The sequence below is a fragment of the Columba livia genome, chromosome 3, assembly GCF_036013475.1.
Source record: "Columba livia isolate bColLiv1 breed racing homer chromosome 3, bColLiv1.pat.W.v2, whole genome shotgun sequence".
In the NCBI taxonomy this organism is placed as follows: domain Eukaryota; kingdom Metazoa; phylum Chordata; class Aves; order Columbiformes; family Columbidae; genus Columba; species Columba livia.
In genome coordinates, this window is record NC_088604.1 from 30303282 (window position 1) to 30879997 (window position 576716).

At 37.1% G+C, this 576716-nt stretch overlaps 2 protein-coding genes across 10 annotated transcripts in view; one reads left to right on the plus strand and one right to left on the minus strand.

Annotated features, from left to right (window-relative positions):
• The first annotated feature begins 40514 nt into the window (after positions 1-40514).
• On the plus strand, positions 40515-484146 carry ADGRB3 (adhesion G protein-coupled receptor B3). Of its 9 annotated transcripts, XM_065056215.1 has the most exons (33): positions 40543-41373; positions 41538-41625; positions 44117-44885; positions 219990-220100; positions 222426-222455; positions 225171-225332; positions 232589-232753; positions 236511-236675; positions 237535-237699; positions 242929-243030; positions 243592-243698; positions 260146-260340; positions 265931-265999; positions 271444-271552; positions 297701-297847; positions 298592-298667; positions 305455-305557; positions 310419-310462; positions 390889-391015; positions 392676-392779; positions 396066-396168; positions 443346-443496; positions 444062-444131; positions 448693-448759; positions 450915-451000; positions 454402-454500; positions 454827-454998; positions 460629-460724; positions 462325-462364; positions 464616-465259; positions 473935-473970; positions 481285-481389; positions 483334-484146. In XM_065056215.1, exons 3-33 carry the CDS (start codon positions 44132-44134, stop codon positions 483520-483522), a joined length of 4593 nt encoding a protein of 1530 aa, XP_064912287.1. In that variant the 5' UTR covers positions 40543-41373; positions 41538-41625; positions 44117-44131; the 3' UTR covers positions 483523-484146. The 9 variants fall into 9 exon arrangements, with proteins under 9 accessions (XP_064912292.1, XP_064912293.1, XP_064912287.1 ...); XM_065056216.1 differs by lacking the exon at positions 41538-41625 and having other exon boundaries at positions 42285-44885; XM_065056214.1 differs by lacking the exon at positions 41538-41625 and having other exon boundaries at positions 40544-41373.
• Positions 484147-570428: 86282 nt separating this feature from the next.
• Positions 570429-576716, minus strand: part of LMBRD1 (LMBR1 domain containing 1) — a 75870-nt gene continuing 69582 nt past the window's right edge. Inside the window, exons 15-16 of the mRNA XM_005506751.3 lie at positions 572522-572613; positions 570429-572354 (exon numbers count right to left, since the gene is read on the minus strand). Of these exons, the coding sequence (XP_005506808.1) occupies positions 572235-572354; positions 572522-572613 (212 nt within the window). The 3' untranslated portion in view covers positions 570429-572234. The remainder of the gene's footprint in view (positions 572355-572521; positions 572614-576716) is intronic.

Here is a 576716-nt window from a genome sequence, read left to right on the forward strand (position 1 = left end):
AGAGTGTGGTTCAGATGGGAAGCTGAATGAATTCAACCCCAGGAAAACAAACAAGCAAACAAACAAACAAACAAGCAGCTTGACCACACCACAAATAATGGTAGACAATGATCTTGAAATGTAAGCATAAAATGGAGCATAAAATGTTTTAGGTTTCAAGGGCTCTCTCTAAGTCCATTAGTATACATTTATTTTAGAGCATGGTTAACAACAACAAAGTTAGGTCAGGTTGTTCAGGGCCATATCCAGTCAAGTTTTGAATATGCCCAAGGATGGAGTTTTCACAGCGTCTCTTGGCAGCCTGCTCTACTGCTTAATCACCCTCACTGTGATTTATTTATTTATTTATTTATTTGTCTATGAACCTGGAAGATCCCTTGCTGCATTTTGTGTTTATTGCCTCCTGTTATTTCATCGTGCATGGCTGACAGAAGTCTCGTTCTGTTTTCTTTAAACCCCTTTAACTTTTGGTGGACTGCAGTTAGATTTCCTTGATCTCTTCTCCAACCTGAGTAACTGCTATTCAGATATCTTCATATCCTCCACCATATGCTCCAGACTCTAATTATCTCGGTACTCCTTTGTTGGACTTCCTGAAGCTTGTCAATCTCTCTTTCTTATGGAGCAGGAGGGTCATACTGGGCATAGTATCATGTATAAGGCCTCAAAGCATCAAAGAGAAAGGCATAAATGACTTGCTGACTACATTGATACCGACATAGTATGCAGTTAGCTTTCATTGCTACAAGGGAGTCTTGTCCATCAGGGCTGCACAAAAATCCTCTTCTGCAGTGCATCTTCCTCCCTGGCCATCTCAGATGGCAGGACTTTTTATTCGGCTTTGATGAATTCTTGAGTTTCTATTGACCTCTATTTCCAGCTTTTCAAGGTCTCTCTGAATGGCAGCCCTGCCATCCAGTGTATCAAGCAGTACTCACAGTCCGAGGTCTGACATCAGTTTAATGAAAAAACATTTGGTCACCTAACCAGGCTTTTGATTAAGGTGTTAAATAGCATCAACTTCAGTATCACCCATAAAACACCACTCATAACTGGTTGCCAGTTAGGTTTTGAACCATTAAGCCTAATGGTCCAGCCAATTTTTTTCCTCTTTGTAGTTTACCCATCCAGTCCATGTCTCCCCAACTTGGATACAACAATGCTATGGAAGACATTGTCAAAAGCCTAGACAATGCTAAAGAAAATGTCATTCACTGCTTTCCCCAGTGCCAGCCATCTTCTCAGCGAAGTCATAACCATCGGTATGGCGCAGTTTTCTCTTATTAGACCTATGTTAGTTGTTCCACATCACCTTCTTGGCCTTTATGTGTCTTGCACTGGAATCTAGGAGGATTTGCTCTGTAACGTCCCAGGGACCAAGGTGAGGCTGATTGCCTTTTTTTTCCCTAGATCCTCTTTTTCTCCATGTTGAAGATGTCTTTCTAGCCAGCAGGAAAATCTACTAGTCACCATGACCTTTCAAAGACCATAGAGAAAGGCCTCAGAATAACATTAGCCATCTTGCTTGGCACCCTCAGATGCATCCCATCTGGTTGCATGGACTTGTGCATATCCAACTGGATTAAATAGTACCTAACTTAAATCAGTCTCTGCTATGGATAGTACCTCTCTCCCTCAAGCTCAGCTACCAGGGACAGAGAGAGATCTAGGAGGCCTGAGACCAGCCTTTACCAGAAGAGGCAAAGAATGCAGCAAGTACTTCACACCTTTCCATGTCCTTCATCAGTGACAGATCACCCCACCTAGAACGCCAAATTTTTCCTTTGACCCTCCTTTTGTTTCTGATGTATGTCCAGCAGCCTTTCTTATTCTCCTTCCTATCTTATTCTTCCTCCTATCACTCTCCATTTTTAATTTTGTCTGAATTTTCATCTTCCTAAATCCATTTCACTATGTCAGAGCATGATTTTATCTCCCTCACTGGTATCCCATCTATATTTCATTTTCCATACTTCCTGTACGCATACGCAAGTGTGTCCTGTGGGTGACAACCACCTTCTTTCAGACTAGCCTTAGGATAACAAGATCTCAGATTATGGATTTTCTTTATAGTGGTCATGAGAAGTACGATATTTTATCTGTCTCACTTTATTTGTGATTCTAGCTTGTTTTTTCAAGGGTATTTCTCTGAAGAAATTCTGAACAAATGGAACAGAAGATGTAATTCTCTCTCAAACCATGTTTAAATCTATGCTGAAGGATCAAACGGTACCTGCAGTCACTGCAAAATTAAAAGAACAATCGGATCTTTCTCCTGGCAATTCTGACATAATATCCTTTTAAACTCCGTAACAGATGTACTTTAAACATATTATGAGAGAAAAGAAACAAAATTTCCGAGGTCAAGTTTCATTTTCCTTCATCCTCACTGACAAATGGCTGGAATGCAGATACCGTACACTCCTCTAGTTTCCTATACACTCTCATTATGGTTAATGACCTAGTCAGTACGATTTTTAACTTCATCTGTACTTTGCACATACCTAGCCATGTCTTCATTTTTTCAGCATTTCCTAAAATACTTCTTATTTATTTTACTTGCAAATAAATCCTTATGTGGTCACAGAAAGATCACTGCTCAAAAAGAGTCCTGTCTAGATCCATTACAATAAAAATTATTTAGGTTAAAGAAGGTAGGATATTCCAAAACAAGTAAATTGAAGCTTATGTGTACAAGACTTAATTTAAATAACCTGTTTTCTTCACAGCATTAGTGTCACCTTGAGATCATTGACAGAAAGCAATGATATAGAACAGAATCATAAGATGCATATTTAAACTGAGAAGCTGGCTCAGACGGAAAGCAGAGAAACTTTCTGCTTCATGATGTTTCCTACTTATGGATTTCTGAACAAACATAACCATTTGTTTCTACGGAACAAAGTTTTTCTGATTCCCTTACAGCCTCTTTGAGGCAATTTGTAAGTGCAGGGTGTACTGAAGGCAAACTTCAGTGGACTGTCCAAATGCATAATTGAAACAGCACAACCATAGGATTTTGTACAGGGTCACGATACTGGTGAGATATTTTACCACTTGGATCTTAAGTGCTTCACTGGCTTAGATTTTATAGAATTATTTTATAGCAGGGGAAAAAAAAAAAATAAAAAGGTAAAAAGAGAGAATTACAATTACTGTGACAGTAAGTTCAACATTTTGACAGTGATCCAGAGGTGGCAAATTAGATGCACATATAAGCAAAACTGAGAAGGTTCAGATTTAAATGTCAGAAAGCTGATACGGAAGCAATGTAGAGGTCAAGATCAAGAGAACTCCTAATGTAATTATTCTCTTACCCAGAAAGACTTCATCCTGAAGGACCAAATAGGAATGTTAGATGCAGTCAACCAAAGAAAATGAATGAGGTACATTTTTTTGAAAATGGATGAAGAGACAATTAGAATTGAGTGTAATGATGTTTGACTTCCATACAGACTGGCCGTTCTCCATCATAAAATAACCAAGAATGAAATGAACAAATGAAGATGTTTTACAGGAGAAAGCATTGTGGGGTAGTGTAGATGAGGAAATCTGTAAAATCACCCTTAAATTAAAAAATAATAATAATAATAATAAAAATAACAAAAGATTGGCATAAAATCAAAATTCAAAGTAGGAAATTAAGTCTTGTCATCATTTAAATATACACAAAGAGAGTAGCTTTACATTTAAAAAATGTAAACAAATCAAGTATTCCAGACATCTGTCCATCAAAATCAGAAGATCAATGTTTTACAAAAGCTCAGTAGTCTCATTCAAAAGAGCCTGGAAGACTGTCCCAAAGCACATATGAAGACAAGGAATGAAATTATTTCTAGTTATTCTAGAAACTTGCTTGAAAATGGTCATTTGGCAATGTGATAATCTCAGCTGAAATACTATGAAGATTTAAATGTGTTTGTTCAGATGAAATTTAAATGAAACTAAAGGTTAACTACATATATCATTGTGATAAGCCAAAGAAACATGGGTAGAAATGAAACTATTGTGCGTGGGACCCTGGCTTGTTATTCGCAAGGGAATCAGTGATTTGCAGAAAAGATCCATAGGCCAGATGTCTAAAGAAGTGTCTGAGTGATCAGACAGCGGCAGGGAATAGTTTAATAAAAGGAAAGTTGAGTTAAAGAGAACAATTATTAAATGGGAGACTTGGAAATCGAGTCAATGAACTAAGGTGAAATACCAGGAGTGAGGGAAAAAAAAATATGGTCTGTAAGATACTGATGAATTCTTGCTGCCAGATGAGCATTTTAACCACACACATCCAGCACAGTTTTCAGTTATTGCACACACACACCAAAATTGCCTTTTAATGATAACATTGATATATTCTACAGGCATATTGAGTATAAACTTAAATTAAATGTTTTCAATTGAAAAAATAATTAAACTTCTTATTCATTTTAGAGTATATCATGGTGCAATTTAATTTGGAAAGAAAAAAGGATAATATCAAATTACACTAATAACTGAAGTAATGCTAATAATTTTGAAATGAAAAAGATAAGAGTTCATTGATTGTGAGCAATTAGTCTATAACAGCAGGTAGCATGAGATTGCATTTCACTGAAGAATTTCTACTTTGTGTCTTCAAGGGATTAAGTTTTTCATGTTTAAATGATTTTTTTAAAAAAGCATCATAAGATGTACATACATAAAGTGACAGTGAACCTTGTCCTTTCCCTGTCTAGTATCTGTGACCCTGACTGCATTCACCACTTACATTCTACAGTTCCCAAGGAAGGAGCCAACTTGTTTTTCCTGAAACAGTTAGTGCTCCTTCCTCACACCCAAGTAGTATTCTTGGACCTAAACTCCCAGATATATGCACCTGGAATTGTCAAGATCACATGTGAACACCTACAATGGGTGGTGGGTCAACCTTGGATGGCTGTAGAGCCTCACCAGCCTCTCCAACCATCACTATCCATCCTCAGGAGGGAGAAAATAAGATGAAAAGCTCATGGGCTGAGATAAGGACAGGGACATCACTTATCAATTACCATCACTGGCAAAACAAACTTGACTTGGGGAAAAATAATTTAATTTCTTGCCAATTAAAACAGAGTAGGATAGTGAGAAATAAAGACAAAACCAAAACCACCTTCCTCTCACTCGCACTTCCTCCTTCTCTGATTTTGGTGTTCACAGGGCTGTTTCTCAATTTATGTATTTTTTTAACTCACTCCTCTGTGTTGTGCACCATTTTACACTCATGCATTTAAGAATACATTTCCCTGAGGCCAAACAACCTCAATTGTGGGGCTCAGCTGTGCCCTGCAGTGGGTGGTTGGAACTGCTGGAACCAGCTGTGTCCAGCATGGGGCAGCCCCAGCCTCCCCTCACAGAGACCCCCTGCAGCCCCCGCTGCCAGAGCCTGGGCACCTGCACCTAGTACAGGTTCAGAATCAAGCACAAACTGAAATGTACCCAGTTTGTGGTCCACTATTTCTGAGGTCACGGCCAAGAGCAAGGGGTTCCCAGCTCTCCTCCATCTGGCAACAACAGGCTTGGTTAGTCAGCATTTACATTTATGTAGTGGTCATTCTGCAGTGCAAGATATAGACACACCAGTACAGCCTGGAAAGTTGTTCTGGAATTTTATTTGAACTAATTCAAACACTCTGCGAGATGTTTTGACAAAATATATTTGTCTTTCCCTAGGCTTTGTACAGCAATATTTTTAGCCTGTCCAACTGAAATACAGTTCAGCATACTTCTTTCATGGAATCCAGCCTCTATCAAGCTGCAGGGCTAGCACAACTCATGTACTCTTCCTATTTGTGGTTCAGCAGCTATTTTAACAGGATGTAGGAAAACGCTGATGAAGAATGTCTCAGTGGTATTTTCTGCTTCCAGATATTTAAGAGGAATTTGTTCATGCTTCTCATAAGAACGTGTCATGACTTCCCATATGCAAACTGGAATGCTTGAAGCATGAACTCTGCACAGAAGGGCAAGATTGAGTTGTGACCACTGTGGTCACTCATGCTAGAGGGGCATTTATTTGACAACCACATCTACCAGTTTCCTCAAGATATTTTAATGTCTGAACATTTCAGCTGTTTCTCCCTAAACTATGCTGCTTGCAGAACTTGAAAAAGTAAGCAAAATCCTGCTGTACCCTTCTGTATGGCAAGACAACATCTTCTAATAGTTGCTTAGCTCATTTCAGCAACCCAAATGATGTCTGCATTTTCATTACAAGATGGACAGAAAAAGAGTCTTCTTTAAAGTAAAATCATACTTCCTTCCCTATCTTCAGCAATTGTAATACTTCTGTCAATATCTCATGCAGCTGAGTCCAGAGTTGAAGCACATGCACACTGGACATAAGAGTTTTACATGGAGGCGGTTAAGAGGAAGCAAAGAATAAAAAGAGGTTAGAGCTGAGGATAAGCTTTTATGGGATATATGCCTGAGCATAACAACACTACAGTGATAGTGAGGAGAATGACAGATGTACTCCAGTGGCTGGGAAAGAAAATTAGCTTCCTCAGGATCTAATTTGAGCATACTTGTTTGTTTTACCAGAGCTATGTTATAAATACATTCTGAAGAGTGCCAATCACTTGTAAAGCAATCTCAGAATGATATGCATTCAATTACAAAACAGTGTCCTGGTGTGAAATCTGGAAGACGTTTTCTTAAGCCATTTAAAACTAGACTATATAAATACCTCAACAGCACTTTGTAGAGAGAATCATACCTTAAAATGAGCATTACCTTAATGACTCAATAGATGTGTTGATTTTCTAATTTGTATGACAGAATTGTCTCATAGTGTACATAACTAGAGGGCTGTAACAAATACATGCATTTTGCTTGCTATATTCAGTAACAGCCTCATAGGAACCTTGAATTAATAATTTCCTTATTCTTCCATGCTTCTGAAATGTTTTTCACAATATTTCAAGGGCTGTATTTACAAATGAATTATCTAGAACTAATTTATATTATTCCAGTGAGAAATGATTTCCTCTTTTACTAATAGTGACATTCAAATGTTTATACAATTGCTACTCTTTAACCAGTGATCATGATCCCTAAATTTTCTTAGTAAAAACATATGAACTTATGAAAAACATAAACCCAAGGTTCAGGCAACACAACCAGGTTAAGGCTACATTTCAAGCAATTTGCTTTGCCCTCTTGCAAAGGAACACTTCCGCAACTTTCGGCAGACTTGTATATTTTTCTGGTGGTACAATAGCCACTACTGGAGGACAGGTCATTGCTTTTACAATTAGCAAGTAGTGCTGCATAGTAGGAGAAGGTTGGTAGAACTAAACATTTGGTGCCGAGGCCTTGCTGTTGATGCTAAACATGTTTCAGAGACTGTTATGCTAAAACTAGCTGGGTCCCATGAACCAGATGCTCCTAAGCAGCCAGGGTGCCTGAAGTAGGCAGGCCAGGAGCACAAGGTCAGACTAATTTCATCTGAAAAGAGTTTCACTTGTGCACAGGATGACTGCTCTGTGACACCAACAAGTGCCTTTGTGACACCAACAAGTGCACTAAGGGAGCTAACTGAGAGATTCACCTCTAAAGTGCTTCTCTGATCTTAACTAAAATCCTAATGTGAACAGGTCCTGTCAGAAATTTCTCACACAGAGTTTTGAGCTTCTTTTTGTTGCTATGTGACAATATCATATGGTCAGTGGTAAGTTCTGTATTTAGTTTCTTGAAAACCTAAAAATAGTTAGGGAGTGACAAGGTTCTTCGTATAAAAGAACATACAAAATTATTTTGTTAAAAGAGTATGATAGAATGATGTTTATATTATGTAAAAAGCAATACAAAAAAGACAGCATCAGATGAGGTCAGGTCCATGCGTATCCAGGCTTAGCACAAAAAATTCTTCATGGTCTCTAGGTCAAAATAATCCTCATTCTAACAAATGTTACTGAAACACAGACTGCAATAGTGCCAGCAACTGCTTAAGGGGAAGCATTAACAAGTGGATTCTGCCTCTAATACTCCTTCAAAGGCCTGTTGTGCTGGGAATTTCTGTGATGTTGTGAAACTGGTCTGGAAGGGGCAAGGAGATGAGCCGTATAACCTTAATAACACTGAAACTACCAGACTGAACAGCTCTAGGTTGGTGAATGTTTCCATAAAGTGGAAACAAAGGGTAAGATTTGCCCTGAAGTAATAAAATAATAAGGGAAGTTACTTCAGTATGTCAAAGGGTAGATAATGAAAGCAAGGAAGAGGACAAAAGAAGGGACGTGGTGGATTTGTTTATTAGTTTTTCTATTCTATATAAACAGAAAAGAAAGATTTTTCATGCTCTCTGCAGCTAACACTGATAAGGCATATTAATGCTATCAAAACTAAGAATTTCCACAGGAATTATCACCTCAGTGTTTGCGTATTTTTCAGATTTAGAGTGAAAGCAACAGGACTTCCTTGCCCAAATCAGTAAAGAAATGTATGGAAAGTAAAATGTCTTAAAATTTGACATACCCTTGACCTGTTGCCATCCTATAAGGTTGTACTCTATTACATACTATTATACATGTGTGGATATACACACTTATATAAATACACAACCGTGTAGTACAGAACTACATAATATTTTGTTCCAGCATTGCAGATTAATGACAAGATGTGCCCATTCAAAATGCTCAGGACTTGAAAAGTTTCAAACACAGTCCACTTTCCTCTAGACTCCTTATTTCTCATGTGGAATTCTAGTTCAGTTCTCAGCCAATACATGAATGACCTGTGGGTACAATTCCTTTATTTGTCTTTTGTAAAAACCCTGGTGGACATGTAATAAACACTTAACTCTTGCCAGCAGTGGTGTGAGACTGTGCCTTTCTTCAAAGATAGATACTGCAAAATTCTGCTCTCCCATTAATCACAATCCTTATGTTTTCCGTGTCACATTATAAAGATCTTTTTTAAAAAAATTAAAACCTCTGGTCCTTGTCCAGTGTAGAATTTTTGTTTTGCATTATTAATTGCCAATTTCAAGTAGAATTTTAAGATTCCATTTATGACATTTAGTCAGTAAAATAGGAGGAGTTGCAATATGTGGATGAATCCTTTAATGTTTGTCGTTGTTTATCTGGCTTATCCATTTAGCATAAGGGATATGGATAATTGTGAAAAGGAGTTAGTTAGCAGTGGGCTGAGAGGCTGTAAATATTTTGCCTACATGTATTCTATATAGTAAAAGATTGCCAAAAAATAAGCATAATATACAAGCGTCTCTCCTTCTACATCTAGTTGCAAGCTTTCATTCTCAAGGCACAGTGTTATTAAAACTGGTAATTATAATTCCTTTCTATTTGTCGTAGAATAATGAAGACCAATAAAAAGATAGTTCTGTGAAAAGTTTTAATTTATGCACATTTTAGAAACCAATTTTGTAAATGAGAAATTGCAAGACAACTTTAAAAACATATTTTCCAACAACTCCAGGGCAAATCTGATGCTGTTCATCATCACCGTTATAATTTAAAACTAATGCTCCCCGACTTTCTCCATAGTTTACTGTTTTGTGTATGCATGTAATCTCAATATGTCTTATGTTTGTTTCTTTCACTGATGTTAGTAATTGCAATGAACTTATTCATGACAACAACTCCATAGCATTTTCAGTCCTGTTGCAATTACTCCAATTGCATCTGGGTGGAAAGAATTAGAATTCAGAGTAATAATGCTGAGAAGCTTTAGCAACTTATTTTTAAAAATATGGAAAGAGAGAACCTGGAGATAATACAGAGACTGATCTTCCAGCACAGAAGTCAGTGATTTGCCAACCATTTTTTTGGCCAAAATAAAAAACAATTGCCTTTGAGAGTCTGGCATTCAAGGTATCAATTCCAGAAAAAAATATTTACAATGAATCTTCTTAAAAGAGGAAGTAATATTTTTGAAAAATGTGTTTTAAGGAGTTGGAGAGAATGAGGTAGAGGAAAAATAGAAGAATTATGCTCTTTATCTGCAATAAGATTGTGAGAAGATGCAAAGACTATTTGGATCATCTCCTGAAAAGTCACATAGATCAAAGGTGCTCAAACCACTTTTTGAAAGAGGCATGGTATTTTACTCAGCCTTTGTTTTGTAAAAATTCAGACAAAGACTTAAATTCATTTAATCACCATCAAAGGCAGAGAGAATCAGAAAACAGAAAATGTAGAAAAAATACTATCAAGCACTGCAATGTTTTTTCTTCCAATTTTATGCATACTGTCATTTTAGATTTGGCTTGCAGATAGAAAATAAGCGAATTTTCCATTAGACATATTTCAAGTTCCAGCTAATTAAAAAAAAATGGGGATCCACCCCAAAATTTGCATAGGATTGTACTCACTTTTAGAGGCAACGAATTTGATCTAAAGAATTCTCATTAAATCAAATTTACATTGCATTTGAAAAGTAAATATTTGTATGATTTCACTGTTAATCCTTTCTGACCCTTCTTTACTCTGAAATTACCCTTTTGTGTTTTCTTCATCTCAGATTAGCACATAGTAACCCAAGAAAAACTCCAGAGGATTTTGCAGTAATAGAAGTTTAATTCAGTAGCCTATAAAAAAAATTAAGAAATATGCTGTTTTGACATAAAGTTCTGAGAATTACAACAGTTAACACTGAACCATTTACAACTCTCATTAATGTTGTTAGATAGTTTTTTAATATTTCTGCAGCACCAAAATGTGCTGTTTCCCAGTAAATTAGCAATTGCTAATTTAGCTGTCCATGATGTATCACTATACACATTCAGATAAATTGGCTAAATTACGGAAAAATATATCATAAAAGAATTCCTATGATTACCTATGTATGTATATCTCCTGGTTCTATAAAATGCTTTTCAAATATGTTTTTGTATGCTATTTTCTCTACCCTTTATAATTACAAGAAAAAGAAAAAAGGAAAAAGAAAAAAAAGAAAAGCACAAAGGTTTGGTTCTTAATCAAATAGGTGTTTAACATTACATTCTTTTTTAATCAAATCAAACTTCTTATTTTTAGGCAGATTAATAGTAAAAGAAGACAACACTGACATCATACCTCACAAAATGGGTTATACAATCTGCAGCTCAAGTATGCTTGAGTTAATGTAAATTATTAAAAACTACCAAGTCATTTGAAAAAACTGCATTTCTACAATTGTATTTGCAGCTTGCTGAAAATAGTATTAAAGGACTGTTAAATTGTATTCTTCACATTTGCTTTCTTTCACTGTAGCTGTGGTTTTACAGATGTGGGGAATGGAACTCCTGTGACCATTTTCACATCTTAAGTCCATCAAAGACATTTTGGCCTTGAATGAAAAAAAAGTGACACATCTACCAATGAAGGGATGAATTTAAAATTATTTCTACTAATGCCATATTATCCTGCAGACCATAATTAATAGTATTTGGTCAAAGCTGCGAGAGATCATATTACAGGTAGATTGGACTAATTTAACTTATTTTAGAAATTATTTTTCAATTTCAGCTCTTTTTAGAACACATATTTTTGGTCTACTTAGCCACATATTCTGGATTCTGAGAATATGGATATCTCTAATATGAGGTTACCAAATGTGAGGTCCTTTTCAAAAATCTCCTGATTTCTGTGGCACATAAAAACATCAAAACATCAATGGGTCAGGGAAAATGGTCATTTTTGTGCCCATTTATCCTGGATTGCCCATCACCAAAATACTTTCCAGGGAATCAATGAGCTTGCAAATACAGTTTACTTTAAAAAATCAGCTGACATCCTGGATATTTGTCTATGAATATTTTTCTCACTTTGTTCAATAATGCAATATATCCAAAACTATCATGGCTACTGACTTAGGAAGTGGCCAAGAGACATGATAATGACTCAATAGACCGTGCTCCTTATCTTCCATATTATCACAAGGAATCCTGGTCAGCCCATCCTGGTACATGCCCTTTGATCCTTGAATGCTGGACAGACTACCTGGAGAAACACATATTCTGCTTGTTATGAGAATGTGTGTATGCGAGCAAATGAAGCATTTTAAAATAAAACTATATTCCCCTCCCACAAGGCCTGATGATAAATTTTGTTACATTGCTGTTACCAGAATTCAACATTATTTCCTACAAGGTCTCAAAAGGCCAAGAGCTAAGAAGTTGTAATCACCTGGTAACAATGGCAATGCATTGATGTTTAATAAAACTGATATTTCCTGTTGAGTGCAAGGCCACATAAATAAGTGTCTGTGGTGGGGTGACCCTGGCTGGACACCAGGTGTCCACCAAAGTCACTCAACTACTCCTCCTCCTCAACTGAGCAGGGGAGAGAAATACAACAAAAGGATCATTGGCTGAGATAAGGACAAGGAGAGATCACTCACCAATTACCAACACAGGCACTATAGGCTCCACTGGGGGAAATTAATTTAATTTATTACCAATCAATCAGAGTAGGGTAATGAGAAATAAAACCAAATCTTAAAACACCTTTGCACCACCCCTCTCTTCTTCCCATGCTCAACTTCACTCCTGATTTCTCTACCTCCTTCTCCACAGCAATACAGGGGGATGGGGAATGGGGGTTGTGGTCAGTTCATCACATGTTTTCTCTACTGCTCCTTTCTCCTCAGAGGGAGGACTCCTCAATCTTTCCATGCTCCACTGTGAGGTCCTTCCCACGGGACACGGTTCACCACAAACTTCTACAATGTGGGTCCTTCCCATGGGCTGCAGTCCTTCAGGAACAGACTGCCCTGGCTTGGGTCCCCCTAGAGCCACAAGCCGTGACAGCAAACCTGCTCCAGCATGTGATCTTCTCTCCACAGGGTCACAAGTCCTCCAAAACCATGCTCTAGCACAGGCTTCCCACAGCGTCTCAGCTTCCTTTAGGCATACACATGCGCTGGCATGGAGTCCTCCACGTGCTGCAGGTGGATCTCTGCTCCACCATGGACCTCCATGGACTGCAGAGGGACATCCAGTGTCATCATGATCTGCACCACAGCCTGCAGGGGAATCTTCTCTAGCACCTGGAGCACCTCCTCTCCTTCCTTCTTCACTGACCTTGGTGTCAGTGTGACAACGTTGAAGCACACCCCCCATCCTCAGCAGAACAAAGGACCTTGTTATGCCTTAAACGCCTGTTTTTTGTTGCTTCGGGAGTAAAAGATAGATGACACCTCATCTTATCTTTCCCAAAGTTTTATGGCCATGAAGGCAGATTGATAAATTTTGTGTTACTATAACATACCTTTGCCAAGTCATTAATCACTGTGATTTGTATACCACCACGTGCTTTTAGTAAATTCATAATTGGACCCCCGGAGTGATGGTCTGTCATTCACTTCATATTGATGCACAAGAATTACCCAGAGTTAACTCACACCTGGTCTCATCTGTTGAGTAAGGGCACATGTCGTGTTCAGAGTTAACTCATCCCTCATCCCATCTGTTGGGACAGGACAGTTGGCAGAGGTTTTTTTTTCTCATATTCTCACTCCTTTTTCCCAGCTGCAGCTGCACACCAGTATTTTTTCCCCTTCTTAACTATGTTATCCCAGAGGCACTACCACCATCGCTGATGAGCTCAGCTTTGGCCAGCAGTGGGTCCATCTTAGAGCTGGCTGGCACTGGCTCTGTTGGACATAAAGGAAGCTTCTGGCATCTTCTCACAGAAGCCACCCCTGTAGCTGCTCCTGCAACCAAAACCTTGCCAGCCCACTATATTGGCTAAATTTATCTATGTGGAAACAATCATTTCAGTATGTAAAATTAAAAACAGTAGTTCCTCTTACTGAGTGTCCAAAAGAATTCATATAAATCAGTTGTACAACAGAATAATCTGACATCATGCACTAGGATTTTCAGCAACTGACCCTTTTTCCATGCTATTTTGAGTTCTTTCTTATTCACTATTCAACAGTTCCAGTATTTGGTTTTATTTCATGGTAAGTCTATATAAAATGTTCAGTACTTAAGAACAACAAGGGCACAAATCTATTACCATTTTCTTTCAGGGAACAAATGCTTCACTACTATTTTAATGTTGTTTTGATTTAGAACTTGGTTTTGCCTGTTATTTATTTATTTATTTATAGCAATAAAAACAATAAACACCAGCATTTAAATGCTTTTTTGACCAGGAAAAAGCTAATTTATGATATTCAGAAAACGCCTTGAAGTGAAAACCGAAATGGTAATATGTAAATAGGAACTATTCTCATATTTTACCTTCATACAAATACAGAATGGAGAATGTTTTACATTGGGACTATAAGTCCACCTGATATCTTCAGATAGCTATGGATAGCCTGTGTAAAGAAGCAATAGGATCAATTTTGTCTCCAGTGAAGGGGTCTTATACACCAGTCTGTCTAATAGAATTGATTCTGAGGAGCACCATAAAGCAGCACTTCAACAAATAAAGGTCTAGCTGCAAAGCTGTGATAGGACCAACAGACGAATACATGCAAATTAATACTTTTCAAGTGCAAAAAAGAGGCAAAAATACTGTACTCTGGCAATAAGTCCTATCAACCTGTTGTGAGGGGTTCTACAAATATACCATTGTCATTAACCAGGAAAACAGTGCAAAGTTCGTTTATATTCACTTAGATTGAGGAAATAGAGTCCATAAATATAGATATCCATGTTGGATTTTGCATATTCTCAAGCTTTCCTGAAATTAAAAAAAATCAGGAAATAATAAAGGTCAAAGGTGGAGATATTACAGTCAGTTAAAATCACCTTGCACCATGAAGACCAGAATTTCCTCAAGTTGCACAAAACCAACAGAAATAATAAAGATTCTACCTGCATCATCCACCTGGTGCTTTATTTTACACAAAGGGACAGGGGCAGGAGAGATTTTTGTTATTTCTAATACTTCATTGATTACAGGTCACAGAGTATACCTGTACCAGAGGTACAAGATGTTGTTGACCTCATCCTGCAACTGCAACTTGATCTGGAGTCAAGCAGCTGGTGCCTATAGACATCATTAATGCACTTCCACTGAAAATAACTCGTTTTTCCTTCAAATAATAGAATGTATAGAGATACGGGCAACTTCACAGCAGCATTTTTCTCTCAGTCAGAAGCATGCACACATGTAAGTACCACTGTAATCTGAAAAAAAGCACGTTTTCCCTCCTTTCTCCTAAAATTACATCCATTCATAATCACAGAGCTATTGAAGTTCAAAGTAAAAAAGAACTATTACACTATTTAAACTGTCGTTTTACCAGTGCTGGGTTCTACTTTATAAATTATTTCCTTTTCTGTTCCAATGTTTCAATTTATTTTTGTTTTAAAGTTTCAAGTCTAATTGATATCACCAAAACTATTTTTGTTCTTTCAGTCTAAATTTTCATTTTCTTAATTTCACACTTGCATATTCATTTATAATTTGTTGTTATTCTTTTGAGCCACTTTTTTTCTATGAATTTACAACTTGCAGACAGGTTTCTTTCCTCACATCTGCCTTTAAAAAAAATCCTAGACCAAATATATCAAGTTTGTAACAAAATAGTATTCAATAAATCTGTTAAACAGCAAAGGACCATACACAGGACTAGTTTTCCATAGTCAAGGCCTGACTAGTACAGGACTCCCTTTTCACTTTGGTCACAAAGGGACCTTGTGTTCCGTAGCAAATGGAGGATTTATTGATGCATTATGAATGATATATGCCATGATTCTGCCATGAATCCAGAACCCTCTTTTTGAAAAAAAAATTGAAAACCAGGATGATTTGATTTGATTTGATCAAAACATAGCTTGCATTTGAACTCTTGATCCATCACATTCTGTCATGCTCTGGAGAGCAAGGGAATTTCTTTATCTCCATATCATCTGCATTTGTGATGGCAAATCTCTTAAAAGGAACACACTTTGACAAAAGGTAAGGGAATTTCACATAAAATCTTGTCCTTGTGATATCATCTGAAACAGGCGGACCTGGAACCAATTTATTGAGTGTAAATTACTGCCAACTTGGCTTTGAATAACAAAATGCTCCAGAGATTTTTGAGATATGTAGCCATAGGGAGCTGTCTGGGTACATGAGGATTTGTATACGTTTTTTTAACATATCTTTCAATTTAATCAGATATACAAATGCACAACCTAGCACTCAGGGAAATTACGTGGATTTGTCACACTGCCTGAAGAACTCTGGGATCTGTGAACCAATGAATGGATTACACTGAACCATGAATGTAATTTATTTTCTGTAACAGATAAAATACAGATATTCGACATACTAATGTTTAAGAGTCTTGGAATAATAAATAATTCTAATTGAATTTAGTTGAAGTTATTTATTAAAAATTAAGAACATTCTCTTTATTTTCCAAAGCAGAGCAAGATCGTATAAATTGTGTATATATGATAAGGATTGTAACAAACAGAGCTGGCAAGCTGTGCTGCTGAATTATTACATATCTCCTAATTATAAAAATTCAAAACATAGGATAAACCATAAAGGCAATGCTCTTTGTGTTAAAATGTCTGGTAAAAAAATGTACTGACAGACCTCTTTTGTACCTGCAGTGCACACTTAGCATTGTCTATCACTGATACAGTACTATTCATAGTCATATGTTCGTCTATGATATCAGAGATTAAAAAAAAACTCTGTACAAATTTTGTTCTGTGTCACACAGAATAGGACATCTATCATCACACAGAATAGGACTTTTAAAAAGCATATAGCAATCTTGCAAACTGATAGAGAACAACTTAATTCAGCAGTACATACATTTCTAAAAAATCACTGAGCACATTTTTCTTCAAATAGACTTAAATTTTCAGGATTTGTATGCATGGATTTTAACAAAAATAAGAGAAATAAAATCAAAGAAGTAGCATCCCTCAAGCTATGATCACATTCTTGAGGGGCAAAGGATTAACTTTTTTCTCTTGTCTGTCTGTCTTTTGCTTTTGTCCCTAATGTTTGAGTTGATGTAGCAGAATTTCTTCTGCATGGGGATTCAAGGAAGATTCTGCTTTATGATAATATCTTTAGAATTTGCTGGGGGAATTCATAAAACTGCATATAAACAACAAGATATGTGGTTTGTTTATTTCATGGATTTTTTTCCCTATGCTGGTCAATGATTCCTTTACATAACTTTTTTCAAATGTTATTAAGGTTTATCTACTGAATAGTTTTTATTTTGCTTGTCTGGTTTTGTGTTTTGTTTTGTTTTTAACTAGCTGTCCATACTTTTATTTACACTGTTAGTACTGGTAACTTAAGTGACCCACTACAAGCACTTTGTCCAATATTTTACAAATTAAAAATACCATTACTCTTTAAAAAAAAAAAAAACAAACAAAAAACAGTGTAGTGTAATTACACTGGATAACTGCATATTCATAACGTGAGACTATCTATATTCAGCTAGTAGAGTTTCATCTTTCTTTACCTTTTTACAGTTTACAGTACAATAAATTTGTCCTTAGCTGCTAAGAAATAGACCTCATTTCACTTCTACTTTTATAAATCAAGATGATCATCACTGAAACTGGCAGAGCTATAACAGAGTAAATAAGAATAATTGACATCAGAATCAGACCCATCAGTAAAGCTGGCAAGGAACTTTCAGAGTATTTTTCCATTATATACAATATCAGTCAACTCCAAGTAAAATGGTGCATAGAAACATCACTCTTCATCACAAAGTATAAGAAAAGTGGAAAAATCAATTTTTGTGATAATGTAAAAAATTTTGACTTTTAATTTTCAGAAATACTTTCTATTTGTTTCAAATTACTTGTAATACATTGAAATTGGAACGATGATCTGTGATTTTTTTTCAAAATCAAAAGTTACAGCTCAGAAAAGACAAAAATGAAAAAAAGAATCCACAGGGAAATTCAAAATAATTTTACTTTGCTTTGCTCTATAAAAGCAGAAATTTGCTAAACTCTCAACTAAAATAAAAAATATGGTATTCCACAATTATATACCAATAAACATTTCACAGCATTTTCTCCTCTAGAATAGTGAAATGTCTTTGTTTTTCCCAAATTTTTTAATTTGTAGTTCAATTTTAATGGTTAATTAATACTCCTGAGATACGGTGAAAGCTGCTGTCCTTGGCATTGCTTGTTTTCTATTGACCAGGGAAGAAAAATATCTCTCTTACCTAAGTTATGGGACATGTTTGGATTAGTACATTAGTTCAAGTAGTATAGAAATTTAACACTTAGAAAACATATACCATTTTCCTAATTTAGAAAAGATTCCACATCATAGAATCGTAGAATCATTTTGGTTGGAAATGACTTCTAAGATCACCAAGTCCAACCATTAAGCTACCACTGTCAAGTCCACCTCTAAACCGTGTCCATAAGAACCTCACCTATGCATTTTCTAAACAACTCCAGGGATGGTGACTCAACCACTTCCCTGGGCAGCCTGTTCCAATGCCTGACAACCCTTTCCATGAAGAATTTTTTCTTAAGATCCAATCTGAACCTCCCCTGGTGCAACTTGACACCATTTCCTCTTGTCCTGTCAGTTGCCACTTGGGAAAAGAGACCAACATCTTCCATGCTACAACCTCCTTTCATATTTCCATACTGTCTGTACATCCTCAGGTATATGTATGAAGCATATGTTCAAAATTCTAAATTGAAAAATTAATTATTACTTATTTACAAAAAAAGAGTCTTTGTTGTAGAAAAGCTTTACAATCAAGGAGAGCATTTGCCAGTCTCCAGGATGCAACCTTGGAAGAGGATACTCTGCAACACGGGTCTCTCAAAGGTGGTAAGATTCTCAGGTGTTTGGATTAACTACCAGGGTCCATAATGTGAAAGTCATGAGAGCTGAAGCTGTACTGACATTTCTAAAATGTTGGGCTTGCTGTAGATCTGAGCATCAGAATGAGGTTATAGGTTTGTTTTTTTTTTTGAAGGGAAACTGTAAGCCCTCCCACTTCTGAGCAGCCACAGGTGTAGGACTACATGGTATTTAACTGGCAGGTAATGTGATGAACTTTGATGATGTCATGGTAGTTCAATTGAATTTTTAGGATCTTAAAAAGTTACTATGAGTTTACACAGTTTAGATACCGATTAGGACCACTAGATCTGTTTTAAATTGTATTGTTTGTCTAGATATTGGTACCAAAAAATTTATACAAACTTGTTCCTCTCTGAGGCAGAGTATCTAGCATCATCTTTTAGGATGTGCAGTTCTGGATCACATTCTAGTTTGAAATAAGCTAAACAGGCATCTCTGGTCCAAGACAATTGGATAATATGTAGGAACTCAACATCTCCCATATCAAAACCAAGGATTGTATCATTCCCTTTTAAAAAACAAAGTATAGTAAATTCCAGCAAAACACCTGAGCAAATAAAAATGGCTGTCTTCATGTCAAAGGAATAAAAGAAGGAATGAATGTATGATAAATCTAAAACATCAAAGCCACAAAAAGGCACTAAACCTCATAAAGCCTAGAATTTTATTGAAAATACTTGATTGTTACTATTTCTTCTCTATGATCTGGGAATAATGAACATTTACAACCCAAACAACAAAAAAAAGTATATAAGATTAGTCCTCAGGTGCTGTAAATAAGCAAACCTTGCTAAATATTGATCTGAATCGTTAGAGTTTGTTGATAAAACAAACATGTCAGTGAATACAATGTCAGCTCCCTTTGGCAGCCAGCAGGTCTAAGTGGGTCTGAAGTATGTAAGGAAATAAATGAGACACTGACCAAAACTTTGTGAAGCATAGAAGAGCCAATTGCTTATTTTATCAAGTGAACAGTTCATATGTCAGTTTTACATAAAGAAAAATATTTTTAAAGGTTTATGCTAAGAGCATAAATTGAATTGTATTCAATGTGGCCAATTTTAAAAGCATAAGAGTCTGAAATGAGCTCAAAGACTTAAACCTGTTGGTTCTAGTATACTAAATACGAGACATAGCTTCCTTAAGGAAACCTCCAGCCTACTGCAAATATGACTCATACAATACTTATACTTCACTACCAGAAGCAAATTAATGATAATGTAACACAGAAAGTCACCTAATCTGTATTTCAGTAAGTCTAAGACACCACACAGAAAGAAAATTATGCTACAATCTTTGGGCAGTACTATCTGTTTTAACCTTTGAACTTGTTTGTGAAAGTTGAACTATTGACTGGCTCTGGGCAGTGAACACTGGAAAGCATCAGATGTTCAAGAACTGAGGCCATGGCCAGGAAACTGGAGGATACCAAGAGTGATGTCCTTAGAGGTGAGATGCTGAAAGAAGGAATTGGCAGAGCCTCAGCTAAAGTCAGAGCTCCAACACCACAGTCACAGAGAGGAATTCCAGCAGAGATGGGGATGGGGAGGTGATGGAGTGGAAAGGATTAACTGAACTTGATATTTCTAGAAATCACACATTTCAAAAAGCAGGATATTTTGTGAATTCAGTGTCAAATCAATGAAACCTGAAATATAGAAATGAGTTATTTATGGTTCCTTATATTAACGTCACATGCGTTTTATCATAGTATTTTGTCTCTTCATCTGGAATAACATTCAGTTCAGGATTTTCATCCAGTTGTCACCAGAACAAAAGTATAATTAATCCTAAAGAAGTGAGAAACATGTTGCCTCTTGAAGTTCCTGCGGAGCTTACAACTTGACAGGAGACTGGATTTCGAAGCTCTGCCTCTTAGAGGAGAAAGTGTGTCATTTCTGTAAAACTAAGAAATTCATGGCCTCCAGCTACCAATGACTTCAGCACTTACAGACCCCCTGCCTCCCTCTTAGACAGGATTTTACCTATGTGAGAGCAGGTGTCTTGGCTCTCAGCTCCTTCTGACTGCATTGGTAGCCAATTCCCGCTGAGTCTGGAGCCATCTCTGCCTTTTTTTTAACATCAAGCCCTGAAGATAATGCACAATTTGATTAAACTAAGCCAAAATTGCTATGAAAATACCCAAAACAAATTATGGATCAGAGCACGTGTTTTCATACAGAGAAGGCAACTATACCATAACACTATTCCTTTTTTGATTTATGAGACTGAATTACAGAGGGTGGGCTGTTTAGTCTTAGTTAACATATTGCTCATCTCAACTGTGTAAACAATGTCAGCTACATGGTAAGCAGGAGGCCTCACTCCTTAAAACTTTCAGTAATCATAATGACAACACAGCCATCAGGACACTCTAAGAATAGTGCTCACCTCCTTCAAAAATGGTTAGGTAACCATGGCCCTGTCTCTACTCTATCACAATTAAAATAAGAACAAGATATATAATTTTATTTTTACCTGTGAGCTTTAAATATTTTTTTCCCATTTATTTTACCTGTACATTTAATTTAAAGCTATATATTTTTACCTATGAGCTGGGCTGTGGGTAAAAGATGGCATTAAACACAGTCTCAGCTAATTAGAGATTGGCAAACTGTGCGGGGATCTCAACACTTACAGCACTTTGGGGATAGGCTACAGATTTTTATTTCGGCAGTGAGTAACCAGCAATCCAACAGAGAGAAGGCTGCTATTTGGGGAAATGTTAAACCATTTGCTGACAGAATTCTGAAATTGTTTGGAGAAGGACTGAGGTGATGCCTTACTTTTCAAGTTCTCATACATCTAGTCAACTTATACCATGTGTAAGAGTTGCTTTTTAAAGACTGAATCACATCCTGACAAAATCTGACAGACAAATGTCCTCGTAGAAGCGTTCACAAACACACACGCACGCATGTGGGCTGAAGTCTATGGATTATACTGAGACACCATATCTGGATAGATACAAAAACAGAGTGAAGAAAATTGTGGAAGAAGAACTGACAAACTTTAGGGATGGCTTATCTCATTTCAGCCATCTAAAACATTGGCATCTGATCCAAGCAAGTTTACTGGGCTGCCACTATGTTCCATGGACAAAGAAGAGAGGCCAGGGAAAGGACACATCCTGAGCTAGGACTTGTATCTAAGGGAGACAGGGTGAAAGAATGAATGTAGGGGACTAAATGACACCAGACATCAAATTTTGCCTGGAGTCAGCTGGGGTGATTCCCACCTGATTTCTTCACCTAGCACTGTTTATTATCTCAGTGCCATTATCATGTTTTCTGAACACATCAAATATTTACTTGTTTATTAAACTTGGTCTTGGAACTATTAACAGCCATTTATCAGGGTTTTACATATACAGCATCGCACTGATACTTCCTAATTCAGGACATTCCCAAATGCTGAACCACTGAACAATGTCTGTGCTGCAACAGTGGGTTAGGCTGGCATGCAGGAAGGAAATAATTTTAATAACTTACCTAGCATTGCCTTAGCAGGGCTCTGTCTCACTGTACATACCTTTTGCCTCTCTACCAGAACGTGCTGTTCTCAGAATGGATGAAGGCCTCCGTTTTTGGCTCCTTGAGTATTCTCTCTCTGTCTTCCTGTCAGCTTGTTGCCCTAAGCAGTTTGTAACAACTGACCTTCGCTTTTTTAAAAATCAAAAGAAATAAAGATATTTACTAACGGTTTTGTCTTGTTGAAGACTATCTCTGTCAAACTGAAGTTCACACCTTGTCAAAACCAGAATTGCTGACATTAAGAAATGGCAATACTGTCCTTCACTTGTGTCTTGGGAATGCTGACAGGGATGAATTGTGCACTTCATTTGGTTATTTATTTATTTTTGCTTATTTTGCACATAGCTTCCTATTAAGTTAATCACTTTAATACTACAGGGACTGCTCATAAGTCACCATAGATATAAAGCAAAGGGGTTCCAGTGACCAAGGCAACTCGATGAAATAATGAAAAACTAATATGAAATGCAATGTCCAATAAATTTTCATCAGTATTTTAGATTAACACATTAATATATAGTAATTTCATATCTGTCATAACTTTCAATGTGCTTCTAAGTCACTCATAAAAAGTGAGCTTATAAAAATCCCAGCCAACCTCCTCAAAAATCCAATTTTACAAAATTTTCATTATTATAGATATTTATTAATAAGGTAACCTGACAGACAAAATGCTGAGTGACTTCTAGCAGTTGTTATCCCCTCAAGTGCTACTAATCCCCTCAAATACTACTATAGTGTGTGTCCTATGAAAATCCCTTCTATGTCTCACCAGGGGTCATAACAGAGATTTGAAATTATGGAAAACTTATTTACAAAATTAATCATAATCAGCATTTTGAACTGACTTGTTAATTTAGGGGTTTGTGTTAATTTAATTGCATATGAATGTTGCCATGTAATATTTCCACGGGCTTTTTTAATAACCACATACCAGATGGTGTTCCTTTAAACCTACCCATTCAAAACCACTTACACTTAATCTTTTCAAAGGTAAATTTAGTTATACAAATTTTTACCTTGAAAAATGGCTTGCAAAATACATTGAAGTAGTAAAAATAGACAAATCAGTAAAAAGACATGAACAAGAGCTTTGCAAAAAGGCTGAGTATTTCTGTAGTTAAACTAAGACTTATTCTCTATAAGGAAGTCAGCAAAGGCTTTCATATATTGTCTGTTTTAACTGTAAGCTGTAACTTTCCTGTAGTCATGGATTTTCATAGTGCATGTTATTTTTCATCTCACCCTGTCTGTTTTCATCTGTTTCACACCAAATTGCATTCGCCTAATACAGAAGACAAGGACTAGTTGTCCCCTTATCTTGTAACATCTCTTTATGAAAGACAGCCAATAACAAGCAAACAAAAAAATTTACAATCAAAGGTCAAAACTATGGGCTCAGAAACAAAACAGAAAACAACTCAGATAATGTTAATGTTATCCACAATAAGTTCACGTCCTGAAGGCCCTTAAACCTCTGTTTAACTTTATGCACCATATGAATAATCCCATTGAGTTCTGAGAAATTACTCCTATGAATAAAATTAAACTTGTGCAAAAATGCATAACGAGGTCAAGGCATTCATTTCCTTTCTATTATGGAAGATTTTAATTTTCTTAAATGTCTTCTGTGAACACAAACCAGCTTTTTTGCATCCAGTGTCATGGTTTTGCAGTAAGAACACCACAGGCTGTAGCTGAAGCATAGAGAAAGGAAAAGGTTCTGTTCTCACTTTTATTATTGTTCCCTCCCTAGTTACCTTGGCAAAGCAATTTAATGTATTTATGTCTGCAAAATAGAGATTGTTACTGTAACATCTTCTGAAACACTTCAAATCTATAGCTGAAAAAGATGATTATTCAAAACAGTAACAGAAATACATTACAAGTGAAGAGTAAGATGGAAAAAAAAGGAGGAATACTGTTTAAAAACAAGAAGTTGCAATAAAAAAAATATGGGGAAAAAATAACATAATGCAGATATGCTTCATTTGTAGTGTCTCGAGGTTCCCTCACTCATGAAATAAAACTTAAGGGAATTGCTTCCACTCCCCATCCATCATTCCTATGAAAGAGATAAACACAAAAACACAACAGAGCATGAAGAAAAACTTTTGTTAGCAGTGGTAGAGATATACCAAAAATAGGAAAAAGATCTCTTTAATTCAAGCTGAATGGCAGTTCTCTCAGACAAAGGGTGTGCATACATTCATTACTCAAACAACCCAGCCCACTGTATATTATCCCTATCCCCGTATAATTTCTGATTAGAGTTTTTATACAGAACAGTACGTCACCCTGGTTGTCTGTGACTAAGACTACAGCATGCTTTAAGACACTTCCAAAAATCAGTCCCATAAGGTGTGTTCGTTCTTTTCAGGCCTTCATGCTCACACCATCATATCCCAGGCACATCCACAGATCGTAACAAGGAGTCTTCAGACATCATACCTCTCCCACAAGCTCTCACAGCATGCCTGCAAAAACCTGTTCTGGGATATATCTGACTGACCTACCCTGTATCGCTGCATGGAAGGCACTATTTAATTTTGTACCAGCATCTTTGAAGCAATTTGGCAACAGAGGAAGAAACCTGGGCTGGTGACTATTGCCTGTCCCTTCCCACTCCCTTCCAAAGGCCTGTTGGTGGTGATGTCTGAAACAGAAGATGTCCTCCTATCTACAGACTGAGGATTCATCTCACCTGAACTCTTGAACAGACGAGGTCAGCCTCTAGCCTCTAAGCTTAAGTGACTAGGACACACCAGCATGTTCCGTGGTTCCCTTCATTATCTCCTCTGAATTAAGACCAGGAAGCTGCTCAGTCTACAAACACCCACAGACACAGCACAGACTCTGCAGAGGAAAGAAGGATGAGGAAGAAAGTCCTCTTTGGGGTTGTATGAATGAAGTGTGTGTGCACACATGTTTCTAGATACGCAGGAAGCATTTCTTCACAGTGTCAATTTAGGAGAAAGTACCACGTACATATTATTTCGCATGGGATTTGAAATATAGTACAGGATAAAATATCTTTCCTGTTTTCACTCATGGAGCTCATGGCCAGAGAACAGGCCCAAACTGACAGACAAAAAACTACTTCGACCCAGTGTCCATCTCGTTAGGGTCCCATGGTTCTTCACAGCAGCTTCTTAAGGTATCATGCAGAGGATTATTGACTCAGCTTCATCTCTGCAGTGAGGGCAGACTGCTGAGTCAGCACAGAAGATGAAGACTGGAAGTAAGCTAACATCATCAAGGAACAGATTTCTAGTGGTCCCTTGAATTAATTTGTAGCAATAGTATATGGTCTCTAAACTTAGAGAGAATTGATCAAAGAATGTAATAACCCAACCTGCTCCTCCAGGTAATGCTTCAAATCAAGACAAGATTTATTCACTCAGGTTTTTACATGACTAATGACTGAAAAACTGCACAGGGTAGCCTACTGTCTTTAAGGAAAGATGAATAAACAGACAAACAAAAAAAGCCCTTCACTTGTGCTTCAAGTTCTTTTCCTGCATTCCTGGTTCTTACCTCACAGTGTGTCCTGTAGCTTAGCTGGTGTAGTTAGCAGGTCAGACCTTTGCAGCCAGTGCAGCTTATGCTGCAAATATCAGTCTTTTCTGCTCTCAACTGGACATTTCCAACTCTGGTCACGTATGTGAGTGAAGAGTTTTATTGTATCTCAAGAATATCTTTAAATTGTATTCTAGCATGGTAAAAATCTTTTATATAGCACTTCTTAAATTGTAACAAGACATGTCCCCAGTCCCAAAGGGTTCATAGCTTCAAAGAAACTTGTCAAGACATGTTGGAAGATACCAACTCAGGAAAGAAGAGAAAGGCAGAAGACCAATGCATTAATAAGACAAGCAGAGAGAAGAGAGTGAACCCAGAATATCATCAAGGCTTTCTCTGGATCAGCAGGAAAAAAAAAAAAAAAAGACATTGACTCCTGCAAGTCCTTCTACAGCAACAGTTGGATGGGTAGGTATTAGAAGACTTCATACGAGCTGGTATGTGGTTTCATGACTTGAGGTATGCCACACACCTCCTGAATTCAGGAATGTTTATGAAGACACCTTAAATCATAACAACTCCTCTTCCTAAGTAGGTAATCAATTGTCAGTCATTCATACATATGATTTTTGATAATTTATGGGCAGCGCTGCAGTGGCAGATTATATCCAGGCATGGAGGACTCCAGAGCACAGGCTGGGCTCGCCTGTACTGCGCCAAGCCAGTGGCTGACACAAACTACTTACAGTGACTGACTAAGTGGTGGGTTTTGGCGAAGTAACATTGCCTTGCTGGAGGAACAGGGCTGCAAGCACTGCAGCAACACGGAAATCCTACCTGAGCCTCAGTATGCCCCTGGGTTTATGCCAGGCATGAAAACAGTGCGCATCCCCCTACCTGCATCATCTGCTTCCTAGAGACAGAGCACTTGGTCTGCTCTTGCAAGAGAAGGATCACAGGAAGGCATGGGACAGTGACCCCAGTGCTGCAGTGATGCCCTACCCTGACATGGTGTGGGCCACTGGAAACATCAGGATGTACAGAGTGAAAAAAGAAGCTGGAAACAGGGTGAGGGAATCCATGCTGCTAGAAAGACAATATATGGAGACAGTTGGGAACATTTTTCTGATTGCTTACTGGGACTTTGGAGGATCTTTCCTCTCTCCTAAACTGACAGGACTGCATCCCATATCATGTCAGAGACCCTTCTGGTAAGGTTCAAAAGCACAGTTTAAGTATGTCTTGTTACAAATTCTCAAGCAGAGAAATTTTATTAAAGGTCTGACTTCCATTCAAATTAGAGACAGAAACAGACTTAGGGAAGGGGATATCCAAAGAAAGTGGGGAGTCAGATAATTACATTTACCAGTCCACTATCCACTACATGAGACAGCAGAAATAAGGTTCATCTCATATAACTTCAAACATTTACATGTGAACAGGGAAAAGGGCAACTATCAGCATCTGAATCATCTAACTTACTTCAGAGATCTACAGCAGACTAAATAAAAAATATTGCAGAAGCACCTGTTTCTGTTTGTTGAACATACTAGGAGACAAAGGAGCTCAGTATCATGGAGGGACCCCAAAATCACTCCAAGCAAATGATAAGCTTAAAACAACTTTAATTGGGAACCAAAACCAAAACCAAACAACAGACTGCAAACAAAGATGGAAATCAGTGGGAAACAGGGATGTAATCCAAAAACAATCAGCACTCTAAAAATATTTAAAACTGCAGATTCGATATACTAACTGGGGATATTATTACTACACAACCACACAAGAACGATGATCCAAAGTGTGCAGGCACACACTCAGAAGAAGCCTCTCTCACTCAGGGGTACCCAGAAGAAATAAGTGCCTGTCCAGAGTTGGGGAGCAAGGCCTCATGCAAGGATATATGCAGAAGAAAGTCACTCACCAAGGAGGAGATAAGGGCTCTCAATCCTGGGAAGTCTCCTTCAGTGGCACCCCTGTTTAAAGGGAGGGCTCCAATCACAGTCCTTCTGCTCTGAGAAGACCACTCGCAAGGCATCTCTGACAAGGGCCCCATTTTATATCCTGATCCGATCTAAACTGTGGTCATTATGAGCATGATCCAGAAACTTCTCTGGGCCTGGGCACCTTGCTGGGTAAGGATGCTGTCTGTTGACCGACGGTCCTACCCCTCCTTCTCTCCCAGCCAACGGGGTGTATATGACTGACATGACGGTCAGCATCGACCGTGACGTGTACATGAGGACAGCCACGATGAGGCACAAAAGGTGCAAAAGAGCCAGCAACTGCCATATTGAAAGCTCTGGACCTAATCAGGGTGTGCACAACTGCCACCCATCTATAGTCACCTACATTTAAGACATCTTCTATCTGTCTACATTTTAGCAACACATCCAAAATTGGATAGAGTAATTCCAACCCACATCCTGTTGATGGGCAAGTTTTCTGAGGAACATTGGGGAGAAAGGAACTGAGAAACACCTGCATCTTGTAGAACCTTATTCTTTGTCAGATGTTTTCAGGTAAGTTAAGAAAATCACTGTTTAAATAAATAATATCCTTCAGTTCTTATCTGTATTTCCACATAGTTGAAACAATAGTGTGGCAATAGAATTCAAAGAGCAATTAACAGAATGTAAAATTAGAATATGGAAATTATTCTAATAGTATAGATGCTTATGAAAAGCCAGTGATAAAAGAGCAAGAGAGCATGAGAAGAAATACCAAGCAATGGAAATCATAGTTGAGAGAGAAAAAATGAGTGCAAGAACTATATAAGAAAGATTAGGGAAGGCTTTGTAAATGGGATGAAAGGATTGTATTAAATATACTAAGAGAAAAGAAGCCAGCAAAGGCATATAAAGGAAAGGAAGAGATAAGATTAGAACAGCTTCTTGTCAGTATATTTGAATATCATATTTAAGTAGTGCCATCATGAAATATTTCTCAGTCCCTTTCTCTCACATGTTTAAAATGGGTATAAATATGATCATATCCAAGCATTTTACTGAAAACAGGCTACCGATTTTTTTCAGCCCTGTGTCACTTTTAACATACAGTGTGATGCAAGTGTTTGAAGCTATTTACATTTGATGGCTTCCTTTTTCCGTGGTGACCTACATACTTGTAAAAGCTTGGTATGATACAAAAAATAAAGCACAGATGAAAATCTAATACTAATAAACAAAAATAAAGTTTATGAAGAATAACATTATGAATACCTTTTTTTAATGGATAACTTAAATACATGTACAGGCATCCTAATTTTTGTATCAGTGTATAGCTTCTGGTTGCATGTTCTCATGAAATACAGATATTCGCAACCCAATTTCTTCCTGACACAGAAAGTAAGCATTCAGTTAATGCTCTTCCTTGCCTACATATATTCATACTTCCTGTACTATGTGCGTTCATCTATTTATGGATGTTTACTTTAATAAGCACAAACACCCATGTATTCATTGAGTGGCTAAAATGTGAGCTAGTAACAGCTAAAATATTTTCAGGCAGATTCAAAAATCTTATACTCCTCTTATAGACACACCTATATTAGGAAATTCTATGTGTGCATGCAGGTAGTTAAATCAATAAAGTGCAGTTGCCAGTGAATGACCAAGTAAACTTTGAAGCTTAGTCACCTTGTGTGAATGCAACATGCTCTAAAATAAATGCAATGTACATTTAGGCCTTTCTAAAGGAACCTATACTGAGCTATCCATTCAGGAACTGTTGCAAGCACACAAATGACTTTATCATTTATGACTCTTAGGGCCAGATTCCACACTGATTAATTCAGCATAGATCTGCTGACTTCAGTGAAACTACTTAAATTTATTGTGATAACAGTCAGCAATGTTCATAGAGAACAGGAGTTTTCACAATACCAATATATAATTCACCAGTAATTTTTAGTAATATCACTTCAATAAAAGGTTCAGGATTCACTGCTTAAAACCAGTGAAATCCCAGATTCTAATGTACATATTGGAAGCAAGGAAAAGAAAGAGAAATAGAGAGGAAGAAAGGAAGAAATTGAGGGGGAAAAAAAAATTCAGCACCATCACACATTACTCGCAGGAGAAGATCGGGAACACCGCCAAACTTTATGAAAGAGAAACCCCTATAGCTTTTAGGAGTAGACATAATACATTTAGTGTAGCTGCTATATACTGTTGGGGTTAATTCCCTTTATTTATTGCCCATTTTTGATCCAGTGGTAGATAGCTACATAAACTAGTGTATCTGTTATTTCATTGCTCTCAACCACCCAAACATAGTTTTTCATCTCTAAAACACCCCAAAACTATAACAAAAAAATCCACCCTGCTAACACTCTTTTCTTGTGCCTGACAATTTGGGAACTCTCTTTTTTGCACTCTCTAATATTTTGGATAGTGTAGTCAGAATGTGTCTCCCAGAATGATGACAACCACCTGCAGCGCTTTACAGCACTACCCCATATTTTCACAGAGTATTCTGCCCTTTGGTAATATAAATGTGTTCCTCTTGTCTCACTGTGCAGTGTGAGCACACAGTACATATCAAGAGCACGATTCTGTTCTCACATACATTTTACACTGGTACAAGGCCATTGATATGAGCTGAGTTACTGCTGGCATACATCTCTCTGAGTCAGGTTTTATGTTTCTTAAGAATATTAAGTAAACTCAGCTATTCCTCAAAAATTCCATGCCAAGAGTTTTTCAGAAGACTAATACAATGACTTGAAACATATTTCAACATCTCCAAAAAGCTGCATTTCTTAAACTTTGAATGATACATTCACATCTGTTTGCACCAAGTAGTTGAGGTTCACAGCACCTCCTTGTAGAACTGTGGACTATGAATCACTTGCTGACAGTCATCTGAGAAGCTCTGTCTGTGTCAGCAAGCAGCGTTTGACATTCATGCCTCTGGCTATTAGTGTGTGATGTTTTCTTTTCTTCAAATATTTATATAATTTTTATAATAACATGTCAAAAATGTACATGACATATAAACGAACTCAAATCACTCCAATGAAACTATTTACTCTGGGTGTCCACCATGCAGACAAGGAAGTTATTTTGTCAAAACAGTACATTTTTTTCTTCTTCCAAGTATCTTCTTCCAAAATCATAAAGCATGTCATTCTGACCTATATGCATTTATTCCCAATTTTAAAACATTAATTTAGCTGAAGATAACCCTTGCCATGTTCAATCAAATTTTAGATAACAGATAATTTTACAAAACTATGCAGCTCCCTCCTTTTTTAAAGCATAGGGGGAGCTGAAGCTAATACTAAGTATATGTTGGGTTCACATTGGTTACAAAAACAATGGAGTTCAGAAAAAGAAAAAAGACCTTGATAATGTCCTTCCTGGGTAACAACTTGATCTGAATCTTGATTATACCTCTGAATTTTTTAATGTGTGCAAATACTTTAGGCAATTATAGACACTCAGTCAATGTTACCAAACTAAAATACTGATGTCTTGACATTCTGGACATTGATGTCTGCTGCTTGACTCCAAATTCCAGCTGATTCCATCATATGTGCCTTTGAAAATGAACCCCTCAGTTTTTCAGTATTAAAACATCCAAAAAGACTGAAGATAAAAATGGGCATACTAGACCAAACTAAAGGTTTATCTAGCTCCACACTCTGCTTCAGAAGTTACTGCAAGTAAATGCTGAAGGAGGCATAAGAACAGGGCAAGATTCTCCTCTAATAGGTTCCCAATCCCCAGTTATTTTCAGCTCATGAAAATTCCTGAAGTGGATACAATTTTGCACACCTACTGACACCCCCACTCACCATCACCATCATTGGATTTCTCTTTCATATGCATGTCCAATCTCCCCCTGAGCCTATGAAGATTTTTAATTATCTTCAACATCTTTTGCCAAAGAGTTTCAAAGGTCAATTACCTGCTGCGCAAAGAATCACCTTTTCTGTTTTGAGCATGACTCCTTCCAGCTTCATTTGATGCCTGCTGTTCCTTTTGCTAGAAAAGACAGTGAATAATCAATCACTATCCAGTCTTTCCTTGCCACTCATGAGTCTGTAGTGCCATCGTCTCATAACCTGTCCCTTTTTTCCTCCCATGCTTAAGTTTCCTGGCTAACTCAGCTAATACTTGAATGGACTTTCCATGGAAATATAAAGTATTTGAGAAAATACTGTCCTTAAATGCACAGAATATTAATTTCTTTTTATTAAAATATATGCATTTGGATCAAAGAAACATGCAGAGGAGGACTGCGGTGAGACTTCAGTTCCCATTCCTTAGCACAGCATTTGGAAGTCAGAACTAGGATGAAGGTTTTCCTTACAGTAAGGTTCTTGGGGAGAGTTATGTGCTTCAGAAAGCTGGCATGCTTAGCAAAGGGCAACCTAAAGCTCCAGATAACTGGGGATACTGCTACAAAGGATTTGCCTGAAACCTGCCAAAAATTCATTTCAACTACTACTTCCTAATGCTCAGGACACACAGTTCAGAATCCTCTCCTCAAATCAGGATAATGGAAACTTTCTTTTAAGGAAATGGGCAGGCTATACTTTGTCAAAGGCAGTAACAGCAGGAATGGTTCCACCATGACCTTTGTACATCCACTCACTAGAATTAAAGACATAAGAGAATAGAGAGTCACTTGGATTCTGGTCCTTGTTTAGAAAATTCTTTCTGTATGTCATGCTGAACAGACATTGTGAACTGAGTCTCCCTGAAAGAGGTCTAAGAAGAATAACAAAAATCGAGCATACCTTTGTCAGCCCTGCTATCCTTTTTGCTGGCTTAATAAATTATGAGGAGGAAAACCAGCATGTTTCAAACTCTTTAAAAAGGAGTTTGAACTCAAGTCTTCCACCAAGATCTTATTTAAACAAGATTCCGAACTGGTACCTTGACCAAAACCATGAGATTGCAGCTGAACTTGTTTGGGAACAAACAGCATATTTTATGCATTTTCAACAATAAATGCTTCCTAACAGCAGAAAGCTAAGCTCTAGACAGGATTATTAGTCCTTCATTTTCACTAATGTGAGGAAAAACTCAACACAAGACACCATATTTTAACACTACCCTCTGTGATTAGTGATCTCAACAACACACAAAGTATAGAAAGCCACTCTCCTCCAGGTTACATAAGCAAAATGAAGGGCACTAAAGATGGATTCAGCATTAACTCAGAATATCTTTCTTTTTAGTAGAGTGAGCCAAAACAACACAGGTTTGTTTTTTTTTTTCTATTTATCACAGTTCAATTTGATTAATGACTGGGCAATATTCTAGAGTAGATTAATAACATCAGAGATGAAAGGGCATTTTTAAAATATTTGTCCTCCTCCCAGTGTAAAGAGGATTTCAGTACATTTAGATAATTAACATGAAAACAGTGGCCTTGTTTTTATTTTGATCTTTGCATAAATATTCTACAATTAATTTGTTAAAGCTTATGCTATAGCCCACATATAGGGAATGCAGTGAGTTCTTCCTAGCTGTAGAGTCATACAACAGTACAACTAGTTAGAATCTCACCACCAGAGTATGTGAAACTGTGAACTAGGGCCAAGTTTGTTTTCAAACTACAACCATTATATATGCAAGATATAAAGTACTGACATTATTGATTTCATAAAGACTAGAAAAAATGTCCTGATCACTTAGGAAACAAGAGCCAAAGAACACCAGGTCATCAACAAATATTACTGGTAACACAAATACTTCTGAGTATTCATGAAAAATGCAGCTGAAGAAGCATAAGTTCAGGAAAGATGCCATAGAATGACATCTGGTCAAAATAAAGAATTACAAATATTTATGTGAAATTCCAAATTAAAAGCAAAATAAGTGAAATAGAAGGCCTTCCAATAGAAGAAGGTATTGTGTTACTGCCACAATGGAAGTGTGGTAGCATAGGAAAATTACTGGATAAAAACCTTAATAAATAAATTTTAAAAACAAAGTGCTTTGTTGTAAACTATCCCAGACTAACAGAATAAACTAGTCCTGCAAGGAATTTTTCACTGTACATAAAACATTTAATAAATTCCAGTGTGAGAAAACTCTCTAAGTGAAGAAGGCCGTACTTGAGAACAGAAGCCCAGGGCACAGGAAGGCATGCGCCAGGGAATGCAGGTCACAAGTAGGATATTAAAAGTGTAGCGTAGAAAAGGAAAAAATCAAGAAAATGTAACAAAACATGATAATCATAGATCTTATACAACCCAACTAGAAATAAATCAAATCTGTAAATGGCAAAGCTTAAAGTTGCAATTTCTCAGAACAATAGGAAGTTACTTCTTGAAACAGCACATAATTGAGAGAAGACTGTTCTGAGAAATGACTGTCACCTTGGAAGATGTAAGATAGCCTTAAATCAACCAGCTCAGCTTGCTAATCAGCAGACCCATGTTCAAGCACAGTTTAGACACACCTTTAGACTTCAACCACAATAAAGAAGTCAAGAATTAAGAATATCCAAACTAAAATGTTAAGTGATCCTAAGATAATGAGATTAAATGCATCTAGATAATATACACAAAAAATGTCATGACCCTAACCTTTGGACAGAGGTATTCAATAAAATGCATGTTAGTCAAACAAAACAACACTAGTATCAAAATCAAAGGCAGTTGGGTCCTTAGATATGGCATTCATACTGCTCCCAAAATCAAGAATATTTCCATTTATAAACGCACACAGGGAGGAGGGGAGGAGATAAACAAGGAAGGTAAGTTGCAAACCAGTGAAGTGAAATGAAAGGATTTGACACGCTACTTGAGCTAAGCAGGGAATTGTCAAAATCTGCAAAGGCAGCTTTCATGAAACGAGGAACATGATCGCAAGCTATAATAGTAAAGAGGTAAGAAGGAAAAATGGATAGCAAATGCAACAGCTAAAAATCAAAGAGTTAAAAATATAAAAACAAATTAAAATAAACCCCTCAAATATATCAAAAGCAAGAAGCTTATGAGAGTCACTGTGTCTTCTGGGAACTTCAGAGAATAAAGACAGCAATTAAGGAAAAGAGGGATGTTGCTAGGAAGACAAGATTTATTTGCATCAGTCTTCACAATAGAGGATGTTAGGGAGATATCTACTCTTGGGTAATAAAAATGAGGTACTATCAGATGAAGAGATGCTGGAACAAATCAATCATTTAAAAAGCAGGAAGTCACCAGGACTGAAAATCCTGAACAATAAGTAGTTGAACTATGAAGTCTCTAATTGAAAAACAATTCCTGTACTGGAAGGTTGAGAGCAGCAAATGTTTCACATATATTATAAAAGGGCTTTAGGATAGCTCAGGGAATCAAAGATTCATAAATCTTACATCTGTACCTGGCAAATTAAAAATAAGAAAATAAAACATTCAGAAGATCATGAGGTGATATATCTGTGTGAATAAAGTTGATGCCTTGCTCATCTATTAGAATGTTTTCAACACACCAGTAAACTACTGTAGTGGTCAAAGGAGAACCAACCGACATCATTTATGTAAACTTCCTAAAGGCCTTGACAAAGTTTCTCACAAGAGACTGATAAAAAGAAGAGACATAGACAGCTCACTGAAAACCTCTGTTCATTGTGGCAGCTATCAGAAGAAGCAAAATATTAAAATTAATCAAGAACAGGACTGAGATTATAAAGAAAAACAATGTTATATAAATCAGTGCTGCAGCCTCATCTGAACTACTGTGTGCAGCACCAGTTTCTACATCTTAGAAAGATATCAGAAAACTAGAGGGTGTTTAAGAGAAAAGCGACAAGAATGATTGAAGTTCCTTAAAAAGCATGATTTTGTGGAAACAGATTGGAGTAACTGGAATTATCTTAAAAAGGAAATTTAAAAGATGCTTTTTAAAAATATGTGACCTAATTGGTAGGAGTAAGGCAGAATCTCATTTCTCCCTGCCTCAATACAAGAATATGATGACACATAATTAAATCAAAAGGCAGCAAATTTAACAGAAGTGATACACATCAGTTTTCACACAGTATATACATTTATGCTGTGGGACTCATTATTTGACAAAGTTGAGCTATAAAAAATATAAGACTGAAAAGAATTAGATGCTTATGCAGATAACGTGAACATATGGAGTTAAGCTAGCTAAACCAGTATTGCAGGGGAATTGAAACTTATTTGGAGGCTGAAGCAGATCTCTAAGTACTGGAGACTAGGTGAGATTTTATGAAGCCAGATTGTCAAAAATATTCCTATTCTGGGTTTTCTGCACCTTCTTCAGGAGTGTTCAAAGGCCACTGTCTGAGGTAGGATAATGCACAGTCCTCAGATATAATTCAGATTCCTTCTGCCCATGCTCCTAGTGTCACCTATTGCATGAATTTCACTGCTTCTAGCTCAACAATTGTGATTGAATAACAGCATCAAAATTGTTAAAGCCAACAGCAGAATTCAAAAGTTCTTGTAAAAACCTTCAACAAAGCAGCCACACAAAGACTGAAAACAAGCAAGAAAATCGCTGACATTACCAACTTGAAAATTGTCAACCAACCTAAGGTTTGCTTGAAATTTGGAAGGAGGCATTGTTTTCTGATGAAAAATCAACTTCTCAAAAGGAAACCTATACTTTTGCTGAAATTTTTAAATTTTAAAATAGAACTTTTTAATCACCCCTACCCTTCAATTATGCTATATATTCCTGAGCACCATCTACTGGTCTTGCATTATTAATTATTTATGAAAATACAAATCTCTTCTCTAATAAAATTCAGGTATAATTATATAATCTTTCAAGACATATTTAAAAATGAGAAGGTAGAATACAGCCTATTATTTATTAAATTCATATTTCCTCTTGATAACAGAGAGAAAATTAATACTGATGAAATACACTTAAAATCTGAACTCATTAGAGAAATGCAACATTTCTTAATGGTTTATAACACAGCAGACCAGAATATGTATACAAGTCTATAAAATTATTTCCAATTTACACTCACTCTCAACCTGTTAGAGCAAAAAAACATTTTTCTTCTTTTCATATTTAGGTATTTATTTAATTTTACAATAGCTGTAATATGCTCAGCATCTTCTATATTATCTCTTTACTTCAGACTAAATTAACATTTCTCTTGAGATGGCCACACCAGCTTTGGTTTTAAAATTTTCCCAGACTTATAACAAGGAAACACTGTTATTGTAGAAATTCGGTGTTATGCAGCAGAATCCGTGATGCAGACTACACACAATGTCTGTGCTTGCCAAAGGGGATTTGAAAGGGCCTTGTATGTTTGAGTAAAGTTGGATGTGGGGAATAGACCAGTGCCATATCTACATAAGCTAAGAGGCTCATTAAAATACCACTTGACTCGTACCTGTAGCTGACCTGTAAGCTGACTCTATAACCACACTTTCCATTATTGTGCGTAATAATGTGACATATATAAGCGTCTATAGTCAGTTAACATTGATGATAATAATAAAAAATTAAGAATTCAGTATGAAAGTATTTTTTAAAAAGCCTTTTTTTTAAAAAAAATGTGCCTTCAGTATTGGAGACAGACTGTCTTTTATTCGCTCAAAGGAGTGACACTGCAGGCTGCAACAGTGACCTTGACTTGAAAAGAGTCCCCCTACCCGCTATGGGTGACAGGTGATTGAGCGAGAGAACACTCCATTCTCCAAAACCACTTGATTTAAACTGTGTACTCCCTTTCAAAATCTGCATCAAAAATGCCAGTGAATTATAATTCCAATTACAATTGTGTTAAATTTTGTGCTGTGTTTGCTAAAACTTGACTGAAATTATCTAGCTGCTGTGACCAAGATACCAAAGATCTCAAAGTGCTACTGTAGATTAGAATGAAAAAAAAAAAAAAAGTAACTAAACAAATCCTTTAATTTATTCCATTCAGATATTAAATTGAGTAAGCCTCATTTTTCTCACTAATACAGGAATTACTTAAAAATATTACTCTCCTCCCTCTTTCCTAGTTTGGATCAAGCCCAACCTTGCTGAAACAATCACATTGACTCTAGAAAGCAGCACTATAAATTTAGCATTCATTATGTTGTGCCTAGCCCTACCACACTACTACTGAGTGATATAACACTTCTTTCAGTGCCTTGATACTTTCTTTGTAGTACAGATGGCACCACATGTGCCATGCAGTTCTAACAGCCTTCCCATGAAACAGTGTTGGATTTTATTAATACCTGTAGCTCAGCACTAAATGTACATACAAAATAGTACCATTTCAAACAGTCTGCATTCCCAACTTAAACAAATATATTGTTACATTTCTACGTATTTATATTTTGTAGACTTAAACATATCCTGACTCTCAGTTCTAGAGTATCAAAATTCCAGTTTTTTGTTATCTCAAATGCAGCTGCATGACACCTAGTAAACACATTATTTCTGAAATTGCCCTCAGTTGGAGTAGAAAGGCACCTACAAGTGGGCCATGGATACTTGTGTGTTTACAAATGGTACAGCTTATTTTAGAGTTAGTTCCAGTAATTAAAACTTACATATTTCAAATGCAACAAATCTTGAGAAGAAACCTGCTGAGTTCTCTGTGCTGCCATCCCATCCCTCTGTTCTGAGCTCCCAGAGTTAACCTACATATGACTTGCACAACTTCCATCTTGTCCTTCAGTTTGTAGACAAGAGGCCAAGTAGTCTTCCCTGCTAGATTCCCCTCCAGCACTGCCATGTCTTCGCAAAACTGAAAAGTGGAAGTTAGTCACTGAGCTGGCATACCTAGGAGATTGCTAAACACAACGGTTTTCCATGCACTGTGTATTTATTAATTTTCATTTCCACTCACAATTAAAGGAGCTACAACTTGTCAGTGCCATAAGAAACAGGCAAGAGTTCATTCAGGATGTTTTTTTTCCTGTAACTTACCCTCAAGTTCTTAATTTAATATAAAGGAGGTGAAAAAAAAAATATATATATATTTAAATGCTGCATTTTATGTACACCTTTGATTTGTTCTGCTTATATCAACCAGTCAATGAACCGCACTTCCCTTGAAGTATTTCAAGCAACATGATGATCAACGTGATGATATGGAGTGTCACTGAAATGTGAGAGAATATTATTATCTCTAAGCCAGTAACAGTTCAGTTTTCATTGCATTGTATTTGCTGGGTGTATATCATGCACATCTCTCACATTTCTTTGGTTTGAGTAGATATTGTTTTATTTTGACAACAGGGACATAAAGTATTTATGTTTGTAAAAGCTAGCAGGGATGTGGTTTACAGCTTGTACCTATGGAAAATGCAGTAAAAAGCTATAACTGTGCTTTCATTTACTTTGGTCAGCAGTGGTTTGTGACCAGTAATACCTCTGATCAGAATTTGTGCAGCGTGTAATTGTAATCATAAAAGCTCTGTATTACTGGAATTCACACCTAGCAGGGGATAGGGCAGGGGTGTAGGGGAGAAAACTGTTTGCTTTAAGGACTGATTGGTTTGGACGTTGTCCAGGAGTTTAAACTTTTATTTCAACGGGGTGGGTGGGAGGGCACGTTCAAAACCACACAGTCATGTTTCATGTGAACTTTGAAGGCGCAGGGGGGCTGTAACAAGGAGCCGGACCACACAGCTTCGGCAAGGCTTTGTTCTCCTTGCTGAATGGCAGTGGTGGGAGCGCACAGCAGCCAGGCTGCGAGCTGGTGACTGACAGCAGTATTTATTAAAATGTCATCTCCTAATTTTCACGCCGGATATCTGCTGTCGCGTAGAGTGCCCACATCTCTCACGCCAGCAGGAAAGGCCAGAGGACAAGCTAACCTGCCCTGGGGAGCAGGAGAGAGATAGCCGGAGGGGAGGGAGAAAATGAGTATCCAATCCTATCTAGCTGTACCAGAAAGAAAACAACCAACCAACCAAACCAAACAAAACAACAACAAATAACAACACCCCAGGGGTGGTCTGCCTTCCTTGTGGCAAGGCTCTTTCCGCGAAACTCCCCCGTCTGTCGGGCCCCACCCGCCGCTAACGGGGCTACTTCAGCCACTGTCGCCTGGCAAACTCCGCTCTCAACCAGGCGGCGAGAGCCGCCAGCGGGAGCCTCCCGCGCGGGGGCAGCGCGTCTCCCACGCCGGGTACCCGGCTCTGGGCAGCCCCACCGCACCTGCCGGCTCCTCATCCCTCCCCGGCGTGAGCCCAGCGGCACTTGCCGTACAGAGCGGCCGGACGGCGGCAGCCGGGAGAATGCATGGAGCCGCGATCCGGGCACAGCCTTATCTCTGGCTGGGAACAAAATACGGCGTTAATTGCAGCCTCGCTGAGAAAATTGCTATTGTTCCCAGTCGAAGGCAGGCGGCAGTTTGAAAGGTTTTATCCTCGGAGCCCTCTATCAGTTTATCTGCATCGCGGTGTCGAACTGGCAGCTCTTCGGGCTGCGACGGGGGGGGTCATGCTTTAGAAGAAATAACAAGAGGAAGGAGATCGAGTGCGGGCTTCACGCCCGCCCTCCCCGCCAACCCAGTTTCCCTCGCTTCCCGCCCGCGAGTTTCTCTTACGCCAGGGCGCAGCTGGCCCCAGCGCTAGGAACCGAGGCCAGAAACGACCCCCCGGACGCAGAAAACAACGTTTCTGGGACGTGATCGGTGCGGAGCAGCCGTGACGCGGGCCCTGCCGCCGGAGCCAGGAGGAGCGCCTCGCACACGCGCACACGCGCGTAGCAGGGCGCAGGGGCGCGCACAGCCGCCGCGCGGCGGGCCTGGCGCAGCGGCGCGCACGCCGCCCCCGGGAAAGCGGGGCGCGCAGCGAGCCCCTGCGCCCAGCGGGCGACCGAGGGGCCCGCAGGGGGGGGCGCGCACAAACGCGCACTCGCACACCGACACCGACGGAGGCTGGCTGGCTGGCTCGCGCACACAGGCGCGCACACGCGCGCGCACACACGCAGCGGCAGAGACGCGCTCTCGCACCCTCCGTAGTCCCTGCGCGCCCGGCGTTCACACCGCGCCCCGACATCGGCAGCCAAGGACCCCCCCGCCGCTGTCCGGCCATTAGTGCCTGAGGGGGGAGGAGGAGGGAGGAAAGAGGAATAAGTCTATTAGTAATAACAACAACAACAAAACCCACCAACAAATCTGCACTAGCGCCTTAGTCCTCCTCTCAGACCGCCGCCTGCCTGGCATCGCCGCTCATCGGGCTTCTGTGCTGAGACTTTGTTTCAAGTAAAAAAAAAAAAGCCAACAAAAAAACCCTTCGCTTGCTCAGCCACTTCCATTTTTTTCCCCTGCAGTCTCGCTGATTAGAGGTGGTTTTCTTTTTTTCTTTTCTTTCCCTTCGTGTGGTTGGATTTGGTGGATCCGGAGCCAAAGCTGCTTTTTTTTCCTCGGTGGGGTGTGTGCGTGGCGTTGAGGGGGTTTTGTCGCTGCGTTTTTTATCTTCTGCTTCTTTTTTAAATCTTGGTTTTGAACCTGAGCCGGGGAAAATGGGAAACGGTGCTTCCGACAGAAGGGGAATCTCTCCATCACTGTTGTTGGGACGTGTGCCTGTGGTGCTAGTGGTTTAGAGAAATAGCCTGACAGCTTTCGGAGTGGAAGGTAAGGGTACCCGGGGCATTTCCATTTCCCATTTCGAGGGATTACGACTGGAGAGCTTTTAGCTCGGGATTCCGGGGAGGAGGCGGCGGAGGAGGGGGACAGGCTGTTGCTGAAGGATACAGAGAGAGACAGCACATACAAAATGATCTCCGCATTTACTTCAGCTCTGCAGTTTAAAAGTTAGAGAAGTCCGTTTTGCGACAGGTCTGCTTTCCTGAAGAGTAATTTCCAGCGAGACCGAGAAAACCTGAGGTTTGTGCACGAGACTGGGTAATTGGGGGGGGGGGCGGGGGGGGTGGCGGGGGGAAATGTTAGGTTAATAGGAAGTTAAAATAAGAGAAGTCAGTGGGTCTTCTTTTGGGGGGGGAAAATAAGTGGAGTGATGGCGCCGTCTATGTTCGGCTAAACTACAGTGTCACCTAGAAAATCAGTTTGGGGAATATCCAAACTAAACGCCCGTTTGCTTTTCAGCAGAAGAGGGTTCTCCCCCTTCCCAAATGGCCAGCCTTAAGCCTCTGTGGCCGTTCTTTAACTCCCTCCTCCATGGAGAAGAAAGATCTTTTTAATTTGAGTGACTAATCCTTTCAGTGAGCAGATTCACTCTTGTATTTAGCAATACTGCAAATGAAACGAAATGGTGCTGGCACACTCAATTTGTGTGTGTGTGTGTGTGTGTGTGCGTGCAATGCACACAGGGAGAGAGATTAAGACAATGTTGTGTTTCAGTAGCCTTGCGTGAACAAACACGCAACTAAAATGAGGGCTGTTTGATTACATTTCTTCACAGAAAACAGCCTAGCACTGCAGACGTCTTTATTTTTCTAATGCAAATATAACACAGGATGAGAAAAGTCAGAGGCTTTTTTCCTTTTCAAGAAGAAAAGCAAATAAGTCCCCTTTTTTCTTTTCAGATTATAAAATTAATCCCTTTTGCTGGGTGAAATTCCTAATTTAGACACTTATTGCCACATTGGCTTTCAACACCTACACCATCCTGAATAACACTGCGCAGAACTGCATTGCCTGCAAAGTGCTTCAGCAAAGGGGAAATTGTTTCCAGAATTCCTGATAAGTTGCACTTTTAAAAAACCTTAAATGCTGTACTGACCCGATTTGGAGAAGGAGAACCATGCTATTCATTGAGATGGAAGCTCAGAAATGAGAAAATCTGACTGTGTGGATAGACTCAGCAGCAGCTCTGCCTTTTTTTTTTTTTTTTTTAACCTCCACTATAAAGAGGGTTAGAGTTGGTGATGCTTTGCCAATTTCAAGATTCAGAGTTTGAATTACAATCTAGGAGACAGAAAAATCTCTTCAAGGGAGCTTAATCCGGTGATTTGCTGTGTGTTACGCAATGGGAGATAGAAGATGCCTTGCTGTTTGATGAGGAGATGAAAAGCTAGGCAAAGACACACATCAAAACTCAGTGCCTGTGTATGTCTGTCTCAGCTTACGGAACAACAGTGGAAGAGACTGCAATCTAGAGAGTTTTGAAATTAGCTTGGTATCACTTCTGTCTGCTTGCATTTGACAGCAGAAAGTGAAAAGCTACTATTTTTTAAGAGATAAGCAACGTCTCAAAGCTTAATTCTGAAAACGTTCAATTTGAATTTTTTGGATAGCATTACAAGGGTAAATATAACTAAGGTTTGATTTATTAACCTAGGCCACTGTTAAGAGAACAGACCATGTGGACACTGTAATGGTTGACAGGTGCAGTAAAACAGCTTTATTTGGAGATACTAGCAGAGAAAATGTAATATGTCCTTCATCATTCAAGCGCACATCTGCAAAACACAGCTAACCAGACTATACAAGATATTTGTAATAAGAGGGCAAGTGCAGCCCAATAGATGGAGAGATACTGCTGTAGCACTGGCAGCTATATAGAGATACTGGTTGTAGATGCTAAAACAGTGATCCATTTTATATTTCCTGAGAGGCTGTAGCAGATTGAAATTATTATCTTAAAAAGCTGGCATTTATTGGTAGTCCAGGACTAGTCCAGACCAGAACTAGTTTCATCTGTCTTTGTTTCTTTCTGCAACAGTCTCGAAATTTTATTAATACATTAATCTCAGTATTTCCTGCCTGGGCTTTCTTTCTATAGAGACCTCTGTATACCAGGTGGCCAGGGGGAAAGCATGTAGGCATATGGGAGATAATGTTCCATCTGTAACAAATTATAATTTGTGCATTTTTAAATTATGGCTGTAATTCTTCACAGTTACTTCTCAGACTTAATAGAAAAATAATATGTAACAACAGATGCTACTGGCTTTCTTGTCCTAATCTAGAGAAATTCTGCATGTGCATATTGTATATGCACATATATGACTATAGCAGACTACTTATTCACTTTTAAAATAAATTAATAAATGAATTGTCCTTTTCCTGGTCTGCCGGGTAAGGTGTCTAGGTTTTTACCTAAGCTGAGCAGTTCTAGTCCACGCCATGATGACTACATCTTAGACAGGAGAGGACATTCCTATTAATAATCTAATAGATGTTGGTTTTTAATTTGACTGTAGGAGACTTGGCTGTTGCCAAGGCCACGTGATGGCGCTGTGCACACAGCAGCAAACCCGTCCCTTGCGTTATAAAATAAAAATTACCTGCCCTTCTTTCTGAAAGGGGCTCTAACTGCAAGCTTGAAAACAGCTGGCTCGAATATTGGAAGGAGTTTGGTTTTCAATGCGTGAAGAATTCTACTTGCATTTTTATTTCATTTCATCTCCTGCAGGCCAAATGACATAGGATGAAGGCTGTTCGTAATTTGCTGATTTATATATTTTCCACCTATCTACTGGTTATGTTTGGATTTAATGCTGCCCAAGACTTCTGGTGTTCCACGCTGGTGAAGGGGGTCATTTATGGATCATATTCTGTAAGTGAAATGTTTCCTAAAAACTTCACAAACTGCACTTGGACGCTGGAAAATCCAGATCCGACCAAATATAGTATTTACCTGAAATTTTCCAAAAAGGACTTCAGCTGCTCCAACTTTTCCCTTTTGGCTTATCAGTTTGATCATTTTTCCCATGAAAAAATAAAGGATCTTTTAAAAAATAACCATTCTATAATGCAGCTCTGCGATTCCAAGAATGCTTTTGTATTTCTGCAGTATGATAAGAATTTTATTCAGATACGCCGCGTCTATCCTATCGATTTACCAGGATTACACAAAAAAGAAGAAGACCAAAAATCCTTCTTTGAGTTTTTGGTGTTGAACAAGGTGAGCCCAAGCCAGTTTGGGTGCCATGTGTTATGCACTTGGTTGGAGAGCTGCTTGAAATCTGAGAACGGGAGAACCGAGTCCTGTGGGATCATGTATACAAAATGCACCTGTCCTCAGCATTTGGGAGAATGGGGAATAGACGACCAGTCCCTGGTGTTGCTCAATAATGTGGTGCTGCCCCTCAACGAGCAGACGGAGGGCTGCCTGACCCAGGAGCTGCAAACCACCCAGGTCTGCAACCTCAGCAGAGAAGCTAAACGGCCACCGAAAGAAGGTAGGTGCTTCTTGGAGAGGGAGCTGAATCCCACACCAGTATGTAGGTCCTGCTGCTGGTGCTCCTTGATACTCAGATTCATTTGACTTGCTTTCCACTACAGCTTGCCTCTAGACAAGGCAAAAGGGCTGGGCAAGATGCACACTCCTTCAGGGCAAGGAAGGCTGCGTTTTAATTTCTAAACTGGCTTAACCTCCAGCATATAGTTCTGCTGAGCACTGTTGAAACTCCCCATAAGTAGAATCCATCTGTTTTCAGCCCCCACTTACAGTAATGCCCACAGGTGGCGAGCCAGGAAGCCATCTCCCCCTCAACACCTCTTTACTGCAACCACCTGACTACAAAATCTTGCCCCCCTTGACTTTGCAAGGAAAATGTTTCCAAAGGCATGCGGGTAAGCTGACTAAAAGACCAGATTTACCATGGTCAGGATGCCTGGTCCCACAGCTGGGCCAGACCTCTGCAACCTTAAAACAAACCAAAAGCCAATGCAGTTCTCCGGGGTGAACCCTCTCTGTGTGATGCCTAAAGATGCAAGGCACTGTGCAGAGTCAGGACATGCTGTTTTGACCTGCCTGGAGCTCCACGAAGGGGCTGTGTGTGAACTGCTGCTGCTTCTCTTCTCCAGACAGCCTTAGCTCCAGGAGACGAAGGTTCTGAATCTCCTAGCAATGTTAGTCAGGAGAGGAGGTTGATGTAATAGCCCCAACAGCTGCTTTGTGTCCCTGCTGGCAAAGGGGACTTGTGAAAGGGTGGGAAGCCAGGGGTCCAGCAGTTAGAGTGGCAGCATTTCCCTAGCCTCTCTGGTTCATGCCTCCTGTTTTTACCTCCTGAAATTCTGAGGAGGTTGGGGGTGCACGTTGGAGGGGTGAGTGACAGAGAAAGCGTAGGCTGAACATAGATGGGGGCTCTGGCTGCAGTCTCTGGGTGATGAGGTCCTTCAGAGCAGCCATGCAGGAACGAGGGAAGGGGGGGATGTGCCCCTGCGGCAAGGGATAAATCATCAAGCCCAGGGTTATTGCATTTTAATGCAGGAAATGTTCCTTCTCTCCTTGTTTTCTGCATAGCCACAAAGCTCCCAGTCTGTGGTGAGGCAGCGCCAAGCTCCCAGCCCCCCTAATAGAAGTTGCTTTGTGGAGGAATGTAACATTGACACGTTGTTAGGAAAGGATTTTCTTTAAGGGCAGCCAAGCCCCAGTGCTGTGGGAGAAGAAAAGCTGAACTTGCTCCAGCTGACGCGGTGCCAGCAGCCACAGGCAGGACTGTGGGGGAGGGGAGGGATGAGGGACACTTTGGGTGTCCTGCAGGTCAGCGCCTCTCCCAGCACCCAACAGCTCAGAGCCCGGGAAACAGAATGATCTTAAATGATGGGGAAGCTCGTCCTGTCTAAAAAACTCCCAGAGAAACCTGTGCAGCGGCAGGGATGGTGTTTGACATCATTTAGACCTACTTAGTGCCCTGGGAAACGGAGGCAGCGCCGGTCGCGGAGCCTGGGGTGCAGCGGGCAGAACCGAGCGGGCGTCCCGGGCGCTGCGCGGGTGCGTAGGGGCTCACACCGCGCATAAGCGTGCTGTCGAAGTTAAGTGGGACGCACTGCTGGCACCCCCTTCATCGTGTGTGTCACGGAACGCCTCAGAAAACCTAAAGTGCGCAGACCCAGGGGCGCGTAGGGGATGCAGCCGTGGTGTAGCGGCTGCCCCGCGTTAGTGGCCCAGCGGAGAGGGCGGGCGGCGCTTGTCCCCGCGGCCCCCGCACTGCGGGGTCACTCCCATGGCGGGAGAAAGGCGCGTTCCCCCCCGCGTCCAGCGCCCTGATTCCCATCGTGAGCTACCACCTCGATGCTGGGGTGAGGAGTGCCAGCACAGGCGACGCACAGGCCGCCGGGGGCCCTTCGTACCGCTGAATTCTAAGGGAAAGTGTGTCTCCCAGTTAAAGCACCTATTTATGAAATATGGTTAGTGGAAAGAATGGAGGAATTAGGGCAAGCACTTTTTTTTCCTTACGTTTTGAAACACGTTTCCATCATATTTTGCTTCCAATTTCAGACATATTTTAATTCTTGCCCCTACTTGTGTTCCTGGATATTAGGTTGATAAACAGCATTGTTAGAGGGGGTGGCTTTTTTTTTTTTTTTTTTGGTAGGTCCATGGTTTCCTTCACTTGTTTTTCACTGCACTTAGGGGTTTTGGGGTTTCTTTGGTGTCACTGACAATTTTAACCATAATACAATCATTTCAGTGTTTTAGTTACTTTATTGCAATTGGAAATTGTTCATCAGACTGCTGCTGAAAGTTATGATCAGTTAGCAAATGAAGCCTCACGGTACTTCTCAGTAGTATGCTCTTTTTATTCTACTCACTGTTTAAAGGATTTTTTCTCTTTTATTCAGAAGGCTAAAAATCTGAGAGAGGTGTATTGAGTCTATTTTCTGTATAAAGCTGGTTTGTGGCTCAGTTGGAGGCTTTACTGAGGGATCAGAATGTAGAATATTCCTGCCACAAACACAATGCAATTCATCTCTTGTGTCAGCAAACATTTAAGCAAGAAATGCAAATTTAGTTTTCACAGGCAATCTGGTTCAAGTTAGATCAGCACAGGCAGCAAAAATAAGATTGACCAATAACTAAGAGTATAGTTTCTTGCTGTTAGAGTTTGTAGTGGCAACTGAAAGTACAGTTTTATTGGTGTAAGTTGAGTTTTAAGGAGAATGGCAGTTGTCTATCACTGTGAGAGTGCTCTGGACTTGGTAGGATTTGTTTCATGAATTTCTGTATTACTTTGGGGTTTGGTACTGCCTAGCAATGACTTTCGGAAAGGAATTGCAAAGACATGACAGCTTTTTACATGATTATGCATACCCTCCCGTTCTTCAGATTTGCTTTCATCAAGCTTGACTCTATGAAGTACAAAATCTTTTCCAGAAACTGTTTCCAGTCACATTTTAGATTCATAATGTAAATAGAGAGTATTTAGATAAAAGCCTACTGTTTCTTTTTTTTAACCTCTGAAGATTTTTACAATTTTGAATATGATAAATGGCCTGGGAAAATGGATGAAATTCAGTATTTTTCCTTTTTAAAGAAGTGTTGCCTTTTACAAAAGATGTGACAAGTATACAATGGATGATTGTGTTTCTAGAAGTGCTGAAGAGAGTTGAACAATAAAATGAACTAGGTCAAAAAAGGAAGCTGTAACTATTATTTTTTTAATAAAATGGTTTTGAAATATGTAGTTTAATCAGTATTTCTTTTCTAGGCATATCATCTTTGGTGTTGCTCATTAAAGCAATATTGAAAATCACCACTTTTTCACTAAGACTCAGTTTCATTGAATCTTGATCCTTTTCCATAGCCTTATATTTGAGGTGCTTAGCCTGGATCAAAGCACTAGCAAAGAGATCTGAATGAACACACTGGCAGGGGCCTGAATTTAAGGAGTCAGGGGAATTTGTCCTCTTGATCCTCAGGGCTGTGACTGAACTATCTCATGAAGCTTCTGTCAATAAGACAGGGCTCAGTTCCAACTTTAGTGGGCCTGTAAAGCTTTTGCATGTAGTCAATCCATTCAATTTTATGAATTACAGCAAAAAGAATGCAAAAATGTCTGTTCTTATTGTGATCATCACAAAGCCATAATATTGTTATGGGTTTTTATAATAGTTACTTAGACAGAAACGAAGAGAGAATTTTCTCCTGTGATTTACTGACGTATCTGACGAGGGCATTCATAAAACAATGAAAGTAATTATTTCATCCTCTTACTTTTATCCAACAGAAGAGAAGAAGGGAAGGGATATTTACGTTAATTATATCTTGGTATTTGGAGTTTCAGGCTTCATCTTGTATATCTTGTTCAGATAGCATAAAATAATTTTATTAGGAATTTTTTAATATGCTAGAAACATAGCATTGGTCTACTTTGTCAAAATTCTAACAGCTGAGCACCAGCATCTCAATATTCAGAAACTGTTTTTTTTTTTTTTTTTATGATTTCAAGTCTGAAACCAACAGGAATATCTTAACAAGGGATTTACTATAAGATGTCTCTTTAAAATAATAGTTTATGACACATGGTTGAATAATGCAGATAGTTTTGTAAAGCTTTCGTGGCACATATGCATCTATTGATATGTTGTTCCATCAATGCTCAAGTCCTGTTGTACACATTTAAGATTAGTTTATAATATTCATCACATACTCAGAGGTGACTATCTGGCTGAGTAGTCTGGATATGCCTAGTCAGAAAGTCATAGGCAGTAATAGCATGTCATAGCATGGCTCCATCAGAGGATTTAAACTTGAATCAGTGCAGGATCTGCCCAGGAAGATCAAAAATTATGAAATGGAGTCTAACAACCTTATATTTCTATAGGGATATTTAGTGAGCAACAACTCTTTGAGACTAAAGCAACATTTCAAAATTCAAAAACATTCCAAAAGGAATCTGTTGTCCAGATTATTGAATGACTACAATAACAGACTTGGAATATTCTTAATATTTTTTATAACTTGCTGCTTGCAGTGGTTCTTTTATCCATGAGTTCAAGGGGAGAAAGGAAGATGAGCAGTAACAAGGAACAGGCTTTCTAATTTTGCATGAAAAGTTTTTTGATGATGACTTATAAAATATTGTTTAAAAACTTAAAACTGACATACTCAAATAATGTGGTTATGAGCAGTTTGTTATCACAATTTTGTGAGCAGTTTGATCTCAGTGAAAATCTAGAATGTGAAGAATTTTTTTTTTTTTTTTTTTGGCATTAATATTGTTCCTCCTAAAATGTTCATGGCCAAAATCATCATGGAAACCTTCATAAAATAAGCTAGAGACATTGTGTTTCTTCTGTATGGATCTGGATCCAAATTGAAGGAAATGTTTCAAAATCTCCTATGGATTCCAGTGCACTTCCTATAATGCCGTTTTTGACTTATTTTGCTAAAAGAAAACAATTACCCTAAACATCTATATTCTTAGTACATATTTGGGTAACTGTGGACCACTCATAATGGGATGCATTATCAGAGCCATGCAAGTTTGATTTCAGATTTTTTTTGAAGCATTGCACTGTACAAAAAGCATTAATGATCAAAATATCTTTTAATCAATAAACCCTGTCTTTGTTTTCAAGGATTATATGCTATTATCACTAATGATTGCACTTCAGTTTGTGCTGTATTGATCATTTCCATCTGATTTACTTCAGTAAACTATGAAACTTCTTCTTTTGATGTAAAGTTTAGAAGTTTGTGTGCAAGAGCAATCAGCACCTCACATACGTGTATTGAATTTGCTGAGATTTGGGTCAATCCATAAGTGAATTTTCTGATACTTTCAAGAAAGGAAAATGTAGAGACAATTTCCTTTATGGTAGGAAAAGCCTATATAAATGGCTTTGCTTCCAGTTATTTAAATGCTTTATTAGTAAATATACTTGTTTTCACATATACATGTCTAATCGTTTATTTCTTTGGTATCAAGGATTCTATCAGTATTTTGTTCAGCACTTCTTATACTAACAAAATTGTGTATTACTTATCTTGTGGAAAAGGTCAACCTACTGTAGTGAAGAGTGCCCTGCCTTCAGCGAGATCACAAATATAGCGTGTAGGATCTGACTACCAGTTTTTCATGAGCTCATTGCTTGCTTAAAACATTCATGAAATAGTATGTTGGAAGCTGTGTTATAACCAAAACCAGTATTTTGGTTCCCCAGACAACCATTTTTGCTTGAGTTACACCTCCATTTACATGCATTATTGTACATCAGACAATGTGGAGACTTGCTCTCAGCTGGGGACAAATGCTCCTAGAGACCCTCACTGTAAAGAGCACAGAACATAAATAGGAACCAATGACCCAGAATGGGAAAGGTATATAAAGAAATTAAGTGTTCAGAGTGAAGTCAAAGAATACCCAAATTAGGAACAGAATTCTGACTTTCTTGCTGCTGGCTCTAGTGAACAAGTGCTCAGTAGTATTGAGTCCTGGACCATCAAATATTTCAGACCAGCCACACACTCTGTGTTTGCCTTTCTCATACCAGTAAGCTGTGCCTCGTGATTTCAAATACTTCTATCACACTTTGTCTGGGTGGGCAGAGTACAATATGCTTGCTACATTTTAGACCTTGTCCTCTGATTTGCTTATGCTTTTGACAGATATGGAAGTGTTCACGTGTGGAACAGCCATTAATGCAAGTTAATAGTGTTTCTGTTTACATAGTGAGATTTCAGTTATAAGATTTCAGTGATATTACATGAAGTTATATTATGACATAATGCAGGTACTGCATTTCTTATGCAGTGTTTTATGCCTATGTATTTATATTTTATACATTTATATAATGCAGTAGTTATATGAGCTGTTGCATTTAATATGTTCTCCTGTGCTCTTTCTAAAGCACTTTATCATCTTCTGTTCAAATCTTTCCATATTGCTGTTTTGTTTAGTTGTCTATTTGCAAAAGCATGGAAGAATCTGCTTTGTCTGTTGGTATACACAGAGGAATTTTCAGAGGAGACTTTTCTTTTCCTCTTCTTAGGGAATTAATTTTATTAAGTTTATTCAGTTGTGTTTTATCAAAGGATTCCAACTCAAAGTTGTTGTAGTTCTCAAATTGAAGTTTAGCTGTTCATTTATAAATATGCAGTAATTGTAATAAAACAAAGGTCACTACAGAATTCCATTGAGCATTATTTGCATTCACTGTTAACAAGAAATATAAAATGCTCTTTAGAATAGAGAAAGTTGTACATGATAAAAAGTACAAATTTACAAATTATGCATCACTGATTTATGAATATTTCAGAGTTAGAGACCTTTCTGATGCTAGTTAAATCTCAAGAGGAAGACATCCAGGTTTTTGAAAGTCATTTTTGGTTTTGTTAGTCTTTTAGAGAAGTTATACATACAGTTTTTGTCCAATTACTGACACCTTCTGATGGACTACCCACCATCAGAGTTAATAAAAACAATCCATAATAACCGTATGGGACCAGTGTTGTTACTTTATTCTGCAAAAGCCAGATTGTTGTCCTTACTCAAGGCAAATTCCCCATGCTATCAGTATAATTTCGTCTAAATGATGATTAGATTAGAGCCCACAAAAGAGATGTGAAACAGTTATAGCATGTGTTTCTTGTAACAAATGCAAATTAGTTCATAATTTGTATTAATTCTATTCTTTCAAACTTCTTAAACTTTTTTTTCTCTGTAGTTTTACTTTCGAAACCATCCTTGACATTGGGTAGACTGAAGCAGATACACTTAAAAAAAAGCAATTTTGTAAACACTTACTGCTTTTCTTCCTCTTTTAGCTGGTTAGCCTATCTCTTTATGTGCTTTACTTCAGCTTCTTGTTTTTATTTTTCATTATCTGAAGGGGAAACAAAGCATATGACACACTGAAATTAGTATTTCTTTGGTGCTGAAAATCTGCAACTGAAATTTGGAAGCAAGTTGTTTTCAGTTATTCAGTTCAAATTTTACTTACATCTCCTTAAAATGGCAAAAACACAACAAAAATATAAACTTTGCATACCATCCATTCTTCCATAGCCTGATAGAAAATTAGTGACAATGAGGAGAACCATGTATTGTCCCCTTTTGGCCAATTTTCACTAATTTGCTCTCTTTTCTTCTTCAGGAGTTGTAAAACACTTTGGGAGCTGACTTGGATTCCTCTTGTTCATGTACTGCTAGCTCATTCCTCATCATGCAGAGGCAGTGTTTGTTTATAGCATGATTTATAACTTTCAACCATAGCTGATAGTTGTGTGCTATTGAACAGCTTCTCTGAAGGGTGATGGGAGAGGAAGGATCAAAAAAGCAATTCTCTGACTCTTAGCTGTGGAAAATGATTAACAGGACTTCCAACCTCACCACTTCTAACTTGCATTGGAAATACCTTATGTTAAATGAGAATTTGTTAACTGGTGTCATCAACTGATGTATATTTGTTACAAGTTGCTTGTGAGAATCTGAGGCCCTGCAGCTGCTGAGATGGCTCTGGCTTTACTCTTTTCCCTTTGCTGAGTTATGTCAGTACACCAGCTAAGCAGAAAACTATTAACCTTGGGTTTTTTTAGCTGGGTGATCTTGATGTTGGGTGAGTGTGCTGTGATGGTCCAGGTAAGCCTCCATCAGTACCAAAAAGTGGCACAAGAAAGAGCTGGAGAGGACAGTGGTGATGGTTCAGCCAGGTTTAGATTAGTTCAGAAAAAAAAAAAAAGTCTATGAAAAAGTAGTCAATGCACGTTACCCTTGCCTGCTCTTTTGCATCTGTTATCAGCAAGTTACATCATATTGTCTTTCTAGGCTGCTATACCAGGTTTGGTTATAGCATTACTGGTGGATCCTTCAACATAGAGTCCAGGATACATGCTTATCCAGGGTTTTCTACAGACCATTAAAGAGTGGTGCAGATTTCTGTGAAAGTGTGCACAGAGTGCTCGGAGATGAGTCTGTGAAGCCCTTGGAGCTCATTCCTGTAGTGCAGCTAGAAAAGGCTTCAATGACAGACTAAAAAATTAGGCAATTGAATTCATGCTATTTATTGGTTATGAGGAATAATATTGTACATGTTTCATTCAAAAACACTTTTTCCCAGAAGGGTTTTGGAAAATCTTAAGTCTGAAGATTTCATGTGGAATATTTCTTTGAATCCTAGATGGTTCACTTTTTCTTACACAGGGTTTGCTTTTCTATCCTATGAATATATTATTTGCAGTCCATTCTGTACTGTATACACAGAAGATTTCAATTGTCTGCAGAGCTGAGTACTTCAGCTCAAACTATGACAAGTCATGTTTTTATCCTTGGGAGTGTTTTGTTTGTTCTGTGGCATTGGCTGGTATCTGCAGTGATTGGCACACATACAGGTGCTCCATACTGGTAGCTTTGAATGTTGATAGATGGGCTTCATACTGACAAAGGAGAGGAGGAAAAATGTTCAGCACTGCAGGTGTAATGTGAGTACAGAACCTAGTCCAGCTGGTCCTGTCTGCACCAAATGTCTAGGAAGTCACTAGCAATACAGAGAATATCATGAAGGTTCACTCTCCTTGGAATGGAGGAGGGTGCCAAGGCTGCGATATTAGTCAATCCCAGCACCTGATGAAGTTGTGTGAGTTATGTATAGGGCCTTAGGGCTTCAGCTAATTCTGCTATTATTTGGGTTCATAAATGCAGTAGATACAAGTCTCACCCCTTGACAAAATTATGATCAGATAAAAAGTTTGATAGTTATTGTCAGGGGAGAATCTAATACAATCATAGAATCATATACTTAGTAGAATCGTATACTTAATTGGAACAAGGCCTGGAACCAACATTTTTCTCTCTTGTAAGTGGATGTTCCAGTTATAACATATCCATTCTCTTTAGCCCACTGAATTTTTAATTTATTCACAAAAATTAGGGAAGCTTCAAATTTGGGAAAAATAGAGAATATTTCTATTCCTTGATCAGACAGAACCTTCAGAGAAGCAGAGCCACTGAGTCCTGATTGCTCCAGCTGCTGCAGTTGGTTACTGGGCATTGAGGTCCAGGTTGGCAATATATACACAGAAGATTATACTAATAAAAGGAGGATGCCATCTCTGGCTGTGGTTTGTGCAAACCTTGGTCAAGCAGTTGTGATTGAAGATCACCTTTTGAATTCAACCCCACTGGCAAATAGGGAGGTGATGGTGAGGCATGCACATTTATTTAATTTCTTTTGTAAATACGGCTTCTGTGCATCACCACATTTCCCTGCAGCATTGTCATAATACTACAGCCTTGCTTTCTGGTGGTATTATGAGGACAAATGCATTAAAGTTTATAGGTTGCTCAGTAATCAGTATCATACAGGTACTTAAAATATATAGATTATGCCATCACTGCTAAACCTGAAAGATTTTTTTTCCCCCACAGTTCTGATGAAGATCAAATCCATATTGTCTTCAGATATTTTCTGGTGCTTGAAGTGAAAGTGTGATTTTATTGGCTGTTTTGCAGATGAAAGATATGAAGGGAATGAAGGACTCTTACATTTATCTCCTATTCCATGCTTTTAAGGTTTTGGATAATGGATTTACGTCCATGTGAAATCTGAAGTATTGCAAAAAATAGATTTTAGTTTGCTAACGTAACACGTACAGTAGCTTTATAATAAAAGAATTTCTAAGACAAGGGGAACCCAAGCGTGCCAGAATGTAGCACCTAAGTATTTTTCAGACATGACTAAATTCTCACTTTTGTGTTCATTTATACATAATTAATCTCATTGAATCAACAGGATTATTCATGTAAATGGGATTTAATTAAAAGCAGGTTTGCCAGTAAATACCCTCAATTGAACATGTGGGTACCTTAAATATAACTAATCAATATTAGAACAGGAAACCATTATTTTATTATTAAAATGATTTTTTCTAAATATTATTAAATTAATTAGAACAATAATACTAAACTAATATCAAATAAATGTTGGTAAATTTTAATAATAAATGATTATTTTACCATATATAGACTGTCTTACAGAAGTTGGATAAATATTCTTTGTTGTTTTCGTTACTCTAGAACACAATTTTGTGCAGTTCCCAGGTCTGCACTGCTTTAACTCATCATCAATGTATTGTTCATAAGCTCAGGGATCCCCAGTGCCATCCTCTGCCCCCACTAACCCTGCCGGACCTGTACTCCCCTGTACTGCATCCAGTGTCTCCCCTTTGGACACCTCTGCTCTCCCACCATTCTCTCATTGCAGTGACTGTGCTCTTCTGAATTGCATAGTTGTGTGGGTTGATATGTGCATCATTCTGTACAAAATAACTGTTGCTACCATCTAGAAAAAGAATATGGTTCTACAAAGCTAAAAAAATAAATAAATTACTTAAACAGGTCAGGCAATAGCTACCTGGTCATTAAAGAAGTAAAACAGAGCTCCAGGAAGAACAGGACAAGTTCAGACAGGTCCCAAGGCTTTTTAATGGCAATGGCGGTACTATATTTATTGGGATACAGGGCTACACTGAAACCATTCAGAATTAATCATCAAGAATGGCCATAATTGTACTTTTTTTTTTTTTTTTTTTCTTTTCTGTTGAATGTGTCCATGATCTGCCATGGAATTTGTTACAAAATTTCACCATTCTAAAGCCTGCACATTTTTTCTTTTGTTAGATGAAAGAAAAAGTAGTGTCACCTTATTGATTTATATTTGACAAATGTTATCACAGTAGACCGATCTGGATAAAACCAGGAATTGCTTTAGGGGCAGTTGGCTGATGTTTGGCTGTGACTGACGCACCTACTATAGGAATAGATGCTTTTTAGTTTTTGTTTTTCTGTAAATTTGGGGTTGTAATTAAACTCTAATTTTTTCCCTTCACCAAACATTTTAAATGTATGATATGTGTTTGAACACAAAGTTGTCAGTCATTTAAGATGACGGCCACTGTCAGGTAGTTTCTTCTAAGAAGAAGGCATTAAATTATTAAGTATTGAAAGATAATATTTATTGTATTATGAGTTGTGGTAAAATATATGACTCTGAGGGATGTCGGTATACATAGTAAAGGTTATTAAAAAAAATGACAAAAAGCATCATGTTAACAACAGCATTTAAAATTTACTTAGATGTAACAAAGTAATAACTGCAGAAGTAAGCATGCAGGAGGTTTTGGTGATATACCAAAACACTGTCCTGCAATTATTAGATTTCAGAAGTTGGTAACTGCCATTTTTTGAAATCCTGATTGAATATCTTACGATAATGCTGTAGCATAGTGTCAAAGGATCTTTGACATTTCTGAGGCCTGTCTGACCACTTCCAATGGTTGGGTATGGAAGAGCTTAGACTTTCAACATTATTTTGCATCAAAATCAATGTGAATCTTTTCAATGATCTGGTTGATATTTTTTCTGGCTAAGAAATATCTCAAAAAGTACAAGTTCTTTTTCCAGCAGCATAGAATGTTTGAAGTTGTGTAGCCTTGCTAACGTGGATCTTCGTTACATATGATGCAAACCAAGGATTTAAAAGTCTTGTCCATTCAGTCTTTGCTCATGGCTCAGTTATCATTACCAGTTTTGAGCTTGTGTTTTGTGACTACTTATGGTCTCTTTACATTTTAAGGGTGAATGCTGTTACTGAACAGTGATTTTTTTTGGCACATTAATGAGAATCACTGTGGTGTTCTGAAGAGAAGCCTACGCAGACCTTTACACAGGGAAAAAATAGGATTCTAAATCAGCTGAAAAAAAGAAGAAAATGTAGAGAGTATCTGTGTATGTTATATGGACTAATTGAAAATACATAAGTAAATAGAACTAGGTGTAGGTTATACTAGAGATTTCTTGAGGAAAAAAAATGCTAGAGATGCTAAATCTCCTCTAGCAAAAGGTGCCATTATGATATGACACCAAGATGGTGTGTGGTACTGTGATATAGTCAGGAATCCTGCCATTTCAGGACAGGAATCCCTTTGGCATGCAGGCAAAAAGACCCCCAGTATTCTCCTTTGTTCCTTTGGCAGACACACATTGCTCATGGTAGTAGTGATGCACTGGCGAAGACACAAAGTGCTGTGTTGATCAGAGAATACATTATGTGCATGCTAACTTGAATGATGATCACACGCTGTTCCTCTCATAAGACAGATCCTCAGGCCACAAAGTCCATTTCAGCATATTTGGTATTTGTAACTTGTAGCTCTCTGTTAGAAATTGACACATTGCCCTGATGGAGCTCACAGCTAAATACTGAGCAGGCTTCTTGGTTTGCAGCTCATAAACACAAGATTTATACATACTTAAGCTTCCCTTGATATTATACTGGCTCTAAGCATGTTTTTTGCCTTTTTTTTTTTTTTTTGTTCCCTTGTTCTCCCTGTGCTTTGTCTTGTCTCTAGGTTCTTACCTCTTTACATTACTCATTCAACTGAACCCTCAGATTTCCCAGAAGCTTGCACATTCACAGAACTCTGGTCTTATTAGTACTGTAAGCTTACAATTTATCCCTTCTGGGGCATAAAATAGGTGAAGCAAACAAACACAGAAGCTTTGTAGGAATTAAAAATGAAAAATAAAAAGTCAATCAAAACAAAAGAAAAAAACAGTCTTTGTATTCCAGCTAGCCCAAGAAATGCACAGGGTTGGACAAAGAAATAGAATCCCTGTACTTAATTCCCTGGGTTTGTTTCCTCATCACTCCAGTCACACAACTGACTGAAATCAAAAGTCTGTGAGGAGTCCAGTATTTCCGGCTTTATGGTCTACTTTCCACATGATTCGTCTGTGTTATGAATTATCTTCAAATCTGTTTCTTTCCTCCCTTTGCTCTGTGCCATTAGCTTCCAGTGGTTTTCTCCACTGGTTTTATTTATGCACAAAGAAGTTCTCACTCATAAAAGGCAGGATATTGTCATAACCCATTCATTTCTGCAAGTCCTATTACTGCTGTGCTGGTAGAGAATAGGTAGGCAACCAGATTTCAGTGGGTTATGCTAGGATATGAATTAAAGGTGTACGTTGCCCAGAGCCTTGTCATCCCTCAGTCAGGGAGCGCTTCAAACACCAGTACAGACGGGTTTCCTCTGAGTTGCTTCTGCTGACTTTGTCAATCTTGCTTTCTTATTTCTTGCAGTGCTGTAGTTTCACAGGAATATCAGAATGTGCCAACACTTAAAGTGAGCCCTTTGCCTACTAGTGAGGGCAGTATCCCAGGAAAGACAAAATATGGGCCTAAGTTTCCTCAGGCTAAGGGTGACCATGAACTTGGATCTCCTCCTCCTTAAGAGATATTTACTTTAAGTAGCATATTTATATGTGAAAGTGCATATTCTATCCTGTTCCAAAGCTAGTGTTTTTGAATAAAAATGAGCAAAAAGGTCTTTGGATTCAGTACAGTACTCTCCGAGATGTAAAGCATTGCCCCAGAATGCATAGAGGTTTGGTTAGATGCATTTTTCTTGTGCACAGCAGATTTACGTGGTCACCTACATTCCCAAACAGGCTCATTGTACAAGTACATTGTACAGTCCTGCAAGCCTTTGTTTAGACCCGTCAGGAACAGGGATGTCCCCACGTAGGCACTTCAGCAGGACATCTGCACCACTTGCTTGAAAGTTCCCAGGTCTGCAGTCTTCTTTTGGACACCAAAGCAGATATCTAGACCATGTACAAATATTGTAAGTTAATCTGTTTACCATAACCTTGAAGATTTTCATGATGTTGCTTGTGAAGCTTTACTCAGGTTGGTGTTTAATTTCCACTGACGTCAGTAGGAGTGAAGGGGAGAAGGTGACCCAGGGAGGTTTTCTTGTTCTCTGGTTTTGGGTTCTTGTCAGTTTGAAGAGAAAAACTACTATAAAGAGCTACACTGAGTCACATGCACTCTTAAAAATTAAATTCTCAGTGAAATCCCTAGATTTTATTTATAGCAAACATTCTTTTTTCTATTCATATAAAAGCACAGTTACAAGTTAGTTGCTCATTAGTGTAAGAAAGGCAAAGGTAAAAGTGTTACTTAATCAAGATTTTATTTTCCTTATTGCAGTGGTTTCACTGTTGCAAATGATTACTAAATTTGTAATGGATCTGCCACATGTAATGCACTGAAGTCTACTCAAACGTGACAATACCTTAATCTAAACTACATAAGAAGTCTTAGAAATCACATGAATTATAAACTATGTTGAAATACTTTCATTTAGGACTACAAATGTGTAACAAATAAAATTATTATAATGAATAGTTCAATGTATGTTGTACATTTTCTTGTTTAAATTATTTATTATAAACCACACTGTAAGTTCAGAGAAATTGATATAATTGTCTACATATAGACAGCTGAGTCCAGTGTTTTCATAAATCATTTACACTTTCATTTGGAGGACCTAGCTTATCAGAAACTGTTGAAATTAGTGCTTTTTACCACAGAATAATGATTGTGTTCTGTCTAGCCCATTTTGTCTGCAATAGCATAGAAATGCTTTAGATTGTCCCCTGGATTTTTTATGGGATTGTCTCTGTTTGGTTTGAGGATTATGGAATGTTAAATACTGTTAGGACAGAGTAATCCGTGTAGGCTGGTTGTCACCTCTGCCAAAGAAACAGATGGATCGATGACCTTTTCATTGCCATGTTAGATCTATGTTCTTCGGTGTGACAATGGTGCTGGGAGTACTCTTGCTCTCTGAGCTGTCTTTATTCACTTAATCTTCATTTGTATAATGGAATAGCTTTAATGACCAATCACAGCATTATTTAAATTTTTGTTTGGTTTGTATTCACGAAAATGCTATAAATTGCCCCCTTTCTTTTTAGTCACCCTGTGTCCAGCACATTTACCACAGCTGAATTTGTCCTAGTTCTGTCAGATGAACATTTAGGAGCATGAATTTTGAACTCTGGCCAGATATCATACATAAATGTCTTGTCCAAACAGGTATCTCCTACAGTCTTTGAGCACAGATTCGATTTTTCAAGAAGTTTCATTTTTGTGCACACTGCTCGTTAGGTGCATGATAAGAAAAAACAAACAACATAGTTTTATAGTACTAGGATTTTGTGTTCAGTTCAGCTTTGTTGATGTACAAAGCCATGGTAATCTGGAAAAAAAATCGATGCCATCTCACTAAGAAATATGCAGTTATAATGTTTAAACGAATTTCCTAATGATGTTAAACAGTATTTTCTGATGTATTTTTTTTTTACCAAAGTTGCATAGATGGCATCTTTCTTATTCCTTTATATGTGCATTAGATTATTTCCTATATTTTTGTGGAAATATTTGATATACAGCTTTCAAAAGGCAATTTTTGCCTCCATCAGCAAGTCTGGGAAGTTTATGAGAACAACAGGATTCTGGTTTCTGAGGCTACCCTCAACCATTTAGACACCAATAAAATAAATTAACAAAGTGCTGTTGTAGCAGTCATTATATATTTCTCTATTTAGAAAAAATGTTTGTAAACATACAAACTTTACATTATTTTAGATTCTGCTCTGAATGGATAGAAAATAATTGTAAAGTTAGAACCAGGAAACCTCTGGAAATCATTGGTAAGTGAGGTTAGAGATTTGAATCTTTTAGAACATCAGCTGCTTGAGAAGAGTTAGCTGGATGACTTTTTTGTTCCAAGTTAGCTTCTAAAACCGAAGGTGGTCCATGGAAGATCATTTCAGTTAGGAGGCCATACTCATGGTTTGGTTATATTTTAGCGCTTCCCTGGTGTGATGTGGTGTGCAGCATTCAGATGTTGGGTGGTCCCAGAAGACCAAAGCTCAAGCTTTCCAACTACACTTACAATTGTAATAGAGATTTTTTTCTTTTTAGTGTATAAATGCATATTAAGATTTTTGGATTCTTCCATATTTGAGAGTAGTTCATTGTGTTCATGTAACCAGATGTAGTAATAAGTTCAAGAGATTTTAGGGGTGGTACTTTAAAGCTAACATTTTAATTTCAGACCAATATTTGTGAAGAAATTCCAAAATACTAATGAAATTATGTGAAGCAGACTCATAGATAAATTGAGGTTTGAACAGACTTCATATAGTCCAGTCACTTGCTCAGGGTGAAACTAATTTGGTTTCATATTTTGTTTCAGTCTTCTCTTTGGTTCATAGTGAATGTTTCTTGAAACCTAATAGTTTGCACATATGTCAGTATTCAGCAAATAGCTGGACCCATACTCAGAGCTAGTGTGTATGTTGTCAGTGAGTTTTGTTATTCCTGTCAGTCACTGTAATGTTCCATGTTTTTTTAGATATTTTTTAACATGCTTCAGGTCATATTATTCTAATTAGGAGTAAAATGATCTGAAACACACTGACAGTGTGCAGAATGGCCAAAGTAGTTAACCTGAAAAATGGCTAATAAATAATTCTAGAGGAGGTTTTCCAAAAATAATTATGGCTGTGTCATCCTTGACTATAGATTTTTGAAACAATTTGCTATTTATCAAGTTGGGTTCATTGTTACCAAGAGGTTGTATTAAAAAAAAAAATAGTTTCTTAGTTTCTTATAGTATTTTACATCACTCACCTACACGAAGTGAGAGCATGTTTGCATGCCTTCCCTTTTGCTTGTGATATTTCACAGCTGTACCATGCTGTTGGTTGCTTCTGGCACTCAAAGTCAAGATAAGGAATCACTATTGAATAGTGTTCTGGAAAGAGGAAAGAGAACGGGCAGGAAGACAAGAATATTCGAAGTTAAAGCTTGTAGGGGAAAGATAAGGCAGTATAAAAAGAGAAATAGATTAATGCTAGCCAAAGGGGTTAAGATAATAAAGATTTTCTTACAACATCATAGGGAGAAAACAAATACTGGAAAAACTGAAGGGGATGATATTAATCTTATTTAAAATAGCCAAGTTAAAAAGCTTCTTTTTAGGAATAAGCAATTAAGGGTGATTCTAGAACATTTTAAAAGTTGGAAGAACTTGACAAACAAGAAATAAGGTCATCTGTGGGAAATCCGGGCATGCAGGAATCCAGTGGTACAGGGAATATGCATTTTAGACTATTTAAGTAAATAACACAGATTGTATAATCATTTTTAAAATATAGCAAGAAATTAATTAACCTTAGTGTTCTAAGTATCTAATTTCTAGACTACTAAAGCTAGGAAAACAAGCTAAAAGGATATAAGTCTGTGGAAATAACAAAATGTTGGTAATTATAATGACTTTATTATTAATTTTATCCTAATACTATAAATGTTAATCAGCTCTTTTTTAAATTGTAAAATGGGTGGATGAAAGGAAAGTATTAAATGAGAGTGCATGTGCATATATATGGGTTTTATTCAGACTTATGTCTATTCAAAACTTAATTCAGGTTCATTTAGTTTTTCACACAGTTTGTAAAAGTGGACAGTGGACAATATAAGTTAATAGCAATGAGGTACTGACATCTGCACGAATTTATATTTGGACTTGCATCTTCAGTAGTGATTTAACAAAGGGAATGATCTTCTTGATGAAACTTGCGGTTCAACAATAATTTAGGAGGGAATGCAAATACTAGTGGGGACTGAGAGGAAACAAAAAAGGCTTATATCAATTAGAAATGTTGGTAGTACATGTGATAATAGAATTCTGAATACCGTAAACTAATACTTTGTCTTGGGAATAAATTGAAATAAAATGGGAAGGGGAAATCCTGAAGGCAGTAATGCAAATGATAGTTAGAGGTGTTTGCAGAAAGGAAGAGATGTCTGATAGTGATTTGGAACTCAAGGCAAAAGTTCCATACATACACAAAGACTGAAAATGAGGCTTCCAACTTTAATTAATTGTTCTTTGCGTACCTACTATACAGTTGCAAGTCTGTAATTTTTATGCCAAAAAGATCATGGTACATCACAGACTTCAGAGAAGAGCAGCCACAATGAAGATGCTGAATTGAATGATTTAGGACAGAAGATTAAAAGCAATAAGAAATATCTAGTTGAAAGACATACAGGCACGGTTGCAGTATATCCCCAAATATTTGAAGGGTATTAAAATACAAGTCAAGGAGAGGACTTATTTACGAAAACTGAAACATGGAATTAAAAGTAATTAGTTGAATGAAAAAAGTAGAAAATCTAAGGCATGGTAGGCAAAGTAAGCTAATTTAACTCCTTAATTATGTGGTATTTTTAATGATGGATAGGGATGATCCATGAATAATAGGACAAGTGGGCATGAATGGCACAAACCCAACTCTGGGTAGTAAGGTTTAATAGCTCATGGGGTAACAAATTGGACCAACCATCACCATGGCCCCAGGATGAGCCTTTCTGTTCATTGAGTTTTCGAGTATTAAACTGTCATTTCTTTCAAAATAGATAAACAGCTCAAGAATTACACATTTCAGTGCTTACAGCAAGACTGAAATGGAACCTAACCAGGTGTATAGCATTTTTCCTGACTCTCTGTTATAAGGTGAATTCTATCCTAAATATCTCCAGAAAACATTGTGGACTTGCAAAACAAACCTAGACTTTCCAGGGATCACTGCTTTCTCATTTGAAAATTAGGCTCTCTTCACCCTGGAGGCGTTCTTAAGGGGTCACAGGATCTACAGAAACACAATTTTCTTTTGCAGGAGTTTTTTCTCTGTTATTAAGGTAAAGGCAGTCTTTCAGTCAGCCTCCAGCACTTTTTCTTGTTTGTCTTCACAATTTCTCATTGCAGGATTGATTCCTTCAAGACTGGAGAAGAATATACTCTGGGGAAAGTCTGCAATGATTTCCTGTGTCACCCTTAGATTGTCTTAGGGCTAAATACACCAAGCATGTCACACCAAAGCAAAGAATTAATTCACTGAGACCGAGATTTTGGTAAAAAGGATTAGACAGCTGTAGGAATAAAAGAGAGCATCCCCAGTTATACAAGACAGGAGTTTAATTCTTTCCTTACAGCACAAAATAGTTACTTTTTAAATGTTTGGAAAAAGCCTTTTTGTTTTGTATTTCTTTCGCCATCATAAGACTTATCTTAGATTTAAAAGTATGTTTAGGAGCTATATTCCTATATGTTTCAAATCTCAATGCTCAAGAAAACTGACTTACACACTCAGTGGTACTGAACTCTAGAAGGCTCACTTTCTTAGCATACAGAAAGTTCAAAACCTGTAATGCATAATTTATTAGTTTGGAGGCACACTTGAAATATTTTAAATCCTAGTCAAGACACTTCTAGTAAGAGGATACTAAATTAGATATATCCTTGTTAGATCCAATATAGCATTTCCTGTGCTCCTATGAACAGACTCATGGTGAGGCTGTATTTGAAGAAAGAAGAAATCTTTATTAGAAAATACATTACAATAGATTAAGGTCATGTATTTGTTCACAAAAATGTGGCTTTAAAAATGTATATATATTTTTCCTCAAGGGAATGTGAAATTCCATTTACAAAGACACAATGGCCTCTGAAATGAAAGGGGTATAAAAGATGGAAGAATGAGTCCTGGAAATAATCTACTTCGATATTGTAAGCACACAAAGAGCTGCTTTCTGTAGAAAATTTTTAACTTTTCTGTTATTTTTACAGTGTATTATTCAAAGGACCTGCATATTTTTCAGCTTTTCTCATACACAAGAAATAAACAAACAATACTGGTTTTCTTTCAGAAAAAAGCTGGAGTCTTTTGCACAGTAGTTTCCTGGGGAGACATAAAAATAAACTTGGTGCCTGAAGGAATGTGTTAGAGTTTGCAAAATGTCAAGGAAATTTCTTTTATTTTTTTTTTTTTTCAGCATACTGTGTTCTATACAGAAGAACTATATAGAAAATTCTTAATTTAAGAGAAAATAGATCCTTCTGAATTCTTTGCTACAGATAAATGTCAGATCTCATTCTTTTAGCAGATGTCATTACAAAATTATTTCCAAAGAGCGTTATGCTTTATATTGAGTACCTCATTTACATACGTAGCTAATTAGACTAGCAGAGAAATATTGCAACAGTGTTTTCTATATATTCTTGGTTTGCACAAAACAAGCTACCTTGCACTGTTTGTTCTTCATTCTTCCATTCTACCAAGAGAACAATGACAGAATGAAAAAAAAAACAACCCATGAATGTTAATACAGAACACAGGTACATGGAAATAAATAAATAAAAATTCAATATTGTCTTTGAGAAAAAGCAATAAATATGTTATCTCCAGACTTACATATCATTCAATAACAGGTTCTTTTTTTCATGTGTATCTTGGCGATTGTTCATAATGAGACTTCTACTTCTGCATTGTTGATATATTCTCAGATATATCCTACCTTGGACTCTTGCAGTAAAAGCACTGATTACATTTCTTCAATGATTTGTCTGCAGTAAAATTCTGCCTTTCACTTTATATTCCATCAGATACACAGAAACAATAAAATGACAGACTTTTGTACTTTAGCATGCTCAAGACTTTATGTCAAGTTCTATGCTAGATATATGTAACTTCATTTCATCTGAAAAATCTGTAGATTTATTAATTTTAATAGCAATTTCAGCCTCTAGAATGTGAACTTCCTGTAAAAGGTCTCATTTCAATCTAAGCTACTGTTCTTGATCCTCGGTCCGAGAGAAGGAAGGCTTTGATACAGAGCTGAAATGTGACATTATGTTTTATACAACAGAGTATAGATTGATTTCTTAACCTTTTTATTGAATAACATATATTAAAATCACAGTGGGTAAACTAAATTAATCATCAGAGTAGTGCATAAATTGTAGGATTACATAATATTAAGTCTGCTGGCATATTTTATTTCTGGATAGAGTTTTTATCAAATCTATTGCTAAACAAGCATCTTATGTCATAACTTGATTGATTCATAAACAATTTATGGTAAGACTCTTGGCAATTTATGAATCACATTTTTTATTCTGAAAGGTTTTGCAGCCTCCAGAAGTATTATATAATTATTTTTTAGTGAATCCCAATCCTGTTGTAAACTGTACATTCCTCTTTTTCTTCCCGTGAAGACAATGATAGTGGGATTTGATACACTAAAATACCAATAAAATAATTTAAATACCTACAGATAATATTTATTAGCACAACTCAGTGAATGCTTTTTAATGAGCCATTTAATAGATAAGTTTAAGCCATCCTTCTCAAAGTAAACTTGTGACACAATCAGGATTTTATTAAATTTATTCTTTTGTAAATATTGTATTATGATTTTTATTATGTTTTAATCCTTGATTTGAGCCACTTGCCCGTTAGTGATTGCTTACGTAACTGTTGTGTAATTTCTTCTGCTCCTTTCTTGAAATAATTTTTAAAAACTGTTCAAAAAATAAAACCAAGTCAGTTCAACCAAATCCTTTAAAACCCAAAACCAAGAATGTGTGAATCACAGTATGTGTGTAGAACACAAGCCTATTTTCAGTTCAGAACTGGAATCTTCATTTCTGTGTTCGTGCAATTTGTCTTTGAAAATCCTGAGACATGAATTTTCATGGCTGTCAGTCAATCTGTCTGAGTCTGACTTCTAAATAAGGAGTGGCAGAAGAAAGTCTTCAGCTTAACCTTGAGTCTGATAGAAATGAATTGCACTATGCCTTTCTTCAAAGTCCTGATCCTTTAAACTTACAGTGTTGGTACATTAAACCTTGCACCTGTATAAAAAAATATTGTAAAAATCTGGTCCTTGTAAAAGCAACATTGATATATCTACTCTTGCACTTATGGAACACCTCTAGTCATTCTATTTATCTGTGTTCAGTAGACTTCTAATTTAGATATTTTTAGGGAAAAAATAAGGAAGCTATTTTTGGATCAGGTTTTATGTTGCACAGTTTTGGGTTTTTTTTAACATGCTTATCCCATACCATATAATGATAAGAAATTTATCTCAAAGAACAGCTCACTAGCATGGTTAGGTTTCAGTAAAACATTTCCTTGAAAAATGGTAATTTATTTAAAGAGGAAGTTCGGGGAACTGTCTAAGTTTCTGTCATAAGGACTGGATTTCTCTTTGGAACCGGACAGAGAAAGAATGGGATGTAGTAAATAAACAGGAAATGCAACTGGGATGTGGGAGATGCGTGTTCAAGGACAGGATCTTTAATCTGCCCTCTCCAAAAGCCATTTGATTTCTAGAAAGTTACTTTCAATTTTTGCTGTTAAAACTATTTTCTTTTATAAACAGAGATTACTTGTAGGGAAAAGACAATAACCCTATGGTCCAATAATTGGGTGACCTATGGTGAAAAATAATAATTTAGAGAAGTGAATGCAGTCTCCCATATTGCCCAAGAGTACTACAACCACATGTAGCAAATTCTATATGGTTTGTCTTTCATGGAAAATCTGGGGATGTTTAGGTCTGTCTTGTCCTTATGTACAAGCTGGAAGAACATGAAGTTTTAGTTTTGAGTTAGTTCCTTGTCTATACTATGCTCCGAATTCAGACTATTATTTCATTATATTGATTGAAATTTCTCATAAAGTTGTTTGAACCAATCAGTTGATTGTCCAGATCTCTTAGGGTAGAAAACAGTAGGTGTATTACAATGCTTGTGTTCTAAATTACTGTTTTTGTTTCATGGTTGCTTTCTAAGCAGTGTATCCAGGCATGTTATGGGATGAAAAACCTTATCCCCTCCATCCTAATTAATACTTATATTTCATAGAAGTTGTGGGGAAGAGGTGTTGGTGGCATATCAGAATGAACTGTCTATACTTACTTCCATTAAACATTCGTGTTTGTAGTTCTGACTCACCACTTACTACTCCTTACCACTCTACTTTGTTAAGGTCTGGCTGTACTACATGGCAATACACTTTTTACTTCAACTTTCAATGGAGTAAGTACTAGAAGCATGTCTGCAGTTGTTTGTATTTTCTACATCTGATCTTTAGTACTGCATATTGTAATACCTGAAGTGTTTTCACTACCTGAGCGGGTTGGTTTAAACAGGGTTGTCTAAAACTTGTCCTTGATTAATAAAAGAGTTTGAGAGGACCTGGAGAAGTAGTTGTAGCTATCCTCCTTCCCCCCTCAAAATTCTGAACTGTATCTGAATAGTTCCACAGACATATACATCTAGCCTATTCTTAGTTCTGTCAGGAACTCAGATTCGTCAGCCATGCAAGACAAGCTGTTTTACTAGCTGTCCTTAAAAGTTTTGCTTTGTGTGTGGGTTTTTGTTTTGTTTTGTTTTGTTTTTTATTCCTAAAAAAATGTTTATCGTTAACCAGTTCTTTTATTAGTCATTGTGGAATATGAAGAAAAAATATTCCCTTCTTATTGGTAGTTACTTTTTATGTAATTGAAGACTGTGATCACCTTGGACAGAACCTTGCAAAAACCTGTTTAATAAGTCCTTTCATCCATAACTCTTCCTTTTTCTAGGCTAATTATTTCTAATTTCTTCAGTATTTCCATGTAGTTCTCATGCTATAGCTTTATAATTCCTGTTTTTCTCTTCTTGATTACCTCCAAGTGAACCACCTTCTGCAAGAGCAATTCTTAAAGGTAGATACAGAATTTAAACCAGCTGTTAGTTCAAACAGATTACTCTTCATGTCTCACAGATGACACAAATGACAGGTATAACATTTAGCTTTCTGAGAACTACTGGGTATTGCCGAATCTGGTTTAGTTAGGATTACAACATGACCTTCAGATTTCCTCCTGAAGAATTGCTACCTAGTAAGTCGTTCTTCCAATGTCTGTTGTTGGTATTGCTTAAATGTAGAACACTGTACTTGCCCTTATTCATCCCAAGAAAACAGTGAATTCTCATTGTTTTCTACCAGCTTAAAATTATTGCATGTAGTCTTTAGAGTATTGTTATCCAGTGTTATTAAAAATATGAATAGAATCAGAGCCCAGACAGCACCCTGCAGAATTCTTCTTAATAAATCCTTCTATTCTGAAAATGATCTGCTAATCCTCTGAGTACTTTTTCCATTAGGTTTTGTATCTCTTTTACCGTAAGTTAGTTTCATCTGGACCTTTTTCTTTCTCCAGCTAATTTATAGAATCATACAGTCACAGAATCATTGAATGGTTTTGATTGGAAGGAACCTTTAAAGATCATGTAATCCATCTCCCCCTGTAATGGACAGGGACATCTTTCACTAGATTGATTTGATCAAAATCCAGTCCAACCTGACCGTGAACACTCCCAATGATGGGGCATCCACAACTTTTCTGGGCAACCTGTTCTAGTGTCTCACCACCCTCATAATAAAAATGTCTTTCTTATGTCCAATCTACTCTCTTTCAATTTAAAACCATTGCCCCTTGTCACCACAGGCCCTGGTGAAAAGTCTCTCTCAGTCCTTCTTATAAGCCCTTTTTAACTATCGAAAGTCCACAATAAGGTCTGCTCAGAGTCTTTTCTCTGGGCTGAACAACGTGAACTTTCTTAGCCTTCCTTCACAGGAGTCCTCCTCACAGGAGGGGTGTCCAAACCCTCTGATCATTTTCATGTCCATCCTCTGGACCCCCTCCAACAGGTCCATGTGTTCCTTGTACTTTGGACCCCAGAACTTAGAGAGCATACAGCATACAGAGAGGTGTCTAAGATTGGGCATTCCTAATATTTGGCAAACACTTAGAAAGGTACCAAATTTCCTCATTCTTACAGTTATTGTGGTGAAATAAACAGCATGTAGAACAGCATACAAATTTTTTAAAAAAATACTATGTAATTTAAAAAAATAGTTTGAACTTTAAGAAAGGAACAATATCCTCATCAGTTGTATAATTCTGTTTTCATGTAATGGGTATCCATTTGCCCCGGTATCTCTGTTGATAAGTAATAATTAATATAGGCTTGATTAAGTAACAGTTACACAGCTCTGACTATACTGCAATTTATGTGTTGTTTAAGCTTTTAAAGTTAATTCCCATTTTCAGTGAAGCAAATCATGCCATAATTTAGGAGCTGTTAGTGTATAGGATGTGTACTGACCCTCTGCACTAGAGTTTTATTGTGTCTGGGTTGCTCTTCTGTGAAAAACATTACAGTTGTACTGCTGAAAAGCAGAAAAAATGTCATACCTTGAGGCACATCCATATAAATGGGTGCAGGGGGACCTGATCTCCTCTGCCTACACTCTGAGCTCTGTGGATATGAGCCATGTCTGAACCCAGAACAACACAGCCACATTAGTGAATCTCTGTGCCTTTGTGTAGAGCCCCTTTGCTGGAGTGTGGCACTTCTAAAATGTGACTAAATTATTTCTGCCCCAAAATGGGCTCATGCCTGACTATATGGAGTGTAAATGGCATTCTGTCTGCATCCATCCATACAGACAAGACCTTAGGTAATCAAGCACATACGTCAGGTAGCAAATTGGGAACAGAGCAAATCATTTCCAGAACCTGTTAATCTGAATTTAATGAGCATAAAACACTTAATTGATTCCTATGAACAAAAGTGAAGCTTGGAAACAAAGTGCGATGGTTTTCCATCTGCACTCACAAAATAATTTTTTTCTAATATTTGTCACAAAAGCTTCTTTTAGCAGACTGCATAGATATTCAGAATATAATCGATCACAATTTTTTGCTCCATTGATATTCCTGGGCATGGTTATGATGAGGCTTTGACTGTGCTTGTTTACTCAAGTAAGCTGTTTGGGTATGATTTCTTTATACATAGGAAGAGCTGAGCTAGAGGAGTGGAAGAAGGGGAAAATATTGATATTTTTAAGTGCTCCTGCTTGTAATACCAAATACAGTGCAATTTCTCAGACTTACAGTCTTGATCGCCACTGTGCCTCCTTTTAGCAGTGATAGTTAACAATGCTGACAATTGAAATACCCACATTGACTTTCAGAATTAGCAATTTACAGAACTATGTGAGGCCATTTGGAGGTACTTCTGGATTTGTTTCCTCCTTACTCCTTAGATTGTCTGGAGGCACACTTAGAAATGCTATATTTGTTATGTTTGACTTGATTTTTTCATCATTTCTTTGCGGTCACAGCATTCAAAATCTCGGGGTTTAGTATTCATGACTGCCTAATACCACTGACTCACTAGACATTATTGCGTCTGCAGAAAAATTGAATGAACAATCAGTGTCGTGTTTTTTTTTCCAGTTGAGGTGTCAAGACAGTACTGTCCTGCTAGTGGGCAATAACCTCTTCAACAGGTTTGGGTAGATTGAGAAGAAGGTACCAAGCCTTTCTGCTGTTTAAATAATGCGTTGAGGGGGTTAGGGCAGGAGGAAGCTATTGCAGAGAAATGGTAGTATGTCTTACCAGCATATATATATATATATATATATATATATATATATATATATATCTTTATATATCTTTATATATATCAGCCCAGGTTTATGAAGGTTGAATACAGTTCAAAAACAAAACCTCAGATCAGTGTTGGCTTTGAGAGATTGGTGTACAGCAACAAACATGACCCTACATTTGTACTAAATAATATTAATCACAAAACCTTTGACAGAAAGGGCACTACATGGCACTACAACATGCAATAGTTTCCATGTTATAGAAGCTTTTGCCCTGTAACCTTGTCTCTTTGTAACCTCTATCTAACATTATCTGCCTGTTTGCAGGGCTTCAGGTCCCCATGTTGCTTAGATCCAAGGGCCAGCTTTGATATAGATGCACTCCACAACTTTGGCTCAGATTGTCTGGGGAAATTATGAAGTGGTGAGAGAGATCTGAGAAGGTCTGTAGAAAGGCAAAATTACAGTTGGAGGCAGTATTTTTTTGTTGAGGGTTATCAGAAGTTCAAGGGTTCAGGAGCGAAAACACAAATATGATGATGCAAATGAACATAGGCATACGTATCTATTAGAAGACCAACAAGTCAGGACACCTTTCAACTGTAAAACTGGACTTCACTGAATTAATTAATTAGCAACACACTTCTTGCTAATCACCAGTTCTTACACAATATTAAACCATCTTATCACAGCATATACCAAACTGTTAGTCTTTAACACCTGTGTCCTGAATTATCTATGAATAAACAACACCGTGGAGCTAAAGCTGTTTAATTAGAGTGCTTGGTGGCTGTTAGTCACAGAGGCCCAGGAGATCAGTCTTGAGAGCTTGTTGAGCAGAAGAGTTGGAGCTGAAATGAGCTTGTCTTCTTTCTCCTCTGATTTTCCTTGCTTAGACCTAATATTTTTACGCTATTGCCCTTCTCTCAAAAGGATGGTCTCCTCTGCTCCCGATACAGCTTGAGTTTTCTTTTTGTCTTGTCAGTCGTCCTCCTTGTGTGTATGAGAGCATATCCCACCTATTTGCAGTCCCTCATGCTTATTGTGTCCTCTCTCTGGCAACATTTGTTACTTGACTGCCTCCTACCTGCAGCTACACCTACCTTTGTTTTCCTCTCTGGTGATCACACTGCTCACATACTGTCAGACTACACCATTGCAAAATACCTGCATACCACTGTTAGTTGCAGTATTTTAGTATATGCCAATTGAGAACCAAGGTAAGTGAATATTAATTATGTCCTGATTAGTAGATTTATAATTCACTGGTGTCACAGGCCTCTGTGAAGGCAACAGTGGAAAAAAAGTCAATTGTGTCAGCAGTCTGCTCACCAGTAAATGTTATTTTGCAGCATTCATAGTGATATTTGTGGACCATTCATTTGAATTTACAAAAAAGGAGGACTGAAAACATCCTTCTTTCAGTAACTGAAATATTTTCAACATACTTGATGAAAATAATACCGTAGTGTAATAGTTATTCTTTAGTAGTGTCTAAAGGATGTTGAAGGTTTTATTGCAAGTGAATTATTAATTAATTAAAATTTCAGAGATAAAATCCTCAGATTTTCAAAGTTTCATAAATTCAATTTACTTTTTAGTGTTAATTTTAAAAAAACACCACCAACAACAACAAAAAACCTGTCAGTCTTCCAAGAACCCGTATACAGAAAAAGTCATGTAAAAAAATGCGAAAATGAGTGGAGCAGGTCAAAACCAATTGTGGTGGTTTGTGCTCTGTCCAGGGGTTCTGTCTCTTCCTGAGATGTGCTCACCAGCATGTCAGCAGCTCACCAAAACTGCCCATGGCAGAACTGGGTGGGAACAAGGTCAGGGGACAAGACAGCCAACTGATTGGTAAAATGCTGTTGAAGTTGAGTTGGAACTGCTTTACAATGACAATTAAAACCAAACAAACAAAACCAAAACCAACCAAACACAGTTTCAGTCCAACTTACCTTATGTTTATATCTGTTCAACAGCTAAAGAAACTGTGTTAACATATTAAGAACTGCCACGTTTCTGAACTTGAACAACAAAATAATACAAGGGAGACAACTTGATTTCATTGATAATTCCAAACTTTTTTGTTTTGTTTGTGTACTGGTTAATAACCAACATACACCTCTTCCTGATACCCGAATCCACATTCCTTCCCTTGTTTGGATATAAAAAAAAGAGGGTTTCAGTCAATTCCTCATATTACTAGAAGTATCGAAAGCCCTGTTATGAAATACACTCAGCATTGCATGTATGAGTGAAGCCTCTTAGCATATGCAGCGGAGCTGCTCTTCGGTGGCTTGGTGGGTGGAGCTGTGTCCTAGTGGAGCTTTTGACCTTTCTTTGCTCTCTCTTCTGTCTCCATTGTGGCCCCTTGATTCTGCAGCAGATTATCCCTGCTCCTTACTCCTGAATTTAAATTCTGGGAAACTACGACCACTTTACATGAGGGCCTGCTTAAAAGCTCTTTTATGTTTTCCTGGGATAAATAGTGGGATTGGCAGGTATATGCTGGCTGTATCTCGCAGGATGATCCAGACAGCTGAGCGGTTGCTTGAGGATCTGAATGACAACGGGAGACAGCTTAATGGATGTTGACGTTACTGCTTCCAGCTCTTTTCACCACCTGCACTGCACAGATACTGGACTGCCTGTCAGTCAGCTGATGAACTGTCACAGTTTCCATCACAGCATTTTGCACTGAACCACTGCTGTAAGCCACTGGGGTTCAGGATGTGACTGCTGAACAGCTTGGAGACTCTGAGAAAATGCAGGCTGAAACCTCACCAGTCACTGCCGGTTAAGCTGTCCCTAATTGTCACTCAGTCCTGGTTCTCAGAGAACAAAGTTATTCTAGACCGAGAAAAATGTTTTGGAGGATGAATAGGTGTTTCTGCCTTGCATGTTCATCAGAGCAATAGAGACAAAGGGGGGTTGTGGAGACTCCTACTCTGGAGACATTCAAATCCCGCCTGGACACCTTCTCTAGCCTCATCTAAGTGTTCCTGCTCCGGCAGGGGGATTGGACTAGATGATCTTTCAAGGTCCCTTCCAATCCCTAACATTCTGTGATTCTGTGATTTTCATAGGAGCCATTTTACCTCTTAAGAAGATTTTAACTCATCCAAAATGGAAATCAGAAATTGAACTAATGCCAGACTTTAATGTGCATTTATAAACTTCATTGATAAATCTATAAATTATGAGAAAGTAACAAAATTTACAAATATTTCAGAGTATTGTGAGCTATTTTACCTATTATACCTAATAATTTTTTATAAATTGCATGGTACTTAGATTAAAACATCTGCAGTAGGGAGGTTTCAGTGCAGTTTAATTTTCTCTAAAAGCACAAGCGTCAATAGCAAAATTGCACTCTCAGTAAATTTTACTTGAAAGTCCTTTCAGGAGATAAAAGGGTTGTAGAGAAACTAAGCAAGGCTAATCATAGATTTCAGAAGGGGTAAGAATGTTAGTTATATGACCTAATTTGGTGAGGTATGATCATACAAAGAAAATGTTTGATAATGAAATGCATTGTTTTGAGTATTCAGTCTCTTCTAAGACTAACTTAGGTGGTGTCAGTAATTTCCTTTCATTGAAGAAAATGGGACAGTCTCACATAGATGAAGTTTTAAAGTAAGCGTGATTCTTTAGCTTCTCTAAAAATTAAGCACTTTTTTCTCTTTCATTAAAAAAAGGAAAAAAAAAGAAAAAAGAGATGTGGTGGGGCTGGGGTAATTGTTGGTAGAAGCTGACTTTTTAACAGTAGCCTCTTCAGAGCATAAAATGTGGTTATGCGGAAGAATTTAACCTTTTTTTGTACTGTTGTCGTCTTCCCTTTATCAGCTTTAGACTACCCGTAGGCTGTTCCAAGATAATTTTTAATCCTCTATTTTTCTCTTGTGGGAAAGCAGTGCAGCAGTTAGTAATACCGTGGCCTTAATTAGAAATCTCTGCTTAATTGGGGAACATTTTATCCCTATTAACAGCAGTGACAGAGTGGCAGAAGGTGGTATTTTAATATTAGTATTTCTGTAAAGGTAATTGCCAAGTTGCAGAGTCTTCTGAATTTTTGTAGAAGTGTAAATGGATGTATGAAAAAACTTGAACCCATGCCAGAAATCAAATGGCTTTTGTGATATTCCTGGAAACATGTCCTAGTGTACGACTGCTAGTTTTGAAAAACAGGAACAGACCATAGTTACATGATTGATATACTTTTAGATTTTACCACAACAGCAGAAATTCTATCAAAGAAGTAAATAGGAAGAGCATGAGAGGAAAAAAAAGCCAGAAACGGTAACTTAGCACTGTGAGGTTACTGACAGTGTCTGCATTAACTGAGTTTATCATTTCTTTATAAGAGACACTGTTTATAATCAGATTTACGTCTTTTCACTGAGAGAAATCCCAGCTAAAAGGCTTTCATAACTAAGACCCCAAATCCCAAGGGGAGTAAAATGCTACCATTATCTTTGATGACGGTTGTACATTCTCCCCTCTCTCCACAAGTATAGAGTAATTCATCATTTACTTGCTTTCCCTCTGCATTCTGTTTTCCGAGTAGGTACAGTGTTTTACTTGGGAATGAGATTGAGCATACTCTTAGAAAACTGAGAAAATCAATTTGTATTAAGGGTGATCTATAAGGTAATTACTGTGCCTAGAGCAAAGCAGGATATACAGTAAATTTAATTTTAAAATACATTGTGCTCCTATACATTTTTTTGCAAAATACCAAAGAACTCTTGGCATTATGAAATTAGTAATAGCTAGTTAAGCCTATAACCCCAATTATCTGTTATCCTTAGCATAAGTTACCTTTTAAAATAGTTTTAGGGGTTTTCTGAAACAGCTGAGAGGAAAGGTATCTCCATACATATAAAAACAACAACAAAAAAGATGGTTCCATTAAGATATCCAAGGGTCCATTTAAACATTATTAGCATCATGGCATTGCTGAGGTTAGCCATGTTGACGTGGCTGCAAACTATGCTGCTTGGATTGTAGAATAAAATCAGAGAAACAAGAAGTACATTTTCTCTTTTAACTGATACAGGACTTTCTTTTATTTTCTTTATTTGCTACATAAGAACTGCAGGATTTCAACTTCCCTGGTGTGATGTGAGAGGCAAAGACCAATCTGTTGAAAAGTAGGTAAACAGGAAAAGGGAGGGTAAAGAAGAAAAAGTGAGCAGTGGGCTTTATAATGCTTTGAGATAAGCCTATCAGAGATCAAGAAAAGAAATGAACAAATCTGTAGATAGCCTTGTGTGAACACATGTCTCCAGAATATTGCATTTGTCATCTTTGGATTCCCAAATGAGCATGGGAAACTTAAAGACAATGTAAAAAAAAATGGACAGAAGGTGTATTATGAAGAACGAGACTTCTTCTTCTTCCTCTCTAAACCTATCTTGTAGATCTCAACTCATCAACTATGGAACCACTGAATGAAGAATACAGACGAGACTAATTTATTATGGAACTAGTCAGTATAGGATCAAGAAGGATGAAGTGCTTCCTCCAGGCGGGAGAGAGAGTGCACCTATGTCAGTTATTGTCATTTAGTGAGAAAGACTCCCCATGTGTCTGGCATGAGAAAATCAGTTTATCCAAATAGGCACCAGATAGGATATTTGATCTCCTGGAACTCTGTTGCTATAAATTTCCTTTGACTGCATACATGGTCACAGCAAGGAATTGTTAGTGAGCTACAAATGCTGTGAGTTAGGTGTCCTTCTGCCAGAGCTCAGGGGAAGATGCTGCTATACTGTGAGTTGGGGTACAAAAATGTTTAGTAAAAGGTCAGTGGGAAAGTGTGGAAATAATTGCTGTTGAGAGAGGAAAGACATTGTGCAGACTTGAGGGTGATGATTCTATGGTATAGAATATTTAACTTACCAAGGAGGAAAAGTAGAATTAATAGCTTTGGGAAGCAAAGAAGCAATAATTACTCAGAAATCTTTAGGAGTGTACCTTCTATTCAAAAATGCAGACATATTTACTATGAGATTTGATATAGAGGGATGTTACTCTCTGTCTATCAACTTGTGAAAAGTGTTAGGTTGTGCTTGGTGGCCTGAATTCTGGTAATCAAGGTATTACATATACAGTATATTTTTATCAGCTACTCAAATGAAGCCATTATTTCAAAGAAACAGTGCCTTTCCAGGCACAAGTGATCCAATGGCTTGGCTTAGTCAGGAAGAGACAATAGTGAGAACCTTCAGTGGGAAACAAAACTAGTTGAATGAGCATTTTGACAGTTAATCATGCTGTTTATAGACACATGCTAGTGCAGGTTAGGAGGAGTAATTTGAAATGCTGTTTTAGTTTGTTGCATTCTAAATGAACTGCATCTGCTCAGAACAGAAAGAAACAAAAAACAAAAACCAAAAACAACCAACAAAACAAAAACAACAACAATGAAAACCACCAACCAACCAAACAAAACCCTCCCCGATCCTGTAGCTCATAGTAAGGGTTACTCCTGTAAAAAATGAAGGATTTCAGAGTTACATTAAACTGAAAAAAAATAGGTGTAAACCTTTATGCTTTAGTACTTCAGCTAACTGCTGGGTGAAGGGGACCAGGAGTATGTGAGTACTGGGAGCTTCTTTAATTTTCGTTATGAAGTACAGAGACAGATATGGACTAAAGAGATACTCTATATGTGTCCCAGAAAGTTTACCCTACTGTTTGATAGGTTATTTCAAGGTAATACCTAACTCTTACGCATGCTGTGGCCTGTTATTGGCAGATTGTCTCACATCACTTTCAAAGTCATTGTTGTGCTTTTCCTGCTTCACCCTTGATCCCTTCAGTTTCTGAGAACTGTTTTACTAAGGCTGAACATGCCACTGTCCATTCACAAAAGCAAGCAAGCAGAAAGATATTACCTGCCACGTTATCGTCATCCTCTGTTTGTCAGGGCTCCAGAGATGAGCAGTGTGATGTGTTTTAAGCAGCTGAATGTGCCAAATACATGCAAGCTCCTGACTTGTACAGCTGCGTGTTCCTCTTTCGGGTCCTTTGCAGAGTCTCACCCCTTTCTCTACTATGATTTCACACTCCTGATGTGACAGACCATGATGGGGTGAGGCTGTGGAGAGAGTGTTTGTTCCTTCTTCTGTATTTGTTCCTCTCAAATGATCTGAGTAGCTGAGGGTTAAGTAAAATATCAAACATTATGAGATGTTGTAGTGCCATGATAGTCTCCAGACAGCGGGGGAATTGAAGGAGTACAAGGCAGCGTGTTTGTAATTCACAATAGGAGGCTACATCTTCTCTTTTGATCACAATCTTCAGGAGAAAAAAATTAAGATAAGGGCTCTCTCTAGCTGACAGCTGCCGCTCAGTGACAGGCGGGGACAGAAACCTGCTCCTTCTGGAATAAGAAAAGCCTTGTATAGACTCACGCAGTTTGCACTCACTGAGGTACTCTAAAATTCACATTGTGTTCCCATTAGCCATACTGTTGTCCTTATATTTAGTGTTTTGATAACAAATACACATGAAATGGTTACACCAGAATTTATTTAAAGTTACAAAATTAGATATATTTTTTAACTGATTAGCTTCTAGACAAGTGTATGATTAAGTGGTACTTCAAATACATTTCAGTTTCTGCATTGCATCTGATATTTAAACACCACATTTGTACTGTATATTGATTTTTTTTTTCTTCATTTAAAAGCTTCCATTATCTTCAACAGTTTAGAAATTTACAAAGCCTTTTCTCCTAAGGGGCATATTGTTGTATTGCACTTGTTAATGAATTCTGCTTACAACAGGTTAGGGTTATTTTTGAAAGGATAATTTTGTACATTTGCCAACCAATGTAAGAGGACCTCCTCAACTAATAATTAAAATTATTATTTTGTTATGCAGTCATTAAGAATGTTTGCTCTCCAGGGGTATTCTAATTTTGTGTGTGACAGATTTTCATGTTTCTGTTTAAATTTCTTTTGATGGCATTTGTTTGTTCTTAGCATTTTCTGTCTGTTTACTTTTCTAGCTTCTGATTATTTCCATCTATATTTTTTTTCAATGTGGCCTACATGTTTCTTTTCCTTACTTTAATCTTTCTGCTGTTTGATGAGTTGCAACATCTAACTTTACATAAAAGTTCTATTATTAACATACGATAAAAGCGTATATTATGAAAGAGTATCAAAGATTAATCCTTGATCTTCCTGATTAAAAATAACTTCAGTTATATGGATGATGAGATCTTATACACTTGCAAATTATGTACTGAGGTAAAATAATATCCTGTCACACCTTTTTTTTTTCCTATTATTCATCTTAATCACTGTTCTCTGACCTCTGAATACTAATACAGTATGTCTCAGGTAAAGTAGCTGAGAATATTAAACCTATAACAGTAAACGGAATTTTTTATGCTATTCACAGTACTGGTGTCTGAGGATATGAAATACTTCCTGAGAATATAAACCCAAGAAACACAGTTTTGCAGAAGTAAATACAGAACACTGGACCTAACCTCTACATAACAGGTTAAATTATCAAAAAATTGTGAGGTAACTGGCTGAGCTTATACTCGCACAGTATCTAGCAACACTGTTGATCCTGTGCAAGGAGCACTAACACTAGATTCACCATTGCCTTGTTCTTATTAAAACTAGTGGTGCTTCTGTTTAAGTTTATAAGTTTGAATGTTTCTGTATTTTAAATATTATATTAAGAGAAGAACGAGAGTATGGAATTACTTTTAGTTAAGTAATCTATAAGCAGCACTTAAGTTATCTGTGAACTCTTGACTGATTTTCAGTGCCTTCTTATTGACAGTTTTTAATCTGAAGGAAACAGAGTACTATTCCCTTTAACTTGTGGATAGATTAAGATAAAGATACTAATTCTAGATACATTTCAAATTAGCTAGGTCTGCATGTCCTTCAGTAGGACTGAGGCACCTCCGTGACTAATACACTTTTGAGGTTTGCACTTAAAAGCTTTTGAAAGTTCTTTCCAGCGTAAAAACATTATTTTCTTTTGGAAGGACTCACATAAATCATTATGAGCTAAATTTGGAGTGCTGCTCCTGTTGTGACATTTTGCCTGGTAGCAGTGCGACATCCCTTGAAAAGGGAGGCATGTAGCAGTGATCTCTAGCATGGCAGGCCAGTGGCTATCAGTGCAAGGGCTCGAGAAGCCTATTGTTCCACATTTCCTTATTGTTCCCGGTTTGTATGTTGCTCTTGAGTAGAGAAATTGGCAGCAATCCATATACTCTCTTGAGTGCTGGCCAGGACTGCTACAATTCTGTATTGCATTTGCAGAAGCCTTGGAAAAAGAGAAGACTCCTTATTCCCTTCCTTCTTGCAGTTGCTTGAGGATTGGCTGGATTCCAGATGCACAAAATTAGTAGTGGTTATTGTGTAACTAATGAAGTTTGACCAGACATCGTATAAAACTTCATTTGTGTTTGTGGTTTGGTTCTAATGTTTGAAATCATCTTGACTCCAGCACAACAAAAATGCTAAGTAATTTTCCTCCGATTCAGAACAAATCTTTTCTTCAGCCAAGTGATTGTTAAAGACTAGGGCTGAGATGAACTGGGACTATTAGGTCTGAAGGTACCCAGGTACCTGATTCCAAATCAAAACTGCTACACCATTACACAATAGAAAATGGGTAGGGTAAGACCTCTGCCAACATCACACCTTTGGTAAACCTTTTCATGGGTTAGAACCTGCTTCACAGTTATTAAAACTGTATTCTGTATGTTTTGGTTTATAAGGAAATAGAACATATTAATGCAGCAAGTCTGAACAGATTGGAGAATTCAGCTGTCCAAAAAGGAGCCTCTGTAGTGGTTCCTGTGTCCAAATCTGTGGGTCTTCCAATATGATTATGTCTTGTTATGAGTAGGTCCTTTTAGGGTGTTTAAAAACAATTAAATGCAGTGAACTGTGTTTATGGTAGAGTCTATTAACTTTCTAAATGCAGTTGTATCTGCTGAACACAGAACAATACTGATTTTTTCTTAGCGTGTCTGATTATTTCTGTCTCTGATTTGCTCTGCTTTTGAATTTTGCTTTATGCTCCATGAAGGAGACAATCTGGCACCTTTAATAACTTTTACTTTCTTTTTCAATTATTTAGTTTTGAGTGTAGCAGAGTTATTGATGAGAGTATCAAAAGATTTTAATTGACTCAATTTCAGCACTGTCCAAAAATATTTTTCAGTGATTGAAAATAAAAGAGGAATTATTTTTCTGACCATTTGAGAAACGAAAATAAACATTGTTGATTGTGGATAGCATTACAGCATGTTACCTTTTTGCTGTAGATACACTCAAGTCTTTTAGTGTGTTCCAAATTTGATGCAACTGCATTTCTTCATTAGATAAAGAGATTTCATGGGTGTGTATAGTGTGATGGAGGAGGCTACAGAACTAATGACTGACGAAGCCAAATGCAACTCTTGACAGACTTCTGCAAACACTACTACTTCTCCCACTATATATTTTCTATGTATGATATTTATACAAAGAGGATTGTTTTAAAAGCCCACAAAATATTATTTGTTGTCCGTTATTTGTCTTTGTAATTCTTCAGATGCCTTAGTTTTCAAACATACAAGTGCAGTCATCTCAGAAGGACATGTAAAAATAATTGTGTAGTTGTGTAAGATGTTTGTACTTATGTATTTCACAGACTAAAGGCTGAATTTATGACCATTTTTAACACTGGAAGTACGTATTGTATAACTTGTGCTGAGGCTGGGACGTTTTTCCTAAGGATAATAATTTCACCTTGAAAGCCTGGTCACAAGATTTCAGATCTGTCATTTAATAAGCAGTAAATATTCTCCATTTCTGCATTTTTAGCTGAAGTGGGGTATTTTGTTTGTTTTGGCTTGTGTGATTTTTTCTTTTTTTTCTTTTTTTCCTTTTTTTTTTATCCTTTTTTTTTTTATAATTTATTTTGGTTCTATGCTTGGGGCTGAAAAAAACAAAACAAGTCAAAACAAAACAAACCCAAACTAAAACAAACAAACAAAAAACCCCAACACAGACAACAAAAAACCCCAACCTGCCCATATCATTATGGTTACAATATCAGACGCCATCCCTATAAGCAGTGGGCAGACTTCAGATAAGAAAGCCAAGAATGGATGAGAAATGTTCTATGGAAATACCATGCACATTACACAATGTGTGTATAGACTTTGTAATTTTCTTGTTGGCAGAGATAGACCTCCAGCTATAGTATGAAACAGATAGTTTGTCTGTCCTATTGTAGTACTACATGCCACAGTCTGACATAGAAATCCAGTAAATATTTGACAGGAAAGGTGTTATAGCTCAGAGATGACAAGGTACCTCATTTAAAACTGTACATAGAACAGACAAGGAAAATTATACCTAACCTTAGGGGTTCTTCCCCAGTTTTATTTTGGGTTCATTGGATTTTTCCATAAAAGACATAGCCAAATTGCATATTCATTATATTTTAGCTTTTCACAGTGGGTACCTGTAAAGTAAGTGGTAAAAGTCTCCCACAGCATGTTCAATTTTAATGAGAACAGAGCACTTACACTGTGTATCACAATCAAATCACTTGTCATTCTGTAATAGGACAACTACCAACTGAGCCATTCTCACAGAATGCCGCTTTCCTTTGGTCTAAGAGGTAATCTGTGCAAATCACTCGTCACGTCTTGGTTGTGCCCTGTGTACAAATTGGAGGTCTAGAAAAGAACCATACTGTCAAGCCGGTGTTCACTTTCCCTATTACATAGGGTTGTCTAAATAGAAATTATGGTTCTCATGTCAGTTTTGAGGCATTAATCAACTCAGTTTCTCTTTTATGTATGGATTGTGATTGAGTGCTTATTAGGACTGATATTAGCTCCTGCTTTAATTTTATAATCAGAGACAGCCTTTCGTTGGTGTAAATTGGTATAGTTCTTTTGAGGTAGCAGAGCAAGTCTGTAACAGATGAAAAATCTGAATTTAGATTGTTTTGTAGGAATGTAGAGCCTCAAAGGGATGAGACAGAGTTGCATAGTACTGTAGCACCTAACTTGTAAGATGCTGAAATCTAAAACTGTGTTGCTATTATGCAAGGCTTCCTGTACAGTGTATATCAGAGTTAGTTGTCTCAGAAAAGGGTTTAGAAAAAGTGGCATGCTGAGCAGAGAGCCTCTGAGTTAGCCAGGAGGAAATGCTGAACACAGAAATACACCTTAAATTACATATCTCTCTGAGGTTTACACACCTTACTCAGCACTACTGGGAAGTATTATCATCCTCTTGGGATTTTAGTCCTGAGTCATTTCCTGACCTACATGTTTCTTCAGTATATTAAATACATAAATGCACAAACAAATAAATAAATAAGTAAATAAAAGGACTTAATTCTTTCTTTCTTTCTTTCAGGGAACCACCCTCATGCTTTCTCATCTTTCTTCACTAGCCTAATGTTTAGTTTGTTCAGATGTCAAAGGGATTCAAACCCATTTTCCAGGAGAGTGGCCTAATGATTAGGCAGTAGATAATTCTGGGATGGGGCTGAATCCTGTGTTCAGTACCTGTCCTGATGAAGCTGTTGTATTCCACATAAAGAAATTGAAGATCTGTTGGTCAAGATCTGGTGGGGGATTCGGTAGGGGTATGGAAGACTTGCAATCTGAGAAGGCATCTCAGTCATCTGCATGAACTAGAGTTTCATTACTTTATGTTTAAATATCCATTATTAAATTACTGTATTAAATAAACAGTAATAGCAATGCCATTGTTTTTCAATCTGCTTTTACTATCCATATAATAAAATCAGTATAATACCTAGATAAGAAAAATCTCCTATAATGTTTCTAAACCCATTTTATATTCCCTTTTCTCTTTTTTTAATAAGCATAATGTAATTCCTTGTACTATAGGCTTTGGACAAAAACTCCTCGTCTCTTGCATCCCAAGCATGCAAAATTGTTCTGTACATCTTTTCTAATGTATTGTGCAGCATCAGTAGGAAATTAAAACTTTTTCCATCATCTTCTCAGCCCCACTTGGATTTACTCATGGAAAGAAGTTTACAAAATGACCACAGGAAAGCAGTTTTCTGCTGAAGGCAATAGAATGAGAGTTAATAGATCTGTCACAGAAATCCTACATAAAGGCATTCTGAGTACTCTTTTCCTGACTGCAAAATTGGATGCTTGCTGGAAAACTGTGACAGTACATGCTTAGACAATTAAGGAACTGATCTCTTCTCAGGAGGTCACAATACCTAGGCAACCTATGCAAACAGATGTTATAAAGAAAGCAAAAACCAAAAAGAATCATCTCTTAATACAAAAGACTCTTTATTATATGCCTTCTAATACATATTCCATTATCAATAGCATTCTTCCAGAGTTCAGAAAGAAAAGATTTTGAAAAATAACATTATGAAGATTAATAAAATTAGCATACAGTAAGAGTTCAGCCTCAATTTACATAATGAGAAGTGATTTTTTGTCATGAGAGTTTTGCTGCATTATTGTGTTGCCCAGCTGGTGGTCCTGGTTGTGCCAAGGTCACTGGTGTCTCTCATTTTGGCTGAGCTAGTATTTTCCTACTGCTTCTTTGGACAAGGAAAACTTATAACTGATACTTTGCTATGGCAGTTTTATCTGGAGGACCTGTGATTTTCTCATTATGACTGAAGATATCATAAAAGCAGGCCTAAAACCAGAATTAATTTGCTACCTTTTTTTCCTTTGTTTTTCCTTTTAATGGTGGTCAAAATGTAGTTTTGAAGACACAAGATTTATGACAGTTATAGTTTACAAGGGAAGATATTTTCAATCATTTAGGAGTGAGTAGACCAAACTAAATTATTACCATTTTCTGAGTCATTACTTTCTCACTTATCAAATGGTGCATAATACACTAATGCAGGGATCTTGAGGCTCCTTAGCCAGGCAAAATTCCATTAAATTTAGTGGAAGATTTTCTGTCTAAGAAGTGAGCAAATTTTTTAGGATATGAGCTTATATATGAAACCATTGACCTTGAACAACTACTTACTGAACAAAACTGCAACAAGGGTTTTTTTTAAAATACCATTTTGCAAAACCTTTTTTCTTTTTGAAGTCATAGTTGCTTCAGCAATTACCTATGCCTTTTAATTATAAGACAGTGTAGTGTTTTGTTTTGTTTATTGACATGGTATCTATTATAGTGGTGTAGTAGAATGTGATTTTTAAGTCAAAATAGTCTTACTATTGCTCCATGTGTTACTAATTTAATTATATGCTTTTTGTTTGTGTGGCTTATTCCTATCATGATGTTTGAGCAATTTAAAAGCTCAATAGTAGGATACTAAAAGGATGATCCTTACAGCAGTTATACCTAATCTCAGTAAAGCAAATGAAAGAAATGCTGGAGAAAAATATTACAGTTTATAACTTAGCTTTTATTTTCCAAATAAAATTCAGTTCAAGATAATTTAGCAGATTGTCTCTACTAATATTTTTACATTAATTTTAATTATACAGAGATTAGTAATCTCTTACATATACCCCAAATGCACTAATCTTTAATACGCTAGTATAATATATAAAATAATATGTTGTATTTATTCAAGAGAGAAATCACTTTTGCATCAGCTTTACAGGTTAAGAAGCACTTACTGACTGCAAGTAATTGTAAATCTATTATTAAGAGGTTAGTGAAAAAGTATAATGAATTTTCAAATAGTCAGTAGATATTTTAAATTCTAAAAAATGTATTTACTTATGAAAAGCATTTTAGCATCTATTACACTAACAACTCGAATTCAGCCAGCAAATGAGATGAAGTCTACTGATCTCTCATAGTAAGAATAGTTTTCTATTGTCTTTTTAGTTTAGAGAGCGTTTTTGCTTTGGAAAGTTAATCCTAATGCTTTAGCTTCACGAAGCACCCCTAATTCTGTGTTCTGAAAAAACAGCCATTTTATAACATAAAAATAATTTATTTCAAATAGCTTCTTTCCTTTTTGTTGTTGTTGGCGAGTAGTCTTGGGTAAAAAAAGTCTACTGGGGTCACTGTCTCAAAGTATGGAAGATTAGGTTTGAAAGAAGTAATACAAGTCTTGAATTACATTTCTCTTTGAATAGAGAAACTTCATTATGAAAGTGATAGTTGTAGTCAGGTCAAACCTCTTTTGTCATCCTCTCAGCCATTAGGATGTATCGTGTTTTCAAAACCAGCTAAACTAAACCAGCTACTGAATCCTTATGTAGGTGCAGACTGTGGGAAATCAGTGAAAATAATTAAACTGAATTTATTCTACCAGATTAACAGAACGATAACAGTAAGTGCTAGATTATATTTATTTGTTTGATATATGGACTCAATTTATTTTTGTTTTCTTTATGCATATAATAACTATGATTCTGTGTCATGAATGCCTCATCTACGTTTGTTTTGGTTCATAGCAACTTCATAAATACAGAACATTTGTAAAAGATGTGCTTAAAAAGTGCTTCTTTTAATGAGCTTCTGATGGTCTGCACCCTGTTCTGTTTTTTATTATATTCCCAGCTCAGGATTTAACTTGTAGAACAGATGGAATCTGTCACAACGGGAACATTTGGAAAGTGTATTTCACTTTAATTTTGCTAGTCCCAGAAGTAAAGTTTATCCCTGTATATTTGTAAATTGGATTGTTTCCCCATTGCTTACCAAAGAAAGTCAGATGTTAGGGGTTTGTATGTGGGTTGTTTTGTTTTTGGTTTTGTTGTGTTTTTGTTGTGTTTTTTTTTTTTTTTTTAAAGCTGCCTTTTCTTGACAGAAATACAATATTGATAATTCACTTAGGACTTTTTCAGAAAACTACTGTAACTGGCTATTGGCTGTGTTGAGGCCCCAACTTAGAAGACATGAGTGTTCAATGAAATCCCTACTTGTATCTGGCTTTACTGAGATTTCAACAGCAACACATCATAGACCTCATATTGACCTTTCTGTTCAGTGCTTACCTGTTTGCAGGGTTTGAAAAGTTCCGTGTTCAACCTTCCTATTCTGGTGCAGACAGGCACTCTGAGCCAGCACCAGGTTAAGACTGTTTCTGGAAATCGTTAAGCAGTGCTGAGGCAGTGTCCTACCTCCTGCCAGTGCTACAGCAAGAGCAAACTTCATGCACAGTTTGTGGAGTTATGGCTCACTGGTTGTAGAATGACCGTTCCTGCCTTGAGGACTGGGAGGAGAGAGCAGCTGCTGAAAATCAGGCAGCCCCTGCATGGAGTTAAATTCCCAGCTGGGTGTTGCACTTTTGTTTTAGAAAAAAAGAGGGCAAATGGCAAAGATTCTTCTTGGTCTCAGTCATAATGAGCAGGATGAAATTTGTGATTTAAAAAAAAAAAATTACAGTTTTTACTTTTATCTGCTGATATTATGGCACAAGACACCTGGAGAAAAAAAAAGGGGACAAAAATTCTCCCTGTTCTCCTGTAATTCTTAGTACCTGTTTGCAGATGTTCTCTAGATCTAGACATGGGCTGAATTACCTAGAACAGAGGAGCTGCCAATCGTGTGAGATAACTGATACTACTTTGTGTTCGTGTACTTCAAGCACTTACATAATTATTTTCTCTGAAGAGTTAGTGAGAAGTATAATGATCTTGTTCCTTCTGCAGTTATTTATTGCAGGATTGAAACAATAAGCAAGCTGTGCCCAGGTTGTGAGGGGTCCCTCCCGTAAGTGGGAGCAGGGTGGCAGAGTACTCCAGGGTGTTCCCTGGGATGCAGGGAGGGAGGGAAGGAATGGGAGAGGCAGAAGTGACTTCGAGTGCAAAGGCAACGGAAATTCAGAACTTGCTGGGATACTGTCATAAAAACAGAGGTGCCGTGCTGAGTTTTGGTCTGTCCATGCCACTGCTGTCACCCACTGGTGGACCTGCAAGTATTTTTAACAGCAGCCATGATACCACTGTTGAAGTCTCTAACAGCTGGTGGCTACAGTGTCCTGATTTCTGCCAGTCTGGAACATCTCAGAGATGTATGGCATGTTTGTGCAACAAAAACAAAACGAAGCCCTGAACAGCAGCATACTGTTTGTGTTTCTGTTTCCCTTCCTGAAGCACCATTTTGACCACTGCCAATGTCACTGCAGCAACAGTAACAGTTTCCATAGCAGTTAATACAGCAGCTAATGCAATTAAAAACCTGATACAAGGGGAGAGACTTTTAAAAGGCTGCAATACTTCTGCAGAAATTATACTCCTGTTCAGCACATTTGAAGGTTGTGTGGTTTTGGTTTTGTTTTGTTTTGTTTTAATTTTTCCTCAGAAAACCATTAGAGAGGTGATTTGGCACTTTGGCTCCTGCATAGAGGCATAATTCAAAACTGTTGTTTGCTAAGAAGCCATTGAAATTTGCATTAATTACTTAAATATTGTTATGCTCAAAATCTTGTCTTGGACAGAAGGAAATACATCATATATATATGGAGATAAGGATTTATTGTTAGGCTAACTGAAACCTGAACAGTCACATTGAAATATACCAAACATTTTCTACAACTATAATAATGTAAGTACTTTTAGTCCCAAAGTAATGCAGTACAGCTTCATTAGGAGTAATACCCTCAAAATTATTATAGATTAAGAGTTATGAATATCTACCCTTGTCTTTGCTGATGCTGGTCTTTCTAAAGACGCCCTGGGTGCCAAGGTCGGGAGCTGCAGTGCTGCTGGAGAGGGATGCTGGGGCAGATCAGGGAGCTGGGTCTTCCCCAGGAGGAGCTCAGCAGCCTCTTCCCTTCCAGCCTTGCATCCACCTGCAGGTATTTTTGTGTTTCCACATCACAGCCTGCTCACACAAAGGGCTGTTGTTTGTCAGGCAGTGACTGCCAGGGAGTGTGGATACCACCATCTTCTTAAGACCTCCAGGAATTATTGTGATAGAAAGAAGACATAATTATATATGGGTAGTCAGATAGAATTGGCAGCTTTTGCTCAAGTGAAGACTACTGCTGGATAGCTGTAAATCAAAAATGTGATATTGGCTGAGAAGCAGAGAAATGAGTATGGCATCCCTTAGAAGTTTTGACATTAATTTTTGCCAAATTTACCCCATTCTTATCCTACTACTCTGGTCAATTTAGGCTTGTATTTGGTGGATATGGATATATCTGATCCACTGTATTGCTTCTACTTGCTAAGTAAATCAAAAGTATTCACATCATCTACTCTTTCAGAAGTTGGGTTTAGGTATTCTGAATCGCTGTCATATAGACGCTTCTGTCTTGCTGTATGAAGGTGCAGGGAATTTAAATTCCTAATTTCTCTTAATACAGTCTGCAGTGAGCCACATGAATACTCCTTCTTTCTTCTCCTATGAGTGATTCATGCAGTCTGATAGAAGTCACTGAATTAACATTGCTAACACCTTATCAATTTTGTCAAAGTAGTTTTCCATAATTCATTCTTTATACGACCATCCTGTATAATTTTAAACCATGATATTGCAGTCTGAAACAGCATGATAGGCCTGTGAATTTTTGCAGAGGTTCAGTGACTTCAGAACGAATTGGGAAGTGTATAAATGGATAAAAGTCTGTCTTCATAGATCTGACTGGAAAATTAGAATAAAATTACTTAAATATTGATTATTTTTAATTCCATATGAACCTGGAACTCAGAAATGTTATTAGTGACATGAGATGTTTTATAGGCGTTTGGGATGTCTCAGTATTTTGGATTCTACCAAAATCGAGATTAAAGTAAGCTATTAGTGTGACGCGGGAATTAATATGTTGCTGTACCCTTTTTTTTAATAAAGGTATTGCAAAACAACCTTAAAAAAAAATAAAATTAGTTGATGCTTGGAGGGTTTCTTTTATGGTGTTTCAGAGTCAGAAGCTGTATGAAATTTGTTTCAACAAGTAGTAGAAGGGTCAAATAATTACCTGAAATATTATGATTGAAATAAATATTCTGTGAAAGGAAGGGGAAAAGGTAAATGAAAGATAAGAGGAGAAGATTGCTTTAAAAAAAAGCTGGACAGTGTTTCTGACAACATGGAAAAGATAACACCTCTTGTAATGATGTCACCTTTGGGGAAACAACGCATCAGTATGCAATGTCTAACAAACTGTGGAAGAGACATTCATCCAAGAGAAATGTCATGCCCAGAGGTGCTGCAGTTCCGACAGGCTGAGAAAAACATTGTAAGTCAGACAGGAATGCACACTATTGTGGAGCAAGAAACTTTTTGCTTTTTAGCTTTTCTTCATTATACCTAATATGCCATAATAAAAATATTTAAATATTTGGAATTTTGTGCGTTTTTATTTGTAATTGTTATTGCTAATTATGGTTGGAAGAAAATATATGTTAATATATGAAATAAAATTGTTGTCTCCTTGTAGATTGCCGCTATTCATAAAGGAAAATGAAATTTTGCTTTACAAAGGCAGAAAAAAGGTGAAAGTGAGAGTTTTTTTAAGTCAGACCATGTGTCTTTACTGAAAGCCAAGCCACAAAGTTTTTATTGTGAGCAGTGGGTCTGCACAATGGAGTTGTTTTGTTGTAACAACTACATTCAGCTCTTCGCAAAACAAAGTTTTTTGACAGTTTTTTTTCTCAAAAGAGTTTTGAAAAGGTCAAAGCTTTTTGACCTTTTCAAAATGAAAGACCTCACTTTTTTCACCAGCAAATGACATTTTGAAAAATAAGCTAATCTTAGTGAAACAATTGTCTTAAAGGTCATAAGCAAATGACCTAGACCAAATTAAAAAAAAAAAAAACAAACTTTCAAAAATTTTAAATGTTTTCTATTTTACATTCTGTTAAAAGACAGGAAAAATATTTGAGATTTTTGAAGCATTTATAGGATGACAAGAGAATTCCTTTTCCAGCTGCACTGTAACCTCTTGAAGATTCAGGTTTTAGATGTGTTAAGTATTTATCATTTCTCCACCCAAGGAGACTGATTAGATCAAGTTGCTGAGGAACTTTTACAGATGGGTTTTTGGTATCTCCAGGAGCATATTTCCATCATCTGTCTGGTTAACTGGTTCCAGTGTTTGACCATTATCATGGTGAATTTGTACATTAAGTTAGAATATCCCATGCTTTCTATGAAGAAAAGCTGAGAGAGCTGGGATTGTTCAGCCTGGGGGAAGGCTCCAGGGAGACCTTATTTCAGTCTTTCAATCTTAAAGGGGCCTTATAAGAAAGATGGAAGAAGACTTTAATGTCAGATTGGATGGGGTTTTGAGCAACCTGTGAAAGATATCGCTGCCCATGGAAGGGTGGCTGGTCTAGATGATCTTTGAAGGTCCTGTCCAACCCCAAATATTCTAGGATTCTGTGATTTTGTGTTGCATCCTGTGTCTATTGCCTCTCATTGTACTACTGTCCATTTCTGAGTCTGTCTCTGCCTTTGGTGTTGTCTGTAAACTTTTCAAGCATGAGCTCTGACCCCTTTTTGGTTTCTTAAAAAAACTTTAAATACTGTTGACTCTACTGTCAATCCCAGGGACACCTCTAGTTAGCCAACTGTCAGCTGAATTTTGTGCTGCTAATTGCAACCCCCTGAGGACACTGTTCCAGCTGGTCTTCTACCCACATTTTTTACCTACTGATCCAGTCAATTTTTCAGTTTTTTGGCTACAAGGATATTATGGAAGAGGGTGTCAAAGTGTGCCTTGTTAAGATCAAGATGTGGGACATGCACTCTTCTCCTATCCATGTATTATGTACTGTATGATACAATCTGTGTTCAAGGGCATGATAGAATATTGTACCACCTATAGTAGCTTTGAATGCATAGTGCTGCACTGAAATAGTTTGGATAGTTTGGTGAAAGACAATGAAAGTTTTTCAGTGTAAATCTTTATAACTCATTTCATCTCTCTAAAATGCATTCCTTTTAATACAATCTATTTTAAATGAGACCTCAAAGAAATAACCTTTCAATATTTAATTAAGCTGCTTCTGAGAACAAGCGAGCATTGGAATTATAATGAAAGTTTGCAAATTTGTGAGATACGTATCAGTTTTATAACTGACTTTTAAAAGAAGAATAGCAAAACATATTTCTACCTCACTGAGAACCATGATATTACCAGAACTGTAGCAAGAGTTTTAGTGTTCATGTCAATTTTAACTCCAAGTCCATATGGCTTTTGTGTTGGACCCCAGTAGTGGCAGTGTTCGTTATGATCACAGTAAGAAATGCACTTAGACTCCGTAAGGTGTTGCTGAGAATACCATTTATTGGAGCTAAGAGAAAAATGAAAAATAGGGTAGGTGATCTTATGATCCTTCAGATGTGAGAACCCCATGCTGTGCAGTGTCATCAGATGGACCTCTATTCTAGGCACAGCATGCAGTGTAGATACTGTTTGTGGAGAGGTTTGCTGGCATTGTAGTCTTGAGAGTTCTGGTATTTTCTTGGAAGAAAACAACTCTATTCATCATTTCTACTGTGAAGGAAATGGATGTTTGCGTAAGAACTTGCTGCTTCACTTTAAGGCAAAGACAACGACATACAGGTGGTGTAACTACTGGTACTGTGAGCTGCCGGCAGCCTCGTCTGTGACAATTAGCCACCTGAGTTTATCCTGCAGGCAGGGGATAAGCACAACACAGGCCTGAAAGCCATGTTGTGTATGCAGTGTAGTACAGGACAGCACAGGCCTGTGACTACTCATGTTGCCTGTTATGTGAATCACTAACTCCTCAAGGTACAATAGTTTTCTGGTTAGGGTTGCTACACATCCCACACTCCATTTCATGTCCTTTGTGCTACTTCCAGCCATTACTGTGAAAGAGGTGTCCTTCTTCCCGCTGGAGGCCAATACGAGAAGCACTAAATACAACAGAAGTACATAGACAATTTGTACTCATGAGCCTTCTCCTTAGACAATGTTCTCACATCATCTTTGCTATGTCTTGTCTTTATGTGAAATGTTAAATCAGTATCTGTAATCCCAAACAGGGTGCTTTTCACCTGTATGAAGAAGAAATGAATACCAAACTAATGGTTTTGGCATTTTACTGCCTATAGAAGAGGAATGGATGCACACTGGATGGCTTCTCCAAAGAATAAACAATGTTGAAATGAGAAAAAAGGAATTAGAAAAGTTCTGTCATTTTCTAATCTGTAACACCAGGGTAGTTACTAAGAATTCCAATAAACAGGCACAGATGAAATTCAATAAAATAGAAAAAGTGTGGGCTGAATTTTTATTCTTCTTCCATTACTGTGAATCTACTGCTGTCAGATTAGTCACTGTAATTTACACACTATGGGGAATAGAAGGAGGAATAGTTGGAATCAAGGTTAGTTGATAGCAGGTTTATTTGTCTGTCTTCTGTTTTGCTCCATTCAATATACTTTTTACTTTCCCAGTAATTAACTTCCATGGGTATTTAATTTAATTCCCTCAGCATCAGCCTTTCTAGATTATTGTTTTTCCAATATTTATTCCTTGTATGATGGCAGTCTGGCTTGTTCAATTATCCTTAAGGGTGTTTCAGTTTTTCTTACTTTTTTTGTAGCATTTTACAGCCAAGCAGTACAAGTTTTATTAAAGTGGTAGTTTGGTCTGAGTCATTTATGGGCTTTATGCCTTTTTCTCCAAGTACTACAACTGAAAAGTTTTGTGGAGGGTGGAAGGGGTGAGTTGCCTACTATTTTGAAGTTTAAGGCCTAAATTTAGTCTTTATACAAAGAAACTTTAACTGAGATTGATGAGTAAAGACTGCAGTATTTGTATCCAAATTAATAAATTTTTCATGTTTGTGCCATCAGTGCCTATTAAGAACAGTGAAATAAAGTGTGCTGCAAATCAAAAATTGTATAAAATATTTCATCTTCCATTCTTACGTTTTTGATATCTTACAAGGACAGGGTTAGGCCAGAACAGTAAAAAGTAGTGACAGAAAGAAGAGCAGGACAAAGGCTAACTTGAAGTTCAGCAGATCACAGCCTCTTCTCAGTGGTTTTTGGTGTCAGACACCCTGCATTGTTCATACTGGTGTGAAAAGTGATTCCATTTCATACAGTATGCCTGTGGACAGCAATCGCCCTCTGATTGTGCTCAAATGAAAAAGAAAGGCGCTAATTCTTTTCTCATTCACACAACAGTAAATTAGGAATAATTCTGAAGAAGGAACTGGAAATGCAGAAAAGTCTGTAAGAAACAGAAGTGTTTTAGCTGTTCAACTTAGTAATAGATATACATTTAAAGCTTAAACTTATCCTCTTCTCAGCATGTACTTTTGCTTTTATGTGTTCAATTTTCACACGTTATTGAGGACAAGGGGTTATTTAATATGTTTGTGAATTTCTGATTTTTGCCTTCTTTCTTAAAAGCCTGTCTGTTGCGTAAAGAAGGCTGAGAATAGTCTCATTCTTAATATTTGAAAAATGCTACTTATTTTGTGAAGGAACAAAATCTCATCTGCATATTTATTCCAGAGGCTTAAAACAATGACTTGTCACTTGGTTGATTCGTGGACCAATGTTGAATGACTGAATCATTGCCCCTTAAGTTAAATACAGAAATACTGCAGATGTAGTTTTTGGCAGTTATGACTTTCAGATATTCCTTGGGACTCCTGTGCCTACAAATGTGATTGTCAACTGACCCAGAAATATCATGGCTGTTTATGTAATTAGGCAGTTCACTCATGATGGTATAACTGCCAGCAAATACTACAGCACACAGAAATATTTTGTTTAGTTTGTAGTTTTAGCAAGGGATCATTTGAGTAGTATATAAGAGTGGGGACATTTTTACTTATCCACAGATCCATGACAGATCCTCTTACAAGGTATGTATGAGCCAATTGATATTTTGGACACATCTCAAAACAGAACTTTTTGGAGAAAAGTTATATGCCATGAAGATTCTCATTACTTCAGAGTTTGTTTGAAATGAGGAAGAAAAAACACATTTTCTGTGAGAAAAATACTGAAAAAATCTTTTGACAGATTTACATGTTTAGTTGTACTTTGACCCTGATTAAAAATCTGAGCAGAAGGTAATTAGAATAAAATTCAAAAACTTGATTTAAAGAATGACTTCAAAAAGAATGTTTCAGAATTGTTCATTTGCCTCTCTCATTCTGAAAAACATTGCAGTGACATTGCAAATCATGACTATTGTGCAGAGAATTACTTATCGACTGCAATGCTGACTTTCTTGTAGAGGAAAAAAAAACAGGTAAAGAAAATATTATAAAAAGCTTTAAAAAAATGGCTATTTTACTTACCCTTGGTGGAAAATAATATAAAGCAAAATATATAGAAGAGTGTATGAGATGATGAAGTTTAAGAAGTAATTTTTCTAAAAGATGGGGAAGCTTATATGTGTTGTCAAATACAGAACATCAGTCTTATATGTGAAAAGCAGCCACCAGTTTTTGCCAAACTAAGGTAAGTACAATTTGCAACTTAAGCTATATGTTCAAGTTATAAGATGTTGATGAGTTGCAGAGAATACAACTGTAACTTTGAAGAATAAAATATTATGTGAGATTCCCTTTAAAACTGTAAGAGTTTGGAAAACAGTAGGATTAATGAATAGCCTAATTCTATTACAATTTCTGATGGGAGTATATAGCAAAATGAATAACACTTTTATATTTGTTAGGAGATCTTCTGGGCTAAAGCAAGTATGTTGCAGAATTACTGATGCAGATTTTTCAAACTTATGATCAATAGGGTAGCAGTAGAGCCTGGACTTGCTTTCTAGGCTCCACTGGCTGTATTACCTTCCCAAGGGCTATAATCAGAGTTTAGAAGCATCAGTCAAAAGTAGACAATTTACATTTGCATATGCTAATTTGGATCTGAGCCGTACACAAAGTGCTGAGAAATCCTAACTGCTTTTTTTCTTCTTTTAAACATTACAACATGTGTGACACCATTCACTGTTTCAATGTGGGACCCATACTTACTGTTCTCCTTTGCTGATGGGTTTAGACCATGCATATTTTGCAGTCACTTCTAAAAGAAAAATGGCCTTCTGAAGTATATGAGGAATGGATTTTTCTTACTATTCCAATTTTTAGAGGTGTTTTAGTAATGTGTTTGGCTCAAGCTCTTCCTGTTATATTTTTTTAGTTTTCATCAAGTCTGCTTTTGTGGTTTTCAGCTGTCTAAAGTTGCTCAACCAGAATGGCCCCTTATACAAAAGAATTATTTCCTAGGGCTAAGAATAGCAGGACACAGACCTTGAACTGGACTTTGAATTCAGAGGGAACTAGCACAAAGAGCATGCAAAACTGACACATCTGTGACAATCCATTTTGCCAAGCAAAATAGATTTCAGTTAAACTGTAATGTTTCATACTCAATGCAGCCTTTTTAAGAAGCTTCTGTCCATTTCTGAGTATGAGGTGCAGTAATCAAATCTGCAAACCAAGAATGAGTCGATCAGCTTGTGAGATACTATTTCTGGGTCAAGAAAATTGAGCAGAATTCTGTCTAACCTGTGCCTTTTTCTCTCCATTGTGTCATCTTGTCATCTCATCTTTGGTATGCTCAGGTTTTTTAGAAGATTAAATGTGTTGGAACGATGTAATGGCTCTACATATGTTTGGCATTTTAGCTTGTGTTATCTCATCATCTTTATTGGCTCCAGCACTTATCCTACCCATCCTCCTAGCCATGAAATACACTGATCTAATTGCAAACTTGAACTACTACCAAAAAAGGAAATAAGTTCTCCCTGTTAACATAGGAATTTTGAGTGTCTGCTTCATAGAGACTTATTGGATTTGTGTTTAAATTTTAGGCACATGCATTATACTTAGCATTTTAAGATCTTTCATTTTTTATTAGGATAATATTTTTATGTATGGAATGATTTATTTTTTGTTTATCTATACTAACAGCAGGGATGATAAGTATGTTCAGTTTAATGGTATTCAGCCAAAATGTAACAGACTTAATCAGTGGGTAGTGAGCAGAAACTGTTTGAATTAATTAGGAAATAGGTATCGAACCCTGGTGATGCTGCCACTTTTGCTGCCTGAAGCATACTACCTGCATATTTTCTGCTGCCATATCTCAGAAGTGGGAGGGAAAGGGGCATGTAGTGGATCTTCACATGCTGATTTGATGATAATTAATCAAAATCTTGTAAGAAACACAGTTTATGTTGCTAACATCATGATGAGCAGCAGTGGCCTGTTAAGTGTCCCAAAGTACTTCTAAAATCGCAACATGCATTCTGTTAATAGAATACAGGTAATATACGAAGAGGGAGATGTTCAGATTTCTGAAACAGTCAAATTTCAACTGAGAATATGACAGCCTTAATGCACCTGGAATTATGTTTGCCAAATAAAAATCTTAAGAAAGAAAATAGCAGTATATGTCCTGTCAAAGAAGCCCCTCTGAGCCTGACTGGAGAAACGGCATTTCAGTGACCCTCAGAATGCTTCCAAGGTCATCCAGTCATCCAGCCCTTCGCTTCTGTGCTAGAGCATTCATGCAAATTAAAGCCGCCTGCAGGCCTGCTGCAACTTGCAATATGCACATAGCTCTTCAAAGACTTCAGAATATGTACAAGTAGGTTATTTGGGTTAACTTTCTTTTCCAGTTCTTCTTTTATTTGTCAATTTAAGATTCATGTTACCTCTACCCTTCTTCGTTTCATACCATACATCCAATTTGCACATTCTACAAAAAAGAATGACTTTTTTTGATGTAAAGTGAGATGTGGTCAAAGGGAAAAATTGCATCAAGGAAGGAAGAAAGCCTAGAGAAAGCACTAGCATGTGTCTGCCACAAAAACCTAGCGTGTATTCTAGTTTGTTTGCTTGAATGATTTCAGTGTTTGTTGTTGCTCTCATAATTTTGTTATCACTGCAAGCAGTGAAGTAAGCAGCATTTTGAATTTCACTTGGTATAACTTACATTAGAATTGTGTTGTTGCTCATTTGTGGCTGCATAGTGACTAAAACAGATGTGGCTTTTTGGGGTGAGCAATGGGACTTATGTGTTTGGAATTGCTTAGGGGCTGATGGATTCGAAGGAGATAGCTAAATGTTATGGCAAAAAACCTTAAGCAACAGTGAGGACAAAGAAAGAACACTATAGTTCTGAGTGCTGAGGCTATCTATTTAATATATACTCTTTAATACGTATGTCTATTTTTTTTCCTCACATCCCTGTAGAGCTTCATTTGTGACAGAAATCATAATAAAGAAGAAAAAATTCAACAACAAAGCTGTCAGGCAGCCGAACCCAGCTTTTTGTGCCATTTCATAAAAATTTTGGGGCTGTCAATGGGCTAATCAAATCTTACTTTCCAGTCAGGGCATGGTAGCCTTAAGGGCACTCTGCTTTTTTACAGGCGAATGAGCTTTCATTTTTGTCTAAATCATACAGTTATGAAAACTTCAAAAGTCACTTTCCTGTCATCATCCCTTTTTCTCTTTTTGAAAAGTTGGGAAAATAAACAGTGTGAAAGCAAATTAACACCAAAGAACGGCTAAAACCAGATCCATCCAGTTAAGAAAAACAGAATTTTGGATGGAGGTCAAGTTTAGACAACCTTAAATCTCTTGAGAGAGAAGAGGAATCATTTGTTTCTAACTGGACATTTGTTTTGAGCTTTCACTGTAGCTCATCCATCTAGACTTAGCATCTCAGAACACCATAAGATGAAGTCACCTTCTGTTTCCCATTTGGGACTGTGATAAAAGTACTACTCAAAGCCCTATTTCCTTCAGATTCCTGTTCCTGCAGCCAGCTTCTTGTAACCGATGCAAAGACATTTCTGAAAACATTATAAGCTGTTCTTGTGGTACTTTGCCCAAGTAATTTCCAGTGATTCTTGGCACATCTCTGTGTAAAATGATCACTACTTATAAACATAATCAAGAAAATGCCAGCGTAACTTCACAATCTGAACATAGCTTCATGGGGTTTTTGTCAGTGTTTTGGAAACAAGCTTCTTTGCCTTTGCCAGTCAAGACAGCAGCCCCTGCAGCCTGGGACCATGTGCCTGGTTCTCTCCCTGCTCCCTTTCTTGGAACTCGAGGTTTCAGGTAGCCACCTTTCCTCAGATTTTGCCAAAAATTAACTTGGTTTCTGACTGCTTTTAATATAAACTGTAGCAGATGAGGAGACTGGAAGAAAGAATATCCTTGTTTCTTGGCTGTATTCCTGTTTCTTTTCAAGCTTGAGGAATGTCAGTCTCTAAACTGGCTGAGAATTTAATGTGTAGTTTTTAAAAGGAGAAAGTAGAGCATAGGCAAAATTAAGTTTCTGGGGCAGGGGGAATATATATATATAGATATATATTTTTTTTTTTTTTTTAAAAAACCTATTGAAAAATATTTCCAGTCAGATGGAAGGCAATTTAAATGTTTTGCCTTTGTATATCAGATTGAAATGTTTTGCTTTAGATCAGTTGATCTGTTATTTCTTTCTGTTCGAATGAGTACTTCAGGAGAGCTAGAATTGTGGTGTTTTCCATCCTTGGACTTTAACTGTCAAAATCCATTGTAGTTTTTGAGCTAGTTGAATCACTTCTATGCATTTGGGGCAGTCTATATTTCTGATGCAGCACAACTTTTGCAATTCTTTTCCAGATATACTGAAATCAGAAGCATAAATGGTTCTCAGACTGCTTCTCTGTCACTGTTAGTAACTCTCTGGTTCCTGCTGTTTGTTGTAGGAAGTCTGAAAACCATTAATGACATGAAAGTGATCTAAGTGGTTTGAGAGTCTTGTCTGTTGGAGGGAATAAATGTATAAAGAGCCATGGTAATTGGGACTGACTTGAGCCTATACCAGTTGAAATGAAGTGTTGTAAATTGGAAAAAAAATCCTTTCAATAAAAAATATCAAAGTGGGATACATTGTCATGCCCATACTGTCATTATTATTATTAAAAAAAAAAAATAGATTAAAGAAAATGTTGAATTACCAGGATTTCCTACAGGGTGGCAGCTCTTACTCATTATAAATTCCAATTGCATAATTCAGCTCAGCTTGCTGATACTAAAGGAATCTGGTCTTGGGAATAGTAGTAATTTGCCAAAAACTTAATTATTGTCACTGGTGTAGGCTTTTTTGGTCAGATGGTTTCATACACGACATTTTAAATTATTTCAGAAAATACTTAAATCTGCTGTAGCTTACATTTTTTATCGTTGCATGATATAAATATACTGAGAATTGAAACAAGACATAAAATTGCACATGTCAAAACGGGGTTTAAAATTAATTGTGGGATTTTATTTTAATGTGTGTGTTATTGGTCTCCCTGTCTTGGGGAGTATGTTTAGCTGACCAAGTGGAGTTAGCATTTGCTCAGACCCCTAGTCCCACAAATGCAACAGACTGAGTTTGAATAACTGCTTTAGGTCTTCTACTGCATTATCGTTAATCAGTACACATAATACAGGTGTTATGGAAGACACTGTCTTATCTTAAAAAAATATAAATAAAAAAATGATCTGACTGCCTACATTTTCAGGTTCCTCTTAAGAGAGTAATTTGCTATAAGGTGTGCACAACCTTCAGGCTAATCTGTTTGCTTGTCTGTTTTTAGAGGAGAGTAAGGCTTTACATATCGCTCTAGGGCAAGATGGAGAGATGCTCAGTTTTCCTGGCCTGGTAGAAAGCGTTAGGCTAACAAAATCTAGCTACTTCACTTATGCTTCATTAGTGTAATTCTAAAAAATAGCTAAAACAGACGGCCTATTTAAAATAAATGTAACATAACATATTTTTTTTAAGTATAATTTTGTACATTTAGGCCATAAATTTTATCTTTTCCAGTTTAAGCCTTTCTTATAAAAAGAGTAATATGTACCTGTTTTGTAGACATAGGTACATCATTCTTTCTGCTGCTTCAGCACCCTCTGTAATTTAGCACCCTCCACAAACCTGTGCTTGCATTATCAGTGATGTTTTATTCACAAAATTTCCTAATTCCTAGCTTTAAGGTACAAAAACTTTTTAGATGTTTTTTTCTTCTACACTTATACTGCCAGACCAAGCATAATACACCCACAGCCTTTCTAGACAAAGAGGAGAGTTTGGCTTATCGTGAAAGGCAGAAAGAACCCTACAAAAGCAGAGCAGTGCAGTGAGGGGGAGTGCTGGAGCTGTCCGGAACAGAACTCCGGGAAATCAGAGCTTCCCACGCTCAGCCAGCTGCAGCCTTCCTGCTCACCCCACTGCGGAGAGGCAGAGATGGGACAGCGACACCCAGGACAGGACATGGTACTGTAGAAGGAAAAGTATATTACAGTATCATAGAAGAAGTAAGGATAACTAAAATGCTTTCTGTTAAATATTAGTGTCCAAAATCATAGATGGAAACAATGGACGGTACCTGTTTCCCAGTCTGTAAACAAACATGCATTCTTGCTCTGATGATACTCACTCATGCATTAGCACGCTTGTGCCAGAATCACCTAGCTATGCTTTCCAGCTGTTCCTAGGTTGTCTAGAGCACTAAATGAGTCCTGTAGAAGTTTTCTGTTTAATTGAGATTCCTTCGTGAGGAGAAACTGCCCATACTCCACAAGGCAAAATACAATATTTGTATCCATTCAGGAAGAAAAAGAAAGAAAGAAAAAAGAAGCTTGAAGTGTAGGAAGTAAATTATTTAATCCATTAATGCCCTGTAATTTGAAGATGTTGGGGGAAAAAAAAGGACTCTAGTGTAGCCAGTCTGCAACAAAATGGCCATGCACTGAATAACCTGTGAGCTTATTATTGTAAAGACTTACAGTTACACATTCAGGTAACAAAATGTTGATTTCTGGCCACGTTTCTATTACAGGAAGCAGCAAACTAGGCAGAGGACAGGGAGTGTAGGTAGCTGATTCCCATCTTCCTTAGTTGCATGGTTGAATAAGCACACACTCATTTAGAAAATAGCAGTGCCGGAGCCATGTGGGTCTAAGGACAGAAATGTGGGAATATTCGTAGGAAAAGCTTATGCCTTTTATTGTACAAGCTGAGGGAACTGAGCAGTGAGGGAGATGACAGAAATGAGCTTTGAGACATACAGAGAGGTCTAAGTGAAGATGGGAAAAGTTACTGTAAGTTCAACTTAATTAGATTGAGCAGCAAGACAAGTTAGCATGCATTTATGTTTAGGGCAAATTGGGAGTGCACTTTTGAATAGGATCTCACATCATCTCCACTTACTGTGCTTGATCCATGGCAAGGAACAAGCTCAGAATTTATACTGAGTATTCTTTCTTAATAAAAGCATGCTAGAAGATGAGCTCCACAAGCGCATCTTAATACTTTGGGCCTTTAGTTTTCCAGATCAAACTAAAACTAATACAAAGTAGTCCCTTAAAATGTACTTAGTGTACACATAAGGGGGACTAATTCTGTTCAATAGATCAGGTCCTGCGGAACTATTTTTAAAGACAGATATAACCTTACCATTTAAGTAGTGGTTCACAGAATAGTTTTAAGCTCACTGCCTCTGCTTCCAGCCTTCTAATAGGCCTGAAAACATAAAATTAGAGAAAAAAACAAACAAACAAACATCAGTTTGTAGTATAACAACAATAATAATACATCTGCTTGCAAACTTCGTCTTGCATTTCTGACTGCCTAAAAGAGACTCTTTCAAATGTTAATGAAGAGCAGCGGTGGAGGGGTTAAATATGTACGTTTGCAAAAACATTGACATTCTTCACACTGTTTTCTGAGACATGCCAAGGTAAAGAAATGTGTGAATTATCTTTCACTAGTGTGAAGCTAGGAAGAAAAAAGAAGACAATATGTTCAAAAAATCAGTTTAACAAGATTTGGAATCATAAGCTCTGAAAATCTTAACAGAAACCAAATGGTTTCTTTGTGGTGTTACTACAGTACAAGAATTTAGATTGCATGGCGATTATGCCGTGCGTTTCTCTCTTAACATACTTGAATTTCTTTTCAGGTTAACCTTCACTTTGACTTTTGGGCATATTGCAATATAATTATAATTTTTCTGTCATGTGCTTTATCCTAAGTTTCTGATATGCACTCTCAGCTGTAACTGACTTTTTTTTTTTTTTTTTTTCTGGGGGGATGATAGTGAAGGTTGTAGCACAATTGAAAAAAAAAAAAAGAACAGTTTTCATGAAGGATGTATAGTAGTGTGGACTAAGGGCATAATTGAAGTTGGTTTTGATGTAGTTGGAAACAGCAGAGCCTGAGCGTGCCGTAAGCACATGAAAGCTCTGTTTCTTACAGTTGTGCTTACTGCAGCACTATTCATTGCAGCACTGAAGTACTGGCATATCTGAAGTACTGAAATGTCTGAATTTTACAGCTGAGAGAGAAACCTGAATGGAGACTCAGTGGACATGGGAGCCTGAGGTCATAGATCTCCCTGTGCAAAAAAACACTGTGGGGTCATAGTGTGTGTTTCTCTAAAGCCTTTGCATCAGTATTGGGAATTGAGAGCCTAAATTACTTGCACAGATCCTTAAAATAATTTTATGTGGAAAGGGTGAGAGATCAGAGAATGGCCTCGGTCCTAGTGTGTATAAGGATTAAATGCACAGGAAAACATCTGGATATTATATAAAAAGAAAAGGTTGTACTTCAGGTTATTTACACACACACACACACACACACACACATATCAGGTTATACTTCAAATATGCAATCCAGTGTGACTCCCTAATGATGAATTAGAACCAGATACAATTATTTTAAAAACATTGTAAATCCAATTAAGAAAAAAAAAAAAAAGTGAATAACAGCCCGGCAGTAATTACAGCAGTAATTAACAACAAATTCTAGAGAACTCTGACAGAAAATAACCCCCACAAATTAGAGACTGGAGACAACTCACAAACTTGATAGGTGAAGTGCAAGAAAATTGGCTAAAAATCAGCTATATACAACCAAGAATAATAAACCATTTTCAAAGGAAATTGCTCCTTCCTGGCTAAGCCATGATTTGAAGTCTATGAAAGACCATTACAGTAGAATCAGAAGATAACATTACTGCATATTGGCTAATCATTATGGTGGTTGTAAAACAACTGCACAGCAAATTATAGATCTACAAAAAATGGAAAGTACTGAAATGGACACTGTTGTCACTATCTGCTTCATATATTGATTATAATCTTGGGTGACCTTTCCAGAGAGAGAATATTTCTATCCTGTGGAGTCATAAATCTGGCACCTGACATTTGGCTTTTGCACACAGAGCAAGATGAAATGTTCAGTACACTGATGACTTTTGCAATGCTATTTTGTCACTACAGATGGCTCTGCACAAGCACAGAATGAAAAAAAACACAAAACTCTGGTGTGTTTATGAGACTATCCACTTCCATGTAGGAAAGGCTCATGGGATGAAAACATGGTAACTATCATCCTCCCTGCACATGGCATAAACTGTGACAGTGAGGCAGAAAACAGAAAAGGACGGTAATGCTTTAAAGAGGTGAGGACAAAGAACTAAAATTAGAGAACCATTCTTCCCAAGATATTAGGATTCAGCAACCTATTTATCAGAATGAGAAAAGTGAAGGCTGATTCTAGTGGGTTAGGACAGATAAAAATAATGCCTGCCCCAGAAGTGGGAGTGGGGAACATTAGTATAGTGATATTGTCACATTTGTGTAAGTTTTGGCCTCATTTTTGGGCAGAAGAATATAGTCCAGTTTTTGGGCAAGAATATAGAATAGAAGACACCAGTAGTATAGCATAGAATCATAGAATCATAGAATCATAGAATGCTAGGGATTGGAAGGGACCTCGAAAGATCATCTAGTCCAATCCCCCTGCCGGAGCAGGAACACCTAGATGAGGCTACAGCACGGAACATTTGAAACCACAAGATATGTGACTGGTCAATGATATTCCTTCTCTGAGCAGGAATGAAGACGTGGAAAGAATACTGATGGCAGGAAAGGTAAAGGAATAGCCAGATGTTTATGGAAGTGTACTTTTTAGTGGGATTCGGTGCCTCTGTGGCTGTACCCAAATATAGAAGGAGCTTTTGTCTTAATCATTTGGGATAAAGTGGTACTACCAGCTTAGCAGTGGTTATCCTGCTGCTAAAATTGAACTCTCAAATTACAAATGTTCATTAATGACAACTGTCAGGAAAGCCTCCAAAGGGAGGACATAGTATTGTATGTTGCTGTATCTCAGTACTGGGAGATTTGGATGAGATGATACACTATATCTTTATGGTAGTTGCTCCACAGCCTGAACATTTTGGGACAGTGGAAAGCTGCTAAAAAGGTTACCATGCATCATCCTGATTGAATCAGTTTTTCAGTTTTAAAAAATAAGCAATAATAACTCAAAATAGTTATTGAGTGGCATGACTGATTAGCACAGCAGGCATAAGTCATGTAGAGCAGAATATGCAAAATGAGAATTATATTTTCCAGATCTGTAACTCTGGGACGTCTTAATCAGGAGATACTGTAGCCCACTGGGATTTGCAGTGGCTGGTTACAGATTCATGAGGGTTAGCATGAGTGCATGTAACAGTTTTTAATAGGTTGTTTTAAAAAAAAAAATAAACAAAAAACCAAACAAACAAAAAAACAAGCCCAACCAGTTTTATGGTAGCCAGTTTGGAGCAGGGAAAGCCAGGGAAGGGCAAATACATTAGAGATTTGAAAAGGATGTTATAGCTAAATGCCTTAGGAAACTGCAAACCAATAATCAGTAGAAACACAGAAGTGATTGCAAGCAGTCCACCTCCACCAACGTTTAATTTTGTTAGGGTCAGAGAAAGACATGAGTTTGAATTAAAAAATTGGGAACTATGTTGTGATACCAGCATATTAGATATTTACAAAATAATGTGTGTGAGTCCATCTCCATATTACTTCTCTCTTTATAGATTAGTTTTGATTCAAATACTACAAGTTTGGAAAATAATAAAATGTTACCAGAGAATAAAATGTTTGATGCAGTCAGACAGAATGCAGCGGAAGTTCACATCAAAGTGAAGTAAAAGAAAATTTTATTCTGACAAGCATTCTCAGGTCTGTAATGACTTTGTTGGGTTGAAAATAAAAAATGGGGAAAGGATAATAATGATGTAGACAGAGGAAAAAACCTCAGGTTTCAGAAGGGAAAGTATCTGGAGCAAGGTCAAAAGTAAAAATGTAAGTGGAGTAGGAGAAAAATAATGTAATAATTTAATGGTAACCTCACCATATTTTGTAAAAAGCATTGTCTTTAAACCATCTGACTATGACTGTTCCCTGTTGCTCAGGAAACAAAGCACTTTCGCTGTAGTCCTGAGTCATCTTAAACTCTGTGTGTCGAATGTGTGATGTTACATCTAATTGGAAAAAAATGAAAAAAAAGAAAACTTAAAAAATTTAAAATGTTGACAGCCTCTAATGGCCAAATAGAAATTGTCAGCTTGAAAAATACCAAGTGTTTCAGGCTTTTACATCAGCAGAAATGGCTTAGCAAATGGTACCAATCAGTTTCAATGTCTCAAAGTAATCCTTGGGGAAATAACTGGTGTAGGCTGAGGTGCTTGTAATAGGTTACTTAATAATGACAAAATATTGTCAATGACATAAAATTAATTTACTTTCTTAGGGAACATCTTATCCTGGGTTAGAGATATGAGTGTTTCAGGGCTATAACATCATTATGCAGGAACATCTCCTTGGGCTTTGGGGGATTTTAAATTGCAAATCATAATAATAATAATTTATTGTAAAGTTTCCAGAAAACACTTTATAACTCAAAATCAGTTATAAATCATTTTAAGAGTATTTTTTTTATATAATATATGTTGAAGGAATATAATCCAATAGCTATTAGTTAGGTAATAAAATGTTAATGTTTGTACATGGCATTATTGAAGGAATGTTTTCTGCCATCTTGATAAATTATAAATAGTCCGCAATACTTTTATTAATGTACAAGAGAACAGAAAGCTTGCTGTGACAGGTTTGTCTTCTTTCTTATTCATCAAATTAAATGAACATTTACATTTTAAATCATGGTCTGATACAGTCCAAATGGCCAGATGCAGCAGAAGATCTCTTATTTAATGCCTACATTTATTACCAATTTTTAACTTAAAACCACTGCAATTTATAAAAATTATTATAAATCACTTGAGTGTATACTCTGTATTTGGGAGAACGAAAATGCATTTAACTTTCAGTGATAATAAATTTATAAAATAGTTTGTTCTACTTTAAAGCCCAATGCTGTAGACATTTTCAACCTATTCCCTCATTAACTGCATTCATATAAAAATACCACTCCATTTAAATGAGAAGATAATTATAATACCTTGAAGCAAATGAGATGTTATTGCAATAATTAAAACTGAAATGAGACACAGATAGTTTGGACCTGCTGCTTTCCTAGCTATTTAGTACTGAATACCATTTCCATTGGTCACACTGAATTGCAATAATGCATACCAATAACAGTGTAATACCTGTTAGATTAGAATTGCTCCTGGAGACTGCAGAATGAAAATTTATTAACCTCTGAATATTTTGTTAACCATTTACAATACATCACTTTTTTCCTATGTTGATTTTCACTTTCTTTATAGAAGTGGGAAAAGAAGCAGGATGCTGGAAAGTTCATCCTCTTTCTTTCATTTCTATAAGTCATGGTGATGTAGCTCTGTCTTCAATGGCTAAGGGTGAGATTGTAGGAAGTCAAGGGAAAAGCCACTTATTATAGGTTATTCCTACCACATTGTCTGAAGTCTTTTACTAATCATGTTTAGCTCAGGTAGCATTTTTTCCTGCATTTTTTCCTTGGCTCTTGGACACAGCAATATGGGTTTCAGGGTCAAGGACATTTCCACACATTTTTACAATTCATTGATCTCATACACCATAAAATTGGTGGTTCCTTTTGTCCGTATGCTGTCTCTTGAATTGGAAGAGGAAGAAAAATAATATATTTTTATAACTGAACATGAGGAAGTGCATTTATCATTAGCAAAGCCTGCAGCCACCTTTTTTCTTATGTGCTTTCTTATGCAGCATGTATATATATTATAAGGTACAGACAGATAAGCTATATTCGATACATTAGTTGTTGGTAATAATTTTAGTGCTACAGATCAGCATTGTGTAAGGACACTATCAGATAATTTTGGCATCTTATTGCCCACATATACTCATTAAAGTAGTGCTTGTAAATCAAAATCCTATCAGATTATTATACCAAACATTGCACTAGCTTGAAATAGATAATCATAACATGCTTCTTGTTTTTATATGACTGGTTGCTTAACTTGTACCACATACAGGGCAGACATATCAGATAGAAAAAAAGAAGTATTTCATATTTCTGGTTTTTGTATATACCCCATTTCTGGATGTCTGCCAACACTATCTTTTGATGCTCAGAGCATTATTGTTTAGCATGAAAGGGAAAAAAAGCCAACAAACCCATAAAAATTACAAGCAGAGATTAAATGGACAACACAGAAGGGGATTTTCAGTGAAATGATTTCCATTTGGCAGAAGGCTATTGCCTTAACAAAAGATGTGATTTTCCCCAGAGGCAGTCTACCACAAAATCAATGTTTGTAAAAGTTTTATCATTTCCCAGTTCATGGCAGAACGGTGAATATGCAGGTGGTGTATAAACCACATGTAGTACATTGCTTCTGCTTTAACTAATAGGTAATCTGGTAACTATCAAAGCAGAATTCGTATCAGGTAGGCAACTGCAGCATGTCCGAGTTCCCTGGTGGCACAGCATAAATGGCACATGGAGACATCACAAAGAATTAGCTTTCACATTAGAAGCCAGTTACTCTAGGTTTAAGGCTGTATCTAGGCAATCCAAACACCCTGTGCTCAGCAGCTGCCCAACCTGGAAAGTACTTAAAACTCATTACGAGTCTTTCTGGTTGGTGTTGAATTTCTGCAGCAGTTGGTCTGCAGCTGTGCTCTGCACCCACTCAAACATCATCACCAGGCATGGCCAGGCATTCTCCTCTCACCCAAGTTTCACAGGGGCCCACAGGATGGGTAGAAGATTGCTGTTGCTCCCTGGTCTCCCAGCAGGATGGGACCCCTCTTAAAGTTCAGCTGCAGCTGGTTTTGTATTGCAAGTAGATTCAGAGAGAATGGACAATTTGCCATGCCTATGCTGGAAATGAAGGATAAAAATCACAGGACTGAAGGGCTCCAAGGCCAAGGGGAGCTTCAACTGGGGCTGAAGACACATCCCAGAGACACACTGGTCATGGCAGTGCGGAGCTGGTATGCTGCAGGTTTCCTCTCACCTTAGGGAGCAAGGCTGCTTTGCAGAGTGGCTGTGCCATTACTGGAAAGTGGAGGATGGGAGAAAGCATGGAACTTATTGCCTGGTGTTTCAGGTCATGTTTGAAAATAGCCACAGACCAGTTTGTCTTCTTTGTCTTCTGCTGACTTCGGTGGCTGGAGAGTATTTATTTAGGAAATTCCACTTTATTTTTTTTAATTTAAATTTTATTTATGCACCTATAATTGAAAATGTTCTAGTCAAAGCAAAAAGCAGGCAGTGACATGTGCCAGTAATAAGGCAAAATGTGCTTGGATGTCTTTTTTTTTATTCTTTGTACTAATTCATGGTGCCTCTTCTGATTTCTTTTGGACCAATGGCATACATATGGTAGATTTCATGATACTGCACAAGGCTACAGACTGAATTCCCTTGTCTCCCTTTTTACTTCCATGAATCTCACATTCCTTTCACCATGTTGCTACAGCTTTAACAGGAAAAGGAAAAAAAAGACAAAAGAAAATATCTCCTATGCCTAAAACCTTAGTGGTTCCACCACTTGGTGGAAAGACAATGCAATGAATTTGCTCCTGAGAGAGGCACCTGTCCTCAGTACTGAGTCAGGCACCCAAGTAAGGAGAAACACAAGCAGGAGATCAGAAACACCTGAAGATGGCATTTTTTACTGGCTGGTGGCAGAGAGTCCTCTCTACAGTGGGCTGTTTTTTTCAATAAACTCTTCTGAAGCTATTAGGTTTCCCTTACCACTTGTGGAGATGCTCAGCAGGTAGCTCTGGAAGCTCAAATCCACTTCATGGTTTCAGTATCTGAAGCGATTTTTCAGCTCCAGATATGCAGGAACCTTTCATTAGATCTATCTGTGTGTCTCAAGACAGGGTCAACACAGAGATTTCTTTCATCTACTGGAAAGCTTAATTGGATAATGCTTTAATGATGAAATATTATACATAACAGACTGAGAGGGCTCTCTGAAGTCAACTGTCATTTTATCCTGTGCTATTGTGTGTGGATTAAAAATTTAGATTTTAGGGTGCAGTTAGAATTAAATGAATCTTTGACAGAGCCTGCACTCCTTTAGTTGCTCAAAGCACACAAAATATGTCTTTTATAGTATGCTTTCCATAATTTCAGTCTAGCATGTACTAGGAAAATGAAGATCAGAACCACGCTCTTAAAGGAGTTCTGGGTGTGATAATTGGTCTTTTAGTCAGAAATGGTTATGAGAATAAGGTGTTTTGCATTTATTTTGATGTGTCACACATTGTGATTGTTTTGATAATCCATGTATCTGTTTATGCTATTTCTTTAAGTCACAGTTGGCTCATCTGTGCATTTCTAGAATTTATGTCTTAAACAGCTCATGAAATTAGAATCTCTGAACTTTTCCCTCAGTGAAAAATCAAGTGTAAATGATTATTACTTTTTAAAGTAGGATTTACATCTGTTATGCTAAGCCTGATACTCTCAGAAAGTAACCGCAAGAGGGGCCTATAAATTGTAAATTAGCCTTTCCTGTTCCAGTTTCCTCCTCCTCATCTTCATTCTGGCATTCTTATCTTACTCAGCTGGCAGAGAGTTGCTGCAATAAAATGAGATTTCAAAGCTAGTTATGGTAGGACTGACACGCATTAGTTCATGATGTCAGGAAGGGTGCTTGGACTGAGTTATACATCTAATTTTTTTCTGTATTGTAGCATGTACTCTGTACTCTAGCATGGAGTGTACCATTGGCACTCAGGCTTACCCACAGAAAATATTTGTCCCAGGTCAGAATGTGCAAGCAAACAAAAATCCATGTAGTATGAGCAACAACAGCATTAAATCCCCGCTGCAGAAGTGTAAAGACTAACTTTGCAGTATGAAGGCACCTAATGATGACTTACTGAGTCATTCAATAGACCTACAGAGACTTGCTGTTATATTGGTCTGCTGTGTGTTCGTGATGTCGATTTTAATGAATTTTAAAACTTTTGGAAATTGATAATTAATCATATTTTACCTGCTCTGACTTTTAAATGAACAGAATTATTTTACTTTGGGCTCTAAATATCAGCTGTAACTACATGGCTGCAAAAATGGGGCAAAAATGTTGTTCAGAATTTCATGTCTTGGGATACCATATGAAGCAAGAAATAATCACATTGTCGCTTACAGTTTTGAAAGACAGACTATTTCCCATTGTCCATCTTTACCTTTTGAATACTGTAACACTATCCTGTACAAAGCAGCTGTCTTTTATGTGAAAAATAGATGTTCCATATTGTTTTTCTCATGGGACTTATTTTTCTTTTTTTTTTTTTTTTTAATCTCTCTGCATGTATGGCCAAAGGGAAAAAAAAAAGGAAAATCCCTTTTCTTTCAACATATCAAATGCCCCTTGGCCGTTGATCCTTGATTATTTTATTCCAGTCTCAGTCCTTTCTACTGAAGTCTGCTTTCACTAGCTGTTTTGTCAGCTGGTTTTTACTGTCACCTTTTGTTCTTGTTTCAACAACTTTTTTTTTTTTTTTTTCAGCTGAACCTCTTACTGCTCCAGATATAGCTGCCTGTTTATTTGTTTTTAATTCTGACACTGATAAAAGCATATTAAGGTTAATGAATGCAAAAATTCTCCATCACTTTTCAGAGATGAAAATGTCAGTGGTTCAAATTGGGTAAGCTTCCTAGTAACAAAGATATAATAAACAACATTCAGAATAATATAATCTGAGGCTGAAGTCAGTAATGATAAATTCATTGCAGTGCTTTGAAGTGTAATCTTCATATTTCCACTTAGCCTGGATTTCTTTCCTTTCTCCATCCTATTTCCACTTATTTGTACTTCACCATTCATTACTAAATTGTGACTAATTTTGATTGTTATTATTGCTATCTTTGTATTAATATGATTTAGAGATTTTTCCTGAGCCATTGTTCTATCTGAACAGATTGTTCTGGAACCTCGTAATACCCAAATACTGAAATTCTGATGGCCATAGCTAGTGCATGCTTTGAATGGATCAGATTAGACCAGTTCTCTGACTGGCTCATGGTTCTGTGGCCTTTATATACAAACATACAGGAACATGGTGTATTTTGAGTAACATAAAATAGCAGAGGTTAGTTCTGGGAGGGTCTACTGAAGCAATATTGTAGCAATGCAGTTTTGTGGAATACCCCTTAATATGTTTAGGCCTATTAGCCTCAGTTAAAAACTTCACTTAAAAATAAAAGCTTTCTAAATTGTCCTAGATAATATACTCCATCTCTGTCTAGAATTATATCTGATGCCATTATCCATGCTTTTCCTGCCCTAATATTTAATAAGTAATATTGCTCAGTTTTCAAAAGCATAGAGGTCTAATTAAAATTAGAAACTAGTAAAATTACAGTTCAGGAAGGCAGAAATCACAGAGCATGTGTTAGATACCTTAACGTACTTTTGTGTCCTGCAACTGTTGGGATGCTAGTAAAACTATAGCGAGGTAAAACTGTAGTGATTCAAAACTAGCAAATTTAGCAAACTTGGAAGGTTTACATGATAAAGCTACTGATGGCTCCCTACCTACCAGGTTACCTGTAGCACTCCATGACTACAGCTTTGCCACTGAGGTACTTTTTCTTTCATTGTGTGATGACCCTCAAGTCTGTTCATCACAATTTGCAATGTGTAATTCAGAGGCTAACATTCAGTGATGCCCTGGCAGAGTCATTTGTTGGACAAAGTCCTGAAATTTGGCAAGCCCTTTTAGATTGGTGTAAACCTTTCAACTAATATATGGCAGCTGGAACAGGAGTGAAAATGTTAATGCTTGTGTCAGTATAACCCACGAAAATAGCATTTTCCTAAATGCATGGTACATTACGCTTCTGGCCACGCTGGAAATAGTGAGAATTAAGGCTCTCTTGTCATCCTGTGACATACCAGGAGATCTCTTTGAAGATAAAGATGAAATTGAGACTAAGATGTGCAGCTGTGTACATTGAAACAGTCATATGTCTTAATTTAAAAAAGATAAAATTATTGGCTGTACTTTAAGCAAAGATTTCAGCATGGAAAAATAAACGCTTACTTTTACTGGTTTTATTTGTCTCTTGCCTTACTATTAGCAGCTGCACTGTACCTGTTTTGTTTGTTTGTTTTAGCATACGTACACTGTGAAGACATATGTCTCACAGTGAAGATCCATCATTAATTGTCTAATATCACACATGTTTATATAGTGATCCCAGTTAAACAAATGATGCATGGCAGGATTTCTCTTTCATTTTACTTTCAGGCTGCTCCTGTTATGGATGATAGGAGACACATCCCATTTGGTCTTCTTGTTGTCCAGGCTGACAGCTTTATCTGTCTAACTTTCTAACATGCCTCTTTTTGCAGATACGTAATAATTCATTTCCATACATAGTTTACTAGAGGTGTAATAGATGGACATAAAAAAATTTTGAAAAAGGCATCAGAGTCTTAACAATTTAAACTAGGAAAGAAAAATTAGTCCTAGATGTTTTTATTTTCTTTAAAATGAAGATTAGCAAAGTTACCTTGTTATGGCAAAGTCTGTTCTTCATCATTTAAGGTGTTTTCAATATATGGCAATTCAGGTATCCCTCATCCATTGTGACTCAAGTATGACACCCTAAAATTGAGCCAGAAGAAATTTTAAGTCTGAAAAACATCTTGTACCACCTCAGAATAGGCTGAAGAAATTAAATTGCATTCTGTATCAAAGCCTGTACATTAGTCTGGAACCAGGTCAGTGCCAGATCAGCTCACCACCTCTTTGAGACCTGCAGTCACAGAAAAGGCATGCCTCGTTTTGAAGGGCTGTTGAATCCATTTGCCATATATGTGCCAGTCTTTGGGTCTTTTACTGCAGTACCGGTAATTGTCAAATACAGTTGTTTAAAGTAAGAAGAAAACCCAAAATGTCTTACTGTGTTTTATCAATACTGTTTAATGGATAAGATTGCTTTTGTCTGTTTGAGAGGCACACCTGAATAGCCAGAGGTAAATTTATTCGATTTAGCTTTTTTGTGTCTTTGTGTAGCAGTGTGACAGCAGTGTCATTCCACCCTGACAAGCACATGGGGCTTCAAGAATTCAAAAGATGCGATAATGGTGTCAGTGGTACCTCAAAAATAAGTGTCACGTGGATAGTTGTGGCTGTCAAAAAAAAAAATTAATAGCATTTAGAAGTGATGATGTTCGATTTGAATTCTCAAGAGTTTGGATGGTGAGAACAACCAACAGTAATGACAGAACAAACATATAGTACATAATATTTAACCATGATGTGTATGGACTTGCAACTGCATTTTTCACACTGTAACCCAATATGTTCCCTGGAAACATCCAAGGCCAGGCTGGATGGGGCTCTGAGCAACCTGATCTAGCTGAAGATGTCCCTGCTCATGGCAGGGGGGTTGGACTAGTTGACCTTTAAAGGTCCCTTCCAAACCAACCTATTCTATGTGATCTTAGTTTTTAATAATCTTTTCAGTGGAAATGTAACAACATAGAGAACTCCAGTGGGAAGAAGTTACATAATATTCATGCAATTTTGTTGCTTTTGGGTGGCCATGTTATGTGGCAGGCTCTCAGACTCCTCCCGAAGAAAATCATTAACATTTAACAGACCACCAAGAGCTCTGAGTGTTTATATAGGATCGTTGTCTTTTTTTTTCTGTATAACACTTCAGCAAAGGTCAAGCTAGTTATGAACTGTAAAATCTTTAAGTTGTACCATTCATAGTAATGTTACTTTATTTCTTTCTCCATGCATGCAAAGAAGAGAAATATTTCACAATAGTGTTAGTTAGTATTCATGATAGTAATACCCACAGTATTCCTGGTACCTTTCAAACTTAGGAAAGATTTTTCCTTTCAAGAATATAAGGAGAGTTATGAAAAGCTTTTTTTTTTTTTTTTTTTTACCTGCATGCAATTTAATCTGAAATACAAGTAAGAAATAATTTTCTCAGATACTGTCTTTACTGTCTTGTAGTTCCTCCATAGTACTATGGATTAAAACTACTTCAGTCTTTCAGATGCATTTCTGTATCTTGATGTGTTTAGCTTTCTGTAAGTGTAATTATTCTGCTTTATAATGCCTGGTATTGGGATAATTGCAACATAATAATGTGGGTTTTTTTCCTCTAAATTACTGATACTCTTAAACTTAATTTCATGCATATGTATGTTTTTGCTGGGAATAAATTACAAGCATGAGTTGGTATATCAGTAATCATCTCATTGCTAATGATTATAACTTTGTATATTGTACTGTGTTTGTCTGGGATGGAGTTAATTTTCTTCATAGCAGGCTGTATATTGCTGTAGTTTGGATTTGTGACTAAAACAATATTGGTAACACACCAGTGTTTTGGCTGTTACTGAGTGGTGCTTGCACAACATCAGGGCTTTCTCATTTCCCAGTCTGTTCCCCAATGAGTAGGCTGAGTGTGTGCAACAAGTTGGGAGGGGACACAGCCAGGACAGCTGACTGTAACTGACCAGTGGGATATTCCATTTCTTGCTCACCAATAAAAACTGAAGGGAGGGGGTTTTGGAGAGGTAACTATTGCGCAGAGACTAGCTAGCTGGGTATCAGTCTTCTTGTGAGAGGTAATGAGTGATTGCCTTTGCATCACTTCCTTTACTTGCTTTTGGTTTTTCTTACTTTCTTATTTCACCTATTAAACTGTTTATCTTGACCGATGAGTCTTCTCACTTTTGCTCATCTGATTCTCACCTTTGTCCTTCTACAGTGGGGCAGCGAATGAGCAAGCCACTGTGCGGCTGATTTCAGGTTGTATGTTATGTCCATCTTTATGTGAGCATAGAAAATACAGAAACCTACTCAAGATACAACAAGATTTCTAAGGGTTTGGGGTTTTGTTTGTTTGTTTGTTTGTGTTTTTTGTTTTGTGTTGGTTTATACTACTGCTACTACTACTACCCAACACACACACACACAAAAAAAAATCAAACAAAACCCCTTCTCCTCAGAAAGCATTGGAAACTAAAAGGACTGGGTTTGTAGCAAATAATCATAGAATTATTTAGATTGAAAAAGACCTTTAAGATCATTGAGTCCAACCATTTACGTAACACATTCATGTCCACCTCTAAACCATGTCACTGAGCTCCACATCTTTTAAATACCTCCAGTTCCCTGTGCAGCCTGTTCAAGTGCTTCACAACCCTTTCTGTGAAGAGTATTTTGTAACATCCAATCTAAACCTTCCCTGGAACAACTTGAGGTCATTTGTTCTCATCCTATCACTTGTTACTTGAGAGAAGAGACCAACACCCTCCATGCTACAACCTCCTTTCAGGTAGTTATAGACAGTGATAAGTTCAGCCTCCTTTTCTCCAAGCTAAACAGCCCCAGTTCCCTCAGCCGCTCCTCATCAGACTTGTGCTCCAGGCCCCTCACCAGCTTTGTTGCCCTTTTCTGACCTCTCTCCAGTACACCAATTTCTTTCTTGTAGTGAGGGGCCCAAAACTGAATACAGGATTGAAGGTGGGGCTTCAACAGCGCTGAGTACGGGGGGACGATCACTCCTCTAGTCCTGCTGGCCACACTATTCCTGATACAAGCCAGGATGCTATTGGCATTCTTGGCCACCTGGTCACTCTGTTGTCTCATATTCAGAGAGCAGCAACTGCTTGTCATCAAAATTTTCCAAAAATGGTGATGGATGGTTTTGGACATATGTAAGTCAGCTTTCTAGTGCAGTGCTACTTTTAAGTATTCAAAGAAATGTACAAAAGAAGTGAAAGAATTTGTTTGTTAGAGGGCATTTAGGTATCCACAATGACAGGAATCTCTTTGGTTCAGAGATTTTTTTTTTGACATTTTATTGTCAATGCCTTACAGAAGGGTAAATTATAGGATCATAGAGTCATAAAACAGCTCAGGTTGAAAGGGACCTCACAAGATCATCTTGTCCAGCCTTTAATTCTGAAGTGCAGTTCTTCCAAAATAGGCATGTAAAGTTGCTAAGATTAATTGTGTTTTAGAACAGTCTGTTTCTCTTCCTCGATGGTAAAGGAAGCCTAGGTTGGGAAGTTGAGATGCAACTATCTATAGCGTTGCAATTTAAAGTTAGATGATATGAATTCTATCGTTAGTGATAAAGGGCAAGAACCAAGGCACGCTAAGCCTTACTCACGTGGTTAGATGGTGAATGAATTATCCAGATTTATATAGAGTCTGTGTGGAGTCCTTGCTCTTTGAATGAATGTTCTTTTGATAGCTACAAAGAATAATTTCTTATATATGTTCCAATTTTCCTCTTTCCTGAAATGTGTTTTCCTTTTTTTTTTTTTTATTTTTCTTTCTTCCTTTTAGACTCCTGAATTTTATTTCGGCTAGGATCTACCATATTTTCCCAATGTAAAATTCAGAGCCACAAAAGAGAATAACTTTGTTTTTGTAAAGTGCTGAGTATTTAATAATACATATTATAAATACAAAAGACATAATTCTTCTCATACAAGAATACAGAAATACAGCTATTAAAGTGGAACTAACAAGGCAATTGACATCATCATAAAAGAAAAGCAGGTAGCTATCTCATTCAGTTCTTCAGGTCCGAATTAATGAATTTGATACATCACATCTACATCACTGATTATTCCCATCAGTTGCACCAACAGAGGTTGAAAAGAATAGTGTTATAGTTTAAACTTCCAGTGGGAAGTTTAAAGAAGAAATGAAATTTAGTGAAATTTAAATATCTTAAAATAAATAACAGTCTACAGACATTGAGAATAATATTTGAACCATCTGAAAAACTTTTCTGTGAAAGCAATTAAATAGAAAAATAAATGTCCAATATGAAAGATAACAGAATAAGGAAAATTTTGCAAATTGCTGTCAGTCTAAAGCTAATCACAATGCTACAAAAGAAGCTAATTAATCTGGACCATAAGTTCAGATTGTTACTATTAAAAATGCCTAAACAGTAGAGGAAGAAATCCATCTGAGACTCTGATGTTAAAAGTCTATTGGTTCATTGGATTTTTTCCTCAAATTAAGTTGTGAGATTGATTTACAGAAGCAGCTTTGAGGAAATAACTACTCAGGTTCTCTAGCTGCCTCACTGTAAACATGCAAAACCATACATATTTCTATGTGATTCCATTAAAGTACTTATACTTTCATAAATTTACATAATCATAATATTTTTATATATTTGATTGCTTATAAAAGCGTTGTTTTTTAATCCCCCTCAAATTTAAAATAAGTTGATATCTAAAGATAGAAGAAAAATATTTAAATTATGATTATTTCAATAATTTCATTCCATGGTATTTAAAAAAAAAAAATAAATAGAACAATTTATAGCCTTTTAAGAAAACTAAAAAACTAAAGATGTAAACAGTGGGATGTTTGTTAAGATTTCTTCATTGAAAGACAATTCATTTGTTTTATTTTAATGTTATCATCTTTTAATATTAAATTCCTGCTTGATACTATTTTCAACCTAAATGGATGCTAAGTGTCCGGCAGAAGAAACAAAGCTACCATTTTACCACAATGCCTTTTAACTCAACTGTGGCACAATCACAGTCACTGAATAGATCATGGGGGTGCAAAATTGTCCTGAGACACAGGCTGGTTGATTTACAGTTTTTCATTAAACTTCTATGGCTGTCTGAGATTCGTCTGAGTTTGTTGTTTTGGTTTGGTTTTTAATAGCATGAGGGATGGAGACTGATGCCTTTTCTTTTGTATTGTATATATATTGTATATATATTAATTCAGTACTTCGTGCACTTCGTGCAACTTAAAGATAACTACTGAAGCATTTGATAGTTTATCTGGGCTTTTGCTGTATCTTAAGACAAATTTACCAAGGTCATGGTAATAGAGCAGGGGACACTCTACTAGACATGCATCATGCTTCCTACTCCTTCATCTTTATAGCACTTGTTGGATCTCTTGTTTTATGAACTGTGAGACAAAGTTCCTTTGTAGGGCTGTATCTATACCACCAAGTGGGGCAGGAGCTGTTCGCTGACGTGAAGGCTGACTGGCATGGCATTCCCCATGTTTGTATAGGTAAGTCTCTTACCCTGCAAAACATGGTAGATGCATCAACACTATGCAGGATAGTGTCTCCTGAGCCAAGAAAGGCCATTCTTTGGATGGAACCAAACCACTATCAGGGTTGGTGCTGTTAGTATGACAGTATGGTTAATCGTGGGAATGTGCTTTTTTAGCTGGTGCAGTTTCTGTTTAGTTTATTACTATAGATGCCTTTTAGGAGTCCCAATGAGCCACAGTGCTTTACACAGCAGCATCCACTCCTCTGCTGTCTTGTGGCACCTTGCTTTGTTATGATTAACCTCTTTCCAGTCAAAGTAAAGAGAAGTCATTGCTACTGACAGCATTAAACCCAAGGTGTTTCAAGCTCAAAGCACAGATTTTCTTTCTGCTCCTAAATCAGACAGTCAGGCTCAAGACTTACTTTTGTTGCCATAGTCTCAAACTGAATAAAAGAAGTAATGAATATGGATTCATGTCAACATAAGCTAGATCATGTCAACTAGATAAGCTCCTTCTTCACAATACATCAAAAAAATCCAGCTTTTAATGTGCATCATTAACTGGATTCCTAATTGAGGGTTCACTGTATATTATTTTTTTAATTGGTTCAAATACAAAATGACTTGTTTACATAGCTGCCTTTAGTATCATTATTTTCTTACACCATTAGATTTAGATGTTTCTCTAAAAAAACCCCCAAAAAACAAACTTTAGATTTTTCCTATTACACATAAAAAAATTAATCTTTCTTGCAACCATAGGCTAAATTTTGTTTCTGTTACACTTACCAAAATACTTTTTCTATCCCACTTGTGAGACTGATCACAAACTCAGCTATTCATTGCCATATGGGTATTAAATTGCATCCTCAGTAAATAGTCTCACTCAGTCTTTCCTGCTTTATTGATAAATGCTGACCATCAGGTACAGAAAATAATGGCATTAATATCCTTTTTTATGATTACAAGTACTGATGCATATACGGAGTTTTCTTCCTCTAAAAAGGGGCATTACTTATGAATGAAGGTCAACAATTACTCTCCTTACTAATCCTCTTCTCCGTGATCTGAAATCTAAACCCTTTCCCCTGTTCTTTTGACTTTTTAATCAACTAATGATATGGTATTACTCTCTAATCCTTTCTATTATCCTTATCTCCATTCTTCCATCAAGTTCCATTTGGGCTGCTTTTTTTCATTGCTGGTAACACACAAGACAGAAACTTTTTTTTTCTTTCTTTTTTTTTTTTTTTTTTTAAAGTCTGTGACATTAATATGAATATATGGTCTTGAATTATAGTTCTGTCCTTCAGCTTGTATTGACATTAGATGGCATGTAATCTACCTAAATATTGCCGACAACTTCAAAATCCAAGATGTCAGTCTATTTGCCCAGTTTTCAGGGCTGTGAATTGCATGTATACTTGGAAATGACTAATATATCTCCATTCTGAGAAAATGCTTCTCCAGGTCTATTTTTTGTTTTGTTTGTAATGTTGTGAAATGTATTACCTTTTAAAGAATGGAAGATCTGAACTTGCATGCTACCACTAGATTAAGATGCAGGCCACCTTGTGGCATACTGTGTCTGGATCTGTTATTCTTGTATTCTCAGCTGCACTTTGCTTTTGTTGTAACAAGAAAGAAGGAGAGAGCATGCTCTAACGAAGGATTCCCATGGGTTGGTGTTTAGGTACTTAAGAAAAACAGAAGATGTCTGTTTAATCTACAATTATAGGACAGACCCCAGGGCATCCAGCGCTATAGGCCAGGCTAGGATCAGACAGATTGTATTTCAGGAGGCTGGAAAACCTCCTATTGACTATCTGTACTCATGCCTGAGTAAACTGGCCCCTCACTTTAGTAGGCTGGGCTTGTCTCTGGAGATACCTGCATAGTACTTGAATCTTAAATCTACAGTCATTAATTTTCTGGGCTTCTCTGACTGCCTAGGGAATTTAGACCATTGGATTAAGCAAATGGAATACCTCGTTTTATATCCCTAAGCCAAATCATTTAAGCTACAGCTGAAGTGCCAGATACCATATAGTTTTTTCAGGGAAAGTTTTGCAAGAAGAATGCAAAATTTGATCCATAAGGTTGACATTGCTATTCTGAAATAGGCAAAGTTTTGGATTCCAAAAATAATATAATGAATACTGTTTGGTGCAAAAGTAATAAATAATTCAGTTTCTTCTAAATTAATAATGCTGACAAAGACAGCTTTTGCCTGACTGAGCATCAGTTCAAGAAATAATTTTGAAGTGACTGCCTAGGTGACAATTCAATTTAGCCCATATTGCTTTACCTTTACATTACTCTGAAATTCAGTAATTAAGGAAAGTTTTAATAGCTGCAGCAGTCTACACTACAGTTCTGTCTGGTACCTTTGGTAGAAAAAGCTGAGTTAATGAGAGCTCATGACGTAGAAATCCCTTGCTTTGAGCTACTCTTTCTTTTTGCTTCTTTTGAAGAATCATACTGACAGTTTGACTCAATAGGTCAACTTGATGTGGAACTAGCTTTTCACTAAAGATCTGAAAATCCCATAAATATGGGGATGTATTGGACCTCCAACTATGATTACTTGTAATTCTTAAAATACACTTGGTCATAGAGATGAACAGGAGAAAAATCAGTACAAGTTACGGTGTAATGGCAATGGTTTATAAATAATTTATACAAACATATTTCTTAAAAGGGAATAAAGCTTTTTGGGCTGATGAGAATATATCTCAGTAAGTGGAGCCCACTGGCTAAAAAAGAATTCATCAAAGAGGTGAATCATGCAGAGCATTTCTTTTCTCTCACTCAGGTAATAACTTTAAACAAGACAAGAGATGCATATTCAAGAGATCATCTGAGAATTATTTAAAATGTATATAAAGCAACTCATAAGCTAGAACATTAAGTTAATGTGAAATGTTTTTGCATTATTACAGGGTAAACAAAAAATATTTGCATTCTGCAGATGCATTTCCATTCCTGTTTGCAGAATAAAAAAGCTGTACGCAACATTAAAACTTTTCCTGTGATTTACTACATATGGATCAGGCTCTAGTGGCCACTAATTACTGGGACCAGTAGTGAATTCCAGTGGCCATTACATTACTCTACCTTACTCCACAAACAGTGAAAACAGATGACAAGATTTCCAGTAATTTAGAATGTTAAATCTCTAGGTAACTAAGTAACTATTCGAAAAGCTTCACCAGCAATGATATAGTGTGTGGTAGTTTTCCAGTATAAAGATGTTTCTATGGGTAAAGAGTACTCAAACTTCAATTTATTTGGTGGGCATGGGGAGGAGGAAAACTGCCTCTTTATATAGGAAATCTTTGTAGTAATATAGGAAGGTTCTCAGTTTTCTGTATTAAAAATGCGGACTATTATGTAAATATTTTGCTAAGAAGTTGAATATGCTAAATAATAAGATGGCAGGGACCTTCCTTTCTCTGATTCTTTTAAAGTAGGTTTTTTGTTGTTGTTGTTTTTTGTTTGTTTCTTTGTTTTGTAAGGTTTTTTTTGTTTGTTTGTTTAATGCACTTCTATTGAGTCATTTTCAATGGTTTCTATACTGGTCACTCTCTTTCTTCGTCTCTTTCTCCTTTTTAATAACTTTCATGGCATACTGTTTTATTTCAAAAGAAGCTGAAACTATTTATCTTAAGGAGATTTTCAAGAGCAAAGTGTCTTTATAAGCTTTCAATCCCTGAACTATTCAATTTTGGTAACATATACACATGCTATTTTCTTCAAGGTACATATTTTGTTTTTGCAATTCCAGTGTTTTTTTTTTATTTTTTATCTGTCTGAAATAAACAAAACCAAAACCAAACAAACCCCAGAAAACACCACTCTGTAGTTCTAAACTTCTACATCCAGATTTGGGTTGAATCTGTTTATTATTTCAGTCCCTGTTATTCAAAACCTTTTGAAAATGAAACTTGAATAAACACGAATTTCAATTTTCCTTAAACCTTTCAGATATATATGTTGAGTAACCTACTGGCAAAATCAGCAAAAGAATGATCAGTGTACACAGTGGGATTGTACACAGAAGCCTTTCCAACTATCCTATTCTGTTCATCACTTTTGGAAACGGAACACTGGAATATTCAGCAGTGTGGAATCTCTCTCCAATCTGTTAAATATTAGTGTTGTGATGGTACTGCAAAGACTGACTATCTGCAAACAGGGAAGCAGATTAGCCATCATTTCTTCAACGGGAGTCTGCACCTAGATATTCTCCAGATGGGATCAACAGCAGGATTTGTGGATCCTGGATATGCCATGACCTTTCCTATAAATCAGTAACCTTTCCTATCTGTGGCTCAGAAATCATGCATATGTGATTGTGACAAAGCAAAGCAAAAAGGGGCTTGCAATCATTGGGTAATTCAGCTTCACCAAAGGAAGCAAAGCTGGCTTTATCACAATTATGCAGCCATACTCAGCATAGCATTGCATGGATAAAGATAAGAAAGATACCAACTGGGGCAAGTCAAGATATCACATACTAGAGAAAAAAAAATACTTAGCAAAAGGTAAAAACACATCCTCAGACAGTCTGAAGAATAGAATCTGTATTGCTGATTTTAGCACTGAGTCACTAACCTTAACCTAGATAATCTCATGGGAACTTGAGTGTCATGTCAAGAACTCATTTGAATAACATTCAAGCCATTAAATAGTTCACATAATCCTGAAACTGTTGAGAGAAGAATCTGCAAACAATAGTAATCACCTCAATGAGAGAAAAATTCCCTGAAGACACAGAACTTAAGGGACAAAGAAATTTATGGTGAAGAGCAAGGCTGAAGCTGATAACAGAAGCAGATACTGAAGGAACTGCTATGCACATCTTGGAGATCACTGATGTCATCAAGTTAATATCTCTTTATTCTTTCTCCTTGAACATGCGTACTGCCTGCCAACTGATTGAAAAGCTACTTAGCTCAACCCAACTCCTCCTTTCATAGTCTACTTTTCCTTCTTTCCTTCCTCATTCCTTTTATTTCCTCTTTGCAGTTTTTAGAAACTCATAGATTTATTTAGGCTAAAAGGCATTTGTGAAGATCATCCATTGCACGCACACCCCACTCAAAGCAAGGCTAAAATCAAAGTTAGATCAATAATCTCCAACACAACTTTTAATTTATACTGTCTTTGAAAATGAGCTTTGATGGACAGTCCACACCTCCTGACTGTAGCAATACCCTCAACCTTCCTGTCTTGTAAGAAATTGTCTTCTTATTTTCAAAATTAATGACTATTCATTCGGTGATGATCCACTTTTGTTTCTTTTGCTTCTTATCTTTTCATAGAACATTTATAAGAAAAATGTCTCAAATTTGTCAGTGATAAATGTATTCAACAGAAGACACTTTCAATGGTCTAAATAAATGTATTCAGTAGAAGACAATTCAAATGCTCTAAATGCTAAAGACTTTGTCATATTTTTGAAAGCCTGTAAAATCTAACAAGATCAATATTTGCTGACAAACTTGCTGCAATGACAAGATGACCACTTGATGCGTTTGCTGCCATTTTGTAAAAATTGCATTTTTCAGTTTTACATTTTTAGTGGTGCTCTTGTACCACATTTGTGAATAACCATAGCGGTGGATTAATCTTTTCAAATTAACACATTATATAGATTGAAATAATGTCTATTATTTGGCCAATTCAGCTGTGATAGTCAAGGAAAACAGTGTTACCACAGAAGTATCATAATTCACTGTAATGTAATCATTGCAAGAAGTTAACATAGTACTTCGTAGAAGCTTCTGTGTGCTTTCCAGAAATAGAATGTTTAAGAGTGAGCAAAAATTTATTTTAAGACTTACTTGAAATGTAGTGAATTATATACATATAAGGGTCATGAGTAAACAAAATGTTGTAACATTGAACTGAATGGTGCACCAATTTGGTTTGTCTCAATAGAATGATGTGGTTGCAGATGATACGTTAGTATGTGTATACAACATTTATAATGACCAAAACCCAAGATGTCCATCAACTGATCAAGCTGGTGGTTGGTTCCAGCAGGAATTCCCTGAAAAGTATTCAGCAACAGGAATGGGGGATAGTCATTTACCTGCATAGCTGCAGAAAAGCATGTTGGCAATTCACATTCCTACTGTCAAAAAAGTATCTGTATGCTGTTCAATCAGAATTGTATTTTTATGTATTTAAAGCTAGCCCTGGTGTTTATATGTTCCTGTTACAGAATATAAATTCAGTCTTTTGGAGAGGTTCATATTTTGCCTCAGATATTGCTGCTGTGACTGTCAATATTGTCTGTCCCTGCCATCATGGAACTGAGATGAAAGACTTAGTAACGGCGAGTTTGAAAACATTCATTGGCTTCCACCTTTATCCTAGGCTGGTCTGTCTCTTCTCTCATTAACAGAAGACATGAGTATACTGAGGAATGAAATTTAGTATTTCGAGAAAACAGAGAAAGAAGCACTAATGAATGGCATTAAAATATTGTTTTTATGGCAGCAGTGGTTTCTTAACCTCTGTCGGTAGGAAACAAGGAGAGGGAGAGAAGGAGTAGGAACAATCGGAACAATCTCCTGCAAAACAGAAGGATGACCATGTAAGCCCTTCTGACAGTCCAGGTGTTACACTGATCTTCAGAATTGTATGAGGAAAAAGTGGTATTTCTCTGAAACTGGGAAGTAGATATGGCTGGTTTACACATCTGGAAAACGGAGGGGTTGAGGAAGGCAACTAAGTGAATGGATAATTCTATCTGATAGCATCTGATATCTGTCTAGTGCACTAACTTGCTTGTTACACCCTGATCGCCTGATGCTGGATTTAGGGAATATGAGTACATTCCAATAGCTTCTGCTTTTCTGTATAATGAAGAGGGTACTCCCTTTCCATTGAAACACCACAAAAAGTGAGAGCAAGAGAACCTCACACTGTCTGAGGCCAGGCATAGATGGGTCATGGGCTGATGACAGCCTCTAATGGAGAGGATTGATGATTTGCACTGTACAAGTTATTGCTTGCTAACCCCTAGATGAATTAATTTAATAAGGTTGTGAACCTGGCTAAAGCACATCTGTATACGGTGTCTGTACTTTGTGTGTCAGGCTCAGTGATTAAGCTGCCTCTAGCGTTTCATAGATTTGGATAGCCTTTCATTTTCAGCTGCTCTGTTTCCCATCAGCTGCTACACAGTGACAGGTCTCAACATGCAACATGAAATGTGCAGTGTGATTCATGAATGCATGATAACCCTGTATTTATTACTGGAGTTTGTAAGTAAAAGATAAATGAATGAAATTAACTGATGATGCAGAGACTTCTGTGCCTTTTCCCCACTAAAATCTGTGGCATATGCAGAATTTCCTGTCTTGATCTGCACAGAAGTATCTATGGGTTTGGCCTGGATATTCAGCTGTTAAAACACTCAGATATCTGTTTTGCCTAGTGTAGTGACTATTCCCCAGCATGAATAATGAGCATTATCTATTTATTAACTTTCCTTGTTTGAAAATATGTAAAAATCACTATGGAAAGGATTTCAGAATTCAGAACAATATTGTTTGAATGAATTTGAGTTGTATTTTGTACTAGATATATGCATTTAAGATGTTTTAATAATGTGTATTCCTACATGTAGAAATTTTCACTGTCTGGGACATTATAATTTCTTTTTTGCTCCTGTTTGTTGACAAAAAGAAATGAACCAAATACAATTTGTGTTACTGTAAGGAAATGTCTACATGCGCTTAGAAAACTGTCCAACATACGCAATTGCAGCCTACCACTTTAACATAGACATTCATTCAACTATAGCTCTTCAGATGTTTTCCCATTCTAAAAGATCATACATCCAATGCTAAGAATGGCTGTATACATGCTAGAATAATGTCAGAAAAGAAAAGTGCGTGAGAAACTGAGCCCTCTACTGCAGACCTCTCATACCAACCCCAGAGAGCCAGGCTTTCTTCCCCTCAGCTCCCAGGAGATGCATAAGGGCCAGGCAAACAGCTGCTGCAGTATATGCTGAATACAAAATTATAGGGCTTTGGTAAATCAACAAAGAAATCAAATCCTGAGATTAAAGAACCAGAATGAAGAACATTCTCCTTGTAGCACCCTCCTAATAGAGCCAAAGGGCTTAGAGGGTTTGTGCTTCTCTGACTTGATCCTGACGCTGAGCACTACTTCAGCAGCATCCTTGGTACTGCCAGTGAAAACCTTTCTGTAATTCATTACTGAGCTACTGCTGCACTTCATAACAAGATGCTGTTCTTTTTGTTTTAGTTATTCTGATGTACTAGTTCACAAATTTTATTCACATTTACATTTATTTAAAGCACTGCCAAAACAGAAAAAACCTCTTGTAACCTGTACTCCAGTAGCTCTCTTGCAAAATAGTTACTTGCAACATGTTTGTACTATGCACAAAAATTAATTATAGCTCATATATATGTTTCTTAAAATTCATCCAAATAAAAAAAAAAACTATTCAGGGGAAAAAGTATGATTATCATGTCAAAAAAGGAATTTATATTTCCACTGCATATAATATCAAGTTGCTATTGTTGAACTAAAGCATGTATTAGAAAACGCATTAATTCATCTTTTCTTCCCTTCCTACTCCAGTGTATCAGGCTGTCGGGTAGATAGCAGTATGGCCTTTAAAATTTTTGCAGTATCTTCACATATTATAGAAATCTCCTAAAGCTTATATAGTGTATTGTGTCACTGGTTATAAATAGTTCAGGACTCATTACACCATGAAAGTTGAGGGGATAAGCTGAGACACACGTATTAAGTTTCCTTGACTCCTTTTATAAAGCTGCTTGTTTAACGTGAAAATCTCAAGGACATGCATCCCCAGAGGTGGTTGTCTTATGCTCCAGTAATGGAGATTAAATTTGTGGTAGTTAGCTAGCTAGCTCTTTTTCTAACAAGGAAACTAAAATTCATTAAAAACTAATTAGGAATGTATAGGAGGTTAATACTCCATGTTAAGCCTTATTAATGTGAGATAAGTAATTCATAAAGTATCAAAGGACTGCAATGGACAGAATTAAGAAGAATTACACCACCAAAAACTACATTAAAGTAACATTAAGGGTCTTGTTTAAACCCGAGAAAGCCAGGAAATTCAGAGTTAAAGCTAAATCCCTGTCGTTAACTCACTTTTTATGCTGGGGTAATGCACATGATGGTCCTCCATTAATAAGACTCAGAGTACATCATTAGGTTTTCTTTTTCTACAACGGACGCTTCAGTATTAATTAAAAGAGAAATAAATCTTGAAGAATATGGATTATTGACCAAATGGTTTTACGTTCTTAGGATGCTTAACATGCAAATCACTGGTTAGATCTGAGAAATGTATCTTCAGATCATGCTATTACAGCTGCTTTCTAAGCCACAGTGACTTGCAGTTTTAGCAGTCAGAAAAGCTATTAGGCTGTTATATGCATTTTCTGAAGCATAGTCTTTTGAATCTCAACAAATTTCTAAATTTAAGAACAAATTATTGCAATTTGTTTTGAATATTGTTTTGTTTAATAATAAGCTTATTTCAGTCTGACTTTACTGAATAATTTAAGTGAATAACATTTCACAAAATTATACAACAATGTCTAGAAATTTATTTTCATTGTGGTGTTCCAACCTCTACCTATACCCACCCCCAACTGTGACTTCAGCCCTACAGCTGCAGTGAGGGCACATATGCTAATGCGCCTGACTCCCACCAAACACTTCTGCCCCCTTTTAAATCACAGAAGGTGCTGACATAAATGTCAGCCACAGTCCCATCGCACTAAAGTACTTAACTAGAAAGTCTGGTACAAGCTTTCTTCAGCAATGCAAGAAGTACTGAAATGCCATTTGGGTGAAGGATTAGAAAACAGCATTTGCAGCATCCTATACTTAGTGAAACCTTGCAGAGTGGGAGGAGAGTGAGGGGGAACAGGGGAAAGAAAGTATGTGCATAACGAACCCTCGCATATGTTCATTATCATTCTGGTAGCAAATCCTGAAGAAGAAAAGCAGACAAATCCAAATGATTTTTTTTTGACCCCAGCAAAAGGATTTTTAGATCATGAGTCAGTCAAAATAACTGCTTGCTCCTGCACATGTGTAAAAATGCCTAGGAAAGCCGGCCTGCCACAGTGTATGTCATGAGTAAGATTCAAGGGGGTTTTCTGCCCCCCTGCCTCCATTAAAAATCATGTCCAGGCAATAGATTTTTTAATTGAAGTGAATTAATGCTTGTGGGTTTCACTGCAAAAGTGAATTTTAAAGCTGATTTGAGTGATAAGAATGTAAGAAGATTTGACAACTTAAACACGTAAGAAATACTAATACCTTACATTTTAAAGTGCTTTTTATCCCAAAGGAACCCTAAGTGCTTTACAAACTACGCAGATGAATTACTTCATGCATCATAGAGATGCAGCTACCTCTCTCAGTAGAAAACAGGAATGGCTCTACAGTATATAGCATTATGATGGAGTTTTGTTAAAGAGGCAAAGGAGAACGCTGTAATGGCTCTGAATTATTTCAGCTGTCCTTTATCTACTCAGACAAGAACGTCATTCAGACTTTTGGTTTTGTTTCTATCTCCTAAACAGTAAAGTCCAAGGCATTTTTTTCAATATCAAGCATGATGGTTGGGCTACAACAGATGGGCATGTGTCTTAAGAGAGAAAATTCAAAACTATCTCATTGAGAAGCTGAGTGGCAGCTGCCTGCAGAAGTATGCTCTTTTATCAGAAAGTGTATATGAAGTTTTATAACCTGAAATAGATGGACTAGAGCATCAGTTATGGACAGTTCTGAACTCCCCTGAAAATTCTTGTAAATCTAAATATCCCAGAGAAAGTTGCATAGCTTTTTTGGTAGTATAGAAGACAGATGAAATGAGATATAGGGAGTTTCTCAGGGTGATATCTCCACTTCCAATTTTTTTCTTTTACTGTGAAGCATTTTAGTTTTTTATGTACATTGCTTAATTTAGCTGTAACATATTTCAATATATTGACAGTATGCTGTGTGAAAGGTAGAAAAATCAGATGTCTTCAGACTTATGAGTAGGGAGATCAAAACCAGATCATTATGGCTTAAAATTAGCATGTTTATAGCCATTATAACATGTAAAGATTCTACATATACTAAAGAAACTGAATGTCTTTTGCCACTGAATAAAAAAAAATAATTCAGTGAATTTAAAGTGGTCAAAAGGATTTCTTTTTCAAAAGGATGCAAGAATGTTGGAAATTATTACAGAATTTGTCTCTTTTAATTATTACAAAGATAACAAAATATGATATTATTTATCTTATTAACAACATATACACCACACCCTGTTAGCTGTTGGATCTTGAACTAAATTGCTCCCAGCATTTAATTGGAGGCCAGAAGGTATCCACAGGGTCATTTTGTGTAACTTTTGCAGAGGAAAGGAAATAGTATTTATCTGTTGCTCCCACAGAGAATGTAATAAATAGTTATTTCATTAGGGTGTGCTTTAGAGAAACCAAACTAAAGCAAAGCAAACCTGCATCATCCTCTTTTAAAAATCCCCCATGCAACAGAATCTAGTTCATCACATGGTGACAAACTACAATCTCTATTGCAGATATACACCACATTTCTAGAAAAAAATTTGTCTCTCATGACCTTCAAAAAACACTTCACCCTCCTATAGAGCATGGTCAAGTCATCTTTTAGGTGGTATTCCTCAACATTTCCATCTGATTTTCTTTTTACAGATCTGAAGTCGTTCTTGTGGCATTTCTCTAAACCATCTCCATTTTTTTCAATATTCTTTTACAGCTCAGACCTCTGAGCAGCATGCAGTATACTAGGTACGAGCTCACTAATTATGAGTACAACATTCTCTTATCTCTTTTTCATTATTGCTTTAGCCCTTTCAGCTTCAGTTTCACACAAAGTGATGCATTTTATGCAAACTGATATGTGCATAATATATATGTGCAAACTTCTGTTGACAATAGTAATTTTGCTCATCTTCTGGAAGCACAGTTATTGAAAACAAAGCCAAGGAGCAAATCTTAGTTTTACAAACAAGTAAGGTGCTTGGTTAAAAACCTCCTTAAACCTATAGGTTTCTCCTGAAGTTCAGAACTTGGCTGAGAGTTTATCCAACATATTGAGGAGCTCTCAAGATGACCAAAATCCAGTATACCCAAATTCCTTAGCTACACATATACAGACTTGTATTAAAGAATGGCTGAACGACGCAGCACTTTAAGAGGCCTCAAAGGATCCACCATCTTAAAAGCTATTAGTTTGGTGGTGGTTGCTGTTGTTGTTGTTATTATTATTATTATTACTATTACTAATGTGTAGGAGTGTCTGTGGAGTGTAGTAAGTCAGACCTGGCTACAGAGAACATTCTTCTTCCAAAGAAGACATTTGCTTTCAAGAAGCAACAAATGGTTGAACAGTTCATCATACTGAATAGTTCATCTGTATACACTAAATAGCAGATGATTTACAGAAACAGGAGATCCTAAATTTGCAGCTTTGGATATAAAAAAATGAAGTTTTAATTCTTATTCTAACCTAAAAGAAATGGTTCATTAACATAAATTTCCTCAGCAGATTTCTGAAATTCCATTTTTGTTGTGAAATATCCAAGTAAAAAAATAACAACTACAATTTGCTTCTATTGTTTTCATAGAATTCTACTATAAACAGTACAGAGCAACTCCACTGCAGAACTATGGTAAACCTGAGCTGCTTTTTTTCTATCCTTTGTGCCATTTGCAAGTGGACTTGTAAAATGTACTGTGGCACACATACTGTGCATAGCACTGCCTAACTACCTGGGAAACACATGAATCAAAATACACTTAGAATACACCTGGAGTCTAAAGCAGAGAGCTAGATTACAAAAATATAAAAGTCAGAGGCTTAAGTATGCAGGTTAGCACTTTCCTCAGACATGTTGGAAACAGCATCGAAGTAGAAACTCAGACTGTTCAAGGGCATTTGTCAATCCCTCTATGGTCTCTGAGCATTTTGAAATGCCTCAATAACTTTGAAAATCAAATCCAGAATAAGTAAAGCTATTGTGTTAATAAAATAGAAATTTAGGAGGATTTCTGCTCCAGACTTTACTAAATACCCACAAGACACACTCTTATTCAGTTAGTGAAATGAAGGATTTTTAGAGAGAGAATATGAGAAGAATATTCCAAATAAAATTTATTCTCTCCCTTGGCTCACATAAAGCAGACAAATCAATACTTTTCTCAAATTTACGTAAGTTATAGACTTCAAATTAGGTAGAACCACTCACTGAGTCTTTGAAATGTTCATGAGGAACAGAAGATGGGATAAATATACTTTCAGAAAAATAAAAAAACACAACAAAACACTCAAAAACCCCAAACAAACCCCTTAAATTCTTACTTTTTACCATAGAAGCCTTGCCCAAAGTCACATTTTCAGAAAAAAAAAAAAAAAGGTGCCACAAGAGTTATTGGCTGGATACAAAGTTTGAAATTAGTTTTCTGTCATGACATTTGCACAAAGTATTGTGTGGGGGTGAGTGGTTCTTACTGCGAAGGATGTTGGCAGAGCCTTGACTGTCTCATTTAATTGCCTCTGCAACAGGGGCGTTTGGTAACCCTGTCATCAAGTTGCTTTCTATCTTATATGAAGTATATCACCATTCAGTGCAACAACTCAAGCTCCAAATCTAATGTGATTTCTTTGACACCTCTATGACTAAAGCTCATTTGCTTAAAATTTGAACAACACTGCAGAATTCCTTGACTGAATATCTCTAGAAATTTTTGTTGGTTTTTGTTGTGGTTTGTTTTGTTTTGTTTGTTTTTGGTATTTTTGGTATTCATTTTAAGCTGCAGTAAAGGTATTTTGTTAGTAAGCGAGTAGTGATGTGCTTAGAAGTTAGGCATCTGCCTTTTGGATGGAAATCAGATCAAGGAGGATTGAATAAGCTCAGCTTGAGGAGTTAACCAGACAGCCAGAATATTCAAAATAAAGTTACCTGACATGAGGTTAGGCAGTCGAAACAGCTCGCTTCTGGCAAAAGGTAAATTGTCCTTTTCTCCTGGTCTCTGCTCCTGATATGCACTTCCCATCTGCTGTGTAGCTCCTTGGGCTCATCTGAGAGCAGACATCACTATCCTAGAAGGAAACTAACCCAGCAAGAAAAGGGCAGTTTTCCTTAATTCAGTGAGCTGAAGTAGCTAACAATCAACTTAAGTGGAAAGCAGGGCTGGTGTGAGGGAGGAGGTCTGGCAGCACAGCTAGGAGCAGAGAAGAAGGAATAGGAAGGTGAGCTGATGTGTGTTGGGAACAGCCAAAGTCAGCCAAAAAGACACCTTGCTTTATTTCACAGACTGGGGTTTCTCTGTCAGGGCTGCAGCTACTTGCTTTTGTTAAAACCTGTCCAGGGCTTAGTTAGTACTTCACTTTTGGTTTTCTTTTGAAATATAGCCAAGGAGAATAGAGCACCTGTGATCTTGATGTAATTGGGTAAGTCAGCTCTTTCACCAGGTAGAGGAATACCTACTTGCGCAATCCTGAACAGTTTTAGACAATAACTAGACTCTCTAAATGACAGTACTTCCAGACAGCAATTTAGTTTTAACATCTTATAAAATATTATATCAGCTAATGTCAGATACTAAAGGATTTCAGGTTCCAAAGCAGGTTATGCTTGCTTCCCTCCTCCCCCCTTTTTTTTATTTTTAATAACTTTCCTAAACATCTGCCTGAATTTCTCTTTAGCTGTGTCTGCTATTTGGGTCTTGTTCTTTGCTCTATTTATAACTCTCCTGAATTGTAGTGTAAGAGAATGTAAATCATACTGCAGAGGCCTTTGGAAGGTGATAAGACAGTTCCCTGTTTAGAAAGCATCCACCTAGCCTAGAACACAGGACTTCATGACAGCAACTGACTGAGCAGCTCCTGCTTGTTACCTATTAAATATGTGATGGAGGATCTAGTCACTTGTAAAATGGAAGTCTCCTGTGTGGGAAGCTTGCCTTTTATTCTGAAGTATTCAGTCAATCTCTAAGTACAGGAACCTACAGGTTTACGTATACGAAGCACAGCATAACACCTCCCAGACTTCTGACCTTTTTCCCCTTAGAGTCTTAGTAAAGATCAGAGCCTTTTGAGTTACGCTTTATCATTAAGATGAGCATTTTAGGTTTGGTGCAGGGCTTCTAAACTCATAATTGCTTTTGCTTGAGAAAAACACAGAATAGGCCACAGAGCAGCAGCGAACCGGAAGGTGTCTCAATCTAGTGTCCAAAGCAACCCAGGAGGCACCAGGACAGCCCCCAGAGGCTTTGCACAGAGCCCCAAAATACTCTTAGTTGTTTCCCTGCAAGATGTTGTAAAAAGATAATTTTCTCCTTCTACACTGAGAAAAAAAAAAAAAAAAAAAAAGAGTTACCTCTTATCTCAGTAGACACTTGCTGTATTAGATCCCTCAACTTGAGCCATAAGGGCAAATTGCTGTTCTTTTATAATGATCCAATCTTCTTCAGTGCAACTCCCTGATCAGCTTTCATCAAATGATAACAGGCACCTGCCAAATGCCTGTTACCAGGCAACCTCCATGCTAATAAACCAGCTCTCCTCAGCTGAGGCTTCTTTATTATCTGGGGTGATTATATTCCAATGGCCTAACACATAAGTCAGTGCTTTTCCTTTGTTAGCCCTGTACTGAGACTGTGTATTAATTTTAGTCCAAAATGAGGAGCAAGCAACACTAGGAAGGACTGATTTTGCATTCCAGGTAGAAACCACTGTTTGCAACAGGATAGTGCCCACAGGCTGCTCTTCACGATGGCCATGGTAGTAATAAGTGAAACTGATGTGATTAGTACAAGCTAGTTTTGATGCCAGTTCTGCTTTAACAGCAAGCATTGATGAAAGTTATATGCAGTTACAGAGCTGACCATATATTTATGCAGTTGACCTCTATGTTTGTTGCCTTTGGTACCTGCAAACACTCTTTGCCTGTGGTACTTTTCTCATGGACAGAGACATTACCATATCATTTTGAGGACTCCAGGGATAACCAATATTATTTATATTAGATTAGGGAGTAATTAGAAATAAGAACTATTAATGCAAAAAAGAAACAGAAAATCTGTTTAAAAATCACTAATAATCCATGTGATTCATGTTTTTACACGTATTCTGTTTAGCTTGATATTAGGGAAACTACATTGCAGGCTGGAAGCTCATTTTTGGGCTCACTAGCTGTCTGACATTTATAAATGAATGAGCTCTGCATAGGTCTGCGTTGCCCCAGCCTGATCATTTCCATATCAATTCAGCCTCCCAGCCAAAAGAAGCCAACAAGTACCACTTGCAAAGGATTTGTGTGTGAATTGTAAAAATTGTAAAAATGTGGCCTGAGACCACAATCGAAGTTCACAATCTGAACTTCTGATAAGCCATAACTTTTGAGTATTTCTTATGAAACTACCAAGAAAAAGAAAAAAATGTAATACATCATCAATCCAGTCAAATCTGAGTGAAGAATTAAATTTTAATTCTTTTTTTCAGACACAAAATCAGACAAATTAATATCATTTAAGTGAAAATGTTAATGATTCAGAAAAGAATATATCAAGAATTAAAAAAAAAATTCTAATTAGGTAGTTCTGATCTAGGCAGAGCCAGGGGGAGGAGAGAGTAAGTTTCAATTCTTCCTTTCAGCTCTGCCTGAGTAACAAAGACCACTTTATCTGTGATGGTAGGGCAGGGGCTGAGCTTTAGTTGCTGATTTAAAGGATAGCCAACTAAGTATGAAATTTGTGCCAGCAAACACTTTTTTACAAGAAAAGCGGTTCCCTGTGTTATATAGGCATGTTTGGAAGACTGCCAAATCATTAGATGTCTATGAACAGATTATAAAGTGCCTGTATACTCTACCAACTGTAGATCTCTGTCTTTTCTGTAACTTTCACATTGTTCTTAGGGAAGGGCAGAAAAGCAAGCTGAATTGTTCCCACAGCCAGTTATCCACTTTCTCAGCAAGTGCTTTTATTGTTAAGAAATACTTGTGGCCTCTTGTTTGCAGCCAGCTAAACAATAAACCTCAGACATGTAGGATGTTGCAAAATTGGAGAGATGGAGCGAGATGGAAGATTTGGATCACCATCCAAATGGTGACCGTTGTATATATGCCAGGATGAAAAGGAAGCTCAAAAATGTAGCTTCAGTTTTATCAACGCCATATATTTGTTAACATGGGAGAGACCTTCAGGCATTTTCTTCTCCTTTCTCAGTTATTTTCATGCACATATAAACAGTTTCTGTGAAAAAGCGTAGGTTCTTGGGTATGCACAGACTATATACCCACAGGTAGCCGATCACTGATTCTGTTGCATCTTCTTATCTGTGAATAAAGTGATTAATAAATCACTCCACAGAGATAAGGCAGTTTCTTCTTAGCAACACAAAAATATTAAACTGAAAAGCAAATTAGGAAAAGCAACATATGATATAAACAATATTGATATGTTTAAATTTCACTTTATTATTTTGATCAAAATGGAACTCTGGTTTCTAGTATTTGTGGATTATTTAGGAAAGTTGTAAATGCTTGATATTACTATAGCCTTTTGCAGTCTATACTGGAGTGTAAGTAGTTCAAATAAAATAACCTGGAAAAGGTAATACTTATTTATTATACCCTGTATTTGTATTTAATTTGTCAACATATTGGTATCGGCAGAAACACAATGAAGCATAATAAAAATGCATAAAACATAAACAGTCCTTTAGTTGGGTGACTCAGTGTCATGAATTTTGACAACAGCACTGCACTGTTTTCACTTGTTCCACAACCGCTTGCATGTTTCTAAAGCTATAATTCAGACGTTTCTAAAGAATAGATTTAACAAGTGGACAAATCACCACATGTAGCTCTAAACACTCCGACAAGGATTTCTTATGATTATGTTGAGGAAGCCAGGGATTGGACAACATTATCACAATCCTATGTTGCTTAGGTAATTACATGGTATCTGACATTTCTTTTTCTTGCTTCATCTCTCTTTTTCAATTACCATTGTGATTCTAATAATAAGCTGGTAAATTTATTTACGTACCTGCATATTTTTCTTACCTTGACAATTAGTACACCACACTACAGTAAAACTACAAGTGGCTTGAAGAAGTACTCAGTTTTAAAATAAAATCAATTTTGAAAACATATACAGATTATGTATGAAATAGCAAAACCAAAGCAAAATAAAAAATCTTCCCCTAGCTTCATTGTGTAATGCTAGAAAATAGAATTGTTGAGCACATCAGTTGTCTGTCCCTCTCTCCAGCCATCTGCCAGAGCTGAGATAACAAGCTGTAAATTCTGATTAAGTGGGGTATGGAAAATTACCATCTCTAGGTAGAATACCTGATTTTTTTTTTAATGTACTTATTCATATATTGCAAAAAAAACCCAAAAAATACTTCAAGCCTTGTGGTAAAGTACATATCTCTATGAGTGATAACTGAGACAGTTCCCCACCAAAATAAAACTGAAAATAAAAAAAAATAATTTAAATTGACACAGTTATCAAGTGTCCTTTTTATAATGAGGAAGGTCAGTTCAGCAAGAGACATCTCTTTTTTTCTAATCTTCAATTATGTATTACAACTGGGAAGAAACCAGCAGTAAAACACTAAACCACACCCTTGCCAAAAAGGGAAAAGTTAAAACATGGGGAGAGTAGCACCAGGGGGAGAACAACAGCTGCTACCTAAAAGTGTTTTGTCTGCCTATCTGTTGCCTGGGAATTTCTGCATTTCCTCTCCTTTCTCCACCATATGTAAGATATCACTGAAGGAAGACCAAGAGACACTGTAGATCCTTTTGTTCAAAGTCATAGCAGACAAAGATAATGTTTTTCTTTTGATGGGATAAAGAAAATGCAGTGGAGACAGGTGGATGTGCAGAAAAAATTACTTTCTTTTAGCATGAAAATGTTAGGACATCTGTCCAATGTAGAAAACATTCACAAGGCACATTTTAAGTGCCTTTACAAGCAGCTTCACAGTCCCCTAAAATGCTTGACTATGGCTGTTTGAAGGCAGCATCCTTGGATGCTTTCCACCCCTTTATCCATCATGACATCAATCCTTGATTTCTACCCAGCTTTCCTTCTAAAATATGACAAAATATACAAAATATGACAATATAATGTACAGCTTCTTTTGATTTTAAAAAACTTTTCAATACAAAAGCAAAGGAGAGCAATTTGTTTTAAAGCAGAAGTGTTCAAATATACACACAAGTGTTATCTGTATTTGAACAGCATATTCATGAGTTATCCTGAAAATTAATTCTCCAGAAGTCAAAAATCCCTCATATCCAGACCAAAAGACCTCCAGCTGATAAACTTAAAAGGTGGGAACTTTTAACTAACTAAGCTTCAGGGAATATGAATTTCTGAACTGTTTTATTATTGTCAAATACATGGAGATTCATTGATTTTATCATTTTCATTGTCATTTTTTTTCTTCCCTGAAATGCAGGTGACTTCACTCACTAAAACTTACAGGCATGGTCATTTAGTAAGAGCAGAAAACTAAAATTCTTTTATTTTTTTCCAAGAGTACCAGCATATAAGAAATGAATAGTATTTTCTTCATCTGTGATTCTGTGATTCAGGATAAGATAATAACTTTTGCTTCATACAAGATTTTAAAAATGTGGAAATATTAGCACAAAAATTGCTCAAAGCAAAAGAAAGTGTTGGAAATCACACTCTTAACGTTGTGTAAACTGGGAAGATTGTACTTGTCAGATTCTTGAATCTTGAACTGATAGAACTACTCTATGGTATGAGAAACAATTTGATTTCTGCTTATAGAAATTCTGTCTACAACTGGAGAAAATCCTTAATTAGAGACATATATCACATCCATAGAATAGCATCTACCTCAGGCTTCCATTATGCAATGTGACTGGCCTCTTCCAGGATGTCTAGAAGTATTTATTTTGAAATTATTTCTTGGACACATTGATTAGAATCAAGAGTACCTCAATAAACTTCAAATGTATAGTATCGTTCTTAGGAACATCACAGAAACTAAAGGAAGTACAACATTTCTGTAACTGAGATATTAGGAATTCCATTTGCAATGATAGGACCTTTTAATCAGTCAGTGGAACTTCTTGATATATACTTAGTTCTTTTCCTGACCATTTGATGCTAGAGATTTCAGCATTGATTTATGTCACTTTTAATGCAAGCCCTTGACACCTGCTTGTGATTGTATGCCATTTAATGTCAGTTCTGTACTGAAGCATGGTGAAAAAGGGATAAAAGCTAACATGTATAATTTCTTAAAGATGTAGCTGACACCTTTAGGTTTACACATTATCATTTAGCTCCATAAGGGTCAAAGAAGACAGAACTTGAATTTAACATTCTGTCTGAACTGTATTCCTAACATGTCATGTATTTGGACATCTTGTTCAATACTTATTAGAAAGGATGCTATTCACAACTCAGTCCCAGTATCAGTTTTGGTAGACTGAATGGGGGTTATCACAAGGGCTTAGCTTGCTCCAGTGAAATGGTTACTGTTGTGTAATATAGCTCTTGAAGTGATCATCTGTAGTATATTTCATTTTCTCACTATCACCTTCACTGAACACTGTATCTTTCTTATTGATGCTTCTTTTTTTTTTTCCCAAGCACAAAAAAGTAATGTTGCTATGCAGAAGATTTTGCACTTTTCATCTTTTCTTTCTCTGCTAATCCTCTAGTTTTGAAAGTTTTGTTGGTGGTATTGTTTTTCAGTAAATATAGTAGAACTACTTGAATTCTGCAGCTTTACATCTCTTCATCTTGATCACTAGTCCTTGTTTAGTCACTAATCTTGTCTTTGTTGTTTATCAGTAAAATTTGTGGAATAGACTAGTACATACTAACAGCTTTAAGCAATGACAGTTTACTGGTAAAACATTGGTGTGAGAGATGACATTATTTAGTAAATAGCTGTTGCTAATACTTAAAAACAAACAAACAACCACACTAAACAAAATAAGAAAACCCCAACAAATATGTTTTCTAGTCTGTTCTTAAAAATATTACAGTGGAAAACTCAGTTTTTTTATTAATGTACTGTTTCTCTGTACTAGTTTAAAGAAATGTTCAGATCCATGAATGTATATGCACACAGACAATACTGTTGCTTAATTTTAGCTCCCCTCTTCTCTCTTCCGCATTCAGTATTACTCTGTAATTTGGTAAACAGCTGAGTCTGATAGCTTTCTGTTCCTGTCCTGTTCTTCAAGTACAAAAATCCATGTGTGCATATTGCCTAGGATTAGAAAACTGTCCTCTCAGTGCTAATCCAAGCAAGTACACTATGCTTCCAGATACCTTACAGTTTCAGGATAAATTTAGTTGGCTCTTACAGTAGTGATATCTGACTTAATTTTCAATGTATATGCCCAAAAATAATTGTATACCATAGGTTTTTTCAGGTAGGGTAATCTGTACAGTTTTAATTATGTGTATGCCAGTGTACTTTACCTTTAATCCAGAAATTCTTTAGTGTCATTCAAAACTAAAATTCTTTGGGTTCAGTTGTTTACTTCTCCTGACAAGAATTGCATTCTTTATGCAGATCTCTGTTCTTATCTTTGAGCATGAGAGTGTTTGTTCGTAATACCACCAATCTGGAGATAGGAATATATCCTGCTTTTATTCCTTTGTATGCTGTGGAGGAAAGAAAATGTAAATTGGCCCCGGCAGCTGTAGTTCCAGGAAACAGAGGCCTTTGTGAAGTTACATATTTATAATGGTGTGTCAGCTGGCCAGAGGGCCTGTAAGTCATGTTCATTCCCGTGGTCTGATCCCGCTCTCATGAAAATGTACAGAAAGGCTCGGATTGATTTCAGAAGGAGTTAGCTTGCTGCTATATTGACACTGCTGACTAAACGGCCACAGTTAAATTATCAGGAGTAATTGTAAAGAATGAAGGAGGAAAAAAGACTGGAAAACGTGATCCAATGTGGCAATGAGAGCTCTCCTGCAAAGTGTGTACCCCATTTGTAAAAGTTATGCTCAGTGCCAGATCTCTCAGAGATACATCGATTTCCCTCCAAATTCAAATAGTTTCTAATCACAAAGAAATTATTCAGCTTTCGTCTGCAACTAACATAAATATCTGGGAATAAGATTAAAGTGCTATATACACAGATAAAATTCAGCCAAATTTTTAAATTGCCTTTGGGCCAGTAAACTAATAAGATATCGTGACCCACTTAAGCAGCTTGTAAGAGAAAAAATCCTGCATAAAGTCAGCAAAACCCCCTTTCTTTGCTGAGATGGTAGTTGTAGTGTGCTAAGCCTGCTTTTTTCAGCAGCACTGATTTCTTTAAATTCATGATTTGGCAGTCTATTATACAAAAGCTATGGAGTTAGACGACCTAATTTACTAGCTATGAAATGTTTCATTGAATGATTTGACTAATTTCAGACAGTTTACATTGAAGTGCTGAAGAAATAATATATATTTTTTAAAAGTATGGCTGCACTCTTAATATACTTCAAAATACAAGAAAAATAGATGATGAGCTGTCTGTGTTTGGGATGACTGAGATCTATGGTTAGTGTATCTAAAAGACAAATACATTTTCATGTAAAATTTAATGTTTGCCAATACTTACTGCTTTGTTGCATGAGAGAAATTACAGCCATGGTACTGTTACATCTATAATGAATACATATTGCAAAAATCCATGATGCACCGGACTTACAGCTGGACTCTGAGTTTAGCTGAGAAAATTGTAAGTGTAATAACTGGGGAGAAAATGAAAATAGCAAGTGTTACATGGGTAAAAAACAAAACATCATTTTTAGATGGAATAAACGCTATCTTTTCCCTTCTATAACCAAAGCTTAAGGATGTTTTTGATTAATTGCCAAGAGAACTTTTTCTGAATACCAATGCAACTAAATGTAGTACAGGACTACATATAGAACTGTTTAACAATAGGCAGCTAACGTGATTGCTGAAGGGCCTGAACTTTATGTAGATTTAATGGAATGGGTAGAAACCTCGAGAGCACGTGCCAGCTAGTCAGAAGTTGCAGTGTGACATTAATATTAATAGAACCTTAATCTTTACAGTGGACAGACATGTGACTAGAGGCAAACGAAGGGTTATATCCATAGATCAGATTAGATGCTACCTCAGTGAATATAAGAGGGTAAATAATATCTAGCATCCTGTCTTTTGAGGAACATTTGTACAAAGAGGAGGGGAGATTTCTGAAAGGAGTTCAGTTGCCTAAAGTAGGCATTGTAGTATCTCAGTTGCCAGTAAGAAAGAATCTCTCCTTTGTATTCATACATTAAAAGTAATTTGGAAAAAATGTCCACAAAGGCCTTTTAAATGCAGCAGTGCTTTCCAGATAGTAAATTACAAGCTAAGATGTCCTGAGAACTACACAAGGACTTTAAATAAGAGTGAAATACACACAACTTCATTAAAGTTCATTCAAGTAATAATACATGAGATAAGCTGCTGATGTTTCCAGAACACACATATCCTCTCAAAAATTATATCTTGCTCTGCAGTGTGTGATTTGGCAGCACCTTCTTTAAACAATGTCTTGAGGGTTGTATCTTTTAGTTGGCATATAGAGAATAGAGCAGGAAAATTCCATTAACAATAATGGGAGCTATGTACCTAATTCCTCAGTAACAGCGCTGGTTACTGTATGCTCTTTAATGCTAAGGTATGGGTTAGTGTAACCTTCCCTTTCTTCAGTTACAAAATTATCTCCAAACCAATAAAACCTTTACAAACATACTTTTAAAAATAATTCGCCTGTGGATAATGCAATTTATAAACTTTTCTTTGATTAGCATTAAATTATAGCTTTAGATACTGCAAATGGGTAATGTAAGGACTGATTTAGAAGGTGACACACTGAAAAGCTGTGGTTAACTTTCTTGCATCTTAAGCACAAATTAATTTGTTACAATCTGTTTTAATTTAGGAATTTTCTAAACTTCATCAGTTATTTAAAATGCTGTGTTTCATATGACACAAAGACTAAAGTCTTTGAAGTGCAATTGTAAAATTCTGTGTATATAAAGGTATACATGTATTGTATCTATATCATCTTGCCTTCAGCTATGTGCTTGAAAAATATTAATCCATTCTGGAAGAGGACAGCATACTTACAGATCTAATACAGTCTTCCTTAGACACCTCTTATTTATGAGCCTGCTTTAGGCAAGTGTTTTCAGACATAGCTACCTACAGCTAAGTCATATTTTCTGTATGTAGGCAACTTGACAGCAACCTTGCTTAGAAAAGTGACTGCAGTCCCCATTGCATGTGTTGCTTTTGATACAGGGAAAAGTAATAATTGTTTTGTCAGAGAACATCATGTGTGGACCTTGGGCTTCTAGGTCCCATAGGTCAATTTATATGTTTATATATGTCTGAAAAACCTTGCTTTGCTTGTTAAATTATTTCCACAAATTGTTACAAACATTTGAAATAAGAACTGCTATTTCAAACTACTGTCCTGCCTTTTTTATGGCTGACAATGTTCTTTTAATATGGATGCCTGAAATAGTGATTATTATGAAAGAGAGAGCATCCAATTGAAAGTTAACCAGTCAATAAAAATACAAGTGATGGTACTGAACTTTCCTAAGAGGTACATTACACTGCATCATAATAATGCCTTATTTTTATAACATCCACCAATGTCTTTTCAGATAAAAGGCTGAGAAAAGAATTAATGTGTCAAAAGATTATGTTTTGCAGCACATAAAGCAACAAAGCATTTCTTCCAAGGGTCAACTTGACCCTATAATGTAGATGAAATTGCACTGACCTTTTATCTGTATTGACAAAGATCGCATTCAACAGAACTGATTTGTGACTTTTGTACTTGAAAAAGTTGTATAGTTTGACACCATGGCCATCAGACCTTTTCAGCCCAGACAAAACACAGAGGCAACTGGGGGAAAATGTTAGATGCTCTCTTTGAAGATCAGCAGAGAAAGGCACTTTAGAATATTGACAGACTTCTAAGCTTTTCATACCACTATGCTTTTATTTCAATTGTTCTCCTCAATATTCCTCATCCCCCCACCCACATAGGACACAAATAGACTAGGTTTTCAAGGTCTATATACAATTCTGAAAACAGAAGTTGATCTAGTTTTTTGTTTTGGCTTTTGGTTTGTGTGGGAGTTTTGTTTGTTTGTTGTTTTTGTTTTTTTTTATGATCTGTATGATAATGGCTAAACGTTATTGTTTCCTTAGATTTCTTTCTCAGGTTTTCAGCTAACTGTATCAAAAGTGTAATTAAATTGTGAACCAGAGAACAGATAGATACTATCATCCATCAACTTGTCACTAGATATCAAGCAGAGTTGAAGCATAATCTACTTTACATGCTGCTAGCTTGTCTGTTGTCAATCCAGTGCCTACATACCTTTTATTAATGAGTCAGATGAAGCCCTTCCTTTTATGATACCCAGTAACCTGTATTTTCACTTTCCATATACTTCTAAAATGTATCTTCATAACATGTGGATTGTTCAGTTTCCTGGAAAACTGTGTTTAGTACATGGCATCATATGTACTGGATTAATAGCCAGGAAACTCCATTTCTATTTCTAACTTCATCACTGATTCACACTGTTACCTTAGATATGGAACTGAACTATTACCTTCTTCAGTTTTCCATCTTTAAAAAATGAGAATAATTTTGAAAAATGTTTGCTATGGTAACTTAATGTTTATAGGTTGGATCTACCATAGACATGCTAGATATTAAACATAGTTTCACTTAATGAAAACTAGACTGAGGTAAATGCTTATTATGAATACTGTTTTAAGTAAAGTACTGCAGTGACAGACTGCTGAATTGTAAAAGTGTTTTTGTTTGCTTGGGTAGTTTTTTTTTACTCACTCTCTCCTCCCTTGTTTAGTCAAACAATAATTGCTACTGCATTTCTGAAAATCTTGCACTAAAATCTAATCTGTTCTCCTGATCCCCTAGTTTGAAATGTTGACTAATTAATTTTGGAATAAATAAATAAATAAATAAATAAATATAAGAATTTATTATCTCAGATGACAGTGATAATTCTGTAAATTGTCTGGGTTTACATCCTCTAATACTTATATCCATAGTTACTGATTGATGAAGAATACTCTAGGATGCAACTTAACTTGGCACATGCAATGGAAAGTTGCATTAAAAACATATTATTAAGCTAGGTCTTTTTTAAAGTCAGATCCTCAGCATAAGAATATTATGTAAATCAGGTCAGTTCTTTCCAGGCAGTGAAATCTAATGTCAGAAAATACATATTTTAGCATAAATTATTTAGTGAAAAGTTCAGTCCCTTTACAGTTGTGTGCCCGAAGCATTTGAATATGGGCATTTTGTCTGGCTATTGTTAACACATGCCATAGGAGATTTCACTTCCTTCCAGACACTAGTTTCAAGACTTTTGCCATTTGATACGTTTTTTTTTTTTTAGTAACACTTTTCTTCCATTATATTTTCCTTCTCTATCAATATTCGTGTTTTGTCATCTTGCAACATATATCACTAAGTGTATTGGCAATTGCACTTTAAATTGTTCAGACATTTTAAAGTCTGTTCCAAAAGCACTTTAAGTCTTCCTGGCAGAAGAGAAGCAGAAGCATGGAGGAAGGGACCGCTGGAGGGCTGCAGGGATAATTTCTGTCATTTCTACTGTTTCTAACAGTAAACAGTCTTAGCTATAAACCAAGTTCTCAGATTCTAACAAAAAAAAAAAATTACATTTTTATTTCCACTACATAAGTAACTCTTGAATTTCTAAAGTGCACAGATACTTGTATCTGGAAAGTTATTTTTAGTTACAGCTGAAGAATTCAGTCGACAATTTCAGCCTACCAGCAAACTTCAAAAATAAAACTTTGGGGTAAAAAAAAACCCTTGAATTCTTGCAGCATTTGTCCATGAGGAAAAAAAAAATCCCCCCAAACCAAAACAATAAAGAAATGTCATATGTTCATTATATTAGAGCTGGAAGATAGCCTTCAGAGCCATCTAGTCTACTTCTCTACTCTTCTCTACTCCTCTACTCTACTGCTGTGACTCTTATGCTTGACAGGTGTTTCCTGAACCTGTCCTTAATGACACTACCACCACAACCCCATTTAAGCATCCATGGGCAATATATTCCAGTGTTTCACTACCCTTATCATCAGCACGTTTTTACTAGATTTTAGCTTGAATCCTTACTGTCATTTGATTTCTAATTGTAATATAAGTAACTTCTTCTGTCAGTTATGGACATAGGAAAAAATCTTTCCTCCTTTTCAACGAGAATTTTTTACATCCTTGAGCACTACTTTCCTATCCTCTTCCCGCAGCAGAGCAAATTCAGTTGTTTCAAACTTTGTTGCCAGATTCTTCTGATTATTCTCATTTTCATCCTTTAGCTGGTACACATCCCTTTGAATTGCAGTACCTAACACTGGACACAGTACTGCATTTGAGGTCTTACCCATCTTGAGACTATCAACAGGGTGATCTCATATGTTGTGTAAGATATTTTCCAGTCTAAACAACACAGTATGGTGTATGCATTCTTCTCAATAGTGTGACATTTTTTTATCCAGCAGGAGACCTATTTTGCCATATTTTTCTCTGCGTTGTGGTGACATAGTTGATTCTTTTTCCACAGAGATCATCTTGCATTTAACTCTTTTGAATTTAGCTTTTAATAACATTCCTTCAATTTTTAAATATGCTTTTGAATTCTAATCATGTCTTTCAGTGTATCTGCAATCTCTACACACCTGGTGACATCTAGTATCTTAATAGGCATTTTCAATTTGCCATCATCAATGCTGTTAATGAAAATACAGCATGTTTCAAAAATATGGACCCAAATTCAAAGCTGTATATTTCACAGTGGCAACATGTTACAGTTACACCAAAATTTACATCTAGCTGTGATCTAGCATCTAGCAGTAATCTTTTGAAACTCTATGCCCTTCCCTTTCAAGTGATAAGAGTTTCATTCATGGGCAGTTTGTGATTGCAGAGATACAGTGATTTCAAATTGGCTCCATCTTTTTGAAACACCCTATATTGTAAAAAGCAGGCCTAAGCTGAATTGTGTCAGATCCCCTTTGATATTTCCCTCCATGCTTGTAACAGACCAGTGACACTCAGTGACTATGGTTATCAGTTTCATATCCACCCATACAGCTACCTTTTTTACTTTCTATCTCTCATTAATCTCTTACTTATTCATATTCTAGACACACAATTGTTTTCATGAGCATCTGTTATTTCAGTTGTCATTATCTTCATCATTCTTATGATTTATTAAGATTTCCTCTTCATGCGTTTGCATGCTAACATCTAAGACATTGGAAGAATCTCAGCGGTCTTGTTGACAGTGTCTCTTATTCTGTCTTCCTCTTTCTCCTTTCTAGGTCCATTTCCAGGTTCACATACCTAATACTTAAGAGAGAGAGGGCACAATATACCATATAGTTATGCCTTGTGAGTTATAAGTACAGACTCAGTGCTTTCAAATTATACTTGGGCAATATGGAACTGTAGAATCACTGTGTCATAGAAGGGACCTCTAAAGATCATCTAACATACCACCTGCTCAAAGAAGCATCATCCCTGCACTAGGTCAGATGTGGTATGGCATTGTCCACCTGGCTCTTGGAAGCTACCAAAGGTGGAGGTTCCACAGCCTTTCCAGGCTGCCTATTCCAGAGATTCAAACGTGGACTTCTTTTTTTGGTTTTGCGTTGTGGGTTTTTTTTCCCCCTTTTTTTGGGGTGTGTTTTGGTTTTGTTTTTTTTTGTTTTGTTTGGTTTGGTTTGGTTTGGTTTGGTTTGGTTTTGGGTTTTTTTTGGTGTTTGTGTCTTCCTAATGTCCAAACTGAGACTCTCAGGTCAAAATTTTGGGGCATTTTCCCTGGCATCAAAATGAGTTTGGCTCCAGCATCCTCCCTAGTATGTTTTGAATAGTCATAGGCAGCTACATCTGAAAATACTGGGATCTCTACTATCAGGAGGAACACACTGAAATAAAATCAATCACAGTTCCATATGCTAAAATGGAATTGTATTGTAAAATTCCCTAAATCCAGAGTTTATAGTTTAGATGTCTCTCCCATAGTGGAAAGCCAAAACATTTAACAACCTGGACAATATTTCCATTCCTTTCTTGACAAAGACAAAATTAAAAGCTTGGCTGAAAAATAGTAATGTAAAACCAATTGAGTGTAAAGAAGCTCCACCCTTCACTGAAAAATTATGCTTAACTTCATGAGTTTTATGTAAAAGCTACAAAGGTTATAAATCTTTATTTTGAATTGACTTCCATTTTTTTTTCTGCTGATCAGAGTATATTTTTTAAAGAAGGAACAGGTTAAGTTTACTTTTACAAACTCGTATTAGATTCTTTCAGTATAGCTGTAGCTAAGCCCTAAAAGGATTGGAGTAAAAATAATGCGCTATTTAGACCTCTGAAAAACTTTCTGAAATTGTAACAAAAACATCATAAAATACATTAAGATAAACAGCACAGGGGATTTTACTAGGCTAAAATAGTACAGTTTGAAACTGCCTATCTGCAACATAGTGATAAAACTGAGCTAAAAATTACATTCTAAAAATATAGCTAGTACGATATTAATATTTATATTGAACTTAGTGGCAAAAAAATGCCCTGAGCAAATTTCCTGCTTAAACTTTTATGTCATGAAATACCTTCCAGGTAAGGTCTCAGACAGTACTTTGAGTCCACACTTAATGATATTAAATGTAACAGAATAAATTATGTACAAACCTGTAAAAATACGGAAATACTGAGCGCATTGTAGCTGTCTCATTTAAATCAGAAGAGATTCCATAGGCAGCAGCAGACACACATCTGTGTAAAAAGAGCTAAGAAAAATCAGAACAATTTTTTGAATTTAGATGGTAAATATTTTTGCTAGACCTTGCAGAAATTTTGCTGACTGACTTGAAATACAACATAAGAGAAAAGAATCTTCTCAATTGCCACTTACTTTTGTGTTTCCCTGAATGCTTCATATACTGCCTGCATACAAAGAAACCACATCACTTAATTTAGAGATAAGATGATGATAAAGCAAAAGATTTTCAGGAATACACAGTGATGTCAAGTGTAAAATATTCAAATTCTATTGTGGAAAAGAAGATGATGATGGCTATTTTAACTTCAGAAAGTTACTACAATATATTTAACCATGGTAAAAAGACTGTATAGCAAATGAAAAATATTGTGGAAAAATTACAGTGGATGAGCAGAAATTTTCGTCATGGTAGATGGAGCTGCATGAATGAAGCATGAGGTCTAATGTCTGATGATAGAGGTTAGGTGAAGTGAGATTAGTAATAAATCACACCTTCTTAGAGTGAGAGTAATTAATCATTGTAATGGTTTATTGAACAAAGTAGTAAATTCATCACTTGGAGTCTTTACCTGTAATACAATTTATTTCTAAAACTACGGCCCAAGACATTGGGCTTGATAGTATATACTTATGTAGAAGAGTATTTCCCTCTTACGCAAAACTGATGAACAATAAATGTTTTGTGGAAGAGTTAAGTCTAAATGTCTCAATGAGATTTCCCTTCCATTTAAATTCTGTTATTCTGAGTGGTTTTGTCTAAGGAGATTAAGATAAAACTAAATTATGAATGTATTGGATCATGGGTAGCACTATTCACAGTCTGCGAAGGAATCTGGCAACTTTCTGTATGATTTGGAATGAAAATTTAAGATTCTGATATTTTACCATGTTTCATCTCAGTTATTTTTTTCAGTTTAGAGCTCTGACAAATTCTTTTATTTTCCTACTGTGGAAGTCCACATATACATTCACAGAGAGTTTGCTCATTTACCTTGTCACTCAAATGCAAAATTTTACTTTTTAACTTTGTGATATGTTCAGGGGATCCCTCAGTTCCTCAAGCTTGCAGCCTGAACAAGTGAATCCAAGTGCATAAAGTGCCGTGATGGATCCTGTCAACCACTTAGTCAAAGCAGAGTTCTGCATGATCAGTCCTTGAGGGGACCCAAAAATATTTCATGGTGGAGTTGGTTTTGCATCTAAAAATTCTTATTGCAAATGTCCTTCGCTCTTCTTCTTTCTTCCTGTTTTTCTTTTGGTCCTCTGTTCTTTTTCTAATGCACTACTACAGCCTTTGTGTCTGGGTTTCTCATCTGCAGTGTACAGTGTACCCTGTCTTTGAACAACAGAATCATAAGAAAAAAGCTGCAGACGCCTGAAACACAGCACTTGAAAAAAAACTGAGAGTTTCTTAGACCTCAGTGGCTATTCAAACCCAAAATAGTGCTGAGAGTCTCCATCAGATGTGTTCCTGGCTTTGTGATGAAGCTGACAAGTCTAATTTTCCTTTGACACCTCTGAGTCTAAAGGCCATGGTCACAGTATGTCAGCAAATGGCACTGATGATCCTATGCAAGTGAAAAAATTTTTGTATCTGAGCCTTTGACCATCAACAAGGAGTCAAGGGACCCAGCTTAGTTTCCCACAGCTTCTAATGCAGGCTACTACACTATCCGAATCAAACTTATTCTGTAGCATGGTACAGACACAGATATGTAGATGGACCTTGCTAACAGAGAATATTGATCTCTTGCAGAAAAGTCCCTATTAGGCTCAGCAAGAGTATTACAAATACCTGGCTAGGTAAGCCATGTTCTTTGCCTTGTCTTTCCACAAACCACTTTCCCGCCAACCATAAGTTAACAGTATCCTCCCCTAAAGCAACATGAATTTTCTTCACTTTGTTTAAGCTCCATATATCCACCTGTCATGAGCCTGTAGTTATGATTTCTAGCCTCAAGTCTCAAAAAAGTACTGGTTAAGCTATTACCCCAATAGCAACTCTTTTCTCTTGCAGCATCTGCTCCCAGAGCACCCAGCATCTCCCTCTTCAGGCCGCTGGCACTTGGTCCTTGTTACTCTTTTCACTTAAGGTATCCTTTCTCGGTGCAGTTACTGCTGCCAAAAAGATGTCAGAAATACCAATCCTATGGCTAAATCTTGCTGAAAACAGTTATCTTAAAACAAGAAATTCTTAAACAATAGTTAAAAAAATTCATTAGGGGGATTTTTGAGTTCCACATTAAGCAAGATATCAACACGTTTTTTCATGAAACTTCTTCACCTAAGACTGTTGTTCACACCCACCATAGTGAGTGAATATGCATGTCTATAAAATATTCATACACCAAGTAGGGAATTAAGTCTGTAATGAACCTTATATAATAAGAAAATGACAGTTAGGTGTCTCTTTGTATTTCAAGCTATGCGTATGGCTTTCCTGGGGAATGTTTTGAAGACTGATATTTGTCTATCATATGCTTGGAGCTCTGTCTATATCTTAACTTTGCATTATGCCTTTCTGTGGTATATAGAATTGATGTGGCACTTTGCTACATTGATCCTGTAGTTGTGAGTTATATAATGAATCAGGAACTCCATAATTACTGAGTGTATGTGACACACTGCTGGGAATTTCACAGACTCTAAACAGGCCTGTGGGATGGTGGTGTCCAAAAGACAGAACGGACGTTGTATTACCTGCTACTCTACAAGATATGTTGTTCGTGTGTTGATGGAATTCTCATAATCTGCCTTCCAACCTTCAGAGTTCTGCACAGAATTTCTCTCTTACATTGTGCATTTGAGATGAAACTGAAGTGCTGGCCATGCTTTGCTGTACGTGGCTGTATACCTCCAGAGAGGGGTCATAAGGTTTGGGACAAATCTGCCTGTCAATTACACATTCAAAAGGACTCTAGCTACTGGTCAGTAATCTTTCTTTAGATAATATCAGCCTACAGTTTATATTAAGCAATGCATTTGTAAATAGTGAGATGAAAATTCATACCATTCTGAATTCTGGAAAAAAGACTGGAATGTTTCTATGTGAAAAATGTGCACCTGAATTCTTCAGACAGCTTCAAAAAACAATGTGCATGAGTCTTGTTGTATTATTAAACTTTTAAATGTTAGGGCCAGATTCTGCAATGATGTTCTTGCAGGACTGAAGGATCTGGCCTACAGTGATAAAGCATCTCCATCGAGCAATGATACTGTTAAGAGTTATTAGAAAATATTGCCAAGTATATTAATATCTAATTATACTAAATTGAATTGTAATTAACTCCACAGGAGCACAAGAATAATGCTTTCAGAATTAATTAGGACATTAGATAGAAGACTTTTTCTTTTCTATTTGTTTGGTTTAAGAAATCAATATAGTTATTTTGGAGGGTTTCAATGTTTTTATGTCTTTAAGTTTCACAGACATGCAGTTTCCTATGGAAGAATCTATTGCTTTTCTTCTTTTAATCTGCTCACTTTACTTATGCTACAATTTGGAACCACACAAGTATAAGGATTGCAAGGCAGGATTTATTCTTCACCTTAATTAAAGATTCTCCTAGTCCCTCAATAAATGTCCCTTAATTTGTCCTATGTAAGATAATGACCGTTTAGGACCTTGGCAAGCCTAAAGAGTTTTTTGAGCTGTTCTTTTGGGCTGCTTAGCTTGATATAAATGCAGTTAGGCATGACCTCATTTACCTCTTGTGGAAACAGATAATAGTGGCAAGATGTCAGTCCTTTATTTCGCTGGTTTTATGCCAAGTTTTACTTTTTGTTGGTTTGTTTGTTTGTTTTTCCTTCACTGCTGACCTTCAGATATGCTGCAAAGCCCTACATAGCTGCCAGGTTTTCCATTTAAGAAAGGAATTGGAAGGCGCTCCATTTCTCTGTATTAGGGAAGAGCTTAAGTGGTGATGTCTCAGCTCCTTAACTGCAGCTGGAGGGATCACAGCACACAGAAGAGGATAAATAGTAAAAAGATACTTCAAGACACCTCTGTGCTTTTGTAGTCCCTTATTAGCTTGTATAATTTTTCTCAGACCTTATGAGTTTCAAAGAATGTGCACCGTGCGTACAGGTCTCCTGATGGTCTTCTAGGGCCACCAATAAATGCCCACTTTAGGGTTGCTTAGTTCCAGCTATACATGCAAAGTAGTTGTAGAATGTCCCAAGGTCATTGCCATATGATTAATTTACATACACTTCATTTTGTAAAATGTGTTTTAACACCTGTTCATTAACTTAAGTGTTCCAATACCGTGTTTCCTATAAAAATTATTTATCTGTATTGCTATAGTGCACAGAGGCCTAATCTTCATGGGCCCTCACTGGAATAAGTTGCTCAACATGTACAGAGCTAGATGTAATCCTCACATGAAAGATTTCCCTCTCAAATAAACAACATGCATATTTAAATGTGAACAAAATTTCTGATATTTAAGCATTAACCCTCTCTCTGTTCATCTGCTATTTGGCAGGAAACTCTGTGTTCCCACTTCTGTGTTTGAGAGGTGCACAATCAGATGTTTTCTATGGCTCTGCTATCTTTGATAGGAAAGAGAGCAATTGTTTCCAGGCTTCACAGCTCTGCACTGAGACACAGCTGCCTCAGACGAATTTTAGCTACTAAGAAACACCTTGTCCATTTTGTCTGAAAGCCCCTGCGATTTAAAATCTGCTATGTGCATAGTCTCGGGCTGCGTGGCTCACTTGCTTGTCTAGAAAAGGTAGCCCTTAAATCTAGTTTTAATGCATATTGCTCAGCAAGAAGAAGGAAGCTCAGAAGAGTGGAGTAGACCAGTGTCATGTATTTTCATGAGCTTTTGAATGTGTTTCCTACTTGCTGTCTTCAGCTCTTCTTACGGAGAACTTGGTGTTTAGAAGTAACTGGTTTTAATGTTCAGCCATATTTCTGCTCTTCTTAAGGGTATTTTCATTCCCAAGCTGATCATACCCCCATTAGAAAATCACACAACTACCTTGAACTGAATGGTGGTGACAGGTGGCAAAGTCCTTTACTTTTAGCATCTTTTAGTATAACCAGCATCACAGAGTTCTAAGTATATCTCAAAAGAAAGGTGATAATATTTGCTTTTCATGGATGTCATAAGGATTAGTTTTCTGAAGTAGGTTGAGTATGAAGTATCCATAGCATCATGCAGCAGAATATTCTCAGAGTACAGCCTCATCATATTTACAAACTATAGTGCTGACTACATGAGCTACTGCCACAGTTTGAACTGGCTAATGTAGTACATTTGTAACACCCACAAAGCTGAAGTTTTTAGATGCCAAGTACAGCACTTAAAAAGAACAATTTATTTCCATAATCACATGCTCATTTATTCATCCATTAGTAGCATTACTGTGTATGTGACATTGCACTGCATGTGATATTAACAGGGTTGGGAGTGAGACAGAGATAGGTGTGCATACATATGAATGCGAGTATATGCATATATGTGTGAAAACACAGATGTGGATATGAAGGTTCTCTGTATGTACAAGGGTAGAAAGTGGGGAGGAGAGTAAAAGGCATTCTGAGTGTTCAATATGGACAGATAAAGCACTCCTGTTGCCCAAGAAACCTCCATCTTCCTTCCTCTTTGCAGTACCTCACAGCTGCACTGCCTCCTGAGAACACATTTGCTCTAGGTTAGAGATGGAGCACCTTCTCCAGTGAAAGGCCACAGAGATAATTGAGGGACTGCAGCACCTCTCCTATGAGGAAGGCTGAGAGATGTGGGACTGTTCAGTCTAGAGAGGAGAAGGCTCAGGGACATCTTATCAATTTATATAAATGCCTGAAGTAAAGGTACAAATAGCACAGAGCCAGGCTCTTTCCAGTGGTGCCCAGTGGCAGGGCAAGAGGTAATGAGCACAAACTGAAATACAGGAGGTTCCCTGTGTACATCAGGAAACACTTTTTCATTGTGAGGGTGACTGAGCACTGGCACAGGTTGCCTAGGGATGTTGTAGAGTCTGTCTTCTCCGAGACATTCAAAAACCATCTGGAGATGATCCTGGGCAACTGACTCTAGGTGACCCTGCTTGATCTGCAAGGTGACCAGATGACCTCCAGGAGTCCTTTGCAACCTCAACCGTTCTGTGATTTCTGTCATCTGGAGTAAAGGTAGATTTTAGTAGACTAATTATTAAATGGAATGTTCATTTTTCAGGTAACATCTTTTTAGTTGAATGCAACTGCTCATAAGACTGTAGCTTATGTAGCTCTTCATTTTTATTTTTGTATACATTTTATTGTGTTTTTGTATAATTTATGTGTTGCCTCTTGAAACCAGGAACTCCAGAACTGTTGGAGGTTCCAGCTGCAGTGTAGTGATATCTGACGTAATTTTACTAGTACAAACTCTGGAAGTGGTCTCCTTCCTGGCCATGGCAGAGTAATTCAGGATAGACCCCATGTTGCTTTGGCTATGCTGCTTTTGGTACTTAGATTATCACAATGAATGTTGTTTCAAAGATAACTGTATTTTGCTCTGCACTTAGTGGTGCTGGCATGTGGTACTCTTGGACACTAATTTTTTTTTTTTTCTTGCTGGTGTGTAGCATGCTATAACCTTCAATTTTTCTGGATGACATTCATCTTATGTCCTTGACAAAGTTTGTTATTTCTTTTGCTTACCTCTAAGATGGCTGTGGTGTTCCTTCAAATTATTTTACCCTGTAAATCTAAAAATAGTTTGAAAATGTTTGGAGGAGATTTGAGACCTGCAATGAGTAGCAAATTGCAGGATATATGCTCTGTGGCCTATTTCTAGTTTAAAATGCTATTGCACAGTTGCATAACTAAAGTGGTGAACACAATTCTCTTGTCCAGTTATTTCCTTTGATGCCTATGCTTATATGATTGTATAGCAAAAAAATCCAAAAAAATAACCCCCAAAAACAACAAACCAACAAACTACACTTATTTCATATCCTAGTAGTTTGATTATTTATTTTTTTCTCAACTTTCAGTAGCCTAATTGCAATGTGCTAGCTGAAATTAAGCAGCCATCATTTGTGGAAAGTAGGATCAGACCTGCATGAAATGTGACTAAAATACCACCCTGCAGTTAAATGAAAGTAGGAAGTGTAGACAAAATATTTGGGATACGTATAAGCCACTTTTTTGATTAATAGAAAATATGTCTTTGCTCTCTAATAATTACCGCGTTAGAAAACAAAACAAAACAAACAAACAAACCCCAAACAACAAAAAAGCCACTGCCAGAAGTCCTACGATGTTTTGCTTTTTTTCCCAATCCCTTTATTCTGTTTATTTTTTATTACTTTCATTTTTTTAAATTGGTTTTATTTTCTGTAAATATTTCCACCCTTTCAGCTAGGTCCTCTGTGGCTGCTCGTTCTCTAATCACATTGCCTCTTGCCTTCCTCTGCTTCTGCTATGAAGACAGTAGCCTGCATTGTGAAGCTTCTCCATAGCACTCTTCCTCAATCTTCTTTTAATCAAATGGCCAATTCTTCCAAGATGCTATTTTTTAAACCAAGATTTAAGTCTTACTGGTAAAAGTGAAGTCAAGGGACACAGACTCAAGAAAAGGGCTAATAGGGCTTTATATTATTTTCTACAGTGTTAAAAGAAGTGTGGGTGCTTTGGAGAAGAGTATAGAATCAGACTATTGCTTGTGGCTGCTGGAGATGATAAAGTTAAAACTGAGGTTGACAGGGAAAGGAAAGTATGATGTTGACTGCAGTATGTAAGTGCATCGGTATTTTTCTTCGCAGGAAGTTGGAGACACTCCTCTAAAGGCTTATCTGATAATGGCTACTGTCAGCTACAGACTATCAATTTACAGGCACCTCTTATCTGGTGTAAGGCAATTCTTAACATTCAAGTTTCTGAGCACTTGCTGTCTGTGTTGCAATTTCTTAGGTGCCAAAATATTAATGATCTGATTCTGATTTAAAAACTGATGGTACCAGGGATGGAGAGTGGGGGAAGGCTGGAACTGGCTGCCAATAAATTGTGTATTACACACTGTAAAACAGGTCAAATTTATTGGCGGTGCCCTCAGTGAAATCAATGAAGAATTCTGAGGAATTTTGTTTAATATGTTTCTAATGTATAAATGCTATGGCTAAACTGTACTAGAATTCCTATTTCCCTATTTCACTCAAACCTTTCATGTATTATTTATTTGAAATGCTTGGTTCATTAAGTGAGTTTCTAAATTTTGAAGCTGATAGCTATTTATTTGTCTCAGCCTTGACTGACAGCAAATTGTGATTTTCTTCTGCTCCACTAACATTTCTCATGTTCCTCACGGAGCTGATATGATAACAGTATTCTCAGCCTCCTAAATAAAGTTACAGCAATTTACCTCTAACTTAGGAAGTAATTCTGTTTTGGAAGTATTTTGATTGTTTGCTTGATTTGTATCTAAAATTAACAACAGTATTACTTTTATATCTGTTAAGATTTTCTCAGTCATTACAGAACAAACCAAACCAAACCAAAAATCCCCCATTATTTGATCCAGGAAGAAATTCCAGCATATTTTCAGACCTAGTTCAAGAAAAGAACTAATCAAATATGTAATTTAAGTAGACAACAGGAAATATTTTCTCATGAAGTCTTTCCTAATAGTTGTAAAATTTGTTGAGGAAAGTAGCTAGTTTAAGAATAGTCTTTTTCAACATATTTTGGTTCCCATGGCTAGGCATAGGCTAGTAAATGAAATGGGTAAGGAACCACTCTCTGGCTGTCTGAGAAAGCACAGCTCAAATCTGTATAGCTGCTCTTACTCTCCAAACCAGAGTGGTCGCACCTCAACTGGCTACTGGGAGTGGACCCTGGCCCAGGGTGACTGCCAAGGCTTGCTCTGGATTCTATGAAAAGTTCTTCTAGTTGACCCAAGCCACCCCTGTGCCAGGGAGTGTGCTAGTGGCTTAAAAGCAGGGATGACTGTATTACAGAACTGGAGCCCCGGTTAAGTTGTTGGTGTAGACCTTATGGCACACACAGCTTCCACAAGGACTACTGCAGATAGCAGTTTCACACCTTCCCTCAGTGCTTTTTATCCTTCCTAACCAGTGTGGCAATAATACAGAAGCTATTCTTTTCAGTATCAGTTATCTCAGTCCTGTTTTCAAGACACTGTGATTACAAATTAATGGTATGGATGCCATAAGAAGACTTTATACATTTCTTCTGAAAGGCTGTCCTAGTTCTCTTTAAAATAATATCTTTAAAAAACATTGGTCTGACAGTATAAAGTGGTATTACAGCCTAAATGATAATTTCTTGCAACAACTTTTTGTGCGTGCTTCTCAGGTAGATTGTAAATGTAAAACCAGGGAAATATCTGGCTAGTATGCAGTACTGTCATTATCAAAATTACTCCTGGGCTGTAGAGAAGTACTTATAACAGTGATGTGCTTATTTTTGTCAACACAGTGATTTGCAGAGATAGAAACATATTTCTTAGGTTTTCATCCACGTGCAACAACTATGCTTAATATAATTGTTTTCTGGACAGAATGTACAATCTCAACAGACACTAGATTCTTCTTACCTTTCTATTTCTGAACCTTAATAGACATTTTCAAAACCATTAGATGGTCTGAGAACTCTGGTACATCTGTAGCCGATTGCTTTAACCCCTGTTTTTCAGAATGTGTGTTCATGCAGACATCCCAGATCATAAATTCAAGATGAGTGAGAACCAAAACAAAAAGCAGCTAGTACTCGATGGAGAATGATTACTATGTGAGCAAAGGGTTGGAAGGAACCTCTGGAGATCATCAGATTAATTCACTATCTCCAAACGAGGCCAACTTCAAAGTTACATCAGGTTATTCAGGGTCTTTTCTAGTCAGCTTTCTAAATTCTCCAAGAACTGACATTCCACAGCATGTCTGAGCCACCTGTTCTCAGGCTTCAGTATTCTCATTGGACAGGGGTTTTCCCCATGTCCAATCAGAGCTTCCCTTGTTGCTAGTGGCCATTGCCTCTTGTCCTTTCACCATGCATCCCTGAGGTCTGCCTCCATCTCTTCGATAAACACCTTTTAAGTAAGAAAAAAACCAATTATACATTGTAGTTTACCTCTGCTTTATCCAGAATAGGTTAACTGAGAAATAGCAAGTGGATGGATTTTTATTCTGATACCTTGTCAAAAGATGAAAATGTCAAAGCAGCCAGGATATTACAGAAATCCCTAGGGTATACCATACTCGGATATGAAATAATAATAGTGATATATGGATAATAATCAGGACTAAGAAAAATATTTTAAGAGAAAGATAAGGATGTGGGGAGACTATTGAAGCAAGAAATAACTTTAATCACTATAAACTGAGGTGGAGAAAGTGTATTATTATGGCTTGAAACAGAACTAAGATGAAGTCAAGATTAATTTGTAATTTTACAAAATGAAAAAATATTAGAATAATCAAGAAAAATATAAAGCCACTTAAGTTTCAGAATGTTCCTAAATTAAAAATTATTTGAATCTATAGTCCAGCTTGTTTAGATCAACCAGTAAGTTCTGTGTTTTGCATGTGTTTGTCATTCAAGAATTTTCTCACCCCATCTTTCTTTCTTATTTGTGGATGTATTTCTAACATCAGAATATGGGAGCTGAAGTATTCTTACTATGGCATTAACACTATTTTCTTCACTTTTTACCTACAATCTTTCATTATGTTTTTTTCTCATCAGTTTCTGTTCTTCGGAGTGATTCTCATTTTAAGTTCAGTGGAAATTGTTTCTGCTTTTATGGGTCAGGCTCTCCAGCTGCATATCAGACCCTGGAATAACTCACAATTTTCCAGCTACTGATACACAGCATTGTTTGTGTACCAAGGGAGGCAAAGTCTGTCCCAAAAGAGCTCTTCACAGACTAAATAGGGGAATGAGGGACTCAGGTGTCAAGAATTTTCAGTTAATTTGTACACTTTTTTTACTGAAAAAAACAAACATTTTCATAGGGACAATAATTTTTAATTGTGATAAACTTAAGGCATTATATCACACTGATATGGCAATGATATTCTATGATATTCATATCTATAACCTAAGATGATTTGCTTTACATTTATTTGTATTAGAATTAGGTGCAGTGCGGGTAATTAATAAAGAGGAGTACCTCTTTCAGAGAGAATGTCTGTGAAATTTCTCTCTCTTCTAAGGGTTTGTTAAGATAAAGAATAAGAAAAACCCATCTATTGTTTTTCCTCTCCTTAATATAGGGGTAATATCAAATGGTGATAATGTAGAAAGAACAGTCATATTTTTAGAAAACATTCCACGCTACCTTCCAGATACAGGCAGCATGAATCATGGTAGAAATTTCTGTATTAAAAAAGCTGAAGAAAAATTTATGAGAAAAGAATTTTTGTATTTTTTAAACATGATAATTTTCAGATACAGCCAAAATTACATTGAACTGCTCAGCTTTGTAATAAAATTCAGTAAAATTGTTTAAGGCATCACATTGTACCTGAATATATATTTTCTTGGTTTACTTTTTATAAATTTCTCTGCCAGGTGCATCATACTGTTAGCACCTTGTGGTAGTATAAGTGTGTTGAATACATTCAGATCCTTGATGTTTCTGTAGAATATTCAGTAATTGTTTATTTTTTGTGTCATATACACACATTTATCTGCAATATACAAAATGTTTATATTCATGTATATGTGCCAGTTTTGCAGAAAGCAAGTTCAGAAAATGAAAGGGGGTTTTGTTTGTTTTTTCCTACTTAGAGCAGAGAGTGGAAAGTCTCTCTGTGATGCTCTTTGCTTTCTGTGGAAAATATCACACACAGTCTCAGGCTGGGCTTTCAAAAAGACTCTGTTGTAGTAGGTTCTATGATGTTCATATTTATTTTGTGTGATCATTTTTAACTATTGGTTAATGAAACAGTATTTTTATTTTTAAAAAAGACAATCTCTGGACAGAGTTGACCATAACTGAAAGCTAAGGCAAAATTTTGTTGGAAGTAGTACTGCTTGCTATCTTTAATTAGACTGGGATATACAAGTTCTATTATAGTCTTTACAAAGCATAAAGACACTTGGGAAAAAAAGTTTACCTTGCTGAAGGTCAAGAAATAAGCAGTACAGTAAGTGCCAAGAAGCACAATGAAGAAAACAATGTCTCTAAAAGCACTTAAATGCTGACCTTCAGAAAGAATAGTGGCAGAATGTGCTTTTATTTAAAACAAAAGGCTTAATATTTTTACGAATCAGATGCATTATCATTATCATCAGTTAGCAGTCTTCACTGACAAATATTATTTTTGACATTTCTAGACTTAGCCTAGTTTTGGCACATGAAGAAAATATGTATGAAGAGTTACTTTAAAACCAAATTAATTAACTTTGAATGTACTTCCTCTTGAAGGAGTTCTTTAACACCTGGTGTTATAACCACTGCAATTCATATTCATCTTCCCTGTAAAGACCAGCTGTGTCAGTGCAGGTCTGTAAACTGCAGTCACCCAAACTTAATGGGCTTTTACATGCAGTTTTTCCTCAGCATGGCAAGTTCAGGTGTGTGACCATGTGCCGCTTGCAAATTGCAGTTAATCACTTTGGTTTCTGAAAGAGTAGGTGGTTAGTTCTTTAGTTTATATATTGTCATTGAAGTCTGGTTTTATACAGGTCAAGGCAAATGTCTCTCTTAAAGTTTGCGAACTCCCAGTTTATAGTCCAGTCACACCTTTTCCTAATTGAATGACAGTGTTAAAATGCAAAAAGTGAAATACAAAAGTTAGAGTTCAGGTTGTTCTGCCCACTCAGACAAAAAGACAGTAATGAGAGCTGATGAGTCTGTACCTTTCATTTTTCATGTAAGGACTAATTGAGTACCTTAAATGATAAATTGAATGGCACTATTCTTCTCTGCCTTTCTTTGGCTATTCTTCTAATATAGGTAATTTGTACTACAAAGGTAGATACAGTCTGAGCACCGCAAAGTTATAGCCATTTAGTTGTGACACAGATGTTATAAATTCTTTCTTTCTTCTTCATCTGCTTGCTGCTACTTCTCTATTTCCAAAGTCATAAATGTGAGCAGAATCTGGCTCCATTAGCAAATATGGTACAGTTACCAGATTGGGTTGTCAGAGGAGACATTGCTGGAATTTTGAGAGAATGCTAAAAGGAATAATTTTTTTATCTTTAAGGAGCTCCAAAGAGTAACAAATACATGTAACAACACTCACAGGTTAATTAACAAAATGTTTCTTGTGTATGTGCACTACGTTTTCCTGACTACATCACAGTAGTCTCCTGGTGTGGCACTGAAGAAATGTTCTGGAGAAACAACTACTTCATACTCATCAAAGACCTACAAATTTATTTCATTGTCTGTTAGCTTCCTACATAGAAATTTTTCAGATCATCCTGGACTTTCAATGAGGAAGAGAAAATCGTGCACATAAGGGAAAAGCTATATTAGAAATTGAATCTGGAATCCGCTAAGAAATCCCTGAGATGCTGCTTAACAGACACTGTAGAAAACAAAGACATGTCTTTCTCTTCTCTGATGGTACATACTTTATCACAATGAGCAGGACTCTTCACAGTGGTAAATTGCAACTTCAGTTCTCATTTCCTTTATATTTCACATGATAACATTACACACAAAGAATTGTCAGGCCTGCGTAGAATATAGCATCAGTCAAATATACAGAGACCTCTCCAGACAGCCTAAATTACAAATTAACCCCAGAACCACAGGCATGTCTTTCCCAATCACTTGCCTATTTCTAAAGGGAAAAAGTGTAATTGGACAAAAGCTACTGTGAAGAATTGCCTCCCCAAAATAAGTGGATTTTAGTCTGCATCATTTTGGTGATGCAGGTTGTGGCACAGCTCCAGAAAAGAACTGTACAAATGTGGAAGAGGAAACTTTAATCATTGGAGCAGGAGGAAGATTGTGGCAGGATGTAATGCAGAAACATGAATATGTTTCCAAGTTTCACTGCTAAATCCAGTATCTCTTTAAGCTACACTCCCAGAGACTTGCAACATTTAGGACTTCTCTAAATGGCTCTCGGACTTGGAGTGTTCCCGCTGACACCTCACTTGGGAAGCCTTTCTAGTCTTGAAAAATCAGCTGGTCTGGGCTCAAGACTGTCTTGCAGCTGGGTATAAACCAGCTGGATAAGAGACCAAGCTTGCTTTCAGAATTTAAATGTCTGAGAATGGAACAACTCATCCTTTCTAGCACCAAGACACAGCAGGAAAGAAACAATTCCTTTTTTTTTTTTTTAATTTTTTTTTCTAAATACTCTAACTAGGTAAGAATGGTTAGAACTGAAATGGCTTATAAAGACCACCCCTGTCAGAGTGACAAGGAGTGACAGGGACTACACAGCTAGTCTTATAGACATGGGAGACAGATTTTGCCCTGTATGAGGTAGCAAGGAATCGTCACTTACATTCATCTGAACTATCCTCCACATGGCGTGCTGATCAGCAGACTATTTCAGTGACCAGAGTCAAGCCCACAGGTCCAGCCAGGAAACCACATAAATGCTTTTCTCAGCTTGTCAGAACTTTCTTTTTAGAAAGATGTCACTAGAGTCATTTCTGTTTATTGTTTTCCCTGTTTCTAGCTGTTCAGCTTGCCAGATGAACATAATTACTGACAGAAAATTACATTTATTTAAAATTGAAATTGAATTACCCTTACCATCCCCTCCCAATCTGTATTTGAAAGGATTAGAAGGGTGTAGATTACAGACCACAGTGTACCATTATCATAGAAAATCCCATATTTCTCCTTGTACCTTCTCTTGCAGATTCCCCATTCCAAATATAATAAAGAGTTTCCATTAATTGGCTGGTCAGTCTAGTTGTTCCTAAATATAATTATACTTCTTTCACCATTAAGGGATGTTAAATTGTGCATTCTTGGCAAACTCAGTTTTAGCGTCTGCCAAAAGCATATCTCACGTGACAACCAGATAGCTGCTGCTAGATGCAGCGTTCACCTGCATTGTGACCCCGATGATGCCACATCTTATTACGCTCTGAATATCTGCTCACAAAGAATGGATAATAAATAATTTCCTGATAGGGTACTCGTTTTTTTATACTTCTTGGTGTCAATAGCCTTTCCTATGTAAAATTCTTTTTTCAGATCCTGTATCTTAAGTATCTTGGTATCAACTTATTACCTTATCAGCAGATGTTTGTATAGATAATGTGCAGTTTTTGAATGCAAGCTGATGCAGAGCATTCTTCAAAAATATGAACTGGTTGAACTAGCAGATTTCTGTGGTGGGCATTTGTATCAATGATTCCTTCAGTGAATAACATGAAGCTCCATCAACGTATCTCCATCTAAGCACCAGGGACGCAGCCGAAATTTTCAGACATCTCATGGAGCATCACAACTAAACTTTAAAAAAAGTAAATTGTAAGATTAAAACAAATTAATGAATCTTTTCACATTTATGTAGAATAATGTATACCTTTGTTTTTTAGAAAGGGTTATAAAGATGGCACAAATTAAACATAATAGTAGGAATGAACATCTATAGTACAGTTCTTTTTCCTTTTACTGTCACTCACCATCTTTAACTAAAGTATGAAGCATCTCCAGCTGGTGTCCAGATAAGAAAATGTCCTGTTTTCTTCCTTGTAATGTGGCATCAACACACTGAGTACAGCCATAATAAAATGACTAGTGATACTATGAAACAGAAAACATGTGGAAAAAACCTGCTATGAGAAGTTTGGTTTGGCTCTATTGTTGTTATTTTACATCAGCATCCTACTCATAACCGTCTTGAATTCTGAACTTTTCCTAATAGGAAAACTCTGATTCATGACACTAATTCTAGTCTTTGGCACTCAGCACAACCATGGCTGGAGTGGAGGTTAGATCTAGAGAACTTTTTTCTAGATTTGTAATAAAGAACAAATATTTTATCTTGGTTACTGTAATTTAGCTGCCAAAACAGGTATTTAGTTACATTTTACATTGCTTTGAGTGTCATATCTGGTCTCACACTTTCTTCGCAACCTTATACACACAGATACATATACAAATACATATGTAGATGTATATACCTATATTGTATATGTATTATATATACTTTTTAATGCAGTCTAAGATTTTCTGTGGAATGATAGTTCATGTAAACAGAGTTTACAATGATCCGTTTGTGCAGGTAATACATACAGAGTCACTGAGGTAGGTGTTCCTGGTGGTGATGTACAGGTGACTCTTTTTGATATTGTATCAACTTCAGTCCTCTTATAGACGTTACTTTTTTTCTAGTTTTCAATTCTGAACACAGTTTGGGTGAATAAAGAAGTACATTTATTTATTTATAAATAAAATCCTCTTCAAGAATTAACACAGTAGGCAATGTGTACAAGTACAGGGCCAATGTGGAGGCACTACTAAACAAAGGCAAACAGTAGAACAGCAGGTCCCTTTTGTAATCATAAGTAATGGCTTACACCGATATTCTAAAGAAAGTGCTTCACGCTGAACTGCTATAAAACTGAGAGCTGACAGAAAATGGATATTTCCTTATACCTCCTTTTTGAAGAGGATATTGAAAGCCTCTTGCATTATTTTCATCACAGAATCTTCAGTGTGTAGCTCTTAGGAGACAGAGAAAGCCAAGACTTTCTTGCTCCATCTACTCATGTTAGGAACAAAATTCTCCTCTTTTTACTGCCTTCTGCCTATTAATTCCTTGAAAATTATAAAATATTGGCATATTAATGCTTTCCATTGCTAGACTGGGCTTCTCATGCTTCTGCTTTCCCAGGAACCTCTGAGGGATTCTGCACTTTCCAACAGATTCTTGTTCTCAAAAGATGTTTTCATAAGTCAAACAAGTTTCCAATATGATAGTTTTGATGGAAGTTCTTTTTTCTAATGCACAGTATGGTCAGGATTCCCCCTTCCTCTCTATTAGGCTTTTGGATCAAGCATGCTTACGGACTGGGGAATGATACCTGGATTTCCTACCCCACAGTTTCCAAAGTATTCAGGTTTGTACTTTTGGTTCTAAGAGTTTAAACATCTTTACTTTGAAGTGAAACAAACATGCAATGTAGACCATCAGCTAAAAAGTTGTCTATACAACTAATTTGAAGTGTTCAAACCCGGCAACAGAAGAACAGAAATCTTACTCCAGATATGTCATGAAAGACTAAACCCTGGGGAACAATGTCAGGTGAGCCACCATTACAAGATTCTGCTTCTTGTTAGGGTATAAACAACGGAAAGCTACCATGCTCTGAGGAGTCTTTAATCTTATTGTGATTATCTGTCATATTAAGGGGTTAAGAAAGTAAACATTTCTACTTTGGATTGATTTTTTTCTCCTTTTCTGAAATCAATTTTTCATATGAAAATTATTCATTTGTGGGTCCAGGGCAAAGCAAATGTAATGCCTTTGAGCTGAAACAATGAGTAAAAGATGTGCCATAATTAACTTTGTTTTATTAAAGTAATGTTTCAAATATTTTAATAATTAGATTCACAGACACAATCTCAGTATATTCTTAAAAAAAAGTTATATGCATGCTTGAAATGACAGGAGTGAAATCAATGTTCCACTGCAGCAGCATCTGAACTTGCAAAACACAAAGCTGTGGTCGGGCATACTTGACACTTGAGTGAGATTGCTCACGCCCTTGAGTTCAAGTGGAAGTGTCACTGAACGATTAGGGCCTTTGAATTTGCCTCGACCAGGAGTTCGAGCTGACTAAAAACAGTGACCTTTCAAGATTAAGATCTTATTTAATAAAGATATTTCTGTTTGTATAGGCTGTTTAATATAATGCAAATTGCATGTGTTCAAAATAAGTATGCAGTAGGTAGACTCAATGCAGAACTACAGCAACATACTTACTGTCTTTTATTCTCTTTGCCTATAGTTTGGAGCAATCAATTAAAATTAAAATCCTGTTCTGAATGTGGCTGAACCATTTTTTTTTTCCAAAGTAGTTGTCAAAGGCAGCACAATGTAGTGGTTAGAAATATTAACTGAATGTAAATGTGCTTATCCTAAGAACATCTCAGCACTGCAATAATTTAAGTGATGCTTTGATTAGACTCTTTCCACTGAAAATAATTAAATTCATAGAGGGAGAATATATCAAACAAAAACAGCCATTAGCAAAGCTAGAGAAGAGGTGATGACATCAGAAAGCTGTATCATTAATCAGAAGAATATAGGATTGTACACTTTATATGGGTAAGGTGAAAACATCACTGGAGAAAAATGTAAATTCCAAAGTCACAAAGCTATATAACCAATAAAAGGTGTGAGTTTGGGTGATCCTGCAAAAAGGAATATGCACATTGCTTCCAGATAGCCCCTTCTGTGCATATTCCTTATGTGCATTGTTACACACCCACAATATATTATTTGCCACTGTTGCTATCAGTCTGTCTTTCAGGAGGTTTTTCTCTCCTTCCTTACAACGGAAAACTACCATGCTCTGAGAAGTCTTCAATCTTGTTGTGATTACATGTCAAATTAAGAGGTTAAGAAGGTAAACCTTTCTACTATGGATTGATTATTTCTCCTTTTCTGAAATCAGTTTTTCATATGAAAATTATTCATTCATGGTTCCAGGGCAAAGCAAATGTAAATGCCTTGGAGCTGAGACAATAAGTTAAACACGTCCCTATAAAAATCACCACATTACAAGAATTTATTGTAAAATATGGTAATAGCCTACCTTTAATTTGTGGTGCTGAAAACATTGTAGTAATGTCACTATAGAATAGGAAATGTTTATGTTTAGCTTAAGCATGGTGTGCATTCCCTTGTAACAGAGGAAAATATCTTCCCTACACATTTGTACAGAAGCACATAAATTAGCTCAGGTGAACACATTCAATACTCTTCCTGAATACATACATTTTAACTGATAGTTTTCAATTCTTAAATGATTGCTAGAGCTAATAAACATTAGATGTTCTTTTGAACTATCAGGCAAACCTGAAGTGTTCGTGTCTGGATTTACCTGTAATGGAAATTGCCTCCATCTATTCTGAAGTGGCATTTGTCATCTATTTTTCATCAAGGTCTGTTCATTTCTGGTTTGCTGATAGTATTCTTCTGGAAGGGCCAGTGGAGAAAAAATAAATTAATGATGCTGAATTGGTACTTAAATACTGCAACAGCTGTGGAATCAATGTAGTTGGTCTGCTGCAGCTATGTATCAATCCTTTCTAGTCTATTCAGTCACAGGTTTGAGTTACATTCTTTCTTTTAATCACTTAACCTCTTGGGTTCAGTCTTTAATTCTAGAAAATTACATAAATTAAAATTTTTGTGTAAGTGCAAGTTACTTAGTTGGATATGTTGTATTTCACCCTCCATATTTAAAATGTGATAATGAATTCTGCAGAAAATCTAGGAGACCTAGTTCATTCATATTTGTAAGGTGTTTAGTAATCTTAGGCAATTAGTTTTGCTGAGGTACTATTATTGGGAAGATTTTTTTTTCTTGAGCATATCTGTAGGCCTCCAACACTAAAAGGTTATAGTCAGTATGCAGGAATCTATTTGATATAATGGCACCAGGAGCACAAACACTGACTCTAATTTAGCAAATGAAAGTTACTTCTGTTTGTAGGCTAGGACTATAGCCATTGTTGCATGGAACAGATAATGTATCTTAAGAATATTTTGCATCATATTTGAAAGTAATATTGTAGTACTGTCAGCAAAGCCACTCTATTTTATATCATCCTTTTCATCACAATGGCATGTGAGGCAGGACACTTACCTGAGAGTAGCGATTGTTTAGAGAAAGAAACAATTATAAGAATGAAAAGAAATTACAAAATCCTAATCTTTACAAATTCTAAATTCTAAATTATTTCCTATCTACCTAATTTGAGTTTTGCTTCTGGAATACCAAATGATTTCCAAAAGATATTTTTCAAAGTTCATATCAAGGTCATGTATCTTTGAAGACACAAAGAGAAATTTTCGTGAAACAACAGCTGAAAATAGGAGTTTAGGAAAAAAATTACCATAAATAATGCAGTAGAGGCTTATTGACAAAATTGTCACAATACATTCCTTCTCCTTATTGTTACCTTTTGAAATTAAAAGTAAGCATTTCATATATAGGAGACACATCAGAGTTAAAAATGTTAACATGGAAAAAAGAAATCCCTTAATGATTCACTCTTCTAACCAGTCAAGACTAAGTTAAGAGACTCACTTTCCATCTGCTGATACAAGATGTATCTTGTTCGTATCGCCATGCAATAGAGATGAGCGACAACTGTCTAGACATTTACTAGTCCATCAATAGGTGACCATTCAGTGCATCAGAGCCCAGGTCTCTGATTTGTCTCCCCAGTAAAGGAGAAGGGCATCATTGAAACCTGTGGGGAATCTGAGAAGAAAATACTATGGATTTCTGTCTAACATTATTGATGAAAGTTAAATGTCTGCTCAGAACCATAATCAAGCTCAGGAGGCGACAAAAGATTTGTGTGAGCTGTTTAAGTAGAAGTGAGGTGAAAAGAAACCCTGCTGTGAAAAAATGAGCTATTTGGGGGTTTGGATCTGACAAATACCTGGTTCTTCAGAAAAGGAAAGAGAAACTGGAAATCACTGAATGCTTTAAATAAATTAACTCCTTCCAGCAGGAGTGCCTTGTAATTGTCTTTTTTTTTTTTTTTTTTCTTTTGTTCCCCATGTATCTTGCATCAGCTGTAAAGGTTTTTAACTCAGCATGCAAAAGACTAGCTGTCATAATGAACCTATCCTTGGAAGCACAGTTTTTCAACTTCAGTAGTTTCAGCATATCCAGCAGGCCACAATGTAACAGCCTTTCAAATGGTTAAAGCTTTAACATCATAATTTCTTGCTTCTCAGGGCTGACTTCCTTACAGGACAGATTGGAATTATATGTTCCTTTCTGTTTTGTTTTTTTTTTTTTTAATCTGATGGTTCACTTTCATCTAGATGGGACTGCCTCTCCTCCCGTGACTGAACCAGATGTTGATTTGCATCAAGTTTTTGGCAAAGAGTTTATATAGGCTTTGTACTGACTGATTAATCTGCATATCAGCTTCATTAATAATGTATAGTCTCACTGCAGTGAATAACCATGACCATCTTTTCTGTATAATTAATTCATATAGCCTCATCACTGCCCCAGATAAGCATTTATACCTACAGGTATACTAAGCAGTAATGCCACTTGTGATCTGCTAAAATCAGACTATAAGGACTTTTAGTCAGTTATTTTGAGACTTTATAAACAAAAATCCAGAGAATCCTATTTTAAAAGAGAAAATACACCTGCATGAGATGTGTCCATCACTAGGAATAGAGTAATCCAGGGCTTGAATTACATGACTTAGTCAGAAAGGCAGAAATCAGCTGCATAGTACATTTTACAGTCTTAATTTTCTCCTTTCTTGTGTTCTCCAAGACAAATATGGAAAGATACTCTTTTACTGAAGTTCTTTTGGAGCATTGAGAAGAAGTTGTGGTGTTTGCTAGACTGATGGGCGAGTATGGATAGACCACAGTTGAGTACCTCTGTTACCCACAGGTTTTCAATTCATCTGTTGGGCATCAAATATAATTAAATTGGCGTGAATGTTGTGCATTTTATTTTGGTTGCTTTTTAGAATAATACAGTTGATATTCTCTCTCTAGGTTCTGAAGTTTAGAGTGTGCATCTGGCTTCGAGGCTTTCCTCTATATGAGTGAGGGCTAGAAAGTTAATTCTTTTAATGATAATTAGAATTTTGACAGGGGCGCAAGTCTCCAGAAGCTGTAGCTTATAAAACTCATAAGTGCAGTCATGCACTAAATAAAAAGAAAACCTGTTATTAATGCTTCTAGGGGAGAGGCTTTGTAACACACCTAGATCTTGAAAGGTTCCATTAGCCCATGAACTGAGCTTATACATATATTTCAATTTTGGAAGACACAAGTCTGCCTTAGAAGTTTGTCAGAAGTATATACCATGTTGAAAATTGTTTGTTTGTTTGTTTTTAAAGAATAAGGCTTTATTTGATGCAAAACCTACATTACTACATGTTGTTATGTTTAGTAACACTTAGAAAGGAAACTGTTTCAGTTCTTTCTAGACAACAGTTATCGACGTAATTTTAAATAATATATTTATCTCCCTGATAGCATCTGTGGATATGACCAGATTTCAGGAAAGACATGTTTTATTGCACCTGGAGTCCTGAGCTCCTGATTGTTCAGATCACGGAATGCCTGTCATTTTCTTCCAGATTTGGTTTCCTTTCCTCATATCTGGGAGATCCCGGGAGATATGGGGCATTGGTGCATACTGAGGTATTTTCCCAGAACATGGCTAATGAAGTTAATATACAGATTTGAGAACCGAGAAGTGTGCATATAATGTATCTGTCTACAGTCAATAGTCTCTCACAATAAATTGGCTGGAAATGAAACTTGCCAAATGTTTGGGGCTTGCAACATACCTTCATGATGAGTTACTCCAGAACTGGAAGCCTATGACAAGTTAATGGCACAGTGGCCATAAACTAGGAAAAAAAAAATCTTGTACTACTCCTCTAATAAACCTGAGACTCAGTTCACAGGAAAGATATTGTCCATGAAGCCCTCCCATGCTACCCAGATCCACAAGAAATTGTGAGAGTGAAGTATGATTTTATGTATAACGTGTAGATGAGCTGCTCCTGAGCCAGCCAGGGTTGGAATTGGTGCTGTAATGGGGAGCAGTTTCCTGTATTTTGGGGAGTAATAAGGGTTGTTTTCTTCTTCACACAAACTGTTAAAATATTGTCTCGCATTCACATACTGTTCAGATTGAACTTTTCTTCTGACATGATTCCAGCACTATGCTTTTAATGAAGGGTTAGAACTAGCAGCTTTTATATCATTTGAGATATTGGAAGCTTCATTTTTAATTATATTAGTGCTGTATTGATACTAAAATGTTCTATAGCTTCATATGAGTCAATTAACCCATTGCTTCATTTTCTGTATCTAAAGACTGGAATAGTAACTTCACAGGAATGTTTAGAGATCTGATTAATTAGGCAAAGCTGAAGTGTAAATATGAATTCTCCCATGCCCATCTCCAATGGCTGAATAATTCCTTCAGAGAAATAAAAATTGCATTATTCAAGTTACAGGACAAATTTAGATTTCCAGATGTTCCCACACTGGAATTTAAGCAAGACACTATGAATAACACTTCTATTTATGTGAAAAGTTAATATGGAATGGTAATAAAGGACCTTTGTTTTCCATAACTTGGTTTCATTTCATGTAACGCATACACATTTCCAATATGATGTACAGTTCTGGCCTATCAGTGTATTATTAAATATGAATCTACAGATAAAAATAAGAACATATTTTTTTTACTTCATATCCTAACACAGAAGTTGCTTTGTTCGTAATATATAATAAGAAAACCTAGATAAAAGCAACTTGTGTAATTTTTTTATTGGAATTACACAGGCAACTTTTCTTCAGATAGGGATCTTATCTGCAGTGAGGTCTTACGCCTTTTTGTCTTTTCCGCTGAATTGACTGAAATGTAATAGAATAAAGTGTAGTGAGAACTGTAAGCCTTTTTTGTTAGTGTTTTTGTGTGTTTGTGTGTGTGTGTGTCTCTTTAAAATTATTTTTGGTTGGTTAGCTGTTTTTTTCTGTTTGGTTTGTTGTTTCGTTTTGTTGTTTGTGTGGTTTTGTTTTTCAAAATGAATAACCTGTCTGGTAAATTCTCTGTTTTAATAACTATATCGTCTAGTGGAAGCACTATAATTTTATTTTTCTGTATAAAGTATTTGAGAAATAGCTGGAATGATAAACCAGCAGTGAAGGCCTTTTAATTGCCATTAAAAAAAAAAAAAGTCTTACTTGTGCAACATGCACAACACTCATATTCATATGAGAAATAAAATAATAAAATAATTTGATTATAATCCTTCATTTAAGCAATGAAGAAAAGTTGAAAATAGTTTATAAAGATACTTAGTAAAAAGATGCAAATGATATTTGGATTATATAGGAGGAAAGGTACACATATAAATTTAGTTCTATGAAGTGATGAAATTAGCATTCAGTTTCAGTTACGGTCTCTGTGTCCAATGTTTCTCAAGTTTTGATTCAGTTTGGGATAATGTTTTACAAGAGAAAAAAGAAATAATTTGTCATATGGTTGCCAAAAGAATCCCACAATAGCTCTCAGGAATTATATTTCAATGGAGTTAAATAAATATGTTTAAGCCCTCTTCATAACTGAGTGGTATGGATTTTTTTCTTTTAATAAAATTTGAAATGTAGATATAATCCACTTATGCTAGGGCCAATGCTAATAAAGGAACTGTGACATCTTTTTAAAGTACCCTGCTCTGCCCATAATGCTGCCTGTGCATATTTCTATAGTTAAAATGTTCCCCTCCCCTCTTTTTTTTTTCCTTTCAAGAGTTCTCTTGCCTGCAGCATTGCACACAGAAACAATGCAAGCTGTCAAAAACTAGATAACCAATTTATTTGGGAAATGAATTAATGCATTCCTCATCTGACATTAATTTTGTTGGAATTGTGTCTCAAGTGGAAAATGTTGTCTTTGAGTGCGGAATAATAGCAGTTACTTCTTTAGACTCAACAGGCTGAAATGCCAGGAATGGGAAGCCATGTCCTCAGCGTGACTGAAATAGCAAGTGACAACCTTGGTGGGGTGTTTCAGTTGCACTGTTCATTCCTGTGTGGGAAAGAATGAACAAACTCATCAGGATTAAAATTTGTGGTGCATTAACAAAATTTAATGATGAAGGAATCCATATTTCCATATATTTGCATGCTGCTTCATAGAACCTAGGACATACTCACTAGACTGTCACTAATATTTTGTGGTAGGTCTCCAGTTTGCATGAAGATACTTCTTATTCATGGGTAACTACTGCTAGCTCTAAAATGCTGCAGCTAGGCTGGGCTGTAATGGTTTATTTTGTGTTTGTTGTCCTGTGAATGATGCAGCAGCAGTAAGCGTGGGGCAGGTTTTCTCTACTGTATGCACTCCTGCTGGTGAGATATTAGTTTATGACTGGAAATATGCATTTGAATCATCATTTATTAAGCATCTTCATCTGCAAAAATGTTCTATGTATTTTTCAGTTTAGCCCTTGAAATCTCATTTTTATGTAGACTGGCTTTTTCAATACTAAATGGTACTCAAGTTTTTACTGTCACATCCTTTTTTATGAATACTGGCAATATTTCTGGTGCTACTTAGCAATGTGAAAGATGACAGTATTTCAGAAGATGGGCAAATTGGAACTGGAAAGCTTCATGTAGCAAAAAACCCCAAATAAATAACTTCAAATTTGTATGTATAACATCATCTGACTCTTTTCATGTATGTAAAGGATAACTGTCTTTCTAGCTGAACAACCCAGTCCTTCAGAGTACTTACTCTGCTTGTAATGCTTTTCTATCAGCTTTGACTGCTAATGGCTGTGCTCATCCAACACACTGTGGCAGGCAGTAAGGTTATTGAAGGTGGGTATCAGAGGGACCACTGAAGGACTTTTAGAATCCAATTTGTGTAGGCCAGAAAGCTGAGCATGTAAATCAGAGAATTACAGGAAGGTTCTCTGGAAAATTCTTGCAGTTCTATTCATTTATTATCTTAGCATTGTCATTAAAATTGTATCATCCTTGTGTCATGACAAAATTTAAGAAAATTCCTAGGGATTTTTCTTTAAATGGTAAAATAGTATAGTTTCATGGAATGATTTTCTCCAAGTGCCTTAGAGCACTGTATAATTGCAAAGCATATAAAATTAATTTTGGACAAAATTGTAATTAAACTGCAGCAGATTCAATTTGACTTATGTAAGAATAAACTGGTGTCTTGGGGTTTTTTTCTAATAGTTTATTTGAAAAATGTGTGGTTTATAGTCATCTGTAAACTACAGATGATTCACAGACTTCCAAGAGAGAAAAAAGATATCCAAATTAATAAAGCAGTTGATGTTTCTATTCTTATTAAATACCTTATAGGTTAGAAAATTAGTTCCTCCTTTATTAATGGTCTTAACATGTTTTGTTTTTTACAAAATTACAGTAATGGAGTACAAGAAGCTATTTAGTACTGTAAATGTTATTGCAGTCTAATAGGCTTTAAGTAAAACAGTGACATATACATCTATGTAAACATAATAATCTACAACATATGTCAGTTGCCTATGTGCTAGAATTTAGATTTACACTTAAGGCCTCCAGCAGTTTCCTTTATGATGTGTGGTTTGCTTTTCTCAACACAGAGTGAATCACAAGATGAATCAGGCCCTAAAAGTGCCTATTTCTCTCAATTGATTGAGTCTAGTTGTCTAGCTTATTTATAGATGTCTGCTTCATATAGGTAATTCACATATAATCAGCTGAGTCTCACTCCTGTTTCAAGATCAAAAAATAATATATTTTATTAGTACATCTAGATTAAAGTGTCAACATACTCAATTTCTTGATCAGACATGTTTTCATCACTAGGAAGTTGTCTCAGCAAATTACTTCAGACTTTAAAAACGTCTTGCAACTGAAGAGGAGTTCAAATACAGGATTTTAAGCAGTCTGGATGCTTGCATTTATGCCACCATCACTTTCTAGATTTGTTGTTTCTCACTGTTCCTCGTTTTCTGGGAACCTTCAGGCACAATAAGTAACTTGGTTTTTGTTTTTTTTAAGGTAGCTAAGTAAAAAAAAATGAAGTATGCAGTAGTGTTTTCAGTAGAATTCACTGTTTCTTAGAAACTGAACTGTCTACTTTATTAAAGTTGAATTGCACCTTACAATGTACAAGTACTTAACAGTTTGTTATTGTATTTGTAACAGCAGTGTATTACAATTGGAAGTAATGAGCCAAACAAGCTATTCTTAACTCTTCAAAATGACATACTCAGAGATTTGTTTAGAAATGTTGGAAAGTTAATTTTTATTTTTCATTCATACCATAGTGACTAATGTAAATGAAGAAAAAAAGTAATTCCTTATTATTTGAAGGCATTATTTTTAAAATTGTGTTTAGCTTCAAAACAAGCTGTGAGATGGGCACCATTTGAAATGGAAGTCTTGTATGTATCCCTGAAACAGACTCCACAGTGATGCAAATAATTATAAACTTCCATAATACGGCATCCCAGCCATGCCCCTGAAAGACTGTAATGTAAAAGAAAATAACCATTTTTGTCAATTGAAACATTAGGCCTTTTAGGGGAGTGGCTGTTTAAATGTAGTTTTTACTGACCTGGTTATCAAATACTTTCAGGTGGTAACAAGACCTATTCAGAAACATACTTAAATAATAATAATACTTAATTTCAGGCATATGTTTCAATCCTAGCTTCTTTCATAGGAAGTAATCATATGCTTGAACATTTTAGTAAAATGAGTTTTTCTCATTACTGACCTCAGCCAGCCATCACTCCATGATCAAAAATGGGGAAGGTGCCATCTCACCTGTTCCTTTAGCTCCTCACCCGCTGTTGCAGAACACACTCTGTGCACTGGGAACTGGGTGAGCAAAACTGAAGGTGAAGGCATGGTGAAAATGAGGGCAGGAAGTGGACCTTTTTCATAACTTTTAACCTACTTTTAACTGTTACCTGCAGTACTATCCATATTGCTTGAAACTGATGCATTTGCCATAGCAGATACCAGATTCTTTCACTGTAGGAAGCCATGGAGATCATACTCAGAGTACTCATATTTTTTTAATGATTATTAAACTATTGCTTAAAAAAATCTGTAACTCTAAAATTGACTTTGCAAACAAAGCTGAATGTAGATGGTTTCACTAGTGTGTAGAGTATTCTAGTGGTTATAAGTCAGTTTGTGATACAGGAGAGCCTCACTTCCTTCATCTGTTAAGTATTTTGACATTGTGGCATTTTGCAAGATACTGCATTTAAGCCACTGAGTCATGGTCATACTTGCATATTCTTTTCTGGCTTCAGAAATTATTATATGCAAAGTGTAATAGCCTCAGCAGTAACAGAATGCCTTTTTTTTTCCCCCTATTAATATATAGCTATTGCGTAAAATACTTTTACGGGATAGAAGAGTTCAAAGTCCCTCTGACAAGTATAGAAAAGAAAGCTTTTGTAAACTCTACTGTGACTGAAAGCTTTAACTCTTCAAATCCCATCTTTCATACTCAGCTTCATTAGAAGAACAGTGCACAATAGGTCTGCTCTGGTAGGGCTTAACAGATCGAGTCCTTTCTGCAAATATAGTAGAGAAAAACCTAGTTTGTGAAGCCTGATAGGGCTTAGTCTAAGATCAGTGCTTCACTCGTTAGCAAATCCCAAAGTAGAACTTTAGGTACCATGAGGGCTTTAATTTTGGAAACTTAGAGCTCTGCAGACTTCAGACATGAGTAGGCAGCAGCAAAGTGGATATTTCAAGCATCTGCGTTTTGTATTTCACTTCCTAAATCCTGGTTATGTCCCACTTTAGATGCCTATGCCCTTTTTACAATGTCATCTCTAAGACCCAGATCTCAAAGGTATAGCTCTGTGAGAGAATCAGTCTCCCACTGGGTTCAAAAGAAATTTGCTATCTGTCTTTGAGTATCACAGTTTTAGAACACTAAATCTTATTGAAAAGCATGAGACACAAATTCTTAAATACCCCTGTGTTTCATAAAATGAAAGTTTGATTGTGCAAGAAATTTGGGATAGTTTTACATTTTTAGGTATCCCACTGGCTAGTTGAATCAAATCATTAGAACTGAATTAGATGCCTGGAGTCCGTGTACACTGCCTCACAGATGAGAGGCACCTGAGGGAAAGGTATGTCTGTATTATGTTTGCGTGCTACAGAGACTTCCAGTGTAGAAATACCTAGCTTGGGTACTGAAACAGTCCACGGCATGGCATGTTGGGCAGACTGATGTACCATGGGAACACAGGCCTCCTGCAGTAGGAAGCTAGACCATTTCAAGTAGACTTTGATATCTTCACACAGCAATGTCAGACTCCGCAGTAAAGCCAGATACTGACAGTGGGCCTGACAAAGCTCAGCATGGTTCTGAGTAAGAACCTGATTAAACCACTCTGTAGAAAACACTAAGAAGAGAAGTGGAGATAGACTCTTCTCCTTGAAGGTCAGAGTAGGGCATGTATCTCTGCTCAGGGCTTTTAGATTACATGTGCAAGCCAGGTCACGTCTTGCCTGAGAAAAAGGTAGTTCCTATCTGTTGCAACCAGTGGTAAAACATGTTAGTTTTCAAATCCTTCGCTGGCCTGATTTCAAACAGGTTTGAAGCCACTGTTCAGTTCCATGGGGGTCGTCTTTTCTCAGTCTATCTCATTTTTACTGCTGTTTCTTGCACCATTAACTATTCATTGAAGCACAACTTTGATTCTGATTTTGATCACTCCAGCTGAGCAGTTTAACAGGTGGATTAGAGAGTCAGGCAGCAGCATGATATTGAAATCTCTGTAGAGGGGAAGGTGTTTTACGAGGTTATCACAATTCACCTCTTTTAGCCATGTTTTCTCATCAGGAGTCCCAGCTCACCCCTTCACAGTTCTGTTTTTGTAACTCTTGCATGGCTGTATTGCAAACAGGAGCAGTGGAGCACTCCAAAACCTGTCGCTTGTAACTCCTGTAATTTTAACACTGATGTACTTTGCAGTGCAGTCCCAGAAAAAGTTATTATACATTAGGGCAAAGGAGGGTGGGGAACTATAAGGGAGTGCAGAGCAGGGCTGAATACCCAGAGGTGGGGAAACAGAAACCCCTTAAACTAGACGGACCATGAAAAACATACCAATGTAGAACTAAATCAAGACTGTCTCTGCACCCTTGTATTTTGGCTTGATTAGTGGCAAATATACAGAAGTGAATCCACAGTTAAAATCTGTAACAGTTTGACTGCATCAGTGCAGTCAAAATTGTACAAAGTTTTAGTGTAGACAAGACCTAAAATTTTATAGGCTCATTCATTTAACATGGTCCTTGCAGAACTGTTGCCTGGATTCCAAAATCTTGATTCCGTACTACAGGGAGTGGTTTCTCCAGAGTCCAGATTTGAAGTACATTAGTGGAGAAGTGTATGCTTCCACTGTTCAGGCTGAAATTTTCTGCTGATGAATACGAAGAATTTGCTGCACAAGGCTGTCAGTTCAGCAATTTTCCATGAAATAAAAGAAAAAAAAAACCTCAACAGTGAGCCTTCTAACCTTAATGGTATCGCCTTCCAGATATATTAACTGATTTTGAGTTCTTTTATATAGTAGAAAAGAATGCTTGAAGCTATACTGGTATCAGCATAAGCAACAAAACTGAAAGCTGTGCTTTCATATTAGCATCCTTTATAATTTTTTGTTAGTGCTCCACAATAAGTGTCTGAAGGCTTCTAAATCACTGTGTATAGTTCTTGCGAATAAATTTTATAGGTGAAGTGGATAGAGTTCAGCAAAGAGGAATGTGAAGTTGTGCATGTAGGAAGGACTCATCAGTTATTTAGTACAAGACAGGAAACAACTAAATGGGTATAAGTTCTGCGTAAAAAGATCTCAGATTTGGAGTGTATGACAAATTCTGCATGAGTCAATGTTATTAAGCTACTGCAAACACGGCAAATATCCTACTGGGATATGTCAACAGGAATATAACCTGTAGGAGTAATCCCTCCATTCTGCTTAATGCAGGTAAGGCTTCAGCTCAAGTACTCCATCAAGCTTCAGGAAAGACATAAAGCAATTACACAGAGCCCAGAGAAAAGCAATGTAACAGGTCAGAGGTCTAGAAAATATGACCTCTGAGGAAGGTATTTGAGGTTGTTAAGTCTTGAAAAAAGCGGAGAAGATATCATAGCAGTCTTTGAATAGGTAAATAGATGCTACGATGAGAAAAGGGATATGCTGCTCTCCAGTAACAGGCTTCAAGGGCAGCATGGGACACTGGGAAAAACATTCTAAAAGAAAGATTGATTTGGTGTTTGAGTGGAGTGCGGTGATGTAGAATTTCTGGTTTTGGATGTTTTTAAGAAAAGGTTAGACAAAAACCTGTCAGGAATTATTTAAGTCACTGGGCTGGACAGAAGAATGACTTTTTCAGTCACTTTTTATAAGTATGATCTATATTTCTCTGCTTCTGTTTTTCGGTCGATGGATTCTTTGGGTATACACCTCAACAATAAAATACAATATTTGCACAGGGAACAAAAACATAAATTTCTGACTTACAGTATTAAATAACAAATGGAAATCTCACAATGACTGTCAGGTCTGTTGAATAAATAATGAAGTGAGAAAAAACATGCTCAAATGAGTCATTCTGTATGCAGCAGAACTCTGGGAAGGCAGAGGCAGTTCTTAGTCTACCAAAAAATCTAAATTTAATTACTGGCATTGCATTAAATCTGCAAGAGGATTTTTTATTGCATGTGTTTGATGAAATCAATTTTCTAATAAAGAAAAATTAAGAGGATAAATGAAAGGAACCAAAGTCATAAAGCATGATACAGTTATAACTGAATACTTTAAAATTATCTTTGTAATGGCATAAGAACAATTATTTACTACTTGTCTAAAAAAATATTTGGGAAAAGCTTAACAGGATGGTACAGTCCCCGGAGAAGTAAAAAACCATAAGTATTAGGTGGATACAAATCAAATGTAATGAAACTGTCCAGTACATGAAGGCCAAGACCTACTACAATGCATTTGCAGGAGACTGAGTGAATGGATGATTACGCAGACTGATGCATTCTTTGGTACTATCAGCAGTATGGCTAGGAGAAGGATTTTATTTTGTAATTTGTCGTCTTGAACCATTTACTGAAATATCTGGGCATTTTGTTTGCTAACACTGAAAAACAGTACTTTTGTATTTTAAATTGGGGAAAAAATAAATACAACTCATCATCATGAAACTGAACATCACACTAGGGTATAACCTCCTGCAGTTTGATTATATACTGTTGTATTTGGTCTCACATCACTTTGTGCAAAATAAAAATCAGAATGAGTTATAAAGGAAACACTGAAAAATAAACAAAGATCTCTTTCAATTTCAATTTATTCAGAGCTATGAGGTAGTGCTTGCAAATGAGGGTCAAGCTGCATGTGACAGAGCAGTCCATACCACCTAAGCAGCCTATTTCATATACGCATCAAATGAAAGAATCAAGCAAGTAGAACCCCTGTGTCACACCTCCAGCGTCAGTAAGTTAGTTGTCAGACAGCTGCCTGAGATTGTTGTTTTCTTGGCTAGCGCCTGGCTGCCTCAAAACTTAATGAATGTTTTCAACACACTGGATTCTCTTATGTAATATGCATATTTATACATATATAGAATTATTTATTTTTATAGCAATGACCTAACTCCTCAGGCATGCCTGGAAGAGGGAAAATACTGATGTTTTAAAACCATTACATAACAATTTTCAGCTAAGATAAATTTAAGTAGAGAGTGATTTTAGGGTATAGAAGTCAACGTATTAAGAATATGTTAGACAGTCACTGTGACTATGCCTGTACTAGTAAAGTGAGGAAAAGTGGCATGGGAGTTTTCATCCATTTGGCTAATGCTCTTCCCTTCAAAACTTGGACCAACAGAAACATCAGTGGGAAAACCCACTGGGCACCAAACTGCCATCAAGCAGGAGCTCATGGCCTTGCTCAGGTCCAAGTAGGAAAGGAACCTGCAGCCAGGGAGTCACATCCCACCATAGGGGTATGCACCCCCACCAGGGACTGTGGCTGTGGGTGACCCACGCCAGGACAGGGACACTAGGAGAGAAGCATGGGGAAAACATGAAGTACACGGCAGTAAGCACAGTGTGAAAGACTTGGCCATAGTGTAACAGAAAAATATTTTGCTCAGAGCAGCAGAAAGCTGTTATACATGTTATCACCTCAGCCTCCCCGCTACCTGTACCCTCCACAGTGAAATTACGGAAGACTGAGTGTAACCAGTGGAGAAAATACAGAAAGCTGAGATTGTGGAGGAGGGAGGACAGATGTTTATATGCTAGTTCAGTTGTTTGTGCTCTTCTTTTTTTCCCAGTACCTAAAAGAGTGATCAGCAGTTCATGTTGTTTGGCAATCGATTAACTTGAGTAAAATTCCCGGTGCCTTGACACCCATGTTATTCCTAAAGCCATGCCCAGGAGGCAATGGGGATGGCATCCTCCAGATCTGGTCAAAGACATGTCAAGAACTGACCCTACTATGTGAATGTTCACAGAACAGTGCTTGATCCTGTACTCTGGCCCTTTTTGCTTGATTAGCATAGCCTCCAGTTAATCCTGGTAGCTGCAAATCCAAGCACAGTATTAACTAACACATTTGTATATTGGTAGCACCTTTATATCTAGCACATGCTTGCTGAAATGAAGAATCTGTTTTCATCTCACTTGTCATTTGCCTTAGTTGTTTCAGATGCGGTTTTATCCAAGAAGAGATCTAGCAGTGAAAAATGAGAGTCACAGACCTACTGTAGAGCAAATGCCTCAGACCTAGGGAGTGGTGTGGCAAATTCAGCTACTTTTGGTATGCAAATTCCCAATTACCAACAGGCAAAGTAAGAACCAGGCACTGAGTTTTCCTCAGCTACAGGGAGCTCTAGGAGACAGTATCTGCTTCACTTCTGCCCCTTGGGGACATGATTAAGAGATCCATTTTCATTAACTATTTCAGAATGACTTGTCCTCTTTCAGAACAAACAGTAGTTACAGCCCAGTGGAGATTTAGTTTAGGTTTTCAGTTAAACAGGAAATGTTTAAAACCTCCTAAAACCATAGCAATGCAAACATTTCAATTATTGTGACATTTCATAACTTTCAAGATAATTTCTTAAGTATTGCCCTCACGCAGTTTTTCCTTTACCAGTAAGGTATTGCTGAGTTATTTTAAATAGAGAACTTCTGATTTTGCTTTCCATTCTGCACGCCTTCTTTCTCCTCATTGTTGCACCGAAATTTTTTATCAGTGTTCTATGTGCACTGCCTCCTTGGAGTTTTCCTCTTGTACTTACTGTTGCAACACAGTCAAGCTAGTGTCTCCCTCACATTATTACAGAAAAATAAATAAATAAATAAATAAAAGGGTTCTACTCTACAGAGAAAGATTCAGTAACAATAATGATATAATTTAAATTGTAATACACAGACTTCTTGTCTTCAACCCTTTTCCTGGCATTGTGCTCATCCTTCTACTCATTTTTGGGTCTTAAGGCTGGTACCTTCAGCAGGGTGTGTCTGTATGAAAGAAGTAACTGCTTGGTACTGTTTTCTCTATGGAACTATGTCTGTGCCTTAAACAAAAGTAAAAAACAAAACAAAACAAGACAAAATTTAAAAAATAGCTATAGCCTCCTGGTCTGCTAGAAAAATCACTGTAGGAAAAGACTGCTGCAGGCAAGTCAGGAAGAGTTCAGACATGGCAAGACAGGACTGAGGTCTTGAAAACTCCCTACAAAGGTTATGGTTTTGCACTAGCAATAGGAATATGTGTTTCAGAGCTACCAGCTAACAGTAGTATCTAATTCCTGAACCCTTATTATGTTCTGGCTCTTTCTTAAGTGCAGTTTTTTCCGTGCACATGCTACTGAAAGTATTCTCACCAGAAGTTCCTAATTGTGTCTCCTAGAAAACATATTGGATATGGTGACGTTTTCTTTTCTAATCTCCCCAGCTCCATTTCACACATCCTTCGTACAGATTTTTTGTCATCTGTTGTCTTCCTAGCTCCATTATTGCTTGTGTCTTCCTCAGCTCTGATCATCCTTTTACATTTAAGAAAATCTCAAATTAAAAAAAAAGGCTAGAAAATAGAGCTCTTCTATACTAACCACAGGCATGGCAAAATTGGAAATAAGCATCTTTTATTATTGCTTTTAAACATTTTTTTATTCCTGGCAACCATATTAATGAGAAAAATAAATGAATATGAGTTTCAAAGTAATATTTCTTATGAACATGAAAAAATAAAGTGCTGCAGTTAGTATATTTGATTTCTAAAATACATTATAAGAACTGTACCTGAAAGCCAGCTTGTGTTTTTATGATTGCAGATTTTATCACAGGAATTGTATTAAAATTTATATTGAGCAGTTGTGTTCATGCAGGTATGGCTGTTGTCATACAAGCTTTTAAGCTACATTTTTTAAAAACTCCTACATAAAATCTTTTTCAGAGCTTTGGGGACAAGGGATGGTATAAATTAACAAAATCTTTTGCACATACTAAGGACTACATTTAATTCTGAAAATCCTTTGTAAACATCAGCTGTCCTGCTATTAACACTTTGAAAGTTAACAAAGTATTAAATGAATTGTGGGCCAAATTCGGCAGCAAGGACACCACCCGGAGCCTCAGAACAGAATTGGATCTTTACCAGGACTGCTGTCACTCAAACTGAAGTTGTGGCACTGAGATGCTTTAGAATTGACACGAGTCTAGGAAGAGAAACATCTAGAAATCACTAGAGCATGCTGAGCTCACATTAAAAGAAAAGGAAAAACAAAAACACAGTTGTGATTTTTTTCAGGCCATAACCCTCTAATTACGAAACAGCAGATAGTCTTTCCCCCTCCAACGGTGACGGCCGGGAGCGCTGCAGAAGCGCCGAGGAGGAGGGTCCTCCCACCCCTGCCGAACCCGACGGGCGGGGGCGGCCGCTGCGCGGAGCGGCGCTGCGCGGTGCGTCGGCTCCCACTAGCGGCGGCCGCGGCTCTGCCGCCTGCGCTGCGCTTCGGTCCGCGGCTGCGGGTTCGCTCCGCCGCTGCGGGTTCGGTCCGCAGCTGCGGGTTCGCTGGCAGAGCCGGCGACGACTGTTCTGTAAGCAGCCGAACCTTGTTTGTGTGTGTCCGAATCCGAGCGAGTTGCGGACTTTTCAATGGACTCGTTCTGGATTACTGTGTAGATGGATTGCATAAAAAATGTTTCACGTTGTGCACTCACAAGTATTTTGTATTATTTATTTCCTAGAATGATTTCTATGTGTCATGCAGCATAGCTGCTCTCTGGCTGGATGGCCTAATCTTTCCAAGTAAAAGAGGGGTCCTTCTATTTCTACTTGAACAGAATGTTCTTGATTAATGAATTTATTGTACAAATAATAAAAGGGCTTTTCAATATGCTGGTATACTAGTGCAAATACTCTTACACACACTGGTTTACAGAGATTTTGGTAGCCATGAATATTCTTTTGAATAAAAGTTGTTTACTGAATATTCATGAAGAGTTGGAGGAAAAAGAGGTCATGAATATGAACAAGCCTAATTTGGTGGGGTTTCTCTGCAAAGAAAAAGGCAGGCATTTTATTTTGCTGTCGTCACACAACTCTATGTTTTCCATTGATGTTCACAGTTAGTCCAGCAGCTATAAGGTTTACTGGAAAGCTGAAACTCAGATATTTACCTTTTTAATAAATGATCAGTGTTGCTCTACTGAAGGCTCAGAATATAAAACATGCTGTCTTTTCAGAGAAGCGTGTACAATATTGTCCATAATTCCTTCAACCTGAGAAGGAGTTCCTTAGTTAAGCAAAAAAAAAAAATAGTACCGAATTCCTTCTTCCGTAAATGTGTTCACTTTTCTGATGAAAAACATGAAGAGAAATTTTGATCAGAACTTTGTTTCTTTTACTTAAAACTCAGCTTTCAGTACACTACAGCTGGGTGAAAAAAAAGGTTTGGGATCCCCATTTAGGGTTTTAATTCTGTGGCAGTTAAAGAAAATTTTTTTTAGCCTTACTTTCAAAAGATTTTTTTTTTCTTTCCTCTAGAAATTATTATACTTTTCATGTTTCTAGTCATCTATAGTTTATTATACTTTTGGAAAACTTGGAACATAAATATCCATCTGATTTAAAATTCAAATACAGTATGTAGAGGTACAGTGAGTGAAAGTAATGAATTAAAAATACTCTATGCATTAGAGAAAGTTATCCCAGTCAAACTTGGACATAAAACGATTTGAATGTTTTTTTAAAACTCTCAAACAAAGATATTTTAAATAACAGGGAAGACATTTAAAATGATAAATGGCATCACTATTTACATCACTAAGTCCTACTCACTTTCCATGGCTACTGGATACCCATGTGTGATTTTTAAAATGTCTGCCAATCTGTTTAATTATTTTTAGCAATTAAGGTTGTAATTTGTGGATGTTGCTTCAGCTTCTTGCCATGTTGACTGATGTCTCAATGTGTACAATCTATGTCATGCCATATGTTTCTTGCTAGCTTCTATTAGGCAGAATGATTTTTTTTTCTTTCTAATCAGGTTTTTGCTGGTACATGATTCAGGAGAAAATAGAAAATCTGTTTCTTCTCTGCTCTGCTTCTTGTTTCTCTTCTCCTAAATGTGGCAATTGAATAGGAATTGACCATGAACAGAGAATGCTTGTTTGCATGTTTTTCTATCCTCACTTTATCCAGGTAAAAACAGTTCGGAAAGCAATAAGCCACTGAAAGAACAGTCCTGCATGGATCCACTAGATTCAACAGATTACTCCCAAATGAAAAGCAATAACCAGTAACTTTACTCCATAGAAGAAATGAGAACATCTTTTTTGCTTTTTTACCCACTTTGTGACAAAACTCACATACGTTTTTCAAGGTGGGATGCAGTCTTTTTTTGACTGTAAAATAGAAACAACTGAAGCCACAAGATGTATAACAACCTGCCCGTGGACTTTGCTGTGCATAAATGAGTGTGCTGGAGCAGAAGCATATTAGGAAGAGAGTGGTTTTAGGAAGTTTGCAATTCTATTGGTCCACGATTCTTTTGGTCAGTAGAATAAGTTACCTTCTTCCCATTTTTAACATTTTTATATAAGAACAGAAAAGGTGAATATAAAATCTGTCTCAAGACTGTATTTTTTTTTTCTGGTGAAGAATCTTTAAATATTGGATTATTTTAACTATTGCTAAATGAAATTTATTTGTTGGGCTGCTGTATTTATTTTTATGATGGTGCTTTTGATCAAAGATACAAAAAGATAACACACATGATAATTTTGATTTGTTTAATGTCAAAGGCATTTCTAAATGTTTTTCAAGCACCATTTGAAAAATAAAAAAGCCACGTATGTATTAGTAGCACTAATTAGTAGTGGGGAGCCTCAGATTTTCTAGAGCGGAAAACATTTTTATCACTTTTGTTCAGAAGCTTCAAAGCTCAATTTTAAGTGCTCAACTTATGGTGATAGGATGTGAAAGGTGACAGTGACAAAGAGTAAACAACATTTACATAGCAAAACCAATTTGACAACTAAATTTATAATAATTGCAAATGAGCGGAAAGCTCATTCCATTTTTAAAGCAAGATTTCCCCAGAATTTAGTTCTTTTTTTTTCCTCCTAGTGTTCTGTGAAGGCAATTTAATACTGTACTTTCATATGAATATTATTTCATAGAAGCTTTATTTGAAAAGCAAGCTTAGGTATATATAGCATCTGTAACACAGATCCACATTTGATAATTTTTAGTGCAAAAGTTGCTAAGGAAAAATACTTAGTTTCATACTACAAATCTTTTTATCGTTAGTCCATATCTATTGAGTGTGCTCTACACCTGTGTACATGCAGCCCTCCCACAGATTTTGATTAAAAATGCACTGCTGTGGTACCAAATCTGACTGAAGGATCTACAGTGAAGACCGGAAAGGGCAAGGTTGCTGTGTTCTAGCAATTTCTTTGTCTCATTGCAGGCCAAATAACCCTGAAGTAGAGGAGTTAATTCTTGTTAATTCAAGTTACTGTTAATTCAACACCTGTAAGCAGAAAGAAGCTTTACATATTTTGTTCTGAAGTGATTTAAAATTCCAACTTTAGACATATAGATATGTTGCAATTTAAAAAATAAAAAATATAATAGAAGAACAATAATATGTGTAGTATGAATATAAAAATCCAAGGCATCAGACTTGGATTTAATCCGAAACACACTCAAGATGTTATACAGAAGCAGTCTGGAAATCCTCAGCCTTACTAGTCTGGCATGTGAGGTCATGTTTCCAAACCTATAACTAAATCACAGAATCACAGAATGTTAGGGATTGGAAGGGACCTCGAAAGATCATCTAGTCCAATCCCCCTGCTGGAGCAGGAACACTTAGATGAGGTTACACAGGAAGGCGTCCGGGCAGGTCTTGAATGCCTCCAGAGTAGGAGACTCCACAACCTCCTTGGGCAGCCTGTTCCAGTGTTCTGTTACTCTTACTGAGAAGAAGTTTCTTCTCATATTTAAGGGGAACCTCTTGTGTTCCAGTTTGAAACCATTACCCCTTGTCCTACCGTTGGTTGTCACTGAGAAGAGCCTGGCTCCATCCTCGTGACACTCACCCTTTATATATCTGTAAACATTAATGAGGTCACCCCTCAGTCTCCTCTTCTCCAAGCTGGTGTACTATTAAAGTCAGCCTCACTCAAGAGTTTGCTTTGAGACAGCACTGGCATTCACACATAAAAAGGCTCTTGAAGGCAACTTTGACAATAACTTCATAGCTGATAATACCTAAAATGACAAAATACCAGGGGTGCCTTTCTACTGCCTCTTGACTAACAGGTATGTATGATGCCATCTCAGACAACAGCCTGCTATTCTTGATCTGTGGGCTAAGTTTCACTTGTGTCCTTAGGCTGGTGTGAACTATAATGTTTCTATTTCCAGTGCTGCTCCACTAAATCAGCATAACTTGGGCAGCTATGAAATGAGCCTAACATGTACTGTGCTAATGATTGACTATTAATCTAGTGGTTTGTGGTAGCATCTAGGGACAATTGAGATTCAAGCCCTATTATGTAAGGCAATGTGCAGTTCTTAAAGAAGGATGTAGAAGGATTTTTCCTTCTGTTACCACATCCAAGCTGGTTCTGCTTTTTGCTCTTCTATCCATCATTGCCACATCAAGACACCTGAACTGTTAAATTCATTTTGTGTGGCTCTGTCTGCTCTTTGTTTCCTGAAGACCTATAGGAATGGGGTAGGTTGACCTTAGCTGGACACCAGATGCCCACCAAGCTGCTCAATCACTGCAGTCCTCAGCAGAACAGGGCAGGGGAGAAAATAAGATGGAAAAAAATCTTGTGGGTCAAGATGGAGGCAGTTTAATAAAGCAGAAGCATAGGCTGCACACAGAAGCAAAAGAAGACAAAAGATTTATTTTCTACTTCCCATCAGCCAGCGGTGTCCGGCCACTTTGCAGAAGTAGGGTTTCAGTATTTGTAGTATTGCTCCAGAAGATGAACATAACAACGCCCCCCTTCCTCCTCCTTTCTCTTAGCTTTCACTGCTGAGTAGATGTAATATGGCATGGAATATCCCTTTGGTCAGTTTGGGTCAGCTCTCTTTACTACGTTCCCTTCCAAGATCTTGCCCACCCCCAGCCTACTGGTGAGGGGGAAATGTTGAAGAGAAAGCCTTGATGCCATGCCAGCACTGCTCAACAGTAGCCAAAACACTGATGTGTTATGAACACCTTTTAGCTACCAATACAAAGCACACCACTGCTGTGGGGCTATGGGGAAAATTAACTCCGTCTTAGCCAGACCTCATACAAGGAAGGGAGAGAAGTGCTTCTGCAGGATGCATTTGACTTCAGCTTACTTGAGAAATATTAAAACGCAAAATTCTGATCCCTTTAAAATCAGGTATTTTACTGTAGCTTTAAGTAGCAAGTTTCTCCTGTCTTACTGAACTTTTTCACACAATAAAAAGTTGTAACCTGAAGTCTGCTAGATTTACTCCTTTGTTGTGCATTTTGGCAGCTTGTATCATTGTCAGCAGGAGGGATGCTTCCACAAAAGATACCATGCTCAATGCATTTTTGGCACAGTCAGGTGGCCATCATGAGTCACTAAGGCACCTGCTGTAAATCAGCCTGTTACATTGGCATTCTCAATTTTCTATGAATTTCAGATCTCACTTTCTTACGTTATCACTTTTTGGCAGATAACTATCAACAAGTGTGATTATCAGTGATAGGGAGCATGTAGCGATGATGGCTAGAGGCTTTCTCAAAGTCCTTAAAAGGACTTTTTTTCAAATAGGGTGAGATATTTTATGGTTAACAGTTGTTTTTGATTAGAATCAAACTCTTCCCTCCTGCTGTTACCCTTCCCACTCATCCAGAATCTGAAAAATAAGATGAAAACTGCTGGAAGAATACTGACTCTGATGTTATTTTCATGAAATACTGTGGGAACAGTTCCATAATAGAGCAAGTGACAAACAGCCACATTCCAGCTGGCAGGAGGAAAAAAAGATGGACGAGAAGGGTGGGTGACTGGCTACAGAAGGAAATGTTAAATGAAGAATGGAGAGGAGAATAAGAAATGAATGAAGTGTAAAACATCAGAGGGATGCTAAGAAACGTGGTATAATATATTGAGAATGGAGAGAAAAAGTTACAGGAGAAATGGAGAAATAAGTGAGACAAGTAATGGTGGAATTGTTTGTAATGATAGTATAAGAAATTCAGCAGAAACTCTGACAATAAAGCACGATTACATGTTCAGAAGTAGAGGAAAATCAGCAAGTATACTTCACCCAAAGTAAAAATGAGGAGAAGATGTAAAAGAGCAACAAAAACTCTTGGGAAATTATATCTAAAGAGTGTTTGAATATAATCTGTATATAAAATAATAATAAATTTGAAAACCGGTTATATATATTTTGGGGAACCTTAATAATTACTAACTTAAGCCAGCACAGCAGACAAGAGAAACTCTTCAATTCTTATTCACCACTTCGGAAATGTTTCCCGTCTGAACAGATCATTCACTGGCATCTAAGCAGTCACCTTTCATTGCTTGACACCTATATCCCCGGGGAAGGGTTTGATGAACTTGTAAACAAGCACTGTGCTTTGAAGTTGAGATGAGCACGAGGGTAGACAGCAGACATCACATATGTGCACCGACTGTATGAGTTCATAATAGGACTCCTGTCCAGAAGTGTGAGTGACTTTGTAAGGGTGTGCCACTTGTACTTTTGCTTTCAGCTGCATCAGGTTTGGGAAAAAAATAAAAAATAATAATAATAAAAAAAAAAATATATATATATATATAAACATTTAAAAATACCATAGATCTACCCTGTGAAGCTGCTCAGAGATTCATTATTCATTTAGCTCAATTTCTTTAGAGAGGTGTCAGGTCTACCCATATACTCCAGAAAGGTGGATCCATTGACTGACCCTCAGCTGTGCTTGAGGTATACCAGGACACAGAGATTATGACTAATGCTTGTCTAGATTTTCCCAGGGCCATGTGAAAAAAAAGCTATGACAGGCAGTCCTGACACCTCAATGTGGATCCCTTTGTCAAAAAAGAGGAATTGTATGAATTTTTTTTCCAAGCCCAGAATGTAAATAAATATCTGCTTGAAATCTTTCCATCAAAAAGTGCCAGGGTCTGAACTCCTTTAAGAATGTGTAATTTGTTCTCATCATGTGAATCAGTAGGTAATCATATGGGGAGAGGCAGAAGCTAGCCAATGTGCTTTGATGGCTTCAGTTCCTGAAGGTCCACATGCATTATTTGCATTGGTTACAAAGTTTTCAGGATTTTATGAAGCTCATGCCAATGTTTTTGTTTCTGAAAGAGTATTGAAGTGTAATGAGAATAGATTCCTTTGTAAAGAAGTTTCTTATGTTCTCCACGATCAGCATAGCTTCCCTCATGGGTTTTGTTCTTGCTTTAGGTTATGGCTGAAATTAGTAAGATAAGAGACAGATGATAATTTTGGAAAGTTAATTGTAGTTTAATGAAGTTCAGAAGTTTCAAGTTAAGCCAAAATCATATGCAGAATTTTCTGGTCGCTTTTTGTTTTCTTTTGAATTGCTTATCATTCAGGAATAGGTGAGTACATGAATGAAGTGCTTGGGTAATGCCTATTGAAGATATAATAAGGAGAGACATCTTTAAAAAATGATGCTTTTGTTAAGCTTCCCTTCTCTCTCATTCTCAGCTTAGTTGCCAGGGATTGTAAGTCCACACTGTATGATATGACTAAATTTCTAGGAGTATGAATGAGAGAGAACATCATTCCACTCTCTCATTTCACAGCAGTTAATACTTTCTAAGTTTCCATCTGCCACTAAATACTAAAAGGTATCTTCCAAAAACAAGAACACCTGCTTTCATGGTTAAAAGACACAACTGAGTAAATCTTTATATGATTACAGAGAATCTCTTAAAGAGATTGTTATTTTGGAAGGTGTCCAAGGCCTTGCTATGAAGGATCAATTCTGGCAGTCTTTATAAGAAATGTTATGATGGGATGTGAAATACTGAGGTAAATATACACATTGCTTTGAGAATAGTAAATAAAAAGGAAACATCTTAAATAAAGGAAAAAAATCTTGGTTTAGGGTTTTACAAGTCGTTTTGTTTACATGATTTCATAAAAACTTTACTCTTGAAAGCTGTCAAGGGAAATAAGGTGTTGTCAGTAGCTTTTTGCAGTTTTGATTTCTCACAATACTCTAACTTGAGAGGAATTCAAGCCACAGGGTTTCAGTATTGTTCCCAACATCACTGGGGTTTACAGTATTTGGTTGCAGAGTTTCTTTTGGTTTATAAAAGTTCCGCAGCTTATCACTGTATTTGTATCTTTGCAAAACTCCTATGGAAATTTGAGCACAATTATATACTACCAGAGTAAGCTTCTCTGGCTCAACTGGAATGAGATCCAATCATTTTTTTCACAATTACTTAGGGAGGCAACTGAAAGATGTTCAAAGCCAATTCCTCAAATGATTCTTTCATCAAATTGCAGAAGCAGCAGTTTCAACTAAAACACTTTAAAGGATTTTTTTTTCTCAATGGAGAGCTTGGAAATTTGTTGCTTTTCATTCTGACTTTGATTGAAGTCAGACTTTGAAACCTCCAGAGTAGTACTGTAAGATGAAAAGAAACCTGAAGGAACTGGAAACATTTACTGGATCATTGAGCTGTTACCCTGTCTTCTCAGGCTGTACATCTGATGATCCTATGTGAAATAAAATTTCCATCCTTCACACAACTCTGCCCAGAAGCAGTTCTGGGTTCTGGCTCACTTCTAATAAAATGTGGTCAGGAACTGTAAGACAGTGATTAATCTTTTGGGTCCCTGCTTGATACCAAAAAGACTATAAACTACAAGGATAACATAAAAAAAGAACAAGTAAAAAGGTGAATAGGCTAGTATCATAGTGAGCTTTCAACTTTATGCCGTTAGTTTGGATGAGACATTGGTGTTCTGCTGCTTCTGTTGCTGAGAGTATTCTGAATGGTAACGGTTTTGGTCCCCGAGGGACAGAGTAGAGCAGCTGAGACAACATTTAATCCAGCAGATGAAGGTACAGTAAATGCCACAGGCAGTGTTCAATTTTGTGTGTTAGCAGCAAGGGATAGACATTTAAAAAGTGGAGAAATGGCAACCTTGTGTGATGGGATATGATGGGAAAACATTGCATTTGTCCTGAATTGGCCTCTTATGCAATTAACTACACTTTCTTTTTCTACTTCGTTGTGATGGAAATGGCTAATGAGTAGAAAAAAAATTAATTGAAGAGGTTAGTATGTTTGCCACAAAACATAATTAGAAGGGTGCCATATGACACTTGAAAAAGGTATATGAAATACATCTACGAGAATCATGTTAAGTGCTAAGGGCCTAAAGAACATTCCTTCTAAACCAGGAGAAGGGCTGCAGAATAAGGCTACAAGAACGCTTATCAGTCTTTCACAGTACATTATCAAAACAATCAGGGATTTAGAGAAAAAAGCTTGTAGGATAAGATCTTCAACTGAACACAGTAGAGAACACTTAGATTTCACTTTGTTTTCTTTAGTTCTCTGTTAGCTTCAGGAACTTGAAACACCTGAAATCTCACAGTGGTTATCACAAGAAGGAATCAAATCAGAACAATTTCAATTGTACATTCCCCGAAGAAGAGATTAAACATTCTTATTCTTTCCATTAAATATATACACATACAGCACACATACTGAAATCTGTGTTTTGTGATCTATGCTAGTTGCTGTTTTGTGCACAGAAATGTCCAAATAGTTCTTCCTGAACATCCTCAGTATAACAATAGCATTCAGAAACCCAAACTACTTAGCCTTGTAGAGGCCAAATTTCTTTAGTTACATCTAGATCCACACTAGAGTATCTATATGCAGATGCACTATATTGTGCAAGCTTAATGAGCTGGATTGCTGTGAGATTGAGGATCTATGCAGTGCACACCATTACAGACTGTAGAAATGTCTTGTGCTGCACAGCGTTATTATTTGATTGTTACTAGGAACCTTGAAAGAAATTCTGGCCAAATGAAAACAATGGAAAATAATGTCATTAACAAAAATAGCGAGTGTCATGTATAGCCAAAACTTTTTTTCTTATCTGTATCAATTGCCAAAAAATCCCTGGGCCAGGCCCATCAACTACCTGAAAGGACAGCATCTAAACCTACTGTTTTGTTTTGGTGAGGAGTGTTAGCTTGGATAAGGCCCCAGGAGAAAGAACTGGAACTGAAATAAAAACACATATTCCTTGGCAAATGAAGGACTTAAAGGTGTTCTCATACGGAACAGCAGTCCCGTAGAGTGCAGTGATTTAATACAGATAGTCCTTAGATATGATAAAATATTGACATTTTCTGCCAAAGAACAAGGTTTTTCATAACTTTTCATGAAACTTTTTGTTCTCCATTGACTGCGTGACACTTTTTTTTTCTTTTATTTTTTTTTTTTAGTTGCGTTGCCTGTTGTTTTGATCTTCAAGTATTTACTGAAAATATCTTGCCAAAATCAAGGTGAAAACAAGGAAATAAAGAAGCATAGCTAATGAAATCTTATATCAGCCTTTATTCATACAAACTGAAATCGAAATTTCATTTTAGTTCACAGGTAAATAAATCTGGATACTCTTTTTCCTAAACTCAATGTTTTCGCATCAGAAAACTAGCAACTGAACTGGCAAAATTACACATATTTGGCAGACTCTTCAATACCAGTTCAAGTGAGTTAATTGTTGGTCACAATTCAGAAGAAAAACAACAAATTATTTTGTTTCTCTCTGATGTAATTTTGCCTTGCTCATAGTTAAATGTCCCACTGTGAAACAGAAGGATACTGACAAGTAGGGATGCAAGTAAGGAACAGGAAGCTACTACTATGAATGTCAAATATACTGATCTAAAATGCAGTGCCTGCACTAAGTGTATCAAGGTTTTGTAAGGGGAGGTATTAAATCAACTTAGAAAACTGGGGAAAAAAAATTTTCAGTGCAAAATTCCAGAACTGCATTGTTTTTTCTCACTTCATTAGCTGGTATAATGTGTGATACTGCCTCTATCTGCAACACTTACCTTGCTTTTATTCTCAAACCATGAGGGCTGCAGTGCTATGTGAACTCTACACTTTGAAGCTTCTCATTCATTTATTTATTCCAGTTGTTGAGTCTAGTTTTCTTCCTTTCATACGAAGTCTAGTGATGATACAATTCACATCTAGGCAGTGAAATTCTGGGAAATATTACATTTGTTGATCATAGGATTCTATTATTTGATTTTAAGATAGATTGAAGTATTGCAAAGATGGCATGCGTAAATTGCTTTAGGAGTAAGTTAAGTTTAGTTATATTTACTATGACATAGAATAATTTTCCTATGGTGTAAATCACCTTTTATCAGCGTTATGAAAAGATACGCTTAATTTTAGCAACTGTTTTAAAACCTCTCTCTTGAGAACTATTTACAGAGAAAACCTATTTAGCTATAACAAAAAATATGTTAAGCAGGATTTTCACGTTTCATAGAGGGTTGGTTTTTTGTTTTGGTTTTGGGTTTTTTTTTGTTTGTTTGGTTGTTTGGTTGATTTTTGTTTTTTAATTACTAAATCTTAAAATATTTAGAGACAAATCCTCATTTTTTCCAGCTTATTATGTTTTCCTGCATATTTAAGAGATAATCAGAATTGAAAAAGTTCAAATATATTGTGCATTCTTTCTTTAAGTAGTTGACATGAATTGCATGTTCTAATTAGAGGAAGTGTATCTTTAACTAGAAAGCAAGTTAGGAGTTTTTCAGTAGTGTTATAATTCTGAGTCATTCAGCTCATATAAATAATATGGGGTTTACTGTTTAGTTTTGTTTAATTGAGTTATAAATGTAATGTTTCAGTAATATGACTACTGAATAATACAAAGCTTAATGTTGACCTGTCCTTAGAAAAAACTATATCCCCAAAGTATATTTGGGTAATTATCCCTCCAGGATTAAATGTGAATGCATTTGGTACGTGATATCCAAGCAACAGCTTTGCAATGTTGTATTTTACTTAACACTGTTGCACAGCTGTGAACCGTTTCCCATTTGCTCCTTTTTGCCGGTTTTGGTTGTATTAACACATCTCTATAGCTGTACTTCAATTTAGCCTTTAGGTGGCAGCATTTGAGAAGAGTTGTAGTTGTGGGTTTGCCACCATCTAGAATGCAACTCAGCAACAAAAATTATGAACAGGTTGGACCAGGCATGTAGGGACGCTCTTCAGTATGCAAGACTTAGCAAGGTTTATTCAGAAGTATTCAAAATGAAAAAAAAAAAAAAATAGGTACACATGAGCACTTCCTTCTTAAGTTTTCTGATCTCACTTATGCTTTTTTATATGTAGAAATATGTGTACTTTTACACCTGGTATGTATATGCACAGCTTTTGAAAATTCTCTGAATCAAAATGGAAACAGTTGCTCAAAGTTACTGAATGTGATAGCTTTTTTTTTTTTTTTTTGTCCCCTAAAAAGCAACTTCTGTCTAGGAAACAGATGAGAAATAAATGGTCTTGAGTTTAATTTGCATGTTATCCATCTTTTTAGTTATCTTTCAGTCACTTTAGGATGCCTAAATCCCAGTCACCTAAATATGACATGATAATTAGGAGTATTTTAAAACAGGCACAAAACTGTTCTCGGTTTTAATTCACTGAAAAACAAATATACTGTGTATATCTGATTTTGGATTGTGTATTCCATATATCTACAAGATTTATTTACTGTTTCTCATATGTATTGTATATTATGGCAATAGGTAATAAAAAAGATTCATCCTGGGCTTTACAAAGATTGGGGTGTCATGTGTGGTGGACAGGGAGGATGAGATCAGTAGAGTGAACATCAGTACTGCTACATTTCATTCTACAGATATATTTCATAATAAATATCATAGGGAAATTCAGTATCCATAAACTGGTAGAAAAATAATTCCTGTTCCAGTATTTATATTTCTTCATCATATCTACCCTAAGTCTCAATTGTTCTAAGCTTAAATCCAATAAATGATTCTTGTTGAATACTTGGTAAACATGGAGTCAGCCGATCACTGTCCTCTTTATACTGTTTTTATGCTTTTGAGGGCTACCCAGCTAGACTAAACAAGCCCATTTCTTTTTTGTAAGTCAAATTAATTCAAGGACCATATGATCACAACATAACCATGCAGTATTCGAGTTAATCACATTTGCAAATAATCCTGCAGTCAGAAACCTGACTGTATAGCTTGAATAGATGCAAAAATAGAAATAGAAGCTTTTATTGTGAAATTTTCTTAACACTCGGGGTGCTTTTTTTTTTTTTTTCTTATTTTTTATTTTTCTTTTATTCTGTGGGGGATCCAAGGAGTCTACCTCATAACTCATGGTGTACTAAATCATGAAGCTAAATGCATCTATGCTAGAATTTGCTGACTGAACTACACAATGAAAAAATATTGCCACAAGATTTTGAGAATCTGCTTCACAGTATGTGCAAGAACACCACTGGCCAAACACTGGAACCTTTCTGAGGAGAACCGTGTATCTATTCCACACAGGAACAGGAGGACAGGGGATCCAGGTCGATCTGTTAGAATTGAAAAAAAAGGATGCCAAACTGATAATCTGAGGTAGTATTGTTTCAATCTGTTCTATTGATATATTTTGACTTAAAATAGAAAGGTTGAAAACAGACTTTCTTTCTGTGTAATCTTTGCCTTACTAGTATTTTCTGTGTTTGTGGCTGTGTTACATTGCATCATGTTGTAAGGCTTTCAGTAACTGATGAGCTCCTTTATCTGGATCTCAGAAGAGAGATTTTATGACCATGACAAAATGACATGATTGATACAATCAAGGCTTGATCTTTTCTCTTTCTCTGAAGTCCTGTTTCACATTCTATGTGGGAACCTGCTGCTGAAAAAAGGGAATGTTAAAGATGAGCATTCAGCTTAGTGTTCTCTTGAGAACCATGTCCTCATCCTGCAAAAGTTTCATCACAACAAAACCAGAGGTTGCATGCAAAAAAATAGTAAACAGCCAAGTTGCCCCCTAGTTGTTGGATGTCCACGCCTGTTACTGCTTTGCAAGAAATTTAGTCTGTCATTCAGATGTCCAATACTTATACAACCAAGAGACCGGGAATACGTTAGACCAAAAAAACCCAAATGCCTTGTTGGAAGAAATAAGAACTGCATGCAGTGAAATGGGGAGACAGATTCCAGGCTTGTATTTGTGGGAATGGCATAGAAAATTCAGAATTAGCTGGAGGTGTGACCTCAAAATAAATTACTTATTCTACTTCGTAGACAAGCCTCATTCAGAGTTAAAGTGGCTTAAATTCTTTTTAGCTCAATTTACAAAGTAAGCTAAAATGAATCAGGGCCACTTTAACACTGAATGAATAATTTAGCCCACCAATTTAAGTAAAGTGTTTTTGTAGTTGTTCATGAGCTAACCCAAGCCTAGCATCTAGACTGTTTAATGGCAAGTGGCTTTGGGCAGCAGGAGACACAGTAGACTTGTCTCTTTTATTTGCATTTGAAACCTCAAAAGCAATCTAAATGAAATTAAAAAGTTATCTCTTCTGAATTATTATTTTTCGTCCAACGGTTAATATGTGTTATGTCGATATGTACTTAACTAAGTGTAAGATACATTGAGGAACCTGGTACACACAAATGAATAATTAATACAGGTTTAAGAGCCAACATTTTATGCCGTTAAATATAACACTTCACATTCTCTCTAATTTCATACTCTGCATCAGCATATATTATTGCTACCAGAGAACTCATATATTTGAAAGCTGTGATGGTAAGTCAGTCGGAGTTATGAGAAGGAGTAGTGAGACAAGGAGGATCAGAGCTGCATACATATTGGAATGACAGTATACAACAAACATAAAATGAATGAGACAAAGTAGATACAATGCACTTGGTCACACTGAGATGCACACAGAAATATATCAATATGCATATTAGATGTTTGCCCTTTAATTTAGATGATAGCTGTTCAGCGAATGAGATTGACATTGATGGCTTCATTGGCATGGAGAATGTGCAATGTCTTGACCTCTCCAGCAATTTGAGAGTAAAATAAAGATGGGGAACTCTCCTATGAAGTAGTAAACGTTGCTAAAGAATTTAGCTGCAGTATTTGCATATCTCTTGACTACTTACAAATTTGTAACACAGACAATCAGGCCTGGCATCACTGGAATGAATATAGTTATATTGGCGAGGATGATATAGAGCAATGCAAAACAGGTCAAGATAATGTGATTATGGTTATTATTATATCTTTGGTTTTATTCTCTTTATATGATAGAAAGTATCATAGAATCTGTTTCTGCAAAGCATAGAATTATTCAGAAGTTTTAAGGAATCTATCCTGAAAATGCACGAGGGCAGGTTTGAGGGAATAGCTACGTAAATAAAGCCATGATTCAGCTGTAGAAGCCTTAAGTGTATTTCTACTGTGATTTTAGTAGTGTGAGAGACATTCCCACTACATGAAAAAATCACTAATACTTTTTCAAGGCAAATGAATATCACCTATACAGCTGCTGTGCTGTAGCTTTTGTTTTGTTGGCTCTGTCTCTGGCTCATATTGTGGCATTTATATTTTGAATAGTCTTAAATAATTAGTGTACTTTATGATCCATAACATCCTGTGGAGCTTATTTGTAATGTGATATCTTTGTGTTACAGGAAGTGCCCCTGAAAGAACAAAACTCTTGATTTCAAAATTTCTTCATAGTGCATTGTAATGTTATAAGCATTTTAATTTAAGTGATATTTCTGATTCTTAAAAATTGAAGTCTTGATTCTCATGTGCTTTTGGGAAGAGGATTTTCATGTAACTTTGGAAACTGGGTTTCTAATTTATTCCCTGATGTCATGTTAGGCATACTTCCCTGTAATACTAAAATAAGCTAAACTATGGTCATGGAAGAAACATAAAAAGAATGAGACAAAGTAGATACAATTTCTTGTAGATATGATCTATTTTTATAAAACAGGAACAAAATACATGTAACTTGAAGTTATAAAACTGTTTATATCCTTCCCAAATATAAGCACGCAATATTTTTTGTGAAGGAGACATGAGGCGAGCAAATGTATGTGGAAGGACATGAAGAGAAAACCTAGAGAACACAATAAAACATACCGTATTTGTAAACTGACAGCTTTGCTCCCATGAGATTGCTCCTTTTTCTTTTAGTCATCCCAGTATAATGATCTTGACTAAAGCAGGTTGAGATTGGGCAACAGAAAAGAAAGGCTAAGGATCTATGGAGCTGTCAACATTACGTTCCAAGTAGCAGTATTTATTTGCTTTAAATGGCCTATATGGGCAAAGATCACTGCAAATTTAACACAATCTGATTTTCATTGCTCTTAGTGTTTCAAAATGATCCTAGTTGCCCACCCTTTATCCTTCCTTGTCTGCTTCATAAGAACTTCTTGTTCTCCATTTTTGTTATCTTTTTTTTTCTCTATTTATGTAGTGTGTTTAGGTGTTCATAGTCTGAAGTAACACAAGAGCAGAGAAGATACTTCTTCATTCTTTAGGACACAACTCTGCATACCAATAGAGCAGGAAATATTCCACAAATTGAATTCTTCCCATCTGAGGTGTGCTTCTGTCTCGCAGGTTTACTGATGACTGTGAATATATATGCTTCAGTATGTCTGTTTTTTAGCTACTGAGCAGCTGAAGGCAAACTTTTCTGTACTGACTGGTTTCCTATTTCTGCCTATTCTTGATGCACATTACTGTGTTGAAGTTGCAGTATATCACCTCTGTATCATGTGAACGAATTATCTAGATGAACTAAGCAGTACTGTTAAGTATGCATTAAAACAAAGCAAATAGAATCAAAATAAGGTCAAATCAAATCAAATCAAATCAAATACAAACCACATTTATTTCAGAATAGAAGAAAGAATCATGTGTGCTGTAGATACAGGATGTGTCGATATGAGTAGAAACCTAGGGCTATTTAAAATGTATGAATATATGTATTTGAAAGTTTACAAGAACAATTTCCTGTGACTGAGATCTATGTATTGTGTGCTAAACACAAGTGTGGAGCTTTAATTAATTTTCTGAAGCCTAACTATGTTAGGTGAGTAAGCAACTGTCAGCTGTTTTCCATACAGGGAGGTTACAGAAAGCCTTTGTGAAAAGGGAACTGACAGAATAAGGATGAATTTTGGCTTAATATCTAATGAGAACGTGTCCTAATTTTTATTTATAGATTGATAGGTGAGAAATACTTATAATTAAAAATATGTTGAAAATGCTACCATTGTTATTTTAGCATTTATGGAGCGAGTTGTAACTTAGGACTGAACTGTATTTCATGAATTCTAACATGGGAGACTTAATTATATATGCACATGCAGTAAAAAAAAATTGACTTTCATACCTTTCTTTTCCTTCTTATTGATACTGAACATCTCCTCTCACCCTCTTTTTACATAGTCTAAGTAGTTAGTAAATATACAGTTGCCCTTTTCCATTTACTGCGCTAGTATAGTGACATTTTCTATTATTTTCAGATAGGCCGTGCATTCCAACTAGTTCATTTCTTGCATTTTGACTGTCGTCTTCTAACAGTAACATAATAGTTTATACTGTTTAACACACTGTGCTACCTTAACTGTTCAGATCATCATCATCCCTACCTAAAATAATTTAGGTATTTTTCACAAGTATTCAATTTCAGTATAAAATGTAATTTCCATCTAATGCTTTATTCTAATCCTGATGTATTTTAGCAACTGTACTTGCTCCCAGTCTAAAAGACCTTAAATTAAAAAATTAAAAAAAAAAAAATTTCAGAGCAGAATGCAGAATGTCTAAATAATGAAATACTACAACCTTGGCACTGATATTAGAGAAAACATCTGGAACAAATTTGAAGAAAAAAGGAATTTTATGTTACTCTTCTTCAGACTCTTCTCACGTTACCAACCAAGTTTTGATACGCCAGCTTCTCTATCTGGACATGTAAAGGAGATTTAAATTTCTGAAATACTGTATGTATTTCCCAAGAAAAATGTAGAAATAAACATTTTACTGTGGATTTTCTAGTGCTACTTTCTATGTAGGAATACAACTAATGCCATTCAACAAATAGAATACAAGATACAAATCTTTTCCTTCTGCTGTTACTTATCTTGAGTTATTTTATGTGTTGGTAGTAAAGATAAGTGTAGAGGTACATTAAAATAAGATGAAACACAACTTCACCCACCACAGATCTTAAAGTAGTATGATTAACAGTGGGTTTCCCTAGTGTTCAGTATCAAGTCTGAGTCTTTTCTGTGTTTCATGAAGAGTAATTATAAAGCCACAGCTGACCAAAACAACTATTAGAATGGTAAGTAATTCTAAGGGTGGGGCAGTCTTGCTGGATGGCTTCAGTATCTCGGTGTGCTGTTCTTAACTTTAATAATTGAGAGTAACGATTTACACCCCCTGCTTGTAGTTTTGCCCTTAGAATTTGGAGAGATAGATAGATAGATAGATAGATAGATAGATAGATAGATAGATAGATAGATAGATAAATAAGATTAATAGGTTTTGAGAGATTAGCATGAATACACTGTCATGTTGATACATAAACAGGGGAAAATCACTTTAGATGTACAATTAGCAAATAGCGGGACAGACAGAAAGTCATATCTGGAGGTAGATCATGAGGTGTTTTTGTGGCCACATGTAATATACTGTGGAAAACTGTGCACTTCAGAGGCTATAACATACTGAAGAAACCTGAAACTTGCAAGCAAGCAGAGAAAAGCCTTTGAAATTAAGTGCACTTAAAAAGCAAAAACAATAAAAAAGAAAGAAATATCAATCGGTGAGAAAGTATAGTTGAGGAATTCAAATATAGAATTAGGGTCGTCCAGCTCACAGTAATCTATGTAGCCTGAGCTGGCTGGGCAACAATTTTCCAGTGAAATAGTCACATTAATAGGTGCACTGCATTTATCAAAAGGAAACATTTCTAAATGACACTAATAAATCTCAAGCACTACCGCTGGGATAATTTTCTTCTAAAAGAATAATGAATATATAAATAGAAGAAAACAGGCCTCTTGTTCTTAAGAAAAATAAGACACCCTACCTCTATTTTAAAAATATCTCTTTGTCTTTCTTTTTCTGAGGTCCATCTGCTCTGTCAGATGCCATATTTCTAAACCAATATTCCCTCATATTTGTTGACTAATAGCAGCATGGAACAACTTTATATTTTGTATTTCCTAACACCCCAGGGCCATAGCAGTGGCAGCTTCCTGCAGATGTGAGCATGACTGGAGAAGGGCTTGTTTGTTGTCCTGGTGCAGATGCTATTCAGACATGTTCCACAGCCAGACTGACTGAATTGAGAGAAGTGTCACATTTCTCCCATTTTCATGATCAGATCTGCCTTTAGAACTTCAGTCATCTTGGTCCAAATGAGATTGTACTTATTCATAAGGGAGACAAAACTCTCCTCCAGAGCTTTGGTGGTCTCTCTGTCTCTAGGTGAAGACCTAGATTCACCATACTCTGTATAAGCATGAGCTCTGGTCAGAACTTGCAGACTCTAACTGTAAAAGAAAAGGTCTTTTTATGGTGCTACAGTGACATGTACGGATCTCCAGAACCTTGCTGTGCTTTGATTGATCAGGCCTCAAAAAGAATATCTACCACTGGCACTCTAGCAAGCACCCCACAGGCCTCATCTGTCACTAGCTGTTTATATCAAAGTGACCTTAGAGTGATACACAAGCAGAAGATGCTTAGGGAACATTATGTTGATAATCAAGGAAAAAGTCCTGACCACCAGGCTGTCAGTGGCCACAGAGCAGGCTCCTTGAGGGCAGCTTGGCGCTCAGCCATCAGTCTCCCCACGCAGAGCTCTGCGGTAAGTCCCATAGCCTGGCAGGATCACAGGTCAGCTCCCTGCTCAGGTCACTGAAGGAAGCAGGAACGGTGGAGACAAGCCTGCGTTATTCACCCCTTCTAAAAAACAATATTCAGAGAAATCCCATTGGAAGGGTTATGAAGATGCAGAGCTCCTTCTTAGGAGCAAAAACTGAAGAGACAGATTGTTGTTCTGCCCTGGACCAGGTCAGAAAAAAATAGGTCGTATTTAATTTGATAGGTTTTGTTCTTTAATTAACATGTTGTGTGATCGTGCTTTATAGTCTAATAGCTCTACTTTCATGTGGGTACACAGTGCAGCTAATATGTCTGCTTTTAGTTCATTGCAGCAGTTTTGAACAGTAGCAGAATATTTATGAACTCACACAAACCCTACCGTCAGCTGTAACTCCTTTTTCCTAATGAAAACTGCAGCTGACAGGCAGCATCATCAATAGATTTGACATGATAAAAATTCACAGCCATGAAGCAGTGTGCTAAGTCTGAAGCAGAATAAGATGACTGGTTTTAAGTACTCTCTTTCCTGGTGGCTCAGTTTATTCATCCTCAACACATGCAGAAAACATCAGCTATTTTTCCATCACTGCATAAGTGTGTGGAATAGGAAATATAAAGAGATACATGGTTTTCAAAGATTCTAAAGTACAAATTTAGAAATGCTCTTTTCTTAACAACCTTATGGGGTTGCATGAACAGGATTTGGAGTTACTTATCATATGGCTATTGTCTTTAACATTTTATCCCTGTATATACTCAATGTAATTATGATTCTTGGATCACATCCCATGTAATTACAATTCTTTTATTTCTTTTTTACTATGTAAAGTTGCGCTTATTTTTATTATGAAGAAGCCTAATGTAGGAAGCAATAATTTGCTTTTTATGTAAATCCTAGTGTGCATGAGTAGATGCAATAAAGTTTTTTTTTTCATTTCTACTTTTCATTCACTGATCTAATTTCTGGAATAATCAATTTTTTGCTTCATGAGACAGACAAAAAATATTTGGGGCTGAATTGTGTAACTCAAAAGGGCTTTCTTTTATTTTCAGTCAGTTTGTTGTTTTGTTGTTTGTTTTTTAATTAGAAGTCAAATTGATACTGTAGCTATAATATAAAAAAGAAATTAAGCAATTCAGCTTTTACAAAATGCTATTCTTCTTGCTTTCTCCTTCATTCTCTTTTGTCTGAAATTCTTAGCTTAGTTCAGATTAATTGATGAGTCTGGCCTTGAAACAGCTTTTGTATGAAATAAACCCTTTATAAGAAAAATGTCAGGTACTGCCCACTGGAATGCACTGGTACAGCATTAGCAGAGTCAGTCTTGAATTAGGTTGATGTTTAAGTCTTCTTTTGCTGCATATTGTTGCAGTGAACCGACATAATCATCTGTAATTGTTTGTGACATTTTTCTTCTAATAGAAGTTACTTACCTTAGAGGTTATAGTCAATAGTAAATGAGATGGCTTATGTATACATATATATAACATAATGAAATTGTAGATAAGCAGAACAGTTAAAAAACAATACCTCAGCTTATATACACCAAGAATGCTCAGAATTAAGTTCAGATACAGCCAATGAAAACAGAAGCCCTGTCTTCCTCCAACTTAGAGTCCTCCGGCAGTGAGCAGAACCAGGCTGACCCTGGTCAGACACATATGCATAATGTATGCATATGTGATTTCTTTCCTTCTGAAGATGTTTTCTTTTTTTGATGTCTTTGTTTTCCTTTTTATTTTTTTTCTTCTTCCATTGTTTTGCTTGGCTGATATTCTTGTTTAGATATTATTTAGTTAAGAATCATAGCACTCCTCCTTTGCCTGATGCCCTGAATCCTGCAGCAGTCTCCTTCCTACTAAAAATTTTGTATCCTACAAGTAACTTTGTAAATTTTCCAAGACGTGAGAGTGTCTGCTCCTTGCAGAGGGCATGAAAAGATACAGAATGAACTCCCTCCCAACATTTTAGGCCTTGAAGCAGTGATGTTTACACAGGTTCTTTACAACTTGGACAGAAACACTCCTTGGATCCTCAGTTTTTAAGGCTTTTTATTTATAATCCCTTAGCTGTGTTTTGACTACCAGAGTTAGGGAGCTAAGTGGCCACAGAAATATTGGACCTCTCCAACTATAAGTCCCAGTTCTGGATCTACAGCTAGTTTGTGAAACTGGTGTGGCACCTGATATTTGCTTCAACTGTAAATACCAGCTCAGGGCTTTGTCTTCCCTCACGCAAAGAACTTATCTCTAGAGCTAGCAGGAATTATCTTATTTAACAATTTACATCCTCTTTATATACTTTGGATGGCATCTTCTTTTCAGACTAATATTTGTGTACTTCTTGATTCCTACAGGCATTTGTCCAGAAAAGCACGAGTAGTCCAGTGAATGCATGTAATCATTTTTCTCTCCACAAGTGTTTTACTATTTTTAGTCAATTTTTGCTTTTTTTTAGCAAACTGCTCAGGTCCTGCCACAGAAATGTAACAAAGGTATACTGGTGACATTCGCAGCTTCCGTTTAGTACCTACCCAACACATACAACCGTAGGATTTTGCTCCAGTAACAATTATGGGCTGCAGGGTGGTGAGGGAACAGCAGAGGGCGACAAGAACAACAGTAGACATTCTCCCAGCTGGCACTTTTTCTCCTAGATTATTGTCCCATTTTTAATACGGAGAATAATTTATTATCATTGCCTTTTAAAAGACTGCCACTTTGAGGCAAATCCAAGCTAATCCCATCATGATAAAGATATAGTGAACTCACACTTTAACTAGATGTAATTGTTCCTATGATCTAAAGGATTAAATTGTATGGGTATGCAGAAGAATCCACATGATTTAACAGAAAACAGACAAAGGAGCTAGAAAATCCTAACTTATTATTCTAGGTCTGTCAGTCCTGTGTACTGCTTGCAATGACAGGAATTAATCTGTCTGAAGTCAATTGTGTTCACAGAGCAGTTATTTAATTCCTTTATTTCACCACTTTTGATTTACACTGGCAGAGGTGAAAGTATTTTCATTTGTAGGTGATGTTACTCTGATGTCCAGTATTAAAACCACAACATGAGGCAGAATGAGACTTATCTATTCTTTGAACAGTGGGAAAGAATCATTGAAATGCACCACATAAAGTCATCAAAATTATATATAAGTTCTAACTATGATTACTAGTATAAGAGGTTGTATATTAGCATTAATGACTTAATTTTGGACAGAATCTGTTACATAAAATTTGCTTATTCCTGTCTTTTGGGCATTTGTAATGATTTTTTAAAAATATAAATCACACAGAATAAGAAATGAGAACATCTGTTCTATGGCCCAAACTCTATACATGTGCTATCATGTGGCACCGAGCCCTTTTCCCAGAGGTAGACCTTGTGCACCCAGACTATCCTTTTGAGATGTTTTACATATGTTAGCATGTGGGCATTTGTATAACCATGTTTTGCATCAATGGGCTGTGCAGTTATCCTGGGAAACAAACAGCTCTGACTGTAGATATAACTACCTCAGGGCTCCACAGTCAGTTCTGGCACAGAGCACTCCAGTTCAGTCAGGCTTTGCAGACCCATTGCTGCAGCACTTTCAAAACCTTCATTAAAACTAATGGAATGTTACTTTTGAAATTTAGGATTCCTTGAATAGATTTTAGTTGAGTTTGCTGCTTATATATCAAGAAAATAATGATTTTTAAAAACAAGAATTGTATTCTCATTTGCCAAAAGTTGTTTCTAAAATCATAAGATTTTAGTTTGTAGAAGTCTTATGTTTACCCTGAGATGCGAATGAATGACAAGTTGATTTTTAAGTAACTTTTTTTTTTTTTTTTTTTTTTTTAATTAAAGATCAAATTTAAATATAGCCTGGAAAATATAATATTATTCCACAGGATGAGTACAGAATGAGTAGTTTCTGTATTAGGTCTAAAGCTAAGATTTTTTTTCTATGTTCTTCTGGTACCTTGTGAGCTTCAACGTTAGCTTTTTAAGCTACTTAAAATACTCTCAATTACTAGATTGTAGCAAATAATACATGCTGTATAATTTTTGTGGTTGTTGTGGTTTAAGCCTAGTTGGCACCTAAGCCCCACACAGCTGCTCACTTACTCCCCGCCAGTCGGATGGGGTAGAGAATCAGAACAGTAAAAGTGAGAACTTGTGGTTTGAGATAAAGGCAGTTTAATAGGTAAACCAAAAGCCACACATGCAAGCAAAGCAAAACAAGGAATTCAGTGACTATTTCCCAATGGCAGGCAGATGTTCAGCCATCTCCAGAAAAGAAGGACTCCATCACGCATAATGGTTACTTGGAATCACTCTGGATGTCCCCAACTTCCTTGTTCTTCCACCAGCTTTATATACTGAGTGTGACATCATTTGATATGGAATATCCCTTCGGTCAGTTTGGGTCAGTTGTCCTGGCTATGTCTCTTCCCAACCTTTTGTGCACTCCCCGCCTTGTTGTTGGCAGACCAGTATGAGAAGCTGAAAAGTCCTTGACTGCTTAACAAGAATTAAAACATTAGCGTGTTATCAACATTATTCTCATACCAAATCCAAAGCACAGCACTATACCAGTTTCTAGGAAGAAAATTAACTCTATTCCAGCTGAAACCAGGACAATGCTCAACATAGATATTGTTTTTTCCTGAATTTTCTGAATTTATAATATCCTCTGCCTTATTCCGGTTTTGAAGTTAATTGTTAACCACTAAACTGAATGGGATTATGTCCAGTCTGTTCCTTGTGGTAGTAATGTTGGAGCCATGGTAGTCTAAGTACGTAAGCAAGGCGAATATGTAAGTGGCAGTAACAGAATGCCTAGGAGCTTTGATGTTTGATGCTCTTACTTCAGAGCTGAAAGCTTATGTGCCCAAAAGCTGCCTAGTTTCCCCCAATTCTTTAGCTGTTCTAAAAAAATGCATTATTCCCACTCATAGATACTTCCTTTATTCCTCAGCACTGACTGTTTTTTCATTTTCTGCTTATAATGCATATTGGCTAGCTGTGACTAGACATACTGCTTTTATAGTTCTGATTTTGATTTCTGATTGGACAATCAGAATATATACTAGTAAGTTTCTAGTAAGCATAATTTAATTTATTGATTCAGAATTTGCTAACCATAAATATTCCATTATACATGCTTACAGTTGACTGTATTTGAGAACGCTTCTTTCAGGTGACTACATCATTGGAATATTTTCAGAGAGCCAAGACACAAGAAGCAAAAACATAATTTGAAGAAAATTCAATTTTTTATTTGAAAATATCTTTGTATAAAATATATTTTTGTAGCTATTTTACTGAGCTCCCTGGTGAGACCATTGTTTTCCAGCTCTTCCTTTCTAGACAGCAGAGTAGAGGCAATGGAAGAGATTTATGGACTATCTGTGGGCAGATGTGCAGGTAGCTCTGGAGAGAATTCAAAAAAGGTTCATAGTTAGGAGGAGTATAAGGAGATTCCAATCTTAAGCCCCTCTTAGAGAACCATGATACACATCGCAGTTGTAGGTCGCCAGCTGTATGAGAGTCTGTTTACACTAGGTAAAACACCACTAACTGCAGACTTCTCCATGAAAGATACACTAGTTTATCTATGTCCATAAGCAATAGATCATTCTGAGAATGCATTTACGTAAGTTACAGTCAGAGTTCCCATCTTAATCAGTATCAAAAACTCCATAGTTCTAAGTCCAGAACTAAACATCTTCACTGAAAAAATCCATTTGCCATCTCCAAACATTCATATATGTCGACTATTGACATCATTGCTTCAAATGATGGACCATAATGATTTGAGACAGATTTTAAGTAATCACATCACATATTATACTGACCAGCTGAAGGAGTTACATGAGATGTATCTTGGACAACTCTCAAGGAATAGGTGTTTTTTGATGATCCTTATTATTGACATCTCTAGGGGAAGCAGCCATGATTCTCCATAGAGCACAATTCCATTAATCGTTCTGGAGGTCAAAAGATGTAGATGGTTGCAGTAATGTTCACAGATGCATGAGAACTTTAAAATAAGAGATTCCAGTGTCTGACATCAAGTAGGGATGCAGAAACAATGAGGACACTAAAATCAGTTACTTCGATGCTTGTTGGTGAAAGACAGGTATGCCCTTACACCTCTGAAGATGATACCACTTCAGTAGTATCATTCCTGTCATTCTCCCTAATATGAGTGTCAATGTCATGTTGACTAGATTGTGTTTGATATTGCTTTCTAATTTAATCAGAGAACTGGACCAGGATGCACTTTGCCATGGTTGAGTAGAAATCTCTGTCACAGCTGCGGAACAGCGGTTTTTTTAAGTTTTAAAAAATATGTATATTACAAAAAAACCCAAGCATACTGATGGCTTTCAGAATAATCAGTATTTTGTGGACCTTTAGAGGATCATTACCATAGCCTCACTAATTCTAGTGGATTCATTTTCTCAACCCAGTAAAATACTGTTGTTCCTGTGTTAAGTATAGTACATTATGGTCAGATTATGCCTATCAAATATGTCTGCTCTTAGGTCAGTTGTCATGCTATAATTTTTTATATGTTGGCTTTAGGTATTGGATCTGGTATAGGGAGGAGAGAAATCTTGCACCTTTGCTATTCTTTAATGCAGGCTTCAGGGTGAGCTTCCCTAAAAAGCAGTCAACAAACTATGCATTGCTTTGTTCAGATTTGCAGTCTAACAGTTCATTTCTGGGTCTGACCCTGAAATGAGAATCTTGGAGACCTAGAAAACTTTGCTTTTACTAAATCCTGTGAAAATATCTAATGAGTTTTCAAAAAATCCTAATATAAGTCCAAGTTATATTAATTGACAGTTTTCAGGTAAATCTCTCATGTGCTTTCCTGCTTAAAATACCATGCATGTATTCCTGAAGGAAGGATTTTGTTATTGTGGAAAACTTCTGAAGTTTAAATTTTGAATCACTGGTTTTCCATTCATTTCTGTCATGTTTTCCTATGATTAAAATGTAGTGTGTAAAATTGACACTTCCCCCATTTTTTATTATTCTTCTGAAGAGCAAAAAAAAAAAAAATAGTAGACTTGAACAAGGACAAAAAATGCTCTTCAAAAGGCATGTAATATCATTTAGCTTCACCCAGAAGCTTTATTGTTCTAAAAAACAAAACACATTCAGTTTAACTGTGCTTCGTGAGTAGATTTTGCAGTACCTATTATTTAAAACATTGATTCTTGTTCTTTCTCTTCATACAGCTTCAGAATCTTTTACAGACTGTAAACTTCCCCATTATAAATTCATAGATAATTCATCTCAAATTTTAATGAATGCTGCAATCATTTAGAAAAGATTAGGCAACCATCTGCAGGAATGTCTGCAGTAAATAGTTGCAGGGCAAGGAGATAGCCTGGATGTCCTTGTGAATCCTGCTTTCTACAATTACCTTTACTTTTCAGTGTTTGTAGAACAGAAAGGAAACAGAATTAAATTATTGAATTCAAGAATACCTTAGAAAATTACAGTTTATCGTCAGTCATCTTCTCTTGAGTTGTGAATGTATAGAGCAATAAAGAGGCACATACTAGCCTGTGTATGATATCTAGGTACTTTGGTGCAGCGTTCAATAAAAAAGAGATCGTTTATATAAAAATGATGCTATTCTGAAATAGCTACTGCACTGGCTAACCATATCAATAATTCAATTATTTAAATATATTAAAGAAAGCAAAATACTCAATGCAGAAGTAAAAGAGTATGAAATGCAAAGAAGGAATGAAGACACAAAAGTATTATTATGGTAATATACTTTAAATTTTTAAAGGCTACTCATGAATAAGTTATTATAGTATAAACATTAAAATGATGAGAATACTACAAGCGAATTCATTTACAGTCTTTCATTAAAAAAGCAAAAATAAATAAAGGTAATCCCCTATGTTTTCATTTCTTAATATGTTATGATATCCATGAATCTCTTGAGAGAACAATAGGAAATATGAGAGAATAATATACTGCTGAATTTAGAGGTCTTTATTGTTAAACTCAATAATGTAAATTTCCTTTATGGGGTTTATCATTTTTATTTGAATGCAAACATATTAGGGTCGATTACTAGGGAAATACTTCAATGGGAAAAATGTGAACTACAGAGCATTTTCTGCATACTGGCCATGATACTTATAAAATATGTCAGATGGGTAAAGCTGCAGTTTGGGCTTGCTTTCATTCACCTATGCTTTTCCTCTTTGCTTACTTATAATTCTGCAAAGCACATGTGAAAACACACTGCCTGCTATGATGACATTTTACATTCATTTTGAACAGGTATGAGTCACTTCACTAGATTTACATGCTCCGTTTCTCCTGACTAGGTGTAAGATGATGAGCAATTGGGCCCAGGAAGGCAAGTAATAGAGCTTGCACAGTTTCAACATTCTGTGCACATACAAAGTGAATAAATATTATGTCTTTTTTATATTCTTCACTGACCAAATCTGTAGCCTTGAATAAAGAGGTTCAAATTCCACTGAAGATAATGACTGGCCAAGGGAGTCACTGCAGAGATGCACAGAGATGGCAGATTGCATTGCCACAAGAAAATTTAGCTCATCAGGATTTGTGCTAGAATTTACAGTTTAATTCAGTAATATTTCATTTCTTATGTCATTAAAAATAGCAGCAATAATATTAATCTGGTGTTATTTCCTAGGAGCAAATGGGTCTCCCTAGAGACAAACGCAAACTAATTACCTGTGTACAATATGTTGACTGTTTAGAGTACATAATTATTTTCTGTAATTTTTTGAAAGATGAAAGAGTGCATACGTATATATATTAGTAGATCCGTGTGCAAGAGAAAGGAAATCTTGTATCTAATTTCCTACAAATGTTAACCATTAACCTATCTTTGTCTTTTACTTGATAAAATGCAAGAGTGCATTATAATTTAAAAAAATTACTTTGTACAAATACTATTGCCTTTCATATTTCCACTGCTATTAAAATCCTCTCTGTGTTTTCATGGGTAATGGGATATCTTTCTTTCTCACTCTGTTCATGAATACAGCTCAGTGCAGATCTGAGCTCACTCTAGTGAAAGAAGTTTTTCCGTTCAGTTTGAAACTGGTCAAAGCTCTTCTATACTGTTTCAGAGAGCCAAAAGTGGACTTTTTATGGGACCAGGATCTACATAGGAATTGGGCAAAGGCTGTTTTAAGAACATTTTCCACATTTACTAAGTAGAGGTTCCCATGGAAATCTAATTCAGCTAACAGCTATGTTACCGTTTTGGCAACTTGCCTGCCTGGTGAGGAAATATCATTTTAAGGGGTTTCTGTAGGAAGCCATAGCTTGAATCTCTTCTGCAGAGTGATGATTCACTGATGCCCTGAAGCTCTGTGCCTTTTCAATGCAGCATTTGAGAACAGATGCTTCCCGGTGGGGCCTGGGTGCCCTGCTACAGTGCAGCAGGGCTGGAGACAGGGAAGGGAGTGCTCCTGGGATTTTCTTTGCTTTCGTCATGGGGTTTACTGTAAAGGAAAAACAAGCGTAGCTCATGTTGGTTTTGTTGTTGTTTTATTATTTTTTTAAGTCCAGCCCTTTCAAAAGAAGAAAAAAAAACAACAGCAAACAAAAACCCCTCAGTCTGTTTTTCGTAATAAAGTGGTTGGTTTTTTTGTTTGCTTGTTTTAATACGAGTATTAATTTTATAACAAAAAAGAAACAGAAAGTCTCGGCTTCTCAATTCAATGCAATATTGTTCTTCTAAGTCAACACACATTCTGCCATCTAGTGACCAGAAGAAACTGTACTGACCAGCTGCAAATGAGATGAGAAACCCCCAGTATTGCTCGTTCTCCATATGGGACTAGTATCTTTGTTGGAGAAACTATAAAACAGGCTAAAAAAAAAATCAGATGTGCAGGGAACTTTTTCAAGCTCCTGGAAGTCTGCAATTAATCAGATCTATTGAAATGTTAATAGTTATGTCCAAAAATTAATTGAAACAAACTGGTTATTTATATATTTCTTTAGCCCTCTTCTTTCTTCCCTTCCCACTCCACACTCCCTCCTTCACCTGGGACTTATATCAGCATTTTGCATAATTTCTGGGAAAAAAAAAGTTTGTGTGTTTGCACAGAGAGGATGCCATGCTTCTTCACGTGAGACAGTTTGTATTAATGCACATTTTGGCTGCAAGATCTTTAATATTCATTCCGTACGCAAGAGTAATTGAAAACATTCATTTGACTATTTACAATGCAGGAGTGGGTAGGATAGTATGAAGTACAGTGCAGGAGTGCTATGGGTAAGAGAAAAAAATGGTAGTCACTTTGGGGAATCAATTGCCTCTTCTAGATTTTAAGGTTCTGATCAGACTTGAGGGAGCTGCTCACCATCTCACCTTCCAGGCAGTTTAGTACAAGCTGAGGAGACACAGCAGCTCTCAGAAGGTGCTTTACATTTTACATACTCTAAAGTGGTAACCCTGAAGTTCTCAGAATCACTTCTTTTTAGTTAAACAGCTCATTCGTGCTGCCCTCAACAACTATAATGCTGAAAAAGTGTTGTTTGGTTGGTTGGTTTTTTTTTAATGTCAGTGTGTTCTATGCCACTGATAGCACAATTCATACTAGATGTTACACCTGTAACCAGATCAATAGATTTGCACTGTGAAGTTCCTTTGAAATGTGACATAAAAATAACCATAAGAGCCAAATCAACATGGTTTATAATGTCATATGAGGACTAGGATATATATGTAACAGGCTTACAAATATTATTAAACAACTGAGGCATAAAATCTGTTTGACACATATTTTAATTTTAATGATTATCCAATTGTCAAAAAGCAGAGACTAGTCATTGGTGAGTAGAACCTTGCAAAGCTGGTATTTTTCTTCTGTATTGCTCAGTCTTCCTACTTTGCATTTTTATACTGTTAACAGATGTTTTTTTTCTTCTTTGTTCCTACAGAGAGCTCATGGCGCCTCTCTTCTCTCCTAAAAATGTACACCTACATTGGCTGCAAGATTTTAGCTACTCGTTTAAAAACTAAAAAGGTTACTCAATAGGAATAAAAATTCCCATAACATAACATAAAAATAAAGGTAAAGCCAATGGGACTACAGACAAGAGTTGTTGTCAATAATACTCAACTGTAAACTTTGGAATTTCAGATATATTTTTTCCACTCCTAGAAGGCATGGAACTATATTACATACTTCAGAGTTATATGTAAAATGAAATTACAAACCACATCCATATTAAGACATATGTATTGCTAAAATAATTTCAAGTTTTGAACCATTGTGTACAGCTGAGGAAGGAAAGAATATGCATCCTGTTTTAGGAAACTATTGTACTTCCATAGCCACCAATGGACCTCTGACAGCAGGATAAATTCTTGTATCTGATAACTAAACCTCAGGTTTTCTACCACAAATGCTTGGAATATGTTATGATTTGTTATAAGTCACAGTCTGGTTGAAATGACCCATTCAAGGTATTTCTTTATGAGTTTGATTATCATGCAGGCAGATTTTAGTTTTAACAATGTAGGAAAAAGCATTAAAACCCTTTCGTGTCTCCAGGCCTAACTTATGATCACGGTGGTGATTTATGGATCAGGCTGTGTACCTGTCTGCTGCTGAAAGTTTTCATAGTCCTTCTTCATTTACTGAAAAAAACCCTGATTAATATCGATGTTTGAGGTAAAACCAGAGAAGGACTGTCCTATTTCACCCAAGAGAAAATTAGGACAGGTATGAACAAAAAATTCTGTTCAGAAACTGATGTCTGCAAAAATACCTTCAGCAGCAAAAATGAGGTAAGAGTGAGAATGGGAAAATTCCTTTACTCAGAATCTCACTTCAAACATCCAGTATTATATCCCAGACATCAGGTCTTGAACCAAGTTGGTCTGACCTTGCAGGATACCTCTGTGCCAGATACTGTCTACAATAAGATGGTCCCTGTCACCTTTCCCTCACAAAAAGGTCCTTGAAACTATTGTGGCTTTCTGTCATACTTTAGGCTGACTTGGGTTAAAATGCTTTCCCAGCCCAGAAAGTATTTACATACTTCTCTCTCTGAAGCATTGAGGGAAAAAAAATTGCATAACTGGTTCATCTTCTACATTTGTTATTTAGCTAGGATCTGAAAATGCAGGAAAGTTTTATTTTATTTAGTATTTATTGACAACTGTGGCAGTCAGTTAAGTAAGACATTTCATTTTAAAATACTTCATAAAAATGCATTACTGTTGACCTTCTTAGATTAAACAATTTTGAGAGCACTGTTTGTACTTATATGCAGAAACTGGACACTTCTGATTCCATTACAAGAATGTACTTGACTCTTATTTTTCTTTTCTTATGAAGCCTGAATTTTAATGAGGCCTTAAAGTCATCACCCAGCCAGGACACTGCATTTCCTGTTACCACTTTTGTTCTCATGCAGCATTTGGTTAAATACTTCAGCTGAATATGAAAATAAGAGCATTGCAGAAGTCCAGTTCCATTTTTTGACAAAACTTATAAAGAAATATTTTAATCTTGGTTATGAAATATTTATCTTATATACATATATATTTACTATATAAATGCTTAATATACCAAAGGGGCATTAGTTGAAAAGTGCATCTCAAAGACCATTAGCAATAGTTGAAGTGAATTGAATGTGTACATTAAAAATGTGTTGCTAAGTGGAAAAATAAAAAAGTTGAGGCATGATTAGATTCTGCATCAATGACTTGTACTTTAGTTTGCTTGGTGATATTCGTGGATTACTCCATCATTGTGAATGGAGCTACTCTGGGTATAAACCACAACCCTGAAAACTGATCTCCCAGACTTTCTTTTGCCTCTTCACCAGAGGTCTCTGTCCTGTGCGGATGCTGCGGGGCTGGGACTGGAGCATTCCCCACCTTCCTGTATGCCTCTGGAAAGCCTTCCTCTAGCAAAGGTCTCCCATTATTGCACTCTGTAACTTCAAAAATAGAATTAAGTCTTCTGCAAGAATGGTGCCGTATCCTCTAAATTGCCTGACAAGCAAACTGCGAGTGGGCAGCAAACTCAGAGCAAACATGCCTTGCTTTCACAGCTCCTTCAGGGGAAAAGCTGTATAAAATCTCTTGTCCTTTGCCATGTTGTTAGTTGCAATTAAAATGGTCATCTGTACTTCCCCTTGTAAAATTTTTTAAAGTATCATTCTAATCTTAATTTGCATTAGAATATTGATTGTAAAATTTTTATTATAGAGATTTCCCACAGAACAAAAAGATGTCTTAAATCAGAGGAGCTGTAGAAGAGGTGTATTTTATAAAAATATATTCATAACATGTTATAACACACATATGTATGTATACACATACATATATATATATTACATATATGTATGTGTATATAATTTATTTATCTTCTATATGCAGTTCTTGGTTGTGTTTAAAATTTTGGATGCTTAATAATCAAAATATACTTTATTAATTAGATTTTCAAATATTCTCTTTAGCATGCAAACTCCATTGCTGTTCTCAAATGGATAATTAACTTTATATTTTAAGTGGTGCCATTAATGAATATTTACAAAAAGAAACACTAATTTGGAGAAATATATCAATAATTTACTAGAAATGAAATAAAACCTTTCTCTCCTGATTGACTCCTTAAAAATATATTTGCCTTTTATTATTTTTTTACTCTAAACAGAATTTTAAATATGTTTACTTTAATGATCTATCAAAAAATGTGTTTGCAAGTTATATTTATTAGTAGCATTTGTATCTTATATAATGTTTTGCATCTTTTGAGGCAGGAAGGTAAGTTTCATTATCTGCATGACTTGATAAACTGGGGAGAATTTTGAATTTTGCAATTGCAAGGTAACTTTCCAGAAGAAAGTATTTTTTAATGTTGATATTCCTAGTGCTTCAGACACCTTCTGCCTCATCAGAAACTTCATGTGATTGTAGTTGAAGTAGTTTCAGTGCTAACCCAGTGTTCCCAGCACACGCTGCCTAAATTAGAGTTCCAGCAGACACTGAATATTTAGCACCAAGCTGTAGATAGCCGTGTGTGCCTTGGAGGACCAGAGGGAACTGTGCTGAAGACCCAGTCGCCCTGGAAGTGCAAAGAACTCTCCACATTTAATCACAAAAAGGAAAAATGAAGCATGAGGTAGAAGGCTAAGAGGTTTGTGCAGGACCAGAAGGGGAAAGCGGCAGCAGTGATAGGATAAAAAAATGAAGCACTCTTCTCTCCCACTCTCTGGCGCCTTATTGATTTTTACGTGGATTTCCGATTTCCCTATTAAAATCAATGGGGACATCTTTTTAAATACTCAGGGCAAGATTAACCTATAGTCTTTATAAATGAAAAGTTTCAGAAAGGAAACCATTCACAAGCATTTATTCTGCTGGATTCAGCCTAAAAATTAAGCAGTTCATTGGCCAAATTATTATTATTTCACATTGCCACCATTCCCAAAGATGACTCGTTATTTCTATTGAAGGCTTCATCAGCCAGAAAGATGAGTGCAGAATAGAAGTCCTCCAGAGGAGCAGCAGGCTCTGCCATAGAACAGCAATGTCTAACACTGTCACAATCATTTTCTGATGTGGTTTGCACTGATTCAAAATGTAGGAATAAAATGTCTGCATTTGAATAACTGTTTTTGTCCCATGTCATAGAGCTGATTTATAGTATGTGTCACTACGTTGAATGTTGGTTCATACAATAAAATCATGTTTGAATATCTGCAGACACAAATTTAAGTATTTATTAAAAGCTGAGTGTAGCCAAGTTAAGTTGATATTAACTGCCATGATCACTTACCTGACTCTTACCAGCAACTTCCAGGTATGTTTAGGAACATATTGCATGAGACAGTATGTGACTTTTAAGAAATGTCTACACACAAGCTTTCATAAACCTTTATTCTGTCTTTAGAATTTGGAATGATGGGAGATCATACAATTAAAAGTCAGCGACCTCGATCTGTTCATGAGAAAAGGGTCCCTCAGGAACAAGCTGATGCTGCTAAATTTATGGCACAAACTGGTAATACATCAGTTACATTTTTCTATTTCCTGTTGTTAATTTTAGCAAAACCACTGCATGCTTCCATAATCTTTTGCTGCATATTTGTCAGTTTTCTAAGCTGATACTTTTTTTGAATCATTTTTTTTTTTCCACCAGTTAAAGTCCATAAATAAAGTAGCTGAGAATTAGGTAAATCATATAAAAACATGCACTGTGAATGTGGATACTGAGTCATTTAGTATAAGCATGAATGTCTTTACTAGTAAAAGCAGTCTCACACATACATGACACAGAGCAGCTAACTGTGACATAGTAACTTCTTTCAAAGAAGATGTTAAGAACATGCTTCAGAATGTCTTTATAAATAGACAACGGTCTAGTCCCAGCTTTAGGCATTTATCAAATTAATTAATTACTAGGGTGACTTCGATGTGCCTACATTCAGCATTTACTATCTTTGGCCCAGCACAATGCTCTGTTCTCCAGTTTACAGATTCATAATTGCTAAGTGAAATTGGCTGTAAGTAGTTTTTAATTGGATGTGCAAATTATCTAACAGTTTATCATCTAAAACATATTTTCTAATTTTGTTTGAGCAACTTCATCTTCTTTTGATAAAGATACCAAAATGGTATCAAAAACCTAGAACTGAAGTTAAAAAAAAAACAAAACAAAAAAAACCCCAAACAAACAAACAAAAAACAACAACAACAACAAAAAAGCCTATTTACCAACAGTTACCACAGCTGCCTTTGAGGCCAGTGATGAATTTTTAGTGGTGAGTTGAATTAAGCTCTCATACACCAGAACTACTGCCCTTTTTGCATCACTAATGGTCTGTGCATCTGTTGGTAAAATCTAATTCTTTAATGATCCCCTACACACTCCATTCCAGTAAGTGACTGCATTGAAAATCTTGTGCCCCATAATTATTGTATGGATTTGAAACAACTTACTCTGTATTCCACAGTTACTAACCTAGAAAATATGCCTGCCTCAGTCATACATAATGCTTCCAGTTTTATATTCACTTTAGTAAAAGAGCTATAATTGCTTCTAGTTCTGTTGCATGTTGACTTCCTTAGTAGTAGGGTGCTTTAATTAACAGATTTGCAGAAATCAATATATTAAGTAATCTAAATACTCGCCTAGCCAATTGGTGTAGATTCGCTTGTTAAAAAATTTAAGAGGGGGGGAAAAGTCTGTTTCCCTCCCATTAATTTGTAGTACTTAGTTGGCTAACTCCCAAGTGATAATAGTGTAAGAAAATGCAGTGGAAGAAGAGAACCCTCTTGGTGGTCATGCAGATTTTGTTAGGCAAGTAGAACTTATTACTGACATACCTAGCTCAGATTTATAATGTTAGTTGCTTACTACATAGAATAACACCTTTGCTTTTATGCTTCTTCTTGAATTCATACAATTACTCCAAAAAATAAGTGAGATGATCTGGTTTATTTCCTCATATAAATCCCTAAAACTTTCATATGATCAGGTAAAAGCTGTATTTGATAATTTCTATTCACTCGTTGCAGTGCATCTATTATGGGTGTTAGAGAACTGCATTATAAATGCAGCACTAATACCATCACCTTCTGATAGATTGTGTGTGTGGAGTGGGACATGTGTGTTCAAAATCATACAGGCTTGGTTTTCAAGGTCCTGTTTAGAAAGCATGTGAGATATATCAGCAGAGCATATATATTTACATGCCCAGCATTGAGGAAATCTATATTTTACAAACTGTAGATTAACACATTTTAAGTAATACTGTGCTCTTTTTGGACATACTAATTTTCATCTCTTCCTCATTTCGATTTTTCTTTGTAGTGATCATTGCATATTTTCTTCACCCCTAATGCATTCATTTTCTTGTGATGTAATTAATGTGATATCTTTTTAAAGGTTTTTTCTAACATATCTCTCTCATTAATTTTCCCATGTACTAAGAAGGCTAATAGCCTTTGGAATAAATTGATACTGAGTCTGTGCAGTTTCTTATATTTTAAGCACGTTTAGTATTTTATTTTGTGTAATAATAAAAAGATGCAAAAGTGCAACAAAATGTTTTTATGATTTAAAAAGGCAGAGGGACAAGAATAGAGAATTGTCCTGGAAAACATTTATAAAAACTATTTAATACTGTTAGAATAGTGGACTTATTCCACCAATTCTTTGCTGGGAATGGAAGAGTTTTAAAATGTGGTGTTAAAATGTGCATTATCCTGTTTGTTTGTGAGTGATATGAGGCAGTAAAACATTGTATTTAAAAAAAAATATTGTATGAATAATTTATTTTCCTATATTTGTCATTTTATGTATTTGGACTGATCCTTCCCTTAGATGTTATGGGATTTAGAGAGTATGATACAGGTAAGTGTTACACAGATCAGTGAGGCCTTCCGTACAGTAAGTTATTTCCTCTTACGTGTCAAGCAACAGGGGCTTGGAAGCTTGCCAATAGTTAATTTCAGATTGTAGGTTTGATATGATAGATAAAAAACTTAAGAGTTCTCAAGTGACTGAAAACTAGAAGGAAAATAAAAAGTAGCCCTTTTGTAATTTTCATTTCAGAAAAGAAAAAAATGGAAAAGCCATAAAGAAAGCAATGGAAGATGTATTTCACATTTATATAGGCAATGTAGGCTAATTCTAGAAAATAAACAAAACATATTGGCAGCAGTACAAAATACTCTGAAAAATCAAAAATAACCAAAAAATCATAAGGTATTGTGCGAAAGGAAATGAAGCAGCTGACAAAATAAATTTGTGCTTGATTTTCTCTGATTTCACTCTTTTTGCACCATACATCATTTAGTGTGCAGGATCTTGCTCCAGCAAATATTTAAGCCTTCTGTCCTTTATGTATGGTGAAGTATATTGCTAGATTCTGCTTTTTGTGAATAGACAGTACATATTTGCTCAAAATTTTTAATACTGAATATTAATTTCAAAATTCACTGAATACAATAACGCTTCTTAGCATCATATTACTGTTATTTTTCATCATATTCCAAGGTTTAAGAACAACATTCTATTACTTTAAGGTATCTGAAATTGTAAATTTTTAATTCTTGATTTCTGCATTTTACTAGCTATGTACTGTCACCATGTCTGTGTTGGATAATAGCTAATTTACACTGGGTATATGTGACTTTTTTCTTAATGAGTAATATCTTGAGCATTGATGTTTTCTGCTGTTTGACCTTTTGTCTACACCATTTAAACAAAGTCAAATTTCAAACGTGCAGGAAAAGACCAAAAAAACACCTAGAAACCCATAATAATACAAGTATTTTCATCATGTACATAGGGCTCATAATACATATTGCATTATTGTTACCGCCTACCTAGATATTAGCCATATGTATGATATTATGTCATTTAACCTGAACCCAAGCCATGTAACAACAACCTAATCAAAATGTTAAATTAATATCAGAAATGTCATTAAAACAATAATAAGTGATTAAATATCTCATTTTCTCACCTAACAAATCAAGAAAGTGACTACAAAAATAACATTGGTGAATTTTTGCATTTAAAAAAATCTCATTATTTTGTCCTTGTCCATAGAAATTATTAGAATTGCACATAATTTTATGAAAAGCAGAGGGATTTGTGTGCTAATTTTAAAGCATTTTGTCTTGTTACTCAATAAGAAGCACATTTTTTTAAAGCATTGAATAGCCTTAGAAGTGCCCCTTAGAGGACTAGCAGAGACGAGCATTTTGTAAAGGTTTCATGCTTGGTCTCTGGAAACAAGCAACAAAAGAGCTTGAACAGATGCTTGCTACAAAAGCACATTTTCAATAAATGGTATATCGTTTACTGCATCCTTGGAAGGTATCACCAGAGTCTTCTTGGTTTGCAGACATTACTTTGATTGGAACCAATATCAAAACTTTTGGAAGAATAGAGGTATATTGAGGTAACTGGAATTTTAAGCAAGCTGTTAAAGACTGAAGATTGTATCATGCCACCGATTTAAAGCAGAAAATCCCTTTTGTTTCAAAAAGGACTTAGCTTTAATAATGAAGGGTGTAATAGAGGCTTCGACATGCCATTTTAGACTGATATTTAATGGCAGAAGGTGAAAGTTAATCCGTAATTATTTACTCAAATTGTTCACTGAAATATATTCACATTATTTTTCTGAGAATACACAAGGGAGACAGTTTTCTGAACATGAATGCCTTTGGGAAAGGAATTCCAGAATTGCCTGTGTGGCTGTTTGTGGAAACAAAGCTCCTTCCTGAGCATCCATGCAAGACTTGCTTTCAAAAAAATAGAAATAATATAATGTGCTATCTCTCAACACTTAAAAAAATACACTATTCAAATGTACAGTATTAATAATTCACATCTGACAATTTTGAACATGGTGTTATGTACCATAGGGGTCTATGTAATGGGGTCTAGCACGTCCAAGAATTTAGCCCATCTGTAGCTCAAAAGCAAGGAGCAGATCTGTAAAATAAGTGATCAAATCAAAGTTCCCATCCCACTGTTCAGGGTAAAATTTGGTAAGCAAAGTGCTTCCTTTTTGCCAGGGAACTTCTCTCAAATGCTAGATGACTCTCCTCTGTTGAAGAAAAGATAAAAAATAAGTGGTGTGGGTTTTTTGTTTGTTTGTTTTAAATCAGAATTCACTTACTGGTAGAGTTCCTTAAAGTATTACCTAGCCTTCATTCTAGAGTGACAGGTATAAATATCAAAGACAAATCCTTTGCTATGATATAAGAAGAGTTGTGTATGTTCTTTTAACATCCCGAGGGCAGTGTTGTTTCTAAAGTGTTGAAGGGCAGTGGTTCTCATAAAGTTGTAAATGATGTTAAGTGATCAAAGGGTTTCCCTCTGACAGGCGTTATGTGACTGCAGCATTGTAGATGTCTTTATTTTCTATTCATTGCACTTTTCCACAGCTGCTTTACTCCATGAACTTTTAGATATTTATTTTGGTGTGGTACTTTTTTCTTTGATTTATAAGAACAGAGGATAATGAGTTTCTGAAATACCAAAAAAAAAAAAAAAAGTCTAATTAATACTTATGTCCATATTCATGTTTGTTTGTTGTCTTGAATACAGGTGAATCTGGTGTTGAAGAGTGGGCCCAGTGGAGTACGTGTTCAGTTACTTGTGGTCAAGGGTCGCAGGTGCGAACCAGAACTTGTGTATCACCTTACGGGACACACTGCAGCGGCCCTTTAAGAGAATCAAGGGTTTGCAATAACACTGCCCTCTGTCCAGGTAGTGTTAGCAGCCAATAAATAAAATTGTGGATGTTTTTGAAATGTATAATGATAAGAATTTGAAACTATCTATTTCTATTTTTATTTTTATTATTATTATTATTAACTTGAATTTCATAAGGTCATTTCAATTAGAGCAGAGAAGTGTAACTCTATTCAGCTGTGAAATTTTATCATGTAGATTATTTTTGCTTTTGGAACAGTCAAGATATGGAACAAGAGTACCTTTTTTCTGACAGTTTCAAATTTTTTTAAGAAGTCTATATTTTCTGATTTCTACTCAGAAAAAAAGAAGGTATAGTGTGAGCACAAAGTACAAACTAGGGAAGAAATCCAGACCATCAATACATTAAGAAACAGAAACTGACTAACAGGGTGGGTTAACATTTTATTCGACACTGCAGTTGTTTAGACATTTAGAATACTGTCTTCTGGGAAATGGGCCAGACAATGTTGTCTGCACAAATACATTGTTCTGGCAAGAAAGGGCAGCAGCTACCCATCAAAGGAAGAAATATCAGACAAATGTAACTCTCTTAACATCTGGCACAAGGTAAAGGTCATCAGTATCTTGCATCACAGTTTTCCATTCCTTTTGTCTCAGAGATCTGGACATAGTAGGAGTTCAGCAGGAGTTCTACACTAAGGAGAAGAGACAGGCATGTTCAAGAGAGCTGCTGAAAGGGCACATCTCGTTACCTTAGACTCTACCTGTGGATCTGATTAATCTAGGATAGGAAACAAAAGGGAAGGCATATGCCCTATGACTACATTCATTTTCCTCTGCTGTGCCTTGAAACACGAAAAAATCATATGTCTCCCACATATGTCTCCCAGCTCTTTGTAACATCTGATCCCAAGAGGGTGGTGAGCCATCTTCAGCTTCTGGAGAAGCTCACTGCATTTTTGAAGTAAACTAAACTACACAGTGAATCCCCTGGACTTTATCTCAGTGAGTAATAAGTAGACTCAAACTCCCACCTTATTACTGTGTGTTGAAAAATAATCAACAATAAGTGTGTATGTGATCCCATCAGAGTTTGTGTATCAGCATTATAAGCATTTAGGAAAGCTTTGTAATGAAAAGCAACTTAAAATATTTCTATTAAACCATCTAGATAAACCATCTAGATAAACCATCACTGTAATAAGAACTGCTCTCAGCACCTAATGCTTTACTAGTGTGCTTTAGGTAATCAATTCACATAGGATTTTCTAAAATTTCCGTGTAGAAATCCCCACACAAGGCTGAATTTGATCAACCGAAGTGTTTCCATACAAAAATGGCAGCTATTTCTAAAAAGATTAGGCTAGCTTAGAGTCTGTCAGAGGTAAGATACATTACAAAAGAACTCTGAACTTGAAAGTACAAAAATAAGAAGTGAAAAAAAGAGAAATAGAAAACAAAGGAGAAAAGAAAAAATATTCCAAACAATCAGAGGTAGATTTAAAGATTCTCTAGAAATTGCATGAAGTGTGAACATAAAAAACACAGTCCAGCACTCACAATGAGATGCAATTCTGCCTGCTTTCCTGCTCATTTGGTATTTCCCGAGGAGAGTAAAGGCATCTATATCAGATACTTTTAAATAATTTTAGCTTCATTTCCTCCAGGAAGGAGTGAGAACATTTCATATCAAAACAAAACAAAAACCAAAACAAAACATGTAATGTTAAAGCCAAGGTAATTAATTTGCTGTCAAAGTTAGCTTGAAAAAAATCTTAAAACTCACATTATCTAGCGAACTTCTAAAAGAATGTTCTTGCAAAAAGACTGCTCCATATTTCTCAGGTCACAAAGAAGCTGTTTCCTTATACATGAACTCCCACTTCAGGGTGTGGTTTTCATTTCCAGATACCTGGAATGAGCAATAGCTACCAGTTCGCACTGGCTAACAGTGATACTGTTAAGATATTTTCCTTTTCAGATCATGACAGCTGATTCTGATAATCTTTATGTAACTTGAGTTACCTTCCCTAAATAATTAGTCTTCTGGGCTTAATCTTGCATGCTGTTTCACATAATTACAATAACCTTATTTATTTATGTTGGTCTCTGTCTGGCTACAGGGTCACTACTGTGTGGCAGTGTGCAAGATTAGCAATTTAGAAATGTGCTTTTCCTAGTCACACAGTTCTATTAATTTTTCAAACATCCCTTTAATCATTAGCCTAAATATCCTCTGTCCTCATTATATTATGTATCCTGACTCAGAGAGTTGCACAGTTCAGGATTATCCCCGGTCCATCAATTAAAAAATGCATAGTTCGTGCACTATTATAATGCAAACACACATTTGACAAAACAATCCAAACACGGATATATAGCTGGGTTCTGGCCTGTGTATCCACACCTATACCACTCATTCCATACAGCTTTTGACTCTGTTAACACAGTAAGATTTTACATCATAGAGTGTAAACTAGAAACATTATACATATAAAAACATAACAGTGGTGTCTCCTTGTAACCTACAAATAAAAAATCTACTGGGGCATATCCATCATATGTTTGCTTGATTAGTGAAAGGGAGACAATAATGTTTGCTAATCAAAAAGTTGCCCCTTCAAAATATAAAAAATATGCAGAATGGCCTGCTGCACTATATTTCAAGCATCTGTCCACAAGCTTTAAAGGAACCTGTTAAACTTGCAAATAATAGTGTAAGGCTTCCAGAGTATTTTCATCTATTGCCTTCACATACTCCCTTCAGTGTCCAAGATACTTGCTAGGATGTTAGGAAATACATCTCTCTGTGATCTTACTGTCTTGGAAAATTTTGAGAATGGGATACACCAGCTTCATCGTTACATATACACATATATATGTGTGTGTAAGTATTAGTATTGAAATCAAACCTTAAAATTTCAAAGTAGTACTCCTGATAATTCAAGCAAAATCATGAAAGAAACATTATTTACATAATTTTTGGTTTATTCATATTTATTCCGGACCAATACAATTTCAGGCACAGGAGTCTACTGGGTCTTGGAAGTTCATTTTGTCTTGGAATCAGGAGCCTTCTAGAGAAGTGCAACATAGTAGGCAACAGAAAATAGCTCAGGTAACTATTGTTGTTGCTGGCTCTTTGGTGAGCAAGGACATCTCAGGATTCATTACTGCAGTGCCACTGATTCATTTCAGCTTAGTGGATCATTTCTAACACAGCTAAAACTTCAAGGAGAAAGAGCATGGAATTTCCGTGCCTGTAGAGCACCTCAGTTAGTTTTTATTTCTCCTTCTCCATTGCCTTCAACTACTTCTATAACAAAACTTAGCTGAAGCTCAGCATTTTCAGGCTTATGGGTAAAGCAAGACAAGGCTGGAACAGAAATACCCTAAACAATTTCAAACATTTGTATGCTCAAAAGCCATATTTTGACTGGTGTGATCTGATAAGACTACTTTACTTATCTCCCTCCCCCTTTTTTTTTTTCCTCAGGGCTCATATTAATGAAGTTTAGTCATATTGCTGAAACGTTGCACATTTTGATATATTCTGTGCCTGCATGGTAACAAAATTGTTACAGAGAAACTAGCCCTATCATTTTTAATTCTTGTAGCTTCACTGTTAGTAATCTATGCTGTGGAAGTTCAGGTCTTCATTTCAAAGGAAGAAAATAAGAGAAGGAAAACTTAGGTTTAAAATTAGAAAGTGACTTGTCAGAAGTAGAGTGGCTGTATGGCTTAAATGTGAAGGTTAGAGGGCAGCTGTCAGAAAGTTTGCTCAGTTTACGTATTGCAAATTTAAGATTTTTGACTGGACAAGTTATGCTATACTAAAGGAAACTACAGCACTTAAATGAATTTAAATTCATGCATACAAACCCTCTATTTTAATTTAAAAGAATCCTTTAATGTAACATCTGCTTAGATGCAGTAATTCAGCACTATTAAACTATGATACCACTTGCAATGAAACATCAATGGCTATAATAGCTTTCCAATATCTTTTCAGTTTAAAGCTGAACAAATCAAAGCTTTTAAGCCCTAAAGAAAATCTCCCAAAATACGCTTGTACGATGAAGGCCAGCATGGCCTCACGCCGCCTCCTACCTCACAGCAGTTGCGTATTGTGAACACTGTGGGTGTTCACTTCAACATGATTAGGTTCACAGAGTGGCAGAGAGAAGGAAAAGATGTTCTGCAGTACTCCAAACTCGTTGTACTGGCAATGTTTTTGACAGATAAGTTGGCAATAATCTGGATATTTTTGTCCCAAATAATGAATCTTGCATCTGAAACTGAATTATAGAAAACAGAAACTCCTCTGTGGGCCAGCTCTCCATCTGGTGCAATTTGGCATAGCTCATCTGGCTATAATTCATCAGATGTTATAGGGTTTTTTGCACTTAGAAAATAGTATTAAAGAAAGAAAATGTAAATGAAATATCAGAAAAAAATTATTCAAAGGTAAGAAATTTTAAATTAAGATGTTATTTTAAAGCTGATCTGGATAATACTAGACCCTTTTGTGATGTGTTGAACAGATTAATTCACCTTCATATTTGTTTACTGACACAGGTGGTTTTCTTGGTGTTAGACCTTTTCCATCCTTGACTTTATTACTTATCTACTAGTTTCAGATATACAAGTCTATACATACCAGAAGGTATTGTGAAATTTTTACTTAATGAGCTATAATTTGCCAGAGAAGATGATTTTGGACGCAGCTTATATTAAACCACAAACAGATAGAGGCTATTGTAAATTTCAGTCCACCCAAAGTGAAACATTTTGTTGTGGCTTGCAAAAGAATTATTCTATGTTGCTGCTAACATGCAGTCACTCTTGCCAGAAGAGATATACAACTTTTTGGCTCAAGACACTATCTTTGAAGAGCCTCTCAGCATGTTTCGGTCATTTTTAAACAAAGACAACTAATTTACAACATTTTGACATCATCAAATCAAAACTCCAAATCAAAAAATAGACTTAAACTCATTTGTACCCTGAAATCTTCAACCTGTTCCTACATAGTGTCAAGACCTTTCTAATTTATTATTTTTTATGGAATAATATTTTTTTTAACTTTGGATTGTTTTGCTATGTTTTGTACTTTTTGAAGTTTTTGTTGCACCAGAGCATCTTAATCAACATTTTTTGTATCAGGAGATGAAGTTATTTAATTGTAATTACTGACTGCTGTTTAGAATCTGATTTGACAAATCAGTTGATTTTTGTCATACAATTAAAAACGTGAAGTCTTAGAGATATGCCTGGATTCAAACCAATACTTCACCAATGAGAAAAATTATCTTCAGATCATATGGCTGGATCAGAGTAGTTGTCTATGTATGTTACCTGTTGAGAAAAGACAAAATGTAAGGAATTATATGCAGATATAGTCAGCAAGTTACTAGCTTTAGAAGAGTTAGGTTTCCTGGTTTTGACCAAAATGTCACAGCTAATCAAGGTTTTAAAATAACTAGACTAAAATCTGTCACTTGAACATTTATTTGGAATGTTCCTGAGGGGGTTATTTTTGCTAATATAATGCAGATTGATATGATACTTAAAATAAGATCATTTTAAGAAAGCTAGCCATGTAGGATTTGGAATAATTATTGCGCTTTTTGACCACTTGTACATGACCAAGTAAAAACCTTTAATCAATTGAGCTGTTATCCAGTGGGTAAAATCTAACTGAAATGAAACAACATTTTCTGTCAGGTATGATATCTCAAAAGTTAGATAAAAAACTTTCTACCTACAATAGCATCTGAAATGACAATTTTCCTTACTTTTAATGAAATGCAATAGAACTTACCTACATGTATAATTCTCCTTGATCTTACTCATGATTTTGTGATAATATGCCATGGACCTGAACCTCCTTTTGCACCCTTGGCAACTGAATTTCACCTCAGGAAATGTTATTCTCATCCTTACAAATAAAGGGTTTTATTTGTAGAAACTGGGCATGTGATACACGCCTTCAGGGCAAAGGAAACCTATACACAAGAAATTCTTTCAGAGTGATGAAAAAAAGTGAGGACAAAACAGAAAATGTATTTCTTCTGTAATGTTGTGAATCTTTACCTATGATAAGCTGAGATGTTACACATTATTTCACCCTCCAGACACCCACACTTTGCAGAAACCCACAGAGTAATGTCATACCGAGTGTGATGCTCAGTCTGGTTACTAAAACTCTGCATTTTTCTTAAATCCCTTTCCTCACTGCAGTTCTCATTATTATATTCCTGTTCTCATGGAGCCTAATTTAAACCTGTGCAACTGCATTTATTTATGCAGAAGAAAAATAAATGAAGTTTGTTTTGCAGTGTCTTTCAATTTATAAAGAACTGTTTTACAAATGCATGCATGGAATTGTCTTACCAGTACATGCTTAACTATATTAGAGAACTTTCTGAAAATTCGACTCCAAGTGTTTCTGAAAATGGAATGCATGTGGTATGTGAGCTTATATGTATATTGCATATTAGTTTCTCCTACAGTGGAAAAAAAATATGGTAGAGAAAGGTGCATCTTCTATGATTCTTTATATTAATGAAGTGCTTTCATGTAAAATATTGGTATGTGTTTGTAATTTATTGTGTAGTCTGAAGGTGTTTGAAGTTTGTTGAGTGAACATTTTTAAGAAAGAGTGATGCATGCATTACTGTGTATTTCAAATCCATGAATATGTTAATGTAAGGAAGTAGCATGGATCTCATGTGGTCGTAGAACTTTTGAGGAAGATAATGAAGCACACATACTGCCATTTTTCTACCAAAATTTAAATGAGTGAAAAATTTAAGATAACAATCCCAATTTATGATGGTGACATAGTAAGAAATTATTGCATTTATTCCTATATTTTCAGAAGAAAGCTTAATTTTTATCGCTTCAAGTTTTTAGAGTTACACATATACATAAAGTATATGCCTGATTTTCACAGACTGGTCTCCTGAAAATCAGGGCTAATTAACATATCTGAAGTCGGGCACCAAAGGTATTGTAACTAGCCATCTTTCTTAAAAGAATGAAAGGAAATGTGGTGGTGAGATTAGTTTAAGTATTAGAGAAAATGGTTCAAAGTTAAATATGTTTTAGAGAAAACATACTTTTAAAATTTAAATGAAATTAAGTCAGAAGGATTTCTTTGCCAATGCTTGTGATTTCCTATGTACTGATTTCTTTGAAGGTGGCAAAATAATTCCCATTTAAAATACTGATCTTGTTTATTCTTAAAACTTTCTGTTACTTCTGTGTCTGTTTCTGGTTAAAATCTGTTTGGTTTGTTGCAGTACATGGCGTTTGGGAGGAATGGTCACCTTGGAGTTTATGTTCATTCACATGTGGTCGAGGCCAAAGAACTAGGACGAGGTCATGTATACCTCCCCAGTATGGGGGAAGATCATGTGATGGCCCGGAAACACAACATAAACCTTGCAATATTGCACTCTGCCCTGGTGAGCTCAAATAGCAACTCTCTGCTTTTTTTACAGTGCATTCGATGTGGGTTGTTTGTGATTTCTTTTACTGTCTTTGCACACAGAAAAAAAAATGTCATGCAAAGTGAGTAGAGAGGATAATGTAATTTGTATTTCTGACTGTGATGATTAAAGGATATGATCAAGGTGGTAACTGCGAGATACTGCACAAGCAGACAATCCTTAGTTTCTTCAAGATTCTCTGTAGGGCACAGTATGTTGTGTAGGAAATCTTGATTCAGAATAGGTCTTAGAGGATGAAAAGGCAAACAACATGCTGGGTGTGTCTTAAAGGCAGACAGTCAGAGATCACACAGTTTGTGTCCGCCATATCTGTTTAAATTATGTCTGCTCAGAGAATTGTTTATTCATCATACAACAAACATTTGGAAAATGTAACGTTAATTAACTTTTATTAGTGTATTCAAAATGGATATAATTTACATGTGCATGGAAAGAAAGGCTAACACAAGCAAGGGAACTATTCAAATCCTAGTTAAGTCCTTAAAGTAAGGATTTTATGCATCTCATTTCTGGGAGGTAGTCTCTAAGCCACATTCAGAAAACTACCCCTAACCAAGTAAACAGTGTGGGGGCTTCATGTTAAACTTGCCATCCACTGAAACTGAAACTCAAAAAAAATAACCTATTCTTTCAAAACTGATTTTAATGTTTTTGTCTACAGATTATGATTAATTTTGAATAAATTTTGCAATATCATAGAATCATTGCAGTTGGAAGAGACTCTCAGAATCATTGAGTCCAACCATAACCTAACCTTGCTCTAGCACTAAACCATGTCCCTAGGAACCTCATCTAAATGTCTTTTAAACACCTCCAGGGATGGTGACTCAACCACTTCCCTGGGCAGCCTGTTCCAATGCCTGATAACCCTTTCCATGAAGAATTTTTTTCCTAATATCCAATCTAAACCTCCCCTGTCGCAACTTGAGGCCATTTCCTCTTGTCCTGTCACTTGCTACTTGGTAGAAGAGAACAACACCCTCCATACTGCAACCTCTTTTCAGGTAGTTGTGGACAGTGATAAGGTCTCCCCTCAGCCTCCTTTTTGTCATATGTGTGTGTATATATGTATGTATGCATATATGCACACACATATATATGTATATGTGTGTGTATATATGCTAAAAATACCTAAGTATTACAATGAGTTCAGTAACCATAAGGAAGATTATATATATAATAATATTTTCTGATTATTGAACTAATTGTAGTACTTAGGAATTAGAAATGTGTGAAGTAGCTGTAATGTGAGAAATCTCTTTCAGGAGTTCTCTTTGACAGCGTGAAGGTTGCCCTTTCATTAGGTCTATAGAATATCTGTCAGTTCACAACATTGTTGTAAATAGATTCTCCATGGCCAGAGCTCTTCCTGAAAAGGGTGGGTGGATATTTCATTAGCAAATGGTTGTTTGATGATTTGAAAACAGACATGAAGGAAAAAATGAAAATTAGTGCCTGAACTTTGCTTTTCTTCTGGTCAGCAAATCATAATCCAACTTTAAAACAAAATTTGTAGAAAAACTTTCAGTGTTGAATGCAGCTGCAAAAATTTTGAATTAATCCAGTTTTTGGCCAAGTTGGCTGCAGTGCAGTTTTACATGTGCCTACACAAAAGTAATTAACATGATACATGAGCATGAAGCAGAGTTGACAAGAAGAGAAATGCCAAATAAAAATAGCAGAGAAGAAATGAATGCGTTCAATTCACTTCAGTGTCACAAAGAAACACGAAAGATACTACACCTAATCTGTCAAAATAAGCAGTTATCTGAGAATTCTGGATTTTGAAGATTCATTTGTACCTAAATGACTTTCACTAGAGGAAATTATATACTGTTTACATTTAAAAGTAACAGTTTAAATCTTTGCTGAATGTTAAGATTTGCTGTCCTTTGAATGTTCAGTTTTATAAGGGAATCTTAATGTTGAATTCTTTACTCTTTTAACGGTATTGCTGAAGTAGAAAACTCACACACTATTTGCTCCTAAAGAAGGGAGATGTATGAAATATATATGAGAAGCCATGGAATGAGTTTTCTCCAAAGCCACCATAATAATTGATTTAATCTTTCCTACCCTAAATAATAGTATACAGCAAACTGAAGAGGGTGCATAGAAATGTAATTTCCTTAAGATTTTCCTCTTCACATAAAGCTTTTATGATTAATGAGTGCAACTAGCTTACATGTTTGGAAAGATTTCCATTTTCTGCTGAATAAATTATTGGGGTGCAGCTTCAGAGCTTGAGAGGTATCTGCATTGAGAAGTGGTCCACAACCAGGCATTACATGGAGTATTTAATATAGAACTTTAGGAAAAAGCCTCAAAACCTCTCTTCATTTAATTCACTGGTTACTGAGATCCTGGACATTAAAGATACGGATAGTATCTTTGAAGTGTTAGAGATGTTCTGTGTTTACTGTCCGACAACAGTAAAATAGTTCACCTCCATGTTTCACTAAGCAGTGGTGCACCCATACAGGCACAGTATGTTAAATCACTCACTTTAAGATTCTGCTTCCTATTGTGCTTATTAACACCAGAAACTTCAGAAGCTGCTATTCGAACCCTCCTTTAGAAGAATCCCAAAATCAGACCTTGGCAAGTGTGCAAAATGAAGTTACTCATTTTCAGCAGTGGTGCTTTTATGGCCATAGTAGTTATAATCCCAGGTTTTCAAGAATGAGTGTTAATCAAAATTGTATTGCAACCTACATTTTGAGTTTATATCGGGTAACTGCAGGTACCTGCAGGTACGCTGATTGCTGAACTCTATGAATGCAGGATTCTGAATTAGCACAATCAGTGATAACACATTTCATAATGCTTACCCATTTTCAAAAATACTGTCTAGTCCTATTATCTGTTATAGACCACAGAATTTTTCACTTGTAGGAGAACTTAATTGGTTTATTTTTTTTTATTATTTTGGTTTTTAATATTTTAATTTACCTCAAGAAGCTTTCTGATATACAAAATTAAAAATGAAAATCCTAAACCTTTAGTCGTGGGAATATTCATCCAAACTCAAATGTATGGATTAATACAAAATAATAAATACAAAACTGGTCACCATATCCATAGTGTTTCAAAATTCAATTTGACAAATTCAGAAAGAAGATTACACAATGTGCAAATATAAAAGTAGTCTTGAGGAGGAAGGCAGGCTGTTTCTGTCCTACATTTTCCCTCAAAGGAATGTTGAAGAACTGAGATAATTTTCATTACAGAGAGGCTTAATGATACAAATATATTCAGAATTTTAAGTATAGAGAACAGAGACTTTGTGTCAAGCATAGTGGTAACTTCTGTTTTCCTTTTCCCGTTCAACTAGAGAGACCTCATTTCACAGTCAGGATCACCACAGCTGTAATAAATCACTTTGAAGGGGTCAGGGTTTACATGATAGAAAATTGGTATGCAACCAAAATCATAATTTATCCTTTGTTATTTCAGTATATAATTAGAGCACATGGAACATTATTTACTTGAAGAAAAAGGAAAACAGTTTTAAAGGATTTTAAAGTAGCTCATAATGGTGGTTTCTGTGTTTGATTGCTGTAAGAAGTCAAGCGTATTCAGGCTAGGACCGGTCTGAGGGCTTGCATTCAGGCCTAAGCTGAACCGCCCTGCCCCAGAAGGGAGCCATGGGGCCCTGCCCAGCTCAGGTGGTAACTCTACTGTGTCCATCTCTTTTGTGCCCGCCGTGCAGTCGACGGACAGTGGCAGGAGTGGAGCTCGTGGAGCCAGTGCTCGGTGACCTGCTCCAACGGCACCCAGCAGCGCAGCCGGCAGTGCACGGCGGCGGCTCACGGCGGCTCCGAGTGCAGAGGGCCCTGGGCTGAGAGCCGGGAGTGCCACAACCCCGAGTGCACCGGTGAGTACCCGTGGAGCTGCATGCCACCTCTCCTGCTCGGGAGAGACCCAGGGGCTGGTCCTGCCCGTAGCTCTGAGATGGCAACTGGGGATGCCCCAGCAGGACACTGGGCTGCACAGGGACAGAGCAACGGTCTCCAGAGGGAGGCCTGGGGCCTCAATCTTTCTGTTTGGTGAGATGAAAAACTGAAAAATATGTCTGGAAAGAGTGCATGATGAGCAGCATATCAGCTTTTCGGTTTTATTACCGTTTACAGGACATTAGAAAGATATGTTTGAGGCCTAAAAACTTGATAAAGTGTTTCACAAACCTAGAAAGTAAATGTGTATGAGCTGATTCCTTTTTACACCAAGACTACTTTGTGATCCTCTGGCACTGTAAAAGCAGCCTTCCAGGTTGGGTAAATTACATTTATACCTACTTTTAAGCCTCATTTGCAGTGTCAGAGCATATAAAAATCAAGCTTCTAAAATACCATGTGAAAAAAATGTTTTTATTTAGTTTTTTAAAGTGTAGTGATACATGCTGTAGATGTGTATCATTAGCATACAACAGCACTATACAAGTATATATATATATTAAAAAAAAACCACAGAAAGGACAATGTCTGTTTTGCAGTCTAAGTGTAAGTTAATGTGTGCCACTTTTTATTTTATCTTAATATGCAAGTCATTTAGACAACAATGCCATACTTAGGTGCCAAGTGGAGACTTGCCCATCTTCCATGCAGCTACATTTACCCCTTCTGTCTCTGTTGTATTTGGGAGGCTTTCTTCTCTTACACAAGTAAAGAACAACTTATCTGTCCTCCTTTATGACTGTCATTATATCACCACTGTAACTATATTTTCCCAAACAGCAAATGGCCAGTGGAACCAATGGGGCCACTGGAGTGGCTGTTCCAAATCCTGTGACGGCGGCTGGGAGAGGCGGATAAGGATCTGTCAAGGTGCTGCCATGACCGGGCAACAGTGTGAAGGAACCGGAGAAGAAGTTAGAAGGTGCAGTGAACAGAGGTGTCCTGGTGAGATGCAAATATAATAATTGTTATTATCCACACTACAGAATGGCTTAATTTAATGGTCATCTTTAGGAGAGATCAGATCCATGTCCATAGAGCAAAAGCCAAAAAGAGCCATATCTGGCTTTGCTTTACACATCACTGATGTTTTTCTCAGCAGCATTTTGCTTATGTAGCTCACTGTAAGCTAGCCCTCTTGGATATCTGAGCAACGCATCATGTTTTAAATAAATCAAAATGCCATAGCATAGAATATTATCAGGGAAATATATAATTGCATAGGTATGCCTATATTATTTGGAGCAGCTAGGATTTGCTGCAGAAAATCTCTCTGAATGCTCTGTTTCTCATAAAATCGGGTCTGGTTTTGTAATCATGGCATTCCTTTTGTCCAGTGTGGAAGAGATGTCTTTGTAATGCATTTGACATAAATTTCAGTGCAGTAAAGATAAAGGAAAAAGTGAAACTTCCTGTATAGAAAGAAAGAAGATGAGCAAGATTTTATAAAAAAGCAAAGTAATTTAAAATGAAAAAACTCACATTTTTCCTATTCAAAATATATTTATTTGCAGCACATTTTACTTTGCAGTACAGTAGAACAATGAATCTCATTGTATTTGAAGAACAACAAAGGGAAAATTTGTAGCTATAAAGTTATAATACTATACTGGAGAAGTTAACCAAATTTAACTGCTTCGAAAATGATCTCTTTAATTTTTATAAAACATTCATTGTTTGAAAAGCAGTACAAAACAGTATTTGTGTTGGATTCCTAAACAAATTATAATTTCCATAGTTAATGCAGACTTCCTCTATGAAAACACAGCAATCAGGAAAGGTTAATGTGAATCTTCTCAATAAGCAGACATTCAGATCAGCCACCTTCTGCTTATAAAACCATTCTTGAAATAATTTGCATTTTTATGTTTGAAAGTAAAACCATATTGCTACAGTCCAATTTTAAAAGGTTGCCACCTGCTGTTAATAAAATATTATACAGATGTATTTACAAGTCGAATGCACACAGATTTATTTGCCATTTGATAAATTTACTTATTTACTTGATTATTTTCAGATTAGAATAAATATGCTTACAGAAACCATAACCTAAAGCACCTTTTAACAAGATATACTTGTGCAGAAGATGATACATGAATAACAGATTTAATTTATCTGTTTCTAGACTGACATTTACTAAAGCATCTCAGATTTAAATGTAGACAGTGGATAATTTACCAGAATTTTTTAAAATAATATGCATATTTACATTTTATAAACACCAAACAAAATTGAAAAGTTCTATACAGAGATAATCCTTCAAAATATAAGGAAATTTCATTATTTTAATGCTTTATAGAAAGTTAATTATAGCTGACTTTAAACTGTGGAAGAAAAAGCTGAACAAAACTTTTTTCTATTATGCTGCCCTCAATTAATGTTACTTTGCAAACAGAGCTTTTCACTTGACTAACTGAAAATCTTGAGTGGACTTTTTGCAGTTTGAGTTCTGCATTATCTGAACATTATACAAGATCTTCTTCATAGTCAATCAGTTATTCTCTTTGAATGGTTTGGGCAGGGACAGAATTACATCAGACACTCCTAGAAGCTGAATATAAGCAGCACTAAGAATGGCAGGCTCAGAACTGTTATCTGAAAGTTTCTCAGACAGCTTGGTTTCTGGACAGATGTTGAGTGTCTTTCTTTGTGATTTATTTCTGTTCACAAGTAACAATTTTTAAACTGTGGTTGTTTCCTTTCATTGTGTAATATTCTGTGAATGAAAAACAGAGATCTGAAGATACTGTGGCTTCAGTCATTTCTCTCTTGTTTAACTTCAGCTTTCACTCCTAGTAGGTCAGCAAGTGTTTAGGATTTAGTACTCTTCAATTTTAAGAGTAACTTAGGTCTTAATAATATAGTATTGGTTTCCAGAAATACTTAATTCCATAATAGTTCTGTAATAATTCTATACATGTTCCAATATTTATGCTTTAACCAGATTTTACTCAAAGCAGATCTTCAATACTGTTCTCATAAGCCTATTGTCAGTGGTAGAAAACATAGTATAGAAATCATATTGACCAAAATATTACTGAAAACAGGATAGACCTGTTAACAAAAGGATAATGGTGTGCACCTGCTGACAAAGACTAGCCAGGTTCTTCAGAGGCAATACTAGCTATGTAAGGTAGAAGTGAGAAGGGGAAAAATTCAAATACTTGTCAACAACTAAATAATAAAATTAAACCTTTGGGCTTTGTTTTTACTCTGATTACAACACTATTCTACAGGATATTCAAAAGCTTTTTTCTGTTGCCTTTTTTAAGATAATTTTGCCTGTGGCATTGAACTAGGATTCAGGAGAGGAGCTGTAGTTCTAGCTTCATTTGTGGGCTGCTGTGTGCTATTGGCTAACTTGCTTCACCCTTTCATTACCCTTTCCCATATTTACTAGCTGCCTAGGTAGATTGTAAATTCTGCAAGGTTGTGTATGTCTCTTGCTTTGTCTTTGTGTTGTACAGAGCTTTCTCAGATTCCAGATGGGTTGATTACCTTTTGGAGATGCATGTCCTCTCACCAGTAATGTCAGAGGAAGACTGTGCTCCTAGATCAGTGACTTTATTGAGTGTTTGTTCTTAGGTGGGATGAATTCAGGCCTATCAACACGGGGGTGTAATGTGATATAATTGAGTACATACGCCGTGTGGGAAGATATTACTGAATCACATTGGCAGTGAAAGAGACCTCTGCTTTTTACATGCCAATTTTAGCAAATTTACTTCAGTATTTTCTGTATTCTTCTAAATTTTAGCAATTTTCTATGATTTTGTACAGCTAACTCACACTTATCTGTGGGTGTTATAAATGAATTGTGCCATAGTTATAAGAACACTTGAACTGGTCCTGAGCAAAGCCAGCAGAGCCAGCAAGGCTTTTTAACTCAGATGTAATACCCCTCCAGCGTGACTGCAATGTCTCCATGGGCAACATGCGTTGGAGCCTCACAAATGCCTTAATGTGGGTAGATATCTGATTAGTAAGCTCTGCCAGATATACTTCAGCTTTGGGAAGAACTAGTTTGTTTATTATGCAGAGCATTCCTTGATCCAAGGTATTTGTACAATGCGTTGAAAGACACAGAGTCAGCCAGGAACCAGGAAAACCTCTTTGCCTGGGCTACGTGATACCTCTTCCAAGCTCTGACTTGCTCCTGCACCTCTTTCCTGATAACTCTGGTTCTTGGGAATGCCTTTGAACACAACACACAGGTGCACAGAATATCTCTGGCACCAAGCTAAAGTTAAAACAGAATTGTGAGTTCTGAAAAGTGTGACACAAAAGCACAGAAGTAATACCCTTTCAATCAGATAGGAGATTACCTGTAACTTGCTAACATAAAGAGAAAATATTCTGTATATAAGTGTGCATACATATATATTTGTATGTATATATTTTTTTCAGAAAAAAAAAAGACAAAACACGGTCAATATTGAGACAGAGTTTTAGTTCTGTGAATCAACACCTAAAGTGTTGTTTAATGAACAGAACACGTTTGAAATATTCACAGCTGCATGACAAATACACTTCTCAAAGAGCTCTAAGCTTTCGCAAATTTATGTAATTTATAATGGTACCTCCACATTATGTTAATTTATGCTTCCCAAATCAGAACATTTCTTTTGTTTATGAGGTCATAATAGGATGGTAATTGCATTTGCTTATGTCACCAGATGGCTTATGTTTATCAAAATCTGGCTTTTCCCATTGTAACACTGGCTTGATGTGTTCACTTTTTGGGCATGTCTGAAGCAGGGGTAGTATTCTAGACTACAAATATAACCAACTTTCTTTGGATTTTGCCATTAATGGATCTCTTGCTTTTTAAGCAGCACCAACTTACCTTGATTTATGATTCAGGAATGCTGATGTTGAGGCAAATTTAGCAAGCAATTTTTCTACCCAACCATGATTCATATTAGTATTACTGAGCCATCTGCAAGGTATTTTTTGTTCTCCACAAAGAGAGGGTACAGCTTTGTGTGGAAGACCGCTCAGTTCCCTTACTCACCTCAGTCTTCCGTCAGCAGGCGTACAAAACAGGGAAGATGGACAGTTTTATGGGTCAGGTAATGGCATGGGCAAAATCTGTAGTCTGTTCCTGCGTCTGCTAGAGATTTCCCATTCAGCCATGGGTGAATCATTGCTTTTTGCCTGATCACCCCATCTGTTATAGTGATAGAATTTCCTTTCTCTTTTCCTTTTTCTTGTTTTGTGACAGCTTTGCTGTAATACAGTAGGGTTACAATTTCCCTGAAATACCTATAATAATACTTTTAAACAACTCATGGCTTTTCTCTGCTGAATTTGGAATGAATTAGATTTCAGTAACTGGCATTTGTTAGTGCTTTATGTTGTGAGACAACTTCAGCAAGATATTTACTGTGTTAATCTAATTTACTCAGAAATCATAAACTGGGAACCTACAGTAAAAAAACAAAGAACAAAAGCAACCTGTAAGTCATGAGCATGTGAAAATAAAATGAAGCATTTACAGAAGCTTCTTTTTCCCCATACGGCTCTGTTACTACAAAATTGTGGAAAAAAAAAATCCCTTTAAGTGGGAATAACAAGTGAAGGGCCATTTTGTTTCATAGCCACTAAGTCCCACATTATTGACTATACTTGCTTAATTACCAATTTGTACTGAAATACATTTCAAATAAATAACCTGCTTTTTGGTCTTTAGAATATACAGCTCTTACTTGATGGCCTTAGCACTACTAATGTTTCAGCTGTGGTTTCAGAACTGATTCTTTCATATGCAGTTCAAGTTTTAGAAAAATCGTTAAGAACTTTAATGTGAGGTAGGCATCACAGCTTATAACATTCTAGGTATCATCAACTTCTGCTAGATGCTTAATATTATTGATCAAAATAGAGCATCAATAAAAGATTAAAATCTGTTAGCATTGCAGCTACAACCTAAAGAATGTTTGTTTGCTGCAGAGAATTAAATGCACAGACTATATGAAATAAATGCCATTATGAAGACAGATACTGTACAAAAATTTCAGGTTTTTCTTTTTTGTATTTCATCATTAAAATTAAACCAGATGAAACATATACATCTCAGGAAAAATTAGGACAAGATTGAAGACCTACTTTTCTCGTATAAAATATCTGTTGTGCATTAATGTTTATATTTAAATCCTCATTTCTAAATGGCAGCACCTTATGAAATATGTCCTGAAGACTATTTGATGTCAATGGTGTGGAAGAGGACCCCAGCTGGGGACATGGCATTCAATCGATGTCCTCTCAATGCCACAGGTACAGTATTACTTTGAAATTGTACAATGATGAAAGAGAGGACAAATCTTTCACATTGTGTTCTAGACATAATCATTACTAGACTTGTACACTTAAGTATATATGCCTACATGTGAGTACATCTATATAGACCACACATATTTACATATGCATATGCATATGCGTACATATAGTATATACATGTACATATACTCTGTCTCTCATAGCTTACATATATGCATGGGTCTGTGGTGTGTATATAGGCATACACATACATATTTGCATTATAGCCAGAGAGAAAAAGGTGAGAAGAAATCAGTTTGACAGGACTTAACAGACAAAGTGATGAAAAAGAAGCAAAACATAAAAATCTTTTTAATTAAAAAACTGCTAAAAACCCACCAAGTGAACATCAAAATGTGTTTCAGAATCTTAAACTACTCCCTATATTCTGAAGATCATTGCCTGAAATTGTTTCTGTGTGTACTTTTAAAATAACATTGAATGTAGTTTAAATAAGGTTCATTTTTTCCAGTTACTCTCACTTATATAAATATTTTCTTTCTTCTTTGTGACTTACAGGCACCACTAGCAGACGCTGCTCTCTCAGTGTTCATGGAGTGGCCTTCTGGGAACATCCAAGCTTTGCTAGATGCATATCAAATGAGTACAGACACTTGCAGCATTCAGTAGGTGCAAAGCCAGCTTTAGTACTTGCTCTGTTTATTCATTACTAATAATTGGTGTAAAAAGTCCCCGTACTTATTTACTCTCAAGTCAGATTTCTGATAAGAAATGCCAGGAGGAAAATGGACCTGAGAAAGAATAATTTATATTAATGTATATTATTCTGATCTTGTATATTGCTAGTGTTTGAGTGAAAGCAACTTTGTCTTACTGTAGAAATGGAAAAATGGATCAGATTCCCTTTTTTCATGTTCACTGTGTGAAATTTTTGTAGGGGTCATAGTTAAGACATGTTTTGATTTATTAGAAAATGAGATGTGAATAAATGAGATTTACTGGAAGAGTGACCTGCTGAGTAATTTTATAATACCTTGAATTCTTTAACTGCACACTAGGAAGTGAGAAGTGATATTTCTTTTTGCTATCAAATATAGAACTTCACCTTCAAATATATGAATAGGAGATCATTATACAGTAAAGCTGTTTCGGTGTCTTGAAAAAGTAAAGTGACTGTAGATGAAGAAATACAGTGGGCTTTTTTTCAGTATGCTTAACAAAAGGTCTCTTTGCAAAGCACATGCATTATACATTTATCTGCTGCCTAAATATGTTTGTATGCTTAGATGTAATACATTGTATATATTACATTATAAATCTACTACCATGGTATATGCTAGGTATATTAATTACAACCTATTTCCATAGCTGAAGCATTCAACCAGGTTAATACCATTGTGGGGAGAGCTCCTTTGACATTTCACATGGACAATGCTTTGGCCTGCACGATGTACTTTACTGACATTCTCACTACTCTGCCTCCTTTTCCAAGGGCCACTGCTCCATTAATCATTCAGCAGAGGGCACTAGTACAGCTGTGTGCTTCATAACTTCCAACCGAGTGCAACACTTCTGTAGCATGTTTAAAAATCTTCGGTGGCTTGAAAAGTGGGTAGTCTGGCTGTCATTCCTCAAATCTGGCTTGCGTCTTGGAGAAGATTTTTATGAATTCCTTTGAGATGTATTTCTGTTTCATTAGATTCCAACTTAATTGAGGCCTGTGATTCAGGGTAAGCCAAAGCAAGCATTACTTTTAAAATAACAGAATGAAGTGTCAAAACAATTTTCCCCACTGCAGAGAAACTTTCCTATTTCATATAGCTGTCTGCATATTGCCTGATCTCTTTAGTGCTCATGCTGCAAAAAAACAACATTAAGCCTGTAACTGGTTTTCATTTTACATTTTTGATATTTTATTCTTCCGCAACAACTGCATATAGTATGTCTAAACGTACCTTATGGACATGAACAGCAATACATTTCTATTTCATTTGCTTAGAGTTTGTATTTTGGTAAATAGCACAAACAAGGCAATGACTGTAGGTAATATACATACAGTTTTGAATATGAATCATTTCATATTACAAAACAAAAAATTCACATTTTGTGACTGAAAACATTGAGATACTTCAAAGTAAAGCAAATCGCTTCTCTTTAACTTGCTATTTTTGCATTTAAAGATTACAATATTCTGAAATATTTTTGGGATTTTGAAATATTTTTGGGATTTTGAAAAACTTTAAAGGATTTCTTCATCTTGACCTGTCTGACCAGAAGACCATCCCTTTAGACTACTGTTCCCCTGCTCTTACCTTTTTACGTTTCATGTCAACATTTAGTGTTGATCCTTACGCCACTGATTCTGTAGTGATTTTCAGACTTTTATTTTTGTGTTACTACTAATAGTCATTCATAAGCAACTCAAACAGTGGGAAATGCTCTTTCATGCTACTCAATGGCTTGACTTAACTGGCTAACTAACTTTTGGTGAGGCACTGATATTTTTTGAAGATCTGCAAGTCTGCCTGGCAGGAAGGGGTCCTTGTTGGATGAAAGAAGGCATTTCTAACCCAGATCAGATTTATCTGTTCTTCTGTATTTCCTTTTTCAAAATATTAAATACGATTAGACCACACTGTGAAATAATCTTGTGCCAAAGAACATTTAAAAATAGCTAAAGCTTCTTTAAAATTACACAAGCATCTAAGCATCAACTTATTGCTGCACAAAATTTCGGTCTAGTTTGTATGTATATAAATTAAAGGAGAAAAGTGGATTTCTTTTATACTTGGGAGCTGTTCATGAAGAAAATCAGCTTGTCTTACATCTTACTGCTTCTCAAAGTGAACAACACAACATTTGAAGTATCATAGGAAACGGGTAAAGACCTATAAGTTCATTGCCCTGCAAATGTATGCTTGTCCCCCCACAACACATATGTCAGCTTTATAAATCCCTGAAAATAGGACTTTATAAAGAAGCTGCTGACAGACAGTGCTGCTATGATAAATGCATGTGCTTATGAAAGCATTTATGAGATGCCACAGTGTGCTTAACTTACCAATAATATTATTTTACCAACTCAGACCGGGAGTTGTGGGGGGTGTCACTCCGTTCTGTGACCATTTCTGTAAAATCTGAGTCTGAGCTGAATCCCTTTCATTTCTTACCTGAAATACATCGAACAAATGTAGGTGTATATTCTTCAAAAATTATATTACTGAAGTTGATTTAAAGCAGTTGATATACATAATATACATACAATATTTAATACCTTAAAGTGTGCCCATCTCGATGAATACAGACAGGTCCTTGTCTCTTTGCTCTCCACACAAATCATGTATGACCCAGAAGTCACGTAATTGAATTCACACAGTGCTGTGCCCAAGCAAATATTCTCTGAAGAAAATGAAGCTTGCAGTTATACTAGTAAATAAACAGGGGGACTGCCCAAGCCTAAACACTGTCCTTGCAGTCACTTACACTGTTTAACTGTTTATCTGTTAGCGTACTCCCTGATGTGATTTAATATCATGCCAGTGAGCATTTTCCCAAACAGTGCCTAGCATCCTTTAGAGCAGGGGTGTCCAACTAAGTTTCACCAGGGGCCACATCAGGTTTGTAGTTGCCTTTGAAGGACTGAATGTAATTTTAGGACTAGCTACTCCCACATTTATGCAGTCCTAAAATTACATTTGGCCCTTTGAAGGCAACTGTGAGGCTGACATGGCCCCCAGTAAAAATTATTTTGACACCCCTGCTTTAGAGGACAGCACGGCAGAGAGACCATTCCCAGCAGGCAATAAAACCATCTTTTCCTGGGACAAAGGAGGGAAAGAGAGTTTAGCTTGTGGGATACAAACTCTCTGTGCTTGTTGGACTTGGGGCTAGACAATATTCCTGTGGCTATTTTATTTACCTGTATTTACTATTTATATAAAAGAAACTTCCATTTGGGCAGCTTGGACTGTGGGTAGAGAAGTTTAGGGCTGTATGTGTCTGTCAGTGAGGCCACACATGGAATACTGTGTCTGGTTCTGGGCTCCCCAGTACAAGAGGCATATGGTGTTACTGGAGCAAGTCCAGCAAAGGGCCCAGGTGATTAAAGGTAGAGCCTCTCTCCTATGACATATGGCTGAGAGAGGTGCAGCTCTTGGGACCAGAGAAAAGAAGGCTAAGTGAGAATCTTGTCAATGTACGTAAGTAGCAGAAGGGAGGGTACAAGGAAGACGTAATAGGGCTTTTTTTCAGTGGTGCCCAGTGATAAGATGAGGGGCAATGGGCACAAACACAGGAGGTTCTGTCTGAACGTCAGGAAACACTTTTTCACTGTGAAGGTGACTGAGCACTGGCACAGGTTGCCCAGAGAGGTGGTAGAATCTCCATCTCTGGAGACATTCAAAAGACATCTGGATGTGGTCCTGGGCAGCCTTTTCTAGGTGACCCTGTTTATGCTGGGTGGTTGGACCAGATGATCTCCAGAGGTCCCTTCCAACTTTGACCATTCCATGATTTGTGATTTTGTGACTGCCAAGACTAAAAAGTTACTTAATAGACTTTCATTCTAATATTAGTATGATTTTTACTTTCTTCCTAAAGATAAGCTTTTTTTTACAAATGTCAACACAGGTTTTCAGCAGATACCCATATTAAGCCAGAATTCTATACCTATATAATGTAGAGTTTTACGTCATAACCACAGGTAATTGACTCCTGAAGAGTGTTTCCTTACTATATGTAGCTACAGTAGGTTCGCTGCCTCATGCACAAAGCCTCTTGTGTTTATACAGTGTTCACTGTTACTCATCTAGAAGTGACAAGGGACAATTTTCAACCCTTATTAAGCAATATTCAAGTAGCAGAAACCCAGTTAGTGCAACATGTACTTCAGCTTGACTCAAGACTTGCATGGAGACCAATATGGTAGCTGTGTAAATAATTCTAAAACAGCAACTTTTCATTTCAAAAGCCACTAGGAAATCAAATTGCAAAGAGTGGAGAATCAGTAAAGTTAAAAATACACTTGTAGTGCTAAAAATAATATACTTTGCCCATAACCCCCAGCACCATGAAGAATTTAGCTCTTTTTTCAACCACTTAAAGAATGTGCCAGTCAGAGTTACTACTACTCAGGACAGGCATGTCCTGACACCTCAGGTGCAGGATGCTGGCACCTCAGAAGAAACCAGGATTTGACATTGGTTAAATGTCTAGATACGTGGACCACTTTTTGATACATATATCATGTTGTACTTAATATTCTATTACAATAGTTTCAGAATAATTCACAGTTTTTACTTAATGCATCTTCGAAACACATGCTTGAGATCAGGCTCTACTACATCTCCATTTTTTGTTAATGGGGAACTGAGGGAGACAACCTTAAGCAGGAAATTTATCTCTGGTCTTCTGAATTAGTGCCTAGTCACTGTTCCTTCTAAATGTTCATACCCCTTCCTGGCATGGCAAAAGTATAATAACTACAGGGCCTTTGAATCATAGAATGGTTTGGGTTGGAAGGGACCTTAGAGATCATGTAGTTTCAATCGCTCTGCCCTGGGCAGGGACACTTTCCACTAGACCAGGTTCCTCAAAGCCTCATCCAACCTGGATGTGAACACTTAGAGGGATGGGGCATCCACAGCTTCTCTGGGCAACCTGTTCCAGTGCCTCACCACCCTCATGGTGAAGAATTTCTTCCTAAGATCTAATCAAAATCTGCCCTCTTTCAGTATAAAGCCATTACCCTTTGTCCTATTACTACACATCCTTGTAAAATGTCCTTCTCCAGTGTTCAAGAGACTATACATGGGAACATGATGAAACAGTGAAGGGGAATGGTTTGTATTGTGGAGTGGTGACTGGCACTCAGCTTGCATTTTTCAAGGGCACAGTGCCCTACACAATTCATTTTTAGGAGCTTGAGTAAAAGCAGTTAAGAGGATGATGCACTTCAGCTATGCCACAAACATACAGCCTGTACTTCTGTTAGTTTATTTTACCTTGTATACTATGGAATACAGGTCCGTTTTAAAACTAGGGATGATAATTAGATCTCTTTGAATAACAGAACAAATTAGTCATGAATAATTTATCCAACATTTCGTACAAATCAGTCATCAAATGAATTCAACAAATACTATTTGACCATCTTATACATCTAGTTGCTAATATGAAAAATTATTCACTGAACAAATTAAGGGACAAAAATACCAAAATCAATGAAATAAACCCTTGGGAAATTATTTGGTTACCTCTCATAATAATACTTGAAGAACCTAATTAGGATTATTCTTACTAAAGCACTATGAGTAGAAAATGCAAAGTGATAAATAGGTATGCTTTGCTTTCTGGAATCATGACTAAGGGGATCAAGCAGTAACACAATGAACAGAAAAAGAAACATCACAGATTATGTATCAGTTTTTGTTCTGGATTTCTTCTATTGCTATTGTGTGTTTGCAGTACTTGCATTTTTGCATTAAGAAAATGGTCTTGGTCAAGCATGGCGTTTCAGGACTTTTACCAGTCATCTTTGTAGCTGAGAAGGAATATTTTGCCCAATGACATACAATTTATTAAATGTTTTCTTGAAAATGAGATTACAGCAAGTAAGTCTTACAGGTATTTGTTTTATTGTGGATGGAGAGGAAGTAAAATCAGAAGGTTCTGTAACATCTGGTGTCAGGGGATATCTTTTCTTCAGTTTCTTCTTGATAGTTCTTGGTCACATGCTGATCACCAGATTTCAGTGAACAGGGATTTCCCTGCTCTACTTCAAGATTATATTCTCAGAATTGGGAGGGGTTTTCTCCCCTCTGTTGGATAGGCATGGTTTAGGTTTTCAGACCATTTTACCAAATCAGCTACAGCTATAGCAGAAGTTATGGACCTTATTAAGGCCTATTTTCTCTTTCTACCTTTGTTTAGTATATCAAACAATATTTAATTTCTGGTTTGGTCCTTATTGTTTTTTAGATGTTAGGGCTAGACAGGGACAGTCATGCTTAATTAGCCTGACTTTCTACATGACCTCTTCTTGAACTTGCATATTTCTCATAGGAAGACATCTACTCTTCACTGTAAAAATAGTGCAATGAAGAATGCATTCTCCAAGACTTTTTTTTTTCAATTTTCACTTCTCACGTTCTTGCAAGTTTCAGCCGGCACACCTCAAGTGGATGTGCTGAGATATGTCACGCTGTGGTATGATGCCTTGATTTTTTTTTTTTTTGTGTGTTGTTCATTTGGATAAACAGAGTAAAATCTTTCCTGAAAATAAGAAATTCAACTACTTGTACTATGATTTGGTGTGAGTTACTGCAGGACTAAGAATAGAATCAGTGATTAGGAGCCTACAGGCCTATCTCAAATAGCATCTGAGGAAAAGAGAGTCACTGAAATGCCTCAAATAAGAGTTAATTTAATTTTCATACCCTCTTGAAGCCTATCAAATTTGATACACTACAAGCAAGAAGACTAAGAAGCAAGACCCCAGCATTAGGAATATCCCACATCATCCTTTGTATGAACAACTACTTCTGCGAGCCATAGCTAAAGATTTCTTGTGTTCTTAATCTGTTATTTGGATGATAGCCACATAAATTAGAAAACAAAACAAAACCAACAAAACAAAGAACCTACTGACCTCCCTCCCCAGCCTCCTAAAAAATAAATAAACAAAAAAACCCATCAAGAAACAAAATACTTGAATTGGAGCTAATGCTGAGAATGAAAAATAGATTAAAATAGTTTAGTATGGAAGAAAAATGAGTTTTCATAGCTTATGAGAACTTTATGAAATGAATATCTGAAGCCTGTATGACCACTCTTAATGAAAACCATTAATGAATAAGATCTGACCACAGAGTACTAGCAGCTGATTTTGTGTAAATGGACAAAACATTTGAATACATAGGCCTATTTCTATTTTCTACTCTGTTATGGATGCATTCTAAGTGATAGGATTTATTGAAAAAGAAAAAAAAATTGTGAGAGATCTGCTTAAAAAATATTTGTAATATATCACAGACTCACCACACAATGGAATAGCCCTTTTGCCTAAAGTGAGACTTACTCTAAATGGCTTTTGGACACTCTAGTTTGGAAAAGATTTGTACTATGTTCACAAATAATGAGGAAGATTAAAACCTGTCATCAAGACACTGTTTCTGAAGGTCATCTCCCATATTATCAGAAAATCTCTACTAGTTTAGTCCATTTTCTAAACATGTGTAGCACAGTTTTCAAATTTGGATGATAAAATTCTACATTTAGTGCTTTGATAAAAAGCAGGTACTAATTCGTGCCAATTTGAGCCATATAACACCTAAACCAAACAGGCATTTGTGCGAACTGGGCTGATTTTCTGTCAGAAAGAAGAAGCTGGAAAACTGAAAAACCTCTTAACACCTGAGAATTAGGAAGGAAAAACCTCCATATGAAATATCAAAGTGGTGTCAAGATATTAGCACTTATGAAGGAGTATGGGAACTTATGCAGGTGAATCTTTGCATATCGAACTGATAGTACAGCCATAAAAATGCATTTCTGCTTCTTCTAGTTCATACTATAATTTTGTTTCCTTTTTTTCCATAGCAGCATTATTCACAATTTTGCAAGTGCCTGGCTAAAATATAATTTGATAAAAAGAACTCTGAGGTGAATAATTATTTGCTCAGCTGCAGCTCATTAGAGATGATTTTGTTTTTCCAAATCATATTACAGGGGCAGCGTATCAGCCTGTCCATGTACTCCTCAGTGCAATGACTGCTCTACTCTAGGGAATGAAAGGCTTCCTCCTAAAAAATTTACTGCTCCTTTTTTGCTAGTTTAGTGCTTCATTTCTTTTTATATAGCTGCAGAGCAAAGCAGCCAGGCTTAGTTTTGTAGATTTGAATGCACAGGCCTCAATAACAACACTTTTTTCTGCCTTAGTCCATCCTTAAATCAGTATACACTAGTTCTTCGTCTTCACCTTTCCAGTCTTTGATAGGTAGGAGAGTTCTATCAGTGAATGATCTGCTTTCCTTGCCTTGTCTCCCTTGTAAGCCCAGGATCTGCAGGAGTCAGCTCTGTGTTGTCACCTCTGTATCTTGACAGGAGGCTGGCAAACTGTTTTCTCTCATCAGAAAGGAAACGATAAAGAGATTGTGGCAGGCAGCAGTTTTCCCCTGCCTCACTAGCGTTTCCCATTCTGCATGGGAGAAGATTAAAACTTTGGAAAAAAGCTAATTACTTCAGTATTGCTGTTTGCTTGATTGCAAGGGTACTCATTTGGTTGTGACAAAGCTCAGCCTGCTCTGTCCTGTCAGACTCATTGCATGTTGTGGTTCTGAGTGCTTTTAAGACCATGGTATAAAGTTGGTATGACTCCCTCAGTCTCCTAACAGATCTGTTTTACCATCCATAAATAAATATGCACTTTGCCAAAGAGAAGAAATAACCCAATACTTCAGCCACTCACATGAAATATGCAGGCTGGGAACCAACTGCTCCATCCCAAGTGAATGGCTGCTTTTTTTCATAACTGTCTTTATTACAACAGGCACCAGAAATGAGCTGCTTAGGATCAGGAGAGTGAAATGTGTTTAAAGCTACTGTGGTACCTTCTCCATTCGTTAAATTATAGTGCTTGATCTCACCACCATACACAGGCATACCAATCTTAGAGATGCTATACAGTGGGAGAAAACATTTATCTGCTATTCTGCATAAGGACATTGCAGCTAAATTCAACTAGATAAGTTGCTTTTCTTTCTTTCTGCTTTTGAATATCTGCTTTTTAATAGCTAAACAATCCCCCTTGTTAAATTCAAAGAAAAGTTCCCACTGTCATCTCAGCTTCCATAAACATCTTTCCATGTCTGGTCTACCAAAGAGTAATTTGTGTGTTAAATGAAGTGTACTCCTGCAGTTTCTGCTGCTGCTGTGTCTGCTGCAGCAGTGGGCAGCTGAGTGTTCCCTGGTCACATTGATATTCCTAACCAACCAACACTGCAACCAACAGGTGGACTCCACTAGGGTAGGGCCAGAGAAAAGACAATAAATGAAGGCTATTTAGGAGCTCAATAAAGAAAGAATTCTTCTAATTTTCCTTTAAAATCTACCAGAACGGAAGAAACATTTACTCCCAACACAGATGCAGAAGACTGCAGGAATTTGTCTATGTAGCTGCTGCAAAGCAGTGGTCACAGCATCTGACACTTACTGTCATTCCCCTGCTTTTTTGTCTACTACTTCATTTCCTGCATTTCCCACTGTGTCCGAGCTCAGATTTGGTAAGTATATGAGGCACAAAGGATTTTTATCTTGCCTGTTACTTAATGCAGTACTCCCATGCAGAAATTAGGGCTCCCCAATGCTGATTTCCTTGAAGAAACTCACAGAAGTGAGTGCATTGGAATGACTGCATAGAAACATAAAATCAAATAAATGTAGAAATCAGTTAAAATCAAATAAACATGTAAATTGAAGCGCTTAATCAGAGCTTTATGTTTTAGGGACACATACGTATGAGGATGCCCATGTAAAGAAAGAGAACTCATTTGTAGTATGTCCCTTTGTGACCTCTGGCCTCAGCCATTCAGTCAGTATGGAAAGCCAGGAGACTTTACCTCAAGCAGTTTTATGTCTGTCATAGAATGAAAGCAACCCTCTCAGAGTCGTCATTCTTTTTTTCCGCTCAACTCTTGCTCTTGTCATGTTACATTATACATAGATAACACAAATCTTGAAGACATGCCCTCTGGTTAAAAAAAGAAACAACAATAACAACAACAAGATCTCTCATACTGCGTGCCAACGTGAGCAGGATTTAATCACAGATAATTGGAGCATTTAACAGTGATAGTTAATAAAATAATAATAGAAATACTGGTCAACAAACAATATGATAAGAAAAAAAAAAAAAGAAAGAAAAAACAATGCACCTCAAAAGAAGTGATCTGTCTAGTGATTTTTCATTTCCCATCCCTGGAGCCATTTGTTATTCTACTGAGGAGAAGCCTTCTCTATTCAAAGTATCTATTAAGATATTTTGTTGAGTCCATGCAGAAATCAAAATACTGACACTTTATAACAACTTTCTCTGTCACCTGTTTGGTGGTTATATCTCAAGGACTACAATAAGTGATGATGTTAATAATGAGTATAAAAAAGAATTATGGAATGGGTAAAAGTGACAAAAAAATCTCTTGAGCAAAATAGTAGGAGTCTACTTGTGAAAAAGGCTAGAGAAAGAGGGTACAGAAAGAAGCAAGCATCTCTCTGAGCTGTTCACATTCTTCTAAAAACATGTTAGACTTTCACAGATACTAGATTATTTTTTTTTCAAAGATTCTGCAATGCACCTCATCACATATAGAGGAGCACATAAAGTTTCTCTGGCAACTGTGCAGAAATTCAGTTTGCCTGAGATGAATGTCTAGAACAGTACAGGATTCTGTTGATTTAACTGGCTCCTTTCCTCTAAAAACAAATAACTCTTTTGAAGAGTATTTTGCCTAAGAAACTATAAAAGTATATGACAGTGGGATGACTGTTCATATACAGTGAAACAATCCTCATTTTTCTTTTCATCAATGTAAATTTAGAATAAGTTATTTAAAGCACAGGGCTGCAGTGATTTTAGCTGAGTACACAGAGGCAGAGTTTTGCACAGTATCTGCGGAAACTTGGTGCAGCAGATTGTACACCATGACCGTGAATAAATGCAGGAAGGTAAAAGTTCAGTTTCAGGGCACTTCTTAAGCTTTGGCATTTCTCATTGTGGCAGATTATAGGAGGCTTTTCTTCGGGTTCCAGAATATTTTCAGAGCCCTGTTACATAATTACAGAACTGAAAGACTATTCATGAGATCATCCAGGCCAAAATTCTGTCCCATCGGAGTCAGCTATGCTTGTGTTATTCCAGCATTCTGTTTTTCTTGACTACTATTAAGGCCTCCAATATGTAAGACTGCATAGTCTCTTCAGGTAAACTATGGTGCATTATTTCCTTTACAGTCGAACAGTCTTCTTTAATATATATCCTTAATCTTCCTTGACACAATGTATACCAATTACTTTTTCCCTTTTCTGTCATAAACAAAAGGAATAGATTATTTCCTTTGTCTCTGCAGAAACTGTTTATTTATTAGAATGTTATCATGGCCTAGATTGAGACTACTAACTATTTTCACTGATGATATAGTGAAAAAATATTTTCTATTGCTTTAGTAACCTTCTTCATAAAATTTTGAATGTATAGAAAAGGAAGAAGACTCTTGTATGACATTAGGTTCTAAATATTCAGATACATACTTGAAGATGCATAGCAGTGTCTTTAGACCCTGCTCTGTTTCTTCTAAAAGATGGATGAAATAATATTCTTGAACACTGAAACATCCTGAAAATAAACAAATAAATTATAAATGATTAATTATATTAAGGGAAAGTAGATGAAACATCTAGATTCTGTGCTAAAAGACTGTCTGCTGTTTATCAGAAAAAATGCTCTGTAATGAAGTTTTTCTGAAATTTGAAGGGAAGAGCTTTCTCACAATGACATCACATTATGTTTAAACATCAGCATGCTGCACAAGTTCAATTCAGTGCAGGATTAAATCTATGGGAATATTTCAGCTGCCAAAAATATATTTTCTGCCTTTTTAGTTTATGTGCCTAACTTTAAGCACACAGACTTCAGTATTTTTATTCCAGCCTTTCTGGACCTTAGTGCTGGTAACTGAAAGTTTAATGTAAAATCATTAATTAATATTTATTGAAGGGGCACTATCAATTCCAGACTCTAGATTAGCAGTCACAGAGGCAAGATAATGTGATTCAGAGGATTCAAGATAAGATTTCAGGTACTCTGGGTTGTTCTCTAGAGGAACAAACACTCTCAAGATCTTTTAGGTTTCTAATACAGTTATGTAATTCATGTGTCTGTTGCGGGTAATGTGAATGCTCCTTACTGTTCTGCATCTTCAAAGCATTACAAAAAAATATTTTGCAAAATAGTAGTGTTGGGTTGTGGAGGTGCAAAGCAAAGTGTTTTGCAGATTATGAGTGATTTCAGCATATATCTTTATTTCAATCTATCTTTCCTCACTTCTATCTAAGGCTTCTTAATTTGGGTTCTTATAGTTCCCACCACCATAAAGTGTTTTAATGACATCATTAGTAATACCTAGCCATGAATCAAACATAATCTTAAAAAATAATGAAAAAGTATGGTGGTGTAGTTACTCTTTGAATTAGTAATTCTTTTCAATCTTTAATAGGTTTCTTGAGGGCTCATTGTTTTCTGTCCTTCTAAACCATGTCTAGCTGTTAAGCTTGCAGTAATAAATACAGAGTAATAAATTTGTTCTAGGAGCTCTGACTTTGTAAAAAGGCATTTTTACTATATCATACTTTCTGATAAATCGAGGGACAAAGACAGTTGGACCCTGAGTCAAAGTCCAGTTAAACATTTCAGTAATTTTTCAAGTGTGCAGCCATATAGTGCAGGCAGCTAGAGGCTGGCCTGACAACTGAAGTATCACTTTAACAGCTGCTTCATTTCACTGTCTCTCGGCTCATAAACTTTATTTTTAATGAGCCTGCCTGTAAGACCACTAAAAAATGACCTTCACAGAGAATGACAAGGACCTGCAGTGGTGACCAAAATAGAATTTTTGGACAATGTATAATATCTCAGTGACCATAGCATAGAAAATAAGCAGTATAGTGAGAAAGACATTATACTAACCATGGATGAGAATATTCCTTATTTTCAGACTGAAAGATTCTTGTGGTAGATGTGCAAGTAATCCACTACCTTCAACTCACACTAATCCAGACATCTTCATTGACTTTAATAGTGTTGCACCAGTTTATATCAAGGGAGTGAACAGCTTGTGATTTCAAAGTTGTATTTAGGAGTTGTAGGCTGTTTTATAACAAGAAAATACATTATGTAATAAGCTGATAAGAAAGAGGCTTCTAATTCTTACCTTGCCCTGCATGTTGTTTGCCAGTCTGTAGTCAAACTTTTCTACTAATTAACTCTAATTTTCACCCACTTACTTTACCCAAACACATTGCAACCTCCTCTTTTGAGATGCTACTTCTAAGGGTATGCTGCTAGTCTAACTCAAGGCAGTGTGGGCCTGAAGGGGTAGCTAAGAATCAGGGAAGGGAACTTCTGGGCTGGAGCTGGGAGGATGAAGAAAAGGTGCTCACCACACTGTGTATGAGTGGTGTGGCCCAATGGAGGCAGGTTACTTGCCCAGGGAAGCTGAGCTTTCTAGGTATGCAATTTTTTAAAAAATAGTTCCCAACTGAGCTGTAATTTTAAGAGCTGATAATTCTGAGGTACTTTAAACCACCTGCACCACAACCCTGGATACTTCTGAAGTAGATGTAATAATTTAGTTCTATACGTTGTGCTAGACCTTTTTTATGATGGGTCCAAAAGCAATCAAAATGTCTTGCTGAAAGCACTTAAGGAGAACACTACAGCTCCCACTTCTGCTGCTAGAAATCTGTAAAATTTTTCTCTGAAAACAGATCTCAAAAGCCTGAAAGACAGTCAAAACTAGGGTAATTTAAATTTATTATTTGCATTCCAAAAGCAGCTAAGACCAAGAATTACGTGTACTATGCATGGTCCAAAATCAACAAATTGGGCTCTGCCATCTTTAAAATGTGAGTTTAAAATCTAGTTGGAACATGGAAAAACAAATAGAGGGGTGGACATACAAATGTAGCAAGAGGAAGCAAAATAATGCAATATAAAATAACATGTTGAACTAAACAGTTCGACAGCTTTCCTACCAGTGTTTTATACAAGCATAAGAGCACCGTAGAGATTTTATGAGGACTGATACTTTGCTGTTGTTACTGGAATAAAAAGAACCTCTTTGTTCTCTCTTAAGCTCAAGTTGTGTGATGCCATTGGCCTAGTACATTCTGAGGCATGTGTTAGATTTAGGAGTTCAGCTTTATGGACTGTCTTTTATGTTGCATGTGTTTCGGGCTTGATTAAAGACACACTGAACGTTGTTAATCCTCAAAATTGGAAGATATGCTCTGGGATCAGTGAACAGCTGGATGGGTTCCAGCAAAAGTTTTACTATTCTGTGTTACTGTGCTAGCTGATGCTCCTTTAATTTGCTGAACAGACATGGAGTGTGAGTAGATGAGGCAATGGCAACATTTCACATGAAAAATCACAAATCAAGTTCTTATTTGCTTTCACTTGTTCCCAATAAAGTAGTCTATAATGTTATGTATACGACATCAGATCCCTGAATTTACTCAAATGATTTTCTCCACTCTTATTTTGCTACAAGATTACTTTCAAAGCCTCCTTCCAAAATGAATAGAAATTGCACAATAGGATTTCTGCAAGCATGCTTCTTGCCTAATTACTTCTTAAAGTATTCTGAAGACTGAGGGAGGTATTTCTACTGAAATATTTGGGTTTCAAAACAAAACAGCAAATTAACTGCCTCAGTTCTCCTCACTGAAATCTTTGTTGAAAACATTTGATTGCACAATTATGGTTGTACCTCAGTACTCATGGGACAGAGTAGATTCTTTCCCTGTCCATGCTGCAGCAGACAGGTGTTATCCCAGGTCTCAAATATTTATAGGGTTTGGGCAAGCATGTTGTGGTCCTAACAATCCTCAGCTGCTACAAAGACAACTTAAGGCCATAGATATATATTAAAGTAGCCACTTTACCAGCCCCAGCTGTGTTACACATATCTGGGTACTTGAGACTGGATGAGAAGGTAACAAAAGTATGATCCGACAGAATGAAAAAAAAAAAAGAGGTAATTAGATTGTGTATGTCAGAGGATGATTGCATTTTTTAAGTTGCTTTCACAAAAATTATTTTTAACATTTAATCACTGTTCTATTTTTGCTACCTATTCTATCCTTAAAAAAAAAAAAAAAAAAAAAAAAAAAAGAATGAAGCCACATATATCCACACAAAGTGGCTGGAGAGATCTGGAAGTGACAAAAGGTATCTTTACACTCTTCCTTCCGCCTCTCCACCAAATTATGTTACACTGGTCATCCTTTCCTCTCTATGTCAGTAATAAGACCAAGTTAAAAAGCAACTGAAGATACATTTACAGAGATGGTATCTGCATTCTTTTTGCCAGTTGCACAGAATCTTCTCTTCAGCTTTGTGTGAGGTCTGTCTCAGGTAATTTATATTTTCTTTTATTTGGCTTCAATTTGGAAGAACTTGTGTTTTTCTACATAAATTCATATGCATATTTAAAAATAAGTTGTTTAAACAATGCACTCTTTTTCAGCCTTGGCTGGCCTTGTGAAATCTTTGTGATACACTATGCATCTTCCTAGGATGCTGAGGCAGCTTTAAGATCTAATCAGATCCACAAGTTCACCTTCTTATCAGGAGGACTCTTCTACCAGCATATTCATTTTGGATTACTTTTATCAATGGCCATATACTGATCTATTTGGAGAGCTACCACTCAAGCATCTTCTCTTGTCTGATACACAGGAACAATTCATATTTTAATTTGCATTTCTTGAAAAAACAAACATGATCATTCCAAGTTAGCAGCTTTCTGTTGTCAGTACTACAGAAGAGAGCACCATAATCAGCTTGCACCTAAACTATCACTATTGTATTTACTAGCTAAGCTGGGCTGGCAGAGATGAAGGGTATACTTCCCTATAGTAAACTAGACTATAACAAGAATTGCCTTAGCATTTACTCATTTCAGAGCTTTTAGTTGTTTAATGAGTGGCGATGGTGGTTGTACAGCTGTTCATCTGAGGAAAAGCAGCTCCATGTTCCATCGTGGAAGTTCCTTTGACAACATGGATATTGAGAAATTGTTGGTGTTCGAAAAGAAACAAATGGGTGAAACATAACAACTTCAGAATCTTTCAGTAAAAAATCCATGATCCTCTGATAAACACAATAATTCTGTCATCATACTCTGCTACTTTATCAGCATGAGCTTTGTTATAATGGCTTTAATATGTAATATCATAATAGCTTTATTATTTAATATTTTTGTTATATTTAGAATTTGTCATACCTTTTTTCTCAGTATAGTAGGTTCTGATACTCATTTTATTTTTCTTCTATAGATTAAAGAGCACCTTGCGAAAGGACAGAGGACGTTGGCTGGTGATGGCATGTCCCAAGTAACAAAGACACTATTGGATCTAACTCAGAGGAAAAACTTTTACGCAGGGGACCTTCTTGTTTCTGTGGAAATTCTCAGAAATGTCACAGACACATTTAAAAGAGCAAGTTATATCCCTGCATCTGATGGGGTGCAGGTAAGAGAAACAGTGTAAGGGTAATGTTTCAATTGATGGGGTTTATGTCAGCATACTTCATGTCACCTGTTTTACCCACTGAGGAAACTAAATGATAGACATAAACATTTTTCACATAAAACTAAGATACAAGTGTAAAAAAGGAAAAGAATCAGCTACTCAAAATAACACAGCAAGTGAAAACTGCAATATCCTTTCTTAGTAAACTTTTCAGTATCTTTCTCCTTCAACATTTAGTTTTATTGATAGGGATATATTGGGTTTGTTTGTTTGTTTGCTGGATTTTTTGTTTTTTCACTAAGCAATTCACTATTTTTTTTTTTTGTTCTAGTTCATTTCAGTTCAAAAATCCTCAGTGTCTAGTTATGTAATTCTGGCATTGCTTCTTCGGTTCAAATAAATAATATTCATTAAAAGTGCATAGGAGTGATGCATGTATGTTTGATATGAGTTTTTTATTCCACATGATATATTAACTCTTCTTGTGCAAGAGGCCTATTAAAATATCATCAGAGATGAAAACTGTAATTATTTCTACATAATGGGCTGCACAACTCATTATGTAATGCTAATAAAAAAAAATTTTCACAGGACTTCTAGATCAGGATATTGGTGTCATCTATATCTGAGAAGTTTAGAAACTTTTCAAAGACTGTATATGTGCTGAAAAAAATACCAAGAAGGTAGATGTATATATTATTTATGAAAAAGAGACTTTCATGCTCATTCATAAATTAATAATGAAGTTATTAATGCAAGTCATGTGTACATTTTTGTTTGTGTAAAGGTAAGCATAGATTATAAATACACTTTGGAATATATGCATGCAGATAAATAGAGGTATCTTGGAAAAGACAATTTTTCCAGAGTTAAGTTTTCAAAAGCTTACTATTATATTTTCAGTTTTCTCATTTTTATAAGCACAAAAAGAAAAATGAATTTCTACATAAAACCAATGTTTCCTGTGTTGGCCTGTAGCCATCTGACAGTAATATTTTTTTGAGCAGTACATTTCAAAATATATTTTGTCTGTACAATCCTTTTATTTTCCCTTCCCCCTTCCCTTCCCCCTTCCCTTCCCCCTTCCCTTCCCCCTTCCCTTCCCCCTTCCCTTCCCCCTTCCCTTCCCCCTTCCCTTCCCCCTTCCCTTCCCCCTTCCCTTCCCCCTTCCCTTCCCCCTTCCCTTCCCCCTTCCCTTCCCCCTTCCCTTCCCCCTTCCCTTCCCCCTTCCCTTTCTTTATTTTATTTTTTCTTCTTTCTTTTCCTTTTCTTCCCTTTTCTTTTCCTTTTCTGCCTTTTTCTGCCCTTTCCTTTCCTTTTTTTCTTTTTCTTTTTTTTCTTTTTTCCCTAAATTGTATAAGAGTCAATGTATTTTCCTACTTTCGGTAAGTTTTACTATTAAGCAGGGTGTTGTTTACTGAAAATCTTTCATGCATTCAGCAGTCTTACAGCCCAATGTGATGGGCTTCTTCATGGTTCACAGGCACTACAGAAATCTGTGGTAGAACAGCCTTGACAAACTGAATGGCACAAAAGATATTTTCATGGGCTTAGCATATCAGATCATTTGCAGTTTACATACATTAGAGAATTTGATTATTTTCTTGTTGATGACATTACCAAAAGTACTGTTCCTTTCAGCAACATAGAGCTGTTTCCAAAATACATAATAATATAATGGGGGAACTTGGCAATGTTATTAGTACTATATTAATACATTTTAATTAACCATTTCGAAGTCCAGAAATTATAAAAGGCAAAAATTTGTAAACCATATTGTGAAGGAAATAAGAAAGTATTTCTCAAACCAAAGAAATACTTGTGTTTCAGGATTTAGAAGAGGGCTCTTAAATCTCACTGGTAAAAAGGCACTGAAACTCAATTAAAAAATAAAAAAAGTTTAACAAATTGCACAAAAATACCAAGGTTCTTCTTTCTGAGGAAGAATTTTTTGCATCAGATACAGAGTAGGATTTCTTAGGCGTTGGGTTTTTGCTTTAAAGAAATTTTCAGAAGATCATGAGTGAGGTTTAAAATCCCTGAAAGTCATGATTTATCATTTGACATGATGTCAGCAAAGTAGATTATAAATTATAGGTAATAGTATTGTTAAAGGTCTGTAGAAAAACCGACACTTCCACCTCCATTAAAATGGAGAAAGGAAAAGTGTATACGGCAGGAAAGGAGCTACCTTTCAGGGCAGGATGACAAAGTAGGTTGTACAATCCTCTGATCCAGCAACCAACAGGAAACAAGGTTTCTCCTCAAAGAAGTTTAAGCAACATAATCCCATTTATATTAGCCACAGGGACCATTGCTGTCAGTCAGGGATTAACAGGATTGCCCAATGCGTTTTCCCCCCCACCTTTCCCCTCCCACACACACTCCTTATACTGAAGTCCAAAATGGAGGTGACTTAAGGCTATCCATTAATTCCTCCTAGGGAGGAATTCTTCTCTAACTGTATAAAAGGATTTATGACAGCTTTATTCCTGCAGAGAGGGTCAAAGAATTTGGACTGGAGCAGAGAACTGCAGCCATTGTGTTACAGAAGAAAAAGATTGAAAGGAAGGAAATTAAATTAGGAAAACATAATTGTCCATTCCTGATTGAACTGGAATTATCCTCAGAAAAGCCTGGCAAAACTAAAGGACTTCAAAATTTGGTTCTGGCTGTCACAACATTTTCTATAGTGGCCAGTTCAGCAATACGTAAGCCCTGCCATGAAAGGAAGGAGCTTGATTCTGCAAGGAGGTCCAGTGTTTACTGCAGTAGTACCATCAGATCACATCCATAATGCTTCTAAAATGTAGCCTTCACACCTGTCAATCACTTTACTAAAGGGCAATGTTGTTTCTTGCAGCATTACTGCAATGAACAAGAAAATAGCCAAAGGAGGTGAAAGACTTTTAAAACGCTATTCCTCTGTCACATTTTTGGAGTGCATCTTGTATCTATCTATTATTGAAGCAGCAAAGCCATTTAATCATCTCTCAGTTTAATTCACAAAGCACCAGTATTGCTGAATGAAAAATCTTCATACAAATACAAAGTACATATTAAATCAGTTATGGCTTGGCATTTGTTTGTGCTTGAGTCTATGATTATTTATCAACTTTTTCACATCTATTTCTGTTAATTATTGGTCATTTTAATGCTTTCATGTACCTAAAATAAACATGAGATTTAATGAATGCATAACATTATTAGCAAAATCATGTAATTTATCATCTGCAGGAAACATTTGTACCTCCTGAGTGATTTTCAGGCAATCTGGCTACACTCACATAGATCTCATTACATGGACATGGGTACTTTTGCAATTAAGGTTTGGACTGTTTCTGCAGGGGAATCACTCACTGCAATGTAGTACAAAACCAGCTTCGAAACAGCTCCTTAGTATGATAAATTATCCCACACTGAGCTCCATGCTGCTACAGCTAGGCTACTGCTGGCACCCTAGCAACTTAAAGTTAGCTAAAATTTCAGTCCACTGCATCTCCATGGTATTACATTGGAAGAGCGCAGAACTATCATACTTTAAAAAGTGTTTTCCTCTGGCAAAATCACCCTAAAGCCAACTCTACCTAGTAGAACTCTTTGCCAAAATCATAATGTCCTAGAGTAGATGTGGTTATAGTGCCATAAAACTGCTTTGGCCAGTATAGTTTGTTATACTTGAGGGACCAATAAAATTGCACATTTTTCCTAGCTGAAGTTGCATTTACACAATTATGATTTCCCAGCCTGGTTAAGATGGCAAATCCTTTGTAATGAATAGTAAACATAACTCTTTTCAGTATGCTTTATTTTCCTCCTGAGTTCCTGAAAGAGATGAAATGTATTCTTGCTATATAAAAGTATGTAGCTACATTTTCCTCTTCTTCAGCTTTACTGGCAATTTCCCTTCTGTATCACTGCAAACTGGATCAAACCATGAGAATATTTTTCTTTTATGTCCTGTCTTTAATCCCCATCATCCAGTCCCAATGCATACTTGTCATTTTCACAGAAGCTTGCTGAGCCATTTCCCTTTTCATGGAGTTTTTTGTTACTGAAGTTTATGAGCATTTTGCTGCTGACTTCAATGAGAGAAGAATTGTTCCCTCATTAATGCACAGCATTATTTTGCCCAAGTTCACCAAAGTGTCAGTCACCTCTATATTAAATTGGCCAAGTTAAAGCAATTTTTATCTATTTAAATTTTATGGGTAGCATAATTAACTTCCTAATGATGATGCAAGGATCGATCCTTTAGCTTTCCAAGTAGTTAGTGGTAGGACCAGATTAAAGTGGTAAAAATGTTTTTATGTAAAGATAGTTTCAATGAAAAAATAGTTTTCACAAGTTTTGTTTGATTTTGTATTCTCTGATGTTTTACTTATATGGTTGTGAGACACCTAAAATGTCTGCAATATTTCATATTTTGAAATTAATGTATTTTCAAGCACAACCATAATCTCCATAGTATGCTAAGGTTTGAAGTTATTTCTGCTCTCATTTCAGTCACTGTGCCGTTGAATACTTTGTATTTTCATTAAATAGTGAATTAAAGTTACTTCTTACTTAAGTCTTATTTAAGCCCTATTTATCCCCCCAAAAATGGCTAAGAAGTAAGTGCAGGTGAAGGACCAATAGGGTCCTATGATTTGTATTCCACTTAAAGTTTTTTCAGAGGCGGTGAGGATCTTAATTGCACCCTTCAGCTAAGGCCAGTTGAAACTACAAGAATCTTTTATGAAGGAAAAGCTAAATTATAAGTGACAAGCTATAGACAAAATTTACATTCTGCACAAAAAAGTGATACAAAGCTGAGAAGAATACACTTCTTTGGCTTTTGAAGATGAAGATGGGAAGATACATTTGTACAGAGAGCAGACAAAATTAGAAAGGAATGTTCTCCACAAACACTTGGAAGAAAATGTCTTTCCAAAATGCATGATCTGAAAGCTAAAAGCCTTGAGTTTTTTCCTTTTTTTTCCCTTATAGTTAAATGAATAGGAAAATCAGATAAAGAAATTAACAGTTTATGGTCAAAGAAACAGAAATTAATTTTTCCTTTACTGTTGAAATTATTAAAAGGGCAGAGGCAAATGTAACTTGTTAAAAGTAATATGCACAAGGTTTCACACAGCATTTATCAGTGAAATACCATTGTATGCCCTATTTATGGTCATTATGGATCATTTTCATGTTTTGAATAGAAACTAGTGACCCAGAGCCTAATTATTTCTTAGTGTACTTCGTTTTTTTTGCTCTTTTTTTGTCTAGTTTCTGGAATAAGAGCAATTTGAACACAGAACACCGTCACATGTAGAAGTTTAGAACATTTAAAATGGTTTTTATTTTATACAAAGCAGTAGTATGGTACATGAATATATGGCCAGAAATTAACAATTAACCAAAAAATATATGTGCACTTTTATCGGTCTGATATATTATTTTATTATCTCTTCTAGTGAAAGAAAATAGGCTGAAGAACTGCATCTGTAATAGAGAAAGGAAAACTTTCTTGATGTCAATTTAAAGATATTGCTGTTTATGTCATTGAATGTCATTTTACTCTTCTTTTATTTATCTGATTTTTCAGAACTTCTTTCAAATCATTAGTAACCTCTTAGATGAAGAAAACAAAGAGAAATGGGAAGATGCACAGCAGGTAGGAGTTGCATTTCGTAACTCATCAATTTAAAAAAATTGGAAACTATGTGTATTATGACATTTGTTGTATCAGAAGCCACACATTATTTCAGTAAGTCATGATAAAGTGGAATGTATGGTTTCAAATATCAGGTTAAACTTACACTCTGCTGTAGTTGAAAGGAAATCCTAAGTGAGACCATATTTTGGAAATAACTGATCCTTTTCAAAAAGGAGTAAATCCAGGACCCGTTGGCTAATTCCTTAGATTGAAATTACATTAAGACTATGAGGGGCTTCTCTTGATGAACATTGCATTCCATGGGATGTCTTTCCTTTTGATGTTGTAATGAAGTACGTATGAAAGGTGAAAAATGCTATTAAAGGCTAGCTGCAATGATGCTTTTATGAAACAGAACACATCAGAACTTGCCTGAAGAACTCATACATCACTGAAGAACTTCCAGAAGTTTTAACAGTAGACCTTTTTTAAAAGCTTGTGTTTCAGACAACAGTTGTGATCTTTAAGACTGACAAATTTTGGGACTAAGTTAGAAAATATGATAGCAATTTATAAAATAGTAAAGTCTAACAAAAAATGTTAATTATAATACAAGAGTTTAAAATTCCAATGAGAGCCACTTTTTGCTTGGATATAAGTATTTCCTACATGCTTATACCAGTAACATTATAGGACAAGGTTAATATTTATGTTCATGAACATGGCCATAGAACTATCAAATTTATTCAGATACAATTAACAGTGACAATAAGGATGAACATATAATTATGCACAGAGAAAAAATTATGGAGGCAGCTAAGGGAAGGGAAACATTTCTTTATGAAGAATGATTAAACAAAGCAGATATTTCATTATGGAAAAGAGTCAACTGCACTAATGTGCAATAGAGGCTTTTAAAATCAGGAGTGTGTTGAAAAATTTTCATGCAGGAATGATTAAACTATCCACTCATGCTTCTTGTAAAATAACTAAAGGACATAAAATAGTGGCAGATTCAGAATGAAAACTAGGAGATACTTTTTCTACAGAAGGTCAGGTTGCAGAACTTTTTACCACATATAGTACACGAGTTAAAAATTAAATACTCAAATTCATGAAAAAAATGTCGGTATAGGGCTGTTTATGGAAAGATCTTGCTTTTGCTTAAGGAAGTCCTTTGGGAAAAAAGTGCTAAAGGCTGGGCAAAAATTCCAAAAGAAATATCACTATGTGCTTGCCCCTTAATATTTTTCCTTAGACATCTGCTATTCACCACTGTCGAAGGCAAGAAAATAGCTTACACAGATCTTTGATCTGTTCTTGTATGGTCATTGCTGCTGTCTTGTATAGATACTTGAAAGTTGTTCACTTTTAATGTGGTTGCCAGTAAATCACTAGGTGTTCAAAGGTCTTTGAAGCTATTTGACTTCATTTTTGTGATTTTATCTTTTTAATATGACTGAAAAAGGGAAGATCAGGACTTTTTGCTACCAGTTCAAATCTTGCAGTAGTCATATGATGCTGCAGCTGACCCAATGTAATTAGCCAGAAATTGTGTTTTTCTTTTGTTGTTTTTCTGTTCCTCTGTGTAAGAGCCAGCTACAAAAATAGACAAAGTGTGTCATTTTCTTTAGTGGTGGTAGATAGAAGCAACAAAATCACATGCATGTGGGAAGTTTCTATTAACAGCACCAAGACTGAGGAACCAATATCAACCAACTGTTTTAGCCCCACTACTGAACAGTCAGGATACATCTGTATGTTATTGGCCTTGTTTTCTTCTACCTCCAACCTGCCTGCTTTCCCATGCCGTATCCACTGTCTGTCCCATGACGATCAGGGAATGACAGCACGTAAGAAGAAATGGTGGGAACATGGAGGTAGAAGAGGAAATAGCAAATTTCCAGTTCTGTGCTATCATTGCTGCTGCAGTGTTGAAAAATGGAGAGAAGACAAGTTATTTCTACTTTTCTGTAGCTCCTTGTGGTTTAACCCCAGCCAGCAACTAAGCACCACACAGCCACTTGCTCATTTGCCACCAGTGGGATGGGGGAGAGAATTGGAAGGATGAAAGTGAGGAAACTTATTGATTGAGATAAAGACAGTTCAACAGGCAAAGCAAAAGCTGTGCAAACAAACAAAGCAAAACAAGGAATTCATTCACCGCTTCCCTTCGGCAGGCAGGTGTTCAGCCATCTCCAGGAAAGCAGGGCTTCATCACGCGTAATAGTTACTGGGGAAGACAAACAGCATAACTCCAAACATCCTCCCCTTCCTTCTTCCCCCAGCTTGTATACTGAGCATGATGTCATGTGGTATGGAATATGCCTTTGGTCGGTTGGGGTCAGTTGTCCCACTTTTCTCCTTCCAATCTTTTGTGCATCAGTAGCCTACTCACTGGCAGGGTGGTATGAGGAGCTAAAAGGCCTTGAATCTGTGTAAGCATTGCTCAGCAACAACCAAAACATCAGTGTATTATCAACATTATTCTCATACGAAATCCAAAACACAGTACTATGCCAGCTACTAGGAAGAAAAGTAACTCTATCCCAGCTCTATAACCAGGACACTCCTTTCTGTATGTAATTCATTATCTCATAGACCTGAGTACAGCACTGGTAGGCAGGCAGGAACCCAAGCGAGCACCAAGATGAGCCGAACGCAGAAGCAGCAGCGTCACAGCTGCCTGATGGCAAAACTGGTGAATTCACTAAATCGTAGACTCCTGAACTACAACAACCAAAGAAACCATAGCATAGGTCTTGTTACTGTTCTTAGGCAGTTACACAAACAAACTCAAAGAAACTATTGAAGCAAGTAGCTTCATACTGGCTAGGAAGAGTGAGCTGGACTCCTAAGTACTCCTAAGAATATTTTTTTCCTTTGATATTGGAAAAAAAATATTCTATACCAAATATTAATTTCTGTCTTATTTTGGATAAAACACTGAAATGTTATGGTTAAATAGAATTACATTTTAAAACAGAAACAGTATTATTTGAAGTTACTGCATCTCATGCCATTTTTAATTTTTTTTTTTCAAAATCAGTGTAGGAATTGAACTTAAAAAGAACGTATACAAGTCATTATGTGCTGTGAATGCAATCTAGTGCAAAAACTATCGACTCATTAATAAAGGGTAAAGGTGATTCTGCTTCCAGTTCAGCCACCCGGCTTTTTCTCACTAAAGTCTAATCAACTTTTTGCCAGCTTGCATGGTTTTCTTGAACTCCACAGCTACTCTTAGCATTGATCTCTTAGGCTGTTTTGTGGATTTTTTGCTGGAAAGAACATCTTACTGTCAGCAAATTACTGACTTTCTATGAAGTATACAGCTGCAATATCTCAGCACATCCTTTATTCTAGATTAAATGCCAGTGGTTGATACCATTAATTACAGGTTATATAGCTTTCAGATAAGCAGAACTCACTTTAGTACTTGCCTTTTGTTAAGAGCTGATGTAAAGCACTGCACACAGGAAACCAAGTCCACAAGTTCATACTGGTGTTTCAAAACAGAGGAGATATTCTGTATCTTCTTCATCACCATCTTCTGGCACCCTGTTGATTAACCAGTATTTCAGATATATAAAAGTGAAAAGTACGTCTATAACACTGACTGCTTGAGAGTTTGTGCTGAATTTATTGCTATAAATTTTTATGTGCAAGAACTAGGGTGAAAAAATCTTTTCACTGAGATTTGTCCTAAGTACATAATCTGATAGTGTGTGTGCCATGAATGAGATGGATGAAAAACCCACACTTACTACCTCAATAACTCATCATTAGAAAAATGTAAGTTAAATCTCCTTCACCTGAAGGAGCATTTGCAAAATGTTCAGATCATAAATTTCACAACAAATTCTTCATAAAAATGGTGTTGCTGCCCTACCCTTCGTGAAAAGATTCATATAGAAAACAAAGCATGTTGTGAAATTCTCTGTCCTGAATCAAGCAGCAATGGATCTAGACAGATAAAGCAAGATGAAGATGAAGCACAGCATGCTGGAATTTATAGCCTCTATAGGCGTTTTTTAGAGTCTATAGTCCCAGTAGTGGAAAGAATGGGTAGAATGTTGCTCATAAAGTGAAATTCAGATGTCTCACTTATATGAATCAAAAAGCTCCATGAACATGTCATCCATTTTTTTCTATAGCAAAATACTGTATTACTGAAAATTGTCCTGCTCATAATAGTCCATAACAACCAAAATATTTTTTATATATGTGATGAGTAGGACTCTTAAGCTTATTAATACCTGTTTTGACTTGTAATGCTGTTTTAATAATGTATCGTTATTGCTGAATTTAACAATTTTAAATGTTTTTGTGATCATAGTAGCTTACAACTTTGCAAATAAATTCTGTTTCCTGGAAATGTGCTAGTCCTTACCATTTTGAAAGTCAGACTGAGAGGCTTCATTAGCAATGCAAAGGCTACTGGAAGTTATTTTAGTTTATTGTGTCCAGTTTGGGACTCCCCAGTACAAGACATGGACTTAATGGAATGAGCCCAGAGTAGAGCCCTGAAGGTGTTTAGGAGATTGAAGCACCTGATGTGCAAGAAGAAGCAAGAAAGAGTTGATGCTGTTTTGCTTGGAAAAGACAAAGTGATCAGTGGGAATCCTGTCAGTGTTAAAAATTCCTGAGGAGAAGAAACCTGAGCCAGACTCTTCTCAGTGGTGTCCAGTGACAGGACAAGAAGCATGGGGCAAGAATCAAAATACAGTAAATTCCATTTAAATATAAGAAAAGCCTTTTCACTGTGAGAATAATTGAATGCTAGAACATGTTGTGCAGATGGGCTTTGGGGTGTTCATCCTGGGAGATGTTAAAAATCCAACTGGATGCAGTCCTGGGCAACCTACTAGAGCTGATCTTGCTCTGAGCAGTGTGTTGACCTAGATGATCTCCAGAGGCCCCTTCCAATCTCAGCTACTCTGTGATTCTACTACTCCACATCAGCAATGAAAATAGTATTACCAGTAACAATTTATACTACTTAAATATTGATTAAAGCAACAAATATTTAGCGTACTGGAGAGGCCATGGTAAGGCTTGCGTTCAGCTGTTTGTTTCAATAGTTCTGAAATTACTGAAGATATCTTCCAGGTGAAGGAAGAATATTTTAATTAGGATTATTCTGGAATATTAAATGCTTTAACCACTAATGAAAGCAATGGCCAGTAATATTTTTTGTAAGTGCAGTGACTTAGAGCAAACATTCCACAGTTCCAGTGCAAAGCTGATTTCATGTAGCTTTATGAGAAGCAGTATCTGTTCACATGAGGATCTAATGACAAAATGGTTGTTTTACAGTAAGCGTTTGATATTAAAACATGGGAAGAGCAATTTGACTGTTAAGTCTCACATTTAATTTGATGGCATTTAGATTTTACTTGAATTTGCTGCTGTAGGGATTTTCATGTCATAGTTAATTTTGGCTGACCTTCCTTTATTAGATCTATCCGGGCTCGGTGGAGTTAATGCAGGTGATTGAAGATTTTATACACATTGTTGGAATGGGAATGATGGACTTTCAGAATTCATACCTAATGACTGGAAATGTAGGTAAGAAATAGGTATTTTTTCTATCAAATTTGTGACCTAATATAAATAAAAAATTGCAAGTATCTACTATAAAGTTGCTGCTTCTATCCCAATCCAGATTGGTCTGCTCATCCTCCTCCAAGCTATCTCTGTTGCTTGGTTATCTGCTCTCTGGTGTAACACACTCACTATGCCTTACACATTGAACTTCTCCATAATTGCATCTCAAGATCTACTTGCAAAGTTTCAGACTCTAAATAACATTCAGAAAATACTCATTAGTATACTATGAACTGTAGGTATATGTTAGAGCATTTCCAGGATAAACAGTGTTTCAAATGGTAATTAAAAAAATCATGCTAAGTGAGATAATAATTATATACTTAATAGCTTGAGAAATGTGAATTTTCTTGACATTATATTTTTTAATATTGTATTATACTAAAGAACTGTCTTTGCACATGGTATGGTGTGATAATAATCAGCATAGCCAGATAAGCAATAATAATTATATATTTTTATATCTATATATATATCTGTTGCCAACATAATCTAAGCCTACAATTTCTTACATCAGTGTTTTCTTTGTGTGACAGTTTCAAATTTTATTGAGATTTATTTTTCAGACTTTGTTTTCATTACTGTAGAGTTCCCAGGCAATACAATCAAATAATAACAAACATCAAATATAAAGATTCTCATCAACTGAATTCCACTTATTAGTAACCATTAATGCTTCTGTAATATCACAACATTTTATAAAAAAATTAAACCAAAAAAATGAGTTTCAAAAGTGATTTTCTAAGCAGTTTGCTTTGTGTCTTCATTAGACATTTAACTTTCTATAGCTGCACGTTTGCAAGGCCAAGAAAGTATTAGATAGTTGTATGTAATGAACTAATTCAAAATATATGTTTGTCTGAAAACAAAACTTCTGGTGTCAATACATTCTTTCAGATTTTCATTTAGAGTCTTCCTGCATCCATAGGTTAGTCAGTTCTTCAGCAAGTCATTAGAATGTTAGAAAATATGGACACTTAGAAATTAGTTTTCAGAATAAAGCAGGGAAGTTGTTGGAATATTCCTATTGAAGATCTGATTTGCTGTGCAATAATAAGTATTTATTACTTTTGTACAGTTCATATATAGAGGAACATGACTGGGAACATGACTAGTCCCTCTAAGGCACAGCCTTGTATTGGAGACATGTCCAAGAACTCACCTGAAAGAACTCTGGCAGTCTTAAAATGTTTAAAACATTTTAATTGGCAGTATGGAGAACTTTATCTTTTAAACAGTGAATTATTATTTCTGTTGTTTATTGTGCCACTGTAGTAACATGTAAAGCTTCTTCCACTTGTCAGTCCTTCATTATGCTAGTCCCTGCACAAATTTATAAAGAAAAAACAGTATCTTTCTTGAAATGCTTGTTCCACGGCATTTTTATGACAAAATAATAAAAACCCCATCTTATTTAAAGAGCACAGCACATGCTCCTTGGCATGTTGTATTGCATTCTGATCTGTTTGTCCTCTGAAAAATGTGAAAAAATCCACAATGGAATATGTTTTAAAAAGACACACTCAAGTGATTTGTGCCTCTACATATTCATGACTTCAAATGGGAAACAGCAACATCTTTCCAATTGAATCAGAAACCGTGCTGTGCACTGGCTAGTCTAGATAACTGCATAATCTTAACAGTTTCTCTTTTGATTATCTTTCTCTTCCCACATATAAGATATTTTTAGGCACTCAGGAGTAGGTCTGTTCTTAACCATATAACCATCAAAGGAATAGAAAGAAGCTGAGGAAAGTGAAATGAATTTATAGGTTTATTCTGGCTGCCTAGCTCTATCTGTGTCATATTGGCATGAGTTTATCCTCTCTGTGCTCTGTCAAAAAAGGACAGGGTCACTGCTGTGTGACTCATTTACCAGGATGCTTGAGCTCAGGTGACATGGTGAGATGGGGACTGAAGGTAGTTATCAGCAAGGAGTAATGTTCACAAAGAAGGAAGCAGTGTGTCCAAAATAATTTGGGTTTAGTGTAGTTATCCTCATGGGGCTGGCAGAACTGTGTCTGACAGACTATGTACTTGGAACTTAGGGAACATTTATGTTGATCTCAGCTGAGATGAATGAACTATGTGGTTGCTGTTGTCTTAGCATTAGTTCTGCTTTACCAACAAGAGCTTAAAAACATGTGAGGTCCTGTTTATAATTTTTAATAAAATTCTTGTTGTTTAAGTCAGCAAACATATTTACACATTTACAAACTTATTTATCATAAAATATTCCCTCAGTACCTTCGGGGTTTTTTTTTAAATGCCTTATATTATCTTTTCATTTTAGAATCACTTTACAGTTCAGATATATGAGAAAAAGGATTCAGTACTAAAGATGAACTGCTGTTTCTTGTCATGAAAAAAATCCAGTTCTGTAGCAGATTTCACAGTATTGCACTGAGTTCTTGGTTTCCTTCTACTAATTTTAGTTTATGAGTTCATTTCTAATTGAATGGCACTATTGTGGTCCATGTACAGTTTGAAAATCTAGTTGTATTTGACAGATAGGCTAATCTCCCGAGATCTTCTGCAGGTGGAATTTTCTTTTCCTTACAAGACACAGAAGGAAGTTACTACTCAACAGCCATGCTGCAATGACTATCCATTGTACATTCTCAGCTCATGGCACATGGGAAGTGGTGAAAGTTACCTGAACTGTATGGTAGCCTATGCCAAGCCACATCACTATACATTTGGAAATAGCTAAGAAAGTCCATAAAGAAAGTTGCCATGCCACTGTTAAACTTTTCAGAGTGGCAGCTTATAACTCCAGATCTTTGTTTTTTCTGAAAAGAACCTCAGAGCTTTGTTCTAATCCAGATGATCCAGTATCTGTGCTTTCAGGTTTATTTAGGCAGCTTGGTCAAATCAAATGTATTTCCATTAATGCAGGGACCATCTCCTCTCAAGGGCAGAGAATACACTATAAAAACTTAACAAATGTAAAAACAATAATTTGCTTTGATCATGTATGGCTGGAACAGATGGTATTTGTTTTAATTATGTGGTCTCAGTTCTATATTATATTCCTTTAAGAAATTATTAGGTGAAATAAAAACCTCTGATAGGAGGTGGAAGCCTCCTCCTTCATCCTGCTCCTTTTCTTCTTTCTTCTCCTCCACCTCCTCCTCAGGACCAGCTGAGCAGGCATAGGAAAAGGATAGTGTGAAAAAACAGGAGCTTTTGCTACCACTCAGCATTCCTGAATTAGCTGAAAGCACAGACCCACTTGCAAGGATACAACAGGCAGTGGGAGAAAAGCTTTTAAATTATATTACCATTCTGTGTTAACCACTTGCTTTCAGTTTTCTCGGTTTCAAATGTGAGTTCCTGACTTTAAATCAAAGATTTAGTCTTGGCTTTTAACAGACTTCTGAACTTTTTTTGAGAGCTAAAGGCCTAAGCAGATGCACCTCAGGACTTTGGCTGATTTGGGGTCCTATTGCAGTAAACCATTAACAGTTCTGAAGAAATGTACTACATAGTGGCTGAACTGGTCTTAAGAAATATTCATCCTTTAATTTACAAATAATTGATAGACTGGAAGATTGGATCGCCACAAGCATAGTTATCTTTAAAGATATAGGTGGAATGTAGAAACTGAAATAGGGAACAGTATTAGGACATACATATTCCTATGGCAGATTAGCGTTCTTTTTTAAATGAAAATTTTCCCTCTGTTGTCAAATGAATTTCCTTAAGAGCAACATCCAGAAAACAGTTAAAGGAGACTCTTGTAAGAAATCAAGCTTACAACTCTAGGACATATTAATGAGAACACCAAATAATCTTGAAGTGCAGTGTGTTGTCATGGATATTATTTGGAACTGACAGAAAATAAACAGAATTTTCAGCAGGAGAAAAGCCACTTTTTGTTAATGTTTATTTTATGAATACTGATGTTTGAGTGATCAGTAATGTTCTAAAATATGCAGATATCAGAAAATTGTTTGGACTAGTCAAGGACAGCAAAAACTGAAGATCTCCAGGGAGTACAGCAAAATGAAAAGAAGGGGATATCCACTTGCAGATTAAATTCAGTGATGACAGACCATGTAAGAGGCAGTAATTCAAACCATACATAACGTAGGAACTTTAAAGAAGTCAGTAAAATCCCATGGTCACTTTTCAGCAGAGCTCAGAGAAAAGAACAGCATTCATGTGCAAAAAAGGGCAGTCTAAAGTAAATACAGAGGGCTCATTTTTTAAATTTTCAGTAGCCATCACTTGCAATGCTCTTTTCAATTGAGATTATATGGTTGGGATTCATTTTACTTACCTTAAGCATCACAAAGTTTGCCATAGTCACCCTAAGTTTCCTTTATAGTCAAGGGAAATCTTGCTCAGGAGAGCAATTTATACCATCTCAGACGTCTAAAGTAAGGGCATGGGCTGTCTTTTGGAAGTTCTTCCACTGGCTATAAAGACAGCCTAGTGACTATCTTAGACTTGAATGACTCATGTCATCTAAAGCAAAGAGGAGTGCTACTTTGTGAGTAAATAAAACCTGTGAAAATAGAGAGGTTCAGATTTGCATGATAAGAAAAAGAAATAACAGATTGAGAACTGGAATGATTGGAATAGATATTTGAGAACAAATTGTTAAAAGAGACTAGATGTTGTGTACAACTGAAAATAGAATGAAAAGAGAAACTAAGCTGACATTTCTGTTCAGTCTTGCTCGCAGGAGAAAGCAAAGATTCTTAACTAAATTTTACATTAGCACATTTAATTCTGAATAAGCATGAAACCATGGTCTTAATATGAATAAAGTAAAAGCAAGTAGACATTAACATGGTAAATGCAGATAGGTATGATATTATATGAAAAAATGAAGAGGTGCAAGCCATGCTTCCATGCATAAATCAGCTTCTAATTAACAGTCTGTTATCTCTCTGCTTAAAAACAACTACTGTGGCACTGGTAGTCTGACAAGTAATCTGATCCAGTATAGCAATTTACATATAATTTTTCATTTAAGACTTCATACTGGGTTGCTTAGATGAGCTTTATAAATATTGGCAGAGAACAAAGTCTGATTTCTGCCTTCACAGACAGTCTAGGATGCCAATGAGGGTCGATGGAATTTTAAAAGTGTCCATTGACTTGTGTCTTTACATACTTTCTTCCGTTCCATCTTCATATTCATTAAAATTGTACCAAAAGGTTAAATCAGAGAATCATGGAATACCAGGTTGGAAGGAACCACAAGGATCATCTGGTTCAACCATTCTTGGCAAAAACACAGTCTAGACAAGGTGGCCCAGCACCCTGTCCAGCTGAATCTTAAAACTGTCCAATATTGAGGAATCTACCACTTCCCTGAGAGATTATTCTAATGGCTGATTATTTGCATAATGAAAAATTTCCCTCTTGCATCCAATTGGAATCACCCCAGGGGAGTAACTTATGCCCATTACTCATCATCTTTTCTATGTGACTCCGTGTAGAAAGGGAGTCTCTATCTTCTTTGTAGCCACCCATTAAATACTGGAATGTGGTGATGATTTCTCCCCATAGCCTTCTTTTCTCAAGGCTGAACAAGCCCAATTCTCTCAGCCTTTTCTCATATGACAGCTTCCCTGTCCTTTGATCATCTTTGTGGCCCTTCTCTGAGCCTTTTCCAGTCTGTCCACATCTTCTTTGTGTAGCGGGAACCAAAACTGAACACAATTTTCCAGATGTGGCCTGATAAGCACTGGGTAGAGCAGGATAATGATTCCTTAGTTTCTGCTGGTTATACCCTTGCTAATGCAGCCCATCGTCCTGTTGGCTTTCTTTGCCACGGCAGTGAACTGCTTACTCATATTGAGCCTGTTGTCCACTAAGGCCCCCAGCTCCCTTTCCACGCAGCTGCTCCCAAGCCAGGTAGATTCCAGCCTGTTCTGCCCTCCTGGATTAGGTTTTCCCAGGTGCAAGACCATACACTTGTCCTTGTTGAACATCATAAGGTTCTTGTTAGCCCACTGTTTCAGCATATCCAGGTCATCCTGCAGAGTGGCTGTTCCTTCCGAAGTGTCCACTTTCCCACACAGTTTGGTGTCGTTGGCAAAGTTCATCTGGGTACGCTTGATGCCATCTTCCAGATCACTTATGAAGATAACCTGTAGGCTTATAGAGCGTATCTTAAAATTTTCCAGTCCTAGCCAGAGATTCGTAGAAATGTTAGTGACCAAAGGAGCTTTCAGAAGAGGTACCTACTCCAGCTATAAGACATAAACAACGGTACACCTGCTGAGCTTTGGATATCCTAGAAAATGAGCAAGCTGGATTTCTGTACGTTGCCGTGGGTTCATTCACCTTTTCCCAAAGTATGATTTTCAGGTCTTGTAAATTATAGATCCTGTTCATACTCTCTAGAAACATCTCCAAATAATGTCATTCGTTTACTTATCCTAATGGCATCTGCCTAGTCTGCTTATCTTCTTTGTATCAGAGTTAGTGATGTGTATCTTAAATGCAGCACTCGAAATCCTCTGACTCATATATCATAAATATTGTACTGGCCTAAAATATACCAAGAGACTGAATTTGTTTTAACATTTAAAAGGGTCTTTTTAAGAAATATATTAAACAAAAAAAGCCAGAGCATTGATATTAACTTCTCCAAACTTGTAATGAAAATGTCTAAAATTTTCAGTCAGGAAACAACTATTTCAATAATTACACACATACACTCAAATTGTAATGAAATGCTTGTTCTGAGACTGTGTGGTGCTGAAGCACAGTATTGTGAATTTTAAAGTAGACATTTGTGATTAATAAAAGTTCAGCGGGTAAAATTTCAACGTTTTCTCCCAATAGAAAGAAAGTAGGACCTGTCAGACAAATGAAAATGTAAATTCCATAGAATGGCCCAGAACAGCCATTCAGATCTCTCTCCTCTTTCCATCAAGTTATTCCAGAATACTCCATGTCTTCACAAAGGAAAATTTAATGGTACAGCCTTTCAGGAACAACTGTGTGGATTGCCCTTAATACTTTAAAGAAGGTGAACAGGAATCATTCCTTCTTGTTTGTCATAGTTCATGTGTAATACCTCTGTAATGATAAAAATAATTATGCTTGGTTTTGTCAAGAACAAATTCTTACAAAGAAAAAATAAAGTTAATCTTGCGTGGGTTTGCAACAAAATACATTCCTAATACATATAAAAACACAAGTCCCCTTTAATTCATGGAGTATTTATATTATTTTCAGCTTTCTACCTAGCTTTTGAATAACTAGTAAAATACACACCAAAGTAAGCAATATTTAGCTAACAATATTTTCTTATATTTTATTACATAATTGTGCTATATAGACTTTTGCCAGTTTCCATTGTCTAATATCCTATTCCTTCTCAAAAGAGTCAGTGACCATCATCTAGCCATTTCAAGCTAGGATCTGGCTTTTACAACTGTGTCTATAAACACGAATCAAAAAGGACCAAATGCAGGCTTGAGAACTGTCCCCTAGTTGTCCATATTCTAATTCCTGGCAGCTGCCCAGACATTATCAAGACATGGTTCAGGAGACAGTACCGGGGAGAATCCAGTCCTGCTATGCATAATTAATACTTTTCTCATTGCACTGTGGTGCATAGTTGGTCTTATTCTGTTCTTGGATAGTGAGCATGGTGGTCAGAGCAGTTATACGTTCTGACTTCTGCCCCCTATTCTTTTTATTCATGACTTTGACCCCTTGTCCTGATTCTCTTGGTTTCACACTCAGATGTAGCTCACCAGTCTTTCCCACCTCAAACCTGTATTCTCTTGGTTGAGCAGGTGCTCTGTTATGTGAAAGTGAGCATCTGTCGCATTTCTTTCTTCATTCATAAAAAAATCCTTCAATTATGAAGCTTCATACACAGCCAATATAACTTTCCTGTTTCCCTATTCTTCATTTGCTCAAACCACATGTAACAATCTTCTGGTGGTTAAAGCTAGCAGAAGAGACAGTTTTCTGAGAAAAATAAACAAAATAATAGGAAAACTACAGAGAAAGGTCAATTGGAACTTTTTTAATTCCCTTATATACTTCTTCTCCATATATATTCATATAATTTCCTTTGCAGCAGCCCCAGCAATTCCTTGATCAGATCAATATGTTGGCTTCAGAAGGTTCAAACTTTCTTCACTGATTAAAGGGGTAAAACTTTATGCACACTTTGAAGGTCTAAGTTATCGCAGCACCTGACTTAGTGTCTGAAGTAAATGGTAGAGAGCTCATATTTCTTTCTCAATATCAAATAAGCTTATTAAATTATTTACATATCCAGAAAACTTAGCTGCGAACAGTGCATAAAAGAGTAGATCTTTTTAATCTCTTTCTAAAACTGCATACTCAGTGATCCTGAGAAAGTACAGCTCTCAGTTACTTAAGATTAAAAATCACTAATATCAAGGGAATGTCTATAAGAATCTTCTAAAACAATCTTCACAAATGTGGATAAAAATCTAGTTTAATTCTCTGGCTGTATTTTAAGTAATAGTCATAATTCAGTAGATATTTTAGTGGATATGATTAATTAATTATCCTTAAGGATAAAGCTAAATAAATTAACCGCTCAGTATTTTTAAATGGGTGCTATAGAAAAATATAAGGTTTTTCCCTTCATTGCCTTATATGACATAAGATACAGTGGAGTAAAAGGTTCTAAAGAAATAGAAACTATAAAACATGCAGACATCCAGGCTTCAGTCTTATTTAAAACAATGCCTCCAACTGAAACATAAAGCAATGTCTGCAACCTATTTGTGGAAATAAGTTTTTACAGCAGTAGATGGAATCTAAGATTCTTGTATCATTCCTAAATTTCTACCTCTGTAAACTCTTTTCTGAATCATTCTGGTTTTAGGGCCCTTTTTACATGACCGATTAAAAGTTAAAGGAATCATCTGTTTTATTACAGGCCATTTTTTCACAGGTGCACTTAAGTGTTGCCCTGAGAAATTAAATATCTGAGTTTATATTCTCCTTTGCCTTGGACAGCTGCATCTTTAGGTGACACCCAACAATTTCTGAGTAGAATGAGGCTTCAGGGGTTAGAAATTAAGAGTCTGTGGTGGTAGCTTTGAGTTAATGGAGTAAATGTACGCCCAAGAGAGTGTTATCATTTCGTATTAAGGTAGTGCCACGAGGCAACAATCGTATTCAGTGTAGTGTCAAGATATTCCAGACAATACAGTCCTCCCCTTAAACAGAAGAGGTACCAGAGTGTCACAGTCCTATAACAAGATGCAATTCTGCACAGACTGAGGAGTCATTCTGAGGTTTTGTGTCCCTGTGAGCCAGTCACCCCAAGAGTGTCCAGCCATCTTCTGGTGGTGCATCAGCTAGAGGTGGTCAGCTAGAGATGATGTGACTAAATAGAGTAAATAGAAAAGTCCACCCTCAGTTTTAATGAATTCTGCAGGGTTTTGTTGCTCATTCACTACTGAAAATCAAAGAAGGAAACTTAAATAAAGCAAAACCCCACAAAATACAAATTAGTTGAAGTAGGAATAAAAGCAAGGAATCGTACTTTCAGCTGGCAAGAATAGCAAAAGTCAGTGGAAGCAGACTGATATCCCATCTGAGACTCTTGAGTCAACAGAGAATTTTACTTACGAAGACTTAGGAGACAGCTATTAACTCTGCATGTTATCTGCAGTGTGTTAGAGGGGTCTATTACCCCAAAATGCCAAAGTTTGTTTTAATTTTCTGGCTATTCAGGATTTAAATAAATAAATAAATAAAGGCAAACTATTACAAAAACACAAACAAATAAAAGCAAACAACAACAAAACCCAACCAACAAACAAGCAATGACAACAAAACAGACAAACAAAACAGAAAAGTGAGGGGAATAACCTCTATAAATACTATTTAGAATATTAAACAAAACAACCTGCTGTGTTAAAGTGTTTGATTTCCTCGGTTCTGACTGTAGGTTTTAACTCCAAATAGCAATATAGATGTAACTCTTTCAAACTGCATAGCCTGAAAGTAACGTAACAATTGAAAAGCATTTTCCAAGTCAGTTTTGTGAGGGTGTTGATGGATTATTAATAGCAGAGAAAATTATTTTGATGGTAAATAATTATTTTGGCAGTGGAACTGTAAAATATTGTGGAGATCAAACTTCAGAGCCTTGTTAACATATGCAGATGTAAATTTTTTTATGCCTGTGTAATTTATTTTTTTTTTTAATATGGAAAGTTGGACTTCAATATATGCACCAAAGATACTATGTATATCCCTTCAATTTTGTTAAGATCAGATTGCATAATAGTAACAGAGCTAACAGTGTTAGTAAGATCAGTTCAAAGCATCCCAAAGCATCCATGTACTAGGTTTGCTGAAGTTAAGAACAGGGCCTGAAATTTATGAAGTATCTGTTGTGCCTTGTGATTTCTGAGCTGATTAGTTCAGTCATTTTATGGGGTTTGTTTTGCTTACTCTTGACTTCAGCTGTGAGTTTTTAGGAGAAGATTTACTGCCCTGGCTCAAGGCTGAGACAGAGGACCTTTGATAAGGTTTGTGATATAAATCTGAAGGTCATTCTACTACGGATCATTCTACTTTGTTGTTGGTGGTGGTGTTGTTGTTGTCGTTGTTGTTGTCATTGTTGTTCTTGAACAACGACAACAACAATAATAATAATAATAATAACAATAATAATAATTTCTCTAAGATTCCTTCATAGTGGGAAGAAAAAATTTTCCCACTTAAAAAGCATGGTACACCTTTCTTTACGGCCTCTGGTATTTGAATGATAACAGATGGAAGGAGCACAAATGTTTAAATTGCCCTGTAGTGGTGCCAAATAGCTTGATATTGTTGTCTTTTTTGTTCTTTTGTGTTTTAACAAACACTCTCCACATACCTGGAGACATGTAGTCAGCCATAGACAGCATTCCTCTGTAAATCTTTTAGGAATGTAGTTTGGGAAATGGTTCTATAGAAAATATTTTTGATCTCATTAAATGAAAAATTTTTCATACAAGCTGTAGTGCAAAGCTTATGCTGTTATTTAATGACTATTATTTTGTGGAGGATTTTTTTCTAACTTCTAAGGTCTTCCACTTTTAGTGTCAATTGCATTGGTTAATATCGCTGTTAGTTACATGCCTTTCTTGTAATACATTGCTATTAAATATTATGATCTCATAGTATCTTCTTTGACTCAGTAGTCAAGTATTTTGAAAGCAGGTAGATTTCAAGTGTGTCTGTGGGAAAATAGTATATTAGTGTAGTAACTTGTCCAGAAAATTCTGTCTCTGGTCTTGTAGAACATCATAGCTAGAATGTGAGCTGATCTCAAAGACAAGTACTTGGAAACGCATTCATATGTGTATAAATTATGCCCATTGGTGTAACATACTTCCTCCCTATATTGGCACCCAAATCTCATCTCCAATAAAGCAGAGGGATGAAAAGAGACTGACGTGCCCAAGGGGAAGAAACTGTGGGACAGTCATCAGGATGACTGGATCTTCAGGGATTGGCAGTCAGGCAAGCTGCTGCATCTGCATATACAAGATTTCTCCTATTTCTGAGGGAAATATTTATCAAAAATACAGTAAACTTATCCCCTCCTTTCTCATTTTTACCTCAAGAGGGTACAGTATGTTCATAAAGATTAAAGGGAATGTCTCGCTTTGCCATTAGGTATCTTAGATTGTTCATTGCTGAAGCATAGAATGAATGTTTTCAATGCTCATTTAGCTCTGAAAATTGCATCACTATCTAGGCAATGAAAAATAATGGTCTCCATTCACAATCAACAATGCACAAAGAAAAGTTAATTTCTGCAAAATGACTGTCATTTAACTTTGACAAATTGAACTTATACCTGTTTCGTGGATGAATAGTTCCACTACTGGAAAACATGGCTGGTGATTTTATACCCTATCATCTATTTTACATTCCTGGTTGTACTTAGAAATAATTTTCAGAAGTTAAAATTATAGGTATCTAAACCTCTCATAAACTGAAATGACAGAGAATGTACATCAATAGGGTAAGACGTTCAAATATAACGCTAGTTCATCTGCTGAGAAATGGTATTCAACAGCAGATCTCGGAGGAGTTTGAAGTGTTTATAATGTTTATCATTTTATTTGACAAGATATTAGAGGGAGTTTTCTGAATATATGTTTGTTCTCTGAATGTATGTGAAGCACGCATTTAGGAATTTTCTTTTAAAGCTTGGAAAATAAGGAGGGAAATAACCGTGTAGGAATTTGGCCATTTTTCCTTCTTGTAGGCATTTGTTAGAATATTTTCTTTTGTTCATAATAATTTTGTTAATCCTTAAATTACTTAACAGCATATTTGTTCATGAGCTTTTTAATTTATGGTTTGAGGGAGTCTCTGTCTAGTGATTCACATACATGCTTTTTATGGACATTTTTTTCCTATGGATATAATTTCTATTGATAGCACCAGCTGCTGGATCCATTTTTTTAACCTGTTACTCAGCATTCTCTATGCCTACATTAATCTGCACTGTTACTAGTTTTAACAGTGTTTAAAGTCTCTCATAGCTCTAGCTGGACATGAAATGGGATTGTTCGACCTGCTGTTTATTTTTGGTTTGTTCAGTATTTGTGGGGGGTTTTGTTTGTTTCTGTGATTTTTTGTTTTGTTTTGCTTTGCTTTGTTGTTTTGGTTTTTTTTTTTGGTTGTCAGTTGTTTTGTCGGTTTCGTTTGTTTGGTTGGTTGGTTGGTGTTTTTAAGATTTAGTGCTTTATTGGAAGAAAGCCAAAGCTTTCATTAAAACAGCTGAAATTAAATAAAGCTATGTTACCTCCTAGCTGATGTGGACAGCTATCACAGGCAGTCTGACAAGCTAAGAATTGCTAAATTAACAAAACAGTATTTTGTTTTATCGCCGCATTTGCACATCTTGGTGACAGAAAACGTTAAGACTCAGTGTTTGTATTATCATCTTAATCTTTCATGTTGAAAAAGTTTCATTTAGTAGAAGTATCTATATGGGTAGGATATTTTTCCTTCAGATCAAGTCTATACTATACTGTGGTTTGCACTAAAGAAGAAAATGATTCTGTAGCTGGCTAGGGTTTTCTTGGGAATGTAAGAAAAACAAAGTCAAGTTACTGTTCCAGTGAGGTTTCCTTGTTCTCAGTTTAATCATTTGAGCCCAGGCCGTAATTACTCTATGACAGAAAGAACTAAAAATGAAGGAAGACATAATATAAAAATTCCAGAAGCATAACCTAAATATAGTAGGTCATTATAAAAAAGCCCAAGGAATCACTTATTAAAACATACTTGCAGGTTTTGTTTAAGGGCTTCCATCCCCTTCTTCTATCTTGTATATGATTTCCAATGTTATATACCTCTGCTGAATAATAATATTTGCTTATTCCTATTAATTAAATTAGCTGTTTCACTTAATTGATTTTACTTCTTATATTGCTTATGCTAAATTCTCATCAGTTCCATTTTTTATGTTTATGTGAATGTTGGTGTAAATTTTCTATATCCAATTAATTTCTTGCTTCAAGCAATGCAACCAGTATGTTGTCTCAGCACATGCCCTGAACGTCTCATTTGCTGAATGATGACATTGAGCACCTTTTGAAAATGCTTCATTACCATTGAAACGGTCCTTTGCAATAAACATGGTGTAACTGTAGAACTCAAATATTTAAACCATCAAGATTTAATTAATACCCACAGTTCGTATCAAGACAGGTCCAGGTTATGCTGTCCACCTCTGTGCTTCTGAAAAAAAAAAAAGCTACTGCTTTGAAATATTACCAAATAACTGAGCATCCTTACAATGACCCTTAACTTTGTTCCTTTTTCATTCAGTTTAAAAATTTTGTTATGAATGTTTTCCACCAGAGTGCAGTTAGTTTGGTTTCCAATAAAACACCATTTAGATATTTTGCGATTAGGGACAAAAAACCCATTTAAGTACATCAAAAATCTTCTATAAAAGCAATAGTACTCTAAAACCTACACATAACAGAGTGGGAAACATAACTAAAGGGAAAAAAAAAAAAGGAGAAAAAGACATTTTCTTTCTAGCGTCCTGTAAAATACTGTTTGTTGGGCAACAATGCTACAATCAGGATTTGGTGGGGAAAAAAGGGCAATATAAAATGGTGCTTTTTGATTGTCTAGCTGTTCAGGGAATGGTTTATATTAGGAAAGCCACCTTGACTGCAGATTATAATTTTTAAGTGGTCAAATACTATTGTAAGGCAAGAATTTTTTTTTTTCTGGCTATCTCCTAGATCTGACTGTGGAGATAATGACAGTTATCCCAAAGACAGCATGGCAGTAATAGCAAAACTGGACTCATTTGTAGAATACTTTACACTGAATGACTTCGCAAGTATAGATTTTTTTCAAACAGATTTTGCAGAAATTTTTAGTAAATTAATAGCTGCTTTGACATGTAAATTCAGTCACTGTGTTAGTGCTTTCAGGCACAGGAAATTAATTGGAAGCAATTGTGTTGTGTTGTTGGGTCCCAAAAACTATAGTTCAATAGAAAACAAAGATTGCATTTGTGCTTCTTATTTCCATATTTTACACTCATTATATTCCATTTTAAAAGAATTCACCATGATTTTTTTATGAAATAACATGAGCAAACAGTCTTGAGTAAACTATTGCTTTATAATATAGATATAATTGTGTTTTCTGGATTATTGCACATTGTAGAATTTAATCTTAACTTTATAGAGCTTCTAACTACAGGCAGTATTTCCAGGAAATAAGGGATAGTTAGCCAAAGCAGTATGGTTTCAGTTTGGGGGACTCCTGTATATATTTTCATAAACATACTGAAATGAATGGCACAAGAAATTAAAGAAATAACAATAGCAATAAACCCAAATTTGTATTGTAATAACTGTAGCAGAAAATAGGTTGCAGATAAGATGTAATGCCAAAGAGACAGCAGAGTCATGTCAAGTGTATGTGTTAGTAATGTAAGTGTTGCAGAGCCAGGCATGGTGATGGCTCCTTTTGATAGCATTTGTTGTGCCTCAGGAAAACCAGATAAGATGTTTTCGTATTCATGGTAGTTTCTACAGATTAGCTGTCCAAAGTGGTAGTTCTCCACTGTGTGTAAAAGAGAAACTGAAGGCACTGTAAGGGCATCTGAAAAGTCAGTCTGAATCCAAATAGACTTTTTAAGAATTAGAAGCCTATCTGCTGCAGGTATCATGCTATGTTATATCTTGAGTTAAATATTTTGACCAGATTCCATGATTAGCTTTGGCACTGAGATCGGGAATAATGTGCTTACATTTTATGTACCCAGTCACATGCAAGGCTTAATCCAGTTTTCCCAAAGCACAGTTTAAGATCTCTAAGTAATATATACCAAGTCCAGATCATTTTTTAAAACCCTGAGAAGGCACCCCAAGAAACCCTAACTAGGCATCTCTATCTTTCCCTGTCAGCTGCATTCAAAATTAATGTACATGTGAGGCACCCAAATTCAGACACAGGCAACAGTAATGGTATAACATTTGACTTAGAGTAGTTGACTGTTGGGTCTTGATCCTTTCTTAGCTGCCTGGGTCTTTTTGATTCCTCCTCCCATAGCTTTGATAAACATTAAAATCCTCTCATTTGAGGGAAGCGGGAGGGAAGAAGCATGGGGTGCTGGATATGCTATGTCCAGAACTGGATAACAAGAGCTGAGCACAAGGTTCACATGCCATAGTGATTCAAGTGATTGCATTATAGCAGCTCATAATAACCAAGTCTGTCACTCTTTATAGGCTGAATTTTCTAGTTAGATGTCTTTTAAAGCATATCATTGTGCAGTTGTTTTATCAAAATGACCATAATAACTTGGAGATATTTCTCCTGAGTTATTAAAGTTAATTTAGAATTCAACAATGTGAACAAGTAAATCAAACTCAGTCTAATTAGTATTACTTACTACTTATATTGGAAAGTGCCTATATGTCCCACTGAGGTACTGAGTTTTCGTTGTGCCGTAGATGATGTAAACAATCTAAATAAAGCATGTGTACATTATCCCGACAATTAGACTTCACAGTGCCCCAGGACAACTTTTTACAATCCCTCAAGCAAATTTTAATCCACTTTATCTCCTCTATGGAGACCTTTCAAGATGAATTAGATGTGTCTCCAGAAAACAAAGACCTAGTTATGAATTCTTGTGAGGAAGGTTAAAATCGTGGTTTGAACATGAAACTGAGACACAGGAGACCTCTGTTTCTAGCAGTTTTGTATCAGATTGTCTGTATCACTCTGCTCAAGCCTGTCCTGAAGGCTTTTACTGGTTAGAAGTTGCAGCACCTTCTTACCAGGTGCTGTGTTCAAGGAGAAGCAAGAGTGTGCTTCTCTGTAAGGGAAACCACGAAACAGCAGAGCATGCACAATGGCCTTGGTGGCAAAGGTGAGGTCCCACAGCACCCAAACAAGAAGAGCAGAGGAGATCTGTTGTGGTAGCCAGGCCCAGCTAATATTCCAAATCACCAGATAAGTCCACAGTGATGAAGCAGATCTGATATCAAGTCAGGAAGTCAAGTCACAGCATCAGGGTCAGGATCTGATCCAGTGGTGGTATTCAGCTGTTAGTCCAGTGGGCTCCAGGTAAAACCCATTAGTGAAAAGGCAGGTCCAAGGTTGCTTGACCTTGACACCAAATCTGTAGATCAAGGTTCAGAACACCAAAACACCTGACCATGCACACAGTCAGAGCTGATTCAGCTTAAGTATAACTCGTGAGTGAAGGGGTTACAGACCCCCACTTCTTCACAGTAGTCTGAGTTGCAAAGTTGCATTATATCAGAGCTGATTTTGAGCATGAGCAGCTAAAGCTGCAGAGGTCTGTGTGTGATGGGTGTGCACTGGCTTAGGATAGCTTGGTCTTTAAGTCAAATTACAAAACTCAGGATTGAAGATATCCACTAGAGAAGTAATTTGATGCTGATCAGGAAATGCTAAGCTTATGACAGAATTCTTTCTGTCTGCAAAGTTAGTAGAGTCAAGAGCTTAGTAAAGCACTTGTTGGAGACATCTTTTGGTTATCTGCAATGAATTAGGAAAACCTGCCTTTCTTCTGAGCCCTTGGTTCGTGTGTGGTGCCCCTTGCCAAGTGAATATTCAAATACTGTTTTTGTCCTCTTTTCCTCCTAGATAGCTCAGATTTTGATGGCTATAGTCTTGAATCCTAGTAGATTTTCTCATCTAAGGTGAAGAAGTATGGTTTATAATTCCTTCAGATGGGGATCCCCTCTTCAGAGGAGGACGTGACTGCACACAGATATTCCTAATTCAAGTGCTCAAAACATAGATCAGTACTCTAACAGGCAGTGTTAGAGCAGCAATGCTATCTATGCAACTACAGATGCATTTAATGAGGGGAGAGTAAATCTGGAGAAATTGCATATGCCTGGTGAATTGCAGTAGAACAAGGGACACCTGCAAGCATTACTTCCATATCTATTGTTTTGCAGGATATGGCTTTTAATCAGGCTCTACTTTTTTAGGATTCACTGGCCACATTCATACTATTAATGCTCCAAGATTCCATGTCAGAGTGATTTACAGTTATCTCAGTTTTAATTTGGTCATAGTTATATCTGAAAGTTCTTCAAGATGCCATTTTGTATGATTACAAATGCTGTTCAATAATACAATATAATAGGGATCTGTTTCTGTTCCAGTACAAAAAGCTGTGATTAGAAGCATATCTTGATTCACATGCTTTATTTTCTTTCCTCTGTGTGTGGCTTTTATACATCAAATCTTCTATCTCCATGCCTGAGAATTCACTTCTCATACCACCTTTCGATATCCTGAATAACTTAGCTCATATCTTTCTAGATTTCTGAATGATAGGATTTAGTTGTCATTTCCCTAGAGGAAAGACAATGGCCATCTTTGCTTCAATTTATTACTGCTGGGAAGCAAACATTCTACCTCTGCTCTTCATTCCCCTAAGAAATGTAATGTTGACAGAATATTTTTATCAATACCCTGCTAATTATTTTCATGTCTGTTTGCCCCCTTATTGGTGGCTTCACCTCTGTTAAGTCCTCTCTGTCTACCTTTTTAATAGTTCTTAGTGGGTATCTAATCATCGGTAAACCTGATAAATAAATTTATTATTTTTCTCTCAGCTTTTCTTCTTTCTGCCTTTCTTTGATGACAGCTTCATCATCATTAGCATCTTCTGAGCTCACTACCTTAATATTACCTTCAGTCTCACTCTCTTTTTTCTGTTGTTATCAGCTACAATAACCAGCAGACACTTTTTCCTGTCACCTTAGTGACTGAAAAATGCATAGTTTCTGCACCTTTCCTTCTCAATCAATGTAAACTAGTGTTGCAGATAGCCTTGCCCCCTCAATATTACCATGGTTTTCACCTTTATGTCTGTAACATTAAAACTCATGCACTTAAATGCCAACTCATTCTATCTCTTGCATCAGACTCCATCTTCTGTCTTGGTTTATGCTGAGTCTTTCTTTTCCTTGAGAAGTGCTTTATGACAAGGCAAGAATTGCCAAAGGAGGCCTTAGTCTTAGTAACAGGAATGCACAGTAATACTAAGAATAATAAAAAAATTAAGGTCTTTCAGAAACGTAGAGTACCTTGGATGTAGCTCTGCGTCTCTTTGGCTCTTCATGTCTTCATGTTCTTCAGTATAACTCTCTGAATATGGAGTTGTCTTCTAGTTAATGAAGTACAGCCTCCTATCATGTTTTATTTAAAGTATTTTTCTGAATATACGCATATTTCAGGAAGCATTCTGTTCTTCAAGAGAAAACATTTTCTTCTGACTGTTCATAAAAAGATGTTTGTGTTTTCACTAGTTCAAGTGGGTTTTCTTCAAACTTGTGACTCAGAGTTGCAAATTTAAAAGTTATTTTGTTCTTTACGTTCTACATTGGCCAGCTGCAGATAGGAATATTCGTCTTACAGTATGGATTAATAACAAATAAATAATAACAATTATTAAAAGTTATAAAAATGATAAGAGTATTATTTTTCCCCTGGGGTGACATGCGGAAATAGCATCTGAACATGGACAAATTCTGTGATCTTTTTATTTTTTTTTATGGTTCTTAATAACATTTCTCAATGCTATAGCTACTGTTTGAGTTTTTATTTTTGTTGTTGTTTTCCATTTTTATTTCCTTACATAGAACAAAGAAAAGCTTGGAAAAAGAAGAACTGTAATCTTAGGCTTTACCTGGTATTTTTTAATCATAACAAATGTGCAATCAGAAAACATTCAAGAGAACGCATATGCATATCTGATAGTTCATGAGTGAAATTAGTGTATGAATGACTTGTTCTTGAAATAAAGAATTTGGTACTGAAGAAAAAAAAGAGCACAAAAACAAAAGGAAGCACTTTGCTGCTGCCTATGAATTTCTTTATTTTTAAATTACTTAAGTAGCAGGGAGTGTTTATTACGTGCATCCTGATAATTGGCCTGAAGGCATACTGCTTTCTAATTCATTCTAAATATTATACTGGTCATATTATTGATATGGTAGCATATTGCTGGCTTTTGTTACAGGCTCTTGGGAGCATGTTCAGACATACAGTTACGTGACTGTTCCTGTGTTTACTTATTCGTATTGTTTAAAGGACTGGAGTAGCTTGCAAGCTCAAAATAGAAATGAGCTCAAAAATTCCCTAAGGTGCTTATCAGTGATAAATGTATTCTTTTACAACAAAAAGGGTAACAGGTACCTCTCTTCCCCATCTCATTGTTTATGGAATACAGAAGGGGAATATTCAGAGATCACTGTTAAGGTAGCTTCTTGATTAACCTAAAGCATTAATCTTAACCTTCAGTGAGCCCATTTAAAGCAGAGTTTGCTTGACATCAAAGGAAGGATTCATGCAGAACTCACGCCTGATTAGTGAAAATATCTATGAAATGTCTACTTCTGCCTATGTCAGTAGTGTGTCTTGCTGTCCAAAGCTTGAGTAGGCAGAGTGCAACTGCTATGGGCTGATGAGCTTCAGGGATGCAAGTGCAGAACAGGCTTCTGTGGATATCCCTCTCCTGTCTGCCTGTGGAGCATTAAGGCATAGCAAGGTTCTAATTTAAGAAGACATTATTTCCATGTTAATGGTCATAGGAAGTAGTAGATCTGGTAAGTTATCGTTTCTTAGGGTTTGGGGTTTTTTTCTGCCTGCTGTTTGATGTTAGTTCACTGCAGGGAGATCACGAGTCTTATTTGCAGAGGGAAAATTACCTGATTGTCTTATGTTCATAGGAAAGGATGTCACTTCACCACAGCCCTTCTGTTATACATAATCTTGTGGGTGGTAAGAGGAGGATTTATCTTTGAGAGAAAGATTTTAAAGGAGATCATCGAACTTGCTCAGATGCAAAGTTCCATAGAAAATTGGCAGATCCACAAAATGGTCTCCTTGAAAAGGGGGTTTCACCGTTTGTGTTTGTTGCAGATTGCTTTTAAAATGATGGGGTTTAAGTGGATAGAGCAGATCTGTTATGAATATCACCTTCAGTATGTCCATCTGGCTCTTTGATGATGAGCCAGGCATGACTTTTTCTCCCATGTATCCAACATGAATTGACTTAAGTAAGCTTATTTATTTTATAAAAACCCAAAAACCTAGAAGGGCAGTATAATGTCCTCTGTCTGAAAAATCAAAACCTGTTGTCTGCTGAACTCAAGTTTACTAAATGCCAAATAATGTATGTCTAGTATACTGTCCTTGGACAAGTCAAAATAGGACAGGAAAAGAGCGAATGATGCTGCTAACACACATAGCCATTCTCTGTTGCCCGAGAGTTAGATTCAATCAGATTTCTACTTTCTTGCTTTGACAGGGAGGGTTAAACAGAAGCTGACATTTTATGCTAATCCTATAGATTTCTGTATCTGGCTTTCTAATTCAGTCAAGGCACTGATGTCTTTTAAAATAATTAATTCCCATTCCTCTGTATCTTAAGTAATTGTAAATCAGGGATCAACGTAGTTACTGTGCTGTAAAGCACAACAAACCCAGAATATTATCACTTACAAGAAACGAGAATCAAAGCCTGTGTTGTATCCTCTTTTGTAAGAACGCGGATGTCACAGAATTCACACTCTGATTTTGAGCATCTTTTCAGATTTGATTTCAGGTTTCGGTTCAGCCTTTGATTTTGACTTTAATTTGGTTTGCATTGTAATTTTAAAACTTAAATCTCTACTGTGAGAGCTGAAGTTGTGTTAGTCCATGAGCAAACATCCAGTTGTTTTTCTGTCATGCCTTTTAAAGAATCTGATTTCCTGTTCTAAAGCAATATTATTGAAGAGGCTGATTCTGAAATCTCACCAGGTTTTGTTCAACATGGGAAGCTAAAGGGTGGAGAGCAAAGAGAAGGGGAAGATGATTCATGCCACTTATTTTTTTACTTCATCTTTTATTATTTAGCATCCCAGAGCTACTGGAAGTTGCACTAGGCAGCTTATAACTCATTCAGGGTTGTAGGGATCAGGGCAATACATTCAGCCTTTCTGTTCTAGAACATGATCTACAGGGGCCAGCATACAGTAACTACACAATTTTTATTTCACTCAGAATTTTCTTGACCCATTAATTAACCACTTTTGTGCTGCTCTAAATAAACTCCTTAAATATCGTTCATGTATTACTGAGTGTAATCAACTCATTTGGATACTCATGGAAAATTCTCCATCCCTGTGAGTTTGGAGATAATAAATTCCAAAGAGATTTTATTTTACTCAGTAAGTAAGAACAGTTAGTAGTTGCCAAGTCTAAAATTTTCAGCAGAGCAGTATTGAACATATCTGCAACTGCATCATTAAAATAAAGGTAAATGGAGAAGTAGTTGTAAAGGATATTAAAATGAATCCATTACATGTCAAAACAATCACTACATTGATTAGACTAGACTACTTAAATAAATTTTTCTAATCAATAATTATTATGGAGTCATCAAATATGTATGTGTTCTTATGTGGAATTGAGGCACTGTCTTGTCATTTATACCAATGTGTATCAAAAGACTGCTCAAAGAATTCTAAAAAGAAAGGCTTTTTCTCCATTTTTCAACTTACAGCTAGGTGAGCTTTTCTTCCATCTAGGGCATATAAATTTCACTTGCCAAATTCAGAAGTAAGATGTTGCCATTCTTTGAAGAAATAAATATTATATTCTACTGCCAGCATTCTTCAAATGTTGAATACACTCAAGTATTATGGTTAAGATTCCTTATTCTGGCTTTTTTTTTTCTTTTTAACCTTTGGGATTCATATTAAAATTGTAACTAAAGTAATATAGGAGCCAAAACAAGAGATGCTATCTAGAGAATGAAATAATGAAACATATTCTGCAGCCTGAACATGTTTCTCCATATTCAAACTTTCTGTCTCAGAAGTTTTTTCCTGCCAAGAGCCCTCTAGGTGGCTTTTTCATTTTTGGTTTATGCTATTTAAGTCAGAACCAAAGAATTTTTCCAAATTAAGGAAGCTTTGCCGATTTTTTTTTTTTAATCATGCCTCAAATATTGTAGAAATTGCCATAATACAAATAAATATAAATGAGAATTTTCCATATTGGAAAAGTTTTTATTGTGTCTGAAGCAGGGCATGTGCAAATTGTATGAATTATATGAGGAGTGACCAGACTGTTTACTTGGCCGTATTAGGTCTGCAGCACAAATAGTCCAAGAAGATGTAGTCAGATTAGAAGAGAAGAATGTATTACAGTAATAAATCAAATATGATTTTATTTGTGAGAATAAGACATGCTGCATATAGTGTATATGGGAAGTTGGGAAGTTTTCTATTTTAAAGTTCCTTAATTTAAAACGACACGTGCAGATTTTCTTCAATGCCTGTTTAGATCATTCCTTTTTTAGTTTTTATTTTTCTTCTCCTCTTTTCATCTTTTTTTTTCCACTTTACAATCTCATTCTTATAATATTCTCAGTGACTTTTTCCAGTATTATACAACTTCTGTGTGGATATAAACAAGGAAAAACACTTCTGCCACAGTGCCTGTAAGTTTCCTCATCAGCTAGGATTCTGTTTTACAAATTCAGGATGAGATGTTTTGGCGTGGTAATGTAAAAAAAAAAAAAAAAAAGACAAAGTATTTGTGTAGCAATTGCAGAAGTGAATCATTTGTGTTCCCGTATTTAGAGCATCATTTTCTAATGAAAACCTAATGTAAAAAGAATAGGATAAAGTACAAAGTGAAATACATATAATTCTGTCTTATTATCTATGTATAACAATTGTGTAAGAAACTGATACTTGAGTTTCTGACATACGGATGACCTAGAACCTGAATTATACTAATTCTCCTCGAAAAGACCATATGATGGACATGGTATGCACCTTGTTATGCCTTAAACAACTGTTTTGCAACTTCTGCTGTGGAGGACGAGATACTGCATGTTCACAATAGAGGAAATAATTATTTAATTACCTAGATTAAAACTGAGCTAGAGAGCAGCAAAGCTGCATTTCACAATGGAAATACAACTGACCATGCTCACAGGTCTCATTGAAATGAGTTGTACGCTGATATTTAATAAAAATATTAGCTTTTTAAAAAAATAAAATACAGCTCACTGTGGCACTTAAGAGTTGGAACTTGTTTCATGTATCCACCCAGCCATGTTGATGCATTTAACTAGTTGCTTTCAGTCAGATTCCATTAAGTTATGTTACACCTTTAAATGTCAGTGTCATGTTGATAATGAATAGGCACATCCCCTTGGAATCATTCATCAAAGTGGCTAAAGAGGGACCTAATAATCTGTGTGGATCTGTGAGAGGCAGACTTTGTAGGACATGGAGCAAACATTTTGGCAGATCTGTTTCAGTTATTGGTTTATGTGTGTTGCATTCTCTCTCTGTCTATGCACATTCAAAATCTCCAGGATATTAAGGTTGCTTTTTCTGTGAAATTAAATAAAAACACACTTGTTTGATTTTAAGTAGATGAAAAACTTGTCTGAACCAGGAATGGGAATATATAGAATCATATAATCATTTATGTTGGAAAAGACCTTGAAGATTATTGAGGGCAACTGTAAACCTAATATTGCCTAATAAATAAATATGTTTTTATTTTTTTCATATAAGCCATAAGCCAAATGTTTAGGTTTGATGTTTTGGTTGTGTGTTATTTGTGACCTAAATATTAACAAATAGTTTGGAATCTTTGATTCTAAGAAGTGCTTAGGTACCATGATGAATGGCCCTGTTTAAAATACAGAGATGGACGAAGTCTGGAGTACTATCCTAGGCCCTCAACATTTATCCAGTCCTAAAGTGGTTTTCTGTTTTGCAGAGTGAATTCCATTGAATAACATTGATTTCCTATTTCAATAAAGGCAACTGTCATCCAAAAGGTGGATGAAATATTAAGGCTCTACTAGCTAATTAGATAGATAGGTGGGTAGACAGATAAGTACTGTGCAAATAAAAAAAAATGTCTTATACAGGCTCTATTTATTTTTGAAAACTAAATGACTGTGAGTTTAATTTATGGTAAAAATAAAATAAAATTATTTTTAGATTCTAAGAACTGTGGGGAAAAAGAAAAAAAAAAAAAAACAACATTTCTACAATGTTAATATATTCTGTATGATCATTGATTCATGCGAAAACATGCAGTCCATTTTATGCCCCAGTAATTCTGAAGCACCTGAACTCTTTTCCCTCCATACACTACCTGAAAATTCACAAGAGTAAGCATCCCTTTAGGGCTGGGAATGTATTTACCAGTTTCAGCCTGGAGGGGACTGTAAGTAGCATTGTAAAGCCTTGATGATAGTTTTATGATGGAAAGCTTGAAATAACCTCAAGTACCACCTTATTAATGTGATTCTATAGTACATTACCAGTATAATTTGAAACTAAGAGTTAGTTATCAAGGAATACATTTGTAGAGTTATTATTGTTAACCTCTTAATTTTCCTCTTCTCTTGGATTTTAATTAGCATCTCCTTTCAAATAAAATCCACAAATGAGACACCTAATAGTTTTCTACTTGAATTTTGCTGTTCTGATTGCTTTTATAGCTGTCACCCATTGCCTTTATATATAAACCCTTGCAGAGTCCTTGCAGTGAAATCGTTACACAGATCAAACTATAGTCTTGATGTCCGAGCTCTTCCAGCTACATTAGCCTCTTCATAAATTGATTAGGAAGAGCATTGCAAAGGAAATGGCTATCAGCGTGGCTCACATTAAGAACAGAGCTAGTGCTCCAAATGTGTTGTTGGTCATCTCTCAGTGTACATAAACACTTGCAGCCCTGTCAGTTCCTTAAAAGTAATTTGAGTCTTACTAGACACTGACAGTGTTGCCATGGAGTCATACTCATATTTCACAGCAAAGCTGAGACTGATTCCCAGATAACAGTTGAGTTAGAAAACAGAGAGAAAATGAGAATAAGTAAACAAAATTCCAAACTGCCTATTATTAGATTTGATACGTATTTCTTCTGTCTTTCTGTAACTGTTACAGACATAATACTGATGTTGTTTGGGGGTCTGGAGGTTTTTTAGATGGAAAAAATATAATTAAGAATTCAGAATGAGCATTATTCTTTCAAGGAAAAAGAAATCAAGTGCTATACCACATTATTGTCCTTTGTGTGGAAACAATGAGATCTTTTAATATGTGAATCTCCTTAATGGATCTGTCTTGAAATTGTGCCTGTATAGGGGATAAAAGCTCTGTTATTGCTTCATTATCCTGCATCTAGCAGTTACGTTTCCCAAAGCAATTTGCAGCATCCTCTTCCTTCCACTGTCACATTAGATCATTTTAGAATTTGCTCTGAAGACATGACGATGTCCTTCTCTTTAAATTGTAGGGTATAAGCCAGTACATTCAATAATCCCTGTTAAGAAACTTTATCAGAATCTGACTGACAAATGATATGAACAATGCCACACAATTAATCCGTAGTAGAACTGAATAATAAACAGAAAATTACACTTTCTGTGCCACTTAATGTCCTGCAAATTCCTGGTTTACTTGAAATATATTACTAAACTTTTTTGTTATTGCTATACCGTTATCATCATATGATGCTTTAAAGTATGAAACGCAATTTTATTTTATTTTATTTTGTGATTTCTCTTACTAGTGGCTAGCATTCAGAAGCTTCCTGCTGCATCTGTTTTAACCGACATCAATTTCCCCATGAAAGGAAGAAAAGGAATGGTTGATTGGGCACGAAACTCAGAAGACAGGGTTGTCATTCCAAAAAATATCTTCACCCCTATGTCAACAGGTAAGGAAGCATATCAGCATGTTAATTTTGTATTAAATTTAACAAGGGAACTAGAATCTCTGTCTCAAAGGACCACTGTATTATATAGAAGTGGTTATTCTATCCATCTTCGAAAGAAATCCAGTACCCACATCTTATCCCAGATTAAAATGATGGAGCTTAATTTCAGCATCTTGAACAAAAAGCACTACAGGAATCCTAGACATTATTTTCTAAGCTGAAGAGCCAATGCTTGGCTGTTGTACATGGGCTTGTATCTGTAGCAGTATGAGGTGACCTGAAGTGCAGCTCTGCTGAACCCCTTTGAAGCTGCTCCACTGGGACAGACTGGGCCACCCCAAGTGACCTAACTTTTACCAAGGGCTGCTCAGCAGGCAAATTACCCTGGCTTGAGATACAATTTACAAACACTGTTGCAGTGCAGATCTCTGACATTAGAGAATTTACTTGCTAGGCATTAAATGATAAAGACAATCTTTAAGGATACTTTATTATAAAGGTAAATGAAGTAACATGAATGTCAGCACACAATGACAGATTTTTTGAAAATGTGGTTTAAATCTTTTGATATATTCCTGAAAGTGTTACATCTTTATGACAGACTTTCAGGATATAATTCAAAATTATAATGGTTTATTTAAAATAATAATTCTACTAGAAAGATAAATAGTATTTGCAGTATTTTATGCTGATGGAGGCTTCAGAAAGTGTTTAAAAATCTTTTTTTTCTCTTACTCTTTTCAGAACTAGATGAATCAACTGTATTTGTACTTGGAGCAGTGCTATATAAAAATTTAGAACTCATCTTGCCCACCTTGAGGTAAGAAATTTCATAAGTATAATATGAATTAGACTCTTTTGGGATCAAAATTACACTGCATGTCAGGATAAAAGCAGACAACCAAGAGTCTTTACATATTGGTCTTGCTGGATTTTTTTTTTCCTGTTATTTACAGTATATATGTGTATATTTGTCTTTCCTTCATGCTTAGTCATTTGTATGACAGAAAGAACCTTTTTATCAAATTGTGTTAGTTTATATTTTATATAATCTATATTAAGCTTAATTACAGAAATGTTCTATTAGAAGTATGCCATTTGTGCTTCAAACTACTGTTTGTCTAGTTACTACCAATGATCTAGTAAGGACATCATAATTTGATGTACTAAGGTTGTCTGCTCTACTTCTACACAAGTTTTTAGTAGTAGTTTTACAAGTAATTTTTCAGTGCAAGTTATATTTGGAAGGGACAGCAAAGCCACAGAGAGGATCCATTTTAGAACCAAGACTGCAGCTGTGGTATGTCAGTTATGAGGGCCATACACATTCATAAAGAAATAGGAGGGTCTCTTGTTTCACTTTTTCCTCTCTGTACTTGATAACAGCTGATTTGGAAATAAGTATTTCCTCTCCTCTTCTCAAGTTACTATTTAGGATCATTTCATGGTCCATTAATACTATCTTGTTTCACATGATCCTGTGCACCATTGGTCAACTAATGTCCTTTTATGGTAAAAGACATGGGTGCAGATTGTGTCACAGTAGCTTCTAATGAATTTACAATAATTACAAAGGACAGTACTTGGGAAAACAGCAGATCACCTTTCCCTACTCTATTTAACCAGAACTTCAGAATTTGAAACAAAGGATGGAAAATGACCTTTTTTTTTTTTTTTTTTGCCAAAACCCTTTCAGAAGTGAAAAAGACTCAGTTCAAAGAAAACAAAACAAAACACAAAACTTCCCAGTAAAGTTGCGATCTGCTGTGCACTGAGTAGCTGCAATGTTGGGGACAGAAATCTCTCTGAGGTAGAGCACAATTTGAACAGTGATGTCCTGACAGGACACCTGGAAGCCTGGGGAGTGCTGGCGAGAGCCATCTATGCTTAAGCCATGGTACAAATGACAGCTCATCCACTTCTGAAATGTCACTAAGCACTTTCCATTTGTTGTGCCAGTTACTGAAATCAGCCAGGAATGAAGAGATGTTTGTGAGAGATAATTTTTCTTCTCTCATATTCAAAGAAATAGAGCCAAAAGGCTATTGTAGTCAGTCCTTTTTGGCAGACCTTAGAGACAATCTGCCAAGCGTAGGAAAGCATCAAGGTGGCCATGTACTTTCAGACCTTTATATTGGAAACTACAATCTATGATCATGCCGTTTCAGCTCGCATACATCAATAGTTTAAATTTACAGAAACGAGTGTGAACCTTGAATGCAGTGTATTTGCTTAGATGAAGGGTCTTTCAGGGCTTTTATTTCATCCATTACAAAAATGAGATTTATAGGCTGTACTAGATTTTCCCTAGAATTAACAGCATCCTAAATAACATGAATAGAAAAATAGGGAAATAAAAGTACAGCAACTTAAGTACTATGGACTATGAGAAAGTAAATCTCAGTTCCTTTTTTTTTTTTTTTTATCTCTTCTACTTTCAGTTGGTTACTGATTTACACAGCAAATTTGACCATTCTCTGTACAGTTCAGATCATAGAGAGATTTTGTGAGCTTCTGAAGTAAAATGTTCCAATAGTCTATATCTATTAAACAATGAAGTCTTTAGAAATTCAAATACAAAGATATCCCACTTTGCCTCTGAATATGTTCAGTATTATTTGAATCCAATTCTCAGATGCCCAAGAAAAGGAAATGACCGCTATTACTCTCTCTTATGTATGTGAATAAGGAATAAAAATCATTATTAATCTGAAATATAAAAATATAACACATATTCCCAGGTACTTCTACTCTCTTCTTTGTTCAGAATGTAGCGCCTCAGTACTTTTCTGCATATCTTTAATATTTATGATGAAGTTATACCAAAACTTTTGCAGCTTACATCTCCTACCTCATCAAGAATTGTATCATGCTGGATTTCTTTGCCCATGGCAGTCATAGTCAATATTTAATCTCATGACCTTAAGACAGTACCTCAAAGGTGGCACAATATCAAACTGTTTTCATAGAATCATTGAACGATGTGAGTTGGAAGGGACCTTTGAAGACTGATTATTCCAACCACCCTCCCTTGGGCAGGAAATCTTCGTCTAGATGAGGTTGCTCAAAGCCCCATCCAACCTAACCTTCAACGCTTTTAATGATGGGACGTCCACAGCTTCTCTGAGCAACCTGTTCCAGTGTCTCATCACCCTCATTGTAAAGAATTTATTCCTTACATCCAATCTAAATCTACCCTCTTTCAGTTTAAAGCCATTACCCCTTCTCCTGTCACCACCTGCCCTTGTAGAAAGTCCCTCTCCAGCTTTCTTACAGGCCTCCTTTAGGTATTGGAAGGATGTTATAATAAGGTTTTCCTGGAACCTTCTCTTCTCCAGGCTGAATAACTCCAACTCTTTCAGCCTTTCTTCATAGGAGAGATGTTCCAGCCCTCTGGTCATCTTCATGGCCCTCCTGTGGACATGTTCTAACAGTTCTGCGTGGAGGGGTTTTGATAGATAAAGATTTGTTGCTGAATTAGTCAGGCTCAAATGAATCTCAAGGCCTCTTAGAGAAGCTGAGAACAGAATCTGCTGTGAGAGAGAGGGGCGTTCCTCAATCACCGGGGTCCTGGTGCGGCGTGAATCATCGGACATATCATCAGTGAGACTCCAGCGCATGGACAGCTCACGATACTCATTTAGCAAATCCATGCTTGGAGCGTGGACGCGTGATTAGAATATAGTTACGTATATAAGGAGACTTGTTTCTGTAATAAATGGCTTTAGCGTGATTCACATTGAATCGACTTGTTTTGCTGAGTCCTTATCTCGTTCCTACAGTTCTGTGGCTTTCTTGTGCTGTGGACCCTACAGCTGAATGCAGTACTCCAAAAAAAAATTACAAAAGCAGAGTAGAGGGCCAGAATCACCTCTCTCAGCTTACTAGAAACAGTTCTTTTTATGCAGCCCAGAAAATGACTGGCTTTCCAGGCTGCAAACACACATTGCCAGCTCATGTCCAATTTTTCATCCACCAGTATCCTCAAGTCCTTCCCCTCAGGGCTGCTCTCAGTCTTTCATCCCCCAGCCTGTATTGATATTGGGAATTACTTCAAACCAGGTGCAGGACCTCGCAATTAGCCTTGTTTAGCTTTATTAGGTTCACATGGGTCCATTCTTCAAGTCTGTCAAGTGCCTTCTGGATAGCATCCTTTCCTTCTGGCACAGGAGTGTCAAACTCATTTTCATGGGGGGGGTGGGGGGGGCACTTCAGTCTCATGGTTGCCTTCAAAGGACCAAATGTCATTTTAGGACTAGGTAAATCTAACTACTCCTACATTTACACAGTCCTAAAATGACGTTCGTCCCCTATGAAAATGAGTTTGACACTCCTGTTCTAGCATGTCAACCACACCTCTGAGCTTGGTTTCATCTGCAAACCTGCTGAGGGTGCACTCAGTCCCACTGTCTATGCCATTGATGATGATGTTAAATACTATTGAATGCATTTTGATGCATTCAAACCATTTTAATGTTCATTCAGATGAAATTTTTAATTGGAAAAAAGCTGCAACTGTGGTTAGTGCTGAATTTGTTGAGCTGTTATACTCTTTGCAAAAATTAGAACTGAAATGCAGGTTTTAAAGGAACCTTTATTATGAGGTGATTCATTATTTTACACTCATTCAGGTACGTAAATGAAGGTTTCCATACATCCCACTGCTTTTGGAACAGGTTTATTTTTGTTTACTTACATTTTGCAATTAAAAAAATATCACCTTACATGGGTTTATATTGATTACTATTTGTACTAATCTTATATAACTGTAATAAGCATTATTGTGATAACCATATTAGTGCTGAACATAGTGAAATGCTTCACTGCAATAGCATTGTCTATGGAGCAACCATTGTAAAATGTGAAGGGAGGTAACAAAATCTAGTTTTCACATGATATCTAGAAATGTGGTAGCCACACACAATGTGTGAATTTAAAGGCAATTCTGGATAAGCACCTTATGTGATTCTGTTCTCAAGAAAATGAGAGTTGACAAAATATGTTAATGGTAGGAATAAAGATAAACAAAACAATAAACCAAGGTAAAATAAGTAAAATGGACTGATGTTTGAGTTCAAAGGCCACATCATTTACACCTTGACAACCTGATAAAAGAGGTGATTTCTGCTGGTTGCAGTTAATGTATCCAGAAAGCTCTACCACTTCCCATATGATTCCAGTCTCTGGCTTTACAGGAGTTAGGGTGGGAGTGAAGTAAACAGTTGATTGCATGACACCTGTTCTTCTGTAGTTTCCTGAGGAATAAAGGTGACACACATTCCCATAATTCCTTTATAACAGCACTACAAGGTATGAATGCTCCTGCATCAACAGAAGGAATTTATTTTTTAAAAACTAAATACGTAAAAAATATCTCAGTATATCTTTCAGGAAAATCTTTCCAAGCACCTAACCACAGAATCCCCATCTGGTACATCACAGGTGTTCTGTGTAGAAAGTGAAGATTTCGTTATCTAGGACAGCCTATATAACAGATTTCACTAACTCCAAAATTAGCTGCATTTTAACGATTTTGCTTGTTTTTACTGGCATGAAGTCTGTTAAAAGTAAGTCTTGTAAACATGGAGTGAGATGAGAACTTTGCAGTTACATTAACAGAGAATTTTTTGGAGAATGTGTTTAACCATAGTGGTAGTTAGTAGTAGTTATATATTGAAATATTCAATATTTTGAGCACTATAGACTGAATATTTTTTTCATAGCTCTTACATCCCTGAACACTTTTATGTTGTTGTTAGGTTCACAGAAAATTTATTCTCAGTATAATACTCATCTAAAAGATATTATGTATAATTCCTCTCATGGGCACCCTGAAGTGCTCTTTTGGATCTCACCCTAGAACCATCAGAACTGTTCCAAAATTAAATACAGCATGGAAATATTTCTCAAGCACAAATACTGACTGTGACCAAGTACTGAAATATTAGTATTTACTTTACCTTCTGTGAATTTCCAAAATGGACAAAATCTTCTAATAGCTAGTAAGCTCTTTTTCCACCTGTCCAGTTAGAGAAATTGATTTTGTATTTATTTGGGGGGTGGTTGGGGGTTTTGTTGGTTAGTTGCTTAGATTTTTGTTTTGTTTTGTTTTTCTTTTTTTTTTTTAATTATGCACTTCTTGGGAACATCTCTAGATATTCAGCTACTTTATGCAGTCATTAATCCCCCTCTACAGAATGCACTGAAAGTATGCTGAACGTTATATGTTAGTCTGATAGAGAGACATATTTTGTCAACGATGTGTGAGACTTTGAAGTGCAACCACAGGGAAGAAATAGAAATTCAGTAAAATAGAAAGCCACTTCCATTACATTTCCATTACATTGTTTGGTTGAGTAAAACTGGACTAGAATTCATACCTTGTCCCAGAAGAATAATTTCCTTCCTTGTGCTGTGTGAAGTGCCCACTGAGTTAAGATTCTGTTACTGTAGCCATGGCAATTCCTTTTGCAATGATCCAGCAAAATGGAATCCTCTCCTGAATACCATTTCCCTAGAGAAAATAAGCAATTAAACAACAACAAAAGAGTATTTATCCTGTCTATTATAATTACATCTAAACTGCCTAGGTTTTTTCTGCAATAACATCTACCTGTGCATATGTTTTTCTGTGAGGTTTTATGTTTGTTTATGTGTGATCAGCAGAAGATGTTGAAAGCAGCATTACATGCAAAGGAAATACCGTAATGATCATTAGAAACAGTCAGGCTGATAACTGATGGTTGTTCTGAGCCTGATGGGGTCATAAGAAGCAAGGATCTCAGACGTGAACATCATGTCAACATGTCTTTATGCCTGTATTAACATAACCTTGGCAATAGTAGGTCTGTCCTAGAAAGGTAGCTATAAAATATTGTGATCCACATTTTATATGAAAAAGGAGATTGCTGATGAATTAGAGAAATTAACAGAAAATTCCTGTTTTGAGTAACCTGGTACAGTAACATTAGACCAAATCTAGTCTCACATATTTAAGAAAAAATATTTGGTTTTGTTGGGATTTCAGACAGGGCACAACTATGGGTTATATTTTACAAAGTAGTTACATGATGAATTTGCCCACTCATATACCAAATTAAACGTTTTTTTAAAAATTTGAAACGTATTTTTTTTTTCATGAGCACAGAATCAGAAGAACTGTAGAATCTCCCATTGCACTCATCCATCTTCACATTTTTACAGCTAACGGTCAGAAAAAAGTCCAACACAGCACTTTGGAAGAAAAATAACTGTCTCTTATAAAAACGTAGCGGGTGGGTCTGTGTTGACAGAAGCAAATTATATACATTCAAACATTGACAGAATGTTTGTGTCATCAATATACCTTCTAATTAGTAAATTTTACTTAAAGGAATGGTACTTCTACCACCATTGTTGCTTTTCAGTCTTTCACGTGCTGGATATGGTTCATAACAAGTGAATGTTTTCAGCACTTCCAAACCAATGTATTTTCCCCCTGGATATTTGTCAATGAAAGTAATGGAAAATACTCACAACATACTTCTTTAAATGTAATATCAGAAACCTCATTTAACATATGGAGTTAAATCTTTCATTTTTACCTGCTTTTTTTTTTTGTCCCCCAGGAATTTTACAGTTGTTAATTCAAAAATCATCGTTGTTACTATACGACCCGAGCCCAAAACTACAGATTCTTTCTTGGAGATAGAACTGGCTCATCTGTCAAATGTGAGTATAAAAATAGTGGATATCGTCTTCCAAGAGTATTTATCAGATCATATGGAAAAAGCGGGGTTGGTTTAAATATCAGGTAATAAAACCCAGTTGAACTGCTAAAATTTAAGCCCAGGAACCATCTAACGTAATTTGAAGGGTGTGTGTACTTCTTTAATATACGTTTGTATGCAAAGCAAAATTAATTGTTCCATGAGTTTTGAGGTTTTTATTTAAACAGCAATTTCTACTGGAAACTATCCATTAACTGCTTCGGTGGATGCAACTGAAAATATGGTATTGTGCTGAATGCTTGACCTTTTGCTCCCTGCATAGGTCATAGAGCTACATAGTTCTTCAGGCCTTTTCTTCTTTTCTTTCATTATTTTATACTCAAAATCCAGTTTATACATAACCTGTTGTATCAGATTTTGAAAAAAAAAAAAAAGGTCTGGTTCCAATTCAGCTTACAGTTCTTATGAATGTTTGAGATTCTTTTGTGCAATTATTTTTAGTTCCGTACTTTTCAGTCCTTAATCTCATGTTAAAAATACTTAAAATCTAGGAAAAAAAAAAAAAGACAGCCCCCAAGAGCCCTCCCCCCACCCCGCCTTCCCCCAGGTTCTATGTCTAACTATATAAAAAATATTAAGTTTTTCTTTCTGCTGTCAGCAATCTCCCAGCAACCACAGGGAGAATAAAATATATCTTTTGTGGGAAATTTTTGTGATGTACGATGTTGGGGAAATAATTTTAAATAACATTCATGGGAGTAATTTATGCAAAGACATGGCATATAAACTCTGTTTTTGTTACTTAGAGTTAAAATAAAATCATAAAGATATGATTAGAAGAGACATAGTTACTACAGCAGGATTATTATGCAAAAGACTGTAAAGCTGTGATTTTTTTTTATAAACAGTTGCTCAAATGGTCGTATACAATACAATACACAATTCATACATACATACAATTCAATATAGATACAATACAACATACATACATACAATACATACAATACATATATATACAATTCAGCTGAAGGAGTTCCAAATACTTCAGTCAGTAGCACATTTGGCTCAGTTTTTGTCCTAGAATTTAGTCCAGAGAAGCATCAAGTGTATGGAACAAATTTCCGGTCCTTAAATTGTACTTATAGTACATTTATATAAGGTCATGATCCACCTAGATATAGAGTTGGATCAACAGATACAATGACAAAATATTGCCCTAGAAAATCTGGGAATGGAAACTGGTTTTACAATCTTCACATCTTTAAATGTTTGGTGACATTTATGTTCAAGGCTTAGCCTCCCTTGTGGGTTTGGTTCAAAGAACTAAGTCTGTAGATGCATAGAAATATGATTTTGTTGGTTTGAGTGTTTCTTGTCTTCAGAATAGATGTAATTCTTATCTTCTTTGCTACAATTTTCTCAGCTGAAAACAATAATATAATTAATTCTAAAATATTATTATAGAACAATCTTTATATGCCACATAGAAGAAAGATAAAACTAGTATTAATATTTCGTTAGCCTTTAAATATTATATATTAATGGCTCGCAGATTAATCATTATGTCAATTAAATAGCTTAATTATTAAAAAAAATAAAATATAGACATTTTCTTTCATTTGATTCTTTTGAAATGGCTCTTCTTGTTGTCATTTTTTCTTCTCAAACCTTTGTTCTTGAAATGCTGTTCGCTATTCAAAACAGTTTGTTTCCAAATTGATTTAATGACTAAGTTCTATGCAACACCTAGAGCATGCCTACTAATGTGCAGAAGTATACCCACACATTTGTTCTTTTACCACCTCATCTACTGACTAAATTAAGTAGATAAGAGATTTTGAAAAAAAAAAAAGATGGTCAAATGTGATCATTTAATAAGTTTAATCAAAATGAATCTTAAAATATTCATTTATTCAAAATTTATCATGATTGTTTCATTTTATATCAACGTTAGCCAGTTTATTAATAAAACTAGAGGATTATTTTTTGGAGGAAGTGTAAATTACAATTACATGTGCTGTTTGGAATGGAGCATGGTATTTGGATTTGCAGATATATCAAAATATAGTAAACAATTGACCGCAGTGAGAATGTGGGTTGGAATGCATTATTTAGAGAACATGACATTTGGTCTTATGCACAGTGAACGGGTTGATGAATGTGATCACATTTTTCCAGTAGTTTGATTAAAGAGACACCAAAGCAATATTTTAAAAACTGCACAACTCAGACAAAATCCTGTTTGCTCCAGAAAGAATATGAACTCTCACCTTCTGACAGCACAGAAGTTTACTCCAGGGACAGTAAAGTAATGAGCCAGCAGTAGCGTAGGACATCAAGCTTCCAATGAAGACCGAAAACCCTGGCTGCAAAACACAGTTGGCACTGTGCTGCATGGCTGTCAAAGTTGCCAATCACATCTCGAAAGTTCAGTTTCATATGCCAGGCAGAGATAAATATACATACACACTCACACACATATGTCTATTTTTGAGATATCCAAGTCATGTACTATAGAGTATAAATCAATAATACTGCAGCAGTCGTAAACATTAATGGACACAGTAGCTGCTTCCTTGACTGCAGCTAAGTAATTAACTGGCAAGAGCAGTGATGAGATTGCTGCCCTCACAGAGACCAATGGCTGTTGGAGGTTGTTCAGCCACAGCACAGAGAGGAGGCATTGCCAGGAGGCCAGACCCAGGAAGGCTGTGAGAAAGGGAGCAACAGGCGAAGAGGGAAGAGGAAAATAGGAAGACAGGCTCTTTGTGGTCCTTGCAGTGCTTAAGGGGTGTTTGATTGGGATATCAAAAGAGGAAGAAGTTCTGAAAGGCTGAGGTGCCCTTGCAAGCTGCCATGCCTGGCAGAGCAAACCCACACACAAGACCTTCTCAAGGAAGGGGAGAAATAGTTATTCTGCTTTCCATATTTCTGCTTAATCTCTCATTAGTGACTGCAATGGCCAAACATACTTCTTTTTTTTTTTTTTTAATTTGAATATATTTCAAAGAGAGTGATGTGTGAGGTGACAGTGGCAGTTTTATTGTGTTTCAGTTTTCTGCAAAGGCTTTTGTTTCCCCATGTTTTGTAGATTTTTTTTATAATGGACATTTTTTATGCAAGCGTTTTTGTATTCTTTCTACTTGCACTGTGGGAATAGCAAACGTAAACTGTATTATATCTACTGCTAGGAAATACAGGTCTCAGATCTCAGATATGCAATGTCTTACTACAATTCAGCTGCAGGAGTACCTTTTTAATATGCATTTAACTTTATCAGATTGTAAGTAGAATTTCTTCACCCAGTCTTAGGATACAAATTAATACTCTTTATAAAATGAAAATTAAAAAAAAAACAAAACAAACCACGTTAATTCTGCACCATTTTTCCATTGTTCTTAATTCTTACTCTTTTATATTCTCTTCTGTCAATGTATCTGAAAGGTTTTGGCTAATGATACAGAATCTGGTCTCTGAATCTCAGTGGGCCTGTAATCCAGTGCTTTGTCCTGTGCCCTCTTCCCTCTCCTCTTGTTTATGTTATAAATACTTCAGGGAATAGAACATCCTTTATTTATGTTTCTACAGTGCTATGTTAATATAAAGAGCCATAAGCATATGTTGGTTTTAAATATTTATACTTTACTTATAAAATTCAATGCAGTCCACAAAATGCTGAAGTAGAGGATCAAAATTTCCCTAAATGCCTCTCACAAGCGTCTTCAGCAGGACCCTTTTAATCTTTGACAAAGAGATGGACGGAATAATTTAAATATTAAATATATTTTTACTTCACAGACTGCCATGTTTTTTCTATAAATAAAACACATTTCAGAATGAAATATCAAGGTGTGTTTTATCCATATGAAACCACATCTATCACCCCAACACTGTTCATGAGAGAACTACACTAATGTTGACATAAGAAAATAGTATATTCCACCTGTTTCTTCACATCACTTGTGATTTTGTTTAAAAAAAAAAAAATTCTGTATTTTAGTTCTGAGTGGTTTATATAGTTTTGACTTCTGGGAATATCCAATGTTTCTGATGAACAGGAATACAATTTTGCAGTTTTTAGCTAGTTAAGAACTTCTAAGTCAATCTGAGTTTTGATAAAGGAAGATTTGCAAGATTAGAGACAAAATTTGAATTTTACTTTTTTCTCAACATATCCTAGGCAGCAAGCTAATTATGAGTAACAATAAAGACGTTTCATTTTCCCGAAACATTACACACAGTTTAATGATGTGTAATAAACCTAGATTCCTGTCCTCTTCGAAATAAAATCAGAAATCTTCCACTGGCTTCAAAGAGTTTGGAACTCGGATGGTAAAGCTTAAGAAAAAAAAAATATTTTGAGCTCAAATCTTTGCTGATTTAGGATCTGATTGTCAAAAGGACTTGAGTATTCAGTGTGGGGTCATCTGAAATCCCAGCCTCCAGACATTTTGCCCAACATATGTTTAAGATTTTTAAAGGCATTACTGGTTTTGACATCCAAGTTTGGAGGGGCCTAAAGTTCTGATTCTAAACACACACAAAAATGTTCAGTTAAGTCAAGTCTCTTAGCAAATTGACTCATCTCATATTTTAGTTCTACTAGGATATACTAGGTATACCATAATAGACAACTTTCTGCTTACCTTCCCTAAGAGAGAGAATAAAGCAAATATTCTGCTTTCAAGTTCAAGTGCTTTTTAAATACTCCATAAGAATTAACCTTAAGCTTTTGCAATTTCAGTGGCACAAATTCATCAGAGTGTACAGACGATCGTATAGGAGGAGACGCATATAAATGTTTAGCTCAAGCATGACTTTTTTTTTTGTATACCAGTAACGTATGTATGTTTTCTTCTTAGGGCACATTGAATCCCTACTGTGTGCTGTGGGATGATTCAAGAACGTAAGTGTCAGATTTTTGCTTCTATTTCTTTGGCTCAAATATGACAAAGAGCCTGACAATATTTAAGTAGTTGGTCTGTAAGCAGGTTGGTATGAGGGCAGGGAAAATGAACCTTTCACGAAGTGCAAGTGCTAGATTCTCCAGTCACTGGCTTCCTTTCTGCAGCTATGTAAACTGAAATAATACAATATCTCACCAGGATGAGATTATTCACATAGTAATTTTAATCTGCTTTTTCAGGATTAAAATGAGGATGTCTAAGAACTGTAGTTCCTTGATGGCAGTTGCTGGGCAACAAGCAAGTGGGTAAACGGTCAGCCAGTTAGCTGAGGAAGGCTCCTATTTCTGTTATTGCAGGGAGAAATATAATTTTCAAATGTAGATACCCACAACAATCTTCATTTTAGTTGTTGCAAATTTTCATTTTAGTTTAGTAAAATAATAGCTTTATACTAAATAGTGAAAGCTTGCTGGCAGTCTTCTGCTACTTTTTTCAGTGTGTGTCCCTTCTGTAGCAAAACAGAAAATGTCGCTGTAAAGAAGGAAAGCAGTAAAATCACTGTGGTTTAAAAAGAATGCCAAGTTTATGCAGTTGTAATTTGCTGCATTTATCTTTCACAGTAAATCTCCCATTAAAGTCAAGGTGAACTTTGTCTAAATACAGATTAAGTGTTTCAAGAAGAATGTGGTTGCCATATTAATTCTTTTAAAGATGAAGTTGTACTTCTTGCCCAAGTACATTATGTATGTCTTATATTACAGACTTATCTACAGTGTTAGAAATTGTATGCGTGTGATTTTGTGAGTGCTTTCATCCTTGAACCTGGGTTTACATCAGTACACTGATGGCTGAGAAACAACATGAGAAACTTTGGGCATGATGCTAGAAATCATTCCAAATACAAGTAGTAGCATGTTCTATGCTTCTATGAAAGAATCAGAATGTAGTTATTTGCCAACAACATCATAATGTTCCATTGCTGCAAAATGTGTGTGATAAAGTACATTAAAGACTTGATATTATGTATTATTATGTGTACAAGCAGTGCAAGGTATTTGGAACATGGTCTTTGTTTCCTCTTCACAAGGTTTTTCTTACACAGTAGTAGTATGGTACTTTATTTACCACTTTTACTTGCATTACTTTAAGCACTGTGTATTTAGAGCACATGCTCTGATTTTGCTGTTCCAGTCCAGAATATCAAAGGCATATTTGCATGGAAATAGACTACAAAAAAAAAAAAAAAAAAAATGGGCATGCTGTGGATTTAACAATGTGATTAAAAGATTTCATGCAGATATTTGGGGTGGATGAGTGAAGCAATCACAAACAAATGTATTTTGTGTTTGCCATTTGTTTTGCCTGCATTTCTCTTAGTATTGTTTATAGAGAAGTTTAGTGCTACACAGACTTACTGGTTTCAGTATGCTTCAGAATCTGGATAGAAAAGTGAACTTCTGAAATATCTAAATTTTATATAAGGCTTACATAGAATACTCTGAGGTTTTGAGGGAGAAACACATGCTTTTATATACTGAAGGATAAAGTTTCTAGTCATATTATTTAATAGTAACTATCGAAGATGTTAAAATATTAGAAGATTGTGAGTATTTTTGCATATCAGTTTTGAAAAGTAATATGAGCCATCAAGTATTCACAGTAAGAAATGATGTATCAGTGAGGCCTGCACGGACACCATTGGTATTTGTTTTATACATATGTGTGTGTTATTTTAGGAGAATGTTACTTTTTCTCTTACCTGAGTGTGTGATAGTAAGAGAAAATTCTACTTCATTCCTCCATCTCTGAGGAAAAGATCCCTAGTGATAGCTGTGAGACCATTGGTTGATTCATAATTTTATTTTTGTAAATCTGTTTCTTTTTTGGTTTGGAACATTTTATTTGTATTTACTTGGGTATAGTTCAGAATGTGTACTCTAACACACTGAATTTTAAATTATCACAAAAGCTCTACAATGCTGAATCCGTTCCTATAACTTATAAATCTTAATAAATAAATATGTGGAGGACTATACAATTGATTAGGTACCCATGATGATGTGGGGGTCTTGGTGGCTTGCTTTAATTTTTTTCACATTTGTCTAAGTCTCAGGAATTCGCCAGTCTCAGTAGCAGGCAACTGGATTCAATAGATTAATATCCCCATCCACTTTGCAAATCCTACAGAACTGTGCTGTGCTTGTGTCCTTTCAAACTGGGTAATTTTTGCATAACCAGGATTTGGCAAGCATTTTGGAATAAACCCAACAAAAATTAGTCTGCTTTTAGGTGAAGGTGCTTAACTCATCAGTAGGCTATGCTGAGATGGGTGTTTTAAATTAAGTGCTTTTCAGATGAAAACTGTGTTTGCTTTTATCATTGGCATACAGCCAGCAGTAACTTCTAGTGGATTTTGCCACATTATTAGCCCCTTCTCCCACATCTTTATCTGCATGCATTGCAAGTTCACTTTTGGTAACTGATAGTTCTTTCAATGATCTTGTCAGTTAAATATTTCTCCAACAGCAGGGATGGCTTTGTCTATCTGGCTTTTAGTCATGTTTCTCAGGAGACTGATCAGTGATTAACAGCTCCCTGTCATCCATCCTTGAAGAAAGTTCTGTATCTGTTAAGTCTTTAATCACACCAGACCATCAAATCTATCCTACTGCCTATGTGTGACAATTTGGTCATCCTAACTTTGGCAAAAGCAGTTAAATCCATTATTTCTATGAGATTCTTCCTTGTGATTATATAAGGTTTTCCATTTATCAAGCTGACAGACTTGTGTGCTCTCCACAGGCAGCTGGTCAAATGTGTGTACAATATTGAGATAGTTCAACTAAACAACAGAATATTATGTCATGTATTGTAGAGGGCAGACTTAAATTCAGCAATTCAGCATTTTATTTCACCTGATCCTCCCAAAATATAGATTACAACAGTCTGTGTTGATTGAAACCAGGCTGTTAATGAATACTGGTGTTTGCTTTGATAGTTCCAGCTTCCCTACATGAACCTGGTGGCATCAATGGTATGTTAGTGGTGATTTTTCGTCTCGCAGAAATCTGAGTGACATCTTCCTTCATTCATTTCAGAAAATGTATTCTAAATGTTGCCTTCAGTAAAGTCTTAGGATGCTGAATGCTTGTCCTTTCAGTGCATGGGAAAATGTGTGGAATATTCGTAACTGATGTTCTGAGGAGAAACAATAGTTCCTTAAGCCAAACAAGCAAAAACTCAAGAAAGAGCTGTATTTTTTCTACTTTGCATTGTCTGGTACAAACAAACTATCCCTGCTGTCAGTATCTGTTTGTGATACATTAATTCCAGTGTCTCAGTCCACAAAGCAAAATAAAATAAGTTGGCCAGGTACTAGGGCTGACTTTCCAACCCCACAGAAGTGATTTTAAAGAATTTAAAACAAAACCAATCTTCCAAAAGTTTTTCACCAGTCCGTCCTACCTTTCTAAAGAGGAAAAGAAAAAGGGAGAAGGAGACAGCAGACAGGCTCAACCAGCAAATGATCCAATAGTTAGAGCATTTACCTGGAGATGTCAGGGACCAGCCCTTCGCTTTTTTCTGCAAAGAAGTGACTTGAAAAGTTTGAAACACACTTTTCAGCCTCACAGGAGCAGCCCAGGCAGGTTAACTGACAGCTCCTCTGGAGTGTGTTACTCACAATGTGTCCTTCTGGAACTCTGCCATATTGTTTAGGAAAATATTCATGGGTTGTGGAGCTGATTCTCAGCAGCTCTATGTTTAATTTTACCACTCTTTCCATGTGTTTGTCACCATGCCACACCTAAATCTTATGCATATCACTGTCAGTGGCGATTTTTCCTAGTGCTGTTTTGCTTTATGTAAGTCTGGGCAAGGCTGTGTAAGCATGGGAGATCAAAGAATCCTTATATGCATGTATACATTTTCATTTTAAAAATGCCACTTATGGTGGAAGTTTTGTAGGCTGTCTGAACTTTTGAAGTTTGTTGCCTTCTCTGATGCATATAGCTGTGATAGGTGCCATAACAGGTAGTCTGTGTGGAGCTCCAGGATCCATGAAAGTTTAGCCTAACAAAGTCTCAAACCAGGGTACAGAATTCAAAACACAGCGAGAGGCTGGAAACTTGGTGCCACAGTACTGAACATCATGAGTTCCACCCTCACATGCAACCCTTGGCTAACACCATCACAATGAGGCCGTGGAAGATGGGGTGGACACTGGAGGTTACTGGAGGGAGGTGACACCTCACATGGGAGTTCAATATTCACCAACTGATTAGCGAAACAATGCAGCTGGTGTTCATTCTTTGAGAAATGTTTCATGTGTAATGTGGACAGGTGCTCTCCACAGGACAGTGTCAGTTGTTGCTGGCAAGCTCCACAGCTGTACCTGGTGCAACACGACATCTCACAGAACTGGATAAGGAAAGAGCTTTAGCATCATGGGGCTCCTTTCTGCCAGTTGCTACCGAAGGATTTACAACAGTATGACAGCCTTTTATTTGTCCACATGAGTGCTCATGATACTCTGTGCCTGCTGAATATACAATTGGCAGTAGTACAATGCAATTAGCTGACTTTTTTAATACTACGAGGATTTTGCCCTGGTTCACTTTAAATTTGGGGCAAGTGGTAGCTCTGCTCTATTATTTTTTCCAGTGCCATACAAATTTACATTGACAGTAGCTTTGATTTTCTGCCCTGAAGCTATATGAAACTATGAATAGCTATCTATGATAAATGAGAGATTGTATACATTTATATAACTTCAGGATTTCACTCCAGACATATCATAGCAACCTCCATTAAAGAGATGTTTTAAAAAAAAGTTTACAATTACTTTTCTTTTTTTTTTTTTTTTGTGATCTCCTAGAGCTTTAAACAATTTTTCTCCCACTGCCCCTGGATACAATTGTGGAGAAATAGGTCATGAAGAAATTTGTTCAGTGCAAATAAAGAAGAGTCTACCAGTTAACTGTGATTTTCTCACAGATTCACCCATAGGGCAGAATGTGACTCAGCTTTAGGATATAAGCTTGCATGCATACCAGCAAAACAACTTTTTCATTTTGTTGCCTTGTGATAAAATTGTCAGGGAGCACTGATCTGCTCTGTCCCTCTCCTGTTCACATTGGTTTTGAAAATTACCATGGTAGACCATTACAGTTATTCTTTGTTTGGCCTAGACTTGCAAACCTTTAAGAATATGTTCAAGAAGACTCTTCATAACACACATCAAAATGTCTCAAACTTAGAATTTCCTAAATCAGAATTTGCTTCTGGAAATATGAATGGTAGCCTCTCATTGCTTCATATTACTTTACAGTCACATTTTTTTCACCAGGAAGATATGGAGAAAATAGGTTTTTCTATAAATAGAATAAAATTTGAATAAGAGTAATTAATGTAAATATAATTTGACAATATATGCCAGCTAAAGCCCTGCTCATTCCATTGACTTCAGTCAAACTTGTTGGTTCAACTTTTCAGTCAGAATTTGCTTTTTTCGTATTTTTCAAGGCAGAAAATCATTAGCTTCTTTGCTTATGTTTGTGAATGTAATGGAAGAGTTAATGTTAATGAACTTATTCAAAAGATATATACCTCCCGCAGTACCTACTTTTATGAAGAACATTTCATAATGGAACCCGTGTAACAGTGCACACTACATAATCTTCTTGTGCTGGTCGTCTTGCATAAAAAATTGAAAGGCTCCACAGAATCATATTCTTTTTCACTGAAACAGTGTGGAATGAAAAAGCTGACCCAAACTCAGATAACCAAAAGGCTTTGACTGATCTGAATCAGATCAGGTCAAATAGCGAACCATTGCTCAAGCCGTGCAAGACCTAAATGTTTTGGTTGTTGTTGTTGTTATTGTTGTTGTTGGTGGTGGTTTTTGTTTTGTTTTGTTTTCTTTTCTTTTGCTTTGTTTTTGTTGTTGCAGTTTGGTTTGGGTTTGTTTTTTTTTGTGGTTTTGGTTGGTTGGTTGGTTGGGCTTTTTGTGTTGTTTTTTTTATTTACATACTGCTAAGATTATACTGTAATGGAGGAATACTTAGTTCTGAAATATGTCTTTATGTTGAAAAAGAATGAGACCCAAAATTTCATTTTTTAAGTCATACGCAAAATGAATCAGCATATATGGGAGGAATTTATAATGTAGTTCTTTTTTATAGCACTGCTCTTCACTAACACCTACACGGCCATGAACAGAGCTTACATGGCCTGCTGAGATTTATAGCAAAAAAAGGAAATCAAATTAATTATTGCTAATAAGTTCACTTTCTTTTTAGTTTTTACTGGATGATTAATCAACTCCATTTGTTGAGAACTTAGTTGCTGTTTATTGCCTTTATATAAATGTAGATTTTCAGAACCTAAAAATAGTGGTTTCTTGTAATAACAGGCAATTATAATTCTGAAATGTGCATAAAAAGAACTAGTGGTTGTATCCTCATAATCAAATTTAAAGATTCGAGTTGGACTTTTGACAGATTTTGTAGTGTATTATTAGAGCAGAAGATAATTAAGTAGTTTAAATAAAATTTAGAACAGGAAAAAAAAAAAAAAGTCATAATTTGGTTTTGTATCTATGTTTCCAGAAAAAATCATGGATGCAATCAAGTAAAATAAAATGTGACAGTTGTTTTCCCTAGTAATACCTCATGAAGAAATACAGCAGGTGGGATCTGTGAACCCAGCATAGTGCTGGACTGAGTCTTGTAGGGGAAACCAGCATTTGCCCAATCCAAAATGGCTTCCAAAAGCACAGTATAGCAAAATTACAACTGTGAAAATTTATCAACCTTTCTCATTTATATTAGGTAACTCTTAAAGTGTGTTACACCTGTAGATTTAAAAGCAATTTAACACAGAGATTGGTGTCATCCTCCCTGGTTAAAGACATGGGAAACTAGGGCATAATGAAAGCAAAGCCATTTGTCTGATGTCACACATCAAACCCCAGTAGAGTTAGAGTTCCATATTCCTGAGTCCTAATTGAGAATGCTCTCTAGCTGTTTTCAAAGCCAATATAATTTACCAAAAAAGGTAAAAAAATCAAGGAACTATTGCTTATCTATGTGAGAAGGAGCTGTGGGACGTACCCTTCTGCCATTCTCTCCTGTTGACAACAGGGGCACAGATCATGTGCATACGTTGCTTATAAGTAAATCATATTGTGTAGTTTTGCATGGACATATATTTGTCTCACTTAATGTTATTTGCAGTCAGTACAAAAAAGAGAACTGCAACTGATATAAATACACCTACTTTTAGTAATATTATGACAAGAATATAATGCAAGGCATTTTTGAGCATTTACAGAGTGTAGGTTTGCTTGTCCTTCCTTCCAAAGGCAAGGATCTAAATCTGATTGAAGTCTCCTGAATTAATAACTGTTCTCTCTGATAAATCAAACATCATGTAATTCATCAAAGTCTCATCTGTGTTTCTACAAGAAAGGTGTTTGTATGACAATATGACCTTAAAAGAAATATTTGTGGTTTGAAAAGCATCTTAGAAGGTTCTCCCCAGTTGTTCTTGAATTGTCAACGCTGAAATAGTATCTCTGCCTTCTAAAACTGTGAAACTCCATCAAAACTAGTCAAATACATGTCCAGTTTAAAACTGCTACATTTATCAAGTTCTGTCACAAGTATACACGTTTAACGCTCTATCAGCATCTTGCTGACCTCACAGGTATCTTCACGTGTAATAAATCCTTTGCTGGGTATCTGTTGAGCAACATAAGCGATGCAGTTAAACCTCTTCCTGGGCCAGCCACTAGAGGGAAGCAAAGACCTCCACGTGCCTGTCCATGACGTCAATCAATGTCTACCTGTCCTCACTGACAAAATCTGGTCAGGATTCAATAAAAAAAATTTGGAAAAGGCAAATATATACATATATATATATATGTATGTATATATAAATATCTGTACGGCTGACTTCCAGAGGTCATTTTCATCAAAAAATAGAGTTCTTTTCTTGAATGATGCTTTGAGAATTTGAATCTAGACAAAAGCTCAGGGCAGAGTGGATAAAGAAGATGTGCTTACAACTTTCATTCTTTGAAGCATCCCAATATTCAGAAAAATTCATTGAAATGTTGGTAGCATAGTAGCTATGCACTTGCATCTTTCATGTGTGGCAAAACATAAGATAAAATATACTGTTTTCTTGATATCTCTTTGTTGATCCTTCTGTAGTTATCCATGCTTCTGTTCCATAGTGTCTTGTCTGTGGTACTCAGAATCTCATCCTAAGTAAACAGTTCTTCTGTGTACACCAGCTGAACAGATCAGGAGAACACTGAGTCATTAAATGGGGACTAGCGGATTCTGCACTCCATTTCAGCACCAAGAAGGCATATGTATATGTGTATATGTGTATGTCATGTGTGTATATGATCTTATATTTATCTTCCAGTTTATGAGGCATTATATATGTTGTAGGTTTACTGGATACTATGTTTTCACTGTATTTAATTCAGCCCTGTTCTGCTTACTGAGGGTACAACTCAAGTTACCATTCTCTCCTATGAGCTAGACTGGTTGAATTCTTTTAAAACTGAAACAGTAGAGGCCAACATTACATTGTCTGACATTTGATTAAAGGAATATACCTGCTATTAATTGAATTTTCCATAAAATTTAAATGCCCAGAAACAAGGATAAAAAATTAAAAATCATGTTTTGCTTTTTATCAGTTAAAATTCTGAATGTTTTAAAGATTGTAAGGACAATATTTGTACCACTTACCACTTAATTTGAATCGAATATTTTTGTTAAGCTTAAGTTATGCTGGATGGCCAGACCTAAATGAGAACAATACAAATCTATTTTAGGATTTAAGAAGTTTAAGTGGAAGGTAATACGCTAGATGAACAGCTCCAAGCAAAGCAATTTCATAAAAAAAAAAAACCCTGTTTTGTTGAATAGCTGCTAGATTATGGCTGAATAGATTTTTAGCTGACAGCATGGTGTATTTGTGATGATTTCTTAATGTTATCATCATCTTGTCCGACATTCTTGAGTAAGAGAGATTTCTTGCATAGCTTGTTAACTAAATGTAATGTACATATGTATTCAAGTGCATGTGCTGGAGATAGCATCCTGCAATCCATGCTATTATTTTAAGAAATGAAGAACATGATATAATTCTAAATTTCACAGGCCGTGGTTATGATTACCAATGCTAAATGTTATCCTAATGATGCAATTTCTAGTGGTTGTATTCAGTCTCTCCATAATTCTGTGGACGCAAAGCAAAATGTTTGTCTTTTAAATTAGAGAAATATCTTTGCATGTATGAAAAGCATGAATTAAAACGCCATCACATTACTATCAGTTCATCACAACATAAATATGCTTCTGTTGTCAAGTTTAACAAGAGATCCATTGAAGGCCCAGGCTTAAACAGTGTGCTAGTTTGGGACCATAGAACCCTAATCATTCCACAGGTATTGGCACAAATCCGGGAGTTATTGCATCATCTTGAATAGCAATAATCAAGGAATTGCATATACTGGTATATAGAGCAATGCAGAACCAGGAAAACAGAATTCCTCCCTACGATGAATGCAATATTTTTGTGTGCTTAGCCTTTAAAGAGTACATTATTTTTACCAGATTTTTAAACTATATCTTTTAGGTTTATGCCTCACTATTGCAATTTCAACTGTAATATAGATCTATCCAATGTCTTTTTAAAATGTCAGTGAGTATTTTCTTTGATATCTGCTCAGTTTTAAATGGTTATTCACAAAAAGAAGCTGTGGTTTTAATATAATATCAAAATAGCTTAAAATGTAAATATGTCAGATGTCAGATAATAACACAAACCAAAAAGATTTATATAAGAAAAGAAAATAAAAAACCCATTGTTTCTTTTCAACAACTTCTGATTTCATTTAACGAACATAGGACTATGCAGCTCATACAGTAATTCTAAAGTAAGAGAGTCAGCAGTATTCACGAGATAGTCTAATCTCTTTTTAAGCAGATTAAAAGTTGCAGCATGTACAGGAAAAAATCAATAGTATATTTTCTGTGCATATCATTCATCTTCAGCCCATCCTTTTCCTCCCATCTCCTTTTTCTTATAAGTGGACAGTCAAACGTGATGTTTTAGATACACAAATTCTGTGTGCACTCACAGAGATGCTTCATTTCATGTACACACACAGATTAAAGTCTTTGAGGAATAAAGCATGTAAACCATATTTACCACTACTCCCCAAGAAGTACAATTGAAAATATGAAACATAATTTTTTATTGTGCTACACAGCAAGGCATGCTCTGCATAGTGCAATGTGTATTTATCGATGTCAGATTCTACATGCTCCTAATGTTGTTAGATACCATATACAGATCTTGAAATAACATACCTTAATGTGATTTACACTGTATCTCCTTCATTGTAAATGGAGGATAAGAACTATGCTAAATTTGCCAAGAACATGGTTTTATATGTATATATATATATATATATATATATATATATGTCTCCTTACTAACTCTCCCTCCTGTACAACTGACTGCTGGAAACATGTTCTATATTTGTTTTTCATTTGAAACAGACCATTCTGTTCTTGTAGTTTTGTAAGTGATTTACACAAGAAAACTCCGATCAGACACAGCCACCTTCTTTGAGGTTTTTCCAGTAAATAGAAAAACTTTCGTCAGATTTGAGGAAATATACAGATGTCTAAATATCATAGTGAGTCAGTGTTTCAGCCAAAATTAGAGCACAAGGTGCTCCTAGGTCCACAACCCCATGACCTAAGCAGTAGAATCACCCATCTTTCGTCTGTCTAGAAAATGTCTAACACTTGTAAAACAGCCCATGTGGTCCTGGCTTGACTCTCACCTTCCTGCAAAAATAGCAACATCTCTTATGTGTCATTTTAAGGAACCACGAAAGACTAGTGTGTAGGTGCACGACTATCTGAGAGTGATGATACAAGTTGAAATCCCAGACGAAAAGCAGACTGTTTCATCACTTAATCTCAGGAGAACAAAGAAGCTGCTTGTTCAGACAGTTGTGGGGAAGATCCAGGGAGGATTTGGAGTGAGGTGAAAAGGTATTTTCTAACACATTTTGCTGTGTATGGAGTTTCTATATATACTGGGCATGCTATTTTAGAGATAGTTGTCTTTTACTACCTCTCTGTGCTGCTGCTGGCTCAAACTGCTACCCAAATGCCATTTTATAACCTATACAACTGTTTTTCCTTTTGGTTTATCTAGCCCTTTACATTTTCAGTTAATTTTGATTAAGGCATTTTTTTCTGGAAAACACACCCAGATAAGTGTTTTGAGGATATGAATAAGTTTTTGTGAATAAGTTTTTGATATTATTTGTATTTTATTTTGAAGGATAGATCATCAAGAGCCAACTTTACAGCTGGTGTTTTTAATACTTTCCGTCTAGATTTTTTGATTTTTTTTTCAAAGAGGAGGCATTTTACAAATGCAGGCTGGTACAAATGTGAGAATGCTTTTGTGTTAAAATAAGAAAAGATTCAAGCACTTTTCTTTTCCTGGATCTACTGCATTTCAGATGTCCAGAATAAGTATAGAAGTCTAAAACATAGGTCACTGAATGCAGCAGGATTATTTATTTTCCTTATACCATGTGCCAAAATGTCCTGGACAGCCAAATGAGAGATAGGAACTACAAGAAGTGACTCACAGCAACTAAACAAGACACCCACCCTTTTCTGTTAACTAAACTGAGCTAGAAATCTGCATAGAGCTAGGAAATCAGAAATAATTGTTATATACATGTGTTTGAATAGGTCCTAGAGTAACCAGTTAATATCAAAGGCTCAGTTTAGGTACCTTAAGACAGTTGTGTGGAACAATTTCAGGATATATTTACAGGAGATAGGAGAAACCTATGCCCTTCAAAGCAGGTGAAGACAAAGCGACCATAAGACATCTCAAGTAGTACTGTGTGTAGGAAATTAAATCAATTGCTAACAGCAGAATTAACTGCAAAATAAAGAAAAGCAAAACACTAAAATGTGTATGTCTGACAATGCCACAGTCATTGGTTACCTAATACAGGGAAACTGTCTTCTGGGCTCTGTAGACTTTGCTGACAAGATCTCCATCTACTACAATGGAAGCTTAAACACCTTGTATGCCTCTAGGTACCTAAATTTAGAAGTTTCAATACCAAAACAAATTCTGCGCTGTGTATCATTTTCTACCTCAGGATATGGATTGCCAAATTATCTCCTTGTGGTAAACACATACGTGATAAAGAGATGAGGACAACCTTTTCCGAAATAACGTAAGTCTTTGTAGAGTTCTAGGGATTGGTTCTAAGACCTTTTTCAGTCTCAAGAGGTTCAAACTCACAGCTTTACCTTCCCAGCAGAGAGCCTGGACTATCAGAGTATAAGCAATGATCTTGTGGAGCTGCTTTTCTTGCAAGCAAAAGTAAAAATAGTAAGCATAATTAAAAATATTGAAAATGTACTATTGACATTGAACTCACAGAACTGAATATAGAAAAATTAAGTTCAGAAGTACACTAAAACATAATGAATGTAGTTTTTGGAGATGGACATTTTCCAGCTTTGTAAATTCATCATCAAGTTTCTATGGAGAAAACATCCTCCAATGGCAACATACAAGGTACCACTATATTGTCAGAGGGAAGGCAATGCGTTCATCAAAGTTAATATTGGAAATATAAAATAAAATTGATAGATACTTTAAAATGAAAATGATAAATGAGCCCTCAATGGGACCAAGACGTGTTTTGTGACAGAATGTTTAGTTTCTAACAAAAAAGTTTCTAGTGATGATGTTTTATCCTATCTCCACTCTTGGGTGAGGTAATAAGAAAATGGATATTTGTATCCTTTCAAGGTTGATTATGTTCCCAAATGCACTTTCGAGCCATTTTCTGCCCTCTTTAAAAGCTTACTTAGGAAGTAAAATAACTTTAATGAAGAGCAGTCTTCCATTGTGTTATAGTTACAAAGCAGGGATTATCATGAAGGTTGTAAGTGGCACACGTTCAATCCGTTCTCATGACAGTAACTGTAATGAGAACACAAAATGCTCTGGTATTTAATTTTTGTGCCATTTTGGAAACCATAATCCTGCATAACTGTGAATTCCATAATTGGTATTGAACAGTATTGAACAGTAAAGACATTCCAGTATGTCTTTAAAAGCGGTATAAATCCTATATTCTATATTACCAATAAGCAAACAGGTCCAGGATTTTGTATGTGTGGCAAGCCTTTTTGTTATTGCAGTATGGTTTTAAGAAGTTGTTTTTTCAGATTTCAATTCCCTGTCATAAAATGCATGTGCCATTTAACAGTTTACACAGGCAAATAATCAATCACCCTAACTCTTCTGGCTATATGGTTCCTCTGCCATATTTTCTTAATAATGAGGCGATCTGAAATTTGTGAAGCAGAAAATCTAGTCTCATTCTGCTTAGTGACACAAATGAAAAACTCAAACCTCTTGTGATTTATTCATACCAATTGGATCGCAGTATTTTGATTGTCTCTTAAATCAGTTCCTAAAGGCTAAAAACCCAGGAATAACCTTTTCACTATCTTTCTTAATTGAAGTGGGTGGTGTACTCTAAAACTTAAAAGCTAGAACTGACTGGCTTACATCACAGTCCTCTTTCCTCTACCCACTGATCTGGCACCTTTATTTTCTCATGTATTGAAATTAATTTAACAAGACAGATAGCACTCACACTTGCAAAGTAGAACCCATTTGGCTGCAAGCATCCTGGTTACAGGGATTACCTGTGTCAGCAGACAGGACTATCTAGCAAGAAAACTAATTAACAATAAAACATTGTCAGGCACATTATTACAAGACTTTCATGAATTGTGTCTTATAAATATTCAAAAACTGGTTTTCTGTTCCATGCACTGAATAATTGCACAAGCTATCATTTGGGTTTTACTTGCTCTCAGTTCTCCCTTAAACCTCATATTTTAGACTCTTCTTCCGTATTCTGTACAGGACATAAATTCTGATCATGGTTAAATCACCTTTTTTTTTTTTTTTTTTTAAATTACATTTTATGCAATCTTTCCAGAAGGATGTGTAAAAATAATGGAATTTTAGTTTGAGGGATATTTTGCCCTTTACAATAATGTAATCAGTGAAACGTGTGGAAACTCCCAAGCAGTTATTTGAGTGGTAAAAAGGCCATGAATAACATAAGGCTTTACTTCCAGAAAAAAAATTACCAAATAATTCAACATTTACTTATTTTGCTCTTATGCACACAAGCAGTTAACTTAGAAATATCCATCTAAAATTAATTTTACTTTAGCCTATGTGCTTTTTTCTCTATCTTTTGGGATATATACATATAAATTTTTAAATACTGAAGTGTACCGTGTGTTTTCAACTTGCTGTCCAACTGAGTGAAAGTGCTAGAATTTTTACAATATATAATGACAATGCCACTTATAATTTTTTCATGACCTATGAGAAACACAAATTAGCCCTAATTGCTAATTTTTAGTGGTAAAATGTAAAACAAAACTATAATTTAGCAAAACGCTATATAGCATGTGTTCCACTTGGTTATATAAGTAGGTTCATTATCTTCAGTCTGTCTGAGTTCAGTTTGATATCTGCACATTAAATGAGCTTGTCTGTCAAATTATTGGCACTGTTTGTCTCCCTAAATTTAAACTCTTTCTTTGCTGAAATGAAAGTCTCTTTATTATTTATCTACTGAAAGAAAACTTCAGTAGGTGGTTAAAAAGGTCACAACATAAATTTAGCTAAAGTTTAAAGAAAAGATAGATCTATTTAATACCTAAAGTACTGCTGTCTTAAAAAGCATGTCTCAATTAAGGACATGGTAAAATAATGAATCTAAACAGACAAAAGCAGTCCCATTTATGGTTAGGAAAAATGATTGCCAGTCCCAGAGATAAGATACTTCTGAACTCCTTCTGGCTGATAAGGACCTATTATAAAATGCAGATCTCCTTCTTTGGGGTAAAGGATGTTTGGGACAGCACTGCTTCTATCGGTCTGGCAGTTAAATTTAAAATGTAATCAGCTGGTCACCTGTATGACACAGTCATCTGTGTGTGGAAGGTGGTTTTAGGCATCAATCCCTGTAGATGCCAAAGAAGTAGAATTTTAAAGATTTAATTTACCAGTTTTTTAGTGATATATGTGTGCTTTACTCCAAGCTGCTGTGAACACTGTCTTCAAGCGCCTACCTCTCACTATTCACTGTTCAAAGAAACTTAAACATCTGACTCTTGAGCTTGTGTATTTTATCCCGAATGCCATGATTACCATGCTATTTAAACACATTGCTTTTTTATGCCCACACCCAGCAACTCTTCTTCTCGTCTCTGGGCTGGAACCAGTACAAATCGGAACTGAGTCAGGCCTTTTCCTGTCAGTCATTTGGTGCCTTTTAAAAATCAGACAGAACTCAAAAAGATTCTGATGTTTGAGTTCACCAATTAATAATTCTCAAATGTGATTTTTGTGTTTCACAATTTCTCCCGAGATCCACATCTCACATGAGTATTAGATAAGATTGCTTAAACACACATCCTCTGAATAGTCTAGCTGAAGTCTACAGGCGCGGCAATATTTCACAACCTGTAAGTTTTCACAATTGAAGTCTTCTTCAGTTTAGGACTAGAAATTTTGAGATGGTTTGTTAAAAATTAAATTAGAAGAACTTCCAAAATAGTATTTAAAATCCTCCATCATATATCCTCAAACCTGCCAGTTCCTCCTCTATGTGTACAGAGAGATGCAGATTTCTGAATGTATTTGCTGCTATATATTGTGTTGTCTTCTCATTCTGTGTGGTTTCAAAAGTAAGGAGGAAAACCCTCCCTTTGAGAGGGGAAAATACTAATATCAAGAGAATGACGATGATTATGTTGTTTAGTTTGGAAGATGGTTTTCTCCACATTTTAAGTCCTTCTTGTGTGTGTAAAGCCAGCAACAAGTATATGTGACTAATGGCAACATTTCAGTGTTGTACTTGTGATGAACTGCAAAATAACACCTACCAAGAAGCATCCCACATTTTGCTATTTCTAGTTTCCTTGATTTTCCTATCCAGTGCCCTGCAACATTCATCACAATATTTCAAGTATCACTGCAGGTGCCAGCTATCTCGAAAGACATCTAGATGCAAAAGGAAAAATAACATTCGCCTAGTCACTGCAGTGTAGTCAATATATCTACACTGCATTCATCTACCTGGTTTGGAGACTGGTAGCAACCTAGCTGTGGTAGAAACAGCTCGGCACAGGCAGGATAATAAAAATACTTGTTGGGGGCATAGTAATTTCTTAACTAAATCTGCTTTTGGCATATATGATTAAGACTATGGCATATGGTTAATTAAGTCCACATTTATATAAATTCATTTCATTCAATATTAAAGACTGAAATAATAGCAACTTTTGCCCTGCTGAATACTGATCAAATAATTTGCTGTCTCCAAATATGTACACACACTTTACTAATTATTTTACTAATACTTTATGTATTTGACATCTGCTATCTGACTACTTGCTTGTTTGTTTTTTGCTGGGGGGAAGGCTCCCAGTCAGAAAGCCAGTGGTCCTGGTCAGTGTTAAAATGCAGAAGTGGGACACGCTAAAGGAACAGTCTGATAGAAGATGCTGCACGTAGACAATGAAATTGCCTTCTTTCCTTTAGTTCTTGATCCAGAGTAGTAGAAGTGGAAGCTCTGTATAAAATGTTGATATGGTTTAAGACCTAGAAGTTAGAAACATATTATGCCATAAGAGTTGCCTATCTTCCACTTAAAAGCAGTAGGAGTGTCGAGCAAACATTTTCCAGTCTATCAACAGTGAATTCAGAGAGAAATATGGCGGTAAAAAAGTTACTGTAACATTGCAGTTTGTTTCCGTGTTCATATTGTGGGCATTCAAAGAATCTTTAACCCTTAGGTGGAATTAGACAGATTAGATTTTATATAGAGAGACTTTCAAGCAAGAAAACATAGAAAACTTCTTGACTCAGCAGTTCTTTAAAAAGTCATCTGTTTCAGTCCACTGCTAGTACAAAATATACATTTGCTTTTTCTGGTCAGCAAAAGTTCCTGTAAGCAATATTTTTCCCGATATTTCAGTTCATGCTGCATGTCTTAAGTCTTCTTAAATAATTTCAAGAAAAATATGTTTTCTCTCTGCTATTAAATACACAGATCTCCTATCTTTAGATGTATATTTTTGCCTCTAATACTCCAATGACTTGTAAAATCAAATTTCACAGTTTGTTTGAAAGTCAGAGCTTACAAAAATATTTTAGCTTGACATATATATAATAATGAGCATTCCTATTGGTCACTTCTATCCCCTATATTGTATGTGAATAGACTAAATCTGGTTCATTCATTAGGAATAAAAAACACTCGTGTTACTGTCTTCTCTAATAGATTATGAAAATACTAATATTTTTCTTTTTGCTGTTACATCCTAGAAATAGTCATGTAAAAATCCAAGCGAAGACTGTAATTCAAGTAACCACATGTGATTTCCTTTTTCCAATAAAAGCTCATCTTTGTCATTTTCTTAGCTTTTCTGTAGCAATTTTTCAGGTTACGTCTTCCTTATATACCTCCACAGCAAATGAATGCTTCTTTTGTATGTCTTTTTGTGGTAATGCTTTGAGATTCAAATGTTTGAACTGTAGTTTCTGATCTAGTTTAAGTATGCATTGATATAAGTCAGACAATGTTAAACATCACTGCCCTGGTGCTTGAAACAAATATTCTATACTTCCTATCATTAAAAAAAGGGAGTTAAAGACTTACTTGACATCTTAAATATTCCTCAAGCTACTGTAAATGCTGTCCATTTTATTATATGAGTAAGGCATATTATTAATCTGTCAGGTTTTCATGTTGATGAACATCATATTTAATCAGAATGTCAGTGCCTCTAAAATATGTGAATGCCTAAAACAAGTACACTGTTCCTTATTGCATGGCCCCATTAAGCACTTTTGTTATGGTGGGTGCAAGACACCCCAGTGAAAACATCAGGCTAAGAGTTACTTATAGTTCTGAGTGATTCCAATAGCTGAATGTATTTTCCTAGCTAGGACTTTCAGGTTTGCCAATCATACCAGAATGATGTTTTTTTCATTATTATACCATAAGCAGACTTAGTATAGATATTGAAAATGACGAGGTAAAACACTTTATCAGGCAACCTGCTGGGAGGTTTGGGTTCATTATTGAAAGAGAGAGTTGCAGGAAGAGAACCAACTGCAGAAATGTTGCTGTGACTTACAAGGTCTTAAATAGACATATAAGGCTAGGACAGGAAGTGCATAATTCCCAACTGAGCAGGGTACAGTTAAGTAAATATAACTATTTTTCATAAATTATGGACTATATAGCATACCCTGAGTATGTTTTTGAATCAGGGAAGATTCACCATTTACAGATGCAAGAGACAGAGATTAAATCAGGCAGCTCTGTAGCCATAGCACTCTTGTTCTCCTAATACTCTATCTTGCCATGCAGCCACACTCCTCAAATGCCAAACTCTCAGATATATAGAGATGAGATATAGGCATATCTTTTACGTAAAAGGAGGTAAAGTCAGGTAAAAAAAATTAGTGAAAGCCACTTCCCTTTAATAAGAGCTATGCCAAAAATTTTTCTGCTCTCCATGCTTGAAAGTGAAAGACCATTATCTGGACTTTTACAACCAAAGTTAGACACAGTAAGCAGAAAAATTCAGAGAAAGTAGAGAACAGTTAAGTTTTCTTCTCCCTTGCCTCCTCCCCACCCCCTCCCTCCCTCGCCTTTTAAATTTATTTTTAATTCTAAGTCTATTTACAAGAAGACTGAAAAAACTTGGTTAAAATTATATTCCTGTGAACATCAGTAAGGTAGGATTGTAGAAAACCTGTACATTAGGTGTATATGCCAGCAAGCTCAGATAATGTCTCCATGTAGGCTATCCCTTCTACATTACTACCTAAGTTTATTTAAAACAATTTCCAAACATATAAATATCTTTTGTATAGCTGTAGGATAACATTTAGTAGGCAAGTGAAGGCAGAATCAGGATTTGTCTGCTTGTATCATATGCTGTAGCATTTACAACTGAACAGCAAACCTTCATGCTGTTTCCTTCTCCCAAAACCTCTCCCATCTACAGTCACAAGCAGAAGATGATTGAAAATTCATGACCCAAAGGCAATAATTAAAAATATGACTCTTCTAGCTGTTGTAAAAGCATCCGCTTCTGTGGCTGTCTCCTCATTTGATGGATGTGCTGGTACTTATGACACTGCCTCTGGCACTCAGGATCGCTCTGCTGCAGAATTGCTCAGGCAATGTTACACTTCCACATACCGCTTTCTTTTAATTCACCCTTCGAACTTTACAGCTGCATACAATATCTTGCAATTAAATATACATCTACTCCAAATGGAAACCAAAAGACATTTTCACTGGGACAAATATACATCTTTCACTTTTCATTTTCCTCATCCACTTTTATGCAAATATGTGTGCCATGACCAACTACCTTCAGGTGTCAGAACAGAGCCCTAAGATCAAATTGTAGCATATATATTTCTGTTCCAACAATGCCAGTGAAAGGAATTCTGAATAACTTTAAATGCAGGTGTTCTGAGTCTTCTTAACAGTAGACTTCTAAAACTGTCCGATATTTTTTCATAAATTTAACTTCAGTTGTAAGAAATTTGAAATAATTTTTAAACTTTGCTGGAAATAAAACTTAATTATGCAGTGGATATTACAACATTTCATCTGCCCCATGGAGAATATAGGAGAGACTGATTTGGATTTTAAGGTCATATGCAACAGCATAATGTGATTTACTTTAAAATAACTGTTCCTCAGAAATTCAGATGTAAGTTTGAACCACCTAATATTGTTTTTTACTAAAATAAATTGCTAACAATTTTCCTACATACAAGGTTCATTAATTAAGATTTTTTAACCTTTGAAGAGATGAAACCCAGAAAAGAGTTAATGTATGCTATAGATGTATTTCAAAATAAAGCAGGAGAAAGTCATACTGGAAATTCAAAGTACTAGTAAGAAGTAAAAGACTCTAATTGCAACTAAACTTTATCACAGTGGTTTCTTACTCTGTGTCAAGCAGGATTGGACAGGGCCTTCTGGGTCACTTTGTACTGCAACCAGCTTTGGCAGGCAATCACACCATAAAATTCTGTTATTAAAGTTCTATCCCAAAACCTGTTAGAGTGTGACTTGTCCATGTGCCAATGTTGTCCAGGTTAAACTGCTCTTTTCCCTCGTTCATTTCCTGGTGGATATAACTACTGTTTCAAATATCTCTCAGTCTTTGTTTTGCTAGATTTAACAATTTAAGGCTTTTTAGATTTCTCTTTCAGAATGGATAGTCAGGGCATAGAAAATCTAGTAACCCCTTATTTCACCACTTTCAATCTGAATTCATCATTCTTGAGCATGAGTGACAAAAGTAGGGCACATAGATGTAATATTGCACATTAATGATGTGGAGGAGGACAAAGAAGTAAGTGGTAATCTATTTCAGTCAAAATTGATTTGGGAAGAGCTGGTAAAGTAGCTTCTAATGAAATAGAATTAGATATCCTTCTTAAATACGAATGTCAGATTTGACCTTCAATGAGGCTATTTTAAAGTTACTAGGGAGATAAATATGACTTAACACTGTACTGCACAAATGGTAGGACCTCGTTATTTCCAAATACCAGACCTAATAGAATTTTTTATTTTTATGAACCAAATGCTATATATTGTAATTCCAAAAGCTGGTTTTGGTAAGTGATAAACACAATAACCTTGAACTTAGTGATCATAAATTGGCTCAATAAGATAAAACTAAACAGAGAGAAGAGTTCTATTATTTTCTTAAACTTTCTTCTATTGGAATTGAAGATATGGTAGATTGTTATCTGATCCAAAAGATTAGTCATCTGAGCAGAGTCAGATCTGAGCAGAAGGGTTTCTCTGGGAGAAAACTTGCATCAGAAGCTTCTAGAACAGCTGTTCTGCTGAGGGTACAAGCACTAAAATGTGAAGAGTCAAGTCTTAAAAGTATTGAATTACTTCTTGTGCCTCCATTTTACACAGGAAATAGCTCTACAGAAGACTAATATTGCATAAAAGAGAGATGAAAGAACATAAATATAAGCAACCCATGTGTTTTCATGCAGAAATTACTTTTTTTCGTATTTATTGACTAGTCTTCAATAATGATACTTGGCTTAATGAGTTTTAAGACACATGCAGGAAGATTCTCATCTACTATAATTAAGTGTAGCTTGAAATCTGTCAAACAACACCAGACCAAATATATCTGAAGTGTAATCACATATGTGTGAACTTCAGCACCATGTATTTTGAGTATTAATTTCCAAGTACATTCAGCATCTCATAACATAGATCATCAAATGTCCTGTGTTGGAAGGGACCCACAAGGATCATCAAGTCCAACTCCTGTCCCTTAATAAGACAACCCCAAAATTCACAGCATGTATCCAAGGACATTGCCCAATCTCTTCTTGAATACCGTCAGGCTTGGGGCCATGACTGCCTCTGTCGGGAGCCTGTTCCAGTGCTTCACCACGCTCTGGGTGAAGAACCTTTTCCTAATGTCCAACATAAATCTCCTCCGGTACATCTTCCTGCCATTGCCCCGGGTCCTGTCATTGCTCACCAGCGAAAACAGATCAGCACCTGCCCTTCCTCCACTCCTTGTGAGAAAGCTGTGGACCGCGATGAGGTCTCCCCTCAGTCTCTTCTTCTCCAGGCTGGACAAACCAAGTGACTTTAGCCACTCCTCATGCGGCTTCCCCTCTAAAACCTTCACCAACTTCATGGCCCTCCTCTGGACACTGTCTAGTAGCATTAGATTCTTTTTATACTGTGTCACCCAGAACTGCACACAGTGCTCCAGGTGAGGCTGCACCAGTGCAGAGCAGAGCAGGACAATCACCTCCCTTGCCCAGCTGGCAATGCTGTCTTTGATGCACCCCAGGACATGGTTGCCCTCTTGGCTGCAAGGCCACACTGTTGGCTCATGTTCAACTTGCTGTTGACCAGAACCCCCAGATCCCTCTCCACAGAGCTGCTTTCCAGCATCTCATTACCCAGTCTGTGTGTACAGCCAGGGTTGCCGTGTCCCAGGTGCAAAATCCAGCACTTGCCCTTGTTGAACTTCATGCAGTTAGTGATTGCCCAGTTCTCCAGTTTGTTCAGATCCCTCTGCAGGGCCTCTCTGCCCTCAAGAGTGTCAACAGCTGCTCCCAATTTTGTGTCATCGGCAAATTTACTTAGTATTCCATCAAGTCCCGTGTCCAAGTCATTTATGAAGATATTAAAGAGTACTGGACCATGATTGTATATCATTAAGATCGTATTCAAAAGAGTATTATAATGGTCATAGTATGTGTGGATATTGGTACTGGAAAACCAGTAGTCATAAAATTAGTGTTTTTCACAGGCTTAAAAAATTAGTCACAGAGGTGCTTCATCGTTGTAAGATTTTCCTTTTCAGAAGCTTAATCACAGCATCCAGAGTTCTCTGTAGTTACAGGAGAAAATAAACCCCCAACCAAATAAATTTGAAGCTGTATTTTAGCAGACCTTTTCAGATCCTAATCTTTGCCTCCTGTGACAAAATGACATTTCAGTGTGACCAAACTGACCTCAGGAAATGGGACTTGTGATCACACTCTGGTTTTCTCTCTGTTCAAGTATATATGTATCTCGATGTGACCCCATCCTGAACTAGCTGGCTCACTTCCTACAAACTTCATGTAAGTAAGTCACCAGGTAACAACAGTGGTGCTGCTGCAGGAAGGGCTGTAGCTCAGCTCTGATGTTTCAGACACAAGAAGATCTGCCCAGGAACAGACTTATAAATGTATTTAACAAAGGAAAAGCTTCAGCTTGATCTAGGACTTATCCACCAACAGAAAAAAAATCGATACAATTCATATGTTTGAAATTCAATTTTTCATTTTATTTTTCCCCTGTGACCCGAAAAGCTGCGACATCTCCCCCATGCTGTCATGCTCCTTATGCACATTTTGGGTATTCCTGCTGCTGTGGTGTTCTTGTGCCTCTAGGTGGAACTGAAGGGACTGAGAAGACTTTTTGGTAGGACCTGTACAAACGCACATCCAGTATTTCACAGTTAGCATAATCTCTGCCTTGGAGAGTTTCTGTCTAAACAGCCAAGATATATTGTTGAAAGAGAAACAAGCCTGTAAGTTGAACGGCTTGCTCTGAGCAGAAAAGCATGGATTTATACAGACTTCAAGGTGTATTCATTAAGCAATTGATGACTCCTTTCCTCAGTGCCAACCACCAGGAGCTCCTCCTGAAAATGATGGCACTATCTTATATCACTTTCTAGCCCTTATTTCTCTTGAACCAAAGTCCTATTAAAGCCTCAGTACTGTTAAACCTTCAGTATATATGCAAATATTTTAGATAGTTAAATTAAATGGATTTTTTGTTTTGCATCGTTTTCGTTATTTAGAAGTGGTAACTGCTTTTTTAAATAAATTGTAGGAGAATAGACAATAGTTTCAAAGTATGTGGACTGACCGTGACATTTTATCTTTGTCAGTTTTTTCCTGCTCAATAAGGATTTAAAACTCATTTAGAAACACTAGTGTTACAGATACCTTTTAACATATGCAAAGTAATAAACTATACTCTGAATATTTGAGAGTTACTAAAATAATTCTTGTTATTGTTCCTCATTTCCATCACTGTTTAGAAATAACTATATCCAGATATAGTGTATAATTTTTTTATTTGTGATCACACTCAGAAAAGGCAAAGATATTGCAACTTTTGCCATGGTCTGCAGGAGGAATCTAGTGAATTATTTAGTATTGCTCTATAGTTGTCTACAAGAGAGAGATTTTTATGATCTTTTTTTCTATTGCATATTTTGTGTGAGAAAGGGACAGAAAACAAGATGGCTTAATTTTGTCTTCTTTATAGAATACATTTATCTTCTGACATGTCAACATTTTTCATGGAAGTGAATTTCACTTGCTGGCCATTTCTGCAGGCTTTTTTTTTTTAGTATTTGCTTCCCACAAAATCCAAGAAAACAAATCTTCAATGCAGAATTTTGTGTAACATCTACAACATGACAAGGAGAATTGTACAGACTCGTTAATAGTGTCTCTCTCAGGTCTGCTAAAGGCAATCAGGCTTATTCTGCTGCTTATGCACTGTGGTGCTTTACCAGTGGTGTTTTTTTTAATTTCTGATTGAGTGGGTCATAGAAAAAAAAAATCAACGGTTCCGTCATGTGTCTGAGATTTTTCTCATAATATGTCAGGAGTGGGAGGTGGAGAATAGGAGTGGGAGTAGAAGGAAAAAGTACTCAAGTTTTCTGTTTGTTTAGTTGTGGGGGTTTTTTCCTGAAATCAGAAGGAGTGTTATTATAATAACTATAGCATGTTGGGATCAGGTCCTTACGGTGTGCTTCTTCAGCTCACAGCTATGCAGTATGTTTGTCTATATTGTCCTAAAGGTTCTCAGTTGTCAGGTAAAAGCTGTCTGAGTCACTGCAGATTTAATTCTTTCTCCTTCATCATTAGCTCAGAAAAGTCAGTAATGATCAGTCCTGATGAGGTTTAAAACTCTGTTCTCTACTCCTAATTTTTCCAAAGGGGAAGTGGCATTTCTATTTTTCTTGTCAATCTTACTTGATTAGGGGCATCTTTCCACTGAAGTCAGGAACTTGAAAGTGTGACATAGGCCACTCGTAACAAATATAGGCTGTGCTGAGAGGCAGGAGCAAATATTTTGTTTGCTTGTGGCCCTGGGTAAATGAGCAATAATTTGACCGCAGTAGCGGGCATCAGTGTGAGCTGCTCTGAATGACTGGGGTTATTCCTAAGCAGCTGAACCACACTGGCGGTCATGTTATATTCATATGGTAGGCTAAGATGAAGACTGTCATGTACTGCTATTTCATAGATGCAAGGCAGACATATTCTGAGAATTCTAAAAGACAGTTTGGAAATAATATTCAAGCTGTGGTTCTAATTTGGTCCTTCTTTGTGAGAAATGCTCAGTATAGATTCAAGATCCTCTGTGTCTAGAAATGTGGTTCTAGTTTGGCCCAGTTACTTACATCTGTTAGCACTGAGACAACAGAATCAGAAAGCTGAATAAAATATCTATTCTTCCCTCTCCATTTCTCTTTTCTCTCTTTGCCATAGTAACTATATGAGCTACTGCAGATAGAAAAACAGAAAATCCGTCTTCCTTTCCACAAGAAGCAGCCACATACTCTTTGCAGTGATTCAGACTATAGCTTAGACTATTTGTATTTGTGGTATTAAACATGAAGTCTTGATAACATTTTTTTCAGCTATCAGAATTTTTCAGGAATTAATTTACTGTGTATTCATCAGCCCATTGCCAGCTTCCCTCCTGACAGTTCTGTAGCAACGTGGTTACCTTCCCTATCCAGAAAGCAATAAATAGTCTCTGTTACCATTTAGAAAATATTGCTATGTATCTAGAAGGAAACTCAGTTAAATTAGATTTATTTTGAATACCAGAGACAACATACACACACACAAAAAATTTACATTACATATTAAATATAATTACTCTAAAAGTCAGGCTGGAATTTGGAAAAAAGTGTTTGTGTTATGTGTGAATATATGGGTGTATTGTACACATTTGACAAAGATCCATAAAATACATATATATTTAGAGTGCTTAAAACTACTTCCTATTTTTTTCTCCTGAAATCTAGGTATTAAAAGCAACATAAATGATGCATTGCATTGACCTTCTCCTTATTTATTATATTCTACTTACATCAGGAACAGGAAAACAAGCATCATGTCCAAGGACATCATGGTAATTGTCTGTAAGAAGCTTTCCAATGACTTCTTGCACTTATGAGTTTCTAATATCTCCCTTTTATCACTGAAGCCTAGTAAACTCATTATTTCTGCATCATCCATACCATTCCACAGCGCATGAAATGGACCAGTCAGGCTGTCTTTTCCTATTGCTTTTCTTACTTTTCTGAGAACTTTAACTGTGTAAAGGAAACAACTGTTACAAACTCTGTTTTTTTTCCAACAGAATAAAATAAGATTTGCCTTACTGCTCCCTGGAGTTTCAGACTTCCATTGACAAGGCAAAGGGTGCAGGCAGTATTTCTGAATTTGGTGTCAGGCTGCAGTGGGGGACAGCAGCTCCCTGGGGCTGGGGTCTGGGAGCAGTGGGGGCTCCCCAGCGTCCGTCAGGGCAGGGTCGGGCAGCCAGGGGCTGTCCCACTGCCCCAGCCAGGAGCAGGGCAGCCGGGCCACCAGGGCAGCCCCAGCCCTGGGCATTGGGCACCTCCATTGGGATGGGATGAGGACAGGCTGGGATGTGGGTACATGAGTGGGTGCAGCTCCACATGGCCCGTGGCCAGGCAGGACAGGGCTGTCAGGAGCAGGAGACCAGCCCTGCTGTGGCATTGCTGGGACAAGGGCTGGTGACCCTGGGGGGCTGACATGGGGTCCTGACCTATGAGTAGGTGGGGCCATCCCCAGAGCAAGGACCTCGGCTGGGACGCGGTGTCCTGGTAGTGCCCTCAGGGCCCTGGCTCTTACCACTCTTTGCCTCTAAATGGTTTCAACTCAGAACTTTTCTCTTTCCAGTAAGGAGACAACCTAGTCCTTCAGAGATGTGAGTTTGTAGCTCAACAAACTGGCACTTTTATGCAGTGCCTGAAAGGGACTCAGGAGAGAAATGTTTTTTGCACTGCTGACCTCCAATTCAGTCTCCAGCTCCCTAGAAGTCTTTGTGTGTTTGTGTACAGGCAGGAGGCAAAAGACATACAGAAACCTGCAGAAGTTAACACAGTGTAGGAAAGGATGAACATCCACACATTATGGGGCACAGGTAGCAAAAATCTGATTTTAAAATTATCTTCTAATTTCTGTTATAAAATCGAGTTTTCATTTGTTTACAACTTCATCTAAATATGACTGGACTGATTGTTGTAGGCACATCATATATTAGTCTCTGCCTGAAATATAAAGGAGGTGAAATTTCAGTGGTCATTTCTTGGTGTAGAATTTATGATTATTTTTTTCCTGGTACCCAAAGTTGTCTCTCTGAAAAGTTCTAGATCTCACATACTATGGAACAGGATACAGTGGCATCACTGTCAAATACATGCGGGTAGGCACCTCTGTGAAAATGCCCCATACACAGCCAAGATAAGAATTTCTGAAAAATCTCAAATTTTGTATAATATGTTGAGTTTTATTAGTGGTTGATTACTAAACTTTTTGAAGGCTGACTCTGTCCTAGGCATTTCAGGTGTCCTTTAAATTGTTTCCGATAGCACCAAAGCATCAGTGTGGAGCTTGTCTATAAGAAATTAAAACAGGAAAACAACTATGTCTTGATGCCAAAGGAAAAGAGCAGCCTAGTTGCCAAGCCTGTGAGTGAAGAGGAAGACCTGGGGGAGTTGTAAAGAGGGAATATTGGCACAATGAGTAGGAGAGAGATGGTGGCAAGAGAAACCAAGTGGGCAGGTTTGAAGCAGTAGAGGAGGCGGGAGTAAAAGGCATTTAAGGGAGGGAGACTGCAGCAGCAGTGGGGAGAGAGAAGAGGGGAAAAACAAGTGCAGCAAAAATAAAACAATGTAAAATGAAAAGGTTATGACTACTGGAATACACTCCTTTCAGAACCTGAGGGGAAAAAAAAACCAAACAACTTGGTTCCTGTATTTGAGGGTTGTCAGTAAAATATAGTGGGATTTCAAAGTGGGAGGTTGACATGGAATCTTGTTTGTTTATCTTTTAAACCTAAGAAACTCCATAAATTCAGAAAGCCCTAGGATAAAATAACTGTATTATTTCATTTGTCCACTGCAGTTCTAGAAAGCTGGAAAATGCCAGGACTGAAGTTGTCTGTGTAACTTTAATTCAGTCATTTTGCACGTATGTGCTTTGTTGCAGTTTTAAATTACATAATCTGGTACTTCTTGTTTACCGTAAGACACTGACTTCAGGTTTTGGAGAAGAAGCTGTATGAGGAGCAGCTAAACTCACTTGGTTTGCTCAGCCTGGAGAAGAGGAGACTGAGGGGAGACCTCATCGCAGTCCACAGCTTCCTCACAGGAAGCAGAGGAAGGGTAGGCTCCAATCTCTTCTCTCTGGTGAGCAATGGCAGAACCTGATGGAATGGCAGGAAGATGTGCCAGGGGAGGTTTTTGTTGGTCATTAGGAAAAGGTTCTTCACCCAGAGGGTGGTGGAGCACTGGAACAGGCTCCCCAGGGAGGTGTCACGTCCCCAAGCCTGATAGTGTTCAAGAAGAGACTGGACAATGCCCTCAGACACATGGTGTGAATTGTGAGGTTGTCATATGCAGAGACTGGAGTTGGACTCGGTGATCCTTGTGGGTGACTTCCAGCTTAGAACTTTCTGTGATTCTAATTCAATCGAAGTCTTCACAGGTTGTGTTACTTGTATGGTCCTCTACCATTGCTAACTGCAGCTCATCCCCAGGTCCAAATCTTCGAAATAATGAACTCTTGCTTGCCAGTCATGTGTTCCAAAACTCATCCTCTTAGTATAATTAATTATAATTATAAATAAGTATTTATTACAGAACTTCCTAGAGACTAATGTGGGCTCTGTGGCATTAAGAATTCAAACAGTGATAAAAGGGTCTCTCTACTCCAAAGAGAGATTGTCACTGCCTAAATACCAAAGACAGGCAAACCACAGGAGGGGAGGCAAACAGGGCAGTGGGGTGGGGAATGATTTGCTCAGGGTCACTCGGGAGACATTTAATGGCACTGCTGGAATGAGATACTGTTAGAATCACAGGCGTTCTGCTGCTAGGAGTCATTTGTTTAAAAAGATTGCCATGCATTTAAATAAAATGATCTGTAATGGAAGCCTGTCACCTGTGATCTGAGCAAAGTAATTTATTATGCAAGAACCATACAGATAATTTACAATAGTTCTCCTGTGCCTTTAAGGTATAGTAACTGTAATCATTGAATTGCTTCTGATATCTCTTTTATGCTACTTGGCGCTCCATATGGCAGTTGGATGCTGCAGAAAAAAATATCCTCCAGGAATCATTGAGTCAGGCTTTAAGCCAGGCAATCTCCTCTAACACTTTCAGAGCAAGCCATACTATAAAAATGTAAATGTGGTAGCAATACCTCTTCTTCACACCATTTTTCAAAAGGTAAACGTAAGTAGTGTTCAAACCATGGTGCAGCTTGAGAGCATTTGTAAAGGACATAAAAAAATCTGAGTTACTTTGCGTAGGTGGCTTTACACACCTGTGACTGTGAAGGCTCTCTGATTCAGACATATATCATCCAACAACATCAGTAGAAAGACTTACAGTAATTGCAGCTCCACACAATTTTCTTTCCTCTTTTTCCTCTCCCCCTACTACTTTAGGCAACTTTTGTTGCAAGCACTCTGGCATTCTCCTTTCCTGAGGCATTTAGGTAAAAGTTGCCCACTGAGAGGTGTGGTTTTCTAGTGTGTTCACTGGCATAAGTGATGCAAATTACTACAAATGAGTAGCAAAGAGAGAGGGGGATGGAGAAACAGAAAGCAAGTAGAAAAAATAGGATAATCAAATGAGCAAAAAGATATAAAAGTACTGGGAAGGAAAAATTCAAATGACAGAAGTAAAATGAGAAGGAAACATGGAGGGGGAAGTGGGAAGTAAAATTAGGAAAAGTAGGCCAGATGTGTGATAAATATGAAGCAGATAGATCCAGCCCTGAAGAGGGAAATGAGAACTCCTACTGCAGCTGTTGACCAACCAGACTGGTGCCTCAGATCCCCCTTTAAGGAAGGGGGGAAAAAAAAAAAAAACAACAAACCAAAGCAAAATGGAACAGTTAGTTCAAATTTATTTTCCCTGTGTTTGGAGGGATTGGAAAATTATCACCAGATACGTCAGCAAACACTGAAAGATGCTATGGTTATGTGCAATCCAGAAAAAGAGGAAAGAGAAGAAGGGAAACTGAAAGGCAGACAAGAAAGAGAAACTGAGAATAGAAAAGAGGAAACCGGCTGTTGAACAAACAAGAGAGGTAGAAAACAGAAGAGTAAACAGAGGGAGAAAGAAAAGAATCAAGGCCACCAGCCTTTCCCTGAAGGGGGTGTGAAGTTTAGAAGGACTCCTCTCAGAAAGCAGAAATGAGGAGTGGGAGTCTTGTGGGGACAGAGTGGTAGAATGAAACTAAATATTCTCCTTCTAAATTTCAAACCTCCTGTTTAGTCATTTGAATGGGTTTGACATGGGTGAAGTCACAGCTTGTTTCTTTTTTTTCCCCCTGTAATTTACACATGAAGTACTGAGAGGAATCAGCAGCTAGTTTTAGACCCTATTGCCTAAATTAAAATCTAGTAGTATTACCTAATTACTGCATTGGTCCTAGTGCAATATTGTTTTCTCATGTAAAATGCACAAATTGTATTCAAGACCTGAAACTGGCAAAGTAAAAGCTTAAGGGATCTGCCCCCTGCCCTGTGCTACACCTGATCTGTTCCCGTCTCTGTCTCTCACACTCCTTCTGGACTCTTATGCTCTGAGTTCCCCTGCTTGCTTCCAAAAATCTACGTTGTACATAGACCAAACAAAATACCATTTTTATTTTTTGCTCTTCTCATTCTGTGGTTAATTGCTTCTTTCTATTATGTAAGCATTTGTGGCATCCATGAGCATCTTTAAGAGGAATTGAAATAACCTTTAAATAAGGGAATACAGAACAATTTACAATCCTAGTAATCAACATAAATACATTTTAAATGCCCTATTTATTTCTTTGGAGTCAAGCAATGTAATTTGGTTTGATTTGCTAATGGAGGCTTATACCGGGAATGTTATACCCTTCATATATGATATGGTCTAAAATTCAAGAGGGAGTGGCAGGGAGAAGGGGTGTATTTACATAGTTTGTTGTTTGTTTTTTTTTTAACGGCATGGCTTCTGTTGAAACCAAAGGGTCTGAGGAGCACAAGCTATTCCAATGGTGTCACCCTATTTAGTTTTTGTTTTGTAGTCAAGGAAACTGCAAAGTAGTAAGGCTTTCTTAAGTAGTTATCCTGCCCCAAATTCAACTAAACCATTTTTGGTGCAGGGTGCATCTAGATTTCAAGGGGCAGTACCAGTTCTGAGTGCCCAGCTGTTTCCAGGCGTGTTTCCCAAGCATGTTTCCAGCTCATGTCCCATACCAAGGGCAGATAAGGCCATGCACATACCATCTACACACTCTGTTCCTCATTGTGGAAACCACATGAGTTCCAGGAAAGACCCATAGTGCAAGTAATAGATTCCAGTCTGGATCATCAAGGTACCCAGGCACCAGGGTATGCCGAGACTCACCTCCACAACTGAGCACAGGTGCCGATTCCAGGACTTGTATTCTTTAGCCAAGTGGGATGTGACAGCTTTGCGTACTGCAGCCTTCACCGCTGTGATTCTGCCTGGGTTTCTAAGCTGAAATTTAATGTGCAGAATCTGTCTCAGTGCTTTATTATTGACTGCTAGGACCTTAAGACTTTTAATTTCTCCTGCAGAGAGTACTGAATGCCTAAATTGCTATAAGAATGCATGTCTAGGACACTTTAGGTGTTTTGAAAGCTGCAGAGCAGAGATTAAGTGTTGGGAATGTTTTTAAGTGATCTGTTAAACAGCAGCAGTTCACAGTCCTGAATTCAGTTTTTGGCATATTTCAAAAAGATCAGTTGCTTTTAAGCTGAAGTTTGCTATTTGAACATTCATTTAATAATTTACTTCCTTAATTTATTTTGCACCTCCATACACGTTTCTTTGAAATATTACCTTTAGTGTGGAATACTACCTTTGAAATATACCTTACAATATGAATTTTTCAAAACTTTTTACTGTAGAAGTCCAATAAAGCTCTTATCACTGGCAGGTTTTCCCAGACTTAATGAATTTTGGTTTGTTTATAAATTAAGAAAGGGAACTGCTGGATAATATGAAGTCCATCTGGAAAGAGATTAGGTTTGGTATTTAATAAATACTCTGATCCATCTTTGTGCATAATTCTTCTGCTTTCTTATAAGCCTCAATTTTTTTTTTTTTGAAGGAGCATATTGTTTTCTACATACTAGTATTGAAAATTCATGTATTGAGAAACACTTCTGTTAGTTATATCTGAAGTAAAATGCACAGCAGTTAAAAAGACTTTAAAGGATTCTGTAGAATAATGTTGCAAAGTTTCAGGTCCGTTGCTAAAAATTCACAGCAGCTTAGCTCAGTCCACAAGTTCAGTGACTTCTTGTATCCTAAGAGAGGGTCCAATTCATTTTCAACTTGGTTTCTTAGAGAGAACCTGGATATTTTCTTTTCCTTTTCAATTATTTATACTGATCTTAAAATTTCCACAGACTAAATTATGCTGACATCAGAAACACTTATGTTGTTGCATTGGATTTGCGTGGCAAGCTTTTGGCAATGGGGGTGCTGCAAAGGTGGCTTCTGTGAGAAGCTGCTAGAAGCTTCCCCCATGTCCAACAGAGCCAATGCCAGCTGGCTCCAAGATGGATCCACCACTGGCCAAAGCCAAGCCCACCAGCAATGGTGGTCACGCCTCTGGGATAACACATTTGAGAAGGGGGCAGAAAAACCTGCACAATGGCAACTGCAGCTGAAGAGAGGAATGAAAATATGTGAGAGAAACAACTCTGCAGACACCAAGGTCAGTGAAGAAGGAGGGCAGGAGCTGCTCCAGGCACCAGAGCAGAAATTCCCCTGCAGCCCATGGTGCAGCCCATGGTGCGGCTGGCTGTCCACCTGCAGCCCATGGAGGTCCATGGTGGAGCAGAGATCCACCTAAGGTCTGTGGAGGAACCCAACTGGAGCAGGTGGACGTGCCTGAAGGAGGCTGTGACCCCATGGAAAACCCACGCTAGAGCAGGCTCCTGGCAGGACCTGTGGCCCTATGGAGAGATGGGCACATGCAGGTTTGCTGGCAGCACTCATGACCCCATGGGGGAGCCACTCCGGAGTAGTGTGTTCCTGAAGGACTGCACCCCGTGGGAGGGACCCACACTGCAGCAGTTCTTTAAGAACTTCAGCCCATGGCAAGGACTCACATTGGAGAAGTTCATGGAGGACTGTCTTCTGTGGGAGGGACCCCAGGTTGGTGCAGGGCAAGAGTGTGAGGAGCAAGGACTGGCAGAGACAACTTGTGATGAACTGACCTCAAACCCCATTCTCTGTCCCCCTGTGCTGCTGGGGCGGTGTGGAGGTAGAGAATTCAGGAGTGAAGTTAAGCTTGGAAAGAATGGAGGGGTGGGGACAAGATATTTTAAGATTTAGTTTTTATTTGTCATTACCCTACTCTGATTTGTTTGGCAATAATTTAAATCATTTTTTCCCCAAGTCAAGTCTGTTTTGCCTATGACTAATTTGTGGGTGATCTCTCCCTGTCCAGCCTTTTGTTATATTTTCTTTCCCGTCCAGCTGAGGAAGGGAGAGATAGAGCAGCATTGGTGGGCACCTGAAGGCCAGGCAGGGTCAGTGCATCACAGCTGTTGTTAAGTAAGGCATATTGAAAATGCTACAAATAGAGAGCATTCCATAATAGGTAGTCCGATACAATACATATGCTGTAATTTTTTACAGTGACTTTTCAGGACAGGACCATACTTTAAGGATTTTAGTCAGTTAATTCATTATTGTTTTGGGGAAAATAAGCTATAGTTTTGCAGTCTGAGGTTCTCTAGGGATGCTACATGAATCTTCTCTGTCACTATGATGCCTTTATTTGTTTCTCTGCTTAAAAATTTAATTCCATTGATACTCCCATGGATCAAGAGAATCCTGATGTTATTGTAATGGACATGTAATTTTGTTTCAAATAATATTTGGTCTGTAATGAGTGTAACCAAAACACATTTTATTCTTCAAGCATTATAGCTAACATTTTAGGAAACTCTTAGGACTAGCTTTTAATTTGTATAGCAAATCAAAGCAGGTTTGATGGGAGGTGCATGTCTGAATGTTAAACATAGAGGTTCTCTACAGATGTAAAAGGGTCTCTTTTAGTATGTTCTTTTATCCATGGTTACATAGCTGAGTTATAGACAGACTGCAAATTTCACCCTGGATATGTAACTACCTGGCTTGCTAGACAGGCATTTTAAGCAATTATACATCTGAATTCAGTGATCTGTACTCACAACTAGATGCATAAAACTGTGTCACAAAGATGATTGCAGGCACAAATTAGAAGTCAGTTGTAAAGGATTGGTAATAAATGTTTTTCTAAAATAAATTGCAAAGTTCCTTTCAAACTTTAAGTCTCTCATAAATGTGTTACAAAATGAAAGAAAAGAATTGCAGGTATATTTAGAAGTGCAGTAAATACAGTGAGATGGAAGAAGTTGCTGTTTGGATGAGGAATGTGATATAAAACTTCAAAGATATCTTCATGTATGCTTCAGCAGGCCTGGTTTTCTTTCAAAGTATACAGTATAGATCTAACAGTGCTAAGTTCCCATATGATTCAAATTTGAGGAAATTGCTCATATCAGCTGAACATATTTTCAATAGGTAAAATTCCAACCTAACACTTTTTTAGCTTAGTTCTATTCTTCCACAAAGAGAATAAAAATAATGGAGAGCTATATTAACATAATTAATATGTTTTCAGTTGAGAAGTGTAAGGAGTTATCAGCTTGTAGATTACAGTGGAATCAGCTGTGAGATGACTGGCTTGACAACATAACACACATGTATCATCTGATTAAAAAGAAAGAATGGCAGAGATAACAAATTTATCTCATTTTCTGATTATGACATAGTCTAGATTTTGAAAGCTGTTAATAGGCAGAGACAATGGTTATTCAGGAAGGGGTGAAGATAGTAAGTAGAGAGCTGGTCTATCATCAGTTCTAGTGAAAATATTTGAAACAATTTTTCACCGTCTGGTAGCACAATCTGGTGAGGAACAACAGCATGGGACAGTAGGACTTAGTAAGGTTATGGAATTTTATTACAAATGCTGCAAAGTGAAGAGGCCTTACTTAGTTTCTGAGAGATTTTGATTACTCTACCCATCTACAGTTACAGTTGGATTGGAAATTGAGGAGACTAGCAGCATCTCACTTTGGGAGGACAAAATTCTGTGTTTTGATTTGTGGATCTGGTCATCAGGTAGGAATCCATTTGACTACTGATGAAATATGCCACAAATACGATTCTTCGCACACCTTAAATAGAGGATGCAACTGAGCCAGCTCTTGATTCAGCCACACTCCCAAAATGTATAATCTAATTAAGTATATCTTTTAGAAACAATTGGCATATTCAAATCTAATTTATGCACATTTGACCTCTAAGTGCATAATGATGCACAAAATTAGGTGGGAATAGAAAATATTAGCAAGTCTTAATCTACCATATTTGGGTGATGTACACTCAGGTTAATGTTGTATTTTTTTTTTATCCTATTTTCTGAGCCAATTGTCAGTGAATGACAGTCATTAATAGAGTTTTTTTAAGAGAAAAAATATTGAGGAAAAAAGAGGCATAGAAAAGAGATAAAATTAATAATCTCTAAAAAAACTAAAGCAGCAAACACCTTTTAAAAAACCTGTTATCACAGATAATATATATAAACCCAGTCTGAAATGATGTCTCTCACTTTATAATGGGAAGTAAATATCAGAAAAGGAGTAACACTGTATGCATGAGTAACACTGACACAAGAACAGATGATTATAGGAAGTTCACTGACACTTCAGGTTGAAAATTAAGCATTCGGGATATTAAGTTCATAAAATCACAGATTCATGTAGGTTGGAAGAGCCCTCTAGAGATCAGCTCATCCAGTTCCCTGCTCAAAGGGGTCCAATTAAAGCAGATCGCTCAGGGACATATGCAGTCAGGTTTTGAGTAGCCCCAAGCCTGGAAACTCTACAGCTTTTCTTGGCAACCTGGTCCAATATTTGGTCACACTCATGTTCTGGAAGAGTCATCCAATGTGAGTGATTATGTGGCAATTAAGAGTAGCAATTAGCATATTTGGTCTCAACAAAGCGTTTATTTATTTGTAAACAGGACCAAATGTCCATGGATTAATGTTCAGTATATACCACCTGACTGTGCATCCTATATATCTATGATAGAAGGCCCTCTATGAGCTTTGTTCATGAAGATGTTAATTATATACTCCAAACACAGGCAAGAATGACATGCTGTCTTTTATATCAAAAGAATTACTGACTTCAGTAAGCCTACAGATGCTCATTACTAAAAACTTATAGATCAAGGATAATGTACTAGATGGACAGAGAAAAATAAATGTGGTACAGATTTCCAGAAAAGAAAAGATTGATACTGACAACTATGATGCCATAAATATTATTTGAATGCCTTGTAAAGCTATGAAATAAATATTTCATCATTAATAGCTGGAATAAGAGAGCCGTGAACAGTAGGCAGTGAGTCTTTAGAAGAACTGTATTCCATCAGTCAAACTTCTGCTTGTTTTCATGCAATTACAAAATTAATGGGCAATGGGAATGAAGTATATCATATATATTTAGATTCTAGTGAAGCATTTGATGTGACATCTTAGAAATTTTCAGTCTTAAAATTTGATTCAGTACTGCCTTCAATAAGACCGAGACCATGCAGGCTGTAAATTGCCTAAATAAGTACCAAAAAATGGAAATAATAAACAGCAACATATTAAGAGGAGGAATCTAAAAGAGTTGGCATTTGTTAACAACAGTTGGCAGGAATTAGTTTTGTTTAATGTCTATATTAGTAAGCTGAATGAAAAAGAGCAGACTACTGAAATCTGAAGATAGTATTAAATTGGAAGGAGTGTGCACATCATTAAATAAATAGATAAAATGGAATTCAAAAAATTACAGATGCGGTAAAACTGAAAAATTATAGTCACCTTTGAAATATGAAATCCCGTTCACCTTGAGTAAATTATCTGAGTCACTGGTATGTTCAAAGATATTGGTATTTTTAATTAACAAGAAATCGGGTAAATTTAACAGATTCCATGATGTATTACCATTGGTACATATAAAAGTGATTTTACAGGACAATGACAATAGTTTCTCTTTGTGCACATGAAAACAAGTTTAAATTTAAGTGATGGAACTAGGCTAGAAGAAATATTGCAGAACTAGGTGCATTCAGAGGGAAGGGTAAATAAGAAGACTAAGAGGAATGATGTGCAAACAGTAACTGAAACGGGATGGGACTCAGCTGGTTCACTGAAAAATCTTCAAATGACATAATGGTAGAACATACTTAGAATAAACTTGCCACTTTTTATGTATTTTTCCAGTGATGAGAGCATCCATTGAATGGACATTGGATCTGTTGACTGGATATTGTCTAGATATTTTATGATTTTAGGGACCATTCTTTTATTGTTCTTAGAAAAAAGGGAATCTCAAAAAGGCGGATTCAGGAAGAGCAGTTATAAATGAAGTGCCACTCTTTTTCTCTAATCAGTGAAAATACCTGCCATCATCAAGGCTAGTAATGTAAAAGATAAGTATTTTCTGTGATATTAAGCAATGCAAGAAATTAAAAAAAAAAAAAAACAATCAAATTCTCCATTACAGCAAACTGTAGTTCCTGCTGGATCCCTAGGAAAAGTACTTTCTAAAAAGTCACCTCAGAATCTTAACTGTGCATCTGCGCCTTCTCAAGAGCCTGTAAATACCCAATCTTGTTTCAGGCTCCCTGCTAGTGAGCTTTCACTCTCTCTGTGGCACCACAGAAGATGTTTTAGCTGTGTGTGCCCAAATGCTGCTGGGCCCTAAGTGATCATCCTTCACTTCAGAGACTCCCTTGCCACCTTAATTACTAGGGCAAAGCAGTCACATTTCTGCCAGTTGACCTGCCCCATTCTCATAAAGAAACATAACATATAATAAGCTGCAAATAAACAAAAATTAAACAAGGTTCATCAATCAAAATTATGAGCCTATTCTCATCTGTGTTTTCTACAATTGTACTGTGTGACTGACTCAGAAGGACACATTACCTTCAGCCAGCTGCTTACAATGTTCCTTCTCCCCTGCACCTACTGTGAAATTTAGTCTGTGGATAATATCAGGAGGGGGCCTTTGGAAACTTCTCCAGTTCCTGTTTTGGTATCTACAGTAACACTCAAAATCTTGTTGCAGGCAAAAGAGAACAAATATATGTAGGGCTAAGAGGTTTTTTTAAGCCTGATTAAAATCTTAGCAGGCTAATCAAAAGACAAACATCTATTGTTAGTCCAGTTACAGTGCTACCAACAATTACAAACCAAACTAATAGAGAAAAGCATAATTAATAATACAGGTAAAATTGTTACATAAAAGCTTCCTTCTACCTGCCCCTTGTCTCTGGTACTGTGCTCCCTGCACAGTATTCCTCTGGGTCCCAAGCTGATGGTGTCCATCTTCTTCAAGCAGAACAGGGTGTGGGTGGGTTACAGTGAGACATCGTCATCCTGAGGCATCAACAGGAAAAGCACAGTCTTCAGGGCGGGAGCTGCTGCCTCCAGGCTGTGTGTACACTTGGGTTTATATTTATATGCGTTTTAACAGAGTTGACTAACATGCTCTTTCTTTTCTTTGGTTCCTGATCAATCAGTTCTCTGGTAGCTCCACAGCTGATTTTACTTGATTTACAAGGTCACAAAGATGTAGTGACCACTGATTGACTGTTTTGTTGTGATTTTGGTTTGCAGTTGTATTGACTGCTGTTTATGTTTCTCATGTTGGAGCTCTGGTATTATCCTGTGTCTGCACTCTTCCACATTGCATTTTATTCTGTAGTCAGAAAGTTCTGTTCACACACAGAATAACTACTTGTTTTTACTGTAAACTGAAGCGAAACTAAACACACATTTAGGCTGCTATATAACTCCTGTCACAACTGAAACAAATCAGTACAGGGAAACAAGTCCTGAGTTCCCACATTATCAGGGCAATGCAAACCATGTGGCCCTTACTAGTAATGGTATATTTACTGAAAAATATCATCGCCACAGAAGATTGCGCGTTCCATACTTCAACCTAACACCCTGCAGCCAGGGTTGCCAGGCAGATACTGCATGTTTGCTGTGCCTGACAAACTAACTGACAGCGCTTCTTGGAGAGCCTTCTTAGTTTTGCATAAAATGTAGTAACTGGTGTTATGCTGTCAGTAAGTTCCATAAATATCACTGCTTTATGAAAAAAAAAAAGTGCTTTATAGAAGTGCTTTATAAACACGTAACGAACAGTAAGCTCCCACTTTATTAAGGAAGAGACACTAAAGGCAAAAGAAAAAATGAAACCATACTGGACTTTGAGTGTAGAGTTGTTTCTATCCATCTTATTCAGCCTAATACTAGTAGCTAAAAGGAAAGCAACTTTCATGAGCTCTGAATACAACCATGATTTCTCACCTGACACTTGTGTCGTTTATGGTCTGATACTTCATAAGACCTGGATCTTCTCCTCTTTCTTTCTGTCATATGTACTATCTAGTGGACTAGTGGATTCTTAAAATACAAATTGTGAGCTTCAAAAATGAGAGAGGAAGATAAGTGGCCATATATACCATCTCGTTCTTGACCATCACATCTGTAAAATTTGGTTATATTAGCTATAGTTTAATTGCCAGGTCCACCATGGTCAAAAGGGTTATTTCAAGAACATGTTTATTTATGTGTATGTTTTCTTCTAACACTATAGTTCATATTAATCTTCGCTGTTACTCTTGTAATTATTGGAGTGCAGTTGCAAGTGGTGATAGCTAGGAATCATTCAGTGTATGAGTGCAAGAGATCATTGTCATTTTTCACAAGACAATGGGATTTAGAATAATAAACAGATATGTTTCCATGTATATTTTAAATAGAGAAAAATGATTGCAACCAAAAATACAAAAAAAAAGAAAAAAAGAAGACGACAAATACTTAAATACATTGTTGTAATGAAGGAGCTCTAAGAATCTTCATTTCTTTTTGATATGCACTAAGATTTATTCCTCCAAGACAAACATGCTGTGCCTAGCAGCTCTTTTTCTGGTTATAAGTAGTTGAGTTACATGGAAAGCCAACATCACAGCAGCTCAGATAGATCCTTATCTTGTGAGACCTACTCAGTCAAAATTCAATAGAACTGAATAAGTCCTTTGATTAATAGACTCACCATAAATGAAAAGCCGACATTGCCTCTTTCACTTCCTCAGAATACTCCTAGGCGTGTTCTCCTAGGAAGATGTGGTAAAATATTGGAAAATTACTTTCTTTCTTGTTCTACATGCTTAATGCTTCCAGCTATCAGATATTGGAATGTAATAATGAAGCATCCAACAGGGCACTGGACTTTTTGAGCATCTTGTTATGATTGAAAAAAATAGAGTTATTGATCATAAAAAAGTAAAATCTTACATACAAAGAGAAAAAAAAAAAAAAAAGGCAGTTAATTTATTTTTAAACCATATCAGTAAAAGAAAAACACAGAATCATTTATCTCTCAATTTCAAGAGAGCTTTCCAAAACTGTTGAATCCACTGAGGAAACATTAAAAAAAAAAAAAAAATCTTTTTTGTCATAAGCCATTTTCAGTTCTGCTGGATAGAATGACATAAATTTAATACCTTTCTCCTGAAGCTGTTTGAAGACATTGTATTTCTTTTGCTTCTGAACTGCTTTTCTCAAAATACTTTGAAAGAGATAGAGAGCACACAACCACCTTCAGAATGAATTTGTTGCTTTCACTCGTGAGAAGAGTGGAGTATTATCTGTAACATGTTTTAGATAAATACCAATTGGTATAGTGCACACAGTCTAGAATAGACTGTATAGTTTGAAATCCAAGTGAAAGATTTACTAAAGCAAAATGATTCTGTGTATTTTTGCATCACATGCACTTGAATTAGAAATAATTGACCCTCTCTCCTTCCTGGCTGTTCTAGTCTTTATTTGAAGGCCACCACCATCATTGCCCTGTCTCTTGCCCAGTCATCAGATAAACCACAATATCAAAATGCCATTTTAGAATTTTCTTCTGTGACATGTGTCAATGTTCAAAATACCAGCTCAGAGTGGATCAAGCCTGAGATCACAACAATGCAATGTTCTTCACTGTGGTACAAAAATGTGTTTTCGAACTGTAGTAGATTTGTGTGTGTGTGCTTCTGTACATGTGCATATTTCTAAATAAGGTGAATAAATATTACGGTACTTGTGACAGGCAATTCAGTCCTCAGGAAAAAGGAGTGAAAAAATTCAGAGTAGTAGGTAAGTAAATCTTTGAAGAATATCAGTGAACAGGCTATATCTAATGTAACAGTCTCAGGGTCATTAAGGAAGAAAATCCTGCAGGATGTGGGGTTAAAGATAATATGGTCACACAGAAGGGCTCTTATGGAGGCTCCTTAGACGAAGAAAGGCCTATAAATTATTGCACTCTGCATATGCCATACTGATTAGAACAGGTAGGCTGTAAAATTAGGTTCTCTATCTCCAGGTTTTCCATAGGAGAGACTCAGGCATGGATTCTATAAATTATTTTTAAATAAATTATATATTTGCAAGGTACAGCATAGAGCAGCTAAAGCTGGGTGCCTGCTGAAGAGCGACCTGCCACTGATACCTGCATCAGTGACATAGACACTTGGTTTGACTTTCCGGTGAGGACTGTATGACTGACTTCTGTACTTAAATGAAAATGTGCTGAAGCGTCCAAAGCATTTAGACATCGTCTTCATGAAGAATTAATCACTGTAGTGAGTATGATGTGTATGGATATTGCACATAAAAAAAGAGTAAAAGACCCAAAAGTAAAATGTTAACCAAACACTGGCTGAAGACAAGAATTTCCTTTGTAACAAGGTTCAGAATGTTCCCAGTTTCCTTCACATGATGTAGAAAAGCATATCACATGTAGGGAATCATCCACATTTACTGTAGGAGGATTTGGAAACTGGGTAAATTTTAGACTGAACCCATCCAAAAGACATGGCCTTCACCTAAATCAGAATAGATTAGGTTACCTACATTACAAATTCAAACATTCTAGGGAAGGCTAAATTGTAGGGAAATCTGTCAGATACAGAACAGCATATATTTAGTAATGACACATACCTGAAAAGTGAAGTTAAAGCTTTCTGTTCTAGGAAAAAGAATAGCAGTGAAGAACTACTCAAACAAATGTAATCTCAATGAAGAAGATTAAATGCAATAGGTACTAAAACAGCACCAGAGGCATTAGTGATTCTGTATATGTGTTGAAAGTCTAAGAAGATGCAATAATTGTATTGCAAGTTTCTGTATAACAAATATGTCAGAAATTTGATGAGTGAAAGGTAATTCGTGAGGTAATGTAATAGCAGGGTTGACTATACCTTAAAATGTACCATAGGGTGAGTTAAGTTTGTTGTATCAAAAGGTAGCATAGAATCTATATGAAATGAACTTTCATGCACAAATAGAAAAAGCATGGTATTAAGATCATGTTGTCAGTTAACTGAACAAGATGGTGGCAGTGGCTCTGGAGCACTGTGAATAATAATAAATACTGCAAAGGCAGAAAACACAACAATAATGGAAGATGAGGAGGCACTTAATGAAATTATCAGGTAAGAGGTTTAAAATAAACAAAGCACTTTTTCACTTAGTATGTAATTAAATTGTGGAACTGAATGTGCTGGATGTACTAGAAGCCAAAAATCTAAATTAATTCCAAAACCTCTTAGGCATGTTCACTGGTGGCAGGTCTATAAATGCTATTAAGAACAGTGGTCCAAATGCAACCCCCAGATTAGGAAGTCCCTGACACCTCAAAGGACATCCAGAGATATATTGCCATAGGCTTGCCTTGTTCCTGCGTACTTTTCCGCATCGGACGCAATACTGAGTTAAACCAGAATTTTTTCTGGTCCACTCTGGTTGTGTAATGTTCTTTACAAGTGTTGTATAAGAATCATTCCAGAGTGATTCTTATCTGCAGTATTTTATCTTTCTTCTTTCATTTCAAAATTGCTTTGTTTTAATAAAAAAACAACAAACAGATCCTAGTGGGGAGTTTCTCACTATGGTAATGGTCACAGAGAAGTTGTTCTTATTTCATCCTGATGACATGAAAGTATTGGTAAAAAAGTGATTCTTTGATCATTTAGTTGTTGGGGTAAGTGGTAGTTCAATTTGGAGGGAGGAAAGCTGTTCTGCAATTTTTAAACTGTTTTAGCCTGTGCACAACCAGTCTAGCAAATGCTTGTTACACTCACACTGACAGCCAGTGAAGCAGATAATTGTTGTTAGGGGTCCTCCATAGTTTTTTTCAGACTCAAAAAAATGAGTGAGGAAAGTGCTCTACACCACTATGGTGCATCCTTCCAGCAACAGAAAAACCATCAAGGAGAAAAGATACTCTCTTAACCCTGATGAAATATATATCTTCTCTCTTAACCCTGATGAAATATATATCTTAATTGTAGCTTCAGAGCTCAGTTCACTGGTCTGCTCTGGCTGTGTTGCACTGTCTCAGCAATAGCAAGCACCTGTAAGTACAGCTGCATTTTGCAGACAGATCTGTGCAAAGCAGGTGGAGTGAATCTCATCTGATTTGGCCTGAGTAGACTATATTTGCATTTTTAAAGTGCCTGAGAGCAACTTCAGGTCTCTGAACGAAGATACTGTATTTGGCTCCAGACCACTGCAGTACAGCAGTACACTTACTTCCACATGTAAGATCCAGGCAGAGTTGTCAGCCTTATGCTCAGGGATGCATAGAACCTACTCTGTTCTCTAAAGGTACTAAATGTCCTCAAGAAGAGATTGCTCTAAATTTTATCTCCTCAAAGCCTGTAACAGCAACTGCTCTAAATTTTATGTCCTCAAAGCCTGTAACAGCAACTGCACTCCTGCTATCCAGTCCAATGCATCCAATGCTTCTCAGAAAGTGACACATCTTGGAGCTGCTTCCACAATGGAGAACACAGTATAAAGTAGCCTAAGAAATGTGGAACATGAGTGTGTTTATTACATGGGGAAAGTAACTCTCATGCACAATGATGTGGGCAAGTAGGAGACTATATTCCACTCTGATAAATTTGTTAGAAGAGTTATTCTAGATGTATAGATAATTGGAGTTGCTTCGTCTGTAGATTATTTTGACAGAGAATATGGACAATTCCCTTGAAATCAGATTAGATTCGGCTGACACTGGTTTAACTTGTTCCAAAGTTATTGAAAGCTAACAGAAAATCAAAAGAACTCATGCTGAATTCTGTCAGTCTTAAATATACAGCTTCTAGGAAGAATTTATCAAAGCAAATATCAATTGAGGAACTGATACAATATTTATTTAAAGCCTTTTTGATAACTAGATGAAGGCAAAAAATGAAGCAGAAACAAATATAAGCATTTATCACTGCAGATCTGTTTATAGCACATTTCAGCTAAAGCATTTCCTTGGCGTCCTGAGTACAAAGCAGCAGGCAGCATGCCTCTTACTACAACATTGTATTGCTATATTCTCCCTCAAAACTCCTCTTGCAGGTTTCTAACTAAATGTTATAACAGGAGCCTAATCAGTAGCTCCTATAGAAGGAGATGACAAAGATCTTCACTTTGCATAGGAGCAGGAAAATTGTTTCAGACTCAATTTCTGTAACTGGTTTTTCTGTAGCCCTGAATAGGAACGTCAGAGAGATCAAATGTATAATTTCATTTCTATCCGTTATCTGACTGATTTTTTTGGGTCACAGTGTGCTTATAGCTAGTAAATTAAGTGAATTCTTGAATGTAAGAGTGCTACAGCAATTCCGTTCTAAGCATACAAGAAAAAAAAACAATCTGAATGCAAGAAAATTTGGATAAAGTGCTACAGCAGTATCTATAACTGAAGATGGGCTATGTTCACATTTTTGCAGTCCAGTCAGCTTTCCCTTACAAAGCACTGGAATATCAAAGAATGAAATACGGCTTGTGTGAATTTGTCATTACAAGTTTGTATGTTTAGATGTGAGTGTCTTTAGACTGTGCTATTTCCACATGGACATAAAGTGGAATAGCTTGCTCTTCTTGTCTTTGTGTGAAGGAAACCTTTGTCTCCTTCTGTGGTGTACCTCACTGTCAGAAACTTGGATTCTGCTGCACCGAGTCTGAATTCCGCACATTCCCAGAGCTGAAGAGCCACTTTGTCAGTGGATTAAATTGCAGCCAGTCACAGTAGAATGATATCCAATTACAGCTTTCTGATAAATGCATCGTAATGTTACACAGACATACTGCAAATCTACCATGTACCAGTGCTAGCTTCACTCAGAAGTCTTGAACTGCAATGTCAAGATATCAGTTCAGGATTATTTTGTTATATTGTTTCACTCAGTTTCACACAATCTTTCTCATGAAGGGAAAAGATTCGCAAATGTCTCCACGGTAAAAAAAAAAAAAAAAAAGCAAAGTCTACAAAGTATACTAACCATGGAGTATCACGAAAGCCAGGAGTCTGCTTCCCAAAAGCTCTACCTCTCAATTACAAAATGGTGAATTGAATTAGGACCATGAACACATTTTGAGGATGGTGAAGGGAGGAGAGCTAGTTATGTAAATGGGAAAGGCAAAAAGATTTGTTTGAAAATAAAAACAGCTCTTACTGAACTGAATTAGCGGAATGGAAGTGGGAAGATGAGCTCAATGTCAGTATTTGTAGAGCTCCATTTCATACCAATGCTTAAAGGTTCACCTGAGAGTAGACTATTAGACTCCCCCTTTTAACAAGAGAAATTACCTACCTCTTAACTTCTAGGTAAAAGTGCCTGTGAAACATTCCTGCTCTCTGTCTCACTGACTGCTGATGTATTTTGCTTCAGCCTGAGGGGCTAAGAGGTTTGGCTCCATAATTCCCTTTCAGAAAAATAAGATACTCTGTTGGGAAGTAGGGCATATGAACTCATATTCCAACAGAAATATGGAGAAATGAGACCCAAGGCTTTCTGTATCCTATGGGAGTGCTTTGACACAGGGAATAGAAACAATAGAACTATATCTCTTTGACTGCCATTTTTGTGAATTTTCCCTCAAATACTTTTTCCAGATAGATCTGCTCAGTCAATTCAACCTGCCTTTGCAAATAGTTTCAGGATATTTTCACTGACTTACAATATAAAAAGAAAGGGAAAAAATGCTCATACTAATCTAAATGCATATCTCCAAGCATCATTAATTTCAACCTGCCTCTCTGCTTGTTTGACAAAACTGTGCATATAGTGCAGTAATGGCCACATGAGAAAAGTCTACTTGAACTTAATTGAGTGTTTGTATAGCATTTTGTGTTCTAAGACTTTTACTTTATTAGGTGTAATTTTGGTCAGCTCACTAATGGGAAAATATGCTCAAGCTGGAGATGATCCAGAAAACCTCAATATAGTTAATACAGAGATAGAGGGAGTAATATGAAAAAGGTGAAGGACTGCATGTGAACATTTTAATGTTTTCCAAACACTCTTAAGTTCAATATATTTTCATTTTGATCAGCTGTTTCTCTTCCTCAGTCACAACCATGCCTATATAAATCATTATGCTTCTTTAGTAGCAACTAAGTAGACATTGGAGAGAGACTGTATAAAGTAATTCTATATATTCTACCCTTAGTGACAGTTCTAATTTCTTTTATTATATTTCTTTGAAATCACTTATATTTTGCCATAATCATTCAGTTCTCTGTGACCATTTATTTTCTGCCGCTAGCACAGAGCTAGTCCAATGACTCTGTCACCTCTATGCTATTGATCTGTCTGACATCTGATTCAACCTGTTCACAGTTATCTGGAGTCCTCCAGAGCTGGATCAGAAAGATTCATTACCTACTTCTGTGACATAAAATGTCTGGAAGAATAACACTTTTGCCTGGTCAACAGGCAAGTTAGTGTTTGGACATTTGGGGATTTTGATCTTTCATTATAAAAAAAAAGTATTCGCTTGAATAGCAAAATGGGAGCTAAATACTTACAAAAATGAGTGATGTAGATAGAACTCTCTGTGATGGGGCCATGGCTAAACAGGGTCTCCTGTGTACTTCTTCTCTAGCTAAGTTAGATGCTTAAAATGAAGTTGAATCACCTAACTAGATTCTTAATGAAAAAAAAATACACAACGAGAGGACGTATTTTTTTAAATTAGCTCTCATTTTTAGGAGTACTGAACTGTTTGTGCATATTTCACCACACAGATTCATTACACCAGTGTGTGTAATAGGTATTTACAGACACAAATGGAAAGATTATTGCTGACTGCTGTGGAATTTTGCTCAGGTCTTCGTGGCCTTGTGTTATAATATACTTGTAAGTTTGATTTACAACAACTTTGAGATAGGCAGAATTTTTGCTTGCTCTTCAGAAAGTTAAGTTACAAGAATTCTTGAAAATCCAGAAGGTATATCTCCATTAAAAATGAAGAAAATGGGATTATTCTCAGGCTCTTTCTTCAGAATCATGTTTAGGTCACCTGGAAATACTAGACTAGTTCCAAAAAGACAGGAGTAGAAAAGAAATAGTAACCAACATCTGTTAGTCTTCAAATGAATCTCCAGCTGAATTTAAACAGCAAAATGAAATACAAGTTTCAGTAACTCAGAAGATGATGGAACTGGAATTTGTGAAGGTCCAAGTAGTTACGTCCTTCTAGGGATTATCTGGTAGGCAAAGATTTGATTCTGGTGTACAAATGTGTCTATCACCAACTTCAGAGGGGTCAGGCCTACATTTTGTCTCATAGCCAAACTCTCGATCTACTTTCAAAATTAACTGAAATCACACTCTGACTAAACTGTACCTACATCTTTGACTACTTCTATTGTTTTACTATAAGATGGGTAACATATGTGTTAGTCTTCTTAAAAAGATCTTAACCATCTTAACCACACACAAATTACATGCATTTTAAAGAAAAAAAGGGTGGTTTTATGTGGGAGTCGAGGGGAAACTGCTGGGGGGGGGGTGGAAGGGAAAGGTGAGTCATCAATATTTATGTCAGTAGAAATAAAAGTGTAACTCGTGACAGCAGACAGACAGGAAGAAAAGAACAGAGGGGTGGGTGAGGTTGAAGGTAGACTCAGAGCAAGACAATAGGCTGAAGTGACTCCAGACAAGCATGGAAGTCACCAGCATAAAGATGCGTTGTAACATGTGCTGATGTACTAGAGGCAAGACTGAGAACCTGTCCCTGTGGGAAAAGCATCTTACACTGTAATTAACCAGGAAGCAGTCAGGGAAAAAGATTCAAAGAAGGTCTGAACTTTTGTGGAAAAAATGACTGCTAGCTAGACATCTAAATGTAGGCAAATCTAAAACGGTATCAATTGAATTACTTTAAGATGTTGAACCAAACAGGTAACATTTTGTCTCTCTCTTATACTGTATGATTTTGGAAGCAGAACTATTTTGCTATGTCAAGTTCCAGGAGCTTCTTTCTTAATATATTCCAGAGATGCTCAAAGTGTGACAGAGACTTTCCTTCTTAGTATACGTAGGTCACACAAAGGGTCATAGATGGGCACACAGAAGCTTAAAATGAAAATGACTCAAAGTAAATGAAGAGACATTTCCAGGTTGGTGGGATAGAAGTGAAAGCTTCACCACCTCCTCAGAGATGAGATATGCAGAAGGGAGAGACCTGGAAAAGAAGTGTTAATCAGATGAATGGCAGAGAGAGAGAAAAGCAAGTTCATGGTTAGCCATTGTAGTTAGAAACTGGAATTAGGAAATCTCAGTTAGAAACTGGAACTAGGAAAGAAAAACAGAACATGGTTATGAATTTTTACCTAATCCGAAGCCTTTGCCATTTGGAAAATGTAATTTATTTTTTTTTTTTTAATGTTACTTTCCTAGTGAACTATAGGGTTTCTCAAAGGTGCAAAATCACTAGTTTAGTATGCCTAAAAGTCCTTCATTAATATACTTCAGTCCTTTTCTGAATCTGTTTCCCCACCATTGTGAAAATTAGATCAGCATTACCATTCTGCTTTTGTCTTTCCCTTGAGCCTTCTTGAGCATCTCAGGAATTCCCTGTTAAATGCAGTGAATACTTGTTCACTGCATGTTATTTCTTTCTCTGCTTCCTCTGAAGCCTGGACTTTTGCAGGTGATATTGATAGATTGCAGTGAGACATGGGGAAACTGGAAGTAGAGTTGCTGAGCGAAGAGGTCAATTGTGTGGGAACACATTTTATTTTTCTAGCAACACTGAATGACTCTGGGAAAACCACTTCTCTTTCCTGTACATAACCTTTCCCACCTCTGACATAAAAATAATATTGACCTTATTTGTAAAATTCTTTTGAGGTACATTTTGTGCAACTGTCTGTTATTTTCCCTCATTTTTAATGTCTTGAGTGACATGTTGATAACCAGTTTGGCTTAAACTCTCCGTTATTTTCAATAGCAACTTATTTAATTGGCTACAAAGCAACTCCACTCAGTGATCAATCTTTTCAGGTCGATTTTGTCTGTGGCCCACTTTGCCTGCTTTGTCTCTGTTACTTTTTCCAAATCCTTCTCCCACTGTCTGTAGCGGGAAAAGTAAAGTGCAAAGTCTGTATGACCTGAATGAGTGTCAAGTTCAGCTCTGTGTATGCAGGTACAACAAAAAAGAGGAGAGTTTTCAAAATTGTCATAATCAATGAGGCAAAGAAAACAGGAACTCCAAAGAAACTACTGAAAGAACAGTTAGGTTAGGCTCAAAAGAGATGAAAAAGTTGTAGATATTGACCTTCTTCTTGAAATACTGAAGAAGGATCAATAACATTGAGAGCTACACAGAGATCACACACCGTGGAAGGGGAAGAAAAAAACCCTCAAAAAAGAAAAGTATAATCAGAGTCACATGGTAAATCATAAAGCAACTGTAAAAGAAATGTACCAAGCAAAGTGAAGACTGAAACTGAGGATTAAAAATCATCAAGGAATCTGTTGCAAAAGTTAGTCAGGAAACAGGAAAGGGAAGATTATTGTTTTTGCCTAAAAAGCCATTAGAGATTATGAGGTTAAATATGTATGGTTTCTAAAACTAGAGAAATAGTGACAGTTCTATATAGAGAGAAAAAGGTCAAGTGGAGGTTAAATGGTTACTAAATAATGAATGATTTAGTTTCATGTGGCAAAGTAATAACATACAAAATAGAAAATATAATCGTGCTGATTGAAAGATGGTGTTTTCCAAAGGTAACCTAGAACTGATTCCAATAGACACAGGACAGGATCAGAGAGATAGAACAGTTGTCACTTTGCCGCTGAAGCTAAATCAGATCTTAGACTACATTATTTGAACAGTTTTATCTTTCTGTTTCCACTATGAGCTGTCCTTGATCCATGATCACGTCACTGACTTAATGTCACTCAAGCATGTATAGAGTTGGTTCTCATGCCTTGCATTATCAGCAAGGCCTAGGACCACTATAATTTGTTAATCTCCCAACAGTGAAGTAAAAACTGCTTTTGTTAATACACGTATATGTACAAATGTGCAAGTAAAGTCCGACACAGATACATTTTCTTACAAGAAAGAAAGATCATTGAATAAGCTGATTACTGAACTGAATATATATATAATGAAAATAATTATAAATGAGCAAACATCTAAATCAGGAAAAACGAAGCTATCAAGTGTATTAACAGATACACAGATGTTTTTTTCTGAAGTTGCATCTGAAATGTGTACTCTTTTATAGTATGTGTGTTGCTTATCTCAAATCAGTTCACAGTTTGGCAGAGAAGAAACTCTTTGACTTGCTTATATTTTAAAGATTTAAGGTCTTCCACAAAAGAAAGTGTAGCACTTCAGTGCCTTAGGATTGCTCTACACCGTACTCACTGATTAGAAATTATTGCAGCACTTTACTTTTTGTTATAAGTGTCTCTCTTTGTAAATGGTAGAGGTTCTGGACTTGCAAACTAGAAAATAATTTAAAATTATTGGTGTGCTTCACATTTTTTAGGAGACCTTCACTCTTCCAAATTAGAACTCCAATTTGTGAAGCGCTCCAATAACTTTAAATTGCTGCGTACTCTAGATCCAAACCCTAATCTTTCCAAAGTGAAAAGTTGTTGAAACCCTTTAATAATTCTGAATTAGATTACAAATACATGACTAGAATTTCAATATTAGTTCTATTTTAAATACTGAATTTTAAAAAAACAACCTGAACCAACCATATAAACGTAAAGTCCTATGTCTTCAGTTTCTTATGTTGGCTCCTGAACTTTTAGTGATATCATGATAAAAAAAACCCTTCTATTTAATTATTGTGAATGACAAAGTATTGTTGGGAATTGGTGGGCTTTGCTCTGAAGTCTTTAGTAGCATTTTGAAGGGAACACTGTCTTGATTTTGTATCACACACCAAATATGTATAGACCTTTGACTACTTGCAGGTTATTAGACTTTTCTAAAGATGGCCCACGAAACAGCTGTAGTTGTCATTTATAGAACCGGCTGATGATCTGCTGTGCTAGGCTGGGAAAGCCAGAGGCAGCAGCTCAACAGCTTTTGGAGAGCCAGCTGTTGCCCCAGTTCTTCCTTCGATCTTCTACATCAGCAATAACATATTTTTCAGGTTTGTTTTCAAGGCTCTACAATGCAAGTTTATGTGCAGGACAAGGCAGTTTATGTGCAGGACTTCTGCAGTCCATCCACCACATATCCTGAGTTATGAAGACCTAATATGTATTATACAAGTGTTTATGCATTAAACAAAGTTGGAGAATACAGTTTATCTACTATTCAGACACAATCTGCTGGGTGCTCAGCCCCGTTATGCATATTTTTTGTGTAAAACCAATGAGCCAAAATTTTCTGAACATTTGCAAACCTGAAATTGAAGCAGCATCCCAACTGAAGCCAAAATTTTATGCACAGCACCTCTCTAATTCTGTACCAAACCATCTGAATGCTCACAAATGTGAGGGAACAAGAGTGAAATGTGTATGCATGCTTCATTGCATATATTGGCATCTGAATTTGGTTTATGCACACAAAAATATAAAAATTTTGAAATAAAGATGTTGAATTGCCCAGAATTTCGTTCAAATATGAACATATTTCCATATTCACAAAAAAAAAAAAAACAATAACAACAAACAACAACAAACAGATCTTTGAGCTTCTTTATATTTAAAAATAAGAACAATGTATTTTTCCTTAGCCTGGTAAAGAGTTAGAGGGCAGTTCAACACTTGACATTGCCTTTTTTAAACAAGGGCCACATTTACTGGTACATTCTGTCTCACAGTGCTCCATTGATGCCAATCACCTTAATCAACCAGCTAAACTCAGTTCATACCTGCTGTGCATAACTGAAGAGGTACAAACAAGCAAAGCAAAGCACGTCAGTGAAACTGGCTCAATATGTTTTGAATAAAATTAACAAGCATTAGGTTTAACAGATAAGCAACTAGAATCAAAAGTGAAGACAGATGCAGGTGTCCTGGTATTGAATTTTATTTGACCCTGAATAAAAATGGATTTCTATGTCTTCTTCTGACAAGAAGTACTTGGAAAATAAAGATTGTTCATTCTTCTGTTAAAGCTTCTTTTACATGAATATATGCTTTTCATTACCTTAAAAAAAAATGCTAACAGAAAACCCAAAAGTTGCTAAAATCTCAGACTTTTAATCTGAAAAAGTGATCCAAATATAGTGAAACATTTCTATCTTGGAGTATGCAGGAAAGCTCCCTTCTGTCTGCCAACCCTTCCAGGCCTGAGCTCTAAAGCAGCTCCCAACTGACTGTGGCTAACTTAAGACTGTGGATGACCAAAAACTAGTGTAAAAATGTTTGTTGCAATATCAAACCTGCTTCAGGTTCCTGTTATGAAGAAATTCCAAGCATATCCATTCATAACTGGAGTGTTTTTACAGTTTTCATAGAAAGCTTATGGTCTAGGTCCACTGCATGAGAGCAGTACTTTTATATCAACTCAGTGATGCTGCTTCACACCACAGGCACCTCCCAAATGCTTATAGTTCAATCTGGAAGTGGAGATGAATGTTTTCTTTTGCACAACCCCTGTAAGCAGATAGAATTAATTAGTTCCCAACTTAGTTCCACTTCTCTTTTCTGGAGAGTCGAGCTTCAGTCAATAGCCACATCACTCACTGCATCTGCTGGCTTTAACCCAAAGTCTCACAGTCAAGGGTCATGTCATAGCTGTGAATTTGACCCCGAGAGTCTTCCTGATGAAATACCGAGCCAGCTGTCATCCTTATCACCTCTGGGAAAGACGGGCAGTGTTAGTATTGTTTTAGACTCCACCACTCTGCTGACCACCAGGGTGAGTTCCCAGCCCAGATGCAAGCTGGCACTCTGCCACCATCAGTTCTGTTTAACCAGGAAGCTCTGCTTTTGACACAGAGATCAGTGCATTAAGCAATGGGATGTGAAAAATGACATGCAAGCAGTGTAGTTATTCCAAAGTGGGGTTTTTTTGGTATTTTCTAGCCATTTTTTCCTTATTCCTAGCTCCAAAGAGAAACATTAAGAAAATCAACAAAAGGAATCAAATGACCAGCAGGAGAAACAAGTACTCACAATAAAAAAATCTGCTCTTAAAACATTCCTACAGAACTTTTGGTTTTGAAAGTTTGAATAAATTTATTTTCCTATATATATTTATAGAGCTTAAAGGCAATGAATAGCATCATATGACTAGAGAACTTTGACCTGATTTTGGTTATATTCAAGAATTCTAGATGTGAAAGCAAAATACTGTTTTCCCTTACATACCTGTGATTCAGAGTAAGGAAAAAAAAAAAAAAAAAAAAGAAAAAAGAATGCCTCTGTCATGTCTGTCATGCTAACAACAAAGAGGAAATCATGAATATACCCAGAAAAGTTTTGTCTCCAGAAATCCATAAGGGGAATCTTCTTATGTTTTCAGGAAGCCTTATGTGAGAAGGCTAGAAACCTGTTACATTAAAAATACATGTTGTATTTATTCATAGCAGACCATCTGAACATGCTGGTTTTGTCCTGACACATAAGAGCCTATAATCAGCTGACCTCCTTTTGTTTAGAGCTAAGAAACTACTATTATGAATTTTCATATATTCCTTCATATATCCCTTATTTCACATGTTATGAAAGAGAAGGCTGGAAATGAAGGCTGTGCAAATTTTCTGCAGTCTTTCAGTCTGCCTTGAATTCTAGACCCTGCTGACAGAAGCATTGATTTTCAAATTTAAGTTTGGCTAAAATTCCTGATGTTTTGTCTGGTTCCATTTTTTTTAGATATGAACTGAGTTTCACCTTACTTTGAAAAAATAGGCCCTCTTTTTGTCAAAACTGACTGTTCATTTGAGCCAATCACAACAGACAAAAGTCCTTACCTTGTGTTTCAGGTTCAGATAAAACACAAAACCACAAAACAAAATTAACCTGGCTTCAGATTTCATTGCAGGCTTTTCAAAGAGCTCTACCAGAAACCTGTCTGAGAGACAGTCTTCATTGTGGGTTCACTGGGATTGTATCTGAGTTTGACCCTAATGCCACCAGCTACTATTAAATCTAATTGTTGTGTAAAGATCATCCTCAGAACACTGAAAGTCTCCAGGTAATTTTTAAAAGACAAGCTCCAAAAGTTTCTATCTATAATTACATAAAATTAAAAGATACTCCAAAACATGTGCCAAATCAGTACTTGGATTTAAATTTAATATCTCTAGTTCAAAATTGCCGGTTGCTATGCTGACCATTGGCACTGAGTGCATATCATACTGGTTTGGAACTCTATTGCCTTATGCTTTGCACCACTTTCTGATGTATGAAAATACACAAACAATTTTAGTGCTAGAAGATCTAGAGTCTCAGTTCTTGCTATTGCAGAATTCTTTATAGTGTGCCCACAATGGCAGATTTACAAAAGAATGGCAATTTGAAATAGTGTCTATTTCCTCTGAATCAATGTATATTTTAGCGGCATTAAATTGTATGAAATTTCTAAACATCCAAACCTTGTCATCAACTTGGCAAGCAGGCAGCACAGATGTGGTAGAAGGAATATTAAGGGCTAATTTTATAACATCAATCTGTTTGTCATGAGCAAACACATGAAATTTAGGCCCACACTGACAGATCAGATTATTGAAGAGAAGTAAGTACAGATTAAAAATTAGGGCCTTGAGAAAAGAAACCTGTGTGGCACCTGCAGAGAAGATTTTGTGGAGCTGATCAAGCCATGGGAGGCAGGCTAATCTCATTTGGGTAGAATGAAGCAGAACCAAGAAATAACACAACTCTTCAAGACAACTCCTACAAAACATTTGGGGAGAACTGAGTGTCTACTTATGTCAAAAATAGCTGTTATAGATAGGAGACTAACTAGAGAAAATTCTGCTTGGGTTCACAAGTAGTTGCTGATGACTGTTATGATAGAGGTTTGGCATTGTGTTGTAACCTGAGAACAAAGTGGTCTTAGAAGAGTAAGTGCTCATCAGAAGGCAGACAGAACAACTATCAATTCAGGAACAAAAAAATCCCCAAACAATTAAATAAATAAATAAATCCAATTGTAAGAGAAATGAAAGTTAAATTAATTTCAGAGTCCTACATCAGTTTTTACAGGGACTTGCATGAGAATAAATCCGTTTCGGTGAGGCAAAGCTAAGATATTAAAAGGCTGCCTGAAGAACACATCTTACATCAAATTGATAATTATGTGTGAGGAAACCTGACATAGTATTTCCTTGATTTTGAAGTGCTATTTAGTTTAACTATCAGCTTAGTTTGAGTACAACAGGAAAAACAGAAACATCTGAAGAGCAATGAGGACAGGATCACCTGCTGTTTTTGAAAAGGAAAGGACCAAATCCTAGCCAGAAAAACAGGAACATCAGTGAACACATTACTTTGTTGCTAAAAGAATCCAAGAGGTTTGTCACAGATGCCAGAAGGCACTCCCACATTACCTTCAAGTTTTTACAACAGTAACAGAGGAATCAATCAGTCTGTGGAAGTGTATGCCCAAAAGTGAAAACATTTTGCCATGCTGTAATTAGTATAATGACTGATAAATATCCAGTGGTAACACATTGATCATGGATAATAAAAGTCTGATTATTGAACCCTGGGGCTGCCTCAAGTCTGACTCCACATGGATGATTAAAAGTTGTCTGCAGGACATTAAATCTATTAGAAGCATTCAAGTGTAGTACAAGTAATTCCCAGATACGTTTCAGGAGTAGAAAGCAAAATTTCGTGGTTTGTGACACCAAATGTTGCAGTAAACTGAGAATGGAAAGGAAAAAAAAAACTCTTACCACAGTTTGCCAGCAGACCATTTTTCATTTTCCAATTTCTAGGAAGGACTTGAAAGGAAGCTTTAAATATTCTTCACCAGCTTTGTTCCAGTTGAGCAAAACCCAAGCAGCAACTGGATGCATGAGAACTTTAATGAAGACTGGGGAATTTGAATTCAATTTGCATTACAGAAAATCTCTTGTTTATTAGCCATGTGGATTAAAGGGTAGTTGCTGTTGGGAGGGGTGCGTTTTTTCTTTTTTTCTTTTGTTTTCAGAATACAGCTAATTGGTGCAGTCTTAAAGTACAATTTCAACAGCAGCATCTGTGATAGTGAGAGAAGGAAAATATATGTCTATTATTTAATGGCTATTAAGTCTATAAACTCAAAAAAAAAAAAAAAAAGGCAGCTCCAGACAGACAGGCTCTTTCAAGTGATTAGTCTCAATAAGTATCCCTGTTTTGTTTGTTCTTGGGAGAATGTTTTTAAAGGCATGTTTTTCTTGGTCTTTTCTTGTTTTCTATTTAAAAGATTATATAGATTGAAAACTAACCAAAACGCTGGACCTATGACTCTTGCATCACACAAGCTTTAACCTATGCCCATAGTGAATTTTGATACTTCAGTCAGCACAAGCAGTTGTCACAACTTGGAGCAAATTTGCTGCAGGTGACTAGAGGAAATGGGATATGCCCGGTCTCCCTCGGCATGTCATTGCTCTACAGAAAAGGGGGAGAATGAGGTTCCTCAGAATGTGGTTCATTAACAGGCAATGCAGTGGACAGAGAAACAACTACATTAGATAATATGAAATACTGAAGAAGGGTATCTGAAATATTTTCCTTCTTCAGTGTTGGATCCCTAAGGAGGAATAGACATCTCAGTGAAGCTGTAATACAATACTTTCCAGTTGTAGATGACATCTACATGTTTATAGACAATTGGCTCCTTGCTTTCATTGAGGTGGATCAGTGACATACTAATCTGTCACAGTGATCTAAATGATGGCTTCTTATTTGATGACTTATGTGATGGACTTCAAGAGCATTTGCTTTTGGATCTGTAATCCTACCCTAATTTTCCTCCTGAACATCTGAGGCTTTATACCACCTCTTACATCTCAGAGAAGAAAATTTCAGCCGCAACCCTGTTCACTGTTGTTGAAGTTGAATCATTCTGAATAAAGAAATGGGAGTAAAGGGATCAACAGAAACCTGTTTCTGCAGCCAAATTGATTTCCAGGAGAACAGAAGGAGGGTAATGCTTTGGATTCTGGGTACATTTGCATCATTTTTGCGTTCTAAGTATCATCTTCTGCATCAGCAATTTTGAGATAGCCCTGAAAGCAGGCCATAGTTCAAGATTTTTCCACATTGCAAGAAACAGGTCTACCTGTGTTTCTACAGACAACCATCATCTACTTTATTTGCTGGTTCCATGATTCTTGTCTATGGTTTGTTTCAGCCTGAAACATCCATATTACTTAATGTCCAGGACCTTTCTTGCAGCCTGGTGCTGCGAGGCTCACCATCCTGGCAGATGAGGTATGGGCAACTCAGTCCTCTTACACAGCATCAACCTGAGAGTTTTCTCTCCCCATCATAATAACCATTTATGTTTTAAAACATAGTTTTTTGTGCTAATGGCAGTGCAAGTTCTCAGAGGCACAGCAGAATTCCCACACACACCAACACTTTATGACCTTCTGAGTCTGCACTAGATGTGCCAGGACTACAAAACACATGCACTGTGCCTACACGGTAGTCCTGGATTAACCAGGATTCACCAAAAAGCCTTAGTTCTGCCACAGCAAGCTGAGAGTACTAAGCACTCTCCAAGCATGCTCAGGGGACTAAAACAGAGGTGCCTGGTATCTATAATACATGGCAGTCCCACCGTGTTTAAATAGGGAGAAGATGGGAATTTTCTGATGCTCGTATCACCTCCATTAGGAAAGCAGTTCTTTTCTACTAGTGCTGAGGCTACCAGTGGAATTCCCAGGAATAGGATCATGGTGGAGCCCTGTGTTTATGGACCTGCCTCAGACTAGGGTTCACAAGTGTAAAACATGGGTGATAATGAGGATTCTTCTTAGATGAAGAAAAACAAACATTAGTGGTACAAACATATTTTTTAAATTACTCTGGGGTCAGCTTACAGAATAAGAGGCTTTGGGAAATGATCATTGTGCAGCTAGTATGCAAGACTGTAAAGCTGTTTCATCAGCCTAGGGTGACACCATCCTGTCCTGGCTGTCTGGCCAAGATTTCAAAGAAATTATGAGAGAGTCAAACAGGACTTGAATGTTTCCTGTGAGGCAGGAGACAAGTTGTAATTAATGTAATTAGTTAATGGACATTTGTAAGCCATTCTTGCAATACCATAGCAAAACATGTCTTAAGGTTCTTCCTTGTTCAATGTATTGTACTAATTTACTCTCTGCACGAGATAATACTTTTTTTCCCAAAGCTGGTTAATAAGGTTCATAGCTTCTACAAAATAACTTTCATTCAGGACTCGTATCATTAGACTTGTTCCCTATCAGTATGTCTTTGAATTATGGTATGGCACTCAGGCATCAGGCAGCAGCAGGAGTGTGTGGCTCCATAAAGGAAGGTGAGCTGAGGCTGACAGCAAGACCTTCGGTGAAGAGTGCAGTCCCACAGTGTGTAATCAGAAGAGCGGAACAGGTCCAGAGTCAGCCACAGCCCACTGATCACCAGACAGCCTGTAGTGCTGTGGCAGGTCTGAAATCAGGCTGGGAAATCAAGTCAGCGAGACAAGGTCAGGACTGGCCTGGTGCAAGGCCAAGCACAGCATAACTACAGCATAGCACAGACATAGACCAAGGGCAAGAGCCTGAGCTTAAATGCAACCCTTGAGCCAACGGGTGAAGTGTATGTGCATGGAGGTCTGAGATTTTCACAGTTCTTTGTTGTTTTTTTTTTTCTTGTTGCATAGGTGTTTTCCAGCAGGCAGATAAAAAGTTACACATTTCTGGCAGATCACAAGTGACCCTGAGCACTGGGAAGGGGTGGGAAAAGAGGTTGCAGAGGAGGATTATAGAGAAAGATGGTTATATGCTCATCAGGATGATCAGAGCCTGATGGCAAAATCAGGGCCCTTACACTTGATTAAAAAAATACAACTTTTGTAGAAGGTGTATTTTCTAATTGCCAGTCACTTTGGCTTTGTTTTTTTAATTGTCCTTATGTAATATATTACAATATTAGTATGTACTTTCTTTGGTCCACAAAGTTTCTATTTAACTCAACAGACCTCGTATGCACAGATCCATGATAATTAAAACAAATAAACAAACAAACTTTTTTTTTTTTTTTCCAGAATTATTAAATGTACCACATAGACCCTTATCCACCTCCTGGGAGGTGATATGGCTGGTCAACTCTAAATAACTTCACAGAGAACATTGTGCCTCACAGGAGGCCATTGTGTAAGAAACTCAGGGGTTGGATCACTGACCCACTTCACAACTCATTTTAACAGCCTGAGTTTAACTCTGTGGGGGAAAGAACTTTGCTAATATTGCTTGAACTATTTATTAGTTCTTTAAAAAAAAAAATCTCATTGGTTTCCAGTACGATGAATACAATGCTTAACGGGAGAACCTTTCTGCAGTAAATCAATTTTCTGCATTATTATTGTGTCCCTGTACAGAACAATAAAACACTGAAAAAATCATCAAAACTATTTATTATTATCATTGATTTGACTATAGTGTGCTTATAGCTTGGATTTCTCAGTGTGTCAACTAATTACCTTCACAAATTTCTAAGAAAATTCTACTGCTTCCAATTGACTGTTGTGAACATATAAAATAGTTTCTGCATCATCTAAAAATGAAACATGACCTTTTAAATGTTTTAACTTTACTTCCCTTTTTTGTGAGTCATGATATTTCAGTTTATGTTCTATATTATGTCCTGTGTTTCTGTGGAAGCACTACTCAGACACTTAAGATGGCCAAATGCTTAAAAACATGTTCAACTTGATTGTAAAATATATTGAGATGATAATAACTGTTTCATATAATTGTAGAGATTAAGTCTCTTCAGGGGTATATGGGGAGCCTGGCCACCCCAGAGGTTAGGCAGTTTCAATTTTTCTCTCTTAAGCCTAAATGCCACAGTAGTTTCAACTCCTAAATTAGGCAGTTTGAAAACACCCCTGAGTCAATTACACAAAGCAAACATTTCAAAATCAGGGTAAGTGGCTGTACAAATGTCTCCTTCCTCCTTTCCCCAGCACACACCCAGGGACACACATACAACCTTGGACACATATACTGCAGACCTGCCTCAGGGCCATCAAAGCCAAATGAAACTCTTCTGCTTACCTCAGCTGGCTTTGGATCTTGCATTTGCATTTGCTTCACAGTTCTGCTCAGTTCCGAAATCTAATATGTCACATCTGTACAAATCCTGAAACAAGCATACTATGATTAAAACAAAACAAAGAGGGAAAAACAACAAAAACAAAAACCCCATACGGTTCTCTAAGTCATGCTCATAAACTGCCAAGTATTTACCCTGTCCAGTTCCCAATTTTGTGCTCAAATGTACACAATACAGCACAGCCCTCTTAGTCACTGGTAGTGGAAGGCACTTCAGCATTTTCAGAAGTGTTCAGCAAATGTAGCTCCCTTTAGAAGAAATCACTGACTTGTAGCACGTAGTGAAGGAGGTCACTGAAGAGATCGCTTACCCTGGGATCTCGCCCATTCCCAGAACACTGTTCTGTAACCTACTCTTACAAACTTGAGATGGTGGAGATTTTATGGCTCCCCCTGGTAGAATGATCAAGGTTTTACTGTCCCAATAGCTGTGAAGTTTTCCCCAGTAGCCCCTGTTTCAGTCTAAGCTCAGCACTTTTTTATCCCGTCTCTGGTGAAAACGGAGAACAGGACAGTACTTTCTCTTCCTTCCAGCCTCTTATATACAAGGAAACTGTTGTCATGTTTCCTCTCAGGTTTTCTTTTCTCTCAATTACATATGCCAGTTCTTACAGCCTTTCTCACTGGTCATGTTTTCTGTATCTTTGTTCCTCTTTGTTACTCTCTTCTTTACTCTCTCCCATTTCTTTGCTTTTTCATCAGGCATTGTGTGTTAAATTGGACATTGCCCTGATAACTTGTTTCAGTAGAGTGGGAAGATTAAACTATCAAAATACTGTCTAGACATGGATTTTTTTTTTTTTTTCATTTGACTTGCACAGGAAGGAGAATAGAAGGAAGAGTAGTAGATACTACATCTAAACATCGCCTCACAGAGTTTGTCAACAACATATATGAAATGCCAGGTGTTTAGTTAGGTCTGCTTTGGCATCATAAGATTCAAGAACCCAGTTTAGGCTGCACTTGATTGTCCTTCAAGAGTTAATTTCTTCTGCATATCCTACAAACTGTCCTATCTGTTGGATGTTTAATTTTGCACATCTGTCAGTCAGAAGAGTTTGAAATCTGTGTAGTTTGCTATTTTTCGTATTAGTCTTGAATTAAAATATTTACTACCTTGTGAAACAGAAGAGAAGGTGGGAAAGAAGTAATCTTTTCTTAGCATTAAATACTTAAAATATATTAAGGAAGTGAGTGCAAAAATGGTCTTGCTTTCATATGTTGCAAGGTTGACTCATAAGCTGATGAAGGTGGTTGAGAAATATGATCAAACAATGTCTTAGTGACCTATTAATCTAATGAGATTCCAAAGAGAAGCTGCAGAGATGAAAGTTCAGCTGGAAAGAAGAGCAATTGTAGTTGATAGTGAATACAAAATGAAATACCGTATGGCTGTAACTTCGTAGCTTGAGTCATAAAAATATACACATTCTATTTGCATGAGCTTTTCATATAATGCCCTTGGGAGGTAATGAGGAATTTGCTTTTCCAAAAGAAAGCTTTGGTAATTTTATATACTGTATTTTCTTTTATGCAACAACCTTCTTTCATTTACCCAAAAGAACAAAGAGGCAATTAAAACAATTATTCCAGTCCTCCAGCATGTAAAGCATGCTGTACATTCATGAAAGGACCCAGAACTGGTAAAAGGAAAAATGTAGAAGTCACAAGACAGCAGGAGACCTCGTCCCTTCTTTGATACGATGACTTACTTGTCATGGAAAGCAGTGTTTACAGTACATGCATTTACAGCAGTGTTTGATATGTTGCCTCATGAACATGGAGGCAACATACCCAGAAACACCTTCACAAAAGTATAATGTGACCTTTGTAGTTTCTGGCAGCAATTTCACAAGAAATCTGTAAACACGAGTACAGGTAAAGAAACAGACTCATTTGCTGTCTACATTAGCAAATACTCAGATAAATTTTTATATGCATTCTGTGAGGTTATCCACAGGAGCAACAACCTACAACCAGGTTGCTATTGTCATTTGCATTTCAGTTGACAAAACCATGGTTTTATGTACATGGTACTATTAGAACCAGATCCTTCAATGAGTTACACATGTAAAGATGGGACTGTCTATATGTGTAACATTGCATACATAACTCTGTGTGTGCGTGCGTGCATGCGTGTGTTTGTGTGTGTGTGTGTGTGTGTGTGTGTGTGTTCAGAATCTAAGATGTATGAACAGTGATGTATCTTGTAGATCAAGGCTTCCTTGGTCAGTTTAGGGAACAAAAATATGTAGACAATTTCAAGAGGAAAACATAAGATTTCTCAGACTGGTATTTGAAGTGCCAATGAAGTTTAATATTGTGACTGTCTTTTGAGTCTTTACATTTATCTCTAAAGTAGTTTTTACAAAGTTGATTCAAATCTACTCCAATTTATGTTTAAATCACAAATTATACGTTTTAAGGAAAATGTGTTTGCAAACACACCTGCTTTCCATAATTTGAGATAAAATCCTATTCATGTAGTTTATTTCTTCTAATTAACTCAAAAAAAAATAATGCTTAAAATAATTTGGTTTTCTGATGAAAAAAATCTAACAAAAAATGTATTGGCTCCAAACAAAAAAGATACATATCTCTATATCTCATTTAGAAATTATATTACCTTGTGGAGGAGGAACTGTTTGCTGCAAGTTTTCTCTGTGTGTAAACACTTTTTTTTTTCCCTTGGAGTGGATCTGATGCTTTTTTAGATTTTTATAAGGGGAAAAAGTCAAATATGCTAAGATACTGCATTCACTACTGAAAATACTAGAATCAGGGGCATCCACAGCTCTTTTAAAAATATTTCCTAAGGTATCAGTAGGTCTTTCTGCAACAGAAGTTTATAATGCAAGTAAAAGCAAAAATTGGTATCAACCCTATTTATCGTAAAACCCTAAATTTTTATGCTTCATGTCCAAGAAGATTTTCCCTCATGGTCTTATCCCATTCCTCAGTTTTGCTGTCATACTTCGCATACACCACTGTCACTACAGGCCTGAACTAAACATATATTAACATCTTGCAGGTGGTGCTGTTTTCACCCTTTATTCATGGAGCAGAAGCTTCCATGCATCATTGCTAAATAAGAGTACAATTCTTGAAAACCTGTTAATTTGCAGGGGGGAGGTATATAAACATGCTGAACACAGAAATCACGAGGATGTTTTGGGAAAGTTTACACAACCTTTAATTAAAGTGCCTTCTGCCTCATAGAGACATTAAAAAAAAAAAAAATGTTGGACAGAATATACACAGAGGCATCATGCAATAAGCTTCCCTTTTCCCTGACACCCAGCTGAAGTACTGCAGTGTTTCTTTTCCTCCTGGCTGCTCCAGTATCCTGGCCGTGGTCTTTCTTGCGCTGCATCCCCATCCTGTACCCTCAGTAATGCCCTGTCAATAAGTCCTCCCTTTCATTCCACACTTCTCCCTTTTGCACCAGGCAGCTGCGTCAATAATATTTTCTCTCAAATGTAAGTGTCCATTTTCCTGATAGCTGCTTCCATGGAAGGCTCTCCAGCTGAACGTTTTCACATGGGCAGTGAAATGTTTGATGAGTTTCACATGGTTTTGCTCACAGAAGAGCTACAGTGTCCAGGTAGAAAGTGCCGCAGAGTGATCTCTCTTGCAATCTGCTGACTTCTGCCAGGACTTGTACTGGGATTTCTCCCAATAAACATACCTTTCCCAATGACATTGAACAGTAATGACTGACAATTCAGTGGGACAATGTTAGCATGAACTTTGCTTAACAAATAAACATTTTTTGCAACTACTGGCAAATATTTAATTGCCTATTGATGTTGTCAACAAATAAATAAAGGAGAATCTTTTCCTGGGTACTCAGCACAAGTCATGCTCATGACCTTGCGTAGGTACTCTGGACTTCAAGGGGCTTCTCTTAGGAACTCTAGTATTTGAGAAGTATCAAGCCAAACAGTTCTAAACAATGGAAGTAAGAAGACGTACTATCAGTAATTTTTCCTTTAGAAATTGCAGGGGAGGGGCTGATAAGGAAAAGGAATTACATTCCATGTGCAGAGAGATCTTTAAAACATGTTTTGATAGATAAGTATGTTTATGTGATTATGATTATTATTTGCATTTGAATTGGAATTGATTCCTGATTCTGCTAAGTGTTGCAAAAAGACATTCAATTAACATAAATCTGTTTACAGTTTTTTTTATTTGATGTAGTATGAGTATTCATGAATAATAATTAGTATTATTAATACAAATTATACTGATACTATAATCATGAATTATTTGAATGAATAATTAAATCAAGAACAATATCTTCCATAGCCTAAGTTACAATGTAATGTGTATAGTCCTTACATTTTTTAAAGATTGTTATGATTTAAAGAACAGACAGATCTGTTCTGATTATCTGGTACAGCGGTATATAATTTCACTGGCTGGAATATGTGACCAATGATCCTTACTTCCATTAAAGGCCTATTTTGAAGCTTAACTCTAATATTTTGTGATACTGTAAGTTTCTCACAAGAAACTTGAGCACGTGACTATCTTTGAGTATACAAGTAAATCTGCTGAAATCACTGGGATCTGAACTTATAGACATATTTAAATATTATGTTGAACCACAGTCTTAGAGAAGGAATGTATTATGGCGTTTTTTCATCAAATTTCCCACACAAAAAATCTGAATTTTAAACTGATTTCGTCACAGAAAGTTATTCCAGAGGTGAAACTGGCAAAACTAAAACAAAACCAAACTTTTTAAGTTCGGTACTAGTTCAGTAGAAGTGGAAATAATTCTGTTTAAAATCTATTAATTTTTATTTTTTTTAAATTTAAATTAGTTCAAAATTGGAAATTTGTGCAACATAGAACTATGAAGCAGCAAGATGTTTGCAGTTCTAAAGCAACTGAAGTAATATTTTTGTCAAGCACACATTTTTTTAGCATTTCATCAAGAATCAAAGTACTGGTACTAGTATTGTTGTAGCTCTTTTATAGGAATCTGTAAGAAATTCCGGTTTGCATTGTGCTACATACTGCTATTAATTAACATATAACTGAAAATGAAGGGTGGCTTAATTCATCTAATGCTGCAGTCATTTTAATTAATTTTAATGTAAGATGGCCTGAAAGATAAAAAGACACTAGACATTAAAACACGACCATAAGAGGAGTTGCAGCTGAGGCCATTATCTCTGTATTTCTGACCTTGAATCCATTTTTCGACAAGTGTTAACGTTCTTGCATGAATATATATCATACAACCTTCAGAATCTTCGACTCTTTAAAGCATTTACTGGTACTATTTTGATACGCATCCACCTGTAGCACTAGATATCTTACTCATTGAAAGCATAAAGAAAAAAGAGCCATAAAAACTTTCTCACAAAAAGCTAAAAATGGTTTTCTGTTCCTATAAAATAACTCCTCCATACATTTTCTTTAAAATGTCATGACTTCAAAGTTTGATAGCTGACAGCCCTGCAGGGTCAGAAGCAAGGTCTGTGTGTCCAATTGGAAAGTGGAGAATTTTTCCCTTTACAAGTTATTGCCTCTAGCCCTGCAGGACTACTATGTATTGGACTTAAAAGCAGTGACATTTTTAAATACAGTATAGATGTTAGTGGCTTGGGATAGAAACTTAACCATTCCAAGGGTCAGGAGGTATAATTTTATACAGAGAAAGGCAACATGGTGAAGAAAAGAAGCAAATGTTTTAGAAAGTGCTTAACAGTTATAAGATCATGCACAGAATAAGAAGTGTGAAGCCATTGTTAGGATAAATCTAAAAGCAGACTTTATAAAGTATATGGAAATCAGATGAGATACAGTGAAAAGTGTCACCATTGCAACATCTATTATCTGTGTCTACTATATATATATGTAAATATTCTGTCTATCTTGATAGAATAGTGTGAAATATTTCATGGTTTGAGTACGCTTGGAAAATTCCAGTTCTACACTATAAAATTAAGGAAATAAGAAATTATCTCTAATATGAGATAAAATGTTAATATAAAGCAAGGAAGATTTATAATTCAATTCAGTGTCCACTTAAGTGATGCCAAGAAATTCAATTTGTACATTTAGGATGTCATAGTACTCCGACATTACATTGAGGCTCAGCTAAGATACTGCTGTCTCAGCACTGTGTTTTGGTTTTAATATGCACATGCGACATGGAACAACCAGCAAACTTGGATGTGACTAAGCTGAAAGCAAAACCTTTAAACTAGGAATAAAAGTTAAAGTATAAGCCAGGCTGAACAAGAAAAAGTCTAGCCCCAACATCCTGCCTGCCACTGTGGCTGTTAACAGGTGCCTAGAAGAGGGCTTAAAACCAGGGTACTCATTTAGTAGAAATTCCCCTGGTATGCCTTCCAAATTCCAACAGGTTTGTGATGTACAGCCAGATTTTTTATCTTTGTGTACTGAAGCCTTAGAAGATCATTTGTCTGTGAATTTATCTAATCACTCTTTCAGTTTGCATAATCTTCTGTCATTTATAACCTCCTGTGGCAGTGATTTCCACAGTTTAACTACGCCCTGTGAGAAAAATGCCTCCTATTGTTTGTTTTGAATATACAGCCTAATAATTTCATGTAATGCTCTTAGATCTTAAATTACAAGGAATAACAAACAATCTTTTCTGCTTAATTTTCACTATGGCACTCTTACAGACCTTTATCGGAATTCCCTTGACCACCTCTTACCCAGACCAGAGGGACTTACCTTATGGAAGTTGTCCCATATCTTCTGTCACTTCATCTCCTTTCCTTGTTTCACTAGATCTGTCTGAGTTAGGAAGATATAAGAACTGCATGCTGCTTTCAAAACGTGGGCATACCGTAGACTTTTTTATAGTAGCATAGTCATATTTTATGTTTTGCTATTTCCAAACCCTTGCCGAAAACTAATATAACTGAAGAACACATCATGCACTTGACATGCTCTAGCGTCTTTGAATTAAAATATACACACAAGTTTTCTCCAATGCCTAGTCAATAGAAAGATGTTTGCTTATATGTAATTTTAGGTATCATTTAGCTGTCTGAGATATCAAAATATAGTGCCAGGTTCTGATGTGAGTTATACTGAGGATACTCTATTGAAGTTGACAGGTCCAATCAATATACAGCATGCACTGACATGAAGTGGATTCATGACATTCCCTGAATACTATATATGCAGAGACAATGATTGCAATTGTACTCATCATTATGTAATTTCTAGGAGATATATTCTAGCTAATAAGCTTCATGTACTAAGTAGTCTGTATATAATTCAAATCAAGTAGTGTAATCTAAATTAATTGTATTCTTTATTTATTGCACTTTTAAAACATCAAGTAGTGTGAGAACATAACAGAATGCAAATTACTTCAAAATGTAAGAAGACACTGTAGCAGTTTCTACTTGTAACACTATGTCTGAAGGGAAAGGCATTTCAGATTTGGATTTTTCAACTAAGGCATGCCATATCTATGTGACAACTCACAGACAAACAGACAGCTTGTGATATGCCTTTCATGCCAAAGAAAATTTATTCCATTCTGCAAAAACTGCAACATTAATGGAATAATGTGACCATATATGTTTTTAGATATGTATACTTTAAATATTCTATATGATACAATGTTCCAAAGATAAAAAATAGTGTATGAGACCTGTATATAAAGTTAGAAAGAAAATCTATAGCACTGTATTTAGTTGCATTTTGTTTTGAGCCTAGAAGAAATTTACCTTTGCATTTTTATTTTGGCCTTGAGCCCTAACTCTTTGTTTTCCTGTGCCAAATGTCAAGATTCAGGTTGGCACTGTCCGTCTCTGTGTTTTAAGGCTTTCATTTGAAAGGTGGTATGTAATACAGGTAGACCATTAGTATCTTGACAGTGACTTTTTGGGGGACACTTTTTTCAGTCCATTTCTAGCATACATGAAGGCTTGAGACTACACCAACTTTGTCAGTCCACAGAAGACAAGTCCATTATTGCAACCCTCACACCTGCAGAATATCGGGAATTCTTCTTGTGCCCTGTCCACAAGGAAGCCATACACAAACAAAAAGTATTCTCAAAAGAAGGAAGAAAGTAGATAAGCTACTAGCTTTTCTCATTTGTTGAGACAGGCTTTTTTGGCATCTAGTTAAGGCACACACCTCCTCTATCCTTTTTTTTTTATAGACTGTGAAATAAAAGCCCTTATCCAATCTTGTAACCAATTTATATAGTTTTGAGTGCCAGCAGTCACATTTGTCTAAACGCACAATCTAGCTGACTTGGGACTAGCTGAAATTGATTTACTAGAGGAACAAGAGGATTCAAATCCTGTATTGTCACTGTTCAGTGCAGTAAATTTTTCTGGGACTTCCAGATATATACTTGATACAAATGCAAATTGTCTGTTGCATTGTGGATGCATCAGACATATAGCAAATGTACATATCAAATTCAGAGCATGTCCAAAGAATCCACTGAGCTTAGTGCACCACAAGTGGCCTCCTCTGCAACATGTGCCCTTCAGTCAGCACAATCCATTGTACGTAAAGTTCACTGTCCAGACATGGCACAGTGTAGACCCTAATTCTTTTCCCTGCAGTTTCCAGATGAAATATGGTATCTGTTTCCATGTGTTGTGATGCTGAGCGATACACACCTCCTTCTTCTAGTGTCTGTACTAGGCACTCCTAGGAAAAAACACAGTGGAACCGTTTAGCTGCTATCTGTTTACCATTAGTCCTATTCTTTCATATTATAACTAAATATTGATTGTCTGAAAGGGAAAGATTACTCACTTTTACGATCTGTAGTTAAGGTTTTCACTGAAAAAATATATCCAACTAAATATCTTAAGCATCAGTCACTACAGACGTCTTGTCATCTCAAACTGGCTAATCACTGTTTGTCTGATCTCAGTCAAGAGCCAACAGCAAGCTATATGCCTTTGTCCTACTGAGGTATGAGTATCAAATGTGTTTTTAAATGTGCAGCCTGATAACCAATAAAAGATTTGGTACAGGTTTAGTCAGGGTGCACTCTGACTCACCAAAGAGAGAATAGGGAGATAAGCATTGCTCTTATTGAAGCAGTTGTTAATTGGCCAGTCAGTTACACAAGATAACATCTGATCTAACAAAGAGACATCTCTAAGGAAGAAAAAAAATACTTATTTTAATTAAGAGGGATGGCCAGATTATCTCCCAAATAAGAAAGAAATCAATCCATTTGAGGAAAAACAGATTAGATCTGTTTAGACTCCTGGGGAGAACTTTAAAAAGAGGTTTCGTTATAAAAAGCCAGTGTCTGACACAAGGAAAAGGACATAACCTGAGGCCTAACATATACAGAAAACAGCACTCTATAAACTGAATGTTTAGCAAATCTTGCAGAATAACAGCTGGATAAAAGGGCAGACACACTGCTGACATAATCCCTGTGTCAGTAGAGCAAATGTCAGTTTTATTTTCTTATTTATTTCTTTGTGTCTCATAAGCATTTATAACTATGTCCTATTTTTGTTTGTTTATTTGTTTGTTTTATCTCAGCCTGGCTTGAATTAAGTTTGTTTTCAAAGTGTAAGCAGACAGAAAAAAGTCTTTATTTCTTTCTATAAAATCAGACAGTGAGGCAATTTAGCTCCAGTTGCCATAGCTCCACAGCATGTTCTTCAGAGAACCCAACAGGTAACAGAGTTGTAGGATACACAGTAGGACTGTGTAGGAGCAGTGGGTGTTATGACAAGGTCCAGGGGAAGGGAAGCTGATAACCAGGAAGGTTCTTAGACATGCAGCTAAAATATGAAGCAACATGTATGAAGCCTAAGTATCTTCAGCTAACCATGTAACACTGTCATTTGAATGCTCAATGTTCTGAATAAGTAATACTGAGTGGAGCAGGAATTAGAATGCAGGTGCCAGTCCCTGTCTTCCTGCAGTATGGCTACAAAGTCCATGCTTTATTTCACCTTCTGCCCAATGCATAGTTCTGTTCACTGAGCACCTGCTTCAACAAGAAGGGACGAGTGTACTCTCCGACCAGAACATACTGTAGTCTGAGGTTAGGTTATCTGCTGCAAAATATCTATTCAACAGGTCTCATACAGAGAAGGAAATTGAACTCACCTCTTTTGTCTCACAACCACTGAGTTGTGAGACAAAAGGGACAGGCTCCACTGACCATCTTCAAAGTGAACACAACTTCAAATTTTGAAAGGTAGCACGGGCACCACAGGCACATCTATCTCCAAAACAGAACTCGGCTCTCTTTTGCCTCACAAGAGTAATGAGCATCATTTCAGTGCCTGACCGCTTAACATGTTTACTTCTGCCATTCTCATTTTGTGGTTTAACTGTCTTCCTACCTCATGACTGTAATCTCTGGAGCCTACATCAAAGCACTCTCTGAGGAGACTAGACATGTCGTGGTTTTAGTTTTATCTGGCCATTCAATCAAGAATAGCACAGGGTGTTGTAACAGTAACCATGATGGAGCCTAGCCTCTGTTCTCCCTCTGCTCAACTCCCTTTCCCACTTATTCCTCTCCCTGCTGCTCACAGCTGGCCTTGAAACCTGAAGTAATGATACTATGTTTTATTGATAATGTTGTCATTTGGAAGAAACATTAATGAAAACTACAACCCTGATCCAAGCTTTGACATTCCTAATTTCCAGGATAAACTTCTAAGCCGCTGATCTTTTCAAGTTTCTGGCAATATACAATTTACAAGGATCCTTTTCACTAGGAGTCCCTGAGAATAATAGATCATTGTGAAAGGTTTCACAAGCTGATCATTGGGAAAAGATTATATGGCAAGGTTTTCTTAGATCAGTATAAGCCTACACAAATATTTATAGAGTCTGAACAAATGAATACGAGAGATTTTACTGATACCACAAGGAGTGAAAGCTAATAAAATATCTGTGGAAATCAGCCTTTTTTTTTTTTTTCCTCCTAAATATCTGATGATATTATCCTATAAAATTAGTTGAAACTGAGTGATTTTATACATATCCAAAATGCTACTAAACTCACTACTGCAAGCTTTGCGAATATACATTTTAACATAGTAAATCTCAATATGACTTTACCCCAAGAAACCAAATGCATTATACAGACACTTAAATGAAGAGCCTGATCTCTACATTTACCCACAGTTAAGTAATGCATACTCGCAAAATGTAGCATGATCTGTGCGATCTTTTGGGATTTCTGTAAAGCCTTTGATACTGTCTCTCACAGTATCTTCCTGGGCAAGACATCCAGCACACAGCTGGATAAACACATAATGCAGTGGGTAAGCAATTGGCTGATGGGTTGGGCTCAAAGGGTTCTAATAAGGGTTATATTGGGCTGGCAACCAGTCACCATTGGGGTTCCACAGGGAACCTTCTTAGGGCTAGCACCCTCGAGGGTAGAGAGGCCCTGCAGAGGGATCAGGACAAATTGGAGAACTGGACAATCACCAACCGCATAAAGTTCAACAAGGCCAAGTGCCCAATTCTGCATGGCAACCCTGTCTGTACATGCAGACTGGGGAATGAGATGCTGGAAACTGGAGAAAGATCTGGGGATTCTGGTTGACAGCAAGTTGTACATGAGCCAACAGCATGCCCTGGCAGCCAAGAAGGCCAACCGCGTCCTGGAGTGCATCAAACACAGCATTGCCAGATGTTCGAGGGAGGTGATGGTCCCACTCTGCTCTGCACTGATGCAGCCTCACCTGGAGCACTGTGTGCAGTTCTGGGTGGCACCAGAAAAAAAAGATATAAATCTACTAGAGAGTGTCCAGAAGAGGGCTACAAAGTTGGTGAAGGTTTTAGAGAAGAAGCCATATGAGGAGCAGCTAAAGTCACTTGGTTTGCTCAGCCTAGAGAAGAGGAGACTGAGGGGAGACCTCATTGTGGTCTACAGCTTCCTCACAAGGGTAGGAGGAGGGGCAGGTACTGATCTCTCTGGTGACTGATTACAGGGCAGTGGGGAATGGTGGGAAGACGTGTCAGGCGAGGTTTAGGCTGGATATTATGAAAAGCTTCTTCGCCCAGAGGGTGGTGCAGCACTGGAACAGGCTCCCCAGGTGTCACAGCCCCAAGCCTGACAGTGTTCAAGAAGTGACTGGATAATGCCCTCAGACACATGGTGTGAATTTTGGGATTGTCCTATGCAGAGATAGGAGTTGGACTCAACCTTGTGGGTCCCTTCCAACTCAAGACATTCTATAATTCTATGATTCTTTTTGTCTTGGTCACTCAGCATTGTCAGCTATATCTCCTTTTCGCAGTGAACAAACTTAGGAAAACTGTATTGAAATGAAAGACAAAATTAGATTACTGACTGATAAGAAATGAGATCTCATCAGGAAGGGAGACAGCAATTCACTGTAGAATTTGTAGTAGAGTTGACCAGTTTGCTTCAGTTATTGCTTTTTATGAAAATAAGAAATATCCCTCTCTTGCTTCTTGTAGTTTCTAGGAAATCACAATCTTGGGATAAGAGATCCTGGAAGGGCCTCTTGTTCACTCTGTTCATTCTGGGGTTCTATGGGGAAAGAAGTCATAGTTCTCATAAATCCTCAGCAGATACCAACATCCTTTGGCAGTGTGTACATAGCAGGAATGCCCAGTACATACTCCTGTGCTACTTTCTGAGAGCATCTACAAGGTCAGGCAGAGATGAAGCTGTGAAAAGCTATTGGTTTCCCTCCTTTTTTTTTTTTGATGCACTCATCCTCTTACGAGATTTTCTCTATAATCTTGGGAAAGCGGGGAGAATGCTCTTGTTCAAATGTCCATCCATTAGGCTCTTTAAAGTACGGAAAGAGAGCTGAATGACTGTAGTTTGTCTGATGTTCAAAAACATGAATGGATCCTGTAATTCTGTTAATGACGTCTGTGTTATAGCAGTGATACAGAGCACCGGTAATCAAGAACTATGCAGCAGGAGGCAGGAAACTCCTAATATTTGTCTCATCGAATTTTTGTCATGCAATTCCTTTAGAATTTCTTTTCCTTTTCCACTTTGATACACTTGCAGTATTCTAATGGCAGAGCAACTATTGACTGCAGCACAGCTTATGCACACTGTGTGCGGCATCATACCTTAAACTTTATGGACAGGAAAGTTATAAAGAGTAATAAAATATTCCCCCAAGCATTAATACTCACTACCATAGCTCCCATTCTGATGAATCACTTGTTTATAATAGTCAATCTGATAGCCAAGGCAACTTTTGATCTTCCTTCATACCTTTCTATTAGTTGTATATTATTAGAAAGTTAATGTAACAATGTCTGTTTATAACTACAATGGCTCTGTTACAAAACCTACTTTTTAGGATTTAATGTCTCCTCTGGTTTAAATCATATTGGAATAAAAATTGCTCTGCAGCCAGATGCACATTTCTTTTTTTTTTTTTTTTAAATATAAAATTTAAACAGGATTTATTTTTTATGTAAAGATCAGAGAGAAAATTAGTTTTTCAAGGCTTTCTACCTTTTTTGAAAAAAAAAAAAAAAGTCATAAGTATGTTATTGAGGAAAAATAAACAATTCAATACCTGCATTGGAAAAGTGACCTTATTCTCTAGGAAGATGAACTCCCGGTATTATTCTGGTTGGAGATCCAATTGCAAGATACTCATCACCCAGCTTTTTCTTCTGATACCACACAAATTCAGACATGCTTTTTGGGACATCTGTGGGATTTTAGACATGTAGTCATAAGGCAGTTATTTTTGTCCATTCTGTTTCTTTTCATTTCCGTGATTTTATGTGTTAGTTTTTCTAAAATGTGTGAGGGGAAATAAAGCCCTATAACATCATCGTGATAATCGTATGAACAATTTCAGGGTAAACAATACTTTGTTAAACTACAGTTTAATGTGTGGCATTATTAAGCAAAGTGTGTTTGCATCCACCTTTTATTTGTGTGTATGGTTTTTGTGTTTGCTTGTTTGTTTGTTTTCTTTTACTTTTTTTTTTTTTTCCCATTTTAGGAAAAACTGTGGAGATATACCAGATGTTGCTGTATACTACTCATAGGGATAAGATTGATCACAGTAGAAATTATGCGTACTAAGAGTTAGGTCATGTCTCAGACATATGGACAGGTACAACCGAAAGGAGACTCCTGCAGCTGAGCCTTCCCTATGGCTTCCCTGGGATTTTAGGTCCAGGTGTAAAGAACTAAGCAGGTGTTGGAAGGACTTTATCTTCACTAATGTGCCAGCCAGCACATCTGAACAGGCACAATGATGTACATGATCTGTTACTCATAAGGAGTCATGAGCTTATTTCCTATCTTTGCTAGGCTAAAAAAATTTTGTTTGCATTTTCCCTGTGCTTCTCATCATTGTATGACATTCTTTACTGAGAATAGAGTGGGAATACCAGTCTGTCCTAAAGAAAAAATAGCACCTAGTTGTATAATAACATACACACCCAAGATGTGGGGAGAATTGAAATTATCTCAGGAGAAATAATATTATAATTTCTTAACCTCTATGTAGTTTACTTAAATACTTACATATCAGTTTCTTCTGTTGTTTAAGTAATGTAACTTCATGGTTGAAAAGGTTTCTCATCCTACTTTAAGCACAGACGTCAATCATCAAAGAAATTACTAAAGTAAGCTACCAACATATATATATATAGCCAAGATGTTATCTCTTCAACATGATGATCAAAATGTGGGCAACTACTTGGATCACTAGCTGCCAGTATGGGGAAAAGAGAAAAAAGTTAACGGTATAGTGAACTTTCTTTATCTCTGTCTAAAAGCATCTCCCTCCAAAAGATTCTTTCATTTGAAAAAAATTCTTCAAAATAAACAAATAAGGTCAACAGTGTATATTATGAGGTAGAGCCCTTAACTAAGCTAGCAGTTTTGACAGCAGTGTCATAGTTGATTTTCATTCATCAGTAGATTAAAGTAGATTAAAAAATACAATTATTAAGACATGTATATTATTAATTTTAACAAAAGATGTCAATAGTAAGTGGTAAACCATGTCATGACCATGTGCTGGTTTGACTGAAAATGAGTTAATTTTCTTCATGCAGTTAGAAACCTTTATTTTTCATAGCTAGCACAGTCATTATTTGGATTTAGTTTGAGAACAAGGGATAACACCTCAGTACAGAGTTAATGTTTTTAATTGCTCTGGTCTGAGAGCCAGGGACACTCTGAGTGCTCTGCCCACAGGTGTGAGGCATCAAGGAAGCGGGGCATAGATGGGGCAGAGCTTGGCTGACATCCAGACTGATCAATAAGAGTATTCCATTCCATTGGTGTGATGCTTCAGATTTAAGGAGAGTGGGGCCTTCTGCTTTTCTCTTTTCTCTCTCAGGCGCAGCCGGGAGGAGTTTCATTCGGCACGTTTAGTCTGGCCTTTTGCCATTTTGCAGAGGCCTGTGGGCTTTTCTGCTATTATTTTCCCCCCCTTTTTTTTTTCTCTTTTTTTGGATCGGCTGTTCAGGACTGGAGTATCGCTTCCTGGAACTGGCTGCTTAGTGTGGATGGAGTTCGTGGGGAATTGCATTATCTTTTATTTTATATTCTATTTCTATTTTGTATATATATATATTTACTAGTAGTATGTTAGTATTTTGTTATTTTATTGAACTGTGTTTATCTCAATCTAAGTTTCCTCCTTCCCTTTTGATTCTCTCCCTGATGAAACCAGAGCTGGCTTCAAAAAGTGGTGCTTGACAAACACGGGCACTGCACTGGAGACACAGCTCCGGGCCACACCACTTCTGTCCACCCGCCCTATGAGACAAAAGCCTCTCATGAGCTTCGCCAGCTCAGCCAAAGGGCAGGGGAAACACGAGACCAAGAAAAATACCACAAATTAAGGGAAACATTAGTTACTAGCATATTGAATGTCGCTTGATCATCAGTCTGTGTCAGATTGGCAGTTGTGTCTGTGAATGAATCTTTTTTTTCTACAAAAGTGCTCCAGTCCTGTAAACTACATTTGCATTTCAATATCTGAGACAGTCATATCATTGTTCTCAGTAGTGAGCATCACTTATACATCATGTAAATTGCATAATTCATTATTAAAGAGTAAAAATCACGTTATTACTTCTATATAATACACAATTAAAATACTTTTCTGTACATCACCTGGCCATCATTTTCATTGTCAATATGTTCCCAATTCGTGATTTAAAACTAAGAAGTTTATGTTAAACTCTGAAAGGGTTTCAAAATGACATTCCAGCATTCCTCTACCTGTAAGACTAGTCTGAGAAGGACAAATGTTAAAACTGCAGGGTTTTTTGTACTTATGTCATATTATCCATAGATACATGAGCCCAAATTACATCCTACTTAGATTCCTTCCCCTGCTTCCCCGGCTTTTTCCCCTGCCTCAACTGCAGGATGACACAGGATCTGCAATGGTGAATCTATGCTTCTTGGGAATTCCTTTGCTTATATCATGGGAATTCTGCCAGGTTGATTAAATCATCTGTGGCTCAGTGGAGCAGTACAAAATTGCCAATAATGGGCATGAACCTCTATCTATATTTGCTACGCGTTTTAAATTTGATAATTTTCCCTGATATAAATAGAACATGTGCTAATAGTACCTGTCACTCCTTTATAGCTTTCTGCATAACAAGAAAGATCCAGAAGAATAATAGGTGCCTTCTTTAATATTCACATGATAAACCTAAACGTTGGACACAAAGGAAATCTACACCAAAAAGAAGTAGAACTTCCCAATATGGGATAGATTCTGATTGACTCAGAAAAGTTGCATTATAAGAGGGACAGATCATAGATGGAGGACTTCATTGAAAGGGTAGCACTGAGCTGTACTAAATATAATACTTCTGGTTTAACTCTGTATTTCCATCTCTTATTTACTTCATACCTAAAACTAAATACTGAGTTTATGTCAGCAAATCAAAATGTCCAGCATCTCCAAGTAAAATAGTAATTGTACATTTACTGTTCTGCAAGCATGAGGATCATGCAACAACTTTCAGTTACACTTTTCTTCTGGATTCTGCTCATTATTCTCTCTCCTTCATGGACTTAGTGTAACAACTTCTGCCAGCTATCATTTCAACAGGCTACAAATAAATTTATTAATGGGGATTTTTTTTAACTGGTTAGAAAAGAGAGATAGACCATATTTAATCACTGATTTTTCCTCTATTACATACTCAAAGATAATGCTGCTAGGCAGGAAACTGAAGTGTATCACTGAAAAAAATTAGAAATGAAATGTAAAAAGTGTCCATATTAGGTTAACTCTGCTTCTGCCATGTCAATGCATATCTTATTGTTAAATTCAATTAGGGCACTTTATTTATTTCAGAGTGCTTTTGGAAATTCCACTAAAATTTTCAGTAGTATTCAAGTAGTTTTGCAATATATGTAGTGTATTTGTAATAACTGGTGATATAGTACAACAGTGAACTGCTCAGCTAATGTATGACTGGAATTTTGAATTTTGCGCAAGTGACTTGAAGAACAGAATAAGCCCCTCTAAACCTGATAGGCTGCCCATGATTTATACTAATTTAAATATAATTATAATTGTAACAGGTGTTTTGTTTTAAATTAAACTGACCTCTATGATTGTCCATGTTTTATAATTAGAACTTGTCTAACTCTATGCATTGGACACCATCTGCAAGGATTTAGTGCTAACTGTATGTACTGAGCATCCAGTGTTTTTCAGCACAGGGTGAATCCAAGATATGAAATCTTAGTCTCAGGATGAATAAGACCATCCTTTTGTTTTAAAACATGGCAATTTCTCTTAAGCTATCATTCTTTAATATTTAATCAGCACAGAAAAATACATTTCATTTGGCCTTAACTGTGTGCCACAATAAGATAAGAGACAGGAAAGCTAATAAAATAAATTGGTTAAGTTATCCAGAAGATAATGCTTCAGAATTTGGAATATATAACTATATTTTTCAAAGTGGATGTTGATTTAGCCTGTGGCTCTCTGAAAGACACAATTTGTGAAGGAAAGCTAATAGGCAGCTTTAGTGGCTTGAAGAATTGGTGATTTTCTCTCATTTGTCTCCCTCAGTTGCTGTTTGTTTTGTTTATTACAGGATACTGTTCAGAAGACAATAATGTGTAAGGGTTACATCTGGTGTGTGTTCAAAAACTAGTGGCACAAAATGCTGAGGTGGGCTGGGGTGAACTGCACTCTGAGAGCAGGCTCGGGATAACAAAGTGCCATTGCATGAGGGTCCTGGCATATAGAACCGCTCACAAAGGTGGGTTGTTGAGGCAGAAGAGGTGAAAAAGGGTGATCACAGTGACTGGAAATTAGTATTCCCCCACCTTGTTTATTCCACCTTCATTTTTCTTTTTTTTCAAGTCATTTAGCAACCTGCGGTGAAATGGGTAGGAATTGACAGTGCACATGCTGCTGCTGGCAGCAGAGTTGCTGCGGTTGCTCCCTGGACATGAAAGAAGGGGGGAAAAAGGAGAAAGAAATACAGTTGTTCTCTAAACAAAACATATGTAAAGATAACAGGTTTGATTTGTATGAAACCAACTCCTTTTTCCTGAAGAAATTATACTCCCCTCCACTGCAGTTCAGTAAAAGGGAGAGATGATTTTTTGTCTCTCCCTCTCCTTACCCGCACAAAGAAAACGTGGGTTGATACCATTTTTATTGTTCTGCTGGGGTGGGTTTCAGACCTTGCATTAGCATATTGAATGTCTAATTGAATTCGGGGGCTGTGTTAATCATCTTGTTTTGTTTAGGGGCGGTTGGTGAAAGGTGCCAGCAAATGATCGCTTTGGCTTGGGGTTAGCGTGGTGCTGCCACCCCAAGAAAAAGAAATCGAGAAGGGGGAGGGAGCTAGGGAAAGGCGAGTTGACTGAGTGATGTCTGGAGGGCGAACTCGTGTGTTTCTTTAGTGATGTTGTGTGCTGCTGTACTGAAATCCACCCCTCTGCTGGAGCTAAGGCAAGAGTTGGAGGCATCTGATGCTGCCGTTTCCAGGGTGAAATTTCTAAGGCTGATCACTAAAAACAACAACCAAAAAAAAAAATATCCTCAGCAAAAATAGCCGTCAGAACAGAAGATCCGGCATCTCCCAGTCCAACTGGCGTAACCCAGACAGACATTTGAGAACCATCTGCCTTTAAAGTAGCCACACACACACCAGAGAGGGCAGGAAAAAAAAAAAAAAAAAAAAAAAAAGACACTACAACTACCGGCCATCACATTTTTTCCAAAAGGGCCAGAAACAGAGCCGGTAGGAAAAGAAAAAAAAAAAGAGAGAGGGAGAGAGAGAACAAGCCTCCCCCTCTTCCCCCGATGAGTTTTTCGCAGTGCTCTGGTGAGGCTCGGAGGTGGCTGGCAGCGCAGGGGGCGGCTGCTGCCGCGGCTGGCGGGGCTCCGCGCAGCGCAGCGCGCCGGGCTGTCAGCACCGCCGCGCCGGACAGCTCCGCTCCGCTCCGCGCTGCCTGCTCCGCCCCGCGCCGCTCCGCGCTGCCCGCTCCCGCCCGGCCGCGCCGCGGGGGCGCCGCCGGGGCCGGTCCTGCCCCACAACAAGTACCGCTCTGCTGTCCGGGAACTCCGCTCCGCTCCCCTCGCGGTTAAACTGCATTGTCTCCTTACGGAATTGGCCGTCAGGCGTAATTATCCCGATTTTTCCCCCCCTCCCTCTCTCTCTCCTTTGCAGGAACGACTCTTTGGGAACCTGGTCCACCCAGGGATGTAAAACTGTGCTTACCGATGCATCCCATACGAAATGCTTATGTGATCGTCTCTCTACCTTCGCCATTTTGGCTCAGCAACCTAGAGAAATAGTAAGTAACAAAGGGGGGGAAAAAATCCAGTTTTAATGCAAAAGGCAATGGCGGGGGGGCTGCGGGGGGTGGGGGAGCTGGTCGAGCTTTCCTCTCAGGTATATTTCAGACATTGCATTGAGGAATTGTTTAATATTGCAGGTAGGCAAATGTTAGTCTCCTGGTGTCTACATTGTCTCACATAAATGAATTCCATATTCTGTGATATAACTAAATCCTAGTGAAATCTGCATGTTCTTGAACTCTGAATTTTTCAGAGGAAGCCCTCTAATTGTGATGCAAATGTGTTGAAAACTTTTGTATTGAACAATTATCAACTTAACAAGCTTTTTAAAGGTTTCCAGCCTTTCCAGGGGAATGTGCAGGGCTTATTATTGCACTTGGTAGGAAAACCCTAGATACTGTAGTTAAACAGATTGCAGATCTGCATTGGACATTTTCAGCACAGATTTTCTATGTAGTCGCTTGATATGGTGTAAGAAAAATGATCAAGTTTTCATGAGAAAGAAGGGATACGTATAAGCAGACACTCCCAGGATTACTGATGTAAGAACAGCTAAAAAGCAAATATTTGTTAAGTTATCCTGGTAAGGCATAATTTAATGTTCCTGGTTTTGGAAGCATGTGAGCACTCCTTTTAATAGCAAAGTAGATCCGTTTGAAACAAAGTGGTTGAAATAAAATGGTACTTTCTGCCTGAGATCTGGCCTAAAAGTACATCAGTCTTACCTCCTATTTGGGTGACAAAAGATATCTTGATAAATGTAATTTACAATACATCTCTGAGGCTTTAAAAAGCATTTTGGTAAACCAGGCATAGTATCCTTTGAAACTTTTAGATATTTTTTTTTTCCATTTTTGTTGGTAAATACCATGTCTATTTCAGAACATGAGCACATATACACATGGAGGAAAAAGCTCAACTGATATCTGATGGCAATAGTTTATTTTACAGCAGGGGAAGCAAGTTTGTTTTCAAGGTCATTTATTTATTTTCATTTTTTTATTAATACACAGAGTACAAATGAAATAGTTCTAAATTTGCAGCTTCTTTTTGGAAGGGTTATGATATTGTTGCCATAGATATCTTGCCATTCCTTCCAGACAATCAGAGGCCCAAGGAAATTAAGCATGTGAGAATAGTGGATTGAAGTCGAAGTTATTAAAAGTAAGAAAGTTTGGTAATTCTGCAACAAGCATGAATCGAATTCTGGGGCAAATTACTGGATCATCTTTAATATATTATAGTGAAACCAAGCTGTTTGTTTAATACACAATTTGTGTATTATTGGTGCTTCTCAAGACAAATATATCTTGTAGTTAATTTTAACTGGGGAGTAGTTTAAACTCGTGCAAACATCAGAGTCTCCTACTACATTGTAATATCACTACTTTTTATTTTTCAAAATATCATGCAGGTTGCATAAGGCATTTTAAAGCTCAAAGGCCTCTGAGGAATGTATCAAAAATTAAGTAGATCTCAGAGTTGTGTATGGATCAGTTTTGGAATTAAGTAGGTTTCTGTTTCATAAGTAATATTACTGAAGCTACCTGTGACAGCGTGGCTGTTTTGATTTTGTTGCTTTTTTTTTTTTTTCTTTTGACTTGTTTTAATTGCTGGAGGGTGGTTTTGCTCATGGTTGTCTGTTGTAACCTACAGATCATGGAATCATCTGGTACACCCTCAGTGACCTTAATAGTAGGCAGTGGTCTTTCATGCTTGGCCTTGATTACCCTGGCAGTTGTCTATGCAGCACTATGGAGGTATGTAATGGATTGACAAAGCTGGATATAAATACATAGCTATATTTAGTTGAATTAAACTTTAAAGAGAGCATTAGATGCAACATTTATTATTTGGAAAAGAAAAAAAAAAGGCAAAATGTGGTGCATGTTTTGATGCCTAAATTTGTTGATGTGATTGATTAGTTTTGCTCTCTTGGACTACTGGGGATGGTACAGCCTGCTCTTTCCCCTCTTCAGTGTGAAGGGTATTGTGTTTTCAGTGGGGTATTCATGGTGATAATTATAATTTTACAGGATTCTTCTATATTATATATTATATGTGAGGCTTCTGGCCTATATCTTTGAGTGCTTTTCCTCCATTTACAATTTAAAACAAAAGTTCCGTGTGCTAAAAAAGATGTAGCAAAGTACCACATCAGATATTGCAGATTTAGAGAGATTCATTCAACTGGTCTTGAGTTTATTCGCTTTGGTTATAAATTTAAATGAACACCACAAAATTAAGTAGTCTCGAATAGTGTGGTGGTACATTCCAGTAATAAACATTCTTTCCATCCTGGATTTACTATATTAAAATATTATATTGACTTGAAAGTGCAATAGATATTTATAGAGGAAATTAATTTGAGAAGTGATGAGAACTAGCATGATATATTAGTGCAGAAAAAAAGAGAAAAGAGTAAAGGTCACGAAAAGTAAGAAATATTTTTAAAAGTGAACATGGGTTTGCATTTAACTTTTTTCTGTAATAAAAGAAAAATAAGTCCTTATGCAAATAAGAGAAAACAGGGAGGAAATAATAATTTTAATAATTTGTAGAGTAATATGAAAGTGAGCAACAGAATTTTTCTTTTAGAAACTCAGTAATTTTACACCGTTTTCTCTTTCACTCTCATGTAGCCACAGAGACTCACAGGATTAGACATATATATAATAAATATAGAATATCTAGTTACATAACTTATAATAAAAAGAGTATAAAAATTACCAGTTCCTGTCTGTCAAAGCTAAGAATGAGGGTATTTCATGATATAATTCCCATCTGAAGAATTATAGCTTTATTTTTATACTCCCTGATATATTTAACACATGGATGGAAATACTGTCATGCTCAGTGGAACTGATCTTCTCCTTTATTTAAGTTAGATATAAGGAACAGATTTTTTACAATGAGCATGGTGAGGCACTGGAACAAGTTTCCCAGAGAAGTTGTGGGTGCCCCATCCCTGGAAGTGCTCAAGGCCAGGTTGGATGGGGCTTTGAGCAACCTGCTCTAGTGGAAGGTATCTTTGCCTGTGGCTGGGAGGTTGCAACTAAATGATCTTTAAAGTTCCCTTCCAACCTAAATCAGTCTATGATTCTATGATTATAGTAACTTCCAAGTGGAGAAAAAAAAAATGTGTGTGATATGTTATGGACCTAGTGTGGGTTGTGTATCCAGTTGAAGATAACTCATGTAGGTACTGAAACTTTTATATTTTTTATATATATGCTTGTTTTTATAAATCTAAGGCTAGGGAGAAATGTCATATTTTGACCCTGTGTCTGCATTTATATTTTGGAACACCCACCTTCCCTTTGAATGACAGGGCCTGTTTAGAAGTGATATGAGGTAGAGGTATTGTGATCTGGAGAAGGCCTTTGTGAGCATTCTTTTATGGTTGATTGATTTCATCTGCCCAAATGAAAATTCAAACTGAAAAACAAATTCAATGTCAGTCAAATATTCACTCTCCCTTCCCTTCCCTTCCCTTCCCTTCCCTTCCCTTCCCTTCCCTTCCCTTCCCTTCCCTTCCCTTCCCTTCCCTTCCCTTCCCTTCCCTTCCCTTCCCTTCCCTTCCCTTCCCTTCCCTTCCCTTCCCTTCCCTTCCCTTCCCTTCCCTTCCCTTCCATAATGGGCTGGCAGAAAAATGAAGACCTTCCTAGCTTAACTCAATGCTATGAGCTCCCGCTTGCACTGAATTTACTCAACCACTAAGATCCTTTATAGTCCACAGATACTTGGTGTTGGGAAATGGCCCAAGTGAATTGATAGTTAACAAGTTAGAAAGTAGCAGCATACTGATCCAGTAGACAAGGGCACTAGACTTTCTGTAGTTGTTTGCAAACACATAGAGCTAGCCTTAAGAGCATTGTTATATTCTAAGGAAAAATGTGGACTGTGATATCAGGGTCTTCTTAAATAAATAAAGAGTAGTGCTGTGTTACTTAATTGATAGCTGAGCAAAAAAGGACTACAATTCATGTCCAAAGTTCAGCCTTTCTCATGGATTCAGCACCATTTGTTATTACTTTCTTAGGCTGTCAGCTGTGGCTGTACAGCTCAGGAGGAGACAGCAATATTAACTAAGCTCCAGAGAGAAGCATATGCTATAGGTCATTGAATATCTAAACATATGGTATGGTCTTCATAGGAACTGAGCACCCTTAAGTTTCATTTACTAGTAGTCAACATTTGCTGTGTCAGCAGCTCTGAAAATCAGGTCAGTAAGGTACTTCACTTTAAACCATAATCATTCTCTTTCTGTCCTGTATATAGAAAAATGAGAGCTTTTGAATCTTGTAAGGAAAGAGACTATAAGATGATTTTACTTTTTCATCCTAAACATACTTGTAAAATGAGTATTAGTTTACAAGAGAGACTGTGTGATGCTCGCTGCTGTAATATAATCTTAGCTAATTTTAGCTATAAACTTAGCTAATTTTTGGTATTAGGTCTTATGAAGATATTACAGTATTATCATTTCTTCATGCAAATTATTTTATGAATGTGGTGGAACTTCAAGACTAATGTTATCCCAGTAACGTGTTTCAAGATGCACTGCCATAGTATCATCAACCAACCTGCATCTTATTTGTGTATCATGGACCAGATCTCCATTTTATGTAAATCGCCATATTTTTGCTGAAGTTAGTTATTGTGAGTGGTCTGTGCCAGCTGTGGATATTCCCAGGGATAAGCAGAGAGCATAAGAAGTTCCTGACATGAATGCATGCAAGCCCATTATTATCAGTATGGTTTTAGAAGAGTCTTGCCAGCAGTTTTTAAAAGAAGCATTGATAGATTATTTTTAAAATATTCCAAGACACTAAGAGGGAATTGCATAATATCTATCAAAATACCATTGCTCCTATGTTTGTAATGTGATAGCTCCCTGATACCCTTTTTGAGTACTTGAAAGAGAGCACTCACCTTTCAGAGTGTCTCCAGTATTTAATGCAGGAATTGCATCAGAGCTTTTCATGACTTACTCGTTGTTTTCCTTTTAGAAAAGCTGTACTCTCTTGTTGTTTATTTGTACAGGTACATCAGATCTGAGAGGTCAATAATTCTAATCAATTTCTGCCTGTCTATCATCTCATCAAATATCCTTATCCTGGTTGGACAAACTCAGACACATAACAAGGTATGATGATGGATTGGATTAAATTTGCACTTAAATATTGATCTATTTGGTTTATTTGTGTTTAGCTTAAAATAATTACATCCATTTAGTCCTGTACTCATAGGACTTGGCATTTTTGGTGAAATATTAACAGATAAGGGAAAATATTTACCATCTTTTGTAGTCTTTTTTCCCCTCCAAAAATCCCTTTTGGTATTGTTCCTTTGGATAAGCTGTGTTCTCTGTGGTAGACTTGTGTGTTTTATAACTAAATTTCAAAGCAAAAAAAGTTCAAAGACTCAACATCAAAAGCACAAATTCTGGTTCGTTATAATAGTTGTAATAGGATTGTGCTACAATGTTTTTGGTATTTTATTAACACGCTGGTACTCGAAAGGCAAGTAGAAATTGCTTAGAAGTTAGAGTACTACTCTTGAAAATGTGCAGAGACAGACACCATAACAAGCTATAGAGCTGTTAAATCTCTGACCAATGTAGCTATAAGAAAGTAATAACCCTGCATACCTTACTTAGTGATATATTGCCAATTTATTACTAATCTGTTCTCAGACTCTTTCTGAACTGTGTTGTCGTTTGTCCCTCTCCTGTAGAGCAGGGCTGTATCAGTGCTTTGAGGCATCACCCAGTGCCTAGTGATGCTAGACAGCTTCCAGAAGTGAAGACAAATGGTTGTTTAAAATTAACCATAGCTACATGATAGCTTTGAATAGAAAACAGGACATAATTGGTGAACAGGGCAGTATGTGATAAAATGCTGTTAAGTTTTGGTGTGCAAGTATCTGTATAGTAATTCTTTATCCCACTGTGTTAAACTACTTAATGCACTGCTTGTCTTAATTTTTCCAGTATTTAATGAAATACGTTCATCATCTGCTATAGGATAACTGTTGTTTCTACATCACACCTATAATTAATATTTTTTTCTTTTCCAAAGAGTGCTTAGAAATTTAGCTGCCAGAAACCTCATAAATTCAATGAAATTAGCTGTACTTTGTAAAGCACACCCAAAACAAACGTAGTCATTTCCAACACATAATTTAACAAAATTATTAAGATTAAAATATTAATATGCTTTAAAGTTTTGAAAGTATGTTGAGGTATAAATAAAGAAAATATGGATTTGGAGAAGAAACCCATGTGACTCTCACAGATTTTATTCAGGGGAAAAAGTCAGAAATGCATAAGCAACTTTGGAGTGCCAGAGTGCAGAAGAAGGATTAAGCATCTCTAGAGTTTCAGCACTAATATGCATAGCAATATATACTACTTTGTTACGTATTTCAAGAAGAAATATGGTTCAGTAACTGAAAATTCCTGTGTATATTGCCACTGTGGAATCAGGGTTTGAGGGCATCAGAATGCCTGTGTTTGATAATATGCTCCCTAGGTATGCTGGCAGCCTTTCTCTGATACTTGACTCAGGGAACTCTGAACTAAAACATGCCCTTAAGTCTTAATCTCCTTGAGCTCCCTCACTTCTGCTTCCCAAATTCCTGAAAGTAGAGAGATATATTGACTTATTTCTGGCAACAGCAGATTTTGAAAATGGAGATGTTTTGTGGAAATAATTGACATAAAAAAACAACACATCACAAAGTTTTGAATATATGGCCTGAAACATGACTCTAAAATACCACTTTTTTACTACACTTGTCTGCTTTTTGAGTCCACATCTTCCTTTTGATACATGTACCACCCGGGAGCTTCTAGCCGGGGAGTACCTCTAATGGATCAAAGGCAGAGTACATTTTTTATACTGAGGAAAATATTCCTTGTTACAGACCAAAACCCTTATCACTATGTCCACTGATATGTGAATATGTGGTAGCTTCAAGAAACTAGCCAAAATGGCCAGCTAAAGCCAGTGTTTAGCAAAAGCAAATTAAAGCAATCAGATCCAGGTATGACTTCAGAATGTTTGTAAATAGGGATGTGTTTGACATCAGATATGTTTGAATTCAAGTTCTGATTTTTTTATTTTCAAATATCATATATGAGGAGAAGAAGCCAGTGTTCGATTTCTAGTCCGTAGATCTAGATTACAATGCTGACATCTGTAGGGAAAATTATGGTTTCATTTTCTGAGCTGGAAAATTAAATCTGTAAATGGGAACTTTAAAAGAAAATCAGGTCCTTACCTATGCTTTAAAATGAAAAGCATTTTAGATCTCTTTCTGAGATTTTATTATATACCATTATCATTAATTATCATGCTATTTGGTGTTTTAGTGTTTGTTTGAAAATTTTGGGAGAAATCTTGGGAATATTCTATCAAAACAATGTTATATTTAATTCAGCAGAAATTGTTTCCTGAACAAAGGCTGAGGTGGTCTTTCATCACAAGAAGATGAGCTCAGTTTTCTTTACTGTATCAGGGAAAATTTGAGAAATATGATATGCTAAGTTTGAGAGTTTATTTACTCTGTTTTGTTCTCATTCTTACGTTCATACTATTCACATATTACTGGAGCACCTAGTTAATGTCCATATGATGATACTGATATTCACAAAATTGAAGAATGTCCCATTTTACTGTGCTTTAGTTTTACTTTGCTTCTGAGTTTAAATTGTCCCTAGTTCTATATTTGTAGATATTCCTTTTGAGAATGGGTGCTTGTAACTGTTGTCAAAGCTGAATTCTGGTTTAAAGTTGAACAGTGTGTAAATTGACCATACCGAAGATGTATTTATAACAAACAGCATATTGTCAGTCTATTTGAAATTTGTGGTTTTCTCTATCTGCATTAAACACTGCACCAACTACTTTTCTTCATTTCAACGCTATTCAGTGTTATTCTCCAGGAAATTTCTGTGGTTCATTTTAGTACACCCATTGACATCTGCAAGAAAGAAAAAACTATTGAGTTTCTTGGTCTGGATAAGTGCAGGTTTTCTGTTATTTTCTTTCTGTTTTATGTAAATCATAGATACTTAGCATGTTAGGTTTGGCTCTACTCGTTGAGGGCTGAGTATATCCTCAATGTTTTTTAAAAAGCTTCTTTTAGAGAAGACTAAGTGAATTTGAATATTGCACTCTCTTTGGTTCAACTAAGTTCTGACCATTTTCGATAAAAAAGATCACGGTATTTCCCACAGGGAGAAATGGACAAAATATTTACAGAAGACATGTAGAAGTAGTTTAAACTCTTTCAAGCTACCGTAGCTTTTCCATTTCTAATATTCTCTGTTTAAAAGTGATTTTTTTCTCCAGTTTCAGTAACTTGAGGATACCAACATTAGACCAGAGGTCCAGGTGATGGGACTTTTTAGCTTATTTTAGAATAGTTCATGATGGGAGGCACTGAGAGGAGTACGGTTTCTTATGGAAGATTTCGATTTGAATAGCAAAAAAGTCTTTTGCCAACAGAAAAGCCTAGCTCCTTTACTCCTTCTTAGGTAAACGTGTTGTGCATTTTATTGGAGGACACAGCTGTTATTTCACAAATACTCTGTGATGTCCCTAACATCTACAAAAGCATTACATATTTACTTTGAAAAGACTGACAGTTTTATTTGAGGAAATATCTGTGAGTGATTTGTAGGTTTCACTATAACGTAACTCTTGCTATATTATGTTTCCTAATGTTCTTCTTGCCATCAAGAAAAATGATCGTATTTCTTCTATATATGGACCTTTAACATTTATGCTATAAATATGTAATATGCTTCCGATCCCATTTAATGAATAGATTCTCTACCCATAATAAGTTATTGATTGGTATTATGTGGATTTTTTCATAAATTCTCTTTCCTTTGCATACATTCAGAAAATATCTTGTTTTCTTCACAGTTCTGCCTAAATGAAAACATATTAGCTGTTTCAGGTAAACAATTCTTGTTTACCAATTCTTTGTGTGAAGAAAGCAAAGACTAATACAATTTAAAATAAACTACGGAATTCATTATACATATGGGCAAAATTTAATTATTTACTATATTAGAAGTTTCTGAGACTACTTAAGAGTCCGTTGCTGGAGTTTGGGTTACATGTGAGAAGCAGGCGTATTTTTAGAAATGTCATAAGACTCTGTACATTTTGTTAGCCATAGTCAGGTTTATGTGTGCCTACCAAGGGAAGAACAGGGAAGATGTTAAGGCACATGGCAATATTTAGCAACCCTGATATTTTGTGTCATCCCTGTTTAATTGCACTATTCACTTTATTATGTTTACTACTACATTTTTGAATTAATCTCTTAGACCATACCTGAAAAGATGTGAAAAAGGCATGTCCTGACCACATTAAGCACATAACATAAACAGTCAGTAGTTTTAATAAATGCATTGTAAATGAACAAAATCCCCATAAAATTTTGTAGATAATAAGATTGGAATGTTCACTTCATAGGCCTCACTTGAGTATTTTTTTTAATAGCAGTTCTAGGCTGAAGGAACCAAATAGAAGTGGAAAGGAGTTGAGAAGCCACCGCATCCCATTCGCATAGCACTCTGAAGCAGCTGATTGTGTTTTAGGTTTTGAGAAGCGGTGGGTGGTGGGATCCCCTGAGAGCCCTGCAAATGTTCAGGTGGTACTAATGCTGCCTCTAACCACGTGGCTCCTGCCCCATATCTGCCACTGCCTTACAGATGCAGGCATTGTGGCAATATATCTCCTAGGAAACAGCAGGGAAGACCTAAGAGCAGATGGAATGAACAGAGAAATGATGCTAACACAGCATTAAGGTTGTGTTAGAAAATCAATGAGGAAGTTGGGAATTTAGTTTGTCAGGCAATAGCACTGCATATTTCAGGTCTTGCCTGGAGAACTTCAGGGGAATACCCCCTATTCAAGCAGTTGAATCCCAGGAAAATATGTCTTTCCATTTTTGTCAGTACCCAACTTCCAAATTAATACCTGCTCTGCTGATTGGCATCTCTTTCTTTGTGTAACAGCTTTTAGAAGAGCTGAGCCGCAGACTCTCTGGTATGGGTCAGCCATCCCAGAACCACACCAATAAATAGGTCAGCAGCCAGAGTCCACTGCACCACACACATCTGCCTGCCATGTATTTGGGAACTCAGGAACAATTAACAAGAGAAGAGCCCACGTAACTGAATAACTATTACAGGAATAGGTCTGTTTAAGCAACACTGTTTTACCATGCCAAATTCTGACAAAACCCGTTAACATCAGCTACATTTAGATTCTCAAGAGAACCTCTGGGAGCAGATCTTTCTTAACCAAGATCAGTAAACATTGTCATTCATGCTACTGTTACTTGCCTCAGAGGAGAAGGTAACTTTCCTCTCAAAAGTGCCTGCCAGTCTGTTCCTCAAAATACATCAATTTTATCATTCATTTTGCTATTTCTAAACAAAATAGACACTTTTATTGTAAGCAGGTTACAGGGAAGAAATTGGATAGATATTAGTGGCATGTGTTCTCTGCCTGCAATCCTCAGATAATTTTTAAGAGCTCTGTGAACTGTTTTAGGATCCTTGAAGTGTGCAGGTTGGAGGATCGTCTGGTCCAATCTCATTCTCAATGCAGGTTCAGCTGTAAGGCTGGAACAGGTTGCTCAGGGCTTTATATAGTTAAGTCTTGAAAGCCTCCAAATGTGGGAACTGCACAGTCTCCTTGGGAAACTTGATCGACTGCTTGACTGTCCTCATGGTTAAAATGTTTTTCCATATATCTGGTCTGGACGTTGTCTTGTTTCAATTTATGCCCATCATCTCTTTGTCATCACACCACACATCAGAGCCTGGCGTCATCTTCTCAGTGATGTCTGTGTAGGCATTGCCAGGCTGTTGTTAGATGTCCTTGAAGCTGTGTCTTCTCCAAACTGAACTAGCCCAGGTTCCTCAGCCTCTCCTCACAAGGAAAGTGTTTGAATGCCCAAGCATCTTGACTCACTCCAGTTTATCAAGTCTTCTTTATATTGAGCAACCCAATTGTCTTTGACACACTATTCTAGATATGGTCTAGTGAGTGCTGAGCAGAGAAGGACAATCCATCCCTCAGCCTACTGCCTGTGTTCTCTTGATGCAGCCCCAGATGCTTTCAACCATCTATGCTGCCAGGGGACACTGGAGACTCGTATGCAGCTCACTGCCCATCCCTCCAACCTGTCTAGGTCTCTCTGGATGGCAACCGTGCTCTTCAGCATATAGGCTGATCCCCCCAGTTTGTTGTTATCTACAAACTATATGAAGAAGCATTCCACTGCCTACTCCAGGTCATTCACATTAAACACAGGTCCCTGGATAGACTCATGCAGTACTCTGCTTGCTATCTGCCTTCAGCTAAATTCCCACCCATTAATCATCATTCTTCAAGCCAACCAACTAGTTTTTGTATCTATAAAGTTGTCCACTAAAACAACTGTGACCTCCTAGTTTGATTGCAAGAATATGGTGAGAGACTGTGAGCTCATTTTGAATGAGCTTTATTTTTATGTTTGTTTGGAAATAAAAAATTTACCAAGGTTTACTCATGAAAGACGTAGACTGTATCTGACCCATTACTTACCCTGATGACTCAAGTGACTCTCAGCTAGTGGGGGTCTCCTTCCATCCACCCAAACAACCACACATTGCACGCGTGTGCTGAGGAATGTTGGACAGCTATAGTCTGTTCCTTCCTCCCTGGTTGTAGTGCGGGGCTTCGTGCGGGCATGTGTACCTCTGCTCTCCTGCCTTAGCACAAAAAAACCCATAGATCAGACTTTTCTGAAGTAACCCTCTGCTGTCCTACTCTTCCAAAATGGTGGGGGTTTTACCTCCTTGTTCTTCAGGACATGTTTAGTGTATTTTTTTCTCTTCTGGAGTTCATCCTCACTGCCCTGAGGAAAACAGCTCGTTCTCTCATAAACACCTGTTTGAATCATTACAGACAATCTGTTGATGACTCAAGCACCTATTTTGGGCTTCACACCTCTTTTGTACTTTTGCTTATTTGTTGAATTTCAGTGGAAATAGAAAAACAGACAATGGGAAGTAGATCAACCTACAAACCGTTAAATATTTGCATATTTTATTTACATAATCTTAGCTTTAAGAAAGAGGAAGCCATCAACACTTCTAGGTGACAATAGTAAAAGGATTTTTAAATGAATATACCATATGAATAGACCCCACAAGACTAAACAGTTTAAGTAATAATGATAGCAAAAGCAACACCAAAAATCAGCATTCAGCTGCTTGGTTATTTTCATTCTAGTCTAAAAGTTGAATTTCCTACATGGATTTTCCTATGTGGATTACCATTTCTAAGAATGTAAGCATAGAATCCATTTGTCAAATAAACCAAAACACATACAGAAACTCAGTAAGATATTTCTGATATAAGTATTTGGTAAAATAATACATTAAAAAATACAACTCTGAGATAAATGCGATGTAAATCTTATGCCCTACTACAATAATTATTACATAATTACTCTTTCTGTATAACAAAATGAAACATGTTAGAAAGCACAACCTCTTTCAAAAGACTATCATTTAAGGAATAATAGTATAAATTTTGTGCAAAAGATCGTCTACCTATTATACTGGATTTTATGTGTACTTCCCTACAACTCCCTGTTGTGTTTGCGTGTTTTCAGGAACATATGGTGTGGTTTAACCTTGACATGCACTGTGAAGTTCATTTGTACATTTTTACATTTTTCCCTTGTATTCTCCTAGGTCAGAGTTTTTACACCCGTGTGTCTTGTAGTCTAGTCACTGAGAGCCCTTTATAAGGGAAAGACTATTGGATTGGTCTGATTCTCAGACTGGTCCGATCAGAAGCTGTAAAATGAATATTCTTTCCTTAGCACTATATATTTCACCTTCTAACAAAGCTATGGGGCTAAGACCTGTAATCCTTATATGTGAAGGTATTCTTTAGCCCTACGTTTACTTTTACTTTATAGCTTTAGAAATAGGGTCACAGAGAAGCTGGGAGAATCTGGCTCAGAGGTGGTTTAAGAGTCAATACGAAAAGGAGTCATGGGGTTTCTGTTTGTTACTAAAGGCTGAAGTACACTCAGTTCTGAAAACAGAGCTTGCTAGTGAATCAGTTCACTTTTTATGCTGGAGTCCCACTTGCTTTTGCAGCATCTAAAAAAAAAAAAGAAAGTGAATCATGTTTTGCTACATTCAATCAAACTAGTCCAGGATGCTGTTTGAACAGCAGCAGCAGCCAAAACCAACCATTCCAGAAGTACAAGAAGCTTTGCCCTGGGCCATTGTGAGTTAACCTGTCCTCTACCTTATTAAATTGTTTAATTTGTGATTGATTTTAAGTCATGGCTAAAATAAATTTCTTGTAAAATGGTATTGTTCTCAGGTACTAAGATTTAGCTCTGTGTTCCAAGGTCTATGTCCAGACCTGTTTATTCATTATATATTTGTCTGCCTTTGGAGAAAAAAAACAAACAAACAAACAAAACTACTTAACAAGATTAGATCTCGAGTCTGTCCTTCCTTCCTTCCTTCCTTCCTTCCTTGCTTCCTTCCCTCCTTCCCTGTGAATCTTGTTTGAACGGCTACAAGTGGCCAGGTTTTAACAGGAAAAGCATGGACTTTCTTTCCCCTTTCCACCTTTTATCTCCTCTACAGTAAGATGGTAATGCAAATCTCGGTTCTAGACTGAGACAAACAATCAGATGGAAAGCCAGGGATGATGGCACAAACTCTGACCTTTCCTGCTTTTTCTTTCTGAGAAAAAAACTGTGGTGACTCTGTGCTGAACTCACTGAAGTCAGCATTCACTAAGTGTGGTCTGAGCATATTTACTACATCATGAGAAAAAACTGTTGTTGGATGCTCCGGGTCACAGCAGGAGTTTGTCATGAGAGGGATGCTTAGCTTGTAAAATAAAGGGACTCATAGGTATGGTTAGGGAACCAGAATTATGTGACCAGAGATCCTCTAAGTGCTAGTGTAAAATGCATGTAGTCCCTCTAATTTTGGGCTGCTGCTGAAACATGACCTTTTTATAGTTGTTTTCATGGGCATACATGCTTATTATGTCGAGTCTCAATGAGTCACTCCATAGAAATCAAACCTGGAACTGAAAAATTTGACAGTAAATGTGTTCTAGTATTTTTCTCTTTTGATAGTTTTGTCAAAATTTGTATAAAACGGACATTGTGAATGAATAAGTAGGTATTTTGTGGAATTTAATAAAAATTATGCTAGAATAATTGTTGAAAGAAAACTGTAAAGGTAAAACTATGAAGCATGCATTTGGTTATAATCACGGACATTTTTAATGAATGTAATTGTGAGATTTCCATAACCCTGCAGGGAAATGTAAATGTTTGTAATAAAAAGGCCTCAAGCTGTTAAAACTGATAGAATTTCTGAAATGTCAAGAAAGTTCAGTTTGCACTAGACTTCTGGGTTTAAAAACAGGATGGAAAACATGTTAGTATCTCTCTCTTCTGAAGAAAATTGAAATATATCTGGCACAAGGAGTCCAGCAGTTGGAAGGAAGTATGAATAAGGTTGGCACAAAATGTTGTTCTATTAGTAAGTGATTACATATCTGTCTCTAATTAGTAGCATGGCATATAATTTGTGCTCTATGCTCTTCATTTCATAAAAAGTCATATCTTCAACCTATCTTATATTTGCTAAATAATTTTTTTAAGCTAGTAAATCTAAATGGATTTCGTACTCTTTAAATACTACTTAAAGTTAGGTGAAGGCTTAGAATGAGAATGGCTTCCTTAACAAGCTTAGCTGAGCCATACAGGACAACAAAGCCTTAATATGTCACAACCTACAGCTGTTGAAACTTGTGTTTTAAAAAGATGGGATTAATTGTAAAGCTGTTGTTATTTGCATTGAGATTTTGCACTTATATTTAAGAGGGCTTTCAAGTCTCTGTCTTTTACTGCATATCCTCTTATGTCAAGTCAATCAGTATTCAGACTTGAGTGTTCACAATTTAATTATTGCTATAAAACCTTAATATTGGCACTGCTTATCTTTTTAAAGTAAATATAGAATAATAATAACATTTTACTGAACTGAATGATCCCACAAGGCATTGCAGTTGCACTACAATGGAAGAATGATGGTTTTGATAGAATTGTAGTTAGACTCCAGTATCAAGGCAGCATTAATGATGGACAAGAACTGCTGCTAAACTCAGTTTATCTCTTCTAGCTATTCATAAATCTCATCCCATAAAATTATTCTAGAAATAAATTTGTAAGAGTTTAAACCTGATTAAGTGTCTGTTTTATAAAGGATTCTTCATATTGGAAAGAAGATTCAACAATAGTACCTAACATCAGTAAAAACATTCTAGTCAGATTTTTAAACCTTAGTGAGAAGACTGAATCACATGCCATGAATACCTAAAGAACATACATGTCCTAGTTAAACATTAGCTATTAAACAATCAAATATGTCTTATTAATTGTAGGAAATTGTTTGTCAGTTGCAGATAGGAAGCTTTCAAAACTTTGAGTTGTGGCTTTAATCCCTGTGCACACATTTTGCCCATAGCAAATGCAAAGCCTGAAATGAATCAGAACTAAACCAGATTGTATTGCCTTGCAGTTGCCATGGCTAGGGGCATGCACACAAGTTATTGACACAGCTCAGCTGACACTTGTTATGCCATGATGACTTGATTGTACGTTTGAGCCTCTGGAGGGGGGGCTTATTTTAGTGAATGAGTATGATAAACAAAGCAGAGCCAAAGAAGCATTTTACAGGATTTCCGTTCAAGACATGTATACCGCTCCCAGCACAACTGGACCTTGAAGTCTCTCAGTTTTATGGTGTATTAGTGTTAAATACTAATAATTCACATGGGCTTTGCTAATCTCAACTCATGGTCCTTCCAGTCATCATGTCCCAGCCAGAAGGACTGGTTTGTGTCACTTGCATTCACTTGCTTCTCCTAGAAACTGGTGATCTGAAATCTGTTAATGTTCTATGAAAGCTTAAACTTCTGGAAGGAATTTGTCTAAGTGGTGTTAAAGGTAATAAAAAATGGTTGATTATGAATGCACAAAGCAAGTAGTCCTTCATTGCAATCCCTAGCTTATTTCATCTCCAAACTTTTTATTAGGCTTATATGCACAACACTCCCCTGTGATAGTCTGGTTCTCTCTTTATGGTCTACTAGAGGCTTTTGTTTATAGTAGCTTCTGAATTATCAGAATAGATCTATAATATAACATTACCCAGTTTATAAATAAAGTAAAAAAACAAAAACAAAACCAATCTTGTTCCTTCTGTCATCTGGAAAGCAAGATTGCTTTCCTACAATGATCTAAACTGGTCTGTACAATTGGTTTTGAGATGCTGCTGTGTGTACAGCAGGTGGCACTGATTTCAGTGTTTGGCTCTGTGGGAAAATCTATCTGATCTGTGCAGGTCATGGCGCATCCACTAAGGGAATTCCCAGCAAAGGAGCTAAAAGAATACAGATAAACTTTCCAAAAGTAATTTGGCTATATCATGTCATTCAGGGCATGATGGACATGGTTATAGTTTGGGAGATTTTGTAGTAGGAAATATCCATGCTAAGTATATAATTTGAAATGTACCATTTTATACTTGCTAATTTTACTTGCCAAGATGCATCTGAGAGACTTGTAGCATTAATTATTAAATATTGTTGTTGTTGATAAAAATAAACCTATCATTAAGGCTCTGGGAGTATTTCCAACATCAACAAATTTTCGATTTGATTTGTTAAGAGATATAAACATTTTTATTTTATTTCTCCCTCCAGTCAGAGCCTCAACTTTTTCATACTCACCCCTCCTGTGGGGAAAAGCTTGAGTAAATGTATCAGCCTTACACTCTGTTCTTGGTGTCAGCACTTTGAGATCCATCAGATCTCCTATATAAGTGTGAAGTGAGGGAAAGAGGTGATGACACTTTCACCTGTGGCAAGACTGTTCGGCCTCCATTTCTGAACATTTTAACCTTAGAAATATTAATTGGTACACAGAAGGCTGGATGTGAAACTCTGTCAGGTAAAATAAAACAAAAAAGATGCTCTGTTTCCACCCAATAGCACAAGTGAGTCTAGTATAACCTAAAGGGAAAAACTGTACTATAATAGAAGCAGTAGTGCTGTGAAAGGGACAGGCTTTGCTCTTGTTGGTTACAGTCACACATGAGTGTAACCAAAGAATTAATTTATTTTTTGCATTAGCAGAAGCTACTGACTGGTCTGGAAGTGTCACCCACTGAGCACTCCACATGTTGAGCAGATTAAAGCGGTTAAATATGTAGGCTTCAAAAGTTGGTATATGCACCAGAAAAGAAAGGTCACAATTTCTTCTCCATATACAGCTGGGTGCAAATAACAGTATTATTATAAAAGCCAACATTTGGGAATTCAGGGACTGCTATGCAGGCCTTCTCAATTTTCAAATAGACAAGACAGCTTACAGCATGCAAGCTTTACTTTTTGATCATATAGGTTTTCTTCAGTATTTGAATTTCACTGGAGAACAATTTTCTGGTGGTGGCAAGGCGCTGGAACCCATAAGAAATAGAGGCAACATCCAACTACAGTGTTCAAATCTTTAGTGTCTTTGGCCGGTCAGGCAGGTTTTGTTTCAAGGTCATTTCTTACAGAGGAACCCACCACACTCCTGGACCATTGGAGGGTTTGATGGGTTCTCCAGACTGGAGACTAATAGAAGCAGCTTCCTCAATGATTTGCTTGTTAGAAGAAGGAAAAGTCCTTCTCTGTTCTATTTTTAACCCCTCTCTTCTGCTTCTCTTGCCCCTGAGAGGCAGAGGTCTTCCTGTTCCACTTTGTCCCTCTATGCTTCTTGTCCACTTTTTCACTCTGTTGAAGTTCTCCTCTTCCTTGACTGTCAAGCTTCTCGACAGATGATCTCTTTAGAGTAATGGCTATGGTCTCTTCTGTTGTTGCCTGCAAATTATCAAATTCCCTTTGTCAAAGAGGATAAGCTGAACATTTTATGCTCAGTTATTACACTTGAATGCAGTAGATCTGCCTTACAGATAGAAAAATGAGAAATAAAGGAAAGTGTATTTAAGAGATGTGATGGCTCAGTAGGACTCTCATCATGTACCAGTGGGACATACATCATCTACAAGCAGTTCTCCATTGCTGTACTTCTCAATAAGAACTGTTTTGTTTTTCTTTCTGTTACTGAACTGTAGTTTAAAAAGAGTGGGGAGCAGAAATTACATTACTATATATTTATTACGTAATTATACTATACAATGATGCTGTATATAGTATTTTTTACATATTATGGAGTTATTATTAAAAAAGTTTCCACTCAGAATTCAGTAGCCCTAGCTGAGGGGTTATGTCCCAACCCTGATGGCAATCTAATGCATTGTTTACACTCTGGCAGCCCCATGGCACAGAGTACGACCGAGAAACTACCTCATGCATGGGCACAAGAGAGCCCAATGAAGTCCTTTCTGAAGTTCTGAAGTCCCTTCACAAAACTGTCCGTTCTGTCATGTGATAGCCCTCCTCCTTTGTGGCTTTATGCTGTTATAATAAATCACATTATCTAGCTTTTTCTTTTCATTTAGCAAGCTGAATGTCACTATCTCCCATGCTATACTCATATGTTGAGCTACTCTGTCATGTTTTCAAGTGACCAGGCATTTTTTGATTAATTTATGAATAATATGACTTTAAAAAAATAAATCTACATTTATAAAATTGTTGGTTTTATCCATTAAAATAATTAAACGTTTTAAAGAGAGAACATTTAACTCAGCAAGTAAATAAACAGATTGTTTATTACACACCCACCTTCCAGGCTGATCTGAAGCCTTTTTTTATCTCTGTGCTGCCAGAGATTGAGAACATTAGATTGATGCTTAGAACATCATGTGATGTCCCTGTATCTAGCACTGTATCTATGCTTACTAAAATCTGCCTTTTAAAATCCTTGTTAAACTGTGGGCTCGGTGAAAAACATTAAACGGGGCTCAGTTGTCAGTTGGCTTATACCTGCAGGCAGCAAACCCATGCAAAATGGCAGGTATAGTGTAACAACAGAACTACTTGAAAACCATCACAGTCAGCACATACAGTTATGAGTCAATAGATAAAGTTAAAACCAGTGAAAATAAAGCCTGAAGTTTAATTCAACTCCTTTGCATTCCTTTCAAAATGCAAACAGGCCATAAACCCTCTGCTGCCTGGTTAAACAGTTAGTTTACAATTGCTCTGTATCAAGTGCTCAGCACAAAATAGCTCAAATATACTAGCAAATATATCCCTCTTAATTTCTTCTAGCTGCTTGTCAAGGTGTAATAGAATGGATGCTGTTCTTTTGGTTTCTTAAATTCCAAATATGGGATTCGTTCCCTCCCAACTCTCATTTAGGGGTAGATTTTCCATACAGCACTTTCTAAAATGCACAATGCCCCCAGATTATAGTGGGGGCTGTGCAGCAAAAAAATCCTGCAGTGCTTTGAAATTAAGCTTAAAACCTTGCAGTGCTTTGGAAATGATTGATATTTATTCAGCAGTATGTGTTGGCACCAGAGTAGAGAAAGGCCCAAGGGGCTTCACAAATATTGCTGGGACAGGAGTAAGGTATTTCACATAGGATTTATCCAAGGAACACCATTTCGTATTGACTATGCCTGCCAAAATAACAACATACCATATGTTTGATATACTTTTAGATAATGTCATGAAAGACTAATTTGGGCAGATTCAACACAGAAGCAAAATTTCTATTTGTCATAGTATTAACCTATTTACTTGTAGGGTGCCCTTGTGTGCCTTGCATCTATTTTTTTAATTATTAGTTTTAAGCAATCTTTTCTGGTGGGACAGTTTGCAAGATGTTGAGAAGCAGAGTGGATTCGAAATGACAACATCTAACCATTTGTTACACAGCTGTGGTAAACAGGACATTTAATCAACAGAATTTGATAGATGATATCAACTGCCTGCAACTGAATTAGATCCTAATTCTGAAGTGCATTCTCTGGAGCCCCATCAAAACTCTGGGACCTGTGCAACAATTCTCTTTAAGAGACCTTTTGTTGTAAGGATCATGGCATTATAAAAACGCTGAAGTAACCGTTATCACCCAGTTCTGTGGACCAATTAGTTTTAAATTGTTGTTCCTAAACAGTAATTAATGGTTCACATAATTAACACCCTTATGGAAAAGTCCAGTATATTTCATTCATAATGGTAAGTGTTCAAAATTTCCATTATCCTCTGTATCTTTATTTTAGATTTTTTGAGACTAAATGCATCTCTTGAAAATATAAAATTCTAGAGCAGTTTGGAATAAATTTTAAATAACTCCATTAAGTCCTATAGAACTTTTCTTTGTGCATGTATGTGTGAGAGTGCGGCTGTGTACCTGTGTGTATGCTGATCAGTGCAGTATTTTCCAAATAGCAATCAGTCGTATATTAATTTTTGACTTTCAAATACATAATTTCCTTCAATTATGATGGGATCTATGAGTATGTATGAGAGCAGTATATAGTCCATTAGTGATTAAATCTACCAGCTTTAGAATCCTGAAGTAAAAATACAACATCTAATTGATGCATTTCCAGTATGAGCAAATGATGAAAACAAACACAATGTGACAGGTACATAGATAAAGAAATTCATTAAAGTGTCTGAACAAAAAGGCATGAGGAACCCACAGTAGATGCTACTGAATCAAAAGGTAAAAGGCTGGTTTTTTGGTTTTGTTTTAATTTGTTTGAAGACAAGTTTGAAAAATATTAAAGGGGCTATATTATTTTGAAAACAAAAAATACATCCATATGTTTTAAATTTTTATATTATAATATTTTAATACGTATAAATGCATTTATAAGTTCCCTTAGTTTCATTTGAGATAAGTTAATATTTGTTGATTTGAACAATTTGATTAATAATAAGCCTTCCTTACTTCAGAACTTCAGACATCAAACTAATGTTTAGGCTTCTAAGGAGGCTGACAGTGGTAGGTGAAATCTTTACTGTAAAAGCACGTTGGATATATTTCTGCATATTTGACATCTGATTCTATACATCATGTTATTTCCTGTATCACTTGTCTCACATTCATGGCATTTTAGTTTTTGTTAGAAGTATCAGCAGCTTTTATGGCAATAAGAAGCTGTGAACGTGTTATGGGTCCATGAGCAAGCAGCTTGAATTGGATCTTATTCTGCACAGGGATACAATTGCTTTTCAGTGAGCTGAGAATCGTGTCTTATGTTAAGTAGTCATGACATTATATCCAACTGAATTTATTATTCTTTCTATTACATTTTTCTGTGAGCAATCACAATACTGACAAGGCTGCCATGTTAACATTTTTAAGCAGCTAGTGGGGTTGATTTGCCCACAGGCTCCCAGGGGACAAGTGGGTGTTCCAATCATTTTACAAAAAGGAGTGACAGGTTGTACTCTCTTGAGTGACTGTGCCACTTTCTTTATGCCTCTAGATTCTTCCATCTCAGCAGGAAACTTAATATTTGATCAGAAACATTAGTATAGATTTGCAATGTAATATTAAACTGATTTAACTTTAACTTTGCAGCTCTTCAATTACTGATCTCGCCATGTATAAGCAGAAGCTTGTGTTATGTAGAGGACTTAGCCTGATTTCAGTACTTCTCTACATTTAGGGTAGAAAGAATTGATTCATTTCTAAATATAACTAGAGGGTTTAGGATTATGTTTAATATTTAACTGAAGACTTTTGTTAATAAGACAGCACTAATAACTTCACCTTTTTTTGAAAATACTAATATGCAAGCTCACTAGTCTTGAACTCCACTTACATTGTAGCAGCTTAACTTACAATACTTGAAGATATTACAGATGTATAGACTTTTTGCTTTAAAATTGTTTATATTTTAAGCATTAAGCATGTTTCCATGTAGCATCTCCCCAGTGATGTGTTAAATGTTGTTCAAAATGCAGTAGTCTAGACAATTAAGTCAGGGAGAATTCTGTGCCAACTCTAGTAGGCTCATGGTTTTGTCCTTTGTGGAAAGACTCAAGAAAGTGAAGTTACTGCAGTATATTCAGAAATGAAATCCAGATATCTTTACTTAATAAATATATAAATACATGTATATTTTATAACTCAAGGCTTTCAGAATACTATTTCAGCCTTGCTGCAAAAGGCATCCTCTCTGTAAGGCTGGATTCTTTAGCATGTTACTTGCCTCCAAATCTGTGTATTATACAGAAACCAGATATTCCCCCAGCTACCAGTTCTGAAGAGGCTAATTTGTTCTATGTTCTGAGAGCACATCTAACTTACAGTGACAGAGTCAGCCTCCTAACAAAATATTCTTAACAGTATATTTTTTTCCCTCTGGGAGCCAGGCTTTGGGTGAATAAGGAATAAATTCATAAGTTCCCACTATCAAGTTTTGTACTACAGGTCTACAGGTTAAAATGTGGTTGGGAGTCTTCTGCTTTTCTGAAGCCAGTTGAAAGTAAAACTCAGGACTAAGTTATACAAAGCAATATCACTGGAATTCAAATGCTGTCTTGAGATAATTTTTAAAAAGTTTTCCCCTTCCAGTCCTTTGTGAAACCAAACTGCCTGTCAGTAACACCTTCTTAAACAAAGATAATAACACATCAAGCAATGGCGCATGAAAGTGTTGATATTAATTACCATTCTATAACAGGAATGTGCTGTTGATTGTAAGAGGAAGTAATCATACATTTAGAGAATTTTCAAGCCTACCTAAATACACATCAGCTTCACTACTTCAGCAATGGTTAGACTGGTTCTTGGTTAAAGATTTGTGTGCAGCAGACGGTGGGAGGGTGGCACACGTATGGCCCCACTGCTCCCAGTGATGGGATGGTGCATCCAGGGCTGCCTTGAGATCAGTGCACGGCTCTGGTCCATGCAGTGTGGGGACACTAGCTACAGGTGCCCCATTTTTCATGCCAACTGGTCTGCACAGTTATCTTAAGAGGGCTATTTTCTAACAACAGTTTCTACACACATTTTGTAACAAAATACAGCCTCTGAAATGGTACACTTAACATATATGTCAGATCTGTTTGGATTCTTAACCATGGTGTCAAGTTTCACTTGTCCTGTATCAAAAATAGCATGGTCAGCAGGGCAAGGGAAGTGATCCTTCCCCTGTACTCTGCATTGGTGAGGCCACACCTGGAGTATTGTGTTCAGTTCTGGGCCCCTCAGTTCAGGAAAGACATTGAAGTGCTGGAGCAGGTCCAGAGAAGAGCAACACGACTGGTGAAGGGACTTGAACATAAGACCTATGGGGAGAGGCTGAGGGAGCTGGGGTTGTTTAGTCTAGAGAAGAGGAGGCTTAGAGGTGACCTCATCACTCTCTATACCTGAAGGGAAGTTCTAGCCAGGTGGAGTTTGCTCTCTTCTCCCAGGCAGTTAGCAATAGGACAAGGGGGCATGGGCTTAAACTCTGCCAGGGGAAATTTAGGCTGGATATTAGAAAGAAATTCTTTATAGAGAGAGTGGTCAGGCATTGGAATGGCTGCCCAGGGAGGTGGTGGACTCGCCGTCCCTGGAGGTTTTTAAACTGAGATTGGACATGGCACTTAGTGCCATGACCTAGTAAACGGACTAGAGTTGGACCAAGGGTTGGACTCGATGATCTCTGAGGTCTTTTCCAACCCAGTCGATTCTGTGAAATCATGCTGATAAAGCTGTCTTCCTTCAGATTCTTGCTATTTTTTTTTGTCATTATACTCTTTTCCTTGTGATACACTTATGACATACTGTGGGGTAAAGAAATGTACTTAGAAAATGTGAACTTTCAGACTTGTGTTTTAATCCAGATATCTTATAGATTTCCAGCCACTTAAATAGTTGAAAAATATAATTAAATTCACAGAAAGATAAAGCTTGGCTATAGACTATACAATTAAGCAGATGAAAGCAGTTAGCCTTATTAAGCCTTCACATAGCATGAAAAGCAACAATTTTTTTCAGTTTTATATGGTCTCACACTCACTTCAGGGTTACAGGAAAGAGTATAGCACATTTTGAAAAGTTTGTGATGGATTTATTACAGTTAATGAGCATGCAATATATGGATCTTTGGCCTTGGCTGACATTTTGAAATTAGACTTCCAACAGTGAAATCTTGTCAGGAATGGGTTTTAGATTACTCAGGCTTTTGTGATTAGAGCTTTTCATACATAATGTCAAGTACAATTGTCAGTTAAATGGTAAATGAGCATACCATTGTTAATGCAGTAGCGGCACAGAGAATAGACTCTAGAGAGTTAATTTTTTGCTGACTCTGAGCTTAAATTTATTATGAACTTTATTCTGAACTTTATTCATAGTTCTATTCTCGAATGTATGTGGAGACACAGAGGAGAAAGATCTCTATAGGGTTTTAAAATGTATATTTCAAACTGTTTACAGTGTATGTGATATTCGAACAAGTTATTTATTTGAGTTATCAAGAAAACAAAATACTATTTATATCTTCATTTCTGCCAGATAATTTGACAAGTCTACATGTTCTTCCTATATGGTAGATATATATTTGTACATAAGTGAACTGTAACTACCATACTTTTTAAAAGTTATGGCTTTTTAGTACTTCTGTCTTGCACAGCAACACTGAAGTTGAGAATTTACAGTTATGAACAACCTGAAAAACAGCTTCTTAGAGTAACAGACATACGCAGACAAATGAAATCACATCTGCATGTTTTCTCGTGTTGTGCACATTAACTTGTACTGGATTAATTTCATGGCTTTCTGAAATCCAAGCTGAATCTTTTATACAGATAAAGAAGTGTTTGAGACATCTACCTTATATCAAGTCTGGATCTACAGTAAGAATTTAGGTCCTTATTCAGTAATATGGAATTTGAAGTCAGAAAACCTATAAAATGTAATGCCATCTGTGCCCTTATATAACACAGCTAGATTCCACTGCTCATAATGTAGAAGTTGTTAAGATACTTGAAAAACAGGTGTGCACAGATATCCGTGTGCTGAGTCAGCAATGCCTACACTAAGAATCAGAAAGCATTGAGGAGTTTGCAGCTCACCAATGCAGGTTTAGCCCTTCTACCTGCTTGAAAATTATAATCAGAGAGTCCTCTCTGAGTTCAGATCAGTTCTACCCCCTTTTTACATGGTGTCTAGGAGTTAAAGTACTTAGGTGGGATGTGCAGAATGGATTAATGTTCTTCCTCCTCTCAGTTAGAAATAAGAAACACATGTTCATGTGCCAAGGAGTGACCAAACAGCTTATTCTTCTTCTCAGTCATTTCTGTGGAAATTTCCCTTCACGTAAAAATACTTAAATATTAGTTAGAACAGAGGCTAGAGACCAGGTCTCATAGGTAAGTATCCTGTTAACGAGATAGAGTCATTTTTCTTCTTTTTTTCTCACTATCAAGCTAAAAAATTCTTTTTGTCTCATTGAGTTACTATCATTGTCAACAGAGGAAAAGTCTCCACAGAAAGAGGAAGAAAGGAAAATTCTCTGTCAGTTCTGGCAGTTATTCAGATACTGGTATCTCCTCACTGGGATAACAACTTTCTCTGGCATTGCTAGGATGATGGTCAAACACAGTGAACAATCTATAAGGTTTATTCCAAAATTTTAGGAAGAGGAATTTCAAATTTGTGAAGTCTCCCATTCAAATTCTGGCCAACATCAGAACTTATGGGGCTCTGTACATTCCTTGTGGTAGAAATCAGTGTGCCTTAAGAACCAATCCAGTAGAAAACAAGTGCCTTCTAAATTAGCAGCATCAAAGCAGAGAATGTGAAGATCAGCATTTTGGCACCTGAAGAGATAGGGGCCTAAGTACTTTTGTAAATTTGAGTTTAGTTTGCCTGTGTTGCAGTAACTATTCATACAATACCTATCAGCTTTATCCTATAGATATTAAAATTAGATCTATCTAAAATAATGTTAGGTACTCTTTCTTGGATACACTATACAGATCTGTTTATATGACTGACATACTCATGGCATATGTGAACACGAAGAGCAAGGCTGAGTGTGTAGACAAACAGATACAGTTTTCAACATTTTACTGCAAAATGGAATTCTCCTGCCATTTGGGAAAGAAACAACAACAACAACAAAGACTTTAGAACTGTGTCAATTTTTATCTGGTTTCTGTTTTTCCACAAGTTTACAAACTGCTTGGTTCTCATGTGGCCTTGCCATCACTATAGGCAAGGTTTGAGTTCCAATCAGAGAAAACATGATTTTTCAACTAAAAGATTGGTCTTTGTTTTAACTGTTAGAACTCTACCGTTCCAGCACCCATCGATCTGTTTTTTTCTATTTTATTTTGATAATTCCTCCATACAGTAGAAACTAATTTTTCTACTGGTTAATGTTTCTTATTCTGAAAGCAAATCTCTGCAGAATTTATCTGTCAATGTGAGATCACTATCCAGTGACAACATTTTAATCCACTGAAATCTTCTCTTATTTTCCTTGAATCTTAATGTGTGTTTGATTTTACCAACTATTAGCAACCAATGTAAATATTTTTTCGCTGTTATGTTTTCTGCACCATTTGGTGACAACATGGTTTCAGCAATATGTAGTTTCTACTTTTGTATATGACCACCGTTCTTAAAAATGTAACAATTATTAGTGCTATGAGTGCCCCGTGAGGCAAGACCACAAGGCACTGAGCCAAGTAGATTACTGGAATAAGCAGGCCAACTCCCCTTGACTTTGCCAGCATTGGGCCAATTTATCCTAGTGTCAGGTTTGGTTTATCTCATTTCATCTGACAGAGAACATCTCATCAGTCTACATACTTTACTTTTGATTTAACAATTTTAGGTTAGTAACTGACTGTGGCAGCTTGTGCCTTTTTTTTTTTTTTTTCCTGAGATGATGCAGTCCTCTAATGTCAAGCTGCAGAGATAAAATGTCCAGAAGGCTATTTCAAGTAGCCCTTGGAGGATCATTTCAATGTGATCTTCTCAGCCCAATGTAATACTATTGTGATAAGATAAGGCCCATCTCAAAGCAAACAACTGGACTAGCTGAGACTATAGCGATAAAAAAAAGGAGACATCATTCTGTATCCCTCACTTGCCCCAGTCCAGGTGGGACCCATTGCAGCCTTGTTTAGAATACACCAGTTCCTGGGATATTCCAACAACAGCCATGTGTAGACCAGCACCAATCTTATTACAGTGAAAAGGGTTTTTTTGTGTGTGTTTATCTGTTGCATACACTTCCTGAATTGTGCTCTGTACACTGTCACCACATGCGAAGACCTACCCTGGAAAATCTGAGATTTACTAAACTAGATGCATAATAAAGTACAGGCCACTAAATATTCACAGTAGTCTAGTGACCAGGGGAATAAAAACAGAGTACTAGAGTTTCATTTTGTGTGAAATAACCTAACCCATTGACTTCAAGACAGATATACAGGCTGAGGCCAGGCTGGTCTGTGCTTCTTAAAGCAAGACAGAATCCTGAAAAAGAGAGAAAAAATTCCCATTTTCCACCTTCCCGAAAGAGTGCGGGGAAACATTGGCAAAGCCTGTAATTACATAAGGGTGCAGAGGGCAGGCATTGTCAGCGTACAGTGTTGGCCATATGATTAAACCACAGTTCATATTTTGAAAATATAGTGACAGAGAACTGTAAGTGTGCAGGTACAACCAGCATACAACTCTTTCATGTCTCAGAGCATTTTTGAAATCTTATTTTGAGTTTTGAAGAAATGACCATGTGTTTTAGGGTAATCATTGGCTGTCTGTCAGTGCCTGTCAGTACTGCTGGAAACTGCAGAGTTAAAGACTTACAGAGCACTTCAACCTATTTCAAAAATATAATTTTAAATCTTAAAGAAATTTTTAAAAATGTATATATTAAAGGTAGTGATAATTCCAGATTCTGAACAAAAGGTCCTCCAAGTGTCAACATGGGCTGTTCTGGATCAGAATTCATCCATTACTGGAAACTTGTGTTAGCGGGAGGTTAAACAGAAATGAACAATGAAATCCAGCTTATTCTGTCTCCCTTTTTTGGCTGCATTCTCAAATATCTGAGAAAAACTGCCTTTCTCACATCCTTTGGAGAGAGCTCACAAGTTCTCTGCCAAAGCAAGCCAGCAAGGCTCAGTGAGTATCTCACTTAGTCTTCCAAGAGTCACAGCAGAATAAAAGAGTCACACCTCTTGCAAGAGCATTTAACAAGAAAAGTTGTATTAAAGTTTTGTTTTAAGTCATTAAGGTTGGTGAGAGAGAAGTAAAACTAGAAAACCATTTTGTAGGAAGCACAGTATTGTATCTCTTGTTTTATAATTCTAGGTATATTTCAACATTACACGTACTCTAAGTTGATCAGTAAAATATCAATCATTATACTCTCTGAGGTTTCCAATATCTCTTCCAGGTATAAAAATAATTAAGATTAAAACATTCTGACATTTAAAGGGGAGGGGGAGAACTCTGAAAGGATCTCTTTCTCAAAATCAGAATTATTCCATTACTGCCTGAATATTTTCAATAAATGTCAAGTTTATTCTCAACTTATCTTGAAGACAAGTCTGAGCATAAACTACTGAAAATGTAGGAAGAATATTGTTTTTACTGCAAATCTTCCTAGCTATTTATGACTAAATCAGATCAATGGCACCATGTTCCTTTCAGGACAGTCTTCAGAATCTTCCACATATGTTTGAAACTTTCTTGAGTCTCCAGCAATTAATTGAGATTACACTTTGTCATTTATTTGCATTTTTCCCTTCTGACATATAGGCAAACACAGTAATCGACAGAAGTTATGAATTTTTACCCAATTAACTGAGAAAAATTGAAGGTCTGAACATAACAGTGCAGAAGCAGATACCATACTACTTCAGAACAGACTTGTGCAATGACAGTTTTCATTATCCACTTCTGTCCAGGCTGAAAGTCTCCTCTGTTTGCTTAGTTCAGCATTAAAATGGCAGGAGATACCTTCCTCTTCCATCCAAACACAATCAGAAGATGACACAACTACCGTGACTTTAGTATATCATGAGCTTCTCTTGCTCTGCTTTTTTCCTGCCTTGGTCCTTTGTCAAGCCAAAGGAGGAAATTCTCAGAGGAAATCTAGTTGCTTGCCCTGATGAGTATAGACACATCAATACACATATCTGTGAAAATACCTATGTTGGGATTTGTTTACAGATTTATTCCTAGCATATGTCCTACCACCCTGCTGAAAGAGAGTACATTTTCAAGCTGCATCCCCCAAATACCACTTTTCAGTCTTCCCTATTGAGAAAAGACCCAGATGTGAAATGTTCACTGGAAACACATAGACTGCAGACTGTGGGTAAGGCTGCATCCCTGACAAAGGAGGAACAGTATTTCTGAGGCAACCTGCCCCATGGAGCCTACAGGGAAGAGGGAGCCTCCCCAAACTCAAATGCAATCAGAGTGTCCATTCAGGACCACTAGCTTTTTAAAGCTATTGGCTAAGCCTGCTAGTAAGTGAGGTTTTGAAACTCCACCCTGTTACACATGAATCACTAACAGTGTCCTGGTTCAAGGAAAGAATGCATAGCAAACTGCTGGTAGTCTATTGGGTACACTTGATTACACAGGTTTTTTTTACAGCTGCAGTTTCTCTTTATTTTATCTTTGATTGACTGGCAAAGACTTGTTATAGAAGAGAGCTCCCATGCATGGGAGTCTTGTAGAGGAATCTCTCCGTAGCAAACTCCTCAACTAACATTGGGCACTGATGAGTTCTTAAAGCACTAACAGAGTCTTTTAAAAATCAAAATTATATTATTTATGCATTATGTAGCTTAGTGATGAGATCCTGCTATCAGCCTGAATGTGTTTCCTGCATATACCAAATTCATCCTTTCCCAAGTAGAGGATGACAGTTGATCTTTACACGCTCACAGACTAATGGCAGCCACTCAGCGAGAAGTATCTGCCAATAGTGAGAATTTAGAGGTCTCTCTCCTACCTACAAATCCCTGCTTCTAACAGCCTTTGTCCTTATCTTGACAGTATTGTACAAGCTTTTCCATTTCAAGATTCAGACTTTCAGTTTGCTTTCTGCTTGCTGACATGTGCTGTACGAGTAATATTCCTTGTATATCTGTCATTACAAAGAATCACATCCCTCACATAAGAAACATATAATTTAAAACCAGTAGAGTCAATACTTAAAATATGGTCTTTTGGAAATTAGGTCTTTCTAGACCGGGTTTCACCTGGTGAGAGAAAAGTAAACCTCATAGCTCATGATTTATAAGGACTCAGTAGTAAATGTAGGTTTTCTTGGTGGGGAGAGACAGCAAAAATTTTCTTCTATACACATGCAAAAGACATAATCAGTTAATATTTTAATGATTTTGTCATAGTTGCCTCTGAGGTTTTACTGTGTTAAGTACTTTTTCTTGCAGTCATCAGTGGAATGGTAGGAGAAACTTACCAAAGTCAAAATTTAACAGATGTGATCAGTGTGAAATACTATGTAAGTTTTTTGTACAAGTCACTCTGAATACTAGGTGTCCACCTTTCTGTGTAAAAAGCAAAAGGAAAGTCAGCTGTCTGTCCACATTTGCTTCGCTATGTCACTATGTACATAACATGATACGGTGTATTAAATTCTTTTACTTCTCATTTGTCCTTTTATCTTACAGAATACGGGTTACATCATTTCCTAAAGAGCTCGTTAGAAAATGTTGTGAAGTCTTTTTCTTGTATAAAGACTGTTCTGATCAATAAAGAAACTTAAGTTTTCTGAACTTTGTAAAGCAATAAGATATGAATGTATTGTGTTTTAACTAAAGAGGCCTAGAAGGAGTTCTTTCAGGAAAAACAAACAAAACAAAACCCAGCAAACAAAATACCCCATTTCTTGCATTTGAGTAGATTTCTCAATTAACCTGCATAGAGAGAGGAGCAACTTAACCTCAGAACAGTATAATTAATTGATTAGACAAACGTTCATTTCTATCTCTGCAGTTTTCTGATATCTTATACAAGTTTTCTAACTCTGAGGCAAGGTCAAGGCACCATTACGCTTTCTTCCTATTTTGATCAATGTCAGCACATCACACACATTAACATTTAAGCCACAAGGCAAGTCAATACTTTGGAGAGAACCAAACCCAGATAAATAGAAGCAGCCTAAATTCCTACATAAATAGCAAGGTAATCATCATAATTGAAAGAAGTCTAACCTGGCATGATGACAGCAGTATTCACTGAGAATGGAGAAGAGGGACTCAGGAGTTTCAAGTGAAAGCAGGGAAGAGGATGTAAAATAAAATGTGTGGACCATTAAAACAGAAGGAGTTCCAACACACTGACTAGCTGACTTGGCATCCCATGCGATGATGTGTTATCCATCATTCATGAAGCCTGGTTTCTGGAGCAAATACAAAAACACACATAGAACGAGTGGCAGCCAGCAGCTGAATATGCAACCCTTAGTCTTTTTGGACTGAATATTAGAGTGACAAGGTATTGCCCTTCTTTAATGATTACAGGACTGGATTGCTTAAGGTCATATCTCCTGCATGGTAAAAGATGAGCTCTTCGTGTACGACATAAATTGCAAATCCATCTTCCCAGAATGAAGCTTTAGATAAATATCCAAATGCACTCTTTCTTTGCTATCTCCCTCACTAAGGATCTGAAATTTCCTTGATGCATACTAAGGTTTGTTTTGTAGGAGTGAGGAGTATGCCCGGGGCAAATAAGGCTAAAAGGGTAATACAGGAAAAAAGGAGAGTGGCAATGCTGAAGAAGCTATTTAAAGTAGATTGATAGCTGTAACAGAAATAAAGGAAATAATGCAACAATGAAAGTTGAATAAAATCTAGGAAGAGTAAAGGGAAGGTAATTAAAAATATAGAAAAAATAAAATTCAATTAAGAAGTTAATGTTGGTATAAAAAGCACATATAATTATATTAGTGTTTTAAACCATTATTGAACCCCTGAGAACACAGAGGAATCAAAAGTGCCCAAAGCCAGACATCAATTTTTATTGTCTTCAAGGCAAGCCTACGTTTTTCTATATGCAGTGAAGGATAGAGAATATAAAATTCTAGACATAAGAGATAGAAATGTCAGGTAAAGTAGCAGTGGAACTGTGATTGCATAAAATAACCAATAATAATAGCCAAGTGACTTTGATTAGTGTACCTTTTAGTGTTGAGTAAGCCATCTTGCACTTTATTTTTAATAAATGAGATGCTTTCAGTTACTGTACATGAAACTTTCACATTAACAGGGTATATGTAATTTGAAATGTGAAGTTGTTAGACCAGCAACTGAATTCAAGAAAACTAACTAATGCAGAAGAGGAAGAAGTGATGCTCCTGTTTTTCTTGTGTAACAAAGCCATCTGACACAATTGTGGCCCATCTACCAGTATGGAGAAACCCACATGCATACACACACCCTCCAGAAAGAAGCAGATTTACATGCATAATTTGGGGGGACACATCAGATTTTCACACCTCAACAGCAAATTATTTAAGGTGCTTCCACATCTAGTGGTGCAGAATGATATCAGTGAAAAGTTCAGCCTATAGATGCAGACTTCGTCTTCTGATCTCTTTGACTTGCTTACTCTCTTGCTTTTTCTCAGTTGTCACTGATACTGGTCAAGGCGAATACTGCAGAATTTAAGATGGTTTGACATGCAACTGCTTACATAAAGGCTTTAATCACATTACACATGGAATGTATAGTGTCATCAGTTATGAAGAGTAATAAACTGCAAGAATTCAGACTGTGGGGTTCGCTATATTCCCAACCCCTATTTAATTCTGTAGCAATCTCACACGACTTTGCAAGGGTGAAAAAAAAAAGTCTTGTTAAACTGTGTGGATCTTCCGAATACATTGTGGACATCCAAAACATTTTAGTTGAAAGTAGTACATGGTGAATAATTTGACACAGAGTTATTTGGAAGCCTTAAATAAAATGCTTGACTCTTGACTGCCAAAGACATAACCATTTATTCCTGTGCAAAGAGGGTCTAAATGCCACAAAAAAATGCATTTAATTTGGTCTTTGTCTTGAAATTCCATATAATCCTCAGGCTCGATCAAAGGCATGTGTAGTTGTCATAATTCAGTCTCTTGGAGTTTCATATCCACCACTGTATTTGTTCTGACAATGCTCCTGGAGGGAAGCATTAGTTTTCCCACTTCACAAATGCAGGTGGCAAGAAGGACAACCAGTAGTATTTCATATAATAGGTACCCAGGCATATATGAGCAAAAAGAAATGATAGAAACCTTTCTGCATTTTTTTTTGATATCTAAATTAAGCTTTGGGGCAGCAAGGGAAGCATTAATCAGAATGTTTTCAGGAAAATAAAATGAGATCTGTGTTCTGTTACAAGGATTTCAGAAACCCTGTGGCATTGTCTGTACAATAGAATTAATCTAATGAGCCAAGAAATGTTCTCTGGTGCTGAGGACAATCCATACAAACTCTTACCTTCCAGAAGATGCAGGCTGCATCCAGACTGCCTGTTGGCCTGTGCTGTCCCATGGACCATAATGGGTATTGCCCAGGGGGCTGTTGCTTGGCAGAGACCATGGCAGAGGTCATATTAGCAGTTCAGCCATTATGGATAATCACCTGTGAAGTGATTGGACCCGTAGCCTGGCCTTGCTTAGTTTGCCAGTATAGACATAGCCTGCATTTTGTAAATATTGACTTGGTTTTGGAATAATATGGCGTCATGGGGTCTTAAAACTGTAATCAAGTTGATGTATCTAGCAAAGTCATTGCTACAGGAACTTTCATATGTCCTTAGGAAAAAAAAAAAAAAAAATCTAAAATAACACTAAAACCATGAAAACCATGATCTACCACTTGTCAAAGAGTTTTCTGGAATCTGGTAAGGTATATCTTTTATTTGCCTATATTCATCACTTAATTCTCAGTCAGAGCAAGCAGGTTATTGATCTTCATGCACTGACTTTGCTTGTGTCCTGTGGTCAAACACATTTTGGAAGAGACCTCTGCCTGAAGAACAATATGGATAAGACAGTGCTGTCTCTTCAAAATTTGGCCATCAGTTGTGCACAAATCAGTTCGCTCCTTCTAATACAATAGTAAGTTTATTAGATGCTGACTGCGCTGATACCTCCCTCTTTGGCAGCATTGGACAGGTTCCTGGCAAGTCTAGTCCATTAGTTATTCACCTCTAATTTGTTGAAATTAGCTGTCAGATGCTGAGATTGTGTCTACGTCAAGGTAAATTTAGACGTGGAAATCTTTCTTTAAAGCCTTTTCTTATTTGTTGGTAGCTGCTTAATTTAAGCAGTAGGTAGTGGCCACTTCCATGAACATTTTTGTCTTTGTGTTCAGTGTTGAAAACACATTAGTTGAAATCTTGAAGTCTAATGTAGAATGTCATGCAAAAACTTTTTACCCAAGAATTCCACCAAGTGTTTATGGCATTTTCGGTGTTAAAATGCATGAGGAAAAAAATAAACTCCTTTTCCACTTGAGATTATCAGTCAGTTTCTGTAAAGGGTTTTCATAGGGCCATAACTGTTGCCTGGTCTTCCAGCTCCTTGGTGTTTGTGTATGGGCATGCTGATGACAAGAAGCTGTGCCCAACATTGCACTCTCTTAAAAAGCATAAAGACTCTTAGAATGGTTCTTTTATATTGTATTTTCCCGTGACTTTTCAGAGTCATGTACTTGACTCTGTAATAACTAAAAATAGTCTGTAAAAAATTCTCTATATATTTGTCATAAGCAGGTATTGTCTTATATTGGAAACACCCTGGATAGTATAGGTTCATCTAAAAGTGGCTGAATTTCCTGTTTATTCATGTCATACTTATGAATTTCCAAATTCGTATTCTGATTTAAAGACATATCAGTTTGTGGACCTCAAATCTGAATTTATTAATCTATCATATTTATTAACATCTCTGCTGTAAATGTACACAAACCAGTCATATATTCAGGTATTTAGAACTCCAGATGAAACCGTCTCTGAGCCACAAGCAGTTCTGTTTAGGAGGAGTGGAAAGATACTGGCAATTTGTCTGAATGACTGGAGGTGCTCGGGTGGTGAAGATCCACAACCAGCATCCATTATATGCACAGCTTCCTGACAAGGGCTTTGAGACAGGTGTACAACAAAACAAAATCTTTAGCTAGGTAGATTTGCCAGGAACCTGCACTGATATCGAACTGTGATAATGCTTTGGCCACTGGCATTCAAATTAATGCCCAACTACACAGACAGCACATGCTCTTGTCTGTGCGTCCTCACAAATGCACAACTTCCCTGATGGGCTTCAGTTAATGCTTTCACAGTTGTGACTTTCTCTTTTCTCAATATTGCCTGAAAAAAATCCCTCAGGCTGCTAACATGTAAACTATGTTGCTATTTTTTTAAGGCTTCGTGAGACCTCGCTTTTCCTAGTGTGAGATCTGTATCTAAATAAAGCTGTGTTGGCAAACTAGTATCTCTGATGCTATCAGCTATCTTGTCTTTTATTAGCGTCTCCTTTTAACATTTTGTATTTGCAAGGTTGAGCAAGACTGAACTGCAGCAGCTCAAAGCTGCTTACTCTTTTCTCTCTCTTGCTTCTGGAACCTTCCAATAAGTTTGGCCTTATCCAGTCTAACATTCTTTCTGCCTAGCATAGTAATATGAAAAGTCCTTTGTATTTTGTTGTATCCTTTTCTTCCATTGTCCCTCTGGAAAGGGACACATAGGGTCTTTGGCATTGTCACCTGTGGCAAACATCAGAATGCTTGTCTGATGTTGCCAACTATACTACAAGGCACTGATGCTGCTGAAGTCTCCAGATGGAGCAAAGCCCTCACAATGGCCTTTGTCTCACAGCCATTTGTAATCTTGGCTTCATTACTGCAGAGGGCTGGAGTTGTTTCCGTCAGAAGTTTCCTCTTTCCCTGTTAATTCAGCAAGCAGCCGTGTTGCAAGGTTTCTTCTTCTTTATTCCCCCTTTAGAGAACATGATTCTTTCCACTCATCATGTCACCATGGGTGACCACATAAACAAAGATGCCTGATATTTGAGCTTCAACTGAAAAGTTATCAAATGGGGATATTCTCTCTGCTCCTTGTCCTCACCCTTCTGCAATTTGGAGCCCTCTCCTCTGGATGGCTACAGAGACCACTGCCCAACCACCGCTTCAGCTGTGGATATAAAAATACAGCTTATTTCTGGTGGTCATACTAACATTTCCCAACACCAGAATTATCAGTGAAAACAAATCTGTTGCCCATATAAACAAGAAAAACTGCTGATAACAGTGTGGTTTGCCCTCAAACTCACCTATAAGTAGCAGGAAGCCCTAACCCAGGCCCAGCTGCCATGATCCACTGAGCATTGTAAACCTGACTTGACCAAGCCTCAACACTACATGGAAAGGGGATGGAATGTCTGTCAGTATTATGACTTTAGAATTTACTTGCCTGTACAAAAAGGCACACAGAGAGCAAAGATCTGGCCCATTCAGTTTCAGTTGCACTAGGAAGATTATTTAATTAAAATTTATCGCCATGTTTTGGCAGATATAATTCCATTAATTCTAGCTGCTTTGCCAATGCAACAAAATAAATGTCTCAAATCCCTCACCTCTGGAAGAAGTGATGTAGAAGTATGCCTGCCGTAACAATTTCAAACCAGGGACTAGAAAAATAGGATTAGAAGAAGGTGAACCAGTCCAATGCCTAGGATAAACTAAACAAGTGTAAGGCTCACACGGTCCTGTTTAATGGGGTTAAGCCACAAGAAGACTGGGAAGCAGTGCAGCAGTTAGTCTCAGTTGTGCTTTTTTATTACAGACATATGTATTCTTATTCCTTTTTATTTGTATCAGAATTGTTTTTTCTGGAGATGTCTATTTTAGTGAGTGAAACATTCATGTCCTAAAAACTTCTTATTTTACAAATGAAATAAAAAGAAATACATTTTTAAAAGGAGAATTCCAAGAAGTGGGTCTAGCATGTACAAGAAAGACCAGGCAATGATTCTTGTATCAAAACTGAGTGGAAAGCTCAGTATTTGCTGTTAACAGAAAGTTAATCCTAATTTAATGTCCTGGTCATCAATTTTGTTAAACTCAAAAACAAACTTAAAAGCTTACAAACACCAAAACCTCCATATAGCTTTTGCTGGCTACAAATGTGTAATAGTATTATGAGATATGTATCTCCAGCCAGCAATTTCAATAATGCTACTTATTTTTTTAGCAGCTCACCAAAACAAACAAACAAACAAAAACCACTAAACTATTTTAAAACAAGAGTACAGTAACTTTCTTCCTAAAAAAAGACTCTAGTGATTATTAAGGGACAGAAGAGTGATTTTACTGTTTTTCCTTTTCATTTTAAAAGAAGGTAGTTTATATAATTGCCAGGAAGCCACTATGCAACAAAACAGCTGTAAAGAGCCAAATTTCTTGGCCTGGCTTCCAGGAGCTATGTTTCAAATCAAGTAATTTAACCCAAATTTGCAGATAACCAAAGATTCAAAATATCCTTGGATATCCTCCACAGATTTGCTACTTTGCTTTTGGTGACCATGGGCATCTTGCTGAGACTGCTTCAGTCAGGTAGAATATCAGAAAACAAAATCATGATACCAACAATACATAGAGCTATTTTTATAGTGTCTGAATCAGTCTCTATGGCAACATTTTTTAGCTCATTTAGATTTTTTTAATAAAAATCTCTGTCTCTCCCCCTTCTTGCGTTATTCTGTTGAGTGACAGATATTGATAGAAAGATAAAACATAATGTCCACATACAAACATCTTTTAAGTTTGAAAGAGTAGATGGTTGTTTGTTTCATATTTTACCTTTCCCTTTAACACATTTTTCAAAGACATTCCAATTGCAGATCAAACTTCTTCCCTTTTCTTTGAGAAAATGTTACTAAACAAAAAAGGAAGATACGTTTGACTTGAAATCCAGTTACTCCAAATGTGCATAGATAAATAATTTTTCCTCTTCCAATCTGAGTGCTTTATGAGAGTGGTCTGTGTGTTGTCATTACTGTTTTATCGCTGGGGGGGAGGTAAGCACAGAAAGGAAAAGAAAAAATATTATCCAAGGTCAGCCAGGGGGCTAACAGCTTCACTGACTGTAGCAGCAGATTTACAGATTTTCTGTACTTTTAACAAGTGGTTTCTGATACTACACCTTACACCCAAGCTCTCCTTATTTGGAAGGTTTACATTTCTGATTCACTATATATCCTTACCTCTCTTTCCTGTTGCTGTATGAAAAATGCCCACATACAAGTAGAAAATAGGACTATACCCTGAGAACTGCGAAAGTGGCTCCCTCAAAAGGCCATTAATTTCACAAAAGAAACCTGTCTGAAAGCAGTGGAAATTTGGCTTTGTAAAATCCTGTTCAGTTATATTAAATCAAAGTTTTTCATGTAAGAATAATAGGTCTGAAACTTATGGTCTTTATTGGAGGGGAAAAGGATAAGACTGAAGAGTTATGGCTATAATGAAGTGGGGATGATATTTCTGGGCAATATAGGAGTGAAAGCAGCTGGTGCTGGCTTGGGCCACCTCCACAGAGTTTTGCTGAGGATCTTGGACCTTTGTGTAAACAGAGCAGCAGAGGAGTGCCTGTTCTTCTTCACAGCTATGTAGATGAAAGGGATTTTCTTCACACAGGCAGAATTCTCATCTCTCATGATTTGACCTGATGCTTAAAATTATCTGCCATAATTTTCCCACTTGCCAGCTTTAGAACAACAGTATCAGATCAGCTTAGTGATTTGTCTTATTCACTGTGCCATCTACGTTAACCAGACGTATAGGGAAGGGTATAGGAGCAGGCAGTGAATTATCCTATCTCTGATTAGCCTTCCTAACTTTTTACAGTCAGCAATTTTGAAGATTTTCTGAGCCAGAACTGCATCCAAAGCATCCAGCAGTCAGCCTATTGTCTAATCCATTTTAAACTCACTTATCTCCTTGGCTACCTTCAGATCCTAAAGCAGTGAGTTCCACATTTCAATTTTGTGATGTATCAATGACATAAAAAATAATGTAATATGTTGAGCATCCTAGTTCTAACACTTAAAATTTTATTTGAATGCAAATCACATTATTTGTATCCTGAGCAGAGTTGTTTGTCTTTATAGTCACTCACAATAACTGGAAGTAAATTTTAAAAAGCGCCACAGATGAGACTGATTCATGTGTATCCAACACTCAGACAAAATTGCAGATGTTCTGCTGCATCCTGTTGGCTGTTATGTTTCATGCAAAAACCAGAGTGCTGTGATACAAGCCAAAGTGTCATCATTTCGGCTTCATCAGGATGTGCTTATATTTTTAAACACCAGCAATTTTCTTACAAATATTATGAAGTCTGCAATTTCTTTAATTGAAAATTTCATATTAGATGGTTTGTGATTTAGAATAAGAAACTGTAAGAGGAAGTTTTGAAATATGTATGGTGATAGTTTATTGAGATCAATTGAATAATTAGAATGAGTGTTCTCATCAGAGAAGTTAAAAAAATGCATTAGTAATATCACCCAATGCTTTTGTGCCACATATAGACAGAAAGCTGCCTTACAATTGGCCCATTAAATGTAGAATAAAATAGTCAAAAATATTCTTAAAAATTATTTTTTAGGGCTAAAAATATCAACATCATTTAGAGGAGAGGGGGAGAGAGGGGGGAAAAAAAGCTACAAAATATCTGCCTCATCCAGCTGAAGTTGATTCAACAGTAGTTCTGAAGTAATTAGTAGCAAGCACCTACCACGAAGCCGTCACAGCATTACCACCTTCAAGGGTTGGAAACTATTTATCTTTGGAAACTGTGTGCCTAGCATGGACTGAGGAGGTAATATTAATGAAGGAAAGAACCAGGAAACAGCAGCACACTTAAAGCTGACTGGAGCTAAAATTGATGACAAGATGCAGTCAGAAACACATGAGTAATTTATTAAGCAATGATAGATTTGGGTAAGTAACACTGCAAAATCAGTCCTCCTTCTGATATGTGGGGTGAAGATAAATTAGCAGTTTTGTAAACTGAGCAGTTCTGTTTGCCCTTTGACTAATATATAAAACAAGCCTTCAAGAAATGCATTTGCTCTTTTCCTACCTGGCTTTTACTGCTGTACTTAACCCCAAAGCTATATTAAATCTCCTGGGGTAAAGACACTACTAGAATTAAACTTCTGTCAAGGCATCACCCTGAGTGATTATGTTATTAGCAATCACGTTTATCAGGTGTCCTGGAGTGCTTGGCTCTGTCACAGCACTGAGGGAGAGCACTGGGGGCTCCTCTCTCAAGGGGAGTCAGGCACAGAGCAAATACAACTCAAAACACTAGATCCATAGCAATAAAGATGTAGTTTTATTTAAGGCTATCCTCTCTTTGGTAAAATATATGTTCTTTCATACAATGATCTCACACACTTCATTAAGGAATACAAATCACCTTCTTACAAAGCATTAATCTCCTGTGCGTGTGCAAGTGGCCACAGTTCTGTTCTGACTGGAGCAGAAAATTAAATAGCCTGAATAAATACAGGAATCTCAGACCATCTTCTTTGATATGAAAAATACACTGATACAAGAATAAAGTATATGCAAGTATATATAAAGAATAAAGTATATACAAGAATAAAATTTTAAACAGGAGTTCATAATGGGGGCTTTGTGCTTCCTCTTGTGCTTCATAGCCCTGCTTCCTTTTTACTGCTTTACTGTCAGAAAATCATATGAACTTCTTCAAACTGATTGTGTAGCATTTCTGGTACCCTTCTTCTCCCTGGAATAGCAAACTTTGAGACTCTGCAACTCTTTCACTGCTGTAGGCATCTTTAATGGGAAGCTCTTCAAATTACTTGGCCAGCATTGTCTAAGAGCATACCTAAAGCCCACCTGGAGAAAGCTGTCATGTTGCTAGGCTCTGGTTCTCTCTGTAGTTCATCCTGCTGAAATCTCTGTGCACTCTCTCTTGTGTCCCTCCACAAAATTTTTCCTTCCTCCTTTGGAAACATGTTTGTTGTTTGTTTGTTTGTTTGTTTTTTTTTTCTCCAGCAGGAGGTTCACATTTTTAGACTCCTTAGGAGTTAAGCAAATGTGAAACCAGCAAATATGAAGCTTCACAGAAAGTTCTGGGGTCCTAACAAGACTCCTTATATTGACTCCCATAGGAAGAATATATTTAAAGCACATAGGAGGAAGAACCTTGTGCTCACTGATATCTGTGAGGAGTCAGTGCTATCCAAATAGTAATGATGTCCCAGCTTCTCCTCCAATTTGTGTTGACAGGAGTGGATTCACCCCACCTTACATCCCAAGTATGGTCTAACCCCACTAAGCCTTTCCTATGGCTTCATGGGAAGAAACAGAGAGAAGTGGAATACAGGCAAGAAAGCCGGGGCCCATAAGAAGACTGCTATTCTCCTTAATCAAGAAATCAGGCTTGAAGGAACATGCTAAAGGAGCTATTGTTAATTTTTACTTCTCCTACTACATCTGATCTCTCTACAAAACCATTTAATTCTTTGCTCCTTTAAAACACACAGGTTTTTATAGTGTTCCTCTTTAATAATAACAACTTTACAAATTTTTACAATCACTCTAAAGAAATAATTGTGAAAGACTCCACACTGCTTTGTTAATAAATATTGTTTCTTATTACTGCAAACCTTTTATCCTCCTGGTTTAACGTAGCAGAAAAAGAGAACTGAATGAATGTGTTACCTCACAGAATTTCCTCCTTGATGGAAGACAGTGCAAATGTATAAGCAGCATAAGTGTTTTCACCTTTCATAAAATAAAATAATCTTGACATTTTGTTTTCTTGTGCAAGTGATGAATGAAAGCTAATGTCAAAATATTACCTGAGTGGAGAAGTTGGCGTCTTTACCTATTGTTCTCCTTCCCATTCGTAGTCAATGTTCCATATATATCTGTGGTCACAACCTCTTATTTTCTTTGATTGTGGATACTGTTGCTTTTCTCTTTCAACTTCCATAATTTATCTACCCTTCATGCCAGTAACCATGATATACAATGACCAGAACTGATGGTCAGACAGAGATGCAGAGTATTCTGAGGAACTGTGTCCTTTGAATTTCTCCGTGTACCCATGTGTCCATTGCTATACAATGTTTCTTCCATGTGAAAATCACTGAGATTTCATTAATACCATGAGAAACCCATTATTTCTCAATTATTTCCCTCTCCAATATTTAGAGGAACTCTAAACTTTTTGCCTAATTTCTTTAGCCATGTTTTCCATAAAATAGAGCCCTCCATTAGTAATTCCTTTCTTTCAGCTGAAATTTCATCCTGTAGATGAGGCAGCTTCATTGCCATTACATGGATCTCTACATGGAATGAAGAAAGAGGTGAATGGCCTCTGAAACAACCCATGACTAATGCATTAAAGGCATTACAAATTAACATCATGGCAATAAGAGGAACTAATGTGATTCATGATGCACTTGTATAGTAAGTTTGCATTGGCTGTGTTCTGCATGACTAGGACACTGCAGTTACCTGGACTGGAGATTCTGTTCTTCATCCCTCATTCCATATTCAGTCTCAGGTACGCACGTTGACAGGATCTGATACAGAGACGTAGAGCAATCTTCTCTGTCTTCTATCTGCTGAAAATTTTGCCTTGCAATGCATAAACTGTCCAAGTCTCTCTCTGTCTCCATTTGCTTTTCTAGTGTGACAATGTGTGGTCTTATTCTAATACTAGACAGAAAAAATACATATTTCTGGAAAACAAACAAACAAACACACAAACAAAACACAAAAAAAACCCACAACCCACAGTTTTCAATTAAAAGAAGCAAGTTTCATATGCATTTAGATCAATTTTTTAAGAAGTGCCTGCCTATGTGTCTATGTCTATATGTAATATGAACATTGCTTGATTCAAAAGCCTCTGTTCTCTCTTCATAGGCACACGTGCAACACACACACATGCACACACTCCACTTGGGTTCAGCATTATGTTCCTGTACTGGGCCTGGTCAGGATGGAGTTCATTTTCTTCACAGGAGCCCATATGGCGCTGTGTTTTGCATTTGTGACTAAAAAAGTGTTGTAAACCTTCATATTTTAGCTATTGCTGAGCATTGCTTACACAGCATCAAGACTTTCTCCATTTCTCAGCTGCCCTGCCAGCAAGCAGGCTAGGGACGGGCAGGAAGCTGGGAGGGGACACAGCCAGGACAGCTGACCCCAACTGACCGGAGGGATATTCCATACCATATGACAATATGCGCAGCTATACCACTGGGGGTAGTCTTTCCATGGTAGCTGTTGCTTGGAGACTGGCTGAGCAACAGTCTGCTGGTGGGAGGTGGTGAGTGATTGCATCACTTCGTGCAGGTTTTTTGTTTTGGGTTTTTTTTGCTTCATTTATTAAACTGTCTTCATCTCGACCCACAAGTTTTTCTCACTTTTGATTTTCCAGTTCTCTCCCACATCTTGCTGGGGAGAGTGAGCAAGTGATGAGGCGGGTGCTTAGCTGTTGACCGAGGTCAAACCACCACATTTGTTCAAACCCACCACATTTGTTCAAACCCACCACATGTTTTACTGGATAAGAGAACAAAGCCAAAATGCTCCACATGCCGCTGTAGGTGGGCATGACCCCAAGCATTGGCATGAAGTCATCCACACTCTGGAATCATTAACATGCCTCCTGGCAGAATTTTGTCCCATGCTAACAAGCATTATCCCAGTCATTGCCTTGAATTCCAGAGAGTTGGAATTGGCAAGGGACCACTAACAGCAGGCTGTTTGGATGTGGCCACCTTGTTTTGGAATACAAATAAATTTACTGATATAGACATTTACTGTATCCTTCCAGCTGGCTGCAGGATGAGTGAATGCTTTCTAAACCATTTTGTTTGTAAGTACAAATAGATGTAGCCATAATAGATCTTTAAAAATTTTACTTTATCAGTTATTTTTGAAAAATAAACTGAAGTTATGTGGTATGAGAAGACTTTGGCTGACCACAGTAATGTAGATACTATCTCCCTTTCCTGGATTATTTCTGGTTTGGACTTAGATTACTACTCTCATAAGGGACCGTTTCCAACTGTCTCCCTACTGCTAATCCTAAAATACACTATCCTTTGAGGAAAACCAGGCATGCTTGAAACCGAGGTTACTCCTCCTTTTCCTGTTATCATTATTTTTATATAAAGACTGTAAAGACCTATGTATGCAGCTGTGATTAAAACATAAACATACAAAGAATAAGGGTAGGTGACATGGTAATGTAATAGCATTGCAAAGTTGTTGCTTCAAGGATTTTAGTCAATAGTGTAAAGAGATGGAATTCCTACAGTTATACAGAGAAGGAATATTTGCTGACACCAATATACCAGACAAGAAAATGGACTGGTATTAGATGGCAGGATTATAATCATCACAGACAGACTAAGTGAAAGGCAACTGCACGCTTTGTTGTTGAACTTCTCATTCTAGTCATCATTTTGATTGCTGTGGAAACTCCTTAAAATTACAGCAATTTTATTGTTAGTAAATGAGATTGAAATTCAAAATAGAGCAAACAGATGATCTGATTTAAGAGTAGAGATACTTAGGTGACAATCACATTTCCATAAAAGAAAAACTTATTTGACAACAAGTTTTTACCCTTGTAACATTGAGGGGCAACACAATGAATTGTTCTCTGTCTACTCAATGAGATCTTTTCCTGGTAATTTTTCCATCAGCACATCAGTTTGCACTAGCTGCACTTGGATCCTCCTGTAGGAATTTGAAGTCTCACATATCAGACTCCACTGTCTTGAACACACCAGTACCCATTATGTTACCCTCTTATGTTTTGCCATCTCTTCAAGGAAGATCCTTCAATTCCTTGCCTTTGTCAGTGCCTGGACACCTCCTCTTCTTCTCAGAACTCCATAGGGAACTCCATCTCAGCTGTGCTCTTCAGCTGGGGTCATTGCTGACTCCTGTAACCTTTGTGCTTAGCTCAGCCACCCCTTCGTTATCAATCCTGGCTCATTGCCCCTAGCTACTAATGCAGCCCCCACAGTGAACTTTTAAATAAATTGAAGTTAGGAAGACTCAGGACCTTTGGAACACTCTTGCATGGGTTGCTCATCACTCTAATTGACTGTTGGCTCTTGGATCCTTCTCTGAATAGGTATAGTCATTAGTATGCTAATTCAACCAAATAATTCTACTTGCAACAACTCAAAGAGAGTTTTAAAAATCTGGGTATCTATCTTTATGTAATAAGTTGAAATGGATATACAGCACATTGCTGTATGTTGTATCCAAACAGCTTTTGCTTCATTGTTAATGCAGTTTTCTCATTATTATACCTCTTCAAACCTGCCAAGAGCATTTGTCTTCATTTAAGAGAGCATACTGCATATTCCATATTTTAACATAAAACCACTGTGGAATTTTCAGAGTCTAAAAAAATTTTCTGAAAAACAACTGTCCTGAAAATCAAAGTGTAATAACTTCAGTGAAGCCTGTTGATTATTTATCCATAAACTTTGCCTTAATTTGCATAGTTCCCAAGTAAATAGAATTGTATCTGACACCCTAGTAGAACAACTCTGACAGCCAGCGTGCATTCTCTTTTTTCCTATAAGTCACAGCCGGTTACAGAGACTTTTCAGGCCAAATTATACCTTCATTAATATCAATGCAGTCCCTTATGTTCACACCGTAGCCTGGGTTCTGCTTCTATAATACTGTTACCCTCAATTATGAGAGAGAATGTAAGAACTCCAATTCTTCATTGGTTTTCAGAGACCAGGTTGATTTTTATTGCCCATCAATTAAAAAAAAAAATCTATATTTTATCCAAAAATCTATATTTTATCCTTGTTTAAATAAGAAATCTTTCAGACTTGGTAATGCTATTTTTATAGAGTAATTTTTCAGGATAACCTTACCTTCAATTTGTTTTTTCAAGTGTCATTCCTCAATAGGTCAGTAATGAAGTTGTTTCAACAAAGCATGCTGGTGATTTTCAGTTTTTTACTTGAATTAAGCATAATAAACGGTTATTTTTAAAAAAAAAACAAAACAAAACAAAAAAAAACCACAATAAAAGTAAGAGAACTAGGGAAGAGTGTTCTCTGGCACACTGAATCATCACTGTTACAACACAGTAATAGTGGACAGGAAGAAGTTGAAAAACTTGTATTTAAATTGATTTTATACTTCAGAGTCATAAAGGGCCTCTTATGTTCTGTTGTGACTGCCTGAAAACCTGCTGTTTTGAGCTTCATAAACTTCACAACACATTCATGTGAGGACATATTTATAATACTAAGTAATTTTGTCCAGACAGAGTTGACATTTACCTTGTTTAAAGTGTTTAACTTCAAAGTCAACGGGATGAATTCATGATGTGAAGTAGGCCATGTTCACTTAACAGACAAATATTCATCCAATACTTTGTAAACATTTAAAACACTTAGCATGAGAAGCAAGATCGCAAGCCTCTGATCATGCAACTTTCATCATTTATCCCCACTTAAATTAATAGGAGTCTTTCCACTGACTTTTGAATTAAACCTGCAAATTATTAGAGGATCCTGTTCCTTCATTTCCTGCCTGCCCAGAAAAATACACATGTTCACAGCACTAAGGCAAAAAGGGAAGAGTGTCTCTTGCCAGGTTTTGTAATCGAAGAAACCAAATTGCCTCTGAGTAACCTGTTCTATAATACTGCTTGTGCTCAGATCCTTTGCTTGAATATAACTTAGCAATAACAATGCAGAGCAGGAGGAAGACTAAAATTAGTATGAGCATAACAAAACTATATGAGAATTGTCTTTTAATTTACTTTCAATTTACAGTAGGCACACTACCAAGAAAGCAATTCTGAGTTAACCCATTCCAAGCCTGCACTTGGAACTGACAATCTCCAGAAAATGCTGTAAACAATGTGGAATGAATTTTACTGTCTCATATGTTAGTAATAGCATATTATTAATTATCCAGCTGGACTTCTTGCCTCTATCACAACCAGTAACAAAAATGAACCACAAATATTTCTATAGCCCAAGGCAAACTAGCACACAGCTTGCATCTATTACAACTGAGCCCTCCAGGACAGGGAGATAGTTGTGTGCAAGCTGATTGTCAGGCAGGGTTCCTGGCTCAGGCTCTCCTTCCATCTGGGCCTGGGCCTGGGCTGGGAGAACATTTTTTGGCTGAGGTCAAAACTGTGCCAAGGAATTCACTCACAGTTTAGCAGCATGGATCACATAAAGGATGTCTTTACTGTTACTGTGTAGACAGATTCTGCCATATGACAGAGCAAGGAAGGTTTGCAAAGTAAATTCCATGAATTATCATCTATCCCAAAGACTACCCCTTCACATCTAGTTAATATAATGATTTTGTACTATGTGCATTATAAGGTCTGGAGAAGAGAAATGGCTATCAGAGGAACTAGTCTGGATAAAAACATCAGTTGTTTCTAGAAATAGCTGGAGTATGCTGAAATACAACTATACATTATTGAATTTAAATGCAGAGGTTTTGAGTGATAAATGCGACAGCTACCAAAGGAGAACTTTTAAGAAAAAGAACTGCAAAGGGCGGAAGCTAAAAAGAAAGCTCCATACACTTTTTGTGGATCAGATATGAACAGCGCCTCTAGTGCTGGACCCTGAACCTGAGTAAAACAGAGACATTCTGACTGATGTCCTTGATAAGAAAGTGTCAATAATGATTGTGAATGCGTTGCTCACAGAGAGGTAATTTCTAGAAGCACCTCTGAGTTAAACATTGGAAAAAGAGGAGTGGGAATTGATCTAGATGTTTGTAACTGAAGAGATAGCTTTTCCTGCCGTATTTTTTTGTCATTGAAAATCTGTCCCCCTTCCAGAAAAACTCTCCTAAGGTGCAAGCCCTTACTTCTTTGCCCCACAGCCTCTGAAAGTCCATCTACTATTTTGTGGAAGTTTACTCTGAAAATTAGTATTTAATCTACAACTCAGTTATTATCATCTGACCAGTATACTGACAGTCTGCCATTCCTGAGATAAAATTAGTGTATTGTGCAAGTCAGTTTAAAAATAATAAAAATCACAAATAAAGAATAATAAGCCGTATGTTCCTTTATAAGTTCATATTTTTAATTTAAAGTAGGAAAAAATAAACTGGTTTACAGTTGAGGACTTGAGAGTCACAAAAAGCCAATAAAACATACAACTTTTGACAGAGAATTATGTTTCTGCTGTTTGCTACATCCTTAGCATTCTCTTTGTTTTGTTTGTTCTTTGTTTCATTTATTCTTTATTGTTGTCTTTAAGTGCTCTCTGTGTATTCACAGCATGGTCACAACTTCATAAGAATAAAATTAGCACCCATTTAATTCATCTCCTTATATCCTCAGAGTGAAATCAAGGGCAAGATTTTTTTTACTCTTCAAGAAATTGTATTATTTAAATGATTTTCTACTAGCTTTCATTTCTACTTCATGACAATCTGAGTGGATTTTAACCCTATTTATTTTACTATCACCAATATAAAGTTCATTTTTCATGTTCATTTTACAGTAGTTTTGATTGCTATACTATTTATCAGAACACAGAGACAGGCAGCTAGTTTGTTTCGGGGCAAGAAGACAAATCAGATGTCCTTACTTAACCCTCTTTGTCTTTGTGTGGAAGATCTGTTCACACTGCTATTAAAACAAACAAACAAACCAACAAACACTGCCCTATTAAAAACAAACAAGCAAACAACAACAACAAAACCACAGTTGCTCCAAAAATAATAATAAATTGTTATTTTGAAATTGCATTTATGACCTACAATTTGTAAGTCATAAAAACTGATGTTATCTATATTCTTCATAATAATTACATTAAAAATATTAAACACTAGAATAAGTAGCTTTGAATTTGCACTGTATTTTACATTTCTAGCTGTGCTTCAGTACCCTCATTCAGAGTGGGTGTCTTACAAGAATGAAAGAAGGAAACAATTTGATACCTGATTTGAGCTCTTGCTTTCAATAGTATATTGTTTATTAAAAAGGGATGAATGGTCTTAGATATTCAAGGTAGCTAAACACTTGAGGCTCAATTAAAGCTCATGAAATTGTGCATTCTGAGGACAGAAAAGCTCCATTCCCCAATTAGAATTAAATATGGGGACCTGAGAACAACAGCAATGGGAGGAAGAGCAGGTTAGAGTAAGAGAGTTGACTTAATTTCAGAAGTCTGAAAAAATAGTGAGTAAATTAGGCTGTTAAAATTCATTTTGTTGCAAGTTGACAGGTGCTCAGCACAGGTAATTAATTCAGTGAGTTTTAATAAACTAGAATTAGAAACAAATAAGAATCATCTCCTCCTAAAGCAATGGGGAAGATATGTACCACTATCTCTTGGTGCAGACAGGCTGACACACTGCAGCTTTCTGGGAGTGATGGGCCACAGGGTTTTAGCAATGCTGCTGCATTTGTGCAGCGAGGTGAGAGGAGGTAGTGATCCCTTGGCAAGAAAGTAGAGGCAGAAGGAGAGGTTGGGAGTAGTCCATGACCTGGTGAGAAAGAAAAAAATACTAATAAAGTACTTGCTAAAATTATGGCTCCCTGGCTAGAGATACTCAATGCTCTATTTAATAACAGCCTTTGGTGAAGATGAATTTTCGTTCTTATTTGGAAACAGACTTCTCAAATATAGCACTTTCCCAGACAGGACATCGTTGTTTGATTATTCATTGTCCAAAGGAGAAGAACAAAGACGTACATGCAAGTCAGATTTCCAGGGGACTATTGGTCAACCGTGCTGATCTCATTGCTATAGCCAGGAGAAAGGAGTTCCGTTTGCCAGAACTGTTTCTCTGGCTTGGGAAGGAAGGAGGCTGAATTCACTGCGAGCACTGATTGCACATGTGTCTGTCATCACAATCCCACAGCGGTTGTTCAGTGATGTTTTGAGGCTGATTTTCATCTTTTTGATGGTATGTGATGCAAATACACTGGTATACCAGTGATACACACTTACCATCGGTGTTCATTAAAGAGTTAGTTATAATCAGCAGTCATATATTCCAGCTAGAGCACCGGCTGCTTCTAGTAAAACTTGCTTCTGTCTTCTCATTTTGTGATCAACATGATTATTAACATTTTCATCACGGTTCTTTCTTCCACAACAGCCGTGTCCATATTTGTCTCAGATTATCATCATCTATCTTTCTGTCAATACGAGGGATAAATTATGAACTAAAATCCTACAGTCTATACTCAATCAGCCATAAGAGTTAGCAATATTTTAATCAAAAAGATCAGTATTTGTTTGTATTTGCATTACTTATAAGGGAAATACTATATTCACATTTTTTTCAGGTTTACATATTCAGTTTCTCCCTGAAAGATTCTTTACTACTTTTCGAAAGTTGTTCTATTGTCCAATTCTCATTCCAAAAGAACATATTAGCTTTTACAAAAACATTGATAGGAAAACAAATTAAAGTTGCATAGTGGGAATTCATAACATACAAGACAGCTAGTAAAAGAAAGGACATTTCCATATTTTCTATTATATTTATTGTGTGTTTCACTGCATAGCTTTCATTTTAAAGAAGTATTTATTTTTCACATGCAGGAAATACTGCTGTCAGTCAGGATTTAAAAGGATAGATTTTATGAGCCACATACATCAGGGACATCTGAACATAACGATTGATGGCAAAATCTAGGATGGAATGACCAGTGCATTTTCAGGATGTGCTGTTTTTTTCCAGTTTACATTTCCTCACTTTTTAATAATAAACAGTAGTTCTCTTGTATGTAATTATATTGAACCCCTTTCCGCCAAATTTAAATAGACAATTTGAGCCACGATTAGAAAACAAGGTATTTGTCATTCATAGTAGGAAATCATTACGTTTTGACTCTTCCAAGTGCATAACTTTTTGAAAGTTCAGAGGTTGATCTCAGCTGATTTCAGCTATCAGCTATGTATTTGAGAAAAGTATTGGACTAACCCAACACAATTTCAGATAAGAATCTGGGAAAATTAACACACTAGAAAATTCAAGACAAAGAGACACTAAAGTAATCAGGAATACAGAATGAACTAAAAAACATGTGTGGTGTCATATGTATCTTACCCTTGAAAAATTTTCATAGCTACCAGCCTTGATTCAACAAAGCTACCAGCTTAATACAAGCATTTATACATAATTAAGAGCTTGCATATTTTCTCCCTAAATAGTTTTCTGAACTGGGACTTTAGTAAAAAAGAAATTACTAGCCTTTTAATTCATGTATGTAAGGTAGCTAGTAGATGTGTATGCTGCATAAATAGTCATAAAAATATCTTAATTGCTCAACTATGGTCTTTCATTGCTGATACTGGGAGTGTTAATTTTTTTTTTTTTTAACCTTGATATAATTTTGACACTTGAAATTATGATAGGGTTAAATTGTTATAAGGTTATTCTCAACATTACTGGTGTGGTTTTGGTTCTAGAGTACAATACACACTGAGTTTTATAGCGTGCAACTGGCATTTTAGGCAACATAGTGGAGGACAGATTATCATTTATGCTAAGAAGCTCATTTATATAAGCCATAATGTCAAGTGTAATTAAAGGCTACGATGACAAAAGAAAGCTGATTGCATGTGCTCAAAATACTTTTCAGATGACAAATTACTGACACCCATAAAAGCAATATCTAGGGTAATTGTTAAGGTTATGATACTTAAACCTGACCAAAAAGATCTCAGGCAGTATATTCCAATAGGTTAACATTCTGTAAGATTTAAATTAAAAATCAAATAAATAAAACTTAATCCATTGCCTAAAATTCAGATTTACAGTCCGGATCTTTCTGCATGGAGGGAAAGAAAATATAACTGGCAACTAGGAGCATTTGCATCCCTACATTTTTATTATTCAGCTCTGTAAGATTTTATACATCAGTAACTTTGTAACTTGCTGACCACAATGGCTTTGTGATTATCCTTGGCTAAAGTAAATGTGTAGAGAAAAAATCTGGTGGTATGATTTATTTTGTGTTCTTCATCTCTGCTCAGCACACTTAGGTTTTGGGAAAACAGTCAAAACCTCTTCTTCCTAATCCCCATCAATATCTCTCTTTGTCCCTTTCTTTGTGGCCACCACGTCATAAAGGGGCAGTTGATGCTAAGGATAAAGGTCAAGATGATGGAATATGACAACTCTTTGAACTGAAAAGAGAAATGAGTGTCCCTAATATTCAGCACAAGCTTCTCTTTGCTCCCTGCAGGGCATCTGCACCACAACCACCGCATTTTTACACTTCTTCTTCTTAGCTTCATTCTGTTGGGTTTTGACAGAAGCGTGGCAGTCATATATGGCTGTTACTGGAAAAATTAGGACACGGCTCATAAGGAAACGTTTCCTGTGCCTTGGATGGGGTAAGTCTGTAAAATTCATTTCCTCAGAATCATTGGAATGAAACGTTTAATGCAGTGACAATGTCAAGAATATCATTATATTCTTCAGTAAACCTGAAAGATAGTACATAGAACATTACTAAAAAGAAAACTAGGTTAGAAGCCTTTCTGTTTTATCGCAAGCTCAAGCTATGCTAGTGTATATTTTAGCATTCTTTAAAAAAATGTTTTAACAAAATTTTAGAAGATTTTCAGCTAAGTAGTGTAATATCAAGAAATCAAACTATAAGAAGCATTCACTGAATATTCATGAAGCCTCTTCCTAGTTAACTTTAAGACCTGTCAAATATACCAGTAATTTAGCTACATCAAAGTGGAACACCGTGGGCAGAAAACCATGTCCTCTTCCCTGCTAGTGCTTCAGAAAAACAAATTCTGCAATAGCACTGTGCTTCATTAAATGATTCATTACATGTAAAATTGGCCATTTTGCATTGGCTTGCCCTGTCATTTTTTGTCGAGGCAGAACAGCAAGATTTTGCTCAGCATCTAATGGTTATTACTGTTTTGTTTTTTCTTCTTTCAGGTTTACCAGCATTAGTGGTTGCAATATCAATAGGCTTTACCAAGACAAAAGGATATGGAACAGCCCACTAGTAAGTCAATCTGAAATGATAAATAATGTTTTTAATTAGCAAGACTGTCATACCCGTCAGGAATTACATAATATAGTCTAAAGACTCAACAGGTATCCGTTCACATTTGGAAATGCCCTAAGAGCCACCGGGTGGGCCACAAGAGAAAAAACATATGACAGTCTTGGACTGAGGTCAGCAAACTCCAGGACTCCTGGATTTCATGTGAGGGTTTGAAATAGCAAGGCTTTTAGAAACATGGAGGATTAGGTCCACTTAGACACCTCATGGTTATATTCGTTTACCAAAGAGAATGTTAAATATTATGGCTAGCCTTTGCCAACCTCTAAACATATCTAAAACCGTACAGTCAAGAGTCTCTTTGGCACCCAGTTTTCTGCCCACCAAGCATGTACCTTGGCTTTCATGCTCCTGAGCTGCTTGGAGCCAAAGACCCACAGAAATCTCAAAATAGCTCTTCCACCCATCCCCTCTCTCCTGGAGTGCCTGATGCAGCCTGTTTCCTGGACTGGGCTGTATTTGAGTGACAGTGATGAGGAGACCTGTGTACTTCTTTTACATTTTATTAAGACAGTTCCTCTTTAGCCACCTGGCTCGTTACAGTTTATAATTAGCACCCTTGAAAATGCACTCCTCAGCAAGGCTGCCCTTCAGTTGTCTCCTGCTGAAGAAGAAACTTGGGCTGAGCATCCCTCCTGCCAGCAGACTGCTCCAACCATCAAGACGTTATGTATATGAGAGTGCATTTCCTTCGGTCATCCTGTTTGGAGCTCTCCTCACATTGCCTAAGAAATTAAGTATGGATCTGGACAGAAAGAGAGAAAGCGTGACTCTGTAGCCTGGTAATGAGGGCATTCATCAGAGATGTGGATGTTAGGTCTAGTGCTCTCTTCAATGAACATTTAATTATTCTCCTTAGCATAATCACTGAGGGAGATCAGGATTCCCTTCCCTGCCCCGTGTGTCCCACCCTCTTGGCCCCTGGCAGGGGAGGCTTCAAGCCCTCACTCCAGCTCTGGGTGGGAAAGGATTCAAAAACAAATGTCCTCCTGGATACCAGCTCTAAACACTGACCTCTTCAGTTTTAAATTATGACAACTTATGTCTTGCATTTTTTTTAATGAAGAAGAGCTTACCTAAGTGAAGTGATTCACTGTGGACCAGCACTTACAGCTGGCAATCATTAGTGAAACAGTGGTTTTAGCATTCTTTTGGGAGTTATATTGAGGACCTGCTCCTCTGACATTTTTTTCTAATTAATATGTGCTCATCTTGCTGTTTTTTTTACTGTTTAGTTCTTGAACCAGGACTGGAGAACAATTTAGGCTTTAAGAATTAAAAAATCACAAGATTACAGTGTTCAGACTCCACTGGTGATGTAGCTCTGTCCCTTGCAGGATGAATTCTATTGCATTTACTCTACTGAAATTATTCGCGTGTGACTACTTGCTTTAGTTAGTGTTGCTTCCTGCTTCCTTCCTGGGCTGAACAAGGATGTACTGAAATATTCAAACAAAGCAACAAATCATTCATTAAGGGCAACCTGGAAAGTGAAAAAGAGCAGGTCTCTGTACATGTAACAGCTCCTCTCCCAGGACCCCAAATCTGCTGACAAAGTATCATGGGACTAAAGCACAAAAGGGACAAACAGAACCATAATGCAGCTTTCTCATCTTATTTGCAAATACATTTTCTTGGCATTTGACATCAGAATTCCATAAGGAAAACAGGGAATGTAAGGAATGGAGAATCCTCCACAATCACCAGCTGATGCTCTGTCCCACTCTAGAAGCCAGTGAAGAATTGCATCCTGTAACAACTGTGGGGCTGTATGACTGCAGAGCTCCTGTCCTGCTCCTCCTCCTGTATCTACAGCACTTTTGTAAGATTTTTAACAGATTACACTGTATTTTGCCTGTTTGTCTGCAGTTACACACATGGTACCATCAGAAATGCATCCTGTTGAAGAGCTGTTCCTGGTCTTTAAGATGCTATTTTAGAAAATGACATTTCCAAATGAAGACAATTACAAGTGAAAATGAAGGAAACGGTTCCAGTCCCATAGTCCCACACATGAAGAGATTGATGGAAAGGGAGAAGGCCCAAGGATCTTTGAAGCAGATCTATCTCAGTTTCATATGGTATATTACTGATGAGGGTGCCTGGAACTGTTCACAGTTCAACCAATTCTGTGATATAGTCTCACATTTCTATATTTTTCTTTCAGTCTTAATTATTAGACACTGTGAGTCTAATAAACAATGCTGCTACCTCTCTTCAGATGATCAGAGCTATGAAAGTACTGCTACTGCAAGTTATAGTTAATAAACCTGCGTGACCTACTTAAGTTTACATACAGTGCTATATATTAATGAGCAGTGCCAATAAATTCCAGGAATTCGTTATAGCAGCAATAATGACAATTTTCTCAGTCACATTCTCCTAAGAGAAGGAACCATTCTCCTGGAGAGCATCAAACAACTCACAAAATATACAGGACACAGGAGCAAGTCTACAGATACTTCACCAGTCAGCAAAATTTTATGACTATGTAACACAGTCCCATAAAAACACCAGTGGATGCTCTTAATACTAATCAGTTTGCAGGAGTCTCTGATATGTGAGGATCAGGGAGAATGAAAGAACAGGAGAACAAAATAAAAACAAATATGAAGCATAGAAAAAGCTAGCCGAGCAAAGAAAAAGAAGAGAAGAAGGACAAGATAGTAAAAACTGGCAACAATTACCTTGCATTATAAGAAGGTGCCTGAGAATCTGTCTTCAGAAAATCTTCAACAGAAAAAGATTGGGAAAAAGTGCATTTCAGAGTTATCAACTGGCAGATTTTGAATACATTGCAATAATCCCATCACACTTTATCAAAAATCCAGATTGTTGAAAATTTGGATTGTGTAAAAAAAAAGAAGACAACCTGTACTTTTTTCCCAGTTCTGCCTCTAAATGGAAGCCACTCTTTTGAACCACCTTTTTACTTGAAAGCATGGAAGAGGGAGGGAACAGCGCTTCCTTGGTCTTAAAAATTTTTGGGGTAGAAACTGTTATATTTTCCTTAAAACAAAAGAAAAAAACACAAACAAACAAACCAAAAACCACCTTGTCGATCCTCTTTTCAGCACAGGTATCTGAAATTGTGTTTCACATACAATATGTGAACAATTTTTATCAACTGATATTTGTATCTTCTGATAAACACAGTTTAATTATATGTCTTAGTTATGCAGAGCGGTCATCTTCACTAAGTTTAAAAGGTCACGCTGGTAGGGAAATGCACCATGAATACATTCCTTCCTTTCAGAAGACTATGTTCTCATTCTCTCACAATGAATAATTTGGCTTTTGCAAAAATAGCAAGAAATAATTGCAGAAAATTTTGAAAGTCTTTTTCTTCGACATTACGAAAATAAATTGATCATTATTGTTGTAGTAGTTTTTTGAGGTAGGATGTAGAATAGCCTGACGTATTACCTTTCTAACAGTGAAGCAGATATGAACTATTTGCATCAATTTATCATTCCAGAATTTAGCACGCTGATTTCACATGGCTTCACTGCAATGGGAAACACTTTTACTCTTTACAGTTAGAATTCCAGCAGTAACAGACTGTTAATATTACAATATGGTTGCATTTGATTTACTTGGTTTTCAAAAGGACAAAAACAATACTGGAAAAAAAAGCAGATATGTGTGATTCTGATGAGAATGTTTCTGGATGTGAGATCCAAGTAAATTATTTTAATACATATACTTGAGTTTTCTTATACTTAGGTGTGATCATGCATTCAAACAAACATGCAGTTCTTTGAATGTGTAATCACTGGGAAAATAGCACAGCTGCATTTACTTCACTGTGTGAAGTTCCTGATCTTTTGCAGTTATGGGAAGCTTTGGTGTACCAAATATTTAGAATTTGATTCTGTAAGCGCTCCGTGTTTGGAAATCTGATGGTTTTCAGTGAAAGCTCTGATGCAGTATGATGAACTCTGTAAAATTAGTAGCTTACCAGAAAATACAGTTTTCAGATGCTTCAAAATATACATTTAAATTGTTTGCAAAATATTCCAGAGATAATATATGGTATTTCCTTAGTAGTAATATTTTCTGTAAGACCTAGTTCTAATAGCAATTATACATAAGATACATCCAAACTTGTTTTCTTTTTTGCTTTAAGTATAGAACTGTCAGACATAGCAAACGGGAAATGTTTCTAGATACCTACCTGGCGAGTTCTGTTCAGTTAGCTCATCATACATAGTTAGAGGAGTTTCAATTAAAATTTATAAACTTATTTTCTCTTACGCATTAAATAAACTTTAGGCATTTCAGTATATGTATAATTCACTTTAAAACTTTTGAAACATTAGCAATGTCTCTACATCATCATATCAACAAAGTAGTTATTTTGTGTATGTGCATGTGAATCTCAATATGTAGGACTGAACATACACAAGAATCTCATGCTTTAGTAGTTCTTGCTGCTTTCTTGGTGATGTGTTATACTTATTTTTAATTTGCATTAGTTCTTCTCTAATGTTCTTTCCAGCTGTTGGCTGTCTCTTGAAGGAGGGCTTCTTTATGCTTTCGTTGGACCTGCAGCTGCTGTTGTCTTGGTAAACATTAATATAATTTCCAGTATTTTCATATGAAATTATAGAATGTGCCATTTAAATTATAGAAGCCAACTATACAATAGCATTACATTTTGCTATAAATACTGAGCTCAGTATTGTTTAACATACCTCTGGTATTTTGAATGTATGATTCATTTCATTGTATCACTTCTTTATACCAGGAAGCTGTGAAGGAATAATGTACTGATTGGTGGCATGGAAAACTTGTTACAGGCATCACTGATCTATTACCAGTAGCATATATGCAGTTGTCACTGCCTCGTGAAGTTCAGTGACAGTCTTTGTAGAGTGCTGCTTGGCAGTGTATTGCTGTGCCAGTCAAAGCAACAGGAGAAGTGGAACCAGCCAGCAAGTTCTCCCTGGCTACTGCTTTTGAAGGCAAAGAAAAAAAAATCATCCTAGCTGGGAAATGTTACCCATTTGTGTATTAATCTTCCACATCTCTGGAAATGCATTTAGGTGTAGGGTTCATTTTCCCTTTTTGTAGGCATCTGCAATGTAGATTTCTGCATCTAAGCTGGCTGTCCCAGCCATATTTCATTGGCAGTGGAGAAAAATACACAGTTTTAGGGCTCAAACCGTCAGAGGTATTTCAGGCCTCTGCTTTAGGGTAAGATGAATTGCATCCTACATGTGCCATCAGCTATCAGTTGTCTGCTCTGCAGTCTGTATAGATTTTTTTACAATAATTTGTTTAGCATTTTTTCCTTACAGATTTTGAATCTAATTCTTCTTTCCACTTCATCAGTTTTATACTAGGATAGGTCTATCGACACTGGTTATTTTTTATTTTCCCTTGCAAAAGGGAATTGGTCCTAGTAGTCATCAAAGATATAGCCATTTAGCTACATAGATTTTCCTGAAATTGATGTTTACTACTCCCATAGAATTTGTCTCATCGTTGCCTGGAGTCAAGCCAGGATCCTTTTGTACAACTCACAGTCCCTGTCATGATAGAGGAGCCAAGGATGTTTACAAAAAGCCAGTCATAATTTTCACATGGAACTGTATGTTCTCTGTATAATTGGCAAGCTTTCTTCAGAGTTGTTTGAAGCTCACAGTCACAGTTTGCCCTACCATTAGCTAGTAGCTGTGGAAGGAGCTGTTCCATGCAGCCACTTAAGTCTAAGTGTACAAAGCAAAAGAATTATATAACATCAGCTAAAAAAATGCAAATGCTGAAAATAAAGTGATAATAAGACAAGCTCAAAAAGAGCTGGCAGAACAGAATAGTAACAATTAGGTATTTTGGCACAGGTCTTGAAAAATCTGTTTGAAAGGAAAAAGGATTACCCTTTTCTGATTTTTTTTTAAAAACGGAACACTTATTTAATAGATTCAAAACTTGATAATACCTCTTTGCAGGCCACGCACAGACAGGTTCATAGAGTTCAGTTCAATAATGCAAATGGATAATAACAGTCATTAAGTTGTCCATTAAATGCCATTAGTATGTCCGTTGAGTGCCAAAGTCTGACTGCTGAAACACTTGAATTTTTTTTTTAGAGTAGGTCTTCAACCCATGTATGTGATCGTAACATCGTTTACTTTGATGGAGCTAAAAAGACCTACCCCAAGCTTTCATGTGGCCCACAAAAAAAGGAAACTGCAGTCAAACAAGGCTCAACTCTGGCAGTTTGGTGAATGACATAGACAGTGACTAATGTGCAGGAGGATATGGAAAACCACAGGCTGGTTCTGCATAATGGGAATACTCACATGGACCATAAATGCTTCAAAAGGAACATGGTTACGGTTATTGTGTGCTCTAACTAGGCCTTCTGTGTGCGCACAGCTCAATGCTGTGGTTTTCCTGGAATTGCCATTAAAATGGAGGAATTATTAAAGCTATATTACTCAAGATTCTGGCCAGCAGGCATGTACACATATAACTTAACACCAGGCATAACTTAAGATTCAAAAATAAGCCTGTTGCGGTCTGCGTATCTGTTACCCATTTGAGAATACACATTTCCGTTGTACTCAGGGACGGTTTTACACGATTTCTGAGGGAATACTCAGAAATGTAACAGGAGGCATTTTGCAGATCTATAACAGCCTTTTTCTGAAGTCACAGGATAAAATATTTTCTTTCAGGTACTGAAAGATCAACTGTTTGTTTTCTGTTTGACAGGTCAACATGGTGATTGGCATTTTGGTATTTAATAAACTTGTTTCCAGAGATGGAATCCTAGATAAAAAGCTCAAACACAGAGCGGGGTAAGCTACAGTTGGGTTATTTTAAAGCATACTAAGATTGTATCACCAGTTTTCAAATACAAATATTCACCAAAACTGCTTTTGATTGTGCTTTGAACTTTTATATTAGTGTAACAGTATGTCTAACAGATTCCATTCATCTCAAAAGCTGCTGTTGCATTATCCTGAGGGAATGCAACTAAACAAACTAAACATAATAAAACACAAGTACAACGGTATTAAGTTAATGAGAATGAGGATTAAACAAATCTAAGCAGAGGTTTCACAAGATTGTCACACATGTAAAGTTGTTGCAGTTAGGAAAAGAGTTTTATGTACTTTGTGTACTGAAAGAACCAATTATTTTTGCCTAGCTGACAAATATAGTTACTATGGTGGGAGATTTTACTCATCTGTGTAAACTATTATAAAATATATTTTACAGCAATATATCTGTTACTGAGGTCAATGTTATTCTGTCATTCTGACTATGTGAAGAATTTGCCTTTGTTCTTTCATTGGTATCTACATAGATGTATGTTCTAAATTAATGAAAATAATTTCAAAGTAAAAAAATATGTTTTAAAAGCTAAAAAAAAAAAGGTAAATGGAAAATTTGTTTATTGATTATTTATTTGTACTTACATTCAAATTGTGTTTGTTTTCATGATAAGAAAGGATTATGACAGTGGTAGTATCAGAAACTGTTTTTCACTGGATGACAATGATTTGAAGTACTGCAGCAGCAAACCTAGATTCATTCTATATTGGAGAAAAATATTTCACAAGTGCATCATCACCTTCTTAATGCTTATGAAAGTATATTTAAACTTGGAGTAATCACTTTTTTATAGCTACATGTTCTAGAATTGTCTTTTGGGCCTGCTTGTAGTTAACACCACCAATATCTGCATTTCTAGCAATGATATCTTTATTTTACTGTGCATTACTGCCATGGGTAAACTTATTACAGCTCCACTTTGAATTATTTTCCTGTTTCACTAACAGTAGCATTCCTAAGAAGTTCAATTCATTGGTTAGATGAGCAAATTTATGATAAATATTTCAGCTGGTGTGATTTGCATTTAATATTAATTCAATTCAATTTTTCTGGTTTTCAGCTCTTTCAAGATCATTCCAAAAAATATGCACCAAAAGCTTTCATATTGTTTCTTCTCTTTTCCTCCTTTTTCATTAGAAAGTATTAATTTCTTAACCTTAGTTTTGTCTACATTGTTCCATCAACATTCTTAATTGTGTAATAAAACTAATGAAATGTAGAATATTACAGAACTACCCAAATTGTTTCAAGAGTAGTAATAACTTAGTATTCACTAATTCAAATTCGCATCTGCTCTAATTCCATTGATTTAAGGAGCTGGAACAGGCGCAAGTTTGGCCTTTCACATTTTCAAAGGATATCCAAGCTTAGCTTTGACTGCATTTTTTTTCAATTTTTTTTCTATTTGCTTTTAACATACTTTCCTGATGAACCAAATAACTTGCTTTCTAACAGTGTACAACTTAGTAAGGCAGTATTTAATTTTAAAATAAATGGATAAAGAACTAGAAATTTTCAGTCAGAAACAATCTAGCTGTTCTGGAAAAGCATGTAGATAATCTAATGAGAAACAACCTTCACTTTTATGATAGAATGAGATGGTGGCTTGGCAACAGCATTCCTTGATACTACTTGGCCGATGACTGGTCTTGAGAAATTGGCACAGCATTTGACCTCCAGTAGAAAGGGGGTTGTCACTCATTTCTCGAGTGCCTCTTGTCAGCCATGCTCCGGACAGCAACTTCCTTCTTTCTGGCAAACACCTGTCGAAAGTTCAGTCAAAACTTCAGCTGTGGGATTTAAAGCAGTGAATGGGGCAAAATATACTAACTCCGTATGCTTTTTACCACCTTAATAAACATATGGAGAATCAACTGGTGGGGAAAAAAAAGGACATGTTGTCTTGAGGGATCTCAATAATTTTCCTGGCATAAGGGGTGGCATACATATATGCCCAGCCAGAAATATTATATTTAGTTTATATACACATCGAGTTCTGTTATTATTTGCCAGGTCCAGAATAGATCTATGGAGATAATGAGAATAATCCAGCCTGATAACATTGAAGTGTTGCCAAGTAAAGATGGAAAGTATTTTCCCAAGCTTAGTTTAAGCTTACCAAAGGCATTTTTCTAGTTCATTCATTAATGTAGATCTTTAATTGGTGTAAACTGATGTGGATTCACTGAGTTCCTTTCACAACTCACAATCACCTTACACAAGGTCATGGTTCTCACCATTTTCTTATGGAAAAAAAATGCATTTATATGGAAAAAATACTGCACTTTTTATGGAAAGTCATCATTTGGTTTATCGAAATGGAAACCACTGGAGTTCAATGCTGGTTTGGGCAGTATGTTAAAAATATTGTGAATGCTGGGTTTGGCAATTAAAAGGAGTTCTGTTGGTTGAAGTAACTGGGAAAAAACTGAAGTGTTACCTATCTTTACCACGTTGACTGCTTTCCAGCTGGGAATAGGTAAAGCACCTTTCCTGTCACATCTCAGTCAGCTATGGTTATTCCTGGTTCTGATAGCAGAAAGAGAAGGAATAGCAAAAGTCTTTATTTAGTTGACTCTGGAAGTTGAATGCATGCTGTATGTAAAGGAAAATTTAAATTCCAGGTTTTGCCCTTTAACTCTTCTGACAGGTGCTGAGGTACACTTGTCCATACAAAATGCTTTGAGCTTAATGCTTGTGTACTGTGTTTTATTAAAATGCAAAACAGGTCACTCGTTTTTTAGCACCAACTGATATTTATTTCATCAGATTCCATACATTTCAAGCCCTGTATTCAGACCTTCATATGACAGGAATAAAATCACTCCAGATGTTAGTGGGCCATTCAGATCATTAGTGCAAATCTCTACAATCTCTTACAGTAGGCCCAGACTGATTTGATGCTTGGATACATTTTGCAGGTTTCTTTCACTATTAATGTTCTGTAATCGTACATACTTCATATTCCTGCTTTAAGTGTCCTATATTCTTTCTCAACTAAGTTTGGATACAATAGTCTTTTAACAGGTCTGAATAGAGGGATTTCACTTTGTGTGTCTATCCTAGCACGTGCTTATGTTTACTTCAGTGTACCGAGCAGTTTTGATCACTGGACATTTGGGGCCTTTTTTAGCTTAAATGAAATAAATAGAGTCTGCATGAAGTGAAGCCCCATAGCATTAACATTTAAAGCTAATAATGTAAAGTACAAAGTTTTGCAACAACATAGAGCGTTCATCCTGAATAAGTCTACTTACTTTTTCTGCATGACGTCATATTTAAAAGCTAAATTTCAGTAGCAACGTTTTTTGGTGACAATTCAATATTCTGTTCTTTTTGTGGGTGTTCTGTTTGTTTGCAGTCAGATGAGTGAGCCTCATAGCGGTTTGACGCTCAAATGTGCCAAGTGTGGAGTAGTTTCAACAACAGCTTTGTCAGCCACCACCGCCAGTAATGCCATGTTAGTCCTGATCATTTACATCTTCTTGTTACAAATCTTATACAGTGCATGTGAGACAATAGTTTGATGACAACTGTGTTTGCTAACACTGTATAGAGTGCTGAGCACATTTAAATACTTTTTAACAAAAAAAAAATTACAACTGTGTTGTTTAACTGAATATAGGATATTCTTTAGAACGTAAAGTACCAACACTGTTACATTCTTGTCTGTGATTTTCAAGTTAACTTGATAAAGTGCCATCCTTAAATATGTTTTATTTTAATAGTGAACTTTTAATCATTTTTCACAATATTACAATGCTGCTTTTCTCTTTTTTTCAATAGGGCATCCCTTTGGAGTTCCTGTGTGGTATTGCCACTTCTGGCCCTGACTTGGATGTCTGCAGTTCTGGCCATGACAGACAAAAGATCAATATTATTTCAGATACTTTTTGCAGTATTTGATTCATTGCAAGGCTTTGTTATTGTCATGGTCCATTGTATTCTCCGAAGGGAGGTGAGGAATGGCTTCCCAGTTTTCTAAAGGGCTGTGTTCCTGTTAATCTCTCAACTGCTCTTTAATGTGCTATACAGTTTGCTCTGCACAAATATATTTCGTAGAAAGAGGAAAGTATTTTATGGTGAGACGTAGAGGGACAAGTGAAAGAGAGAGGAAGAATATCAGTTAATTCGAGGTGCAGGATGTCAGTTTCAGTATGAAACTGTACCCACTTAATTAAAGGTGGCTTTCAATCAGTCCCATGTTCAGTTTATTTTGAAGTGTTAAGCTTTCCCAATATTATGAGTATAGGTAAGTGCTAACATAAATGCCCTTTCCTGAAGACCAATAGCTATAGATTTTTACTGTCTTTAAATCTGATTCAAACACAAAATGATTTCTGCTTAAACTGTCCCTGAAAGAGTATACAAGGAGGTGAGGTGTTCTGTTGGTGAAGATCTACCTTAGTAGTTCTGCAAACTCAACTACATACTTAAGCTATGGGGACAGTGAGGATGAAGACAGATGAATGCTTTGAGAACAGCAAGGAAAAGCTGATACCCCAGCCTGCCCTTCATAGCTCAGTGCCACCCACCACAGAATCCATCACCACTGAAATCTGATGACAAAGCTACCGCACAAGTGCTCTTCAATCTGGCTTTTGTGACAGCTTCTCTAACCTGTCTAACCTGCTAACTAACCCTACATTTTTGTGGAGATGGATCGGTTTGAGAGCAGTAACACAATAGCTTTGATGACAGATCTGTGGTAGTGGGACCGTCTATCAAAAATGAGCAGGGCGTGCTGGACAGGAGAGCAGTAACCTGGTCCACTGACATACCTATGCACTAGCCATTTATCAGCCTCAGAGTATTTACCACACCAATAAACTGAATTACACTGTCTAGCATGGTTCCTTCTGATTGGCAAGAAGTCTTCAAAAGCATTTCGGGATTAAAAAACAGGAAGATGTTTCAAGAAAAGTTTATTGTCAATGCTGAGGGAGGAATCTCACACAGTGGTTTCTCTTTCCACCATTCATACCCTTTAAACATTGCAACTCACTATATTGATGAAAAAGAAATATGAGTGACATAAGTTATTTCAGTCTTTCAGTAGTGTACCACTTTGCATGAACCTTATATCACTATCCTATATATATATATATATATCCAGAGTAAGAGAAAATACTCAATATGAATCTATTTTACCTAGAACTGTCTTGCTATCCCCTTATATTCTACAGCATTTTCTTTCACCATATGATTTATGTCTGTGAAAGAGGGTATTCTCATTTGCACAACTGAAACCCATCATTTCATATGTTCTTTTAGTAAAACAGTAAGACACTGCAACTATTTTCGGTAGAAAGAATGGCAGTTCCATACTGATTTTCCTGTCTATGAAATTTATGTTTCCATTGGGATATATTAATTAGCCTGGAAAGGGCATACTACCTCCCACTTTTCCTGAGGAACCATTTCTATTTTAAACTATATATATTTAGCTCAAGGTTGCAGATGAAATCTTAAAAAAAAAAAAAAAAAGGCATATAAACAGCATTGTCTTTCACAGAATCATAGAATATCTGAAGTTGGAAGGGACCTATAAGAATCAAGTCCAACACTCTGCTCCTTGCAGGACTACCTAAAACTAAACTATATGACCCAAAGTGTTGTCCAGATGCTCCCTGAGCTCTGACAGGCTTGGTGGAGTGGCCACTTCCCTGAGGAGCCTGTTACAGTGACTGGCAACCTTCTCAGTGAGAAACCTTTTCCTAGTGATTGATCTGAACTTCCCCGATGCAGTTCATTCCATTTCCTCATGTCCTTTTTGGGATGCAGAGCAGTTGCAGCACATACCTGCTTATCAGTCATTGATTTAATCAAAAAACAGGGCAAAATCCATGTGAAATTCTAAAAGTTGCATATCATAGCACTGTATAAAATTAAAAAAAAAAAAAAATAAAAAAAATGCAGCCTTTAAAAAAAATATTTTGACTGCTTAAGATGAAACTGAATTGGCATCTTCCCACAGTGCCCCAAGCCTTGAATTCAAGACAGGTTCCCTATTCTGATGACAGCTATTTGCTTCAAAGACTTAATTCTCAGGGAATGCTTCAGTATTGCTGAATATCTCATAGAAATGTTCTTGTCTGACTGTACTCACACATACGGCAGTGGTGATAGAGGCAGAATTAGCCTTTTCTATAAGTAAACTCAGTTTTCAAATTAATTTGGTTTGGTTTTATACATGGCAAAATAAAATTAATAGAAAGTTCTTCAAGAACAGCAAAGAAGTAAAAGTTCATGCACCTGAAAAAATTTTTGTTTCAGAAATGTGTATAGTCTGCACTTACGTGGACCAATTTGCAGGAGCAAAGACATAACTGCTTACTGCAACAAGTTGCTACACAGAGACAGAACTCCAGTTAGTTGTGTTTCAATTTGGCTCTATAGAGTCTGGCTTTCTAGCTCAAGAGACCCTTAGTTGAGTACAAGCCAAGACAGTGGCCATCATGCACCATGTGCGATGCAGTCTTTGCACAGCACAAGGTACCTCCCAGCTGAAAGAACAGACTGTTGCTTTCTGTTGTCTGCAAAAGCATTTTGTTCTGCCAGTGCCTGTCAAGGAAACCCAACCAACACATTTGTCACTCTTGATGACAGCTACAAAGCTATCTCAGTTATAGCCTATAGGATTGATCTAATATTTATAGCATGCCAGCACAGGCAAAACAATAATTCTACCTGTCTGGAAAAAAAATATGGGGTAGAATATATCACCATAAAATTCAAACAAAGAAGAGGACGGCCCTGCTTTACTATGTTTTTATTGCCATTATATTACAAAAAGATACAGACTTATGCAATTATGTATATAAACCCCCCATTTTTCCTCTTAGCTATATTGATATAAACATAAATGATGGAAACAATTCTACTTTCTCTAGTATACTGTATCAATGATCTTGTGTGACAAGGGCTGCATTAGGAAGCTAGGGAGGTTCACTGAGTAAGACGTACAACTAGAAGAGAACTCATGATGTGTTATATCTGTTTCTGCCCTCCATCAATGTATTTTGAAATACATTAAATCTTTCTATATTTCAGTTTCTTAACTTCTAAGACAAATATAATACTTCTTAAGCATAAGACATCTTATAGACCATTTCAACATTAGGAAAGAAAAATGCAAAGTAGGAGTTAGGTATTATTATTTTATGTTGCCTTCTTACTCCAGAGAGCCTACTTTTTTTTTTTTTTCTTTCTCTTCTTGCTGTTTAAATACCTAATTGGGCATTGGAAGATGGTGAGGCATGTGTCACAGAACAGAGCGTGACAGAAGATGTCAGTTCTAGCATCAGAATGAACAGCTTTCCTGACCTACTTGAATATGAGATTGTCTAAAGCTCATCTGAATCACATTGAGTAACTCCCATTAATGCTGGTGATGGAAGCAACCCTTGTGTTCTCCTTTTGCTGTGCTCTGCTGACTAGAGAGAATTCGGTTTAAAATGCATCGTTGGTGTCTAAAGCCCACATTTCTGTATTGCAGGAGAAAAATAAAGAGTGCATGAGTAGGGAGAGGGTAAGTTATAAAAGCTTGGAGTTGGTTACTGTTGCTAAGGAAACCACTTCCCTGGTACCCGCACGTTCATCACATCTGTCTCTCCAGCTCTGCCTGGCTCTAAGAAAATCTTGTAACCTGATGTTAAAAGGGGTGGAGGAAACAAGATTATGTTTCAAAGTAAAATGTAGAGATAGCACAGTCTTTACATACTCAAGTTTGAAAAGCGGTTTAGAAAAATAAGCTAGCATTTAGAAAGTTCAACCTTTTTGCTTCTGATTTATGTGAGGACACCTAGAAGTTTCAACATATGTCAATATGATGGATACAGCTACGTTTGACATTCTGTTAATATGTTCAAATCATATGCTGCTTGCACTTCAGAAACACTGTAAGAAACACGCACATTTAAGTGGATCCTGACATCAAGATTCAGTGCTTTGATATCGAAGCTAGTGCAAGTAGTTCTCTGGAGCTATCTGAACTGGGGAAGCTTCATGAACACAGAGTCCCAAAAATGATGGCCACTGCATGTAGAGAGAGGTCACGTAGCAAGTTCTGAAGGAATAATGCTTTAGGGTCAAGCATCATGAGACTTGAGATGAGATTCAGCACAGCTGTGAGTACTTTGGAGGGAAAGGCTTTCATTTTTCTTTTTTTGCCAAATTGCTATGCCACTGCTTATCCAAGAGCATAAAAGTTTGAAGTGTGACCTGACATCAGCACTGATAAAGTGAGAGAAGTCTTGGATTAAATTTGCAACAACTGCAAGATGCCAAATTAAATAAGCATCAAACACATGGAAAACCACAGCAAGTGTAATGCTTAAAATCAGAGTCTGAGTCTCCATACTGGTCAACACACTTTACACTTCCCTACCACGTGAGAAATCTCAGTGTTTTGAAATCAATCCAAACCTTTCAACCTTACTTCATTCTTCTTTCTGCTCTATATTAGTCTTCCTCCACTTGCAATGGTCACTTATCAAAACTGCAGAGCACTCTTAGTCATTTAAAGGTTGAGCACTTTCTAATTACAAAAATTGTTTTTTTTCTATTTCATTTCGCCTTTTGTGAAAGTTCTTAAACAGCTTGCAGTAGAATATGATATGTCGAAAGGGGGATACCTTTTCATCAGCTACAATTAATGAATTATCCTGCTGTTCAGGAAATGTCCATGAGTAGAACATGATTTTCTTCCTTTTAATTATTTTGAATGAGACATGGGGTAATTTATACAGATAATAAATGGAATGTAGATTTTTTGGAGGCATTTTATTGAGAGTATTTTCGTATTCAAACAAGACATTATATTAGTTTTGGTTAGAGGTCACCCAAGTAAGTTCCTGGTTTCCAAGTGACACCTTGCAAACAGGTGGCAAATATGGATATTTGAATTTCTGGAACAAAAAATCACGTTTTAAAACTTAGATTGTATTTCTATATTAGAATGCATCTGAGGACATATATAGAAGTGAAACAAATTGGGTTTTGTGTTCAAATAAATATTCCCTGTATACTTTTAAAATATGGGTAAAAATATTCCTTCCATTCCAAAAGTTGCCATGCTCTCCCTAATATGGTATGTGTGAGAAAGTGTCAAAATGTATTTCCATTCTACTGCCAGCAAATAGGAACTGCATTTTTCTTTTGAATGTGCCTCTCTGTTGAACCACATATAGTAACTGTTAAGAACTGTCTTTCAAGAATCTTTATCAAGCAGAAGATACATTTTATTTTGCAATGGTTAGTAGTATAAATATTAATCCAGCTAATAGACCTGTAGCGAACTGAATGAGAAGACAAAGCCAAATGCTATCACCGAAAACAGATTTGGCTTGAGTACCATATCACCACTGACTACTGGTTAATTCTGCCTGTAGACAAATAAATTCTGCGGTCTTGGTGTGATAGACTGACAGACTTTGCAGCAGCCACAAAAAATAGCAAATGTATGAAATGGCAGAAATAAGGATTTATGTTTACTGCTTCTCATTTATTAAGTATGCTAAAGAAAATCAGGCATTGTATTCCTCACAGTTGTTGCACAAGAATCAGTATAAGATATTGTTTTCACAGGTTCAAGATGCATTCAGATGTCGACTGAGAAATTGCCAGGATCCAATCAACGCAGATTCTTCAAGTTCTTTTCCTAACGGACATGCTCAAATCATGGTTAGGTTATATTTTTTTCTTTGATTCTTAATTTGGTGTTCCTATCCAAAAGAAAAAAACACACTACTGTATATGGCAAGTATGCATAGCTGAAATAGTAACACCATTTTTAATCACAAGTCTGTTTAGATCATTATCTACTTGCTTATATCTCTTAGCAAGTTTAAATTATTGGTGTGATCATTTAGTGGAGCAGAGTGAATTAGTATCTTCCAGCGGTGTTCTTTCTGACAAAAGATGACAAAAAAGATGACAAATGAGACAAATATGACAAATGAGAAAGTATCTGATAATGTATCATGACTTTTCCTACTTTTTGTCTAAAAAGCACTGATTTGTTTGAAAATCTTCCCTTCATGAGGCCTTTAAAAATGTTCCTCTCAAAATAATTCAGACAAGTAGAAAGTGCTAAAGAGTCTAGAGCAGGGGTGTCCAACTCATTTTAACCGGGGGACACATCAGCCTCGGAGTTGCCTTCAAAGGGACGAATGTAATTTTAGGACTGTGTAAAAGTAGGAGTAGTTACATTTCTGCAGTCCTAAAATTACATTTGGCCCTTTGAAGGCAACTGCGAGGCTGATGTGGCCCCCAGTGAAAATGAGTTGGATATCCCTGTTCTAGAGGGAGAATCTAGTTAGTGGTGATAGCAAATGGCTTAGTATGCCATTAGATTCACCAGTATTATTAGGTAGTATATTAAGACAAAATATTGGTCCCTTCACTTTCAATGACAGTTTGTCATTGACTATAATGGGGACAGGATCAATCCCTAAAAAAATGCAAGGCTCAGCAAGCAGATACCTTTCAAAAAATGATTAATCAAAAAGGAATCAAATGTTTGGATTTCGTAAGCAAAATGTAGCTCAGTTTTATTAAACATTATTCATGTAATAAACTTTTCATGGAAATAAAAACAGTTTAAATTACTTGAATTCTATAACAGGATAAATAGTTTTGCTTAACTGGGAAAAGTATGCTTGGATTTTCAACTGTTAAAGTTTATTCTTCGCTCTTACAATTTGTTTTTGCCCAATTAAATAAATAATAGTTATTTTCAGGGAGTACAAACTTTACATCCTCACATTAGTAGCAAGGATTGACAGAATGTTACATAACAAATAACCACTTTATTAAAAATCAATGAAATTTCAGACATGGTGGACTAATTGGAATACACTTATTAACAGTAATTTGTATTGCTGGCTATCTTCAATACTCCTGTTTATCAAATGACGATGAAAAGCTTCCTTAAAGATGATGAAGTTACATCTTCCTTAAAGATGTAGAAGTTACTCTTCCATATACATAAATAACCTATACATTGTGTCATTTTCTTAAAATTATATACTTCCACCTATTTTACTCTATTTTTTCTGGTCAGGCAGCATACTTTGAAAACCACCCAGTTATACTTTAGGAAAGTTTGTAAAGCTCTGCTGTTGTAAAACAATACACTTCACCTTCTCAGCAACAAGAAACCACTTTTAAGAGACTATGACTCTGTAAGTAGGACATTTTGGAAGTGCCAGTTGACAAAAAGGTATTGTGGTTTAGTTTTCAATTAATAACGGTTGTCCTGTTTCGTTGTTTCTTGTTACAGACTGATTTTGAAAAGGACGTGGACATTGCTTGTCGGTCAGGTAAGAACACTGAGAGAACATTTAGCCAACAAAAAGATGTCTTGTACTAGTTCCTTGCAAAGTGAAAACTAGAAAAATATCAGAGTTCAATTGGTTGCAACGTATTTTTATAAATGTAAAGAAAAAAGTGATGCCACAGTACAAATACATTTATTTTGTTTTCTTACAAAAGCCTTTTACTAGAATTCAGCAGTTGGGAAGCAGCCAAAGGTATGATTGCCTATTAGAAGGAAAATGGGTTTAGAAAGAAGATCAGTCTTACACAGAAAATTTTCCTTGCCCTAGTACACAACCAATGTTTATGTATATGAAGGATGCATCAGTTGGTTTAGTTTTAAAGAGGGTAATTTTTTAGAGCTGTGAGTGAAATCAACAGTAGCTTAAGCAACATGGTATCAGGAAAATGAAATTTGATTGCACTTTAGTAGAACAGGTTTGGTTTTTTGTGGTTGTTTGTTTTATTGTTTTTAATGTTTCAGTAATGTGATCTTTAATGAGTCAGCTATGTTTGTTTCTGAATAATAATAATAACAACACATTTTAAGCATTTGACAACCTTGTTTAAATGAAGCACAACATAAAATAAATGACCCTTTAAACCCTACAGAAATTATTACATCTAGGAAATATTCCCAAAGGACAGTTTTACTTAGAGAGCCAATCCCACCAAGAGTCACTCTCTGTTTTCAGTGAAGAGAGAAAGAAAGAAAGGGTGTTCTCTGAACAGGATGGGTCAGGACAGAAGCCTGACTCAGTTCTTCTGATCACTCATGTGGAGGACATTCTCTCTTGGCTGGCTCTATGAGCAGCCAAGAAGGCTGAGCTCATTAAGGTAAAGTCTGAGTTTCCAGTCACCCACCTTTAAAAAACTGACAGTTCAGTTTCTTGCAACATGGTAGTAATTGATTCATGTGGATTAGTTTTAATATGCACATGTATTGTGCAGGGAGCAGGAAAGCACATTGTAGCACAAATGCAAATCTGTCACCATCCAATGCAGACAGAAGTCCAGCATTGGTCCATGTTGCTCCTACCTCTGGCAAAGTGGGCTGCCTTATGAGCTGCTTGCTGGGGAACATGGCAGTGAACTGACAGTTTCCAGGGGATCTGGGTCATCAGAGCCCTCAGGCTGCCAAAAGGGATGTAAAAGTAGCACCTGAGATACTTCAAGTTGTCTTACTGTCTCAGCCCATGAGCTAGATTTTATTGTACAAACTCGCACTGGTATGAATTAAAATATTTTCCACTGGGACAAGAAAAATCTTTGCACCCAGATGGAATAAGCCCAGTAATTGGTTGCTTTTTTTTTTTTCTTACTATCTGTCCTTTTTCTTTCATTACAAATGTTGAATTATAGACTTATATTTATTTTTTAAGATCAGTAACTGTGATTGAATAGATGCTTTGCTTTTGAATGCATCCTTCAGTGCTTCTGGAAATTTTGTATTCTATGACAGGATTAATACTTTTTACATGTGGAGTTGACCAGAACAAAAAATTGTTGGATGTTGCTACAAGTTTGAACAGGAAGGCCTAGGCCCACACCAAAAGTAGATTGTGACTGTTTTATGAGACATGTTTATATTCTGTATAACCTCTTCAGATGCAGCAAGATATGTCTTTCTGATACTAATGGAATTTCTTCCCACTGTAGTTACTTTTTTATCACTTTTATTTAAAATATAATTTAACACAGAAGAGTTTTAAAAAGTGAGGGAAAAGGAGCACTGAGGAGCTCAGAAACACATGTTCGTAGTTATAATCTTATGGAAGGTCATTACCATGGATTGACAAAATGATTCTGCCTTACAGTCTGTTTGACATTTTCCAGGAGGTCACATGGAGTTAATAATGGGAGTAGAGATGTCATAGTGTACTTTTTTTGGAAAACCCTTAATCAAGTGCCACATGTCAGGCTTTTCCTTAAGCTGTAGGTCACCTAAGATCTGTGTAAGGCAGTAGGAATAAATGAAGGAGTCTTTTTAATTTATATAAATGACTGAGACTTAGTCAGAGAACTCTGTCAGCTATACACAGTAGATTAAGAGATGCTGATCTGAAAAGAAAAAAAAAAAAAAAAAAGAAAAAAGCCTTCCCCAAAGAAAATGTGTAGAATACAAGTTGGAATGAATAGAAAAAGAGTTAAGAAGATGCACTGGTAAAGGGAGTGCTGATAAATAAAGCCACAAGAAAAAGGAGTGTTAGGCAGACATGGTTTCATGTTGTAAGAATTCTGTTCTCTGACCGACAGTTCTGCATAAAGACATTGGACCTTGCAGAGCAGCTACTATAACAGGAACACTTTCTAGAATTTCACTAAACGACGAAGAGGAGGAGAAGGGACCAAACCCTGAAGGAATGAGCTATTCTACCTTGCCTGGAAACATCATCTCCAAAGTCATCATCCAGCAACCAACAGGTCTCCATATGCCTATGAGTATGAGTGAACTGGCCAATCAGTGCTTGAAAAAAGACAACAGTGAGTTGCGGAGGACTGTTTATTTATGCACTGATGATAATTTGAGAGGTGCGGATATGGACATAGTCCATCCTCAAGAACGGATGATAGAAAGCGACTATATAGTCATGCCCAGGGGCTCAGTAAATACCCAGCCATCATTGAAAGATGAGAGCAAGATGAATATAGGCATGGATACGTTGCCTCATGAAAGGCTGTTGCACTACAAAGTTAATCCAGAGTTCAATATGAATCCCTCTGTAATGGACCAATTTAATATTAATTTAGACCAGCATCTTCCCACCCAAGAACATATGCAGAATTTACCATTTGAGCCCCGCACAGCAGTGAAGAATTTCATTGCCTCAGAGCTGGATGACAATGCAGGATTATCAAGAAGTGAAACTGGATCCACAATATCAATGAGCTCTTTAGAGGTCAGTGGTGCATAAACAAATTTCACGCTCTGTTGTTCTAATTATATGATAAGACAATAAATTGCATCTTGTGTCTAAGGGGCGAAGCAAATATTTTAATTCAGTATAAATTGTTGTTTGGGCTCATATGCTGCTGTTTGTATTTCTCTTATTGTCAGAAATGTTTGTACCTAGAAAACACAATTTAAGTTTCAGAGCCAGTCTGTATGAAACTGTACAGTTTCATTCCACGCAACTGCAAAGGATTTTGAGACCTACCAGGTAAAGTGCACTGGAAAACACTGTGTTGCTATGAAAAGAAAAACTATTCCTGCAAGATACAAATGATAATCATTGACCCTACCTGCAAGAACATGCAGTTGAAAATATTTACCATTCTACTGCTGACAATCATATCTGTCAAGGATATGATAGGTCTGATTCTGCTCTCACTACTGTAAATCTTGGATTCTTCTATCCAATAGTTCAGCATTTACTGATTTATTTTCTATACAAACTTGAATGTTGTCATGTGTGTGCAGGCGTACAAATCATGTGTGCATTATGTACAGGTAGACTGCATGTGGAGTATCCCAGATTCCAGAGAGATTGCAAAAGTGAACTGAAAATCCCTTAAAAGTGATTCAGTTCGTTGCTACAATCTGTCTGTGAGATGTAAACATTATAAAAGCAAAAGATATTTACATCACTTCTTAAGACCTAAGTGTGCCATTCCTGTTGAGCCTTTATTTATGCAAAGCCACCAGTGATGTGGACTTGATTTCATACTTGGGACTCCTTAAGAATTGGAAATGTATTTCACCGGCATTTCAAATGTCATGAAATGTAGCATTTGGTGAGAAAAAAAGATAAATGAGAAAAATATGGTGCATACTCATCCTCTGAAAGAAGTTACAGAAGGAAGAAAATTCTACTCTATGTGTAAACTTCAAGCCATTAACTATTACTCTACAATGTTTGGACCCGTCTGTGTAGGGAAGCAGTAATTTTACCTGATTTTTCAATTGTTAGACACTGAACTGTAGTCAATATTTCACAGATGGGGGGATACTCATGGATATTTCGTTTTAAATGGAGTTGAAGTTTTATGTGTGTATTGACTGGAGAGTTTGGACATAAGAATAGAACTTAGTTTCTTTTCAAGAGATGCCTTTACAAGTTTTGAAAGTGAAATATTTCCCTTTCTGTTTATTTTGTGTGTGTACTTATATAAGTTTTTACAAGACATAATTTAACAAAAAATAATAGAAAAATCAAGTGTGGGGCTTTGCAAGTAATCAAATAGGATCACTTTTTGTTCATTGTTAATATGCATAAACTTGGGACAAATTTTCAACAATATTTCTAAAAGATGGCACAAGTGCTTGCCCAGCTGGTGCTCAGACAGGCTCTTTCAAAGCAGGTTTGCATCATTAAAGAAGTTACTGCCTTCCGCTCTGATCCAGCCCAGTTAAGATTGGACACATTGGTGGGATATCTAGGGAAGGCTCATAATTCCTTCAGAAAATAGACATACCTGCCAGCACACCATCCACTCCACCTGAGGTCTAAATTGCTCTCTGATGATGCCTCTTTCTTTCCATTGGTGACAAAGGCCATCTAGGAGACCTAAAAAAAGAAGACTTTAGTTAAGCTGTAAAAATTTGGACAATATTTTATTTTCATTTTACACAGAGTCCTAAGTCCTGAGGCCACCTTGGAAAATGTGCCTGAAAATCTGAGTATAATGTACTGCTCCTTTAATGTTCGTTTTTTAACTGTATTTGTATCATATTTTAAGTTTACCCCTCAAATGGGATGTAGGTACCAAATCTGAATCACTATTCTGTATATTATTTTTATGCTCAGAAGAGACTACTAAGCATGTAGTAGAAAACATAGTAAAATACAGTAAAATATGGTAATAAATATTTAGTGCCTTCTAACTTGGTAAACGTATCAGGTTTAGAAAGATGTATTTTTGTTCAGAAAGCTGTAAACAGTTACGTTATTAAACCTAACCACACCCAGCATAATTCCATGTATTAGGAAAAAACAGATACTAGGGCAGATCAGAAATGAAAGGAACTTTTCTGGCTTTTGTGTCTGCCTTTGTGGTTCTCTACGTTACTTGATTATATAGCATTATTTCATCTTTTGATAAGGATATGCTGCAATGAATTGAAGAACATGAAAAAAAATGTACATAGAACATCAGAGTCTCAAACAGATCCAGATAAGCAGATCCAGCCAGATAAAGTATGTGATTGTGTTTTATGTAGGCAGTGTGTAAGAAGCAAGGGTTGAGGTAAAACCCAAAAATGCTATAGTTAGGACTGACTGGCTGGGTTAACTTTTATTGCTGCCATAAAAAAATAAAGGAATGGCAAGGGTTTTTTTTCAAAATATTTTTGATGTCCAATAGAATATAATTTTTTAAGATTTCAAGATTTTTCAAAGGACAAGGATTTCTCAGACATTATAGAGCAGCAAAACCCATAGCAGGATATTCAAGGTCATTCTGCCCATGTTTTTCCAGACAGAGCATGACTAGACCATCTCTGAAGGAGAAGATCCTGAGCAGTAGGAAGCCTCCTTCTCTCTCAGCTCATACTGCTGCTCCACCCAAAAATCCAACATAAAACCACATGGATTCCTGCTCAACAGGGGCAGTTCCCTTTTCACTTTTCTGAAGAAATAGATATGTCCAAGGCAGGTGGCGGAAGCCTCTTTTTACATCTTCTGCACTGTACAGGGAGTTGGGTTCCTTCACTATTTTCTACTTTAAGTTCCCAGGTGTTTTCTCTGGAATTAGCATATTACTATACTACTTCTAAGTTCATGAAATAAATTATTTTCTGTATTTTGCACATCCCAAGAGAAGGTCAGCCCTTAGAGCAGCATGTATCTATTCAAATAATTTAAAAGTGTATGTAGACATAAACACATAGTCAAATAAACAAAGCTATTTAAAGTGAAGGCTGAAATGTCAGGTTTTTCCATGTTGTTTTCTTTAGACTTTGTATTCATTATGATCATATGGATGTTTTGGAACACGACTATAGTATCAGCACAAGAACGTATATCATGACTTTTAACTCTGCAGGGAGGATCCATTATTTCCCCTTCTAATGGTAGGACCCCTACCATTAGATATCTAAAGGTAGGCATTTCCCCCTTCTGATATGGAAATAAAGCTTTTCACCTTCTGAGTCAATGTAGACAAATAGGCACTTTTAGGCCCCTTTTAGACTGGTGCTTCAGGATGAAGTAAATCACATGTCCTCAGTGCAGATGTCTCTCTTCAGGTGCCATAAAGCAAGCCAGAATTAGTTCAGACAGAAACAGCAAAAAAGTCATTGTCCTAAATTTAGTCAGCTCAATCCTACAATGTGACACAAACTTTCTTCCTATTTTTGTATCTGCATATTTTTTCTCAAGAAAATGTTTAATTGGGAAGAATTGAATGCTTTATTATATATGGAAGAACTTCAGCTTTCGAAAGATAGTCTCTCCGAATGCCATACTATTTACATACAAGTGTTGCCCTAATAAGTAAAAATTTAAGGATTTGCAGATTCCTGATGTGCAAGTCAGTGATTTTTTATTTTATTTGGTATGTACCCAACAGTACTTATGTAGCCACTGGCAGGCATATTAGTACATCACAGAGTTTCTTGGGAGTAGTAATTGAACATCTGGCTAATCTTCTGCACATCCGTTACATGGCATGGATTAAAACTGGCTTTGCTACCTTGGCATCAAAGTGGCTTGGAGTGTGCTCCTTCAGTTCAAAGTGTTTTGATTTTAATGAAGAAACCACTCTCAATACAGTCTTTTGGAATACTTTTTGTTTTGAAAGTGTACTCAGCGTGGTGAGCTCATTAAAATGAAATTACTTTGAAGTAGTGTGTTCCCAGCCAGTTAGATGCAAGGAGAGGTTAGGAGGTTTAAATGCAGAGGAAGAAGCTGATCTGTGCAACATACCTCCAGGAAAAGTAATTATTTTTATTGTCAAAAAAAAAAAAAAAAAAAAAAAAAAAAGTGCAAGAGGGAGTAGATACCTGCTGCCTGACTATGCAAGGAGACTTGCGTTGTAACCTTTGTGGAAGAAGATTGACAGGTTCTTTCTACGCTATGGTTAGCGTAATGTGAGAGGAAATGGAAATGAGCTGAAAGGAAACAGAGACTTATAACTGTTATAAGAGGAAGGGTGTGCAAAGACAGGCAATAGAAACATTTATTAAAGGGAATAAAGAGCATCTGCTTTATAAGAACAGAAAGGAGATGACTTCTCAAAGCATTTGCCATGTAAAGGACCAGAATTCTCTTTCCCATCTCATGTCTTCTTTATGTCTCATTTTCAGCTATGATATCTTTATGTGGATAAAGACATAAAGCCATTAGATGGGAAGCTGATTATGTGATCAAAATAATCCTTCTATATTCATTCACGAGAGCTCTTAATACGTACAAAGAAAGTCAACTCCAGAGCTCATTGGCCAAATAGCTGATGTAAGACACTGGGAAGAAAAACTGTTATAGCTGGGAAAATAAAGGGATATATTAGAGATAGTGAAGTGCAAAGAAAATGTTAAGGCAGAAATAAAGAGGAGAGAAAAGAAAGACAAGCATGCAGAAAAAAAGTAAAAGAAAGATGGCAGAAATGGAGTGGCAGCTTAAAATGAAGGTGTTAGGAAGAAGGAAATAAAAGCATCAGGAAAGGAGCAAGGTCTAAAATAAAACAAAAGAAAATAAGACAGAAAAAATGAGAGAGAACAGGAAAGGAGAGGAGAAATACATGGTTAAAACAGTCAGTCTTGTCAATAAAGTACCAGAGCATCAGGCAGAACAAAAGCAAAATGGTGTGAAGTCATTTTGATTTATGAGAAGCAAAAAGAGAGAGAGAACAAAAATAGAGAGACAAACACCAAAGGAATTTCCTCTTTATCATGTTTCCACATTGGATTTATTTTCAGGCATTCTGTATCTCAGATTTCTCTCCCTCCCATTCCTCATTTCATTCTTCAATAAGCTGTGGAGACAGTTCTTGCCAATTTTGTGACTCTTAGTGAAATGAAGTCTGGCCCTATAACAACCTCTCTGTCTTTCACTTCAGTGAGTAGGTCTCTGATTCCTCTGACTTCAGAAATTGTTGCAGCTGATTTTCAGATTACCATACAGGAGCAGGGGTAGGATCAGGCAGAGTTGATTCTGGCAACTGAAGATGTAAAGAACTGAAATTGTAGTCAGTGTTATGAAGTGTAGCACATATGTCAGACTTTCTATTATAACCATCTACCTTAACTACATATGATCATTAAGAAACATATTTTCAATTGCTTGTCCATTTAAGAAGTGCTCAGTTTCCCCTCAAAGCCTTCAGAAACACAAAACAAGTGGGTTTGGCTGGTTGAGTAAACACATCTGCAGGTTACCCTATTAAAAAGGGAGCAGCAAACTGGAATAATTTGCCGGAATAGTTTTAAATTGAGATCTCTGAAGTTATGTTTGTGTTGTGTGTTTATGTACTAAATTTGCTAGCATATTTTAAAGACTTAAAATTCCCACATTAAAAAGCTAATCCAACTTTTCACAAAAATTTACTTGCTTTATGTCTAGGTCATCTTATGAACTAATAGTCAACATAATCTTCTATTCAGAAACTAAGGATTTTTTCAGTTATATACACACAAAAGACATTTTAAATCAATACTGTCTATCCCCTTTCCACTTTTGTATCTCTGAGGGCCAAAAAAAATTTTCCTTTAATTTTGTTCAGGGAAAAAATCCTCCCCAGGCTAAGATCTTCTAAGTCAAATCTAGCCTCAGGGTGAATTGTAAACTGCTGATAATAAGGCTTTATATTAACAGAAGCATGGTTATAGCCCTCAGTATAATATGGTATCTCTGGTTTCAATTATATTTTGCACAATGTAATGTATCTTCAGGAGTATCTCCTGTAATTAATTGGGTAGTGGTGTAACACAGACTAGAATAAGGGGAAAATCAGGCATTTGCCATTTTACAGAGATGGAGAGGGGTTTTATTAGTCATTTAGTAAGAGCAGCTCTTTCCTGGTGTCAACAGGTTAGCACATGCTGGTGTATGGAAGTTATTCTTCAGTATTCGATTTTTGTCCCTCAGTGAGCAGTGTTTAAGTTGCTTTGGGATTACAGAGTGAAGCTATACACGATTAGCGCAAAGTAAAATTGATTTAAAATAAATTACTACTGCGATCCTCTTTTCTCAGAGTTTCACTTTGGTCCTGGCATGAAAGATGGGTGCCATTTTTTTGCTGTCAAATGGATTTCATCAATTAAGATCAAAGAGCTGTAGAGATCAGAGGTGGAAAAAACCTTGCCAGGTCATCTCTTCTATCTCTCCAAGAATGTTTTCTACAGTGTATTTCTCTAATAGATAATCCAACTTCACTTTCAAGACTAGAGTTTAAAATAAACGTGTTTGTGATAGATTCTTGTTGAGCCCTAGAAAAATCCCCACTGAGATAAACCTGTAGTATGAATTCTTTGTTCATAACTGGTGTAATCTAACAGCAGAATCGTAACAGTTATGGTTTTCTGACAATGGAACAGTTAAATATGTTAGTCTGTTAGATATGTCTTCTTACCATGTAAACAGTGGTCGGGTTGCCTAGCTACAAAACCTAATAGTCCAGCTGTGCCAAGAATATTTTCACTACGGTCAAGCAGACTTAAGCCAAACTACAAATGCTCCAATTTTATAAATCACAGTGTCTAGCAAACAACACATTTCTTTCTAAATTTTCCATGTTTTCACTTAGGATTCTCAGTCAAACAGTTCAATGATATCACATTTATTACTGAACTGTAGCTTAAAAACAGCTTTTTCAAAGCTGCTCCTGTAAACTTCACCTCATTATCTGCTGTACACGCTTCTTCTTTTGTAACGACTGAACCTTTACAGTAGTAGATGTGCTCTAATTGCACCTTGAAAATAGATCTTCCCTCATTAGAGATACGTAGATTTCTTCAGGTGCTGGTTCACTGTGGAATAATTAAGGTCTATGTCAAAGTTACACCTGTACTGAGGCCCCCTTAACATGAATGAGAAGTAAGAACTTAGCTACTTTAAAAATATGGGCATAATGTCCTCATATTTTTCTTACATCCAAGACCTTTGATGTTTCCATGTTTTCATGGTGCGCATTTTTGCAGAATTGTTTAATTTATTTTTAAATAGTCTATTTTAAGTGTGCTACATTAAATCAAGCCTTGCTGATTAAAGATAGCTTCTCCAAAGCTTGTTGTTGTTGTTGTTTGGTTTAATTGTTTTATAGACAGTTCTTTTATACTGCCTCTGAGCTCTTCAGGCATCAGAGTGTGTCAACAGTGCTACAGTGATCTTCTTCATATTATTGTGGATTGAAGCATCATAATTTTACTACAAAACCAGACAATATGTCACAAAGTGGTACTATCAAGAGCTCAGAAAATAAACATTTTCTGCTTTCTACAACTGAAACGCTTGTAAAATTATTTCCTCCTGTTGGAAGAAAATATAAAAACTTACTAAAGCCTGCGTGTTTGTTAAACGATATAAAAAAAGTCTTATAAAGTCATTAACGTTATTTATCTTCACTTAATGGGCTCAATTTGTATCCTGCTGCAGAAACTTGATGATATTTGAAAAGGTTCATTCACCATGACTTAAAGCCCTCCTATCTTACCACAAAAATTAGGGTTAAATAGTAGCAGCAAGCCTTTTTCTTTTCTTAGGGTACTTTTCCCTTCCTTTAACTCTTCTTGCTGAAGGAGAATGTATCTTTTCTTTCCATTTGCATGTCCTTTCACTCTTTTTTTCAGCTCTTCCAATCACTTTCTACATCACTTTAGTCTATTGCAAGTCATTCAATTTCCAGCCTTATGATAAAAAAAAAAAAAAAAGATATTTCTATATCTTCTTTTTATATATTTCTTCTCTGATATAATTTGACTTTATAATTGTTTCTTTTTAGGATCTGTAAAAAATTCTATGCTAAACTACTTGTGATAGCAACCATATTCTCTTGCACTGTATACAAGTGATTACCGCACTAGTAAATCATTCTTGCTTTATATCAGATGCTTTGAATCAGATTTGTCATAAGTGTAAAATGAAACCATTGCTTTCTTCATCCAGATTGTCATTGCAAAGAAACAAGCTGAAGCTATGGAAAGTATAGATGGCTTCGGCTTGATTTTGCTGTCATTTATTCCATTAAAATCAATGGAGTTGTACCAATGTAAACTTGATGTAGGAAAGAATCAATTTCTGTATAGCTGTACAAATCTAAATCATAGATATGTATAGATAGCTGTGTAAAAAGTATAAATACGATCATAATTTGTAAATACCACAGGAAGTATAGAAACAGGTTTATTTTATACACCAACAGGTTCAATTGCATGCAAAATAACGTGCATGTTATGCATCCCAGTGAAATGCAGTCTGGTTTATTTCAGATAAAATAATTTGGTACTGGTCTAAAAAACTGTATGCAAAGTCATGCCTTAATCTTAAATTATCAAGATAAAATCTACAACCTCTCACCAAATACCTAGTATATATCTAATAAAAAACCAAGAATGTTATTTAGACTCGTTACTATGATTTAGTGAATAGTCCCCTTGTTAATACAACCTCTTTTTTCTTTCTTTTTTACTGCTTAATAGAGAAGAAAATCACGTTATTCGGACCTTGACTTTGAAGTAAGTTTTACTGAATTATTCCTGATTATTAAAAGTATTTTCCTATAAGTAAATGTGAAGTGTTCATTTTACCAGATTTTAGCCTTCTGGCATAGTAGATGTCATAGGGTTGTTCAACTGATACTGGAAGATGATGAGCAATTCATTAAAAATACTTTGGTGCAACTTGTTTGTAAAATATTCTGAGATCAAACTGTCATGTTGCAATATTAACCATCATGGTTTCAGTTTTTTAATTCTCTGCCTCTTCATTTTCATCTGTTTTTTTTTCTTTTTTTGTTTTGCTCACTATCTATCTATTGAAAAAGCGTGACACTTCTGTAAGATAGGCCATATTGTTGCAGAAGGTTACTTTGTTCAGGAGGTTCTCAATAATTTGTTCTCTCTTTCTTCAATACTAATAACTGGCATATGAGTTTCACATCCAAATAGTGATTATGAGTGTGTCAAATTTTGAATGATGAAGCACTGGCGTTGTCAAATCTTATGTATCACATGCTATATAAAAAATCAAGTTCATGTAAGGTTGTTCACATTGAATATCCACAATTTCAGACTTAGACCCCATTGAATGAGTGTCGCAGGGTGGGGCATGTGCATCCACTACACTGAGAAGGTTTGTTTGTGCTAGTTAATGATTATTTTGTTCTGTCCCCTTCAGTATGATTAAGGCTGAGCTTTGTTTATTTGAGGCTTTTTTCCTCTACTCTCTACTAGAAGCAATACAGCAGTTAGTTTTCAAGGGGATGTTAATAATTTATGGATTTGGGGTTTCTGCGCAGATTGTCTGTCCATGAATGTTAATAGTGTGACATAATTCATTATCTGTGTCTCCAGACAAGTTGAACAATCATATTTGCAAGGAAGCTACAGATCTTGGTCTAAACTTTAACATACAGTGATCAGTATATATCAACTATAACTTTATAAATCACCCTCTGTGTATACAAACAAAAGCATTTTATATTATTATGTTGGCTGTAAGCACAGCACATGTACATTCAGATTTCAGATTCTGGTACACAGAGAAGAAAGAGGCAGAACTAGCCAAATGCATCCATAGCAGTGGTGAGAGAAGCCTCACAATGAGAGAAGCGTTTGCTTTGGTGACTAGCGTTTGCTGAAATGCTGACCTTCTGTGTCCGATTGGGGTTTCTTGGTAATGTAACATCATGCCTTCATCCCCTATGTCATTTTCCCCCAGAGAGTATAGTTACCTTAAGCAGTCATGTAATTTCTCCAATGATGCACCAGGCAAGGATTCACACAATAAGTTTAAAGAAGATAAAATGAAAATATTATCGTAAATATGCTTTAGGATAAATGTATCGAAAGGAAGAAGAAAAATATGAATCAACAGCAAAATTTTGAGGTGGAAGCAATTCTAAAATTAAATGAAATCAATATGAATAGAAGTTTTATAATTATTGGGATATAGAGAATTCTGAATTTTACTGTTTTAAAGAGGTAGGAATATCATGCCGTTCATGATGAGAACAATCTCTGTGGAAACAGATGCTAAAACATTCTTCCTATCACTCAGAGGATCATGGTCCAACACCAAATTAACACCAACACCACAGTACACATTCTGCTCTCAGGAATCAGGCCGCCCATTACATGCTTTCTTTTGACTCACATAGTGTATTTAAGATGCTAACAACTTTTTCTTGTCTGCAGCATTGTTGCTCCATGGCCTAATATTTTTAGAAGTATTATTAAAATGCAGGAATTATACCTTTTTGTAAAAAAGTAAGGATGGGGCCATTAGGGTCACTGCTGAAGAAGTGAGAGCAGCAACAATACTGTGCCAGTCGCTGCTGTGTTTTAGAAGTACTGACTCAGACTAACCTCATCTCACCTCCCTGTTTCATGGTTCCTCTGATTAAGCCTGTGGGCTTTCCTGTGTTCTTACACATAGCATGGCTGGCTGACTGTGGTAAAGCAAAATAAAAAAGCCATAAAATGTTCAAGTAGTCACCTAGCTTCATTCACTCAGCAAGGCATACTGATGAAGGGATTGAGATAGTGTTTTGTGGCCAAAGCACTGCTCTTCTGATACTTCAAAGCAGCTTGACTTCAAAATAGAACAGAGCCTGGAGGTGAGGTCAAGCTAGAGTGATTGGCCATATTACTTAAATATTTAACACCTTCTCTGCTTTGTCTGTGACCAGTGACATCTGGCACTCTCTGAGAAACCATCCTTCCACACTTCTGAGGATAACAAATGTGAAATACGCAGTACAGATAACATTGTGTCAAGCTCGATCCTTTTAACACTCTCCCAGCAGTCTCTACACCCACAACCTCTCACACGTCTCTCTATATCCATACAAGAAAAAGCCTCAGGCTATACCTATCTTGCTGAAGACATTTGATGGAACATTTCTGGGTGCCAAAATGCCAGTTTTAATATGAACGAATTTTTAGAATGATCTTTACTGTTTTATTCTGGGTTACCCTTGTCTCTCCAAACAGTTCCTGAAATGTCCTCAGGGAACTAATGCAACCTAGGTACCATTCATAATAGGCAATTTGGTTGTAGAGTTCTTGTTTTGGAGACTAAGAGAATTTCATAGCATTTGTGGAGAACATGGAGAACCTTCCATGCTAGATGGTGCCAGAGAATGATCTTGGACATGTTTGACCTACTACAGTAGAGTCACAGTTTCTATTTTTTTCTTTCTTAAAAAAAAAAAAAAAGAAAAAATAAAAAAGGAAAAGAAAAAAAAAAGACTATGCTGGTGGACTGAAATGCAACACTTACTTTAATATGGACATTTGTAAGTAAAACAACAAAATACATGAAAAGCAAACTTTTTTCTGGAGCCACAGCTCAAACTCAAAGCCAGCTGCTATGTCATGTGAACACAGGCAGACTATGACTGTACTCAATGCCATAAAATAGTCTCTGGTCCGGTTATCTCCAATATATATAGAAATACAGGTGTAGTTTTAAAGGCCGTTGCAATGGACTATAAATAATAAAAGTCTTGTGACTGCTGGGTAGTCTTATAGAAAGCTTATGTCTCCTGTCGAAGGAAAGAGAGAGAGAAAAAAGATGACATCCAAACTGGCCAGCCCTTACCACAGATCTTAGAGAGGAGTCTCTTAAGAACTGGGCCACTTGTTTCTTGTTTTCTCTTTGAAAATATTTCAGCATTACATTCTTAAATTATCCCGTTATGTAGCAAAAAGAATGACTGTAACATACTGGGTTTAGTCTGTAGGCAGAAAGTATTACTGCTAAATAATATACTGTCCACTATTAGATTTTGCAAAACACTGACTAATCTATTTGAACATTGAAGTCTGCTAAAATGAACAGTCAACATGGAACAGCTTTACAGCTCTTTTCTTGTGATTACCAAGGATTAGTTCAGACTCATTCATGAAGTCTGGTATCCAAAACATGACCAAAATTAATAGGTCTGCTCACTTTGGATCCTTGCTGCTGCTGGTTGGGGTGACCCCAGATAAGTGCCCTCCAACTGCAGTCATTATGTTCTGCTTTTCCCTAAAGCTGGACAGGTAGCTTTTTCATGAAGGCTCAGCACTAATACTTAGCTGTCAGATCAAATAAAGTTCATTCTAATTATGTTGAACAGAAATACAGATGCTGTGGAAATTCCCAGGAGGACTTCATAATAGGTGTGCTCTGACACTTACAAAAATATACAGGAGAGTTAAATAGTATTATTCACAGGCATTTAAACATTCAAGATCACAATTACCTTTAAAGTCTATGAAAGGGTCTAACTCCTGGATTTCCCCAGCCATTCACCCCGCTCTCCCCTTTCTATGAGGCATTCATTGCATCTACTTGGAATAACATTTATGCCAAATAATTCAGAAAAGTGCTTATCACCCTGTTCCCCATGATTCAAGTCATCTCTGTCTCTTTTTGAGCTCCGGTCTTGAGAAAGAGCAAGGAGACACAGAACAAGTGTGAATACCAGAATGTCTTCTTTTGTTTCCACAGAGCAGTAGACTCTCACCAGCAATAATGCTAATTCAGCATTTGTTGCTAGAGTTTATTTCTTTCAGAATTTGATAGGCAATAGGTATTCGTTATAACAACACTGCTAATTCACAGAAAAGTTTAAAATCTTCCTCTTACTGACCTGAAGACATCTCTCAAAGAGAAAGGTGAAGAAAATGTGCCTCCGGGGAAAAATCCTTTACCACTCTCAAGTCTGGCAACTGATCATACCTATAACATCTTGAAATCACAGCATGTTTCCATTGTAGGGCTGGGAAGGCATTTCCCCATCTGTTCTTTTCACTTAGCTATTTCATACAATATTTGAAAGAGAGCATTTTTACCTGTGACAATATAGAATATCTCAAAGGCAAACTCAATATTATTACTGTCCTTCAAAAGATTGACTACAAATCTTCAAATCTTTGTAAGAATATTTATGCTTGAGGTAGAGTTTAGCTAAAACCCTGTCATAAATAAAAAAGGTAGCTGGGTACAGAGTTAGGTTTGAAGTCCTCCCCATCTTGATGGTAGCCATCCGCCCTTGAACAGTAGATAGTAGTAGTAATAGATGCTCATCAGACTAAGGCTCAGTCTTTTCAAAACAGACCATTGATGTTACTTGTGAGTGGGGGTAGAAATGTGGAAGGGGTGTCAGTTCAGTCTCACCCACTTCAGGTCATGGAGTACAAGAATTGCAGAGGCTGCAGGAAAGACCAGAAGAAGACGTGTCTGTAGCCTGAGGGCCAACTCAGGCACTTCTCGAGGGGATGCGGCCTTAATGGGCACATCCCCAGTTGCGCCTAGAGAAGGCATGTTTTTGAAGGGGAACACGAGAAGCTCCTTTTCCATCCTGTTCAGGTCTCGATGCTACTAGAATCATCCTAGTATATACTGGTCAAGATCTCCAGCTCTGTATTGCTAAAGCTAATGGATTTCTAAGACTGATAAAGCTGTGTTTTCCACATTGCCCATTTAATAGAGAAAACAGATTAAACCCCCACAAATACTTTGTGGGTTATTTTCTTATAAAAGAGAGTTACCCAACAGAGCACATTTTCTAGAAAGGAGATAAGATGGTACTTCCTAACAAAGAATTTAAAAGAAGTCTGTAAAAGAAGAGTTAAATTTGGAAATTTAAGTTACTTCACCTTTAGTTCAGATCATTCTTTATAAGCAGTGGGGAGGGTCAGGTCTCAGTGGGTAGGTATTATGGAATGGAAGCCAGGAAAACACAAAGCGGCCAAAAGATCCATGGGTACATGTGCATACCAGTCATTCCGCTATTAAGGATAAAATTTAAAGCCTTTTTTCTGGCAGACTTCCCACTGCAAGTGTTTAATTTTTCCTCCCACCTACTTCTCCTCAGGAATAATGTAATGAACTGAGTAAGACATTTGCATTATTCATATTTGCTATTTAACAAATTCTTGGGTACACGATTCAGAAAAAAATATCAGAAAGTAACATTCTCTATAATCCTAGCCTTCTATTAAAAAGTTTCCAGCTGGAGATACTTGTTTCACAGTCATATGCTATTTCCTGCTTTTAGAGGTGGTATTTTAACCCACCAAATCTGTTTTATTCCCTTCAGCATGTCTGCTTATTTCAGCCAATAATAGTCTTTGAGGTGGAACGTTTCTTTTTTAATCCTATGTATATAAAATTTGCTAGATATCCCTGTCTACCGTAACAACAATAGCTTCAAAGAATCCCTAGGAAGTGACTTAAGTGAAACTTCCCTCATAAATTCGGATCAGCTAATACTAGTTAAATCATAATTCTGCAAGGAGTTCCTCACCAAAACCTGCAAAACTGTTTCCCTTATTCACCCCACAATTCAGGTTAAGTTCTAATAGGTCTTTAATTGCTTGCTGTAGCTTATGTCTCTTTTGTGAATAATGTTGCAAATTTCCTGTTCTCAGAAGCGAAACAAGTTCTCAGCTTACAGTGTAGCTTTATTAAGGATGATACGGTTATTAGAACATAGCAGTAGAAATACATGATCAAGACAGCAGCCATATTTCATAAAATTTATAAATACAGAATGCAAGTGAAAGATAACAGTTAAAAATGTGTTTGGTAAAGCATTATTTGGGGGTTGGCTACTGCCACTCCGTTTTAAAAGGTACTAACCCAGACATAGCAGAACGGTACTTGCTGGCAAGGGTCACACTCAGGTACTGGGTACGTAAGTTCTCAGGGTTTGTCACACACAACGCCGGTGAAAATCAGGCTTGACAATCAGTGGACATGCATGGAGGATGGTATCCTGCTCCTTTTCTATCAACACTATTGGCTGCTGCCCTAGCTTTAATTCAAGTTCAAGCAGTTACAAAAGCTTAAGAAAGGCCAAGCTGAGCCCATCTGCTGTTGGACTGAGGTGAAGCATCCTCAGCCCCTCCTGTCCCCTCTCCACCCAGACCACAGAACCGTGAGACTGGTTGAACAGTGAGTAGCCTTCAGCTTTGCTCCAGAGCCCTGTCTGAGTCCCTACCTGAGCGTGAACTTGTTTGGAAACAATGCAAAGGGTAGGCTTGACACTCTGGCCTTGAAAAAAGGCTTCACTGTCCGTGTAGCTGCCAAGGCAGGTGCATGGTCAAGGGTCTCCTCCAACTGTGGGGGCTGCTTGGGGTCCCACCTCTTGCACAGGAGATCTGTATAATTAGTTTTTGTGGAAGAGTGCCCTGTACATGGGCTAGACGGAGGGTGGTTTCCAATTGTCCAGTCCATGACATAAGAAAACAAGTAGCATTGAAGAACTGTGCCTACTTCTCTTAAGATGAATTCCATTTCAACTGCGTTTTGTGATTATCTGAATGACAAGAAGATGTCTAAATTAAAGACACAAAGGTTGGAGCTTTTCCATTTTGTGCCAAAACTTCTGAGTTCAGTGTTCTCATAAAAATTACTCGGATAGGGACTATTACAAATAGTTGCTACATTCCTACAGAAATTAAAATATTAACATCCATGCTGAAAACAGAAGTTCTAAAATAATCTTCCTAATGGGCACGAGTCTTTCTGAGAAACTGCCATTACTTTCAAAATACTTCTAGACTAGCACAAAATCAGTGTCCCTTAACTCAATAATGTGGGGTGAAAACAGTCCCTTGTACACAGGAAAAACATTGAACAGAGCAGAGAGAAAGCTCAGTGCAATTCACTCCCATTGGTTGAGTCTACAGGGAAAAGATGGCCCTGCCAAATTCAAATTACTTTATTATGTTGGGGAAAATAATACTTCTCTTAAAAAAAATAAAATAAAATTAAAAAAAAAAAAAAAGCCAAGATTCTATTATAAATATAAGCAATTATGTTCCATTTTGCAGAAGGTCATGCATACAAGAAAGAGGCACATGGAATTGTTTCAAGAGTTAAATCAGAAATTTCAGACGCTGGACAGATTTCGGGATGTACCAAAATCAGGCAGCATGGTAAGTTTTCCTTCTTAGATATTTAAAATATGATGGATCCTTAACAACAACAATGAAACAAGTGTCCTTTGAACTCACTATACTTCCTGAGGTGACCTCACTGTGAAACACCTTTAGATAGCCCCCAAAATTATAACAAAAGGTATTTTCATTAATCTAACCTATGTCAAGGCTCATTGGGTTTTACAAGTAGACCATAACTAACTCACTTGACATCATAGAGGACAAGGAATTGAGCTGTAGGGAACACATTTCAAATCTGTATATGCCTACCAAGTCTAAAGGACTTTATATAGAGAAAGCAGCTCACTAGTGTAATGTGGCCAATAGGGCTTTTCCTCTATCTAGGCAAGCAGATATTAAATTAGTTACTACAAACAAGTCCAGTTTGATTCACCTATACATGAGACGGTCCAGAAATCACACAGGTTCTGTAATGCTGTGTCTTTTCCATAATGGGTTTATAAATATTTACTGTGGGAAAACTGAAAATTAAATCATCCTGAGCTGACTCTGCTATCATCATAATTCAGATTTATACATGTACACTCATACACACATGTGTAACACCCTGACTACATCTGATAATGGGAGCAAGGAAATAATTGATTCTGCCTAATTAAAACAGTTAAATTAGTGTGACGTATTTGTTAGCAGTAATATTATGATTAGTAATAATTTCATATGTAATCTTATAATGTGAAAATTGTATACTAAATGGAACTGAGCTAGAATTATTGTATTCTATAACTTTTTCAGAAGAGCTGCTTTCAGACATGAAGAAGAGATATTAAGCAGATGTGAGGCCAATGGATTTACGTCACTTACATCACCTTAATCCGGCAGAAATTTGGCCCTGATTCTTTGATGAACTTTTAGCTGTGATATGTGTTATTTTGCACCCAGTTCTCTCTCACTCCTCCTTCTGAGATTTGCTGACATGTGAAGTTTGCATTCACCTCCCTGTTTGAGATTTGCTGTCCATGTAAAGCTTGGATTAATTCAAAATCTCAAAGGGAATCTCAGTGGAAGAGTTATGTTTAATCTGTTTCACATCGGCGCTATGTTTTTGAAAGGTCTGCTAATAAAAGCTGCCCAGAGGAATGCTCTATCTGTAAGAGAGTCAGCGAGTGATCCAGGCACCTAAATATAGGCATCTCAGGCTATTTTAGACAGCCTCAGCTCTACAGCACAGTACAGGCAATGATTACACAGAGGTAAAAGGAGATCAGAACCTCTCATGAGAGGTAGCTTGAGATCAGGCGGAAAATCTAAAGGCATCTAAAATGGTGCAAAAATGTCAAATTTTGGCAATGATGTCCCACCTAAAATGTTAGAGCAGAAATCATAAATTGGTCTTAGTCCATAATGTCTTTCACCCTATAAAATTTAGCATTCAACAACAACAACAACAAAATTCAATAGAAAATAACCAGCTTTCAGCCTGTTATTCCTAATATGCTTGAACTCCTCAGCCTGTAAAGCAAGGTGGCTCTCACAGCATTTTCAATGACTAGGTTTCCATGGTTCTGTCAAGCACCTGCCTGAATTTAAAATCCAGCTGGCAATCTCTGTTTCAAACCACTCCATATTTCAGACAGCAAGCTCTTCTCAATTACCTCTTTTTCTCTTTTCCCACTTTTTTACACAACCTCTATTAAAAAGATGGCTATTGGTACTGGATCACTCTGCCATTCCTCACATACATTGGTTTTTGTGCAAGAAGGGGCTTAGCTGGCAGCTCAGGTGAGGAGCCTGCCACAGTGGTGATTGTTCATAGAGGGAGTTACAGCGGTGCTGAACACCCGCCAGCCTGGCTCCCTGCAAAGCCATTTCCCATCTCTGCCTTCTGTGTCTCATGAGAGCACGTTAGCAGTCAGCCTTATGAAAGGCAAACACACTATTTCATCCTTGATTTTGATTCTTCTTTTTTTTGATCTTCAGGAGAACTCTGCTCCAAGCAAGGCTCCATGGGACAGTTTCAAAACCCCAGGCGACTACCAACACTATACAACGATAAATGTATTAGACACAGAGGCAAAAGATGCTTTAGAACTCAGACCAGCAGAATGGGAGAAGTGTCTGAACTTGCCTTTAGATGTGCAAGAAGGTGATTTTCAAACAGAAGTTTAACAAAAATGAAAACAAACTGAACAAAACAAAAACAAAAAATAATTTGTTGCACTGACAATAAAGAGACTTTGGGAACCCTGACACTCCTGTCTGAACATTGTGACTACTTTATGTCAGGCTCTTCCTGTGCCAAATGTCAGTGGCTTTTTTCGTACAGTATATTCCCACTAGAGCGGCTAGTGGAGAACCAGGTGTACAATTCTTACCATCGTGTGTTGTAAGTACCCGTGGAATGGATTTGTAAGGTAATCTTTATAGATAAACCTCAAGCAACGATTCATGTTGTAACAGCTTCATTTGGTTTAGTTTTCAAAAAACTTCACCATGAAGCACAATGTATATATTTATGCAGTTTTTAAAGTTTATAACAGTCTGTTTGGCCATTACTACACTTTTTACTTTATAATATAAAAGCAAAGTTTTTGTCATTAAATGAATGTCTGTTGAGCTACATTCTTCATTGCTTTAAATGCAATAAAGTAATAATCTCACTTTTATATGAATAATATATTTCACATCTTTATTATTGCAGTTTTCTCTGGAAAGCTCAGAGTAGCTTTCTCTGCTGCAGCTGTGTATAAAATATTTAAAATGTTGTATGGTGTAAATAAACCTTTGTCTACATATCAGTTTCTTAGTGCATTTTATTCTGTATTTGTTTATCTGAAATTTGCATATTTATAGTTTTCTTTAAAAACACACATACTGAATATGTATTTGAAGTTTAAATAGTACGTTGTTCTAACTCCTGCATATTAGTAGGTTTGTACGGACATTCTGGGTTTTTTTTAGGTATTCTTTTGTGACAATGTACCATAGGAATCGGACTTGTCAGAATACTACTACAATTGTTCTGTTTTATAAGAAGTTTTGTCTTGTTGCAGAAAAATAGTGGAAAATAAGTCGAGTTCAATGCACAACACCCAAAGAAAATGGTGATTCAGAATCATTAAATCTTGTGTATGGTATTGTTGTAACACAAGAAGAAAGACTTTGAAGATAAAAAATTCTGAAGATTTTAGACAAAAAAAAAGAGTGTATTACGTATTATAAATCAAGAACAGCACGTGATAAATATTGAAAATACAGTTAAACAATTAGGAATAGAAAGACTAAATCTCCCTCTCTGTGCTTAGAACCCAAAGCAGATCCTCAAAATCTCTCCTCATTTACAGCACAGCTCAGGGGCAGGGTGGGGAGAAGAGGAAGATATCTCAAGTCTTCATATGCCATAATTCTAGGAAAAAAAATTCCAAAACTATTTTAGTTCCTGCTGTATGGAATTGAATATGCTGCAGCCTGCTAGCTGAAAAGCACTTAAAGAGGAAGAAAACATGACCACCAACCTGCTTAGGAGGAAAAAAAGACTAGAATCAGCAAGAACTTACCCCAGAGCATTGTTAGAAGGGGATTGTCATTCATCTGCTAAGTGAAAATTAATTAGGACCAACCTTAGGACCAACCTTCAGAAAAGTGTTTCAGTTTGTAAATCCTTCCTCCAGGCCATAATAAGGTACTTAAAACATGAAAAGGAGCCTGACTTTGCTTACTTTGAGTGAGCATCTCATGCAGAGTGCAGACTTCTCTAAGCTATTGCTTCAGCACAAATACAAAATAACTAGCTATCAGCCAAATTATATCAAGCCCATTAACTGGTTTAGGTAGCTAGAAGTTACATGATGTGGTACTCAATATTGCAATACATCAATCAGTCAGAACTGGCCCTTTATCTGCTGATGCAGATGGAGGCAGCTGTCAAGGTTGGCTATGCAGCCTACTAACTTCACACCCCTGAGACCAGATAGCACACCAAACCCCTCTCCCTCTTGTTTTAATCAAGTTCTAATCTAAAAGGGGGTTGTTTTCCCTTTAGATAAAGATGTAACAGAAACTGCACATTTTTAAGGATTTAATCTACTATAGTAGGCATCTCTCATGCAGAGCATGTTTTACAAAATTTCTACTTTTTGAGACCAATCAAGAATCTTAGGCCCCCGAATCCAGATATAAGCTTTAGTATCCTTCTTCACTGATCTAAACATAATATAAATCTAGAGCACCTTGGTATTTCAATAACTATAGTGCAGAGATTATTTGCATAAGTTTTGTATCACATAGCTGCGGTTCAATAGCAGTCTAGTTACAGCTACAGAAAGCTTAGGGTTGGCTGCAAACTCACCCAGGAAACGTGATAAATCAGTCTACACTGAATACACTGCTGACCTAGTTGTGCTGTTATTAATAACCCAGTTGATTCAGGTTTAGCGTTAGCCTGGATATTTATGTACCACACAGTGGTCACAGATGTGCTGCCAGTGTATGAGCAGCAATCTTCAGTACCTCTTTATTTAGAGGCTATACTGCCCTGCTCAGAAAGTGCTAGACATTTTTATTTTCCTGTTTACTTGATATTTAGAAATATTAAGAACATGCTGAAAACCAGTGTACTTGCCTACCAGTTAGACTGTTTCATATTAAAGCAGAGTTTTTCAAAAGCAAGATTCCACATGTACTTGCAGTTTGCTGCTCAATATCTCTGAAATGGTGCAAGTCACACTGAACCCCGCAGGAGAATACGAACTTGTGTGCACTGGCTTAAATGCTGGTAGAGCACTGATGAGATGTTTGGCATTACATTCTATGCAAATAAAAATTGAGTCAGAACTCTACATTATCCTAGGTGCAGAGATGACAGGAGGCTCTGCATTTGCCTGCCAGGGATGGCTGGTGCCACTCAACCTCCACCAGGCCTCCAGTTGCAGTTACAGAAAGGTTCAAGCATTGGACGACTCATCCAAACAGTGTTGCTGCTGCTGGCAGTAGAGTGTATTGAGCAAGTTGAGCTCAACCTAGAGGATACCTTCATCCAATTTAAAATATGTATTACCCAAATGTATATAGAAAAAACAAATAATGTGGGGGGAAAGGCATCATTTTCTCAGCAGTTTATATACACATTAGTAATCGTATAAAATCGTACACTGTTCTTCTATCTCTGTCTTCCTTTTACGCATACATACACAAAGATTTCTTTCTGGCAAGTCAATGGTAAACAAAGCATGGCCTAGATATTTCAGTATAGGGAAGCGGTGCGTATAGGTAATATAGCTGAGCAGTCATAGATCACTCAGACAGCGTTTCCAGATATCCACGATTTCACATCCAAGGCTGTGTAAAAGGGATTGGTGTTGCTGGCATAAAAACACTAACAAAGTTAATTGCTACATGCACCTTTGCCAATGTGATGTTATTTAACCCAAAGTCATCTGGGAAGGTAAACTCTGAAATAGTCATTATTGAACTTCAGCTCATACTCTGCAATATCTCTTGGAAAGAAGGAGGAGGAAAGAGAGAGCAAGTGCTGCTACAAGGGATGAGAGGAGGAAGAGCAGTGCTGCCATGATGAAGCACCTTTGGAGTGCCGTGGGCTTAACAGGGGCATATATGTAATGCAAATGACTTCTTATGATGAGGATTTAGGATAAAGCTGTAATAAAAGACAAAAATATAAGAGTCTTTCATTTCATTCACTAGTGGGTCTGAATTTCTTCGTAATTAGTGAGACAGTGCTCTTCACTGGGAAATGTTGTCCTGACACTTCTCCTATAAGAACATCATTTGCTTCTATGATGATAAGATGTACATCACCTAATATTGTTTTACACAGGATTAGACTGGGGTAATTTCTTTTAAAAAGAAACAGGACCCCAACCAAACAAAAAGCCTCAAGCCTTGAGCTGCACAGGGTGAAATGTTTTCTGATGCTTTTGGCTTGTCTCCATTTCCCATAGTTGCTAGGCAATGTTGCGCTTAGAGACCGGATTTAACAAAAGCTCTGCTTCACACTTGGAAACAGGCATCCATCTGTCACAACATCAGCAGTGTGTTTTCCATTGGGTTATGCAAAAGGTAATGGAGATCTCTCTTAGCAATCAGCAGATGGAGACATTGTGTGTTGATAGTAGACTTTAAGTTCCTCAGGCATTATCTCAAGTCTGAACTGGCTCTTTGGATAAGCCACAAGAAGAATGTTGTATGAGCAAACATTATTTCCCTCTCTTGAAAAGTGTTATAGGGCTCTCCTGTACAATCAAGCCCATTCTTAAGTGATGGAAGAAGTAAACAGAGAGGTACCAGTTGAATATGTGTTGAGGGAGCTGTGATTCATTTTGAGCCAGGTCTCAACCAGTGCAATCCTGTAATCTCGTCTCCTTACTGTTCTAGAAATATCTTTCTTTGGAAGGAAAGCAAAAGAGGCCTCACAAAGATAAATTCAATTGCTGATAAGATAGGCATGACTACTAACCCTAGCACTCCCACTGAAATGTTCTGCCCGTTAATTACAATATAAGGTAAAGAAAGACACCTGGTTTTGACAAAATTTTCTCTTAGGCTGCATTGGACCATCATGTGACAATGAGTTACTCAGACTGCTGCTCTTCTTGTTTGTTTTGAACTAATTTTGTGCCTTGTTATTTCTTATGAGGAACAGTCAATAAGTTTTACCAGTTCTATTTCCTTTCTTGACAATATGAGCTTCTTCTATAGGCCCCACAGTTACCTCTTTTTTCAGAATTACAAACCCACGCCCAGTTAGTCCTCACATGGAAGCTTTTCCCTGATTTCTACCATCCATTTTTCCTTTGTAGCTTTTCCAGGTCTTCCAAAGTTCTTAAATAATTCTCAGTAAATCCTGAACTGATTAGAGCTTTCTGTTTGATCTTGGCAGAAAAAAGGAAAAACTCAACCAGAAAGCTTCTAAAAAGGAGAGACAAAACACCAAAACACTTTAAAATACCTGAATTTTAACTTTTTTTATCTAACAGTTTAATGGAAAATACATTACTATCTCTTTGAGCAAGAAATGGGCATCTCATGATCACACGGCTTTTCTTAAGTAATCGTCTTGATGAGTGAACTTCAGCACTTTATTTTCTGCTGCTCCTTTTCTCTGGTGCTGTAAATGTAGACTTTCTTAAGTATCACTGCTGCAGCAAGGCTCCTGGAGAGTTATCTGCACCCCATTGGGTGGGTTTTACATTCAGAAAGAGAGCAAGGACTGTGCGATCCTTTCAGACAGAACACTAGTTGCTTCCCACATCCTGAAAGTGTGCTGAATTCTGAGGTTTTTTTCAGTTTTTGTAACTCCCCTTCCTCCAGTTGCATGTTCCAAGAGTGATGGCTGACTCTTTTCTTTAAAACTTAGGATGGGCACCTGAGCCGTGAAGGGATTTGGAGGTTCTGCTTATGACTGTTCATCCCAGTGACTAAGAGTTAAACACCTGTACCTCAGCAGAGGTGGGATTTAAGAAACAGATCTAGTATCAGTGTTTTCTTGCCGATTGGCTTAGGCAGCCATTGGGAAGCACAGCTGGAGATATCTACTTTGCATGCGTTGTATAAGCAGATGATGTGCCTGGTTCAACATATGGAGTCAACCTAAGGAAACAGGCAGCTAAACCTCACATGATGCAATGCTGACCCTCAAAAAAATCTATGTCCTTTTGTGGATCAAACCTTTAAGAGTTGAAATACTTTCAAAAATCTGGTTCTCGGAATCCAGTCTTAAGAACAGCAACAAGCTAGTCTTTTTTCCCATTATCAACTCAATGATTTACTGCAATATGTCCCTAGGCTGTTGACTTGGGAAACTGCAAAAGGTGATGCCTGAAGGACATAATAGTATAAGAAAGAAACTGGAATTGATTAGTATGTATGTTCGGTTTCTTATTCAGTGTCTCATTGGACTTAACCACTTTATTTCTTGCTTTTCTAAAGGATTGTGTATTAGGAAAAAAAAAAAAAAATCAGAGCTCTGTTTTTAGTAATAAGGTTCTTAAATCAAGCAAGAATTAGCTATGATTTCTAAAGACAGATAGGTAGAATCCATTCTATTTAATTTAGAATTCTAACTAAAACACTGTCTTGCCAATATTGCAAGCACAGAACTCTGCAGAGCAATCTAACTCTGCCTACCATAACTGTCTAGGTTCTTTACAGGAAAATGGAGGCACCTCTGAAGCAAGCTAGGACCACCAGCTGGTTCTTTAAGTTAAGTACTAATGTCTTTCAATTGATTACACAGAGAATTTAAAAGCCCTCTGAGGGCAATAAAATTAAGCACCAGATTTAGCTAGATTTAGTCATCAACATGTGAGCTAATGTCTAAGCTCCCATTATAAACAGTGAACAGGTCAATACAGTCAATAGAGCTTAAAGACCAATTCAGCTTTCCCATTACCAGAGGGAAGATGCCGTCAATATGAGATGTCCCATAGCTTTTGAAATATTTGCATGGGGATTGCAAATATGAAAGACAACTTAAGAGAGACTACACCCTTCTGGTCCAAGGACTACCCAACCCCACACCTAAAATGATGCTAAACATGTGTTTGTACAGGTGAATCCAGCTCCAGGGGAAGATTTTCCAAGATGCTCTGGGATATCCAGCCTCCAGCTATCACTTCAGGGAGGCATGGGGTTATGAGTCTTATGTCAGGTTTGCCAACTTGATATGAATGTCATAGGTATCCTCACTATCACACATAGTCGCTGCTTAGAATCCACCTTGCCTCCTCCTCTTTTGAACATTTATGTCTGTTCAAGTAGAGGATTAATCTTCTCTATAATTATATTGTTAGACCTCTAAATTCTGGATGTAGATTATCCAGGTCCTTATCCTTCTGAGAAGTAAATTATGCACAGCCTAGGACAATCTAATCTGCCAAGTATGAGTAGACTGTGAAAAAGCACATTCTGGAAGATCATACATGGGTCGGCCATACATGCAGGAGTCATGGAGCCAGGAAAATTACAATGTTATGCTTTGAGCAGGTGTTAGATTTCAGCCACAAGCGTCTGCTGTAGAATACCAATGCTTGTCATACTGACCTGACACTACAGTCTTGCTTTCTAACTCAAAAAGATTCTTCTACTTATTGGACAACAGTCAAGCTACTTCTTCTTTGTGTTCTTCAGGTCTTCTGGTGTTCATTCTTCTGGTGACACAAAGGCCAGACTTGAACTGAGAAGATTACAAGTGTGTTTACCAGAGATACTCTCTTATCCCTTGATTTCCAGCCTTTTCCTGAAAGTTAGAGGGTCGTGATTGAAACCTTTGTAAGATGAGTTGGACAGAGAAGCTTTCCAGCTTCTTCATGTGGACTTCTGACCAGCAGATAATTATGCAAAGAAGAAAAGACACACCCACTCTCAGAGCAGGTAAAGTTGGTAATATTCAATGAGTAGACTCAGGTCATGTTTGACCTGGAATGGCTGTTAGGTGTGTCCTGCCTCCAAGACACTTCTTCTCCAGGATGAGGGAACCCAGTTCCCTCATTCCCCCCACACCAAATGCAAGTGCTCCAGACCTCAACCATATTGGCAGACATACCCTGCACTCAGTCCCCTTTATCAGTGCTGACAAGCCCAAAACTGGACATAGTATCCTAAATGTGATCTAACAAGTACCTGTCACTCAATCCACTGTTGGACATGTCAGCTGCACACTGCTGTTGTCCCATATCTTCTATCTGTCTGCATATCAGTACTTCTTGGACATACTAACTGATTGCCCCAGTCTGGTGTCATCTGCAAACCTGATGAGAAGGCACTACCTTGCATCATTGACAAATGCATTCATGATCTGCCTCTAAACCTACAACCCCTCTGAGCCAAGCCACCCAAACATTAATTTACACACCTGGTTGTGCATCCATCCACTGCCATCCCATCAGCATTCTAGCTTAGTTACAATCCTTCTAACAAGACCAAAAACTACTAGCTCCTGCAGCTGTCACACCTTCAAACCATTTCAGTCCTGCAGGGAAGAACCTGAGCTAATACTTGGAAATTAACAGGCTACTTGAAGACCTCTTCTATGGAATAGGCAAAAATATTGAGCAAGTGAGATTATTTGAGGAAACCTGTCTGAATGCAAGTAAGTATTTTGGGTAATTAAGTAGCTGTTTTCATACCAGCTGCTGCGCCAGGAAATGCTTGTCAGCTTGTGTCCACATTTGACTTTATTGCACAGACCAAAGACAACAAAACATATTTATTTTTCTTAATAACTGTGTTCTGACTACTTGTGACCGATGCTGTGAGTTAGATATTGGTTTTAGTCTTTAATAGGATAAATATTGATACAGTTACAAGTTTTATCAAACTTCCAGGTTGCCTTTCTACACAATTGTGTGACCTGTAGCTAGATGACTGGTTTTAGCATTCATTAAATTGTTGACTAAGAAAGATATCTTTTTCACAGTGAAACTGAGTAATTAAAGTGTTCTTCCAAAATATCTCTTTTAAAAAATGCTAACCACTTATTAAAAGTTAATGGTAAAAACCTGTATGAATGATATTTCAGGATACTGGTATATTTACTTTCAAATAAAGATGGTGAACATTTTGGAATATTATTTTAACACACTAAATGTGTTAGAGCATACTGTTATTAGCCATTTCTGACTATTGGATTTCCTAAAATGGAGATATTGACACATTAATTCATTTTACTTGTTTCCTTGTTTTTGAGGGGAAGGGCAAGCACACCTCCTCCTACTGTCCTCCCAACTTGGGGGTGTCAATGGCTTCCCAGCCAGGCTCCTGCCCCAGGCCTGCTGACAGCAGCTGAGGGCGAGCATTTAGACTGCGGTGGGAAGTGCAAAGGCTGGGCAGAGAAAGTTTTTGCTCAAGGTCTTCAGAGCCCCTTCTGGAATGGAGCAAGTGTGCAAGTGATGCTGTGTCCACCATTTGTGTCAAAAAGTTGTAGGTCTTAGGCATACGAACATGCCAAATTCTCGGCTTTCTTTCCCTTGTCTAACAGTGGAAGAGAGTGGAAAGTGTTTTTTCTTCATTCCATAGCAGGGTGCCAGAGCAGGTGAGAAGGCCAAGGCAGAAGCAGTATCATCCAGAAAGGATGGCCCAGCAGCAACATCACTGTCTATTACCAGAAGGTTGCTTGTTCATTTTTCCAGAATCTGATTCTTTCCCACAGCTCCTGAGGACCTGTATGATGCTGCCATCACATACTCCAACTCTATCAGGAATGCAGCCTAAGCCAGTCGTGAGTTCAGGAAGAATCTGACAACATGTCCTTATCTGCCTGTGCTGAAGGTCTTTCTTCACCAGCTCTGAAATTCCTGTCCTGAGTGTAGGGACATGTAGGGAAGACTCCATCTATTTCTTCCTCACAGGCCCATGTAGAAGTAAGGCAATTAGCTACACTGCAAATCCCTTTGATCAGAGAAGGGAAAGAAAATCACAACAACAGCATATCCTACCATTGTCCATCCTCATTCTTCCGAGCCTGAAGGAGAGATGACAGGATACCATTGCTGCACTCCAGCATGAAGATCATGTTAGTTCTAGTCCTTATTTTAAAGCATTAGAGAAGTTAAGTTTCTCCTCGTCCATCCTTCACTCAGGCCAAAGACTGATGAAGGGTGCATGTTACCCTTTCTGTTACACTGTTGCTTCTCTGTGATGTTTAGAAGAAAACTGATGGTTCTACCTCTTCCATTGACCTACCTGCCATATCTTCTTGACAGCGTGCTGATTATCCAGACGCAAGAAGGATGAGAAAACAAAGTGAACTGTCTCAGCCATTTAGTGGAAAAAAGGAGTTAAATATCCCATCCTTCTCTCTGAAGAATTAAGAATGATGACATTGCTAAGGGCTTTGTTGTGGACTCTTATTGCTCACCTTCTCTTCTGCCTGAGGAAAGGTACTAAGAGAGGGGACTGAAAGAGAATAAAGAGAGTCTAAAATAGATTAGAAAGATAGAGGAGGGCTTAAGAAAGGCTGCTAAAATTACCTTTTTGTCTCAAGATCCTCTCCAAAAAAACTTCTAGCCATTCAATTCATCAAAGGAATTTCACAATGATCAGAAAACAGATTATTACAATTAATTTATTTCCTAGCTCAATGTGTGGCCATTGTAAAGTTTACTACCACTTCACAGGGATGCCTCATCTCAGTAGTTGCTTTTTGTGTCCCAGATGCCCATCTGCCCTTCTCTGTGAACTGAGACATTGGTATGTTAGTTAGTACCACTTCCACATCAAAGCTAGTGATATCGACCTACACTTCTGTCCGGGATTTGAATGCTTTATGAAACACCAGTCACCAGCCTTGACTGACAACTCCTCCTGCAACCTGCAGTGTCTATTTGTGAAGCTGGCAGGCTTTTTGGCTTCATGATACACAACCACAGCGTCAAGTTAAACCTCAAGAAAACTGAATTAACCTGGATGAGAAAAAGACAAGCCAGTGAGTTCTTCTTGCCAGGGAATGCTTCAACTCTATTGCAGCCATGTTGCGATCTGTGTCACCATAGATGGATGTGAACCAGAAAAACGTATCCATTTTTGCCTAAGAAATTCTGGACAGGCAGAGAGGCTGGTGGAAAATTTATTTTGGTGACAGCTGGAGGGACCCAGAAAGCTGTCAGCTCTAATATAGTCAGGGTGAGGATTAATTCCCACATGCAAGATGCAGGTATAGGCATGCAAAATTTGGAACCCACTCAATCAGAGGAGCAGCAGCATCTGCTCTGGTCAGCAGGGGATGTGACATTTGCTACTGTACTCTCTGAAATAATCTGGGTTCGGCGATTGCACTTCAGCAGAGTGTTCTTGGAGACATGCACAACCTGGAAGTTTCAACTCTTTGTACTGCAAAATCCTACTCTTTTACATGTGAATGTAGATTTACTCCCAAATAAAAAAGAAAAATTACAAATTCAATTACTTTAAGAGCAGGCAAATCACCTTACGTGAAGAGATAAGCAACCTAGACCAGGTTTTGTACTTTTTTATGCCACTATAAATCTGGCATAAATCCATGGGTCTCATCAGAGCTGCCTCTTATTCATACCAGTGTAAGCAAAGCAAAAAAAAAAAATCTTGCTAGATTTTTCCCCCTGCTAGTGTAAACATAGATTTACACCTCTGATATGTATGTAAAGTGATTAAATTTCTGCTATCATTCTATATATGTATATAGTTCTCTCATGTAGCTCAGGAAAACACATCTATGGATTTGTTTTCTTTTCCTCTTTTATGAGAAGACTCTGGTAAGGATAGGTCATTAGCAAGAGACAGAAGCTGAGCTTTAGCTATCACTTCTGATGCCCAAAATACTTCACAAAACCTTCCAGAAAAAAATGAGAATTTCAGTCTTGTTTGGAACTTTTCTACAATCTGCCCTTTCAGGCAACATTAAAAAAGAATAATTACCTGTAGTTAGGGCTTCAGCAATTCCTCACACTTATTAAGAAGAGTAGATTGGTGTTTTAACAACTAGTCATAAGGTTTTCATAATTGCAGTGTTTCCTAGAAACATTATGTCACAGATACATATCTAACCTTTTATTATATGCATTCAGTCTGTCTTTAAAAGCCAGAAGATGGAAAAATAACATCTCCTGCAAAGTAAAGCTGTTACTCTGGGTGTCAAGTGTTAGGCGTCTCACAACGCATGGACCTGTAATAGGAATGAACAAGATTATGTGGAGAGTCTGATCCTGAATACAATCACTCAGCCCTCAGCTGGTTATGTTTCCAAGAGCTTGGGCATAGAGAGACAAAAATGGTTTTTCACCTGAATTTCTGCATATTTGAGATATCTATATCTGAATCGAAACTTGCTATATGCCAGGCTGAGATGATTTTAGCTCAACTTGAGATTCTCCTTCAGAGGCTGAAGTACATTTATTGTCTAAAAAGTCTGATGGGAATATATAACAGGCTTCCCCAGTTCTGCAGGAGGACCACACAGCAGAAGTTAACCCAACACACCTCCAGGACACCGATACTGCAGGTATGAGCTGTTCCAAGGAGGGGAAAGTTTCACTAGTATCTTGTTCCTTGCTTCATACCAATCTTGGCAATTTCTTTAATTCCCTAGGGCAAATCTGACCAACTTGAAACTATGCCATCCTAACAGTTTGGTACGAGGACATGAGACCATGTACAACATCTGTCTGAAATGTGGCAATCCCCAGACAAACTGTGAAATTATTCTCTGCCTGGAGCTTCCATAACTCTTAGAGACAGCATAAGTGCTCAGGAATAGTAATAAATTTAAAATAAATAAAACAAAACAAACAAAACCCCTAGTGAACAAACAAAAAACAGCAAACAAAATTAACAGCAAAGAAAAAAAACAGCAAAGAAAATTAACTTCCACAGTGTTTGACTGTGAACTTTATATGTGTGTATATTTGTGAGTGTATGTCTTTACAGAAATACATTAATGAAGAAGCTAAAATGTGCTTTCTTAGCCCTTCCATATCTGACAGCAATTTCATTATTTTTGTGTGAAAAGCTGTTCCATACACTTTCTAGCTCTCAAATGAAGAACAGATGCATTTATTATAAGCGAGGCTCTCAATGTCTAAGAAATAAATCACTTTTCTTTTGTAAAATCAAACTTCAAGTGTGTCCATACCAAGTGAATTAACCTTTTGAAAGAAATTCATTACTGCATGATCAAGGGAATAAAAGAAGAAATGCATCTTTAAAAGGCAACAATTTTGCTGCACAAGTAGCCCCAGAAAGCCAGATTATTGTACGCTGTTGTTGGGCCTTTTCATTAGTCATGTTTACAAAAAAGAGTATCAGACGTCCCACAAACAGCTACTCCTAGATTGCTGCAAGCAAAACTGTGAATATCAGGCTAGACAGAATCCTCCCTGCTACTATGCAGGACACTGCTACTGAAATTGTCCTGCATTTTGATTTGTCCTACCAGTAAATCACCAGGGTACTTTTAACAATAAATACATCTGGACTCAGCCTCTAAAAATCACAGTTTAGCACTCCTGCAGTAAATTGCACTTAAAGATATGCAAACTAAAATACTTTCAACACCATCCTTAAAAGGTATTTTTGTTTTGCTTTTACTTGGCTTTGGTTGTCTTTGTGTTTTTTTCAATAAAATTGCACCTAGGTGAAACTGAAGACTTTGAGAAATCTGAATCATATAATGAAAAGCAATTTACCATTCTGCCTGGAGACAGAGGTTTTCAATCAGTGCGTCCTTCCTGCAGTGACTTATGGGTTAGAAGAAAAGAGGCTCTTAAAAAAAAAAGGCAACTAAGTGAAGCTGAATAAGATGCATAGGATAGATATAGGGTGAGAATAGCACATACAGACAAGAAAACGGATGAGGGGTTCTGCTAGGCACACTCAACAGAAAATAAAAACAGAATAGTCCTGGGCCAGACACTCTACAAGACAACATGATAAAAGTTGTGGCAGATAAGGTACATGACAGATCAAGATGTTGACACAAAAATAATGGAGAAGTGAGGCAGAAGTGCAAAGGTGGACAATCACAGGTAGGTCTGCAAACGATTAGGATACTGCATAACTGACAATGTATCCTTGATTCTGTTGGTTGATGTTGCAATGGACACCTAAAATGTCCATGATGTATCTTGACATCTTAAAATTATTTAAAATGGATGATGCTCCAGAAAAATAATGAATTTTCATAAAATATTTAATTCAAAAGATATTATTAATAAAATAAAAATAATAATAAGCATAAATAAAAAACAAAAATAATGCATTAGATACATTTATGAGATAAATCACAAAGCTTGCTACAAAAATACATGATTGCTAATTGGGAGACAACCTAATGTTTGAGGTAGTTTGCACTGAGGGATCCACAGCCTATAATCCAAAATCCCAGGGTACAGAGAAACAGTCCATTCATTCAGCATTCTGTTATTATAAATGTATACACTTCCTGCAGCCTAAGCACATATAGAAATTTCTTCCTACTTCTAATGCTAGACTAGAGACTTACCTTAGTTAAGCAAGCGTAAAAAGGATGCCCACGCTGACAGTAAGAACTGCATCCTGTGGGCCTACTGTTATACTGTGAGTTCATACTACACACAGTTGTGTTTGGCATAAAGACTTCAGAAAGTTCAAATGGGCAAGAGAACACTTTGGTTCATAAAATCGCTGCAGTCTTACCTGCTTCATCCTGGCAATGGTGAGTACACTCTTCAGAAGTTCAATTAGTGCCAAGTGGTCATGTTCTTTTCAATATCCAGCCTTCATCTCAGGTGATTCTCAGGCACAAGTCATGTGCAATAACAGTGGCCTGACCCCACCAGCTGAATAAAAAAGCTCACACTCTGCTGGGGTGTTCCAGAAATTTCTTGCTGCCATGCAAGTAAGGCAGGAAGCCAAAGACAAAGCAAACAGAGCTCAAAATAAGATTTCGTAAATACAAGTGAAGACAGTTCCTGCAGTGTCTCATACCAAAAGCAGTCTCCTGTTTCCGGAGGACTGTCCTTGACCTACCTCCCAAACAGAGAGTAATAGGAATATGTTGTTGTGAGACCATCGAAATACAGTCCAGCTCAAAACTTTTTAGAAGAAAGTCTGGAGTAGTCATGGGTCAGAAAGAAATTCATAATATGAAGATAAGAAAAATCAATACAAAACTCAATGAATATTTCTATCACTCTCTGGACCTCAGACCTGTGAATAAGCAGTGTGGAGTGTGCACATTAATCACAGGTACAGTGGGAATGACTATTGCCAGGCAGTCATTGTTACACAGCATCCCTCTTGAACCAGAGGGGACCAAAATTGGGCACTTGAAACTTAACACAATCCAACACTACGTAATACATAACAATTAGTATCTTTCAGCAAAACAGCTTCCTATGCTCCGTTAGAGCTACTACTCATGACATATGAATTCTTAGTGGATTGATTTATTTTGGATGACCATGACTACTGTCTATTACCAAGGGGTTAGAAGGCTTGGCCTCACAATCACTGATCTGAAAGACATCATTCAGCCCCTTTGTCTCCAGATGCAGATCTGCAGAAAAAGATACTTTTAGTAGGCTTAAAGCAAGACAATATTGCTTACCAAATCTGCTGGAGCTGTTGTGTTTAACAGCACCCACCTTAGAAGGATGTGCTAATCTACACAGGATTTGTGAGGGACATGATTTCTGGCAGCTATGATTATTGGACCCCCTGAATGCTTTAGGAACCTAAGTCAGGGTAACAGGCTGATATTCCTGAATATGCTGTTCATGAAATGTGACCACAATTGCTGCTGAGCCATGCACATGAAGGATGTAGTCTATATGAAATTAAGGAAAAGAAACCTCAACTTTTGGTATAGTAACTCTTTATGTACACAGTACAGAGAAAAAGACATAATTTCAAATTAAGTTTATTTTCAACAATTTTTCCCAGTCCTACCACAGAACACAGGCTGACTTCTTCAGTACAGATCCATCGTGCAATAGTTACAAAATCTATTTCCTGTGTGCTTGCATTCCCTCTTCAGGAGTTTGAGTACCATGCCAAACTGTTTTGAAAACCTTTGGAAAGGTGAGGTAAGAGGGAGGGTATTCACAAAGGTACAATTTAGCCTCTTCAAACTTGTTTCCCCATTTCCTCTACAAACATGGAATGAGAATCAAATTCCCCAAGGGGCAACTTAAAACCTTTATGTTGATATCTGACCCCAAGCCACCTTTTGGGATTGAAAACAGGTTTGAACTATACAAACAGCCTAGATAGTTTAGACTCAGCAGGCGATAATCAACGCCTATAATACACCCTTGATTGCATTAAGGAATACTATATGTTTTACAATTTAATAGCATTGTTTTTGTCCCTTGCCAACATTTTCCCCTCTTGTATCAGAAGAGAGTCAGCCTAAATTTGCCTTATGTATGAGCAGCAGATATTCACATATTACTTCATGAAGACTTTGGTATCTCTGTGGGAGCTTATACCTTTTCATAGGATTTTACTTTATTTTCATCTGAGAAAGCAACATATGAAAAAAGCAGCATATTCTTCTTATTTTCCTGCAAGACTATTCCGTTTCGGTCTTATTTTTTTCCATCTCCCACAGAGCTAATAAGCCACATGTAAAAAAAATCATATGTAGGATGATAATCTCTAATGACAAACTCTTCTACCCAGGTTTTGAAGGCCACAGGCACTATCATGTATTCATCTAACTGTCTCCAAGACAGGGTGTCTAGGGCACATGACCTACATCTTTGGGGAAAAGCTGAAGTCCAGAGGTCCTTTCCTATCAACATCCTGTCAAACTCATTCAAGTATAATCCATGCTGCTTCTGAATCACGAGAGGATGAGAAAATTGTGGAGATGTAGGACAGAGGGGGTTGTTTCATCATTTTGTACAGTTAATCCAGAGTATACAAAGATATGAGTGTGATAAATGTGGGACAGAGTCAAAAGATACTTCAAAAGGGATTTGGGATTAAAGCTTTTACCCCTACATGTTTCTAAAAATGGCCAAAAGAAATTCCATAAATTTAAAACTCAGACACATTCTATGAATAAGAATAACGCAAAAGTGTCAGCAAAAAGCTAGAAATCATTCTATGAAGAATCAAAGGACACTCCAAGAAAGCTAAAGAGTGAGATAAGTTCATTATAAAGATATACAAAAATAACATAGCTGTGTTCTGTAAATATGAAAGGGAATGAAGAGCTGGAGTTTGAAATGGAAAGAAATGATAGTGGAAGAACTTATTTCTTCACAATATTTCTCTTTGTATTTCTTGATAATGAAACCCTTGATCAAAATTCAAACAGATAGTGAAACTACTCTCTTCATTCTACACAGGCTTGAAGCTTCAGCTGCTTTATCCAAAATGTTAAGTGAAACCCTTCTGGCTGAAAGTACAAGTAAGCAGCTCTGCTTATTTATGTTGTTGGCAATTTTTCTAAAGACTAGTTTAAAAACTAAGGTTGTAATTATATTACGTTTTTAGGTGCCTATCTACTTCTGGCTTAAGCAAAAGGGCATGGGATGATGAGATACCACACCTGAACAAAATGCTATAATTTTCGCTACATTTCCATGAGTTTTAAAATCTTTTCAGGAATTAGAGAAGATAACTGTAATTCATGAAGGAGCTAGGTCACACTGCAGAATCATTTCCTAAAATAAGCATGATAAAAAAAATCTAAATACATGTATAAAACACGAGCCCTTGACAAATACCAGACGTCTCATTCCTCAACTATTGAGGTTCCACATGTACGATATTTAAGGAGATAAGAGAATTCATAGATATGCATTTACTTTTTCTCCCTGTAGACATTAATGATGAGAAAAAAGTTCCATTTTTTCCAGATCAAAGAATTTTCATAGAACAGAAGGCTTAGGTTCTTGATAAGAACTAACACATTTTGGAAAATATTTTATATCTTCCTACTGAATAGGAATGTGAAACATTAGCAAGGAACACAAGTATTTCTTTATGAAGTTTAATCAAAATTGAGATTACAAATTTGTAGTAGTACATCTCTAACAGATTATACTAGGACTGTTGACATTTTCTTGTGAGTGCTGGAAAAATTATTCAAAGTATAGGATGTTTAGTGGACAAGAAATGAGATTCACATTAATCCATCTGTCATTACAATGTTCGTTAGTTTTGTTTGGGCAAAAAAGATATCTTGCTTATCAACCTTTTACAGCCAGAAATTATATACAATTTTTACAACCAGCCTCACCTGTCTTAGGATTTTTACTACATTAAAGAAATTTACTTCTTTTCTGAATGCAAGTATTTGATTTCTCCTCAATACTTTTTGGTCATGTCAGCACCTAAAAGCTTCTCAGATTTCCGAGACCTCCATGGTCCATCTATATTAATTTTTAGTTGTCTAACATATGCCAATGAGCAATTCAACTACATTTTTTTAATTGAAGAAAAGTTGTAACTGGTTCTGTCATATGGAACAGAATCGAAACATCCAGTTAATATGACTGGTTGTGATTCTCACTTCCATCTGCTTCATCAAGCTATGAAACTGCTAGGCAATGACTTCACTAATTTAAAAAAGAAAAAAAAAAATTGATCACATTTTTCTTCTAACTACATTACTAAATTTTATGCTAGCCACATTTCCAGTGGCTTACTGAGTTATTCTGTTAAAATGAGAAGATCAACTTGATCTCTTTAAAAAGAAGAACAGCACTTTCACAGAAGAAAAGATTTATTGTTTACTTACCTTTAGTTGGGAACACAAAGGTGCATATCCCGATTAATAGACCCTGAACTGGTGAAGTAATGAGAGAAATATCACCTTCAGTTGCAAACTCTTCCATGTCAGATACTGTGAATGACCTTTGAAAATGTTACCTTGCCATCTAATCTTGAGTCTATTGAAATAACTTCAATTTGTTTGCTGCAGAATGAGAACGCAGCTCTTTTATGCATCCTAGACCTTTTCAGGATTTCTAGAAAGATTTGCAGAGATAATGTAACGGAACAAATACTATGCTAAACTTTTCTTTAAATCTACACAGCAGAAGAGATTGGTACCTGAATCCACTTTTTAAAAACAGCAACTAAATGAGCTCAGGCACTACTGATGTTTGGAGAGCATGACAATAACACCGTTGCTGTGGACCCAGGTAAACAGGAACAGAGATGTATTGCCATAATGCAGCTTAGTTTGTAGCTATTTTCTGTACTATGATGTCACACCAAGATTATTTAAATACAAAATGGTTTAGTTCTTGCACCAAGATTATTTAAATACAAAATGGTTTAGTTCTTGCACATATTTTCTCATCAAAATAAAATAACTATTGAGAAATAGGTGCATATCTCATCCATTTTACTACAGCCCAAGTCAATTGTGAATTATTAGCCTGATAATCACTTTTTCTGGAAGTTTTGTGTAAACTAACCTGCTTTTCAACTGTTTCTGGTTGAAGAAGACGTAGCACTACCAATTATTGAATACAGGAGAAGTTGGGGAAACCAGCTATGACTATCTGTAGATGTAGGGCAAGAATGACTGGCATTGTCACACAAATGACTGCCTCAGGAGTTAATGGTCTGAGGCAATGTTCTCTGCTCAGAAAGTCATTAAGTATAAGAATCTACCTGACCTGGAGGTCACTACTGCTTACATTAATTACTGCAATGACGAATACACCATGCGACACTCTACCACATCTCCCTGAAGAGATTTCTGTATCAAAACCTCCCTCAGATCTCAGATCTTTGGTGACATCTGGCAGTCAGGAACAGCACATACAAACACATTTATTTTATCAAGGATAAAACACCAAATGTTTGAGCTGACCAGAACCAGCAAGTAGTTGGCAGGCTCTGCCTGTAATTTTGTCATGGTCCTAAACATCCCTTCCCACATAGTCACTTATTATTAGTTATAGATTTCCCATACTTGCATTGTTCAGGAAGTATTGCATGTGCTTAAGCCTTTGTACTCGCCCAGCCTAAACAGTTTCTCAATCACACCCAGATCTGTTAGGAGCTAATAGATTAAGCTGAAATAGCTCAGTGCTTATTTGAAATGAAGTACATTAGGAATAACTTGAATTACTGTTGTTTATCTGACAGAAGAAGCTGGTAATACCCACTGTACCTGCAACTCATACATCTGCAGTAACTACACCTCATAAGAGGTCTCTGCTCTGAAAATATTTGAGTCCTCATAAGTAACACAAGCAAAGGATGGCAATAAAACAAGGTCAGCATCTAAATGCCTTTTAAAAATTGGACCTAAAGAGACATGCTCGATATTAAGTCCAAGGTGAGAGAGTCCTGAAACCCATGTAACCTCCAGGGACTTAACAGCTCACACTGCTGCTGCAGTCACAGTGCAGTTACACCATTCTAAAAACATTTTCTGAAACACCACAACCATGGACAGGAGACTTTCACACAGATAGATCTCTGTCTGACTGGCCTTTATTTAATAGGTCTGTGTTGTATTTTGAATTGTTTATGGTGTTACTGCTCAGACAAACTGAAAGCTTATGACCTTGTGTTTCTAGTCACTTGCGGGGACAAGCTATTTGCTTATTACCACCAACTGAAGTCAGAGAGTCTACCCTAGTGAGCAGCTGCTCCCAAGTATACAGAAGGATTGGCAGCCTGGCAATAGCTGGTACACATCTGAGCCCTTTGCAACAACCCACTTCTATTTTACAGTGCAGTGCATTGTGTTATTACTATGTAAACCAAAAATAAGGTCTGCTTTCCTTCAGATTAGTTAAAACCATTTGTATTTGTGGATTACAGCACACCAGAACTAAAAGAAGACTGTGAAGATAACCATTATCAATACATTAATTATTATAGTTTCCTTTTATCTATTTCCAAGACTGTAGAAGTCAATGCAAACTAAGTCTCTTTATTGGATATAATAGATCAAGTGGACAGTTTCTGCAAGAAAATATATGGAAGAATGCAAAAACCTCTCAAAAGGATCATTAATAAACCGGTGAATATTCTCTCAATATATCCATGTTTTTATAGTAGTCTTATGCACTGCTTGTTACATGTACACTAGTGCAAAATCTGTGATGCAAAGTCTCTCTGTTCTTGACGTGTTGTATTATAAATGATTACACACATCTCCAGTGCTGTTGGTAACAGCATGAGCTGCTTTCCTGAGGTATTTACTGCAGACATGCAAAAAGTGCAACATGACTTAAGAGCTTGACTTTTTATGGCCATGGTGGCTTTTACAGGAGTAGGACAAGGTGTTTTATTAGTACCTGTGAATGTTTAGTAATTCAACAACGGTTTGCACTGATTAGCTGTGCAGCCCAAGCAAATTACTGAGGTTTTAAAAGACACAAAGGGGAATGGTATTTGATACAAAATTCTAACAGTAATTGTCTCTCTGCATTTGTAGTAATAGCATCCAATGGTTTTTGCATGTAAAAAGGCCTAACTGGGTCATTAATTATATCTTCTCTCCATTTTCATGCAAACAAAAAAGCAACAACATATAGTCAGTCCACTTTTTCGTGCTTCGCCCAAAAATGAACAATAGCTTTAATCACAAGCATCTTCAGCTCTTTGAAAACCTCCAGACCTGTCACTCTTAGACAAGGTAGAAAGATGAATGTAAGCAAGACTTTTATCTTGGCCTTTCTGCTTTAAAATGAGAATGTACGTGGCAATGTCTGTTCCCATTTTAAATTCAGGAGAAGCAAGGATCAACTTAAGAAATATATGCTCCTGAATGTAAATACTTGACTACTCTTTAAATTATTTGCTGGTTGATGTTGGAAACTCAGCTGTCAGATAAACGAAGTGTAGCTTCAGTACACAGTGTTTTTTTTAAAAGGTAGAAAATTAAGGCATAAACCTCTAGCAGGTAAGTCCAAGTGTAAAAATAGAGACGTTCAGGCACAGAAAGAAGTAATTAGGTAAAGTAAGGTGAAAAGGAAATGACAGAGTAAGGTATCTAAAACTGCGCATTGACTTTACGGACTTGAAAGAATGTCATGTCTGATAGTATCAAAAGTCACACAAACTGCCTGGAGGATAAGAATAAAAGAGCCAGGGTCAGACAGGGAAAGATTATCCCTATCACATTTCGCAGGAGCAATGGGAGAACTTGCGCCTGGCTAGAAACCAAAGAGTGAGGTGAAGCAGGGATTACATGTGTTTACCTGACACTTCTTAAGGCTTTGTGCTAGATGCCTGAGTAAAAGGCGTTACATCAAAGAGGGGGAAAAAAGAAAAATAAAAGAATGTCTAGCAAGGAATTCCTGAAAGACAGATTGTAACAAAAAATCTTAAGATCTTCTTGGATGAGGCTAAAGAACAAGCAAGAAGTGTGTTTCAGATCTTTGTCACACAGTTCTGTCTCAAACTCAGCAACACAATTGAGACAAATCCAACAAGAAGTCCAATTTTTTTTGCTCCACAAAGGTATTTGAAATGTCACACATATTGGAGAACTACTTGGCTTGTAATAGGAAAACGTCCTGTATGTTCATGCTTTAAAATCCACAAGAATTATTTTCAAATATAGGTTACCTGAGTAAGGAAAACATATTTAATTTTCTAGGCACATATCACATCCTTTCAGGACAATGGTTAGAATTTGAAATAAAATTCTTTTTATTTCATCTATACATTCCTAAATTTATCATGCGAGATGAACTCACAAGCTTCCAGTGTCTCACAGTGGTTCCGTCAACAAAGATACTTTATATGGGCAAAACCAGGGCCAACCACTGTACCCTACTCCATGCTATTTGACATTAATGCAAACAATTATTGTTTCATAAGTATGTCAGAGAGAGAACTATATCATTATGGATAACACCCATTCTCTCACATAGGCTTCACTTTTCCACTAGAGCCCTTTTCTGGTTGTCCACTTCCTTCCCCTTACTAGGATGCTACCTAATTCTTACCATAACTGCTTGTGCCATTCATTATATGTTAAGTGTTCCCCTGTGTTTTTCTGTATTTTATGCCTAACATAGCCCATCTCTCAACTCTTAATAAGGTTCTTGGTGAGGTGAATGAGAGCAGCGTTCTTCTCTGATGCATCAGAAAGGTATGGCAGATGGTGCACTGATGTGTTAACTAACTGGCTGCTTTGCCTGTGATCCACCTATTGCTCACCTCCTGCTCTTAAGACCTGAGAAAACAAAATGGAAGGGCTTAATGAGACAGAAACTTGCCCACGTGGTCAAAACTTATTGCAGCTCCTGAACACTTAGTGCCTTCTCAACAGTCAACAGCAAAAGGGATGAAAGTGACAGTCACCTTTGCATGCCACCCACACTACAAAACCCTACAGACTGCAGGAGGACTCAGGTTTCCTTGCAGACTTTACTGAACAGCGATAAGCTAATGTTGAAGGAGAAATATATTCAAGCTGCTATTACCAAAAACACCAATGCGGAAAAATGGTAGTGGTATAACAGCTGAAAGGAGAGGGACAAAAACATGGACTTCTACCAAGTAGTCAAACCCATTACTTTCGACCTTCTCTGGTTTATGGAAGTGTCCCAGATATATCACACACCTAGTTCTTTCCTGTCTACCACAGTTCTAACACTTTTACAGAGATAGCAGTTACCTCAGCTTTTTTTTTTTTTAGAAAGCCTCAGCTTTCCCCTTTCCAGACAAAAGTCCTTTCACAAGCAGCTAGCAGCTCTTTACACAAGCCAACAGGGAAACTTAGAGATAATTTTATCCCTACCTTAACATGCCCTCACCAAAACCTTGCACCGTCACATGGGAGTCCTGTGGAAGGTGTGCTGTTATCAGCTCATGCTCAACATAGGTGATGTAAAGCTGTTATTCTTTCTTCTCAGACCCTACTTCAATCCCATTTTTCTACCACAAAGGAGAACCCCACTTCTTTTCCAATACTTTGATGCCTACAAAAATTCATAGTGTCCTCTGATATCCTGACAGTCCTGCTTATCCTTCTGATCAATGTCACTTCACTATTTTTATACTCTCCCTTGTGTTTACATCCATCTGCTTTCTGTTTCCTTATTCTTATGCTGAATGCTAGCTATACCAGGGATTATTGTTTTGCTCTGCATTTCAACAGTGCATGTACTTGAAGTAGGTCCTCTGGTTAATGGTTACAGCTCCCAGATGCAATGGCAACATAAATAAATTAAACGTTAATCAGAACCATAGTCACATCATTCTAGAAATTGAACAATATCCAAAGACCATAAGGTATCTCTGAATATTGGGGGATATTTATAGGGAAAAGGATTTGAAATGTCAACAACTTGTGTGCAAATCAACAAATATCCAGGATGAAACAAGCCTTTCAAGCACAGTAAAGCAAATCTTTGGTGGATTGATTGATGAGTTCATTAATACTTGGCAGGCCATCAGTCATTGTACATCCTTTCAAACCAATCTCTATATGCATCCTTGCTTCACACAAACCCCCCTGAGTTTGAATGTCTTTTAATCCACATGCATCTACTTTTTGTTTCACAAGTAGTTACACTGGAGCTACAGCTACATGCTTCATTCTATGATCTTTTAAGTGAAAGCCTGCCTGCTAGTCAGTAGGAAACATGCCAAGATTATACTAGACAGATAAAGAAGCTGCTAGGTGCCTGGATAATTTTGAAAATCTCTCTAATCTCCTGTCTGTTTATCTATCTATCTATCTATCTATCTATCTATCTATCTCTTTTGGCTCCTAAATTCCTTGGAAAATATAACTCATAAGTATCTTGATTGGCTTTGGGCAGATTACTCAATCTTTGTATTTGGATCAGATTTTAAAAGATATATAAGAAATATATATATGGGAAAATCTAATGTTAAGAAACTGAAGAGGGTCCAGTATAAGGCTACTGGGGTAGTCGAAGACTGAGAGCACATGGCCTACAAGGAGAGGTGGAAGGAGTTGGGCTAGTTTAATTTTACAGAAAAAAAAGGGTAAGTTAATTACCTGCCTTCCCCTCCCTGAAAAAACTACAGAAATTATGGAGCCAAGCCTTACTAGGAAGCGGTAAGTGATGTAAAAACTGGCAACTACCACAAGTTCTGGTTAAGGAAGTCCAAACTGAAGAGTAGTGGGGAAAAAATAATGAGAAAGTCAGTGCAGTAATGACTCAAGTTGCCTGGAGAGGTTATGGAGTCTCAGTGCTTGCAGATTTTCAGGACTTGATTGGACAAAGCCATGGCCGACCTGTTCTGGTACCAGCAATAGTCCTGCTTCAGGCAGGGGGTGGACTCAAGGTCTTCAGAAGTCCCTTCCAGACAGCATTTCTGTGGTTCTGCATTTCTATGATGCAAATTTTTTTCCGCATCAAGACATTGGATGTTTTAGAAATGTCGATGTCTTCAAAAAGCATACCTTTGTACCTTAGTTGATCATCTGTGAAATGAATACCATACCTTCCCACTTCCCAAGGGGATTACCTGGATGGATGAATCAGTTAATTAATTATGTGTCACCTACTATAATTATGAACACCAGAGTAAAAAAAAAGAAAAAGCCTAAGAAAACTCAGCTATAGCTCTACTGACTGAAACAATATTACACTAATTTACTCCAGCTGAGCTACCAGCCCATGTTGTTTATTCATCCAAATGAGCAATTGTTAAGTGAATGCTGCTCAGTATGAATTATTAACGTGGGGAATTTTTGCACTCCAAATATTGGCTGCCTGGAAAGCGATGTTTGCCTCCATTTAGTATCACCATTGGGGAAACTGTAGAGAGTTGTGAAGGACTCCAGAAAGAACCATGTTTTAAGTACTACACTCACTGAAGACTAGTTACAGTAACGGACTGCTAAGGACTAAATAAACATGCGTACTTTACAAGAAGAGAGATTGTTTATGACATTCTGTTACTAGTGTAGCAAAGATTAGTCATTGAAAATTCCAAGCTGTTATATTCCTTCAAAATAATTTCTGTTCTTTTCTGTAATCTCTCATGCAAATATGAAGGACAAAGGATCCCTACCTTACCTAATTGTACTCTGTGTTTTCCTGAGAAAACTTTACACAGTCAAGCAAAGCACCACAAATTTAAACAGTTTTCAAACACACCTCCCAGGAGAGGGAAGAAAAGTTCATGAAAAGGTCAGGATTGTAGTCATCAAAGTAGTGGAATCAGTGCCTGAGGAGAGCACCATCATTCATAGGGAATGGAAAGGTGCCAGATAAAGATGCTGCTGCCAAGACTTCTTCAAGTCTTCCTTAAGAAGAGGGATAATTTCTTAAGGAGTCATTAGAGAATTATGCTGTCTCCTTGAAAATAGGGCATCACTCAAGAAATCACTTCCAAGGGAAGAGGAAGTCTTTTCTGAGAAGCCAGGTCAACTTCACAGATAGTCTGGTAGAGAGATTGAATGTGATAGGCATTGTAAAAGGGCTTAGATTAATTTAAGTATTGCTTTATTGCTATAGAAAGCCAGCTGAGCTATGAAGAAAGAGCAGGTGATTAATTTAATAGGGTAAAAGATACTGCTAGGACTGGTCAGTAATTAATTAAATTGGAGACTAGTACTCAGGTAAAAGACTGAGCAAAATCCAATAGACTTAAGAGCATGTACCAGTGAATTAGCCATTGGCAGTCTGAACAAACTTCCATACTGTCATGTGTAAACCTTATTTGCTAGATGATCATTGCCCTCTGGCACAGTCCAAGAAGCAGGAGGTGACAGTACTGCTATCCATAAGTAACTGAGATTTGGAAGATGGTAAAAATAAAGCCTCTTCTTTAATAGTAATAAACTATATTCATAGCATAAGAAACACACAATAAATGTATCATTAATAAAGATAAAAGAATGCACAAAATACAAACCTCTATGTCAGCTATAATTCTTCTTCATAGGAGGCTATCTAAGGCAAAACAGCCTCCCTCTTAGCAGACCACACTACTCTGTCCTCTTAGTACCTGTGTGATAAGAATGGAAAAGCAGAGGGGGGCACAAGCAGAGCTTGGCTGTGCTGCCAAACTGACCAGCTCACGCTGACAACTTCCTTCAGATCTGCTGGGAATGTTCCTACAGGGACAGCTACGGCCATTGTCCTTGTAAGTCAGTGCTGAGACCAAACCACAGCTGCCCTTAGGGCTGACTGCCCAGAGAACACACCCACATCCAGGTGGGCTTGAAGCTTTCAGTCCCTGCGTCTGGCCCTGCTGGATACCAGTAAACTGAATACCCTGGTGGCTGCCATATGTGTATACATATACTCAGTATAACTGTGGTTGCTCTTCAGTTCCCTCAATATATAACTTATTCCTATGAGTTTTCATAATCTTCCCTACACAAGTCTAACAAAATAACATCTTAAGTTGGTTTCCAGTGGAGTCAGCAAAAATGACTGATGTGTTTGGACTGTAACAGAAGCTATTTGCTATCAGATACTGTGAGGCCTATTCACATATTGAGAAAACAAGGTTATCAACTGTATGCACTGAGTAAGCCAAATGTCCTGGGAAAAAGAGCATGCAATTATGCGGTTGAAGGCTATCTTAATGTATATGCATTGGAGGTACTCTGGGATTTCCAATTTTTCAAAAGCTTGATTTTGTGAACTTTATGATAGTTTGATGCATTTGCACACAGGCTGATTAAAATGTTATGTATTATAATCTGAAAACAATGTAAAAATATAAGATCATTTAATTGTCTCTGTCTACCCTTATTTTTTAACCCAGAGTTGAAAAGAGAGATGTGCCCATACCTACGTGTTTTATAATGTGTTAAACATTTTTTACCAGGTTTTTCAATAATTCTCATTCAATTTATGAAAGCTTAGAAAGCTTCAAAAATGAATGAACAGTAAAATAAGAGTAATATTTCATGGCAAACACAAAAGTATTTCAGTACAACTGTTTTAAGCTATTGGGATACGACTGCCATTTCTTTGGATGAAAGAGTTCCTTTCACTTCTCTTTTGGGGTTATCAGAGACTCTGGTAATAGATATAGCATTTCTCTGAGTACAGAAGGCAGGAGAAAAATGTCTCTTATCTACTCCTAGAGAAGACTGATATGACAAGGAGTAGTTGATGTGTCACAGTGGGGACAACAAGGAATTACTATATAAAACTACAAATGTATACTATAAATGTAATTTCCAATAAAGGCTAGATGGTTTATGTAGAGTGCTGTCTTCATCTCAGAGGGATTCATAGGAATAGGTCAGATACCAGCATTATAAATTCCTGTGTTGGCAACTGCAATAGCTACTGTAGCTCCTTCAGCAGCTTACATCAAGTTTTAGGCTTTAAAGCCACTTTTATTGGTAGATGGAGCACAGGCCAGGAAAGCTGTATTTCCCTCTTCTCTCTTCAGAAAGCACTGAGGGATCTTTTAATTTCCACTTGTGATCATCAGAAACAGGCGTAAGTCTGGTTTTGGCCTTTTTCTCATGCCTTTTTAAGTAGGTCATTTTCTCAGACAGCTTTTGAAAACGGTTAGCTGTTTGAAGCATGTCCTGGTAACATAGTTGATGCCAATTATGCACTCTCAGCCCTCTCCTCAGCGATTCTGTTCATTTATTAATCTGATCCAAAGTGTCTAATACATTGTGCCCTTAATGCCTGAGAGCTGCAGTAGTGGTCTGTGAACTGCTGAGTATTATATTCCACTCTATGCAAGACTCCCTTCTTCAGCTGAGGCACCATCTGGGCCACCCACTATCTGGTTCTGAGAGCTCCCTCGAGTCCAAGAACAGAGCATTTCTAACAAGGAGGTGACAGCTGAGTTAAAAAAAAAAAAGAAGAAGAAGAAGAAGAAAAGAGAAACACAACACCACACCTACACAAATACTTCCATTTGTTTATCTTAAAGACCTGTGAGAAATAAATACCATGCATGCAACAGGCAAAGATGACAGTTTTTGGCACTGGCACATCCCAAAGAGGTAGAGAGTGCCAGACCAGCACATACAGCAACCCCAGGCTGCAGCATGTTTAGACTATGCTGTTCTAAGAGAAGGTTGCTGTGTTTGGCATTTAAATTAGCATAGCAAGGGGGGGAGAAGACAGAGGACCAGGAAAGTAAAGGACATTCTATCTTTTCATCTCTTCAAAACTGACCAGAAATACAATAAACTCTGAAATAAAACATTTTAGCTAGCATGAGATGACAGCTGCCACCCTTTAAAAACAGATAACCATTAGGTAAAATGACCACAGATGCTATGTCTCACAAGCTGTTAAGTTAGGGAACAAAAGTTATCCCATAATACATCATCAATCTCAATGATAGGAGCAGGGAAACCAGCCCCAGCGGTACCACACACAGGCAGGACCAGCCATGCTTGACCCACCTGCGGTGCCCGTGAGCAGCAGCAGTTGGCTCTGCAGAAGTGCCTGTCCTGTTCATGCCACCCAGTGTCTAGTACCAGCCACCAGTGCCTGAGGTGACACGAGTAATGTTGGTCAAGTTTGAAGCTTTTACTCCCTTGACTTCTCTGAAGACGGAGAATTTTACAGGCAGAACAGGCTTCCAGGTTGCCAAATTTTGGGAGTTTGTTTCGTTGAGAAATGTATGTGCTGTATACTTATTCTGGGAAACCAAGGGCATTACAGCAGTAGCTATAAGGGTGATTCCTTGTTTCTAACAGATCTTGTTTGAAACAACCTCTGAGAAACATTCATCTACTGAACAGATGCACTGAGCAGATGGGTTACTGAGTTCACTTGTACCTGCGGAAGGGTACCAGTCTTCATTGACTGGTAAGAGATCTTTTAGACTATGCCTACTTGGAACAAAGCAGTGATGTCTTTCTCTGCAGGAGCTGATACGCATCCATGCTAGGGTGTGCACCCATGCTGGTGTCCTGAATTGTGGTGCCTTGGACACCCTGTCCTGTTAGCGCATCTCTTTTCCACCCCTCTGCCAGCTTCTTTGGTGCAAGCTGTGGAACCACTGCACCGAGTGTTGCTATGCCATCCTGACATACCCTTAGATCCTCTGGGCTCAGACCAACAAGTGCTTTTTAAGTAGGGAATAGGATATCGAGCCTGACAATATTATGAGGAACCTGTAGGGTCAACATTGACAACATGTTACTGAATACATGCACCACAGTGCTGCATAACAGTAAACAGTTCCTAAATGCTCATGGCAAATATATTGTTTTACCATAGGTCACATTTGGTAAATAACAAAGGATGGTTTTAGAATGCCTGCTCACCTCCACCCAGATAGGACAGATGGTTCCAGCCACCCAGGCACAGCAGAAAGCATTAATAATGGAGAACAGCATCATGACCAAAGTCTATCAGGAGAGAATAGTCAGAAGAGGAAATAAATGGGCTGTGACATTCACATATTATATTCAACATGTGACAGAATAGAAAGCAAGATCAGTTGGGGATACACTATTTAACAGATTTAAGTTTGATTAACCAGCATAGCAATTTATAAGGCTATCTTCCTGTTTCTTGAGGCCATTACTACATACATCTTCACTTTGTTCTGCGTGCACTTCTCAGTATTCAATGATACTTGTTCATATTTCAGAAAATCCTTAAGAAAATACAGCTAAACCCCATGTACATGAACATAACCAATGGAACATGGCATTGACCTAGAGGTATTCAGTGCTTTTAAAAGGAAAACACCATTTTTTTTTTTCCTCTCTTTTCACATATTTATGCAGTAGCTAATAACACATTAATGTAAGGAAACTCAATATTCTCTCTCAAATAGAAAGAATAATACTAGAGAAACATGTGAATTTATGTCAGTACCTAAATAATGAATCATGTCAAAATACTAAATCAATTTCAGATCTTATGAATGATAACAGATGTGATTTAAAATGTCTCTCCCTTGAAGTACTAGAGGGATTGCTACTATTAATCATCTGAAATCAATTACATCATTTGTAAACTTGTTGAAGTCAGACAACCAATCATACCGTTTTTCTGATCATTTCCCAAAGGATTACAGCCTATTTCAAACAGCTATGCTGCTGTTGTTGAAAAGTTGCCACACTTGACTCCAGAGATAATAATCTGTTAGAGGAGAGGGTGAAGCCATTACTATGTGTTGTGTTTGTTGCACACCCAAAGCAATCAGTGCAGACACAGTAGTTTATATTCTCAATTCTGATGCAGTGGTGTAAATCTGGCACCACCATTAAGATTCATGCAGTACTATTAATTGACATTAGTGTAAGCAGGATTTGGTCACAGTGCATATTTCTTTTCATTAAAACTCTAAAGCCTTTGGAAAGCCCTCAGGTAAGAAGTACTGAAAGAAATGTAAAGTATATTAACAGTTATTGATGTGCACACTTTCATACATAGCAAATCTGAGTATAAATTGCAAAGGACTTTGGAAAGAGAAGTCTGGAGCCTCTGAGAGACACAGCACAACTCAGCTCAGACACTGTGGAATGAAAACATGCTCTGTACTCTCACTCCTGTTGTAACAGATATTGTGTGCCTGGCCCAGCTCTGACTCCCTCAGTTGCTGTGTACATCTAGACTGGAGCTGAAAATCTGGTAGTCCTGCACCAGTTTAAAGCATGTGATGGCTGACTTGGGATCTCAAAGGTGTGCACAGTGACACATATGGCCTCTGTTTTCCTGTTTATTCAAATGGGCATGAATATTCAAGAGCATCAAATTTACAGAGCACAGAGAAACAATCCCTAAATTGTTTAACCCCTCCTAGGCTCTTCCCACCCCAGAGCAGTGGAGCTGGGATACAGGTCACTGAGGCATGTCCAGCTAATGGCTGTGTCTGCTCTGCAGAGGCAGCTCCAGATCCCTCTCAAGTACACACAAATGTGTGACTGAACAAGCGCAGGGATAACTGCACTTCGGGTTCTGCAAATGCACATACCCAAATCTTTCTTATTTACCTCATATCACATCTATCGTGCACAACTGTTTCCTGGAATTGCTTAGGGATGAAAATTAATAATATTTTCTGGCCAGTGTAACTGTTCGAATGGACTCCTAATCATCATCTTTATTCTGTCTTGCTTTTCCTTTTACTTCTGTTTCCTATCTTTTGCTATTTCTTTTCTTTTGTGGGAGTCCACCGTCTGTCTCACCATGAAGGTCATCTTACTCTCTCTATCGCTAATTTTTGCTTTTTGTCATCTATTTTTTTTCCAGCTGTTTGCCAGAGCTACCAGCTAGGGTGGCTCCGTCACTCATCTGCAGATCCCTTGTCAATTCAAATGGACTCCAGCAGTCACTCCATCTCTGCATCATGTTGCTAAGCAACACGCTTATTGGAAAGGCTTTTTTCTATTTTTGTAATATGGAGAGGTAAACTTTTTGTTACATTGCAACCATCTTAAACATGCTTTCATGACATAATTCTCTTCAGTTCAAAATACGGGAAAATGTTGCTCAGGGGAGTGAAGGAGCAAAGCAAATGAATCCTGCTGTGGTACAGAGATAATGCGACATTTGTCTGCATGGGTTCTGCTATACAAAAAAAAATTTACAGGTATAACAACACAGCCCTATGTTTTGTGACTCAGAAAGCTTTGCATACAAAACCTCATCCTGATACTAAGTCTTCACATTCTTTGCCAAGTGACTGGAGGGGGAAGAATTAAAATTAGTCTTAGTTAGAAGCTAACGAAACAGTGGGAATATTAATGGTCTAATTAAAAGAGACGAATCTTATATGCCCCATGAAGCTTCTCTGTAGACCAAGCCCTTGACTGTAGAATAAAAGGAAGTTGTAAAAGATGGATACTAAAGAGATATTTTTTTTTGTAATTTATTTTTCTAATGTTATTAGATCAAAGCCGTAACTCCATTTTAAAGATGGCAATTTTACTATAAGCAGTTATTTATATTGGGGAAGGCTAACAAGACAAAAGGTTGTGAGTTAGGGGCCTGGTTTTTAATCTTGGTCCTTCAGAGATTTTCTGTGTAACCTCAAATAAGTCATTTATCCTCTGTGCTTCCTTCTCCTGATATAAATTTTTGGTGTTTCTTTCCTACCCCATAGAATTCACCACATCAGAGTCAATTAGTATTTCTACAAAATCTGGAGATCTTTTGGTGGAAGGTGCTACATAAATATAAAGCAATATTTTAAAGGGATAAGAACTTCCCACAAAAGTATTCTCTGGCTCATAGAACTTGTGAGATTATTTTTGTAACCATTTCTGCCCTCCCCCCAAGTGTATGACTGAAATATTCAAAGTATGTACATTAATTTTGTGTTTTAAAGAGATGGCAGTTTGAAAGGTACAAAGATGGAAGCGATCTAACCACAGGAGAGATCCAAAGTTAGTGTTAAAAAGCCACAGTCACTCATGCCTAACAGACAATGCCACTCCTAATCTTGACACAGTAGTTTTTCTCCCAATGCTTGTAGAGCTATCTCTATTAATCCAGACATTTAAACACTTGCCTCATTTGAAGGTAAATAGTATTATGCATCTCTAAGGGACTGTTTCTCTACTTAGATTTAGACATGTAAGAAGGAAGAAAGTTGAAGAAGATTACAAGCTGTCAAATAGGATTTATTTCATCTATAAGTAAAATACACTTCCACAAATACTAAAGGAAGTCCCTTCCTCTATAAAGTTAGAGGACCAGGAAAAAGAGCAATAACAAGTGATGCAGTAAATTTGTTTGTATTCTAGCCTTCACTCCTACCAAAATTAGTTTGCTGAGGCTTAACAAAATAAAATTTAACAATCAGCAGGAAAGTAAGCCAAAAAGAGAGGTTCAATATTTAGTAAATTAATGTATGCAATTCAGCAGGGCCTTATGACTTTCACCATGTGCACTAGGGAAAAGGAATTAGGACAAACCAGTTTTATCCCTTTGGGCTCAAGAATATCCTCAGATATCTACAGAGTTTCAAGCAGAGAAGTGCCAAAGGACTTTAAAAGAGAATCTTTAAAAAGCGGGGGATGTAAGGGAGGGATCCAGAGAATTACAGATCAATTGACTTCAGATCACAGAAAAATTCTGGAACAAACTCCTAAACAGTCAATTCAAAAGCAGCAGGAGACCATAAGATGACTAAAGACAGCCCATTTGACTGTGTTAAGAACTGATGATGTCGAACCAATATAATGCCCTTGTCTGCCAATATAATTGGCATAATGGATTAAAGGCAAGCAGTAGACATCATGTATCTTGCTTTAGCAAGGACTCAGAAACTATCTTGAGACACATTCTTCCAAAAAGGCTGAAGAAATATTACCTAAACCAATTGTTCTTACACTGTAAATACAAATATCATCACTGCTTCCTGCACCACTTCGAAGTGATATGTAGCAGCAGCTACTCCTGCACCAAAAGCAGCAGGCATGAGACTTATTCTTCAGGCTTAACTGAAAAGCAGAGTGAGACAGAAGATGTGGCTGCAGAGGTCAAATGGGTTTAAGTGAATGAAAGAAATGGAAATGGCAAGTGACATGTAATAAAAGGTAACGGGGAAAGTGAAAATTATGGGTAGGATCCTGATTTAAGTACTTAAAGCATACAGAAAAGCAGAGAAAGTTAGGAGCATCAAGCTGGAGAGGCAGAGATGGTCAGTGGATTATAGGTTAGAAATCAGGACTGGTAAATTAGAGTGTACATGAATCTATTTTTGTTTCAGCAGTAGACTCAACATACTGGACTGTGCACCTATTGTAACATTGATCTGTTGCGTACATATTCAAGAGGTTTAGAATTTGGTAACTGATCTGTGTTGGAGCTAGTGCACTATTGCTCTGTCAGAGCTGTCCACAGCCCAGAAAACCTGGACAAGTGTATAAAAATCCTGAATTTCAAAGGAGAAATAGATCCTGACTATTACGATAAACCACTTAATGAACACAGAGAAGAGAAATGCCATTAGGAAAGTTTTAGAAATGCTGACTTTCACGGCTTCTGATGACTCTGATATTCACCTGTGAATGAATCTTTATACTGTTTCAGATGAGAAGATTATACTGGATAATCCTGTGAGGTCTTCTTCAGTCCTGCATTTCCATGGGGACATTCTTTTATTAGCAGTTTAAAGTCTGAAGTTGCACTACGCTCTCTGGACAAGGTCCAGTGAAAGAAAGGTCAACCCTGCCACCAAAGCCCAAACTTGCAAGAGGCAGGGAAGCTGAAAAAGCTGACCTCTGTTCCTCAGAGCCTCACCTGACAAGTATGCTAGCAGGAAGTCTGCCTATTATCTGCTTTCCTTTGTTATTCTCAAAAATTTTGTTGAGAGCAAAAAGAAACACCCCATGTATGAGAAGCTAAAAATTTACTGCCAAGCTGGTGAGTGCTTTAACAGTCAAATAAAAATATAACAGTTACTGTTAGTCCAGTTGCAGGAATACCAACACTCATTGTACAAATTGTTTTTTTAAAAAGTCCCATTAATATCTTTAAAATTGTTATACAGGAAATCCTACAAATATGGACTTTCTTTTTGGGTGTCATGTTCATCTTTCCAATGTAGCTTGGTAAATGCAGGCTGACAGTTTGCTGCTCCTCGAGCAGTAGAGAGAGGAGGCATGGTGACAAACCGTCAGCAATCTGCTGTCCTCAGCAGAAGGAGCATGATGCTCAGGTGGGACTTTCTTCTCCACAGCCCTGGGACTGCTCGTTTTCCTTCTCCCAGGCTGGAAATGGCCTGTGTCCCCCCACAAGCCACACACACATAAAAAAGGTGCTGGTTTACCAGGCAGTGACTGTATTGGATGGTGTCACCCTGTCCCCAGCAGGGCCGCCCCCAGAGCAGAAGCTGGAGCAGGGAGGCAGCAGTCACTGGGCCCAGCACAGAGGTTAAACCAGAGACACCAGCTGAGGCTATGGTGAGGCTGAACCCCTGCACTGCCGGGGACCGTATGCAAGCAAGCGAAACAGTCTAAATTCATGGAATTTCACTAAATTTAATTTAGTACTAATTTATATAAATAAATTTTAACTAGTGATTCAGACATTTAGGTAAAAAGAAAATAATGTAACAGCAGAAAAAATTTTCTTCTCCCCTCCCTGGGCTCAGACTCAGTCTAACACCACTCGTCCCTCCAGCACCTCTTCTCCACCCTTTCTCAACCCAGCTCCCTTGTTTTCAGTGTGCATCACACTCAGGCTCTCCTAATCCCTTGGGTGAGTTGATGGGTGGTGCAGGATATTGGATTCTGTCTGTAATGGTTTCTTTCTGCCCCTCCTTGCTACTTACTCACTTTCCTCCACTGCTCCTGGCTTCTTACTGTCACTCTGCTCACTGAGAGGCCCCAGTTCCTTTGGGGATGGCCCTGTCCCATCATGGGCTACCCATGACTGAAGTCCCTCAGGAGTGTCCCTGCTCTGGCATGAGTCATCCATGGGCCATAGTCCCCTCAGAGGTGTTCTTGCTTTGTCACAGAGCACCACTTTCCAGGAGTGCATCTCCAGCTGTGTCCCCAGTAAGTGTCCTCTTCCTCACATCTCCTCTTGTGTCTCCTCAGGTGTGTCCTCACATAAGTCCTCAGGTGAGTCCACATGTACCTCTTGCCTCTGTCAGCTTCCACCCTTTCTTAAACACATCCAAGGACCATATGTTCCTCTGACTGGCTGCAGTTTTGGGGCACAGTTTGGTGTTTCCAGATGCTGCCAAGTCATCTGGAACTGGCCATGACCTCCTCAGGTAGTTCCTGCCTCCTCCTACACAGGTCACCCTGTGGCCTCAGCTGCACACATTCCACCAGGTATGCCAAATGAAACCTTAATAGAAAAAAATCAAATTCAGGACAAATCTACCTGTCCTAAGAAAAAGAAGTGGGCTTCAGGAGACATTGTGGGATAGGAATCGTCTTTGAGATAGGAAAAAGGTCCTCTGTGTGGGCCCCCTGAATCTGCTCTGAACAGAGAAATCAAATGGTTCCCAGATAAAACTATGCAGGTTTTTAGCCATGAAGATGAAGGACTCAGGGCTGAAAGTGAGGTTAAGGCTGGTCAAGAGTAGCAGAGCAAAGTCCTTTAGCAAACTGGGATATACATTTTTTTACCGTTCTTAAAAGCTTTGGGAGACATCCCACTGTTACAGTAATGCTCTGTTAATTCCTTCTCCAAATATTGCAAATATTTGGCATGACATCTTTAATTAGTCAGTCTTTATAGACTGAGCAGTACATCCATTTGAAACTGGCAACAGCATAGCTTATGATTGAAAAAAAATATCTGCTACTAACGCCCATGTACGTTCCTTAAAAGAAGATTAATCCTTTAGAATAGTAAAAGTCTATATAATTAGGAGTAATGGAATCCAATTAGGAGGAAAAAAATCAAGGAATCAGCAATATCTCTGACACTGACATCTATTTGGCTGGAGAATGGCATCTCAAGGAAAATTATGTGCACTCCATCTTTTGTTCAGTTCACATTTAAATGCCCAGAACTTCAATAAATGTTCAATATAAAGCAACCCTGCACTGACAGACTGTGAGTTACAGCCTTACTTCAACTAACTTCTGTTTTTATATCATATTTCTTGAATTCAAAAAAGAGAGGTTTTCACATAAACCATACAAGCCATTATTTATATTTTCGATATAGATTAGATTACAGTCAAAAAGAAATAGTTACAGATATCTACAGCAATTTAGGGCCTTTTTGCATTGATTTATTGATGGCTACTCGAAATTTCAGCTGCACTAAAAGATGCAAATTTCCACCTGCGGTTGCAGTCAATTCTTTCAAATCACCAAGTATGTTCCATCAATATTTATAGATATCACCTCCAGAAGAATAAAAAAAATACAATGTAAGCAACAAATAGGTTCAAATCCAAAGCCGCACTAGAATATACCTTCCTTTTGTCATACACTGAAATAGTCATTTTTTGCTGCTATAAATTAAAACTTTGTCGGTCAGTTTCTTCAATAACTGCCTCCAACCTCCTGGCAATTCTTTAGAAATGGGTGCCTTCAGCCACTCACAAGGAACAGTCAGTGCTCAGTCTCTTACCAATTTATTTTTACCCACAACCAATGAGGCAAGTGATTTTCCAGCTGAGTTAATGACCTCTGATTGTGCTGTTCCTACAGTTTCACTAGTTTGGCCTCACACTATGCACTGGTCTAATGCAGATGCTGTTGACACAAGGAAACCAGGTTATAGTCAGAATTTGTTGTGGTGAAAATAAATTAGGATATTTTAAAGAGGAATAATAGAAAGAAACATACAACTTATAAAGTGCTGTTGAACAGAAGGTAATTTAAAAATAATTATAAGAGAAAAAAATGGTCTCCAAAGGTCAAGCCCTCCCATGCTAACATAAGTAGGCTGGAGAGCCACAGCACAGAACATTCTTTAGTTTAGTTTAGTGGGTTTCCTCTCCTCAACCCTGCTTTGCTTCTGTGCAGACCTGTAGATTTGCAAGGACAAGTATTTTGAGGGGAGAGGAAAGGGGAGGGGAGAGGGGAGAGGGGAGGAGAGGAGAGGCGAAGCAGAGAGACATTTTGGTTCATAGCTCATGGAGAAGTAAAAGTTATTTGAAAGTCACTGATCAGCAGTAAAATCTTTTCTTAGTCTGAAAATGAGGATCTATTTCCAATAAGAGCACCCTTAATTTTACCAAGAGTTCACCGTGCAAAATCTGTGGCAAATGCAACACGATTCTGTAAGAAAGACCTTGAAATCTACAGTCACATATATCTCCATAGAACTTAGAAATCTGTTATAATTACAGCTCCTTGAGGATGACAATTCATATTTATAGATTGAGACTTATTAAGCTTAGTATTTTCACACCTTGGTTCAATAACAAATTCCATGAGTCAACTTGAAACACCTTGGAAAATATGTGACATGCATCAAATGGCCATGGAAATAATTATGTTTACTTACAAAAAATGCAGTGGTTCTCAGGGACTTAACGGGTACTTGAGAAAAACAGAAGAGAAAGTTTCAATACAATGACAGTAAATTATCATCTTTATTGTTCCACCAGCATTTTTCCCCTTTACCTGGTCTTAATCCAGCCTGAGTATTAATTAATCACGGTTATACAAATCTTAAATCACATTGTAGGGTACTTAGGATTCAGTCCATTGGTTAGCAATTAACCTACCTTGCCTTTAGTCATAAACCTTTACATCGCAGCCCTGCTTTTGATATATGAATCAACAAGTCTGAAAGACTGAAACTCAGTTCAGTCTAATAGCTGACTAAATATAAGACAGATTTTTCCATTTATAGACACCTCTCACTCTTTGAAACTTACTGCTTCCTTGAAGGTAGGTTAACATGACACAAAACTGTGTCTTAATGCACCATGAAATTTAAGATTTTGCACACAAATGACAGTGACAAGATTCCTATTGATTTGCCACCTCTTGCAAGTCAGTATGTTTGGCATACTCCTGCCAGGAAAGCTCTGCAGGTTTCCACTGATCTGTTAGGGTAACGCAAGGCAACCATCTGCGTCTCCTATTTGTTTCTGTGGGTACAACCTGTCAGGTTAAGAAAGAAAGGAACACTGAGCATGTGCATTATATCATTTTAGGTAAACAGGGGATTAATGTTCTCACTCATTACATGTCTCAACCACCCCTCTGGACTCTGAGCACCTCTGGGACCACTTTTGGGCCTGGAGGGTAGAGGTATTAGTGAGACTTATGCCAAATAAGGTTAAAACTGGGCCATTTCCATTCCACCTTCCACGTACCTAATAACTGCATTTGCACCATTCCCTCACCTAGGACAGAGCTGGCGAGATGCCCTCACCAGGCTATGGGCATGTTACTTCTTTTCCATAAGCCTCTCCTTTCTGCTAGCACCAAAAGCAGTTCTTCCTTGCTTCCTTCCTTTTCAACATGAAGCTGACTTTCCCCAAGCCAGGCTGTGCTTTTTTGCTGTTCATTTGCACTTACTCTGTGAACTGGGCAGTGTGCAAGCAGCACCTGGCAGATTTCAGTAAGGCAGTGGTGGGAGCAGACAGATCTGCATATGAAACTGCTAGCAATTCATGTAAGGAACAATCAAACCCGTTTATTGAGCAGGGACTGGACTGAAATGGAAACAACTATTTTCCTAGGCCACCTCTTTTTTTCCCCTCCCTTTGCTACAGAATAGGATTCTGGGAAGCCCTGATTAGACAAAGGAGGGGATGAAAGTGAGCATACGTGGAAAAGAGGTGGAGGGAGAAAAGGGATTTAGGAAATGAAATGGAGCTTCAGCTCAAGGCATGTGGTAGATGTCACAGTAACAAGCCCTAAACAAGGCAAAGTCAAAACACAATCACCAATATTTTTAATGATATCTCTGAAAGTAGAAATTTGGGGGACTTAACTGGATACGGATGAAACACTAATTTCTTTCTTGATTAGTCAGACTTCAGAAGGAGATCTGTGGCCCATTTAAATTACTCATCTCTGAATTGCATTTAATTCCCAGTTGAGTACAAGCAATTGATTTGGTTTCATCACAATGAAATTACTAAGATTACTTAAAAAAAAAAAAAAAAAAGAAGTATGGGAAGTTTCCTTGGCTCCTGCACAGACATGAGGGGGAGATAGGGGCATAACAGCCTATAAGCAGTTACTATCTTACCAAATTTCTCCTAAAGTGAAATATTTTTAGAACAAAATTAATGCTAGTACAACTAGGGACATTTCCACAAGATTAGAATGACCTTAAAACAAGGTCATGTCTAAGTGTATTTATTTGACTACATCCCTTTAAATGAAAAATGTCTAATGCTGTAAAATAGGAGCTCATTAGATCATTGCTTAGATCAGCTTTTTTGGACTCTTTATTGATATTTTCTACCTCCCACAACCTCATTATCAGACTGGCAAGGTTTTTGCTTATTTTTTCTCATTCCTTGTGGATTATATAGATTTCAGATCATTTTGATCCTGTACTTAACTTTCTTCCCATGCTGGAATTAATCATTCATCCTACACACTTGAAAAAACTAGAAAAATGCACCTCCTCAGTTTTACTTATTTAAAGTAATTACCTTCAATATGATTAATAAATGCATACATTACTGACATGTGGAGGTGGTTTTGTTTATTTGGTACACTTTGCCTGACCAGCAGTAGCATAATAGCAGGAATGTTAAAAAGCAATGGGGAGCTAACGTCACCTCACTTTTATAGGATAACCAAGTATTCTTATGGAAAAATAGGAAACTTTCCCTGGAGGAAAAGCATGCTGTTGGCAAGGCATTGAGCTGTGACTCAGGGTATCAAAAGTCATTTTCCTGTTCCATCACAGATTTCCTCTGTTATCTTGTACAAGACTGCTTCGGCTGTGTGCCTGAGCAAAAGATAAAAATATCTTCTTTCCTTTGACTGCTGTCATGACTATTTATCATATGCTTTTCAAGGAAAAAAAATATTTCACTTCTTTGCGCATGTCTGTGAAGGGAGACACTGAGCTGCCAGACAGACAGATGTAGCCTATAGTTCTCCCTCTGCTCATCACAAAGGGAACATGAGATCCAAAATTCACTGCTCAGCTGAGTTGCGCTGGGTGAGCACTAGCCAGTCTCCTGGGCATTTTTGACCAGGCATGTTATATGCCCACAGAGTACTCACTACAAAGTGTTTTGGTAGATTTTAGAGTAGAGTTTATACAGATTTCTACCACTTGGAATACTTAACCAACAAACTGACGATTTTCATGAAGTCCTTTTTCTTGATACTGCCACAATTAAGCCTAATAACATATTTTTCAAAAATACCACAAGGAAAAATAACAGTGATTAATTATAAGGAAGCCATGTATTTTACTATGTATTTTTCCTCTAATTACACATAGATACAGCTTTAGGTATAGATACAGACACACTTCTCAAACACAGGCTTATAGTTGCTGTTATTTCACAAGTTGAAATAAAGGCTTGCTTGTTCTAATAATTAAGATAAAATTTTCCTATTTAAATGACATTTGAGCTAAATTATTAATGCAGACACTTCAACAATTAGTCAGAAATAATATCTTTGGTTTGTTTTCTTATGGTGCCCACTATAGGAAATGTCTTTACGGAATGTACGGAATTTCACATAGCACTGGATATTCTAAACCTGGAACTGAAAAATAAGATTTGGAAAAATAGTTCTAGCTGAAAAATCTTCTCTTTTTATTTTTTTCTTAAATACATATATATATATATTTTTTTCTAGGGATCAACTTCTGTTGATTCTAACAGTGTCAGAATATGATCCAGAAAGACAAAGTGAGATTCAACTCCAGACTAAGACACCTACCTTTACATGGCTGCATGAGACTGTCTACATGCATACTAGGTATCTAAGTTCCTACTACAATAAACGAAGATCTATGCAGTACAGTCAGGGCTGGCTCAGGATTACTGTAAATCATTTGAAGTACACATCTGAATTTGGTTTACTAAACTGCATTTTAAAATTTATTAGCTGTATTGATTAGATTTCCAATAATCTGGGGTGAACCGTGCCTTTTGTTATCTCCAGTTCACTAGTCCTATACCATTTGTGTTCTGTTAGTAAAAACAAATGTATGGCAACCATTTGGAAACTACCAGTTTGTGTAGCCTTGCAATAAGCAGCACTGCAAGGTTCTGCTTCATGTATGGGCTGCACCTGTCACAGTTGTTTGTATTTTGAGCAACTTATATTTGTAGTTACACCTCCATGGCTAATGAAGCCTTGAAATGGTAGATTCACAGCTCATGGGGCAAGGTCTATACGCAGAAAACACTTACTACACTGCCCATAAAATCCTGCCCAGAATGCTGCAAAATTATTATCTAAGAGAAAATAAGGATTCAGTGTCACAGCCAGATGCAGCAGAAAATCACAAGTCTTGATAAAAAAACATCAGAAGTCTCATCACAGGCTTTTCTCCCTGATTGATACTTTATCCAGCTCATGAGTTTCAGCACAATATGGTCCCTAACTGGCTAGATGTCAAAACTTGTCTTGGTCAGCCCTGGAATAAGTATGTATTCTTGTAGGGTGACATGGTGATAGAAAGCTGAGTGTCAGCAGAACAGTAAAATCACTGTAATACTTTCTACATTGTTACCCAGTCCTGTGGCCCAATGTGGAGATGGGATGTTCAGCACATAGCTTGACATGAAGTCAAGTGGGTAAAATATAAGTGAAACTGCTGGTGACGTTCATAAACTACCATGAATAAAGTAGCACTAATCATGTAAACTGGAGTTAACACTGCCCATAGTTTGAAGCTTTCACATGAAACATCTTCAGCCAGTCTCCAAGCAAGATCACAGAATCACAGAACACTTGCGGTTGGAAGGACCTCTGGAGATCATCTAGTCCAACTCACCTGCTAAAGCAGGTTCACATAGAGTAGATCACACAGGAATGTATCCAGGAGGGTCTTGAATGTCTCCAGAGAAGGAGACTCCACAACCTCTCTGGGCAGCCTGTTCCAGTGCTCTGTCATCCTCAAAGTAAAAAAGTTGCTCCTTATATTTAAATGGAACCTCCTGTGTTTCAGTCTGTGCCCATTGTCCATTCTGTTGTTGGGCACCCCTGAAAAGAGTCTGGTCCTATCTTCTTGACACCTGCCCTTGAGATATCCATAAGCATAAGAAAGATCCCTTCTCCACCTTCTCTTCTCCAGGCTGAACAGGCTCTCTCAGTCATTCTTCATAAGAAAGATGCTTCAGATCCCTAATCATCTTCATAGCCCACCACGGGACTTTCTCCAGTAATTCCTGGATGACATAAAGTTGATATTTTTAAAAGTGTTTTAGGGCCTTGAAAGAGTCTACTTATTCTGGGATGAGTTTTACCACTGTTTTTAATGGGAAAGATTGTGAAGGTCCATTAATCAGGTAAACTTGAGGGAAGGTATCGATCACCAAGTTTGGGGACTGAAGGGTCTAGGAGACAACAAGCCTAATAATTATCTCTTCCAACTTAGTGTTTTCTTTGGCATGCTCACAGAATTACTGTGGTCTCCTACTGAACATTCAAAGCTGGAGCACTCCCCATCTGTTGCTGTTAGCTGTGGTCCCAACTGTTCATGTTTTCAGGAGTGTGCCCAAGAAGTGAGTCACTAATTTATCTCGAGCATACTGTTTTCAAAAGCATTTAGGAAGTTCAGTCTCACAAAATCATTGCTGAGGCAAAACCTTGATACTGGTGACGACCTTAAAAGGGAAGTTTGGAAGTTTTTGTCATTGTTATTTATCTTTGTAGGAGCTCATAGAGCTATGTGTGAGCCAGGTTCACAAAAATTATGCTTTCATCCTTTATAATGAATTAATTTCATCTTGGCAAGCAACTGATCTGGAACTTGTCTTCTTTAGTTATTTGCCCTCAGCAAACGGTCTTTAAGGACTAGCATTGACTATCATGAATTGTAATTTATATTGATTATATGTTTATGATATTACCAACAGATGCAAAGTAGGAGACATTGTGCAAACAAACACAAGATGCAACACCAAAGAGTTGTGAGCTAAATAGATCACTGATGTACTGTTTGTTCTTCAAGTACATTACTCAATCTCTTACAGCAATTTTTTGGTCTGTTTATTACAGTTCTCATTAAACTCTAGCTTCTTTAAACCTCACACTTACTAATGGGTCACTGACCTGAAGTGTGTATTGCGTCTCACAAGTGTGCCTGCGAGATCCAACATCCTTACAGATACAGAGACATACAATCCAAGGAAACATGTAAATGTATGGCTTTAATATTCTAATTCGTTCATATAGTCAGCTTTCAATACCTCAATAATATGTGATATGATAAAACAAGCAACATATTCGGAAATATTTCATTTGAGATAAGAATCTGTTCCTTTCATATTCAGTCCAAGCTGGACTTGATATATATAACATTACACTTGCTTTCATCTGTGAAGACTGGTGCAAAAATCCCTGTACCAAGGAAGGCCAAGGCCGTAGGTCTGTATGGTATCATTCAAATGCAACATGGAGCTCCAGCCAAGATCTGAAGGCAGAATATGCCATCTGATGCTTTATTCAAGTCAACAGGCCATCCCAGCTTGGATGTGCTTTGTGCAAAAAAGAGATACAGGGCTTCTAGATCCCATCTGACTAATGTAGAGCCAACCTGGATTTGCCTTTACTGCACTTCAGCAGGTCAGTATGTGCACATATCCTTGGAGAATAGGGTGATATACCACAGCATGTACAGACTTCAACCTTTAATTAAGCAAATACTTTTGTCTGCTTTTCTGTAAGAGAAGAACTACTCCACCGAGTGGTTCTGTGACTTGTCATGAGTCCAGTAGGTTTGAAGATAGTGCATAACATCAGCTACTGGCTGATCACATGATCCTTGTCCTCCCCATATACCTTTACAAGAAAAAAAAAAAAAAAAAAAATTATCTGACAATATCAAACATTCCAGGTAGTTTGGCAAAGGCTGTCAAGTGTGTCTTTTGCCTATGAAACTTCCAATCATTACATTCAAAGGAATAATTTCATCCATGTACTATAGTCCTCAGACCATCAACTACTTACAAATTTGCTTAATATTTTATACAAAAGTAACAGCATTGAAGCCAATATATGAGAAATATACCATTATGCACATCTACAGGATTTGTCACAAACTCTACAAGCAATAAATCTTAGTCTTCTTCAAAGTATTCCATTCGCGATCACAATTAGTGTTAATAGCTTCATATCACGGCCCTGTTTTTCAGTCCTTTGCCAAAGAGATCATGATGTGTCCTTGTCTGACTTGGTACTTGTCTAAAATGACATGATCGTGTCTCTCATTCACCTTAGGATACATCCAGCCTGTATGATCCATGAGTACTTATGTGAGAAAAAAAAAAGGTAAAAATATTCAGAACTGTGACAGTAAAGCCCAGATGACTGGGTGGATGTGGAAACAAGGGGCATGAATTCTAAACCAGTTATTTTCATAGCATGAAGGGAAGAGGATATGGGATATGCAAGATTTGGATAAAATTAATGCCTATCCCTCCCCTCAACGGTAGGACTTGTAACTCAAAGACTGATTCCACAAGTTGCATGCAAAAGAATAATTTGATTTAATTTGTTGCCATTACCACATTTCTTTCACATCATTATGCTATCAGCTGAAGTTGCATAAAATCAACTGATGGAGCTACACAAACAAAGCATTAGCCTGAAAAACAGACCATAATTTTGGTGCTGTCTGCTATTACCCAAAGAAAAAATGTTTGATCTATATTACCTTAGTTACTTTTATTACCTTAGTTGCCTAGTAAAGAATATCCCCCTTTGCGGATTCTTTTGTATTTCTAAGTAGAGCATATTTCTGTGCATGACTCAGAACAACAGCAGGAATTTTGCTAGAACCTTGCACTAAAATGCTGTTACCTTGACTCTTTAGACAAATAGCAATACAGTCAAAATCTTCAGGGCGAAATGCCTTCCCGAGCACAGTGGGAACTGTGGGAGGAGGGAACGTGGAAGTCTGCCACCCAGCAGCAAGGGAGAAAGGCTCCCAACAAACAAGGCTTTCCACTCCACACCACAGAGGGGTTGTCACCCTCTGTACTGGGTAATCAGCTACTTTCAATTGCTCATAATTCATCGAGATCATCAGCTGTTGTGTGAATACAGCTCTGTTGGATTCAGAGACACGGCAGCTTATCCAGCTAAGGATGTGGCTTAAATTCAACCAAAGGAAAACAGGGATTTTAAAACAAGTTCTCTGATGATGTAACTGGGTGGCACACAACTGGAAGAAACAATTCCCTCCCTCTAAACTCAAACTGTGCTTCCGGGCAGCAGAGTGAGAATATTGCCTTAGTTCCACAACAAATACAGGCATGGATGCAGAAGCTTTCATTACAGTGCTTATTTTTCCTAGCACTGTAATTCTAACTTGTATCTTACAAGTTTCTTGTTTTGGAGGTCACATATAATTGCCAGCTTTATGTGCTGTAAGGGAGAGATACTTTAGTTCTAATTAGCGTAAATAATTACAGGTACATAAAAAGGCAAAAAACAAAAAATATCTCATGAGAAAACATTCTTTGTGCCATATGTTCCTGTACACCAAATTGATTTTGAGTTCATACCATCCTTTGCATTTCCCCAATTACCAACCTCAGCTTAATTTGGAGCAAACATACGCAGCAGGTGAAGACAAGAAAAGTGTGTTTGCTTCTGACAAACACTGTGAATCTCCCCCCTTTTTTTGATACTGAACCATAATCTGCACAGATGATCAGGTAATTAAAGCATAATGGAATGCAGGGTAAATTATAATGACTGGTATGGCTCAGGAAAAAGATGCTTCGGAGCAACATATTAATGCCTGAGAACAGGAGACAGTTATTATGCCTTAACAGGCCACTGACAGATGGCTACAAATTATAAGCCATTAAAGAATTTAAAACTGAATTGGGCATAGTAATCTTCATAAGAGAACTACCAAGAAAATTCTTTATCCTAATTGAAACAAAGGCAGACTTGTGCTTCAAAGTGCAAGATGTAATCACCTAGTCATGGCAAAAAATATATTATTAATCTTCTCCCAAGGCACTGAATCTCTTCCTAAATATGATCTTCTGTATACTCAAGAATAGACCAATTGCTTTAGGTTAAACCCTGTCATGGTGGCCGTTAAATTTCAAATTAGTCTTAAACAGCCATCCTTTTCCCGAACTGTACGATTAACCAGAGCAAAGAGCCTGTGAAAAACTAACACTGCATGAGACAAAACAAGGGCAGCCAATGTGTAATATATTGGCACTACTGTTGCTGTTTCAAGCCCCTGGGCAGAATGAGAAGTGACCACATCAAACTCTGAATCCATCGTCTGAGAGGAGGCATTTAGAATAACCACAGAAGATTTTGGTTTAGCAAATGGTGGAATAAAGGCTTGAGAAGCAGACAATGGACTTAATGTATCTGTCCATTCTTACTCATTTAAAAGCTATGAGTAAATTAAGAGCTCCACAATATGGTTTCAGATATACTTACTTGAATTTAATAAATTATTTATTGTTTTATTAGTAATCCTTAGAGTAAAACTTCACTGCAATGTAATATTCCTGAGAATCTTTATTATATGCTCTCTCCTAGTAAAAATTAGTTGACAATCCTATTTCATTTCTTCCTTTGACACCTTATTTAGATTTCTATCTTGAGCAGGACTTTAAGATACACTTTGGCAGAAAGCTTTCCTACATAACACCCAATTTTAAAATTAATACCTTGCTACCTCCACTAATAAATGCTGGAATAGTTTACATTAGTGTTTTAAGACCAGAGTCCATGGCTCATTAAAACACAGCTTCACTAGACTTAAATCAGAGGTGAATTCAAATGTGTCTGAGGGAGACTGAGCTGCTATTACTTTTATTTCTTTCATACTCCCACAGAATCTGATTCATATACGTTGCAACCTTTACACATGACCTTTGTAATTTGGCCCACTACACATAAGAACAAAGTTATCTCTGCTGTTAAATATTTTATATGAGCCCATGCTAAAGGAGAATACAAGAAATTCAAGGACAATTCTTTTAAATTAGTGTCATTCTGCTTTGACTATCTAACACCATTCTGCTCTGAACAAGGAAATTCTAACACCCTAGTGTAAGCACAGTGATCCAATTTTAAAAATGCTATAAAACAAGGTTGTAATGTACATCGCCTAAAAGATGTAGATTATATACTAGAGACAGTTATGAAGATGTAAATTCTCCTACTTAAACTTCAATAGATCATCTCTGAGTTTGGCTTATGAGTGCAGAAAAATCACTCTTATAATGTATAGATCTATCATACTACTTTCACCACTGCAGATTATCATGGTGCTTTTTCCCCATATATCTAACTCACTACGTGACTCCAGTCTACATACACTAAAGCTGAAATACCTGTTCTTGCAAGCATGTTGTTGGCATCAACAAAGGGTTCAGTTGAACTATCTAGAGATTTACTCTGAAAACAAAGTCAGTTCAAACCGTGACTATTTAGGACTCTGTGCAGATTTACTTACAAAACATATGAATCTCCTTCAGAATAGGAGGACACCCCTTCAAGAGACAGGAACCTCTTTCTCTGATGTCTTCCAAATAGAATGAGATTAGACAGGGCTCATGCAACATCTGTTACACCAGATGGATTTGTCACTGACCAGGCAGAAAAAAAGGTATTGCAAACACTGAAGGAATCAAGAAGCACATTTACTGCTCAGAGGCTACATTTTTCTTCCTATTTTAGCCTGATGGGTCCTAGCAGAAAGAATTCATGAGGTTCAGGAGCACTAGTGAGAGAAAAACACCTTAAAACCACCTTATTTTGCATCATTTTTCATCTTAGTTTGTCTACTGAATGTGTTAGTTTTATAAACATCTCTTAATTTTATTAGTTAATGCATTGATTCTGATAAATATAATTGAAGGATTGTATGATTAATTATGGAAATATTCTTCACCAAGCTGATGTCAATACATTAACTTGTTGCTATGTCAATATTCACCTTGCAGTTTTCCATATCCAAACAACGTTAACAAAATCAAACACAAATATATTGGTTTTATTTGTCTTTAACTAAGGCTGCCACCTCATTCTAGAAGACAAGGTGACTTCAGTGTCAGCGTACCTAGTATGCAACTCATTTACATCAGGTGTGTTTCTTAGGCCTATATTTTTCCTGACTGCATTTCTGTAAATCATAGAATCATAGAATGCTAGGGATTGGAAGGGACCTCGAAAGATCATCTAGTCCAATCTCCCTGCCGGAGCAGGAACACCTAGGTGAGGCTACACAGGAATGTGTCCAGACAGGTTTTGAATGTCTCCAGAGTAGGAGACTCCACAACCTCCCTGGGCAGCCTGTTCCAGTGTTCTGTCACCCTCACTGAGAAGAAGTTTCTTCTCAAGTTTAAGTGGAATCTCTTACATTCCAGCTTAAACTCATTACCCCTTGTCCTGCCATTGTTTGTCACCGAGAAGAGCCTGGCTTCATCCTCATGACACTCACCCTTTGTATATTTGTAAACATTAATAAAGTCACCCCTCAGTCTCCTCCAAACTAGAGACCTAGCTCCCTCAGTCTTTCCTTATAAGGGAGGGGCTCCACTCCCTAAATCATCTTGGTTGCCCTATGCTGGACTCTTTCCAGCAGTCCCCTGTCCTTCTGGAACTGAGGGGCCCAGAACTGGACACAATATTCCAGATCGGGTCTCACCAGGGCGGAGTAGAGGAGAAGGAGGACCTCTCTCGATCTACTAGCCACCCCCCTTCTAATACACCCCAGGATGTCATTGGCCCTCTTGGACACAAGGGCACAGTGCTGGCTCATGTTCATCCTGTTGTCCACCAGGATCCCCAGGTCCCTCTCCCCTACACTGCTCTCTAATGGATCATTCCCCAACTTATACTGGAACCTGGGGTTGTTCCTGCCCAGATGCAATACTCTACATTTGCCCTTGTTATGTTTCATTGAATTTTTCCCTGTCCAGTTCTCTAGGTCTCACTGGATGGCAGCACAGCCTTCTGGCATGTCAGCCACTCCTCCCAGCTTAGGGTCATCTGCAAACTTGCTGATAGTGCACTCTAGTCCGTCATCCAAGTCACTGATGAATATATTGAACAGTACTGGCCCCAGCACCGACCCTTGAGGCACTCCACTAGATACAGGCCTCCAACCAAACTCTGCCCCATTGACCACGACTCTCTGGCTTCTTTCCTTAAGCCAGTTCCCAGTCCACTTCACTACCCGATCGTCCAGACCACCCTTCCTCAGTTTAGCTATGAGAATGCTGTGGGAGACTGTGTCAAATGCTTTACTGAAGTCAAGATAGACCACATCCACCGCCCTGCCATCATCTATCCACCTTGTTATATCTTCATAAAAGGCTATGAGGTTGGTCAAGCACAACTTACCCTTAGTAAAGCCATGTTGATTGCCCCTAATGACCCTCTTATCCTTGATATGCCTTGAGATGGCACCAAGGATAAGTTGCTTCATTACTTTCCCAGGGATGGAGGTAAGGCTGACCAGTCTATAATTACCCGGGCCTTCCTTCTTGCCCTTTTTGAAGACTGGAGTGACATTTGCTTTCATCCAGTCCTCAGGCACCTCTCCCATCTCCCAAGACTTGGCAAAGATGACGGAGAGTGGCCCAGCAATGACTTCAGCCAGCCCCCTCAGCACCCATGGGTGCATCCCATCTGGGCCCATGGATTTGTGGATGTCCAGATTGCCTAATTGTTCCTTAACCCAGTCCTCATCAACCAAGGCAAATTCTTGCACCGTCCTGACTTCCTCTGGGGCCTCAGTGGTACGGGGCTCCTCAGGACAGCCTCTGGCAGAGTAGACAGAAACAAAGAAGGCATTCAGTAACTCTGCCTTCTCTGTATTTTCTGTCACCAGGGCACCCACCTCGTTCAGCAGCGGGCCTCCATTATCTCTGGTGTTAGTTTTATCCACCACGTATTTGAAAAAGCTCTTTCTGTCGCCCTTGACCCCTCATGCCAGCTTTAATTCTAAGGAGGACTTAGCTTTCCTAGTTGCCCCTTATATCCCCTGACAACAGCCTTATATTCTTCCCAAGTGGCCAGACCCTCCTTCCATGATCTGTAAACTCTTCGCTTCCACTTGAGCTTACCCAGCAGTTCCCTGTTTAGCCACACAGGTCTCCTGGCTCCTTTCCTTGACTTCCTATGTGTCAGGATGCTTTGATCTTGAGCTTGGTAGAAGAAATCCCTGAATATTAACCAACTACCTTGGGCCCCTTTACCTTCAAGCAGCCTTGCCCATGGGATTTTCTCTAGCAATTGCTTGAAAAGGCCAAAGTTTGCCCTGCTGAAGTCCAGGGTTGCAATTCTGCTTGCTACTCTGTTCCTGCCGCACAAGATCCTGAACTCCACCATTTCATGGTTGCTGCAACCAAGGCAGCCTTCAACCTTTATCGCTTCAACCAGACCCTCCTTGTTAGTGAGGATGAGGTCCAGCAGTGCACCTCTCCTGGTCAGCTCCTCCACCATTTGCATAAGAAAGTTATCTTCAATGCACTGGAGGAACATCCAGGACTGTGGCTGGCTGGCTGAGTAGTCCTTCCAGCAGACATCAGGGAAGTTAAAATCCCCCATGACAACCAGGGCCTGTGATTGTGAAGCTGCTCTCAGCTGCCTGTAGCTGAGCTGCCTCATCAGCTTCCTGACCTTGATCTGGTGGTCTATAATAGACACCTACAACAGTGCCTCCCCTGCCAGCCTGCCCCTTAATTCTCACCCATACACTCTCAACTTGCTCCTCATCTGTGCCCGGACAGTACTCAATACATTGTAGTTGCTCTCTCACATAAAGAGCAACTCCACCACCTCACCTGGCTGTCCTGTCTTTCCTGAAGAGGACATAGCCATCCATGACCACATTCCAGTCATGTGAGCTGTCCCACCATGTCTCCGTAACTGCCATCAGATCATAACCTCCTGCCCTAACACAGGTTTCTAGCTCCTCCTGCTTATTCCCCATGCTGCACGCATTGGTGTACAAGCATTTCAGGGAGCGAGCTGAGCATACTGATTCCACCCTAGGGGGATGGGAGGCCTCCCACTCCCCATCAATTCTAGAATGCTGCCCCACTGATGCAAGCCCACCTAGAACCCCATCCCCCTTCAAGTCTAGTTTAAAGCTCTCCAAATGAGCCCTGCTAATTCCTGACCCAGCAAAGATTTGAGGTTTTTGTTTAAGCTCCCTGACTCAAGTGGACAGATTGTGATATAGATTAGAAAGACCCTTCGCCAAGTGAACATTTAATGGTTTTGATAGTCAGCACAAACAAAACCACTTTATTACTTCAAAAGCAAAACAATTTCTTACCTTCCAAACCTTATATAACTAAACTGCAAATAAGGTCTGTTCCATCTGACGTAGGTGGAGAGTTCTCTCTCCAGTGGAACCTGTCCACTTTGAAAGTTTCAACAGCTTTCATCCTCTTCCTTTTTGATTAAAAAAATGCCCATGGTTTGTGCTGCCATTCAGAGGGATCTTGACAGGCTGAAGAAATGGGCTGGCAGGAACAACCCCATGCACCAGTGTATGCTGGGGAACCACCAGCAGGTAAGCAGCTTTGCAGAAAAGGACTTAGGGGACATGGCAGACACCATGTTGAACACTAGCTAGCAATGTGCCCTTGTAGTAAATAAGGATAACAATATCCTGAGTTGCATTTGGATCAGTGCTACTAGCAGGTCATTGGAGGTGACCCTGCACCTCGACTCATCACTGATGAGGCCAAACCTGAAATACTGTGTCCAGTTCTGGGCTGCCCCATGCAAGAGAGACATGGACATACTGGGGAGACTCCAGCAAAGGTTCTTGAAGACTGTGAAGGGACTGGAGCATCTCTCCTATGAAGAAAAGCTGACAGAGCTAGCACTGTTCAGCCTGGTGAAATGAAGACTTGAGGAGGATCTCCTCGCATATAAATATCTGAAGGGAGGGTGTACAGAAGACAAATTTATTATGCATCCAGGCACAGAAATGAAAGTTAGGCCCTCTCCCACATTAGGAGCTTTGAAAGCAAGGTGGCATACCCAGTCATGCTACGCTTACAGGCACAAGGAGTCTCGCATTGCTTCATGTCAGTGACAGAGCATAAAGGGCAGAGAAGTGAGCTCTTTTGCTCCCTACCATTCATCCCCAAACAGTCTAGTGGTAAGACATTCTCCAAGGAGATAACACTGAGAAGAGATGAAATTGGAACCTTTTTAGTTGAGAAAGGTAAACGAAACTAAGCTTCCTACATCCTGGATGAGTGCTTTACATGCAAAATTGAACTATAAAAAAGAAGAAACCTAGCTAGGCATTTCTATGCCATGAAACAAACAAACAAAAAAAAATGACCCTATTTTCATTATCTGGAAGAAACTAATTAAGTACCTATCTTCAGGACACAATTTCCAAGTCAGTGGAGTTTCCAGGACAGTGTACTTTAAGATTCATATTGTTACACTCCAAAGCTTCTTGAGGGTAGAGGACAACACAACACACACATGGAGCTAAGATTTTTTTTCCTAGGTCAGAAGAAACAAACAAGGAGATAACTTTAAATGATATTATGGTATAAAGGGCTGTGTCTACCCTATTGGAGAACACAGAAGGGTAAGCTCAGGTGATGGTGCTTGCTGGCAGGAGCGCTCTTTGGGCCATCTGAAGGTGTCCCTGGTGTTGGTGTATGGGGTTGGACCCACAGGAGCAGCACTGGCTAATATTTCTTATTAGGCCTAGTGCTCTTCACAGCCTTTCAGCCTCTCATCTTCCTGCACTGCAACTACAGAGCTCAAAGATAACCAGGGCCTTTCCCTTCTGTGCGACCTGCTGCAAGAACAAGTAAGACTTTTAGGCTCTACAGCTATCTATTTCAGTGGCCTGCTCATCAGCCTGCCTCCCCATAATGCATCCAACTATCAAATAAAAACTTTCTGAACAGTTTTTGATCACACTGAATTTTTGCCTACAGGAAGGACATAATCACTACCTGTCAGTGAGTTTTATTTTGGGGGTGACAGGCACTAAACAGTTTATGTTAGCAACAGGACCTTTAGGTTTTGAGATATGGACATCACTTTTCATATACTATGAGTTATCTATGCAGTGATGATATTTAAATCAGACAATGAAATAGATGTTGCTGTTGCCAAACTAGAGACTGACCAGAAGTTTAAACTTAGATCAGCAAAACCTGAATTATTCAGAAATCTGTAGCTCAGGACCAAATCTATTAGCAAAAAGATAACTAGAGAGTAACATAAAATAGAGAGAAGGGAACAACAGGAACCTGAGCTGGGTGTCATTGTCTGAACACCTGCTCCTTCCCTGCTCCAGCTTCAGCTTTGAGGATGGCCCCGTGTGGAGGGGGTGACACACACAACCAACGTCCCCTGTCACTGCCTAACAAACCAGAGCCTTTTGTGTGCCTGGGGCTAGGGGCCACTGCCAAGCTGCAGCTGGTGGCCCAGAAGAAGGAAAACACTGAGGAAAAGAAATCCTCACCATGAGCATCACAATCCTCCAGCTGAGGACCACAGGATGATGATGATTTGTCATAACACCTTCTGCCTCTTCTGCTCCAGGAGGCGGGCAGCTGTCAGCCTGTGTTGTCCAACCTATGTTGGAAGGATGAGCATCACATCCAAGAAAAGGGGTCCATATTTGTAGGCTTTTTGTGTAAGTTTGTGGGGTTTTTTTTTTGTGAATGTGGACAATGAGTGTTGGCATGCCTGCAAAGGGACTAACAGTAAGTGTTTGTTGTATTTTTATTAGACTGTTAAAGTATTCACTAGCCTAACAGTAAACTCTTAGCTCCATATAAATGTTTATATATAGTGTCTACTGTTTAGTCCATAAAAAGATTTTGAGTGTATCACCTGCTTCTTCTTGCCTGGGAAAGGTTTCTGTTAGCTCTTCGGTCATAAGGGATCTCATTTCAGCTTCCTGACTGCTTCTGTGAAGCATACCTCCATAAGGGCAGTGATCTGCTACAGGGACCAGACACAAAAACCTGAGCCTAAATAAATTACCTGTAACTGCCTGGGAAGGGTCCAAAAGAAGCAGCAATGGAGCTGAGATCATGTCTCTGCTCAACATAAATTCACCCCAACTGTCAGTGTAGTACTTCTGCATGGTACTTTTCATCCCTGGGGCTTCCAAGGCACTTTACCTATGAAAATTGTGTGTTAATTATTCATTAAATTCTGTGTTCATCTTTCTGATCTCTGAATCACAGTAGTTATTCTACAGGATACAGCAACAGCCAACAGAGAGCGTGGGTAGAGAAGTAAATTGTTAATTACATGAAAAACGAATCAAAAGGCAGAACGTAGTTACACAAATTAACGTATTCCTCGGCTCAAAAGCAGCACCTTCAGCAACATAGCATCTGTGAAATTGTCCCATGTTATCAATTTGTTAATAAAAGTGTGTCCTATTGAATCACTGACACTTTTTATAGCACTTTGTGCTTGAGCTCTTAAGGGGCATGACCTACCAATAAAACCCTTACAATGAAAATAATCTTTCCCTTAGAGTAATTCATAATGAAACTATTCTATTTCAATATTTTTAAGTCCTTTTAATACCTGAAACTGGGAACCAACTGAAACTTTCTCAGAAGCCACAAATTTCCATCAGAGAGACAAATTTTCAAGAACAGTAATGAGTCCTTGGCATTTAGTACAACAGCATCTTAGTATGATTGGACATGCCCTGTGAGAAGAAAAATATCATTTCTCCTTCCTCAGTTTGAAGAAAAATTATGAAGGAGAAAGCTGCAAAAGAAGCCAGAGTGCCAGCTTTGTCAAGGAAAATTTACATCTCTACAGTCTTAATGCAAAAGGCTTTCTACATTCTTCCATTTGCAGATTTTCATGTCTGAGCTGGCAATTTGCCTGAAGGACCGGTCCTCTGACAGAATTATCATCAGGGAGGTCAGCTGTAAATTTCAATCAGTCAGTACAGGGCACAAGGAAAACACTGTCAGGAATATTTCCCTGAAGCTTGGCATCAGATATAAACACTGAATGTATGGCTCTGAGCATAAATCTTCAAATAATAATTCACTCTGGAAATTGATAATTTTAAATTCTCACAATGGCCCACTACTTAGGTACAAATTCTCCACTGATAGATGCTTTTCTCTGCTACGGAGAAAAATTTTGCCACACTTACTGGAGCAAATGAACTTATTAGAAAAGAGAAAGCAAACATTGTTTTATTGCAGGCATTAAACAGGAATTACTGTGATAATCACTTGCTACAAAGTCAATTAAGAGGAACTATGATTATAGACATAAGAATTATATTGTACATCCTTATAATTTATATCTGAAATAAGAATGAATTACAATATTTGGACCAATTTTTTTGTGTGCCAGCTCATGGATTTTAATCATGAGCCTTTATCTGAAAAAGTTTAGATTTGACACAGTCTGAACACACCAGAACATTACTACCAATTTAAATCAGATTTTAAAAGGAAAGCCAGAAAAAAAACTGGTGTGGAAAGGAAAGAATTCTTTATACTCCTAACTCTTCTGGCTACAAGGAAAAGCTTGAAAATGGGCCACAAAGCCAGAAGGGTCAAAACAATATTTGTCAGAAGGCAGACACCTGAATGTGTTATGACACATCTAAATGTATCATCATAAATAAGTTCTATTACCAAACTTGTGATATTCTGAGTCCTGACACAGCTTTTAAGGGCTTGAAGGCACAGTTTGGGAATTTCTGTCCCCACAAGGCTTGGCAATATTCAGCCCTAAAATATTCTTTCAGGCCCATCTTTTCGTATCAGCTTTCAAATTACTACCACAGTCAAACTGAGATATGTAGGCAAACTGAGAAATGATAGTATTGCCTTTAAAATCCTGCCTTGTTGAAAACATCCTCCCAGAGATCCCTCTTAGCTTCGGAGGTGGGAAGCAGTTTTCACAATTCAAAAGTGAGATGGTGGGGTTAGAAGTTTAATGGAAGAGTGAAGGCCACCGCAAGGGTAGAGGTAGCTGCTGCCACCTCACTCAGCAATCCAGCCCACCACCTCTGTGCATCTCAAGACACAATTCAATAGCAATTCAAGACAATGCAAGCTCCATTGAACTCACTCCAGTTTATTGACATCTCTCTTGTACTAGAGTGCTCAAAACTGCCCACAGTATTTCAGATACAACAGGTGCTGAGTGAAGGAAGACAATCCATCACTCTACCTACTGGCTGTGCTCCTACTGCTACATCCCTGGATGCTGTTAGCCCTCACTGCTGCCAGGGCCACCACTGGGCTCACACTGGTCACTGCCCACAAGCACCCCCAGGGCTTTTCCTGCACAGGCAGCCCCAATCTGTGTCACAACAAAGGACACTTCCTTCTCAGGTGCAGGACTTGGCATTTGTCCTTGCTGAATTTCATGAAGTCATTACTGTGCTATTCCTCCAGCCTGTGAACATCCCTCTGGATGACAGCCATGCCCTTGAGCATATTGACTGGTTCTATGAGTAAGCACTCAGTCACTTCCTCCAGGGTGATAGATAAAGGAATTAAACAGGCAAGTCCCATCCTGCCTTCTGCAGGTTTCCAGACACAGTGCAAACCACCGTGTGTACTGGCTGTGCTGGGACTTCGCTTCAATCACGTCATCTGTGTGTCCCTTTGGGAAGACACAACCTAAAACAAGGGAACAGGAATTAACAATTCTGGGTCAAGCTGGGAGAGAATTTTTGACAAAACTTTCTAAAGTGTTCCCCCACAACAGTTACACAAGCCCTTAATTATGATGTGAGGAACAAGGCTCAACTCATAGCACAGTCCCCACCATGGGCAGCAGTATATCACTCTGAGCTCTGTAGCTTTCAAGGGTTTGGCCATCAGCTTTTAGCCGCTTTCACACATTCTCGCTTAAAGACTGGAAGGGTGAGCATCTCGGACAGAAAGCTAAAGGCAGCATCCGTAAATCCTTAGAGACAGGCTCAAGCAGAGCCCTCCCAGTGCAAGGGAGCTAAAAAACAGGTTCACACAAGGTCTAAATGTGAATGATTGGAAGAAGTTCTCATATGGGTTCTTATAGTGTTGTACAGCTAACTTCAGCACTGCTCTGCTGACACAAACTGAAGGCTTATGTTAACAGGATAAGCCAAACTGTTTTCACTTACCACTTAGGACAAAAATAACTTCTCTGGTTCATTCTGTCCTCTGGGTATGAAAGTACTTGCTTGGCGGTTTGAGGATTCAGGAAACACAAACTAAAAAAGAAAGATGGTTACTATTCTACTAGAAGGCCTTTTACATCCTTCTCTGCTGCTCTATAAAAAGTAATAGGCTATTGTTTAATACATACAAGAGATAGGACAGAAGCTCACGACCAAAGTTCCCCTACTCCAGCAAAGAAGGGGCTAGCCAGACAGGGTGGAAAAAAAGGAGATACCTTATTTAAGGATTGTCATTCTCCTTCAGGCCTGGGGATGTGGAGGGGGTATTTGACACTGCAGTGTTGGGCCAGGATCTTCAACTGGCCAAAGTACTGAAGTGAAATAACTCCCATTCTTCCACTGTGCACCTGCTGTAAGACAAAAAAAGACCTTATTAGGACACAACGTGAATCATATCACTCTTAATAGCAAAAAATCATCTACAGAAACAAAAAATATTTTCTTAAGACTGTTAACAAACACATTTCTTACCAACAACATTTACATGGAGAACACGAAACACAAGTGTCCCCACATGGTATCTCTCAGCTCATCTTGCCCTGCACTCCAGCATGGGAGCATGTGGCCCATGCTTTTCTTGGAAAAGGCACATGCTGCCCCTTTTTTTAGGTTTCCAATTTGAAGCAGGCTGCAGAAGTATAATGTCTTTTTTTTTTCCCCTAGGTACTTCTTTTTTTCTTTTCTTTAAACAAAATGTATAGGAGTTCTTGCCATCACAAGAAAACAGATAGAAAGGGGAAGAGCTGGCACCTCTCACAGCAGGAGGAGCTGGAAAGGGAGTCAGAGAGGTCTCAGATAATTACAATCATATGCTGGGTCCCAGCCTCAGGACATTTTTGAAGTGGACCAGAAGCCCATTTTTTACCACAGGTTGCTATAGATTGCTAGTGAGAATATTGCTATTTGCAGTATTTGAATTAGAAACTAGAAATAAATAAAATAGCTTCACCCTTTCCATGACAGAGTTCATGAAAAATCACTGGAAAAGCTAACAGAAAGCAGGCAAATTTTTGAAGAATGCTTTCTCTGTCCTTTCAAGGTAGAAGCAAGATTGGTAACAAAATAATGTTTGTATTTTTTTCTTTCTGCTAAAGGGCTCAATTTTTAAAGTTGTGCTAACAAAGCCCATTTCAGCCATCTGAATAATCTCCTAATAAATCAATTAAGGGACAATTTATCACAGTGTCATTTTGCCACTTGGCCTATGGTGAAGAGGATACAAAAGAATGTTAGTGAATGACAGGAAAAATCTATAATGCTGGCTCTATTTCGTTTCCTTTGCATCACTATGAATAAAATTTTCCTGTATTGTCAATAAGATATATTTTAAACTATTTTCTCTCTTCTCCCTACCTTGAGTGTTAAATGGTTGTGATGAGGTCAAATCCCTGAAGTGTAAGATGAGGCTCTGCTGTTAAACTCCTATCACAGAATACAGGCAGCCAGGGATGCATAGGTTGTGATTTACTGGTAACAAGCCACTTGAAAAAAAGGCTATCTTGAACCAAATATGATTTGCAGAATGGATTCAAGTCTACTGCGTTCATTCCTCCTTCAACAGTAAGGAAACAAACTGGACAGAAAAAGATGATCTAGCAGACTATATCTACATGGAGAAGTAGTGTTGCACAATGGTAGAGATTTGTCAAGTGAAACATCTGGTGCTGAGAACATGATACACGCCCACAGTATTTGTACTTTGAAAGTTTTGGTTCAGACTACCTCTGGTCTGGTCCAACAGGCTGAACATTCTCTAGTAGCTGGAACACATTAGATTTGCTCCTGGATGACCTTAGATTTCATTTCATTTCACACAGTCTGAGACCTCTCACAATGCAACTCAAAGCACAGAAAGTAGGAACAGTCAGAAGATTCACATGAAAAGCATGTTCCTGATTTGAAGTGAAACATTAATATAGTTGCTGCATAGAGTCTGTCAACAAAGATGTTCTGGGATGCATGAGAATTTCTTGGCCATCTTCAGCGGCATAGCCAATGCCGATTTCTGTTTGGAATCTAGGCCTCCTTCTCTGTTGTGATTAAGGGATATTGAAAGATTGTGCTTGCAAAGACCAAAGGTAGGTTTCTGCATTGGTGGAATACATCATTTTTCTGAAAGAAAAAGGTTAAAACGAGAGCTATAGGATTGTAACGCACAGGTTTGAAAAAACGCAGAACAGATTTACACAAAAGCAAGCTTGTATCCCGTGTAAGTGCTGATGAGCTGAAGATTTTGTGGAATTTAAACCAGTTCAACTACTGCATCTAAAACAAGTCAAATCCAACAGCTGTCTCTGTGTTGTTATCCATCTGCACTCAGCAAGAAAGAATGATTATTCCTTTCGCCTCACTCTAGACCTATGTACAACTAGCCATACCTTTGCCACATTTCAGGTGGACCCTTGAACAGAGCCCAGCGAGTCTATGGCTGACCCTGGGCTCTTTTACCTTTTAAAATATTGTGCCATGAAAACACATTACAATATAGACATTTGCAATAGGTAAACTTGTTCTACAGCAAGTTGTGATGTTGTTTGAATATTATTCAGTTGCATGTTCCAACACTAGGACAGTACAACTGAGGAACCTCAGATGAAACCCTTGAAAAACACAAAGAAATGGGCCTGCTGGCAAAAATGTCCCCAATATTAGGACTGGTTCACCCCACTCTGAGCAAAAATTCAATAGCCACTGTAACATTTGCAAAGTTCATCATTTCCCTGTTCAATCAATAGGTTGAACTATAGATATTCATAGAACATCATCAATTTGTTTATTTTGCACTAGTGACTTTGTGGAATAGTTGTAACCATTCTTCTGGAAATCCAAAATATTATTTTAGACAATGAAATAAACTGAATATTTAACAGTCTTGCATTTATACTGCTTTGGGGAAAATATAAGTTATGAAGTTGTGGGTTTGCAGATACAGCCAAGAAGTTTAGTCATTGCAGAATTTAAGGAAACTATTGGACTATAAACACAATTTCAATATTTTTAAATGTCAGAAAATACAAAGATAGATAAAATATTTTTGAAATTAAACTGATTGTTCAAAAGTTGGAAAATACGTACATCATCTGTAGTGTTTCTAAGGTCAATCCTGGGGGGGGGAAAAAAAAAAAAAAGGTAGGTATTTTTAAATACCACCTTAGGAAGAACTTGCTAGCTGTGTTTATTAAGTTCTCTAGGAGAAGAGAAAAAATGTCTGCACCAAAACAAGGTTTTAAGCATAAGATATCTCCTTATTGGACCTCTGTGCTGGTGGTCCTTGCTCTAAAAAAACAGATCGGCTTTCATTTTCACCTGAAATATTGTTTTTTTCATCCCAAAGTCCAAGTCTCAGCATTCAGAGGCATATCACTTAATCACAAGAATTCAATTAAATATTTTACTTCTGCAATTTCACATTGCCAGTCATTTCCTATTTCTGCCCACACAACTCCCCTCATACACACTGCACATCTTGCTTTTGAATCCTCCTATAAATCTCCAATTAATTTATTCATCTTTAATATTATTGTATATGTCTGCAGGTTTAAAATGCATTTAGGCTCAAAATTTAATTTGAATTTGTCTTAACCTTGTCATCTCTGGGTTGTATAACCAATTCACAGAGTAAAGACATAACCAAATTTGCTGTAGCTTGACATAATAGAGAAAACTCCTATGCCTGTGTCTGTCAGTGAGGCCTCTTCTTCCTTTCTCTTCTCCCAACTGCTGTCCCAAGGATGATGGTGTCTTTCTGAGAATCTCTTTTCACGCACAGTTGCAGCAGGTGTTGGGTTACGTAGGAACATGATTTGGTGCAGAAGTGTGTGGTCAGTTTAGCTTACACAACATGCATAAAGAATATAATTTTAAGGTTACCACATTCACACTTCAATCATCTGCAGGTACTTCCTCCATTTCTTATTGATCCATAAGAAAGTGGAGTTTTGACCACTGAAGGTCATCAGGTATGACAAAAGTAAAATATCCCTAAGAAATAATCTAACTGACCCTTGACATGGAAGAGAGATAAGGTGACCTCTCAAAGTTCCTTCCAGGACACATTCTATGGTCATCAGACTTGCACTGAGTATTCTGTTCTGGAAGAGTTTCCTTTACTGTCATCTTATCAATATATGTCCAAAGGGACTTTAATTACTACCCAACAGTGAACAACTTGTGTCCTAAACAGTTGGAGAGGGAGAGGCCAGAATTCCTCTTGTTCCTTAGAAGGTATTTGAAAGAGGGTCCCAAACCAACTTCATTAATGTCTTATTGTATCACATATTTTAGCACTTTTTTAGAAATATATTGCCTAGATTAACAGCTCAAAAATAAAGTATTTACAAATATGAAGAAAGATATCTCTGCAAATATTCCTTCTCAATCACACTGATACAGTATTTCATTTGGGACTTCTGAGCATTCTGTACACCAAGTTTTTGTTCACATGAAGGCTTAAAAAAAGCTTTAAAGCATACATTTGTTCATTAAAAGAATAAGACGGTAAAAGAACAAAGCTATAATTAAAAAAACCCTCATCACCATGGTAACTAAACACAGGCTAATTTTGTAAGCAAATTTTACTGAGGGCAGAATAGACCATTACCTCTATGTCACCATTCAAAAAAACCTCAAAAAATAAATGATAATTTCTCAGTAACTAATAACCACCTGAATAGAGAATTTGGAAAAAGTCATTAATATCCATAATTTCCAACATGTTTATATGATATCCTCAAACATTTTCAGACAAGCACCTTTGTTTTAGACATTTCACAGACTATTTGTGAAGAAGAAAAAATGTGAAGTCAATGATTACTTTACTTTCAAATAACAGTGTAATGTCTAAAGGCTAACTACCTGTGCTATATAAAACATTCCCCTCAAACTGTTTGTAAGGATCAAAATTATACTCAGTGTGTTGCACTAACAAAAAGGTAGCAGATGTGTTTGACTGGCAGAACTGCATAAGTGACTAGTTGCTCACCTTACCTACACACCACCTACCAGTGTTCCAAATGCATGAGAAGTCACAGTGGATGCAGATTTTTTAAAATGCCTCAGATGAGTACAGGGGAAAGAAGATCCATCAGACTAATTACTACCAACAGGCAAGAAAGAGACACCAGATTCATTTCTGTCCATTTAGGATCTGACCTTTCAGCTGGAGCTACCAACAAAGGCTTCCATCTAACAGCAATTTCAGTGGCAGTTTCTATGACATGCCCATCTATCTACAGCTTTCTACCACTTGGATCTTCCCATAACTGAATAACCACTTTCTTACTGTGACCTGGACTGAACCAAGCAACACGTTTTTTCATGAGTTGCCAGCACTTGGCTCTCACAGAAGCCTCAACTGCCTTACTTCACTGTAATGTGTCACCTGCTGTCCTGCACTTCATGCGTCGGAGTATCAACGTGTAGTGTAAGAATCTTCCCACAAAAATAAATCAGTTTGGTGCTCATCACTTCATGGCACACTGAAAATGTCATTATTTATTTTACAAAATATAACAATCATGTCCCATCAGACCTAATAGGATGGAAATACGTTACTACATTTTACATTGTAACAAGTATGTATTCTTTTAAACTCCTAATAAAATCGCAGAAAGATATTTCTCAGTAGCACTGGTGGCAAGTGTTCTTTCAGCACCTCCTAACAACCAGCTAATTATACATATATAGTGTCAGATGTTGGACGTTTTCTCCTCAGGCTCACTGTAAGATTGCCTTCAATTTAGCTTCATGCAACCTAAGATGTTACATTTTGAGTGGTCAGATACCATTTCCACTTACCAATGAATATTTCAGTATTTCCTATTAAGTATTCATTGGAGTAGGAAACAAAATGATGGTGTTTTTCTTCCCTAGTGGGTGCCCTAACTGCTGGCCTTTACAGCCCCAGTCTGTTCTGCTTTCTGTCTTTCACCCGATGAATATTTAAGCAGTGTGTACAATGCGGATTTATTACAAGACAATAAAACCTGAGGACCGTTGGAAAACCACCGTACGCCCCGATTCTTAAATCAATGTTCTCTAAAAAAGGAAGGGGAGGGAAGACATACACTTAATCACGTTAGATTACATCTAAATATGCATATAAACCTCTCTCTTCCAAAAGCAAATGTCTGTTTTGTTATTTCTGCCAGTGCTTTTATGTAAGATAGGAACTAAGTGACTTGAAGCTACCAGAATTTAGGCAGCGATGAGTAAAATTTAGTTGCAGAGTCAGCTCCAGTGAATGCAAGTCTAATGGATATTCTGTGAGCATTAGCAGGAGCTGAATGTTATACCGAGGCACTTAGAGAAGCATATGAGCACATCTTATTTTTGATGTATCCACAACAGGATATCTAGGCTCAACAGGATTTATCTGTTTGCTACAGAGACTGCAAATAGATTTCTATTTCTCAATGATCCTCAGTATAAAAGTCATCCTCAGGAGCTATGCAGAATTTATTTTCACATTTCACTCATCCTTTCATGGGTGATTTCCAACCCCAGATGAAGTGGGGGCTAAGGAAATATTTTGAAGGAAATATTCTGAGCTTTTGAATTGAAAATAAATTTATCTGGTTTTAGTTCTTTCTAATTTTGATGACAAAAAAAATGTTAAGAGAAGCATGTTAAGAATTCAAAATCATTTAATAAAAATGTGCTATCACAATTCAAATCCATGCTTGCCATTTAACAATAACCAGCATTATCTCATACAACAGCAAGTTACTTTAGCACAGCATTTCAGAGGGTCTATTATGACCTCCAAGAAGCAGTAAACATCTTGAAGCAAAATTCATTAAGATTTAGTTTTCAAAAGCAAAGAATGGAATGAAGCTTTGAAAAGACAAGTTCACTAACCTATCTATGACACGAGGAAAATGAAGACCTGAATTAGTTCTGCCACTGCAACATCACCTCACTGGATGAGGATAAAGCAACACAATCAGGATAGGAAACATTGCACTTTCTTCAGTGCTGAGTAAAATGTAGGGCTGGGACAGAGTCTGTCCAGAGTCAAAACTACTCTGTATATGATAAGGAACTGTATGATAAAGAGACAATGGGGTGGATGAAGTAGCTTGGTTTTATGAGCTCAGAATCCCAAGAAAGAAGAAACACCTATGTAGTTATCACACAAATCTACAGGACTGAGTAACTGCCAGTTATGTCAAAAGCTTACTCAGTTGCCCAGCTGCCATAAGGAGTGTACAACTATGAACAGATTAAACTTGATGGACAGAAAATCATGGAAAAGCCATCACATATTTGAAAAGACAGCTTTGCAAGAAGTCGGTCCTGCTCAATTCCAATTTTACAATGAGAAATTACTCTGAGATATTACTACCAATAGACAAGAGGCAGGCCTCCCAAGAAGAGGAAGATAAACACCTAATTCCCTATCTCTGCACAAAACCATTAATGTGGAAAGTGCCTACTCAACAGAAAAGATGTCACTACTAATAAAATGGACAAGAGACAGCCTCAGATAGAGCTTACTCACTGAACTTCCATTAAAAACTGACCTTTTCCTGATTGAACAATAGAGAAAACAAGAATATGCATTCCAAACGCAGATATTTGACATTCTGATGCCATCAGGTTTTATGAGGAAAAGGAAAAAAAGACAACTTGAAGGAGCTTTTCTCCCTAGAAACCAAAAGAACTGAGTCTGAAAAGGAAGCTACAAGTCTAAGCAAGTGTCAGGAAAGAGAAAAGGAGATGGCCATCGGGCAGATTCTGTTCTCAGCTGCTGTGAAAAGAAAAGATTAAATAGTGTCTCATCAACTCAGAGCACCCATGCCTGGAATGCCTGATTGAGCTGACTGGAACAAACAGCGTCCAGAAGGAGAAATAATGGGGAAGGAGTCTTGCAGAAAAGAACTAGACATGGTACACCCTGTTCTTTCTTTTCTTGGGCACAGAGGCAAACTTTACCTGTGAGGAACATGTCAAAATATAAAGTGCTCTCTCTCCACACTCAGGTAAAAGGATAAAAGGTTTTGTGCACAAAATTCTTCTGTTCCTGACAGCCAAGGACTGGAGGGGTTCCCTCGGATCTATACCAGGCTTCTGTTGCACCTTTTTCCTAGTTGCAAGAATATGGCCCTTCTTTTAGAACACTAAATATTAAAATACTTAAAATTCCACTTGCAGATTATTCCTGCTATATTAGACTGAAGACAAATCATTTGAATCAAAGTTAGTATCACAATTGATCTACTCCTACAAATTTTATTAAAAAAACAACAAAACAAACAAACAAATCCAAAACAAAAACAAAAAAAAAATGTGGCCATCTTCTAAAATATTCAGCTTAGTAGGGTCTTTATTTACTGCTGTTGGATAAGTTCCATAGTTGAGATTCATAACTAAATTATTTACTTGTCTAACTTGCAGCCTAAAAGCCATTTAAATCTTCCTGGATAAATTTCAGTTTTTATATGGCAGAAAGACCTTTCTCATTCCCCTCCCCACTCAGGTATCCCTCTGTAATAGAGCATTCAAAACAGTAATCAAACAATTCTCATACAGATGACAGCTTTCCTTAGATTTCTATTCAGATAAGAAAAAATTTTATTGTGCTTTTCAAAAATATAGTTAAGCCAAAGGAATTTTCTTTCTGGCACCTTTCCCATATGGACTATCCAAGTATTTCTAGAACTGCACACGCATGCAGAGAAGATTTTTTTTTTTTCTTTTTAATAATATAAGTACATGAAACCAAAGATGAAAAAAAATGGAGATGAAGAAGGAATTTTGATGTAAGATAAAAGAATGTGCAAACTCTTCAAATCTTTCTGGTTTTGTGCTTGTGAAAAGGAATGACTCCTACAAGTAGTGCAGTTAATACAAATCTTTATGCTGATGAGATTAAGGGGCAAACAGAAAATATTTGAAGGTTGATAGAGCTTGTAGTGGTGGTGGTGGTGGTATGTTTCTTCCTCAGGATAGCTGATGTTGTGTGCCAGGGCTTGAATTTTCCCTCTAATTACTTGCTGATCCAGTGAACAAAACACATTGGTCACACATCCAAGTCTTACATGCTGTGATTTACTCTGCTTTGGAGCACTATGCTAGGCCATTAGACAAATCATCCATAACACTTTCTAAAACCATGAGTCAATGAATTGGATTAGTGCCAGCTCAGAAAAGCCCTGCTAAAACTAGCTGTTAAAAGCTATTCGGTGTAGCTCCTGGATTTTCTAAAATTGTCAAGACAAGAATTTAAATATTCCACTTCCTTTCCGATGACCTTTGGTACCCTTTTTGAAAAACAAACAAAACAAAAAACAACAAACTACAAACAAAAAACCAAAACAACACAACAACAACCACCACCAAACAAACCCCACCCACCCTTTTAAATTACTGATTGCAAAAACCCTTATAAGAAATGTTTGCTACATATAAGGCACCTCTCTTCTCATGACAGATGTTACCTTTCTTATTCTTACTTGCAAACAAGACCATCTGCAAATCTGGACGTTAAGATCAGCCAATAAATCATAGTTCAGCTCTTTGGAGAAATTATCTTTTATATAAGTTTTCTTAAATGTTATTAATTTTAATGAGTTTAACTTTCTGTATAAACCCAGATTAGAAATCTGATTTTTCAAGTACAGAATACATTATTGTTCCCCCAGGAGACAGAGGAGCTGATTGGTTCTGCATACACATATACTGAGACCATGAAGTGTCAAGCCAACCAATTAAAAAAAAAAATCCCCATCAGGAAATGGTAAAATAAACACACTGAACTGATTTGTATTTTAGATGTCACCATGACACTTACAGCTAGAACCTGATGCATTGTAACATGAACTTTCTAGGCTGTGTCAGCCTCATGTGTTGCTGGGATAAGTACATGTACTAGTTCCATTCAGGATATACAATACTTGCAAATTTTGCAGCTCCTTAAAACAGTAGTTTTAAACAATGTAGAGAATTCTCCAGTATTAAAAATACAACCAAAGTTGATACATCTTGAATAAGAGAATTTTACAGAGATTCTTCTTCTCCTCAGGAAAAAAAAAAAAAAACTTTCTTAGGACCTGTATGGAAAAAAAAGTGAAAAAAGTGTAGGAGTCAGGTTAGATTTTGAGAAGGGAACTTCAAAAAGGAAGACTTACATTTTCTCTGTAAAACTAAACATTTCACCTTTCACACTGAACAGTAATTTTTGACATAAAAATCTAAGCCAAGCAGCTGAGTATCAAATTAGAATTCAAAAGCATCTTGTGTCCAGAATTGGAACAGCTGAAGAATAAGCAATTGTCTTCCTAAATATAGCTAATTGAATATACAATTGTCATACCACTTATTTTGATTTCTACTCTTGCTGGCACATTTCTACTTTTATTTCTCAATCAGGACTTTATAGAAGGGTTGTGGAAATCTACAGACAGAGCCATAATCTCAAACATCCTGCTGACTGATTTGGTAGCCACAGATTCTCCAAGCCAAACATTATTGAAAAGTGGAAGTTCTTTTATTTTACATAGGCGGTTTACTCAAATGCAGTGAAGTGCTGCTAGTCACTTCAAACAGAGAATATTGTGTTCTGGTTCATGAACTTCCAAAAAGAAATTCCAAGGAAGAAAACAGTCAAGGAATTCCTAGAATTTTTAATAAAAACATAACAAACATTTATTCCCAGCTAATCTTTACCTTTTTTGGCCTGTTTGATTGCTACTGGAGCAGGAAACAATGAATTTAGCCATTCCTACACAAACTACCAAGGCTATAAAAGGAAACCTTAATTTATTTAATGTGGCTTGATGACTGCAAGTGGTCAAATAGGCTTCTGAGAAGAAAAATTATGAATTTATTGTAGACCTATTGCTTATTTCAGTAAAAACAAACAAACAAACAAACTAGAATTTCAAAAGTCTCAAGTTGTATTCAGTAAAAAGAAAGATTAGTTCCTCAGAGGCAATACTCTTCCTAACATTCAGAAGTTCTGGTTCAACAATGGAAATATGAACTCCAGCTGAAGGCACAAAAAGCCAAACCTGTGACAGCAAAACAGAGCCAGACTATTCATTTTTGTTTTTTTTTAATATGAGTGGTAGTTTAGACTGAAACTATGCTCTCAATAGAAAAGAAAGGGCTAGAGAGAATTCTTTAAATCAGTATTCAGGTAGAGTTCTTCAGCATGACAATGGTCCTCTCACAAGTGGCTTCTAAGGAGCTCTAACAAACAAATTTTTGTAAAGTACCACATTTTTGTATGACTTCAGCTGAATACCTTAAAAAACTGATTGTATCATTAAAAACTAATCTAAAGCCTATGATAAGATATAATGACAAAGGATGTGAACAAGGTAGGATAAAAAACGTTTAAATAACATGTGCGCCATTTACTTAATAGTGAGCAAATGTAAGTGGGCTTTCGCTTAATTTCTACTTGAAAATAATAAAAGTTCCTGTACTGTGGGACTGAACAATATAGGAGCAAAAATCATTTCTCTATGCTACAGGAATCCTGAGAGATGTAGATCATGATTGGATTCCATTATTGCTGGCGTTTCACACAGACATTAAAAGAGAGAGCTCTCATTCCTAGTACTTACAGCCAACTATCAAATAAATCCAGTTACAGGTGTAGAGTACAAATTTTGAATTATATGAAGACAGGAAGGCTGTGGGGCCATTTGGACACCATGTTAGCACTTATAACAGTTAACATGTACAGGAATACATACATACATGTGTATGTATAAATGCATATACACACACACAAGTATAAAGGCACCTGTCATGAGCACTTGACAGCTAGCCACAGTTGCTCACTTATTCCACCAAGGTCACAAAGGAAGGATTGACATTGAGCATGAGGACATTAGCACCTAAGGAGACTGTTTATCTCAAGTAGAGGATAAAATATGAGACAGACCAGATGATGAACCAAGCCCAAAGTGAGCACTGACACAGAATGTGAGCAAAGAAAGGAGGAGTTTGTTAAAATTATAAAATAGACTTCTGCTGCTCATGAATTCCTATGGTAACAGGAATTGAGCATGTTTGACAGTTTTTCAGTATAATGTATTTCACCTGGGAGTGCAAAAATGTTAGCTGTAACAAAGCAAGTAATACTAGCCTTCAGAGCCAATCTTCACAGAGTGAAAAGGAAGATTTAATGAGAATGTTATTAGTCATCCCACACAAAAACTTCAAAAGCCTCAAGGAACAGAATTTATAAAGAAAGTGCCATGTAGAAGCCATGGCTTTGAAATGAACAGTTGAATCTACATTTGCAGTAAAGAAATTCAATACAAATACAAGAACGTATGACAACCAGTGTTTTTCATCCCTCATAGTTTCAGCAAACTCAGAATAAAGAGTTAAATCATTCTGCAGCACCCAGAAGCACTTGAGACAAGGGGTTGGTCAGGCTGCCATGGCAAAACAGGCTGCATTTTTTTCTGTTATTTAATTTCTGTATTGTTAATTCTGACCCTCCAGTAAATGATGCTCTGAAATTAGAGTGCTGGGAGCTGCAACAAAAGGATGTGGCCATTCATCTGTTCACAAACTAGTAAAATTCTTGATGGTGCAGTCCAGAGATTTAAGTCATGATATTCAAGCATTCCAGCACCAAGTATAAGGTGCAGATTTACATGAGGTTGAATTACATACATACTTCAGCTCCTTGCAAAGTGAACAGGGATAATAACTTAACAATGAGACACAGCTGCCTTCTTTCTGGCTAGGATCAAGAAAGGCATCCATAAGAAGTGCCAAAGTCAGTCAAACACAACATACAATTTCTTTCTGAAAACTCAGCGTGCCCATGGGAAATAATTTCAGAACCTGATACACTTTAATTGAGACACAAAAATATTTTAGCCACATACAGCCTAAGACAAAAGAGAAAGTGTAGACATGACTACCATAAAGTAGCAAATTAATTCAGGCAGGATACAGCAGACAAGGAGTCAGTTCTTTCCTCAGCCCAAGGGCTTTCCCCAACAAACCACATCCTGGGCAGTTCTGTAAACTCAGAACTACAGCACAATGGATCAGGGCGGAAGGTAAAAGCACTTTTTTCCCTTCCTGTTGGCAGCAAGACACCATGCAGCAAAACATGAGATTCAGAAAACCAAAACCAAACAAACAGCAAAATCCCTACAGATTCTTGTAGCCTCATCCCAGGGAGGTTCAGAACAGGTCAAACGCCAACTGTTTCACCCCACAGTTGAAACAGCCAAGGAATGTTTTACTGCCAGCACAAGCTGTATCTCATGGTCATCACACATTATGTTCTATTGTCAGTCAGGTCAGTATGTTTGCACCAACACCAGACCCTTAAGGTCTTTCACAGTTATTAGACCTCTCAGAAATTAACAACTTGTATCACTGAGTCCAAAGAAAGTATGCAAATAGATCACTTTTCCAGCTTGGATCTGGAGTGCCTTTCAGAAGTACAGTTGTTGCTCATTCCACTTACTATGCTTGGGTTCACACTGCAGACCAGTCTTAATGGGTACAAACCAGGATTTTTTTGAACGAACAAAACCCCAGAAGATGCACATCCAGAGTGAACCTCATGAGCTCTAACCACAAACAGTCTGCAGGAGTACATGTATTTTAGAAAGGTTAATTTGAAGCAGTTCTTGTCACAGAATCAGAAAACATTAGGGATTGGAAGGGACCTTCAAAGATCACCTAGTCCAATCCCCCTGCCAGAGCAGGAACACCTAGATGAGGTTACACAGGAAGGTGTTCAGGTGGGTTTTGAAGGAGACTCCACAACCTCCCTGGGCAGCCTGTTCCAGTAACCAGAAATACTTCAAATAAACCTTTCAAAAATGCATGTAGTATGGACACAAGGGTCTTAACACCAAGTGATTTGTTCAGTAGATCCACTCTTAATAGAATCACAGTATCCACTAATGTAGACAGTCAAAAGAGAGGGACTCAGTCTTCTGATTCATAAATAAAGACTGAAACAGAGTTAGTTTTGCTATAGAAGCATCTGATCCAGCTCTTTCTCTCAACTGAGTTCAATGAAAGTTACATTGAAACTGAAACTTAAGGGATGTGCTTATGAATCTTGAAGGGAATTTGATGCTGTCAGAAATTAGGAAGAAAACATAGTCAAATTTTAATTGAGGCCATAGAGAAAGGAACTCACTTCTTAGACTTCCTTTAAAGCTTCACTTTAGCCATTCAGAACTAAACCCACAAATTGTTTAAAGATAATAATGCCTTATTTTTTAGGTAATTAGGTACTTAGAGGAATCTTCAACCCCTTACAAAATGCCCATGGTCTCCACAAAAAACATGCACAGAAATAGGCACAAGCGTGTGATATTCACAGGCAACAATGAGCTGCACACAACTAACACAGACAGCAAACAAGGAGAAAAGATCCATGCAAGTATTCATTAGTGTACTGAGTCTGCCTAGGATGGAGTCCCCTTCTTTCATAGCTGTCCCATCCCAACAGATGGGATGAGGGATGAGTTAACTCTGAATGCGACACATACCCTGACTCAACAGATGAGACCAGGTGTGAGTTAACTCTGGGTATTTCGGTGCCATTATGTGACTTGAATGACAGACAATCACTCCAGGGGGCCAATTCAATTATGAGTTCACTAAAAGCACACGGTGGAATACTAATTATAGCAATTAGTGGCTTGACAAAAGTATAAGAGCAAAAGTCTTTACAAAAATGGTGGATTGGCAACACTTAGTAACTGTAATACAAAACTTAACTTTTAACAGCAGCACTTAAAATGATCTCTTTTTTTTCTCTTGAACATATACAAGAGTAAGAGGGAGGGAAGGAAAACTAAGGTATGAGGGAGAAAGAGAGAAAGACATCACCACTCCACACGTTATCGATCCAGCGATGTCCAGTGAAGGGAGGGTGGATGCGCTGAAGACTTCGGTCATGCTGTGCAGCATACACATGCCACACTGATGCCACACACGGGGTCATTTTATCACCCAGTTCATTTACATGTGCGCAGTTCATCTCCTCCCTCTCCAAGCCAGTAAAAGTAGGGAAGATTAAGTGAAGAAAAAAAATAAAGAGACAAAAAAAAGTGCCATCCGTCATGGTGTTGGGACCAGTTTAGAGCACCAAACCAGGCAGTTGAGAGGAAAAAAAAGATTTATTTTTTTTTGTTTTAATACCTACTGAAATATTCTGAAGTGCTCAACCTAGTGATAATTTAGTATCTAGAATTCTGTTGCTGAAAACAGTAAAACAGAATACAGATTCTTCACTAATGTCTTAGCGTAAAAAATAGTAGACCATCTCTTGGAGAGAAAAATTAACATAAAATTCACATAAATTGGAAAAAAGTTATTTGAAAAAGGTGACAGTAGGAAGAAAACTTGTACAGAATGATACTGTTTATGCATCTTTAGTTAGGGAAATAAGGAGCAGCACAGACTAAGAATGCACTCTTCAAAACAAATTTGCTGGCTAGGATAGGTAGAAAACAAGGATAACACAGTGTTGGGGCTGGCAGGACAGGGCAACGCAGATGCAGGGAGAGATTTTTCCAGTTCTGGAATGGTAGTAAGAGCACAGCGAAAAAGAATCCTTTAGCACAAAAAGGACAAGAACTCATGAGCTGTTCAGCAGCTTAACATTTGAAAAAGCAGCACATGAAAATGGGTTCAAATTGCTAAGTGTAGGAGAGCCAGATGAGAAAGCCTGGGGCAAAATGAGATAGATGTTGTTCCTTGTTAACAATCACAAAGAATTTTCCTACATATGACAGTCACAAGAGAAAGAGCAAAGAAAGTGGAAAAAAAAAAAAAAGAGGTAAGAATTCTGGCTGGAAACAGAGAGAAAAGGCAAGAGCCCAATGAACCACTGGATGTTGAGAAGACGCATAGTGATGCTTTCAAAAGCATTTGCCGTACTTTTTTTATCTCCTCCTCTGAGTTTTCCAGATCCCGGACTAGACAGATGTTTGTCTGACCCACCCTAGCTATTCTTGTGTGCTTGTACCTTAGAACTGATGAAAATCAGGGCTATAAATAGAAAAAAATCCAGAAAAGCTGGAAAAGGTCATTATCTGACTCTCATAAGGGTATTTCAAACAGTCAAAAAAATAATAAAATAGCTTGAATTCAATTCCTATGAAAAGACAGGAGCATATAAGCAAGCTTATTTGTAAGCGATGCACAGACAACTAGACAAATGTCAAGAATAAGTCATCATATCAGTTGCATTTTCTTCTACCACATCTTTCTACACTTCTGTTTACATTTTCTTCTATAGATCACATCTTCTTGCTATCCTTAAAGTAACAGTTCTTTTTATCAGTGTCTCAATGTGAAGGCAGGAACACAAGTGCTCTATAATGGGGGATGGGAAGGGAGACAGAAGGTATATCTCTTAACTGCAACATATCACATTTTGGTTTTCTTTATTAACTTAACATTCAGAAATTCTGTCCCAGATCGGCCTGTTTCCATTAGTGATTTTGTGTCACTAAAACTGATTTGCAGATTTTCAGATATCTACTTTTTGTCCCAGTTTATCTTCATTGCTCAGCAGTCACCAGCAGTGGATATTCAGCCTTGGTCTTCCCTCTTAAAGAGACAACACCTGAAGTCAGAGTTGTATTTTTTTTCTTTATCTGCTCCTTGACAATATTTGAAAGAAATGTGAATTACTTGTTGTACAAACCACTATAATGGGAAATTAATTTCAGATGGACCACTTCTTAGTGTGAATTCAGTCTCTGGAATACTCATAACCTGGAACACCTGTAACTACTTTAAATCAACATGGACATACCACCATGCTATAAAACATACTCCACTACCCCCACTTCCAATCTCCTCACTGATTCTCACCTGTGGGAGGTGACAGAGACTACCAGGTGAAGCCTTACAATTGTCAAGCAGAACAAGAATTTCACAATTCTTGCAAGTCAATTACTCATCTATATGCTCCAATCAATTTGTTAAGGGACTAGAAAGATAATAGCCACAAGCTCTACTTGTTTAGCTTGTACTGCACAGTAATTTCCAGAGCCTTTTCTAAACTAGAATTGGTAGCTGCTTGTTCTTCATATTGGCTTTCTGCCTGATCACATTATCCATTCCTGTCATTTTTCAGAGGATTTTAAACTTCATTGTTTTATTTTACAATGTTTGCACTCCTCCCCAAACTTAAACTGTTTGCAAGTTTATAAATTCTACCCTCTGTTTCATCATCCAGGTCCATCCATAATGTTACTATTGTGTAACACTGCATGTGGGACAGATGGCAATACCCAACTTGACACACTTCCCTAGTTTACTAATTATCAGTCAATATCTGCTGAGTCCAGTTCTCCAACCACTTCTGCATTTACCCAGTAGTAGGTTTCCTGAGGTTGCTTATCAGAACTGTCAAAATGCTTTCTAAAGCCAGAACTTCTTTTCTCTGCCACCATACCTTCTTCACAGTAGCAAATTGATTTCAGTAAATCTCTACCAATTATTAGGTATCTGCTGGCAGGCTTCCAGGTACTTACCAATTATTCAACTATTTTTCTTGGAAGCTGACTGGTCTAGACTTTTCTGACTACTCTTTTCAGCTTGCCAAGTGAAAGAAACACTAGACTTGCCTTCATTTTTTTATATATTTTTTTTTCTCTCCAGTGTTCTGACACATCACTGCTACATTCCCCAAAATTACTGAAAGGGCCTGACATCTCCTCAGCCTATTTTTTTTTCCTTGGGGGTGAGGGGGAGTCCGAAAGAAGGGGGAATGTTTTGTGTTTCATCTTAGGATAAAGATCAACAGGCTTAACACATCTGAAAGTATCTTACTGAAGTACCCTCTTAATCTCTTCCATCTTTATTCAAATATATGTTTTACCATTTCAACACTGGATTAAATCTTCCAGCCACCAGCCCACAGGATTCAGCCACATGAACCTTTCAATGAAAACTGGCACAACAAAAATGTACTAAGTCTTCTGATGGTCTTAGCAATGCATGTTGAGACTGAGTCACAGAGGACTCCTTCCCCATTTTCTTATTGATATTGACAGGATTACCTTTTCTGCAATTAAAGCATTTAACTTTCACCTTTGTCTCAAAGATGATCCCGGGCTCCTCCTTGGGCACGAAGTTCAGCCCAACTTACTCCATATATTGGCTGTAAGATCACCTGCTCAAGCACTGCAAGTTAAATTGATTGCTAAAGAACAGACAAATGATAATGAGCTGGCCCATGTCTGTCAGGCAAGCTCTTCGTGGACCCTCAAGGAGCAAGCATGCACTGCAATGGCTCAGCACAGTCCAAGAACTCTTTTGTGGTGACCCAACAAAAAGTTTGGCTTCTCTCCCTGTGGGTGACAGAGCTTCCCTAGTCCACATAAGTCTGTTGCTCTTTGGATACCTGAGCCCTGTGCAAGGGAGTTGGGCACTGCTAAGGCTCACCAGAGATCTCCTGCACCTTTGTGAGAAAAATGTCACATTATTGACTTGCCATCTAGAGCACATTTAATCCAAGTCATGGTACTGCAAAACACTCCAGAAAGACTTATTATTAGGGGGAAAAAAAGACAGTACATACTGCTAGTTTAGAAGTAATGAAAGTAATGATTAAGCAAGATTAGGGCATGGTAAAAGACAGAAACAGAAAAACAGAAAAGGATGAGAAAAGGAGTCCTCGGTGACCAGACTTCCCTAGGCCACAGCTCCAAAGCAGCCTAGAACTAACCAAAAAGGTCTTCCTTACCTGGATAAGTGTCCTCCAGAGTGGCTAAGAGAGCATCACATCTACATTCATATCTGAACCTGCAGCCCTGACAGGGCCTTTCCTCATCCCTGGTAGAACACATTAGTTCTCACAGCCGTCATCCTGGAGTCTTCCAAGGGTGGACACTCTTTCTTCCAGATACTTCTGATGTGGTCCTACGTGGAACCTGCCAGCTATCCTGAGTAGGGCAGTCATGATCCTTCCCCAGCTCATTCCTCCCTCCCCAGTAAAGCTGTTTGCCTCCCTCCTTTGCACCTCCTACTCCCTATTTTGCTATTACTATAGCAAATTGAATCAGGTCACAAAGAGAATAAGCACTAGATGCAGCAGGAACACACAGAGGCAGGAGAAGGGACTGGAATTGCCCCTTTTAGGAGCAAGCTGTAAAGCAGTTCAGCATGACTCAGTTTCACCCTTATCCTATTCCTTCCTCACCTAAAGGACAACATGATTGTTCTTAATTCAAACGGGCAGTGTTTCATTTCTGTAGATATATATTTCTGTATCTCTCTGGTAAAAAAAAAAAAAGGTGATTCAGGAATGAGAAAAACTCCTCAAGAACTTTAACTTCTGGTAACTCCAAGTATGCTTAAGCACAAAATAGTTTACACTAAACTTCATATGCTACATCAAACTATACACTAATAAAATGTTACAGAAGTGACGACATAATGACAATCACATTTAACATTTCTATCTCTGGGGCAAGATGAGCCATAATAAAAGTCATTTTACTACTTCAGGGCAGCAGTTTCCACTCTGGGAACTTTTCAAAAATCAAACTAAGAACTAATCATATGAACATAATGACTCATATTGTTTGCATGTGTACTAGCTCTTGAGAGACTAATACAATGGCAAAGAAACAACTAGAAGTGCTTTAAGGATAGTTAAAAACTGGATATGGCTTGCTAGGGCCAGGAAACTCCAGAGATATCTGCCAACTCCCTCACTGGAGTATATTAGATAGCTGGGTTTTTTCCTTCATGTTGATGAGAACCACTATAGATGACTAGAGAGTGAGATTCTCTTCAGAACAGTAGGAACAAGGAGAGCTAGCTGAATCCATTACAGTATGGAAAACAGCTCTCATCCAGCATGCAATTTAACAGTGAAGTCCAATATGTAAAATTTTATAACTGCAATTGCTCACCCAGGAGCATTGAAGATTTAGGAGTACTGGTATATTTCAAAAAATAATGATGCTGTATGAGCTGTGATAAAATGTAAGGGAAATAAAAAAGTACATCTGCCAACTAGCAGCATAATCTTTGCAGTTATGGAGTGGAAGATTTGCAAAAGTATAATTGAGAACAGTTTTGGGAAGAGTCCAAACAACACACCCATGTCAGAGAGTAACAATGGGGCAGTAGGTACATTGAGAGCATGTAGATTTTTATCCACGAGAGGATCACGATTTAGATGAACTGGGCTAAGCAAAACTACTTGAGGATAATTTTTCTCCACATTACTGTACAAAATGGCTGGATTCCTCAAAGCAATTTGAGATCATTTTCCCACAGGACCAGATGACAATCCTGAAAAGGTACTTAAAGGTGAAACACAAAGGCAAAGCCACAAAGCCTAAAGAATTTTCCTTGGGGAACGATGAGTTGAGTCCTATGTTTAATTTAGGATGAACAGGTAAATCTACAGAAGGCCCTTCAGAAACAGAGTAAGGTTAAAAGTAACACTATCAGGAACAATGGGATAGCATTTTTATGAGATGAGCTCTTCAGTTGACAACATCCCCATCATATCAGACAACTCAGAGTCACTGCTACAAAGATTTGTTCAGGCACTAGCCTAAAACAGGATACTAATATGGAAACAATTCTATTTAGAGTACATTCCCCAAGACAGAAATTCACATACGTAAAGAGCAGCGCTTCCCCACATTACTCATCCAGCCCAATCACAGATTTGCCAAGTCTGAATGACGTACTTATCGCTGTGTCTTTGGCAGGGGACCTGGGAGCCTTACTGGGAACTGTGAAAAGACATCAAGCAAGCCTGTCAAAACAGGGGCTGTTCACACATAGCTAAGAAGATGAGACAGAACCACCCTCACATGACTTCTGCTGTTGCACTGGAACTCCATGGAAACAGTTGAACAGCATTAGAACAGCTCCTCACTTCACTGTAGGAGGACACCAGCTTGTCAGGATGCAGATCTTCAACTTTTTCTGAAGAAAAAGTAGACACAATTCATCTCAAAAAGAAGGCAGCATTCCTATTAGTGGGGTGCAAATTTCTACTGCTACCACTTATATCGGGCACCATTTGTCTGCTCAGCAAGTCTTGCGCATCAATGCTCGTTCCACACACACACAAGTAGCACTAGTACAACAGCTTGATAAATCCTTTGTTCAGCAGGGCAACATGGCAGGATGAGGAATGAATGAGTGCTCTTTTGCTTGATTATGTTACAATGCAGCTTTTTTTTCAAGCCTGGAGGACCCATCCAGCTACTCTTGGAATACCTCCAAGACCACAAAAATCATAATTTGTTGCTAGCAAGGCACACCACCCTCTAGTCAGAACACCACCACTCTTGGCTTATGGACACACCACAGAGCAATTGGCTAAGGCAGCTAGTTCTGCTTTTCTCTTTTCGACGTCAACAGATGCTTAGAAGTCTGCAATACATCAGGTACAACAGCAGGGTTATAGAGTTCTGCCACAGAGCATGGTAATAAGGATTATTTTCCACATGCGAAAACAGAAGTTCGTTCCATTCAAATTGAGGGTAGTGTCATGACCTACCAGGACTGAGCAGGTATTGTAGCCAGCTGGTTGACTGCATGAAGTGGATATTCCCAGCTGTACTTCAAACAGTACAAATCATATGTTAAGCACATCTGCAAAGCAGGACATCTCTGAACATACAAGGGACCTTAATTACAGATATCTAGGAATCCTGGTAGGCCAAATCATGCATTAGTAGTTTTTTTTTTAAATACCTAGGATTAGACTGTTTAAAATTCAATAGCTAAGGATACATAGATAGGACTTGCTCAAGCTAAATTCTGCCCACATCTTTTAATCAACCTTCACCAAGAATGCAAAACAATTCAAGTGCCTGGTCTACAAATGTAGGTTCAGCCCCCATCTAGCTTGCACCAAATGTACATCTCTCATCTATGGAAGATGCAAAGCTACATTCCCAAAAAGACAACAGGGCTCCTGAGTTCTAACTCAAGAGCATGGTTCCATGAAGACAATAATTTTAACGGTTTGTGTTGGAAAGGTCCTTTAAAAAGTTGTCTAGTCCAACCCCCCTGCAACGAGCAGAGACATCTTCAACTAGATTAAGCTGCTCACTGCCCCATACGACTTGACATGAATGTTCCCATGGATGGGGCATCTACCACCTCTCTCCGACCAATCTGTTCCAGTGTTTCACTACCCTCATTGTAAAAAAAAAATAAAAAAAATAAAAATTTGAATATCTAGTGTGAATCTTCCTTCTCTTAGTTTAAAACCACTGTCCTGTTGCTACAGACCCTACCAAAACATCTCTTCCCACCTTTTTCATAACCTCTCTAATATTGAAAAGCTGCAATAAGGTCTCCCCAGAGCCTTCTCCAGGCAGAACAACCCCAACTCTCTCAGCCTGTCCTCATAGCAGAGCTGTTCCAGCCCTCTGATTATTTTTGTGGCCTCCCCTGGCCCCTCTCCAACAGCTCCATGACCTTCCTGTACTGAGGGCTTCAGAGCTGGATGCAGGACTCCAGGTGGGGTCTCACTAGAGTGGAGTAGAGGGACAGAATCACCTCCCTCAACTTGCTGGCCATGCTTCTTTTTATGCAGCCCAGAATAGAGTTGTCTGTGAGCACAAAATGTTGGCTCAAATCCCATTTTTCATTCACCAATACCCCCAAGCCTTTTTCCACAGGGCTGCTCTTAATCCCTTCATCTCCCAGCCTGTATTGGTACCATCTGTTGCCCTGATCCAGCTGCAGGACCTTGCACTTGGCCTTGTTGAACCTCATCAAGGTTCACACAGGCCTACTTTTCAAGCTTGTCCAGGTCCCTTCCCTCAGGCCTGTCAACCACACCACTCAGCTTAGGGTCATCTGCAAACTTGCAGAGGGTGCACTTGATCCCACTGTCTATGTCATTGATGAAGATATTCAACAGTACTGGTCCCAGTATGGACCCCTGAGAGACACTGCTTATCACTGGTGTCCATCCAGACATCATGCCACTGACTGCTACTCTCTGGATGTGACCATCCAGTCAATTCCTCATCGACCAAACAGTCCATGATCAAATCCATACCTCTCCAATTCGGAGAGCAGGATGTCATGGGGGACCAAGTCAAAGGTTTCACAGAAGTCCAGACAGACAACATCTGTAGCCCGTTTATTTCCACTGATGTAGTAGGGATATCTGATTCCCTATCAGCAATGAAAACTTCTTTATAGATCAAAACTTAGAAACCTACTGACCACGTTTAGGTCCTGTGCACCTGGAACTGGCAAGCTCCTTTCTTAGCCACCTAATTTTCCATACACCATCTTGGAGCATTAACTGTCCCCACAATGAGAATTAGCCTAGAGTAACGTAGCATCTAAATTGCAGCTACCAGATTGTCTAAAATTTACACAGTGTTGAGCTCTACGGCGCAGGATGTACCTTGTTCTGTGGATCTAGCACACACACACATGTCCTAGAGATGTCAGCACCTTGCAGTGTATTGCCAGGTAGTGTTTGGACAAGCTTTAAATAGCACAGGGCTAAGAGCCACATAGTAAAAATAGCAGCTATAAAAAAATCTCTCCATCATTCCACCATTAAGTTTCCTAATTTCATGCACAAAGCTAGTCCAGGGAAGACGCAAGCCAGCTTATGGCAGTACCCTTCTGCCCCCTGTCAGTATCAGGGACAACAACTAGGTTAAGTATGAAAGTTGTTCTACAACAGCTGGGTTAGTCAAGTATTAATTTTTCAGCAATGTATTTTCACATACAGAAAAAAACTGCTGAAATGTTCAGCTCCATTCATTAAAAACATATTTTTTTAAAATTACTTCACAACGTGGGAAGGAAAACAGTTTGTTTTCCTTAACTTTTTCAACCACAAAGCAGCATATTCCACTTTACCTGGGACCTGAACTCCCAGAAATTTTCAGTGTGAGCTGCACCCCTCATGTTTGAAAATCCTATCCTAAAATAATCCTGTTATCAGTGTCTGCACAACATATTTGGGTTGCAAACTGGCTTAAGGAGAGAAGCCAGAGAGTGGTAGTCAATGGTGCGGAGTCTAGTTGGAAGCCAGTATCTAGTGGAGTGCCTCAGGGGTCAGTGCTGGGGCCAATATTATTCAATATATTCATTAACGATTTAGACGAGGGAATAGAGTGTACTATCAGCAAGTTTGCTGATGACACTAAGCTGGGAGGAGTGGCTAACACACCAGAAGGCTGTGCTGCCATCCAGCGGGACCTGGACAGGCTGGAGAGTTGGGCGGGGAATAACCTGATGAAATTTAACAAGGGAAAGTGTAGAGTCCTGCATCTGGGCAGGAACAACCCCAGGTTCCAGTATAGGTTGGGAAATTACATATTAGAGAGCAGTGTAGGGGAAAGGGACCTGGGGGTCCTGGTGGACAACAGGATGACCATGAGCCAGCACTGTGCCCTTGTGGCCAGGAAGGCCAATGGCATCCTGGGGTGTATTACAAGGGGGGTGGCTAGTAGATCGAGAGAGGTCCTCCTTCTCCTCTACTCCACCCTGGTGAGACCCGATCTGGAATATTGTGTCCAGTTCTGGGCCCCTCAGTTCCAGAAGGACAGGGAACTGCTGGAGAGGGTCCAGCGTAGGGCAACCAAGATGATTAAGGGAGTGGAGCACCTCCCTTATGAGGAAAGGCTGAGGGAGCTGGGTCTCTTTAGTTTGGAGAAGAGGAGACTAAGGGGGGACCTCATTAATGTTTATAAATATATAAAGGGTGAGTGCCACAAGGATGGAGCCAGGCTCTTCTCGGTGGCAAACAATGATAGAACAAGGGGTAATGGGATCAAGCTGGAACACAAGAGGTTCCGCTTAAATTTGAGAAAAAACTTCTTCTCAGTAAGGGTGACAGAGCACTGGAACAGGCTGCCCAGGGAGGTTGTGGAGTCTCCTTCCCTGGAGACATTCAAAACCCGCCTGGACATGTTCCTGTGCAACCTCACCTAGGCGTTCCTGCTCCAGCAGGGGAATTGGACTAGATGATCTTTTGAGGTCCCTTCCAATCCCAAACATACTGTGATACTGTGATATTCTGCTAGTCAGTGATACTAATAAAGTTGTTATTGCTTTTGAGATCAATTTCGGAAGAAAAAAAAGTACCTGTGAAAATGAGGATTCCTCTGGAGTTCATGTTTTGTAACTGTGTTGTTCCCCCCACCATGCAATAAAGAGATCTCCATTGTTATGGACTTAACTTTCAAGTTCAAAGAAGAAGCTGTTATACATTCAGGACTAAGCACCTCAAAACATATAAAATATTTTTCTTTATCATAAATTGAAGTGTTTTTTTTCACTGACCCATTGCAAAAGAATATTCCATGAAAATCAGATACACCAGCCACCAGCACCTTGAACTTTTCTATTTAGAAAGGATGTAAAGTCAGCAGGCAGCAAGGATTCAGATTTGCATTGTTCTAGCTTAGAAGTCAAGACGACCAAGTACAACTCAGAGAAGTTTAGGACGTAGGTGCTATCTTCAAATTACACATGAAATGTCAGAACTCAGCACTTCAGTCCCAGGACTTTCCTCCAAGTGCTTTATAGGGTAATAAGTTCATAAGTTGAAAGTTTCAGTGTTTTGTGGTTTGTTTTTTTTTTTGAGGGGTGTGGGATATCATATATTCACATTTATAAAAGTCCTTCTTGCTGTCCTGCCTCTGAAGTACTCTCAGTTGAAGTGATACACTTAACACATGTGGGAGAATCTTCAAACTCTCTATAGGTCACAGTAACATCATGATTTATGCTTAAGCAGCTTAGCAGAAGCAGAGGCGCTATTAAATCAATCTATATTTTACTTTCTCACAGGATTCTGGTGAAAAGCTCTGCATTCAGACTTGACTTTCAGCAGGAACCATGTGCATATTCAGCTTCATGTTTGCTTTGAATGTTCTTAGTTATCTTTATGCAAGATACTTGGATTCTCACAGTAAGGACTTTGACATCATTCTTCAAAATTGCTCAAAAAAACCCTGAAGTTGTATGCTTTACAGGCAGCCTGCATATTTTCCCTGGGGAAAAAAGACAGGTATGATTATAACAAGCAAAATTAAAAAACAACACTCATCAGCTGTTTTAAGGGAAGGCTCCACATCCTTCTGGATGGTAAACACAGGAGAAAACTTAAGTCACACAGAGCTGCTAAGATCAGCCCCTCAGAAACCAAAATTTTTCTGTCTGACCCCCTGAATATATCACCCTCTTCCTAAAGGTGAATCTGGAAGAAAGCTACAAATATGCTTAAATTGTCTGTTTATTTCAATGAACTAATCCTCTTCATAGCTATAAATTTGATTGAAGTGCTATCACTCATGCAATCTCTCTGAATAGGAAGATGTTAAAATTAGTCCAACTTCCAGATAATTTTTTTAACAACCACATTTTACTAAAGCTGGTCAAGAACACCAGAATTTCCAATTCAATTAATTATCCTGAATTGGCAAGAGTCTTTATTCAGATGCAGAATTTGTTTTAAAATTTAGACTACTAAAAGAAAATTACATCTTAAAAGAAATTAAAACCTTGTTTTGGTTCTGTTAAGTATAGTCAAAATACACATTTACAGGAAAAGAAAGATTCTCAGTTTCATTTCTTTGCTTTATCTGCAAAAAAGCTGACTTTACAGAAGGTTTCAAGAGAACACATCTACACTAACATAAGATGCATTATCAATATGAACTACGATCTTTAACCTAAGAGCATGAAAAACATTACAGCTGGAGTATTTCAAATTACTTCAGATGATTTTAGAAAGGGATGAATCTTTTTCCCGTGCTTAATCTCACAAGCCATGCTTTATTTCCCTGTCTGTACCCAGAACTGTTTCGATGCTGTCAGAAAGGGCTGACGAGTTACCTTCTACACTTCATCGGTTTTCTTAAATACTTAACTGTAACTCTGCCCTGCACACCAGCAGTTACCAGTATTTCAGGATAAACCACAAGTTTTTCCAAGGGGATAATGGTTTTCAAAAGTGCTGTTAAAGGCCGTTGTTCACTTTGAGAACTTGTGTTGAGAAAGTCAAATAAAACAGCTGTGAAGCCAAGAAAGACAATTTCTAAGCAGAAGAAGACATCTGAAGAGTTATGTCTAAACAGATCATTCAGAAGCAAAACATGAACACTGAAAGGGTTCATTAGTTTCTAGCTTAAATTGTCACATTATCTGATCTATATGGCACGACTCCAGAACAGGTACCCTCTATGTGTAAGCAGACAACTGTTTTCAGTGCAAAATCTCAAGTCCACTCTGAAATCTTTTCCTTAAGTCAAAACAGAAAACACAAAAAGGTAGCAGATGTTTCTTTGCACTCTTCACCAGCAAAAGCTTTTATCTCCTGAGAATCAGCAGGAAATCTGCAGCATATTGTCAGCTTTCAGCTAAGAAACAAAACAGACTATTATAGGCTTTATTGTATTTATGAATTGCAACTCCAGATAAGCTACCAATCACTATAGAACAAACAGCAAGATGAGGACCCATTTGACATGTTGCTGCTGAATTCTATTACACATATTCCTGGTGACCACAGCTCATGCTTGATGTGTCAGCATGATTTAAGGCTCACCAGTTTCTCCATGTTCATGAGCCTCCAACACAGTAGAAGCTGACTAGAAAAATACAATAAAATCAACAAAAATCTAACTTAAGCCACCTATTCAGAAGTTTTGGAAGCTCACACTAGAGATGAATTTGGAATACCATTCATATAACCAAAGCAGTAAAACTACACTGATGCCTTTTTAAGTTACTTCAGTCCAGAAAATAGAAATCTTTGAAGACTCGGTTGAAGATGTTAGATGTTTTCTTACAAGGTAGAATACTATATTACAACATCACTGGAAAGTTTGAGTTGGCTCCAAAACCTATAGAAAACTCTGGACTATCATTTCATAGCCAACAGCTAAATGAGTGAACTGTTTCAGTCATACAAGTGCTGCCACACCAGGGATAACTTTGTGGAAGAAAAGTAATTAATTGTTTTACTTGCAAGTATTTTATTGAGGAGAACACAAGAGACAATTGCAAAAGAATATACTGGAAGTTCTGTTTCTTAAAGTTCCTGAAAGTATTGATCAAAACCAAATATTTTAAGCTTGGGCTATCTTAAATTTCACCACTGTTTTTCTTCACAGGGTGATACTGGATGTATAAATCCAGTTGGTGAGTTCATCACACCATAAACTTCAAACACACCTTTAGTTCATTTTAAAGGCACAATAGTTAAAAACATCAAGTTTCTATCACACGAAGCGTTCAATAGAGATGAATACTTGAGTGTATCTTCATTACAATTACATTAATGCATCCAAAAATCTTTTAAAACCTTGTCAGTCAAATGGTTCATTGAACTCCTGAGAAACTTTAGTGAGGATGTGGCAGGTGAAGAATAACTCTGATTATAAATGCTGACAGTTATTTACTGCTTATATGACAGTGGGTGACAGCAAGTGTCTGAAACAACTTTTGAGCTCTCAGGCAGAGGCTTGCTTCTTGTTAGCTGCAACTAGCAATGGGCTGGCTGTAAAGCTAGTTAACAACTGGATTTTAAAAAGTGGTACTTACTGAATCCTTCAATTAAAGAGAAGAAGCCACCAATTCAAAGGCAGATCCATTGTATTTCTGCATATAGACCATTTAGACAGGAAACAGGACTTGATTGAGAAGAACCTGGAAATGTAGAAAATTCTGGAAAGAGGGGAGATAGATCTAAACCAACATCTACCTAGAGACTGGCCAGGCATCTTGGCCAGTGACACTTAAGCCTGCATGCAACAGCAGCTACATGGCATGAAACCAACACCTGTCTGCCAGTCTTCCTCACACAAGCAGGAATCTCCCCAGCAAAAAAGTTAAAGATAAAATGTATACAACTCTGCAAAACTGGGTATTGCAGCTCAACCTTACACCCAGAAAGATTAACAAACAAATTTGTACATGATGCAGACAAAGAAGGAAGTGATAATTATCACTGGTTAAAGCTGAAGATGAAATATGAACAAAACCCACAAAAAAGGAGGATATCTGAGCAGGTAACTTTATTTAAATTAGCTCATGTACGTTTTCCACCAGGGCATCCACAAAGAAGTATATTCTAACTTCTTGATGTCTCCTGGATGCGGCTTCCAGTCAACATCAGGTCCTACCTTTCATTTGAGTTACTTGAACTCCTTATAAATAATTACTTGCAAGTTTCCCCAGTGGTCATATTTAAATAGTGTTTAGCTAATTCTAGTCAAAGGGAGCTCAGACTGCCTGGTCAAGTTTCTGTACCTACCATCAGTGTTTGAATATATTTGTCCTTTCAAGTGTCTCACTGGTAGCAAACAGATGGATTGCTATTAGTTGAGCAGACTTGACTGCATATTAGCAGCTTATGATAAAGCTACAACATCAGGGATTCTTCCAGATTGCCACATAAACATGCATATTAGTAGAGCAGTTGGCACAGAAGGCTGGTTAAAATACTTCAGTTTTGTTTGTTCCTGTAAGAGCCCAAACACCAGTTCCTTGTGTTCATGCACATTAACTAAGCAACTTACTTAAGACCTCCTGAAATACTGAAACTAAATTAAAATCTAGAAGTTCCTGAGAGCTCACTGTTCTGAAATACTGCAGGAAGAGGAAGACTGGTTTTGAAATAACTGAAACTTGTCAGTTTTAAGAGTTTGCAAACATGTAATCAGGACATTAATAATTCTGCTAAATTTCAATGATTATTCAACAATTACTCTTACTAGAAGTTTACCTAAATCACATTTCCATGTGCTTGCATGGACTAGAATTTCCCTCAGGTAGCATTAGAAGTTTAAAAACCTGTAAACATTTTCTCTTTCATAGAAATAGATACTTGGTATCAGAAAATATTTTTCAGTCTTAGAAATAGAACTCAGTAACTATATAGCTAAAACAACATTACAAGGACAAGAGAAATGACAAAAATATTTATGAACTCTATTTATATAAACATATTGACTTGTAAACAAGTTGACAACATTTAAATTAAATATTGAAAGAAAACCTCAAACAAAACAATTTGCATTAAAGAGAAAAATAAGTTAAAAATCACATCTTCATTATTCTGTTGATTATTACTAAGTCAGGCACCTGGCAGTTTCATAACTGAACTGTACTAAAACACTGACAATGCTGAATATGGTCATTTACAATAATTATTTCCTTTCATAGAGCAAAATCCACCTCATAGTTACTGAGGATTCCCATGGTAACTCAGTGGAGATAACAGTAAGAAAATGATTTATTCTTCACAGACCAGGAACTTACCACTTAAGTACATGTTTTTGGCATACTTTAAGGACAGTCTCTTTTTAACTATAGCTTCATAAAGGAAATCCAGAAATGCCAGCAAAGTAATGCAAAAGTCACATCCTTCTGACAGTCTAAACCTCATCCAAATCTTTCTAGCAATGTTTCCACCAGGTGTATTGCTGGATTTTAGCTAGTTCTATTTATGAGATTGAATAAAAATGTCCTACAAGTTAGGCATGAAAGTAGTTAAGAAAACCTAAGTTAACAGAAAAGCATAATGAAATTGTTACAGTAATTCATCAAATTATACATCAGACAGTTACATACGAATTTAATGATAAACCATTTTTTAATATATTATTCAAAGCCAGCTTCAATATTTGTTCTGATATAACAGTGATACTCAAAGTGATACTCATTTTTTACCCCTTTAAGTGAGTACACTTATTTCCTCTATTTTTACAGGTGCAAGGATGCTTATTTGGATACAATTTCCACATGGTTATGACTTTCAACATAACATTAAATAATGTTTTTCATCTTGAAGGCAAAAGGCTATCAACGGTAATAAACAGACAGTTCATCATCACTCATGTCTGAATCATCTTCATCCACTTCACCTTCAATGACTGATTTCTTGCCTTTGCAGCAGGAAACAATTAATCCAATTAAAAAGACCTGCAAATTTAAAATAAGTAGTAAAAGTTACTGTTACTCAAGTAAAGAGCATACAAGGGCAAAATATATATAAAACTAAATGACAGTGTGGTGTTGCAAATGATTCAATGACAACTACTGTAAACTACCCAACTTGATTGAGCTATCTCTATAAGCAAAATACTTACTGCAATGAATGCCCAGTTCCCAAAGTAATAGGCAGCACTGAAGAACCAAAATTTATGAAGAAAGAGGTATGTCCGAGTAACAATACACTGATCTAAAAGGAAAGCAAATAGTACTGATTAATGCAGAACAAAACCAGCTGATTCCAATTTATAAGACAATAATACAGTAGTTTTGGAGAGTATTCAGCTCTGAAGTACAATTACACTCCATCAAATCTACTCTCCTCTACCAAGATGGTGTAAAAAAGGAATGTTTTCATGAGTAAATGTGCACACAGGTAACACTAAGCTAAGAGTTACACAGGTAACTCCATTACTATCTGGTACAACTTCTCCTAGAGATGTGTCAGGTATTGCCTATTCTGACGGATCTTAGTTACTTCCATTTTTAGATGAACTGCAGGCATAAGGATATTAAAAAGCAGATTCTATACTAAAAACCACATTTCAGTTCTTTGAGAAAAATGTCTCTCTACCAGGATTGCTGGTAAATTTGTAAAAATCAAAGTCAAGTATAACACTGAATCATGTAAGCAAGAAAAAAAAAAAATAATCCCCAACATATACTAGACTTGTGACCCAGAGAGCAGAGGGCTTTTTTCTACCCAAGATCTGACAGCACTGGTTAAATCTTACTCCCTCTGTAACACCATAAATACAGCCACATATGAAAATATTACTTAAGTATTTGTCTCCATTACAAAGTGGCAGATTGCAACGGAATTAAGAATCAAATTGCAAAGGCATTTTTAAGGAAGCTGACAGGCTTGTATTGGACCCAGAGGCTGTAACAGGCAGGAGGTCCTGCCAGAGGGCAGCCAGGAGGACACACGAGCCAGCTGCCAAATCTCTCCAGTGCAAGAGGGGGTGCATGGAGTTCATGCTAAGGTATAATGTGATCTGCTCTTTTTCTCATTTACTGTGCTTCAAACCCCACCTAAAGCCCATTTCAGAGTAGAAATTGGTATCTAAACAACTTAAACACCATAAAAAGTAAGCAACCCAGAATTTGCCTGTTCTCTCAGTTGTGACACCAGGTTTGGAAATAACCCCTAGGTACAGATTTCCTACCTCTTAAAGCTGAAAGTGATATGCTGCTTAGATAGTGTAACTTTTGGTATGCCATCTAACAAGCCAGCAAGCTGACAACCACCACTTTCTGAAGGTATTTTATTCAAACATTCAACTTCACCATTAGATAACAAGCTGCTTTAACTATACCACATACTCCCTGTTTCCTGGGGAGAGAAGAGTATGGAGTTAAGGTCAGGTCTTTTTCAGGAAGGTCTACTGCTTGACCTTGCCAAGACAAGCTCTTCAAACCAAATCCCTACACTATTTAGATATAATCATTCTAGACAGAGAAACAACTCCACTCCTTCAACAGTTCTCCAATGACTTGATAAAACTTACATAACAACTTAAAATACTAAGTTAAATACTACTTTATGCAGCAGACTGATTTCTGAAATCTATTACACAGTATCAGCAGACAGAAAAGTTAAACTGGGATTTTATAACTCCTACACACAAGGGATAACACAGAAATAGACACATCATGCAAATAATGAAGTGCAAAACAACTTAATTAGAGAAGGCATGCTTCTCCACTAATACATACAGAATGAAAGCACAAGGACTGAATTTGACTGAACTAATCCTTCCTGGTTTTCCAGACTAGATCTCAGATATGCAGAGAAAACTGACTTCCCCTCCCCACTCCTGTTATCACCAGTCAATAGTACTTATCCTACAAAAGGGGAAAAAAAAAAAAAAAAAAAAATGTAAAGTAGCACACTACTCACAACACTCCATTATTTGCTAGCATTGTATGTCCATAGAAAAGGTGATGTTTCCAATAAAGTAAAAAATGCTGGTAAAGTGAAGATGCTTCATAATTGCAGATAGTATTGTCAACACCATCTGCAGCTTTCCAGCTGGTTACTTGAATAAAACACAGCTAAAAGTTTTTCAAAAGCCTCTCAACAGTAATTGCATTAAACAGATGATGGTAAATATTTTAGAGCAGCTTGACCTTGAGAAAAGATTTCTATGGAGCATGTCACAAGTTCAATTCAATTTTAGTTATTCCTTCTGAACTAAGATATTACAAAGCAGGTTGACATAATGACATTTTTAATCAACTTGTTCTGCTATATACCATAATTTAGATTAAGTTATAACAAATAACCTGAAGTAAGGTAACTACTTATTATCCAGGATGATTGTGAATAATACTGACATTTGGAACACAAGTGTACATGGAAAGCTACCAAGCCTCTGACAGAAAACTGACACCCTTTTAGGAATACAGCATAATATACAGTGCTGACCAAACAAAGCCAAACAGCCAGGATTCAAGACTAAATTTTTTTAAGCAATGGCAAGTACTAATAGTCACAACTACCTGAAGAGTCCATTATCTTTTACTTCAAGTCCACTGATGAAGTTTTCCATTCTGGTGAATTAGAAAACCCTTAGGCTCAATGTAGTAATACTTTCCAAGACTTCTCCCCAGAAGTAAATTAGCTAGTTTAAGATGAGCTAAAAGGATAAACAAATCTGTTGATAAACAAAGTCATTTTATGCACTGAAAACTCAAATAATAAGAGTTTATTTACAGATAATGCAGTCTGTCTTTTCTGCACCTCAAAATACAATGAGCTTTCACAAAAGCACATAGAAGCAACTAATTTCTCAGGGAAGAATTACGAACACAATTTAAAAGCATTGGCACTCCTTGGGAGTCAATGCTGAGGTGTGCACTTGTTTTACCTCTTCATTAATCAGCTAGACAATGAAACAGATTATATCATCTGGAAATCTGTAGATTGAACCAGGGAGATGTGGGGGCCCAACACACTAGGGACCCTATTTTTCCAGGCCCCTTGTAATAGTTGACCAGATAAAATAACTTCACAGAAAGTGACCTCATGTCCCAGTAGACAAACAGAACATGTAGTTAACAGTGTTCATTTGCAACTCAAAATTGTAATGGAATACCAGGCTTCACTATCAGAAGTACAGCCAACAGGTCCAGGGAAGTGATCACTTCCTTCTACTCCGACTGCAACTGCATCTGCAACAGCACCAATTTTGGCTCCCCAATAAGAAAGAATCGTTGACAAACTGGAGCAAGTCCAGCCAAGGATCACTGCAACAGTTAGAGCACATAGTATACTATGAAAATGTGTTTGTTCAGCTTGGCATAAAGGTGCTTGCAGGTGTGTCTTACTGCTACCTCTGCCATCTAGTGGGGACCTACAAAATACAGGGCAAGGTTCTTCCTAGACCTGCACAACAGAAGGACAGCAGATAATTACAGCAAGAAGTCTTCTTACTAGGTAATAGGAGCAGCTTCACCATAAGTGTAGTTAAACTCTGAAGCAGGCTGCCCAAAAAGGTTTTAGAATCTACATCTGTGGAGACATTCACAACTCAATGGATCTGAGCAACCTGCTGTCCTTGACCCTGCTGGGGCATTGGACCAGACTACCTCTTGAGGTCCTGCATGTGCTCAAAATCACTACATTTCACATTACACAAAGGTGGATATAGAGTCAGCACAGACAGATCTAACACTAAACATGGTATTTCAGATGAAAAACCCAAACTGATAATGAGAATGTCATCCCCAGACAAATGAAATTTACATGCCCAATTTCAAGTATAACCTAGTTTTGCTTAAAATACACTCAAAACTGTTTCCAAAAATAAACCTGCAGCTTTACTGTGCTAGAATGTGTAAGCATAGCATATTCCAAATCCTAAAAGCACTGAAAGCACGGCTTCAGGTATCCAAGATCACTTAGTGTTTCATATGGCCCTGCTGCCAATCATTCAGAAGTCACATTGCAAAGAGCAGGTGCTGCTTGCAGTCCAACTTGCAACTGTAGCTTCAAGAATGGGTTTGATGTGTTTCTAAACTTAAGTTACACATCAAGTTACAACAGGTCTGAGACTTCCCTTGGGACAGCGTAATTAAGGGCAAACCTGCATTTCTGCCTTACAGGCTTGACTTCTGGGCCTACATCTGGCCTGTGCCCCTACTCACAGTTTAAATCATCTGACTTGGATAGGAACATTTATATGAGACAATGGTTAACATTCACTTCTGGTACTTCAGATGTAGCAGCACTTTAACAGCTGTGACATCTTAAACACATTTTTCTAGGCTTTTGTTGATTTCCAGATA

Bases quoted from the DNA above. Each gene is read 5' to 3' on its own strand.
- ADGRB3 (XM_065056215.1), top strand. From the start codon at position 44,132: ATGAAGGCTGTTCGTAATTTGCTGATTTATATATTTTCCACCTATCTA. The intron at 243,699-260,145 runs GTAGGTGCAAAG...TTTCTTCTATAG, and splicing joins ACAGACACTTGCAGCATTCA to ATTAAAGAGCACCTTGCGAA. The intron at 451,001-454,401 runs GTAAGCTACAGT...GTTTGTTTGCAG, and splicing joins AAGCTCAAACACAGAGCGGG to TCAGATGAGTGAGCCTCATA.